A 476,158-nucleotide genomic window follows, 5' to 3' on the forward strand; every position below is an offset into this window, starting at 1 on the left:
TTTTAAAAATAAAAAAATTCAATCTAAAAACTCTATTTATTGATCCAATATTTAACATATATTGTCTTGTCTCTTGATATCTCTTCTTCAGATAATTATTTATCTTAAAGATAATTTCAAACAATATGTTATTAACTAAACAATCTATATCCTAATCCTAATATATGGTTTTAATAGAGGGGGCCGAGTTGACTAAGTCACCTTGTCCCGAGTTGGTGTAGGGCCGAGTTTTACCTGTAAATTTCAATAATGTAAACAATCCTTTGACCTAATTTCGTTTGTCTAACAAATTAACATCTGCAAACACAAAACGATTTTTGAAAAAAGAAATAACGGCATTTCCACAAACCTTTGCGATGTTATTCATCAGCAAATCTATGTCTTGAAATCTGAAAAACACGAACGTTATTCTGTCGATGGTCCGAACGGTGTGCCCTACTTATTAGTTCTAACCAAGTTTTACCAAAAATTGCATTCCGTTAATTCCAGAATACTTTTGAAAGACTTGTATTGGGAAATATTTTTTTTATTATTTAATAATAGATCTAATATTTTTGTTTTCAAACGCTTTGATTCTATGATAATTTGCGAACCAAAATTTTTTTGCCCAAAAAATAGTTATGCCTTTTTAAAGGCCACATATTGTATGCATTGTTTCCTCTTGAGAGTTATCGGAAACGTAAAAAATTCCCCCCGCGGTTGGGCAAGTAAAAAAAATGCTATTTAAAAATAAATTTGCTAATATATACAAAAAAAATAAACTTTTATTTTCCCTTCGGGTTGACTTATATGTAAACAATTTTCACAGCATATCTTGCTACAAATTACAACCTTTATTATATTCAATTTATTGTAACATAGGTACATGGACACAAATTTTTCTTTGGCCTAATAGCGTAATAATACTGATGTTTTTTTTTCGTACACGTTTAAGATTATGTTCCATTGATGTAAGCTACATTGAATATCATCATTTCAAGTTTTTTTTAACATCATCTTTTTCTTCAAGTCATCCACGTTTGAAAGTATACATATAGTTCTGCTGCACTACTTTCTTGGTCGCATTAACTACTTGTTTTCTATTGAGCTTAAACAGAAGTCAATTAGGTGTTGTTCGTTCTTTTTAAGATGGGCAGACCGTTACTATAGAAAGGAAATTTTTTTTTGAAAAAATTTCCTTCCAAAAATCATAAATGCTTTTTTTCCGGGCGAGTTTAATACTATGAGTGTTCAGATCTATTATATAGCAGGTAAGTTGAAGAAAATCGCAAAGCAGTCGACGAAGTATAGAACATAAATTCCATTTATAGAATGTTCACAGACATCATTTTTAATGTGTAGCAAGTAACTGTTGCTACTTACGCAAGAAGTTTATTATTTTTGCCGATTGATGCACTGATTAAGTAGCGCATGTAGTCTAAACAAGTACTTTAATAAAAACTGTTTGTAATTAACCAAAAACAAGATTATCAAAATAAACTAGTGAATAAAAGATTTAAACCAGTTGAAAGTTGTTTAAACTGTTATAAATGAAACTATGAAAAATAACCTTAATGATTCTGTGCTTTTAAACTTATGAATCTGAATTTAAGCCCTGTTTTAATCTATATCAACAAAAATTTAGATCTAAAAATTCAAGATGGCTGCTACTTAAAACAAAGATATTAATTAATCCTAATTAATTCCGTTAAAAGAACTTACAAAAATTACTTACAAATTTATCAAAAATGTTTCAGTGAATTTAGATAATCTCTAAGGTTCATTTAAAAGCCAAAGCGCCTATAATAAATTAAATATTTAATTGATTAACCTTAGAGAACTTTTAGAGATGTTACTTTTCCAAAATTAGCAGCAGAATGTCAGATTTCCCTGAGATGCTTGTATAAATGGATTTCTGAATCCCAGCTACCTACAGGTGGCACTGTATGTAACAACTTATCTGATTTGTCAAATTACAGCCAACCAGAATTTACTTTACAAATGCTCTAGGCTTATCAGTACTTTACATAACTATTCAAAAAATAGATCATGATTCATGGAAAAGTTTAACATGAAACAGTATTAACATTTTCTACAAAAGATGATAATTATGACTGATTATTACAAAGTAATCAAAAGAATCAAAATACTAATAAGAAACTAAACATATTTATGAACGTATATAAATGCTATATCAACAACATGTATCTCACTAAGTTTAAGGATCAGTTTATGTGAAAGTAGAACCATAAATATACATGTAGTATATAACTATATAAAGGAACTTTAGCCCATGTTAAGTGACTGTAAAATAATCTACAAAGTTACTCAATACAATTATATTCAACATTAAACTAGTGAATGATAAGGATGAAATGTTTTGTAAAACAATGTATGTTTAAAACCATTAAACCCTTAATATGTCTTGAAAAAATATGTATGAAGATTATATATGATTTACTTCTTGAGTAATATTATACATTATTACCACTCACTTTTTTCGTAATGTTAATTTCCCATAGGCCTCTGGGAATTATTCTTACTGTTAATGCAAGTGTACCACGTGACTAAGAATTTTGTACTGTTACATAGGTAACAGTATTTTTTAACAGTATAAAATCTGGTCACGTGGTCTATTTTTCTAAATAAAATGAAATAAAATGGCCGCCATTTTTCTCTCGATTCATTCTTATTTTCGGCGATAGGGCCTAGGGCATCACCAAAATAACTATGACTCTCATAAAATTTAGTTCTTTGCACCCTAGAGTTCTTTTCGCGTATAAAACATCTTTTTGTTGAATAGTCAAAAAGTAAACATCCGTTTTCAACGGAAGTTATTGTAATGTGAATAATTTTGTGTCAAACTGGAACATGGAGACGATTAAAACATGCAACAAAGGATTATTTAACAATTTTAACCATTGAAACGTTACAGATAGAGTTGGTGGACAAACATTTGTAGGATATCATCGTTAATTTGTAAATGCACTTTGTCAAGAATATTCTGGATACAGAAGGATTAGATTTCACAGATCATAACCTTATAAATGGGTTAGTGTTTTGTTTTCTAAAAAAACACAGAGCTTATTGTATGTTTATGACTAGTAGATACCATCACCTGCTTAAAGAATAAAAGAAAAACAGCTTCTCAAGTAGGCCTACAGTACACTAAAAACTTACAAGGTAAGGACAGTTTGTTATTGCTACTCTTGGTTTATTTTTGTTACAGTTAGATTTAGTTTACAAATTCAGATCATGACAGTATTTGTTCGGGGTAATAAAAAAATAACACAGTAAAAATATCATCCCTCATAAAAATACTGTTACCCTCGGCTACGCCTCGGGTAACAGTATTTTCCTCGGGATGATATTTTTACTGTTACCCACAAACCCATGTGTTATTTAAATAATATTATGTAATGATTACATAACCTGTTGTAGTTGGAATCCAACTTTACAACAACGGTATTTGGTAAGAAATGAAATATTATTTCTATATTCATGACTGAACGGCGATTCCAAGCATTTTTGGAAATGCTAATACTTGTAATTTTGCTACTGCCCACCGGTTTCTGACCGCGCCTGAGGGTACGTCAGCCGCAAAATCAATTGACTAGTGTAACACGGCTCACCCATGTCAATATAAACAAATTAAATAAAATGTTTCAAAGTTGATAGTGTCATATTAATACCATAAATATGTAACTTTTTTCTCAATTAGTATACATATTTATTGGTTTTTTTTTCCATATAGATAAAATAAAACATGCTATTGTTGTAGTTGGTTTTTTTTTCGAAGTGTATGTTTATATATAATAATAATCAATAAATTTGAGATTTGATCTGTGTTTATTAATCATTGTAACCAAACTAAGTGACAAACGTTTATTTTGAAAAAAGCTTATTTATCTGTAAACTATTTGTTCTGTTCTGTAACGATATCAAACATCTACTCGAAAACCGGGAGAGACCGGACAATAAACGTGTGGTACTATTCGCCGGTCACTAGTAAATCCCGGTCAAAATAGACCAGGAGAGACCGGGAATTACCGATAGGTGTACATCCCTCTATAAATAGATTTTCGGAATATTTAGGTCATCAACTCATCATTCTATTCAGCTTTCGCATACATGTACAACAATAACATACCATAATAACCCACTGTGTACTACACAATGATAAACAAAAATACCCCGAAGAGCGCGATTTATTGACGGAAAAGGTTATTTCATTTGAAAATGTTTGCATTGCGAAATTCTCCAGTTCGCTATTCATTGTATATATCGCGACATGTCATTTTTAATTAATAATCAAGCACCCTCATACCGATCGGAATTATTCCGATCGGCTTTTATAATGTCCGACTAAAAGGCTCGAGAAGTTGCTGTCGCCCTTTCACAAAATCTGTTTTCATTCAATAAGAGGCGCCGCGCTTCGGCGCGGACGCCAATCACTTCACTTCACGCAATTGTAAATCAGCTGTTCGGTATTTTGTAAGGAGTCTCCTGATTGGCCAATAGCAACGAAACACAAGAATGCCTAATGGCGTAGAAAGGAATCGAAAGAGCGTGTAGAGGTTTGAAACTCGAATTCCGGGTGTATCAGATGCTACTGACGGCCGTAAGTGGTCCCATTTAATGTATTTAATAATATTATTTAGTAAATTCAAATGATTTTGACCCTACTTGGCTGACAAACATGTATTAGTCTATGTTTACGTACCGAATCGTTGTGCCACTTTTTTGTCTACCTGGGAGTTTTAGCACGAATGCGCTCGTTTCCTGATAGATATTGGGTGGGTCTCATTTGGAAGCTTAATACAAACGTGAAATAGTGATAAGTGTTTTTTTTAATTATCTGGACAATTGTTTCACAACGTCCCGGGAAATGAAGCCCTTGCTTGTAGACACGAATCTGGAGTTTCCGGCCTTCTGTTTACTTATAGTTTATTTTAAAGGGGGCTCATATTTCACTTTTTTCTTTCCTTTTTTTATGTTTTTTTTTGGTTTTTGACACATTTAAGATGAGGTTTTTTGTTATCAATGTGGTCATATTTTTCTTCCCAGGTCCGATACTCGTGCCTGTGCGTGTAACTTCCCCGTTGTGCAGGGGTAACGCGTTCGTTTACGGTGTGAGAGGTCTGGGTTCAAATTCCAGTCGAGGCAATTTTCTTTTTTAAGTGTCTTTTTTAAGGAAGTAGCCTCGATATGCAAGGATAAAGTGTGGCTGTCATAAAAAATGAACATAAATGATTTGTTGATGCAACTCTAGTCTATGGTTCTCCTCAGCACATATGAAGCTTTACTGAAGTTTAATTAAAGATTACCTAATTTTGATGCAAACAGCAATAAATGTTTCAATAAGGGTTTGTTTGAATGTAAAGACAAAGACTGCATAAAGATCTGAAACAAAAAAGGGTAAATAAGTAAAGTCAGGAAGGTAGAATTTACGGTGGCATAAAGGTGACATGCGTGTGTGTGTTTTATTTATTTCGTGGCCACGAGATAGCTAAGTCGTGGCCACGAGATACTATGTCGTGGCCACAAGTTACTAAGTCGCGGCCACGAGATAGCAATGTGGCGGCCATGAGATACTATGTCGTGGCCACGAGTTACTAAGTCTTGGCCACGAGATAGCTAAGTCGTGGCCACGAGATACTATGTTGTGGCCACGAGTTACTAAGTCGTGGCCACGAGATAGCTAAGTCGTGGTCACGAGATAAATAACCAATCAGATTACACCATTTATGTGAATTTCCCTTATTAACTAGACATGTGCTATAGTACAAGGATGGCCCTATTTCACCAGCCTGTTAAACTGCCATTTATACAACTTATTGACATGTCAATAATTTTACATTTAGCGTCACTGTGCCCCTGATTTTGACCCTATGACCTCGAAATTATTAGATGTCATCTACTGATCAGTTGCAATGATCTTTCTGGGTTATATAAACCATGGCTTATCCCTTCTAAATTATTCATCAGACAAGGATTTATAGGCTTTCTACTGTCCATGGGCAATTTCCCTTACAAATAAAATAAACCAGGACTTATTCCTTCTCATGTTATCGTATAAACAAGGTTAACAGGCCGTAGTACGTACAAACTGACTAATTCGATCACACAATTGTCCCAACAAAGAGCTATAGTCAAAATTAATGTCTGATGGGCCTTGGAAGGTGACTTTCTAATATGATCCTAAAGACAAGTTCAAAGTGAATATCATCAGTATTTTCAAAGATTAATGTTGCATGTAAAAGTAAGTTGTTAGGTTTAAAAAATTCGTATATATAGTGAATTCTGATAGGTTAATTATCTCGTGGCCACGACTTAGTAACTCGTGGCCACGACAAAGTATCTCGTGGACACGACTTTGCTATCTCGTGGCCACGACTTAGTTACTCGTGGCCACGACATAGTATCTCATGGCCACGACATAGTATCTCGTGGCCACGACTTAGCTATCTCGTGGCCACGACATAGTATCTCGTAGCCACCACATAGCAATATCGTGGCCACGACTTAGTAACTCGTGGCCACCACATAGTATCTCGTGGCCACCACATAGCAATCTCGTGGCCACGAGATAAATAAAAATACACACATGTCGCCTTTGTGTCATCGTTAGAATTACATTTCGATTTTCTTTAATTTTACATACATATTTAAAAAGTTGAAAAATTCCCCTGTGATTGGTCTTTCACATATGGTGTTATTGTATGGAACTGCCAAAATTCCAGACATGTAAAGACAGTGTTTCTTTTTGAAGAAAACTTGCAAACGTATATGCCTAGCATTCTTGACTGTATCTGTGTATTGCAAATACTATGCCTTTTAATCCACTCTTTTACTCGAAGGTTCTCATTTTTAAATAACAAGTTTATATATAGAACTAAACAACTGACCTAACATGGAAAAAACAAGTAATAGAAGTTGTTTGCTTTATGTACCTCATCCTAATCCACGTTTTGGAAGTATGTTGAAACCATGTCTTTGCTGATTACACTGTAACACTGTTGCTATTGACAACGAGTATCATGTCATAGTCAAATCCGTATGTTAGACACGATTTCTATAAAATATATACTTCTAAAATAAAAATTCACTGTTAAAATATATCGGTCTGACATGTTGTAGTAGTTCCATTACTCTAATTAGAAAATAAATATGAAGTGCATTGTTGGTTCACGGATGCCGATAGGCCTGAGTGATTAATTGCGAAGCATTTGAACGAAAAAAGGTGCATTATTATATTACTATAATGCACTAAGAATTAATATATATTTCCATTCTAACACGTCAGGAAAAAATATAGTTGGACTATAAGTTTGGTTGTTACATTTGTTTTCGCCCCAGAGTTTCCAATAGAAACGTTCTTTAAAGGCTGTTCCTGTCGTTTGTAAAAAAAACTGTCCTTAAGTCTACCGTTTGCAGAAACATTTTGAGAAAAACGAATTTTGGAAACGTTGATAATTTTTGTGTGTTTATTTAATGACAACATATTTAACAGTGATATTACTTATTGGTCACCTGTTTTCCATATTGTCTAATTTTCTCGATCGGTGATTGTTTTTATCCGTACAACGGGTCTTTAACCGATATTACTGCTGTGCCATCGATAAGGAACCGATCAAGAAATATTTACCGCCAATGGAAGAAAGATGTGAATAGGTGAATTAAGATGTTGTCTTTCTTCCCAGGTCCGATACTCGTGCCTGTGCCTACCGGTTTATATAATCATCAGGGCAAATAAACATAAAACCATAAGTACAACGTCATTTGACGTTATTTGTGTACGAGTACACATGTGTACGCAACGTAAAAAATGTCAATAAAATTAAGGTCGTTTGATAACCTAGCTACGGTGGCACAAAGGTGACATGTGTGTGTTTTTATTTATCTCGTGGCCACGAGATAGTATGTCGTGGCCGCGTCGTGACCACGAGATACTATGTCGTTGCCACGAGTTACTATAAGTCGTGGCCACGAGATAGCTAACTCGTGGCCACGAGATACTATGTCGTGGCCACGAGTTACTAAGACATGTGTGTGTTTTTATTTATCTCGTGGCCACGAGATACTATGTCGTGGCCAAGTCGTGGACACGAGATACTATATCGTGGCTACGAGTTACTATGTCGTGGCCACTAGTTACTAAGTCGTGGCCACGAGATAGCTAAATCGTGACCACGAGATACTATGTTACTATTCTAAGGATTAAGTCCTGGTTTATTTTCTTTGTAAGGGAGATTGCCCATGGACAGTAGATAGCCTATAAGGTAAAATCCTTGTCTGATGAATAATTCATAAGGGATAAGCCATGGTTTACATAACCCAGACAGATCATTGCACCTGATCAGTAGATGACATCTAATACTTTCGAGGTCATTGGGTCAAAAATCAGGGTCACAGTGACGCTAAATGTAAAATTATTGACAAGTCAATAAGTTGTATAAATGACACTTTTACAGGCTGGTGAATTAGAGGTATCCTGGCCACGACATAGTAACTCGTGGCCACGACTTAGTAACTCGTGGCCACGACATAGTATCTCGTGGCCACGAGTTAGCTATCTCGTGGCCACGACTTAGTAACTCGTGGCCACGACATAGCTATCTCGTGGCCACGACTTAGTAACTCGTGGCCACGACATAGTATCTCGTGGCCACGACTAAGCTATCTCGTGGCCACGACTTAGTAACTCGTGGCCACGACATAGTATCTCGTGGCCACGACTTAGCTATCTCGTGGCCACGACTTAGTAACTCGTGGCCACGAAATAGTATCTCGTGGCCACGACTTAGTAACTCGTGGCCACGAAATAGTATCTCGTGGCCACGACTTAACTATCTCGTGACCAAGACTTAGAAACCCGTGGCCACGACATAGTATCTCGTGGCCACGAGTTAGCTATCTCAGTAACTCGTGGCCACGACATAAAATCTCGTGGCCACGACTTAGTAACTCGTGGCCACGACTTAGCTATCTCGTGGCCACGACTTAGTAACTCGTGGCCACGACATAGTATATCGTGGCCACGACTTAGCTATCTCGTGGCCACGGCATAGTATCTCGTGGCCACGAGATAAATAAAAACACCTTTATGCCACCGTACCTAGCTGATACATCAGTATTATGGAATTTGTAAATGGAAAATTTAGGAGTACTGTTACAACAAATATCTAAATGTGCACTTGAATGAGTGTAAGTTTTATACTAAATTTATTGTGCAACACCGTGCTTACAGACACGCGCGTACCGCACCACCCCGCACGCGCGCATATGGCTGCGACCGGCGACTTGTATCTCGTATAGGTTTATGTCCCAGTCAGTGTGAACGGTACACAATTATTGCCTTTTACATCAAACTTAATTTGCCGTCCTGGAAATATACAATCTAGGATTATAAAATTATGTTGACAATGTAAATATGACAGATAATTACTTTTGCTTTTTGAGCTCATAATTTTTCCATATTTGAAAACAATAATTACACTAGAAGAGAAATCAGATGGTGATTATATCATGGAGCTTAATATAGAATGTATATCTGTGGTTATATATGTCAAGCAAAATAATATATGGATTGGTAAACACGGGAGAGAATCACGCCGTTCGTTACCCAAACAAACAAGATGGCGGTTGCAGTCGAAAAGTGAACATAATTATAATTACCTTCTCTACAATTTTCCGGGCACACAAGATTTTATTTCATGATTTTTTGTCCCGTACTTCATCTGAAATGCGCGTCAACAGATTCGAAGCGAGAGAATTTTCCACCGGTTTGATCGTGGTAACGTACGGCTTCTTCTCTAAAATGCACTGTTTCTTTTACATATATGTATTTTAATTGAAACCACTGACTTTAAAAATTTGTGATATGTCGTCATCTAAGCATTTATGCCCATTCTGGCTAGAATAACCGCTGTAATATTAATATCGGGGGCATTTTCCGGAAATGATAACGTATGGCGCACAAAATATCAGTGATAACGTACGGCGCATTTTTCTACTTGGTGGATTTCCATTTGTCCGGTCAGCTCATAATGAATTAATGGTATGTAGGAAATGATAGATATCTGAAAAAAATGTTTGTCAGTTCAGAAATAAATCAAAGTGCTGAAGACACTGCAGTTGGGACGTTCTTGAAGGATGAAAATAACCATTTTTTACTATTTCGGGGGCAGATAATTCAATGAGTGACGGGTGTTGCCGGTTGATAATATAAAGTGCACAATTCAGTTAATGAACAGTAGTTGATACAATTATTCTATGACATACATGTTCAAATATAATATTTAGGTTACACGTACGAGAAAGTTTATCACAAATCGTTATTGGCCCTTTTAGACAAAAGCAACAAGTGAAATAAGAGCTACCAGAGGAAACTGCAAGCTCGACCTTTTTAACACATGACATAATAAAGGGAGACAAAGCTATGAAAAAACAAGATATGTTTGTAAAACATGTATGCCCCCTATCAGTAGCCAATTAGTTATGTGATCAGGTTATTATGCACAACTTCTGACCCAGTGAACAAAATATGACACTGACCCCTTGACCCCAAAATCAATAGGGGTCGTCTACTGGTCATGACCAATCATCATACCAAGTTTGAAGTTCCTAGGCCTTAGCGTTCTTTAGTTATTGATTGGACACTGTTTTTATTTACAAGGTCAATGTGACCTTGACCTTTGACCCCTTGACCCCAAAATCAACAGGGGTCATCTGCTGGTCATGACCAATCATCATACTAAGTTTGAAGTTCCTAGGCCTTAGTGTTCTTTAGTTATTGATCTGAAACCGTTTTTACTTACAAAAGGTCAATGTGACCTTGACCTTTGACCCCTTGACCCCAAAGTCAATAAGGGTCATCTGCTGGTCATGACCAATCACCATACCAAGTTTGAAGTTCCTAGGCCTAAGCGTTTTTTAGGTATTGATCGGACACCGTTTTTACTTACAAGGTCAATGTGACCTTGACCTTTGACCCCTTGACCCCAAAATCAATAGGGGTCATCTGCTGGTCATGACCAATCACCATACCAAGTTTGAAGTTCCTAGGCGTAAGCGTTCTTTGGTTATTGATCGGATACCGTTTTTACCTACAATGTCAATGTGACCCTGACCTTTGACCCTTGACCCCAAAATCAATAGGGGTCATCTACTGGTCATGACCAATCACCATACCAAGTTTGAAGTTCCTAGGCGTAAGCGTTCTTTAGTTATTGATAGGAAACCGTTTTTACTTACAAGGTCAATGTGACCTTGACCTTTGACCCCTTGACCAGAAACCATTTGGTCTACGGACCGACGGACCAACAGACAGACAAATGCAAAGCAATATACCCCCTCTTCTTTGAAATGGGGGCATAATAATCAATTGTGATATAAATATATTAAATTTTCAGTATCAGTATCAAGAAAACACTCAAATGGTCAATATTTTTGCATCACATTATATGAATGTGGCCATGTCATTAGAACTTCACTGCACTTCTCATGCTAATCTCTTTCACTGTATGAAGTTTCAATCAAATTCCTTCAATATTTTAATCCTCTCCCTGAACATTCAAAAACTAAGTAATGTAGAATATGGTTATTTGACACAGCACTTCTGCTCACTTGTCTCTACAACTGTATTTAGTTTGAGTGAGATATCATTGAAAAGATTTACTCCAGACAACCAATATTTTAAATGTTGATGTATTATAAGAGATGATAATTGTAAAATTAAGCTAGGAAAAATGATGGTTCTTTGAAAATGCACTTCCTTTCACTTGAATGTTTTCGCTGTGTAAAATTTCAATCAAATTCCATAAACTCTTTTCCAGTATTTCTCTTGGCAAGCATAATTAAGTAAATGTATTATAAAGGGAGATAATTAAAAAACTAAGGAATGCAGTTATGGTTCTTTGACACTTTGGCAAATTCGAGTCTGTACAACTGGGTGTAGTTTCAGTGATAGTTTGGAATAAGCATTTTTAACTTAAGGGAGATAATTAAAACATGAAGCAATGTAGAGTTATGTTTCTTGAACACTGCACTTCCTCTCAAAAGTCTCTATCACTTTGTGAAGTTTACATAAAATCCATTCAATACGTATCTAGTTATATTCATATTCAGGACAAGAGTGTGAAGGACGGATCTAAGTTCACAATGTGTTTTTTTTCATCATCTAAAATCGCAAAAACATCATAAGAAACATATCTTCCTCCCATGACTTCCCCACAGGTACAAGTTCCCCACAAGTACAAGTATATATAGAATGAACACGGCTATTTATCCATAATATCAATTGAGTCCATACAGAAAGATGGTTAAGACCGCAACTGTATTCTCTCCCTTTTGAAGAGCATAAACTATAATAACATGCTAAATCACTGTATGGTTCTATATCAGATACCAGTACGATGAACCTTGCTTTTGTACCTTTTGAGTAATATCAGAATTCAGATTTCATTGACATACAGAAAGGGATCAGCCTTTAGTCCCCTCTTGGTGATAACAGAAGGGGACTAATAACAACAATTTATTCTAGTTTCAATTCTCAGGTTTATTACTTTTCATTAAACCAGGCAAGCTAAGATACATGTTATACTAGCTCTGAATGTATTTACACAACATTGCTAAACATTACACAATATTTTGGAATGTGCAGTCATATGTTACACAAGTCAATTCATGGAAACTTTTGGAGAAACAGTCAAAATAATCATATTTAATTTATCACTATGGTTTTGTTTGAAGCCAAAACAACTAGATTTGACATTTTCCTTCAACACAATGTTCTTGACAAGGGATTCAACTGAATTGCTAACTCAGACTCCCCCTCTAAAATAGTCCAACTAGTCCCAAGTGTTCATATTGGTGCCTATACAGTTATGATCACTACATCTGGAAACTGGATATTCCCACAGACTGTGGTGCTAATCTTCATTTGCTTGACAGTGACACATGTCCACCTTAAAAACATGCAATAACAATTATACATGTATGAAGTGCAATAATTTGCAAAAAATGTTTATCTTATTTGTCTCTTCTTACATTCATAATGCAGAGCACTAGATTTGTGTGTCTGTCATACAAAATGACTTTCAATAACACTATTTAATTTTTAAATATATTTGAAATACAATTTTTTAATAAATACTCATAGTAATACTGAATTCCTTTTTGTGATATTTTTTCTGTCACATATGTTCAGACAGTATACAATTAATTTGTTTAGACGGCATACAATTTAAAGGTATAATTATTTATTGGCTACAAATAAATGTAAATTTATATGGTTAGTTTAATAACAAATATGAATGTTTCAAAGATTATCCCTTCAAACTTTAAAAACAGCCTGTCAATTAAGCAGATCTTAGCAATAAGGCACACTAAGCAGAAAAAAATGGTCAATCAAAGGGTAGGGAAATATTTTTATACATATTTAAACCATTTGGTAAGAAACAATCACTTCACAGCTGTGCTTTGCTATTGAATATTTTCATTTGTTTCAATCTTAGATAATCAAATATGAAAACAATGTTCATAAGGATGAACTGTATTGTAAATTTTGCATAAATATTGAGGTCTTGTTCAAGGCAACAGTATTGTAAATTTTGCAGTTCCTTGTAATGCCCTGTAGGATTGATTTGTACTACCTTAAAACACCATACTATGATATTTCATTTATAAAGCAAATAAGAATACACGGGAGTAAAATTCAGAAACACTACAACACTAGTGCTGACAAACAAAATAATATGATAAGCTGCTACATATGTTTTATATTAAAGGTTATCAAGCAAGAAATCTTGGGTTTTGTGTTTATACATTTATATATTGTTACAATCTGCAATCATGTCGTGGTTACCAGCGATTTTTTCACTGTATTTTACAGCTGAATAAAGGCTGTTTACCCTAGCCCAAAATAGGTGTATTTTCTCCTAAAATGGCTAATATTTCCCCCTAAAATGCCTCGTGCTCTTCCTTACCAGAACCATGACTTAACAACATCTGACTTATATCAGCTAGAAGATAGAAAGCTACCCCTATAGATAGCCTCTACTATGTACCATGCATGTAAAATTGATTTGATATTAATATTTTTTCGTAAAACTGTAAAATGTGTGGGTAAATTCCATTTTCAGTTGTTGGAATTTGATTTCAGGTTCTCCCCCTTTTCTGATTTATTGCGCTATATTTTCCCCTTCAGAAAGCCACAGGTTGTTTTGAAAATTGGAGGAAAAAACATTGGTTACAACAAATCATTCAAGTTAAGTACGACAAAAGAAACCTTTCACGGAGGTAATTCCTGTCTAGACAAGGATCATGATGTCATACGTAAAAGCTTGACATATTATATTTGTATTGTAAACATATACACTTGCCATCTAATAAAAGTAAGACATGTTGTATGTTGTCTTTCATAGAAATACTGTCAAACGAAGTCTGCGATTTACATCGTTTTTTCCTTGTTTTTTCTTTTATTTTTTGTTTCGAAAAATTTGACGACGGGAATACATTTTAAAATTTTTGTAAAGCGAGTGTAAGTTAAAACAATGGACAAATATATAGTAAATGATTTTTCTAAGACCAGTATAAATGTTCAAAACTTTATATCATTGATTTAATTATTTTCTATGAATGATTTATATCATAATTTTATATAGATCAAATAACTGAAAAAATGATTTTAGAATTTAAGCGAGTGACTTGAAGTGGATTAGTTTACAATGGGTCCAAGTTCCTTCAATATTTCAGACATTAATAAAAATAGAAATGTATCATTTGGATATTCTTATGAAATATTTCTTGGAAAAAAAGTTGATAGAATCTAAGTGATTTTGTTTAATATGATGAATAAAGATCTTTTGTTCTTGGACACTTAATGACCTGCTTTATAATATTTAATTCTTTCACCTTTACCGACAACATCCATATATAATTCATTCCTGGTTTGTTGTCATGTATTAAATACTTAAAAAAGATGTAGTTAAGATTTTTTTGAGGTTCTTATCAAAAACCACAGTGAGGGGTTTTGGGCTAGAGGCGGGATATTCAAAATTAAGCCTTAATTGTGACTGATTAAGTACTAAAGAACATAGAGTACGAAGTTTGACTGGGCCAAGTCCTATAGCATTTTTATGTATACGGTAGAAGGAACGACCGGGGAGTTTTCATATAGACATATAGGCAAAATTAAAACTGTTCAATAGAATTTCTTTAAACTTGGCATGTTATTAGAATATGATAATAGAAACATTTTAAACGGAAAAAAATTGGGGTCACCGTTCTCGTTTTCGAGTTATCTGCCCTTGAATTGGACTTTTTCGTTAAACTCAAGGGCAGATAATTTACAATGAAGCGAAACAATATATTTTTCTTCTTCTTATTTTCATAAAACTTACCTTAGTCTAAGTAAATATGCTAAATTTCAAGAACAAATTTAGAGTGGATAGTTTTTGTCCCACTTCTTCTCTTAACCTGTACATTTTATCTTAAAAATTGGCCTATTTTTATGAATTAAAGTACCTTTATTTTCATTGAAAAAAAATAACAGAAACGATTTAAGGAATTGCATGTAATAATGTATTGTATGCAACAATAAAAAGAAAAAAAAAACATTACCTAGAAGTAAAAAAAAAAGAATTCATTTACGTATGTATGAGTTATCTGCCCTTTAAATGACCTCAAATAAGTAGAAAATTCTGATTCAGGGGTAGACAACTCAAAAACGAGAACGGTGACCCAATTTTAATCGCATAAAAAGTTTCTGTTATCATATTCTAACAACATGCCAAGTTTAAAGAAATTCTATGGAACAGTTTTAATTTCGCCTATATGTCTATATGAAAACTTCCGAAACGCCCTTAAGGTTGTCTTATATCTGCCCGGTCGTTCCTTCTACCGTATACATAAAAATGCTATAGAACTTGGCCCAGTCAAACTTCGTACTCTATGTTCTTTAGTACTTAATCAGTCACATTTAAGGCTTAATTCTGAATTCCGAAGTCCTTGATGAATTATATACTGTTTTAAACTTTAAACATCAACACTATCTTAGTCAAATGAGTTCCCAAATATAGTATTTGAATATCCCGCCTCTATTTTAGTATTTTTTCATAAATATTCATTTTTTTTGCGATGACCCGTTTAAAACTCCTATCTGCTGGTGGGTTGTCCATCTTTGATCTTTCGGCCAAGAAATGAGGTCCTGGAGATTACACAAAAACAACTTTTAAAGTCATCATATAACACATTAAAACTACATAGATGCAGCAAATACACTTTGAATATGATCAATCAAACAAGAGATGAACGACTAGTTTATAGATTAGGGGTCTAACTCGGTACCAGGGTGATATGTGAATGAATCCAGAATTAAGTTAAGCCAATATTTATATTCATTTCCTAGTAATTAAGTGTTATTCAAGTACAATTATATGGGTATGACATGTCTCAAAATAATTACATTGTAGTTTCATTTCTTCAATATGATTCTTATTGCGAACATTGACAAAATGAATAAAGTGCTTCTTTGGCTTCATTGAATATCAGTAAGTCCGATGACTCACAGACAGTTAAAGTGAAATATTTATAAAACTACAATCATTTTGTTGAATGTTTCAATGTGGTCCAAATGGGGCGTTAGAAAAGCGGACTGAAAATTTGACTATAACTTAATATGACCTATAAAATATTTGTCACGTTAACTGCTGCTGTAAGAATATCTATTAACCTCTGAATTGAGTTTACAATTTACAAAAGTAGCATTTTTACCAAATAAGTATCCCTAAAAAAATTATAATGAAAATATCAACACTAAATCAAAAACTTCTCATGAAATTTGTGTTATAGCTGTCCATAAATAAATGCCGCAAAAACCTGTAGAAACGTTGTTGACAGAAAGGTATGGGTCGGATTCCATCATTAGCAAATATCTGTGTTTGAGCAACAAAGACATGCCGGTGACTCCAAAACCGAATCCATTTGTGAGCTTCCAAGGAGAGTTCTGGGGAATGCAATTTGCCCGTAATCGATTTATTTTATTAACAGTTGGAGTTCTTTTTTCATAGCCGACTGGTTTCCATCTTCAAAAAAACCAGTGGGCTATGAACAAAGCCATCCGATTATGTTGGTTCCCAAACTTAAAAGCGCTGCGCATTTTGCACACGGCAAAGCTGGGGCCACGTTTGAATTTATCGAAAGATTTTGTCAATGGAGGAAAACGGCGATAATCTTGATGTTTATTTCGGCTGTTGCGTTGTTTATATTACCGTTGAAGTTTAAAATTGACCATCATCGTGAAGAATTATATCTTCTGTGTCGATGGACCAAAGGATTATGTGAAAATATTGGAAATGGAATAAAATACATGGTGATTATGACGGTAGGGGTGCGGATTTTTTCCGGCGAACATTTTTATCTTGTGTATTATTATAGATGTTGAAATATGAATTTTTTTCAAAACGGCTAACATTAAGTTTTTTTGATATATATGATCAGTACATGTGCTGGGATTGACAAATATGCATTTTATTTGGATTTTAAAGGCGTTTTGAGCTCCAAACCCCAAGTGTCTGTGAAAAATTCGGCTGCTGGGACTCGAACCACGAGTCTCTGGATTGCCGGTCTAGTATGCAAACCACTACACCACAGCGATCGTTAAGGGTACTGTTAAAGATATACTATCAAGTGGCAGGACGTGAAGTGGTCGCACACTTGGTTCAAGCGAGAAAATTGGTTGCAATCTTGACAAAATGGCTACCGAGTCCTGAATATTTACAACTATCGCACATATTTTCTTCAGGTAAGTGGGTTTTATGATTTTTTGAAAAAAATATGAATATGCCTATTCCTTAAGAAAATTTTAGATTTCAGCTTCCTAGCTGCTGATTTGACGAAGTTATTGAAGATGTAAACTGGTCATGTACATATCTTGGTATTTGACATCTGGTTTTCTACTCATGTATTCACATCATTCATCAAACAAGACAACATTTGTTTCTGTCAATCTTGTGTAAGTGTTTTATTTTGCATGTTCAAATTAAAATTTTGATACACAAAATTATCATGTTAGAGCGCATTTTAGTTGCAAACTTGTACTCCAAGCATTTATGGTTGCAAACGTATTCTAATTATTTTTTAGTCAAATATAAAACTTCAAAATGATTCAACGAAGCTCAATTATATTTATTAGTCATAGATATTTCCTTGGTAATTGTATGCAATTGTGTTATTTCAATTGCTTTTAATTTTATATGGCTTTGACATGTATAGAAGTTTTTTTTTATTTAGTTGTCAGTTGTTATCGTTTATTGGTACGACCACTCCATGTCCCGGCTTTTGTGCCCTCTCCTGATTTTTGTTCGTTGCCTTACGCAAAGGCACACAGCCTTTGCGGTAGTCCAGAGTGACTTGATTTTGTCAGGGGCTACATTCTCTCAATGTCGCTTTTCATTGTTGATCTTTGATGTTATGTTTTTTTTTTGTTTTCTCCATCATAATACACGTGCGTATTCCTTTTAATTTCACATTATGGAAAATAATGGGAAGTAATAAAAAAAAATTAACTGAAGTTGCAAGAAGAATGAATAATATAATTTAGAAACGAAATGAAAGAAAACTCCAGTTGAAAAGCGTGTCATCATGAATAAAACTTTTATCATGAACATTGCAACGCGATCACGTCGCGTTATGAGCAAGAGCTTCTGAAGCTACTCGGCGAAAACGATTAAATGTAGGGTTATCGGAAGCATTAATAACATCAAAATAACATGAAAATTGCAGACTCGGTTTGATTAAGTCTGTACATGAGAGATAATGAAAAAGTGCAACATCTCTCACGCCCCCTAGCCCCGGGTTAAGCGGTACTCAATTTTCAACACTTACAGTGATGGAATCAATTAATGATCTAGAAGGCCCCGAAAAATATAGCAACAATGAAGTGAAGTACGGAGCAACTTTTTACAGCTGCCATACGGCACATGGCACCTGCTGTTATCAAATATAAAAATCTGGACCACAAAAAAGTCTGGCTATTTGATATTCACTGACTCAATATTTACGAACTTTTGGTCTCGCACTGATACAAAACAAATAACCCTAAAAGGCTTACATATTACTTGTTTTGGGTCTTCTTTAGAATACAAATTAAAAACGGATGAAATTGCCGTTTTTATTTTCTTTTTTATCATTTTTTTTTTGCACATGAGTATTTATCTTTGACGGATATTGTTTAATTCAAATGCACTAATCTCGAAAGTTTTTTTTTCTATATTTATTTTCCAAGAAGTAACATTTTTCTCAGAACTACTTTTCTTAAACCTTGTCAAACGTAACTCTCAATATTCAAATAAAATGAAATTGCACTTTCCTAGCATTTTATGGAATTTTCTTGCAAACCAAAAAATCCCACGTGAGTGATCCACCAACAGAGTCGAGCCGAATATTAATACCGTCAAGCCGAGTGCATAATTGATGAAAGGCGCCCTTTATCAGAGATGAGCCAACCAACCAGGCTTGGAATTGAATCACTGGAAACCATGTATACAACAGATAATAGTCAGTACGATATCATCGGTATCAATAGAGGATCTTAAAGGCAGTCACTAAAATTAAGCAGATAATTTTGCCCTGAGGCGAATAGATAAACGCATTTATTGCCAAATATCTATAATATATCAGAATAAACGGCACCAGATATTTACGCATCTTTGATACAAAACACTTCAGGTAAGAAAATTATATCTTGGTCAAACTGTACCCATACTTATACGAACTTAATGGTTAAAGAAAATATCTGGGTAACTACACCATATATGTACAAATTAAAGAAATATATCTGAGTAATCTGCACCAATTTAAATGAAGATATTAAAAGAAATAAATCTGGGTAAACTGAACCAAAAATTGTACAAACATTCACACATATATCAGGGTAAACTGCACCCGTTATAAAATCTGGGTAAACTGCACCATAATAAAATCAAAGGGCTGCAAGCTCTGTGGTATTTTCTGATCTTTGCAATCTAAATCGTACTGTATATCTGTATTTGTTTTCCTGTATAAGTTTATTTTTGGCGTCCTCGGCGCGGCGCCTCTTTTGGAATGAGAAAGAGCGACAGCAACTTCTCGAGCCTTTTAGTCGGACATAATAAAAGCCGTTCATTCCGACCAGTATGAGGGTGATTGATTCCCTGCGGTCTGGAGGCCACAGGGTATTGGTACGCGTTTAACTTTTGAGGCATGGAGGAGCACGTGACCTGTTTTCGGTACATGGTGGAGCATGTGACCTGTAAACCGTACATGATTGGTTAATTGACCTTTCCGGAAACCTGGATAAATACCGTTTGCTGGTACGTTACGGATAATCCTCTAGGGAATTAGACACCTAATTAAGAACAAAAAACTATTACGTGATATTTTTAATTTTCTATAATTATGTTACCGTTTAAGGGGGAAAAACTTGAATGATGTGTTTGAAAATTATCAATGTTTCTTTAATATGTATCTCAAAATGTTACAAACAATAAATTGTTTATACTTAAAATCTACAAAATTAAAATATTCGTAGTGGAATCTGCCATCATAAATACTTGTGTGTTTACTTTATTATTTTAATTAATTTGCTTGGAATTATTCATAAAATGGTAGGCCTATTTAATTATTTTCTTAAAAAAGAAATAATTGTTTTATGTTCGATCTTCTCTGGTCATCAACGGTCACCAGTTTCCAAAGACCTTCTTCTATATTAATCGATTACTGTCAAATATATTCCTGATACAAACGTTTATTTATCCTCGCCCCCCCCCCCCTGAAAATAGTTAAATGAAATATATTTATATCATTAAAAACGTTCCCGCAGGAAACCATTTTACTTGTTATTAATTAAAAATGAAATGTCGCGATATATACAATGAATAGCGAACTGGAGAATTTCGCAATGCAAACATTTTCAAATGAAATAACCTTTTCCGTCAATAAATCGCGCTCTTCGGAGTATTTTTATTTATCATTTTGTAGTACACAGTGGGTTATTATGGTTCATGTATCCGAAAGCTGAATAGAATGATGAGTTGGTGACCTATATATTCCGAAAATCTATTTATAGAGGGATGTATTCCTATCGGTAATTCCCGGTCTCTCCTGGTCTATTTTGACCGGAATTTACTAGTGACCGGCGAATAGTACCACACGTTTATTGTCCGGTCTCTCCCGGTTTTCGAGTAGATGTTTGATATCGTTACAGCTAGAACAGAACAAATATTTACAGTTATATAAGTTTTTTCTTCGAAATGAATGTTTGTCACTTAGTTTGGTTACAATAATTAATAAACACAGATCAACTCTCAAATTTATTGATTATTATTATACATAAACATACAATTCGAAAAAAAAACCCAACAACAACAATAACATGTTTTATAAAACATGATAAAACACTGATGCGTTTGTATCAGATAAAAACAATAAATATGTACAATAATTGAGAAAAAAGGTACATTTTTATGGTATTAATATGACACTATCAACTTTGAAACATTTTATTTAATTTGTTATTCGTGTTTAGTAAAGATGCCGACGAATTATTCAAAGTTACAAATTACATTTTATGAATTATTCAATTGATTGATAATTTAAAAAATGATAAAAAAAAATACAAATGTACATGTATATATGTTTTAAGAATAAACAATATTATATATTAAAAGTTTAACCATAATTTACTGACTTTTTCCAGTTAAGTTTTTACTTAATATAATCGTCGGTCAATATGACAATTGAATTCTTAAAATAGTAGTAAACGTAAAAACTCAGTACTAAAATAGCACATAAAACACAAAAAAGAAAAGAAAACAATATTCATAAAATCTGTATTTTTTATTACAATTATTGTATAATAAACAAGTATGCTCAACATGATCAACATGGTAATGTAACCAGTGTCATATTGTTAGTAAGTGTGAACAGATACCTTTAGAGGGGGTCTTCGCTAATAGCGATAACATAATAAGGGACAAGTGTGGTGTTGATCATGCATTACACATATGGATTATAAATGATTGTATACATGTATATCCGTTGCTAAAAAATCATTTATGTTCATTTTTTATGATAGCCACACTTTATCCTTGCATATCGTGGCTATTTCCAACAAAGACACTAAAAAAAGAATTTAAAAAAATGTTGACCTGATTGGGATTTGAACTCCAGACCTCTCACACGTGAAACCAGCGCGTTACCCCTGCACCACGGAGAAGTTATAGAATCAGTGGCTGAATAAAATCAAGTCATTCGTAATTTATAATTTCCATTGCATTTCGGGTTAGGGTAATTTCGAGGTATTTTGTTCAGGGTAAACCTGTTGTTTAAAATTGAAGTAAATAATTTAGCAAAAATCTTTTCGCCCAAACAGTCCAAAATGTAGAAACTATATATTCAACTACTCGACAGTCAGATTTATTTGTGTAGTATTCGGTCATCGAAATCGCTAAAAATAGCATTTTCATTGATTAAAATCATATTCATCCGCGTAATTTGTGAGTGTGCTTTTATTGACAATTCTATAAGCCAACGCTACTTTTAAAGTTTGAATGTGTAGTAATTTGTTTGACACTTGTAACAAAAAAAATGTTCTTTCTTTTAAATTGCTGGTTTTTAAGCAGTTTTGAGTGAGAACTACATTGCGTTGTTAGGACTGTTAGGAAATATTGTGTTAGACCGTGGATGTTAGCTATGTATTTATCTGATCTTGCGATCAGAAAATACAAAAATTATTATGCACCCATTAAGGTAACTCACTTGTATATTTTTTAGGTCGATTAATATAATAAGTATATTTAAGCTACTGCATTTTAACCCGTCGTTGGTCTAAATCATGCATTTAAATCTGGATAAACTGACCCGAAAAGATAAAATTTTAAGACTACTGTGTATTTAAAGCCAAAGGCGGAGTACCGGTCCAATATATTTTTAATGGCAATTGGCAGAACCTTTTGTTTCTCTTTATAATTTTGAAAGCAGTGTCTTCCTTAGTAAAACATCCTGTTATCAAATTCACTTAAAATACTACTTAAAACATAAACAAATGAAGTTAGCGTATATAGGACTTGTAGGCATTTGACCGCCATTTACCCTTTGCGTTAATTACATCCATTGAACATGCTAGATGCGCGACCTATTCTGAATGAGTGGGATTTAATATCATCATTACTCTGGCCTATGAAAACCAATGCTTTCTTTAAAACTGCATTAAATTGAAATGACGTGATAGGACAGCTGTCAAAATAAAGGACAATCCTTTCTTTGTATTACGATATCTAAAATACACTTGTATTTGATCGAAACAGAACCTTTTTTTGTTGTCTATGTCGATATCAATTATACTACCAATGCCCCTTTGATCGTTTTTGAATCGGTTTAAAAATAGACGTATTCTGTCGGAGCCCATAGTAATCATTATAGCCCAACTCATAGCCTTTTACATGTTTGTTTGGAGATGTAAATTCGGATATTCTCAGTAACGCAAGGTATGCGAGAGAAAATGCGGCTGAGAACAGAATATGTTCAAACTGAGAGCGACAAATACTTGGTAAAGAATTAATTAATTTTCTAAGAATGACGACAGTAATCGGTTGCCTTCGGTCGATAGCATTATTCAACCTGCGTAAACCCTCTAACATAAGAGAGAACTGACAATGAACTGTTTCATATTATTCAGCTTGTTTACATAGCTAATTGCGGAAATGTAACAACGTATTGTTGCATGTGCGTACTGTTGCATTGACATGTATGCTATACATTCAGTTATTTGTTCGACTGTGGGCGGCCATGTTAAGGGAGAACCGAACAGTGAACAAAAGTTAACAAATGACTCGATTCCTGCTTTGTTTCTGTGTATTGCCCGAGAGTGACGCATTAATTAACCTGTCTACTTCCGGTTGAAGATCTGGAGAAATGATTGCGGTATTTTGCAGGGAAGTGTTGATGCGAATTGTGGCACTTCCCGGAATAGCCTTGTCCACTGAAAACGACTTATCTAATCAGCAATAGTATTCAGTTTTGTATATATTTGTTTACTTTTTACTTGAATATTTAATTCTAAAATAAGCAACATAAGGTGTCGAATAAGTTCCATCACGCGTTTGTTTTTGAAGACTTTTTATTTAAAATTGTTACTAAAGACTCATTGTCAGATCTCAACAATATTTTTTTAATTTCTCAATTCCTCGCAAAAGGAAAGTACTATTGGAACTAGCTCTAAATAGGTCATATCACGAAAAACGTCGTCTTCCAATTGGGCGAGCCATTTAAAGACAGCCCACCTGCCTTTTAAGTAACAATCACACCCTAAATCTCTATGACCAGATGAATCTGTGAAAAGCTCAAGATAAGTATCTTGTACCCATCCCTTGTCATTTAACATCGTAGTACTGTTGAATTCGTTAAGAAATCGAAACCATACAATAGCATCATTATGAATTCCGCGAGTAATTCTTATAAAATGGTATGGCTTTTTTGCTTGATACATTACGTCATAAAACCTACGTAGAAAAACCCTACTCTAGATATAAAATTTAATAAACCAACGATAAACTCTTAGACGATTTTTTTTTAACAAAAAGAAGAGATTTTTTTTTGCTTTGAGCAACTTATATTGAGGAATTCGGACGGTTTGGTTTTCGGCGTCGATTTCAAGTCCTAAATATGTTATTAATTTAACTGGACCGATTATATTATCCTCACACAGAGGGACACCCAAATCCGAGCAAATTGATTGAAAGATTTTTAATAGATCTAAACAACTGTCATTTGAACAATCGGCCATGAAAAAGTCATCTTATAGATGAGTAAAATTGTTAGACTTTGATTCTTTTTTAACAAGCCATTCCAAAAATGTTGCAAATTTCTCTAAAATAAAGCATGCATAACCAGACCCCTGAGGCAATTTTTTCTAAATCCAAAAACCCTGATCAAAGTCACCAGGCCAACAAGGACAAATATTGAATGCACATTTTATGTCCACTTTTGCCATAAATGCATATTTCCCTAAATTCTGGACAATAATAACAGCTTCATCAAAGAATGCGTATTTAACATGACTAAACTCGGGGGAAATAAAATCATTTACGCTGTTGCCAGTCGGAAATGACAAATTGGTAATGAGCCTCCATCCGCCAGAGCGTTTAGGAAGTAAACCAATAGCATTTACCCTTAAATTTAAAATAGGTGGCATCGGAAAGGGACCATGTAACCCACCCGCATGTTTATTTTCAGCTAATAAGACATTTAATATAGCTGCTTTATTTCTTGCGGAGATAAGATTTTTGGAAAAAAATAGGTGTTCTCGAACCTGAATAATGAAGTTTAAATCCATTTTTGAAACCATCTAAACTAAACAAAGCGTCATCTTTGTTGTAGTCAGTTAAATATTTTTCTAATTTGACTAAATTGGGTGTAAAACCTTGGTCCCATAGGCCATCTTGTACGCTCCCTTCACAGCTCACTGAATACACTCACGTAACTTCAGACAGTAAGACAATGAGCGATAGTGGAACATTCGACCGATGCGCAGGAGAGTAGCCTTCTTGAGGCTTGGGCGAGTTTAGGTCTCGGAAGCTGCGTAGAAGCGGTGGCATTCCTGAAACGGGTATTGTTTGGCCTTATAATCGGTGCATAACTTGAGTGTTGGATCTAGACGCATTGACATAATACGGCAGGATGATTGCCAAGGCACTGTAAACATTTATGAAGAAACGGGCAAGACCTGTTGTTGCAAAACCCTTTGTTGTTAAAGGGGTAACATCTCTTAGAGAAAGGGGAAACAACTGTACTACTAAGGACTTGCAATGGCTGCATACAAGTCATCCATAATTCCGGATCAATTGTCTCCCATTTTAAAGTTTCATTAACAGACTTTTTCAAACGGAACTGCTTGTCATACGTGTACCATCCAACAAATTTAGTAGCAGCATGCCTAATGTTTGAAATATATTTAAGAGATTGCCTACTTCTTGTGGATGTCTTACAAAGTAAATTGACATCAAAATATGAAAGGAATCTGTCCAGGTTCCAACATTTCTATTTATTTTTTTTTTTTTTTTTTTTTTTGGGGGGGGGGGTTGCTCATTGGAAACAACTATTTCATTATCAACTATACTAACTTTTCGCTTATAAACTGAAGGATCCTTTTGTAACAAGGAGTAAATATGTATTAAATTGTCACGCCATATCTTTTCACGGTCAGACATATGGACGTGTGCATTGATTAAGTTGGAACAATAATGAGAATGTAAAACAGGAATATCCCCTGATTCTACCGAAGAAACTGACTCCACCGACGTACATGATCCGGGCGACAAAACTTGAAAGGGTCCTTCCGATGTCCCATTTTCCAGAACAGTTTCTGGTGTCTTTGGAACGTTTGGCCGTCTCTTTGAGGATACCTGGTCAGCCAGAGAACTTGTTTCAGTTTTTGACCGTCGTTTAGGCATGGTCATAGTAAATGAATCAGAAATAAGATACTGAGTTAATAAATATAACGCCAATATTTATTATTTTTGTTTTTAATATAATTTATTTATTTATTATCATTAGTTTATTATTATTATTATTACTTATAATCAGTAAAGGTAGATCTAATGTAATGTAACATAAACCACCAAAAGTAATTAAAATATCTGTGTTATTGCTTACTTGTACGAATATCTACATGTTAAATCATTCTATAACTTTAAACTAGACAAAAACATAAACTCGAAATTATGATAGATCTAGTTAATTTAATCAGCAGCAGCACAATACTATCTTTATATTAGTGCAAGTCTACAAGGACATTAGCATCCGTTTCGTCACAACAGATGACATCATAAACTTTTCTTTCTTTTTAGCTCACCTGAGCAATGCTCATGGTGAGCTATTGTGGTCGTGCGTCGTCGTGCGTCGTCAACTTTTGAACATTTACAACATCTCCTCTGAAACCAATGACTGCACATCAACCAAACTTTACAGAAATGATCCTTGGGTGGTCCCCTTTCAAAGTTGTTCAAATGGTTCCGGTCTGTTGCATATGTAGGTCATAGGGCCAGAAAAGGATTTCAAAAAACACAAAATTAAAAATCTTCTTGTTCTGAAAGTACATGGGCCAGAGCTTTGATTTTTGGTATATGGTATCATCTATGGGTCCTCTACCAAAGTTGTTCAAATTTTGTCCCTAGTGTCAAAATTGGCCCCGATCCGGGGGGTCATAGGTTTTTCCTTATATGTATATACATGTAGTAAAATCTAAAAAAGATCTTCTTCTCTGATTTGGCTACAGATTAGATATTTGGCATGAAACATTGTGTAGTAGACTTCTTTTAAGATTGTTCAAATAATGGCCCTAGGGTCAAAATTGGCCCCGCCCCGGGGGTCATTGATTTTAATTACATACATATAGTGAAAACTTAAAAAATCTTCTGGTCTGAAAGTAAATGGCCTAGAGCTTTGATATTTGGTCTATGGTATCATCTGAAGGTCCAATACCAAAGTTGTACAAATTTTATCCCTAGTGTCAAAATTGGCCCCACCCCGGGGGTCATAGGTTTTTCTAATATGTATATAGTAAAACATAAAAAAATCTTCTTCTCTGAATTGGCAAAGGCTACAGGTTAGATATTTGGCATGAAACAATGTAAAGTTGACCTCTACCAAGATTGTTCAAATAATGGCCCTCGGGTCAAATTGGCCCTGCCCCGGGGGGTCATTGATTTTCATTATATACATATTGTGAAAACTTGAAAAATCTTCTGATCTGAAAGTAAATGGCCTAGAGCTTTGATATTTGGTATATTGTATTATCTGAAGGTCCAATACCAAAGTTGATCAAATTTTGTCCCTAGTATCAAACTTGGCCCCGCCCTGGGGGTCATAGGTTTTTACTTATATGTAAATAGTAAAACATAAAAAAATCTTCTTCTCTGAATTGGCAATAGCTACAGGTTAGATATTTGGCTTGAAACATTGTGTGGTAGACCGTTACCAAGATTGTTCAAATACTGGCCCTGGGGTCAAAATTGGCCCCGCCCCTGGGGGTCATTGATTTTCATTATATACATATAGTGAAAACTTGAAAAATCTTCTGGTCTGAAAGTAAATGGCCTAGAGCTTAGATATTTGGTCTATGGTATCATCTATAGGTCCAATATCAAAGTTGTTCAAATTTTGTTCCTAGTATAATTGGCCCCGCCCCAGGGGGTCATAGATTTTTCCTTATATGTATATTGTTAAACCTAAAAAAATCAACTTCTCTGAATTTGTAAAGGCTACAGGTTAGATATTTGGCATGAAATAATGTGTAGATGACGTCAACCAAGATTGTTCAAATAATGGCCCTGGGGTCAAATTGGCACAGCCCCGGGTGTTCATTGATTTTCATTATATACATATAGTGAAAACTTGAAAAATCTTCTGGTCTGAAAGAAAATGGCCTAGAGCTTTGATATTTGGTCTATGGTATCATCTGAAGGTCCAATACCAAAGTTGATCAAATTTTGACCCTAGTATCAAAATTGGCACCGCCCTGGGGGATCATAGGTTTTTCATTCTATGAATATTGTAAAACCTAAAAAAATATTCTTCACTGAATCTGAAAAGGCTACAGGTTAGATATTTGGCATGAAACATTGTGTGGTAGACCACTACCAAGAATGTTCAAATAATGACACTAGGGTCAAAATTGGCACCGCCTCGGGGGCCATGATTTTCATTATATACATATAGTGAAAACTTGAAAAATCGTCTGGTCTGAAAGTAAATGGCCTCTCCTCTAGTAGATCAATCAAAATTTACTATGTAACATTTTGAACATATAACAATGAGGGCAAGAACATTGTAGTTAAAAAGTCAACATCAAGTTTTCAATCGATCAAAATTTACTATGTAACTTCTTGAACAGCTGAACGGAAATAAAGTTGGTCTTAGATTAAAGCAACTCTCCCACATGGTGGTTTGAGCATTTTTGAAATTAAGTGTTGCTAAATGATGGAATTGCACCACAGTTTCATATATCTATGTTAGACTGGAATATCTATACATACCTTGCTTTTGATTATTAATCTTTATATTTCATACGCAAATGAATAAAATAAATAAGAAATGCGAATAGAACAACACATCAAATTGACAAGATTTGTCATGTTTTATTTGGCATCTGTTTCATAAAGAAAAATGAAAGAAATTATTTTAACTATATTTGTAAAGAAAAAAACTTGAAAAAATCTTCTTTTAAAAAACCCAACAAGCTAGACCTTAGATGTTTAGCATGAAACATCTTCTAATGGGTGTCTACCAAGTTTGTTCAAATAAAAGCCCTATGGTTTAAACTGGCCCTGCTCCGGGGGGCCTATATACAGGTGAGCGACTTTAGGGCCATCATGGCCCTCTTGTTTTATGTATTTATCTTGTTTTTCTTTCTTTTTTGTATGCTAGCTTGCTAGCTCTTCTTTCAAACTATCGTGAAGCCGAAGACTTTTTACAGGCTGAAACTTTATTTATTTTTGCCAAAGAACACAGCACGTGGCCATACACAATAGTGATCTGTAGAATCTAGAACAAATAAAAGAGAAAAGCACCACTAATATAATAAAAAATTATAATTTATTACTATAAATTAGCTCTTTATATATTCTTAAATAAAACCCCATTACCTTTGGTAAGTAGAGAATCAAAATAAGAGTAAAGTATCGTCGCAGTCGATTTTTATCCCGTGCTACTTTGGGACAGCTTGAGAGCCCCAGAGACTGGATCAGAAAGGAATTTGCATGTCATTGAGTTTGCTCGGTTTATATATCCAGTCTACTGAGCATGCGCGAATGATGCTGACTGACATTCTGGAGGAGGAGCCAGATGTACAGGTCATTGCAAAAATACTGTGACATAATGTGTAAAAATAAATAATTAACAATTTTTCTCGCTTGAAGCAAGTGTGCAACCACTTCACGTCCTGCCCCTTGACTATGCTCATCCTTGAGTAAAATATTTTAATCACAGATCTATGAAAAACTTTATGTAAAAAGCATGTGCATTGTGATATTATTTTCACGAAATTGCAGGCTCAGCTTCAGCTTTATTGGCAATACTAAAACCCGGATTTCGAATATCGTTGTGGTCTACATTGATGCCGTATTCTTGTTCATTCATTCATTTATATATTTTCAAAATTTTCCTACAAGAAGAACGTTCACCTGCAAGAAAATTTCTTAAACGTTTAATACTTTATGCGAGAATGAGAAAGAATGTCTTATTTGAATAAAGAATGAATAAACTTTGTATGGGAAGGTGTGCCCCCTTTTACAGGTCAAGTAGTTGATATTTTCTTTAAAAAAAACTGCCAGTTTTTTTCAAATGACACTATATATACTAAATGTGATCATCTATATTGTGTAGAACTTTTAACATAACACATCTACTTTGTATGAAGTCAAAATATTTATTTAACATTTGCAAAGAGACTTGTAGCAGTTATCAATATTTTCTAATTATAGTATATACTCGTATTTATTTGACTTATCTGTTCAAAACGTTTGTATTTAAAGGATCATTTACAAAGATTAAAACTGTCGTGAAAGCTATTGTCTGTTTCCCCCATGATCGCTTACATAATTACCGTTACGTTATGTTTGATTCCCTGGAAGAATTCATTTTTCTTTAATTATAGTAAATCTATTTCTTAAACGTTTAATACTTGATGCGAGAATGAGAAAGAAGAATTTATATATAAATTACCTTGAAAAAGAGCAATAAATTTTAAACAATATTCCACTGCTCTTTTATTTTGGCCTATGGAAAGAGCTGTTATTATTAGCAGTTAATGTCATGTTGTGTAAGTTTGTTTTATTTTGATTCGTAAAAATCAAGTAAACAAATATGTTGTTATATTTGTATTTAATAACTTTATGTAAAAAGCATGTGCATTGTGATATTATTTTCACGAAATTGCAGGCTCAGCCCTCCGCTTTATTGGCAATACTAAAACCCGGATTTCGAATATCGTTGTGGTCTACATTGATGCCGTATTCTTGTTCATTCATTCATTTATATATTTTCAAAATTTTCCTACAAGATAAACGTTCACCTGCAAATGTATATAAGGATTGGTAATGGAACTGTTGTAAACGATTATCCTATTGATTTTATCCATATTACGTTTATCTATTGCACAGAATGATTCTTTTGACAAAGTGTACCAGTATCCGGATGTTGAAAGCTATCCGGTTTTCTGCAATTACTGCTGTCACTTGGCCATCTAACTTTTTATGAATACTTTACCATTACTTTGCATGGCTTAATAAAACTGAGCCTGCAACATTTCATAATTTTGATGTTTAGGCCGGGTTATGGTGTTCCTTTGGGTTTCAGCTTTTCTCTATTTTTAGGGGAAGTAACTCATGTTTACTAAATTATTTGTTCTTTTCTGTCTATCTTAGGTATTACTTACTATTTTTTTTGTATAACATTTACCAGTTGTAAGGTCATCAAAAGCAATTTTACTGTCAAGCATTTTCTTCTTTAATGTCATGATTTTTCACAGGCCCGTAATAGATTTTATTCTGTAAATTCACTCAAAGAACTCTTTAATACAATTCCATCAAAAAACATCATTGATTATTTGAAAGAGATAAACTTGTATTCTAGGATCTAATTGGCTCATTTTTATTGTCATTTACAAAGTTTTACATAACATTTTAAGCCTATTATAGCAATCGGCACGATATGGCCAGTTATGTGTTTATGTGCCGTAAAATTCCAAACAAACAAACAAAAAACATAGAGGCCCTGAGGAGTGAATATTATAGACTTTTCTACTGGCTTTATATTCCTTTGACTGGAGTTTGTTCAGTTAGTACATACCTACAGGTATTCTGCTACAGGAATCTTCTAATCACTATGTGAAACTAATTATTATTTTCTATGTGTTTGTATATAAATTGTTAATAAAATAACCTGTGGTAAAAATGAAAGGTAGAAAATTAAAGCTATGCATATAGGTGCTTATGTCCATATATTGAAACAGAGAAAGGATATCATACTGAAGTTATCAAATTTTAAACACTTGATATATATGCAGTTAGTTATATAGTAAAGTCTAATGGAAGGTTAAAAGAGGGACAGTATTTGTTACTGTAAGAGATATGCATTTAATGTTTAGACACTCACACAGCTCAATCTTTATTATACATGTATGATATAGACTATTTGAGATTTTTTTAAACTTTTATTATAGTTTTCTTTCTACAAGATTATGAATTCCAACCAAGTACCAATGTTAATAGGATATTATATTTATTTTCAATGGAAACTGGGAATTATTAATGTAATGTGCATACATGTATATCATGGTATATGGATATTATGTGACTTGAAATATTTCTGTATTTAAAGAAATACAGTTATGATGGATGAGACTTGCATTTAAGTTTATAAATGATAATACATGTATTGATTAGTCTACAGGTTATAGGTGTTTATACCCAGTTAGCTGGCTAATAATAGTATCTATAATAGAGTTTATACATTATACATGTAGTTTTCTTTCTACTAGATTTTGAATTCCATCCATTAGTGCCAATGTAATGTTAGGATTTCATATTTATTTAATAGAAACTGGGAATTATTAATGTTATGTTCATACATGTATATCTTAGTATATGGATATGATGAGACTTATAATATTTCTGTATTTAAAGAGTTACAATCATGACATTATTATTAAAGATTTAAAGTTATAAATGATAATACATGTATTGATTGAAAATGTCCTTAAACTTGGATCAAGCAATATAATTTATAAAGTCATATAAAAATCATATGGTATTCTGAATTGTTATTCGATTTTTTTCTAACATGTGCATAGTTTGAAAAGGACAGCTTCTGTCTTATCTATTTGTTAGCTCAACCCCTACAGCCGCGGTACATTATTCTGTGGGTCATAGGTTTGAGTTCTGGTCAAGCTGAAAGTTTGTCTCATCCTGTGACTGCATATAACCCTGTGTTTAATTCACTTTGCTCTGTAAACATCAGAAATTCAAGGACACAAATCAATATTGTGGGGAAATATGTTGTGGTTTAGAACTGTTCATTATTAATTTAAAGAGAAAATGTGTAGCCGGCCGGATAGCCCAGTTGGTCTACTGACAGTCATGGGTTGGAAATGGTTTTTCAACTGACAAATGTTTGATTCATTTAACAGATTGTATTACATTTGAATTAGACAAAGGCAGTAGTGTATGCATGATACTTTTAGACCTACAAAAGGCATATGATACAGTTGATAACACTATATTGCACAAGTCTTCTTCTTCTACTTCATGGAACCTCAAGAGCATCTGCCATAGGTAATGACATTCTTACATGGTTCAAGTCTTATTTCTGATGGACAGCAGCTGTACTCATTCTACTACTGCTCCAAGTACCTACGGTGTCCCCCTGAGGTTCATTTTAGGTCCTCTTTTATGTCTTATATATGTCAATGACATGTCTGCAACCCTAAGCAATAAGCTTTTATTATATGCTGATGACTCAGGTATCCTTGTATCTGGTAAAATAAATCTGAAGAAATTATCTCTTAGGCATGAGTCTTATAAGTGATTGGTTAATTGACTATAAATTATCTTTTCATCTTGGCAAAACAGAGTCTATTCTTTTTGGTTTAAGTTTCAACTTAAACTGGGCCTAGCCTCCAGGACACATGTAATGGCACTGCTATGAATTACACATCTTTTGTTAAGTATTTAGGTGCAAAACTTGATCAAATTTTTTTGCGTCGTCTTTGATGCTTTGCATCAATGCTTTTCTTGTGAATTTAATGTATCAGATTAAAAAATACGTGCTGCGAGAGAAATACCGCAGCCAACATAATAATTATTGTATCATTTGATGAATTTAATTACAAGAGTACTTCATCTGAAAAAATGTAGTGTCACAATAGAATGAGATATTTTTCGAAATAATAAAAAATGACAAGTGTTCTATTATGAAGCTTGAATAATGGTTTGATAAATTATTATTTTCTTATTCTAGACATTAATACATTCCCGAATTGATGAAAGAAACAATTTGTTTAGCTCAACGGTGAAATTACATCAAAGTTGCGAGATCAATTTCATACAGGATATTCGTAGACGATAGACAGAACACGTAACAAATCAGGATCCCAATTAAGGAACTTTCATCATTGTAACATAATTATTATCTTATATTGTAAAATGCTAAAACTGATCAAAATATTAGAAAAAAGACACTGTTGTATGATCTGAGAGTTCTTCAGTTTTTTTTTATTGTTTTTTTTTTATGAACACATTGAATATGTTTGTAGCGTTTATTATGTCTAATACATATAAAACAAATTGATTGTTAAACTTCCATTCTTTATTGCGATGTGACAAAGTTAACATTCTAAGTAAATGAAGATATGCGCAATCATACAAAAACATAAACATTTTTACATTTGATCATTTGCCTCAATGCCAGAAAATCCTTCATTTGTCACCTCGGAATTATTTATTGTTGTCAGACTCTTCAAGGTAACATTCACTTCTACTTTCTTTCTGTAATGACAAATTTACTTTACAACATTTTGTAGTTCAAACTTTACATATTAAACATCATGATATTTAAGTTATTAACTTTCCTTTCTTTAGATAATTTTTGTAATTTTGTAAATCGTTTTCCGGTATGTATGTATGTATGTATGTATGTATGTATGTATGTATGTGCGTGCGTGCGTGCGTGCGTGCGTGCGTGTGTGTGTGCATGCGTGCATTAAGAATTATATATACATTCATGAAATGCTATTTACCCTCGAAACTTTGAATTAAAGATTTCAAGAATTGAAACTTAAAATTTGCCAGGCAATCTCAAAGACGGCAAAAACTATATGTACATTAGTTTACACTTTCTTAAAAGTTCTCGTATTTAACGCAATTTTAGTTTTAAAAGTTTAATGAGCAAATTATATACAAGTTTAATACTAAATACCTTTTAAGGTTCTCAACATCGGGTATTATTTCTGGAAGTTCTCTATTCAGTGTTTCCGGAAGACTCAACGAAAGTAGTGCAGCAATAAACATACTGGCACCGAACAAAGTTAAAGGTATGGCTTTACCTGTAACACCATTCACGAGATCAGCCTAAACAATAAATGTATACAATCTCTTATTTACATAAATGAGTTGATAAGGTAATTAAAAAAGTGTTACAGCTTTTAACAAATATTGCCATTTATTAATTCACGCGAAAGTCCACCGGATAAACACATGGGCTGTTGTCACGAATATATTTGAAACAAGAATATCTCGTTCGCAATCTGACAGATATATCTTCATATTAATGAAAAATTTTATGATGAGGAAATGAGCAAATAGCTACATTTATTAAATATGTTATTTTTTCCTAGCTTCTCTTAACCCATAACTTGCTGGATCCAAAAGCGATATGCCTTTACTACCCGCCACCACACAGTATAGTCTCTATATACCTTTTTACATAGTAACGAATGGTACATTTCGTACATGCGCATTCTGCGTAGGACAAAAACGCAATAACGATGACTACAATTTATCATTTTAATAGATGTGATTTCAAGTTATGTCACCCAGAAAACAGTAATTTTGGGATGACTTAAAGCAGTCAGTACTTAAAACTTTAATTAATGTATAACAGATATACCGTTTTATGAACTACAGGACTGATAATTCAATAAAACAGGGGCATGTAAAAATCCCTCTTTTTAATATATCATTAGGAGACTTTTCCATCAGAAATTTCAATTAAAACAGCAGGGTGTTAAAGATTAAATTATATTACACCTCTATTACATAATATTGCACAATTTGCATTGTACACTTCCTTTGAATAAGTGGGTTGGCAAGGCGGTAATTTAGTGCCAAACAGATTGACACGTGACCGGTTGTTTTTTTTTTACAGCTAGTTTACACTATCATTCAACCGGGACGTTTTAGTACCATGACATAGTAAATCATGCAAAATTATGAAAATAGAAATTTAAGTTACATTTACACGTACCAATCTCATCAATGTTTATTGATTTTGTGAAGTGATGAATAGTGTTACGTGCATTTACATGTGTTACGAGGAACTGGATGATAAAAAAGTGTGTTATTTCACTACCCATTTTAATTTCTCAATATTTTGAAAACTATGTAAATATATTTATAACATAAAAATTTTCTGTTTGGCATCAATCGGAAAAAGGATAAAATCAGGTAAACTGAAAACTTAAAATGCATTATCACTGTTCTGACTTTTTCAGAATGATAATTAACCTCGACTTCATATAATATTAAAATTTCTTTATTTTTTTTATATAAACTACTTCGACAACAATAAAGTTGATCTCTTTACTTGCTAATAGATATATTTCCACATTTTTTATTACAATGTAAATGTCAGTGCCAAAGTCGTAAGGTGAGAATTCTTAAACACTAATCTTTTCCATGCCTTTTAATGGCAACTATTGCCACAAAGCTATAAAGGCACATTTTTGTGAAAAGCTATATCATATAATTTTCTACTTTTTACCTTTAACTAAGGCGGAATTGTATATTAGCTTCTACTATGTTTTTATGTAGGGCGATGTTTCTTTGCCAAACGCAGATTGCGCATGCGCAAGAAAATACTACTTCCGATCGATTTTTCATAGCAACGGACCGCGTCGTAAAAAGGTCTATACTGTTGGTACCTAAATTCTTGTATTTTGACATTTAATCCCTTAAAACTTTGAACTTTCCAATTCAAACGCACGACAAATTCATAATACAAATTATGTTGTGGTTACAGCTGGGACTGAAGATAACTTCTGTCCCAGGTTACAGGGGGCGTGAGAGATGTTACACTTAAACATAATCCCTCATGAACAGACTCATTCAAACCATGTGTGCAATTTTCATAATTATAATGTTGTTTTATTGCTTCCGATTGTTCACCCTTTTTCCAGACTTTTATTACAAAACTGTACATACTGATTTTGCAATGTATGGTGCAATCATTGATCCTACTCTTGCAACGGCAGAGCTAGAACCCATTCCTGTGTTTCGAATAACAGTTGGATAGATTTCGGCAGACAAAACATACACAGCCCCGAATGCCCCTGTTATACACAGCTTTCCTACCATAGTTAGGGCAATAAGAACAAAGTGTAGTCCTGAAAACAGAATTTCTAAAAACTTTTCAGATATGATACCTTATAAACGTTTTTGTTTTATGATAATTATTTTTTTCTAAACACACTTCTTACATGTATCTTTTTGAACACTCGTTTAAAGAACGTACAACCTCTTTGTGAGTCAACAACCATATTTGTTCTATTGTCTTGTCAAAGATATTTGCAGATTAAATAATCCTTGAAATTAACGTTTTCTCTGAAACAGCTGAATACAGATATAAAATTTTGCCTATGTCACAAATAAACCGGGCACCGCCGAATGTCCGGACGGTACATGTGCGATTCATAACTGGACCGGACGGTCTCCGCGCCGACGCCTGGCTGTAGAGTATTGACATTTTAAGATATTTTTTATAAATCAGCCAATTGTCAATATACATAGATAATTCTTTTCTGCAGCCATTTGCTTCACCAACACGAACCTTTAACTAACGCAACATACGATTCATGTACAGGCATCGGACGGTCATCGTGTTGTCGCTTGAGTTTGTTGTTATTGCCTCAAAAAGCATTTGTGAATTCCTTAGTACATTGCAGAGGACTGGCCTTTATTGCAACAATTTATGCAACAAATTATGTGCTAACCTTCGTCATATATTGCTGCTGCAATAATTGTGTTTTGCCTTTGTCTTAATAATATTCCACGGAGACATTCTTGCTTGACAAGAAAGTTTATGTTAAATCCTAAGGAATTCACAAATGCTTTTTGAGGCAATAACAACAAACTCAAGCGACAACACGATGACCGTCCGATGCCTGTACATGAATCGTCCGGGTACTGGGCGATAGTCATTCGCAAACTTGAGTCTCTTCAGGAGCTCGGCGGGACTCGGGCGATGTCTGGTCGTGTACTTTTAAAATCGGACGTTTTTTTTTGTAATAAAAAACAATCGCCCGATCGAAAAAACATCGCCCGGGCATGGCCCGATATCCGCCCGATGATTTTTTTTTAAACTCACTGATCCTAAAACTTATTGCCCGCCCGATGAGCAAAATTTTCAGCTGGTGCCGTCCGATTGTCACTACCGCCGGACGAGCGCCGGTCGATATTGCGAATTTTTTTTTGAGAAACAGTCGCATTTGTTATTTGTGACTAAGGCATAAGGTGGAAATTGGGATGAACTATTGAACTACCGTCATTTCCATCTATAATAGGCCAAATTGTTGCAATAAAGGCCAGTCCTCCAACAAACAGGTATGCAACGTACAACTTTTTCCGACCAATCCTATCTAATAAAAGAACATCTAGAATTTTCCCAGGATATTCAACAATGGTAAGCAGAACGAAATTCAGGAAAATGTCGCCGCCGAGATTACTGGTGTTTAAAACCACACCGTAGTAGGACATGCTGCATACAAACCTGAATGGAACAATATATTTATAAATGAAATATGTTCATTATGCTCACACTTAACAGGTCTATTCATTGTCACATGTCAAAAAGAGAATATTATTTAAAGATTTGTGAACCATTAAATATAGGTATAAACCAATTACTTGTCTGCAAACTTTCATATCATTTGCTCATTTTTCCTACAATAATCATTTCAATTGTGAAAAATGTTCCAAATATGAAAAACGTTCAAAAACGCGGGATATCAATTTGGGCTTACATCTTAAACAAAATCGATTTTAGATTAAATTCTAAGAATTTTTTTATTATCATTTGCATACTTTCCCATTTTAAGTGCTCCAGTTGATCTATTTACGATTATCTTAAATAGATGTAGAAATAAATGTAATACTTTGTAATATTTTCCTACACTTCATTTTAAAGCAACTGTAATCTAAATTGATACTTTAATTGTTCAATCCATTTGCATTTATTTCAATCAAATTTTGACTAAGTAACAAAAAGTAAGCGCAAGTTATTTTTACGTACTCAATTAAAGACAAGCTTTAGTTAGATTAGAGAATGCTGGGAATGAGTACATAGAATATCAAACAATAAAAACAAAACAAAACAAAAACAAAAACACAAATACCAATTAAAAAAGATGATTAAAGACCAACATCCTAGAGTTCTAGTAGAAAATAATTGCCACACTCGACCTTCTTTGTGATGTGATGTCAATTCATTTATTTTATTTTCATTAAGAACAGTTTTATTGCTTTTGGCAACTTTTCTCAAAATCAGCAAAGCTTCCTCGTTTCTACTTTTGCTTAGAAGCCATCGACATGATTCGGGGATTAACCTACGAGAAGAATATATCATAGGTATGCCATAAAAAAGAATATTACAAAATTGAGTATCAAGTTAAACCTTATCCTTTGGTAATTTTAATGAAATTAAAGTGTTCTTACTGTTGTTTTTTACCAGCAACAAAAAGCGTCATGATAGTTTAAAATCTTGGTAAATAAAGTTCAATGTTAACATTGCCATATTATGATAAATGTACTACATAACATATTATAATTTTAAATACCAGATAATTATCTATTGTATATTTTGATACAATATTATAACATTAAACTGAATGTTGTAATGCTATTAAAGAAGTTAATGTTTTGTTAAGTATAAATAAATCACAGAGCTGTAAGTTAAGACCACTTGCCAATAGTATGGTAGAAATAAACATCCTGGTATTGCAACTGCAAGTGTAAAATATTTCCAGTCTCGGATAAGATAAACCATCAAAATAAGGTACAGCTGTCCTGTAGTCAGGAACAAAGGTGCTACTGTCCCGGTCCATAGCCTTTTACTTGGACCAACAAGCTCCATCCCTGAAGTGTCATTCTTATTATATGTTTAAGTATATATGTTTATAGATACATTCCTGAAAATAGCATTGTACATATTTTAATATTTACAAAGCTACATTCTTAAGATATGATAGTAAATAGAGGATATTGAATGAGTGTAGTTTAATACTAAATTTATTGAACGAGTTGAATAAAATCATATTATGCGAGCCTCTGGCGAGCATAATATTGTTTTATTCAACGAGTTCAATAAATTTAGTATTGAATCTACACGAATATAATATTCTATTTATCACATAATATAAAATAAGAACAATAAACTGTAAAAATGAGTAATTTTTCAACGACGCGCCTATAGTGTAACGCTAACATTAGCGCGCTTTAACGCTATGTTTCTATATAGCGCAAATGACGTCACGCCAAAGTGTTTTAAATGGCTTTATTACCTCCTGTGCCGCGGTTTATGTGATAAATAGAGGATATTCAAGTTTTTTCTATAAATACATGATTTATTTTCATCGAGTGGTATGAAAATAAATATTTCATGAGTGGCGGTAGCCACGAGTGAAATATGGTAATTTTTATGCCACAAGATGAAAATAAGTCATGTATTTATAGAAAAAAAATGAATTTTCTGTTTATTATATACATTTTTATCTTTTTTGACATTAAAATTTGAAAGACTTTCCCTTAAATCTTGTGTAAAAGAAAGTAGTCCGGCAAAACACCAGTGAAAATACGGAAAATATGTTTCACTGCAGTGAAAAATAAATTTTTACAGTGAAAATACGGAAAAAGAAAATATGCATTTTATTTCATCAATATTTCTCAATATTTCATTTATAAGTATATAATAATATGTTTTATTATATACATAGCTCATTCGTGTGAAAGATAAAAAACTGTATAACGTTCTAGCACTGCTGTTATATTTTAAATAAGTTGTTTGTAACGAACGAAAATTATATTAAGCTTAAGAGATAAAGTACAGAATATACGATACCTAAGACATATGACGTCATATAAACTCCTAGCGTTGCACCTCCCAAAACAAACATAAGTATGCAGAAACCAATATATTCAGTCATGCCAATAAGGCCAAGGGAGGATCCTAATTGAATCACGATAGAAATATATAAGGCCTTTCGCCGCCCTATTCTAAATAGATATATATTACACAGTGTATTAAACTACGTGTACTTACAAATGATTAACAAATCAATAAAAAGAAAGCTAACAAGGAGAAAAAAAGAAGATAATTTTCAATGATCATTTGATTTAAATGCACGAGTTGAATATGTTTAAGGAAGTCAATTGAGGAAAATGTGACTAATTTGACAACGATCTCATTGACTCCATTATAAAGTTGCTTAAACTTAAAACAAAGCGAAAACATCAGCAGTGAATTCTGTAAAGAAGCAATGTATTAAAGAAATCTGATAGTTTATATAGCTCTTGTATGACAGGATATATAGCTCCTGTATGACAGGTTATATAGCTCCAGTATGAAAAGTAATATAGCTCCAGTCTGACAGGTTATATAGCTCCAGTATGACAGGTTATTTAGCTCCAGTATGACAGGTTATTTAGCTCCAGTATGACAGGTTATATAGCTCCAGTATGACAAGTTATAAAGTTCCAGTATGACAAGTTATATAGTTAAGTATGACAAGTTATATAGCTCCAGTATGACAGGTTATATAGCTCCAGTATGACAGGTTATACAGCTCCAGTATGACAGGCTATATAGCTCCAGTATGACAAGTTATATAGTTAAGTATGACAAGTTATATAGCTCCAGTATGACAGGTTATATAGCTCCGGTATGACAGGTTATATAGCTCCTGTATGACAGGTTATATAGCTCCAGTATGACAGGTTATATAGCTCCAGTATGACAGGTTATATAGCTCCAGTATGACAGGTTATATAGCTCCAGTATGACAGGTTATACAGCTCCAGTATGACAGGTTATATAGCTCCAGTATGACAGGTTATTTAGCTCCAGTATGACAGGTTATATAGCTCCAGTATGACAAGTTATATAGCTCCAGTATGACAGGTTATACAGCTCCAGTATGACAGGTTATATAGCTCCAGTATGACAGGTTATACAGCTCCAGTATGACAGGTTATATAGCTCCAGTATGACAGGTTATTTAGCTCCAGTATGACAGGTTATATAGCTCCAGTATGACAAGTTATATAGCTCCAGTATGACAGGTTATATAGCTCCAGTATGACAGGTTATACAGCTCCAGTATGACAGGTTATATAGCTCCAGTATGACAGGTTATACAGCTCCAGTATGACAGGTTATATAGCTCCAGTATGACAGGTTATTTAGCTCCAGTATGACAGGTTATATAGCTCCAGTATGACAAGTTATATAGCTCCAGTATGACAGGTTATATAGCTCCAGTATGACAGGTTATACAGCTCCAGTATGACAGGTTTTATAGCTCCAGTATGACAGGTTATTTAGCTCCAGTATGACAGGTTATATAGCTCCAGTATGACAAGTTATATAGCTCCAGTATGACAGGTTATACAGCTCCAGTATGACAGGTTATATAGCTCCAGTATGACAAGTTATATAGCTCCAGTATGACAGGTTATACAGCTCCAGTATGAAAAGTAATATAGCTCCAGTATGAAAAGTAATATAGCTCCAGTATGACAGGTTATATAGCTCCTGTATGACAGGTTATATAGCTCCAGTATGAAAAGTAATATAGCTCCAGTATGAAAAGTAATATAGCTCTTGTATGACAGGATATATAGCTCCTGTATGACAGGTTATATAGCTCCAGTATGAAAAGTAATATAGCTCCAGTATGAAAAGTAATATAGCTCCAGTATGACAGGTTATATAGCTCCAGTATGACAGGTAATATAGCTCCAGTATGACAGGTTATTTAGCTCCAGTATGACAGGTTATATAGCTCCAGTATGACAAGTTATATAGCTCCAATATGACAGGTTATACAGCTCCAGTATGAAAAGTAATATAGCTCCAGTATGAAAAGTAATATAGCTCTTGTATGACAGGATATATAGCTCCTGTATGACAGGTTATATAGCTCCAGTATGAAAAGTAATATAGCTCCAGTATGACAGGTTATATAGCTCCAGTATGACAAGTTATATAGCTCCAGTATGACAGGTTATACAGCTCCAGTATGACAGGTTATATAGCTCCAGTATGACAGGTTATATAGCTTCAGTATGACAGGTTATGTAGCTCCTGTATGACAGGTTCTTTAACTCCAGTATGACAAATTATATAGCTCCAGTATGACAGGTTATATAGCTTCAGTATGACAGGTTATGTAGCTCCTGTATGACAAGTTATAAAGCTCCAGTATGACAGGTTATATAGCTCCAGTAAGACAGGTTATATAGCTCCAGTATGACAAGTTATATAGTTAAGTATGACAGGTTATATAGCTCTAGTATGACAGGTTATATAGTTTAGTATGACAGGTTATAAAACTCCAGTATGACAGGTTATATAGCTCCGGTATGACAGGTTATAAAGTTCCAGTATGACAAGTAATATAGCTCCAGTATGACAGGTTATATAGCTCCAGTATGACAGGTTATATAGCTCCTGTATGACAGGTTATATAGTTTAGTATGACAGGTTATTTAGCTCCAGTATGACAGGTTATATAGCTCCGGTATGACAAGTTATAAAGTTCCAGTATGACAAGTAATATAGCTCCAGTATGACAAGTTATATAGCTCCAGTATGACAGGTTATATAGCTCCTGTATGACAGGTAATATAGCTCCAGTATGACAGGTTATATAGCGTCAACAAAGCGGAAATACGACAGAGGAGGGCGAAAATACGACACATAAAATATGTCGTATATTCGCATTCCATCTGTCTTATTTTCGCTTTTCCACGTTCAAAATACAAAAATGCTAAAACACAAAGAGACGACAAATTATAACTTTGTAGTCTCTTCGCATTTTCGCCTTTTCGCATAGTTACATTTTCGGATTGTTACATTTTCGCATTTAATGTCTGATCACAATGATACATTATTTAATAGTCCTATATAAGATATGTTGTATTCACGTAGATGTAAAAGTATCACCCCGCTCCTTACACATGTAAAATAATTAAATAATATAACGGTAAGGCTTTCAGACTGTTTTGAATCAATTAATGCAACAATTATTATAATAAAAACAGTAATTTGTTCCTACCAACTTTTGATTATCAGTTTATTTTGCTTACGGATGTGACATGAGATTTACGATAAAGGCACTGCCCGCACACATCTTAAAATAGAAATGTCTGAGATTGAGGAGTATTTTCAGAGGAAAACATTTTATAATGTCTGTTATTCTAGTACTAGAGTTTTTAATACATACTTTATCTGATTACGTAGAGTGCTTGTTGGATTAAGCTCATTTAGAATTTATATAAAAATATTTAAAATTATTTTTATTCATTATACCATGTTGTCAGGCGTTTCTCATGTCTTTAAAACAAAGATCTCTTATGATGGTCATTCTGTCTTCCCCATATTGCACGAATATCAATAAAAGGAGAACAATAAAAATTAAATAAACATATTGTATTTACATCATATTGTATTATACTGTGCTATATAAAGTTACATAATCTTTCATTTACTGGTATAGTCGCCGGTCTTGACCAACGATCTGCTTCTATTTGCAGTCTATGTGACGAAACTCTTAATGTTACAAAAGATTGACAAAATTTACTATTTGTAAAGTATTCTAAGTATGGTTGAAATCTAAAATTTGAAATAGTTCGATAAAACAATGCTCTAATAGAATTCTCTAATCTATCATGCCAATTCTGCTTGAACTGATCGTGTAATCTTTGTTTAGCTAGGCAAAAATAAATTACTTTTACCAACATTTTGTTGCAACCATACATCATAAAAATCAAGTGTACAAAATATGCTGTTTTATTTTACTAAAGAGCACCAATTTACTTTATTCGGTGCATTTTCTAAATCATTTTTGAGCATATTATATACCAAAGACACATATTTATTTTCTTATGTATGTACGACTTTAATCCAATATTTTATTATGTTATAATAGTGTATTGTCTTAAAACTAAATCTACGTAGTTCACCGTAAATAAAATTATTTTGTGTGGTCTTTTTCAACCACTTGTAGAAACAATACCTAAATAAGTAAACTTACTAAACTATTTCAATTTCTTCATCGTCGTAATAAAATTTCAGATTTATAGGAATGGTGCCAACTCTTCTAAAGATCATTACTTTTGTTTTTGTTGTGTTTACTTTCATTTTTCAAGTTTTACAATAATCTGCTAATAAATTTATATTATGTTGCAATTCTTTTGCAGAGTTACCAAAAATTACAATGTCCTCTGCATACAATAATATATATTTTTAAACATGCAAACATCTAAACCCTGTAATCAACGGTGGATGTAAATATCTTCTAAATCATTAATACAAAGTGAAAAGTGGAAGGGAGATAAGCATTCCCCTTGTCTAACGCCAAGCATGCATGGGAAATCACTACTTAATTTATTCATATATTTTACTCTTGACTTAACTGATTGATACATAGACCTCATCAGGGCTGGGAATCAAAACTGCGTCGTATCCTACAAAATGTAAACAAACGCCGCCATCTTGGAACGAAAAACGTATGTGTTTGTCCATAACTCTTTTTGTTGGAAATGACTGAAAACCAGATATATGTATTAACACGCTACACTATTTTCCGCATCGTTCGGTATATGTTGCTTGCACAACTATTTTGTAAAACAAAAGTTATAGCGAACTTGCAACTCGAAGCGGAGCAGAATTTTTATGAAATTGTGTGGATACGACGCAGTTCACATTGCTTTATCTATCGTTTTTCCTTCAAATCAATTATATACTCGTTTTGAGAGTTCACCATAAACTTCAAAACATAATTTTGCATCATTTACTAAACTTTCATTAAAAAGAGATGTTTAATTTGCAAGAAAATAATGATTTTTACGAAATGATACGACGCAGTTGAAAATAAAATATGATACGACGCAGTTGTATTTTCATTGCAGGCTGCATATTGGTTAAACTATTTAAATTATGTGCTAGGTATGCTAATGGCGTCCAACATTTCTTGTTTACATCTTAAGTCAAAAGCAGAGGTCACTCATTGGTTCCATAAAAATGTAAATGTAATACAATTCTATTAAGGCTGCATTTTTCGATCGCATTTTAGTACCAATCATAAGCATCTACAAATTCCGAAAAGCTGTATCAGATGCAATATATATTGAAACACGTGATCGCACACCCATATGACAACGTGTTCCAGTGTTACCTTCTAAAATTGTTCCCGTGAGTTCGAAATGGAAATGATTACTATTTTTGATACAAAATTCAATAGTCCAGTGTAACTTCTCCTGGACCCTGTATTAATCAGGAATGACCTTTCAAAAAAAAAATACAAAAAAAAATACAAATTTTGAAAAGGTCTCTAGCTATCGGAAGAGAGCTATGCGCAAATTGCTACTTATAATTAGCAATAATTTCCGTCAATTCCGTTTTAACTTATGTCTTTTACGTGCCGATTTTATTGTATTCATTTTCTTAATAATCGGTGAGATCAGATGAGCTTTAGTTTTTGAAATGAACATTAAATTTTTTAAATTATATTATAAATGGTTAAGCTACAATATATTTTTGCAAGTAGGTTATGCGTTCCGTTTAGTCATTTTATGTTTAGCGCCGCGGAACTTTACCGCTGATTTTGTCGTATTGCATTTCTTTATCGCCGATGAGGAAAAGTCTACGGAATGTATTTGCTATATTTGCAGTTAAGTATCATTCTTCTCCATTAAAAAACTTTAATTTTCAAAATCGTGTTACATATGATACAACTTCAAATTATTTTTTTTAAAGAAGGTGTCCGTTTTGCAAAGTTATTTTACGCTGTGCACCGATAAATTTGATACAGATATAGGCAGACATGATCTTTCAACAGTATTGAAGAAGTTTTCACAATATTAAACAGAAAATTCAGGTCAGATTATCGCATCGAATTTTCAACAGACTAGAGACATGGCATCTTAACATACCTTCATACTACAGTGTGATTTTTATTTGATAATGAATTGCCTGAAATTTCAGAAAATGGCTTCACAGAGGATTACCCCCTGTTTACATTGAAAATTTCTCTGCTAGTAATGTTATTCTCTTTATAATTAATTCAAATATTTATAAACCAGAAGTTAATAAAAAAAGCTGCTTATTTGTATAGCTGACATTAACAAATTTTGTTGAGAAAAAAACAAATCAGACAGGTGTGTCCGACCGAGGCCTGTTTATGTTTACTGAACTCAAATCACTTGACCTGAACTTCTATGAATTCGAAAACCACCAAGGACATTCTTTCGTGTGGAAAACCTATCAAGCTAGTTTCAAAATGTCGATGTTTCTCTGCAGGTGCAACATTTTGCCTGAAATAATGCACAAAGGCGCACCGGAGGTCCTCGCCCCTAGTTAAGCTAATGTGTAGAGTGAAAGTTTGAAAACAAACCGCAAAAAAGCAGTCATTACCCAGAACATGCAGAATCACAGTTAACTTAGAGCGTAGCTAGCCAAAATGAATTCAAGTTAATAGATTTCTACATTTTTTTTGCGAAAAAAATAGGGATAATATTGAACATACAGGAAAATATAAGAAATTATTTCAGATATTATGATCAATTAGGTAACATGTTCATGTTTAACTGAAAAGTAGCTTCCGCAATGTAAACTTTCAAATTAAATGTTATATTGGACATGACACAAAACATTCTAAATAATCAAAAGCGACAGAACATTGCTACACACCGCAACTGATCTGGGTTTTTTTATTACTCCATAAAATAGAAATATATTCCCAAAATTATCCCTGTTGAAAAGACTGCCAAAAATACAACTGCGTCGTACAATAATTTATTTTCAACTGCGTCGTATCATTTCGTAAAAATCATTATTTTCTTAGAAAATAAACATCTATTGTTAATGAAATTTTAGTAAATGATGCAAAATTATATTTCGAAGTTTATGGTGAACTCTGAAACAAAAAAATAATTGATTTAAAGGAGAAAACGATAGATAAAGCAATATGAACTGCGTCGTATCCACACATTTTCATAAAAATTCTGCCCCGCTTCAAGTTGCAAGTTCGCTATAACTTTTGTTTTACAAAATAGTTGTGCAAGCAACATATACCGAACGAAGCGGAAAATAGTGTAGCGTGTTAATACATATATCTGGTTTTCAGTCATTTCCAACAAAAAAAGTTATGAACAAAAAGATACGTTTTTCGTTCCAAGATGGCGGCGTTTGTTTACATTTTGTAGAATACGACGCAGTTTTGATTCCCAGCCCTGCTCATGATATTTAAAATATTACCTCTAAGACCTAATTTTATTAATTTATACCACAATTTCTCTCTAACCACATAATCAAAAGCTTTAGAAAAGTCGACAAATAAAGCAAAAAGTTGTTTCCCTTGATTTAAAACATGATTGATCAGACTATTTAACACAAAAACATTATCTACTGTACTCATTTTTTGACCAAAACCCAGCCTGAGCTTCGACATATACATTATAATTTTGAATCTATTGTTAAGTACATGCGTAAAAAGTTTACCCAAACAGCTCAATAGTGTAATGCCACGGTAATTATCTACATTATTAGCATTACCTTTTCTATGGGATATTATAGCCGTCTGACCAAGTCTCAGGAAAATATCCGATATCAAATATTCTATTTAAAAGCTTATGTAATACAGGCTCTAATACAGTTTTACAATTAGTAAAAAATTCATTTAACAAATAATCTGGACCACTAGACTTATTATTCTTTAACTCTTTCATAGCATGATTTATTTCATTATATGAGAAATTGTTGTTAAATTCCTCAAACATAACATTAAACTCATTATTCTCATAACGTTCTATGAAATGTATGACATCCTCATCTGGAACAAAAAATCTACTGTCAGGGTGATTAGACGCCGCGTGCACGCATTTGTCCATATAGCAATGGGAAAATATTTTAGACTTGATTTTGTGTGTGTTTTTTTTTTTTTTTTTTTTTTTTTGTTTTAACAAAATCACACTGTTTTTAAATTTCTAATAAAAAATAGTTTTTCTGATGTACAACATGTCACAGAGTTTTAAGGGGTTAGAATAAACGTTTAACTGAAGTGAGTGTGCCATGTTTGAATATCATATTCTTTTTATCATTATCTAATTTTATCTACATAATAAATAACATGCCAATGAGCCAGTCTATAGTGGATCGTTCTAAAACTTAACAGTTGAGAGAGGTCAGTACACAGTTTCGGTCGTTTAGTTTTGAATTGGCCAGGGTCAAATTTACAAATAAGAGACAGTTTTGAAATTGAAGTGGATATTTGAAGTTCTAAACATTTATAGTTACTCTATTTCAAGTTTCAATGACTAGTATTGTGTTTCAGTTAGTTAGTAAAATTGTATTTAGTGGCGTTGACCCTTGAGATACATATGTTTATGTTAAATATGAAATGCATTTATTTCAGGTGTGTGATTACAGACTTGTAAGTTAGCGCAGTCAGTTGTTTGCCGATTGTGTATTGCCCCCTGAGGCAGTGTCACTCACATCATTTGCTCCGCCTCTGTTGAAGTTCGGCTACGCCTTAAATTGTCGCCAAATTTAGTATGATGCTCCGTATGCTAGCATTTAGTCTTCGTTGACGGGGCGGAAGGGAACCAGGACAACTTGGATCAATATGACATGTCGAATCATTAAAGCCAAAACCCAGGCCAATGTCAGAGAGGCGGTTCTCACTCAACCGTTAAGAAAGTATGCGAAACTCTGTGCATCGGTTACGCTACGGTCGTAAGGGGAGATCACTGCAGAACAGTTCGTCCTCAAAATAATTCGAGCATTATGCAATTCGCACCAATATTTAAATGGACATATTCTCGGCACATATTGTCTTGAATTTATTTTAAGTATACCAATCATTTCAATTTTACTTGTAATCTTCGACCATACGTTTCAATCTTTGTCGCAACAGACAAGCATTTCAGAATTTCAGACATGGCATTACTTTGTTAATTTATGCATTAGGTTCTACATTTTCACAAAAATAGCAATTTTATTATTAAACAACGATCACAAACCAAGAACATGGAGAAAAAGAGAGATTTGTGCTTTGGATATGTAACTGTAATACAGAACAATTTTCAATGCTTACTGACTGTTCACATCATTCGGCGGCGTCTATGATGTTCAGCATCAACATGTAACTTGTTTATTGCCTTAAATTACATTTCAAAGGATGACAAAGATAAATTTGTAGTTTAAATACACGCAGTTTCTTTAAGCAATACAGGCGTGCATTTTCAAACCTAGCATTAACAAGTTTAGATGTTTTTTTCTTTATCATAATTAAAGCGGCATTTTCTTACAGTACTCTTATATATTGACCGTGCTTGTAACATATTTATTCTATTTAAATCACACTGGTCATTTCTATATCTATTCAATAAGTTTAAAAATTCATTTTTCTTTTCAACACATTCATTATCATACCACGGGCTATTATTTACATAACTGGGAATGTTTTCACAACCTTTCATAACATTTTTTTTAAATAATGGCGATGCCTTATCATTAACTTGTTTTGTAGAACATAATGTAATATCATTCGACAACGAATCAAAACAAATTGACATTTTAAACACTAGACAATTGCTCAACAAACTCCGACTCCAAACATAGCGAAAATCCACACATTTTTCATCTTGATCAGAAGTATCACTGTTATTAACAACTATTCTCGATCTATCTAAACTAAGCTTACAAGACAGTGATCTGGATATATATTTGGTATATCAATCTCAAATTCTTTTATATTACAGAACATTTCCGGTTTACCCAAAACATAATCTATAAGGCTACAACAAACGTATATTTTCCTATATGTAGATCATTACCCCTTCTGCCATTTACTATACGTAGACCTGACTGTTTGCAAAAAGTAATTGAATACCATTATTATTAACATGGCCAGCATCTTGAGAAAAACGTTCAATTATCACATATATAATCTTCAGGGAGCATAATTATGTAACATATTTAAATGTACGTCATTATCGTTTGTAACAAAGTCCGGTAATAGTGACGTGCGCGCATTGTAATCGCCAAATAATGCATAATAACAATTGTTATTTGAGTTATTTTCTATCAAATATATCATTTTCAACCATAGCTTGCCTTCTACTGTCATCCGGTAGAACATAACATAAGCACAAGGAAACATCTTTTTCAAGTGATAATTTTCCCCCTGAAATTTTAACCCATATAACATCATCAATAAAGGGTCATCCGAAATCAATTCATTTTTAATATAAATAACAATCCCTCCCGAATTACGTTTACTAGAACTTTAGTTATTTTTCTGTGTAGAATAAAATAACCAAACCCGTCAACATTTAAATCTCCAGGTCTCAGTAAACATTATAAAATCATTATTACAAAAACACGTTTAAAATAGTCACTTTTAAGTTTGTTAGTTCTTGTTGTCACTAACGAAGCACATCGCAAATAAACCTTCTCCACGTTGTCCTCTTTGTCAACATTGGGGTTCAATAGATCAACATCGTGCTGTAGTCTATTTTTAGTAACTGGGGATTTCGTTCTCTGCTCATAAGGCTTTGATGATTTTGTTCGCCCGCGCACGTGAAACATGTGCCACTCCTTTGTCCGCTCCTGTGTTATTTGTAGGATTTGACTTAGTTATAGTTGTCTCAGTGATTTGTGTATTTGTGCTAGTGGATAAGTTATACAGGTATTAGTACTGGAATTTTCACATATACTAAATTTATAAGGTAATTGCTGCACATTTCCATTGCTAGAAATACTGTGTTCTATTTTCCACTGACTCATCAAATATTTGATTTTCACACTGGGACAGTGTCACGTTTGCAATATTTTGTAAGGGCATAGTCACTGTCGCGGGAGGGGGCATATTCATTGTTGCAGAGTTTTGAGGTGCAGGACGCATGTTCACTGATGCTGGAGGGGGCATGTTCACTGATGCTGGAGGAGACATGTTCACTGATGCTGGAGGACGCATATTCACTGATGCTGGAGGACGCATATTCACTGATGCTGGAGGACGCATGTTCACTGATGCTGGAGGACGCATGTTCACTGATGCTGGAGGACGCATGTTCACTGATGCTGGAGGACGCATGTTCACGGATGCTGGAGGACGCATGTTCACTGATGCTGGAGGACGCATGTTCACTGATGCTGGAGGGGGCATATTCACTGATGCTGGAGGAGACATGTTCACTGATGCTGGAGGACGCATGTTCACTGATGCTGGAGGGGGCATATTCACTGATGCTGGAGGAGACATGTTCACTGATGCTGGAGGACGCATGTTCACTGATGCTGGAGGGGGCATATTCACTGATGCTGGAGGAGACATGTTCACTGATGCTGGAGGGGCATGTTCACTGATGCTGGAGGAGACATATTCACTGATGCTGGAGGAGACATGTTCATTGATGCTGGAGGAGACATGTTCATTGATGCTGGAGGAGACATGTTCATTGATGCTGGAGGAGACATGTTCATTGATGCTGGAGGAGACATGTTCATTGATGCTGGAGGAGACATGTTCACTGATGCTGGAGGAGACATGTTCACTGATGCTGGAGGAGACATATTCACTGATGCTGGAGGAGACATGTTCACTGATGCTGGAGGAGACATGTTCACTGATGCTGGAGGGGGCATATTCACTGATGCTGGAGGAGACATGTTCATTGATGCTGGAGGAGACATGTTCATTGATGCTGGAGGAGACATGTTCACTGATGCTGGAGGAGACATATTCACTGATGCTGGAGGGGGCATATTCACTGATGCTGGAGGAGACATGTTCACTGATGCTGGAGGAGACATATTCACTGATGCTGGAGGAGACATGTTCATTGATGCTGGAGGAGACATGTTCACTGATGCTGGAGGAGACATGTTCACTGATGCTGGAGGACGCATGTTCACTGATGCTGGAGGAGACATATTCACTGATGCTGGAGGAGACATGTTCACTGATGCTGGAGGAGACATATTCACTGATGCTGGAGGAGACATGTTCATTGATGCTGGAGGAGACATGTTCATTGATGCTGGAGGAGACATGTTCACTGATGCTGGAGGAGACATATTCACTGATGCTGGAGGAGACATGTTCACTGATGCTGGAGGAGACATATTCACTGATGCTGGAGGAGACATGTTCATTGATGCTGGAGGAGACATGTTCACTGATGCTGGAGGAGACATGTTCACTGATGCTGGAGGAGACATATTCACTGATGCTGGAGGAGACATGTTCATTGATGCTGGAGGAGACATGTTCACTGATGCTGGAGGGGGCATATTCACTGATGCTGGAGGAGACATGTTCATTGATGCTGGAGGAGACATGTTCACTGATGCTGGAGGAGACATATTCACTGATGCTGGAGGAGACATGTTCACTGATGCTGGAGGGGGCATGTTCACTGATGCTGGAGGGGGCATATTCACTGATGCTGGAGGAGACATGTTCACTGATGCTGGAGGAGACATATTCACTGTTGTAGAGTTTTGAAGGAGCATATGCATTATTGAGGGAGGGGGTATGTTCACTATATAGCATTATTTTGAGGTTTCATGGTGCCTATTGAATTATCATGATGTAACACAGGAGTTTGAGAAATGCGTTCAGATGAATTCATATCGTATGCAGTAGAAGGTGGCATTTGAGTATTAAGACGGTTTGAATATTGTTAAGGCACACATGGTGTCATATTGACATTTTGACTTGAGTTTATAGCCTGCATGTGCGGGAGAATGGGGACAAACACAGGGGAAGGACAAAGCGAACATTTGTCAGAGAATTATTATTTTGCATAACAGTATTCATAGAGCTGTTTTGTTCTGCTCTGTAGTCTGGCATTGGTAACGCATTCTGTCCTTGCACGTTCAACCGGTTTTGAAAAGTCGTAGATTGTCGTCTGTCAGGTTGTTGCTCGATGTTGTCAATCATTTGGAGCCTTTTACCGCAAACACATGCATTCCATTCTGGAAACTCATCGTGCAAAACACGACCATCTACAATAAGTTTAGCAGGGTAGACTATTCTTACTTTTGAGTGCCAGTTGAGTGAACTGTATTGCTTAAATTTCGGCCATAGTCGCGTTCTCGCGTCCTGTACTTCTTTTGGGAAATCAAAGTCAATAGACACACAGGGAACATCTTTTAACCTGCTCACTCGACTCATTATGTGATTTACATCTCCGTAATCTCTGAAATTGGCTATAATTGGTCGTTTGTTGGTTTAAACATATTTATTGCATATATTTTAATCATACATTATACATACATTCAGTTTCATAACCATACTAACATAATACACGCATTTGGATTTTGACGGAAGCACTAGGTGCTTATTAAAGTCAATCTCCATTATTGATAAATTACAATAAAACTAATACATGGCTGGTAGATCTATGAGCAAGTAAAGAGCATATAAAAATGTATACCACAACCGCTTCTATTGATTGTATACAAAATATTTTTGAAAAAAATACACAAAACTAGGTTATGTGGTAAGGCTCTTGCATTATTTGTAATTGATAGATATTTTAATATAATATATTAATAGAAAAAAAATAAAGAAAAAGAAGAAGGAATATTTAGATGAAAACCAACGTTTAGAGATGAAGAGACAAGTGATTTTTTAGCATACGGACAGTATAAAGACTATGATTATTTTTTAAATGTTTACCAGTGTAATTGTTAAGTCGTAGACAGTACTTTGCAACATTTACTCGTCATGCAAATCTCCCACTATCCATTATGTATTTTTGGACGGCCATAAATAACTCCGTATTGTCTGATTGAGAAAGAGAAACATCCCCAAACAGAAGAGTATGAAGAGAAACATTTTGAGTGATTTGACGCGTTTTTGTAAGAAGGCATGTACGGTGGCAACTATAAAAGTGACATTCGAGAAGATAGTGATAGTTGTTTTCAGGTTGTCCACAATGGCAAAGGGGAGATTAGACTATATTACGAGTGAAAAGGTGATGATTTAGTTTGCTACAATACATGCGAAGTCTAGCATGTAAGACCTGTGATATTCGTGATCCGCTGTAAAAATAAGCAGAAGTACTATCACGGACTGGCATAACTTTACTTTTAAAAACTTTTAAAGTGGGTGAATTTCTTACATCTGTTGATAGGTTATTCCAACCGCGAACTGTCACGGGTAAGAAAGAATTGTAATACTGGTTAGTTCGGGAATGTACAGGTCTCAACTGATCTGGGTTTCGAAGGTTGTACGAAGACGTTGATCCAATATTTGGGGGAACGAGATTTGTTAGATATTCTGGTGCAAGACCATTTATCATCTTATAGAACATTATAAACATGTGAACGCGTCGTCTCTCTTCTAGGGATGACCAATTCACTTCCTGTTGAAGTTTATCGAGAGAGACCAGTTTGGTTGCTCCCGATACAATACGAGCACATTCGATTTGGATCTTGTCAAGCATATCCTTTTCAGCCATAGAGCAATTTCCATATAACATCAGCATATGGTCGTTTGTTGATACCTAATCCACGAGCCCCGAGCCTATGTGCACGTGCTATATATATGTCGTTATATTCAATGTCTAATCTACGCTCAAGAAACTCGCCTATGATTCTGATGCAATTTTCTTCCCTATTTTCGGCAAAACCTCTGAATATTAAATTATTTCTTCTCGATCGAGCTTCTTGATCTATTGACTTGTAACAATGCGAAAAAGCGAAAATGTAACAATGTGAAAATGTAACAATACGAAAACACGAAAATGTAACAATGCGAAAAAGCGAAAATACGACAGATGGAATGCGAATATACGACAGATTTTATGTGTCGTATTTTCGCCCTTCTTCTGTCGTATTTTCGCTTTGTTGCCTCGAAAATGCGAAAAAGCGAAAACACGAAGAGGCAACAAAGTGAAAATACGACATGGCGTAAATCAGCCACCATACATATCAGTCATCTTTATAAAGAATTATGATACAGCAGAGTTACCGATACTTTATTTGAAGTAAAACAATATTGACAGTCGTGTATATTTTTTTATAAATTATATTCACGTCACGATTATCTAATGAAAAGCGAAGTAATAAATGTGCAGGTATGTATGATATAAGTTGACATTTACTTACATATCAGACAGTTGACCATAGACAAGTGATCCAGAAAGCACACCGAAGAAAAATATCATTTGAGCGTTTGGAACCTTAATGGCATCGTCACAAACCAAATTCAGCTAAAACAATGCAATTAAAACCTTTAAATCGACTGTCTTGTAATAATTTTTTATATTAACTTTAATGTGTTCCATTGAAAATCAGTTTTTCTGTTCCCTCAAATTAGATGAAACATCTCCAACCCAAAGTAACAAGTTTTTTGTACTTTAAAGTTTACTCTATATTTTGTATGAAGAAGCTAGCGGGTAATATAAGGCTGGACACTTTAAGACCCTTAACTTTAGTATGCATAGTGACCAAGTTAATAAAGCTCCGTCCCATATGAGCCAACTTTTTTTCACAACCCCATATAAGAAAATTCTTTACTTAGCCCGAAGCTTAACATATATAGTCATACGAGCCAACTTTCATTTATCTGTGAAGAATTATATAGCCTCCTTTGAGTAAAGCTATCCTAAATTAAAAGGGAAAAAAAAGTATAAAACGATATATTTCCTATTATTTGATGAATATTAATATGTATTATTATGCAATTTATATTTCACTGGTTTTGAGTATTTCATTGATATACAAAATTGAAAAAAGGACCACAATTATTTGGCTAAAATATCATTCAATATTTTGTGAAAAACTGAAGAATGCTCTTGCACGTCGGCTTTGTTTATCGAATACGTGTCAGGTACCTACGGTGTTCCGTTTGGACACGTTTGGACAATCGTGATATTTAATTTATTCTGTACCCGCGATGCACGATGGTACGATGGTGAAAACGCGATGGTACGATGGTGAAATCACGGTGGTACGATGTTGAAATCGCGATGGCGCGATAGTACGATGGTGAAAACACGATGTTACATCGCGTTTTCACCATCGTACCATCGTGATTTCACCATCGTACCATCGCGTTTTCACCATCGTACCATCGCGCTATCGTGTTTTCACCATCGTGCCATCGCGCTTTCACCATCGTGCCATCGCGATTTCACCATCGTACCATCGCGATTTCACCATCGTTCCATCGCGTTTTCACCATCGTACCATCGTGCCATCGCGTTTTCACCATCGTACCATCGTGCATCGCGGTAACAGACTAAATTAAAAATCACGACTGTCCAAACGGAACACCGTAGTACGCGATGGTACGATGGTGAAATCACGGTGGTACGATGTTGAAATCGCGATGGCGCGATAGTACGATGGTGAAAACACGATGTTACATCGCGTTTTCACCATCGTACCATCGTGATTTCACCATCGTACCATCGCGTTTTCACCATCGTACCATCGCGCTATCGTGTTTTCACCATCGTGCCATCGCGCTTTCACCATCGTGCCATCGCGATTTCACCATCGTACCATCGCGATTTCACCATCGTTCCATCGCGTTTTCACCATCGTACCATCGTGCCATCGCGTTTTCACCATCGTACCATCGTGCATCGCGGTAACAGACTAAATTAAAAATCACGACTGTCCAAACGGAACACCGTAGTACGCGATGGTACGATGGTGAAATCACGATGGTACGATGGTGAAAACGCGATGGTACGATGGTGAAATTGCGATGGTACGATGGTGAAATCGCGATGGCACGATGGTGAAAGCGCGATGGCACGATGGTGAAAACACGATGGTACGATGGTGAAATTGCGATGGTACGATGGTGAAAACGCGATGGTACGATGGTGAAATCACGATGGTACGATGGAGAAAACGGAACATCGTAGGTACCAGTTCGAATTGCGAAACCTTTTCAGTCAGTAGATGTGATCATTTATTTGGGCAGGAGTTAACACCTTATTTCTCTCTATGATGCATATAATGGTCTCATTGGTACGGTGTTCCGTTTGGACACGTTTGGACAATCGTGACATTTTATTTATTCTGTACCCGCGATGCACGATGGTACGATGGTGAAAACGCGATGGCACGATGGTACGATGGTGAAAACACGATGGTTCGATGGTGAAATCACGATGGTACGATGGTGAAATCGCGATGGCGCGATAGTACGATGGTGAAAACGCGATGTTACATCGTGATTTCACCATCGTACCATCGCGTTTTCACCATCGTACCATCGCACCATCGCGCTATCGTGTTTTCACCATCGTGCCATCGCGATTTCACCATCGTACCATCGCGATTTCACCATCGTACCATCGCGATTTCACCATCGTACCATCGCGTTTTCACCATCGTACCATCGCGTTTTCACCATCGTGCCATCGCCTTCCGGTGGACATGCGCATTGTACATCTTTATCAACAATGGATGAATGCATAACTATGTATTATGTGAGAGGCTATACGTATCGAGACATTTTAAATATAGTGAGGCTTAAAACGGGATTTGATCTCAGCACAGACTATTTAATAAGTGTTGTGTATTAAGATTCAATCATTATAAAACCTTTATGCACTGTGCTTAATTCATCTTGTTTAGATATCTATAACACAAATTTTTTAAGGTTTTATATCATAAATATGATGCTCAAATTAAGATAAGTTCCAAAAAGCATTATTTGTAAAGATGTTACCGAATTTAACATTTCATGTAAATAAAGGGAGGTAATAAAAATTTATTTTCAGTAAAGTCTAAGTCAAATTTTTCAATAAGAAATGAATGCATATATTTTAATGATTACATATAATATGTATAAATATTTGCAGTACATATTTTACATATTCTCGATGTTTGAAACTTGTTTTATATTAAAGCATTATTATATAAATATATATAATTTCACTGAAGTGTGGTGTTAGCTCAACAGGTACAGCGTTGGACTGTGAATCGGGCGATCGGGTTGGATTCCCCCGACGGTAGCAGGTCACTTTCGTTGTGATTGATCATGAAATCCTTTCTACGGTCATTGACACTGGTCTCTGCTCTGCAGAAGTTTCAGTTCCTTGCGAAAGTGAAGGCAACTAGTACTGGTAAACTGCTTGACAGCCTGCCCAGGAAAATGCGGTGGTTGAACTGTGCTCTTGTGAATTCAATGTGGCTTACTGTCATGATCGGAAGTGAAAACTATCACCACAACCACCACGGTGTACAACCTCAATTACAACATACAAAATAATTAGAACGGTACAAAATTGTCTTTTGGTATAGCTGTCAAGTGTTTTTTTTTTTCAATTATTCTTGCTTGGATATGGATGAATGAAAATTCACAATACGTTCAGGTATTAGAAAGTAAATTATAAAACAAAATGAAAATAAAAGGAAAATTAAAGAAAATACTGAGCCAGAAAATTATGCATCAAGAGCTCATACATATAGATAAGATAATTCTATTTCCCGAGACTATTAGAATGTGTATGCCTTAAAGTGAGAAATGTTTGCCCTTGACCTGGTCCGATTGGAAATTTTTTGCAATTTTTTTTAATTCGGCGCTATAATCCGAGCATAGGTTCCAGTGTCAGACCTGGGGATTGATCAGTAATTTACTTAATTACAATTACTTTTAGATTTTATTGTTATAGATTATGATTGAATTCTCAGATTTGCCTCTGTAATCAATTAAATAACATAACAGAACAGAAAAAAACGTTATTTTACTTTGATTTGTACATAAATGTAGTACATTATCAGAAAAGTACAGAACATTAACTCAAGTTACATATAATATAACACATGAGTTTACATAACAGTGGTGAATATTTGTTAATTTAAACACATGACATGATATTATTTTTAAGGTATTTGTAAGAGGAAAATAAATAATTATCATGAGAAATGAAAAAAGAAAAAAACAAACAAACAGCTATCGCCTGAAGATATTCATGATTTTCATGATACATTGATCAAAATGTATAAACAATACATTTTCAATACTTATATTCAATTAATGATAACAAAGTTTAAAGTCAACGTCAGGCTTCATCCGAGACCCACATAGGCCCTTGTTTGTCTTCTGCGTACATATTCAACGATCATGTCTTGTGGCAAATTAAAAAAAAAAATTCGTGATATGAAAATAAAATGTATTTTCAGTACAGATATTGCGACATTTTGTTTCAGTTTTCGTCAACTGAAAGGACACTTAAAGAGATTAGGTTTGAAAAGAAGACAACCATTGGACTTCGGCCAGATTGAAGCAGCGATACATGTACAGTATACATTCTTTCTTTATCTATTAAAAAGCTTAAGATGACAGTAAGAGTCTTGTCGGATACACAAGTTACTGCAAACTATACTGTTTCTTGGGAATAAAATAACAACAAATAACAAATATCTTATTGAGATAAACCATTTTAAACATGAAATAATATGGCAGAATATGCAAGAAAAAAATATCTGAGATATGTTTGCGGTTCGGATTGAAATATCCGTCCCGAAGGGACACCGCTCATTTGGAAGTAATAAGGCTTGCCGAATTACCGCCTATCGGCAGTTTCCCGAGTGACGGATGTTTCAATCCGAAATATGTTGTTGTATGACAGGCGACTTATCTGGCATCCTCCATGCCAGATGAAATTTCCAGCATGGGTACAACTAACTGATATTTGATAATTCTATAAGCTTAACCAGACCGCTTATGGTTTACAGTAAGGATTTTTGCCGTTGTTTTTAATTTGTGCATTCAAAATAGCAATTAACACCACTTTAACGAAAAAAGAAGAACTCAAAGAAATGTTGATGCTTATTTTATTCAAAGTTTTACAGGATACAGTCTTCTTGTAAAATGTTCACGCTATTCTTTATTAACTAATTAATTTATTCCCAAGAAACAGTATAGTTTGCAGTAACTTGTGTATCCGACAAGACTCTTACTGCCATCTTAAGCTTTTAAATAGATAAAGAAAGAATGTATACTGTACCTGTATCGCTGCTTCAATCTGGCCGAAGTCCAATGGTTGTCTTCTTTTCAAACCTAATCTCTTTAAGTGTCCTTTCAGTTGACGAAAACTGAAACAAAATGTCGCAATATCTGTACTGAAAATACATTTTATTTTTATATCACGAATTTTTTTTTTAATTTGCCACAAGACATGATCGTTGAATATGTACGCAGAAGACAAACAAGGGCCTATGTGGGTCTCGGATGAAGCCGGATAAATGTAACGTGACGTTGACTTTAAACTTTGTTATCATTAATTGAATATAAGTATTGAAAATGTATTGTTTATACATTTTGATCAATGTATCATGAAAATCATGAATATCTTCAGGCGGTAGCTGTTTGTTTGTTTTTTTCTTTTTTCATTTCTCATGATAATTATTTATTTTCCTCTTACAAATACCTTAAAAATAATATCATGTCATGTGTTAAAATTAACAAATATTCACCACTGTTATGTATACTCATGTGTTATATTATATGTAACTTGAGTTAATGTTCTGTACTTTTCTGATAATGTACTACATTTATGTACAAATCAAAGTAAAATAACGTTTTCTTCTGTTCTGTTATGTTATTTAATTGATTACAGAGGCAAATCTGAGAATTCAATCATAATCTATAACAATAAAATCTGAAAGTAATTGTAATTAAGTAAATTACTGATCAATCCCCAGGTCTGGCACTGGAACCTATGCTCGGATTATAGCGCCGAATTTACAATTTTTGCAGTAATAATTAATCTTCCATAGTAATATAATATTCTTTGGCTTTAAATTCCCAATCGGACCAGGTCAAGGGCAAACATTTCTCACTTTAAGGCATACACATTCTAATAGTCTCGGGAAATAGAATTATCTTATCTATATGTATGAGCTCTTGATGCATAATTTTCTGGCTCAGTATTTTCTTTAATTTTCCTTTTATTTTCATTTTGTTTTATAATTTACTTTCTCATACCTGAACGTATTGTGATTTTTCATTCTTCCATATCCAAGTAAGAATAATTGGAAAAAAACACATGACAGCTATACCAAAAGACAATTTTGTACCGTTCTAATTATTTTGTATGTTGTAATTGAGGTTGTACACCGTGGTGGTTGTGGTGATAGTTTTCACTTCCGATCATGACAGTAAGCCACATTGAATTCACAAGAGCACAGTTCAACCACCGCATTTTCCTGGGCAGGCTGTCAAGCAGTTTACCAGTACTAGTTGCCTTCACTTTCACAAGAAACTGAAACTTCTGCAGAGCAGAGACCAGTGTCAATGACCGTAGATAGGATTTCATGATCAATCACAACGAAAGTGACCTGCACCCGTCGGGGGAATCCAACCCGATCGCCCGATTCACAGTCCAACGCTGTACCTGTTGAGCTAACCCCACACTTCAGTGAAATTATATATATTTATATAATAATGCTTTAATATAAAACAAGTTTCAAACATCGAGAATATGTCAAATATGTACTGCAAATATTAATACATATTATATGTAATCATTAAAATATATGCATTCATTTCTTATTAAAAAAAATTTGATTTAGACTTAACAGAAAATAAATTTTTATTACCTCCCTTTATTTACATGAAATATTAAATTCGGTAACATCTTTACAAATAATGCTTTTTGGAACTTATCTTAATTTGAGCATCATATTTATGATATAAAACCTCAAAAAATTTGTGTTATAGATATCTAGACAAGATGAATTAAGCACAGTGCATAAAGGTTTTATAATGATTGAATCTTAATACACAACACTTATTAAATAGTCTGTGCTGAGATCAAATCCCGTTTTAAGCCTCACTATATTTAAAATGTCTCGATACGTATAGCCTCTCGCATAATACATAGTTATGCATTCATCCATTGTTGATAAAGATGTACAATGCGCATGTCCACCGGAAGGCGATGGCACGATGGTGAAAACGCGATGGTACGATGGTGAAAACGCGATGGTACGATGGTGAAATCGCGATGGTACGATGGTGAAATCGCGATGGTACGATGGTGAAATCGCGATGGCACGATGGTGAAAACACGATAGCGCGATGGTGCGATGGTACGATGGTGAAAACGCGATGGTACGATGGTGAAATCACGATGGTACGATGGTGAAAACGCGATGTAACATCGCGTTATCACCATCGTACTATCGCGCCATCGCGATTTCACCATCGTACCATCGTGATTTCACCATCGTACCATCGTGTTTTCACCATCGTACCATCGTGCCATCGCGTTTTCACCATCGTACCATCGTGCATCGCGGGTACAGAATAAATAAAATGTCACGATTGTCCAAACGTGTCCAAACGGAACACCGTATCATTCAGTGAATTACAGAATTCAAAATTTATAAGTCACATTTTGGCAGATTATAACATTTAAGGACACATGTCCGACGTCCGTACTCCCAGTTCCTGAACATATATACATATGTACATGGTCTGCTTTTAGACATGTAAATATCTAAAGCGCGGCAAAAACAAATGTAAAATCCAGTAAGTCCCTATAAAGATTATTTCATGTGCTGTTTTCCTGAACTGTGTCCACAAATGATAAACTTGATTGTATATAACTATTATTGTTAAACACTCTGTACATTCTAGACTAACTAGCTACCGCTTTATAAGAAACAAGGCTTCATAATGCGAATTAAAGGAACAAAAAACGTAATAACGCGAATAAAGGCGTAATGACGTGAAACGAATGGCGTAATAACGCAAATAAAAGTAAGATATACCTACGGGCAGAATGTCAAGCCCGCTCGTCTTAATTCAAACCTGAACCTATAAGCTTCAAATCAAGGAGAAAGATGTACATAGGTGAGATGTACGCAACACATCCTCTATATACCCAGTGCAAGATCTTGACAATGCATCATCTTGACCTTGACCTCTGTCCCGGTGACCTGGTTCATGTGCATGACACAAAGTCTCATGGTGGACATTTGTGCCTAAAACTCAGTTCATGTTATTTGAAAATTGCCCACTCCATGCACAAAGCAGTTATGGCGTTGACACGTTTAGATGCACGCATGCACACAGACTGGCGAACCTTTCTACCTTTACTATAATTATTTATAGTAAACATAAAAATATGTGGGCGTAGTCATGTACATGTATACTATCCAAGCCACGCACCGGCTGTCTGTGCTCTCACACACACACGCGCACGCACGCACCAACACACACACACACACACACACACAGAACAGCCAGTTTGAAAACTATGTTAAGCTCAGCGCAAGGGGGTTCAACAATAATCTTCTGACCACTAAGCATAATACTTCAAAGCATAAGTGTGACCTTGACCTTCACCACAGGCAACTGAATATTTCGTGCGACTCTCCGCCTCACTATGGAGAACATTTGTCCCGAGTTATATAAAAATCCCTCCATACATGTGGAAGTTACGACCCGGACACAGGTTTTGCGCTAACCCCTAAGTAAGCGGCGGACCTGAGTTTTGTGTGCGACACCCTCCCCCCACCAAGGTGAACATTTGTACAAAAAAAGTTTTGTTATCCTTCCAGGAGGAATGACCAAGTTACAGACCGGGCAAATCCGAACGGACGGACGCACGCATGGACGCACATACACTGACTCTACAAAATTGGTCTATGAAAATAAATCCGAAAACTAATCTTTAATTCAGTCATAAACGCTTTACAGACGTTTGACGTTTGAGGAAGGAAGAACAATATTGATCTGAATGAATTGCTGATGATACCACAATATATATGTTGCATCTACAAAATATCTTTCAAAAACACTGGATCCCAAGAAGGATACAAGAATGTAGATAAAAAAGCAATAAATTGGGAGAAATAAACATTCATAAAGTGCTAAAGTGTAAATACCCCAAGTACTTTTGGGGTATGCCTTCTTCAGGTGTGTATTACAGGTATAATGTGCACAAAATAGAGCACACAATCTCTATATGTGTGCACAGGATCACAGTATAAAACCAGTCTGCTTCTTGTGCTCGCAAGAAAGATACAAGTTAAAATATATAGGCTCTTTGATCGGAAGTAACATGTGCTTGAACTCGCAAGACAGGGTACATATTGAATTGTATAGGCTCGCAAGACAGGTGTGTATTTGCGTTTATTATAAATACTCGCCACCGGTTGCCCATATGGGCGAGTCCTCCAGAAGAGTATTAGTCATTTTATTTTTTGGAGGATAGTGCAATTACAGATACAGAAAGATGCCCCAATTCCAGAAGCTTCTCCTGGTTCTTCAGCGTGCCAAGTGTTTAAGCACCCATACACGGGACCTCGATTTAAAGTCTCATCCGAAAGACTGATTTGTAATTTTAGTTGGCTAGCCCGGGAATCGAACCCACAATTTCGAGATTACAAGTCTCGCGCTCTAACCGATTGAGCTATGCGGTTGTCGCAAGACAGGTTTTTTTTAATGCGTTTATTTAAGGTCGCCGCCGGAAAGCCCATATGGGCGACCGTACACAAGTCGGGCCATCCTAGAGCGTCCCGCCGAGAGTTTTGTCGTCGATTTTTTTCCAGCTTTTATTGGGTGAGGAAGACCCCAGGTGCCCCTCCGGGCATTATTTCAGACACGAGCGGGCACCTGGGTAGAACCACCGACCTTCCGTAAGCCAGCTGGATGGCTTCCTCACATGAAAGATTTCGACACGAGTGAGGATCGAACCTACAGCGGTGAGGGACCTGTGATCTCAAGTCAGCAACCTTAACCACTCGGCCACGAAGGCCCCCAAAAGGCAGGGTTACAGTGATTTTGTTTATATACTGTGTGTATGGTATCAAAATTTGAACTGCACCACACGGTCGCTAGAAAGGAGATACAATTATATCGATAATGAAAAGACCCTTTTTGAATAGTCATGCATAGATCCCTTACCTACTTAATTCTCATAATCAGATTAGTGGATACAATAACAATTTCACCACACAAAAGAGCACATGTCAATGTTTGTTTTAAATCTATTGTTATTCAAAGAAAAGGTCAGAGTAGGGATCTATCAATTGTCAGCGGACAATGTGGTATAAAGTAGATTAAATATTGAATCTTAAGAATTTTAAAAGTTTTAAACAAAAATTAAAAATTAAACTACTTGTATAAAGGTACGGTGTAAAGGCGTTTTGTGTTTATTTACTAAAAGTATAACCAGTGGGATATTTTATAAAGTGGACATTTGCAAAAGGAAGGTTTAAAACAGATTGTCGAATATAGGCGTGAATTCGTGTTATAATTATTGTCTCCTTTATTGATTCCTGATGGCTTAATTAAGCGTATTCAGTCGGCGAACGTGATTTTCGTATTATATCTGACCACTGCGGGTTGTGTTCGAATTAACAGTCTTAAAACTGTGTCCCTCAAGTTGAAAATGTTCAGCAACTGGGGATCTGTTAGATTTTCGTGTTCTCCAGGCAGAGTGTAGTAATTCAGTTCGTTCGTTACTTAATGGAAGACATATTGTTTGTTGCACACTTTGCAAGAAACAAGGTAAATAACATTTGCCGTTTTACAATTCATAGTGTCTTTGAGAAATGTTTTGGCACCTATTTTTGTTTGAGGAGAATGTATTTGTATATATGTAATCATATGAATTTCATTTACAATAACTATCATTCCATTTACGCAGTAAGTATATATACTGTTTGTCATACACTAATGATGACTAAATGGTGTCTTAATTAAAGGTTCATTGGGCCGGGTGCAAATTACATACATCATACATATATCATTGATTTTACAAATATATAGCTATAGTAAATGAATTTTCCGTTTTGCGATATAAGGCCTTTTATTTCACGTTATAACGCTATTTTTGTGTCATTACGCCTTTATTCGCGTTATTACGTCATTCGTTTTGCATCATTACGCCTTTTTCGCTTTTTACGCCTTTTTGAGCGTTTAAAGTCATATAAAGAATTTAATAAACGTACGATCAATGTTGAATAAACTGAGAAGTTGTTTATCAAATCGTTCATATAAGTTTAGTTTGTGTCCCCCCCCCCCCCCCGGCACTCGACGGCCGTGACCGTATCCTTTATAAATATCTTAAACGACAGAAAAATTGAAACAAAGTAACGACTAACAATAATTAAAAAAATCTGAAAATATATGCTTGAAGACTGTCTACCTTTTTTGAAAATGCATCCTTGAAAAGTGTCTACCTTTTTTGGAAATGTATGCTTGAAAAGTGTTTACCTGTTTTGAAAATGTGTGTTTGTATACAGACTCATCGTACACCCATTCTGAACATGTTATTTTTTCTGCAAAAGAGTCGGCTGTATGATTATGTATAAAAATATGACAGTTGTCATATTTATCACCATCCGACAAGGGAATCCAGCCTTGAATATACCTTTCGTGAGTTGGTCCTTGAATCTCAAAACTATCATTTGCATATTCAGGAAGTTTGCACCTGCAAGAAAAACACCATGCCACAAAATGTTTTATAATAACATAAAGAACTAACATTAGTTATAATTAAACTTTGTGCTTTGATATATGTTATGATTAACTATTATCAAATTGTCCATTACATATTTACCTGTGATTAGGAGTTCCTAAAAGAAACACCTGAACAACAAGGAGTGCGGACAAGATAAAGCTTGGTAAACACAACATGGCATACACGCGCTTTTGGTAAGGTCCGAATTCTCCTATTTCCTTTAGAATATCGTCAAAAGAAGTCATATTTCTAACTTGCTCCGATCATAGAAATAAAACAGAATGGTTTGCATTTTATTATCACTGTGGTTAATTAGGTCGCAGCTTTTACAAACACTCGTGATAACAGGCGTTGAAGTTAGTACAAGTAGATCAATAGAGACCTTGTTAAATGTAAAGAAACTTTGAAATTAGGTTAAGTTAAAAGCTAATGCAATACTTAATTGAAGTACAATGTTTTCTTCTGTTTTGCCTCTAAAAACAATTACTTTTAAGAAAGTTGGCTTATTATTTTTCACTGTAATCGGAAACGTCATCGTCGTCGTCATCATCATTATTATTCAGAACATCATAGCATATAGTGCTTGCTGAACATCATTTCAAACTTATTCCACCTTGTAATTGTCTGAATAGTCTAACATTTTACTAAAATTTTGTTTTAAAGGAACTTTCAAACAAAAATATCAGATATTCTTGAACTTCAAAGGAGACTAGAGCTTCATTAAATAAGGATGATTTTCTTAATTACTTCAATGTCTTAAACATGCATATTTATGTCTTTAAACTTCCCATACAAATCCGTTTTGTCTTTCCTAGGAGTATTTATGTCTGATTTACATGATTTTGCCATTCTATTTTCATGTACTGTGTAAATCTTCAATAAGTGGACGGAAATGATAATAAACAGTTGTATATCAAGGTAATATACATAAATGAATACAGAACGTTGTGTATCATATTGATATTTGTACAGGAGATAGAAATGTTTACTTTATCTCGTATCCAAGCTACAGTAACATTCATATAAAACATCGTTTGTTTGAAATCACAACAAGAGTTTACTTTGGGTATGTAAACAATAAAAAATGTTCCTATACAGAATTTCATGTATATGTTCATGATGATTTCTACAGAAATGTAACTCTATTAACCAAAAGGTTAATATGAAATATATGAAGGTTCGTTATTGATATGAGAGAGACAGAGTCGAACAAACTTGACAAATTATAACAAAATGATAATGATGTATGGCGTGTGGAGTGTTGCAAAATTATATATAAAAAAATTCAATAAATTATATTCATGCTCTAAAATATTTGAGAATAAAAAATGTATGTGGACAATAAAATAATACGCTCTTAGATAACATGTATGATGTAAATAAATAAAATTAAAATCATATTAGAATCAATAAAAATATGTATCTAACGAGTTGGAGAAAAATCCTTAGTTAACTGGGCGCCGCCATTTTGAAATCCTTTTGAGCTAAATATAGATATCAGGACGCTTTTGAGCGTCTATATAATTCAGACTATTAATAGAAGACGCTTGCCAAATAACACTTCCGGTAAAAGATTGATAAAATAAACATTCATTTCATTGATAAGAACTATAAAGTAACGATGAAAAATATAATAAGTTACTTTTACATACCATTTTTAATATGAAATTAGGTGCTACCTATGACGCGGAAAGCTCTTATGAATTATGATTTTCGCATAACATGTCTAGTGTACATGTAAACCAGATGCAGGTATTCTGTACCGTAAACAAAACGAATAAATTGGTGGTGTTCAACCTATCATCGGAGCGCTCGGAATATTCCGAAAATCTCCGAACGTAAAGGGGGCCACTGCGCATGCGTCGCCGTTTGGAAAATCCCGTCCTCCATTTTTGTTTATCTCAAATCACAGTTGTTGTTTTAACGTTATTTTTTAATGTTCTTATTTATCAAAAAAGATATGTTCAAGTAACTTTTTAAATTTATGAATTGATACGCGTCATACATGTTATCTAAGAGCGCTACAGCCCTCGCGGGGCCGAACGCTCGGACTTTCCGCGTATTGAAATCAGAGATTAACCAAAATGGCGGATGGGATTTTCCAAACTTTGACACAGTGGTCCCCCTTTGCTTCACTACACAGAACGTAGGCAATCAAATCACTGTGAGGCGTTCGGGGGTTTCCGGAAAAATTCGGAGCACTCCGATGATAGGTTGAACACCACTAATTTATCCGTTTCTGTTTACAGATTACTTATTCACGAAGTGCAAGAAAGATCTGGTTTACATGTACACTAAACATGTTATGCTTGAACCATTAATCTGCACAATTGGTAGCACCTAATTTCACATTATATATGGCCAATAATTAGGGAAAAATTGCACATATTTTTATATTATTAAAATATTTATGTGGTATGAAAATCATTATGGACTAAATAATACATATGGTCAATAATTAGAATTGTTGGACAGTATAATTAACTTTGTAACAACGAATTTCATTGGCTTGTACATATGGAGGCTATTCGTTGCCAAAAATCTAGCCTTGTTGACCGGAGTCGAACAGTTTACGGACAAAATACAATTGTATTTCTTTGTATGTAAACTCCAATGTTGCATTCTTGGATTGAGTTTGTCGATTTAACATTGTAAACATGTATTTCAACAAATACATTTTGTAAAACGACAAAACATTAACTGTTTTTCTGATAGTAGCAATACCAAGTGTTCATCATAACATGTGGAATACCCATTGTTCGTGTACTGGTGTATACGCCGACAAAACAGAAGTTACTTTGTAAGCTTTACATTGTCAAACCATCATGATTCAGATCAGCATAATCCAGCTTAACACGTTTTTTAATAGGAGATAAAATAAGCTGCGCCCATTTTCCCGCCCACTACATCATCGTAAATAAACGTATTTATCCGCTCATTTTCGGTATTTACCGTCAGCAACAAGAAGGAAACAAGAACACGCACCGGCATAGTTTCCGTTAACCACACCTTTAAGGTGTTTAGTTATTCATCAAACATAATTCACTTGCATGATTGCCATTCTATGCTTTTATTCAATCAACATCAGCGGACTTAAAATGATAATATTAGGCATATATGTTTTGAAACGTTGTAGATACCACATTTCCTAGAAAAAGAATCTAAAAAAGAATAAAATAAACAAAAAACTCACAAGGTTACTTACTGTCTGAGGTTAAATATTTTTCAAGGAAGTAAAAACTATTGATAAGACTATATTCAACGACAAATTAATTTTACCAAGGGTATTCCGATTTGCATAGGAATGAGTAACATTGACAGTTAAGCTGCTGCCTTACCACTTTCAAATTTTCAAGTCAACATCTGATAGAGATTTTGATACGACAAACCAAATTCTGGCTGTTGTCTTTCCTAGTAGTAGCATTTACTATTACATTAGTAACCCTAATTCTAGCGTATGACTTGACAAGAAAAACTTTTAACAATTGTAAAATTAAAACCAAAGTTGTATGCACCCTTTCGTTCTTTACCATACTGTATAGATATATTTTCCCATTTTTACCCTTTTTTCAATAATAGGCTGCTAACTTCACAAATTTCGAAGTGTCAAAATGATAAACATCTTAAAAAATAAAGATCGCGATATTGAAAAAAGGCGCGGAATGATCTAAAGAAGTGCCACTAATGTATTTCCGACTGTTTTAATGTTTGTACTATTCTAAGTCTTCTTTAGGCTGCTAGGCTGCCAACTTCAGGCTGTTAGGCTGCCAACTTCAGGCTGTTAGGCTGCCAACTTCAGGCTGCTAGGCTGCCAACTTCACGAACATGCCAACTTCACTAAAAATGATAAAATAAAATAATTATCAAAGTGATTTTTTCTTTTTACATAGCCTTTAAATACTAAGAAATGTCTTTAGAACTTCATTAAATGCCGTTTAATTGTTTAAATAACATTTCTGCAACATTAAAATGTTTGGCCGTCAGGCCGCTGGGCCGCCCGGCCGCAAACTTCATCCCGCCAGCCGCTGGGCCGCCGGCCGCCAACTTCACGCCGCCAGGCCGCTGGCCCGCCAACTTCACACATCTTTTCAATTAGGCATCTTGTTGCCATGTGCGCTTCATTAAAACGTCTCTCTTGTTAAGTCTGCACATTTTGTAGTGGTGTTATTAGCCATCTCTTCAATATGTAGCCCGAGTCCCCTAACAGCCATTGTATGTTGACTCAAATATGCCTTGCAGTGTTGAATTAGCTTATATAAATGAATCATGTGTACTGCGCATTTATGAACCATAAAACAATAATGAGTAACTGGTATTAAGTTAATCAAATAAATGTCATATGTGTGAGTTCATTGGCCTTTGAACAGCCATTTAAGAGCTGTACAAGTTAAAGGCATGCGCACTGATGCACTGTAGAAAAAAGAACTGCACAGTAGATATTTTTGAATTTTTAAGAATATGATAAAATTTGCATGATAGATTATACACTAGTAACAGCTTTACGAGACACATTATGTGTACAATGTTAGAAAGACCCAGTGAGACATTTTTTTAGTTTTATTTACCTCATATTTTCATCACATACTGCTTGCACATTTATTGCACGATATCCTTTGCGGCATACAAATAAGGGTTCTTCTGCCCTTGGTGGTGCCATAATAGGTAAAAGGGTGCCATCAATGCACCCTATTACATTGGGGAAGCAGGCAATTTGATAAACCTTTGTTTGCTTATTGCTGCTTGAGTGTGGTCTGGCATCGTAATGTTGTTAAGCTTATTGCAAATGGCCTCACATACTCTTCCAACTATTTGGCTACTGGATGACTTGGAAATGCCATGAAGATCACTAGTTTCGGATAAGTAATCCCATTTCGCCTGGCTACTGGATGACTTGGAAATGCCATGGAGATCACTAGTTTCGGATACGTAATCCCCTTTCGCCTGGCTATTGGATGACTTGGAAATGCCATGGAGATCACTAGTTTCGAATCGCTACTGGATGACTTGGAAATGCCATACATTAAAAAAAAAAAAAAAAAAAAAAAGGTATGCGCGCTCGCTTAGGAAGCGAGAGGTTTGGAGTTCAAATCCCAGTTAAGGCAACTCATTTTTTTTCAAACTTTTTAAGTCAAATAAACATTGGATTGAATATCAGTGTTGAAAGTAGTCTTATAGCCAATTTACTAAAATTAAAACGCTGGAAAGCATTGGTGGCACTATACAAAAACAAATTGGTTTATAATCTCACAACCTGCACCTTGACCCAAACAAATTCAGCGCCTTCTGTGCTCTGATTTTATCTGTAGCGACCTGTCAATTTAGTTTCCCATATTTCTCATACCTCGCGCTTGATTATAATCAGACGTTAATTCATATAGTTAATCGAGTTATTATAGTTTCCGATGTTGTAAGACTAAAGTATTTTGAATAAACGACAGCGTATTATTTTCTTAATTATATATGTCAAAAACTTACCAAGTAACAACTACCATTATGTTCCATTGTGTTATTTAAGGTATATTAACAAATTACGCGCTTGATTTATGTTCCATGTTTTATTCTATGTCATTCATTTGGTTAATCGAATCAATTTAATTTCCCATATTTCTTCCATAGCTTATATATTAAATGGCCTTTAAGTGACTTCGTGGATATCTTATTTACATTTTCTATTATCTATATTCTCGTCACACATGCGGGTTAAAGTAAAAAACTAACATAATAAAAGGGCACCGTAGATGTCATGCTAAACAGTGATTGAATAATATATAACATGTTATATAGGAAAATATTTAATACTAAATTGATCTGAATCTCTTTTTTGTAATACTAGATAAAGGAATATGCATTCATATAGTATTTATCGAAGAATACTTTCGATATATTGTCAGATAGGTCGGACATTTAACCGACAAAGAGTTATGTTATATATTCATTTCTTTAAGTTTATTAATACAGAGAAAATCATAACTCTCCGTCGGTAAAACCACCGAAATGACTGACAGCTCATATGGACCAAAATTACTGACTATCATGGACTGGGCTTTTTGAGACTTGTTTATATTTGAGTTAGACCAGTCTATCAGCCAGTCCGGTGGATATATATTCGTCTCGATTCTATGTAGTAATTTTGAACGAAAGCTATTGATTGAGAATTTGGATATTTTACAATGTAGTTTTATGTATTCCTTAACAAAGCCGAAGCGAAAGTAATTTAAGAAATAAAATTGCCATTATCATATATCCTTAACTGTGTAGGTTTTAATCAAACAATCATTAATTGTACATGAATATATTTTTTTTATTAGTTACTAGCAGCATCGTACATAAAAAAATAACAAATACATGTTTGTACCTGTAAAAACGTAAAATGATAAAGGGCTACCTTATTTTAATATATTCAGTACCGTGTAATTTTTGGTAAATATAACCCCTGAATAAGTATATATTATGTTCATAAATAATTACTAGTAGCATCGTAAACAAAAAAAATAACTAAATAATGTTCTATTCTGCAAAAAGTAAAATGGTTAAAGGCAACTAAACATATATACATGCATATACATTCACTATGGCATCATTTTATATTTTATTATATAACTATATACAACAATACATAAATCTGGTTTTAATAAACAAGTCCTACAAAGTTCATGTAGCAACTTTATGAATGAAACAACACAATCAGCCTTATTGTATGTCAAATTATATTATTAGGTTTATTAATAAATGGTTAATTTATATGTATATATTACGGAATACCGTTAGGGCCACGTTAAAGTACAGAGGGCGACAATGCGAGAGTGCGACAGTGCGATGACGAGAATGCGACAGTGCGATGACGAGAATGCGACAGTGTGATGGCGAGAGTGCGACAGTGCGATGACGAGAGTGCGACAATGCGAGAGTACGATGACGACAGAGCGATAGTGTTAACGCACTGTCGCCATCGCATTGTCGCACTCACGTCATCGCACTGTCGCATTGTCGCACTCTCGTCATCGCACTGTCGCACTCTCGCACTCTCGCCATTGCACTGTCACTTTCTCGCATTGTCGCACTCTCGTCATCGGCACTGTCGCACGCTCGTCATCGCAATGTGTCGCACTCCTCGCCATCTCATTGTCGCACTCTCGCCATACGCAAAAGTCGCATCGCAATTGTCGCACTCTCTCTCGCAGCTGTCGCATCGCAAAGTCCGTCGCACTCATTGCACTCGCATTGTGTCGCACTCTCGTCATCGCACTGTCGCACTCTCGTCATCGCATTGTCGCACTGTCGCATTGTCGCACTCTCGCCATTTGCACTGTCGCACTCTCGCATTGTCCGCGGTATAGAATATGGGATAATTATTCGTCAATTTAATTTCTATTTGGTCATCGCATTGTCGACTCTCACGTCAAATCGTCGCATTGTCAAAACTGAAAACCGTTTCCAGAGTTATAACTCTCGTCATGCGCACTGTACAAATGCTTCACTCTCGTCATCGCATTGTCCGCACTCTCGCCAGTGACCTCAAAACCATGCTTTTGATGCCCAAAAGTGAAAACCATGCCCTTTTTATCAGATACAACGGGGTGCAAAAGAGAGGGGGTACCTCTTCTGCGAGGGGGTTTGAAGGGTGACTGCCGCCCCACTCAACTCCAAGAAAAAATTGGACTTGTGAGAGGCTGAAAATGGCATCAGGTCGATCTTAAGGTAACGTATAACAACGCTGAAAGCCCTTCACTCTATCCCAACCCATCGGGAATTTGCAGCTTTGATGGAAAAATTAACAGCAACTAGTGATTTTGAAATGTCCCCTAGTTAACAGGAAATTAAGATACAAATGCTATGGCTTAGTAAACATTTGTGCCAAGTTTGATCAGTATTAAAGCCTTTTTTCTAGTTTCATTGTTGATTGATTGATTGATTGATTGATTGATTGGGTCTTACGTCGCACCGACACAGTATAGGTCATATGGCGACGTTCCAGCTTTACTGGTGGATGAAGACCTCGGGTACCCTTCTGTGCATTATTTTAGGCACAAATGGGTACCTGAGTAGAACCACTGACATTATAGTTTCATAGCAATTTGAACTTGTGTAACAGGGGGGTTTTCAATGAAAACAGCCATTTTTAAAAAAAATGCTTATGCGGGAATGGGTTAACTGGTCAGCAGATTCTAGTATACATGTGTACCTAAAGCACCGTATGTTAAGTCTGCTGGCCATATAGTATAAAAAGAAAATATGGCATAAACCATAAACCAATTTTTGCAATCTTTATTTACAATGTTAGTAATATAATAAATTATACATCTTACAAAACAATAAAACCACTGATGACGATCTATGAATATATTTCGTTTGTCTTTTTTATACAAGTAATAAACAATGATTTTTCTTTTTTTTTTCATCGCACTGTCGCACTCTCGCATTGTCGCACTCTCGTCATCGCACTGTCGCACTCTCGTCATCGCATTGTCGCACTCTCGTCATCGCACTGTCGCACTCTCGTCATCGCATTGTCGCGCTCTCGACTATCGCCTTCTGGTGGACGGTTCTAAACTGCTGGCGAATAAGCTGACGGTATAGAATATGGGATAATATGTCAATTTAATTTCTATTTGGCCCATAGTGTTCAAACTGGATGATTGCCCATATTGAGTAGAAGACCCCTATTGATTTTGGGGTCACAATTTCAAAGTTCAAGGTCGCTATTACCTCAAAACTGAAAACAGTTTCCAGAGTATAACTTAAGTTCCATTTGGCCCACAATATTCAAACTTTATTGGAGGATTGCTGTTTGAAGGAGGTAATATTTTATTTAATTTATGTAATGTCTTACAAATGCTTCATCCTTACTAAAAAAGCACTTTCGGGCATATAATGTTCCGCCTAGCGATGCTCTTGTTATATATGTTTTACCTTTTACCTCATATAAACGTGTTTTCACGCCTTTTCACCCTCCCTTTTGATGCCTCAAATAGTGAAAACCATGCCCTATTTATCAGATACAACGGGGTGCAAGAGAGGGGGTACCCTCTTCTGTGCGGGGGTTTGAAGGGTGACTGCCGCCCCACTCAACTCCAAGAAAAAATTGGACTTGTGAGAGGCTCAAAATGGCATCAGGTCGATCTTAAGGTAACGTGTAACCAACGCTGAAAGCCCTTCACTCTATCCCGACCCATCGGGAATTTGCAGCTTTGATGGAAAAATTAACACAACATAGTGATTTTGAAATGTCCCCTAGTTGTCATGGTAACAGGAAATTAAAATACAAATGCTATGGCTTAGTAAACATTTGTGCAAAGTTCGATCAGTATTAAAGCATTTTTTTTAAAGTTTCATATTTGATTGATTGATAGATTGGGTCTTACGTCGCACAGGCACAGTATAGGTCATATGGCGACGTTCCAGCTTTACTGGTGGATGAAGACCTCAGTGCCCTTCCGTGCATTATTTTAGGCACAAATGGGTACCTAAGTAGAACCACCGACATCATATTATTATTGGCTTTTCATGGAATGGCGCTACTGTGTCACATTGAAGGTTCCATGATTACCGCCGTATGAACACATCTGCGAATGTTTGTAAATTCAAAAATTTCACCATTTTCGTGTTAAATGTTGAATTCTGCTTAAGCCGGTGCTAGGGGGCGTGGACGGTAACTTGCACTTTCCAGTACCATCCATGAACAGGCTCAATCAAACCGAGCCTTCAACATTTTCAATTTTGTTGTGTTGGACTTTCTTTAGGGATTCTGTTTTTCTCTATATTATAGTTTCATAGCAATTTGAACTTGTGTAACAGGGGCGTTTTCCATGAAAACAGCCACTTTTTACAAAATGCTTATGCGGGAATGGGTTAACTGGTCAGCAAATTCTAGTATACATGTGTACCTAAAGCACCGTATGTTAAGTCTGCTGACCATATAGTATAAGAAGAAAATATGGCATAAACCAATTTTTACTAACATTGCAAAATAAATTAAAACTTCACTGTAAATATCATTTGCCTCTGTTCATAAGCAGTTTCTCAAGGTTGAGCTAAAATCACTTTGGCTATATATAGAACATGTGGACACAGAAATCTAGTATATCTTTTATATATTTTTTATTTTATTTTATCATATTTATTTACTATCTCTAAGAAATATAAAAGCGCTATGTTCACCAAGCACCAAAAATGGCTCGATCTTAGATATTGATAAAAATCTAAAGAAGCGTCAATTTGATAGGTAGTTGGTAGTTGGATATTCAAATAACCTACTACCTACTAGCTGGTAGTTGGTTATTCTTAATCCCCCACTACCTACCGGCAGGTAGTTGGTAATTCGAATTTTGCATGTTTCCCTTAAAAGACAACAACAACAAAAAACAACAAAACTAAACAGTAAGAATTTTTCCGGATTAAATATAATGGATAGATGTGTTTTTCAACATTGAAACATTGTCTCACTATGTCCGTTGGCTATAGTACAATATGTTGACCAATTAAACTTATACATTGTAGTAGGATCTGCTGTTAAGTTAATCTTAAAGTGACAATTGTTAACCACTTATGTTAGATATATAGAAAAAATTATGTGTTGACGTAAATTTCTAGTAGAATCCCCTACTAAAGACCACCTCGGATTTAAGACCACCCCGCTTTTAAGACCAGTTTTTAAAAGAACGGAATTTTCTGTTCTTTATGTCAATGGTTACATGATCCAGAATTAAGACCACCTCACTTATCCACTTTTAAGACCACCAAATTCAGTCCCAATTCTTTGTTTTGTTCTTTATTTGACCTCACTATTGAGACCACTGATATAGATCTTAAATGTGTTGTTATGTTGTTATTATCTGCTTGATTGCTCTTAGGCATGACACTTGATTACACAAGGTGTCAAAAGCTGTTATTTATTGGATATTTAATGAAAAAGGGTGATATGATATGTGAATTATGTACATCATACAATAATTATTATTGAAATCAGAACAAAGAAAATTTGATATCAAATTTCTTCAAAAATATGTTTTCTTCCCATCAGATGTTACATTATAAAATATATACTTTTATTTTGTATTTGCAGGTTAAGATACATATTGTTTGTTCATACAAAATGACTAAAATAGGCCCTGGTCATATCGTGTGTAAGCAATGATAAGAATATCCACAATTAAGACCACCCCGCAATTAAGACCACTTTGGTCCAGTCCCAATGGTGGTCTTAATTGAGGGTTTTTACTGTACATGTATCTTTATTTACAATGTTAGTAATATAATAAATTATACATCTTACAAAACAATGAAACCACTGATGACGATCTATGAATATATTTCGTTTGTCATTTTTATACAAGTAATAAACAATGATTTTATTTTTTTCATCATAAGATCATTTTCATCTGAAATATTTCTATTACATTGTATATTAAAGTTTCACACAATTTATTACATTTTCCGTCTATGTATAACTCTTTCAGTATTTATATACAAAATGATTCTTCTTATTAATTTATGATTTCATTTAAACATTATTAGTATACAAAAAAACAACAAACAAATAATAAAAAGAAAAAGAAAAAACAAGAAAAAAAATATTGACAAAAGTAAAATTATCCCAAATTCTATACCGTCAGCTTATTCGCCAGCAGTTTAGAACGCGAGAGTCGACAATGCGATAACGCGATGACGACAGTGCGATGGCGAGAGTGCGACAGTACGATGGCGACAGTGCGATAACACTATCGCTCTGTCGTCATCGTACTATCGCGTTATCGCACTCTCGTCATCGCATTGTCGCACTCTCGACATGGCATTGTCGCACTCTCGCCATCGCACTGTCGCACTCTCGCATTGTCGCACTCTCGTCATCGCACTGTCGCACTCTCGCCATCGCACTGTCGCATTCGCGTCATCGCATTGTCGCACTCTCGCATTGTCGCCCTCTGTATTTTAACGTATAACCACGATGGCCCTAACGGTATTCCGTACATATTCTTTACCGTCAGCTTATTCGCCAGCAGTTTAGAACCGTCCACCCGAAGGCGAGAGTCGACAATGCGATAACGCGATGACGACAGTGCGACAGTGCGATGGCGAGAGTGCGACAATGCGATGACGACAGTACGACAATGCGACAATGCGACAGTGCGATGACGACAATGCGACAGTGCGATGGCGACAGTGCGATAACACTATCGCTCTGTCGTCATCGTACTATCGCGTTATCGCACTCTCGTCATCGCATTGTCGCACTCTCGCCATCGCATTGTCGCACTGTCGCACTCTCGCATTGTCGCACTCTCGTCATCGCACTGTCGCACTATCGCCATCGCACTCTCGCATTGTCGTCATCGCACTGTCGCATAGTCGTCATCGCACTGTCGCTTTCTCGCATTGTCGCCCTCTGTATTTTAACGTATAACCACGATGGCCCTAACGGTATTCCGTAATATATGCTATTATTATTTGTTTGGGTCGTAGGACCAAACAAATAATGGTAGCGAAATTTCAGACTCTAATGCTGTTAATTGCAAATGCCGAAAGTAGTCCGCTTTTTCTTTTATATGTAACACTTAGGCCGAAAAATTTAGGGGAGATCACTGCATAAATATGGACACATGACAGGCGGATTAATTTTCAAGCAAAATAATTCCCGAATGGTCGAAGATTTCTAATGTTGTTTTATTCTTTATAAATATACATGTTTATAGTAAGCGCCATGATTATTTACACAAGTGTTAAACAACAGTTAGCGTCGTTACAAACCTTAAATAGAATAATATGGTTTTCTTCAGGCTGTTAACAAGTCAAATAAACATTGGATCGAATATCAGTGTTGCAATTAGTCTTATAGCCAATTTACTATAATTAAAATGCTGGAAAGCATTTGTGACACTATACAAAAACAAATTGTTTTATAATCTCACAACCTTCCCCTTTCTGACATTCTGAGACCCAAATAAATTCAGTGCATTCTGTGCTTTGATTTTTGATTCTGGTGTGTTTAGTATTTAGTGAAGTAGTCATTGCGCGACCAGAGCTATAGCCCTTGATGGGAAACTGCTGACTATTTATCATAATATGTATTACTTTTTCTCTGACGTGTTTAGTATTTGATTTTTTTTTAATGAAGTAGTCAGTGCGCGACATGCGCTGTAGCCCATTGCTGGGAAACTACGGACTAGCTATCATAATTGTATAATAGTTTACAGATTGTGCTTCTTCATTCATCAATATTCTGAGGGTATCCTTGTTTTTTCCGTCGCGAGCAGACTGGTTTTCTTCGTATTACGGCGCGATCAGACTATGATCCAAAGTTCATAAAGTTCCATAATTTAAGCAGACGATTTTTGTTTAAGTATACCGTTATCAGACGACATTTTACGACATCTTGTTTACGGTAACAGCACCTCCTTTTATCCATCAAGGCACCATTACACTTTATATACTTTTGTCAGACAAATTACAAATTTTGAAACAATTACTTTATGAACAATAGGCAGTGTCGTACCATCGTTTTGTATTCATTCTATGTTATTATATGTTAAAATCTTTATATTGCATTAAAGAAAACACATCAAACACTATCTTTTATTTGCCACTTTTGCCTATGTGAAAAACACCGTATTTAGTTGATTTAACATTTTTCCCGGAAAAGTACATTTTTCTATATGTTTATCATTTTACCAAAGCCCAACCCCCCCCCCCTTATATATTTATTGATATTTAATGGTTATATTTAATGCATCAGTGTCCCCCACCATACAGTGAAATTTGCATTCCGTTGTTCTTGATAACTAAAATGTTTTGAGCGATAAAACTCTGCCAAAAACGCTGATTTATTGGTATTTTCCCGTAGAGAGTACATGTTATTTATACATTTATATTAACTAGTCGTATATATATATAAATTTTGTATGGTTTTCCTTCAAAGCGACAATGTCCCCTATCAAAACAGTGAAATTTGGCATTTAGTTATCTTGATTTGTAATATTCTTATCGACGAATAGATGATGTCATAAAAAACTCTGAAAAAGTGCTGTTTTATTGCACTTTTCCCGAAAGGTACATGTAATTTATACGTTTATATTTACCAGTCCCCCCATTACTAGTATATACAATAAAATTTAAATGATTCTTCTCTTCAATGCAACATTTCCCCTATCAGATAGTGAATTTGTATCGTGATTTTAATATTTTTTTCTCCACGATGATGGTTCATTAAAAAACTCCTGAAAAAACTCTGGTTGATTGCATTTTCCCAAAGTAACATGCATTTATACATTATTATACCATTCCCCCATTATTATATTTAATAAAATGTTAATGTTCTTTTCTTCAATGGGCAAAAGGGTTTGTTCCCCTTTCAGACAGGAAATTGAAATTTAGTTATCTTGATTGATAATATATTTACACAAATGATGCTCCAATAAAACTTCTGAAAAAATGACTGATTTATTGCATTTTCCGAAAAGTTACATTGACTATGTATTTATTAATTATATTTACGCAGCCCCCATTATATTTTATTGTTTAAAATTTAATGTTCTTTCTTCAATGCAAAAGTGTCCCCTGTCAGCAGTGAAATTGAATTTAAATTATCTTGGATTGCTAAATATTTATCGACAAATGATGTTCATTAACAAACTCTGAAAAAACATCTGATATATTGTATTTTCCCGATAACGTTATTATGTATTTACACATGTTATTACCAATCCCCCCTTTTATATTATTCTACTATTTAATTTTTTTTCTTGTAATGCAACAGTCCCTTAAACATACAGACGTAGTTTGTAATGAGTTTCTTTTGATCAATAATTTTTTGATGCGACGAATGAATGTTTCGTTGAAAAACTCGAATTTGAAATTGTGGCCCGCGCGTTATTTAGCGGCGATTAGGTATGCGTGTTTTCTCCTTTATTGTCAATTTTATGTTATCAATGATTGTTATTTGTTGTCAATTTTGTATATTAATTGTTAATTATACGATACTATATTATAATGTTTTACATGATTTGTTGTAAGCAGTCGAGTGCGCAAAGCGCCGTATTCCCTTGTAGAGGTGTCTACCGACCAAGTTAGTATTTAAATATTATATTTTGGATCTGTCTTGTTTTTACTGTTTGAAGATTTTATCCTGTAAATTTGATTTAATCACTTGTTTATAATTCTTATTAGTTATTAATATCCTTATATATTGAAAAACTGCTGTGCTTATTTGGTTCTTGCATTTGGTTTTGGGGTGATCTTATAACGTCTGTTATGCCTAGACTCACTAATAACAAATAGACTATAACACGCACAGCATTATATGAAACTAACATTGATTCAGGGGCGGCGCTTTTATTGATAATTGGATAGGTTCGCGCATAGCGGAATAAAAGAGGTATAGGTATCAACGTTTATCTAAACTCAAAAATTAAATCCACTCATTCAGAGAAAGGTAAATAAATCTACTAGCAAAAAAAAATTCTCATTTTGTATTTTTTGTGATAATTTTACTCCGTTGTCACCTTAAGTACTATTACATTTGGCTGTCTTATGTATCTTTTTTTCTTATTTGACCTGTTTTGTTTCAAATAGTTACGAATGCATGAGATATTTTTTGGACACGGGTTGATATACTACACTTGTGTACATTTAGAGAAAACGCCCAAACATCAAGAGAAAGCATTATCAGAAATGTAAAAATATAATGAGGTAAAGTATGTTATATATTGATCCATATATTCAAATTATAAATATTTCGTAATCGTACTGCGTTTAAAATAGTTTGATTTTTAAAATGTTAAATTAAATTAATTAATTAATTAATCAGTTGACATGTAGTAGTTTGCTTTAAAACGAGGGGAACAAAAATTAAATAAAAAAAAATAGAAATAGAAATTTGGAAGAAAAAAATATTTTCAAATGATCATACAAAAGACAGACAAAAGTAAAAAGGGAAAAAAGCAAAATAGCATCATCATTATGTCATGTCTGAGCGTAGGGTTCGTACCTATGAGTGCAAATCATAAGAAGTTACAATGACTTTGATTTACCAACTGAACCACTACGATGGTACACATTCTTATTAGAAATTATACTACATGTATATATAGTTGTTGACACTTTCAATCTCCGATAATATGCAGACTTACCCTTTAATGGACTTTCCGTTAAGACCAAATTATCATCTCAGGATAATAGGTAAAAAACAGCTTTTTTTGAAGAAGAGAATATAATACAAGATAAGAAGTACCATTTGAAACAACTTTATGGCAAATTTGGTAAAGTTGTTGGTATACGATACGACTTAAAATTTTACCACGATTTCGAGCCTCAGAAATTGTCTAACATTTTCCTTTCCTTATTTTTTTCAATTTTATGATATAATTATGCAAATGAATTGGGATATCAAGGTAGTTTTGTTATAATATCTAATAATTTTAATATACCGATAATAATATTTTTAACTTGTGTCTTGATCAGTATGTAGTAGTCATAGTACTTGTGTAGTGCACGGGTGTTTCGTGCCAACAGAACTATATTTGAAACAATTTGTGTACTTGTATGCATTATAAGATTTTACCAACTTGCTAGATATGCCTACATTAAACAAAAGAAAAAGTGAAATGAGAAGTAAATAAAAAATAACACAACACAGTAAAAATATTCTTCATACAGAAATATTTTTTGCGAATCGAACCTGCCTTGCATTGATTGCTCCGCGCCCACAGGCGCGGAGCTATTTGTGTTTACTATTATTTATGTCCATGGGATCGGATTTGATCAATTAATCCCTTCGATTTACAGCTAAAAATAAATCCGCATTCAAGAACTCCTTTCGATTTCTATATTGGTTTCACCTTCGGTGATTCGCAGCAGGTCATATTAATGTATGAGAACTTTCGATTTCTATATTGGTTTCACCTTCGGTGATTCGCAGCAGGTCATATTAATGTATGAGAACCGGAAAGCAGTTCTGCTGTACATGAATTCGAAAGCTATAAATAGCTTTAAATTACTACCATGACGTCATTCCTTTGTTCTGACCGTACTGTATTTTTAATACAGTACAGGTAGATGTCCAATATTAATGTGTAAGCCCAATATTAATCGTGTAACACATTAATATTAGACAGCGTGTCGTCTCTTGAAAGAAGCTTGTATGACCACAGGATTTTGTGGAAAATTCTCCAAAATAAAAAAAAGGAAAAAAAAGAAGACCCCCCCCCCCCCCCCCGAAAAAAAAGAAGAAAAAAAAGATTAAGTAAAATGTAGCCTCTTATCTCAGAAGTTAACATGAAGAATGATGCAATGTCTTTCCTTCGCCCAAGCCCATTACGCAATTACATATTTTTAGGAAAAGAACAATAGAACAATACTAGTCTTGTTCTCTGGCTTATTTAACGACCTACTGATTTTCGATTTTCAAGCTCTTGACATCATATCACTGTTGAAAGATAGCGGAGCGTCGGTTAGGATAATTATGACTTTTATGGGATTAATTTCTTGTCTATTGTCCGTTTTTTCTGTTTTAAATAGAATCTACATGTATACGTTAAGTTGACAATCATACTTATGATTTGCTTTATTGTATGTACGTTATGTTTCAGTTAGGTCAACTTTTTAAATAAGGGTAATGGTCAGCTTTTCAAATAAATGCAATAGAAACAATAAATTCATCTATTTAAAACAAAAGCGGTTATGTTTGACTGCTTATATAAAGAAACGATTCCAGACTCCTGTGGTATGACAAATATCAATTCAAAAATAAGAAAATATCATTTTGTTGCGTTAATCAGTTAATATTCAAACTTTTACATCCGTGATAGTTGTAGTAAAGTAAAAATATCATTTTAACACTAAATGGTCGGTATAAATCCTTCTTAAAAGTCATAGATTGTTTCAGTCAATCATTTAAAATATCCGAGATTCAACACAAATTTGATAACATTTCATTTTTATTATTCCTTGTAAAAATCCCAAATGTAAATTGATGTATACTGTATGTGTGTAAGTCCAACATTTTGTGTAACTGGTATATTTTGTGTATATCATTGTGTTCATGTACATAATTGGTCATATTTCAAAACACGAAAATTTCATGCTACGGACATTTTGTTATTTAAGAGGCTACCTATAGGGTTTTGCAAGTAAGAAAAAGATAATTGCTAAAACATTAATATTGTACATTTCTAGCTCAAAAATACATTATTTCTAATTTTTCGATAGATAACATGATGTTTGATATATAGTGAAAGTAGTAATTTAAGTTAGATATAAGCCTCAAACTGACCAGTAAGTAAAATATTGAATTCCCTTCGGCGCTACGCGCCTCATGGTATTCAATATTTTACATATTGGACAGTTTTCGGCTTATTGTAGCAGGTTTACTAACCTTGCAAACCCGGGTTAACTATAAACTCTAAGGTTTCAATCAAACAAAGATCATTCACAATTTAGATGACTTTTATTAAGTTTACATTTCTCAAATATCGTTTATAACATTACAAAATCTACTACAATCTATACGTTGGCCATAATTTACAGTTTGATATGAAAGCAAAGTTAATTTAAGTTATTTAAGTTTCTTATGTAAGTAAATGGAAAACACTCCTAAGAAAATATAATAAAATAGATTTCTTATTCAAAAATGAAACAAACAAAAATAACCCTACATTGGTAAAAATTGTGGCTTATCTCGTTGACTAGGTATAAGCTACCTTGGCGTCCTTGAGGCAAAAGCAATTGAGAAGGTCAAAATCTTTCTTATATAGTCTAACAAAAAGTGAACTCACTAAAAATCTCATGCTAGAAAATAAATGAAATAGGGGTAGTTTCAAATTAAACAATTACTTAAGAAAACATTATCAATAAATAAGAAAAACCATAAGAGCGTAACATTAAATCATTAATCTTGAAATGACCAAAAATTAAAGAGGACCAATCTTACACTTGAAAAGTCATGAATTTAAGTGACTCTGAAATGCTTTACCGTAAACAGAAGAAATTTAGAGAGAAATTATTTTAATGAATAAAAGATAAATAAAATTGTTTTAGAAATAATCAAAATCTGCCACATTATATCTACTACATATCATGATAACAAAAGAAAACTTTGATCTGCAGTTTGAACATGAAATGTAATGTTTTTTTATGAATGGTTTTAAAGCAATTCAACAAAAAAGTATATTGATCTCCCAATAAATCAATTAACAATAGTTTTTTCTTATATATCACCAATGTCAAATAGATTTTATATCTTTGACTCGCACGGACATGATGTTAGTGAATTTCCTCATACCTGCCTAAAATTCAGGTAACAGTCTTCTATTATATTGATGAATACTGTATCACCATGTAACGCGTGTATAACAAACAAAAAAATCCTGAATTTGGTCTTTTTGAAATTCATCCAATTTTTTCATTCCAGAGTGTGTTCTACTTTCAGTATTGAAAGAAACCATTTTTTTAATTTGACATGAAAAAAATGCATGTAATATTACTATATTATAATATTAGTCCCTTTTGTTACTATTTGTATATTTGTTACAATTATAATAATAATAATAAAAACAGACTTTGATATTTTATCATCTTATGTTACTGACTACAGTAGTGACACAAACAAAACACAGTACAGTCATGTCACATAACATTTACAAGTCTTGTAAGTCTTGTTTGTATTCAATGGAATTACTTTCCTTACCAGGTAGGCATCAGTGAAAGCATTTTTTTATATTGAATATCTTTCCCCTCCTTTTAATTATGGACAGTGCATAAGATAAGTATAATTATGCAAAAAAATGGTTTACAAAACATTCGGAAAAAATCTACAATAGTACTTAATCTGAATATAACATGACCTGTGCGTAGGAATAATTTGGTAAGGTATCTGTAACGAGCGCATTTTTTGCGCGGAGCTTCTCAATTGCTGCATTGCAGCAACATTTGAACTTGTATTCAAATAGAAATTTAACTGACAGTCTTACCTACTGCGTTAAGTGGACAGTTGGCAAATTAGTAGTTTTTTATTTATATCGTTGAAAGATGATAAATACAATATGATAACTGTTTTACACCGTTATAGTGAACTTGACCATTACGTCACTAAATAATTATCTTAAATGTACTCAACACATTTACCTATGTATCTGATATAACTCATAAACACAAAAAATGCTGTTTGAAAATTTTCGTAATATTTGCGGGAAATCACTGACCAGCGAATTGCGTAGCTCATCTACACAAACTCTTTAAGCTACAACCGGTTTCAAACAACATTAGAACACAAAAGGCCCTTTATCGGAAATGATGAATGGGGTTTATTTAAGAAATAAAACATGGCCTTTCGGGCAATATGCAAGTTTACGGACTGGTTGGTCAGACTGAGGAAGGTATGCGCTGAGGGCCATATACCTTCCGAAGTCTGACCAACTAGTCCGTAAACTTGCATTTTGCCCGAAAGGCCATGTTTTATTTGTTATTTTATACCGAATCTAAATCCTTTCATCCTCTTGTTGTGTGCTGTCATTTTTACTATTATTTGTGTATTTGTTTATATTTCACACACTGAACAAGTAAAATTATTATTTGCTTTCAAATAATAATTTTACTTGTTCAGTGTGTGAAATATCTCAAACCCTAGACGGATTTTGTTTTATTATTTTCAAGCAATGCAGGTATGGTTATATAGTGGTTATGGTTAAGACGTGTTTTCTGTAACTCTCACAAAAAGTGATTTTTTGGATATTTCAAGTGAATCAAATTGATGGATTTTTATATCAAAAGGTAGAATATGTTTATCTACATATAAATATGTATCACTGATTGATATTGAGTGCTCATTAGAGAAGATAACAATATTTTTCTTAAGAACAATAGACTTTGACACCTTTGCTGAATTTCGCTCACTATCTGAAATATTATAAATATTTCAACTATACGTACATTGTGTTTACCCTGGAGACATTGACAGTCACCCTTATGGAGAATGTACAAGTAGAAAAAACATACACCGAATTAAAACCGGTAATGTTAAATGACCAAACTGAGATTAAAGTACCTGCTTCCATTCAATCACAACGTGACCACAACTTAACAACAGATGTCTTTGACTTAATGTATGCAAATGAATCCCAGAAAGAAGAAGAACATTATGAATTTTCAAGCACACAACCTGTATGTAATCAAGCCTTCTTTGAACTTCTTGATAGCAAATTATTACACTTATCAAAAGAGTTGTATATAGATAAGATTCTTGAATTGACCAAATCATCTGAAATCACACTTTCAACATATAGAGATGTCCTAGCAAAGCGTAGTAGCGATCTTAAAAAACTGTCCTGTTGGTGATCTTATACGAAGAAAGACAACGAACACGTCATCAAGTGCATTAAAATATGCAAGAGATTGTTACTTACTACAAGAGTTTATAGGTAATGGAGATCCAAAAGCAATATATGCGCTGTTTGTATTGAAAAAACAAAAACAAGAGGAAATAGACTTAAGTTCATCATTCGCAGCAGAATGTGACTCCTCCTTTTCCCTCGGTAGCACTTCCAAATCTTCACAGTTAATGCTTGCAGATTTGCAAGTAGAACTTAGGCATTTACGGTGTGAGATATTCAATATCAAGACTGAAAATATCAAATTAACAAAAACTATAACTACGTATGATGATCGAATCGGTTGTCTAGAGATGGAGCTCAACAAATGTAAAAAAGACATAGAAGTACAAGCACGTGTAAATACAGATTGAATCCGTAAAGTACATACTCTAGAAACCAAATTGTCATATGATGAAAAACATGAGTCCAAAAAGATTAACTCCAAAGCCAACCAAAGTACAATAATAATAACTTCACCAAGTAGCAATAAGCAAAAAGTAAAGTCATACTCAGCAGCTGTCAAAGAAAATATAAGCACGGTGACTCATCCTGATAGCAGCCCAAATGAAAATATTAGTCGAAAAGAAGAGACAAATATCAATCTACATACTATCATTAATTCAAACAGTCAATGTGCCACTGCTAACAACAACATGGGAAGTATTGAAGCACACAGTTCAAAATCACAAACAAATGAAAACATGAAAATTGAAACAATTATAAGAGAAAGATCAGAGCATAAATTCAACGGAACACAATATGCAAAAGCAGCCGTCTATCACCCAAAAGAAAATGTTCGAGAAAAATCGTGGAATGCATATGACAGCGAACCGAAATTCGAAAGCGTTGTTAAACGAAAAACATCAAGATATTATGTAGGTGGTATAAGTAGTGACTCTAACAGAGCTGGATTAGTAGAATATCTAACTGAACGAGGGATAACACCAGTTAGTGTTAATTTGTTTCAAAGCAAACGCAAATGTCTCAGTGCTAAAGTTACTGTATATAAAGAAGATGGTTATATAATTGAAAATAAAAGCTTTTGGCTGAAAAAAATGTACTGCCGTCGGTGGTATGGAATAAATGAATGGGCAAATTATTACAATGAAAATGTTTAAATTTGCATTCTATATCATTTGTGTACTGCTGTTAACACCTTTAAATGAAATGTGTTCAAGTACTGAACAATTAAATATAAACACGTTAACTTGGAATGTTCGAGGCGCTATGTCCTCTTCTGCTAGTTTAAGCAAATTGTTAGACATCTTTGATGTTGATATAGCCTTTATATCTGAACATAAATTAAAACCTCACTGTAAAGACTTTTTCAATAGCATTCATACAGACTATTTATCTGTTAGTAGATTTGATAACTCTACTATGAAAAGTACTAAATTGGGGAAAGGAGGCGTCTCTATTTTATATAGAAAACAGTTATCCTTTAATATTAAAGAAATAGAGCATAATTTTAGTGATCGCATTGTTGGTATTGAAATATGTCACTCAAATGAAATATCCTCATTCTTATTTTCTGTATACTTACCATCTGTAAATTATGATTTTGATGAATTCAAAGACTGTATTGACATTTTGGAAACTATTTCAGAAAAATATTCCAAAGAAGGAAATGTTATGTTTTTTGGAGATTTCAATGTTGATGTATTTATTGACAAGCCTGACAAAAGAGATAAATATTTCAAGCAGTTTCTTAACAGAAACAACATGTCTTATGCAAAGACTGCAGGTTGTAATCATACGTTTAGACCTACCTCAAAGACACTTGATTACGTTGTATTCAATCAGTATAATGACAATATGATAGCAAAGTGTGAAGTAATAGACAATGATCTTTGTCATGTTTCAGATCATAATCCTATACACGTTATATTAAACATCCAATTTTCTAAGTATAGCTTTCAAGAAAGTTCTTATCCGAATACAAACTGGTCCAAATGTTCGGAAAACGAAAAGCGGGAATTCGAAAATATAACAAATATTGATGTCAATGACTACCTTGAAAACGCCGTGAGAAGTGACCCTATAAATTTGATAGACAATATGTACCTTTATCTTGTTAATCTATTACTTTGTGCAGCTGATAAAACACTTCCAAAATTTAAATTTAACAAACACTCAAAGCCATATTGGACTAAGGAAGTTAAGTTTGCGCATAGTGAACAGAGACGTCTTAGACGTATTTGGATATCTGAGGGCAAACCACGTGGTAAATGCAGTGTTTCTTTTACAAAATAAAAAAATGCTAAAAGGAAATTTAAACAAGATCAAGTAAAAGCTATCTCAGACGTGAGTCGTCAATTTTATGAAAATCTCGAAGAACATGCTTTTTTGGCGCACTGTTAATCGAAGACGTAAAAAGAAGCAAAACATAGTTCGAGGAATTATATCCGATGACAATAGCGTTCAAGATAACCCTATTGATATCGCAGACTCCTTTAAAAAAACACTATCAACACATATTTCTTCCCGCAGAAAGTAATTCATTTGATGAGGATTTTAAAGATAAAGTGGATGCTGAAATGAGAGAATTCATTAATTCGAATAGTTTCTCTGAATTTGACAGTATATTTGGGAATTCTGTGCAAGAGAATGAACTTCAAACTGCGATAGATTCTTTGAAAATCAATAAAAGTGGAGGTCACGATAAAATTGTAAATGAACATATAAAATATGCAGGGAGTGGTGTATGCAAGCTATTATTGGAGTTCTTTAACCTAATAATACAGCACGAATACATACCGAGCGATCTTAAAAAAGGTATAATCATTCCTGTATTGAAAGAAGGAAAGTGCTCTAAGAAAGTTACGAGTTATAGACCAGTGTCACTTTTACCAGTTATTTATAAACTGTTTGAAAAAGTTAAAATGAACAGAATACAAAAATGGTTATGTGAGACACAAATGCAATTTCCGAAAAAATTACAAAATGGCTATCAAAAGTATCTTGGTTCATTAACAACTTCATTCGTCCTGAGAGAAACCGTGTCATATTATTGCGAAAATGGTTCAGAACCATATGTTGGTTTTTTAGACACCTCGTCAGCCTTTGACACAGTCTGGCACACATCTAAGCAAAACCTTGATAATTTTAAAGTCAAAGATACTGTACATTTCCGTATATACAAATGAATTGTTTAAATACATCAATAGCAAGAACGATATATTGGCAATCATGTGTTTCATGATAATAAATTAAACAACTACATTTGTATATACATTTACAAGCAAAATACAACATATACACATGTTAATACAAATCAATATTTAAAAACGTTTTGAACTTAAACAAATAATAGCGTTAAAATGACAACATGGAAACATTCAATACAACCTGACAACGATATTTCACCCGAATAACGACTTGTGCAATCGGCGGCAAGTCGATATTATCAAAAACATGAATAAGTATGAAATAACGCGTATTTTATGAATAAGCAAAATATATCAACGCCTGAATCCCAGGTGTACCATATATACGTCTAATATTCCATTTTAGGACGCTACCTTTACAAAAATGATAAATAGAAAAGTTCTCTGAAAGTTTTTTTTTTCTTTTTATATACCTTTTAAACATCAGGAATAGTCTTAAGAACTTCATAAAGTCCCGTATTTATATCATATTTATAACATTTCGATTTCCGGCTGCCAGGTCGCTAGGGAAAAAAAAAACACTTTCTAATTGTGATTTTTTCTTTATATAACTGTTAAATGAAAAGTTATGTATTTAAAAGTTAATTAAGAGTCGTTTTCCAATTCTTTTCCAAACTTTTACAACCTTAAATTTCTAGGCCGCTGGGCCGCCAGGCCCCCAACTTCACAAAAATGATAAAAGAAAAAAAGTTTTCTTAAAGTGATTTTTACTTTTTATATATCCTTTAAATAATAAGAATTGTCTTCAGAACTTCATTAAATGCCGTTTTATTGTTCAAATAACATTCCTGCAACATTAAAATCTTTGGCCGCCAGCCGCTGGCCGCCAACTTCACAAAAAATGATCAAATAAAAAGAAATTCTCAAAGTGATTTTTTCTTTTTATGTATCCTTTAAATAATAAGAAATGTCTTTAGAACTTCATTAAATGCCGTTTTATTGTTTAAATAACATTTCTGCAGCATTAAAATTTTTAGCCGCCAGCCACTGGGCCACCCTGCCGCCAACTTCACGCCGCCAGCCGCTGGGCCACCCGGCCGCCAACGTCACGCCGCCAGGCCGCTTACCGCCAACTTCACGCCGCCAGGCTGCTGGACCGTCAACTTCACACATCTTATATATATATTGGCCATATGTATATTTAATTATTTTAACCTCAAAAATACGATAATATTAGAAATATTATTTTATGAACGATTATTTGTTCTATTTATTGTCCTAAATATTAATAAATGATTGAGATATAAAACAAATTCGTCATAGAACCAACTGATAAAGTATGATATTGTAATAAATGATGTATAAAAAAATAACATATACTATTTTTTACATGTTTAGAAATTAGATTACCATTATTAATCGACACTCTAAGATCTGCTATAAAATAGTGAAGATTAAGATAATAAGAAGAGAGAAACTGTGGCACTACTAATAAAAAATGTGTTTGTTTTTTTCTAAATTAAAAATATTTCAACCCTAATCAGATCAAAAGTGAACTGATTAGCAATGATTATCTACAAGAAGATAGGTAAACTGAGTGGCAACTTGTAGACTCTGGATACCACAAGTAAAAGCATGAGTGGTTTTTAGAACAGTTGTTGGTCATAAGTGTACAATATTGCTGTGGATTAACTGTCATAGAATTAAGAGAGCACGAATTTGATGATAGACGTAGGCCACTTGTATTTTCAAACCATTATGTATATCGACCATTTATTCTAACACATGATAACACTATTTTGTATGAGGATCTGAAGGCATTAAACATGCTACCCTCAATGCCAATATCTAACAGTTTTTTCATGACAGACTATAATTAATAAAGTCATACGCTTTTCTAAAATCGATCAAGGCACAAAAACGTAGACTGTTGAAGCTTTTTTCTAGAATCAATAATATTACTTAGTGTTGAGTCATGATCTATGGTATTTCTATTCATTCTGAACCTATTTTGTGCATCAGCTAAGATGTTATTACTTTCAGTCCAACTTGAGAGCCTATTATTTAATATAGAACAATAAATCTTATACATGGAGCAAGATAGTGCTATACCCCTGTAACATGGATCAGCAGTACTAGACTTGGGTATAACAACTTTTCCCCTGTTAGAAGGTACAGTTCCTGTTGTTAAACACACATCAAATAAAATATGTAGAAATGAAACACAACTGTTATTTCTAAAAATATCTAGAAAAATGTTATCAAACCCACTGGTTTTACCTTGCATAGCTTTAAAAATGTTTTTTTTACTTCTTCAACAGTAATGCCACAATTTTAAAATCTTATTATCTGCATTTAAATCATTTTCTTGACCAGTAAAAGGAAATGAACTGAGCGAAGACTCATAATTCAAATTTAAAAGGTTACTAAAATCAGTTTTCCACCTCTTCAAAACCTGTGCTACAACCCTAGAAAATACTACCATCAGTTATTACTACTTCTATTGGTATCCCTGTGCAACACCTAACCTACCAATGTTTTAGCTCACCTGAGCTAGCTAAGGGTGAGCTTAAAGGATCGTTGAATGTCCGTCGTCCGTCCACACTTATTTGTTTACACTCTAGCGGACACATTTTTGCCTCAATCATCATCAAACTTTTTCAGGATGCTTATCTAGGTAATAGCTCTGGTGAGTTCGAACATGGGTTTTCTCGGATGAAAAACTAGGTCACAGGAGCTGAAAATAGAAAAGCCTTGTTAACACTCTAGCGGTCACATTTTTGTCTCAATCATCATCAATCTTGGTCAGGAGGCTTATCTAGGTATTAGCTCGGGCCAGTTTGAACATGGGTTTTCTCGGATGAAAAACTAGGTCACAGGAGCTGAAAATAGAAAAGCCTTGTTAACACTCTAGCGGTCACATTTTTGTCTCAATCATCATCAAACTTGGTCAGGATGCTTGTTTAGGTAATAGCTTAGAAATGTTTGAACATGGGTCATCTCGGATGAAAAACTAGGTCACAGGAGCTAAAAATAGAAAAGCCTTTTTAACCATCTAGTGGTCACATTTTTGGCTCGATCATCATCAAACTTTGTCAGGATGCATATCTAGATACATGTAGTTAAAATATTGATCATCTCGGATAAAAACTAGATCACAGGAGCTAAAAATAGTCAAATCTTGTTAACACTCTAGTGGATACTGTTATGATCCAAATATCCTCGAAATTGGTCTGAAGGTTTGTTTTGATAATTTCTATATCAAGTTCGAATATGGGTCACCTGAGTTCAAAAAATAGGTCACACCGCCCAAATATGGGAAAACCATGTTAACACTCTAGTGGACACATTTTTGACTCGTCTTTTATGTACTTATGTTTTACAAATATCCTAATTGGTAATGATATAATGGCATGGCGAGCATCTGTGGGGTCATTCAATAACATTCAACAGTTCATACGAAAACGTTCCGTCTATTCATACAGTAGAATTAGCCGTTTTTCTATTAATCATACAATTGTTTTACTTATACTTATAATGCCATTTTAAGCCTGTTTTTCATCACAAGCCTTAAAAGTCTTGAAATTCCAGGATATCAGCCTCAAACGACGCTTGCTCTTTTTAACCTGTGTCATCTTAACGCTTTTAAAACCTGTATTAGCCTTAAGGGTATAGTTACATTTATATACTTTGTGATTCTCATAGTTATATATTATTTTAATCCGGTAGTAAAAAAATCAACAGTCAAAAATGTAAAGTCATTTTGTTAAGTGAAAAAGGTAAAGAATACAGTGTGGTATGTTACAGTCCATTTACACTGTTGTGTAATCTATTATGTTTTATTCATTTTGGTTATTTTGCACAAATTTTAAAACTTTCTGGAAATGTAGAATCAAACCCAGGTCCAAATTTTAGCAAGGAAATTGTCCGTCAATTATTTACCAAAATATTAGAAGCATACGCCATAAATTTGAGTATATTAAGGAAATGTTTTTTAGAAACTGATGTGTTATGTTTTACTGAGACCAAATTAGATTCTAATATTGAAGATAAAGAATTACAATTATCAGGTTTTGATTTCATGTTTCGTAAAGATAAATCGTGTCGCTCGGGAGGGATTCTTGTTTACGTTTCATCTTTTCTTAGACCCAAACGCGTTGTCTCCTTTGAAAATAGAGTCCCTTATTCTATTTGGGTTGAAATAAAAGATAAAAATCGGACTTATTTATTATGTACATTATATAGACATCCTCACTATAGAGTTGACTTTTGGGAAAAATTAAACTCGTGCTTAGAAATTGCTCTGGAACACAAACAACACTTAATATTAGTAGGAGGTGTAAGTGAAGATCAGCGCAACATGCAAAATCATAAATTTAAAGATAGACTTTTGACAAATAACATGAAAAATATCATAAATAGTCCGACTAGGGTAACCCATAATTCGCAAACTCTTCTCGACCCTATCGCATTAACAAACAATATTCAAGTTTTTGATTCAGGAGTTTTTGAAACAGATAATGAAATAAGTGACCAATATGGAACATTTGCTTATTTCAAGGTTGATTTTGATTCAAATAAGCCATTTCAAAGGAAAATAATTTGAACCTATAAAAATGCAGATTTTGGCGTGTTATACTTTCTTTAGGGATTCTGTTCTTCTCTATATTATTTTGTTAAAGTCAATAATTTGATAAGAGATACTGACTGGACCTTTATTAATTATTTAAATATAAATGAAGCTTGCAATACTTTTATATTAAAATTCATGGATTTAGTAAATCAGTGCATCCCGTCGTATTTAGCATTAATTAGGCCAAAAAATAAGCCATTGTTTAACAGTTATATTCGTAAAAGTGTAAGGCAGACAGGAGACAGACATATTATTTCACAAAGCAATAAATAGTAATGAAACATCAGATTGGACTAAATATAAACAAATTCGAAACAAAGTAACAATATGAAGAAAAACGCGAACGAGTTATTTTACAATAGTTTAGAATTTTCCTTGCATGATCTTAATAGCTCAAACCCTCGACAATATTGGAAAATAGTTAAAATGTTAGTTAAGAATAATTCAGCTGAAAACGATTCTACACCACCTTTAAGAAATAATAATAACACATTCTCCTTATCAGACTTAGACAAAGCCAATACTTTAAACTCTTTCTTCAGTTCAATCTCTCAGTTGGATGATTCAAATACCCAACTTCCAGACTTTAGTTTTAAAACAAATTCAAGCCTAGAAGACTTTATTATATTTGTGAACAAGAAATAAAAGATGTATTAACAAATTTAGTTTTAAATAAAGCTTCTGGACCAGACGAAATAAGCCATAACAATGTTGAAAGAAACTTCCACTGTGTATACTTGTTAATCATTCGTTAAATGAAGGTTACTATCCTAGCAGCTGGAAACTTGAACATGTTATGCCTCTTTTTAAAAAGGGTAATAAAGATGAACCATCAAATTATAGACCAATTTCATTAATAAGCTGTGTTGGTAAAGTAATGGAACACATAACTTTTAAACATATGTATTATTATCTTCATACAAATTCTTTAATATATCAAAGTCAATCCGGGTTTTTGCCAGGTCATTCTACAAAGTATCAAGTTATTGATAATTATAACCAAATTTGCAAAGCATTTGACAGTAAAGAATCTACTTGTATTATTTTTTTTAGATGTGTGAAGTTGGCGGCCTAGTGGCCCAGCGGCATGGCGGCGTGAGGTTGGCGACCCAGCGGCCTGGCGGCGTGAAGTTGGCGGCCCAGCGGCCTTGCGGCGTGAAGTTTGCGGCCCAGAGGCCTGGCGGCGTGAAGTTGACGGCCAAGCGGCCCAGCGGCCAGGTGGCCAAATATTTTAATGTTGTAGAAATGTTATTTTAACAAATAAAAAGGCATTTAATGAAGTTTTAAAGATAATTCTTGTTATTTAAAGGATATATAAAAAAATCACTTTCAGAGAACTTTTTTATTTTGTCATTTTTGTGAAGTTGGCGGCCCAGCAGCCTGACGGCCAAAAATTTTAACGTTGTAGAAATGTTATTTCAACAACAAAACGGCATTTAATGAAGTTTTAAAGACAATTCTTGTTATTTAAAGGATATATAAAAAAATCACTTTCAGAGAACTTTTTTATTTTGTCATTTTTGTGAAGTTGGCGGCCCAGCGGCCTGACGGCCTGAACTTAAAAATTGATACAAGTTTGGCAAAGAAATTAAAACGACTCTTAATTGATTTTTATAGACATATCTTACCCTTTAAAGTTACATAAAAGAAAAAAAACACATTTAGACAGTTTTTTTTTTATCTCTAGCGACCTGTCAGCCGGAATTTCAATGTTGTAGAAATGTTATAAATATGAAAAAAAACGGTATAACAAGAATTGTCTTTAAAACTTCATTAAATGACGTTTTATTGTAGAAATAACATTTCTACAACATTAAAATTTTTGGCCGTCAGGCTGCTGGGCCGCTAGGCCGCCAACTTCACAAAAATGACAAAATAAAAAAGTTCTCTGAAAGTGATTTTTTCTTTTTATATATCCGTTAAATAACAAGAATTGTCTTTAAAACATCATTAAATGCCGTTTTATTTTTGAAATAACATTTCTATAACATTAAAATTTTTGGCCGTCAGGCCGCTGGGCCGCTAGGCTGCCAACTTCACAAAAATGACAAAATAAAAAAGTTCTCTGAAAGTGATTTTTTTTTCATATATACTTTAAATAACAATAATTGTCTTTAAAACTTCATTAAATGCCGTTTTATTGTTGAAATAACATTTCTACAACATTAAAATTTTTGGCCGTCAGGCCGCTGGGCCGCTAGGCCGCCAACTTCACAAAAATGACAAAATAAAAAGTTCTCTGAAAGTGATTTTTTCTTTTTATATATCCTTTAAATAACAAGAATTATCATTAAAACTTCATTAAATGCCGTTTTATTGTTGAATAACATTTTTACAACATTAAAATTTTTGGCCGTCAGGCCGCTGGGCCGCCAACTTCACGCCGCCAGGCCGCTGGGCCGCCAACTTCACGCCGCCATATCGCTGGGCCGCCAACTTCACGCCGCCAGGCCGCTGGACCGCTAGGCCGCCAACTTCACACATCTGTGACATTTCTTAAGCATTCGATAGAGTTTGGCATTCTGGTCTTATCTTCAAAGTAAAGCAATACGATATGCAAGGGAAACTAAATACATGGTTAAAAGACTATTCAAATAACAACCAAAATGTTTTCGTATCTTCGACATTTTCTTCTTTATCAACTTTAGAAGGGGGCGTTCTTCAACGCTCGGTACTTGGTCCTTTAATATTTTTAATATATGTCAATGTCATAGCAGACTCACTCTTAAGTTTTACTAGACTTTCGCAAACGACAGTTCTCTTTCTGTGTCCTAAAAAAAAACCTTTATGGAAGAAACGTTAAACAGGGATCTAGCGACACTATATACTTGGTCTAAGCAATGGTTAGTCAATTTCAATCCGGTAAAAACCGAAGAAATGTTTTTTCAATTTTGTCGAACATCATAAACCTCTTGGGGTCACATTTAGTCAAGATGGGTCTTGGCATCAACATATATCTAATATAGTATCTAAAGCCTCTAAAATACTCGGTTCCATGAAAATTTTCAAATTCAAAATTAAAAGAGAAGCACTTAATAATATATATGTATCATATTTACGTCATAATGTAGAATACGCGTCTTTAGTCTGGGATAACTGTGCTAAATACGAGAAAGAAACATTATAAACAATTCAATATGTAGCTGCTCGTGATGTTACAGGATTGACAAGATCCGTTACTATACAAAAATTATTAACAGAAATAGGTTGGGTTTCGCTTTCAGATAGGAGACATATTCAAAAATTAGTTTTAATATACAAAGGCAAAAACATTTTATTACCTCTTTATTTAATGCAATTATTTCCCCCATCTGTACAATATGCACATGAAAACCCATAAAGTCCGTTTTACCATCAGCGCTACAACTATGGAATAAACTTCCAATCAATATACGTGAATCAGAATCATCCATTCCTTTAAAGCAAACATTAAAAAATATTTAAATCGCTCCGTACATTTTTCATTAAAGGTGAACGCTTCTCTACTGTACATCATACTCTTTTAAGAAACAACTGCAGTAATCTTCGGATTTATATGATAATCACATTGTTTCAAGTCCATCTTGTATATGTGGAGCACACATTGAAAATTCAGAACACTATTTTTTTAAATGCAAATTATACAGTGAACTAAGACGAACGTTGTTTTTAAATACAAAACCTTTTTATATATATATTTATATATATATATATTTATTGTTCCTTTGATTTATTTATATTTACATATAAAACATTTGTTAAAATTAGTTCCTGAAAATTAGTTCCTGAAAATTACTTAAAACTGAAATTGATAAGTATTTGATATCACACAACTTCATTCAAATAGTATAAACTTATTTCTGACTAACCTCAGGGAAGTGCCCATGATAATGCTGTTAGAACTTTTGGTCCAACCCTTTTGTATGTACACTTGATTATGTCTGTAAAATTATGAAATTGTATATTGTGTGTACATTTATACAATAAAATATTATTAAACTAAACTACGCATACCAGAATCTAAGCAATCATTATCCCTCTCTGAAAAGTTCCTCTTTCGTTCACTAGGTGCAAATAGCACGGACTGTACTGGCTGAGTTGATGGAAGAATGTGCATAGTCTTTTGCTCCTTCCGGATCCATCATCAGTTATTATTTGATATCAAAAATCGATAAAATATAAAAAAAGTGTCCAAACTTTAGCAACAGCTAACTGGATCCAATTCATTGTCTTTCCGAATACACATACTCAATAACAGTCATAATTTACCGTTATACCGCCTGCAATAAAATTTCAAAATTTTACTATATTCCTCACGAAAGTCGATATTGAATATCGTATGGTTTATTCATATAATGTGTTTGCTCTTGTATATGTATATATGCAAACTGAGCTAATTTCAATAAACGTATCAAAATCAATATTGAGCGGACAAGTATTTTACACTTAGAGTCAATGTGATCTTCAACAATAACCTAACGACCTTATAATGATAGGAGAAATTTACCCATTGGTAATTTTCCTTAAAAGTTTGACAAACTTAAAGACACATATTTTACAATGTCTTTTCGACCTTGACCTGCAACTTTCTCACATAAAAGTATAGATTATGCTTTGATAAGTAATATTAAGATGCTTATAAAAAAGATTTTAACACATTAATTTAATGTGAAACTGAATCATTGCAAGTTATTATTCAAACTACTCACATAGCCACTACTTATTATTTGTTTAATTATTAAGAACATTTTTTTTTCTTCCCAGCAGTAAGATTGTAGTATGGTTCCATTTCAGAAAAAAAAACTATTCAAAGAAAATAAGAAACAATATAAACTGAAGCTGTGCAAAGGCTGTTAATTTGACAGAATTATTTCTGTCACGTCTGTGACAGGTTCCCCTGGGATTCTATAAAAATAGAAAGCTTAATAATGCTGGCGATAATACCCAGAATAAAGTGAATAAGGCCTAATTAACACTTTTAACAATTTTGATATATAACAAATCATGTTGCTTTAATGCTTTCATTTCAATGACGCAAATGAATATGTTTCCAGCAATCCCACCCACTGATCTACAAATCAGCGGAAGGAAATCTTGTGTTTCTAGTTTTCACAAACACTCGAAAATTCAATCGGCATTTTTCATTTGGACAATTATTTAACCGGTAACATTCGTGAAAAATTGTTGTCGATCAAACAATATCAAGATAGCAGAGAGAAAAGGGTCATAGATTTTTTTATTTGAAAATGTTTTGTTGATAACTCCCACGCAATAATCATGTTCGAGCTTTGCAAGTTATAGCCTAGATATTAATTTAATTAATACAAAAAAAAAAAAGAAATTCTATGACCATGCGTTTTGGACCTGATTTATTGGTAAATATCAACATCGTTCGTAACAAAAAGTATTCAATTTGCAGAAAAATGTAAATATTGCTCTAAAACCAAACATATCTAGATTCACAAAATTGTTTAGTTTGGAAAAAAAAACCGATTAAGTTATGATAGAGAAATAAGTTGAAACATTACCTTGGGTGAACTCGACGTTAACTGTTTTACTTTCTTTTCGGCGATTTGAGGGGCTCTTTTCGGTAAACGCTGTACAACTATTTACAGTGATAATTAATTATACATGTAGAAGAAACATGCATTTATTGGTGATAAAAAAGCGACTGATTGACTGACAACCACTAAACAAAGAAAGAAAACTAAAACAGTCATTTTTGGAATGGTCGGGTTTGATTTTCGTCTCCAACCAGTATGTTTTTCTGTCATGAAATTTCATGATTGTTAAAGTAGCATGCCTCCAGATTTATATTATTTTCATGAAAATTTTGAAAATGTAATTAAAAGTATAATGTGGTATAGTAACAAAAAAGAAATTTTCATATTATCAGTGACACTCACAACCCACGATTATTACAAACGTGCAGTATTATTGACAAGATTTGAACAGTTCTACCTGTACACCGCCTGCCTTTAACCAATCAAAGCGAATAATTCAGTATCACATGATAACAAAATGGACGTCAAAAACTCCAATGAGGGATGCTTAAATGGACTCGCCCAACCGCCATGTTTTGTCGCACAACTGAAAAATACCATTATCAATGTACGTCCTCAGTACCAGTCTTTTAGTCTCTTGCAGGATAAACATAGCAAATTATTTTTTTTTCTCTACATGTCATTTCTGATCAGAGAATGTAGTCTAAAAAAAGAGTATATTTTGTTTTCTTTAAAGAAAAACTCTTTATATGAGTGTTGCTATTGCATCATTATCGCATATAGCAGGTCAGTTATAGTCCGTTTCAGAAAAAAAATTCGCAAAGCAGTTAACGTAAATTCCATTAGACATCAATTTTAATGTTTAGCAAGAAAATGTTGTTAATTACGCAAGAAGCTAATTCTGTTTGCCAATTGATGCACGTACTTATTAAGTAGCGCATGAAGTCTTACTTATTGTACAGTAGAACTAATAGTACTACTACGAGTCAAGTTAATGTGATATTTTTCTCATGGGCAATACTGAGTATCTCATACATTCTGACCCTGCAGAATCTTATGGGGCACGTCAAAATAATTATATTGACAATAACGGAATGGTAGAGGAAATCAAGTATTTTTGTTGGCTTTATGTGTTGACCACATACAATAAAGTTTTAGGCAAGAAAGGTAATATTATTTCTATATTCATGGTTGAACGGCGATTCCAAGCATTTTTGGAAATGCTTATACTTGTAAAACATTCCTACACGACCCTTATGTTTCCCTATTGAACATAGAAGAACCGAAAGTGTGTGTTATTATGCAATAAAATAACTGCTTGCCGTTCTATATTTAGACATGTGACGTAATCATTTTACACGTGACGTTACCACTAAAAATGTGACGCGCATAAAATAAGTACAGAAACAAAATCAGGCAAAATTAGCTTGATATCAGGTAAGGCAGCGTTTATTTGATGATGTCGTGTTAGAATCGATATAATATATCCAAATCGGTGATTTTATCGCTTGATAAAAGCACTGTTTGTCGTTCGGATGCGCATCATTAAATCACTCGGGCTACGCCCTCGTGATATAATTCCTCGCATCCGAACTCCAAACAGTGATTTTATTGAGCGATAAAATCACAGTTTGGGATATATTATTTCTTAATTATAGAGATGTTTATTCTATTCGGATAGTAGTAATGTTCCCGATAAGACAGTTTTACAGCATTCATTAAAAGAATAACAATGATGTTAATAATTTCCCGATAACGTATTACATAGCTCCCTATGAGTATTTTCTTTCTTAATACTAAAATCATTCCGAACTGAACCTAAAACGATATATAGCCAGCTATATTTTTGTTTACGTTAGCGGTGACACTTTTTGCATTGAAAAATACACAGTGACGTTACTATTTACATATATCTACCATAAACTTGTTTAAATGTTTTCATGATTTATGCAAAGATAATTGGCAATTGATTCCCTACTGCTCTTATATACAGATTATATTATATATATATATATATATATATATATATATATATATATATATATATATATATATATATATATATATATATATATATTTTTTTATTTCCTCTAGTTTTGAAGAGTACATATACATATACAATACAGTTCTTACAAAAAGTACATAAATCATTACATGTACATCAATGTATGACTGACAAACATATGACAAACATATGAATACATGTATAATTATATTAATGTAACAAATATTGAATAAACACAGAATTGATAAATAATATAAATAAGGTAAATAATTATTTAACATAGAAACAATACAATGTATATACATATGAGGAAGCAGACGAAAATTTTGAAATATTGTATTCAGCAATATATCCTCTTGCTTAAGATTCTTATTGATAAAACGTATCTTGGGAGGATATACAATATAGATGTATCTGTAACAATGGTTAATGTAACAAATATTGAATAAATACAGAATTGATAAATAATATAAATAAGTAAAACAATATATACACATGAGGAAGCAAACGAAAATTTTGAAATAGTGTATTCAGCAATATATCCTCTTGCTTAAGATTCTTATCGAAACGAAACAAAAGTATCTTGGGAGGATATACAATATAGATGTACCTGTAACAACGGTTAATACATGTATTTACAACGAAATTAAACAAATACATATATATTTCACATTCACGGCCAGTTCATCGAATATACACATTTGATGAAAGCTATGAAACTATACACTCTAGTCTCGTCGCTTAGATAGGTAAAACCACAAAACATTTCAATGATCTGCAGGTCAGGAGAAAGTGCAATTAGGTTTTGAAAAGTTTCTATGCCCATAAGTTTTGATAACGTAACCCATAACTTTGCCCTCTTTGACTCATTTGAGGGACAAAACAATAGAATATGTTTACATATATCATTTGTCATTAGGTTACAACTTTTGCATCTCATATCATATTTCCTAGAAAAATATCGGCACATTAGAATAAACGTTGATGTACACTCTGCCTGTAGGTTTCTATAACTGCGACTGAAGTGCCAAAGAATACATGGTTCAAAAACAGGATGAACAAGGAGGAATTGTTTCAAACTTTGATCGCATAGTGCACGGTTTTTCCAATCCAACTCTATAGAGCTATTGGTTGTCGATTTGACCATTCTTTTCCAGGTACTAAGATTTGGGAAAACCCCTGTATTATAAAAAGTTATAAGGAAGCTTGTAAGGTTGTATTTACCTATGATCATGTAAATATCTGGTAAAAATCCCTTTGTTTTTCTTGGGAAGAGCATAAATGACGTTAACCTATGTACAAAAACTTCTTTTATTCGAAATTTAGTGTCTAACTGGCAGAGTTGGCCAAATAATAACAGTTTTCGTTTTTCTATCAAATTGGCCATTGGTTGTATACTGATACAGCTCAGGGCTATATCCGTCCATGTATTTACTGGTATTGACTGAATGAGTTTTATACATTGGTTATGTAGTTTTATAAGGGACTGTAACTGTGTCTCAGTAACTCCCGACCATAGCTCGCTTCCATAAGCCTTTGGTAGCACAACTGACACATTGAATGTTTGCATGTAAGAGGATGGAGGCCATTTCTGTAAATACCACAATCCACGATACTAAAAAACGTTTTTCGAAGTTTATCGCAGCTTATAGAGGTATTCACATCTATATCTAGAGTGTTGTTACATTGGACGCCTAAATGAAGGTAGCTATCCGTTTCGTTTATGGTTTTGTCTCCTAAAGTCCAGGTGTTAACATCGTTGAACACTATTGTGTTACATTTTTGGGCATAATATAGATATCTTTCATTTATGGAGTTCCTATAACATATGTCCATCAGAGTATTTAGACCGCGCTTTGTATTTGAAATAATAACCATGTCATCGGCGGAAGTTGGGCATCCACATTTTAAAGTACCTAATTTGAAGCAATGTTGACTACTGTCCACTTCTTCCATTAAGCTATTTATGAATATGAGATAGAGGAAAGTACTGAGACATTGGCCTTGACGGGTTTCTTGCAAAATGGGAAACCAGTCTGGCGTGTAACCTTGTGATTTCACGCAGCTATAGCAGTTTTCGAAAAATGACAAAATCTCTTTAAATAGTGAAATATCAATACCCATTTTAAACAATTTAACCAGAAGTAATGATACCCAAGTGCGGCCGAATGCCTGCTTAGCATCGAGAAAACAAGCATATAATGGGGAATGGTTTTCAAGACCATATTATACACATTCTCTTAGCATAAAAGATGTCATTATACAACTTACATGTTTTTGAAAGCCACCTTGTGATGCATTTAAATTGACATTCCCATCCTTTTCAAGAAGTTCTAATATAACCTTATATCACCGAGCATAAAGAGATTGCTCGGTAGTTATTTGGATCTGATTTCTGATTACTCCCACCCTTGAAAAGGGTGAAAATTATACCTTTTTTTATTTCTAACGGAGTATGTGAAAACCTAAGCATGCTCATGATTAATTTTGCGATTACGTCAATTAGAGGTGAACCGCCGTGCATGATATTTTCATAATGAATTGAATCATTGCCACAAGCTTTGCGTTTTTTGCATGTTTGCAAAGCTTTCCTTATCATTTCTGAAGTAATGTTGAAAGTATTGTCATTTGAGCTTTCACAAAGCTTTTTTATATCGATAAGCTCATTTTCAACTTTTGACAAATAGCTTTTATTAAAGCTTGAGTTTTCGTCAGGTGATTATAGCTCACTAAAATAAGTTCTCCACCCAGTGTTTATTTTTTGCGGATCGCTGTATATCGTACCGTTAAAGCACATTTCAAATCCAGGGTTTAAGGGGTTTTATTTGTTTGGATCGTCAGACCAAACAAATAATGGTAGCGAAATTTCAGACTCTAATGCTGTTAATTGCAAGTGCCGAAAGTAGGCCGCTTTTAAGCGGTTACTTCCCTTTTTATGTAACACTTAGGCCGAAAAATTTAGGGGAGATCACTGCGTAAATATGGTCACATGACAGGCGGATTAATTTTCAAGCAAAATAATTCCCGAATAGTCGAAGATTTCTAATATTGTTTTATTCTTTATAGATATACATGCTTATAGTAAGCGCCATGATTATTTACACAAGTGTTAAACAACAGTTAGCGTCGTAACCCTAACTAGAATAATATGGTTTTCTTCAGGCCGTTAACATGTTAATTCACCGTGCCCGAATGGTATGCGCGCTCGCTTAGGAGGCGAGAGGTCCGGAGTTCAAATCCCAGTTAAGGCAACTAATTTTTTTTTCAAATTGTTTAAGTCAAATGAACATTGGATCGAATATCAGTGTTGCAATTAGTCTTATAGCCGATCTACTATTATTAAAACGCTGGAAAGCATTGGTGGCACTATACAAAAACAATTGTTTTATAATCTCACAACCTTCACCTTTCTGACATTCTGAGACCCAAACAAATTCAGCGCCTTCTGTGCTTTGATTTATTTCGCCGGCGATTAATAAGACGCCAAAACTCGTTGTTATCGTACTCTGCGGCCGTATCAATTTCCGCTTCCTGCTCCTGCAAAAATGACGTTGCAGCGTCACGATGTGCGCATCTAAACTTAGTTTTGAGCGCTTTGTATTCTTTAAAAGATATTGATTTTTCCGTTCTAGGTTTTCCCGTACGAATCCAGTTATTGCGCTTTAATTTCATATCTTTGTGTAATGATAATAGCGTATGGTAGGGTGACAATCAGGACCTAGAAAATGATGAACCTGGACAGTCATTGCAACAATGAATGTTATAAACCAAAATGTTCATTAATGTCTGTAGTATATGAAACCACCGGCATAAATTAACAAAAATGATGGCAATAAAAGAAATCCAAGATGGCCGCCAAGATGGCCGCCATCATGGAAAAATTTCAAGAAATATTCTTTAAGCTATACTTTCATTGCAAATTTTGAATTTTAACAAATAGTAACAGCCCTTTAACATTATTTTAAGGGAGGTTGCATAATTTAAAACTTATTTTGCTAGTTTTCTGAACAAGGTGCCGTCAAATTTAAGGATAAAGTGAAAAATGATAGAAGATACAGTTCAAAAAATGTATAAATTGACACCAATTTTATTTATTATTTTAATTAAAAGAGATGCTTTACTATGAATCTTTATCTTATTTCAAAACCTATAAAAAATTATGAGGGTTCAAACATTTACATGCATATAAGAGTGTAGAAACAAGTAGTAACATTATTTGTTTACTAAGTTCTTTTACGTGTATGTTGTACATAAACATTGATACATTTGTTTATACAAATGTAAAAATTCACCAAAAAATTCACCAAAACCAAAACAAAAATCAGTGGTTCAATATGATAAAATTTAAGGGGTTTTCAATGTTATTTTCCTCAGTAACTTTCTATACGTATTGACAGTGATTTAAAGAAGATATTGTAATTATTGTCAAACCACAGTCAATGTAACACTTAGTGTTTTTTTTTTCAATTTCACTATGGACAACCATCATCACGATTATCATTTGTCTCAACATTTGCCAACATGGTAAATGGATTTGCCCTTGTAAAACCCCTTTGCAAGAACAGACTTTTATGGTACATGGCTGTTCATTGCCCAAACAAACACAATCATCACTGCAAAGGTTAGAACAAGTATATACATGGTCACTCAAAAGTTCCGGTACGGCTGAAGGTTGTGTCTTAAGCTGTGGATTGTACATTCCTAACTATATCAAAAGTTGATGAAGTAGAGGAATTATTGTTTTCAAAAATGAACGCCATACGAATAACTGAAGTAAACATCGCAGTAAATGAAGAACAAAGCTATCATTTGTTGAAGGTCATTTCCTTGATATGACCCCCTTTTTGCAAAGAACCCGGGATGATCAAAGAACATTGAGGGAGGTGCAATGATGTCTATACAAGAGACCAACAAACTTAAATGTAGCAGTGTTAGCATGAATTGGAAGTACCAGATATTTCCCTAGGTCAATAAGATTTTTTAAGATCATTAACAGCCTTACACATTACCTGAAAAGCCTTCCTTTTTCCTTTGCCACAGAATGATGAACCGGTATCACAACCATTAAGATAATACACAGAAAGTATGATATACTTCACTTCTGTGAAGGCAGAACACTGAACTTTTACTGTATGTACTGGGATATATCTTGTCAGGTCTCTGTGCATACTTTTTCTAGCAGTTAAAGTACAGTAAAAACTCGCTAATGAGACCAATGAAGGGACTTTACAAATCTGGTCTTAATAGCGGGTTGGTCTCATTAATGAGTTTGGCCAAACAGAAAACTAGGCAATATATTAAGGGATACCATGTACTGTACACATGTTTAATTCTGGGCTAACCTATTTCAAATGAGAAGATATAAAGCATACACTATTATTTTTTTATTTTCATTTATTTTCTTTTACTTTTTAACATTATAAAAATTTTAAACTTCTTTAGAGGTACAAAATGTATTATGAATGTCTTTAAACACAAACATATTTTTACATTCTTGTTATAAGAATGACACGACTTACTCTATTAAATCACCATTTTACTACAAAGCACATCAAACAATTAACCTTTAATTATTTTCACAGTTTTCATCGCCGATAACAACTTCAAAAACCTAATCGTATTTGTTTAAAATTATGGAACGAAAGAGATAATGATAGCAGCAACACCTCTAAAAAACTTATTGAAAGTTTTCTGTTCAATACTTTGTTGTTTTAATCCCCCAGTTATGACATTAAAGGTGTGAAATTAAGAAATTATCGACAATATTATTGATCATTTCCGGGTTTGATACAAAGTAACCTTGACCTCTGCCGTAAACTGGATGTCGTTAAATGTCGTAAAACTAGGACAACTTTTGTTTACATCACGTGTCAAAAAGATTTCAGCAATATACACGCATGTCAATATCAAGGTGAGAAAGTGCCCGCGGTCGTATTTATGGGTTTCCAAATGTACAGAATTTACGAAATGGGACTGAATTTACTGGTCGCATTACGGAATAACGGGGTGGTCTCAAAATCGGGATTAGCGACCATTAAAATAAAGAATAAAAGATTCGGGTCTTTAAAAAATCGTTCGTATTAGCGGGTTGGTCTCGAAAACGGGGTGGTCGTAAAGCGGGTTTTTACTGTAAATACTTTTCATATTAAGCTCCGAGAAATGATTTATAAGAAGTACAAATAAGTCAGTATCAGGATTAAAAACAACAGCTTGCTGAACACCTAATGATAAAGCAAAAACAACATGAAGGATTATCCTGCTATCAGCTTCTTCATGATTTGAATCTCATATTGGAACATACCTCACACATGAAGGAGTGATTTTTAAAACTGTTCATCTAATCTTCCTGCTGTATAATTAGTGGTTCTCTCATCAGGACAAGAAACGCATGACAGTTTTCAGCGAGATATCTAGTAAAGAACTTTGTTGGTGCATTTTTTTCGAAGAAAAAAGAGTGATACAGAAATAACCTCCGTCCGTCTGTCCGTCCGTCCTTCACACTGTCGTGTCCGGTCCATTACTTTGTAATTTGAAATAGCTTGGCACAAATGATTGTTATAATAAGACGATGTGTCATGCGCAACAACCAGACCCCTATCTCCAGAGTCAAGGTCGCACTTGCTCATTCAAGATCAACATTGTCTATTTGAAGGTATATGTCGTGTTCGGTCCATAACTTTCTTATCTTTGAAGGGATTTTGTAAATACTTGCTACAATTGTTCACAATAATGAGACAATGTGTTATGCGCAAACACCAGTCACCTACCTTCAAGGTCAAAATCACACTTGAAGGTCAAAGATTAACATACCGGGGGTAGTCTGTTATAGGGTATTTTTTGTGTCCGGTTCATAACTTTGCATAAAACAAAAGATTTTGAAAATACTTGGCACAAATAGTCACTATAATGAAACAATATGTCAGGCGCAAAACATGGGTCCCTAACTCCTAGGTCACACTAAGAGGTCAAAGATAAACATAGTCTGTTATAGGGTATATTTTGTGTCCGATCTATAACATCTTCATAGTTCAAGGGATTTTGAAAATACTTGGCACAAATAGTTACAATATTGAATGATAAAACGATATGCACAACACCTGCACCCCTACCTCCAAGGTCAATGTCACACTTAGAGGTCAAAGCTTGACATGATAGATTATTAAATTCTGTGTTTCATTTTATTTCTATAATAAATTTATTGTTGCATTTGCAGATCTGGCATTGATCATAATTTTGGACTGAAAGTCCTGAGATCCATACCTCATTTTTTGAAATAGCACAATTTTATGCTTCATATAAAACTTCCCAGAGGCGGGGGACAAGGTAACTCTGTTACAAATTCTTGTTACTTTTTGTACTGGATATTTGGCTGAATTACAACTGGCTGGAAAGCGGAAATATTGTCACCTCGATTTATGCGCGTTTGGTTTTAAGGCTATCTAAAATATACCTGTCAATAACTCAGTGCACTTTGACTATGTGACAAAATGTCTACAATTTGCCACAACGATAAAGTCTATATCTGGTATGTTGCCTTTATCCTAGACTGAGGCTGCAGCATCTAAACAACGACCATACTTCAATAGCATCAAAAATAAAAAAAGTCGGCTATACTCGAAGCATGCACATTAAACTCAACATTGTTAAATGTTATTAGATTTTCAAGTTTTTCAAGGAAATCAGATTTCTGTGTTGACATCATCTGTGAACAAACTCAAAGGAACGGGGGTATTCCCTAAGGATAGAACCCTTTCAAAATTAAAAAAGGCACTTTCTTAAATGAATTTATTGCGACAAGTCTTAAATTCATCTCTTTACCATGAATAGGGATAGTGTTCAATCTAAACCTGTCTTTGGACTTTACTGATCTCCTTTAAAGGACTTAAATTGTTGGCATAGGTTCAAAGAATCTCTGTGTGGGAGGTTTACAATTATCTACAACAAACCACATACACATGTGGTGTGGAGCTCAAAATGCGTTAAAATATAAAAAAGTATAAATGTCAATCCTAGCACATATACTTGTCATATGTATCTATAAAACTTAAAGGAACTCCACTGAGGTTTATAAGCCTATAAACATAAAAATTTAATTTTTCACATAGATTAGCATGAGCACTTTAAAAAACAGAAATATAGATAAATTATAATTAAGAAATACATTGAAAATCATATGTTTGTACTATTCTCAGTTCGATTTGACTGAAAAGCGTTTAAACGCTTTTCAATTTTGGGTCATTTTTCACTATTTTAATAATTATTCTGGAAAAACAGAGCGAGCTAATGATGTGAAATTTTGTTCATAGGTTTTTAGTATAGGTCTACATCAAATGGAGTAATAATCCGAAAAAATTATTTCCAGTCCCGTCATGTCAAAAACCTTAGTGGATTCCCTTTAAGCTGTTTTGAACAAAATTCATATTTAAACGTCTATAATAATAGACGTTGAAATATGATTTTCTTTTACAAAACAGCTTTAATTAAGTTTTATTGATACAGATAGCAAGAATATGCGCTGTGATTGACAACTATACAATTTATTTCAATTTTAACGCATTTTGAGCTCAACACCCAAAGTTTCTGAACATCAAAACTGTCTTACACAAAAACTAACAATATTTTGCTCGCCTGTTTTTAGACAATTTAGTAGGTTCCTTTCAACATCTAATGGAAGTTCAACTGACAACACCATTTGCAATGCTTAATAGTTGAGAAGGAGGATAAAGATAAAGAACAGGGATCGATAAAGGTGTCACTTTCGAATACGCTAAACATCTTTTTGACTGTCTATGGAAAGGTGTATCTGTGAGCAAGAATTATTGTCAGACGTGTAAGCCATGGCATACTTAGCATTTAATGGCCTTGCAAGAAACCAGCGAGAGAGAACACAGTCATTATGGATTAGACCTATAATGCCTCTAGAGGATTCCAGTGCTTTATTTTCCATGACTTCAAGGATATTGTCAAACTATAAAGAATAAAAACACCCAGGTTCTTTTTAACATATAAAAGACTATATTATACGTTTAGTGTACCTGTGATTAGCCAAGCTCAATTTTATTGGGGACACGGGTTCACATACAATACAACTGCTTAAAAATAAAAAAGAGGTCAAGATAGAAAAGAGTTTCTTTTCCTAAATTATGCATTCTAAAATAATCCAAAAGAATTTTAATAAACTTTTCTTTATTTAACTGGAAAAAAATTGCCAACAAGCGTTTTTTTATATTCTATCATGTTCCACGAAAGAAAAAACAACGTTAAAAGTCAATTATAACAATGAATATCAAAGGTGAGCTTCATTTCATATCCAAAAATCTTCAATTGGTAGGATAACATGGAATTCCTGCAGAAAATTTATTGTTAACCCACTGCTTAAAGCAACTGTCTTGCGAAACTTCTTTTTTATCAACAAAATTTTATAAGAAAAAAATAATCAAGCATTTACATTTGTTTTAAATGATATGTTTAACTTTTTGCAGTCACTGTAGTGACTAGAATATGTGATAAATATTAAAACTGTATCCGATTATATGCAAAATTTTAGCCATGCAAAGTTAAGAGTGAAGTTCAGTATCAAAAGCGGCCATCTTGGCGGCCATCTTGGATTTCTTTGAATGCCATCATTTATGCCAATTTATGCCGGTGGTTTCATAAACTACAAACTTTAACGAACATTTTGGTATATAACATTGCTTGTTGCAATGACTGTCCCACCTACCCTATTTTTTATATGACTTTTCAGGTCATTGTCACTCTACCAGTAGTATTCCAGTATGGTTTTATGTATGACTTAAATTTAACCTTTGGTATAAACAAATCTGTTGCAAGATTCACAATTGTAACGATACCAGCGTAAAGATCATCTATATCATTTTTATTAGTTATAGGAAAATCTTGTGCATAACGCAGAACGTCGCAATTTTCTAAAAAAATGTATATACTGGTTAACCTTGTCTTGTTTAACATTGTGCCAGTTTATGATTTTACGGTCGCATGTTTGAGCATCCGAGAAGTTTGGCCTACCATCGTACTCAATGTTAAGTGTGCAAATGATTGGACGGTGTGTCGATACGTTAAGCGCGTTGTCGTCAACAATGTGACAGTCTTTGACATATTGTACGTATGAATCCGGTAAGACTACATAATCTATCAAAGTTTCTCTGTTACTGTTATATGGAATGTTGCTGTACCTTGCTCCGCGGCAAGATTTTAAGGTATTTATGGTTTGAAGGTTATATTTCCTAAGTAAAGCGAGCAAAAGCGCACTTCTAGGGCTTTGTGGAATTGTGCTTGTTATTCGATCTGACTTGAGTTCTGTATTATAATACCCCATTACTATTAATGTGCCTTTGTCTATATACATGCAAATTATATTTTCTAGTTCTTCAAGACAATTTCTGTTTACATGCATGGGGTGATTTCCGCATGGCGTATAAATCTGAAGAAGGAAAATGTATGTTTCCGGTTTTATCATAATTTGGATGCCAATAAAGTATTTTGAAACAATATCTAATGGTATAATATATGAATTCCATTTCGTATGCCATAACATTGCCAGACCTCCTTTCCCCACCATTCTCAAAGATGGCATATCAAGGTCAGGGTCCGAAACAGAGAATCTTATATAGTTGTTATTGATACTGTCTAAAAAATGGAGGTCTTTTCTGTATAACCAGTGTTCTAATATACCAAAAATATCTATATTATCTTTTATTTATAAGTCACACAAATAACTTGCGCCTGAGATGATTCCAGTTAAATTCCAGGTCGCAATTTTCAAATTGTCTTTAAACTTGTCAAGACACATGTTAGTCTACAACATGCTCTAACACGGAGTATGTGTTGTATTGATTATAATTGTATTTGTTTCCCTCCCAGTAGGCGTCATCATTGCAGTTTTGGTTTGTGCTAGCATTGCTTTTTGACCCATTACCAAAGGTATAAGATAATATCTTTATCGTTATAACAGGACTTATTATATGCACTAAGAGACATCCATGGTCTGCAAGTAATGCCCCGTGGCCAGAAGTACGGATCATTGATTAGGAGATAGCCTTACCGTTCTCTTCAACGTTAATTCTTACTACAACTGTTTTATACTTTCGGTTTCTAAAGATACATACTTTTGTAACATGTGGCCCCTTTCCCTGAACATATTTTTTAAGTTTTTGTTCGGTAATTGATTGTTGTTATAAAGATTTTTGACAGGTTATATGGCCCTATATAAACGACTATTTGTAAATATAACCCGAGCCATATAACCTGTCAACAATCTTTACAACGAATTAATAAGTAAGATTTCTTCATAAATCGACAGCGGCCGTGTATATAAAACTATATAAACGTCACGATTATCCAATGACAAGCGACGTTACAAACGTGCAGTATTTTCTACAAAACAGCTTTAATTACGTTTTATTGATACAGATGGCAAGAATATGCGCTGTGATTGACAACTATACAATTTATTTCAATTTTAACGCATTTTGAGCTCAACACCCAAAGTTTCTGAACATCAAAACTGTCTTACACAAAAACTAACAATATTTTGCTCGCCTGTTTTTAGACAATTTAGTAGGTTCCTTTCAACATCTAATGGAAGTTCAACTGACAACACCATTTGCAATGCTTAATAGTTGAGAAGGAGGATAAAGATAAAGAACAGGGATCGATAAAGGTGTCACTTTCGAATACGCTAAACATCTTTTTGACTGTCTATGGAAAGGTGTATCTGTGAGCAAGAATTATTGTCAGACGTGTAAGCCATGGCATACTTAGCATTTAATGGCCTTGCAAGAAACCAGCGAGAGAGAACACAGTCATTATGGATTAGACCTATAATGCCCTCTAGAGGATTCCAGTGCTTTATTTTCCATGACTTCAAGGATATTGTCAAACTATAAAGAATAAAAACACCCAGGTTCTTTTTTAACATATAAAAGACTATATTATACGTTTAGTGTACCTGTGATTAGCCAAGCTCAATTTTATTGGGGACACGGGTTCACATACAATACAACTGCTTAAAAATAAAAAAGAGGTCAAGATAGAAAAGAGTTTCTTTTCCTAAATTATGCATTCTAAAATAATCCAAAAGAATTTTAATAAACTTTTCTTTATTTAACTGGAAAAAAATTGCCAACAAGCGTTTTTTTATATTCTATCATGTTCCACGAAAGAAAAAACAACGTTAAAAGTCAATTTATAACAATGAATATCAAAGGTGAGCTTCATTTCAATATCCAAAAATCTTCAATTGTAGGATAACATGGAATTCCTGCAGAAAATTTATTGTTAACCCACTGCTTAAAGCAACTGTCTTGCGAAACTTCTTTTTTATCAACAAAATTTTATAAGAAAAAAATAATCAAGCATTTACATTTGTTTTAAATGATATGTTTAACTTTTTGCAGTCACTGTAGTGACTAGAATATGTGATAAATATTAAAACTGTATCCGATTATATGCAAAATTTTAGCCATGCAAAGTTAAGAGTGAAGTTCAGTATCAAAAGCGGCCATCTTGGCGGCCATCTTGGATTTCTTTGAATGCCATCATTTATGCCAATTTATGCCGGTGGTTTCATAAACTACAAACTTAAACGAACATTTTGGTATATAACATTGCTTGTTGCAATGACTGTCCCACCTACCCTATTTTTTATATGACTTTTCAGGTCATTGTCACTCTACCAGTAGTATTCCAGTATGGTTTTATGTATGACTTAAATTTAACCTTTGGTATAAACAAATCTGTTGCAAGATTCAACAATTGTAACGATACCAGCGTAAAGATCATCTATATCATTTTTATTAGTTATAGGAAAATCTTGTGCATAACGCAGAACGTCGCAATTTTCTAAAAAAATGTATATACTGGTTAACCTTGTCTTGTTTAACATTGTGCCAGTTTATGATTTTACGGTCGGCATGTTTGAGCATCCGAGAAGTTTGGCCTACCATCGTACTCAATGTTAAGTGTGCAAATGATTGGACGGTGTGTCGATACGTTAAGCGCGTTGTCGTCAACAATGTGACAGTCTTGACATATTGTACGTATGAATCCGGTAAGACTACATAATCTATCAAAGTTTCTCTGTTACTGTTATATGGAATGTTGCTGTACCTTGCTCCGCGGCAAGATTTAAGGTATTTATGGTTTGAAGGTTATATTTCCTAAGTAAAGCGAGCAAAAGCGCACTTCTAGGCTTTGTGGTGAATTGTGCTTGTTATTCGATCTGACTTGAGTTCTGTATTATAATACCCCATTACTATTAATGTGCCTTTGTCTATATACATGCAAATTATATTTTCTAGTTCTTCAAGACAATTTCTGTTTACATGCATGGGGTGATTTCCGCATGGCGTATAAATCTGAAGAAGGAAAATGTATGTTTCCGGTTTATCATAATTTGGATGCCAATAAAGTATTTTGAAACAATATCTAATGGTATAATATATGAATTCCATTTCGTATGCCATAACATTGCCAGAACCTCCTTTCCCCACCATTCTCAAAAGATGGCATATCAAGGTCAGGGTCCGAAACAGAGAATCTTATATAGTTGTTATTGATACTGTCTAAAAAAATGGAGGTCTTTTCTGTATAACCAGTGTTCTAATATACCAAAAATATCTATATTATCTTTTATTTATAAGTCACACAAATAACTTGCGCCTGAGATGATTCCAGTTAAATTCCAGGTCGCAATTTTCAAATTGTCTTTAAACTTGTCAAGACACATGTTAGTCTACAACATGCTCTAACACGGAGTATGTGTTGTATTGATTATAATTGTATTTGTTTCCCTCCCAGTAGGCGTCATCATTGCAGTTTTGGTTTGTGCTAGCATTGCTTTTTGACCCATTACCAAAAGTATAAGATAATATCTTTATCGTTATAACAGGACTTATTATATGCACTAAGAGACATCCATGGCCTGCAAGTAATGCCCCGTGGCCAGAAGTGCGGATCATTAATTAGGAGATAGCCTTACCGTTCTCTTCAACGTTAATTCTTACTACAACTGTTTTATACTTTCGGTTTATAAAGATACATACTTTTGTAACATGTGGCCCCTTTCCCTGAACATATTTTTTAAGTTTTTGTTCGGTAATTGATTGTTGTTATAAAGATTTTTGACAGGTTATATGGCCCTATATAAACGACTATTTGTAAATATAACCCGAGCCATATAACCTGTCAACAATCTTTACAACGAATTAATAAGTAAGATTTCTTCATAAATCGACAGCGGCCGTGTATATAAAACTATATAAACGTCACGATTATCCAATGACAAGCGACGTTACAAACGTGCAGTATTTTAAAATTTTATATACACGGCTGCTGTTGATTCACGAAGAAATCTTACTTTTTTCTCTAAAAATGATGCTTGCTGTATTATAAATTCGTTATAAAGATTCTTGACATGTTATATGGCCGTATATAACGGCTGTTTGCAATATAACCCTCGCCTAACTGCTCGGTTTATATTTACAAACAACCGTTTATATAGGACAATATAACGTGTCAAAAATCTTTCTAACTAATAATATAAACATCACGATTATCCAATGGTAACGACGTTACAAACGTGCAGTGTTATTGACAAGATTTGAACAGTTCTACCTGTACACCGCCTGCCTTTAACCAACCAAAGCGAATAATTCAGTATCACATGATAACAAAATGGACATCAAAAACTCCAATGAGGGATGCTTAAATGGACTCGCCCAACCGCCATGTTTTGTCGGACAACTGAAAAATACCATTATCAATGTACGTCCTCAGTACCAGTCTTTTAGCATCTTGCAGGATAAACACAGCAAATTATTTGTTTTTCTCTACATGTCATTTCTGATCAGAGAATGTAGTCTAAAAAAAGAGTATATTTTGTTTTCTTTAAAGAAAAACTCTTTATATGAGTGTTGCTATTGCATCATTATCGCATATAGCAGGTCAGTTATAGTCCGTTTCAGAAAAAAAATTCGCAAAGCAGTTAACGTAAATTCCATTAGACATCAATTTTAATGTTTAGCAAGAAAATGTTGTTAATTACGCAAGAAGCTAATTCTGTTTGCCAATTGATGCACGTACTTATTAAGTAGCGCATGAAAGTCTTACTTATTGTACAGTAGAACTAATAGTACTACTACGAGTCAAGTTAATGTAATATTTTTCTCATTGGCAATACTGAGTATCTCCTACATTCTGACCCTGCAGAATCTTACTGAGCACGTCAAAATAATTATATTGACAATAACGGAATGGTAGAGTAAATCAAGTATTTGTGTTGGCTTTATGTGCTGACCACATACAATAAAGTTTTAGGCAAGAAAGGTAATATTATTTCTATATTCATGGTTGAACGGCGATTCCAAGCATTTTTGGAAATGCTTATACTTGTAAAACATTCTAACACGACTCTTATGTTTCCCTATTGAACATAGAAGAACCGAAAGTGTGTGTTATTATGCAATAAAATAACTGCTTGCCGTTCTATATTTAGACATGTGACGTAATCATTTTACACGTGACGTTACCACTAAAAATGTGACGCGCATAAAATAAGTACAGAAACAAAATCAGGCAAAATTAGCTTGATATCAGGTAAGGCAGCGTTTATTTGATGATGTCGTGTTAGAATCGATATAATATATCCAAATCGGTGATTTTATCGCTTGATAAAAGCACTGTTTGTCGTTCGGATGCGCATCATTAAATCACTCGGGCTACGCCCTCGTGATATAATTCCTCGCATCCGAACTCCAAACAGTGATTTTATTGAGCGATAAAATCACAGTTTGGGATATATTATTTCTTAATTATAGAGATGTTTATTCTATTCGGATAGTAGTAATGTTCCCGATAAGACAGTTTTACAGCATTCATTCATAAAATAACAAAGATGTTAATAATTTCCCGATAACGTATTACATAGCTCCCTATGAGTATTTTCCTTCTTAATACTAAAATCATTGCGAACTGAACCTAAAACGATATATAGCCAGCTATATTTTTGTTTACGTTAGCGGTGACACTTTTTGCATTGAAAAATACACAGTTACGTTACTATTTACATATATCTACCATAAACTTGTTTAAATGTTTTCATGATTTATGCAAAGATAATTGGCAATTGATTCCCTACTGCTCTTATATACAGATTTCTTCGGCATATGTGACATATATACGGTAAAACAAATACGTAATAGTTAAAGTATATGAAACGAGTTAGTAACCAGGATATAGCACTGGCTGGCGCGTCATCAAGGGGTGTTTCTGCTAAAAATGTCGAGGTCGTTAGGCCGAGACAATTTTTTGCAAGACAATCCCGAGATGCCGCCCCAGCCAGTGTTATACCGCCGTAACTAACGATTTTCATATACTATAACTGTTCTTTTTTTTTTATCTCATTTTCCTTTTTTAAAAATAGAAATCAGAAAAAAAAAAAAAAACGTGCATTTCTCTCTCTTGTGCCCTTTCACTATTTCACCTTCTCACTTCCAGATAAAATGAACCAATACCAGCTAATGATGTCGTATGCTACCTTACAGCAAAATAATATTGAAAACTTAAAACAACGTCCATTGTAAACTGATAGTTTACGGAGAAAAGTAATTCGGATTCAAGATTAAGTTAGTTTAAACATATTTATTCCCGAAAGTATATATAATGTACATACAAATATATAACAAACAAAACATTTTTACACAATGGAAAAGGATGAGAATGAAAGACAAGTCTTATAGAATTCTTCTCCTTTGGCGAACTATATGGTTTGTCTTAAATAAGTTTATAATTACTAATTAGTATATACTAGACAAGGGAATAAGTATTAATTATACACACATAAAAATATATATTTATATATAAACTTATATAGAATAGATTTACTACAAGTAGATGTCTAAAATGTAAGAATATATATAAAAGAAGAAAACAAAATAATGGGAAAGAGAAGAAAGAGGGTGAGAGAGGATTATAGTCTCAATTAGAATGGATCTAAGTAAATCTTTTCGTTTTTGGGGAGGCATAGGCCTCCCCAATGTTAATACCGTCCGTCAAATCTTACTGCCGCGGTAATCAGGTCAATAAATAGTACCTTGATTTTTTCTAAGCTGAGTCATCACTCATCACAGACATTTACAATATGAAAATATTTTCATTCTTTAATTTCATATCTGCAATTTGTAAAGATAATAATTCTCTGAAAAATTCTTGATTTTTGTTTGTTATTTTTTCAAAATCACTACTCCGTGACGTCATACTGCCGCGGTAATCAGGTTTAGGCATACGTACGTCTGTAATAAATAGTTCTGGTATGAAAACCCTTCTACATAATAACTTTATCAATAATTTTTTAACAAAAAGCATAAATGAAAATTTATAAGTAAATACTTTAATTAGGTGGCAAATATTCTTTATTATTTTGATAACAATTTTCCAATTACTACGCAGCGACAAACTGTTTATGACGGGTCATTAACTAAGAACGTTGCAACACCGTAGTCTCAATATCATGCATGTTCTTTTGTTGATATAAACCATTAATAGTCCTTAATATTTTTTAAAGACAAATAATGGTAAATTGTCGCTTACATCAGAGACATGGATCGTGCTTGCGTGATAACTAAGGAAAACTAACTTATTAGTACACCCTAGGAGGCTGTACGCGGAAAACGCTCATAAACCGCTATATCATATAGCTGTAAAGTGAACAGTTAAATGACAGAAATATGCGGTCAAATATGTTTTAACAAGGAAATAATTATTTCAGAGAAAGACGCAAAGATCAGTCTTCAGTCAAATGAATGACCCCGTTTTGTGTAATTAGAAAGTTTATTCAATTCTAGGGCAACGCATCATAATTTGATAGTCCATGTGTAATAAAATTCAAATTTTCAATCCAGATTATGAGATACATAAAAAATATTAAAGAATAAGAAGCTTAAAAAAAAAAACAACAAAAAACGCATATATATACGAATGACTTACAGTCGAGCATCGGGAATTCATCAACATATCTTACGAAACTTTAATTTGAAAACGATATTTGCGCGCGCTGAAGTGATTAATGTTTATTTGAATAAATCAAATAAAAAAAAACTTATATGTTTGTGTTCTAAAAATAATCGGCGGCATAAGAGGAATTTCGTATTCATTTTACAACACTTGAAAAAATACTACAGAAAATGTGTTGTTGTTTTTTTGTTTGTTTTTTTTTTCTCCAACAAAAGTGTGTGTGTTTTAAGTTTATTTATACTCGGGCCGGAATAACCATATGTCCGAGATTATAGCATTTGGGACGTCTTTTTCAAGCCAAATCTTCCTGGTAGCCCATTCTTCGTTCGTTGGTGGTAAAGGAGACGACAATACTGTCAAGGCATCAACTTCCTGACTGACGACAACAAAAACGGCATTCATTAGCGCCAAACCTCCAGAGTAAGTCACGACAGGTCAACCAATCACCTCTGGTACTTGAGATGACTTGACCTTGACCTGCCGTGTGCCTTCTCCGCGACGTGCACGCCTCTGGAGGGATTTGGAGAAGTTTCAACAAAAACTTCCAAAACACGCTATTTATAACACCATTCATAGCACTGACGCTTCGATGTTCTCATCTATTTGCGGGAAATGGTCGCCAGGGAAAACCCTACGTAATAACCACACACCCTGTTAACAATAGATTTTCCGCAGTTATATTTCAAGCTAGTGAGGTTTAAAAATACATGTAGAACCTATCTATTAACTACCATAAGTTGGTTGAGTGTTGGCGGTAAAAAAAGAAGATATAACTTCCTGATCAATTTTCACTTAGGTTGATTCAATTTTTGAATAAGCTTTGCAGATATGTATTTTTTCAAGAAATATTTAGTTTTAATAAATATCCGAAACCGTCAAAGTCAGCGACGAGTAATGAAATGGGAATAATTTTCCGAAACGTGATTTTATTCGAGATTTGCTTCGGGAGAATGTTCAATAAAAATGTTGCATAACTTGCAGTTGTTATTATCATTCAATGATAATAAAATGACATAAAGTATTTATGATGAGCAGTCCTAGAATATTTTGATAAGGAACAGTCAGTTGTAAAATGTTATTGTTATCTTATAATGAACAGTCGTCATACTTTCTGGTATGTCATTTATTATTGACAGTTTAGGTTTTTCAAAATTTGCAGGATTAGCAGTCCGAATGTAGACCTCAATGAAATGTTCTGGAATATTAACAAGATGAATAGTCAACCATATTAACCATATATATGAATGGTTGAACACAACAGTAAGGATAAATGACACAATGTGCATATCTTCTTAGTTTGGTAATAATTGAAATAACAGCACATTTTAAGCAAAAAGAAAAGAAATTATAAGTCTGAAACATTCTGTCATAGCCTCCCCATCAGTACATTCAGTGCTTTGATTTCTATATAATTTTGTACATTTGTAAATATAATAACGTTGTCCTGGTATGTAAGGGAGGGTCACCATAGAGAAGTTTATGAAGGTTTATGCTGAAGTCTTGCAAGTTAAGGAGGAGTGTTCTGCGGACGGCATCGTAAGCACAGCACTCGAAAAAGAAATGTTGGGTAGTTTCAATTTGCCCACAATTACACAAAGGGGTAAGAGAAATGTTTTTCAAAAACAGGTGGTGATTTAATGCGCTGCAGTTCGTTCGAAGCCGAGTGTGAAGGACCTGCAGTTTGCGACTACCTGTATAAAAGTATGTTGGTGTATATTTTCTGTCCTTGTTTAAGAAAGTTTTAAATGAAGATATTGTAGGGCTGTTTCGTATTATAACAGGCAAGTTGTTCCAATCACGAATAACTGATGGCAAGAAAGAATTGTGGTACAGAGTAGTCCTTGATGTAATTCCTCTGATATCTTCAGAGTTTCGTAAGCTGTATCGGGATTGATCTGGATTTGGTATTAATGATGAGAGATAATCTGGAGTTTTGTTCGACTGCATATTGTGAAACATAATTAGTTTGTGTTTATATCTTCTTTCGGATAACGATTCCCAGTTAATTTCTTTCTGCAGAGTTTCTAGTGAGATAAGCTTGGTTGCACCAGTTGCAATACGTGCACATTCATTTTGAATCTTATTAAGCTGTTCGAGTTCATATTGGGTACAATTACACCAAATTACATCACCGTATTCCAAAATAGGTCTAATGAATACTGTATAGATAATTTCCAAAGATTTACGATCCAGAGAGAATTTCAGTTTACGCATTATATTAACCCTTTTCCAAGCTTTATCAGTTATGTATTCAATATGTTTGTGCCATGTGCAGTCAGAAGAAAGAAAGATGCCTAAATGTTTGTGTTCAGAAACTTCTGGAATTTGTTGGTTAAACATATGCAATGAAGGGTGATGCTGACGATTTCGCTTTCTAGTTACAAGTAGGGATTCCGATTTTGAAGGATGGAAGGTGACTAACCACCTTTCTGCCCATAAAGAGATTTTTTGGATGTCAGACTGAAGAAGTGTGGCTGCTGTGTTAGGATGTTCAACTATAACATAAAGACTGGTATCATCAGCAAAAAGGTTTATGAAAGATTCAATTTCATTAACAATCTCATTTATAAAGATCAAAAATAATAGGGGACCAAGTATAGAGCCTTGAGGGACTCCTGCTTTGACAAAAGCCCATGATGAGTAGGCGCCAGGTAGTATGACCCTTTGTTTTCTATCAGTAAGGTAACTTTTGAACCAAGATAACAAAGATCCAGATATACCTGCGTGCTTTAGTTTCGAAAGTAGGCCTTTATGCCAAACCTTGTCAAACGCTTTACTGATATCAAAGAAAACCACACGAACTTCAAGGCCATTGTCAAGTGATCTACAAAGGGTATCATAAATGAAGGCAAGCTGATTAACTGTAGAATCACCCGGGATAAAACCAGACTGAGCAGTAGACAGAAAATTATTTACTTTGAGAAAGTTAAAGATGTGTTTAAATACAAGACGTTCAAATACTTTTTCTGTAGTGTTCAAAAGTGATATGGGTCTATAGTTATTTGGGAGAGATGTATCGCCCTTTTTGTGAACTGCAGTGACATTCGCCTCTTTCCATGTGATTGGAACTTTACAAGATCGTAGAGAAGCATTGAATAAGTCACACAAGGGGGAAGATAGTTCATGAGAAGCCTCGCTTAAAATTCTATTACTTAAACCATCTGGGCCTACTGCTTTGTCAACTTGTAACGAAAGAAGAACATCTTTTACTTCATGAGGGCTAAGCACAATATCGTTGAGACAGGAATGTGGTGAACTAAGGTAAGGTGGATCTCTGTTCTCATCGTTAATAGACATTTGTTCTACGAAGAAGTTATTCAGAAGATTTGCCTTATCGTTATTTGAGTAAACAATATTTCTGTTTAAGGGATCTGTCAGTGGTGGAATGCTACTATTATTTGTTGATGAAATAAAAGATTTCAGAGTCTTCCACCAGTCTTTAGACGAAAGTGATTCATTTTTCAATTTATTAGAGAGTTTACAAAAATAGTTTGACTTGGCTTCCTGTATCAATAATATTGTTTCATTACGAATGGATTTGAATCTTTGCCAGTAATATTGTGAATTTGTCATTCTAGCTTTTTTATACAGACGTTTTCGTTTACGGATATTAACTCTGATTGAATTTGTCATCCATGGAACATCTAATGGTCTTACTTTAATCAATTTGTTAGGGATGTTATTTTTAGCATTTGTTTGTATCTGATTGATTACGTTATTCGCATATATGTTAACATCTGCATCAAAGCAGTTTTCCCATGTATAGGTATTTATATCTTCACGTAATGCTTCGTAGTCAGCATGTTCATATTCCCAAACAATGCGGTCAAAACACATTTGTCGCGGTTTACGGAATTTCAGAAAACCAAATATAGGAACGTGATACCTTAGTTCTTGTTCTAGAAAGTGATCACCAACACCAGAATGAATAACATTGTTTTTGTTTGAAACTAATATAAGGTCGATCAAAGAATTTGAATGTTCAGTGTAATGTGTTGGTTCATCAATTAGTTGTTCTAGATTGAACTGTTGAGTGATGGATGTAATTTTGCGGTTAGATGAATAACAGTTTACATTTATTTGAGATTGAAATCACCCGTAATGATGATGTCAAGTATATTAGTGTCAATGGCTAGACCAATAGAATCGTCAATTAGATTGTTGTAGATGACATCTGAGTTAGGCGGGCGATAGAAAATACTAAATAGAATATGACGATTGTTACAAAGAATCAACTCGATCCAAATACATTCTAACCTGTTTAATTCTAGATCTATTCTACGTTTGTAGTGTATATTATCTTTAATGTACAAAATAACACAACCGTGAGCATCCCCAATGCGATCTTTGCGTTCAGGGGAATGATACGAGGAAAGTAATAAGTCTTCTGTTGATATAGAACTTTTTAGCCAAGTTTCGGAAAAAGCAAGACTATCAAAATCGCAGAGTTCTGAAAAAAGGATATCGAGTTTATGTTCAATACTCTGAACGTTTAAATGTACGAAAGAAAGATGATTTTGAATATGATTAATTTCCGATGGAGTAGAGGTCATGGATGAGACTGAGGAAGTAGCTGAGATTGGACCAGGATTCGGATGAATGTCTCCAGATACATGCAAGAGTACTGCTAGCCAGGAATAGAACACCAATACAAATAGCAAAGTTAAAGTATTACTGGTAAATTGTATGTTATTATAAACTCTTGTGGTGAATGTCATTACCTTTTTTGAAGAGAATCTGACGATTAACAGTTTATTTGAGGATAGCCAATAATGCATCGAAAACACAAACAATGGGATACTACAAATAAATACCAAAAGCAAAATATGAAAAGTGATTGGAAAATGAAGTGACTTATATATTTTGTATGATTTAATGAAGGCTTCGCAAGTGTTTCGTTTCATATAAGACTTATGAGATATCTATTATGGCGAGTAAGAACTTTTGCAAAGCCAACATTGACAACTTGTATGTACAAAGGACAGAAAAGCATACGTATGCAGAGTGATGGACAACTAAAAAGAAATGTGGATATGAGACTGATAAGAAACATAGAGTTAGGAAAACAAAAGAAAAAGAAAGTACTAGTATCATTAGTAAGTAATTAGTAGGAGGGATTTTAAGGGACATTTAAAAAGTAGATAGGAAGTTATGTGTTGTTTGAAACGGAAGTCCGATAGGACAAGTCTGTAAAATATTGAGCTGGATAGATTTAGGTAAGTATAAATGTATTTTTTATTTTGATCTAAAACGAGGATTGGATGAGGTAGGTTTGATGAGATAAGTGTGTAAGTTTATTAGGATGGTCTATTCTAGGTAAGTATAAAATTAGGTTGAAGCTGATTCGGAATAAGGTCGTTGAAGTATGTATGCAAGACAAGAATGATAATAGACTATTATTTAATCAAGTCTATCTTAGTCTAAAATGATAATCTAATGAGGTGAGTATATATGTTTGTCATTATTTGGGAATGTCTGTAGTTATGATGATCGTATATAATAAGTTATATCAAATATATTGAGGTAGTTTTTATAAGAAATTTTGATTCATAAAAAGATTAAGTTCTTTACAGCTGTCCCATTGGAGCCTCAGTGAAAAAACTATACTAAAATATACAAGGTACGAAGAAAAACTCAGCTGTTATATAGCAGTTGAGTTTTTTTTCCTATATGAATCAATGAAAAAACTGAACACAGTTTTCAAATGCTCATTGAAAGTGTACTGAGTATAATGGGTTAGTCAGAACAAAGAAAAACTTTTTTATCTTCCTCAATATTTATATATATTATTAATATGTTATGTATTCATATATCAAAATAAAAATAACCTTTGCCTACCCGACAAGTTCTGTTTTCATTTTCTGTGACTCAACTCAACAAGTACATTACCTGACCTTATTACATAATGAACACGAGAATATTCAAATAACACTTGATTGTGAACGAATGAATTACAAGAGCGTAGCGGATGGTATCTTTGCATGGCTTTGGAATGCTTTCTTAAACATGATAACGTACATAAATAATGTGTTTCTTGTGAGTAATATTAATAAAAATACTGAGTTTAAAACTGATGTATGGATAGTAAAACAAAAGAGCATGTAGGTAAGATAGTTACCGCACTCAAAATAGGTCTGCATGGTATTTACAGACCCGGTGGCCTTTTAAAAACCTCGATCGCTACGCTCTCTCGGTCTTCAAATCGCCACCCAGGTCTTTAAATACTATGCAGACCTATTCCTCGTACGGTAACTATTACTTATCTACCTACTAATTTTGAAAAAGAAATAAAAAATTTAACGATGCAAACCGGTCGGTTACCCAAAGCTGAATGAACTTACACAAACAGAAATACTGCACGAAAATATCGTGCACTAATGTCATGCTTTACTAAATATCCAGATGGTGACTACGTTACCTTAAGGGAAATTTCCTCATATATAACCTCGGAGTGTGTGCGGGAGGGGGGTATTCATTGATTTATGTTTTTAAACATACTTGTAGATAAAAGTACTAAAACCGTTATGATAATGTGTAATGTTTGTGTACACAAAATTTTACAATCTTTGTCTGAATAGGTAAAACAGCTTTTTTTTAAAGAAGAGATAAGAAGTACAATTTGAAACGTCTTCATTGCAAAGTTGGTAAAGTTGTTTGCATGTGATACGACTTAAAATTTTATCATGAGTTCGAGCCGCAGAAGTTGTCTAACTTTTTTCTTTAGTTTTATGATATATGCAAATGAATTGGAATATCAAGGTAGTTTTGTTATAATATCTAATAATTTTAATATACCGAGAATAATATTTTTATGCCCTTTCGAAGAAGAGAGGATATATTGTTTTGCAAATGTCGGTCTGTCTGTCGGTCCGTCGGTCTCTCGGTCTGTCCGTTGGTAGACCACATGGTTTCCGCTGATTATCTTGAAAACTCTTTTTCACAAAGTCTTCATATTTCACATAGTGATTTGCCATAACGAGTAGATGACCCCTATTGATTTTGGGGTCACAAGGTCAAAGGTCAAGGTCACAGGGGCCTTAAATGTCAAAATTGTTCCCGCTGATTATCTTGAAAAGTATTCATCACAAAGTCTTCATATTTCACATAGTTATTGACGATAACTAATAAATAACCCTTTTGATTTTGGGGTCACTAGGTCAAAGGTCAAGGTCACAGGGGTCTTAAATGTCAGAACGGTTTCCGCTGATTATCTTGAAAAGTATTCATCACAAAGTCTTCATATTTCCCATATTGATTAATCATAACTAGTGAATGACCTTTATTGATTTTGGGGTCACAAGGTCAAAGGTCAAGGTCACAGGGGCTTTAAATGTCAAAATGGTTTCCGCTGATTATCTTAAAAGTATTCATCACAAAGTCTTCATATTTCACATAGTTATTTGTCACGTCTAGTAGATGACCCCTCTTGATTTTGGGGTCACTAGGTCAAAGTCTTCATATTTCACATGTTGATTGTTCATAAGTAGTAGATGACTCCTATTGATTTTTGGGTCATAAGGTTTAAGGTCAAGGTCACAGGATCCTTGAATTGAAATATGATTTCCGCTTATTATCTTGTTACCATTATCACAAAGTCTTCGTATTACACATATTGATTGGTCAGAACTAGAAGATGACCCCTATTGATTTTGGGGTCACAAAATCAAAGGTCAAGGTCACAGGGGCCTCAAATGTCAGAATAGTGTCAGCTTATTAACTTGGTTACAATTCATCGCAAAGTCTTCATATTTCACATATTGATTGGTCAAAGGTTAATATCACTGGGGCCTTGAATAGTAATATGATTCACAAAGTCTAATATTTCACATATTGATTGGTCATAACTAGTAGATGACCACTATTGATTTTGGGGTCACCAGGTCAAAGGTCAAGGTCACAGGGTCTTTGAATGGTAGAATGGTTTCAGCTCACTATCTTGAAAGATAATTATCACAAAATCTTCATATTTCACATATTGATTGGTCAAAAGGTTAATATCACTGGGGCCTTATAAATAGATTTTTTGACATTCATAATGTTTAGCTAGGTCATCTATATTTAGCTTTCGAATTCATGTACATACATAATCCACTGTGTTCTACAGAATAATTAGTAATTTCCTGTAAAGATACAAATGTAAGAGATTAAATTACCGAATTTAAGTTTATTCTTTGTTTTGTCTTTTATACTGCCTTCCCAGCTGTTGAGGCGTGAAATTTGTTCCCGTTCTTATTCATTTGTATGACATGCTGCGAATCACCGGAAGAAATTCTTGCCTCCGAATTTATTTTTTGCTGTAAATCGAAGGGATTAAATGATAAAAATCGGGTCCATGGACAAAAAAATAGTCAACACAAATAGTTCCGCGCCTGTGGGCGCGGAGCTATAATGAGCTTATATCCGGCAAGCTGGGTACCTGACTTATATGCAAGAATGAAATCGTTTTTGAATAGCTAAAAAGGTATGTGTTTAAGTCTGACACTTAACTATGCAGAAGGAACGAAAAATCATAAAATTTACAGTTGATCAATGTTTTCGATACATTATAATAAATGGTTAGTATTGGCTTGTTAGAATTAAAAAGCAGTTGGAAACACAACTCATGTTAATATTGAATTTTGATTATCAAGCCCGCTGGAAGTTTAACAACAGCTTAAATCTGATATTCGAGCCATCTAGAGATTCATCTGGAGCCGAAACTCAGCTTATGTAAATTTTGAATTGCGATCTTCGGGCAGACTCTTTTTAAAATGTTGAACTTTGATCTTCAAGCCGGCTAGAATTTCATCTTCAGCTCTAAATTCAAAGCTTTTTCGATTTTAGATCTTCCGTTTCAGCGCCAACTTCTCGTTTCTGATAAAATAAACTTTTTTCATTATGAAAGTTGATATAGTACTTTGTCGCAAAGACACTTTATGCAAAGATATGTTACATTATTAATAACTATAAGGTGAAGAATCATAATTAATTTTAAACACAATGTTATATATATGTACATAAGAATGTACTTTTAACACTTGTGCTCTGATATTGTAACTGTAGATACAGGAAAAATCACGATTTATTAGGTTTCAAGACAAACTTCATTAATTTCCATTACAACAGTTAGGATGATCTTATTGTGTACGTCTTGTAATTTTAATGATGATCGGAAAGGTTGTAATTATATTTGAAAGATGTCATTATGTTCCAGGGGAAAGTATCCGGAAAGTAATTATGAAATAGCTGAATGTCACGGAATATTCGTTATAAACTTTGTCATTTTATAATTGAAAAAAAAAATCCCTCTCTTCTCTGATCAGTGCTAGAATTGATTTAGAGCTTTACTACAGCAAGAAATTCATATAAATACGTGTCTGATAACGTTTTTAATTTCTTATACATTGATTACATTTCGAAACATTTAAGAATTATTGGTTATATTATCCCACAGTTATATTTTTTCACTTTTTGTTTTATGAACTTAAAGAATATTATATACATGTACTTAACAAAAGTACCAATTTTACTCAAATAATCAGGATATTTGTTGTGGTATCAATTTATATTAATACAATCGTCATGAAAGAGAAATAAATTTGGCATTCAATGGTGTGAAAGTTATAATTGTACATTCTCCTACAACACCAAGTACTATCTTGAGTATCATGCTGGTGTTTCTGTAAGTTTTACCCATGCCGGAAATTTCATCTGGCATGGGGGTGCCTGATGAGTCGCGTGCTATACAATAACATGATTATGATGACGTAATTTCGCCATTATGAATGAAGTTGTAATTTCACACGCTTTTGTAAGTTAATAGTTACGGGTGTAATGACATAAATTTTCATAGAAAATTGTTTTATTCAGGTAAAGAATTTAAAATATTGATGAATATGGTAGAATATGCAAGAAAAAATAACTATTTTTTAGAAATTGCGTCAATGTTTCTATTTTTACAAATTGCTTCATGTTGCTATTTTTAGAAATTGCGTCATGTTGCTATTTTTAGAAATTGCGTAATGTTGCTATTTTTAGAAATTGCGTAATGTTTCTATTCATATATATATACAAAATATATAAACAAAACTAATGTGACAAGACAGACCAACTAAATTTATAAAAAGGAAACGTTAAGATATGTTCAAACCTATGTTTGCGTTTAGAAAAAGTAAAAAGTCGAGCGTTGCCCCCGCCCGGCCATGGCTCTTGTTTTATAGAACATGTTAAATTGGCACCAGGACGCTTCCGTAATAATTTGATAGTCCGTGTGTAATAAAATTCAAATTTTCAATACAGATTATGAGATACATAAATAATATTAAAGAATAAGAAGCTTTAAAAAAACAAAAAAAAAAAAACGCATATATATATATACGAATGACTTACAGTCGAGCATCGGGAATTCATCAACATATCTTACGAAACTTTAATTTGAAAACGATATTTGCGCGCGCTGAAGTGATTAATGTTTATTTGAATAAATCAAATAAAAAGAACTTATATGTTTGTGTTCTAAAAATAATCGGCGGCATAAGAGGAATTTCGTATTCATTTTACAACACAAATTACTACAGAAAATGTGTTGTTTTTTTGTTTGTTTTGTTTTCAACAAAAGTGTGTGTGTTTAAGTTTATTTATACTCGGCGCCGGAATAACCAATGTCCGAGATTATAGTATCGGGGACGTCTTTTTCAAGCAGAATCTTCCTGGTAGCCCATTCTTCGTTCGTTGGTGGTAAAGGAGACGACAATACTGTCAAGGCATCAACTTCCTGACTGACGACAACAAAAACGGCATTCATTAACGCCAAACCTCCAGAGTAAGTCACGACACGTCAATCAATCACTTCTGGTACTTGAGATGACTTGACCTTGACCTGCCGTGTGCCTTCTCCGCGACGTGCACGCCTCTGGAGTGATTTGGAGAAGTTTCATCAAAAACTTCCAAAACACGCTATTTATAACACCATTCATAGCACTGACGCTTCGATGTTCTCATCTATTTGCGGGAAATGGTCGACAGGGAAAACCCTACGTAATAACCGCACACCCTGTAAACAACAGATTTTCCGCAGTATATATTTCAAGCTAGTGAGGTTTAAAAATACATATAGAATCTATCGATTAACTACCATAAGTTGGTTGAGTGTTGGCGGTAAAAAAAGAAGATATAACTTCTTGATCAATTTTCACTTAGGTTGATTCAATTTTGAATAAGCTTTGCAGATATGTATTTTTTCAAGAAATATTTAGCTTTAATATTATCCGAAGCCGTCAAAGTCAGCGACGAGTAATGAAATGGGAATAATTTTCTGAAACATGATTTTATTCGAGATTTGCTTCGGGAGAAGACAACTTTCTGTCCGTAGAGCATGAGTATTAATACTCATCACAAGACAGTATCTTATTGATCTCAATTATGGTACATGTAAATATGTATAATTTTTATGTTCAATAAAAATGTTGCATAACTTGCAGTTGTTATTATCATTCAATGATTGGCGTCCGCGCCGAAGCGCGGCGCCTCTTATGGAATGAAATCAGATTTTGTGAAAGGGCGACAGCAACTTTTCGAGCCTTTTAGTCGGACATAATAAAAGCCGATCATTCCGATCAGTATGAGGGTGCTTGATTGTATGAAATGTCGCGATATATACAATGAATAGCGAACTGGAGAATTTCGCAATGAGAACATTTTCAAATGAAATAACCTTTTCCGTCAATAAATCGCGCTCTTCGGGGTATTTTTATTCATCATTTTGTAGTACTCAGTGGGTTATTATGGTACATGTATCCGAAAGCTGAATAGATTGATGAGTTGATGACCTAAAATCTATTTATAGAGGGATTTACTCCTATCGGTAATTCCCGGTCTCTCCTGGTCTATTTTGACCGGGATTTACTAGTGACCGGCGAATAGTACCACACGTTTATTGTCCGGTCTCTCCCGGTTTTGGAGTAGATGTTTGATTTCGTTACAGAACAGAACAAATATTTAACAGTTATATAAGTTTTTTTTCAAAATGAATGTTTGTCACTTAGTTTGGTAACAATAATTAGTAAACACAGATCAACTCTCAAATTTATTGATTATTATACAATTCGAAAAAAAACCAACAACAACAATAGCATGTTTTATTTGATCTATATAAGATAAAAACAATAAATATGTACAATAATTGAGAAAAAAAGGTACATTTTTATGGTATTAATATCACACTATCAACTTTGAAACATTTTATTTAATTTGTTATTCGTGTTTAGTAAAGATGTCGAGGAATTATTCAAAGTTATGAATTATTCAATTGATTGATAATTTAAAAAATGATAAAGAAAAATACAAATGTACATGTATATGGTTTAAGAATAAACAATATTATATATTGAAAGATTAACCATAATTTACTGACTTTTTCCAGTTAAGTTTTTACTGATCATCGTCGGTCAATTTAATATGACAATTGAATTCTTAAAATAGTAGTAAAGGTAAAAACTCAGTATTAAAATAGCACATAAAACACAAAAAAGAAAAGAAAACAATATTAATAAAATCTGTATTTTTTTTTTATTAAAATAGATATTACAATTATTGTATAATAAACAATTATTCTCAACATGATCAATATGGCAATGTAACCAGTGTCATATTGTTAGTAAGTGTGAACAGATACCTTTAGAGGGGGTCTTCGCTAATAGCGATAACATAATAAGGGACAATTACACAAGTGTGGTGTTGATCATGCATTACACATATGGATTATAAATGATTGTATACATGTATATCCGTTGCTATTAATAACCACGATCATAAAGAAATAACAAGTAATATTCTAATCTCTAGCATGCCAATCAAAGTGAATAATGAACAATGTCTTTCGTCCGTTCATTCATAAGTGATATACAATTCTGGTAAAAACCAATTAACCATTGAAAAGTTTATAATCATATATCTACTAGTTCATCTTCACCTGCTGCATTTCTTGCTTGGACGCCCTTTGATGCTTTGCATCAATGCTTTTCTTGTATTAAAATGACATAAAGTATTTATGATGAACAGTCCTAGAATATTTTGATAAAGAACCGTCAGTTGTAAAATGTTATTGTTATCTTACAATGAACAGTCGTCATACTTGCTGGTATGTCATTTATTATTGACAGTTTAGGTTTTTCAAAATTTGCATGATTAACAGTCCGAATGTAGACCTCAATGAAATGTTCTGGAATATTAACAAAATGAATAGTCAACCATATTAACCATATATATGAATGGTTGAACACAACAGTAAGGATAAATGGCGCAATGTACATATCTTCTTATTATGGTAATAATTGAAATAACAGCACATTTTAAGCAAAAAGAAAAGAAACTATAAGTCTGAAACATTCTGTCATAGCCTCCCCATCAGTACATTCAGTGCTTTGATGGCTACATATCATTTCTGATTAGAAAATGTAGTTTAAATAAGAGTATATTTTGTTTGGCGAGTTTATTCCCTGCGGTCTGGAGACCGCAGGGTATTGATACGCGTTTAACTTTTGAGGCATGGAGGAGCACGTGACCTGATTTCGGTACATGGAGGAGCATGTGATCTGTAAACCGTACATGATTGGTTAATTGACCTTTTCGAAAACCTAGCTAAATAACGTTTGCCGGTACGTTACGGATTTACCTGTAGGGAATTAGTCCGAATTACACCTATAATTAAGAACAAAAAACTATTACGTGATATTTTTAATTTTCTATAATTATTTTACCGTTTAAGGTGGAAAAACTTGAATGATGTGTTTGAAAATTATCAATGTGTCTTTAATATGTATCTCAAATTTTACTAACAATAAATTGTTTATACTGAAAATCTACAAAATTAAAATATTCGTAGTGGCATCGAGATATTTTCTGCGTAAACTTGTGTGTTTACTTTATTTTTTTTGGCTCGGAATAATTCATAAAATGGTAGGCCTATCTAATCATTTTCATAAAAAGAAATAATTGTTTTATGATCGACCTTCTCCGGTCTTCAACGGTCACCAGTTTCCAAAGACCTTCTTCTATTTTGATCGTTTATTTAATTGTCAACGATATTTCTGATACAAGCGTTTATTTATCCCCCCAACAAACAATGTTGAAAATAGTTAAATGAAATATCCTTATATCATTAAAATGTTCACCGCAGGAAACCATTTTACATGTTTCTATATGAGAGTCTTTATTGCATCATACCTATAATATAGCAGGGTCAGTATCGTTAGCATAACGACTGTCGTAAGCCTCTCGTTAAGGTTTACACTGGTATCTCGAAACTCTCGTAATTAACGAGATGTGTGAAGTTGCGGCCCAGCAGAAATGTTGTAGAAATGTTATTCTAACAATAAAACGGCATTTAATGAAGTTTTAGAGATAATTATTGTTATTTAAAGGATATATCAAAAGAAAAAATCACTTTCAGAGAACTTTTTTATTTTGTCATTTTTGTGAAGTTCCTGGCGGCCAAAAATTGTTATGTTGTAGAAATGTTATTTTAACAATAAAACGGCATTTAATGAAGTTTTAAAGATAATTATTGTTATTTAAAGGATATATCAAAAGAAAAAATCACTTTCAGAGAACTTTTTTATTTTGTCATTTTTGTGAAGTTGGCGGCCTGACGGCCAAAAATTTTTATGTTGTAGAAATGTTATTTTAACAATAAAACGGCATTTAATGAAGTTTTAAAGATAATTATTGTTATTTAAAGGATATATCAAAAGAAAAAATCACTTTCAGAGAACTTTTTTTATTTTGTCATTTTTGTGAAGTTGGCGGCCTGGCGGCCAAAAGTTTTAATGTTGTAGAAATGTTATTTTAACAATAAAACGGCATTTAATGAAGTTTTAAAGATAATTATTGTTATTTAAAGGATATATCAAAAGAAAAAATCACTTTATAGATAGTTTTATTCTGGTAAAAAATACATGTCATAAAACAACTACAAATTCAATGACAACATCAAGAGATACATGTGAACATGAAAGTGCATGTGTTGATGCCATATATTCAATACCAAGGATGACACAAAAAGAAGGCATAAGCCGACTTATTTCCATTGTGGTCCTTAGAATTGATCATATGATACCAGAAAGGCAAAATATTTACTAATTATTAAGTATTGCACATAAACTATTCAATTACAATTTCTTATATCAATTATTGCACATAAGTATTTCCATCACAAAATTTATCACACATGTATTATAATCATAATTATTATGACAGATATGTTTGACAATGAATAGGTACTACTAAAATATGCACTAAACATAAAAAATATATAAATAAAAGCTAGGTAAGATGACTAGATTAAAATGACTAAACAGATTTTGATTGCATAAAATGTTCCTTGAGAGATTTTTTAAAATTATCACGACTTGCTATGAACCTAAGATGTGTTGGTAACCTGTTCCATTCCTGACAACCATTAAATACACATGTTTTCTTACCGAAACCCTTAACTCTTGGAATAGAATAACTGTTACTATCTCTAAATCGAGTGGAGTAAGAGTGTACCTCATTTGCAATTTGAAAATGCTAATTTAAATAACTAGGCGCACTATTGTTATGTATCTTATGTACATGACCAAGAATAAGGAAATTAACCCTCAGATGTACTGGTAACCAACCAACTTCCTCAAAATGAGCCCTCCCTATATGAGTACGGGGACCGAGATTAAGTATAAATCTCACCAACTTATTCTGTGTGGCCTGAAGTCTATTTTTTAGATTTTGACTCAACCCTAAATACCAGGAGGCACACGCATAATCAAAATGACATTGTATTAATGAAGAAACTAAAAGCTGTTTAGTATACCTATTTAAAAATGAACTTTTTCTATATAAAAACTTAAGTTTTGCATTAGCCTTTTTAATTACCTGGTTGGCTATAGACACACCAGATAGACATTGATCTAGGTCAGCACCTAAGTATTTAACAGATTTGGTGGATGTTATTGTAGTACCATTACATACAATATTTAGTTGATCACATGACCCAAGTCTTGGTTTAGACGCAAATAAAATAGACTCTGTCTTTCCAAGATGTAAGGAAAGTTTATTATCAGTGAGCCACTTACTCACACTGCTGAGATCATCAGTAAGCTGAGAGGTAATATACTGGATATCTTTACCTGATACTAAAATACCTGAGTCATCAGCATACAGAAGCAATTTATTACGAACCACAGCCTCCATATCATTAACATAAATCAAGAATAGGAGAGGGCCAAGGATCGAACCTTGGGGTACCCCACAAGTTACATTGGCGCTAGATGAAAGTACACCGGAGACATTGACCATTTGTGTACGGCTAGATAAGTAAGACCTAAACCAGTGAATAACATCACTAGAAAACCCCATAGCATCAAGTTTCATGAGTAAAATATTATGATCGACAGTGTCGAACGCCTTTTGTAAATCTAAAAGGACCATACCAACATAATTACCTTTATCCATTTCAAATTTAATGAAATCTGTAAGGTGTAAAAGGCAAGTGTCAGTAGAATATCTATGTCTAAAACCAGACTGATGGGTATAAAGTAGGTTATTCTCTGATAAGTAACTCTCTACTTGGTCATAAATAATTCTCTCAAGGACCTTGGACACTACACTTAAAATAGACACTCGTCGATAATTACCAGGTTCAGTCTTATTATTTTTTTATACAATGGAACAACACGGGCAGACTTGAGATCATCTGGAACAATACCAGTAACAAGTAAAATGGTTTCCTGCGGTGAACATTTTAATGATATTAAGATATTTCATTTAACTATTTTCAACATTATTTGGGGGGAGGGGGGGGGGGGTTGATAAACGTTTGTATCAGAAATATAGTTGACAATTGAATAAACGATCAATATAGAAGAGGCTAGGTCTTGGGAAACTGGTGACCGTTGAAGATCGGAGAAGGTCGAACATAAAACAATCATTCCTTTTTAAGAAAATGATTAAATAGGCCTACCATTTTATAAATAATTCCGAGCAAAAAATAAATAAAGTAAACACACAAGTTTACGCAGAAAATATCTCTATTTATTATGGCAGATGCCACTACGAATATTTTAATTTTGTAGAATTTCAGTATAAACAATGCATTGTTTGTAAAATTTGAGATAGATATTAAAGAAACAACACATCATTCAAGTTTTTCCACCTTAAACGGTAAAATAATTATATAAAATTAGAAATATCACGTGTAGTTTTTTGTTCTTAATTATGTGTAATTCGGACTAATTCCCTACAGGTAAATCCGTAACGTACCGGCAAACGGTATTTAGCTAGGTTTTCGAAAAGGTCAATTAACCAATCATGTACGGTTTACAGATCACATGCTCCTCCATGCACCGAAACAGGTCACGTGCTCCTCCATGCCTCAAAAGTTATACGCGTACCAATACCCTTTTTAACTCCTACGTAGGACTTAGTAACTCCTACGTAGGACTTTATAACTCCTACGTAGGACTTTTTAACTCCTACGTAGGACTTTGTAAGTCCTACGTAGGACTTTGTTACTCCTACGTAGGAGATAAAAAAAAGCCTAATTAGGAGTTTATAACTCCTACGTAGGACTTTATAACTCCTACGTAGAAGAACACTTATAAAGTCCTACGTAGGAGTTTATATAGGACTTTTAAATTCCTACGTAGGACTTTAAAACTCCTAATTAGGTTTTTTATCACCTACGTAGGAGTTATAAATTCCTACGTAGGACTTATAAAGTCCTACGTAGGAGTTATAAAGTCCTACGTAGGACTTATAAAGTCCTACGTAGGAGTTATAAACTCCTAATTAGGCTTTTTTATAAAGAGTTATAAAGTCCTACGTAGGAGTTTGTAAGTCCTACGTAGAACTTTGAAACTCCTAATTAGGTTTTCATATCTCCTACGTAGGAGTTATAAAGTCCTACGTAGAACTAATAAAGTCCTACATAGGACTTACAAAGTCCTACGTAGGAGTTATTAACGCCTAATTAGGCTTTTTATCTCCTACGTAGGAGTTATAAAGTCCTACGTAGGAGTTATCTTTTTAGCTCGACTTTTTTTTTTTGAAAAAAAAAGTAGAGGTATTGTTATAGTCGGGTCAGCGTTGCCGTTGCCGTTGCCGTCCGCAAACTTGTACCTGGATCAAAACTTTTTTATTTCTTGGTGTATTGTCTTCATACTTGGCCACAGCAACCCTTGGGACAAGACCTTTCAGTAGACCACACTAACCTTGACCTTCATCCATAAATGACCTTGACCTTCAAGGTTAAAAGTCCAATTTTTGCTTGTTCATACTGTTATTGGCTGTAACTTTGTTATTTTTGAATGGATTGTCTTCAAACTTGAACATAATAATCTTCAAGGATATCCCTTAAAAATAACCCGCCAGACCTTGACCTTCACTCATAAATGACCTTGACTTTGAAGGTCAAATTATTGAAATTTTCATTTTTTTGGCTATTATTGGCTGTAACTTTGTTATTTTTGAATGGATTGTCTTCAAACTTGAACATAATTATCTTCAGGGATATCCCTTAAAAATAACCAGACAGACATTGACCTTCACTCATAAATGACCTTGACTTTGAAGGTCAAATTATTGAAATTTTCATTTTTTGGCTATTATTGGCTGTAACTTTGTTATTTTTGAATGGATTGTCTTGAAACTTGAACATAATAATCTTCAAAGATAACTGTTAAAAATATACCGAAAGACCTTGACCTTCACTCATTAATGACATTGTCTTTGAAGGTCAAATTATTGAAATTTTAATTGTTTTGGCGGTAACTGACTGTAACTTTGCTATTATTGAAGGGATCAACTTCATATTATAACAGAACATTCTTAAGGACCAGACATTGTTGCTTATCAAACCCAAATTTGCTTGGGCTCTTTAATGACCTTGACCTTGAAGGTTAAATTACTGAATTTTCTCAGATTTGTGCATTAAATGACCATAATTATATATTTATGTGTGTGTGTGTGTGTGTGCGTGTGCGTGTGCGTGTGCGTGTGTGTGTGTGTGTGTGTGTGTGTATATATTTACAACAACAACAACAACAAGAATTGCGTAATGTTTTTTATTTATTTATTTATTTATTTTTATTGCGTCATTGTTTCTATTTATAGAATTGCGTCATTGTTTCTATTTTTAGAAATTGGGTCATTGTTTGTAATTTTTAGAAATTGCGTCATTGTTTCTATTTTTAGAAATTGCGTCATTGTTTCTATTTATAGAAATTGCGTCATTGTTGCTATTTTTAGAAATTGCGTCATTGTTTCTTTTTTTAGAAATCGCGTCATTGTTGCTATTTTTAGAAATTGCGTCATTGTTTCTATTTTTTAGAAATTGTGTCAATGTTTCTATTTTTACAAATTGCCTCATGTTGCTATTTTTAGAAATTGCGTCATGTTGCTATTTTTAGAAATTGCGTAACGTTGCTATTTTTAGAAATTGCGTAATGTTGCTATTTTTAGAAATCGCGTAATGTTTCTATTCATATATATATATACAAAATATATAAACAAAACTAATGTGACAAGATAGACCAACTAAATTTATAAAAAGGAAACGTTAAGATATGTTCAAACCTTTCTATGTTTGCGTTTAGAAAAAGTAAAAAGTCGAGCGTTGCCCCCGCCCGGCCATGGCTCTTGTTTTATAGAACATGTTAAATTGGCACCAGGACGCTTCCGTAATAATTTGATAGTCCGTGTGTAATAAAATTCAAATTTTCAATACAGAGTATGAGATACATAAATAATATTAAAGAATAAGAAGCTTTAAAAAAACAAAAAAAAAAACGCATATATATACGAATGACTTACAGTCGAGCATCGGGAATTCATCAACATATCTTACGAAACTTTAATTTGAAAACGATATTTGCGCGCGCTGAAGTGATTAATGTTTATTTGAATAAATCAAATAAAAAGAACTTATATGTTTGTGTTCTAAAAATAATCGGCGGCATAAGAGGAATTTCGTATTCATTTTACAACACAAATTACTACAGAAAATGTGTTGTTTTTTTTTGTTTTGTTTTCAACAAAAGTGTGTGTGTTTTAAGTTTATTTATACTCGGCGCCGGAATAACCAATGTCCGAGATTATAGCATCGGGGACGTCTTTTTCAAGCAGAATCTTCCTGGTAGCCCATTCTTCGTTCGTTGGTGGTAAAGGAGACGACAATACTGTCAAGGCATCAACTTCCTGACTGACGACAACAAAAACGGCATTCATTAACGCCAAACCTCCAGAGTAAGTCACGACACGTCAATCAATCACTTCTGGTACTTGAGATGACTTGACATTGACCTGCCGTGTGCCTTCTCCGCGACGTGCACGCCTCTGGAGTGATTTGGAGAAGTTTCATCAAAAACTTCCAAAACACGCTATTTATAACACCATTCATAGCACTGACGCTTCGATGTTCTCATCTATTTGCGGGAAATGGTCGACAGGGAAAACCCTACGTAATAACCGCACACCCTGTAAACAACAGATTTTCCGCAGTATATATTTCAAGCTAGTGAGGTTTAAAATACATGTAGAATCTATCGATTAACTACCATAAGTTGGTTGAGTGTTGGCGGTAAAAAAAGAAGATATAACTTCTTGATAAATTTTCACTTAGGTTGATTCAATTTTGAATAAGCTTTGCAGATATGTATTTTTTCAAGAAATATTTAGCTTTAATAATTATCTGAAGCCGTCAAAGTCAGCGACGAGTAATGAAATCGGAATAATTTTCTTTTGAAATATGAATATTTCCATGATTTTAATTGAGGTTTGGTTGAGAGGAGACAACTGTCTGTCCATTGAGCATGAATATTAATACTCATCACAAGACAGTATCTTATTGATCTCAATTATGGTACATGTAAATATGTATAATTTTTATGTTCAATAAAAATGTTGCATAACTTGCAGTTGTTATTATCATTCAATGATTGGCGTCCGCGCCGAAGCGCGGCGCCTCTTATGGAATGAAATCAGATTTTGTGAAAGGGCGACAGCAACTTCTCGAGCCTTTTAGTCGGACATAATAAAAGCCGATCATTCCGATCAGTATGAGGGTGCTTGATTATATGAAATGTCGCGATATATACAATGAATAGCGAACTGGAGAATTTCGCAATGAAAACATTTTCAAATGAAATAACCTTTTCCGTCAATAAATCGCGCTCTTCGGGGTATGTTTATTCATCATTTTGTAGTACACAGTGGGTTATTATGGTACATGTATCCGAAAGCTGAATAGAATGATGAGTTGATGACCTAAATATTCCGAAAATCTATTTATAGAGGGATGTACTCCTATCGGTAATTCCCGGTCTCTCCTGGTCTATTTTGACCGGGATTTATTAGTGACCGGCGAATAGTACCACACGTTTATTGTCCGGTCTCTCCCGGTTTTGGAGTAGATGTTTGATTTCGTTACAGAACAGAACAAATATTTTACAGTTATATAAGTTTTTTTTCAAAATGAATGTTTGTCACTTAGTTTGGTTACAATAATTAGTAAACACAGATGAACTCTCAAATTTATTGATTATTATACAATTCGAAAAAAAAAACCAACAACAACAATAGCATGTTTTATTTTATCTATATAAGATAAAAACAATAAATATGTACAATAATTGAGAATAAAAGTACATTTTTATGGTATTAATATGACACTATCAACTTTGAAACATTTTATTTAATTTGTTATTCGTGTTTAGTAAAGATGTCGAGGAATTATTCAAAGTTATGAATTATTCAATTGATTGATAATTTAAAAAATGATAAAGAAAAATACAAATGTACATGTATATGGTTTAAGAATAAACAATATTATATATTGAAAGATTAACCATAATTTACTGACTTTTTCCAGTTAAGTTTTTACTGATCATCGTCGGTCAATATGACAATTGAATTCTTAAAATAGTAGTAAAGGTAAAAACTCAGTATTAAAATAGCACATAAAACACAAAAAAGAAAAGAAAACAATATTAATAAAATCTGTATTTTTTTATTAAAATAGATATTACAATTATTGTATAATAAACAATTATTCTCAACATGATCAATATGGCAATGTAACCAGTGTCATATTGTTAGTAAGTGTGAACAGATACCTTTAGAGGGGGTCTTCGCTAATAGCGATAACATAATAAGGGACAATTACACAAGTGTGGTGTTGATCATGCATTACACATATGGATTATAAATGATTGTATACATGTATATCCGTTGCTATTAATAACCACGATCATAAAGAAATAACAAGTAATATTCTAATCTCTAGCATGCCAATCAAAGTGAATAATGAACAATGTCTTTCGTCCGTTCATTCATAAGTGATATACAATTCTGGTAAAAACCAATTAACCATTGAAAAGTTTATAATCATATATCTACTAGTTCATCTTCACCTGCTGCATTTCTTGCTTGGACGCCCTTTGATGCTTTGCATCAATGCTTTTCTTGTATTAAAATGACATAAAGTATTTATGATGAACAGTCCTAGAATATTTTGATAAAGAACCGTCAGTTGTAAAATGTTATTGTTATCTTACAATGAACAGTCGTCATACTTGCTGGTATGTCATTTATTATTGACAGTTAAGGTTTTTCAAAATTTGCATGATTAACAGTCCGAATGTAGTAGACCTCAATGAAATGTTCTGGAATATTAACAAATGAATAGTCAACCATATTAACCATATATATGAATGGTTGAACACAACAGTAAGGATAAATGGCGCAATGTACATATCTTCTTATTATGGTAATAATTGAAATAACAGCACATTTTAAGCAAAAAGAAAAGAAACTATAAGTCTGAAACATTCTGTCATAGCCTCCCCATCAGTACATTCAGTACTTTGATTGCTACATGTCATTTCTGATTAAATAAGAGTATATTTTGTTTGGCGAGTTTATTTCTATATGAGAGTCTTTATTGCATCATACCTATAATATAGCAGGGGTCAGTATCGTTAGCATAACGACTGTCGTAAGCCTCTCGTTAAGGTTTACACTGGTATCTCGAAACTCTCGTAATTAACGAGATGTGTGAAGTTTGCGGCCCAGCGGCCTGGCGGCGTGAAGTTGGCGGCCAAGCGGCCTGGCGGCCAAAATTTTTAATCTTGTAGAAATGTTATTTTAACAATAAAACGGCATTTAATGAAGTTTTAAAGATAATCATTGTTATTTAAAGGATATATCAAAAGAAAAAATCACTTCAGAGAACTTTTTTTATTTTGTCATTTTTGTGAAGTTGGCGGCCTGGCGGCCAAAAATTGTTATGTTGTAGAAATGTTATTTGAACAATATAACGGCATTTAATGAAGTTTTAAAGATAATTATTGTTATTTAAAGGATATATCAAAAGAAAAAATCACTTCAGAGAACTTTTTTTATTTTGTCATTTTTGTGAAGTTGGCGGCTTGGCGGCCAAAAGTTTTAATGTCGTAGAAATGTTATTTTAACAATAAAACGGCATTTAATGAAGTTTTAAAGATAATTATTGTTATTTAAAGGATATATCAAAAGAAAAAATAACTTTCAGAGAACTTTTTTTTTTGTCATTTTTGTGAAGTTGGCGGCCTGGCGGCCAAAAATTTTAATGTTGTAGAAATGTTATTTTAACAATAAAACGGCATTTAATGAAGTTTTAAAGATAATTATTGTTATTTAAAGGATATATAAAAAGAAAAAATCACTTTCAGATAACTTTTTTATTTTGTCATTTTTGTGAAGCTGGCGGCACAAGCGGCCTGGCGGCCAAAAATTTTAATGTTGTAGAAATGTTATTTTAACAATAAAACGGCATTTAATCAAGTTTTAAAGCCAATTCTTGTTATTTAAAGGATATTTAAAAAGAAAAAATCACTTTCAGAGAACTTTTTTATTTTCTCATTTTCCATAGGGAACTAGCCTTGGCGTTGGGATTTCCCTATCCTCTATCTAACCCAATGATTGATTATTTTTCTCTCTAACCTGGACACACAAGAAATCAGTGAAACTAATTGCTACGTGCATTACAACGCACCTAGTTTTGAAAAGCGGGGGCTTAGGATCCTGATTTTCTATGATTAAAAAGCGTTATGTACGTCCGCAGAAATTAATGAAGTTTTAACGATAATTATTGTTATTTAAAGGATATATTAAAAGAAAACATCACTTTCAGAGAACTTTTTTTATTTTGTCATTTTTGTGAAGTTGGCGGCCTAGCGGCCAAAAATTTTTATGTTGTAGAAATGTTATTTTAACAATAAAACAGCATTTAATGAAGTTTTAAAGATAATTATTGTTATTTAAAGGATATAGCAAAAGAAAACATCACTTTCAGAGATGGCTACGCGCATTACAACGCACCTAGTTTGGAAAAGCGGGGGCTTAGGCGCCTGACTTTCTATGATTAAAATACATTATGTACGTCTGCAGAAATTCTACTGACCAAGTTTATGTGTGATCCCTCATCAAAAAGCAAGGTTATTATGATAAAACACATCAATATTAAAGTCGGAAAGTGTCATAATATATGTGTTTATAAGGAATTCAGTCGGTTGACAAAAAGCGTTTACCGTTTACAAAGCTTTTTCTACTTATTTGGTTACTTTGGCCGAATATTCAATTAGAATATATCAAAATGAGATTCGTCATCAAGAAGCATCTATTATTGAGAGATAATAAATTATAAACCCCCTTCATCATTTCCGATAGAGGACCTTTTCTGTTCTAATGTTGTTTAAAACCGGTTTGTTGTAGATGAGCTACGCAATTCGCGGGTCAGTGATTTCCCACAAATATTACGAAAATTTTCAAACAATATTTTTGTGTTTATTATTTATATCAGATACATAGGTAAATGTGTTGAGTACGTTTAAGATAATTATTTAGTGACGCAGTGGTCAAGTCCACATAAGGGTGTAAAACACTTATTATATTGTATTTATCATCTTTTAACGATATAAATAAACAATCAAAGCACAGAAGGCGCTGAATTTGTTTGGGTCTCAGAATGTAAGAAAGGTACAGGTTGTGAGATTATATGTATAGTGCCACCAATGCTTTCCAGCGTTTTAGTTGTAGTAAATTGGCTATAAGACTAATTGCAACACTGATATTCAATCCAATGTTTATTTGACTTAAACAATTTGAAAAAAAAATGAGTTGCCTTTACTGGGATTTGAACTCAAGACCTCTCGCTTCCTAAGCGAGCGCGAAAACCCTTCAGCCACGGTGAATTTATATGTGAACGGTCTGAAGAAAACCATATTGTCCTAAATTAGGGCTTGTAACTACTTTAACTGTTGTTAAACACAGATGTAAATAATCCTGGAGCTTACTATAAGCATGTATATTTATAAAGAATCAAAGGGCTGCAAGTTCTGTGGTATTTTCTGATCTTTGAAATCTAAATCGTACTGTATATCTGTATGTATTTTCCTGTATAAGTTTATTTTTATGTATTATAATTCATTTTGCAAGGCACCAGAGTTTGATACATACGGAATTCTGCATAACTAGAGTTGCATCAAAAAATCATTTATGTTCATTTTTTACGACAGCCACACTTTATCCTTGCATATCATGGCTACTTCCTTAACAAAGACACTTAAAAAAGAATTAAAAAAAAAAGTTTCCTCGACTGGGATTTGAACTCCAGACCTCTCACTCACTAAGCGAGCGCGTTACCCCTGCACCACGGAGAAGTTATAAATACAATGTCTGAATAACATCAACTCATTCTATATTTAGAACTTCCATTGCATTTCGGGTTTGTACCTTATTAATGTTCAGGATAAACCTGTTGTTTAAAATTGAAGTAAATAATTAAGCGAAAATCTTCTCGCCCAAACAGTCCGACATGTAGAATCTATGTATTCCACTACTCGGTTTGTGTAGTATTCGGTAATCGACATCGCTAAAAATAGTATTTTCATTGATAAAATCATATTCATCCGCGTAATTTGTGATTGTGCATTTATTGACAATTCTATAAGCCAACGCTATTTTTAAACTTTGAATGTGTTGTAATTTGTTGGATACTTGTAACAAAATAAAAATATTTCTTTCTTTTAAATCGCTAGTTTTAAGCTGTTTTGAGAACTACTTGTTGTTAGGTTTGTCGTAAACTTCTGTGTCAGAAATTGAAAGTCCGCTTTGTATTTACTTATTTTCGATCAGAAAATACAATAAAACAATATTAGAAATCTTCGACCATTCGGGAATTATTTTGCTTGAAAATTAATGCGCCTGTCTTTGACCATCTTTACGCAGTGATCTCCCCTGAATTTTTCGGCATTAGTGTACATATAAAGGGAAGTAACCGCTTCAAAAAAGTAGACAACTTTCGGCATTTGCAATTAACAGCATTAGACTCTGAAATTTCGCTACCATTATTTGTTTGGTCTGACGACCCAAACAAATAAAAACTACAAAAACTACCAATTTGCCAACTGTCCACTTAACGCAGTAGGTAAGACTGTCAGTTAAATTTCTAGTTGAATATCAATGCAATGCAGGTTCGATTCGCAAAACTTATTTCTGTATGAAGAATATTTAAACGCACTACGATTACATAATATTTATAATTTGAGTATATGGATCAATATATAACATTATATTTCTACTTTTCTGATAATGCTTTCTCCTGATGTGTGGCGTTTTCTCTAACTGTACACAAGTTCATATCAACCCGTGTCCAAAAAATATCTGATGCATTTGTAACTATTTGAAACAAAACCGGCCAAATAAGAAAAAGATACATAAGACAGCCAAAAGTAATTTTACTTATAATATATAACCATGATTCGATCATGAATATAACACTGAAACGGTCGCTCTGTCTACTGCGCTATCAAGGCACATAAAAATCTGACGTTTTACTTTGTGTTTTATTCATAAGGCATCAGCTTGCCTTACCTTTTTTATGGAAAGCCATGGCTGTCTTAAATTGTTATTTTTCAATTTATTTAACCATTTGGATAATATATAAGTTCGCTTCGACTATATATGAATTGAAAACACCTTCTAATTTAACCGGAATCCATTATGTTAATCCACAGCTACAATATATGAAACCATACCGTCAGTGTATGAAACCAGGTATACATATTAATAATGATGAAACAGGGTTAGCAATGTATAAGTTGATTTTCTCGATATATGATTCCAGTTCTTCCATTTATGGTACCAAAGTAGCCATGTATGGAATGAGATATCCTTATATGAAACCGAATTTTCAATATATTAATTCATTTTTTCAATATATGTAACCAACTATCAATTTATAAAACCAAAGTAGAAATATATAAGTTGGTTATCACATTATATGATACCAATTCTTCAATATATGGTACCAAAATAACCAGATATCCTGATATTAAACCGAATTTTCAATATATTAATTCATTTTTCAATATATGAAACCAATGTATCAATTTATGAAACCAAAGCAGAAATATATAAGTTGGTTATCACATTATTATGATACCAATTCTTCAATATATTGTACCAAAGTAGCCATATATGGAACTAGATGTCCTGATATGAAACCGAATTTTCAATATATTAATTCATTTTTACAATTTATCAATGTACGGAACCAAAGTAGCAATATATGACTTGATTATCACTTTATATGGTACCAAAGTAGTCATATATGGAACCAGATGCCCTTATATGAAACCGAATTATTTTTACCATTTTATTAATGTTTGGAACCAAAGAAGCAGTATATAAGTTGATGTTACATTCTATGATAGCAATTTCCATTATATGGAACCAAAATAGCCTATTTTCAAGTCAACAAGTCAAAGGCCGAGGTCACTGGGTTCTGTTATTACAAGGCATACACTTTTTCATGAAATCAATTATTTGACTGGTTATTTTTACAACTTTGTGAGTAGATTAACCTTGATGTGTCCTACTGGCCATGCCCATTTTTGATCAAAGGTAAAGGTCGAGATAAACTTATGTTTAAATATGTTCTTGTTTATGGTCAGTACGACTCAGTAGCTTAAATTATGACTTTGAAATTTTACATACACCTCGTACATATATAACGATAAGTTTTGCCTGCCCAGCCCATTTTAAGGCCAAAGTAATTGAATGTGACGTTAAATTCAAATATTTCCTTATTTAGAAAATGTGCAGTTTGCCATTAGTGAAGCACGCTGGTCTTTTGACAGTTCAACAAGGAATATTGGCGCGAAACTGTAATACCGGTGCGAGGATAGAATACAGCCTTTAAAAAGGTCCCGTCAGTATAATGACATTTTGGTTCCACGCATTGCTCATTTGGTTACATATATTGGAAAAGTGGATTCATATACTAGCAACCTATGACAATATATTGAGGAATTGGTGCCATATAATATAAAAATCAACATATATATGGGAACTTCAGTCCAATACATTGATAAAATGGTTGGATATATATTGTAAAAACGATTTAATATATTGATAATTCGGTTTTATATAAGGATCTTTGATTCCATACATGGCTACTTTGGTACCATATATTAAGGAACTGGAATCATATATTAAGAAAATCAACTTATATATTGCTAACTCGGTTTCATACACTGACGGTATGGTTTCATATATTGTAACTGTGGATTATCATAATGGATTCCGGTTAAAGACATTTTCTAGTTTTATGAAAAATTAATCCTTTCATAGAATTTTCTAAATTTTTTGTATGATGAGTAAAATTTAATGACGAATTTAAAAATAAAAAGAAAAATATATGTTGACGTGTTGGATTTCTTGTAAAATGGAAGTTTCCATGGTAACCGTATATCTAAAAACTGTCAAAATAGCCTAACTGTGTTATAAGACTTATAACGAATAGAAAATGTATAAGATAGCTTACAACACACAACGAGCATTGTTTTATGCAAAGATAACCTTATCTAATGATTCTGTATGAAACAAATGATAATCTGAACATATTTCTTTAAAAAATGAGTTTTCCATGTTCCTCAACCGAACAAAAAATGAGAAAAATAAACATGAATTCTGAGAATAATTAGAGATATTGAAAAAAGTGTTTCATAGGATTTTCTATTTTTTTGTATGTTGTGTAAAATTTAATGACAAATTCAAAAAGAAAAAGAAAAATATATGTTGGCGTGTTGGATTTTTTGAAAAATGGCAGTTTCCATGGTAACCGTATATCTCAAAATTGTCAAAATAGCCAAACTGTGTTATAATAATGTATAAAATAGCTTATTACACTCACAATAAACATAATTTTATACAAAGCTTGCTTTATCTTAGGGTTCTGTGTAAAACAAACGATAATTGGAACAAATTTCTTTAAAATTTGAGTTTTTATGCTTTTTAACTAAACAAAAAAAATGAGAAAAATAAACATGAATTCTGTAAAAAATTAAAGCTATCAAGAAATTTCTTCCATAGAATTTTCTACATTATTGAGATATCAAGTAACATTTGATAGTGGATTCAAAAATAGAAATAAAGTATATATGTTGACGTGTTAGTTTTTTGTAAACGGGCAGTTTCCATGGTTACCACATATGCCAACTGTCAAAATTACCACGCTTTCTTAAGAAATATCAGTGTTATACTAAATGTATTGTCAAATATACAACAAAAACATGTTGTAATAAAAATTTCTTTTTCTTTTGATGTTATATTAAGTAAATGATACTGAATATCTTTTTTAAACATATCTTCTGTAGGGCCATATTATTTTTTTCACTCGACTAACATACCCAACAGTAAAAAGTATTCAGAAATTTTACAAGAAAATAATAAATTTCAAAATTTTTAGATATTAAAATTAACTTTTAATATATCTTTTTTAAATTCTTTGCCCATTGTCTCCCAGAATCAAGTCGCGACGCATTTTCGTCACTAAACAAGGGGGTGGGGTAACGCTGCAAAATTACTCAATGTGTGTACAAATGCTTGAAAAACCTTTATGTGATGTTGACCCTTATTCTTTGAACGATCTCCTTTTAACTTTTTGAAATATCTATTCGTTTTATTTATCATTATTTGCTTATAGCCGAATTTTAAACACTTTCGAATACTATTAAAACTTGACCTTTTTTTGAAGATAATTATCCGGTTATCTTTTTTGGAAGGGGCCATAACACGCACAGAAAACTCCCAAAAACGTTTTTAAAATGAGAAGGTTTTAAATTCATATATAGTCGAAGTGAACTTATATAATCCAAATGGTTAAATAAATTCGAAAAGAACAATATAAGACAGCCATGGCATTCCATATTTTTTTCGCTCTGTTATTTAAACAAAGGTTCAAGTCGAACTCGATAACGTTTACATTAACGGGTCATACCATTATGATATAATGGGTTTTGCAAGTTATTCAGTTATTTCACTTTGCATTTTTATTGATATATAGAAGAATGAAAGTGGATATGGATAACGTACAACTGAGCAGCGTAGTGGTTAGAGAGTTCTGATTATGAGGAGAAAGTTGGATGATATATTCCATTCTTCATTTAGTGTTAAGTGTCTTGCTCAAGAAAATAACGGCTTGCCCCTAACTGGCTTTGTGCCAACACGGCGAGCGATACATAGATGGCTAACCACTCGCCATTATAATACTTTAATTTATTTATTATAAATATACATGCATAATAAGTACTATAATATAGTAATGATATGGTTATAAAGATATTTATTACGTGTACAAGTTAATATGTTTTTATTTTTAAAATATGTTAGAGAATAATATGACCGTTATAAAACTAGATTCTATTCCAAATATTGGCATCATTGTAACAAAATGTGTTTTTACCATAATTCATGCGGTGTTGAGGTATAACTATTATGCGATGCAGATCGAAAATAGGTGCAAAACCTTAATAATTTTAATAAGAAAGCAAAGGTACTGTACATTTATTCTGGGAATATCCGTATATACAACACCATAAGAATGAAGTGTTGAAGTACAGCAATAGCAAGAACGATATATTGATAAACATGTGATGCATGATAATAATTTAAACAATTACATACATTTACAAGCAACATACAACATATACAAATGTTAAAACAAATCAATGTTTAAAAATTACAAGTTAACGTTTTGAACTTTAACAAAAAATAGCGGTTAAATGACAACATGGAAACACAGTCAATACATTTTTTACCCGAATAACGACTTATTTACACTTGTGCTAGCAATCAGAATCCCAACCATTCAACCTTTCAGTTTCATCCAATAACAAGAAGGTAATCATTTAGGGTATGACCATAACCCCATCTATAATCATGAGTTATTGTTAATAAATGTGTAAGCAAAAGTTATTTTGTATAGTCAGTAAAGGATGACTTATACTCATGGATTGGACGGGGATAATAATTTGGATGGGACCCGAAAAAAAATGTTTTAAAACTTCATAAAGGACCATTCATATTTGTTACCGAAATTTATACACCATATATTAGCCTGCGTTCCAGTCTGTCATTTTTATGTGCTTCTGTTCGGCTGATCGATATTATCAAAAACACGACCAAGTATGAAATAACGCGTATGTATGTAAATATCAACGCCTGAATCCCAGGCGTACCTTATATATGACAAGTTTAGGCCGCTACCTTCACAAAAATGATAAAAGATCTCTCAAAGTGATCCTTTGCTTATAAATCTTTTAAATCACAAAAAAATCATTAAATACCATTTCTTTTTAAATCATTTCAATAACTGTAAAATTTTAAAAGGCCACAAACAAAGTTATAAAATAAAGAAAAAAAAACCTTTTTTTTTTCATCTTATATATCCTTTAAATAACAAGAATTGTCTTTATAACTTGACAAAATGCTGTTTTATTGTTAAAATAACATTTCTACAACATTAAAATTTTTGGCCGTCAAGCTGCTGGGCCGCTGGGCCGCCAACTTCACAAAAATGACAAAATAAAAAAATTCTCTGAAAGTGATTTTTTCTTTTTATATATCCTTTAAATAACAATAATTATCTTTAAAACTTCATTAAATGCCCTTTTATTGTTAAAATAACATTTCTACAACATTAAAATTTTTGGCCGCCAGGCCGCCAACTTCACAAAAATGACAAAATAAAAAAAATCTCTGAAAGTGATTTTTTTCTTTTTATATATCCTTTAAATAACAATAATTATCTTTAAAACTTCATTAAATGCCGTTTTATTGTTAAAATAACATTTCTACAACATTAAAATTTTTGGCCGCCAGGAACTTCACAAAAATGACAAAATAAAAAAGTTCTCTGAAAGTGATTTTTTCTTTTGATATATCCTTTAAATAACAATAATTATCTTTAAAACTTCATTAAATGCCCTTTTATTGTTAAAATAACATTTCTACAACATTAAAATTTTTGGCCGCCAGGCCGCCAACTTCACAAAAATGACAAAATGAAAAAAATCTCTGAAAGTGATTTTTTCTTTTTATATATCCTTTAAATAAATATAATTATCTTTAAAACTTCATTAAATGCCGTTTTATTGTTAAAATAACATTTCTACAACATTAAAATTTTTGGCCGCCAGGAACTTCACAAAAATGACAAAATAAAAAAGTTCTCTGAAAGTGATTTTTTCTTTTGATATATCCTTTAAATAACAATAATTATCTTTAAAACTTCATTAAATGCCCTTTTATTGTTAAAATAACATTTCTACAACATTAAAATTTTTGGCCGCCAGGCCGCCAACTTCACAAAAATGACAAAATAAAAAAGTTCTCTGAAAGTGATTTTTTCTTTTGATATATCCTTTAAATAACAATAATTATCTTTAAAACTTCATTAAATGCCGTTTTATTGTAAAAATAACATTTTTACAACATTAAGATTTTTGGCCGCCAGGCTGCCAGGCCGCTGGGCCGCCAACTTCACGCCGCCAGGCCGCTGGGCCGCCAACTTCACGCCGCCAGGCCGCTGGGTCGCCAACTTCACGCCGCCATGCCGCTGGGCCGCCAACTTCACACATCTTAATATTTCTTTAAAGCTAAACCCATCGTCGCTGTCGTCGTTGTATCATCATCATTATCATAGTTATAATCATTGTCACTGGTATATCGTTTTTTTTAACTTACATCAGAAAAAAAAAGAATTCTAGATTATTTATGGTGAGACCATTTGCATATACGTACGGTGGCACAAAGGTTACATGTGTGTGTTTTTATTTATCTCGTGCGCACGAGATACTATGTCGTGGCCACGAGTTACTAAGTCGTGGCCACGAGATAGCTAAGTCGTGGCCACGAGATACTATGTCGTGTCCACGAGTTACCAAGTCGTGGCCACGAGATAGCTTATTCGTGGCCACGAGATGAATAACCAATCAGATAACACCATTTATATGAATTTTCCTAATTAACTAGACATGTGCTATACATTGTAGTACAAGGATGCCCCTACTTCACCAGCATGTAAAAGTGTCATTTATACAACTTATTGACTGGTCAATAATTTTACATTTAGCGTCACTGTGACCCTGATTTTTGACCCAATGACCTCGAAATTACTAGATGTCATCTACTGATTAGGTGCAATGATCTTTCTGGGTTATATAAACCATGGCTTATCCCTTCTTAATTATTCATCAGACAAGGATTTTACCTTAAAGGCTATCTACTGTCCATGGGCAATGTCCCTTCCAAATAAAATAAACCAGGACTTATTCCTTCTCATGTTATCGTATAAACAAGGTTTACAGGCCGTAGGACATACAAACTGACCAATTTGATCACAAAACTGTCCCCACAAAAGGCTATAACTTAGTCAAAATCAATGTCTGATGGGCCTTGGAAGGTGACTTTCTAATATGATCCTAAAGACAAGTTCAAAGTGAATATCTTCAGTATTTTCAAAAATTAATGTTGCATGTAAAAGTAAGTTATTAAGTTTAAAATATTCATAATATATATAGTGTATTCTGATTGGTTAATTATCTCGTGGCCACGACCTAGCTATCTCGTGGCCACTACTTAGTAACTCGTGGCCACGACATAGTATCTCGTGGCCACAACTTAGCTATCTCGTGGCCACGACTTAGTAACTCGTGGCCACGACATAGTATCTCGTGGCCACGAGATAAATAAAAATACACACATGTCACCTTTGTGCCACCGTATATACGAGTATATAATCCATTTATTAAGCGTTTACTTTGTAAGCAAAGTTATGGACTAACTTGAATCTTAATTCATTGTCCTTATATGTGTTTATATATAAACAGACTACTAGTATTAAAACAAGATACTATGACGACTGAATGTTCGCTATTTACATTCATTATATATTTGCAATTTCAATATTTCATCCATGAAAGCAACATTTTCAAGTTTGAATCTTGAGAGTATATTTACACCCTGAAACAACCACGTTGCTTTAGCCTGAAAAAATGAAGGAGGGTATTGAGAAGAAGTTCGGCCAGTTTATTTGCTTTGACTTAGTAAAGTGTTTAAAATATCTGATTTCCACTTGCAACCTTTGCTGCACAATCGTCAGTCTCTGCTGTTCTATATACAGTCGTTTTCCCTCAGTTAATAGTCTTGCAGTTTCTATTTTAAGTTTTTACCTTTCAATATTAATCACGTCAGTTTCATAGGAACTTTCAGCATTTGCAATTCTTCTTGGTTTACGTTTTGTTACGATCATTTCTTCCTGCTTTAACACACTGTTCGCGGTATTCAAATGATTACATAATTCAATCGTTAATAACTAACGAGTAAGGAACGAACGATTGCTTAAATATCGCTTTTCTCGTTCACCAACCTTCCGCCAATCGTTAGCACGTTCGTAAACGCAAATATAACGATAGCTTCGAGATACTAACCCCAGGGGTTAGTATCTCGAAGCTATCGTTATATTTGCGTTTACGAACGTGCTAACGATTGACGGAGGGTTGGTTAACGAGAGACTAGCGCGGGTATCTCGAAAGCAGTAGTTAAGCAATCGTTCTTTGCTTACTCGTTAGTTATTAACGATTGCGTTGTGTTATCATTTGAATGCATGTACCCGAAAATTGTGCACAGCTCTTGTTTATATTCACCGAATCATTATTTTGCGTAGACGAAGGTGAATATAAGGTTACGATCATGCTAAACCGGAACACAATCACACGACACGTGCAGGATCCGCCGGTCTGTCGTCTAGCAATATAGACTTGTTTTGCGATGAAAATCCCGATTGCCTTGATAATATCAATTGTGATAGTGGTAAACCTACGAAAACGGTTCCTTTCAAAAAAGAGAACAGTCATTGGAACTGCCCCTGTTGAAAGTTCCAATGAAACAGGTGTGATTTCTAATTGAGGGGCGGGGCGGGAACTTAACATAGAAACTGAAAAAAAAAACGACTGTATATAGAACCGCAGAGACTGAAGATTTAGCAGCAGAGGCTGCCAGTGTAGTCAGATATTTTAAACTCTTTACATAGTTAAAGCCAATATTCTGGCGGAGCTTCTTCTCAATACCAGTCAAAAAATCTGGGAACAGATAACCATCCCTCATTCTTCAGGCTATAGCAACATGTTGTTTTAGGGTGTAAGTATACTGTCAATATTCAAATTTGAAAATGTTGCTTTCATTGTTGCTTTCCGTTTGAGTGAAATATGGACTATATTTTCACGAAACATAATGAAATTTTACCCTTTAGACAAGCATATGTACAGCAACTCTTTCTAAAATCCCACTTGCTACACAGCTGCAAAGACGTCATGCGCCTAACAATGACGCCATGAGTAAAACAATTACTTCATAAGCATAAATATATATTAAATATGTAAAGTCGATTTTCATTGGATACTCATGACGTTTATATTATTAGTTTATTAAGATTTTTGACAGGTAATATTGCCCTACATAAACGACTGTTTGGAAATATAACCCGAGCCGCTAGGCGATGGTTATATTGCCTACAACCATTTAACATGTCAGGAATATTTATAACGAATTTTATAAAAACCGCGAACTTCCCTTTTTTTTTGAGAAAAAAAAGGTGAGATTTCTTTGAAAATTGCCAGAAACAGTGTATATAAAACTATAAAAATGTCACGATTCTCCAATGAAAAGTGACGTGACAAACGTGCAGTATTATAAAATCTTTTATAATACTGCACGTTTGTTACTGCAAGTTTGGTACGTCAATTTTAATTGGTGTTTATATAGTTTATATACACAGCTGCTGTCAATTTATCAAGAAATCTCTCTTTTTTCTGCAGTATTGTAAATTCGTTATAAAGATTTTTAACAGGATATATGGCCGATATAATTTTGTTTGCAATATAACTCTCACGTGGCGGCTCGGGTTATCGTTTATATACGGCCATATAACCTGTCAAAAATCTGTATTACTAAATATATACATGGCTGCTGTTAATTAATATGGATAAATTTTCATTTTGCAATTCAGTTCCATATGATATTTTCATAAATAATGTATAATGTACGCAATAAGATTAATAAGTTCTTCATCAAGATATATTTTAGTTGTACCAGTTTGAACAGTTTATTGAAAATGCTGGGCCTCATAGAGGCATCAGTCACATATACAATAATATATACATATAGTATGACATATAAAGAGATATCCACGAAATATGCTGATGTATTACATGGCAAATATAAATCAAAAATGAAAGTGTTACATTATGAAAATAAGCTTAGTTATCAGTTACTTAAATGCTGAAATAATTTTTTTACAGAATTCTGCAAGTTTTAACAATATACTCCTATCTGTGCTATTCATTAACATAGAAAACTTGATTGAATTAACATTAGTACTATACTCTCTAGTAATATATTTTTTTCTATCAGTATTAAAGAATTGACAATTAAATAAATAATGATATTCATCACCAAGTGAGCTATTATTGCATAAATTACACACTCTTAATTCTCTTGGTATATTACAAATCTACCAGACTCAATAGGCATCTTATGGTTCATACATCTAAAGCGCAATAGTACCAAAGCTAAATGAGATGGTAAAATATCTAAAAACTTTTCAAATCTGAATTCACTTTTGTACATTCTATAATTCAGACATTTACTTGATTGTGACATTTCACTATGCCAATTTTGAATGAACTGATCTTTCAGTCTATTTTTAACAATTTTCTTAAACAATGGAAGAGAAGTGGCAACATTATTAATCCAAAAATTTGATAAACCCAGTGAATCTAGTAATTTACAAACACTATTCATCCATGGGAGTTTCAACACATTTCTACAAAACAAAGAGTGTGACATATCATACAATATATGGCTTATTGATTCTTGTTTGCTACTTAAAATCTTATTCCAAAAGCACAAAACTCTACTTTTTATATGAATAGATAAAGGTAATATCCCTAAATCTCCATAAAGCATACAATTTGGAGTACTTTGTTTCAAATTTAATATGAGTTTATAAAATCTTAATTGAAATCTATCAATGATATTCACATTTTCAATTCCCCACACTTCGCTACCATATAACAATATAGGTGCTACCATGCTATCAAATAAATGAATTTGCATACTGATAGGCAAATCCAATTTTCTAGCCTTAAACTATAATTGAAAACATAGCCTTTCTTGCCTGTTCCAATAAATGATTCTTTGTTTTAGCAAATTTACCATTATAAGAGAACTTAACACCCAGATATGAAAAATCATCAACAATTTCTAGCAAATTACCTTCAAAACTAAAGGTTGGAATATTACATAAACCTCTTTTACTTTTACAAAAAAACAACAATTTTAGTTTTACTAGGATTAATTTGTAAATGCAATAATTGACAATAATTTGACATTGCATCTAGTGCTTTTTGCAGTTCTTCAGCATATTCAGCAAATATAACTGTGCCTTCAGCATATAAAAGAATATACAATTTAAAATACATTTCAACATCAGAATCACTCAGGGTATCATTTACAATGTTTGATAGTAGATTCAGACCATTAAAATGTTGTGACAGGAAATAGTTTAAATCATTTAAAAATAATGAAAACAATATGGGAGACAAATTTTCACCCTGACGAAACGCCTGTATGACTTGTAAAAAATTCCGACATATGACTAAAAGAATTAATTTTAACACAAGATTTAGCTTGTAAATACATGTTATAAATGATCTTTATACATTTACATCAACATTATTGCTAATTAATTTCTGCCAAAGTGCAGTTCTATTTATGCTATCAAAAGCCTTTCTATAATCAATAAAAGAACAATATAACTTTTTACCTTTAGACAGATATAAATCAATCAAAGTTTTCAGAGAAAACATATGATCAGTAGTGCCCAGTGTGTATACCTATACCGGAAGTGGGTATAATACGTCACAATCTCGGTCTCGTCTGTCTCGCGAGAATGACAGAACGCCAAAATGGCGGCGCCCATGTACTTATTTCTCAAGTAAAAAATAGTGTCTTAAAACACGAATTTCTCACTTATAGGATTGATGTCAACAGAAAAACTGTCATGGTACCTCTTTTTAAATGATGAATATTTATATTAGACAGACATCAATCCATCCATTCCTATTCCTTTAAACAAAGGATGCTTGCTGTATTATAAATTAAAATATAACGAGTTAAATTATAACAACTGTTGTTCGCGAGTGAAATATATGTTAATATAAAATGATAAACAAACAACATTTCTATATATTACATCCCTTTTTGTGGTACCGATTTTTGCAGCTGACGTAATGCACTTTTCTTCATGATGTAATTAATACGTCACAGTTTACTTTTCGAAATATAATTTTGTAACTAGTTTGAATTTTGTTGAATTTTCAGCATGATGTATGCATATATTTATTTATGTTTTCTTGTGCAAAATTACACATTACGGAGATTATTCCTTTCGCTGTTTAAGTTATGATATGTTTTTTTTTCATCCGCATTCAAATATAAGTCTTAAATTAAAATGTAAAGAACCTTTACATATGTTTGATATGTGAGAAAAATTTTGTTTGTTTGGATTTTTACGGGTCGTCAACACATAACTGGCCATATCGTGTCGAATGCTATAATAGGCTTAAAATGTTATGTAAAACTTTGTAAATGACAATAAAAATGAGCCAATTAGATCCAAGAATACAAGTTTATCTCTTTCAAATAATCAATGATATTTTTTATGGAATTGTATTAAAGAGTTCTTTGAGTGAATTTACACAATAAAATCTATTACAGGGCCTGTGAAAATTCATGAGAAAAAGAAATACAATAGATCACGGATTTATATTACAATATAAATCCGTGAATAGATCTACTATATTTTTTATCAATAAAATGATATAATTCTTATTTTTTATGTACTTTAAAATCGCACCTTTCTTATTTTTGTGTCAAAATGATAGTAACGAGAGCCTTACGACACCCTCTAGGCATCCGTTAATAATTGGGCATGTTAACGATTATTCGTTAATTACGAGAGCGTCGAGATAGCGGTGATAACCTTAACGAGAGGTATACGATAGTCGTTATGCTAACGATAGCTTCGAGATACTAACCCCTGGTCCGTTATAGTCCGTTTCAAATGGAGTATAGAACGTTAAATCCATGCATTTATAGAATGCATGAATCCATCAATTTTAATGTGTAGCAAGTAACTAATTAAGTAGCGCATCTAGTCAAACTAATTTTAATACGCGTAAAGTGATTGTGATATTATTCTTATGGACAATCTTTCCAAGATTCTGGCCCAGATCAAAAATATCTCAGAATCTAGCTTAGTATAATAATTTGACTAGAACGGAATGGTAGAGTAAATCAAGTATTTTTGTTTGCTGTGTTGACCACATACAATAAAGGTATTAGGCAAGCAATAATGAAACATTTTTTCTATAGTCATGGCTGAACGGCGATTCCAAGCATTTTTGGAGTTGTATATATCCCTGTCCAGGAACGGCGATAATGAGATACATTAAACTTTATTTGAAACGCAAAAATGGATGCCGCCAGCAATAAACCTCAACACTCTAATAACCCACTGTGTACTACAAAATGATAAATTAATAAAAGTGCTGAAGGCACTGCAGTCGGGATCAAAATTATCATTTTAGCTCACCTGAGCATATGAGTATCATGAAATAATATAAACGGAGATAATTAAAAAACTAAGTAATGTAGAATTTTGGTTATTTGACACAGCACTTCTGCTCTATAGTCTCTACAACTGTGTTTAGTTTGATTGAGATATCATTGAAAATGTATACTCCAGACCACCAATATTTTAAATTTTGATTTATAAGAGATGATAATTGTAAAATTAAGCTAGGAAAAATTATGGTTCTTTGAAACTACACTTGAATGTTTTCGCTGTGTAAAATTTTAATCAAATTCTATCAACTCTTTTCAAGTATTTCGCTGGTTTTGTTTGTTGTTTGTTTCATTTTACGCCTTTTTCCAACAGAATTTCAGTCATATAGGCGGGTAGTTTCCTAACCATCGTTCCTGGAGAGTTACACCAGTACTAGACTACCTTCCTCCGCGCCATCTCCCGGGGATCGAACCCACGCCAGAGAGGTAACTGGATTAGAAGTCATCGACTCTAACCCCTCGACCACGGAGGCGGTTTTTTTATGGACAAGCATTATTAAGTACATGTATTATAAAGGGAGATAATTTAAAAACTAAGGAATGTAGTTATGGTTCTTAGACACTTTGACAAATTCGAGTCTGTACAATTGTGTGTAGTTTCAGTGATAGTTAGGAAATATAACTCCAAATAAGCATTTTTAACTTAAGGGAGATAATTAAAACATTAAGCAAGGTAGAGTTATGTTTCTTGAACACTGCGCTTCCTCTCAAAAGTCTTTGTGAAGTTTTCATTAAATCCCTTCAATGCGTATCTAGTTATATTCATATTCCGGGCAATAGTCTGATAGACGGACGTCTTCCTTAGTTCACAATGTGTTTTTTTCTTTAATCGTATAAAATCTCAAAAAACACTATAAGAAACATATTTTCCTCCCATGAGCAACCTTTTTTCCCACAAGTACAAGTCTGTATGGAATAAACACGGATATTTATAATTTTACTCGAGTCCATACAGACAGATGGTTAAGGCAGCAACTGTATTCTCTCCCTTTTGGGAACATAAATTATGATAACATGCTAAATCTCCTTATAGTTCTATATCAGATACCAGTATGATGAACCTTGCTATTGTACCTTTTGAGTTATATTAGAATTCAGATTTCAATGACATACAGAAAGGGGTCAGCATTGAGTCCCCTCTTTGTGAAAACAGAAGGGGACTAATAACAACAATTTATTCTAGTTTTATTACTTTTTATTAAACCAGACAAGCTGAGATACATATACATGTAATAACTTATGAAGTATGCAAGCTCTGAATGTATGTCATTGCTAAACATTACACAATATTTTAATAAATTGGAATGTGCAGTCATATATAACACAAGTCCCAGGAGCTTCAGTTCAAGGAAGCTTTTGGGGAAATCAGTCAAAATATCACCATTGATTTAATTTATCACTGCTGAGGTAAGTGTGATGGTTTTGTTAGAAGCCAAAACAGCCAGATATAACCTTTTTTCTTCAACACAATGTTCTTGACTGGCCCTATACTATTGACAGGGGATTTAACTTAGTGCTAACTCAGACTACCCCTCTAAAATAGTCCAACTAGTCCCAAGTGTTCATGGTTAAAAGGTTATTTAGCCTATACAGTTATGATCAATAAAATGCTGTTTTATTGTTAAAATAACATTTCTACAACATTAAAATTTTTGGCCGTCAAGCTGCTGGGCCGCTGGGCCGCCAACTTCACAAAAATGACAAAATAAAAAAATTCTCTGAAAGTGATTTTTTCTTTTTATATATCCTTTAAATAACAATAATTATCTTTAAAACTTCATTAAATGCCCTTTTATTGTTAAAATAACATTTCTACAACATTAAAATTTTTGGCCCTCAAGCTGCTGGGCCGCTGGGCCGCCAACTTCACAAAAATGACAAAATAATAAAAATCTCTGAAAGTGATTTTTTCTTTTTATATATCCTTTAAATAACAATAATTATCTTTAAAACTTCATTAAATGCCCTTTTATTGTTAAAATAACATTTCTACAACATTAAAATTTTTGGCCGTCAAGCTGCTGGGCCGCTGGGCCGCCAACTTCACAAAAATGGCAAAATAAAAAAAATCTCTGAAAGTGATTTTTTCTTTTTATATATCCTTTAAATAACAATAATTATCTTTAAAACTTCATTAAATGCCGTTTTATTGTTAAAATAACATTTCTACAACATTAAAATTTTTGGCCGCCAGGAACTTCACAAAAATGACAAAATAAAAAAGTTCTCTGAAAGTGATTTTTTCTTTTGATATATCCTTTAAATAACAATAATTATCTTTAAAACTTCATTAAATGCCGTTTTATTGTTAAAATAACATTTCTACAACATTAAAATTTTTGGCCGCCAGGCCGCCAACTTCACAAAAATGACAAAATAAAAAAGTTCTCTGAAAGTGATTTTTTCTTTTGATATATCCTTTAAATAACAATAATTATCTTTAAAACTTCATTAAATGCCGTTTTATTGTTAAAATAACATTTCTACAACATTAAAATTTTTGGCCGCCAGGCCGCTGGGCCGCCAACTTCACGCCGCCAGGCCGCTGGGCCGCCAACTTCACGCCGCCAGGCCGCTGGGTCGCCAACTTCACGCCGCCAGGCCGCTGGGCCGCCAACTTTACACATCTTAATATTTCTTTAAAGCTAAACCCATCGTCGCTGTCGTCGTTGTATCATCATCATTATCATAGTAATAATCATTGTCACTGGTATATCGTTTTTTTTAACTTACATCAGAAAAAAAAAGAATTCTAGATTATTTATGGTGAGACCATTTGCATATACGTACGGTGGCACAAAGGTTACATGTGTGTGTTTTTATTTATCTCGTGCGCACGAGATACTATGTCGTGGCCACGAGTTACTAAGTCGTGGCCACGAGATAGCTAAGTCGTGGCCACGAGATACTATGTCGTGTCCACGAGTTACCAAGTCGTGGCCACGAGATAGCTTATTCGTGGCCACGAGATGAATAACCAATCAGATAACACCATTTATATGAATTTCCCTAATTAACTAGACATGTGCTATACATTGTAGTACAAGGATGCCCCTACTTCACCAGCATGTAAAAGTGTCATTTATACAACTTATTGACTGGTCAATAATTTTACATTTAGCGTCACTGTGACCCTGATTTTTGACCCAATGACCTCGAAATTACTAGATGTCATCTACTGATTAGGTGCAATGATCTTTCTGGGTTATATAAACCATGGCTTATCCCTTCTTAATTATTCATCAGACAAGGATTTTACCTTAAAGGCTATCTACTGTCCATGGGCAATGTCCCTTCCAAATAAAATAAACCAGGACTTATTCCTTCTCATGTTATCGTATAAACAAGGTTTACAGGCCGTAGTACATACAAACTGACCAATTTGATCACAAAACTGTCCCCACAAAAGGCTATAACTTAGTCAAAATCAATGTCTGATGGGCCTTGGAAGGTGACTTTCTAATATGATCCTAAAGACAAGTTCAAAGTGAATATCTTCAGTATTTTCAAAAATTAATGTTGCATGTAAAAGTAAGTTATTAAGTTTAAAATATTCATAATATATATAGTGTATTCTGATTGGTTAATTATCTCGTGGCCACGACCTAGCTATCTCGTGGCCACTACTTAGTAACTCGTGGCCACGACATAGTATCTCGTGGCCACAACTTAGCTATCTCGTGGCCACGACTTAGTAACTCGTGGCCACGACATAGTATCTCGTGGCCACGAGATAAATAAAAATACACACATGTCACCTTTGTGCCACCGTATATACGAGTATATAATCCATTTATTAAGCGTTTACTTTGTAAGCAAAGTTATGGACTAACTTGAATCTTAATTCATTGTCCTTATATGTGTTTATATATAAACAGACTACTAGTATTAAAACAAGATACTATGACGACTGAATGTTCGCTATTTACATTCATTATATATTTGCAATTTCAATATTTCATCCATGAAAGCAACATTTTCAAGTTTGAATCTTGAGAGTATATTTACACCCTGAAACAACCACGTTGCTTTAGCCTGAAAAAATGAAGGAGGGTATTGAGAAGAAGTTCGGCCAGTTTATTTGCTTTGACTTAGTAAAGTGTTTAAAATATCTGATTTCCACTTGCAACCTTTGCTGCACAATCGTCAGTCTCTGCTGTTCTATATACAGTCGTTTTCCCTCAGTTAATAGTCTTGCAGTTTCTATTTTAAGTTTTTACCTTTCAATATTAATCACGTCAGTTTCATAGGAACTTTCAGCATTTGCAATTCTTCTTGGTTTACGTTTTGTTACGATCATTTCTTCCTGCTTTAACACACTGTTCGCGGTATTCAAATGATTACATAATTCAATCGTTAATAACTAACGAGTAAGGAACGAACGATTGCTTAAATATCGCTTTTCTCGTTCACCAACCTTCCGCCAATCGTTAGCACGTTCGTAAACGCAAATATAACGATAGCTTCGAGATACTAATCCCAGGTCCGTTATAGTCCGTTTCAAATGGAGTATAGAACGTTAAATCCATGCATTTATAGAATGCATGAATCCATCAATTTTAATGTGTAGCAAGTAACTAATTAAGTAGCGCATCTAGTCAAACTAATTTTAATACGCGTAAAGTGATTGTGATATTATTCTTATGGACAATCTTTCCAAGATTCTGGCCCAGATCAAAAATATCTCAGAATCTAGCTTAGTATAATAATTTGACTAGAACGGAATGGTAGAGTAAATCAAGTATTTTTGTTTGCTGTGTTGACCACATACAATAAAGGTATTAGGCAAGCAATAATGAAACATTTTTTCTATAGTCATGGCTGAACGGCGATTCCAAGCATTTTTGGAGTTGTATATATCCCTGTCCAGGAACGGCGATAATGAGATACATTTAACTTTATTTGAAACGCAAAAATGGATGCCGCCAGCAATAAACCTCAACACTCTAATAACCCACTGTGTACTACAAAATGATAAATTAATAAAAGTGCTGAAGGCACTGCAGTCGGGATCAAAATTATCATTTTAGCTCACCTGAGCATATGAGTATCATGAAATAATATAAACGGAGATTATTAAAATACTAAGTAATGTAGAATTTTGGTTATTTGACACAGCACTTCTGCTCTATAGTCTCTACAACTGTGTTTAGTTTGATTGAGATATCATTGAAAATGTATACTCCAGACCACCAATATTTTAAATTTTGATTTATAAGAGATGATAACTGTAAAATTAAGCTAGGAAAAATTATGGTTCTTTGAAACTACACTTGAATGTTTTCGCTGTGTAAAATTTTAATCAAATTCTATCAACTCTTTTCAAGTATTTCGCTGGTTTTGTTTGTTGTTTGTTTCATTTTACGCCTTTTTCCAACAGAATTTCAGTCATATAGGCGGGTAGTTTCCTAACCATCGTTCCTGGAGAGTTACACCAGTACTAGACTACCTTCCTCCGCGCCATCTCCCGGGGATCGCACACGCCAGAGAGGTAACTGGATTAGAAGTCATCGACTCTAACCCCTCGACCACGGAGGCGGTTTTTTATGGACAAGCATTATTAAGTACATGTATTATAAAGGGAGATAATTTAAAAACTAAGGAATGTAGTTATGGTTCTTAGACACTTTGACAAATTCGATTCTGTACAATTGTGTGTAGTTTCAGTGATAGGAAATATAACTCCAAATAAGCATTTTTAACTTAAGGGAGATAATTAAAACATTAAGCAAGGTAGAGTTATGTTTCTTGAACACTGCGCTTCCTCTCAAAAGTCTTTGTGAAGTTTTCATTAAATCCCTTCAATGCGTATCTAGTTATATTCATATTCCGGGCAATAGTCTGATAGACGGACGTCTTCCTTAGTTCACAATGTGTTTTTTTCTTTAATCGTATAAAATCTCAAAAAACACCATAAGAAACATATTTTCCTCCCATGAGCAACCTTTTTTCCCACAAGTACAAGTCTGTATGGAATAAACACGGATATTTATAATTTTACTCGAGTCCATACAGACAGATGGTTAAGGCAGCAACTGTATTCTCTCCCTTTTGGGAACATAAATTATGATAACATGCTAAATCTCCTTATAGTTCTATATCAGATACCAGTATGATGAACCTTGCTATTGTACCTTTTGAGTTATATTAGAATTCAGATTTCAATGACATACAGAAAGGGGTCAGCATTGAGTCCCCTCTTTGTGAAAACAGAAGGGGACTAATAACAACAATTTATTCTAGTTTTATTACTTTTTATTAAACCAGACAAGCTGAGATACATATACATGTAATAACTTATGAAGTATGCAAGCTCTGAATGTATGTCATTGCTAAACATTACACAATATTTTAATAAATTGGAATGTGCAGTCATATATAACACAAGTCCCAGGAGCTTCAGTTCAAGGAAGCTTTTGGGGAAACCAGTCAAAATATCACCATTGATTTAATTTATCACTGCTGAGGTAAGTGTGATGGTTTTGTTAGAAGCCAAAACAGCCAGATATAACCTTTTTTCTTCAACACAATGTTCTTGACTGGCCCTATACTATTGACAGGGGATTTAACTTAGTGCTAACTCAGACTACCCCTCTAAAATAGTCCAACTAGTCCCAAGTGTTCATGGTTAAAAGGTTATTTAGCCTATACAGTTATGATCACTGGAGATTCCTACAGACTGTGATGCTAATCTTCATTTGCTTGACAGTGACGCATGACCACCTTAAAAATGCATTAACAATTATATGAAGTTCAATAATTTGCAAAAAATGCATATCTTATTTGTCTCTTCTACATTTATAATGCAGAGCAATAGATTTATGTGTCTGTCATACAAAATGACTTTCAATAACACTATTTAAATATATTCGAAATACAATTTCTTTAATAAATACTCATAGTAATACTAAAATACTTTTTTGTGATATTTTTTCTGTCACATAAGTTCAGACAGTATACAATTTATTTGTTTAGACCGCATACAAATTAAAGCTATAATTATTAACTGGCTACAATTGTAAACAAGAAAAGCATTGATGCAAAGCATATCAAAGGGCGTCCAAGCAAGAAATGCAGCAAGTGAAGATGAACTAGTACACATATGATGACAAGATATTCTTATAAACTACCAGAAATGTATATCACTTATGAATGAGCGGACGAAAGACATTGTTCATTATGAACTTTGATTGGCATGCTAGAGATTAGAATATTACTTGTTATTTCTTTATGATCGTGGTTATTAATAGCAACGGATATACATGTGTATGCAATCATTTATAATCCATATGTGTAACGCATGATCAACACGTACCACTACTTTGTAATTGTCCCTTATTATGTTATCGCTATTAGCGAAGACCCCCTCTTAAGGTATCTGTTCACACTTTTAAGTTAGTAAAAATATGACACTGGTTATATTACCATGTTGATCATGTTGAGCATAATTGTTTATTATACAATAATTGTAATATCTATTAATTTTAATAAAAAAAATACAAATTTTATGAATATTGTTTTCTTTTCTTTTATGTGTTTTATGTGCCATTTTAATACTGAGTTTTTACTACTCTTTTTTTATTAAAATTGTAAAATAAATTTTAAGAATTCAATTGTCATATTGACCGACGATTAAAAGTCGAAGCTTAACTGGAAAAAGTCAGTAAATTATGGTTTATCTTTTAATATATAATATTGTTTATTTTTAAACCATGTACATGTACATTTGTATTTTTCTTTATCATTTTTTAAATTATCAATCAATTGAATAATTCATAAAATCTAATTTGTAACTTTGAATAATTCCTCGGCATCTTTACTAAACACGGATAACAAATTAAATAAAATGTTTCAAAGTTGATATAGAAATAATGTCATTTTAATACCATAAAAATGTACCTTTTTCTCAATTATTGTATATATCACGGATTTATATTACATATAAATCCGTGTACATATTTATTGTTTTTATCTCATATAGATAAAATGAAACATGCTATTGTTGTTGTTTTTTTTTCTAATTGTAACGATATCAAACGTCTACTCCAAAACCGGGAGAGACCGGACAATAAACGTGTGGTACTATTCGCCGGTCACTAGTAAATCCCGGTCAAAATAGACCGGGAGAGACCGGTAATTACCGATAGGAGTGATAAATAGATATATCTATAAATAGATTTTTGGAATATTAGGTCATCAACTGATCTTTCTAGGATACATGTACAACATACCATGATAACCCACTGTGTACTACAAAATGATAAATAAAAAACCCCGAAGAGCGCGATTTATTGACGGAAAAGGTTATTTCATTTGAAAATGTTTGCATTGCGAAATTCTCCAGTTCGCTATTCATTGTAACATATCGCGACATTTCATTCTTAATTAATAACCAAGCACCCTCATACCGATCGGAATGATCGGCTTTTATTATGACCGACTAAAAGGCTCGAGAAGTTGCTGTCGCCCTTTCACAAAATCTGATTTCATTCCATAAGGGCGCCGCGCTTCGGCCGCCAATAATGAATTGTAAATAATGGTTAGTTTAATAACCAATATGAATGTTTAAAACATTATCCCTTCAAACTTTAAAAACAGTCCGTCAATTAAGCAGATCTTAGCAATTGTGGCACTCTAAGCAGAAAAATGGTCAATAAAAGGGGAGGGAAACATTTTTATACATATTTAAATCATTTGTTGAAGAAACAATCACTTCACATCAGTATTCTGTGCTTTGCTATTGAATGTTTTCATTTGTTTCAATCTTGAATAATCAAAATGTAAACAATATCCATAAGGATGAACTGTATGATAAATTTTACATATTGAGGTCTTGTTCAAGGCAACAAAACTATATTGTAAATTTTGCAGTTCCTTTAACACCAGTTGGGACGTAGGGACTACGTCACAACTAATAAAAACCGAAGAGCTCGATTAATTGACGGGTAAGATAGTTTTATTTGAATATGTTTGCATTGCGAAATTCTCAGTTCACTTTTCATTGTACATATCGCGACATTTCATTTTTGATAATCAAATCGGCTAATATGACCAACGAAAAGGCCCGAGAAGTTGCAATTGCCCTTTCACAATCCATAAAGGGTGTCGCGCCGAAGCTTGTAAATTAAGTCGACAAATGTGTCTTAGAAAAATGATTATCGCCTCGTACCTTTTTTCTAAAGCCTAAACCAAAATATCTAAATAACCTGCGGGTCTGTGTTTTAAAAAAAAATCGTTTTGATGACTTCAGCATAATGGGATCACTTGCAAGAGTACCAAAAAATAATCGCATCTTCATTTAAGGACATTTTCTTGTGCAACAACTAATTTTATTATCAAATTTGTTTGCTGTAATTAAATAAAATTCTAATTTAATCATCTCTAGGAAGGATTGATGTTATAAAAATATTAAATTATCTTACTTGGCAAAAAATTGTTCCTGTAAAATTAAGATATTTACCATGCTGTTTCAACCTTGTTGAATATGAAAACTATGAAAAATGGATATATGTGAAAATGAAACCATTGTGACTAAATTTAGATATTCAGTATGCAATAAAATGTCATAAATATAGACCATTTTAACTTAATATTTCAGTGCCAAGGAATTCAGTTCAGCTTTCTTGTCATATACAGGGGTGTTTAGAATTAATGTAATTTAACATGTAAACTATATGCTTATAATAACTCATTTACTGTCTTCGAAAGAACTCTTTCTTCCTGTACAAAAAAGTCAATCTTTAAATAAATTGCAATTATAGTGCAAAAAAATACTCTTCCTTTGACCTTTACTGATCTATTTGTATCAACTAAATAGAACAACAACAAAACCAAAATTCTGAATACATGTATATTGTATAGAGCACTTGGGTAAAGATGATACAATCCATTACAATTCAACAAACATATATATAAACATATACCAGTATACTAGTAAATCTATTAATAAATGCATCCATCACTTTCATAAATGATACAGTATCAATTCAAACAACTAATACCAATATATATAAAACCGTAAACATGTAAGCATTCGTATTGTTACAAGTAAACATATTTTCCCCGAACTTTTGTTAATCAACAAGTTAAATCCATGTTAACAATTACTGCGACTGTAAAGTATCGATACCCAAAGCTGAATGACTTTCAATTACAATTCATAATGCACAGTAACTCGTGCATACGTAATTAAACAAAACAACTTCTGATTGGTACATTCAAAAGATCTATCCAATCCAAAGGAAATTATTTACCGCTTCACTTAACCGGCGGAAAATATATTTCCTTTGACCTTTACTGATCTATTTGTATCAACTAAATAGAACAACAACAAAACCAAAATTCTGAATATATAGTATATATTGTATAGAGCACTTGGGTAAAGATGAACTAAAAGAACGGGGAACTTATGCTTTTATAATTTTCATGAAAACAGTTTCAAATTATAAACCTAAATTCTGTTATACACTTAATCTTTCAGCCAAACAGTCTTTAATATATCCATCTTTGGCGTTCTCGCTACGCCATCTACCGTGTCTCTTAAAAAGTCTATCTCTTATACCGTTATTGGCAGCTGCAGTAGCACCGCCTGACCTCAAAGAGTGCAAACCATATTTAGAAATGTCTGAAACATGATCTTTGAATGCTTCGATAAAAAGTTCTCTCAGGGTTGTATATGCTATTGATTTATTCATGTCTCTCAGTTTATAACCGTTTTTTTTGCATTTGGAAATACCACAAAATATGTAGCCCTCAGATTCAGAATCAATTTGCGCCCATGTCAAATAACGTTCTAAATTAACCACTGGACATAATGTGGTACCAGTACGTAAAACAGTTACCCACGCTCCATCTCTATATACATCAGTCTTGCTTGATTCAATGAAAATATTTATATATGTTGAACGAAAAACGATATCTGATCGTTTTATCTTCAATAATTCTTCACTTCTTAAAAATCCTACATATGCTAACAAGCACGCACAAATAATCCTTTGGTTTTTCACGTTATTCTCGCGATATAGACTATTAAACATTTTAAGTAACAATTCAGGTGTCACAGGTTCTTTCTTAACAACACTCTTAGACAGTCTTCTCTTAGCACCTTCTAGTATATTTTTCACGAGCATAGAATCAATGGGTGATTCCATACCTCCATTTAATACTATAAAATGACTTTGATACTGAACTAAACGAATTCGTAGATTGTACAATAGAGCACAAATAAATACCAAAATGAATTGCTTTAGCCGGGAAGATGTCCTTTTCACCCAAGGAATTACTCAAGGCCCACTTTTTCCACCTAATGAAAGTTCTGTAATAAGTTTTGGTGGTGCTTTCTGCGCGAGCGTCCTTCAGTAGTTCCGGGATCCAAGGCACCTTGTCGAGTAACACTTCCGGTAAATCATCTATATCGTCAGAATGACACTGAAAAAACAGATTTATAGAAAAATAAATTATTAGTATCATTAATTACTAACATCAATATTCAACAGTTTAATAGTGATTATATTGATAAAATTTCCGTTGCATACAGTTATCATTAAAGCTACATTATATATATGTATGTATAATACTTAACACGATCATTGCACAATCTGAAACTTTCATACATATGTTATCGAAAGCTTGTCACATTGTTTAACATTCTGGCAATTATAAAGGCAGCCATGCTAATTAAACAATATATATTTGTGAAAAATGTCATACATATTATCAAGGCTTGTCAGCCTACATAGAATATTCTAATCTATGTAGCAATTATAATGGCAGCTGCGCCAAATAAATAATTTATACATATTATCAAAGCTTGTCAGCCTAAACAGAATATTTCAATCTATGTAGCGATTATATAGGCAGCCACGCCCACATTATAAACTACAGATATGACTTCTATATAAAAATACATGTATAAATCATTCATCAGAACAACGGTATAATCTATCTTGGGAGCAATTGAAACTAAATAAAATAAAAATGTAATAATTTACCCCAGCTAGAAACGGGTTAACCAGTATATGTACTACAAAATTTAAAAAATTATTCTCAATGCCAGCATTCTAAATTTAAGATTCTCATTTCCAAATATACCCTTTCCATTTTTACAAACCGTGTTATTTTCTTTGTTTGTTGGTAGATCAATCCAGTCAACAATATTTGAAATAAATTTGCCCTTTTGACACAATAACGGCCACAAATTAGCCGATTCCCACAAAGGCACTATCAATACACCATTAGCTTTATCTAACTGCATCTTTTTGATAACTCTAGCTAATATAATAACTGGTGGAACAAAAAGACCCATTTTCTTGCCCCAAAATTCAGCAAATGCGTCTACGCCTGAGCATGTCTCATTCCAAAATTGAGAATAAATTGTGGGTAACTTATTATTGTGACTGCATGCAAACCAATCCACTTCAAGTATGCCCCATTTATTTTCAATCATATGTAAAATATGACGGGATATTCCCCAATCATCTTTATCAATTATCTTGGACAAATAATCAGCTTTTTCATTTTTCTCTCTTGGTATCCATTCAACATCCAATATAATGCTATTCTTCAAACAATAACTAAATATATCTAGAGCGATTTCTTGCAAATCAATTTTCATTGACCCTTCTTTAACAATGGTGCTAACGGCCTGATTATCAGTAAACCATTTGACCTTGTGACCTATCAATATTTGTCTAAGAAATTGTATAACTCTAAATACAGCAGTTAACTCTCTCCAAGTAGAGGATCTTAACTCATAAACCATGAGCCACCCCATTTACAGTTTCCACCTCATAACCTGAAAATCCTGTGACACTAGCGTCACTATAGACACACTTAGTGAAAATATCAACAATATGTAACTTGTTAATATTCAAAATTTGTAAATTTTCTTTCCAAAAATTTAATTGAGCCATGCTTTCTGCACTTAAATGAATGTAAGATACCCAAGAAAATGCGCTGGCTATATCTATGCTTAAATTCCGTGTCATTATTTGAGAAATATGACCCAACACAATGGACATAGATATAATCTGACCTACAAAACTGGCAACTTTTTTCACATGAACCCGCCTGTGTTTCTTTATGGAATTTTCAACATCCATTAAAGTATTCAAAGTCTTTTGAACCCTTCTATCAGGTATATAAACACTATTTAGAGTAGAATCAAGAACAGTGCCCAAAAACTCAAGATTTTGCACTGGTACCCACAAAGACTTTTCTGCCTTGGGGGACAAACCCAGATTCAAGAAGATCATTTTTTACGTGAAAGTGCAGTATCTTGGCAACCAGGTAAATCTTTATCACATCCGAAACCATCTAAAAACATAATAATCATTTTCCCTTCTCCTCTCCATTTGGCAATAAGAGGCCTTGTTAATTTGGTAAAAATATACGGGGCTGTACTTATTCCAAAAGGTAATACTAAACATTTGAAAAATGTAGTTTTGCCATATTCATCAGTCCATGAAAAACCTAAAAAATCAGTATGAGATGGAAATATTGAAATAAAATGATAAGCAGAATGAATATCAAATTTGTACATGTAACAATCGGGTTGAAAATAATTGAGTACGATTCTGATATCCTCGTACTTTACAGACTGTTTCCACAAGTGTTTGTTTACATGCCTTAAATCAAGTATTAAACGTTTTTCCCCTGATGACTGAACTGAAACTGTCAAAGGATTAACAACAGTAGGAATTTTATCACATTTTTGAATCGACCCTCTCAATAATAAATCAGTAATTGCTTCATGTACAAAACTACTTTCATCTAAAGCAGATTTATTATTCTTTAAAATACATGCAGGTGGCAAAGAAAAGAAAGGAATTTTATACCCATTTGTGATAACATCCAAAATAAATTCATTAGTTCCAATTGTTTGCCAAAAATTCACATTTTGTTTTAACCTATCTTTTACAATAATAGATTACTGACCCTGTTCGTACTCTAAATAATCATGGGGTGAAAATCAATACAGTTACATCTATAAATAGAATACTCATCTGTCAAATCGGCGGTTTCATTTTCTGTTCTGGGCGTTGTCGGTTGGATACCTCTGCTTGGTGTAGGTGCCTGACACGTATGGACAGTCTTTTCTGTAGTGGGAGAAATCCCCGCATGCGAAGCAGCTGCCATAGACCTTTCCTGAGTAGGGACGAAAATAAGAAGTACTTGCCCCTGCCTGAACGGAATTCTGCATACCCCATGACTGAGGTGGAGGATTCCTACCATAAGAAGGAGGCCCTGGAAGTAATGCATTCTTAGATTGCGATGTAGACGACTTTTTCTGCTGACTTCGTTTACGTTTACGTAAAGCCCTGTTTTCTGCCTTAGATATTTTGTTTTCGTCCACGCTATCGCTGGCAACTGGATTAGCCTCGTATTGGCGCACCGTTTCCCAGCCACCCTCACTCGTGTCTGCAATTCGGATGAGTTTATTACGTTGGTGAACTTTTTCGTCAGTTTCCTTCAACAAGTCCAATGCGTAATCAAGTTTATTGTTTTGAATAACCCAGGTGGCTTGTCCAACCAAATCAGACACTTGAGAATTAAAAGTGTATTGTATCTTGTTACCTTCTTTCTTCCACGAAAGTTCTTTTTCTTTCAACTTTTTGACCTTCGACGTGACGGAAAAATTTGTTTCCTTTAACGTCTTCTCTCAAGGAACTGATTTCTTGTCGCTGCCCTTTTAATTGATCGAGTACCAACTGCAACGTTTGGTTAATAATTTAATATCAGATTGTTGAACTTCAGTTTGACGAGAAGGTGAAGAATCCATGTTAAAAAATTACTGCGACTGTAAAGTATCGATACCCAAAGCTGAATGACTTTCAATTACAATTCATAATGCACAGTAACTCGTGCATACGTAATTAAACAAAACAACTTCTGATTGGTACATTCAAAAGATCTATCCAATCCAAAGGAAATTATTTACCGCCTAATTCGCTTCACTTAACCGGCGGAAAATATATTTTCAAATGGTATAGATCTACGCTTAAGAAATTGGAAAATACGAGAGCAGACTGCTTTAAAAGTGCTTTGTTTTCGGCGGCAATTTGCCCGTAAATATTCAAAAGTTTTGGTTTAAATATCAACAGGTATGTGGATTTTCTTGGAATATTTGTATAACGTATATGACCAATACCAAGCCAAATATGTTTACTAACTCAAGGGCTATTAGAAATATGTAAAAATATGCTCCAAAAAAGTTATTGATATGATGCCAAAGGTGTCCCGTTTTGATATCAATCTGCGGCATTTGCTTTAGTTTTTGAGCTTCACAAACCATTTTGCGCCATTTAGTAAACAAGTGTCGTAGGATAAGAATTTATATAAAATGTACACTGCCTTATATTTTGTTATTGATTTGAAATAAAATTTATTAACTGTATCTAAATGCGTTACATGTTATTTGACCCCTGATCCTGTACCGTTATATCTCTCTATATTTCTATTGTATCATAGTTTGGGGACCTTTCTGTTGAAATGTGTAAGAGTTTAATCGTATAAATATACATGCACAGTGCGTTAACTGGAGTGCAGGTATTAGTTACCCGCACTGCAGAGCATGCCCATTGATTGGTTCATTTTGTCTGGGGTTTACATATTGTGACGACGGAGAAACTGAAAGCGATAGAAATATCATATTGAGATGGTCGTTCATTGGTTCCTTTTTTCTGGGGTTTCATATTGTGACATCAGGGAACGTGTTTTTATTTTTGACTATGATACAAAAGAGAAAGAACATCAAAACACATGCTCTTTCTATTACTTATTCTTTAATATCTCCCATTGTTACTAACCTGTCACCCGTGAACTTGATATGCTATGTTCGGGTATGTTGTGTGATGCTCCATTGCACTTCATATTTGACCATTGCATGTTATAGTTGTGTAATATATTTATATTGTGTAAATATATTCTTTAATTAATATCTTGGATATTTCAGATTTGCATTTGTTGTGTCTGTGCCAGTCGATATATTACCCCACCTATAATACTAGTTTTAGCTTTCACTTGCAAATACACTTGTCCCAATCAATTCTTGTACATTTTACGATAAAACAATTATTTTAATATCGTTCTATACCATTTAAAATATCAAAATATTAATACCGTCATTAAAATTGCCTATAACTGTAAAACATCAATTACGCCGACTACAGTCGGTCATGGCACTTAGATGCTACGCGAGACATCGTATGACTTCATTCGCGTAGAGTCGTGTACTATATTTAGAGCATCTTTGTCGACATGATTTCGATATTTTTATTCAAGATAATGCTTTTATTTAATTTCATTAATTTTTTAGTACTTAAATATGATTATTTTAAATACAAAAGTCAGTAAATCACATTTTTATTATCTTTAAAAAAGGAATTTATAAAAATATTGGAAGCACATGGGTTCGTAAAGGTCAATCACTTAAAACGTGGTCAAACGTGGTTTGGCAATATGGCAGCTAAGTGCTGAATTTTTTACCTGTTGGAAACTATTAGGTAGTTTATGTTCGTAATAAGATTTTTATTTGTCCATCCTTGGCTTATCAACAGATTATACATGTATATAGTTTTATCAAGGTATGCTTCACTTTACTTCATGGCATGTTCGATGAATGAATACGAGCGTGTCATATTCCTGGCATGATTATTGGTGGACTTTCCCTACGGGTCCGTCTTCAGCGTTCACGTCATGTCATAGTATATAAACGGGTACGCTGAAGACCTTAAGCTACTATAATACAAGTAACTGCCGAATGGGTTACGTCGACACAAGCACACATTTAAATATTAACAACCACTTAAGCGTCTATGTTTAAGACAACAAAGGTGTAGATTGTGTCACTTTAAGACCATTTGGTGTAATATCGGTTCTATTTTGATGTAAATATATTTTTTTCCAAAATACAAAATTAATGTTGATTTCTGATAGAAAACGTTCTGTTTGATCTAATATAAATCGAAGTATTTCTCTTTTTGCTAAGATGGTTCTCTGAATGTTCATATGGATTCGAATTGTTATTGTTTAGCTGTGTGTGTTTTTCTGCAGTGCACTTAGGCATCCCATGGTTTCAGTCCAAAATCGACAGAGTGGTATAATAAAACAAGATGAACCTAATGTTTAAAAAAGTTTTAAAGTACACATAGTCCTTATAAGTCCACATATTTTATTTCCTCCTTCAATCAGAAAGTGAATCACTTACTTTAAGGTACAACCTCGCCATGTGCATTACCTATTTTGGCAACATCTGCATAGACATTTCAACTTCATGAATTTCCGATTTTATCTACGTGAATTCACAATTCCACATTTACGAAGTCACTATTTCAACTTCATAAATTTACGATTTCAACTTTACGAGCTCACGATTTCGAATGCATGAATACACGTTTTGAAAACGAAGCCAGCATTTCATCTTCGGGAATTTTGAAGTTATGTATCTTCTGTGTCATAATTATGTTGCGGTTCGGATCGGAATATCCGGCCCATAGGTGGCAACTCGGCAAGCCTCCTTTCCGCCCAATGGGACTGATATTCCGGTCTGTGTAGTATGTCAAATATTTTTCTTGCATATTCTTCCATATTCTACCATGTACTATCATATTTTAAATCCGTTACCTCAATAAAACAATATTCAATGGAAATTAATATATATTTTCATTTCATGAGTAGACATAGTATTAATCAATAAATATTTTAAATCAGTTTTCATTCATTACATTACAGGGCTATAAAATTTAATATAGGAAAGTTTTTACAGTGATATTTAATCAGAGGCTTCTTTCTGTTGTTTGAATGTAGCATGTGTATTTGTTTGTTTGGTTTGGATGTATGTAAACATGTTAAAATAAACAGGGTGTGTTCGGTTTGGATAATTGTAAAAAATTAAAATAAAAAGGGTTACCCTTTAGGGGCCTCTAAAATTTTTATTCTGGTCAACATGAAGGTTTTATCGAAAGGGTTGTTGTGCCCATGTATTCATGAAGGTAATGTATTGAGAAATAAACAAACTATAACCAACATTAAAGTTTTCCGATGTCAATGTCAACGACAACATAACTGTAGCAAAAGCTCATTGTTTCTGGGCAAAAAATGTCAGGATTCCGTTGTCACACTTTGTTAACACTCCTAAATGATGCATAGTTAAAAGAAGTCGACAGTGGTAAATACTTGGGATCGATCTTGTCGATCATGAAATATTACTGCATAAACTGAAAGTTTCATTTTAATGGTAGCTGTTTGAAATTATTTTCATCGTATCTATCGAATAGATCTATATACCATATGCAATACTATATGGGTACAAACCTGCAAGTCGGATACCAAAAAATATATAACATGCAAAAGGGCACTTCGAGTTATAACAAAACAGCACCTTGAAGGTTTAAATACTGAATTTTCACAGATTTTTGCATTAAATGACCATTTATATTTATTGGTGTGTATGTATATATATAAATGCTTATCTATATAAATGCGAGTGTGTATTTATATAGAGGATTTTCGCTAAATTATATATATATATTTATAGACAAAACTAATGTGACAAGACAGACCGATTAAACGTATAAAAAGGAAACGTTAAGATTTGTTCAAACATTTCTTTGTTTGCTTTTAGAACAAGGAAAAAGTCGAGCGTTGGCCCCGCCCGGCGGTGGCTCTTGTTAAAAGTGAACATAATCTGCACAACATTTATATCTAAACTTCAAGTTTTTTCTGGTAATGATAGATATAATCTTCGCTCTTCAGCACTCACTTCACACCACGGCAAATTATATGAATACAAAGCGATTCATTTGTGGAATACATTTCAAGCTGACATAAAACTACAACTGGTAGCAGGAAATCAGGTATATAAAATTGATTAAATTGTATACTGTAAAATTCGTTTTTTACAGCGTCACGGCTTTTTTTTTATATCATTGTATATTGTACAGATCATGACTATACATGAATTGTTGCCTAGTTGATAAGGTTCTTCTCATCACGACTATTTTTATCCTATTTGACAAGAAGTCGAAAGTGACAAATTTTAACATTTACTAGTTTCCCATAAATATGTTATGTTCAATTGATTTGTTTTCAGTACAAGTATATAAATCAGGGATAAATGCAGAAAATACGTCATTTACTAAATTACTTATAGTTTTAAATCACAAATTACTAAAAATAAAGACAGAAAATACAGGAAAACATGAAAAGAGAAATTTGATATTGATTTTGAACTGAAAACTCATAAACCACTTGCGAAATTATCAAAATTACAAGATTCAAAATTACATATACTGCGAAGATAATTGAAATAAATGCACCAGATAAGACAGTTATGACGATTTTGTAAATGTTTAAATTTGTCAAAAGTGTCATAAGATTCCATTATGATTAGTAATTAACTTTCAAACAAGACTAAACTAAAACATACAGTCATTAAGGATGGGGTTGGGGCAATTCTTTGTTGTATCTTGTAATCTCTGCTTGTTTATCCCAAGATAATTATTGGGAATGCATTCTTGGAATAAGCTCACCTTACTATTCAATAAATTGTTTCTATACAAAGGAAGTGAAAAGAAAAAAAATACTCTATTTATAAAATATATTATAAATACAGTATATTTTTTTCTAGAATTACTTTTTGTATTTTCTGATCGCAGATCAGGAAATACAATGCTGACATTCAATCTCTGGCGACAAACCTAATAACAAGTAGTTCTCAAAACAGCTTAAAAATACCGATGTAAAAGAAAGAAATATTTTATTTTGTTACAAATATCCAACAAATTGCAACGCATTCAAAGTTTAAAAGTAGCATTGGCTTATAGAATTGTCAATAAATGCACAATCACAAATTACGCGGATGAATATCATTTTAATCAATGAAAATGCTATTTTTAGCGATGTCGATTACCGAATAATTCAGAGCGTAGTACACAAATCTGACTGTGGAGTAGTGGAATATATACATGTCGGACTATTTTGGCGAGAGGATTTTCGCTAAATTATCTACATCAGTGTTAAACAATAGATTTATCGTGAACAAAATTAATAAGGATTACAAACTAGAAATGGAAATTCTAAATTTAGTATTATTTGATTTTATTCCGTCTTTCTGCGTATAACTTCCCCGTGGTGCAGGGTTAACGCGCTCGTTTAGGGTGTGAGAGGTCTGGGGTTCAAATCCCAGTTGAGGCAATTTTAAGTGTCTTTTTTAAGGAAGTAGCCATAATTTAGTGTGGCTGTCATAAAACTAGAACTCCGTGAGTAGGATGTGTCGCCTTGTGAACAATCTAGTTTAGGAGAAATGGCCAGGACAAAAATGAAATATGAAAATTAACAAAGGGCAATAACTCAAAAAATAAGAAGTGCAGAGCAGCAGTTTCTATGCACTGCACTTCTTACCAATAAGATCTATCATCCTATGAAGTCCATAGCTTTTATAATTTATGAGAAATGGCCTGGACAAAAATAAAGTATGAAAATTAACAAAGGGCAATAACTCAAAAAAAAAATGCAGAGTACTGGTTCTTGTACACTACACTTATTCTTAATGAGATCTATCATCCTATGAATTTAAAGACCATAGCTTTTATTCTTTAGGAGAAATGGCCTGGACAAAAATAAAGTATGAAAATTATCAAAGGGAAATAACTCAAAAAATAAGAAATGCAGAGTACTGGTTCTTGTGCACTGCACTTCTTCTTAATGAGATCTATCATCCTATGAATTTAAAGACCATAGCTTTTATACTTTAGGAGAAATGGCCTGGACAAAAATAAAGTATGAAAATTAACAAAGGCAATAACTCAAAAAATAAGAAATGCAGAGTACCGGTTCTTGTGCACTGCACTTCTTCTCACCCTATGAAGTTTCAAGTCCATAGCTTTTATACATTAGGAGAAATGGCCCGGACAAAAATAAAGTATGAAAATTAACAAAGGGCAATAACTTAAAAATTAAGAAGTGCAGAGTACCGGTTCTTGTGTACTGCACTTCGGGTCATTATAAGAAGCATGCATACCAAATTTGAAGTCAATCCTACTTATAATGACTGAATTATGCCCCGGACAAGCTTAAGGGGACGCAGACGCCGACAACGACACCACCGACAAAAGTAACCCCTATATGTTGCCTTTTTCAAGGCAACACAAAATGAACATAAATGATTTTTTTGATGCAATTCTAGTCATACAAAATTCTGTATGTACTAAACTCAAACTGTTATAGTAAACAAGAGGGCCATGATGGCCCTAGATCGCTCACCTGACTTATCAAACTCATCCAAACAATTACCTAGACAAGCATTCTGACCAAGTGTCATGACAGGTGAGTCAAAAATGTGACCACTACAGTGTTAACAAGGATTATCCATATTTGAGCAGTGCGACCTAGTTTTTTACCCAGGTGACACATATTCAAACTTGACCTAGAAATCATCAAAACAAACTTTCAGACTAATTTCCAGGATACTTGGATCAAAACAGTAGCAACTAGAGTGTTAACAAGATTTTTCTATTTTTAGCTCCGGTGACCTAGTTTCACATGCGATTTCGAACTCATCCAAGCAATGACCTAGACAAGTTTCCTGACCAAGTTTGATGACAATTGAGTCAAAATTGTGACCACTAGAGTGTTAACAAGGTTTTTTTTATTTTTAGCTCCTGTAACCTAGTTTTTCATCCGACATGACCCATGTTCGAACTCATCTGAGCTATCACCTAGACAAGCACCTTGATCAAGTCTGATGATGATTGATGCAAAAATGTGACCGCTAGAGTGTTAACAAGGTTTTTCTATTTTTAGCTCCGGTGACCTACTTTTTCATCCGAGATGACCCATGTTCAAACTCATCTGAGCTATCACCTAGACAAACATCTTGACCAAGTTTGATGATGACTGATGCAAAAATGTGACCGCTAGAGTGTTAACAAGGTTTTTCTATTTTTAGCTCCGGTGACCTACTTTTTCATCCGAGATGACCCATGTTCGAACTCATCCGAGCTATCACCTAGACAAGCATCTTGACCAAGTTTGATGATGATTGATGCAAAAATGTGACCGCTAGAGTGTTAACAAGGTTTTTCTATTTTTAGCTCCGGTGACCTTCTTTTTCATCCGAGATGACCCATGTTCGAACTCATCCAAGCTATCAACTAGATAAGCATCCTGACCAAGTTTGATGAATATTGATGCAAAAATGTGACCGCTAGAGTGTTAACAAGGTTTTTCTATTTATAGCTCCGGTGACCTAGTTTTTCATCCGAGATGACCCATATTCGAACACATCCGAGCTATTATCTAAACAAGCATCCTGACAAAGTTTGATGATGATTGGGTCAAAAATGTGACCACTAGAGTCGCTGCATCTCGGTGCTCTGTAAGATGACTTATAGTATATAAAACTAGGAAATTATACAGGAAAATACATACAGATATGCAGTACGATTTAGATTGCAAAGATCAGAAAATACCAGAGAGTTTGCAGCCCTTTGATTTTACACTATCCCAACATTGTGTCGAGTCTCAGTGGAATTATGTATGAAAATTTAAACAAGGAGGCATTTGCCAAAAAGTGCACACCGGAAGACAGATAGAATGAGTTTTGTGAAAAATAATGCAAGTTAATGTCAACTATATATCCAGGTCTGCACACATTCAAAGTTAAAAGGACCTTCTGTCCTGTGAATAAAATGCAAAAACAAAGGACTAGTTTTTGATGACCAAGGTCAGTGTGACCTTGGCCTTTACTCACTGACTTTAAAATCATCATGAGTTATCTATTTATCATGACCAACATTTACACCAAATCTATTGGTCTCACAAATTTCTAATGGTCAAAGATGTAGTAACCTTGACCTCAAAATAGACTGGGGTCATCTACAAGTCACAACAAACTTGCACACCAAATGCAAGCTGTTCTCTAGTTTTTTGGTCATGGTCTAGGCCTCTAAGTCCTTGACCTTTGACCTCAAAATCAGAAGGTATCATCTACTAGCCATGACAAACATTGATAACAAGTCTTAGAAATGTTGGCTTAAGCAATCGCTAGCTATTGATTGGACAAACTTTTACTGGTCAAGGTCATTGTGTACTTGGCATTTGGCAAACTGACCTCGAAGACTTTTTAATGAAATATCAACCTACTTCAAGGCATTCTATACATTGAGTATTTCATTCCTGTGATTTTAAGCAAGTAATGACAAATTTTTCTCTAAAAGACGTTTATTAGTTCTTACTACTACATACACGTATTTAGTAACAGAACTTTAGAAACTTTGCATATTAATAAAATTATCACATATTTGAAGACCAGCTTCAAGTTATATATACATAAAAAACAAAATATATACTCAACATCACTAATTCCGCGTCATCACTTATTTCACGGAAATGGCATATTTTCATGTGACCAGTGTTAAAAATGATCAGAATTGACATATTTTATTCAAACACATAAACAACAAAGTTTTTGTGCAAAATAATCTAAATCTCTTGATTTTTATGTAAAACAGAACAACATTTTACAAACTTCTGCAAAAAGCAACAATACTCCATTAAATTTGTGCATACATTGGAAACAATCATCATTTTCTAAATATTCTTGTTTGTTGAAAAAATAAATTTTGAATGACAAGGTAAAGATATAGAGGATATTTGTTTGTTTTGCATGTAAGATTGAAATATAATTTCACTGAGTGAACACCAGATGCAATATTTTCACGAGTGGCGTAGCCACGAGTGAAAATATAATAGCTGGTGTTCACGAATGAAATATATTTCAATCTTATATGTAAAACAAATAAATTTTCTTTTTATTTCATGCTTTTTAAGTGATTTTTAGTATTTTTTACTGATTTTGCCGCGTAACGTCGCGCATTCTCCTTTGTGACGTCATCACATCATGACGTCACATCATCAATTTTGAAACATAGTTCTGTTAAATTTCTCTAATTTTGTTACATTTTTAGCATGATTTATGGTGACATCGACTTTCTTTTCCTAAAGAAGCAAAATTTACACATGACAGCATTCATTTCTGCCTGTTATTCCATTTAGTAATGATTCTCTTTTCATCCGCATTCAGATATAGTCCGGCTACAGTGAAAATTATATTTTATAAATTTCTCTAGTGGTTTATCAAAATATAATCATCTGATATATCACAATAAAACACTGGAAAGCATGAAATAAAGTTTTAATATTAAAAATTAAGCAAAAAAACATGTAGAAAGTTTAACTGAAACATGAAAAAACTGAAATGTAACACCATTACCGTGATTTAAATGATGACATACTGTTTTCAAAATGGCCGACATATGGTCTACCGAATATAGTGTTGTTACAGCAGAAAATACCTATAAGTTATAGCTTATGACAACTTTTTTACCATAAGTTTCATTAGTTGTTTTCTTTCTGCTTTCAAAGTGTTAAGTACCGTGAACTAAGAGGAGCACAGTATACTTAGAAATAGAAAGAAATATACATATACAATATAATGAAATATTTTCTTTATATTTTAGGCTAATATGCATATAAAATAAACATCAGTAATTACTAATGGTGTAGTACTTAAGTACCAGTACCAGTACTTGCCAAGTTAAGCAGTACCATTATCAGTACCAATACTAGATTTTAGCTCAGTACTGCAGTAACAGTACATTTTTAAGGAAGTAATTAAGTCATTAAGTATCAGTACCAATACTTTTATATATTCATCATAGTTTGAATCAATACACACTGTTAAACAAAAATAGCATATCATGTATATTTACATAATTTAAATGATTTTTTTTTTTAAACAATTATTTCCATTTCACATGTGTACACTTCTTATCAAAAACTAGAAATGTGTCCATAGGACACGGGTGCCCCCACACTCCACCGATTTGTCAATCTTATATCTCTAGGTCAAATTTTTTTTTGGCTACATGTGCCCATGTTGAAAATTAAAAATCTTTTATTAAGTAAAGGGCAAGTACTACAAATACTGAATAAATCAACAAGAAAACCCCAAGGTGCATATTTTTGAGTACACGTGCTGACCAACATTCTTGTAAACTTTCAGGCCTACAGGTCATAAACTTTTTGAGTTACGTGCAACACAAGTTAAATATTGTAAATTTTTACTAAGTCAAGGGCTCTAAAAATATTAAAAATATATCCATACGAAAATACCCAGGTGCACAACTACACATGCTGAGCAACATTCCTGTAAGGTTTCATGACTCTAGGTAAAATACTTTTTTAGATACATGAGACACAAGTTGAAAATTGGAAATTTTTACTAATTCAAGGGCAATAACTCTAAAAATACTAAAAATATCAACACGAAAATACCCAGGTGCAAAACTACACATGCTGATCAACATTCCAGTAAGGTTTCATGACACTAGGTCAAATACTTTTTAGTCACGTGCGACACAAGTTGAAAATTGCACATTTTTACTAATTCAAGGGCAATAACTCTAAAAATACTAAAAATATCAATACCAAAATACCCAGGTGCACAACTTCACATGCTGATCAACATTCCATTAAGATTTCATGACTCTAGGTCAAATACTTTTTGAGCTACGTGCGACACAAAAAGGGAACAGACGGACGGACATACTCACAAAATGGTACTTATGTGACTTTTCCTTTGATCTTTTTGGCCATTTTTAGTCACACAAAAAGTAAAAACGGAATGAATAGGATCAAAGAGAATTTACTGTTACCCATTGTTCTCCAAGTCACACAAGTACCTCTGGGTTTGTATGGACAGACGGATGAACGGACAAGGGTAAATCTAAATGCCCCCACCCCCCCTATAGTGGGGGCACAAAAATGCAAACATTATTCAGCAAAATAAAAGGAATTATTATTTACTTTAAAAAATACATTTTTACAACTTTAATGATTTAAGGTAGACCATGGGTAATGGGCACAATAAGGAACTGTAAAATTGACAACATAGGACAGTTATATGTCTTTAAGGTCACCTGTATGCAAAATTTAAATAAAATTTACCTTGAGGTTTACGAGTTATGGATATATTTCAGAACTAAGACTTTGCCATTAGAAGGGCTTATTTTTAGAAATGAGGAAACTCTAAATAATCTGTAAATTATCATCATTATAAAAAATGTTTTTCTATTGGTCATTGTTGAGAAACAAATAATAACATTCAGGTAACAAATTACACAAACAAAATGTTTGTTTCTAAACAAAATGTTCTTAATATGTACAAAAATGTTACCCTAACCCACCCACTTTAAACACTAATTTTACCAATTGGACCCTATCTAAAATGCCTTATTCAAAATATCCCTAAAATTTACCATAATGAGGGGCTGTTTTCAAACTTTGCTCAAATTTCCTTAAAGGTATATTGGTTGATCATGCGAAATATAAAATACTTTTACCGTGTAGTTTTTAATTTATTAAACTTTGAAAATATCTGGTATCATATTTGCTATAAATTTTGGCATTATTTAGCCAACAAATACCTACAATTATTATATTATTTAAATCAAACCATTTTTTCTTCCATAAGGGATCAGAGAAATACATAAATAATGTTGAAAAGAAAAAAAGAAAGAAAAAAAAAAGTTGCCCCTTCTGGGGTTTGAACCGCGCACACTCAATGTAGTTGGCAAGTGATTCTAGCCTATTTGAATACTCTTCAAAGTAGAGGTAATACATTACCCATGGTCTACCTTAACATACATTTTACAACCAATATTTTCAACATATGTTCATGTCATATCTCATATCTTATTGTTTAGTAACCAGTCAACTGCAATACAATGCAATCATCTTTCATTTAAAACATAACAGTCTTTTGTTGCTTTTCACACCTGGTTGCCTTCACTTTTGCAGTACCAGTAATGCAGCTCTGATAAACATTAAATCAACATATTATATCAACATTTCACTTATGTAAACATACAGATTTTTATTTAAATAGAGGATATTGAATAAGTGTATATTCAATACTGAATTCATTAAAAAAATTGAATAAAATTATATTATGCCAGTCTCTGGTGAGCATATTTTTATTCAATGAGTTCAAAAAATTTAGTAATCAACCTACAAGAATATCATATATATTCAAAATCAGAACTGTTTACATTACAAGAGCACTGCATTAGCCAGGCAATATAAGTCCGAATGCTAATTTGTTTTAAGAAAAAACAAATAGAGTAACCAAAAATAATTTTCAAACAGAGAGGATACCAGTTTATAATATTTGTCCAAAATATGTTTTATTTCAATTATCAATAATATTAAGATCTATATCTCTTGTCACATAATTACTTAGTGACAATAATATGCCACAGCTTTTGCTTTGGAATACAGACCCCTGATATGTCACCTGTCCAGTCATGCCCTAAAAAGGCTAATTTCGAAGCACAGAGTGGTGATTATTTACTTCCGTGCAATTGTCACAGAGGATATATACTGATTAAAAAAACTATCATGTTTATTATTTTTATTTTTTTCAATTAATGAAAATTCAAAAAGAAACAAGAACCAATTTGTTAACATGGCCATCCCCCGCCGAATGTGTTTGCTCATTGGAAGAATGTATATGTAGTAGAGCAGAATAATTCAATTTTAAGAGGTCTTTTGGTAATGAAAACTGATGGCTGAAGTGATTACAGATTTGAAACCTATGTGAATACTGATGGCTGAAATAACAAAAGGGCAATAACTGAAAAAATAATGCAGGATAGGTAATAATTATCATTCTTGTGTGCTGCACTCCTCCTCAATGAGATCTATCCACCTATGAAGTTTCATGTTGATATCTCTAACACTTTTTGAGATAAGCTCCGGACAAAAAGTATGAAAAATAACAAAGGGCAATAACTAAAAAATTATAAAGGGTAAAGTTATCACTCTTGTGCACAGCATTCCTCCTCAATAAGATAAATTCACCTATGAAGTTTCATGCTGACATCTCAAAGACATTTTGAGTTATGCTCCACTCAGGTGAAAAATTAAGTATGAAAAATAACAAAGGGTAATAACTCAAAAAATATGAAGGGTAGAGTTATCACTCTTGTGCACTGCACACCTCTTGAGTGAGATCTATCCACCTATGAAAGTTCAAGTTGAAACCTCAAATACTTTTTGAGATATGCTCCAGACAAAAATGTCAGACGGAAGGACAGACGGACGGAGACTATGTTATATTTTGAGTTTCAAGTGAATACCTTATATAGTAATTACTTAATGAGTTACTGTCTGGACAAAAATCCACATGAAAAATAACAAAGGGCAATAACTGAAAAAATATGCAGCATAGTCATTCTTGTGCACTGCACTCCTCCTCAATGAGACCTATCCACCTATGAAGTTTATACCTGTTATACTTTTTGAGATAAGCTCCGGACAAAAAGTATAAAAAATAAAAAAGGGCAATAACTAAAAAATTATTAAGGGTAGAGTTATCATTCTTGTGCACAGCATTCCTCTTCAATAAGATCTATCCACCTATGAAGCTTCATGTCCACATCTCAAAGTTTTTGTTTAAGTTATGCTCCACTCAGGAAAAAAATAAGTATGAAAAATAATAAAGGGCAATAACTCAAAAATTATAAAGGGAAGAGTTATCATTTTTGTGCACAGCATTCTTCCTCAATAAGATCTATCCACCTATATTGACATCTCAAAGACTTTTTGAGTTATGCTCCACTCAGGTGAAAAATTAAGTATGAAAAAAATAACAAAGGGCAATAACACAAAAATTCTGAAGGGTAGAGTTATCATTTTTCTGCACTGCATTCCTCTTAAGTAAATTCTATCCACCTAAGAAGTTTCATGTTGATATCTCAAAGGCTTTTTGAGTTATGCAAGTCTGGACAAAAATTAAGTTTGAAAAATAACAAAGGGCAGTAACTGAAAAATTATGCAGGGCAGAGTTATCATTCTTGTGCACTGCAATCCTCCTCAATATGATCTATCCACCTATGAAATTTCAAGTTGATACCTCAATTGCTTTTTAAGATATGCTCAAAGGAAGGACAGACGGAGACTATTTCTATATCCCCCGCCGCCTTTCGGCGCAGGATAACAACATGTAAATAATATTATACCAGAAATTCAAAAGCACAAAACATAATCAAAATGCTATGCTTAAAAATAATTTTCTTCTTTTTTTATTACCTCCCTTTACATTTATAACATCAATACTCAACAAACATCCATCTTATAATAAACTGATAAGTCTTCTTTTACAAAGAGATGATACATGCTAAAAATCTATGCTATGCATGTTATAGAAAACGACTTTAAAAACATGTACATGTATACTATGGTATATAAATCTGTATACATGTACATGTAAACTGTGAGAAACCTACCCATCCCCCCACCAACCCACTGTGCACAGCCATTTCTTAATATTAGTGAAATGATTTTTGGGACAATTGCAGGGTTCTTATATGTAACGATACATATCAAATAACTGGGATTTGTAACTGTAAGAATACACAAGAGCTGTCGGTAGGACAGCACGCTCGACTATTCTAAGAGCTTGATGGTAAAAGAGCCTTGATAATTTAAATTTTCTAAGTTCACAAAAGGGCTAATTTTTTATAAATTCATGTTATAGGCCTTGAGAGAGAGTCTTATTATACAGTATTGGCTTGACTATTCGGAAGGTAATGTCACAAGGGTGTTTTATTGAGTATAATAATACTAATTACCTATGAATACATAAACTTGACAGAAAAGGAACAAAGGCTTGTTATTAAGATGTTTTATCAAGTAAATCACTGCTTTCTTATTATGAATGCATAAAATTGTCCCAAAAAAGGCACAAACCCTTCAATAGTTATGGAGATAACAGTTTACAAGCAAAACTTTATCATGAATTTCTAAGTTGAAAAAAGGGGAGAAAAATCAGCCTTAATGCAAGATAGAATTATGAATCTTTGTCAGTGACCTACAATTATGGCCCTAAATGCATATGTTAAGTTTTAAATAAATATCTTTAATAGTTATTGAGATTTGTAAAACTTGCATGTAATCATTAACCAAGAGAAAAGGGGATATGAATCAGCATAAATGCAAGATAGAGTTATGGAACTTGGTCAGTGACATACAATTATGACCCTCAAATTATGACCGTAAGTACATATATCTTTGAAGACCTTTAACCTTTAACTAAAATTTCTAAGTTTAAAAGGGGCAAATAATTCTGCAAATATTGCAGGCAGAGTTATGCAATTTTGCAAACTGATGTACATTGTTACTATAAAAAAGTATTTTAAATTTCAATTGAATATCTCAAGCAATAATTGAGATACTTGACTTTACAAAAAAACTTTAACCAAAATTTCTAAGTTCCAATGGGGCATAATTCTATCAATATTGTAGGCAGAATTATCCAACTTGTCAATCTGATGTACCTTGTTACTATAAATAAGTATTGTAAGTTTCAATTGAATATCTCAAGCAATAATTGTGATATTTGACTTTACAAAACAACTTAAACCAAAATTTCTAAGTTAAAAAGGGGCATAATTCTGTCAATATTGTTAGCAGAGTTATCAAACTTGTCAATCTGATGTACCTTGTTACTATAAATAAGTATTGTAAGTTTCAATTGAATATCTCAAGCAATAATTGAGATATTTGACTTTACAAAAAACTTTAACCAACGCAGACGCCGACGCGGACGCCGGGGCGACTACAATAGCTCTCATATTCTTCGAATAGTCGAGCTAATAAATGAAAATAAGTTTTTCTATCAATGTCACCTGTGGGGCAGGGCCAATATTGACCACTTGAGCACCATTTATATAAATTTTGTAGATGTCAACAAGGCATGCTTCATGCAAAACATCTAAGCTTTAACATAAATATAATATTTTTGGGCATATTACCTCCCTTGATTTAAAGCTTTTAAAATTCAGCAATTTAAAAATGCACTGGTAGTCATGGGCTTAACTTTCTGCAACTTATTATATTATTTCTTCCTTGGAACAACTTTGTTTAAATGTATAATAAAACAGATACAACCGCATTACTTCAGCCCTTCAACCCATATCAGTCTTTAAATTAAAGAAGACTGCCCACAATATGGCAAATCAGAGGTAGCATTGTAAATTAACAACTGCTAGTACGTACTTTAGAAATAATTCTTGTCCAAAGTTTTGATAAATTGCCTTAAAAAATTGACATATAAATACATCATTTACAACTTACTGTTATTTGGTGAATTTACAAATTTTAAGTAACATCAGTTAATAAGATTGTTTTAAAATAATGAAATGATATAAACATATAATATCCTCTATACTTCAAGGGCCATTAGTGATCACATGTGTCGCCTAATCATAACCAACTGTATGTTGCAGCTACTGTGTGGCAGTCAACACAAAAATCATTTTCAAGGCAAAACACATTATTTATTCAAGGGCAATAACTCGGCTAAAATCTTTGAACCGGAAAACCTGTGTAATGTGCACAAGTACTTGAGCTATCGATCAATCCTGTTAAGTTATTGAATTGCATTTAGTGGTATAAGAGGAGTAGTCTGGACACATTTTAAAAAATTAAAATCATTGAATGGACATAATTCTGACAAAAATCATTTAAACAAAAAATGTTGATGAGATGCACAACTAGACATAGTATTGATCTAAAAAAAAAAGTTGCTCTAAAAATATTTATGAGTTATAAATTATTTATATGGACAAAAAATATTTTTGTCAACTAAAAAATTTAATAAGCACTTAAAAACTAGAAATGTGTCCATATAACACAGATGCTCCCCACATTCCACTATTTTGTCAGTCTACTGACGTACAGCAGGACAGTTTGAATGAGGGACAGACAAGGGTTACTCTACATGACTTCCCCTACCTCAAAGTGGTTGGCATTAAAAAACGACATCCAATTTTTCAATGTTGACATCCTGATCCCACTTGAGCTGCAAGAATTTGTAATCTCAATTTTATATCCTAAATTATGATTAAAAGAGTATTAAAAGAAACAAAAATGCCAGATGCACAACTACACATGCTGACCAACATTCCTGTAAATTCCATGACTCTTGCTCGAATACTTTCTAAGTAACACAAAACACAAGTTGAAAATTGAAAAGTATTTGTACTAAGTCAAGGGCAATAACTCTACAAATACAAAATCAATCCGCAAGTAAGCCCCATGATGCATAACTATACATGCTGATCAATATTCCTGTTTATTGTACATAGGGAAAAGACTTCAATAAGCATTAGGTTGTTTCTAGTCTAATCCTTTTCTTGTATTGATTGTAAATATCATGTATGTAAATATGCTTATGTAATGAATAAAATATGTTTAAACCAACATTCCTGTAAAGCTTCTTGACTCCAGTCAAATACTTTTGGAGCTTAATGCAACACAAGTTGAAAATTGCAAATTTTTACTAGGTCAAGGGAGATAAAGTTTGTTAACTGTAGCTCAAGAACTTAGTGGTATATGTGACGCAACATTTTGAATGGTTTTTACTAAGTCAAAGGCAATAACTCAATAACAAATTCTGAATAAAAATACAAGCAAAACCCAAGGTGCACAACTCAGCCTCACTATAGAGAACATTTATCCCAAGTTATTGTTGAGCCTGCTTGTGGTGATCTCAACTTAGGTCATCATTTCTGGCATAAAGTTTGGTGTATATGCCTCCATGCATGTGTCCGTCCGTCAGTCCATCCAGATTTGTTCGGTCTATATCTTGCTAATTTTTTAAGAATTTCAAGATAATTTGCTACAAATATTCACCATGGGTGGTGTGTCACACACAAAACACAGGTCCGCCACTCAAAGGTTAAGGTCACATTTGGGGGTCAGGGCAAAACCCATATCCAGGGCATAACTTCTACATGGATGGAGGGATTTTAATATAACTTGGGACATATATTCTCCATAATGTGGCAGCAAAAAATTCAGGTGTATGCGACAATGGTTAAGGTCACACTTAGAGGTCAAAGGCAAAAAACAAAAAACAAACCCAAACAAGAGGGCCATGATGGCCCTGAGGTCGCTCACCTGTATATAGGCTCCCCCAACCCCCACCCCAAAGTTGCAGGGCCAATTTAACCCAAGGGCTTTTATTTGCACAAACTTGGTAGACACCCATAAGAAGATGTTTCATGCTAAACATCTAAGCTCTAGCTCATTGGGCTTTTTAAAAGAAGATTTTTTTTAAAGTTTTTACTATACACATATAGTTAAAAACAATGACACCCCTGGGGCCGGGCCAGTTTTGACCCCAGGGCTTTTATTTGAACAAACTTTGTAGACACTTACTAGAAGATGTTTCATGCTTAATATCTAAACTCTAGGGTTTTTTCAAAGAAGATTTTAAGTTTTTGCTATACACATATAAAGAAAATCAATGACCCCCGGGGCGGGGCCAATTTTGACCCCAGGTCTTTTATTTGAACAAACTTTGTAGACACACACTAAAAGATGTTTCATGCTTAATATCTTAACTCTAGCTATTTGGGTTTTTTCAAAGAAGATTTTTTAAGTTTTTGCTATACACATATAAGGAAAATCAATGACCCCCGGGGCGGGCCAATTTTGACCCCAGGGCTTTTATTTGAACAAACTTGGTAGACACCTATTAGAACATGTTTGATGCTAAATATCTTAGCCATAGCTCTTTGAGTTCTTTAAAAGAAGATTTTTTAAGTTTTTACTATATGCATATAGGGAAAATCAATGACCCCCCGGGGCGGGGCCAATTTTGACCCCAGGGCTTTTATTTGAACAAACTTAGTAGACACTTATTAGAACATGTTTCATGCTAAATATCTTAGCTCTAACTCTTTTGGTTCTTTAAAAGAAGATTTTCTAAGTTTTTACTATATGCATATAGGGAAAATCAATGACCCCCTGGGGCGGGGCCAATTTTGACCCCAGGGCTTTCATTTGAACAAACTTGGTAGACACCTATTAGAACATGTTTGATGCTCAATATCTTAGCCATAGCTCTTTGAGTTCTTTAAAAGAAGATTTTTTAAGTTTTTACTATATGCATATAGGGAAAATCAATGACCCCCCGGGGCGGGGCCAATTTTGACCCCAGGGCTTTTATTTGAACAAACTTGGTAGACACTCACTAGAAGATGTTTCATGCCAAATATCTAAGCTCTAGCTCTTATGGTTTTTTAAAAGAAGATATTTAAAGTTTTTTCTTTCGGTTGCCATGGCAACCAGAGTTCTGCATGGAATTAAATTCTTTGAACAATTTTTAAAGGTAACCACCAAAGGAACATTCCTGTGAAGTTTGGATGAAATTGGCTTAGTGGTTTATGAGGAGATGTCATTTAAAGTAAAAGTTTACGGACGGACGCCGGACGGACGACGGACGGACGGACGGACGGACGCCGGACGAAAAGCGATCACAAAAGCTCACCCTGTCACTTTGTGACAGGTGAGCTAAAAACAATAACATTCATTTACAAGTTTGACCTTCATTTTGCACTTGACAACTCAACATGGAGGACATTTGTACTAAGTTATATAAAAATCCATCAATGTATATTAAAGTGAACATTTGTACCAAATTATTTTGAAATCCTTCTGACCAATTTCCAGAAATATTTGGGCTGAAATAACATTCATTTGCAAGTTTGATCTTCATTTTGCACTTGAAAACTCAACTTAACATGGAGAACATTGGTACTAAGTTATATTAAAATCCATCAATGCATATTAAAGTGAACATTTGTACCAAATTATTTTGAAATCCTTTTGACCAATTTCCAGAAATATTTGGGCTGAAATAAATATTAACTAATTTAAACTTTTTAAAATCATAGAGTGTTTTTCCATATTTGGAAACCTATGGCCCCCAGGGTGCAGCCAACTTTGAAACTAGAAACAAACTATGAACAACTTTGTAAAAGGACATAATTATAGATGATATCATTAAATCTAAAATCTAAATCTAAGCATTATATGTTCAGAAAAAGAAGATTTTTTAAGTTTTTACTATATGTACATAATGAAAATCAATGACCTCCGGGGCATGGCCAATTTTGATTCAAGGACTTTAATTTTAACAATCTTGGTAAAGGTCCACTACACAATATTTCACGCCAAATATCTAACTTCTAGCCTTTGTCAAAAAGGAGAATTTTTTTTAAAGTTTTTACTAAATACATATAAGGAAAATCAATGAACACCTTGAGCGAGGTCAATTTTGACCCCAGAGTTATAATTTGATCAACTTTTGAAGAGTTTCATAAGTATGGAGGCTATTCGTTGCCAAAAATCCAGCCTTGTTGATCTGAGTTGAACAGTTTGTTAACGGACAAAATACAATTGTATTTCTTTGTATGTAAACTCCAATGTTGCATTCTTGGATTGAGTTTGCCGATTTAACATTGTAAACATGCATTTCAACAAAATACATTTTGTTAAACGACAAAACATTAACTGTTTTGCTGATAGTAGCAATACCAAGTGTTCGAATACTCATTGTTCGTGTATACGCCGACAAAACAGAAGTTACATTCTCAGCTTTACATTGTCTCGGATCTGCATAATCCAGCTTTAAACATTTTTTCAATAGGAAATAAAATAAGCTCCGCCCATATTCCCGCCCACTTCATCATCGTAAATAAACATATTTATCTGCTCATTTTCTGTATTTACCGTAGGCGAAAAGAAACGGCGTAGTTTCCATTTACCACACCTTTAAGGTGTTAAGTTATTTTTTAAGAAAATTATTATGCGTAAAAATGACAACAAATAGTTCTGCACTTTATGGGGAGTTGGGCAGAGTGCCGTTAATTGTTATACGTAAGTTGCGAATGTTAAAATTCTGGCTTAAAGTACTGAAGTCGGACGAATCTAGTATCATACGTCAAGTTTATGAAATGCTTAAATGTGACTCTGACAATAATGTTACTTATGGGGGGAAAAACTGGGCTCATCAGGTAAAACTTGTACTACAGGAAATTGGGCTTAATTACTTTTGGTTGTCCCAAAATGATGTTGTGGATCATATATCAATTTTACATATCAAACAAAGATTATTCGATGACTTTTATCAGTCATGGTACAGCGATATTAACAATTCTAGAAAACTAGAAGCCTATTGTTTATTTAAACATTCATTCAATCAGGAGAAATATTTAGATACCGTAACGGTTGTAAAATATCGCATAGCATTAACTAAGTTCAGAGTATCAGCACATTCCCTAGCCATAGAAACTGAGAGATATGATGGTACTCTGAGAGAAAATAGATTATGCAAATGCTGTTCAATGGGAGTTTTAGAATCTGAATATCACTTTCTTCTTGTATGTCCGTTATACAGAGATCTAAGAATGAAATACTTTAAAAGATATTTTTGCAGATGGCCAACACTGAAGAAATTTGAAATTTTAATGTCGACAAATGTTAAAAGTAATGTTACCAACTTAGCAAAATATATTTACTTTGCATCAAAGTTACGAAATGACAGGTTATCAAATTTATGATGTGTTAATTGTTGTTATATACTAAATTTCAAATTAAGTCTCGTACATTATTTTTACATTTTTTTTTTTATCGATGAGTAATTAAAATGTCAGCCAAATACGTCATTATGATTGTATTATTTTTTTCTATGAACAATTGAAAATGAAGTCTCGTACGTTATTGTAGTTGTAAATTTCCAACAGTATTCATATACCCTGTGTTAACCATTTCTCATGTATTTATGTTGTTGTTATTGCTATAAACTTTGTAAGTTTAAAGCGGAATAAAGTGTATTGTATTGTATTGTATTGTATATTCACCAAACATAATTAACTTGCATGATTGCCATTCTATGCCTTTATTCAATCAACATCAGCAGACTTTAAAGGATTTATAATAGGCCTATAAGTTTTAAAATGTTGTAGATACCACATTTCCTAGAAAAAGAAACTAAAAAAAATAAATAAAAAAAAACTCACCAGGCTACTTACTGCCTGAGGTTAAATATTTTTCAAGGAAGTAAAAACTATTGATAAGACTATATTCAATGACAAATAAATTTTACTGAGGGTATTCCAATTTGCATAGGAATGAGTAACATTTACAGTTAAGCTGCTACCTTACCACTTTCAAATTTTCAAGTCAACATATGAATAGAGATTTTGATATGACTAAATACTAATACAGACCAAATTCTGGCTGTTGTCTTTCCTAGTAGTAGCATTTACTATTACATTAGTAACCTTATTCTAGCATATGACTTGACAAGAAAAAACTTTTAACAATAGTTAAATTATAACCAAAGTTGTATGTACCCTTTCGTACAAAATTTTTTATTTTTACCATACTGTATATATATATTTTCCAAGTTTTACCATTTTGTTTTTCAATAATAATATTTAAATGAGTTCAAAGGTATGTATGTTGATTATCAATTTTTATGATATAGCTGCAATCTCAATGGTCCAAACAGTAGTCAACACAACTTTTTATACAATCATATTCACTGGGTGTAGTATCATATTCACTGGCTGAATTGGTTTATAGATTGAGACTCATATTCAATGACCATACATGTATATCGTAGACTGTTAATAACGCGTGCTTATTAAAATATAATTGTTGCGTTTTGTTCTTTATGGTGTTTTTCTCGATTAAAATATCATTACTTTTCCAATACAGTTAAAAGTTAAACCGCAATGATGAGTATAAATTTGAATTACTTTTGTATGCCAGTGTTCGCGTAGTTGTTGCACGCCTTTCACGTGCCTCTTTTTCCCGTGCTTCAACGAAACAGGCATAAATTGTACCTGTATAAAGTTGTACTGTCTGTGATTTTCTTTAAATTCTGATAGCCCATTCATATAATAAAACAATTATTGACTAGTGTGCCATTGAATATGATGGTGATATTCAGCAGCAGAAAGACATATTGATCTCGGCTATCGCCTCGGTCAATATGTCATCTGCCGGTGAATATCACACTAGTTAATAATTGTATAATGTATACCTCTTAGAAAGCCATCACTTAACTTAATAAATATTCTGTGTATAAAAATAGTTCTCTGCTTTTGATCAGATAGAGAGCAAGTCTAGGTAACAGCTATTGACAGCATGTATACACAGATTTTAGAGTTGCTATTGATTAAGTACAATGCATAAAAATACCTTAACCTACGTTAGCTTACATATATTTAATAATAAAAGGCTAAATCACATCCTATGACTCAAAATACCTCCCAATGGAGGTAAACACTGAGATGCTAGGATACACTGAATATTTTTTTTTGAGGGGGTTTTACGTCACATCGACACAGTGTAGGTCATATCGCGACGTTCCAGCTTTACTGGTGGAGGAAGACCTCAGGTGCCTTTCCGTGCATTATTTCAGGCACGAACGGGCACCTGAGTAGAACCACCGACGTTCCATAAGCTAGCTGAATAGCTTCCTCACATGAAAGAATCCAAAGTCCCTGTCAGGATTTGAACCCACAGTGGTGAGGGGCAAGTGCACTGAATATTTATTTCAACATTAAAATGGGACAAATTCACAAGTTTTTGGTTATACAACAGAATTATCCATAGTTAACTTTGAATTGTTTCGTGGTAATTTAATATACACTTGGTAAAAAATATGGGGTTTTCTACAACCCAACATAGCACTTTAAAAAAAGAAGGCACAGGCTTACTATTCAGTTCTCTTTATTCGTGTTTTCAAAAGTGACTTCCATGTATGGCATCCTTGTACTATTTACTAAATGTAAAAGATATGCCTACTTAAGTATTACCGTGTAACGTTTGAAGGCACACAAACCCTATCGTTCACATCCACAAATTGTGGTGTGTGTCATTATATATGGAAAACATTCCCTTATGTTAATTCAACAACTTTAGTTTTTGCATATTATTATGCTCATTATCAGTATAAACATTGCTGCATCGTTACATTATATCTTAACCAATTTTGAATTACTTGAATATCCTGTACTAGAATGCATTTTAACAAAATCAGAGGATGTTCAAAGTCAACTGTAATGCAGTTGATGTATGTGAAATTTACAACAGTTTCTAAATAATTTGAAATATTTTTTGTGTGGTGTTGTAAACCTGAGTGTGTCAAGTTGATGCAGTAACATTCTCAACGTCATGATGCACAGCATTATACGTATTGTGTTCGTTCTATCTTTTACATTTCTACATGATGCATATTTGAAGTTTTACATTTTATATATACATGATTTGCAATTTATCTAAGTTACATGTTTACAGCTTCCATTTTATCAAATCGAGACAATTATAATGCTTAATACCAGTGCAGTATGTAACTCTCAGATTGACAATTAGATTTTCACTAATCTGTTTAGTAGAACCGAAGTTAATAATAATGCATTGTCAAGTGTCGAAGGCTGGATTTTTGGCAACGAATAGCCTCCATACATTAGATGATGCTACACACAAAATATCAAAGCTCTCGGCCTTGCACTTTCAGAGGTGAAGATTTTTAAAGATTTCATTTTAAAAATAATTTGTAGCCCTTCTGACCCAGATGTTCAATGGAGCAGAACCATTTGAACAATTTTGGTAGAGCTTTATGATAGGAACATCCAAAGAAAATTTCATCAAATAGTCCAGTGGTTTCTGAAAAGAAGTTGTTTGTATAAGAAGCTGACAACAGATGCACGGATGGATGACAGACAAATTGTGATCACAAAAGCCCGCCTTGAGCACTTAGTGTTCAGGTGAGCTAAAAAGGGACATAACTTTGCAAAAATGAAATATATGATTATCTGCCCTTTTGAAATGGTGTCATATTTTGATAGTGAACATGTATATCAAGTTTGAAGCAAATTACTTTGATAGTTACTTAAACAAGGGGGCCATTGGCCCCAATGCGCTCACCTGAGTACTAAATGCAATTGATATTCAAAAGTGAACTTACCAGGTCTTAAAAATATACAAAACAGGGTTAATTTTTTTGTGTAGGTAAGAAGTTGATGTTTTAAAACAATACACCAAAAACTTTAAAAGTTATGATCAAGGTGTGAACAGTTTTAACTATATACATATAAGAAAAAACCTATGACCCCGGGCAGGGCCAATTTTGACCCTAGGGCTATAATTTGAACAACTTTGGTAGAGGCCCAATAGATGATACTATATACCAAATATCTAAGCTCTAAGACTTGTACCTTCAAACAAGAAGATTTTTTTAAGTTTTTACTATATACATATAAGGAAAACCTATGACCCCTGAGGCAGGGCCAATTTTGACCCCAGGGCTATAATTGGAACAACTTTGAAAGAGGACCTAAAAGTGATATAACATACCAAATATCTAAGCTCTAAGCCTTGTACCTTCAGACAAGAAGTTTTTTTTAAAGTTTTTACTATATATATATGTAAGGAAAACCTATGAAACCCCCCCCCCCCCCCCCGAGAGGGGCCAATTTTGATCCCAGGGCTATAATTTGAACAACTTTGGTAGAGGTCCTATAGGAAATATCATGTACCAAACATCAAAGCTCTAGGCCTTGTACTTTCAGACAAGAAGTTTTTTAAGTTTGCATTTTTTAAACTCCTTTTCTAGCCCCGTGACCTACTTATGCAACAGACTGGAACCATCTGAACAACTTTGGCAGGGGACCACCAAAGAATCATTCCTGTAAAGTTTGGTTACTGTGCAGTCATTGGTTTTTGAGGAGATGTTGTTTAAAGAAATTGTTGGCGACGGATGGTGGGGGATCACAATAGCTCACCATGAAAAATGGACCTTAACAAAATTGTTAACCAGGGCTAAAAATCTAAGTTGAAAAGAGGGCATAGTTTTGCAAAAACTAGAAATTGTCACAAGTGTCGAATACCCCTGACACGCTCTTGTCAGAAAACATGCTTTTTAGTTAATAATTTTGCACATAGGGAGAATGAATTAGATTATAGATTTTTTTCAAATGTTTTTGAATTATTTGTCCTACATCAATAAGATAAATTAAAGTTTGGATTTGAAGTTTTCATGACTTCTTTTATTCTTTCTCCCTGAGATTTCTGCACTTTTGCTCAGTGAGGTCTATCTACCTACAAAGATTCAAGTTGACCTTTTTATAGTTCTCAAGTTATGTCCAGGACAATATTCAATTGTAACTAGAACTGCCACTATCATGGCGTGAATACCCCCGCATACCACTTTGTCAGAATCAACAGTGGCCATTTAGAGCTCAAGGACAACCTCCCTGCCAAATCTGAGGTTACTAAGCCAGTGCATTGCTAAGTTATGTATTCTACATGCTTCAAATGTGAAAATGTCAAAATCAATACATTGCGGACAGGACATTCTTTAGCAATTAAGAAGAAAAGCTTTTTTTGTCAAGGTCCCTGTGACCTTGACCTTTGACCCAGTGACCTCAAAATCAATAGGGGTCACCTTATAGTCATGATCAACATCCATGCCAAATATGAAGACTGTGGGTCAAAGGAATCTTAAGTTAATGGGTGGACAAACTTTTTGAAGTCAAAGTCCCTATGACCATTGATCCAGTGACCTCAAAATCAAAAGGGGTCATCTACTAATCATGATCAACATCCATGCCAAATATGAAGACTGTGGGTCAAAGGAATCTAAAGTTATTGGGCAGACAAACTTTTTGAAGTCAAAGTCCCTGTGACCTTTGACCTGGTGACCTCAAAATCAATAGGGGTCATTTACTAATCATGACTAACCTCCATGCCAAATATGAAGACTGTGGGTCAAAGGAATCTTAAGTTATAGGGCGGACAAGCTTTTTGAAGTCAAGGCCCCTGTGACCTTGACCTTTGACCTGGTGACCTCAAAGTCAATAGGGGTCATCTACTAATCATGACTAACCTCCATGCAAAATATGAAGACTGTGGGTCAAAGGAATCTTAAGTTATTGGGCGGACAAGCTTTTTGAAGTCAAGGCCCCTGTGACCTTGACCTTTGACCTGGTGACCTCAAAGTCAATAGGGGTCATCTACTTATCATGACTAGCCTCCATGCCAAATATGAAGACTGTGGGTCAAAGGAATCTTAAGTTATTGGGCGGACAAGCTTTTTGAAGTCAAGGCCCCTGTGACCTTGACCTTTGACCTAGTGACCTCAAAATCAATAGGGGTCATCTACTTATCATGACTAACCTCCATGCCAAATATGACGACTGTAGGTCAAAGGAATCTTACGTTATTGGGCGGACAAGCTTTTTGAAGTCAAGGCCCCTGTGACCTTGACCTTTGACCTAGTGACCTCAAAATCGATAGGGGTCATCTACTAATCATGACTAACCTCCATGCCAAATATGAAGACTAAGGGTCAAAGGAATCTTAAGTTATTGGGCGGACAAGAAAAAAACGACGGACAGCCGGACGGACGGACAAGCTGATTCCAGTATACCCCCCTTACAACTTTGTTGTGCGGGGGTATAAAAATGAAAAATGAGCAAAGGGCATTTTCTACAAAATTGGGGAAAGGGGGGGGGGGGTATGGTTCTTCTGCACTGCACTTCTACTCAGTGAGATCTATCTATCTACAAAGTTTCAAGTTGATACATTTTATAGTTCTCAAGTTATTTCCCAGACAAAGTTCAAAGTGTTACAAGAGCCACCACCGGGCAGAGGCATCGCTCAACCTCTTTACTTTTTCAAAAAGCAAACAAATAAACGGTTTAAACAAATCTAAAGAAAAAAATTAATTTTTTCAATTTTTTTAGGTCACACAAGTTTTAGAACAAAAAAAATATATATACATACATAACTATATATATATGCATATATAAAACGATATAATTTTTTCTTTCTTCATCCGTTATATATAGTATATATATATTATATAGTTATGGTTCTTTTGCAATACACTTCTACTCAATGACATCTATCTACCTACAAAATTGCTTGTTAAAAATCTCTTGTGGTATAAGAGTTATGTCCCGGACAAAGTTCAAAGTGTAAAAATAAACAAAGGGCAATAACTCCAAAAATTGGCAAGGCAGAGTTACAGTTCTTTTGCCTTGCACTATCAATCAATGAGATCTATCTACCTACAAAGTTTCTTTTAATACCCATTGTGGTTTTTGAGTTATGTCCCAGACAAAGTTCAAAGTGTAATATAAACAAAGTGCAATAACTCCAAAATTAGGGAAAGCAGGGTTATGGTTCTTTTGCACTGCATTTCTACTCAATGAGATTTATCTACCTACAAAACTTGAAGTTTATATATCTTGTACATACTGATTTATGTCCCGGACAAGAAATCTGCAACAGACCGCCCAACAGACCACCAGCTGACTCCAGTATACTAATAATGTTAGGTTCATCTGCACTTTTGAAATGGCATCTTTTCAGGACAATAAACATGAATACCTAGTTTGAAGGTGTATAGCCTAAATGGTATCTGAGAAAATATTAACCAAAAGGTATACCAAAGCAGACGCCAATGCAAAGACAATGCCTCCACTTTTTTTATTTGAAAAGTACAGCCAAAAAAAAAAAAATGCAAAACATGTTTGTGATGAAAGCAGCTGCTGTCATAATAGGCTTGTTTTAACCAATCAAGTTTTACAAATATCCCACAATGCCAATTATAGTCCATATTAGACCATTTTTATATTACTTTTAATCAAAAAATTTTCTTTTGATTTTTTATTTGACAAATATATTTTTGTCCATTTCAATAACTTTTTTACCTCATAATTATTTTTACAAGTACAAATTAATATTTTGTTTTATTGGGAAAATATATATATTTAAGTCAACAAATTTATTTGACATTTAGATTAATGCAACATTTGTCACACTATAAAATTCACTGATTGTTTATCATTGTCCATTCTACAGAAAATTAATGCAAGCACAAATGGAAAATTTTCATTGACAAAAAAAGTGCCATTGCTTTTTGTTATTAAAAATCACATTAAAATAAGAGCATGTCTGAAAATACAATGATTTTTTAACAAGTATAAACAATCATCCTAAACTTACAATAATGTAAACATGCAGAACAATACAAAACAACAAATACATCCGATTGCTGTAAAAATGCTGTAAAAAAGTTTGTTCTTAGTGCTAAAAAAAAAGAAATCCTGTTGCAAAATGAGAAAACAACAACAAATAAAGTGAATGAAAAAAACAACAAGATCTTTCATTGATTAAAACACAAAAAATATTCACATTTGTAAAATTATCTTTAATTATTTGGTTAACATGATTACATTAAATTTGGAGTACCAAATGAATAAATAACATTGTGTTTGTTAAAAGCAGAAAATAATGATTCTTTTTATTAGATATAATGAGAATTATAATGAAAAATATAAAATAAGCCATGTGTGAGACTTTATACTTTGATAATCGAAGATGTCAGTTAACTTCCACACAAGGTATAATAAAAGCTAGCATTTTCAGATCAATGTTCAAATGCAAAAAATACTGGGAAACAAATTTTATTTTGCACTTAATGAAATAAATCAATAGAACATATATCAAGTTGTCTGTTTGGACATGGTATTTTAACCAGATACCTCTTTAGTTATAACAATATTTAAACATTTATCTTTAATGCTGAATTATCTCTAATGCCGGATAATCTTACATAAAATATCAATAAGGAACAGTTTCAAATCAAAATGAAATAATCAAATAAAAGAAAAATATTTACATACATAATCTCCTTATTTCTGATCATACCAACAAATTTGTTACACACAAGACCTGTCACACAAGTGACGAATGCCCCCAAAAAGGTTTCTTAAGCATGCAAGTATTATGAAAAGAAAAGAGAATGAAAGTAACTAATTGCTTAATATTGTTCTTTGTATTATTGTACATTATTATAATCTCTAATTGTGATAGCCTGAACCATCAAAATATAAGTGTGACCTTGACCTTTGAAGAAAGGACGTGGATCTTGGTTGCAACAGAATGTTAATTGTCATGAGATAGACATTTGTGCCAAGTTATTTCAAAATCCCTCAATGCATGACAAATTTACAGTCTGGACATGATTGTTGTCTAAGTGGGGGCACATGGACAGACAAACGTACATGAGCCTTAGCCGTGACACATTGTCTTGATGTGGTAGACATTTGTGCCAAATTGTGTTAAAATCCTTCCATGCATGACAAAGTAACAGTCGGGACATGAAAGTGTATCTTCAAGCTCTCTTGAGAGAATGAGAACCTTCAAGCTATAAGTGTCACCTTGACCTTGAAGGTAGGAACATGGGTCTTAGTTGTGACATGTCGTCTTGAAGGGGTAGACATTTATGCCTAGTTATTATAAAATCCTTCAATGCATGACAATGTTACAGTCCGGACACAAATGTGTGTACCTATGAATACTAATTGTAATAAAGTGAACTTCAAAATGATAGAGTGACCTTGACCTTTGAGGTAGGGATGTGGTTCTTGGACGCAACACATCATCTTGATGTGGTAGACATTTGTGCCAAGTTATTTCAAAATCCCTCTGTATGACAAAGTTAAAGTCCGGACACGAATGAAGTGGGAACGCACAGATGAATGGACAGACAGATGGACAGACAGACGGACAGTGCAATTTTAATATGCGTTAATATGCCTCCCTTTGGGGGCATAAAAAAACTTAGTATAAATGCTTAAATTGGTAATCTTTAATGGTACATAGGTCTTACAATATCTAATAAAACTGCTTTTGAAAATTTCAAAAAACAAAACATAAAATAGATACAAGATTGTCTTAACAGATTAAATGTCAACAAGCAAATTCGTTGAATTTATATCCCCCGCCGAGTACTGGTTATTATTAACACAACAACTGAAGGCATAAGGCTTTATTTATATATTTATCATGGCATAAACTGTAATATTCTTTGAACTTGAAGCCTTCTACCTTCAAACAAGAAGAATTTTTAAGTTTTCACTATATACATATAAGGAAAATCTATGACCCCCTGGAGTGGGGCCAATTTTGACCCCAGGGCTAAAATTTGAACAATTTTGGTAGAGGACCTATAGGTTATATCATATACCAAATATCAAAGCTCTAGGCCTTGTACTTTCAGACAAGATTTTTTAATTTTGCATTTTTGAAACTCTTTTTCTGGCCCTGTGAGCACTTATGCAACAGACCGGAACCATTTGATCAACTTTGGCAGGGGACCACCCTAGGATCATTCCTGTAAAGTTTGGTTGCTGTGCAGTCATTTGTTTCTGAGGAGATGTTGTTTATAGAAATTGCTGACGACGCACGACGACGGACGGTGGGGGATCACAATAGCTCACCTAGATGTAAAAACATCTTAATCTCCAGACTTCATTGCCATTTTCAAGGCATCAAGAAGGGATCTCACAATTTTCAAATATTTTTAAATGTTATTGTAACAAATCATTTTAATTCTTCTTTAATAAAAACTAGAATATTATGTGTCCATAGGACACGGGTGCCCCCACCGCGCCACTGTTCTGTCAATCTTATGACTCTAGGTCAAATATTTTTTGAAAACTAAAAATCTTTTTACTAAGTAAAGGGCAAGAACTTTACAAATACTGAATAAATCCCCAAGCAAACCCCAAGTTGAAAATTGCAAATTTATACTACTGTAATTCAAGGGCAATAACTCTAACAAAACTGAAAAAAATCCACATGCAAAGTCCCAGGTTCATAGCTTCACAGTGAGGTGAATCATTATTCCTGTAATTTAGTGATGTTGATCATTATTCCTGTAAAGTTGGTCGATTCTAACTCAAGCACTCAAGGATCAAATAACAACATAATGAAACAGTTTTTACTAAGTCAAGGGAAATAACTCTACAAATACTGGATAAATCCACAAGCGAAACCCCAGGAACAAACTTAATATGCTGAGCAACTTTCCAATAAGGTTTAATGACTCTATGTCAAATCCTTTTTGAGTTACATGCGACACACTTTCTAAGTCAAGGGCAATAACTCTAAAAATACTATATATCCAGGTGCACAACTACACATGCTGATCAACATTCCTGTAAATTATCATGACTCTAGGTCAAATACTTTTTGAGTTACATGCGACACAAGTTGAAAATTGCAAAATTTTACTAAGTCAAGGGCAATAACTCTAAAAATACTTAAAATATCCGGACGAAAATACCCAGGTGCACAACTACACATACTGATCAACATTCCTGTAAAGTTGCATGACTCTAGGTCAAATACCTTTTGAGTTACATGCGACACAAGTTGAAAATTACAAAATTTTACTAAGTCAAGGGCAATAACTCTAAAAATACTAAAAATATCCAGACGAAAATACCCAGGTGCACAACTTCACATGCTGATCAACATTCCCATAAAGTTTCGTTGAATTCCAGCCATTAGTTGCAGAGAACTACTCCGGAAACGAAATTCGGACAAAATTTTACTGAGTCAAGGGCAATAACTCTAAAAATACTAAAAATATCCAGACGAAAATACCCAGGTGCACAACTTCACATGCTGATCAACATTCCCATAAAGTTTCGTTGAATTCCAGCCATTAGTTGCAGAGAACTACTCCGGAAACGAAATTCGGACGGACGGAAGGACGGACGGACAACGCCAAAACTATATCCCCCTCCCGATTCCATCGGCAGGGGATAATCATTAAAATGCTAAACAAGTTACATAGTGCATTTAAAACCAACAAAGGGACATGCCTAAGAGTTATGTTAAAATGTTTTAAGAAAATCATTATTCATAATCCTGTTCATAGGCAGTCTGAATGACAGCTTAATCCCTTTCCGCAGTGAACATGAATGTGCAATTCTTGACCTTTTACCAACCATGACCTTGATGTTGTGCCATGCATATCATAAACACATAGTCTAATGATGGTGATAATTTGTACCAAGTTATTTACAATCTTCCATAAAGTCAAAATGTTATTGGGCAGACAAACTTTTGTTGTTAAGGCCCCTGTGACCAAGACCTTTGACCCAGTGACCTCAAACTTTATACAGGTCATCTAATGGTCATGACTAACCTTCATGCCAAATATAAAGACTTTGGGTAAAAGGATTCTTAAGTTATTGAGCTGACAAGCTTTTTTAGTCTGGGCCCTTCTGACTTTGACCTATGACATTGTGACTTCAAAATCAATAGGGGTCATTCACTAGTCATAACCAACCTCAATGCCAAATATGAAGACTGTTGACAAAAGCATTCTTAAGCAATTGAGCGGAGAAGCTTTTTGAACTAACGGCCCCTGTGACCTTGATCTTTGACCCAGTGACCTCAAAATCTATAGGGTTCATCTAATAATCATGACTAACCTCCATGCCAAATATGAAGAATGTGGGTCAAAGGATTCTTAAGTTAATAGGCAGACAAGCATTTTTTAGTGACCACCCTTCTGACCTTGACCTTTGACCTCAAAATCAATAGAGGTCATCTAATAATCATGACTAACCTTTATGCCAAATATGGAGACAGTGGGTAAAAGGAATCTTAAGTTATTGGGAGGACAAGCTTTTTTAAGTCAAGGCCCGTCTGATTTTGACCTTTGACCCCAAAATCAATAGGGGTCATCTAATGGTCATGGCTAACCTCCATGCCAAATATGAAGACTGTGGGTCAAAGTTATTGGGCGAACAAGCTTTTTTTAGTCAAGGCCCCTGTGACCTTGACCTTTGACCTGGTGATCCCAAAATCAATAGGGATCATCTACTAATCATGATCAATCTAAATGCCAAATATGAAGACAGTGGGTCATCTTAAGTTATTGGGCCGACAAGGTAAAACAGACGGAAGGCTGGACGTCTGGACGAACTTGCTGATTCCAGTATACCCCCCCCCCCCATTACAACTTTGTTGTGCGATGGTATAAAGATTTCAGAGGTTTAAAAGTTATGGAGGGGACACGAAATGTAGACTTTTATACATTTGACCATTAAGTGTGACCTTGGGTGCAGCAACCCAATTATTGCACTCTGCACATCTTCTCATTATGGCAATCACTTGTGCAAAAATATTTAAAAAATTTTTCAGTGGTTTAAAGTTATGGAGCAGACACAAAACGGTTACTAATGGACAGACAGATGGACGGACAAACGGAGGCCATTTCTATAATCGCCTTTCCGCTACGCGGAAAAGGGTTAAAAATTCAGCAGAATGATTCATCCTTTGAATGACAGCAGCAAAAACTAGATCTATAACTACATGTGATACATACCCCAACCAGTAACCTTATAGAGGATATTTGTTTGTTTTGCATGCAAGATTGAAATATAATTTCACTGAGTGAACATCAGTTGCAATATTTTCACAAGTGGCGTAGCCACGAGTGAAAATATAATAGCTGGTGTTCACGAATGAAATATATTTCAATCTTATATGTAAAACAAATAAATTTTCTTTTTATTTCATGCTTTTTAAGTGATTTTAAGTATTTTTTACTGATTTTGCCGCGTAACGTCACGCATTCTCCTTTGTGACGTCATCACATCATGACGTCACATTATCAATTTTGAAATATAGTTCTGTTAAATTTCTCTAATTTTGTTACATTTTTAATATGATGTATGGTGACATCGACTTTCTTTTCCTAAAGAAGCAAAATTTACGCATGACAGCATTTATTTCTGCGTGTTATTCCATTTAGTTATGATTTTCTTTTCATCCTCATTCAGAGATAGTCCGGCTACAGTGAAAATTATATTTTATAAATTTCACTAGTGGTTTATCAGAATACAATTATCTGATATATTACAATAAAACACTGGAAAGCATGAAATAAAACTATTTGACGGCATGTCCCATATTCCATTTTCTATGAATACAGTCTGTTGTGTTTCCTTTTTGCTAATTTTTCACCATAGATCAACACTCATCATTTTCTTAGCAGCCATTTCTACATCTTTCATTGCTTCCCTCATTGCATCTCTTGAATGCTGTATCTTTGCTCTGTTACGGATAATCTTATTGGTCACTGCCACAATCTTCTTTTTGTTATCTTTTTTCTCATTGGTTGATTCAAGCTGCTCTGTGTACTCTTGTAGCATTTTCTCCATTGCATTATCAAACTTCTCCAACGCCATTTCAATTTTAGGCCCTTCCTTCATGATGGACCTGCCTACAGCAACATACTGTGAAATAAAAGACAATTTAGTAAAGCCTTATAGTGCATATAAGTTATATATCTGATGATAGTACTTTATAATATATATAAATAATCATTTTGAAAAAATACCCGTTAGAAGAAATACATCTTTATACAGTAAACTCTGCTTATAATGAACACATTGGTACATTCAAAATCTGTTCCTTATATTCGGAGTTCCTTGTAAGCATATAATGAATTACATGTAGTTCCTTGCATCATGAGTTTTTATAGCAAACAGATTTACATAAAATAGATTGTTTACCATCGTCCTCCATTTTGAAGAGCATTCGATTTAGAAAAATAAATCATTTAGGTTTGTCATTGTTTCTGCCTTACATTATTTCAATAAAGAACTAGAAATGTGTCATCATGCCACGGATGCCCCCGCATGCAGCCAAAATTTCAGATGGTGCATTAATTATTTTTCTCATTTTAAGTTCAAAGCCCTTAAAACTTTTCAATGTTAACACTAACCATTTTCATACAATGTTCAAGGCACTGAAATAATTCAGTCTTAACCTTTTAAAAATAGCATATTGCATATTTGTAGCCAAAATAATGGCTAAAAGTATGAGTGCTGAAACTGAAAGTTCAAAATTTTTCCAACATTCAGGAAAGATAAGTTTGTCTATAATCATTGAACCACGACCAAATTCAAACTTAAACTGCTTATTCCTTAGATGTATCTATATTATTTTCAAAAAGAAAGGGACATAACTCTGCCAAAAAATCATCAAACCATGACCAAATTCCAACTTGACCTGCCCATTCCTTTGACATATCCATATGTCAAATTTAAGTTGAATATGTAACACTGTTGGGTAAATAATGAACAGAAACTGTAAATTTCATATTATTTTCAAAGTGAAAGGGGCATTATTCTGCCAAAAATCATTGAACCATGACCAAATTCGAACTTGGCCTGGGCATTCCAAAAACAAATCCATATGTCAAATTTGAGTTGAATGTGTTGTACCATTGGGGAGATAATAAACGGAAACTGAAAATTTCATATTATTTTCAAAGTAAAAGGGGCATAACTCTGCCAAAAATCTTCGAACCATGACCAAATTTGAACTTGACCTGTATTTTCTCATGACATATCCATATGTCAAGTTTGAGTTGAATGTGTTGTACCATTGGGGAGATAATGAACGGAAACTGAAAATTTTATATTATTTTCAAATTAAAAGGGGCATAACTCTGCCAAAAATCATCGAACCATGACCAAATGTGGACTTGACCTGTATTTTCTCATGACATATCCATATGTCAAGTTTGAGTTGAATGTGTTGTACCATTGGGGAGATAATGAACGGAAACTGAAAATTTTATATTATTTTCAAAGTAAAAGGGGCATAAGTCTGCCTAAAATCATTGAACCATGACCAAATTTGAACTTGACCTGTATTTTCTCATGACATATCCATATGTCAAGTTTGAGTTGAATGTGTTGTACCGTTGGGGAGATAATGAACGGAAATTGAAATTTCATATTATTTTCAAATTAAAGGGGCATAACTCTGCAAAAAATCATCGAAGCATGACCAAATTCGAACTTGACCTGTATTTTCTCATGACATATCCATATGTCAAATTTGAGTTGAATGTGTGCAACCGTTCTTAAGATAATGAACGGAAACTGATGATGACGGAATGACAGAATGACGGAAGGACGGAAGGATGGAAGGACGGAAGGATGGAAGGACGGAAGGACGGAATGACGGAACAGGGTAACACTATATGCCCCGGCCATTACATGGCGGGGGCATAATAAAAATAAGAAATAATTGCAATGGAATTTTTTAGTATAATTTTTATATGTAAGTATATCTATAACATAATTATACGACATATACAATATTCTTATTTATTGACAATACAGTATCATGTAGAAAAACAGTCATACTACTTTGAAGAGGTCGCTTAATTTAGTTTGGGAATGTTTACAACTTTTCAGGTAAAATTCAATATCCAATAAACTTTTAAAAACTAGTTCTTTTACATGTGCATTAGAAATACAACCCAAGCTTATACAAAGAATCAAAAGCTTCTGTTTTTGAAACTTTTACTCATGAAAGATATAGTCTAAGATCTCTTTTCATTTCAATCAAGCGTACTTTGTACTTTCCAATGAATTCACTCAAGAAATAGCATGCGTAATTATGTTGGAAACGGATTGTAAATGATCATAATTATTTTCTACGAGCAAAACTATTAAGGAAAAGAAATAATGGAATAAAATGAATAATCGTTTTTATCTTGGTGACAAGAACTCATGCTCAAAATATCCTTAATAGAAAACTATTAGGGACCGCTATACAAATTCATTTTCGTAGCTGTATCTAAGTACATACAACAATAAATGGTACATTTGGCCAAGTTTTAATCCATGCGGATGAAAACCAAAAGTAGAAAATGAGGGATCTTAATTTATGGATAGCCGACATTTTGGAGTTCATTATAAAAGTGTAATTTTCTGTACTTTTAACTTAATTAGGACTAAAAAATAAGTTCCTTATAAGCATTAATTCCTTATAACCGTGTTCGCCATAACCATATTTTTTAATTTTACATAAAGGAAGGTAACTTCAGGCCAAAAAAAATTGTTCCTAATAACCGAAGTTCTCTATAACCATGTCTACTATAAGTGAAGTTTACTGTGTTTACTTAATAAATTGGTGCATTGCTGAATGGTACAAAACCCTGCTTACAATTTTGCTTCATTCCATTCCAATCCAATATGGTACCAGACAGATGATGTTCGAAAACACATTTTATTGTCATTTTCTATGTATTTTTAATGCTTTGAATGATATACAATTTGTTGGATTAACAACTTTGTACATTGTACTGAATATTTTTCCCAATCAAGATGCAAAAGTTCCTAACCTGTGCTAGGTAATTTTTCCCAAAATGTCTAGGAAAAGGCTTGAAACTGAAATTGTTTTGTTTGCATTTCAAATCTACATACTGAAATAGTCCAAGACTTGTTCATATATAGTACAGCCTAAAATAAAAGAGTATCAGTGCATGCTCCCAGTTTATAATAGTGTTAGTTAAGAACATACTTTAAATATTTCTGTCAATTGGCATTAAGATACTGCCTATGACAGTCTTAATTTTCCTTTGCTAAAAATAATCACTTACATGAAATATCATAGTTTGGTGTTTTAAGGTGGTACAAATCAATCCTACAGGGCATTACAAGGAACTTCAAAATTTGCAATAATTATAGTTGTGTTGCCTTGAACAAGACGTCAATATGTAGGCAAAATTAACAATACAGTTCATCATTATGAACATTGTTTACATTTTGATTATTCAAGTTTAAAACAAATGAAAACATTCAAAAGCAAAGCACAGATGTGAAGTGATCGATTGTTTCTTAAATATTTATAAAAATGTTTCTCTACCCTTTAATTGACCATTTTTCTGCTTAGTGTGCCTCAATTGCTAAGATCTGCTTAATTGACAGGCTGTTTTTAAAGTTTGAAGGGATAATGTTTTAAACATTCATAGTGGTTATTAAACTAACCATTATTTACAAGTCATTATTTACAATTGTAGCCAATAAATAATTATACATTTAAATTGAATGCGATTTAAACAAATAAATTGTAAACTGTCTGAACCTCTGTGACAGAAAAAATATCACTAAAAAGTAATTTACAAATAGTATTACTATGAGTATTTATTAAAGAAATTGTATTTCGAATATATTTAAATAGTGTTATTGGAAGTAATTTTATATGACAGACACACAAATCTAGTGCTCTGCATTATAAATGTAAGAAGAGACAAATAAGATAAGCATTTTTTGCAATTTATTGAACTTCATATAATTGTTAATGCATTTATGCGTCACTGTCAAGCAAATGAAGATTAGCATCACAGTCTGTGCTTATCTCCAGTTTCCAGATATAGTACAGTACAGTGTGATCATAACTGTATAGGCTAAATAACTGTTCAACCATGAATACTTGGGACAAGTTGAACTATTTTAGAGGGGTAGTCTGAGTTAGCACTAAGTTAAATCCCCTGTCAATAGTATAGGGCCAGTCAAGAACATTGTGCTGAAGAAAAAAGGTTATATCTTGCTGTTTTGGCTTCTAACAAAACCATCACACTTACCTCAGCAGTATAAATTAAATCAATGGTGATATTTTGACTGATTTCCCCAAAAGCTTCCATAAATTGAAATTCCTGGGACTTTTGTAACATATGACTGCACAATCCAATTTATTAAAATATTGTGTAATGTTTAGCAATGACATACATTCAGAGCTAGCATACTTCATAAGTTATTAAATGTATCTTAGCTTGCCTAGTTAAATGAAAAGTAATAAACCTGAGAACTGAAACTATAGTCTGTCCCATCAAATTTGAATATTCCATTTTTTATTTAATATAATAGTAAAATCATTTTTCATTTTTTTCATAAAGTAAGTAATATGGTCAAAATGTTAAAATTATATTTTTTCCCGTTGACTTATGTTGTGACCTGACGTGACGTTCATTTCAAAATGGCGGCGCCCATACAGACGTCATTTAGGGTTTGTCTCACAATTAGCGTTAAATGTACTCAGTAATTATATAAAATTGATTATTCTTATTTATTTACTGATCAATAGCTAAATGCTATCATTAAAAAGAAAAATGAGAACAAAGTTGATGACAAAAAGGCAATTTTACTAGGAAACCATTATTTAAAATAATCAAAATCATTTGAAGTGAAAATATCAGTAACCGCTTTATAGATTCTAACACACAAAGATTTATATAACTACCATGATAATTAAACTGTCGTATTTTATATTCTTTTTAAGAGAACTAGAACTCCGCGAGTCGGATGTGTCACCTTGTGAACAATATAGTTTAGGAGAAATGGCCAGGACAAAAATGAAATACGAAAACTAACAAAGGGCAATAGCTCAAAAAATAATAAGTGCAGAGCAGCAGTTTCTATGCATTGCACTTCTTATCAATAAGATCTATCATTCTATGAAGTTTCAAGTCCATATCTTTTATAATTTATGAGAAATGGCCTGGACAAAAATAAAATATGAAAATATATAAAGGGTAATAACTCAAAAATAAGAAATGCAGAGTACCGTTTCTTGTACACGGCACTTTTTCTTAATGAGATCTATCATCCTAAGAAGTTTCATGTCTATAGCTTTCATACTTGAGGAGAAATGACCTGGTTAAATGAAATACGAAAACTAACAAAGGGCAATAGCTCAAAAAGTGAAGAGCAGCAGTTTCTATGCACTGCACTTCTTATCAATAAGATCTATCATTCTATGAAGTTTCAAGTCCATAGCTTATATACTTTCGGAGAAATGGCCTGGACAAAAATATAGTATGAAAATTAACAAAGGGTAATAACTCAAAAATAAGAAATACAGAGTACCAGTTCTTTTACACTGCACTTTTTCTTAATGAGATCTATCATCCTAAGAAGTTTCATGTCTATAGCTTTCATACTTGAGGAGAAATGACCTGGTAAAAATAAAGTACGAAAATTAACAAAGGGCAATAACTCAAAAAATAAGAAATGCAGAGTACCGGTTCTTGTGCACTGCACTTCTTCTTAATGAGATCTATCATCATATGAAGTTTCAAGTCCATAGCTTATATACTTTCGGAGAAATGGCCCGGACAAAAATATAGTATGAAAATTAACAAAGGGCAATAACTCAAAAAATAACAAATGCAGAGTACCTGTTCCTGTGCACTGCACTTCTTCTTAATGAGATCTATCATCCTATGAAGTTTCAAGTCCATAGCTGTTATACATTAGGAGAAATGGCCCGGACAAAATAAAGTATGAAAATTAACAAAGGGAAATAACTCAAAAATTAGGAAATGCAGAGTACCGATTCTTGTGCACTGCACTTCTTCTTAATGAGATCTATCATCATATGAAGTTTCATGTCCATAGCTTTTATAGTTGAAGAGAAATGATCCGGACAAAATTAAAGTATGAAAATTTACAAAGGGCAATAACTCAAAAATTAATAAGTGCAGAGTACCCGTCCTTATGCACTGCACTTCGTGTTATTGAAATAAGCATGCATACCAAGTTTGAAGTCAATCCAACTTAAAGTGACTGAGTTATGCTCTGGACAAGCTTTAGGGGACGCCGACACCGACGCCGCCAACAAAAGTAATCCCTATACCTTTTCAAGGCGACACAAAAAGAGCAATGAAGTGATTTGATTAGATAGCTTTTCAATCAAGAGCGTATCTTGAATAGCGCAACGCGTCGTAGGGGAACGTGAAGCAAGTAAGACATCTAGACCCCTTGACTTCTCGACCCCTTAGGATATTAAGATGACATCTAGACCCCTTGACTCTTAGACCCCTTTTAAGATGACTTTTCGACCCCTACTAACTAAGACATTTCGACCCCTGTTTTAAATGTTGGACTTTAAAAAAACCGTAAATATATTTTGAAAATATTGTAAGACTTATATATAATCTTAAAGATTTTTGGTTAAATTTATTTGTTTTTTTTTTTCTGAAATATCAGTTGCAAAATTTACATTTTTTTAAATCTAATTTTCGTTACGGACTAAAATCGGATTAAAGTCCCGTGGTTTAATGTAATGGTGCTAATTTATAATTTCGTCATTAGTGCATTAAGTAACAATTATTCATTAGATGTGTAACATCGCGCGTTATAAATAATCTTTGATGTTATAGAAAGCCTTTGCTAATAATTAACACACATTTTTTTAATAAATTATAAATATTATTTACTCAAACTTGTGAAGATATACATATACTTCAGTTTATTGTTTTGTAAGACATAATAATGTTACATTGGCAATGAACGTTTATACTAAATGAAATATTGAATTGTGTGTAATAGTTTACGGAAATGTAATTATTGACTGCATAATAATTTACGGAAGCTGACCCCCATATTTATCAAAATAAAAAAAAGGCTATCAGTAATTTTAGGTAAATGATATAGTTGAAGATATATTTATTGACTTGGTCTGTCAGATATTTACCAAAAAATATATATGACTCACTACTAAAAGAATTAAAATTCGTAACGGTGAAAATTAGAATGAGCGTGCTTCAAACTGTATCTAATAAAAATAATTAAATAATAAAGGATTTATTTTTGATACACATTTAATCATTTTCATACATATTTCGACCACAAAAAATGATTATAATAAAAATTATCATCATACATCTCCCGTGTGCTGGTTTAATGTCATACATGTATGTGTTTAATCAGTGACATGTGATAGGATAAACACCGGCGCGTGCCGTTAAATAATCAAATTATCGGTCATACATGTTTGTTTTTATTCAGTAACACGAAATTGGATTAACACCGGCGCGTGCGGATACTAATCCGATTACCGGTCATTAGAATGGTATATACATGTATTATCAATAAAACATACTTTTTTAAAAAATTTGTTATAAGATGAAAAATTTATATTTTGCAGGTATCAGTAGAATCGATATTACAAGGCACGTAAACGTTTAAGCGTCGTACAATTCACTTGTAGTATTTGCAGTGACGCTCCTTCAGATCAAGCAACACCTAATCATGACAATTCCGTTGATCATTCAGACAAGGAAATGTGTAATTGGAAAAAGATTATCAATAAGAAATACAAAAATACAGTTTCAAAAAGTGTATATATTGTAAATATTGTAGTTATTACATACATGTATATAAAGAGAGTGATAGTGTCTGCGTATTCTATGTATTGTTATTTCAATGGAATGTGTGTACATGCATATTTATTTGCGTAACTGTTTTTGTAAATAATATACATAAATGATTAATAAAAGGCTGAAAATGTTCTAACCTAGTCATTACTTTGTTTTTTATATTTAAAATAGCACGGTCTTTCCTAATAAAACAATACATTAATTAAGGGGTCGAAATGTCCGGTATATTTAAGGGGTCTAAGTGTCTTAGGGGTCTAAGTGTCAGGGGTCGAGATGTCTAAGGGGTCGAGGTGTCAAGGGGTCGAGGTGTCAAGGGGTCTAGATGTCATAGACTCAACGTGAACAATAGCTGGAAGACTATAAAAATGGTTCCTCGCTAATAAATGTTTAATTTGCATAATTCTGTAGTTGTCTGAATTCTGCCATTAGTATGTATCACGTCTATTTAAAAATAATTAAATTAACCAGGTTCGATGGGATACAAAAATTTATGTCACCCTTCTTATTTTGGGTGCGATGTTCACGAGTGTGCTAAACTTTCCGTCGGTTTCAACTTTCACAAGAAATCGCCAACAAATACTATATTTTCATGAAAATCTGACAAGAAATATACAGAAAGGAGAACTGATGCACTATACGTTCAACATTGGTTTGCTTGTAACCACAGTGTCTACTTTAACTAACTCCCTCGCTAATGAGAGAACACAGACTCGTGTTAATTCGAGCAAAATGTAAATCATAAGAATATAATATCATTTTTTCTAGTTTGAGCAATCAAACGTAGTCCTATACACTTTAAGCTCGTAAATACAGATTTAACTTTCCGTCTCTCAAGTCAACAAAATGTCCAGAAATACCGGCAGTGATTTGAATTAGTAAAATATTAAGAATATACGTTCAATAGGCAACAATAAGTGTGTGTTCTTTTGTTAACTCAAAGTGTTACATATTATGTTAATATGAATGGGAGATCGAGTCAAAGAGAAACACCGAGTGACGTCCTCAATTATTTTAGCCTTCCTAAAATTTGAAAATATTCAGTGAAAAAACAATAGCATATTTTTCGCGGGAGAAAAAAATACCGCGTAAATTTTGTATATTTTGTAGCTAAAAGAGTAGGGTTTACAGAAGTCTTGAATAACGATATAATATATAGGGAAATCATTTCTGAAAAATATATAAAATAGTTTAAAAACATTAAAATCAAAACGAAGGTTATTTGTAATTAATGGAAGAAGTATAAAATGTACTGTCATATAGATTCATGTCATTAAGTGCGTTTAAAATTATTTAAATGTTATCAAAAGTTTTATTATTAATATATGAATTGAAGGTGTAATTTTAAAAGTTAATTTGCAAAATCTATGTACAAACAAAAATTATTTAAAATGCCATCAAGACATATCTATCTCAACGCTTAAAATTATCTGTATGAGGTTACATATGCCTAACTGCCCTCTGTCAATGCCGCAACTGGAATCATCCATAATAAGCGCGAGGCATTTTTGTTACGTCATATATTTCGTAAATTGTGTTGACGTAATAAAGTTTTTTTCGTCAGGAATCCATTTTCAAGAGTTATAAACATTGTGATGTTGACAACTAAAATTGATGGGCCGTTCTTGAATTATGGATTTGGAACATGCTGAATTATGATGTGTGACATTTACATACAGTTGACTCTCGGTAACTCGAAATCCAAGGGACTGGGCATTTTACTTCGAGAGAAACGGAATTCGAGTAACGTGGAACTACCGCTATTAAGTTGACATTCGTACATGTATATACATGTGCCTGATTGAATGCGCAAAGAAGTAAGTTTGTTATTGTTGTTAGCGGCAATGCTGCAATATTTAACCATTGAAATGACGGTAAATCACTCACAACTACAAATTATAAATTCAAAATTTAATACATGTATATCAATAGTGAAACATAAACACACAATTATATTTGATTTAATTGATCATCGGACGAAAACGAAATTAGCAACTATCGTGAACCGGAAGTACACATTAATGTATGCAATATGGCGGAACATTAATTATACAAACGTCATTTACGTTGATACCTAGGCTGTTATTTGACTAACCCCCGTCAGACTGGCACGAGTAAACTTTCTTAAAGAAATGTAATCAAATTTTAATTTAATTATCTAACTGATAAAACCATTAAATTCTAAGTCCTGAAACGGATTAAAGTCACTTTTACGACGTGTTAATAATACATGATGACCTGCAATTAAAAATAACTATGAAACGTGTAAATCACGAGTGACAACATCTAACCTTGATGTCGCCGACCTTTGATCAGTCGTCTGTTTTCACACTTCGACTAATTGAGATGAAAATATGTTGGACTTTAATTGACGGGACCAAATTTTCTTTTCGACTAAACAGGAGTCTCGGTAAGTCAAAATTTGACCTAAGCGGAGTTAAAATACAAAGATAAAGAAGGAAATTTGACGGGACTTTAGAAATTATTCGACTAAGGCGGTATTTTGAGTAAAGCGATTTTGACTTATTGAGAGTCAACTGTATTTCATTTGCTAACCCAGATAACAGCACAAATTGAACAAATTTTAATAACGAGACGGATTAACAGTTTAAAAAATCTGGATTATCATAAGTGTAGGAGTTCAGGAGTTTTGAAGTAAAACAAGAGCACCGCTAGGCGGAGCATTATATGCCAGAAAGTGTTTTTTTTTTTTAGTAAGGATGAAGCATTTGTAAGATATTACATAAATTAAATAAAGTATTACCTCCTTCAAATAGCAATCCTCCTATAAAGTTTGAATATTGTAGCCAAATGGAACTTAAGTTATGCTCTGGAAACTGTTTTCAGTTTTGAGGTAATAGCAACCTTGAACTTTAACCTTATGACCCCAAAATCAATAGGGGTGTTTTACCCAATATGGACAATCATCCTATGAAGTTTGAACACTATGGGCCAACTAGAAATTAAGTTATGTTCAGGAAACTGTTTTCAGTTTTAAAGTAATAGTGACCTTTGACCTTGTGACCCCAAAATCAATAGGGGTGTTCTACCCAATATGGACAATCATCCTATGAAGTTTGAAAATTGTGGGTCAAATAGACCTTAAGTTATGCTCCAGAAACTGTTTTCAGTTTTAAAGTAATTGACCTTGACCTTTGACCTTGTGACCCCAAAATTAATAGGGGTTTTCAACCCAATATGGACAATCATCCTATGAAGTTTGAATATTGTGGGCCAAATGGAACTTAAGTTATGCTCCGGAAACTGTTTTTAGTTTTAAAGTAATAGTGACCTTGACCTTTGACCTTGTGACCCCAAAATCAATAGCGGTCTTCTACCCAATATGGACAATCATCCTATGAAGTTTGAATATTGTGGGCCAAATGGAACTTAAGTTCTCAGGAAACCAAATTGCTAATGGACGGACGGACAGACAGACAGACGGATGGACGGACACCAGGGGTTATAACATAATATGCCCGAAATTCTTTCGGGCATTTAAAAAATGGGATCTACGGAACTGGATAGAATCTGGCAATGAAGGAATCTTCAGAATGCGAATTTGTCGTGACATTTATAAAGATTTATTTCGAAATTCAAAGGGATTCTTTTCAGCTTAAAAGTAAGTGCAATTTCTAGATCTACTCCATGTGACTCGATGTTCTTGTTGCTTATTATTCATTTTTAAAATTTTATATCATGCATTGCAACGAAACTTTTACATCTTGTAGATCCAGCTTTGTAAAATAATCATGAAACGACCCCGAGAATCTCATGTATATTTTAGAAACATTACACGTGCTTTCTCCCATTCATCTTCAAATGAAGAGTACTTCGGCAATGGCTACGGAAAATAAACTACAGAGATTTACCATAGAGAAATCAAAATTTGCTTTCACAAGAAAAATAGACATTTTAGAGAAAAATCCTGAAAAATCTCGAGGGTGACTTTTTCTAGATTACAAAAATAGTTTAATTTTTATTCAACCTCGTTTTGTTAATTCATACCAGGCAAAAGTTCATTTCCATTTTTAATGGGACAGTCTATAGAATAAATTGTTGTTATTAGTACCCTTCTGTTTTCACCAAGAGGGGACTCAAGGCTAGCTGACCCCTTTCTGTATGTCAATGAAATCTGAATTCTGATATTACTCAAAATATAGAAAAGCAAGCTTCATCATACTGGTATTCTGATATAGAATCATATGGAGATTAAGCATGTTATTATAATTTATGCTCCCAAAAGGGAGAGAATACAGTTGCTGCCTTAACCATCTGTCTGTATGGACTCAAGTAATATTATGGATAAATATCTGTGTTCATTCCTTACAGACTTGTACTTGCGGGGAATAAGGTTGCTCGTTGGAGGAAAATATGTTTCTTATGGTGTTTTTGAGATTTTAGATGATTTAAGAAAACAAGAGGGCCATGATAGCCCTATATCGCTCACCTTATATAAGAGCTCTTAGTATATTTCTTTTAAAAACAAGAACCAGGTTTATAAAATTCTTTAATGTCATTTAAAGGTTAGTGTCAAATGTTGCCAACAGGAAATACCTCTATTTTTTTTTTAGTAATAGTTGCTAAAAAATACACTTCCCTGTAGCGCTTTTACATCATGAAAATTTTAACAATGCAGACAAAGTACAAATTTGGATGCATGTACTTCAATAAAAATGGCTCAAAGACAAAAACGATTGGATTGCATTCACATACCAAATATCATGAGGCTGTAATGTTACAAATTTCCTACCATTGACCATAAATGGTACATTCAACTAAGTAAGTAAACAGGAAGTGGATAAGCGATAGAACTGAAATCGGGACCACATGTTAATGCTGTCATAATACCAAATATCAAGAGGCTGTGAAATGTAGAAAACTGTTACCGAAATTTCCTTCCATTTACAATTCATGTCGAAAATTTAACTAAGTCAGCAAAGAGGAAGTGGATGAGCGACATACCTGAAATCCAATCTCATGGTATGTTACCACATGTTAATGCCGTATACTAAATATCAAGAGGCTGTGACAAGTAGTTGCTGAGAAAACTGTTACGAAAAATTCCTACCATTGACCATTATTATGAATTTAACTAAGACGGTAAACAGGAAGTGGATGAGCGACAGACCTGAAATTGAATCCCATGGTATGGGACCATGTGTTTATACTGTATACTAAATATCATGAGGCTGTGGTAAGTAGTTGCTGAGGAAACTGTTATGAAAAATGGCCCTGCCCGAAATCAAGTCTCAATACATGATGGTAAACAGTATTTATTTTTCTTATTTGTAAAAACTGTTTGAAAACCAGTTTTATATGGAAGGCATTATCCGCCAGTTCACGTATTATGCTTTATGACATTCCAATTTCCGTTTTTACTTTTGCGATAGTGAATTTGATGATAGATTTTGGTTATTTTCAAGACTTAGTGCATTTCGTATCTTTAAAATTATAAAGGTATTTTTAAATATATCTTTGTTATACGTTAATTTTATTTTTATACACGTTTTTCTTGTTTCATTCTGAAAATTGGTATGATTTCCCTTAAAATATATTTAATACATTTTAATTCAAAATGACACATTAAAATCAAAATTAGGTATTCAGTGTATGGAACACCAAATATGTGTTAATTCATTTGTAATAAAATGTTCAATATTTAATCAAAACAATCGAAACATCATTCGCAGTATAATGCTGTTTAACATTGACTCATTAAAACAAAATCGTCTTCATAACAATGTTGACGTTATCAAAAAACGAAGCGGGGAACCAATTTTTGTAGTGCGTTTTCTTACGATCGACAGAGGTCGCTCTTAAATCAGTGTGGCAATACCACGTGACTATGACGTCATTTTCGGCATCATTTCCAAGACAAATGTTGCTCGATTCGGAAAAGAAAATAGCCGTAAATATTTTATTTCTGTACCAATTTTTTTGGGATATGCACCAGTCTACGGGGAAAGATATAAGCTTTCCACAGAATATTGGATCTTCGTCAGTTTATAAGCCGTTTTATCAAACACTTTGCATAACCTTAGAAGTTGCTTGTATTAGAGCGGGCTTGAGTTGCAAGCTATTTCGTTTTCTGGCGTTATCTGGTCTACGTCATGATTAAAAAGTCAGGTTTACATCAACCGGGAGTACGGAAGGCAAAACTCTACCTAAATGTGTTCATATTTTTATTATGAATGACATAAATCTTACATTTTTCTTCAATTGTCAATTCTGGCACCAGTTCCAAGTCGAAAAAAAGGACTTCAGTTTAAAGCAGATTTTAGAATCTGTTGCAAATGCAAAGCAACATGCCTACCGTTCTCTTTCTACAATTTAGTTTTTCATTGTTGATCTTTCACAGAGAGATTGTGAAAAAACTGATTGTCCCTTAAAGCAATAACACTTACTTGTATCGCAATAGTGCACGTCAAATCACGTAGATTTAGTCCTGTCGGAAAATAATATTTTGGTTTCGTTTTTAAGATGTTTAAAGTATTGCTCATTTTATCATATGCAGTAAAATGTGTTTTATTCTATTTTATTTGTCAAATCTTACTGCCGCGGTAATCAGGTAAAAAAATAGTACCTTGATTTTTTTAAGCTGACTCATCAGTCATCACAGACATTTACAATATGAAAATATTTTCATTCTTTAACTTCATATCTGCAATTTGTAAAGATAATAATTCTCTGAAAAATTCTTCATTTTTGTTGTTTATTTTTTCAAAATCACTACTCCGTGACGTCATACTGCGGCGGTAATCAGGTTTAGTCATACGTTGGTCATAAATAGTTCTGGTATGAAAACCCTTCTACATAATAACTTTATCAATAATTTTTTAACAAAAGCATAAATGAAAATTTATAAATAAATGCTTTAATTAGGTGGCAAATATTTTTTATTATTTTTGATAACAATTTTCCAATTACTACGCAGCGACCAACTGTTTATGACGGGTCATTAACTAGAACGTTGCAGCACCGTAGTCTCAATATCATGCATGTTCTTTTGTTGTTATAAAGTTAAAAGTTATAAACCATTAATAGTCCTTAATATTTTTTTAAAGACAAATAATGGTAAACTGTCGCTTACATCAGAGACATGGATCATTCTTGCGTGATAACTAAGGAAAACTAACTTATAAGTACACCCTAGGAGGCTGTACGCGGAAAACGCTATATCATATAGCTGTTAGTAAATATTTTGCATACATTTAACTAAAAATTTACTGATGGTGATGAACATATAGTTTGAAAACAATATATTCTTAAACCATGTATCGCCGGAAAAAAACTATTTAACTACAAAACCCGTAAGGACCCTCATTAAAAAATTTCACCACAAGATCACATTTTACATTAGCAAAATAAAATCAAAGGGCTGCAAGCTCTGTGGTATTTTCTGATCTTTGCAATCTAAATTGTACTGTATATCTGTATGTATTTTCCTTATTAGTTTATTTTTATGTTCTATAATTCATCGTGCAAGGCACCAGAGTTTGATACATACGGAATTTTGCATAACTACAGTAGAGTTGCATCAAAAAATCATTCTTTTATTACCCTTCATGATGTAACAGCATAATTATATAAGACAAACACACACATAAAAATGAAAAAAAAAAGTTGCCTCGACTGGGATTTGAACTCCAGACCTATCACACACAATGACGAGCGCGTTACCCCTGCACCACGGAGAAGTTATATAAATGAAGCCTGAATAAAATCTAGTCATTCTAAATTTAGAACTTCCAATGCATTCCTTAATAATTTCGAGGTATTTTGTTTAGTTTAAAATTGAAGTAAATAATTTAGCGAAAATCTTCTCGCCGAAACAGTCCGACATGTAGAATCTATATATTCCACTACTCGGCAGTCAGATTTATTTGTGTAGAATTCGGTAAACGACATCGCTAAAAATAGCATTTTCATTGATTAAAATCAAATTCATCCGCGTAATTTGTGATTGTGCATTTATTGACAATTCTATAAGACAACGCTACTTTAAACTTTGAATGCGTTGTAATTTGTTGGATACTTGTAACAAAATAAAAATATTTCTTTCTTTAAATCGTTAGTTTTAAGCTGTTTTGAGAACTACTTGTTGTTAGGTTTGTCGTGAGATTGAATGTTAGCTTTGTATTTACTGACCTTCGGTCAGAAATTACAAAAAGCAATACTTATATTTTCATCTTACATAATTCATTAATCAAACTTTTAACATAAAAGTATCTTTTAAAAATATGTCTGGCAATTAATTGACAGATCCCTACTCTGATCTTTTATTTGTATAGGAATAAATTTAAACATGTGCTCTTTTGTTTAGGAATATTTTGTAGTGAAAGTCTTAATAATATCCACTAATCTCATAATAAGAATTAGACAGGTCAGGGATTTATACAACCAGTTGTTTAGTTATCTACGCTCATTTTAATCCCAATAGAAACATTCAAATATTTGGGGTAAAAAACATGACCAAAGTACCTAGTAGTCGTTTACCCGATGGTGATCCCATTAAACTGATGATAGATTCGAATTGATTAGAAAACACAAATAGAAACATGTGTTTCGGTACAACAAAAATCCGAAGTAAAGTGAACAGTTAAATGACAGAAATATGTGGTCAAATATGTTTTAACAAGGAAATAATTATTTCAGAGAAAGACGCAAAGATCAGTCTTCAATCAAATGAATGACCCCGTATTGTGTAATTAGAAAGTTTATTCAATTCTAGGGCAACGAATCATAATTTGATAGTCCATGTGTAATAAAATTCAAATTTTCAATACAGATTATGAGATACATAAAAATATTAAAGAATAAGAAGCTTTAAAAAACAAGATTGCATTGAGAAAATGCTATGCCACCGCATTAATACAAAACTAAATAGTAGTGTAGGAACAGATTTTTTTTGTTCTATACAATTGAAGATTGTCATAATGCATAGATCCCTGACCTATCTAATTCTTATTATCAGATTAGTGGTTAAATCTATTGTTAACTCAATAAAAGATCAGAGTAGGAATATATCAATGCACTTGAGTCTAGTGAATTTGGTGGTGAAGGTCCTATTTCACACAGCCTAAATTTCATGACTGCATCAAAGGACAACACAGTAAGACACTTTGTCAAAATCTAGGTCAGCTGATATCAAAGTTCATTTTAATTTTGACACTAGAGGCAAAATTTGAACAACTTTGGCAGAGTACCTATAGATGATATCATTTAACAAATATTAAAGCTCTAAGCCTTGTACCTTCAGACAATAAGATTTTTTTATTTTTTTACTATATGTATATATTGAAAATCAATGACCCCGGGCAGGGGCAATTTTGACCCCAGGGCTATTATTTGAACAATCTTGCTAGAGGTTCACTTCACAATGTTTCATGCCAAATATCTAACCTCTAGCATTTGTCAATTGCTAGAAGAATTTTTTTAAAAGTTTTTACTATAAGTTTTTACTATGTAAATATGAGGAAAATCAATGACCCCCGGGGCGGGGCTGAATTTGACCCCAGGGCTTTAATTTGAACAATCTGGGTAGAGGTCTACCAGACAATGCCTTATGCAAAATATCTAAGCTCTAGGCCTTTTGGGTCTTTACAAGAAGGTACATGTATTTTAAGTTTTTACTATATGTACATATAGTGAAAATCAATGACCCCCGGGGCGCGGATAATTTTGACCCCAGGGCTATAATTTGAACAATCTTGGTAAGGGTCTACCAGACAATGCCTTATGCAAAATAACTAAGCTCTAGGCCTTTTGGGTCTTTACAAGAAGGTATTTTAAGATTTTACTATATGTACATATAGTGAAAATCAATGACCCCCGGGCAGGGCCGATTTTGACCCCAGGGCTATAATTTGAACAATCTTGGTAGAGGTCTACCAGAAAATGCCTTATGCAAAATATCTAAGCTCTAGGCCTTTTGGGTCTTTACAAGAAGATTTTTTTAATTTATTCTTATAATTCCTTTTGGTTGCCATGGCAACCAGATTTCTGCATGGAATTAAATTCTTTGAACAACTTTGGAAGCCCTTTACCCAAGGATTAATCCTGCCAAGTTTGGTTGAAATTGGACTAGTGGTTTTTCACAAGAAGATTTTTTAAGTTCACTATTAATCTATATAACACACACACACACGCACAAACAAACACACACACACACAAACAAACACACACACACACACACACAGGTGAATCGCTATATGCCACCGCATCGCAGATGCTGCGGTGGCATAAAAACAACAAAAGAACAAAAACGCATATATATACGAATGACTTACAGTCGAGCATAGGGAATTCATCAGCATATCTTACGAAATTTTAATTTGAAAACAATATTTGCGCGCCCTGAAGTGATTAATGTTTATTTGAATAAATCAAATAAAAAGAACTTATATGTTTGTATTCTAAAAATAATTGGCGGCATAAGAGGAATTTCGTATTTATTTAACAACACTTGAAAAATTACTACAGAAAATGTGTTGTTGTTTTTTGTTTTGTTTTCAACAAAAGTGTGTGTGTTTTAAGTTTATTTATACTCGGCGCCGGAATAACCATATGTCCAAGATTATAGCATCGGGGACGTCTTTTTCAAGCAGAATCTTCCTGGTAGCCCATTCTTCGTTCGTTGGTGGTAAAGGAGACGACAATACTGTCAAGGCATCAACTTCCTGACTGACGACAACAAAAACGGCATTCATTAGCGCCAAACCTTCAGAGTATTAGTTACGAAAGGTCAACCAATCACCTCTGGTACTTGAGATGACTAGATTTTGACCTGCCGTGTGCCTTCTCCGCGACGTGCAAGCCTCTGGAGGGATTTGGAGAATTTTCAACAAAAACTTCCAAAACACGCTATTTATAACACCATTCATAGCACTGACGCTTCGATGTTCTCATCTATTTGCGGAAAATGGTCGACAGGGAAAACCCTACACCCTGGTAACAACAGATTTTCCGCAGTATATATTTCAAGCTAGTGAGGTTAAAAAATACATGTAGAATCTATCGATTAACTACCATAAGTTGGTTGAGTGTTGGCGGTAAAAAAGAAGATATAACTTCCTGATTAATTTTCACTTAGGTTGATTCAATTTTGAAAAAGCTTTGCAGATATGTATTTTTTTCAAGAAATATTTAGTTTTAATATTATCCGAAGCCGTCAAAGTCAGCGACGAGTAATGAAATGGGAATAATTTTCTGAAACGTGATTTTATTCGAGATTTGCTTCGGGAGAAGACAACTTAATTTTTGTCTGTAGAGCATGAATATTAATACTCATCACAAGACAGTGTCTTATTGATCTCAATTATGGTACATGTAAATATGTATAATTTTTATGTTCAATAAAAATGTAAAGTTGTTATTATCATTCAATGATTAAAATGACATAAAGTATCTATGATGAACAGTCCTAGAATATTTTGATAAGGAACCGTCAGTTGTAAAATGGTATTATGATCTTATAATGAAGAGTTGTCATACTTGCTGGTACATTTATGTCATTTATAAATGGCAGTTTAGGTTTTTCAAAATTTGCATGATTAACAGTCCGAATGTAGACCTCAATGAAATGTTCTGGAATATTAACAAAATGAATAGTCAACCATATTAACCATATATATGAATGGTTGAACACAACAGTAAGGATAAATGGCGCAATGTGCATATCTTCTTTATTTTGGTAATAATTGAAATAACAGCACATTTTAAGCAAAAAGAAAAGAAAATATAAGTCTGAACCATTCTGTCATAGCCTCCCCATCAGTACATTCAGTGCTTTCATTTTCCTTTAAATCAACGCATTTTTGAAGATCTTTCAAAAAAGGTTACATGTGGCATACTATATGCGGCGGGTTTTAAGATATTTTGCCTCAAACTTGGCCTTTTAACTATACGTTATATATTGGGGGAAATATTTGGTAGTCATTAACCTCCACATGATCGGATTAGTTTTCGTAGTAATCGGTCAGGGAGCGGTTATTATTTTTTACATTTTTACCAGTTATTCCCCGTTGATTAAAAGGGCCAATTCTAGCGCAAAAACCTAATTAATTTTGAATTATACTTCGAATCTCTTAGTGTGCTATGCAAACTGCTGTTTCAAATACATAATACACAATGTCAGCATGGGAATAAAATTACAATGATTTTTGTAAAATAAATACTGAAACACTGTAAGAATAAAATGTGTGTCAAATTAATTTTAGAAAGCAAATTCAAATAAAGGAAAAATATTTGAAAGCCAGCAAATTAAATATCTAATTATAGTTTGCATGTTTACAGCCTTAGAACTGAAATGTAAATTGAATGTTTGCATATTTCAATAAGAACTCGAGTTACGTCAGCAAGTACAACATAATGATTACAACGTAATAATAATAATGTCTTCATATTAATAACAATGTTTTCATAATAATAATAATGTCTTTCTATCAATAAAAATGTCTTCAAATCATAAGAATGTCTTCATATTAATTACAATGTATTCCTATTAATTAGAGTGGCGGATAATCCCTTCCATAGTTTTATAGTTTTAACAGATATCCCATTTGTGTTTAAATATTGAAGTATTTTTTGATAGAGTGTTTACTTGAGGCGTATCATGTTGGGGGCAAGATCTAACCCCTAAGCATCTGTGGTTTATCATATAAGAACACCCTTTTCTACAAAAACTTCTTTCTGTTCACATGAGTGGCTCTAAACACAGGTTTAATTGTGAAATTAAATCTTGTAAAATATTATATAAAAAAAAACAAACACAGGGCTCTCAGTAGGGTCAGAATTTCACTAGTCAGACTCTTTGGCCAATATTTTCATGAGTCAAATCAGTTTTTGCTTGTGTTATTTGTCTACATGAATCATTTTCATGTTTCAAAAATTACTGTTGAGGAAGTCATTTTGAGTAGATTTTTAAGTTTAAATTGATAATATTTAACATGGAAAAAATGCCTAACAATATCCCTTCTATGATATACAAGCCCCCCCCCCCCCCCCCCCCGAAAAAAAACCAAACAAAAAAAACAAAACAATAACAACAAACAAGATTGCATTTGTGAAAAATGCTATGCCACCACATTAATACAACACTAAATAGTAGTGTAGGAACAGATTTTTTTTGTTGCTATACAATTGAAGATTGTCATAATGCATAGATACCTGACCTATCTTATTCTTATTATCAGATTAGTGGTTAAATCTATTGTATTGCAAATAAAAGATCAGAGTAGGAATATATCAATGCAGTTGATTCTAGTGAATTTGGTGGTGAAGGTCATATTTCACACAGCCTAAATTTCATGACTACATCAAAGGACAACACAGTAAGACACTTTGTCAAAATCTATGTCAGCTGATATCAAAGTTCTGTGCACATGGTTCAAATTTCATAGCTGTACATCAAAGGACAAGAAAGAAGGTCACTGTCCCCTTGGGCAAGGCAAAATTTGACCCATGGGTTTAATTCAAAACAATCTTGATACAGGTCCACCAAACAACATTTCATGTCAAATATCTAAGCTGTAGCTTTCTCCAATTCAGAAAACATTTGTTTTAATTTCTGTTTTTACTATGTGTACATAATGAGAATCAATGCTCCCCCCCCCGGCAGGGCCAATTTTGACACCAGGGGAAAAACTTGAACAACTTTGGTAGAGGACCTATAGATGATATTATATAGGAAACACCAAAGCTCTATGCCTTGTAGCTTCAGACAAAAAGATTTTTTACTTTTTTACTATATGTACATAATGAAAATCAATGACCCCCGGGGCGGAGCCAATTTTGACCCCAGGGCTATAATTTGGACAATCTTGGTAGAGGTTCACTTCGCAAAGTCTCATGCCAAATATTTAACCTCTAGCCTTTGTCAATTCAGAGAAGATTTTTACTTTATAAATATACGGAAAAATATTTTCGCCTCTAGGGCAGGGCAATTTTAACACTAGGGTCGTAATTAAAACAACTTTAGTAGAGGACCCATAGATGATATTATATACCAAATATCAAAGCTCTAAGCCTTGTACCTTCAGACAAGAAGAATTTGTAAGTTTTTACTATATGTATATAGTGAAAATCAATGACCCCCGGGGTTGGGGCCAATTTTGACCCCAAGGCTATAATTTGTACAATCTTGCTAGAGGTTCACTACACAATGTTTCATGCTAAATATCTAACCTCTAGTCTTTGTCAATTTAGAGAAGATGATTTTTTAAGGTTTTACTATATACATATAAGGAAAATCTATGACCCCCGGGGGCGGGGCTAATTTTGACACTAGAGGCAAAATTTGAACAACTTTGGTAGAGTACCTATAGATAATAACACATACCAAATCTCTAAGACTTGTACCTTCAGACAAGAAGGTATTTTAAGTTTTTACTATATGTACATACAGTGAAAATCAATGACCCTGGGGCGGGGCCGATTTTGACCCCAGGGCTATAATTTGAACAATCTTGGTAGAGGTCTACCAGAAAATGCCTTATGCAAAATATCTAAGCTCTAGGCCTTTTGGGTCTTTACAAGAAGATTTTTTTAATTTATTCTTATAATTCCTTTTGGTTGCCATGGCAACCAGATTTCTTCATGGAATGAAATTCTTTGAACAACTTTGGAAGCCTTTCACCCAAGCATCAATCCTGCCAAGTTTGGTTGAAATTGGACTAGTGGTTTTTCACAAGAAGATTTTTTAAGTTCACTATATAATCTATAGAACACACGTACAAACACACACACACACACACACACACACAAACACACACGCACACACACACACACAGGTGAAATGCTATATGCCACCGCATCGCAGATGCTGCGGTGGCATAAAAAACAAAAACTCTTTTTATTGAGTGTGATTTAAACATATGTAGGATATGATAGGTAACCAGGAGTGGATTGAAGGTAATAATTAATGCATAAGTGAAAATTTCCAGGACGCAAATTGACTCTTGTGCAAATTTTATCATGTGTCAAATGTGTGCATTTCCTGACTTTCAGGAGTCAAAACCCGTATACCCATGTCAAACGAGAGCCCTGATTAACATCTACCAACAAATACATTGAAGCATTTTTCAAAATCCCTGATTGTTGCTACTGATTTTGCCATTCAAAACAATCATAGCAAATTAAATAATTTAATTGCTCAACAATTTTTCCTCCCACAAACAACACTAACAGTCATGTAAACCACATATGTATCAAAATGCATGCATAACAAGAGGCCCATGATGGCCCTAGATTGCTCCCCTGACCCATTAGCCACATCCGAGCAATGTCTGCATCCTGACCAAGTTTGATGACAATGGAGTCAAAAATGTGAACTCAAGCGTGTTAACAAGGTTTTTTTTCTCCATAATTGGGCAGTGTGACCTACCTTTTGACCCCAGATGACCCATATTCAAACTTGACTTTGAAATCATCAAAACAACCTTCCTGACAAATTTCCAGAATATTTGGATCAAAACTGCAGCCACTAGACTGTTAACAAATTTTTTAATTTTTAGCTCCTGTGACCTAATTTTTGACCGGAGATGACCCATATTCAAACCTGACCTAGAAATCATCAAAACAACCCTCCTGACTAATTTCCAGGATATTTGGATCAAAACTGCAGCCACTAAAGTGTTAACAAGCTTTATCTATATCGCCCCTGTGACCTATATTTTGACCAGAGATGACCCATCTTCAAACTTGACCTAGAAATCATCAAAACAACCTTCCTGACAAATTTCCAGAATATTTGGATCAAAACTGCAGCCACTCAAGTGTTTGCAAGATTTTTCTATTTTTAGCTCCTGTGACCTGTTTTTGACCCAAGATGACCCATATTACAACTTGACCTAGAAATCATCAAAACAACTTTTCTGACAAATTTCCAGAATATTTGGATCAAAACTGCAGCCACTAGACTGTTAACAAATTTTTTTAATTTTAGCTCCTGTGACCTAGTTTTTGACCAGAGATGACTCATATTCAAAACTAACACAGAAATCATCAAAACAACCCTCCTGACTAATTTCAAGGAAATTTGGATCAAAACTGCAGCCACTAGAGTGTTAACAAGCTTTATCTATTTTTAGCCCCTGTGACCTAGTTTTTGACTGGAGATGACCCATCTTCAAACTTGACCTAGAAATCATCAAAACAACCTTCCTGACAAATTTCCAGAATACTTGGATCAAAACTGCAGCCACTAGAGTGTTAACAAGATTTTTCTATTTTTAGCTCCTGTGACCTAGTTTTTGACCCAAGATGACCCATCTTCAAACTCGATCTGTTTTTTATTGAGACAAACATTCTGACAAAGTTTGATGATGATACAATCAAAACTCTAACTGCTAGACTGTAATCAACCCAATTGTTGATGACGCACGATGAGGGACGCCAGATATAGCCCCATCACTATACCTCACCTTGACCACTTCGTGGTCAGGTAAGCTTAAATTTAAAGGTAACAGCAACTTAAATTCTTGAACAGCTTGAGTATGAAGCACATGGAGTACGAACATCCATTTTGTCTTGTATAAAATATTCGTTAACGTGGGCTGTATTTTCCAATTGCATGCAAGCAATCAATTAGAGCAACCATTTTCTATATTCAAACACTAATAACAATGGCTGTAGACATTTAAACTTTGCAATATTTATGTTGCAAACCGTAATAACTTTCCCTTTCATTTTCATTTGCAAATAATTTTTCCAGCAAACCGGAAGGATGTAAAAGTAATATCTGTAAATTAAACTTTTATCTTAATCAGCCAATTTTTATGAAAAAAATTACAACATTTTTTGTTATCTTTCGTTTCTTTGTGAAATAATTACACAATAAAAAGTGCAACTCATTGTCAAGAACCGAAATATTTTACATTGTATTTTGGAAACGACACATCCTCTTTACGGATGAAGTTATGAATTTAATGGAAGAATCCATTAATGAATAGGGAATCAACTTCACTGTAGCTCTGAATTTGTGCTATTCTGATTGACTCTGTTCAACAACCTTTTCATCTATCTAAAACCTTAACAGAAAAAATCTTCATAACAATGTCAGTTGGAACAAAAAATACAATATACAATATCTCAATTTATCTCTACAAAGAAAGTCTATGTATCCCTCAATAATCAAACCCTTTCACCACCAAAACAGAGACCAATTTTCAACTCTGGACTATAATTTGAATATACAAGCCAATGCCTTGTGAGAAATATCTAAGCTGAGCTAGCTCTATCCATTTTGAAGTATAAGAATTTTTAAGTTTTTTCTTTTAGTTGCCATAGCAACCAGAGTTTAGCATGGAATTGAATTCTTTGAACAACCTTGATAGAGCTTCATATAAAGAGTATTCGTGCCAAGTTTCATTAATATTGGCCAAGTGGTATCATAGAAGATGTCGTTTGAATAAAATGTGGAGGGACGCTGGACGACTGACGCAAATGATTGGCCATCCTGAAAGCTCACCTGCACGGTGCAAGGTGAGCTAAAAACCCACATTTTGAACTCAGGAAGACGTCCGTCCTTCACACTCTTGTCCGGAATATGAATATAAGTAGATACATATTGAAGGGATTTTATGTAAACTTCACAAAGTGATAGAGACTTTTGAGAGGAAGTGCAGTGTTCAAGAAACATAACTCTACCTTGCTTAATGTTTTTGATTATCTCCCTCAAGTCAAAAATGCTTATTTGGAGTTTTACTTCCAAACTATCACTGAAACTACACTCAGTTGTACAGACTCGAATTTGTCAAAGTGTCAAAGAACCATAACTACATTCCTTGGTTTTAAAATTACCTCCCTTTATAATACATGTACTTAATTATGCTTGTCCAGAGAATTCGAGTTGTTGGAATTTGATTAAAATTTAACACAGCAAAACATTCAAGTGAAAGGAAGTGTATTTTCAAACAACAGCTGTCACAGGAGACAGCGAAGCTCGACTAATAAAATACTGGACGCAGTAAGGACAAAACTATGAAAGAAAAATCAATTATGTATAATTATGTATTAAGTTATAGTAAAAAAATAACATTTGTTAACATAAAATCCAAGATCAAGGGGAATAATTCTAGAAATAGTCATGCTAGAGTTATGAACCTTGTCACACAACATGTGTGCAATGATAAGAAATATATATTTGAAGTTTGAAGTAGATACCTTAAAAAGTAAAGAAGTTATAATATTTCTTAAAGAAAATCCTAAGTTCAAAGGGTAGATAAATCTGTAAAAATTGCTTCAAGAGTTATGAACATTGTCACATAAAATGTAATTGATGATAAGGAATAAGTATTTGAAGTTTGAGGTAGATACCTTTAAAACTAAAAAAGTTATAGTAAAAATAACATTTTTCTAGTAAAAAAAAATCTAAGTTTATGGGGAGATAATTCTTGCAAATTGGTGCTAGAGTTATGAACCTTGTCACATAAGTTGTGGATTATGATAAGGTACATATATTTGAAGAATGAGGTTGATCCCTTTAGAAATAAATAAGTAACAGTAAAAAATAGTATTTTTTAAGGAAAATTCTAAGTTCAAGGGGAGATAAATCTGAAAATATTGGTGCTAGAGTTATGAACCTTGTCACATAAGATGGGGATGATGATAAGGTACATATATTTGAAGTATGAGGTTGATCCCTTAAGAAATAAAGAAGTTACAGTAAAAAATAGTATTTTTTAAGGAAAATTCTAAGTTCAAGGGGAGATAAATCTGAAAATATTGGTGCTAGAGTTATGAACCTTGTCACATAAGATGTGGTTGATGATAAGGAACATATATTTGAAGTTTGAAGTTGATACCTTAAGAAATGACAAAGTTATAGTGAAAAATATTTTACTGCACCAAAACTTTAATCTGAAATCTGGACGCGGACGCCGACGCCGGGGCGAGTAGGACAGCTCTCCATATACTTCGTATAGTCGAGCTAAAAACCATAATTTTTCCTAGCTTAATTTTACAATTATTATCTCTTATTTCACATCAAAATTTAAAATGTTGGTTGTCTGGAGTAAATCTTTTCAATGATATCACACTCAAACTTAATACAGTTGTAGAGACTAGGGAGCAGAAGTGCTGTGTCAAATAACCAAAATTCTACATTACTTAGTTTTTGAATTATCTCCATTTATATCATTTCATGATACTTGTTCAAGGAGAGTATTCAAATATTAAAGGAATTTGATTGAAACTTCACACAGTGAAAGAGAATTAGGATGAGAAGTGCAGTGTACAAAAGCCATCATCAGTTTTAATGACATGGCCACATTCATATAATGTGATGCAAAAATATTGACCATTTGAGTGTTTTCTTGATACTAATACAGAAATATATTTATGTCATAATTGATTATTTTTTCATAGTTTTATCTCCCTTTATTATGTCATGTGTTAAAAATTAGTCGAGCTTGCAGTTTCCTCTGGCAGCTCTTATTTCACTTGTTGCTCTTGTCAAAAAGGGCCAATAACAGGTTGTGATGGACCTACATGTACATGTAACCTAAATATTATATTTGAACATGTATGCCATAGCATAATTCTATCAACTACTGTTCATTTACTATAATGTGCACTTTATATTTATCAACCGGCAACACCCTTCACTCATTGAATTATCTGCCCCCGAAATAGTAAATCAAAGCACAGAAGGCGCTGAATTTGTTTGGGTCTAAGAATGTCAGAAAGGTGAAGGTTGTAAGATTATAAACCAATTTGTTTTTGTATAGTGCCACCAATGCTTTCCAGCGTTTTAATTGTAGTAAATTGGCTATAAGACTAATTGCAACACTGATATTCAATTCAATGTTTATTTGACTTAAACAATTTGGAAAAAAAGAGTTGCCTTAACTGGGATTTGAACTCCAGACCTCTAGCTTCCTAAGCGATCGCACTAATCCCTCGGCCACGGTGAATTTATATGTTAACGGCCTGAAGAAAACCATATTGTTCTAAATTAGGGTTTGTAACGATGCTACCTGTTGTTTAACACAGATGTAAATAATCATGGAGCTTACTATAAGCATGTATATCTTTAAAGAATAAAACAATATTAGAAATCTTAGACCATTCGGGGAACTACTTTGCTTGAAAATTAATGCGCCTGTCACTTGACCATCTTTACGCAGTGATCTCCCCTGAATTTTTCGGCGTTAGTTTACATATAAAGGGAAGTAACCGCTTCAAAAAAGCGGACTACTTTCGGCATTTGCAATTAACAGCATCAGAGTCTGAAATTTCGCTACCATTATTTGTTTGGTCTGACGACCCAAACAAATAAAATTGGTAATTTTGATCCTTCAAGAATGTCCTTCAGCACTTTGATTATATCTCTCATAATTTAAGAGTTATGTCCGGGACAGGTTCAAAAAGTAACAAGAGCTGTCACAGGAGACAGCGAAATTCGACTAATAAAATACTGAACGCAGCAAGGAAGACAAAACTATGAAGAAAAATCAATTATGTATAATTATGTTTGAAGTTTAAGTAAAAAAATAACATTTGTTAACATAAATTCCAAGATCAAGGGAAATAATTCTAGAAATAGTCATGCTAGAGTTATGAACCTTGTCACACAACATGTGTGTAATGATAAGAAATATATATTTGAAGTTTGAAGTAGATGTTACCTTAAAAAGTAAAGAAATTTTAATATTTTGTAAAGAAAATCCTAAGTTAAAAGAGAGATAAATCTGTAAATATTGCTTCAAGAGTTATGAACATTGTCACATAAAATGTAATTGATGATAAGGAATAAGTATTTGAAGTTTGAGGTAGATACCTTTAAAACTAAAAAAGTTATAGTAAAAAATAACATATTTCTAGTAAAAAATCTAAGTTTATGGGGAGATAATTCTTGCAATATTGGCACTAGAGTTATATGAACCTTGTCACATAAGATGTGGATGATGATAAGGTACATATATTTGAAGTATGAAGTTGATCCCTTAAGAAATAAAGAAGTAACAGTAATAAATAATATTTTTTAAGGAAACTTCTAACTTCAAGGGGAGATAAATCTAAAAATATTGGTGCTAGAGTTATGAACATTGTCACATAAGATGTGGATGATAATAAGGTACATATATTTAAAGTATGAAGTTGATCCCTTAAGAAAAAGAGAAGTAACAGTAAAAAATATTTATTTTTTATTAGGAAAATTCTATGTTCAAGGGGAGATAAACCTAAAAATATTGGTGCTAGAGTTATGAACCTTGTCACATAAGATGTGGATGATGATAAGGTACATATATATGAAGTATGAAGTTCATCCCTTAAGAAATAAAGAAGCAACAGTAAAAAATAGTATTTTTTAAGGAAAATTCTATGTTCAAGGGGAGATCAATCTGAAAATATTGGTGCTAGAGTTATGAACTTTGTCACTTTATATGTGGTTGATGATGAGGAACATATATTTGAAGTTTGAAGTTGATACCTTAAGAAATGACAAAGTTATAGGGAAAAACATTTTACTGCACCAAAACTTTAATCTGAAATCTGGACGCGGACGCCGGGGCGAGTAGGACAGCTTTCCATATACTTCGTAGTCGAGCTAAAAATGAACAAAGGTCAATAACTCCAAAATAAGGCAAGACAGAGTTATGGTTCTTTTGCACAGCACTTCTACTCAATAAGATCTATCTACCTATAAAGTTTCGTGTTGATACCCCTTGTTGTTTCAAAGTTATATGTCCCAGACAAGAATAGCGTACCGAGGTACTGACGGGCAAAACTGCGACTATATGCTCACCCTTCAGGAAGCATAACAATCAATCATCAATCTTAGTGATGTCACATTGAAATATTCAAAGTAGGTCACCAGTCAAAATAGAGACTTGTCCATCTGCACAGATTTCTGGCATAGATCTGCTTCTTTATTGCTAGCATTTAAATTTAAAGTGTGAAATGATTGTCATGAAATATTTACCTCATTGTGAAAGATCCTGTAAGCTTGCTTCCATGGTTTTGTTTGTTTAATCTCCTTGTCATCATCAAAACTAACACCAATCTTGACAAACCCTTCCTCCTCACAAATCTACATGTATACATCAGAGATGAGCACAATTTTGTACAATAGTATTAATTGTTTATAGAGGATATTTGTTTCCATTTTAAGTGAATATGCTAAACATCACACTGAGAAGTGAGAAATTTTTAATATTTTCACATGCTTGTAGCATGAGTGAAAATGTGGATATTTTCTCACTTCTCTGTGTGATATATATAGCACATTCACAAAAAAAGACATACACATTTTCTCTTTTTTATGCCTAATAAATACAGTATAACAGGAGCAAGTTTTTAATGTTTTCATTGTAGCGTAGAAAAAGACACATGTAAAGTGATATATACACTGGAGCCTCAATTTAGCGCTCTCCGATAAAACTCTAATACAACGCTCATAGGCCTTTCCTTCCAAAAAAAGAAATCTTTTTTTTTCGCCCATCATAATTTTTTTCATGTATATTGATACTGCTCCGTAACTGCTATAACGCTTGTTCAATGTGCCAGTCAAGTACAATAAACGGTCATAATTAGGTCACTCGTGAGCCCAGAAGGTGTGAAATCATACACAGGTCAGTGTTAATCCGCTCTTTTGTTCATTTTTACCTGTTTATCAATCAGACGTCATTTTTACCTGTTTATCAATCAGGTATCATTAACTGATATATCAATATCAAATTCATAGCTACGCTCTCTTGGTCTTCACCTGGGTCTGTAAATACTATGCAGACCTGTTCCTCCTACAGTAACTATTACTTACCATGTGTCACAGTTTTTATAACGTAACAAATTAAAATGTGATAAGTGCAGGTAGTAATTGTTTTTTAACGGTCATAACAAATACATGTGTAACAATATATGTTTGTAAAACATGTATGCCCCCTATCGGCAGCCAATTAGTCATGTGATCAGTTTATTATGACTGACTTTTGACCTAGTGACCAAAATCAATAAGGGTTAATTACTGGTCATGACTAGTCACTAGGTAAATGTGACCGCAAAGGTTGTGTACAGCAATTTTATGACAAAGTTATTTCAAATCTTACCAAATAATATATGAATAAATTTTATGAATTTTTATGAATCATGTAGGCCTCATTAATGACAGCCAAGTTGTTATATTACATAAGACCTTGAAATGTGTATATCAAAAGGATTTTTAGTTTAATGAAAAATATCAACCAAGGCAACTTGAGTTGTTGAGTTATTGGTCAGAAACAGTCCTTACATACAAGGTCAATATGACATTGACCTTTGACCCTAAATCAATAGGGGTTATCTACTGGCCAAGACCAATGCACCTGTGAAGTCATAAGGTTAAAGGGCCCATGAGTTGGGATATTGATCAGAAAGTGTTGTTACCTATAAGGTCAATGTGATCTTCACCTCTGACACCTTAACGCCAAAAATCCATTGAGGTCATCTTATGACCAAAAGCAATAAATCTGTAAAACTTGAAGGTCAAGGGTCCATGGGTTGTCCAGTTATTGATAGAAAACCATTTTGAAATACAAGGTCAATGCAACCTTGACCTTCGTTCCCCTGACCCCAAAATCATTAGGGTCATCTACTGGCCAAGACCAATGCCCCTTCCAAGTTTGAGGGCCAACAGCCCATTGGTTGTCAAGTTATTGATTGGAAACCGTTTTTACCTACAAGGTAAATGTGACCTTGACCTTTGACCCCTTGACCCCAAAATCAATAGGCGTCATCTGCTAGTCATGTACAATCATCATACCAAGTTTGAAGTACCTAGGCCTAAGCGTTCTTTAGTTATCACTAGGAAACCGTTTTTACCTACAAGGTAAATGTGACCTTGACCTTTGACCCCTTGACCAAAAAATCAACAGGGGTTATATGCTGGTCATGAACAATCATCAAACCAAGTTTTAAGTTCCTAGGCTTAAGCGTTCTTTCAGTTATTGAACTGAAACTGTTTTTACCTACAAGGTAAATGTGACCTTGACTTTTGACCCCTTGACCCCATTGAGTCATCTGCTGGCCATGAACAATCATCAAATTAAGTTTGAAGTGCCTAGGCTGAAGGAATTTTAAGTTATCACTCGGAAACCGTTTTTACCTACAAGGTCAATGTGACCTTAGTTTAGTTTATACAAATTTATTTTAGTTTGATTGTGTTGGAAGCTATAAGCTTATTGAAACACTCCAGAATCCGTTCCTGGAACCAACCAGTACTAAGCAATGAATGTAAAGTTTCTTGCTCAAGGAAACAACGGCTTGCCCCTGACAGGGTTTGAACCCACGCGGTCAGCAATCCTTAGATTACTAGTCCGACGCGTTAACCACACGGCCACGCCGCCACACAATGTGACCTTGACCTTTGACCCCTTGACCCCAAAATCAATGGGGGTCATCTGCTGGTCATGAACAATCACCATACCAAGTTTGAAGTTCCTATGCCTAAGGGTTCTTTAGTTATCACTTGGAAACCGTATTTACCTACAAGGTCAATGTGACCTTGACCTTTGATCCCTGACCCCAACATCAAAAGGGGTCATCTGCTGGTCATGAACAATCATCATACTAAGTTTGAAGTTCCTAGGCCTTAGGGTTCTTTAGTTATTACTCAGAAACTGTTTTTACCTACAAGGTCAATGTGACCTTGACCTTTGACCCCTAGGGGTTATCTGCTGGTCATGAACAATTAGTGTAGGACTTACAGATAGACACGACATATTGTCTAATATTTGATTGTTTGATATTTTACCTTCAATTGTGACCTTGAGCTGACACATGGGCAACATGGGTTCTACACATCCCCTTGCTGAGGTGAACATTTGAGCCAAGTTTGAAGAAAATCTTTCAATTAGTGTAGGACTTACAGAGCGGACACGACATACTGTCTAATATTTGATTGTTTGATATTTGACCTTCAATTGTGACCTTGACCTGACTCATGGGCAACATGGGTTCTGCACATCCCCTTGTTGAGGTGAACATTTGAGCCAAGTTTGAAGAAAATCCCTAAATTGGTATAGGATTTATAGAGCGGACATGATAATGGAGACGGACAGATGGACGGACGCGACAAAGCAAATCCATTACAGCCCCCCCCCCCCATTTTGTGGTTGGGGTATAATAACAAAAACACGCGTCGCTGATTAGTAATATGACACTTAACTGGCCCCTTATGCAAGGCGCGATAATTAATATACGAACCTGGTGCTAAATAACTGGACACTGCATGTTAATTGACCAGGTACATGCAGGGGTACTACAAAGTCAAGTGTGAAGTTATCTTTATTGGCATTAATTGACATTGACGTGGCTTTGGACAGTTTATCATTTATATACATTTATATTCAAAATATAACATCATAATTCTTTAATCTTTACTGCTCTTTGCATTTGTCAAGTATTTTAAGTTTAGAATATTAAGCTATCATGACATGTGATATAGTTCCATCTGAACCAAATCAACCAAATTTATTTTCGCTTTTAAAACGAATGACAGCGATATGTTTTTGGAAAATTAACATAAAATATGAGACTCTGATCATTGATAATTAAGCTTAAATCATTGTGAACACACTCTGCTTAAGTAACTGTTCTTGTATGTAAATGTTTAATTATAATAATCAGATAAAAATATAACAGAAGAACTATAACATTATACATCAATAACTGTTTATTTTTCATTTGTTTAAATTTAATTATTCATATCTTATGTACAACTGTCCGTCCGTTATGCGATCGGTAGTCAACCTTTTACTCTTTAAACTTACAATGCACAAATCTTTGTAAAAAAAACATTGGCATATGCCAAAATAATATGTACTATACTACGGCAGACTGTAAACTGTGCCAAATACACGAAAGAAAATGCTCCCGATAGCATACTAGAATATAAAAAGCTTGCCCTCTTATCCCTCTAGAACCACCAAATTGGACGCACAAATCATAATATCGTGATGACGGGCCTGATTTTGATGATTCAAGTCCTTGAGATATTAAGTTTTCAGCAATATTATTATAATTCTATTTCAAAATACAATTTCAAGATATTCAATATGGTATCCGGACAATTCCCCTCCCGGACGAATCCCCTCCCAGTAAATTTGAATGTTTTTTCACAACCCGGACATTTCCCCCCTCCGTTAATTTTTTACGGCGGACAATTCCCCTCCCGTTAATTTTATAGGGCGGACAATTCCCCTCCCGTTATTTTAGCAGAGCGGACAATTCACCTCCCGCTGTTGTCAGAGCGGACAATTTCCCTCCCGTGGCTGTTGAACATATATATGTTATAATATTGTTTATTTGAGCTGTTGAACATAATATGTTATAATATTGTTTATTTGAGCTGTTGAACATATATATGTTATAATATTGTTTATTTGAGCTGTTGAACATATATATGTTATAATATTGTTTATTTGAAAGGTATTTTTAATGGACTTTAAATACATTTTGCTTGTCTATATTGACATGAATATAAACAAAACAAAACGCATTTTTTTGTTAAAATAATCTTTATTTCGTCAATACATTTCTGCAGCTGTAAAATAATTGTAATTAATTGGTTTTGCGATCAAGGATACATTTAATTAAGGGCAGCATTGATTAAAGATTTTTTATTGACAGTTTGTTTATCTTAAGCAGCGGCGGCAATGATTAAAGGCGGTATAATGTCACCTTTGTGAAATAATGATTCTTAAAAGTTCCGATCTTAACACGCAATTCTGTAAATAGAAACACTCAATTCTATAAATAGTAACACACAATTCTATAAATAGCACAATTCTATAAATAGCAACACGCAATTCTATAAATAGTAACACGCAATTCTATAAATAGAAACACGCAATTCGAAACACGCAATTCTAAAAATAGTAACACACAATTCTATAATAAGAAACACACAATTCTAAAAATAGAAAAAAGCAATTCTATAAATAGAAACACGCAATTCTAAAAATAGTAACACACAATTCTATAATAAGAAACACACAATTCTAAAAATAGAAAAAAGCAATTCTATAAATAGAAACACGCAATTCTAAAAATAGTAACAAGCAATTCTAAAAATAGAAACACGCAATTTCTATAAATTATAACACGCAATATTAAAAATAGAAACACGCAATTCTAAAAATAGAAACACGCAATTTCTATAAATAGTAACACGCAATTTCTAAAAATAGAAACACGCAATTCTAAAAATAGAAACACGCAATTCTATGAATAGTAACACGCAATTTCTAAAAATAGTAACACGCAATTTCTAAAAAGAGAAACACGCAATTCTAAAAATAGAAACACGCAATTTCTATAAATAGTAACACGCAATTCTATAAATAGAAACATGCAATTTCTATAAATAGTAACACCCAATTTCTAAAAATAGAAACACGCAATTCTAAAAATAGAAACACGCAATTCTATAAATAGTAACACGCAATTCTATAAATAGAAACACGCAATTCTAAAAATAGTAACACGCAATTCTAAAAATAGTAACACACAATTTCTATAAATAGTAACGCGCAATTTCTAAAAATTGAAAAACGCAAATCTAAAAATAGTAACAAGCAATTCTAAAAATAGTAAGACGCAATTTCTATAAATAGTAACACGCAATTTCTAAAAATAGAAATACGCAATTCCAAAAATAGAAACACGCAATTCTATTAATAATAACACGCAATTTATATAAATAGTAACAAGCAATTTCTAAAAATAGTAACAAGCAATTTTAAACATAGTATCATGCAATTTCTATAAAAAGTAACACGCAATTTCTAAAAATAGAAACACGCAATTCTAAAAATAGAAACACGCAATTCTATAAATAGTAACACGCAATTTCTTAAAAGAGAAACACGCAATTCTAAAAATAGTAAAACGCAATTTCTATAAATAGTAACACGCAATTTCTAAAAATAGAAACACGCAATTCTATAAATAGTAACACGCAATTTCTAAAAATAGAAACACGCAATTCTAAAAATAGTAACATGCAATTTCTATAAATAGTAACACGCAATTTCTATAAATAGTAACACGCAATTTCTATAAATAGAAACACGCAATTTCTATAAATAGTAACACGCAATTTCTAAAAATAGAAACACGCAATTCTAAATAAACACGCAATTTTATAAATAGTAACACGCATTTCTAAAAATAGAACACGCAATTCTAAAATAGAACAAAATAAATAGTAAAGCAATTTCAAAAATAGAAACACGCAATTCTAAAATAGAAACACGCAATTCTATAAATAGTAACACGCAATTTCATAAATAGAAACACGCAATTTCTATAAATAGTAACACGCAATTTCTAAAATAGAAACACGCAATTCTAAAATAGAAAACGCAATTTTAAATAGTAACACGCAAAAATAGAAACACGCAATTCTAAAATAGAAACACGCAATTCTAAAATAGAAACACGCAATTCTATAAATAGTAACAAGCAATTTCTATAAATAGAAACACGCAATTTCAAAAAATAGAAACACGCAATTCTAAAAATAGAAACACGCAATTCTATAAATAGTAACACGCAATTTCTATAAATAGAAACACGCAATTTCAAAAAATAGAAACACGCAATTCTAAAAATAGAAACACGCAATTCTATAAATAGTAACACGCAATTTCTATAAATAGTAACACGCAATTTCTAAAAATAGTAACACGCAATTTCTAAAAATAGAAACACGCAATTCTAAAAATAGAAACACGCAATTCTATAAATAGTAACACGCAATTTCTATAAATAGTAACACGCAATTTCTAAAAATAGAAACACGCAATTCTAAAAATAGAAACACGCAATTCTATAAATAGTAACAAGCAATTTCTATAAATAGAAACACGCAATTTCAAAAAATAGAAACACGCAATTCTAAAAATAGAAACACGCAATTCTATAAATAGTAACACGCAATTTCTATAAATAGTAACACGCAATTTCTAAAAATAGAAACACACAATTCTATAAATAGAAACACGCAATTTCTATAAATAGTAAAACGCAATTTCTAAAAATAGAAACACACTATTCTATAAATAGAAACACGCAATTTCTATACACACACACACCAATAAATATATAATTATGGTCATTTAATGCACAAATCTGAGAAAATTCAGTAATTTAACCTTCAAGGTCAAGGTCATTAAAGAGCCCAAGCAAATTTGGGTTTGATAAACAACAAGGTCTGGTCCTTAAGAATGTTCTGTTATAATATGAAGTTGATCCCTTCAATAATAGCAAAGTTACAGTCAGTTACAGCCAAAACAATGAAAATTTCAATAATTTGACCTTCAAAGACAATGTAATTAATGAGTGAAGGTCAAGGTCTGTCGGGTTATTTTTAAGAGTTATCCTTGAAGATTATTATGTTCAAGTTTGAAGACAATCCATTCAAAAATAACAAAGTTACAGCCAATAATAGCCAAAAAAATGAAAAATACAATAATTTGACCTTCAAAGTCAAGGTCATTTCTGAGTGAAGGTCAAGGTCTGTCTGGTTATTTTTAAGGGATATCCTTGAAGATTATTATGTTCAAGTTTGAAGACAATCCATTCAAAAATAACAAAGTTACAGCCAATAACAGCATGAACAAGCAAAATTTGGACTTTTAACCTTGAAGGTCAAGGTCATTTATGGATGAAGGTCAAGGTTAGTGTGGTCTACTGAAAGGTCTTGTCCCAAGGGTGTTGTGGCCAAGTATGAAGACAATACACCAAGAAATAAAAAAGTTATGATCCAGGTACAAGTTTGCAGATGGGAACGGCAACGGCAACGCCAACCCGACTATAACAATACCTCTACTTTTTTTTTCAAAAAAAAAAAAGTCGAGCTAAAAACTGTCATCTTTAATAAGAATGGTTATAGATTTTTTTATATGCAGTGGCGGCTATGATTAAGGGCCGTATAATGTCACGTCCGCTCTGATAAAAAACGGGAGGGGAATTGTCCGCTCTGCTAAAATAAAGGGAGGGAAATTGTCCGTCCTATAAAATTAACGGGAGGGGAAAAGTCCACCCTATTAAAATAACGAGAGGGGAAATGTCCGGGTTGTGAAAATAATATGGAAGGGTAATCGTCCGGGAGGGGGATTGTCCGGGATTCATTCAATATATATATATATTCATGGGCTACTGAGGCGGAAGTTACGGCTGCAGCAATGTGTTATGGTATCGACATATATGTGAATGTGATATGTGGTCTACAAAATAATTGGCTTAAGTTTCCTATGCAGGAGGGTGATTCATCAAGAAGTAGTTATTTATGCTTAAGACATATGAGTGATCATTTTGATGTTTTGCGCATGCCCCACAAACCGGAATTAGATGTACACAACCCCAATGACTTGATTCATTCCCCAAAACCGTTCACGGATAAATTAAAGAGGACGTCACCGGAAGCTTATGAAAATATTCCAAATTCCGGAATTACAGATATTGGTAAACAGGAAGCTGTTGTTAACATGTTGTCAACAACACTGAGTGACGCACAGCTATCTCTACTATCAAAAGGATTGAAATTTGTACCGACACGGAGAAATATAGATAAAGGCAAACTTATAACTGATTTAAACACGTGGGAACGCCGAATGAGACTACAAGAGTATTTTCATGACAAGAAAACAGAAAACGATACACAAAATGAATATGACAGTAAAAAGAAGCAGTCAACGTGGACGCCAAGTGCGGGTAGGGATAAATGGTTAGACTCATACATCAAGAAAGTAAAAGATGATATAATTAATGGGCTAAAAAGAAAATTCAAAACAAATATTACAAGAACTGAAGAACAAGCAATGAAAGAGCTCTTAAATAATGATACTTTAGTTATACGTCCGGCGGATATGGGGTCTGGTATCGTTGTTATGGATACAGAGGACTACAGAGGTAAACTTCAGGCCGAGATGACTGACAATGCCAATTGGAGGTGAACGAAGATAAAACGAAAACTATTGAAAACAAAGTGAAAAAGATGGCAGATGATATGTGCAAGAAAGGATCAATTTCAAAAGACTTAAAAGGATATTTGACGTCGTCTGGTGGTACATCGGGTAAACTGCAAGGTAATCCGAAACTGCATAAAACAGGGGTGCCATTGAGAACAATAGTAAATGGGAGACCTCTTGCGGAGAAAATGGCAGAAATAGTAGAAATGGAGCTACACGCCCATGTGACATCACTTCCTTCATATATTAAAGACACCACTGATTTCTTAAGAAAATTAGAGAATATTAAACAACCACTTCTGGCAGGAACAATTCTTTTCTGTTTAGACGTGAAAGCTCTGTACCCAAGTGTCCCACGGGCAGAGGCACGAGATGCGATTGCACGTGCATTAAATCAACGTGCCAACCCTAACATACCCACAGAAAATGTTCTTAATATGATGGACACTGTCCTTGAAAATAACACTATTTCATTTGATGGAAGAAAATTCACGCAGACAGAAGGAACAGCGATTGGCTCACGATTAGGGATGAATTACGCATCTACATATCTTGGATCATGGGAATCACAGCTGATGACGATAACAGATAAACTTCCGCTTGAGTATTTCCGGTATGTTGATGACGTTTGGGGCCTTTGGACTCACGGTATCGAGTCGTTAAAAACATTCCATGAGCTTGGGAATAACCTTCATCCAAGAATAAAATTAGAATTAAGATATTCAGCTGAAAAACTTGAGTTTCTTGACGTAATGGCGAAGATTCAGAATGGCATTTTAATAACAGACCTATACACTAAACCCACAGATAAACACCTGTACTTGCATAAAAATTCGTCTCATCCGGAATCGACAAAAAAATCAATACCATATGGACTTGCCCTCTGTGCTAAGCGAATATGTATTAATGAATCGACTTACAAACAACATAGAGAAAATATTAAAACTCAGTTACAGAAACGAGGCTATGAAGATCGACATATTGAAACAGAATTAAATAAAGTAGATAGTAAGAAAAGAAGTGACCTATTACATTATAATGAAGATAAAGAAAACACTGAAAGAATCCCCTTGGTACTGACATTTTCCAGAGCGCTCCCGAATGTAGGACAAATAGTACGAAAACACCTACCTGAATTACACACCTCCGATAGAATGAAGGAAATATTCCCGAATCCTCCAATTGCGGCATTTAGAAGAGATAATAACCTACAAGACATTCTCGTTCATAAGAAACACAATAAACTATTTTTTCAACAGCCGAATTCCTGTGCTCCTTGCAGATCCAAAAAGTGTGCGATTTGTCCGTACGTTATTGAAGCAGACACATTCATTGGTTTGAACGGGGCCTCGTATAAGGTTCGAAACCAGATCACGTGCAAATCTACGAATGTTGTGTATGCAGTTTATTGTAAGCGTTGCGAACGTTATATTTATGTTGGAGAAACAGGGGATACGTTGTACCAAAGACACCTTCTAAATTTATCCAGAATACGAACCAAATACAACAATCCGTTAGCGGCACATTTTTACACGAACGACCACACAGTTAATGATTTTTCAATAATGGGGCTGGAAAAGCTATACGGGAATGACCAATACAGAAAAACAATAGAAAATTTGTGGAAAAATAAATTAAGAACCTATAGACAGTATGGAGTTAATACCAAAGAATAACGCGGCAGACGGCAAACAACGCCACGGCGGGCGTCGTTCATTGACGTTACGTCACTTCCATTGTTTTGTTTGATATATTTGTATGTAGAATAAATGCTGCTGAAGAAGGCCGCAAGGCAGAAAGCTACGGCAAATTTAAATTAGCGTTTTTGCTTATCTATATATATATGGTTAAAAAAACACCCAAAATAGAACAACAATTTTTTAAATGTTTATATACCTATGTGTTAAAACACGAAATTATTAAATGCCTAAATAAGTTTCATTAATGTAGAAAGAAAATGTGCTACCTTGATGTGAGTGCCTTTCTTAGCTGCTTGTTTCAAACCAAAGATACAATCCTCTAGACTGGGCTCATCCTCTGCCACTATACTTCCTTTCTTACAGGCATGTTGAAATCTGGCATATGACACTGTAAAATAGTGCCTGAGGACAACTGTCTCCTTTACTACACCATCTGCTTTGTCTATAACCTCATCTTGCTGTAAATATATAAATACAAATGTATACAAAATTTTTCACAAAAAGATTTTTTATGTTCACTATATTATTTATAACACACACACACATACACACTGAGGTGAATCGCTATATGCCACCACAAGGACAGACGGATGTCTGGTCGAAATGGAATAAGGGGCCATTTCTTTTGTTTAACAGAGGGCCCATTGGCCCTTTATTCTATTGTTACTGAATGAACTAAATTGTCCTCTTCTGTTCAGTTTATGGTAAGTTGGCCTCCCATTCCTATTCAGTCATGCGACAGTTAAATTACGAGGGGAAGTCAGAAAATATCCGGACTTTTGACTCGTTCTCGAAAACCATTCAACATTTTAAAAAAAATCTTTCAACTCTTTTTCAAAATATTCTCCACCTACGTCTACACACTTTTGCCATCTTCGTGGGAGCTTTTGTATTCCCACTGTGAACCATGACATAGACCTATGTTTTAGGAACTGTGTAATCAAAGCCGCCCTGGTCTTATATTTCTTTCCAGCAAGCAATTTTTTCAGTTCTGGAAACAAATAAGTCACAGGGGGCGAGGTCTGGGCTATAAGGAGGGTGAGACAACAATTGCCATTTGTAAGAGTTGATAACCTCCACTGTAGCTGCGGCGGTATGGGAGGGGGCATTATCGTGAAGAAGGAGGACATTTTTCTGTGCTAACCTGGGACGCATTTGCTTCAGCTTTTCTCTGTGATTTTTCAGAATTACTTCAGAATAGTACTTGGCGATGACAGTTTGACCTATTGGCATGAAATGAGTAAGTATCATTCCTCGTGAATCCCAAAAGGCAACAAGCATGACTTTGCCAGCCGAAGGAGACATCTTAAACTTTTTAGGAGGTTGGGAACCAGCTCGTTTCCACTGCTTTGACTGAGCTTTTGTCTCAGGTTCGGAATAATGAACCCACATCTCATTTCCAGTGATAATGCGGTTCAAAAACTTATCTCCTTCACGATTAAAACGACTTAAAATGTTCTTTTGCACTGGTTACTCTGGTTGCCTTTTGATCTGCGGACAGCTGTCTTAAGGCACCCACCTGGCACTTACCTTGCTCATGCCTAGGTGTTCGTGTAAAATCTTGTGTGCCGATGCCTTACCGATGCTAAACTTGTTGGCTACCTCCTCCAAAGTTACTCAACGATTTTTGTTGACAAAAGCTTTAACATTTGCTACCATTGTTGGGGTCACCGCCTTAGCTGGCCGCCCAGTCCTAGGCCTGTCACAAACACTTGTTCTGCCTTCACCAAACTAAGAAACCCAGTTGTAGAAGGTTGAACGTGATACACATTTATCAGAAAATCTTTTTTTAAGCTTCTGAAAGATGTGGAAGGGCTTTTCACCTTCTGCAACCAGAAACTTTATTACAGAGCGTTGTTCCTCTAACAAAGAGTCCATGATATATGGAACACCTATCATATATCAGAGGGCAAAATACTGTGTATACACAACTATCATTGAAAATAAACTGACCACGTTACTGGCGAATTAATGTACATGTAGTTTTCACCAATATATAATGTGTGTATATAGCTGCACGTGGAAAGAGAGGAGCATGAAAAGTCGGGATATTTTCTGACTGTCCCTTGTACAATAGACTGGAGGTAAACAGGGTTGTTTTTTTTGGCTTATTAAAATTTAATAGCTGATATTGGGTCATATTCCTAATTGAAAATATTACATTATTTTCCCAATTCACAGAAAAAAAATTCGCAAATGAAAGTTACAAAATTAAAAATAAAGTAATATATAAAATTTCAATAAGAGGGCCAAAATGGCCCTAGATTGCTGACACCTGACCCATCTTACTCATCCGAGCAATTACCTATTCAAGCATCCTGACCAAGTTTCATGACAGTTGAGTGAAAAATGTGACCTCTAGAGTGTTAGCATGGTTTTTCCATATTTAAACAGTGGGACCTAGTTTTTGAGCCCAGGTGACCCATTGTCTACCTTGACCTAGAAATCATCAAAACAAACTTTCAGACCAACTTCAAGGATATTTGGATCAAAACAAGATTTTTCTATTTTTAGCTCCTGTAACCTATTTTTTCATCCGAGATGACCCATGTTTAATATCATTTGAGCAATTACCTAGACAAGCATCCTGACAAAGTTTGATGACGATTGAGGCAAAAATGTTACAACTAGAGTGTTAACGAACAAATGTGGATGGACAAAGGTCGACGGACATTCAACAATCCTAAAATCTTTGAAAATAAGGGCTTCTTCATTGTTATAGTGATTAAATGTTTGAAGATACCATCCTAGACAGTGATGGTTTGCATTCATTTAAAATCAATGCAAAATTTCAGTCATGCACTTTTTCCCAATTTTTAACAAAACATTGCTGAAATTCACAACTCCATGGTTATGGGTCATGTTCCCAAAATCCAGGAAAAATCCTGGCATAAAAAAAAAAGATCAATGTTTAAGTTTGTTGACTATAATGGCAGCAGAAAAGAAACAATGACTGAAACAATAGGATATTTCCTAACCGTATTCTTATTATGAAATTTCAATAGAAATAAAATGAGACTAGAAATCTGTCATCATGCCACGGATGCCCCCGCATGCAGCCAAAATTTCAGAAGTTATAATATTTAGTTCCAAATTTGTTTGCACAAATTATTTTTTTCATTTTAAGTTCAAAGACCTTAAAACTTTTCAATGTTAACACAAACCATTTTCATACAATGTTCAAGGAGCTGAAATTATTCAGTCTTAACCTTTTAAAAATAGCATATTGCATATTTGTAGCCAAAATAATGGCTACATACATTTCCACAAAAGTATGAGTGTTGAAACTGAAAGTTCAAAAATTTTCCAACATTCAGGAAAGATAAGTTTGTCCAAAATCATTGAACCACGACCATATTCAAACTTAAACTGCTTATTCCTAAGATGTATCTATATTATTTTCAAAGTGAAAGGGACATAACTCTGCCAAAAAATCATCAAACCATGACCAAATTCCAACTTGACCTGCCCATTCCTTTGACATATCCATATGTCAAATTTGAGTTGAATATGTAACACTGTTGGGTAGATAATGAACAGAAACTGTAAATTTCATATTATTTTCAAAGTGAAAGGGGCATTACTCTGCCAAAAATCATTGAACCGTGACCAAATTCGAACTTGGCCTGGGCATTCAAAAAACATATCCATATGTCAAATTTGAGTTAAATGTGTTGTACCGTTGGGGAGATAATAAACGGAAACTGAAAATTTCATATTATTTTCAAAGTGAAAGGGGCATAACTCTGTCAAAAATTATTTAACCATGACCAAATTTGATCTTGACCTGCGCATTCCTTTGACGTATCCATATGTCAAATTTAAGTTTAATGTGTTGTACTGTTGGGGAGATAATGAACGGAAACTGAAATTTTCATATTGTTTTCAAAGTAAAAGGGGCATAACTCTGCCAAAAATCATCGAACCATGACCAAATTCGAACTTGACATGTATTTTCTCATGACATATCCATATGTCAAGTTTGAGTTGAATGTGTTGTATCGTTGGGGAGATAATGAACGGAAACTGAAAATTTCATATTATTTTCAATGTAAAAGGGGCATAACTCTGCCAAAAATCATCGAACCATGACCAAATTGGAACTTGACCTGTATTTTCTCATGACATATCCATATGTCAAGTTTGAGTTGAATGTTTGCAACCGTTCTTAAGATAATGAACGGAAACTGATGATGACGGAATGACAGAATGACGGAATGTCGGAACAGGGTAACACTATATGCCCCGGCCATTACATGGCGGGGGCATAAAAAGGTTGGAAAACAGTGAACATAGAGGAGTGTAGTGAACCAAACTTGTAACTAAGTTATGAATTATTGAGCTGTCTCAATGTTAGCTGTGAATTGCCTATGTCATCAGAACAAACAAGAGCTGTCACAGGAGACAGCCAAGCTCGACTAATAAAAAACTGGACGCAGAAAGGAGGACAAAACTATGAAAGAAAAATCAATTATGTTTAATTATGTATTAAGTTATAGTAAAAAAATAACATTTGTTAAAATAAATTCCAAGATCAAGGGAAATAATTCTAGAAATAGTCACGCTAGAGTTATGAACCTTGTCACACAACATGTATGTAGTGATAAGAAGTATATATTAGAAGTTTGAAGTAGATACCTTAAAAAGTAACAAAGTTATAATATTTCTTAAAGAAAATCCTAAGTTCAAAGAGAAATAAATCTGTAAAAATTACTTCAAGAGTTGAACATTGTCACATAAAATATAATTGATTATAAGGAATAAGTATTTGAAGTTTGAGGTAGATACCTTTAAAACTAAAAAAGTTATAGTAAAAAATAACATTTTTCTAGTAAAAAAAATCTAAGTTGATGGGGAGATAATTCTTGCAATATTGGTGCTAGAGTTATGAACCTTGTCACATAAGATGTGGATGATGATAAGGTACATTTATTTGAAGTATGAAGTTGATCCCTTTAGAAATAAATAAGTTACAGTAAACAAGAGGGCCATGATGGCCCTGAGGTCGCTCACCTGTATATAGCCCCCCCCCAGCCCAATTTTTACCCAAGGGCTTTTATTTGTTTATTTGAACAGACTTGGGAGACACCCATAAGAAGATGTTTCATGCAAAACATCCAAGTTCTAACTCATTGGGTTTTTTAAAAGAAGATTTTTTAAGTTTTTACTATACACATATAGTTAAAAACAATGACACCCCTCGGGCAGGGCCAGTTTTGACCCCTGGGCTTTTATTTGAACAAACTTTGTAGATATTTACTTAAAGATGTTTCATGCTTAATATCTAAACTCTAGTTATTTGGGTTTTTTCAAAGAAGATTTTTAAGTTTTTGCTATGTATATAAGGAAAATCAATGACCCCCGGGGCGGGGCCAGTTTTGACCCCAGGGCTTTTATTTGAACATACTTGGTAGACACCCATTAGAACATGTCTCATGCTACATATCTTATCTCTAGCTCTTTGGGTTCTTTAAAAGAAGATTTTATAAGTTTTTACTATATGCATATAAGGAAAATCAATGACCCCCTGGGGCGGGGCCAATTTTGACCCCAGGGCTTTTATTTGAACAAACTTGGTAGACATTCACTAGAAGATGTTTCATGCCAAATATCTAAGCTCTAGCTCTTACGATTCTTTAAAAGAAGATTTTTTAAGTTTTTACTATATGCATAAAGAAAAAATCAATGACCCCCGGGGCGGGGCCAATTTTGACCCCAGGGCTTTTATTTGAACAAACTTGGTAGACATTCACTAGAAGATGTTTCATGCCAAATATCTTAGCTCTAGCTCTTTGGGTTCTTTAAAAGAAGATTTTTAAGTTTTAACTTTATGCATATAGGGAAAATCAATGACCCCCTGGGGCGGGGCCAATTTTGACCCCAGGGCTTTTATTTGAACAAACTTGGTAGACATTCACTAGAAGATGTTTCATGCCAAATATCTAAGCTCTAGCTCTTACAGTTCTTTAAAAGAAGATTTTTTAAGTTTTTACTATATGCATATAGGGAAAATCAATGACCCCCTGGGGCGGGGCCAATTTTGACCCCAGGGCTTTTATTTGAACAAACTTGGTAGACATTCACTAGAAGATGTTTCATGCCAAATATCTAAGCTCTAGCTCTTACAGTTCTTTAAAAGAAGATTTTTTAAGTTTTTACTATATGCATATAGGGAAAATCAATGACCCCCGGGGCGGGGCCAATTTTGACCCCAGGGCTTTTATTTGAACAAACTTGGTAGACACTCATTAGAAGATGTTTCATGCCAAATATCTAAGCTCTAGCTCTTAGGGTTGTTTAAAAGAAGATATTTAAAGATTTTTCTTTCGGTTGCCATGGCAACCAGAGTTCTGCATGGAATTAAATTCTTTGAACAATTTTTAAAGGTGACCACCAAAGGAACATTCCTGTGAAGTTTGGATGAAATTGGCTCAGTGGTTTATGAGGAGATGTCATTTAAAGCAAAAGTTTACGGACGGACGACGGACGCCGGACGAAAAGCGATCACAAAAGCTCACCCTGTCACTTTGTGACAGGTGAGCTAAAAATAATATTTTTTAAAGAAAATTCTAAGTTCAAGGGGAGATAAATCTGAAAATATTGGTGCTAAAGTTATGAACCTTTTCACATAAGATGGGATGATGATAAGGTACATATATTTGAAGTATGGAGTTGATCCCTTAAGAAATAAAGAAGTAACAGTAAAAAATAGTATTTTTTAAGGAAAATTCTAAGTTCAAGGGGAGATAAATCTGAAAATATTGGTGCTAGAGTTATGAACCTTGTCACATAAGATGGGGATGATGATAAGGTACATATATTTGAAGTATGAGGTTGATCCCTTAAGAAATAAAGAAGTAACAGTAAAAAAAAGTATTTTTTAAGGAAAATTCTAAGTTCAAGGGGAGATAAATCTGAAAATATTGGTGCTAGAGTTATGAACCTTGTCACATAAGATGTGGTTGATGATAAGGAACATATATTTGAAGTTTGAAGTTGATACCTTAAGAAATGACAAAGTTATAGTGAAAAATATTTTACTGCACCAAAACTTTAATCTGAAATCTAGACGCGGACGCTGACGCCGGGGCGAGTAGGACAGCTCTCCATATACTTTGTATAGTCGAGCTAAAAATGGCCCTAGATTGCTCACCTGACCCATCAAACTCACCCATGCAATTTCTTAAACAAGCATCATGACAATTGAGTCAAAAATGTGACCTCTAGAGTGTTAACAACGTTTTTCCATATTTGGGCAGTGTGACCTAGTTTTTGACCCCAGGTAACCCATATTCAAACTTGACCTAGAAATCATCAATTCAAAATTGAAGACCAATTTTCAGGATATTTGATAACAACAGTAGCCACTGGAGAGAAAACAAGATTTTTCTATTTCTAGCTCCTGTGACCTAGTTTTTCATCAGAGATGACTCATGTTTAAAGTACTCCAAGCAATTAACTACACAAGCATTCTGACCAACTTTGATGACAATTGAGTCAACAAAAGCTGTCACAGGAGACAGCGAAGCTCGACTAAATATATACTGGACGCAGTAAGGAAGACAAAACTATGAAAGAAAAATCAATTAAGATATAAATATATTTCCTCTTATGACAAGAAGTTAAAGTAGTTTACATAAATTCCAAGTTCAAAGAGGAATAGTTCTGGAAATAGTCACACTAGAGTTATGGACCTTGTCACACAACATGTGTGTAATGATAAAAAATATATATTTGAAGTTTGAAGAAGATACCTTTAAAAGTAAAGAAGTTATAATATTTCTTAAAGAAAATTCTAAGTTCAATGTAAGATAAATCTGATAATATTGCTTCAAGAGTTATGAACCTTGTCACATAAGATGTGGTTCATGATAAGGTATATGAATTTGAAGTTTCAGTAAAAACCAAAAGTAACAGTAAAAAAAATATTTTTTAAGGAAAATTTTAAGTTCAAGGGGATATCAATCTGAAAATACTGGTGCTACAGTTATGAACCTTGTCACATAAGATGAGATGTGGTTGGTGATAAGGAACATATATTTGAAGTTTGAAGTTGATTCCTTAAGAAATGAAAAAGTTATAGTGAAAAATATTTTACTGCACCAAAACTGTAATCTGAAATCTGGACCCAAGACACCGGGGCGAGTAGGACAGCTCTCCATATACTTTGTATAGTCAAGCAAAAAATGTAACCGTAGAGTGTTAATAAGGTTTTATCGTATTTGCGCAGTGTGACCTAGTTTTTGACCCTAATTGACCCATATTCAAACAAAACCTAGAAATCATCAAAACAAACTTTCAGGTCAATTTCCAGGATATTTGGATCAAAACAGTAGCTACTAGAGTGTTAAAAATATTTTTCTATTTTTAGCTCCTGTGACCTAGTTTTCAAACTGAGACAACCCATATTAAAAGCTGACCTAGAAGTTATCAAAACAACCTTCTTGGCTAATTTCCAGAATATTTTTATCAAAACTGCAGCCACTAGAGTGTTAACAAGATTTTTCTATTTTTTAGCTCCTGTGACCCTTTTTTTGGCTGGAGATGACCCATATTAGAACTTGACCTAGGAATCATCAAAACCTTCCTGACCAATTTCCAGAATATTTGGATCAAAACTGCAGCCATAAGTGTGTTCACAAGATGTTTCTATTTTTAGCTCCTGTGACCTAGTTTTTGACCAGAGATAACCCATATTCGAACTTGACCTAGAAATCATCAAAAAACCTTCTTGACCAATTTCCAGAAAATTTGGATGAAAACTGCAGCCACTAGAGTGTTCAAAGTGTAAAAATGAACAAAGAGCAATAACTCCAAAATTAAGCAAGGCAGAGTTAACGTTCTTTTGCTCTGCACTTCTTTTTAATAAGGTCAATCTACCTACAAACCTCTGGTTTCAGAGCTAAGTCTCGGACAAAGTTCAAAGTGAAAAAAATTATCAAAGGGCAATAACTTCAAAATTAGGTAAGGCTGAGTTATGGCTATTTTGCACTGCACTTCTATTCAATTAGATCAATCTATCTGTGAAGTTTCATGTTGAAATCTCTAATGGTTTAAGATTTATGTCTTGGACAAATGTTTAAAAGTAAAAATGAACAAAAGGCAATAACTCCAAAATTAGGCAAGGCAGAGTTGAGGTTCTTTAGCACTACAATTACATCCCATGAGATCTATCTACTTACAAAGTTTCATGTTGACATCTCTTATTGTTTTAGAGTTATGTCCCGGACAAAGTTCAAAGTGTAATAATAAACAAAGGGCAATTACTCCAAATTAGGCCAGGCAGAGATATGAATCTTTAACACTGCACTTCCACCCAATGAGACCTATCTACCTACAAAGTTTCATGTTGATATCTCTTACAGTTTTAGAGTTATGTCCGGGACGAAGTTCAAAGTGTACAAATGCACAAAGGGCAATAACTCCAAAATTAGGCAAGACAGAATTATGGTTCTTTAACAATGCACTTCCACCCAATGAGATCTATCTACCTACAAAGTTTCATGTTGATATCTCTTATAGTTTTAGAGTTATGTCCCGGACAAAGTTCAAAGTGTAAAAATTAATTAAGGGCAATAACTCCAAAATTAGGGATGGCAGAGTTATGATTCTTGTGCACTGCATATCTACTCAATGAGATGACGCCAGACACCGGACATATCCCCATCACTATATCTCACCTTGACCACTTTGTGGTCAGGTGAGCTAAAAAGGTAGGGTGCCTGGATATAAGTTAAATATATCTAAGCTACATAATGTTGGCTGTACATTACATACATTATAATGTCAATTTTGAAATCTCCCAAAAAGAACGTCAAACAACTTCAGCAAGGTTAGAGTTTACACATTCTACAGTATTCATGTATAAAGAAGCCTTTACATCTATATTGTATCATAAACATCTAATACAACAAGCATTTGATAGTATTGCGGGCAATACAGGAGTCCCCTACCGGTCCCTCAAAAAGTTCTTTAATTGTCATACACTCCTGTGTATTGCCATTTATAATGAATTTGAGGATGAAGTCTGTATTTGAAAATATCAACCACAAAACATAATAAAATAAGTTTGTCTATATCACAGTAATGTGTGAAGTTTCCATGCTTAGTAAGGAAATTATGTTTATACAACCTTGTCATATTATTACGATGTGGGATTTTAAAGTAAATCCTATAAGGAATGAAGAAGTTGGAGTGAAAATACCAGTTTCTCGAAAAAAATCTAAGTTCAAGGGGGACATAATTCTGGAAATAGTCTTGCTAGAGTATTTAACCTTCTCAAAAATGTTGATTGATAATAAGAAACATATATATGAAGTTTGAAGTAGATACATTAGGAAATAAAGAAGTTATTTAAAAAAGACAACATTTTTTCCCCTAAAAAATCTAAGTTCAAGGGAGGTAATACTGATATTTTTTGTGCTAGAGTTATAAACCTTGTCACATATGATGTGGTTGATGACCAGAAACTTAAATTTAAAGTTTGAAGTAAACACCTTAAGAAATAAAGAACATATAGTGAAAAAGCTGAAAAATTTAAATCAGAAATCTTGAAATTCAGGCTATTTGTTGCCATAGCAACCAGAATTTTCAACATAGGAAGAAAAGAAAAAGATGTGCATAATCTCCAGACTGCCATCTACACATATTTCAAGTTTCATAAAAATATTTTCAGTACTTTTTGAGTTATCACTGGATCCAGTTTATGTGTTAAATTTGCCATATTTTCAGACTATTTGTTGCCATAGCAACCAGAATTTTCAACATAGGAAGAAAAAAAAAAGACGTGCATAATCTCCATACTGCCATCTATCCATATATCAAGTTTCATAAAAATATTTTCAGTACTTTTTGCGTTATCGCGGGATCCAGTTTTGTGGACGGACGGACTGACGGACTGACAGACTGACAGACAGACGGACAGACAGACGGACAGACAGACAGACGGACAGACGGACGGAGGGTAAACCTAAAGTCCCCTCCGGTTAAACCGGTAGGGGACTAATTATTATTTAGCCTGGGAAGGAGTTCATTTGATGTGATTTTCCCTAGCAAAAAAAAATTAAAATGAGAATTTGATTTAAGGCCCATTATGCCTAAGAAATGCTTTTATTTTATTTCTCAAAAACTTTTTAATTTTGGTGTACTTTTATAGTATGATACTCATTGGCCATCTACCTAAACCATCTTTTTCATCTGTTGCTTTTTGGCAATAAGTATAGTTATAGTGAATTTGTATTTTGTATGGAAGTCAAAATACTACTTTGTTTACATTTTGCTACTTTTACTACAATTTACTTCACATTTATTGCTTATTTCTTCAGGGAACAAGCATTTAATATTCCCTAAAACCATTATCTAAACATTATAAAATACATGTTTTCTTGAGAAGTAAAAATTTGTTTCTGAGGCGCAATGTGCCTTTAAATATGTGACTATGTTGCCTTCTCAGTTATTGGTTTTTACATTTTAGACTTTCCCTTTTTAGCACAATATTTTCCCTCTAGGAAGTCACAGGTTGTTTTGAAAATTCAAGGAAAAAATCCCTGGAAGGCAATATTATCATTTTCCACAATTAGACAGCTCAATTCTCACAGAAACAGAAAATCTACAGCTACAATAAAGGGTGGCAAAAGTATACATAAAAGAAAAGAAAACAGAATAGTTTGCAGCACTGTCAGGTTATCTAAGGCTTGTTAATAAGGTATATAAGGGAAGGTTATTTTTTCTGTATTTATAAATATGTGTAGATATAGATTTGTTTTTGTCCCAAATATCACAACTGTCTCAAATATCATTTAATGGTTTATGAAATTTTAAGTTGTTCTTAGTAGAAATATTTTTGTGAATAGAAAGTAACAAAATAGTTATTGAAGCTAGCCAAAGCCACTTATTAACCAGTAATTAACCAACCTAAGCCACTTATTAGCCAGTAATTTACAATATACACCACTTATAAGCTAGAAATTTACCAGTGTAATCCACTTATAAGCTAGTAAATTGCCGGTATAAGCCACTTATAAGCTAGTAAAGTACCAGCCTATCCCACTTATAAACCAGTGTAAGCTACTTATAAGCCAGTAATTTATAAATAAAACCACTTATAAGCTATTAATTTACCAGTATTAGTTACTTTTTTAGCCAGTAATTTATAAGTAAAATCACTTATAAGCTAGTAATTACCAGTGTAATCCACTTACAAGCCAGTAATTTACCAGTTTAAACCACTTATAAGCTAAGGCCTTAGCCACTTAAGAGATGATAATTTTCTTCTTCTTCAGTCTTAGCCACTTAAATAGGCAAGTTGTTTAACTGCCTTAGCCACTTAAGAGCTGGTAATTAACTAGCCTTAGTCACTTAAGAGCTTGTTTTTTTTTTCCTGAGCCTTAGCCACTTAAATAGGCAAATTTATTACCTGGCTTAGCCACTTAAGAGCTGGAAATTAACCTGCCTTAGTCACTAAAGAACTGGTAATTTTTCAGTCTTAGCCACTTAAAAACGCAAGTTGTTTAACTTCCTTAGCCACTTAAGAGCTTGTAATTAACCAGACTTAGTCACTTAAGAGCAAAACCAGCCTTAGTCACTTAAGAGCTGGTTTTTTTTTTTTTCTTCTTCAGCCTTAGCCACTTAAATAGGCAAATTTATTACCTGGCTTAGCCACTTAAGAGCTGGTAATTAACCTGCCTTAGTCACTTAAATAGGCTAGCAATATAGACCAATGCCTCTTATAAGCCAGATATTTTTCAAAACAAGCATGGCTTCTCTCCAAGTAAAATAAGAACTGTGATATTAAAATGTAAGTTTGGATTATCAATTACAATGTAAAATTTTCAAACATTTTTCATGATATGAAAATATATATATATATATTAATATATATATATATATTAACTTTTTGAACTCATCTAAAGGTGCACTGCTTTACTTAATATCCTTTAAAAAAAGAACAATGTGACTTATTTATCAAACGTTCAAAACTGACTTACATATTTGAAAATCCTATAATTCTTGTACAATAATTCTTGTAATGTAATTCTCTAAACTTATAATACACTGAAATTAATTCCTAATTTCTCTTTGAATTAAAATTTCAAAATGAAATACTCCTTTTTTCAAATGTTTGAAATATTTATTACAAATATAGATAATTATAAACACTTAGAAAAAAAAAACCCTTATAATTCTTCTACATTTCAAATTAAAAGTTTCAATCTAGTTTCTAACACACAAACATTTCTACACATATTGTATAATTATACTATAGTCTGTACAAGGATAGAGGAGCAAGATACTTTACCTTATCATATCCAACAATTTCCAACCTATTGTACTTGTACATTCGGAACACCTAGATTTTGATTCAACCAAACACATGTTTATCATATTTATTATAGCATGAATTTAAATTATACAAGAAAACTGCCTTACACAAATGAACAATCATTTTTGGGTTTTAAGTCACACCAACCCTGTAAATATGATATGGCAATTTTCCACAGCTTTTCTTGTGGATGAATACCTGTGATGCCATCCAGTAGAACTACTGACCTTGGGTAGCTAAATATTCTGTCAAATGATTAATAGAACAAAATAACTTTCAGTGACTGTCAAAAACTATGCTTAGAAGCCAAGAAATAATTCAAGTAAAGCTGGCTATCTTGTTTAGCAATATTAAAATTTAACCTGATTCTGTTTTTATATGAGATACTGATATAGTAAATGAGGAGAGACAGATGATAAAAAGTAATTAAAAACAATAGCTGTCAACACTTCATAGTAAAATAAGGGACAGAATAATGTACAATTTTCTTATTCAAAAAAGGGTCATTATGATGTCAAATTCCATGTTAGAGTAATGGGCCTTAGAGAGTGGCCTTCTATAATGCTCTTGAATAAGTGTGTGAAGTTTTAACCCATTCAGTAGTTTTGAAGATACCATCTTAACCAAAGTGTGACACTGACAACACCAGGGTGAGTACATTAGCTCTCTCTTTTCCTCATATAGTCAAGTAAAAAAATATAAATCAGGTAGTAATACTGACAAAATTAAGGGCACACTTTGATATAAGATTTAATTATAAATCACCTTTTCAATGTCAGTTTTCTCCAGCTTGTCATATATGAACGGTCTGTCTTTCTTAGGTGGCTTCACTTTTTCTGGTACAGCCTTCCATTTTCGTGGAATGTTACGTTTCTCAAGAATATTGCGGACCATTGATTGTATTGCCATTGTAACAGAATTGTCTGACTGTTTAGCTGACACTGCAACACTTATAGAAGGAAAATAAGAGTATATTTCAGACGCTTTTATTTCCAAAATTCATAGATGAATCAATATTTTAATGTTTGGTGTTCCAGACATAAAAGGAACTTTCAAAAATAAACAAAAATGAATATTATTAATGTACTTCAGACATTTTATAGATACTATCTTTGGGGTATCAAATCTATTAAAACAATTGTTTTCTAAGACAAGGCCTAAATGAAAGCCCTCTCTCTATCTGTATCATGAAGCATGACAGGAGATGAGTAACTTAAACAATTTTTTATCCAGAAATAACATAACAGTAGTAATAGATTTTGGCTGAAAGCAAAAACAAAATTCATCATCTAAATCATCTTTCAGGATAAATTTGTTGAAGTAATTTGTCTGGGCCATTAACTGTGTAACATTTAAGAGCAATGGCTCACTTCATTTTACCGGAATAAATACATGTATTTCAATTATGAGAAATATCACAAAAATAAAAATCATTTAAATGCTTATAACTCAAAATGTGCGATGAATAGCATGAAAATACATTTTCAATTTAATTCTGAGTACATGTTATTTACATTTATACATGTCTTTATTATTTTTTGCATATCTTTTAAGTTCTCCAGTTGATGTAAGATAGTCTCAAATTTTATGTTTTAGACTTTTTATTGGCAGAAGACTTCCTTTAAGTTTATTCATTCTAAAACTTGTACCAAAAACTCATATATTTCACAAAACAAGAAGGGTTAACAGAGCAACAAAAACCAGGTTTTAAACAACCAAGTATTGATGTGACAGGAATTAGGAATGAAGTATATTGCCATAATGCATAGATCCCTGACCTATCTAATTCTTATTATCAGATTTGAGGATGCAATAACAATTTCACCACGTTCAATTGTATAGATACAAAAGAAAAATCTGTTCCTTATACACTACTAAGATACATTTGTTTGAATTAATGTACACTGAAATATGTATATGTAAAATCTATAATGTTTAATTTATAATGCATGTATCTTACTTTTCTGTACTGTGTATGTACCGCCAAAATGTTACTTGGCGATGAACATGTATATGTTTTTGCCAATGAACATGTATATGTTTTTGCCAATAAATTATTTGACTTGACTTGACTGCTATTTAATGTTGTATTAATGGGGTGGCGTAGCATTTTTCACAAATGCTATCTTGTTCAATTTTACACTGTGAACTTTGTCCGGGACATTACCGTATATCGTAAATCTACAAGAGGTATCAACAAGAAACTTAAAAGTTGGTAGATAGATCTTATTGAGTAGAAGTGCAGTGCAAAGAACAGTAACTCTGCCTTACCTAACTTTGGAATTATTGGACTTTATATTTGTGATATAGCTCTGAAACTACAAGAGGTGTACTTTTCTGTGTCCAAAACCTATTCGGGGAGCATCACCAGTTAAGATCGGCTCTTGTTTCGTAATGCATCTAGATTCAAGTTATGAAGTCATTTTTAGCTCCACTTTTTTTTTCAAAGAAAAAACTACTGGTTTCAGTAATGGAGACATTCCCATGAATTCCCTACAACTTTGTTAATTTATAAATGGATAAACTTTTTATTAAGACACATCTTTCAGTTCAGGACGTTCATGTATATCAAATTCAAGTTGACCTTGTCTCATGTATGACCTTGACCTTAAAGTTCAATTATTTTATTTTCACTGATAATCGCTATAATTTGCTGTAACTTTGTAATTTATCAATGTCTTATTTTCTTACTTGCACAAAACAACCTTTTGGAGGAGACCTTCTAAAAATTGAACGGACCTTGATCTTTAAATGACCAAGGTCAAAGGTCAAAGTTTTTAATTTTGGTTAAGTTGTCATGATTTTGTTATTTAAATTTATTCTTATAATTCCTTTTGGTTGCCATGGCAACCAGAAAGTTTGGTCGAAATTGGACTAGACTGGTTTTTCATAACTAGATTTTATAAGTTCACTACATCACATCACATCCATCCATCCATACATACATACATACATACATACATACATACATACATACATACATACATACATACACATAAACACACAGGGGAGTCGCTATGCATTGCAAATGCTGCAGTGGTATAAAAAGGGCAATAACTCCAAAAAGTGGCAAGGCAGAGTTAGGTCCTTTTGCACTGCACTTCTACTTAGGCCATTATTTTTTGATATTTCGGTTTACTCCGTATTTTGGGAAAATGAAAAAAAAAAAAAAAATCTGCCCCCAAAAAAATTCTGCGTGGTCTTGAAATACGCCGCTAATAAAGTTAATATGTTAGTTAATATTCTATCGGGATTTATATATCTCACCTATACGACTTGTCAAAGAAACGTCAAGAAAATTTTTCACAGTAATAATTATGAAAGAATGTCTGTTAAATGGGTCAAGCCATTCTCACAGAATTATAATTAGGCTTTGATCATATTTCATCAATATATTTAAGGTCCAAATGCGTAAAAACACTGTCGGGTACGTGAAACGTTGCAGATTTTCCGTGATACGGTGCTTCCATCCAATATGGAGGAAGGTAAACAACTAAAAGGTACGTCTCATTTTATTTTCTATGGATTTAGACAAATCCGTTTTATATTGTAAAAGAAGAATATTTGCATGTAATGTAACAAGATTGCATTTGTAAAAAATGCTATGCCACACTAAAATAGTAATGTAGGAACACATTTTTTTTGTTTTGACCCAAGGGCTTTAATTTGAATAATCTTGCTAAAGGTTCACTACACAATGTTTACTGCAATTGTCTCACCTCTAGCCTTTGTCAATTCGAGAAGGTGATTTTTTAAAGTTTTTACTATATACATGTAAGGAAAACCTATGACCCCGGGGCAGGGCTAGTTTTGACACTAGAGGCAAAATTTGAACAACTTTGGTAGAGTACCTATAGATGATATCATATACCAAGTATCAAAGCTCTAAGCCTTGTACCTTCAGACAATAAGATTTTTTAATTTTTTACTATATGTACATAGTAAAAATCAATGATCCCCGGGGGTGGGGCCAATTTTGACCCCAGGGCTATAATTTGTTCAATCTTGCTAGAGGTTCACTACACAATGTTTCACGCAAAATATCTAACCTCTAGCCTTTGTCAATTTAGAGAAGATGATTTTTTAAGTTTTTACTATATATGTTCAGGATTCAGAAAACCAAGTAAGAAATGCGCTGCAATCTTGTAATTTCGTTTATTTCACATCTACAAAGTTCATATAATTGTAGCTATGCGTCGCGTAGCGCTTTTCAACAATGGTGTCCTGTCAATTTAATTAATTTCTTCAATCCTGAATATTTACTGTAATAATAATATTTTACATCAAATATCGCTACCGTTAATGTCTTCAAAAAATAAACTTGTTTGTAATCTTTTTATGTAACTTCCGGAAAACTCTGCCGTCCATGACGTCGCTAAAAAGGCGGCGACGTTAACGTGACGCGAGAGCTTTTTTAGCGCCAAAAAGTGAACAAATTAAAATTTTAAGAATGTTAATAATTCTTACAGTGCCCTCCATGAAATGTCTTAATTTCATCAAATAAGAATAGCACTTAAGCAAATTTTTGTTTTCTCAAAATATCAATAATTTACTTATCAAATATATATGATTTGAAAATAATGTAGAAGAAAAACTAGTAAAAAAAAAAAAAAATTAATACTAAAACGTTGTGTATATGTATCAAAAAATGTATAAATCTACATACTTAATATTTTTTGTAAATGAAAATAAAATAAATATTTAAAAAACAACCAATACTCATATATACGTAATTATTTTGAAAAAATGTATTACATGACACAAATATAAATATCATCAAAAGATTGCAATTTTTTAAATTTTGCAATTATTATAATTTACAACCGCCATCTAGTCATGGTAAGAACATTCTCTTGCAAGAAGTACAATACATATTATAGTATATCAAATTCTTTTTTGGGTTGTTAAAATGTCTAATCCACGCGTAAAAAAAAAAAAAATAAATAAATAAAATTAAATTAAAGAAGGCTTTTGTACATCAGTAAATGTATTTTGACAAAATGTTAACGCAACTATTATTTACTCTGTGCCTTCTAAAAGACATAATTTTGTTATTGGTTTGAGGACATTTGAATTTCTTATACGGACAAGGCATTTGCGTACAAGCCCATCCCTACCCTTAAAAACCTCAGTTACTCTGCCAAGTGGCCACTGCCCTCGTGGAATGGTATCGTCTGCTACAAGTACGATGTCGTTCACTTTCATGTTTCTTGTTTCTCTCTGCCATTTTTGTCGGTTCTGAAGAGAAGGTAAGTACTCTTTGATCCATCTTTTCCAGAATACGTCACTCAAAATATTGTATCTGTTTCCACCATTTTTTACTGTATACATCTTCTTTTTCAAAAACACCTCTTGGAATACTCGCATTACTTTTCATTAAAAGAAGCATATTTGGTGTTGAGCGCTGGAAGATCTCTAGGGTCGCTACTCACGGAAGTGATTGGTCTATCATTTAGAATTCTTTCTGTTTCTGCGATGAAAGTGAGTAATTTCTCGTCTGTTAAAAGTTGTTCCTTGGCAAGAGCTTTTCAAAATGGTGCGTGTAGATCTTATCATTCTCTCCCATGCCCCACCCATATTGCTCGCGTATGGTGGATTAAAGTGCCAGTCTACCTTATTCTGTAACAGATATCTGCCGATCTTAGACTGGTTCCACTCTTCTAAGGATTTCTTAAGTTCTTTGTCTCCACTAACTAAGTTGGGTACCGTTGTCACTAAACATTTTCTCTGGTTGTCCACGTCTGCATGTAAAACGCTGGTAGGCAGCTATGAATGAATTTGTTGTCAAACTATGGGCTACTTCTATATGCACTGCTCTCGTTGTCAAGCAAGAAAACAGAAACCATATCTTTTAACGCTAGATCGACCTAATTTTACTATCAATGGTCCAAAGTAGTCCACTCCGACAAATGTAAACGGTGGTTTGCAAGGTGTCGTCTGCTCTGGGATAAGTGGCGCCATCTTTTGAGTGAGTTAATGGACCTCTCTGTCGTTTACAAGCAATGCATTTTCCTATGGTCTTTTTTAACAGCACTAGGACCACGTAAAATCCAAAAATTTTGACCGTATTTCTGCTAGAACGTGTTTGCCATCCTACATGTCCATTGCTGCTATGGCTATTGTGAATTATCAGCTCTGTCACGTGATCATTTGTGGGGAAGAATTATTAGGGGCTTTTTCATAGTCGGTGTAAATTTGTCTTCCAGACATTTCGGATGAGTCCATTTTTCATCACAGGGTTAAGCATAGCTAATCTGCTGTTCTTTTTTACGGGGTTGCCTTTCAATAAGTCTTTTATTTCTTGTTGGAAATTGATTTTCTGTACATACCGAACAATTTCATGAGTAGCATTTTGTATCTCAGCTAGTTTGAGGTCTTCACAATTTTGTTCATTTTTATTTTGACTTCTGCAGTATGTCACAAACCTCTGTAACCAAGCAAACGCTCTTAGTAGTCTGTTCCAGTCTGAATAATGGTTGATAATGTCTCCTATAGTCAGCCCAGTGTATACCCCAGTGGTATTTATTGCTTACGTCTCTTTTAATTTCGGAGTCGTCGTCGGCGATATCGTTTATGTTTACAAATTTAGGCCAAGTAGACTCGTCCTGCGCCAGATAGTCTGGTCCATTTAGCCAGAAAGAAATGCTAGTTTTATCGCCAGGATCTATGCCTCTTGATGCTATGTCAGCGGGGTTCGAACTGGAGTCGATATAGTGCCACTGTTCTGGACTCGTCATTTCATGAATATAACTAATTCTATTCCCGACGAAAGTCTTAAAACGTCTTGAAGTGTTATTTATGTATCCAAGAATGATCATTGAATCTGTCCAGAAAACAACTTTGTCAATTTTCAAATCAAGTTCTTCTTTCAGCATGGCATACAGGCGGCATGACACAACAGCTCCACACAGTTCGAGTCTCGGTATCGAAGCTTGTTTTATCGGGGCGAGTCGGGACTTGCCAAGCACTAAACAACATGCAGTATTATCATTTTCGTCAGTAATGCGTAAATATGCGCATGCGCCGTAACCCGTCTCAGAACCATCGCTGAACACGTGTAACTGTATATTTTTTAAAGTACTGAAATATTTTGGTTGAAAACAACGGCTTATTCGAACGTTTTCCAAACAAGGTAAGTTTAATATCCAACGTTGCCATTCATCGTGGATCCATTTGCGGAATTGCTTCATCCCAACCAAATTTCCTTCTACACAAGCTTTGAACGATAGCCTTTGCTCGTAATGTCACTGGTGCTAAAAGTCCTAGTGGATCAAAATTCGCACTAACTATGGAAAGCATTCCGCTCTAGTTACAGGTTTATTTGTTTTCTTGATTTTGAATGTGATGAAATTGTCATTAACGTTCCAATTAATGCCTAATACACGATCATAAGGAAGTTCATCTTCGGGACTGAGGCCTAACAATCGTTGGTGCACGTTCATAATCGGGAATTGTATCAATGACTGTCCTACTGTTGCTGATCCACTTTGTAAGTCTAAAACCTCCCCATTTTTTTCATCAGTGACTGTAAATCCGCTGCTAACTTTGTCGCTTTCTCTTCTGAATCTACAGATTTCAGGCAATCATCGACATAGAAGTTTCTTTTAACAGTTTCTATAACTTCATCTGGAAATTTATTCGCGTTGTCACTGGCTGTTCTTCTTAATGCATAAGCTGCACAGCTAGGAGATGATGTGGCACCGAAAACAGATGCACCTGCATACAGTAAGTTTTAGGAAGTACAGACATGTCCCCATCAGGCCACCATAGGAACCGGAGTGCGTGACAGTCTTCTTCAATCACATGAACTTGATGGAACATAGCCTCTATATCAGCAGACAGAGCTATCTTTTTCTCACGAAATCTTAAAAGTACCCCTACTAAACTGTTCATTAAATCTGGACCTTGAAGGAGCTGGCTATTCAATGAAGTATCGTTGTATTTCGCGGCACAGTCAAATACCACACGAACCTTTCCTGGTTTGTTAACGTGCATCACAGGGTGGTGGGGTAAGTACCATATGCGCTTAGAGTTTGTACCGTTATTATCTACCTCTTTTGCATAACCTTTATTAATGTACTCACTAACCGTTTTGGTGTACATTTCATGTAAATATTTATCACGAGACAATTTGTGTTTAAGTTGATTCAAACGTGCATAGGCTAATGCTAAATTATTTGGTAAGTTTATATCGTCTGCACGCCAAGGTAATCCCATCTTATAGTGACCATCTACATATGAAAGGGATGATTTCCATAATGTCCAACGCTCATTTATCTTCAATGGACATTGACTCTTTATCGCAGAATTTAACATCGTTGAAGTCAGACGTCCACATACGCTCGAGCTGTTGTTGCAGTATTATGTCATTTGAATGACCAAAGTTTATATTTGCTCTGTTATGTTTTGTTCTGTTCTGTTCTACAAAAGGACGAGGGACTGGCCCACGAACTGCCCAACCAAGTCGTGTCCTTATAGCATATGGCTTGATGACTGCTTCCTGAACGCACTTCAAGTGGAATATGTGCTTCGGGGAAATCTGTACCAATTAAAAATCCGGACTTCATTAGCCTTTACTTTGGGAATTTGTAAATCGGACAAGTATGGAACGCCAATAATGTCATCACTTGTCACTGCAGAACGGGTAGAGATAGGTAACTGTTTAACCGTCCAAACATTGTTAAGGTGAATTTCACCATTTCCAGAAACTGGGCAAACGCTGAGATCAACTTCCTGTCCACAAGTTGTACTTCCGGTCGAGCTAATGGTCGATATCTGGAAGGTGACAGGCCGGCTGGTCAAATGCAACTGCTGTATAAGACTTTCATCACAAAGCGTTTTGTCTGCTCCATCGTCGAGCAGAGCATAAGTTTGGCAAGAGTAACCGTTCCCACCCTTTACAGTTATAGGTATGATCCCTAGACAGGTTTTAGCAAATGAACCATTAACTGCCGCACAATTAACAGAAGGTTGGGTTATTGAATTATCGGAACGCTTTGGGGACCAATTGTGTAAAAGAAAATGGTGTTTAGTGGTACAATCAGACACAGTGCATAATTTATCCCGCCTACATTTGCGTGACATATGATTTGGGTTTGAGGCAATTGAAACACAATTTAGATTTTTATGACAAACCTGTTCCTATCTTCTAAAAAGACAATTTTCTAAATTTATCACATAAAGATAAATTCGAACATGTACCTGAACAACAAAAACATTTTCTACTGTATTTTGACGTTTGGTTTTCTGTGTATGTAGACAGAGTAGTTATTTTACCTTTTGTGGTATTTCCTGACGCAGACGCTTTATTTTTCTCGGACATTTTCTTTTACAACATCAATGCCGTAAACTGAACTAGCAACACGTGACCTTTCATCAATAAATTTTGGTCAATTCAAAGATATTAGGTTTCTCTCCCTGACTCAAAAAATAGAGTGGGCTACCTCTGCCCATCTTGATCTCAAATGCATAGGGAGACGTCTTACAATGCGCCTTAAATTCTCAGAGTTATCTACGTCAGAAACAAACCCTAGTTGTGAAAGTGTCATTTTGACATTTTTGCAATATCTAAAAAGCTAATTGAGACAATCCTTTAACATCAGATGCATTAATATTAGGGCCAAGCAACAATTTATCAATATGACTTCTCGCAACAACATGTGGCCTACCATAACGAGATTGCAAAATTGATTTAGCTCGGTTATACCCTACATTTGAATCCAATAACACACAATCTTCTATGCAAGATTTTGCCTCACCAGTGCAATATTGTATTAGATAACTTAATCTTAAACCTATTGTCACTTACTTTGCACTCAATGTTGGTCTCAAAATTTTTAATGAACTTACAATAATCAAGCGCAGAACCGTTGAATGTCAGTAACTCTGGTTTTGGTAAATTAAATCCTTCTTGAATGATTGATGCAAGTCGTTCCACTTCTAAACCGGAAGCGCTATTTCTGCCATCTTGCTGCGTTTACATCTTCGAACTTACGTGCGTCTGCAGCCTAGTGATCTTTTACCCGGACAAGCACGAGAATAACGTGCCGTATTGCTATCGGCTACATTATCATTTCGATAAGTATGTCCAAAATCCATAGTTTTCTGCACAATATGCCCATCTTCTAATATGTCGTCTGCTTCTATCACCGTGCTTTCGTCTGCCCACATTGACTCCTCCAGCCTCGCTTCCATCACAGCACTTTCTTGATCCAGTAGTTTGCGATTATCTTTGAGCTCCTTCTGTATTGCCTCTAATCGCAGTTTCTCCTTCTCCAAAGCTTGTTTTTCTTTAAGAGTCTTAAGTTTTTGTTCAGCTATCAGACGCTTAACTTTTTGCGTTTCTTAGTCGAGTTGTTGATGAAACTGCACTACTGGGTATTGATGCTACGGGATTCCATTCGGCATATCTTTCCTTGAATTCTATAAAGTTCGCTCGGCAACTTTCAAAGTTCTTCTTTAGTGTTTCTATAGTTTTAGGATCGTCACAAAAGTCTAAACATTCAAAGTGTTGTTGTTTTAAATTTTTCGTATCTTTCGCACAGTCGATTAAACAATTCTTTTACTTTTTGCTCATTTTCAGTGGTTAACATCAACTCTTCAAGTTCTCTATAAATCTTGGTTAACTGTGCCAAATGCGCTGTCCGCGATTTCCGTGCAGTATCGTAGTCCATTATTTTCTTTTAGCGATATATAGTCGACAATGTTGAGAATTGTTCAGGATTCAGAAAACCAAGTAAGAAATGCGCTGCAATCTTGTAATTTCGTTTATTTCACATCTACAAAGTTCATATAATTGTAGCTATGCGTCGCGTAGCGCTTTTCAACAATGGTGTCCTGTCAATTTAATTAATTTCTTCAATCCTGAATATTTACTGTAATAATAATATTTTACATCAAATATCGCTACCGTTAATGTCTTCAAAAATAAACTTGTTTGTAATCTTTTTATGTAACTTCCGGAAAACTCTGCCGTCCATGACGTCGCTAAAAAGGCGGCGACGTTAACGTGACGCGAGAGCTTTTAGCGCCAAAAAGTGAACAAATTAAAATTTTAAGAATGTTAATAATTCTTACAATATACATATGAGGAAAACCTATGACCTCCGGGGCAGGGCTAATTTTGACACTAGAGGCAAAATTTGAACAACTTTGGTAGAGTACCTATAGATAATAACACATACCAAATATCAAACCTCTAAGCCTGGTACCTTCAGACAAGAAGGTATTTTAAGTTTTTACTATATGTACATATAGTGAAAATCAATGACCCCCGGGGCGGGGCCGATTTGGACCCCAGGAATATAATTTGAACAATCTATGTAGAGGTCTACCAGACAATGCCTTATGCAAAATATCTAAGCTCTAGGCCTTTTGGGTCTTTACAAGAAGATTTTTTAAATTTATTCTTATAATTCTTTATAATTCCAGAATTCTGCATGGAATGAAATTCTTTGAACAACTTTGGAAGGCCTTCACCCAAGGAACAATCCTGCCAAGTTTGGTTGAAATTGGACTAGTGGTTTTTCACAAGAAGATTTTTTAAGTTCTCTATATAATCTATATAACACACACACACACACACACACAAACAAACACACAGGTGAATCGCTATATGCCACCGCATCGCAGATGCTGCAGTGGCATAAAAATAAATTCACTATAAGATCAGTAAGTTCTTACTAGAGCAATGTATTTAATTTCATTGCTCTAGTAAGTACTATGTGTATGTATCCACCACATTTATAGTTATGAAAACCTTTTTTTTTTTTTTTTCCTGCCGCCAACCCTACCTTTTTTTTGGAAAAAATCAGTAAACCAAAATATAAACAAGGGTGCCATAGTCACAAAATACGCCCTTTTACGAAAGCTTTAGATGGAGATGGGGGCATTATGGATAAGTGTTATCTAGCAAGCAAGTTTTTATTCTTGGCACTGTGTTGTTAAATGAACCTTAAAACAAATCAGTAGGGAAGATATGCACAGGATGTGTGACCTTGACCTTGGTTGCAGGGACCTGAATTTTATGCACGGCACTCAGCCTCACAATGATGAACATTTGTGCCGAATTATATTGAAATCCCTCTATGCATGTAGAAGTTTTGCTCCAGACAAGTGTTTTTCTATGAGCTCTAACTGTGACCTTCACCTTTAACCTAGAGACTTGGTTCATGTGCAGGGCACTACGTCTCATGGTGGTGAACAATTCTATAAAGTAACATTAAAATTCCTCCATGCATGTACAAAATATGCTCCAGACAACATCTGGATATTTAATCATCTCCAGTGACCTTGACCTTGCAAATATTAACCTAAATTAAATGTGTCACACCTGTAGTCATGATAGTTACCATTTGTGCTACAATCCATCAATAAATGATGACTAAATGGTCCCTATACACATCTTCAAATTTTTATCTGAACTTTGACCTCTATGTGTAACCTTGACTTTGGTTGCAGGGATCTGAATTTTGCGTGCGACACTCAGTCTCACAATGGTGAACATTTGTGCCACGTTATATTGAAATCCCCCTATGAATGTAGAAGTTTTGCTCCGGACAAGCGTTTTTCAATGAGCTCTAAGTGTGACCTTGACCTTTGACCTGGAGACCTGGATCATGCATGGAGCAATACATATCATGGTGGTGAACATTTCCATAAAGTATTATAAAAATTCTTCCATACATGTAGGAGATATGCTCCAGACAAAATCTGGATATTTCACCATCTTAAGTGACCTTGACCTTGCATATATTGACCTAAAGTACATGTGTCACAGCTGTAGTCATGATAATGACCATTTGTGTTACAATCCCTCAATAAATGATGATTAAATCGTCCCTATACACATCTTCATATTTTTATCTAAACTTTGACCTCTATGTGTGACCTTGACCTTGGCTGCAGGGACCTGAATTTTGTGCGCGACACTCTGCCTAACAATGGTGAACATTTGTGCCAAGTTATATTGAAATCCCTCTATGCATGTGGAAGTTTTGCTCCGGACAAGCGTTTTTCAATGAGCTCTAAGTGTGACCTTCACCTTTGACCTAGAGACCTAGTTCATGTGCGTGACATGGCTTCTCATAATGGTGAACATTTCTATGAAATTTCATTAAAATCCCTCCATGCATGTAGGAGATATGCTCCGGACAAAATCTGGATATTTCATCATCTTTAGTGACCTTGACCTTGTATATATTGACCTAAATTATATGTATCACAGCCATAGTCTTGATAATGACCATTTGTGTTACAATCCCTCAATAAATGATGACTAAATGGTCCATATACACATCTTCATATTTTTATCTGAACTTTGACCTCTATGTGTGACCTTGACCTTGGCCGCAAGGACCTGAATCTTGCGCGCGACACTCCGCCTCACAATGGTGAACATTTGTGCCAAGTAATATTGAAATCCCTCTATACATGTGGAAGTTTTGCTCCGGACAAGCATTTTTCAATGAGCTCTAAGTGTGACCTTGACCTTTGACCTAGAGACCTGGTTCATGTGCGCGACACTGCTCCTCATAGTGGTGAACATTTCTATGAAGTTTCATTAAAATCCCTCCATACATGTAGGAGATATGCTCCGGACAAAATTGTACGCCGCCCGCCCGCCAGGGACTTTCCCATATTACATCCCGTTTTTCAAACGGGCGTATAAAAACAAGAGGGCCATGATGGCCCTGAGGTCGCTCACCTGTATATAGCCCCCCCCCCCCACACCCATAAGAAGATGTTTCATGCTAAACATCTAAGCTCTAGCTCATTGGGCTTTTTAAAAGAAGATTTTTTTTAAGTTTTTACTATACACATATAGTTAAAAACAATGACACCCCTGGGGAGGGGCCAGTTTTGACCCCAGGGCTTTTATTTGAACAAACTTTGTAGACACTTACTAGAAGATGTTTCATGCTTAATATCTAAACTCTAGCTATTTGGGTTTTTTCAAAGAAGATTTTAAGTTTTTGCTATACACATATAAGGAAAATCAATGACCCCCGGGGAGGGGCCAATTTTGACCCCAGGGCTTTAATTTGAACAAACTTTGTAGACACTCACTAGAAGATGTTTCATGCTTAATATCTAAACTCTAGCTATTTGGGTTTTTTCAAAGAAGATTTTTTAAGTTTTTGCTATACACATATAAGGAAAATCAATGACCCCCGGGGCAGGGCCAATTTTGACCCCAGGGCTTTTATTTGAACAAACTTGGTAGACACCTATTAGAACATGTTTGATGCTAAATATCTTAGCTCTAGCTCTTTGAGTTCTTTAAAAGAAGATTTTTTAAGTTTTTACTATATGCATATAGGGAAAATCAATGACCCCCTGGGGCGGGGCCAATTTTGACCCCAGGGCTTTTATTTGAACAATCTTGGTAAACACTGATTAGAAGATGTTTCATGCTAAATATCTTAGCTCTAGCTCTTTGGGTTCTTTAAAAGAAGATTTTTTAAGTTTTTACTATATGCATATAGGGAAAATCAATGACCCCCTGGGGCGGGGCCAATTTTGACCCCAGGGCTTTTATTTGAACAATCTTGGTAGACACTCATTAGAAGATGTTTCATGCCAAATATCTAAGCTCTAGCTCTTTGGGTTTTTTAGAAGAAGATTTTTTTAAGTTTTTACTATATGCATATAGGGAAAATCAATGACCCCCTGGGGCGGGGCCAATTTTGACCCCAGGGCTTTTATTTGAACAATCTTGGTAGACACTTATTAGAAGATGTTTCATGCTTAATATCTTAGGTCTAGCTCTTTGGGTTCTTTAAAAGAAGATTTTTTAAAGTTTTTACTATATGCATATAGGGAAAATCAATGACCCCCTGGGGCGGGGCCAATTTTGACCCAAGGGCTTTTATTTGAACAAACTTGGTAGACATCCATTAGAACATGTTTCATGCCAAATATCTAAGCTCTAGCTCTTTGGGTTTTTTAGAAGATGATTTTTTAAAGTTTTTACTATATGCATATAAGGAAAATCAATGACCCCCTGGGGCGGGGCCAATTTTGACCCCAGGGCTTTTATTTGAACAATCTTGGTAGACACTCATTAGAAGATGTTTCATGCTTAACATCTTAAGTCTAGCTCTTTGGATTCTTTAAAAGAAGATTTTTTAAAGTTTTTACTATATGCATATAGGGAAAATCAATGACCCCCTGGGGCGGGACCAATTTTGACCCCAGGGCTTTTATTTGAACAATCTTGGTAGACACTTACTAGAAGATGTTTCATGCCAAATATCTAAGCTCTAGCTCTTTGGGTTTTCTAGAAGAAGATGTTTAAAGTTTTTTCTTTTGGTTGCCATGGCAACCAGAGTTCTGCATGGAATGGAATTCTTTGAACAACTTTGTTAAGGCTTCACACAAGGAACATCCCTGTGAAGTTTCATTATGATCTGCCTTATGGTTTCAGAGGAGATGTCGTTTGAAAAGTGTGAACGGACAACGGACTACGTACGACATACGACGGACGACAGACGAAGAGTGATCCTAATAGCTCACCCTGAGCATATGCTCAGGTGAGCTAAAAATGAACAAAGGGCAATAACTCCAAAATTAGTGAAGGCAGAGTTAAGGTTCTTTTGCACTGCACTTCTACCAAATGAGATCTATCTACCTACAAAGTTTCATGCTGATTTCTCTTAAAGTATTAGAGATATGTTCCGAACAAAGTTCAAAGTGTAAAAATGAAGGGCAATAACTCCAAAACTAGGCAAGGCAGAGTTATGGTTCTTTTGCATTGCACTTCTATTTAATGAGATCTATCTACCTACAAATTTTCTCATTGATACCTCTTATTGTTTCAGAGCTCTGTCCCGGACAAGGTTCAAAGTAAAACAAGGGTTTTCAGACAAGATTTTATCTTCCTCAATGCCCTCTACCACTTTGTGCAGTTTAAACAAATTATGTCCAAGGGTTTTTTAGTTTTGCTCCGGACAAAATGGACAGACAGATGGACAAGGCGGCGCCTATGTTTTCCCTTCAAGGAACATAAAAAAATATTATAATGGCTGGGTAGCATAGTGGTGAATGTGTTAGATGGGAATATAAGGATTTCTGTTTACATGGATTCCAGCAAGAAACTTTACATTCATGGTTAGTTCCAGGAACAAATTTGAAGGTGTGTCTATAAGCTTATGGCTTCCTTCACAACCAAACTAAAACAATGTCTGTATAATGTAAACAACAACATACCTTCCAATAAAGTTGTGTTGTTCAGCCACACTCTCTAAATGGGCTACTGAGCCGTGTCTTAATTCAATTTCACCATTTACATCCAAACTTGCAGATACTAACCAAAATATACAAAAAATAATGACAAATATTAATTCAAACATAATATTGTCAGGGGAATATAATAATAAATCAATTTCATACATTGCAAATGCTTATGAATTACTCAACAAATGTTTAATATTTTTTTATTAGCATGGATGAAACATTTTGCATCAAAAAATGTGTAATACTGTCAAGATTTATTCTTATTAACCCTTGCCATACTAAATTATTTATATGGACTTGTCTGTACAAAACCATTAATCATTTTTAGAAAAAAATATAGACAGACTGCAAAGCAATAAGTACAGAGTATGATCAGATGGCATGGTTGTGTCGACTGATCTTGGTCTGCACTTGTCTCATGAGTATATTTTGTAGCCACGGATATATCATAATTATCTGTAAAACTTTCAAAACAAAGGCAACATTGTCGCAAAATACGGCCATCACAAAAGCTTTTGTCAGGGATGTGGGCATTATAGATATGCATATGGATAGGGGTGTGGATCGTCCAATAAGTGACGATCCGATCCGAACCACGATTCAGCACTTACGATTCACAAATCGAACCACAAATCTTTTGTTATCAAGACACCCATAAAAGCATATTTATTTTATAAAAAACAACAATACTAAACATTTAACATATAAAATATAAACTAGGATTATGTTTTTATTCTTTGGAGGAGTATTTTTGTTTTGTTTTTTTGAAACCAATTACTTCCTAGCTCAGCATCATGGAACATGGTCTTTAACCGGCAAATTGTATTTAGGTAAACTTCATATAATTTATACTCAAATTGTATTTTTCTCGATTTTATGAGTGTGAGAAACAGTGAATGTATATAAAAAAAATTAGATCCCGATCCACGATCTCTGGGCTTACGAATATTCAAACTCAAATTTTCATTTTGATTCGTGATTATCTGAGTACTCGGATACTCGCCCCAGCCCTACATATGGACAATATGCACTTGGCAATATCTGGATATTTTATCATCTCAAGTGACTTTGCCCTTGCAAATATTAATCTAAATTACATGTGTCACACTTATACATGATAGTTATCATTTGTGTTACAATCCATCAATAAATGATGACTAAATGGTCCCCATACACAAACTTACCTCACTATGGGACTTTGACTTTGGTAGCAGGGACCTGGATTATCTGCTCAATACTTAGCTTCACGGTAGTCACGATAATGACCATTTGTGTTTCAATCCCGCAATAAATGATGACTTAATCATCCAAATGCACATTTTCATATTTTTATCTGAATTTTAACCCCTATGGGTTACCTTGACCTTGGCCGCAGAAACCTAAAATTTGCATGCGACACTCAGCCTTACAATGGTTAACATTGGTGTCAAGTTATATTGAAAATCTGCTATGCATGTAGAAGATTTCCTTCAGACAAGAGTTTTTCAATGACCTCTAAGTGTGACCTTGACCTTTGACCTAGAGACCTGGTTTATGCGCATGACACTGCTTCTCTTAGTGGCGAACATTTGTATAAAGTTTCATTAAAATCCCTCAATATGTGTAGGAGATATGCTCTGGACAAAATCTCTATATTTTATCACCTTTAAAGACCTTGACCTTGCATATAATAACCTAAATTACACCTTTCACAACCATAGTCATGATAATGACCATTTGTGTTTCAATCCCTCAATAAATGATGACTTAATGGTTCAAATACACATTTTCATATTTTCATCTGAACTTTGACCCTTATGTGTGACCTTGACCCTGGCCACAGGGACCTGCATTTTAAATGCTTCACTCCACCTCACCATGGTTTACATTTGTGCCAAGTTTATATTGAAATCCCTCAATGCATGTAGAAGTTTTGCTCCGGACAAGTGTTTTTCAATGACCTCTAAGTGTGACCTTGACCTTTGACCTAGAGACCTGGTTCATGTGCGCAACACTTCTTCTGATAGTGGTGAACATTTCTATGAAGTTTCATTAAAATTCCTCAAAGCGTGTAGGAGATATGCTTTGGACAAAAATTGGACGCGCTTTTGGAGGCATGGTGAAAACATATAATAAAATGATTTGCAAATCATTCTGAACTAGAACTGTGTCCAAAGGACACGGATGCCCCCACTGACAACATATATATGGTATATAGTGGAAAAATCAACAAAGGGCCATAATTCTGTTAAATTTGGTCGCAGCAAAAATTCCTTCCTTACTTCCATCTACACATTAAGGTTGTTCATCCCTGGAAGTTAAAGCAAAATCTGCCATCCGGTTTAAGAGGATTTTTTTTTTTTTTTTTTTTGGAACTACGTTTAAGGCCCATTTATTTCCATTTTCCATTTTACAGAATACATTCATTGTACATTATTCAATTAGTTATTTTACATAACATACATTACAAACTAATATATATGTTGTTGTAGACATTTTAAAATAATTTCAAAGAGCTTAAACGTGAATCTCTTTAATGAAAAGTTAAGAAAAAGGATATTATATTTTAAACAAGATTAAGTTTTGTTGAATCAATAATAAAACTTTTTTGAGTCAGTGGGAAACATCCTGAAAATTTGGGAAGGTGCTAAAATATAAAAGGATAATTTGCAAGAGAAAAAAACTGTAATAAACCAAAACATATTTTCCAACAAACTACGATAAGATAAACAAGAGCACCGCTAGGCGGAGCATTATATGCCCGAAAGTGTTTTCTTTTTAGTAAGGATGAAGCATTTGTAAGACATGGGAATAAGCTGTTCATCCTATAAAATTTTACAGCTGTAGGTTGATTAATACTTAAGTTATTAATAATGACCTTAACCTTTGACCTTGTGACCCCAAAATCAATAGGGGTCTTCTACCTAATATGGACAATCATCCTAAGAAGTTTGAATATTGTGGGCCAAATGGAACTTTAGTTATGCTCCGGAAACTGTTTTCAATTTTAAGGTAATAGTGACCTTGACCTTTGACCTTGTGACCCAAAAATCAATAGGGGTCTTCTACCTAATATACACAATCATACTGTGAAGTTTGAATATTGTGGAACAAATGGAACTTAAGCAATGCTCTAGAAACTGTTTTCAGTAATAAGGTAAAAGTGACTTTGACCATTGACCTTGTGACCCTAAAATCAATAGGGGTCTTCTACCCAATATGGACAGTCATCCTATGAAGTTTGAATATAGTGGGCCAAATTTACAATATGCTCCAGAAATAGTTTTTGTTTTTAAGGTAATTGTGACCTTGACCTTTGACCTAGTGACCCAAAATCAATAGGGGTCTTCTACCCAATATGGACAATAATCCTTTGAAGTTTGAATATTGTGGGCCAAATAGATCTTAAGTTATGCTACGGAAACTGTTTTCAGTATTAAGGTAATAGTGACCTTGACCTTTGACCTTGTAACCCCAAAATCAAAAGGGGTCTTCTACCCAATATGGACAATCATTCTATGATATTTTAATATTGTGGGCCAAATGGAACTTAAGTTATGCTCCGGAAACTGTTTTCAATTTTAAGGTAATTGTGACCTTGACCTTTGACCGTTTGACCCCAAAATCAATAGTGGTCTTCTACCTAATATGGACAATCACCCTATGAAATTTGCATATTGTTAGCCAAATGGAACTTAAGTTATGCTCTGGAAACCAAATAGTCTGATTAACTGTATATAAAATATCTCATACAATGACAATATTTATATGTGACAATTTAATGTAGAACTGACATCAACTAACTCAATTAATAAAATAATAATAACAATAAAAGAAAAAAGACGCTCTATCATAATAATAACAATAAAAGAAAAAAGACGCTCTATCACTTTGGGTTTTTTAAAAGAAGCCTTTTTTGTTTTTAGCTTGACTTTTTTTGAAAAAAAGTAGAGGTATTGTTATAGTCGCGGCGGCATTGCCGTTGCCGTCCGCAAACTTGTACCTGGATCATAACTTTTTTAGTTCTTGGTGTATTGTCTTCATACTTGGCCACAACAACCCTTGGGACAAGACCTTTCAGTAGACCACACTAACCTTGACCTTCATCCATAATGACCTTGACCTTCAAGGTCAAAAGTCCAAATTTTGCTTGTTCTTGCTATTATTGGCTTAACTTTAGTTATTTTTGAATGGATTGTCTTCAAACTTGCACATTATAATCTTCAAGGATATCCCTTAAAAATAACCAGACAGACCTTTACCTTCACTCATAAATGACCTTGACTTTGAAGGTCAAATTATTGAAATTTTCATTTTTTTGGCTATTACTGGCTGAGCACAACAACAACAACAACAACATCGAATTTGTTTATATTTATAGAATTGCATGTTTCTATTTTTAGAATTGCGTGTTTCTATTTTTAGAATTGCGTGTTTCTATTGATAGAATTGCTTGTTTCTATTTTTAGAATTGTGTGTTTCTATTTTTAGAATTGCACGTGTTTCTATTTTTAGAATTGTGCGTGTTTTTTTATTTTTAGAATTGCGTGTTTCTATTTTTAGAATTGCACGTCTCTATTTTTAGAATTGCGGTTTCTATTTATAGAATTGCGTGTTTCTATTTTTAGAATTTTGTGTTTCCATTTATAGAATTGCGTGTTTCTATTTATATAAATAAATGAGTATATTTATATATACAAAATATATAGACAAAACTAATGTGACAAGACAGACCGATTAAATTTATAAAAAGGAAACGTTAGGATTTGTTCAAACCTTTCTTTGCTTGCTTTAGGAAAAAGTAAAAAGTCAAGTGTTGCCCCCGCCCGGGGGTGTCTCTTGTTACTATATAAATATAAGCAAAATCAATGAGCCCTGAGGTGTTGCCAATTATGACCCAAGGGCTTAAATTTGAACAAAACTTAGTAGACACACATTAGAAGATGTTTCATGCCAAATATCTAAGCTCTATCTCTTTTGTTTAAGTTTTTATTATGTACATATTAGGAAAATCAATGACCCCTGGGGTGTGGTCAATTTTGACCCCAGGGCTTTTATTTCAACAAACTTGGTAGACACTCACTAGAAGATGTTTCATTCTTAATATCTAAGCTCTAGCAATTTGATTGTTTTAAAAGAAGATTTTTTAAGTTTTTAATAAATACATATAAAGAAAATCAATAACCCCCTGGGGCAGGTCAATTTTGACACTTGGTAGACACTCACCAGAAGATGTTTCATGCCAAATATCTAAACTCTAGCTCTATGGGTTTTTTAAAAGAAGATATTTTTAACTTTTTTCTTTCGGTTGCCATGGCAATTGGCAACCAACCAGAGTTTTGCATGGAATTAAATTCTTTGAACAATTTTTAAAGGTGAGCACCAAAGGAACATTCCTGTGAAGTTTGAATGAAATTGGCTTACTTGTTTATGAAGAGATGTCGTTTAAAGTAAAAGTTTACGGATGAAAAAAAAAAAGTTTACGGACGGACAAAAAGTGATCACAAAAGCTCACCATATCACTTTGTTACAGGTGAGCTAAAAAGTCAAATTCATCTGAGAAAGAATATTATAGGAAAGAGTTCTCCAAGAAAACATGATTTTCTTGTAAAAGAATAAAATTTTAATTTCATATTTGACCTTAGCGGTAAAGGTCATTGAAAGATTAAGGTCACATTTGAATTAATCATCATGTCATGTTTGTCATAAATGCTCTTGTTTAACAATCAATCAAACCCTTAAATAAATAACCAAAAGATATGACAATTCAAGCACATTTCAATAATTTGACCTTGATGGTCAAGGTCAATTAAAGGTGAAGGTAATATCACATTAATTCAACATGTTGGTTTTGTCATATGTGTTCTTTTGATGAATCAAATTTGTAAATAAATAACAAAAGTATAAATATCTGTAAATAGATGACAAAATTATACAAATTTATGCAAATTTCAATATTTTCACCTTAACCATCAAGGTCAAATTAAGGTCTAGGTCATATATAAATTTTGAAAAATATGGGTTTTGTCATAAGGTTTTTTTCGCACTAGTATAAATCAAATCCATAAATAAATAACAAAGTTATGGCCAGTTGTAGCAAAAGTCACTAATATCACCTTTAGTGTCAGCGTCAAATTAATGTCAAGATCAGGTACAAATAAATCTTCCATAAAGTTTCGTCCAGACTCAGTTGTGCATAAGTATGACAAAAAAGTAACAGCCAGTTGTGGCTAAAAAATGGTGAAATCACAAAAATTTGACCTTCCAATCAACATCATTTATAAGTAAAGGTCAAATTGTGTTTGATCTTCTTAATTTAGACATTCTTCTTAAGGAAGTGGAAGTTGTGCTCAAAATTATAAGGACAATCCATACATATAATAATTAACAAAGTCATAGCCAATAATAGTCTTCCAATACTTTTACCACTACTTATCTGTATTCAACATGTTACTGCAAACATCTCCCTGATGATTATCAAATTACAGTTGGATAAGGGATAAGTGTTGGATTTATTGTCTTATAAAAATAAATTTTGTACTCTGCTGGTGTTTCTGTTATTTCCACACATTGTGTAAATCACTTACCTTGTCTGTTGGCAAGATCATGGTATATTTCCTCTTCTATCTAAAAATACAAGAGAACATTCATACAAAATAGTAGATAATGATGTGAAAATTGCAATATAAGTAGGGACTTCTGATTTATAGTCAGAAAAAAAGAATAATTAAGTTCTAGAGAGGCAAAGATAAATTCCCTTTTGAACTAAAAGTACAGTCTGTAATCATATTCCTATGCTCAGTTTTTCTCAATACTTACAGAAGTCTACAGATGTAAAAATGTCAGTTAATATATCCATTAGAAGACTTAAAAACATAATAAGTTCAAAATACTCAGACAAATGAGTGCATTACTCAAACAAAATCCTTTTTTTCTGAAAGGCTTTAAAAGGTTTCCCTCATTTTTATAATGCAGCAATTGATAATTCTCCACACAATGAGACTTAAAAAGTCTCAAATTGTCTGCGATGTCATAGCAAGACATTAATTTGTTATATATTCTTCTTCATCATTCCTATTTCTACCTTAAGTCTGTTATAAATTTGTTAGAATGAGAGATTGGTTGATGACATAACTAATCATATGGCACCACCATTACATTGTTTATTATAACTTTAATAAAAAGTTACAAATACAAACAAACTCAAATCATATTATGGCTGCTTTTTATTAAAAAAACAAAAACAAAAAAAAAACAACAAAAACAAGACAAGAGTGTGAGTCACTCACCAGAAACAATTGTCTTTCAGTGTTAGAAATTATTTTTCAAATTAACTTGACAAAAGGCAAGTCCAGCTCAACTTAACTTGCCCCTCTCAAGTTATATACTTTCACAACACTGATTGTTTTGTGTTTTTACTTCATAATAAACAATACGTTTAAAGACATTTTCTACAGTTTTATGAAAATTTGATCCTTTCATAGAATTTTCTAAATTTCTTGTATGATAAATGGCGAATTCAAAAACAAGAGGGCCATGATGGTCCTAGATTGCTCACCTGACCCATCAAATTCATCTGTACAATTACCTAGACAAGTATTCTGACCAAGTTTCATGACAGGTGAGTCAAAAATGTGACCACAAGTGTTAACAAGGATTATCCATATTTGAGCAGATATAATCTGAACAAATTTCTTTAAAAAATGAGTTTTTCATGCTTCTTAACTGAAAATGAGAAAAATAAACATGAATTCTGTAAATAATTAAAAATATCAAACATTTTCTTTCAAAGGATTTTCTACATTTTTGATATATAAAGTAAAAATTTATGGTGATTTCAAAAATAGAAATAAAAATATAATGTTGACGAGTTAGTTTTTTTTTGTAAACGTGCTGTTTCCATGGTTACCGCACATGCAAACTGTCAAAATAACCATGCTAAATTAAGAAATATTAGTGTTATACTAAATGTAATGTTATATATACAGTTGCTGTTTCCAAAGCACCACCATCAAGTTGTTATCTTGTAAGTAAAATGCTACGATGGATGGACGGAAAGACGGAGGGGTATAACATAATATAAGTACATTTTTTTATGGCATATAATTAATGTATTCAATAAAGGTAATCATCCTATGAAGTTTGACAGTTGTAAAACTGTTAACAATATTAAGGTCATTTGATATTGACCTTTGACCTTGTTACCCCAATATAGATAAGGATCTTTAATATAGGCAATCATCTTATGAAGTTTGAACACTGTAAGCCAAATTGAACTTGTGTTATGCTCCAGAAACCACAATTTTCAGTGTTAAGGTCATTGTGACCCTGACCTTTGACCTTATGACCCTAAAATCAATAGGGGGTCATGTATTGGACATGGCTGTTCATCCTATAAATTTTTACAGCTGTAGGTTGATTAATACTTAAGTTATTGAGCAGAAACTGTTTTCAGTTTTAAGGTTATAGTGACTTTGACCTTGTGACCCAAAAATCAATAGGGGTCTTCTTCTCAATATGGACAATCATCTTATGAAGTTTGGATACTGTGGGTCAAATGGAACTTAAGTTATGCTCTGGAAACCAAATTGCTAACGGACGGCCGGCTGGAGGAACGGACGGGCGGACGCCAAGGGGTATAACATTATATGTCCGAAATTCTTTCGGGCATATAGAAAGTAGGTCAAGCGATATCTAAAATTGGCCAGTTGATATAAAAATTCAATTCAGGATCAGGAATTAAGCCCTTTGTCTAAATTTCAAGTAGGTACATAAAAAAACAAAAAAACGAGAAACTAGGTCAAGTGATATCATCAATATCAAAAGTAGTCAGTTAATATCTTAATTCAATTATATTCCTGGTCCAAAATTCAAGTCTGTACATCAAACAAGAGCGATCAGTGATCACATGTGTCGCCTCATGCTGGCCATTTCATGTTGGGACAAGTTTTGTGACAGACGGACAGACAGAGGAACAGTGCACAACTAGACTTGGCACTGATCATTCCTGTAAAGTTTGGATAAAATTGCACAAGTAGTTTATGAGGAGTAGTCCGGACAAGCTTTTGTGTATCTGGCAACACACAGAAAAAAACACCTTTTTATCAAAGGGCCATAACTCGGCCAAAAATGCTGACAATATGCACAACTAGACTTGGTACTGATCATTCCTGTAAAGTTTGGATGAAATTGCACCTGTAGTTTATGAGGAGTAGTCCGGACAAGCTTTTGTGTATCTGGCAACACACAGAAACAAGAGTGATCAGTGATCACATGTGTCGCCTCATGATGGCCAATTTCATATTGGGACAAGTTTTGTGACAGACGGACAGACAGACAGTGCACAACTTGACTTGGTACTGATCATCCCTGTAAAGTTTGGATGAAATTGCACCAGTAGTTTATGAGGAGTAGTCCGGACAAGCTTTTGTGTATCTGGCAACACACAGAAAAAAACACCTTTTTATCAAAGGGCCATAACTCGGCCAAAAATCATTCAACCGGAAAACCCGTGCAATATGCGCAAGGACTTGAGCTACAGATCAATCCTGTAAAGTTTCATTGAAATTGCATTAGTCGTATAAGAGAAGTAGTCCGGACAAACTTTAAAAATAAAAATTATTAAAGGGCCATAACTCTGACAAAAATTATTGAACCGAAAAATGCTGACAATATGCACAACTAGACTTGGTACTGATCATTCCTGTAAAGTTTGGATGAAATTGCACCAGTAGTTTATGAGGAGTAGTACGGACAAGTTTTGTGACGGACAGACAGACGGACGGACAGACAGACGACGGAGAAGTGATCCCTATATGTCGCCACTACTCCGTAGAGGCGACACAAAAAACACCTTTTTATCAAAGGGCCATAACTCGGCCAAAAATCATTCAACCGGAAAACCCGTGCAATATGCAAAAGGACTTGAGCTACAGATCAATCCTGTAAAGTTTCATTAAAATTGCATCAATAGTCGTATAAGAGAAGTAGTCCGGACAAACTTTAAAAATAAAAATTATTAAAGGGCCATAACTCTGACAAAAATCATTGAACCGGAAATTGTTGACAATATGCACAACTAGACTTGGTACTGATCATTCCTGTAAAGTTTGGATGAAATTGCACCAGTAGTTTATGAGGAGTAGTCCGGACAAGCTTTTGTGTATCTGGCAACACACAGAAAAAAACACCTTTTTATCAAAGGGTCATAACTCGGCCAAAAATCATTCAACTAGAAAACCCGTGCAATATGCCCAAGGACTTGAGCTACAGATCAATCCTGTAAAGTTTCATTGAAATTGCATTAGTGGTATAAGAGAAGTAGTCCAGACAAACTTTAAAAATAAAAATTATTAAAGGGCCATAACTCTGACAAAAGTCATTGAACCAGAAAATGCTGACAAAATGCACAACTAGACTTGGTACTGATCATTCCTGTAAAGTTTGAATGAAATTGCACCAGTAGTTTATGAGGAGTAGTCCGGACAAGTTTTGTGACGGAGGGACAGACGGACGGACAGACGACGGAGAAGTGATCCCTATATGTCGCAACTACTCCGTAGAGGCGACACAAAAACAAGAAAGTTATGGAAATGGTTTCAAAAACATCAATAACAGCTCAACTGATACCAAAATACAATTATGCAGATTCAACAGTGTGTCCCAAAATTTATTGAAATGTGCCTTCTACAAGTTTGAATCCAATTAAAAAACAAGAAATGTCTAACGACACATATGCCTCTTTCTAGCCCTTGACTCATACTATTGGTAATTTTGTTATAGAAACATGCTATGAATGGGTACATGGAAGTGTTCAGTTATGGAAAAGAAAATAATGACCAATATATGACCTGAAACTAAATGAAAGCTATCATTAATAAGTTATACAAGTTGGAGGGTAGCTCGAATAAAATATATATTATCATATAAATGTAACCATTCTGATATGTAAGGCCCCTATGACCTTGACCCCAAATCAATAGTGGTCATCTACTAGTTATGGCCAATCAATATGTGAAATATGAAATGTTTGTGATAAATAGTCTTTAAGATAATGAGCCGAAACTATTCTGACATTTAAGGCCCGTGACCTTGACCTTTGACATAGAGACCCCAAAAAACAACAGGGATAATCTACTAGTTATAACCAATTAGTATGTGAAATATGAAGACTTTCTGATAAATACTTTTCAAGATAATCAGCGGAAACCATTATGACATTAAAGGCAACTGTGACCTTGACCTTTGACCAAGTGATCTCAAAATCATTTAGGGTCATATACAAGTTATGACCAATCAGTATGTAAAATATGAAGACATTGTGATAAGTAGTTTTCAATATTATCAGCAGAAACCATTTTGACATTTAAGGCACTGTGACCTTGACCTTTGACCTAGTTACCAAAAATTCTTACACCTAGTGACCCCAAAATCAATAGGAGTCATATACTAGTTATGACTAATCAGTAAGTGAAATATGAAGACTTTGTGATGAATAGTTTACAAGATAATCAGCAGAAACCATTCTGACATTTAAGGCCTTTGTGACCTTTACCTTTGACCTAGTGACCCCAAAATCAATAGGGGTCATCTTCTAGTTATGACCAATCAGTATGTGAAAAATAAAGACTTTGTGATACATAATTTTCAAGATAATCAGTGGAAACCATGTGGTCTACAGACGGACAGACCGACTGACGACCTACATTAGCAAAACAATATACAGTCTAACTATGGGACCACGTGTATTAAACGACTTTTGTCATATACGACCACTCTAAATTCCCCCGATCATTTTCTCTCTATATCTTTATTTAAGTATTAAGCGACTTTTGCTCAACGCAACCATCGACCACTAATTAGTCAGCTAATTGAGATCAATCTTTTCATCAAACGACCACTTTTACCTGTCAAGTAATTATGTTTTTAGAGAATGCCACCTCCTAATGTCACAAGTGTTAACAATCAAAACACAACATACAAATGTGTGAAAACTATTTCCAAAAATGCAACGCTCCGCCCCTACTGAGATGGTGTCTCCGCTTGGATTGTTGATATTTAGTTTGTTTATTTCAAATGAAAAAATGCACAATAGAAAACATTTTCACTTATTTATAGGGTTTTAGTGTTGGAGACAAGGAAAAACAACGGAAAGTTTAAAAATTCTGGAAAAATGTCAAACATGTATGTAATGGATCAAAACTGTTTTGTCAATAAATATCAGAAAGTTATATTTTACATTAGCATCCATTCAGATTATCGGAATTATATAAATGAAGTTGAAAACATTCCCACCGCAAAAGAAAGATGTCATTTATAAAGTCTGACTTTTTTTATCATGCTTTGTCTTAAGAGACAATTTCATTAAGCGACCGTTTTGGGTGCTTCCCTTGCACGGTCGCTTATACCATTTGACTGTACCCCCTCGTTTTTGAAGGGGGCATAAAAATTGAAAAAAAAATACAACAATTTCTAACAAAATTCAACATATAACTCATCTTTGTTAGTAAGGTAACAAATGTAATCTTCTTTTGGCCTAATTTTATTTCCTACACTAACCTACAAATGACAATTCCCTTACAACTCAAATGTCTAGTGAGTTTTCGGGTCAGGGTCTTATTTAAGCATGTCAAATGAAAAAACATTGTGCAGATATGTTTATTGTTCAGATACAAAGCACGCAGTGTAAAAGTTGATTGAATGTAAAGTATACTAACTTGACATAAAATTAAGCATTTACTGTATTACATAGCTATGTTTTCAATTAATTATTACCTATTTCTGAAAACATGTACCATTTAAAATCATTATTATAAACTGTTGTTAAACATTATGTCCTTATAATATGCTCAGGTTATTTCATAAATATCATATCTCTTGCCTGTGAAAGGTCATGACCTCAAATAATTTCTCATTATCCAACCTATTGAATCTTTTTTTAGAAAAATTGCATAGCATGTTCCATATATGAAAGACATTCCAACATGAGTTGTCTCCCTTTCATTAAAGATATACTATGCTCATCCTTGATTGAAATCTATGAAATTCTTACTGGATATGTCTAGTTTGAATAAAAGAATGAATAAACTAGGTATGGGAAGCTGTTTCCCTTATTACTAGTCAAGTAAAAAGTTGATCTTTTCTTTAAGTAGAACTCCGCGAGTCGGATGTGTCGCCTTGTGAACAATATAGTTTAGGAGAAATGGCCAGGACAAAAATGAAATATGAAAATTAACAAAGGGCAATAACTCAAAAAGTAAGAAGTGCAGAGCAGCAATCTCTGTGCACTGCACTTCTTATCAATAAGTTCCATCATCCTATGAAGTTTCAAGTCCATAGCTTTTATTATTTATGAGAAATGGCCTGGACAAAAATAAAGTATGAAAATTTAATAAATGGTAATAACTCAACAAGAGGGCCATGATGGCCCTGAGGTCGCTCACCTGTATATAGGCCCCCGGAGCGGGGCCAGTTTAAACCCCAGGGCTTTTATTTGAGCAAACTTGGAAGACACCCATTAGAAGATGTTTCATGATGTTAAGTTTTTACTACACACCACACATATAATGAAAAACAATGACCTCCCCCCCCCCCCTTTGGCAGGGCCAATTTAAACCCAAGGGCTTTTATTTGGACAAACTTGGTAGACACCAACAAAAAGATGTTTCCTGCTTAAAATCTAACCTCTAGCTCATTGGGTTTTTTAAAAAAGATTTTTTAAGTTTTTACTATACACATATAGTTAAAAACAATGACACCTCTGGGGCGGGGCCAGTTTTAACCCCAGGGCTTTTATTTGAACAAACTTTGTAGACACTTACTATGAGATGTTTCATTCTTAATATCTAAACTCTAGCTATTTGGGTTTTTTCAAAGAAGATTTTTAAGTTTTTGCCATACACATACAAGGAAAATCAATGACCACCGGGGCGGGGCCAATTTTGACCCAAAGGCTTTTATTTGAACAAACTTTGTAGACACCCATTAGAACATGTTTCATGCTAAATATCTTAGCTCTAGCTCTTTGGGTTCTTTAAAAGAAGATTTTTTAAGTTTTTTACTATATGCATATAGGGAAAATCAATGACCCCCTGGGGCGGGGCCAATTTTGACCCCAGGGCTTTTATTTGAACAAACTTGGTAGACACTCACTAGAAGATGTTTCATGCTTAATATCTAAACTCTAGCTATTTGGGTTTTTTCAAAGAAGATTTTTTTAAGTTTTTGCTATACACATATAAGGAAAATCAATGACCCCCCAGGCGAGCCAATTTTGACCCCAGAGCTTTTATTTGAATAAACTTTAGAACAAACTTTGTAGACACCCATTAGAACATGTTTCATGCTAAATATCTTTGCTCTAGCTCTTTGGGTTCTTTAAAAGAAGATTTTTTAAGTTTTTACTATATGCATATAGGGAAAATCAATGACCCCCTGGGGCGGGGCCAATTTTGACCCCAGGGCTTTTATTTGAACAAACTTTGTAGACACTCACTAGAAGATGTTTCATGCTAAATATCTCAGCTCTAGCTCTTTGGGTTCTTTAAAAGAAGATTTTTTAAGGTTTTACTATATGCATATAGGGAAAATCAATGACCCCCTGGGGCGGGGCCAATTTTGACCCAAGGGCTTTTATTTGAACAAACTTGGTAGACACCCATAAGAAGATGTTTCATGCTAAATATCTTAGCTCTAGCTCTATGGCTTCTTTTAAAGAAGATTTTTTAAGTTTTTACTATATGCATATAGGGAAAATCAATGATCCCCTGGGGCGGGGCCAATTTGACCCCAGGGCTTTTATTTGAACAAACTTGGTAGACACTCACTAGAAGATGTTTCATGCCAAATATCTAAGCTCTAGCTTTTTGGGTGTTTTAAAAGAAGATATTTAAAGTTTTTTCTTTTGGTTGCCATGGCAACCAGAGTTCTGCATGGAATTAAATTCTTTGAACAATTTTTAAAGGTGACCACCAAAGGAACATTCCTGTGAAGTTTGGATGAAATTGGCTTAGTGGTTTATGAGGAGATGTCATTTAAAGTAAAAGTTTACGGACGGACGACGGACGGACGGACGGACGCCGGACGGACGCCGGACGAAAAGCGATCACAAAAGCTCACCCTGTCACTTTGTGACAGGTGAGCTAAAAATAAGAAGTGCAGAGTACCGGTTCTTGTACACTGCACTTTTTCTTAATGAGATCTATCATCCTATGAAGTTTAAAGACCATAGCTCCTTCATACTTTAGGAGAAATGGCCTAGACAAAAATAAAGTATGAAAATTAACAAAGGACAATAACTCAAAAAATAAGAAATGCAGAGTACCGGTTCTTGTGCACTGCACTTCTTCTTAATGAGATCTATCATCCTATGAAGTTTCATGTCCATAGCATTTTATGATTTAGGAGAAATGGCCTGGACAAAAATAAAGTATGAAAATTAACAAAGGGCAATAACTCAAACAAGAGGGCCATGATGGCCCTATATCGCTCACCTTAAGGAATAGATCTTAAAAGCATTTTTTCTTTTTAAAAACAAGCAACAGGTTTATAAAATTCTTTAATGTCATTTAAAGATTAGTGTCAAATGTAAAGTATTTTTGGCCAACAGGAATGCAAACAAGTGTATAGAAATACCTCTTTTTTTCTTTTCTTTAAAGTACAGGTTGCTAAAAAATACACTCCCTGTAGCGTGTTTACATCATGAAAATTTTAACAATGACATCATAATTAACAAGACGAAGTACAAATTTGGATAATACTTCAATAAAAATGGGTCAAAGACAAAAATGGCCGGGTTGCATTTGTATACCAAACAAGAATTTGTAACAGAGTTACCAACGTCCCCCGCCTCGGGGAAGTTTTATATGAATCGTAAAATTGTGCTATTTCAAAAGATTGAGGTATGGTGTCCAAAATTATGATCCATGCTAGATCTGCAAATGCAACAATAAATTTATTAAAGAAATAAATATGAATCAAGGAATTTAAAAATCTATCATGTTAAGCTTTGACCTCTAAGTGTGACCTTGACCTTGGAGGTAGGGATGCAGGTGTTGTGCATGAGATATCGTCTTATTATTGTAACTATTTGTGCCAAGTATTTTCAAAATCCCTTGAACTATGAAGAAGTTATAGATCAGACACAAAATATACCCTATTACAGACTATGTTAATCTTTGACCTCTAAGTGTGACCTTGGAGGTAGGGACCCATGTTTTGCGCCTGACATATCGTCTTATTATCGTGATTATTTGTGCAAAGTATTTTTAAAATCCCTTGATCTATGAAAAAAGTCTGGATTGGACACAAAATATACACTATAACAAACTATGTAAATCTTCTAAGTGTGACCTTGACCTTGGAGGTAGGGACACAGGTGTTACGCATGACATATTATCTTATCACTGTGACTATTTGTGCCAAGTATATTCAAAATCCCTTGATCTATGAAGAAGTTATGTACGGGACACAAAATATACCATATAACAAACTCTGTTAACATTTGACCTCTAAGTGTGACCTTGACCTTGGAAGTAGGGGTGCAAGTGTTGTACTTGACATATCCTCTTATTATTATGAAATTTGTGCCAAGTTATTTCAAAATCCGGAAGAAGTTATAGATCGGACACAAAATATACCCTAAAACAGACTATGTTAATATTTAACCTCTAAGTGTGACCTTGAACTTGGAGGTAGGGATGCAGGTGTTAAACATGACACATCGTCTTATTATAGTGACTATTTGTGGCAAGGTATTTACAAAATCCTTTGATCTATGAAAAAGTTATGGACCGGACACAAAATATACCTTATAACAGACTATGTTAATCTTTGACCTCCAAGTGTGACCTTGACCTTGGAGGTAGGTGACCGGTATTGCGCATGACACATTGTCTCATTATTGTGAACAATTGTGGCAAGTATTTACAAAATCCCTTCAAAGATAAGAAAGTTATGGACCGGACACGACATATACCCTCAAATAGACAATGTTGACCTTGAATGAGCAAGTGTGACCTTGACCCTGGAGGTATGGGTCTGGTTGTTGCGCACGACACATCGTCTTATTATAACAAACATTTGTGCCAAATTATTTCAGATTCCTTTGATAAATGACAAAGTTATTGACCGGACACGAAAGTGTGACGGACGGATGGATGGCCGGACAGACGGACGGACGTTCCAACATTTTGGGTTTAGGGGCAATTTTCTTTGTTATTTTCTTTGTTTTCTTAAGGGCTACTAGCCCATAAACTCTTTGATCACAGAATGAACCTATTGTTCTCTTTTTTTCTCTTTACTGTTATATAGCCCCTAAACCCAAAATGTTTGCTAGGACAGACAGACGGAGCCTATTTCTATATCCCCCTTTTTTCTTCGAAAAGGCGGGGGACAATAACATGACTCATGAGGCTGTGATGTTACAAAAATTTCCTACCATTGATTATTTATGTCGGACATTTAACTTAAGTCGGTAACAAGGTTATCTTTTAAAAAAGCTAGTAGCGACTCGCTTCGTAATTTCTTTCCAGGGGCGTGTTTAAAAGTAAAAATGACAGTTCTGTTAGCTGAAAAGACTTCAGCGAACATCAAAATAAAAGTGACATATAAAGTTAAGGAAGCCAGTTCTCTCAGTTTAACAAAGAGGAATATGAGTATATATGAAGATGTAAACAGATAGAATGAAGTCCCTATGTCTATGCACATTTACTATATGGCCTGTTGACCTTGACCAGAAAAAAATAGATAAGTAGAATTCATAAAAATGTCTCTTTATACGAAGTTAAGTTGTAATATGTTATTTAGTATTGGAATAAGTGACAGATACAAGTCCTAAAGTAAACACAAGTTGTCTATCAATTCAGCCAGAAAAGCCGGGATCCTATTAAAAAAATAGGACCCCGGAAATTGACCAGTTCAAGAATATAGTTTTCAGAAAAGCCGGGATCATATTAAAAAAATAAGAGATCCAAGGAATTGGACAGTTCAAGAATATTGTTTTCAGAAAAGCTGGGATCGTATATAGGGATCCCGGGATTTGACCAATTCAAGAATATAGTCTTTGATTTTTCCAATTAATTAGGCATATAATTATAAGTATTGTGATTTTGTTAATAAATAGCTCTAAATATATCTATATCCTAAGTTAAATCAATTTAACTTTCATTACATACAATAAAAAAACTTAACGTTTAATGGCCTTTCATTACGACAATAATCAACACAAATATAGTTTATTAGTTTTTTCCCTTATTATCTTATACGATCCCGGATCCCGGCCAGTAAATACATACACTAAATATCGGAAAGGATAAAATGACCGGAAAAAAGGAAAAAGAAAAAATGCACAGAACCAGATGTCGTTTATGTTAATTAACCAAACGAAAACTTACAACATAGTAAACAGGACTGGTGAAATCGCTAAATCAAAAGTCAGTGTAAATATGATTTACTGAAAAGAATTTATGAAAACAAACATTTTAATCATCAATATATCTTTGCGCCCAAAACAATACTTGCTGCTTTTTAAAAATGGCGTGAAAATTGAAGGTTTTTTGACGCTATATATAAGATCAAATTTGATTGGCTAAATGATTTTGGATCCTAGCCCTGATAGATAAATTTTGTAGAAAGCTGGAAGCTAAGCTTCGATTAAATTTTTGGATTGATTCGGAGTTTTAGGTTGTTTCTCAGTAAAATCCTATCGTAATACCGGCTCGCCGTGGCGAGCCGGCATCAGGAAGTGGATAAGCAATAGACCTGAACTTGGGACCACGTGTTAATGAAGTCACAATACCAAATATCAAGAGGCTGTGATACGTAGTTGCTGAGAAAACTGTTACGGAAATTTCCTTCCATTTACAATTAATGCGGAAAATTTAACTAAACAAACGGGAAGTGGAAGAGCAACATACCTAAATTATATCCCATGGTATGTGACTACATGTTAATGCCGTATACCAAATATCAAGAGGCTGTGAAAAGTAGTTGCTGAGAAAATTGTTACGAAAAATTCCTACCATTGACCATTATTATGAATTTAACTAAAACAAAAAACAACAACAAACAACAACAAACAGCAGGATCTCAGGAAGGTCAGAAATTTACGTGGCAGACTGATTGGCCAAAATTTTCATGAGCCAAATCAGTTTTTTCTTGCCTTATTTTTCTACATGAATCACTTTCATGTTTCAAAAATTACTGTTTGGGAAGTCATTTTGAGTAGATTTTCAAGTTTAAATTGATAATATTGTGAGGTTAATTTTTAAATTACTTAATCTTCTTGCTTAGTTAACAATATGATAAAGTATTACTAGCACAATGGATAATTACCATAATTATTGTTCCATTTTCACTTACATTTATTGAGGTCAATATCACATGTGTACATGTATAATTTTAGAAATCATAACACAGGAGGTGATATTTACATTAATACTGAATGTCATGCCTTAATACTTCACAAACAGTAAACAAAATACCTGTTTCAACAAAGAACACAGATAATTGTCTTCATCTTCACTTCTTTGTTATGAAATACGAGTTTATGTTACAAAATTTCTCAATTTTCTTGTGCATGGCGGCAATTGTTGTTGTTGTTGTCTCAACTCGAGGTCAAGTCAAGTCAAGTAAATTTTATTTATAAGTTGGATACATCAACAATAAACATTAGCTGATGAGCTTTTACACCGACTACAGATTGATACAGATGTTTTCTGAGGCAAAGTTGTTGAATGGACTGATTGATATGCATTATTTAATGATTTGAATTGTCACATAATGTTTGTTCTAAGAATGAAATATTATGACAATGTAACCTCGAACCACCTAATTTGCAGATCAAAATATTTTGGTACTCATTAGGGTGTTTGGACTTTACACCTCCTGGATGTTTCGGCCTTAGTCTTTACACCTCCTGGACGTTTCGGCCTTGGTCTTTACACCTCCTAGACGTTTCAGCTACATTTTTTTTTATGTACGAGGGTTGTTTTCGGAAAGTTCTGAGAATTTTGTCATATCTCCTATATTTTTTGTTTCTAAGACGTAATATTTTGCACATACTAAGATTAGCATATCACAGAACTATTCCTCAAAATTGAATAGAATCAGACAACAATAGCCGGAAATAGCAGTAACCATAGCAACACTATAACGCCGCACCGGAGCAGTCTGACTCTAAAGAAAGGTATAACGCGCTACACTAATAATATTTCGTAATTTTGATAACGTAAAAAATGCGCGAAAACGCTGGTCAGCAGCGGAATGTCATGACATCATTTCCTGAAAATATCATAACCTTATTTAAATTCTCAACGGATCAACATTGTTTTAAAGTTGTTGCCCAGAGCCACTGAGTAAACAACATGACGTCGATAGGTGACGTTTAATTGCGAAGCATCGTGAAATTTTGTGTTGCGCTGGAAAAGTCTTCCACAGAAACAATGAAAATGATCAATTCTACAGGAAAATACAAGAAATGCTACAGTGTATAGATGGCATGCTCGTTTTAAAGAAGGAAGAAACTCGATCGAAGACGATCCTACAGCCCGGACCTCGCTCCGATGGACTTCCGTGTGTTCCCGGAGCTCAAATCACAGCTGCGTGGAAAAAGCTTTGACTCAGCTGACGATCTTGTTAAGCATACGCAAGCTATAGTCTCGTCCTTTACCGATAGCTGGTACATGGAAACATACAATAAGTGGATCAGCCGACACAGGAAATGCATCGAAATTGCAGGTGACTACGTTGAAAAGGTGCGACGATCGATGGACTTTAATGTCGCATAACGATGCAAATGACGTCGGCGTGCTCCGGGTGTTTGTTATATGGTTATTTACTATTTTTATTATGTTTTAGTTTCTGTGTGTATGATGATGATATTTACAGATACTGTACAGTATATATTGAAATAAATGCGTATATATTTATATTTACGCTAACCCGACTACAACGTGTGCTATAAAACAATTATCAGAACTTCCCGAACAACCCTCGTATATATAGTATTGTATACTGTAGGGATTAATCAGTGAACTTTTTTGACATTCCTTTACACCTTGATTTGATTATACATGTATTAATTAACCTAATATAATCATTAAGTGATAATTGAGAAAACTCAATTACATTATATTTGCAAGATAGACTTTGAGAGAATATTTGTTGAAAGCATTTTTGAAATTCAAAATTGGGAAATTTTATTAAAAAATGACATACTTGTCCAAATAAAATATACCAAATATGTATCAATTAGTTTGTATCCCAAAACATCACTTTGCCTATGTCCTTACTGTAGAATAGATGTACAAAATTTTGTCTCATCGAAATCTTTCATAAATTTCAATAAAAGTTTCATTCATTGAAAAAATTCATCTTGAAAAGGTACCTTGAAATATATATGATTTTTCCCGCAAACCGGAAGGATGTAAAAATAATATCCGTACTGTAAATTAAACTTTTATCTTAATCAGCTAATTTTTGTGAAAAAACATTTTTTGTTCACTTTCGTTTCTTTGTGAAATATCTTACACAATAAAATGTGCAAGACATTGTCAAGAACCGAAATATTTTACATTGTATTTCAGAAATGACACAGTCTCCTTTCTGATGGTGTTACGAAATTAATGGAAGAATCCATTATTGAATGGGGAAATCAACTTCACTGTAGCTCTCAAATTTGTGCACTATGTGCAAGGTGAGCTAAAAAGTTATTAATTGCACATAAAATATAAATTATCACTTATCTGTTTACTTTTCTTACAATTTTAGAACAGTTTTTCCAAATCTAATTTTCTTGAAATATTTTGGCTCATCTGGAGGCATGCAGCTTTAAGTCAAAACATGTTTATTTTATATTTACCAAAAGACCGTATAGCAATTAACAATATTTTCATCAAATTTGAGCATGGTTTATCTCAAATTGATATGCCATGGCCTGGGGTACAGCTTAAGCAGCCCCTCAAAGGAGCCAATCAAATTAATATAAGCAAATTTGATAAAAGACTACCTAAAAATGCTACAGACAAAGTTTAGTGATCATCCATCAATAGTTCTGTAGAAGAGGATGTCTAAAGGTTTTTTCTATTTTTAGCTCTAGAGACTCTAAAAGGGGCCAATCAAATTAATATGAGCAAATTTGATAAAAGACTACCTACGAATGCTACAGACAAAGTTTGGTGATCATCCATCCATAAGTTCTGTAGAAGAGGATGTCTAAATGTTTTTCTATTTTTAGCTCTCATGGCCCCTTAGAGGGGCCAATCAAATTAATATGAGCAAATTTGATAAAAGACTACCTAAGAATGCTACAGACAAAGTTTGGTGATCATCCATCAATAGTTCTGTAGAAGAAGATGTCTAAAGGTTTTTCTATTTTTACCTCTAGAGACCCCTAAAAAGGGCCAATCAAATTAATATGAGCAAATTTGATATAAGACTACCTAAGAATGCTACAGACATAGTTTGGTGATCATCGATCAATTAGTTCTGTAGAAGATGTCTAAAGGTTTTTCTATTTTTAGCTCTCAGCCTCTCATGACACCTAAAAGGGGCCAATTGAAATGATATGAACAAATTTAGGTGTGACTGTCACAATTATTAGGTGCTACAGACCAAATTTAAATTAAATCTGTCCAGCACTTTCAGAGAAGAAGATGATTGTTGACGCATGACGACAGACGACAGATGTGACTTGGACCACCCCCCTTTGATACTTATAGCTCACCCTGAACCTTTGGTTCTGTTGAGCTAAAAATATGTTCCAAAAGAGGGATTTACAAAAGAAAATCGTGAAGTGTGAATTTTTGTATATGTATGTAATTAATCATTTACAGTCTACTCCACTTATAACGAGATCGGTTTTAACGAGGTACCGCTTACAACATACATTCTACTGTGTCCCGGCCTTTTTCCTTCTATTTTGCTTTCATTTTTTATCGTTTATAACGAGATCGGTTTTAGCGAGATATCGGTTACAACGTACATAATTTCACCATCCCATGCGTATTTGTCAGCATTTTATCGAGGTCACTTCATTTGCACTTCGTCTGCATCAGTTTGTCACCTTGAGAAAAACAATGATGACCAATAATAAAGGTCAATTAAGGAAGAAATTATTGACGCGGGACGATAATAATGGGTCGAGCAATTAGCGATCAAATGTGTCAGCCTAGTTTTGTCAATGCTCCAGGCTAAATTGTCCTTAAGGAAACGAAACGTCATAACAAAACAATTTCATTGAGTGATTAGCACAAAGGAAGCGGCTAATTTCTTGCGGTGTTATTCGGTGTTTGTGAGAAATGCACTGCGTGACTTTTGAAAACGAACTTTAAAAATACATATTAATGAAAAAACACACACGGTTAGACGTAGGTTGTGTTTTCATGTTTTGTTTAAATTCTATGATAGCTAGATATATTTATATACATGTATATTTAAATAAAACAAAAACTTCTGATTGCAAAGAGTTACCTCCCATTATATACTCTTTAAAAAGGATGCACGCGAAAGGGAAAGTAGAAATAAATGATGCTCGACGGTGTCGGATTTCTCAATTTGTTCTGTCCCATTTATAAGGAGACCCGGTTATAACGAGGAATCATCCGAAGTCCCAACAATCTCGTTGTATCTGGAGTGCACTGTAATTGTATATATATTGTTTATGCCTGCATGCATCCAAAATCTGTTAAATGACCACTAAAACTTGAATGTTGAAATTCTGAACTTTTTTCTTTAAGTCAATGGCTAGTTAGAATAAGTATCATATTTAAATATGTGAAAATATTGTTTCCTATGAAGCAATGATAATGTCAAAGTATGAAAAATGTCACAGGACAACAACAATATAACTAAAGGTATGTTAAAATAACTTACAATATCAAACTTATTGCCAAGAAGCAGTACTGGGAAGTTGACAGGACTCACTGGAACCTCTTGCAATTGTTCCCCATTGTTACTGATTTCTGTAGGAACCAGCCTTGTCAGTTTGTTGAGAACAGTTTGTTTCCAAACATTTGCCATGTCTATAGTAGCTTTGTTGGTCAGGTCAACTACCACTTAAATAAAAAAAGTATTCTCAAAGTTATATTTCTTTTCTCAGTCACTGTATCTGTCAAAATAAATTGGTTGGCAACCATAAAAACAGACAACCATCAAATACCAGACAGCCCACTTAATTCTTATCTTTGTTGTCGTCTTAGATCAGTTGTTTACATAAATGGAAGTAAACAAACTAGCTCTTTTGTTTGGAAAGGAAATAAGCAATAATGTGTCAAAATTTCACGATCACATTTATCTAAAAACAAGAGCTGTCACGCAAGTGACGAATGCCCCTGTAAAGGTTTCTTAAGCATGCAGCAGCAGGTATTATGAAAAGAAAAGAGAATGAAAGTAACTTATTTCTTAATGTTCTTGTGAAATGAAGTGTTATTTATAGCGAACTTAACACCTTGGGACAAGGGTTTTTCCTGCAAAACATCATCTTGATGTGGTAGAAATTTATGCCAAGTTATTTAAAATCCCTCTATGCATGACAAAGTTACAGTTTGGTAACTAACGTGTACCTTCAAATTCTTCTTATGGGCATAAGTACCTTCAAACTATTAGAGTTACCTTGACTTTGGAGGTAGAAACATGGGTCTTACACACCACACATCATCTTGATGTGGTAGACATTTTTGCAAAGTTATTTTAAAACTTAAATTATAGTCTGGACATGAATGTGTATGCCTATATTCTCTAATTGTGATAGTGTGAACCTTCATTATATAAGTGTGACCTTGACCTTTGAAGAAGGGACATGGTTCTTTGACGCGACACAACGTTGTCATGTTATAGACATTTGTGCCAAGTTATTTCAAAATCCCTCAATGCATGACAAAGCTACAGTCTGGACCTGATTGTTGTGTAACTGGGGACGCACAAACAGACAGACGGCCATGAGCCTTACCCACAACACATCGTCTTGATGTAGTACACATTTGTGCCAAGTTATTTCAAAACATGCATGACAAAGTTACAGTCTGGACATGAATGTGTATCTTCAAACTCCTCTTGAGAGAATGAGTACCTTCAAACTATAAGTGTGACCATGACCTTTGAGGTAGGGACGTGATTCTTGAACGCAACACATCGTCTTGATGTTGTAGACATTCATGACTAGTTATTTAAAAATCCTTCAATGCATGACAAAGTTACAGTTCGGACACGACCATGTGTACCTATTAACTCTAATTGTGAAAATGTGAAACTTCAAAAGTAAAGTGTGACTTTGACCTTTGAGATAGGGAAGTAAATTCTTGGACGCGACACATCATCTTGAAGTGATTGACATTTATGCCTAGTTATTCAAAAATCCTTTGATGCATGACAAAGTTACAGTCTGGACACAAATGACCCATAAACTCTTATTGTGATAAAGTAAAACTTCAAAATTTGACATTTGAGGTAAAAAAAAATATTGGGACTTTCAGGCAACTTGAAAATTGATCAAAGGGGAGTGACTCTTAACAGTTGCAATACACAGGAGTCAAAAGAGTTGTTTAACTTAAAAGAGCATAGCATAAAATTCACACCAGAGTTAATTTTACATATTCAACACTTAAGTATCATATAAACAGTTGATGTCTTAAAATCCTTTAATTACATTACTAGCTACAAAGAGACACGTGCTGCCTATCGTCATCTTCGTGTTGTCAAAGTTTACTAAAATCTATACTGTAATGTACTACTATGCTATATGATATTAAAAAAATACTAATTATAAAAAATTATTGAGACGCCATATTTTTAATCCTTGCTGATATAAGAAACAAAAGCCACAATAGGAAATTAGTGGACCATGCCTAATGGTATGAGGATAGTGAGCGGCAAGTGTTTTAAAGTCAGGGACCTTAACCTCTCAGCCACAGAGACTCAATAGTGAAGTAAACAAGAAATATCTTTTAAACAAGAGGGCCATGATCAGGCCCTGAAATCACTCACCTGTATATAGGCCCCGGGCAGGGCCAATTTTAACCCAGGGGCTTTTATTTGAACAAAGTTGGTAGACATCCATTTGAAGATGTTTCATTGTAAATATCTAAGCTCTAGCTGTAAGAAGATTTTTTTTAAGTTTTTACTATTTTCATATACGGAAAATCAATGATCCCTGGGGCGGGGCCAATTTTAACCAAAGGGCCCTTATTTGAACAAAAATGGTAAACACCCATTTGAAGATGTTTCATGCTAAAAATCTAAGCTTTAGCTTTTTGGTTTTTTTAAAAGATTTTTTTTTAAATTTTTTAAGTTTTTACTATATACATAAAGGGAAAAACAATGACCCTCTGGGGCGGGGCCAATTTTGACCCCAGGGCTTTAATTTAAACAAACTTGGTAGACACCCACTAGAAGATGTTTTATGCTTAATATCTAAGCTCTAGCTATTTAGGTTTTTTAAAAGAAGATTTTTTTTATATTTTTTTAAAGTTTTTACTATATACCTAAAGGGAAAAACAATGACCCCGTCGGGCAAGGCCAATTTTGATCCCAGGGCTTTTATTTAAACAAACTTGGTAGACACCCACTAGAAGATGTTTCATGCTAAATATCTAAGCTCTAGCTTTTTGGATTTTTTAAAAAAAATTTTAAGTTTTTACTATATACAAACAAGGAGAAAATCAATGACCCCCCCCCCCCTCCGGCGGGCCCAATTTTAACCCCAGGGCATTTATTTGAACAAACTTGGTAGACACTGACTAGATGATGTTTCATGCCGAATATTTTAGCTCTAGCTCTTTCGTTTTTCTAAAAGAAGATATTTCAAGTTTTTTCTTTCGGTTGCCATGGCAACCAGAGTTCTGCTTAGAATTAAATTCTTTGAACAATTTTTAAAGTTGACTACCAAAGGAACAATCCTGTGAAGTTTGAATGAAATTTTTTGGCTGAGCGGTTTATGAGGAGATGTCGTTTAAAGTAAAAGTTTGCGGACTACGCCTGACGGACGCCGGACAAAAAGTGATCACAAAAGCTCACCATGTCACTTTGTGACAGGTGAGCTAAAAAAGATAATCAGTGATGGTACTTTCCTTGGTAATATGAATTCAGAAATATAATAACACAGGTTGCCTATCCAGTTGTTTGTTCAGCTGTTGTTGGGAATTTCTTTCTGAATAAGGAGAGGTTTTGAAATATCCTTAAATATTAAAACAAGAGGGTCATGATGGCCTTAATAATCTGTCACATGAATATTTTCCATGACAAGGAACAAGTTTAATTGTAAACTATAATTGAAAGCAGATATAAAATCTAAATCTTAAACTGATATCACAAAGCTCATATTTGTATCTGAAAAAGTGCATGTTGTAAAAACATTATTGGTTGCTATTGCTAAGGGAAAACAACAGTTCTATATGATGTCAGTGTTTGCTATACAAAATAAATGGTTTAATCCTTGGAAGTCAGTGCCTGCTAGGAAATTCAAGGGTACATTCACTCAATGCTATGGAAAATTAAAGTTTGCTGTTTGCTATGAAAATTTACAGTTAGCTATGAAAATGTCACAAAGATATTTTATCAGACAAAGAGATTATCTATTTTACTAATCTGTCCAGTAATCATGTTAGTGTACCTGTTGTTACAGGAAAACTTTTATCAATAGTTTTTCAACATATTAGTTTGTATTTGTTGTTTTATGGACAAATAAATCTTAATTCTCTATAAGACAGTCATATTACATTTATAATTCTATTTATCACCATGTCTTCATTTCTGTTTGTTGTTAAGGTGAAATGCTTGACTACAAATTCATATAAAAGGCCAGTGTGTTGTTATACAGTACCATTCTATTAACAACATTAAACATTGGAAATTTATTGTACTACTCTTTCTTCATTTTTCAAGCCCAAAATCTATACAACAAAACTGAGATACAGTTTGGTGAAAAATTCCCCAAAGTAACCAACTACACATGTGAAACCTCGCGCAATACAAACACTTCGTAAATAAACACTCAGAAGAAATGAAAACCTCTCACTCTAAGAAAGCCTGGCTGAAAACTGTTGATAAAAGTTTTCCTGTAACAACAGGTACACTAACATGATTACTGGACAGATTAGTAAAATAGATAATCTCTTTGTCTGATGAAATATCTTTGTGACAAAAAGTCAATGGCTGCTATAAAGTCACTGGTTGGTATGGAAACTAAGCTTTAGCTCTTGTAGAATTTTTTTTTATTTTTGTACTACAGTGGAACCTGTCTTATCTGAACTTGTCCGGACCAGAAGAAAAGTTTGGATTAGAATGGTTTCCGGATTAGAATGGTTGAGACATGATTATTTGTAACAATAAAAAGAGACAAAATAACTTCCAAGCATCATATTTCAATTTAATATTCGTACCGGTATTGGTTAATAATTGTTGTTTTCTCACCAGATTCGGCAATTGTCCGGATTCACTGACAGTTTTCCATTTAATTGCCGTTATTTCAGCCCACGTCATTAAATTCAGTACAAAAGATTATGTGAATGCAAATAAGGAAAACAAACCTTTAATTTGGAATGTGCGACAATTATTTAATTAAGTAATTATATACGTCATCAAAACAAGCTAAGTGTAATTTTCACAACTAAGCAGTTCATACGTTTCACCCATTAAGCAAGCGGCATTTCTCTTATGATCAGTTAAGTATACATATATGTTTGCACCTGCAAATGTGCGATTTTTATTTTGAATGGCAGAACAGGCTGTAGGTATAGAAGGGTTTGGATTAGCAAGGCTCCACAGGGCGGGGCAATTTTGACTTGAGGGCTATAATTAGATTTTTTTTGTAAAGGTCCACAAGACAATGTTTCATACTAAATATCTAAGCTACAGTCTCTATAGTATAATAGTAAAAGATTTTTTTCCAATAAAAAAATGTAATATAAGGAAAATCAATGACCCCTTGGGGCCGGCCCAATTTTTACCCCAGGGCTTTTATTTGAACAAACTTGGTAGAGACCTACTAGAAGATGTTTCATGCCAAATATCTAAGCTCTAGCTCTTAGGGTTTTTTAAAATAAGATTTTTTAAATTTTTTCTTATTGTTGCTATGGCAACCAGAGTTAATTCTGCATGGAATTCATTTCTTTTAACAATTTTCAAAGGTGACCACCCAAGAAACATTCCTGTAAAGTTTGGATGAAATTGGCATCCTGGTTTATGAGGAGATGTCATTAAAAGTTGAAGTTTATGGACTGACACCGGATGAAAAAAATTCACAAAACCTCACCATGTCACTTTGTGACAGGTGAGCTTAAAAAGTCGCAAAGATATTTCCAATAAACTTACATATTCAAACATTAAATAATTTGAAAAACTTTTGTTTTAAGAGATGATTCATTGAATGTATTTACCTATGGCAGCATCTAGGTTTCTAAAGTACGATTTATGAAGATCCATGTCTTCTCTTCCAGGAATGTCCCAGAAAGTCATGGACACCACAGTGTGGGCAGGTACATTTAACTTCCGAACAACATTCTCTGCAGAAACAAAACAAATAATATAACTGTAAAAATTCTATATTTAATGTTTCAGGACATTTCAATATTGTCTTTCAGCATACTTTATACAGATTTTCAGCTTGATATAAACTGTACCTGATTTAAATTACTACTATGATGTCATTCCTTTCTTCTGACTTTTCTGTATTTTTAATACAGAACAGGTAAGTGTCCAATATCAATCTGTAAGTCAAATATTAATTGTGTTACACATTAATATTAGACAGCGTGATGTGTGGTGAAAGACGCTTGTATAACCACTGGACTTTGTGGAAAATTATTCAAGTAAATAAATAACAATAAAAAAAAAATTAACAATAAAAGATTCAGTAAAATATAACCTCTTATATCAGAAGTTAACACAAGGAATGCAATGTCAGAGGACAGCAACGCTTGACTATTCGAAAAAGTTGTCACAAGGGACTGTTTCATTGAGTATTATAATGCTTACTTATATGAATACATAAAATTGTCCGAAAAGGTACAAAGGTTGTTTAACATTAAGATGTTTTGTCGAGTAATTCACTGCTTTATTATAATGAATGCATCAATTTGTTGCAATAAAAGGCAACAAGAGCCACCAGCGGATGGGGGCAACGCTTGACTTTTTACTTTTTCTTAAAGCAAACAAAGAAGTATTTGAACAAATCTTAACGTTTCCATTTTATAAATTTAATCAGTCTATATATGCTTTTATATATTGAATATTGTGGGACAAATAGACCTTAAGTTATGCTCAGGAAACTGTTTTCAGTTTTAAAGTAATAGTGACCTTGACCTTTGACCTTGTGACCCCAAAATCAATAGGGGTCTTCTACCCAATATGGACATTATCCTTTGAAGTTTGAACATAGTTGGCCAAATGGAACATAAGTTATGCTCCCGAAACTGTTTTCAGTTTTAAGTGAATAGTGAGCTTGACCTTTGACCTTGTGACCCAAAAATCAATAGGGCTCTTCTACCCAATATGGACAATCATCCTATGAAGCTTGAATATTGTGGGCCACATGGAACTTAAGTTATGGTCCAGAAACTGTTTTTCAGTTTTAAGGTAATAGTGACCTTGACCTTGTGATCCCAAAATCAATAGGGCTCTTCAACCCAATATGGACAATCATCCTATGAAGTTTGAACACTGTGGGCCAAACGGAACTAAAGTTATGCTCCGCAAACTGTTTTCAGTTTTTAAGTGTGATAGTGACCTTGACCTTTGACCTTGTGACCCCAAAATCAATAGGGGTCTTCTACCCAATATCGACAATCATTCTATGGAACTTAAGTTATGCTCCGGAAACCAAATTGCTAACGGACGGACAGACGGACAGACAGATGGACGGATGCCAGGGGGTTATAACATAATATGCCCAAAATTCTTTTGGGCATATAAAAAGTCAAGCTAAAACTCTTCAGTAGTTATGGAGATACCAGCTTACACATAAAACCTTAACCAAGAATTTCTAAGTCGAGAAAGGGGTATAAATATGAAAAAAAAAAATCAAAGTTATGGGACTTGTGCCAATCATGTTACATTATCACAGAGAACAAGCGTGTGAAGTTTCAATCCATTCCCTTCAGTAGTTATGGAGTTACCAGCTTACACGCAAAACCTTTACAAAGAATTTTTAAGTCAAAAAAGGGACATAAATATACAACAAGAGCTGTCGGTAGGACAGCAACGCTCGACTATTCTTAGTGCTTGATAGTAAAAAAAGCCTTGATTAAAAGATAAAATTTTCTAAGTAAAGAAAAAGGCAAAATTTTTCTTTAAATCCATATTACAGTTAAAGGCCTTGGAGGGAGTCCTATTATGCTCTCAAAGAAGAGTATAAAATTTCAACATGTTTCAAAGCCATATGTCAATGTACTTTGAAAATATTTGAGGTATTACAAAAACTTTAACGTTAAGTTGAAAAAGGGGCATAATTCTGTCAAAATGCTTGATAGAGTTACCTCCTCCTGTTTACAGGTTGGGGTCATGATGGTCAACAAGTACATACAAAGTTTTAAAACCATATGTCAATGGACTATGAAATATTTGAGGTATTACAAAAACTTTAACAAAAATTCTAAGTCGAAAAAGGGGCATAATTCTGTCAAAATGCTTGACAGAGTTACCTCCTCCTGTCTACAGGTTGGGGTCATGATGGTGAACAAGTGTGCAAAGTTTCAAAGCCATATGTCAATGGACTTTGAAAATATTTGAGGTATTACAAAAACTTTAATAAAAATTCTTAGTCGATAAAAAGGGGCATATCTGTCAAAATGCTTGATAGAGTTACCTCCTCCTGTCTACAGGTTGGGGTCATAATGGTGAACAAGTGTGCAAAGTTTCAAAGCAATATGTCAATGGACTTTGAAAATAATTGAGGTATTACAAAAACTTTAACGTAAATTCTAAGTCGATAAAAAGGGACATAATTCTGTCAAAATGCTTGATACAGTTACCTCCTCCTGTCTACAGGTTGGGGTCATGATGGTGAACAAGTGTTAAATAATCATGGAGAACAAGTGTGTGAAGTTTCAATTCATTCCCTTCAGTAATTATGGAGATACCAGCTTACATGCAAAAACTTAACCAAGAATTTCTAAGCCAAAAAAGGGGCATCAATATGCAAAAAAGCAAATCAGAGTTACGGGACTTGAGCCAATCATGTAAGATAATCACAGAAAACAAGTGTGTGAAGTTTCAATCCATTCCCTTCAGTAGTTATAGTCTGATTTTATTGACCTGTCAATTTTGAATACATTATAGCACTCATTTAAATATTCGATTTCACTTCGGTTCTGTCCGTGTAGTTTACGAGAATTAATATGGAGTAAATAACTAATGTTTTGAAAAGTCACACCAGCTTAATGCATAGGCCATGTCAAATCCGCGATAGCAGAGACGGTAGAGTTATTGTCTAATATATGACTAATATAGGTATGTAGTTCGATCCCTACTTTTGCCGTTGTTTTAAGACCTACTCTTTTTCTTTATTTTTGCAGTATATTTTCATGAAAATGACCGAGTGCTTCCAATATTGTCTACACATATATGAATCAACTAAGAAATATTGTCTCAATTTGTATTGTGTTTTACGCCATTGAAATGACATTTTCTAATTTTAATCCGAATTCATTATAAATTTTAATTCTGAAAGCATGTTATTTAAAGGAATTTAATCGCTAAACATATTAAATCAAAACGAACAACATAACAAGCAAATATAATTCCGATAATGTTGAAAATAGTTATAAGAAGAAGAAGAAGAAGAAGAAGGAAAAAAAAACAAAAAAACATTGGAGGTACGCGGTCTCGATCTCACAACAATTAGGACACTTAGAAATCATTAACCTGTAGCTTACCCTATTCCGCTATACCGCTCAGTATAATTGCTCCATAGGCACAAATTATATTTAATCAAATCTCACTGAGTACATCTCACGGAAATTACCGAAAATCTTTCGAAGATTAATATATTGTGTGCATTGACCGTGTAATTAGTATGGAATTGACAGGTTAATAAAACCAAACAATATGGAGTTACCAGCTTACATGCAAAAACTTAACAAAGAATTTCTAAGTCCAAAAAGGGGCATAATTACGCATTAAAGGAAATCAGAGTTATGGGACTTGTGCCAATCATTTAAGATAATCACAGAAAACAAGTGTGTGAAGTTTCAATCCATTCCCTTCAGTAGTTATGGAGTTACCAGCTTACACGCAAAACCTTTACAAAAAATTTTTAAGTCAAAAAAGGGACATAAATATACAACAAGAGCTGTCGGTAGGACAGCAACGCTCGACTATTCTGAGTGCCTGATAGTAACTAGAACTGCCACTATCTTGGCGTGAATACCCCCGCATACCACTTTGTCAGAATCAACAGTGGCCATTTAGAGCGCAAGGACAACCTCCCTGCCAAATCTGAGGTTACTAAGCCAGTGCATTGCTAAGTTATGTATTCTACATGCTTCAAATGTGAAAATGTCAAAATCAATACATTGCAGACAGGACATTCTTTAGCAATTGAGAAGAAAAGCTTTTTTTTTGTCAAGGTCCCTGTGTGACCTTGAACTTTGACCCAGTGACCTCAAAATCAATAGGGGTCACCTTATAGTCATGATCAACATCCATGCCAAATTTGAAGACTGTGGGTCAAAGGAATCTTAAGTTAATGGGTGGACAAACTTTTTGAAGTCAAAGTCCCTATGACCTTGACCTTTGATCCAGTGACCTCAAAATCAAAAGGGGTCATCTACTAATCATGACTAACCTCCATTCCAAATATGAAGACTGTGGGTCATAGGAATCTTAAGTTATTGGGCGGACAAGCTTTTTTGAAGTCAAGGCCCCTGTGACCTTGACCTTTGACCTGGTGACCACAAAATCAATAGGGGTCATCTACTAATCATGACTAACCTCCATTCCAAATATGAAGACTGTGGGTCATAGGAATCTTAAGTTATAGGGCGGACAAGCTTTTTGAAGTAAAGGCCCCTGTGACCTTGACCTTTGACCTGGTGACCTCAAAGTCAATAGGGGTCATCTACTAATCACGACTAACCTCAATGCCAAATATGAAGACTGTGGGTCAAAGGAATCTTAAGTTATAGGGCGGACAAGCTTTTTGAAGTCAAGACCCCTGTGACCTTGACCTTTGACCTGGTGACCTCAAAGTCAATAGGGGTCATCTACTAATCATGACTAACCTCCATGCCAAATATGACGACTGTGGGTCAAAGGAATCTTAAGTTATTGGGCGGACAAGCTTTTTGAAGTCAAGGCCCCTGTGACCTTGACCTTTGACCTGGTGACCTCAAAGTCAATAGGGGTCATCTACTAATCATGACTAACCTCCATGCCAAATATGACGACTGTGGGTCAAAGGAATCTTAAGTTATTGGGCGGACAAGCTTTTTGAAGTCAAGGCCCCTGTGACCTTGACCTTTGACCTAGTGACCTCAAAATCAATAGGGGTCATCTACTAATCATGACTAACCTCCATGCCAAATATGACGACTGTGGGTCAAAGGAATCTTTAGTTATTGGGCGGACAAGCTTTTTGAAGTCAAGGCCCCTGTGACCTTTGACCTAGTGACCTCAAAATCAATAGGGGTCATCTACTAATCATGACTAACCTCCATGCCAAATATGACGACTGTAGGTCAAAGGAATCTTAAGTTATTGGGCGGACAAGCTTTTTGAAGTCAAGGCCCCTGTGACCTTGACCTTTGACCTAGTGATCTCAAAATCAATAGGGGTCATCTACTAATCATGACTAACCTCCATGCCAAATATGACGACTGTGGGTCAAAGGAATCTTAAGTTATTGGGCGGACAAGCTTTTTGAAGTCAAGGCCCCTGTGACCTTGACCTTTGACCTGGTGACCTCAAAGTCAATAGGGGTCATCTACTAATCATGACTAACCTCCATGCCAAATATGACGACTGTAGGTCAAAGGAATCTTAAGTTATTGGGCGGACAAGCTTTTTGAAGTCAAAGCCCCTGTGACCTTGACCTTTGACCTAGTGACCTCAAAATCAATAGGGGTCATCTACTTATCATGACTAATCTCCATGCGAAATATGACGACTGTAGGTCAAAGGAATCTTAAGTTATTGGGCGGACAAGCTTTTTGAAGTCAAGGCCCCTGTGACCTTGACCTTTGACCTAGTGACCTCAAAATCAATAGGGGTCATCTACTAATCATGACTAACCTCCATGCCAAATATGAAGACTAAGGGTCAAAGGAATCTTAAGTTATTGGGCGGACAAGAAAAAACCGACGGACGGCCGGACGGCCGGACGGACGGACAGCCGGACGGACGGACGGACGGACAAGCTGATTCCAGTATACCCCCCTTACAACTTTGTTGTGCGGGGGTATAAAAAAAGCCTTGATTAAAAGGTAAAATTTTCTAAGTAAAGAAAAAGGCAAAATTTTTCTTTAAATCCATATTACAGTTATAGGCCTTGGAGGGAGTCCTATTATGCTCTCAAAGAAGAGTATAAAATTTCAACATGTTTCAAAGCCATATGTCAATGTACTTTGAAATTATTTGAGGTATTACAAAAACTTTAACGTTAAGTTGAAAAAGGGGCATAATTCTGTCAAAATGCTTGATAGAGTTACCTCCTCCTGTTTACAGGTTGGGGTCATGATGGTCAACAAGTACATACAAAGTTTTAAAACCATATGTCAATGGACTATGAAATATTTGAGGTATTACAAAAACTTTAACAAAAATTCTAAGTCGAAAAAGGGGCATAATTCTGTCAAAATGCTTGACAGAGTTACCTCCTCCTGTCTACAGGTTGGGGTCATGATGGTGAACAAGTGTGCAAAGTTTCAAAGCCATATGTCAATGGACTTTGAAAATATTTGAGGTATTACAAAAACTTTAACAAAAATTCTAAGTCGATAAAAAGGGGCATAATTCTGTCAAAATGCCTGATAGAGTTACCTCCTCCTGTCTACAGGTTGGGGTCATTATGGTGAACAAGTGTGCAAAGTTTCAAAGCAATATGTCAATGGACTTTGAAAATAATTGAGGTATTACAAAAACTTTAATAAACATTCTAAGTCGATAAAAAGGGGCATAATTCTGTCAAAATGCTTGATACAGTTACCTCCTCCTGTCTACAGGTTGGGGTCATGATGGTTAACAAGTGTGCAAAGTTTCAAAGCCATATGTCAATGGACTTTGAAAATAATTAAGGTATTACAAAAACTTTAACATAAGTGGTTACGCCGACACCAACGCTCGGGGTACTACAATAGCTCTACTTATTCTTATTGAATAGTCGAGCTAAAAAGCAATCAGAGTTATGGGACTTGTGCCAATCATGTTAAATAATCATAGAGAACAAGTGTGTGAAGTTTCAATTCATTCCCTTCAGTAATTATGGAGATACCAGCTTACATGCAAAAACTTAACCAAGAATTTCTAAGCCAAAAAAGGGGCATCAATATGCAAAAAAGCAAATCAGAGTTACGGGACTTGAGCCAATCATGTAAGATAATCACAGAAAACAAGTGTGTGAAGTTTCAATCCATTCCCTTCAGTAGTTATGGAGATACCAGCTTACATGCAAAAACTTAACCAAGAATTTCTAAGTCCAAAAAGGGGCATAATTACGCATTAAAGGAAATCAGAGTTATGGGACTTGTGCCAATCATTTAAGATAATCACAGAAAACAAGTGTGTGAAGTTTCAATCCATTCCCTTCAGTAGTTATGGAGTTACCAGCTTACATGCAAAAACTTAACCAAGAATTTCTAAATCGAAAAAGGGGCATAATTATGCATTAAAGGAAATCAGAGTTATGGGACTTGTGTGTCAGAAAACAAGTTTGTGAAGTTTCAATCCATTCCCTTCATAGTAATGGTGATACCAGCTAACACGCAAAAATTAAACCACAGGGATGCCAACAAATGGGTGACTGTGTTAGCTCGATTATTCTGCAAATAGTCGAGCTAAAAACAAAAGCAGTTATATTTGATTTCATATATGTGGCTCATATATAGAAACGATTCCAGACTCCTGTGGTATGTCAAAAATAAGACAAGGCAGTCAGAAGGACAGCTAAATCCCCTTCCTCAGTGAACATGAAACTGTACTTCTTGACCATTTACCAACCATAACCTTGATGTTGTGCCATGCATATCATAAGCACTCATGATGGTGATTATTTGTGCAAAGTTATTTAAAATCTACCATAAAGTCAAATAGTTATGGGAACATATGACCTTGACCTTGGGGGTAACAACCTGGATGGTATGTTGAACTCTGCAGATTGTGTCATGGTGGGGATCATTTGTGCCAAGTAATTTTAAAACCTTTGATAATAAGTTATAGAGCGGGCATGAAAAATAGATGTTTTTACATTGGACCTTTTGAGTGTGCCCTGACATTCAGGGTTGTGACTTGATTATTGTGCTCTTCCAATTGTGTTATAATGGTGATCATTTCTACCAATTTATCTTAAAAACATTGCAGCAGTTTAAATGTAATGGAAAGACACGAAATGTAGACTTTTATACATTTGACCTTTAACCCATTACTTCATGAGCATTTTGTGAAAAATGGCTCATTGAAAAGTCTCCTGCTACAAGTTCAAATTGCTATAAAACTATAAAAACTGCTTCAATACTAATCAAACTTGGCACAAATGTTGACTGGATGCCTTTGTAACAACATGCTCAGGCTTAAATTTCCTGTTACCATCTGCAAAAAATATTTTCCGAAGAAATGATTTACCTAAAGTGGGGTCTTAGTTATTGCGCATGGATATTCAAACTAGAATTCCCCAGATGTTGCTTATTTTTGAAAGTCGCAAGTTCTCTTATGTAACTTTAAATAAAAGACAAAACTTCAAAACATATAAATCGTTGTACTATTTTAAATGCTGTTTGGCATAGAAAACAAATGTCTCTCTGATTGATGAAGTAATGTGGATGCCTTACTGGTAAAAATAGACTGTACTGGACGAAAATGATAAACCGCCGGAAAACTGCTAGGGGACGGTTCAAACTGCTAGGAAACCAGTAGTGGTGTATTACTGAGTAAACTACATTATGTTTATTCATCACAAACTCCCGAATGTCCACTAGTAAACATTCCCTATTACACATGTATGTAACTTTGTTAAATATTGACTTTATGATATTAGGCTCAAGAAAACAAGACATGGAGACATCATACTTAGTTTATTTGACTTAATATAAGGTATGCACTTGTCTCTTGCAAAAGTCAGTTTCTGCCTGATTCAAACCCTAATATGTTTATCTCGACATTTTGTTATCTCGTTTGTTTTTTTTGGACGATCACGATGACTTCAAGATAACGAGAGTCAACTGTAATAAGTTTCAAGTGAATACCTTTAGTAGTTTTAAAGACTGATGTTGCATGCAAAACTTTAACTAAGAACTTCTAAGTTCAAAAAGGGCCATAATTCAGCCAAAATCCATTCTAGAAGTATGGGCCTTTGATAGTGATCCTCTAGCTTTTATGCTATCAAATATGTATGAGAAGCTACAAGCAAATATCTTAAATTCTGGATGAGAAATGATGTTACATGCACAACTTTAACCACAATGTTATGATAATGCCAAAGCTGACCCCCAGGTGAGTAGGACCATAGCCCTATTATTCTTTGAATAGTCATTAGATAAAAACCAAATAAGGTAGCATAATTTATAGATCTTAGACTGAACACATCCTCGTTCTAGTCTCCATCACTATGTGATGTGTAAATAACATTCTTTTCATACATTTCAAGTTATTCTCTGGCAAAGCATTATTATATATCACAAGTATTAACATCTCCAAAAATACTAGAAATAGCCGTTCAGCCAGGTATTCAAATAATGTTTTTTTCATGAAATAAACTCCTTCCTGAACAACACAGCTCAACATTCTTCTTTTAAAGGAAATATTCTGAATATTGTTTAACCTACAGGAGCCTACACACTTGTTTTTAGTTTCTTTATTTCAATTGTATATATAGGTAACTCAACAAAACATGGCAGTTGGAATTCCCCATAGGCACCCCTTTTTGAGATCTTTTGTTGTTGATGGTATTTATTTTCTATTAGGGTAGGCAGTGTAAGGATAACAAGAACTGTTGGAGGACAGTAAGGCTCGACTATTCGAAAAAGTTGTCACAAGGATGTTTTATTGAGTATAATAATGCTTACCTATGAATACATAAAATTGACCGAAAAGGTACAAAGGCTTGTTATTAAGATGTTTTATAAAGTAAACCACTGCTTTATTATTATAAATGCATAAAATTGTCCCAAAAAAGGCAAAAACCTTTCAGTAGTTATGGAGATAACAGCTTACAACCTTTGAAACTTTACCATGAATTTCTAAGTTGAAAAAAGGGGAGAAAAATCAGCCTAAATGCAAGATAGAAGTATGGATCTTGGTCAGTGACCTACAATTATGACCCTCAATGCATATGTGAAGTTTTAAATAAATATCTTTAATAGTTATTGAGATATGTAAAACTTACATGTAAAAATTAACCAAGAGGCTAAGTAAAAAAGGGGGAGATAAATCAGCCTAAATACATGACACAGATATGAGTGCTGTTCAGTGATCATTATTTATGACCACAAATATACATTATGAATTTCAAGTTTGTTAAGTTAAAAAGGGGTATAATTCTGTAAATATTGTAGGCAGACCTGGGGTAATCACTAATCGTAATCATCGATTTTTTAATTGATAACATGATTACACTGTAATCATCATGTAATTGATTACCTTGCTCAAAATTGATTACATTAATTGTAATTAATCAATTACAGCTTAAATTCAGTCTGTAATTATGATTACAATTTGATTGATGTTGATTACTTTCAGATTTTACATGAAACTATTGAAATTCAAATGATTTATTTCACATGTTAGTTTAACTTATACACCTTTATAATGATCTTTAATCAAAAATTGTAGTGTTTAAATTGATTGATTTTGATACACAATAGCAACATTTTTATTGAATAGAAAAACTGTTCTCTATTGATATCCATATTTGAAGTAAATAATCTAAGAAATTGTCATAATAAACAATGATTGTCCATAAAGGTAGTATTTTTAAATATCAAGTCAGATGTTTTAAGACATCACTCACAATTTTAATCCATACAGTTAACCAAATTCTTACTGAAAATAGACATCATTGTTTGGCTGGTATTCTAACCAAAATGTCAAATCATTGAATTTATGATGTCTTTGAATTTCCTGAAGAGACATCTGGAAATGTGACAGCACAGTGCAAATTGTGCCCTAGGAAGATAAATGGAAACACTAAGTCGCATTCAAATTACATTACCGTCTGTAGATTTTCCACAGTCTTTCTGGAAAACTCTGGAAAATAACCGATTTGCCATGAATTTCCATGAATTTTCATGGAAACAAGCTTTTCTCCACAGTATTTACAGAGTACTCTGGAACAATTTTCATGGAGAACTCTGGAACTTGACTTTTTCATCAAAGAAATAACCATGAAACAGTTCTGGAAACTCTGGAAATTTAACACTTAGACAATTTTCAAGGAGTTTTACTCTGGAAAACACTTAGTCATTTTTTGAGAAAGTTTTGGACTTAGGAAATTTTCATTTGATTTCTGCATTTACGTATACTTCACTTAAATTACATTAAACTTTAATATTTTTTCCTAAGAAGGCAAAAATAATATTTTTAATATAAGACAGTTTTCTGGTTTAAAGACATAATGAAAATAAAGACAATTTAAAATATGGCATTGACATAATTGTAAATTGTTGACCAGATATATAACAAGAGCTGTCGGTAGGACAGCACGCTCGACTATTCTAAGTGCTTGATAGTAAAAGAGCCTTGATAATGTTAAATTTTTTAAGTTCACAAAAGGGCTAATTTTTTTTTATAAATTCATGTTATAGGCCTTAGAGAGAGTCTAATTATACAGTATTGACTTGACTATTCGGAAGGTAATGTCACAAGGGTGTTTTATTGAGTATAATAATACTAATTACCTATGAATACATAAATTTGACAGGAAAGGTACAAAGGCTTGTTATTAAGATGTTTTATCAAGTAAATCACTGCTTTATTATTATGAATGCATAATATTGTCCCAAAAAAGGCACAAACCCTTCAGTAGTTATTGAGATAACAGCTTACAAGCAAAACTTTACCATGAATTTCTAAGTTGAAAAAGGGGAGAAAAATCAGCCTAAATGCAAGATAGAATTATGGATCTTTGTCAGTGACCTACAATTATGACCCTAAATGCATATGTGAAGTTTTAAATAAATATCTTTAATAGTTATTGAGATATGTAAAACTTGCATGTAAACATTAACTAAGAGACTAAGTAGAAAAGGGGATATGAATCAGGCTTAATGCAAGATAGAGTTATGGAACTTGGTCAGTGACATACAATTATGACCCTCCTATTATGACCCTAAGTGCATGTGCAAAGTTTCAAGTAAATATCTTTGAAGACCTTTAACCTTTAACCAAAATTTCTAAGTTTCAAAGGGGTAAATAAATACTGCAAATATTGCAGGCAGAGTTAAGCAATTTTGCAAACTGATGTACATTGTTACTATAAAAAAGTATTTTAAATTTCAATTGAATATCTCAAGCAATAATTGAGATATTTGACTTTACAAAAAAACTTTAACCAAAATTTCTAAGTTCCAAAGGGGCAAATAATTCTGTCAATATTGTAGGCTTAGTTATCCAACTTGTCAATCTGATGTACCTTGTTACTATAAATAAGTATTGTAAGTTTCAATTGAATATCTCAAGCAATAATTGAGATATTTGACTTTACAAAAAACTTTTACCAAAATTTCTAAGTTAAAAAGGGGCATAATTCTGTCAATATTGTAGGCAGAGTTATCCAACTTGTCAATCTGATGTACCTTGTTACTATAAATAAGTATTGTAAGTTTCAATTGAATATCTCAAGTAATAATTGAGATATTTGACTTTACAAAAAACTTTAACCAACGCAGACGCCGACGCCGATTATGTTTGAGCATTGGAAATTAGATCAAATGAGTTTAAACTGGACAAATTTACAAAAGTTTTCTGGAAATATGAACTTTTAAACATGTGTATTTCATGATTCAGTTAAAATGGAGGGAACTACATGTATATAACCATTTCTAACAGTAAGTACAAAATGTATTTTTATTTTTTAACACTTATTATTTTAGTTTTTTTCAAACTTTCTTTGCAAGTATACACTGTTTTAGTGATTGTATTTCTACATACATGTAACTTTTCAATATTAATAGTTAAGAAAATCTTTTTCATTTTTAAACAATGGCGGGAAATTTTAAATCAGAGATTATAATTTTCCATTCAAAATATTGGTGATTGAAACAGATTCCATATCAAGCAATGAATTTCCAAATTCACATTTAATAAAATCCATAATATAAAATTATTGTAATTTCTTGTTACTCATGTACATATGTTTATTTTTTCAACATATTAGGTTGCAAACTTTCAAGTCTTGGAGTCACATGAGATGTTTCAACTCAAAGGATATCAGATGAGGGAAAATGAATACATGTACTGTTGAATACAGAATGCTAACAGAACTATCCTGGTAATAATTTAGTTTGTTTTGTTGAAAAAAGTCGAAGTAACATGTTTTCATATAAATGCATGCTATTTTCCAAACACTGAACAAAATGTTGTTCTTCATGTTTTATGCATATACTTATAATTGTTATACTGACTCCACTGAACACATCTCTATTCTGACTCCACTGAACACATCTCAAACTTTCAGTGGTAATTAAGTACTTGTGAAGATCATTGAGTAATTTAAACTGCCATTACATAAAGTTGTCATTACATAGATATAGGAAAAGCAGGGAAATAATTGACACAAGTTTATCATAATGTTAATTTTGACCAAAAATAAATTATTTTCATCAAAGCATGGTGTTTACTTGATAACTCTGTGCTGATATTCTGCAAAAATCATTTAATTGAAAGTTTTCCATCTTAACTTTTTTCACCCTTTCATGTTTTGTATCAATCATGTTTAAACAATTCTAATTATATTGACATTGTGCATATAACACAAGTACATGTATTTATTTACAATTAATTAATATTTTTCAGTATCCATCAGAGAGGTCACACCACAAGTCAAGGAGATGTTGCATCATGTGAAGTGAAGGATATATACATGTGTACTAGATGGATGTTAAATTACATTTGTTTGAATAAAACACTTTGACTTAGAAATAATTGTGAAATGTGCAAATTACTATAAGTGTTTGAATTCTTGACGACTAGAGTGCTTTTTTGGATTTGCTAATAAAAACACAAATGCAAATTAAAAGGTCATTTGATTTTAGTATGCAACCATCATTTCAGTAATCCAGTGAATTCCATAGTAATTCCAGAATGTTCCAGAGTGAATTCCATAGTAGTTCCAAAATTATTTCAAGGCTAATGGCATCTTATTCCAGATCCTATTTTTAACTGCGGAACTTTTTCCAGAGCGGCTCTGGAACATTTTCCAGAGTAACTCCGGAACATTTTCCAGAGTAACTCCGGAACATTTTCCAGAGTAACTCTGGAACATTTTTTCCGGAGTAGTATGTCATTTTAGCAGAACAATTTCCAGAGTTGCTTTGAAAACTCTGGAACATTTTCATGGAAAACTCTGGAAAAGTTTAATGAAAAAAGCTTAGGAAATTCATGGAGAAAGTACATGAAAATTCGTGATTTTTTATTTGTTTGGGTCGTCAGACCAAACAAATAATGGTAGCGAAATTTCAGACTCTAATGCTGTAAATTGCAAGTGCCGAAAGAAGTCCGCTTTTTTGAAGCGGTTACTTCCCTTTATATGTAAACTAATGCTGAAAAATAAATTCAGGGGAGATCACTGCGTAAAGATGGTCAAATGACAAGCGCTACAATTTGTAGGCAGAGCTATCCAACTTGTCAATCTGATGTACATTGTTACTATAAATAAGTATTGTAAGTTTCAATTGAATACCTCAAGCAATAATTGAGATATTTGACTTTACAAATAACTTTAACCAAAATTTCTGTTAAAAAGGGGCATAATTCTGTAAATATTGTAGGCAGAGTTATCCAACTTGTCAATCTGATGTACATAAGTATTGTAAGTTTCAATTGAATATCTCAAGCAATAATTGAGATATTTGACTTTACAAAAAACTTAAACCAACGCAGAAGCCGATGGGGATGCCGATGCCAGGGCGACTACAATAGCTCTCATATTCTTCGAATAGTCGAGCTAAAAATGGTTGAATCTTGTTAATTGTAACTAAAGTGACAGATTTCAAACACTAAGATATGTATAGTTATAGTTCTTTAACACATCACTTCCTCTGACTAGTGTCTGTAACAATCTGAAGTTTCAATAAGATATTATTGACAGTTAGAAGTTGAACTCCCGACAAGCATTATTAAATATTTTAACAAGGCAGTCTGAAGGACAGCTAAATCCCCTTCCGCAGTGAACCTTTTACAGCCACGACCTTGATGTTATGCCATGCATATCATAAGCACAAAGTCTCATGATGGTGATTATTTGTGCCATGTTATTTGAAATCTTCCATAAAGTAAAAAAAGTTATGGAGAACATATAACCTTGACCTTGGGGGTAGCAACCTGGATGTTGAACTCTGCAGATTGTGTCATGGTGACGATCATTTGTGCCAAGTAATTTTAAAACCTTTGAATTGTCAATAAGTTAAAGAGCGGACATGAAAAATAGATGTTTTTTACTTTGGACCTTTGAGTGTGACCCTGACCTTCAGAGTTGTGACTTGATTATTGTCCTCTGCCAATGGTGTCATAATTGTGATCATTTCTGCCAAGTTATCTTAACAAGAGGGCCATGATGTCCCTGAAATCGCTCACCTGTATATAGGCACCTGGCCAATTTTAAACCAGGGGCTTTTATTTGAACAAATTTGGTAGACACCAATAAGATGTTTCATGATAAATATCTAAGCTGTAACTCTTTTGGATAAGAAGATTTTTTAAGTTTTGACTATATACATCTAGGGAAAAACAATGACCCCCCCTCGGAGGGGCCAATTTTAACCCCAGGGCTTTTATTTGAACAAACTTGGTAGACACTCACTAGAAGATATTTCATGCTTAGTATCTAAACTCTAGCTCTTTGGGTTTTTTAAAAGAAGATTTTTTAAGTTTATACTATACACATATAAGGAAAATCAATGATCCCTGGGGCAGGGCCAATTTTAATCCAAGGGCCCTTATTTGAACAAACTTGGTAGACACCCATTAGAAGATGTTTCATGCTAAATATCTTAGCTCTAGCTCTCTGGGGTTTTTAAAAGAAGATTTTTTAGAGTTTCTATTATATACATAAAGGGAAAAACAATGACCCCTCAGGGCAGGGCCAATTTTAATCCATGGGCTTTTATTTGAACAAACTTGGTTGACACTGACTAGATGATGTTTCATGCTAAATATTTAAGCTCTAGCTCTTTCGGTTTCCTAAAAGAAGATATTTTAAGTTTTTTCTTTCGGTTGCCATGGCAACCAAACTTCTGCTTGGAATTAAATTCTTTGAACAATTTTTAAAGTTAACTACCAAAGAAACATTCCTGTGAAGTTTAAATGAAATTGGCTGAGCAGTTAAAAATATCATAGGAGATGTCATTTAAATTAAAAGTTAGACTTTTCATTATGAAATGAAGAATTTTTAACATTTGACCTCTAAGTGTGGCCTTGACCTTGACTGTGAGCAACCCAATTATTGTGCTCTGCACATCGTCTCATTATGGTGATAACTTGTGCCAAGTTATTTGAAAAAAAAATTAAGTAGTTTAAATGTTATTGAGCGAAATGTAGACTTTTATTATGAAATGAAGAGCTTTTATAATTTGACCTTTAACAGGCTGGTGAAAATTCCCGATCGGGCTTATGTCATAAAAAATCATATTTCTAGAAAAGTAATAAATATGTTTCTTTTAAACTTTGTTTGTTTATTGAGAATAACATTTGACATAAACTGAAAGAAAAATATTTGGTAACTGTCACTTTTGTGAGAATTATTTCCCCTTTTTCATGTTTTCATCACACATTCTTTGAACAATTTTTAAAGTTAACTACCAAAGAAACATTCCTGTGAAGTTTTAAATGAAATTGGCTGAGCAGTTAAAAATATGAGGAGATGTCATTTAAATTAAAAGTTAGACTTTTCATTATGAAATGAAGAATTTTTATCATTTGACCTCTAAGTGTGGCCTTGACAGTAGCAACCCAATTATTGCGCTCTGCACATCGTCTCATTATGGTGATAACTTGTGCCAAGTTATTTGAAAAAAAAATTAAGTAGTTTAAATGTTATTGAGCGAAATGTAGACTTTTATTATGAAATGAAGAGCTTTTATAATTTGACCTTTAACAGGCTGGTGAAAATGCCCGATCGGGCTTATGTCATAAAAAATCATATTTCTAGAAAAGTAATAAATATATTTCTTTTAAACTTTGTTTGTTTATTGAGAATAATATTTGACATAAACTGAAAGAAAAATATTTGGTAACTGTCACTTTTGTGAGAATTATTTCCCCTTTTTCATGTTTTCATCACACATAATTTTTGAAGTCCTTAAAAAATATGTTACATAGGCAAAGTGTAAATCAAAAAAGGTTAAATAACTTCTTTATGCGCTAATTCATTGCGCCAACACCTGTCAGCATACATTTCAATCAGTTTTAAGAGAAAACTTCAAAATATAATGTTCAGTGTCAAAGCATTGTCAAAATATAAATGCCAGAAACAGAATATTTAATCCAAATATATAGAATAAAGATACTGGCGCAATAATCTAGAGCAAAATGAAGTTGTTGGACACATTTCTATTAAGAATTTTTCATTACAACATAATTTTTATGAACTTCAAATATTTTGTTTCCAGAAAATGGGAAAAAAGGGAAATAATTCTAAGAAAATAAAAGATAACCAAAATATTTTTATTTTTATTTGAATCATCAATGCTTAATAAACAAAATTAGTGAGAAAAGAAACATATTCCCCGTGCAGAAAATGAACAAGAAGTCCTGGGACTATCCCAGGAATTCCTGATAAGTCTCAGGAATTTGTCCTGGAAATATCCCAGGATTTCCTGAGATAATCCTGAGACTTTTTTCACGCCGTTAAATGGGACTGGACAATCCCATGAATTTCTTGAAGACAGGAAAAAACAGGAAAAAAATATTGCTCTGCTATCTCAAGAATGTCTTGTTCCCAGGACAATCCCATAATCCCAGGAATGTCTTGTTCCCAGGACAATCCCATAATCCCAGGAATGTCCTGTTCCCAGGACAATCTTATAATCCCAGGAATGTCCTGTTCCCAGGATAATCCCATAATCCCAGGAATGTCCTGTTCCCATGACAATCCCATAATCCCAGGAATGTCCTGTTCTCAGGACAATCCCATAATCCCAGGAATGTCCTGTTCTCAGGACAGACATGTAGAAATGTAGAAAACAGTAAAAGCTGATATCTTAATAAATGCTGCTTTGAAATACTAATTTAATGCACAAATTTAGTTAGTTTAAAAATATTTATTTTAATATTTCATCATATTTTACATTTTATATGTATATGATTATTACATATAATTGAAGGGATTAGAACAAAAGAAAAATGTATTATGAAAAAATTACACACTATTTCCAATGTCAGCAAATTAGAACTTAAGATCCAGGAAAGTTTATAGATTTGAGAAAAAATACACTGAAAAGTTTGACTGTGATGGCATCTAAAGAAACTAGCTTTGATTCACAAGTTAACAAACTTTCCCTGCATGGCATTAACATCATTTTGCTCTCAGGATAACTGTCATTTTCTCCCAGCTGATTATCTCCCAGACTTGAACAGTTGGCACTCTGATTGACACTCTTCATTATTTCTGGAAAAAAAGACATGTTCAGCTCTAAGTTTTGTAATATCAAATAAGCAGTGATGTCATGAAACTTTACATGCAATATAAACACAAGTGGTGGCATGGCCAAATGCAGGTCAGTGAATGAGTAATCTAAGGATTGCTTGCTATATTTGTTTAAACCCTGTCAGCAAGCCATTGTTTCATTGAGAAAGAAACTTTACACTTATGATGCTTAGTACTAGTTGGTTGCAGAATAATTTGTTGCTTAAAACGTTAGATGTAAAATTCAACCAAGGTAAGAAATGCAACTTTCATTAAAATAAGAATTTTAAAAGAAAGATAACAAATGGTTTCAAATAATTGTGCAATGAACTATTTTTTTCCTTCTGGGAAAGATTAAGAATAATCAAATATAGATATTTAAAAAAATAAAGCATACCTTTTGGGGCTCAATACTGCACATCATTATTCACCTGGCATCTCAGAGTCAGACTCAGAACTGGTCCCACTTTAAGCCTGCAATTTGTTTGAAATCTAATATCAGATTTTTCCATTGAAAACAACACATAAAATGATAAATGATTATGATGACCCTGCCCAGCAAACACATGACGTTAAAATAACGTCGGATTAACGTTAGATTTTGGTCACGACGTCGGTGACCAAAATACGACGTAAATCTCACGTTAAAAAACCGATATCTTTCAGACGTTTCTTTTTGACGTCGTACTAACGTCAGGTTCTGGTCGGTGTCCTGACGGTAGGTAAAAAATTAACAAAAAAAATCCTTTTTCGTTGTTGTAATCATTTAAACTTTTTTCAAATGTTATTTGGCTTACAAATGAAGTGTGACCAAGATCGCGGGGCTGCATCCTAATAAAACATATAGGTGGCGCTGTATGGAGGCAAGTTACATGTGTTATTGTTATGAAATCTATTTATAGCTACAGATCTGTTTACGAGTTCCAATCATTTAACGTTATAATATTATCATTTGTGGTACATTATATGTATCAAAATCACGAGTTTTTAATAGTGCTTTAAGATTTAATCATAGTGTCAGAAAAGGGAAAGAAAAACATAATTAACCTATGATTCGAAACTACAGCCACGTGGATGGAAATTCAAATTCGTAGGCGTTACGTTTTGGCTGTCGGTCAGGAATTGGGATGCATTGATAAAATGAATATTTTAGATTTTCTTGAACAAAAAGGTCAGTTCCATTTATTTAAATTTATTTCTACTTTGTATTTGATAAATAATTGCATGATTGCAAGCATTTTTAAATTTAATTATCATTATTTGAACAGTTGAAGCAAAATGTCACACAATTTCGCGATAATGTCTGATAATAATTTTTTTCAAATTTGACATGTTTTAACTCTGCTTAATGTGCCTTTCAGTACTTCCAAAGAGAATGCTTAGTTTTCATATTTTTCTTAAACTGTGATGTTTTTGTCAGTTAAAATCTGAGAATTGAGAATGAATTTGAAACTTTAATTTGAAACTATGAAAAATTTAAAACTTGAGTAACTGTTCTATTTCAAACATAGAATATACATACATGAAATTTAGAATATAATTTTCTTTTCAGGTAGATCTAGTTCCAAGTGTTGGACATGCTCTCAAAGGTCGGAGGGACAGAAACACGTGATAATGTAAAAAGAAACATGGCAAAGTAAGATTTTTGTAAATTCTATTACATACTTATAATCCATACTAAACTGGAGTTTTAAAGCAGCCTTTTAATTTTTCAGTATTCGTGTTTAGTGTCAATTTTTGTTAAAGCTCTCTTATAAAAAGCTAGCAAAATTGTTCATTAGGTTAAGATAACTTTCAAAATTTCTAAAGGGCAGATAACCATGAAAAACATTTTAGCTTGTTATTTTTCCATTTTTCATAAATTTCTTTTTTTTTTTCAGTGAAAATGATATCACAAACGCTATTGGACATTAACATATCCTCCGGACAGACGAGGGATGGTTAGAGAAGGTCATATCTAAAAGCATCACAGCTCTAAATTCGTGCTAATTCTCATGGATATTTAAAAGTATAACTTTGTGAAGTAACTAAAAGGAAGTAATTTATACCTTAGTGACAATTATCAAAAGGAGGTCAAAATATGCAAAATGTCACTATATGTTTTAGTAATGCTGTAGAAATATAGTTAAAATACTGAAAATCTGTCATTAATTGCTTGAAACATTATTATCCGAATATTTTAACTTTTCTTAAAATTATAATGTTTTCATTGTTTTGTTTGATAAGGCAAACTTTGATAGAAATGTACATACATTGTATTGTTCTTTAATATTTGTATATGTTTTCTTAGTTTCATTTATGTCATTGTTTTTGTAATACTTTTTGTTTTGTTATTAACTTATTTTATGTTTTATTTTGTTTAATTTATGAAAAGTATTTAGCCTTGCAGAATTTACTAAAATTGTATGTATCAGCTTAAAATTGGAACTTTTATTTTAAATAAAAAAACATTAAAACATATTTTTGCTTTTAGTTTTTTGTTACACATTTCATTGGATTGAAAGCTACTTAATAGAATGAGTTACATTAAATTCGATCAAATCAGGATTAGCCAGAAAATATTTATAACGTGGTAAAACCAAAAGGATTAGGGTAATGATCAGATTAAACTCAGAAAATGGTCAGACTTAGAGCAGAAAATGGTTAAGATTTAGGTCGGAAAATGGTCAGATTGAGGTTGGAAAATGGTTAGAAACTGGTTAGATTTAGCTCGGAAAATGGTCAGATTTAGGTCAAAAAATGGTCAGATTGAGGTCGGAAAATGGTTAGATAATGGTCAGATTTTGGTCAGAAAAAGGTTAGATAATGGTTAGATTCTGACGTCTACCTGACGTCAGATTATTACGTCAAAGAAACTTTCAAATCCAACCGTTTTTCCGACCGTCATCCGACGTCAAAACCTGACTTAAATCTGACGTCAGTATGACGTCTTGTGTTTGCTGGGTGTCTTATTCAGCTGCACAAAAGTTACTGACAGGTGTCAGTATAGAACTGTAACTTTTACTCCTCATAATTTTAATTTGTTTCACATTATTTTAACTTGCAGAAATGAAAAAGACAATCTATCTATTTATATGCTATTTTGTATATTATATATATTACAAATTAATTTGACAATCAAATCTAGATTTAAATCAATTATAAATAAATCAAATGTATGAAGTGGTTACAAATTTTAGTTTGCTACCTTGATTTTTTTATATACATAAGTAACATATATAACCTGTTTCTTTATAAATGTAACTAAAGGTTTAATTACCTGATTCTGTTGTATATCTCCTTGTCCCAGGTGATTCTGATTCTTGTCATTCTTATTAACCATAACTACACTTATTAAACTTAAACACTTTAACATCTTAAACGAAACTATATCTCCAAAATTGCTTAAACATATAGTAGTCTCCTCTGTAATTTACACTATTTCCAAGCTTCTAGCTGACCATTCAAACTGGACAGGTACATCATTAGGTAAAACAGGGTTAATCCAAAAATCAAAGCAGTTATCATTTTATATAACATTCATTGAATGTAAAAAACCACATCAAATAGCTAATAGAAAGTAGATTTAAAAAATCATGAATTTAATAAAGAAGAAAAATTGCAATGTCCTAGACATATTCTGCATATCAATCAAATTTGTAATGTTACCTCTCCCCAAAATAATCACATGGAACAGTCTGATTTGTAGGAATGACCAGGGAGTAAATTAGTCATGCACATATGGCGGGAGAACAAAGGTGGCCAGTTTTATCAGATCTTTGATCTGTGTGGTGTAATATCTAAGTGGGTGTAGTATTTATTTATCTTTATCAGGCATATTGGTTCCTTGATTTGAAATAGATAACAAGAGCTGTCCGTAAGACAGCGCGCTCGACTTTTTTATTGCTTGCCAATAAAAGAAGTTTTTGCAGTAAAAGGCAATACAAGAATCTCTGTATTTTTAAAGTGAACAATGGCCATGAGCATTAAGATATTTAGTGAAGAATTATTTTATTATGACATAATTTATGGTAAAGTGAACAAGTGGATAGGAATGAATTTTTTTAGATTTTTTAAGTTTTTTAGTGCTTGCCTATAATACAAAACATTGACAGTTAAGGGCCATAATTCAAATAAAATCTTTGACAGAATTACCTTCTCCTGGACATGTTTGGGAATCATGATTGTAAACAAGTATTCCAACTTTCAAATTAATATCTCAAACAGTTCAGTCAAAAAGTGGACTGGTACTAAAAACTTAACCAAGATTCTAAGTCGATAAAAGGCCTTAATTTTTAAAACAAATCCTTGACAGAGTTACCTTCTCTTGCGTACAGATGGGGGTAATGATGTGAAATAGCATTAAAAGTTTCAAAGCAATATCTCAAAGGGTTAAGGCAATAAGTGGATTTTACCCATATTCAATGTATTTTCTAAGTCAAAAAGGGGCATAATTCTGTCAAAAACCTTGACAGAGTTATGTCCTCTTGTCTGTTGATGAAGGTCGTGATGGTAAACAAGTATGGTCAGTTTCAAAGCAATACCTCCAATGGTTTTTGAAATAAAGTGAGGTGGTACAAAAAACTTAACCAAGCTCAATACACTTTCTAAGTCAAAAAAGGGCCATAATTCTGTCAAAAACCTTGACAGAGTTATGTACTCTTGTCTGTAGATGGAGGTTATGATGGTGAACAAGTATGGTAAGTTTCAAAGCCATACTTGTAATACTTCTGAAATAAAGTGGGGTGGTACGAAAAACTTAACCAAGGTGTGACGCCGACGCCGACGCCGGGGCGAGTAGGATAGCTCCCCTTTTCATAGAAAAGTCGAGCTAAAAAGGACAGTTTCATGAGCTGTTTTATTTCTGTTAAATATCTAAAATACAGGCCTAAATGTCTAAAAAAAAATTACACCTGTCTCTCTTGGTAAAATTTCAAACTCTAGTAAAAAAGTACTGTAAGAAGTACAATAGGTTGAAAACATATACATTTCAACAAGAGTAGAATAATGCTTTGGGTAACTGTTATGTGAATTGTTTTTGTTTTGAAATGGAATGACATAGAATTTCATTTCTGTCCATGGTCCACACAGAAATCACTGATTCCATGCCAATTCTGTCCCTATTCTGATCAGAATCTGTGCCAAAATTATCTGCAGGTTATAAACATGTATATTTGATTTTCCCTATTACAATATCTTATTAAATAAAAAAAATAATTTCCTTGCTATGTTCAAAAATCAATTAGCAACTTTTTCTCTTTTTTGAAAAAAAATCTTAATTGTTTGTGATTAAGGTCTAAAATTATAGAATTTTAAATTCTGAGAATATTGATACCCATTGTGTTAAAGAAAACTATTACAAATCAACTTCAATATATTTTATGAATTTTTCTCATGTTTTTATACTTAGCATTTTTTTCAGCTTTGCTCAGTAATAAAAAGTCTCACAAAAGTTATTTCATTTATTCCTCTGTCCAAAGAACAGGAATTAACAAGACTTCTTACTTTTCACTTTACAGAAAGGCTTTCTAAGATAATATCTTTCTTGTCTTTGACTAAAGGACTTCACTATAAATGAAGTCCTGATAATTCCTGTCCTCAGGACATATCTGAAAATAAAAGTCCTGAGATTTCCTGTTTTTTCCTGTTGGTAAGATTAAAGTCCTGACAATTCCTGTTTTGTCCACAGACACTTGGGGTTTGGAGCTCAAAACGCTTTTAAAATCCAAATAAAATGCATATTTGTCAATCCCAGCACATGTACTGATCATATATATAAAAAAAACTTAATATAAGCCGTTTTGAAAAAATTTCATATTTCAACATCTATAATAATACACAAGATAAAAAGGTTCGCCGGAAAAAATCCGCACCCCTACCGTCATAATCACCATGTATTTTATTCCATTTCCAATATTTTCACATAATCCTTTGGTCCATCGACACAGAAGATATAATTCTTCACGATGATGGTCAATTTTTAACTTCAATAGCCCGGACAGAGGGACTGACAGACGGAGACAATTCCTATAATCCCCTTTCCGCTATGCCGAAGGGGATTAAAAAATATAATGGGAGATAATTGAAACAAGAGAGCCATGATGGCCCTAGATCCCTCACCTGACCCATCAAACTCATCCGAACAATTACCTAGTCAAGCATTCTGACCAAGTTTCATGACAGGTGAGTCAAAAATGTGACCACTACAGTGTTAACAAGGATTATCCATATTTGAGCAGTGTGACCTAGTTTTTTACCCAGGTGACCCATATTCAAACTTGACCTAGAAATCATCAAAACAAACTTTCAGACCAATTTCCAGGATACTTGGATCAAAACAGTAGAAACTAGAGTGTTAACAAGATTTTTCTATTTCTTGCTCCGGTGACCTAGTTTCACATGCGATTTCGAACTCATCCGAGCAATTACCTAGACAAGCATCCTGACCAAGTTTGATGATAATTGAGTCAAAAATGTGACCACTATCTAGAGTGTTAACAAGGTTTTTCCATATTTGGGCAGTGTGACCTAGTTTTTCATCCGAGATGACCCATGTTCGAACTTGACTTAGAAATCATCAAAACAAACTTTCAGACCAATTTACAGGATATTTGGATCAAAACAGTAGCCACTAGAGTGTTAACAAGGTTTTTCTATTTTTAGCTCCTGTGACTTAGTTTTTTATCCCAGATGATCCATGTTCGAAATCATCCGAGCAAGTACCTAGACAAGCATCCTGATCAAGTTTGATGACACTTGTGTCAAAAATGTGACCGCTAGAGTGTTAACAAGGTTTTTCTATTTTTTGCTCCTGTGACCTAGTTTTTCATCCAAGATGACCCATGTTTGAACTCATCCAAGCTATCACCTAGACAAGCATCCTGACCAAGTTTGATGATGATTGAGGCAAAAATGTGACTGCTAGAGTGTTAACAAGGTTTTTCTATTTTTAGATCCGGTGACCAAGTTTTTCATCGGAGATGACCCATGTTCGAACTCATCCAAGCTATCACCTTGACAAGCATCCTGACCAACTTTGATGATGATTGAGAAAAAAATGTGACCTCTAGAGTGTTAACAAGGTTTTTCTATTTTTAGCTCTTGTGACCTAGTTTTTCATCCGAGATGACCCATGTTCGACCTCATCCGAGCTATCACCTAGATACGCATATTGACAAAGTTTGATGATGATTGAGGCAAAAATGTGACCGCTAGAGTGTTAATGAACACATGTGGACGGACGACGGACATTCAACGATTCTAAAAGCTCACCCTGGGTAAGCTCAGGTGAGCTAAAACAAGAGGGCCATGATGGCCCTGGATCGCTCCCCTGACCCATCAACCGCATCCAAGCAATGTCTTAGATAAGCATCCTGGCCAAGTTTGATGACAATTGAGTCAAAAATGTGACCTCTAATGTGTTAAAAAGGTTTTCCATATTTGGGCAATGTGACCTAATTTTTGACTGGAGACGACCCATATTCAAACTTGACCTAGAAATCACCAAAACAACCTTTCTGACAAATTTCCAGGATATTTGGATCAAAACTGCAGCCACTAGAGTGTTAACAAACTTTTTCTATTTTTAGCTCCTGTGACCTAGTTTTTGACCGGAGATGACCCACCTTCGAACTTGACCTAGAAATCATCAAAACAACCTTCCTGACAAATTTCCAGAATATTTGGATCAAAACTGCAGCCAGTAGAGCGTTAACAAGCTTTTTCTAATTTTAGCTCCTGTGGCCTAGTTTTCGACCGGAGATAACCCATCTTCGAATTTGACCTAGAAATCATTAAAACAACCTTCCTGACAAATTTTCTGAATATTTAGATCAAAACTGCAGCCACTAGAGTGTTAACAAGCTTTTTCTATTTTTAGCTCTTGTGACTTAGTTTTTGACCGGAGATGACCCATCTTCGAACTTGACCTAGAAATCATCAAAACAACCTTCCTGACAAATTTCCAGAATATTTGGATCAAAACTGCAGCCAGTAGAGTGTTAACAACCTTTTTCTATTTTTAGCTCCTGTGACCTAGTTTTTCATCGGAGGTCATCCATGATCGAACTCATCCGAGATATTAATGAGACAGATATTCTGGCAAAGTTTCATGATGATTGAGGAATAAATGCGACTGCTAGAGTGTTAACAAACTAAATGTGGACGGACGACGGACAATCATCGATCCTAAAAGCTCACCCTGAGCATGCTCAGGTGAGCTAAAAAAAAATCAAGCAAGGGATAATGGCTTTTTATGGCTTTTGTACACTGCACTTCCTCATATTTATCTCTATCGCAGTGTGAATTTTAATCAAACACCTTCAATACTTTTTCAAGTTATTTTTCAGACAAGCATTATCAAGTATTATAAAGGGAGATCATCCATAAACTAAGCAATATAAAATTATGGTTTTCTAACACTGCATTTCCTTTTTCTAGATCTACAACAGTTACTGTGTGTAGTTTCAATGAGATATTTTTATCAATAGCATTTTTGGTAATACAAAAATTAAGCAAGTTTAAATAAAATGCCTTTATACTTTTCAAGTTATTCTCCAGACAAGAGTGTGACAGACAGATGGAAGAACTGACAAGGCGGCGACTGCTCTCTGTTCTGGGAGCATAAAAATATTACAAGATTCCTGTGTGTCACCTTTATTAATTCTTAAAGTAAACATTTTTCCTGTATAAAATTTTAATATAGTTAGATTCCTAATATTCCTTTAATTACTTGACAACAGACTTTTTATATGAAGCAGGGAAAGTCTATTTCTTATTTGTTTGTTTGATTTTAAGTTGCACAGACACAGTTATATGGCGCTTCATGGCTTTAAAAGGTAGAGGGATATCTCAGGTGCCCTTTTGTGCATTATTTCAGGACTTAAGTAGAACCACAGATGTTCTGTAAGCTTACTGGATAGTTTCCTCAATCCAAAGTCACTGACAGAATTAAAACACACAGCAGTGATGGGAAAGTGATTTGAAACTGGCAACCTTAATCATTCTGCCACAGCAAGTCTATTACACAAAGCCAACAAGGACAAAGTAATCACACAAAGCAGTAACATACCTATAGCTACTTTTTTTGTTGGTACATACAGTGGGCTGAATTGGTTCCTGAGGTATCGCAATAGAACACTTGTCTTACCAACACCTGGATCACCTGTATATAACAATAGTACAAATTATCAAATAATACAATTTCATTGCATTTGTAAATTCTGCCCCCTGTTTTCCCCACTGATATTGATATATACAGCAAAACTTATTCTTTAAAATAGAGAGTCAATATATGTTTCCTCCACATAGTTACAACAAATGTAGAGAAGTGACACTATGCTATATTCATTTTTGCAAAATGTCAAATTAGACAGGAACTAAATAAATTTAGTATAGGTAACTTTTTATATCTTCTAATAAACACCCTGTGTGTTAATTTTTTCAAAAAGGAGTTGTAAATAAATCTACAAAAAAAGTTAATCATCATAAACATAATCAAGGGAGCCATTGGTGCCAAAACGCTCACCTAAGGACAGGCTGTTATTTGTGTAAAACTAGAAATGTGTCATCACGCTCCGGATGCCCCCGCATGCAGCCAAAATTTCAGATGTTATAATATTTAGTTCCAAATTTGTTTGCACAAATTATTTTTTTATTTAAGTTCAAAGCCCTTAAAACTATTCAATTTTTTCAAAGCTCAAGAGGGATAATTGAGACTGTCAGCTATCATCAAACCATGACCAAATTCGAAATTGACCAATGCATTCTTATGACATATCCATATCTTTAATTTGAGTTGAATATTTACAACTGTTGGGGAGATAATGAATGGGAACTGAAAATTTCCATTTTTTTCAAAGTTAAAGGGGCATTACTCTGCCAAAAATCATCGAACCATGACAAAATTCGAACTTGACCTGCGGATTTCTTTGACGTATCCATAATGTCAAATTTGAGTTGATTGTGTAATACCCTAGATGGGAAATAATGAACGGAAACTGAAAATTTCATATTATTTTCAAAGTGAAAGGGACATAACTCTGCCAAAAATCATCGAACCATAACCAAATTCGTACTTGACATGCGCATTTCTTTGACGTATCCATATGTCAAGTTTGAGTTGAATGTGTAATACTGTTGGGGAGATAATGAGCAGAAACTAAAAATTTCATATAATTTTCAAAGTAAAAGGGGCATAACTCTGTCAAAAATCATCAACCATGACTAAATTCAAACTTGAACTGTATTTTTTTCATGACATATCCATATATCAAGTTTGAGTTAAATGTGTAATACTTTTGGGGAGATAATGATTGGAAACTGAAAATTTCATATTATTTTCAAAGTAAAAGGGGCATAACTCCATATCTTTAATTTGAGTTGAATATTTACAACTGTTGGGGAGATAATGAATGGGAACTGAAAATTTCCATTTTTTTCAAAGTTAAAGGGGCATTACTCTGCCAAAAATCATCGAACCATGACAAAATTCGAACTTGACCTGCGGATTTCTTTGACGTATCCATAATGTCAAATTTGAGTTGATTGTGTAATACCCTAGATGGGAAATAATGAACGGAAACTGAAAATTTCATATTATTTTCAAAGTAAAAGGGGCATAACTCTGCCAAAAATCATCAAACCATCACCAAATTCGAACTTGACCTGTATTTTCTCATGACATATCCATATGTCAAATTTGATAATGAACGGAAACTGATGATGACAGAATGAGGGAATGACTGAAGGACAGAAGGAGGGAACAGGGTAACACTATATGCTCCAGCCATTATATGGTATTACACATTCAACATTTTCTGCTTAAAGCCTACTAGGTTATTTATATACACTGCTTATTACATCACATCGACACAGTATAGGTCATATCGCAACGTTTCAGCTTTACTGGTGGAGGAAGACTTCAGGTGCCCTTCCGTGCATTATTTCAGGCACAAACGGGCACCTGAGTAGAACCACCGACGTTCTGTAAGCTAGCTGGATAGCTTCCTCAAATGAAAGAATCCAAAGTCCCTGTAGGGATTCGAACCCACAGCGGTGAGGGGCAAGTGGTTTGAAACACTGCTAAAGGGCAATAAATAAAACAAGAGGGCAATGATGTCAATGAAATCGCTCACTTGTATATAGGCCCCTGGGGTAGGGCCAATTTTAACCCAAGTGCTTTTATTTGAACAATTATGGTAGACACCCATTTGAACATGTTTCATGATAATTATCTAAGCTCTAGCATAAAAGAAGATTTTTTAAGTTTTAACTATACATATTAAGGGTAAAACAATGGGCCAGGCCGGGCCTAGGGATTTTATTTTAACAAACTTGGTACACACTCACTAGAAGATATTTCATGCTTGGTATCTAAACTCTTAAGCTCTTAGGGTTTTTAAAAGAAGATTTTTTCAGTTTTTACTATACACAAAAGGAAAATCAATGACCCCGGGGCAGGCCAATTTTAACCCAAGGGCTCTTATTTGTACAAACTTGGTTGACAACCATTAGAAGCTGTTTCATGCTAAATATCTTAGCTCTAGCTATTTGAATTTTTTAAAAGAAGATTTTTTAAGTTTTTATTATATACATAAAGGGAAAAACAATGACCCCTCGGGGCGGGGCCAATTTTGACCCTAGAACATTTATTTGAACAAACTTGGTAGACACCCACTAGAAGATGTGTCATGCTATATATCTAAGCTCTAGCTATTTGGGTTTTTTAAAAGAAATTTTTTAAATTTTCACTATATACATATAGGGAAAACAATGACCCCCTGGGGCGGGCCAATTTTGACCCTAGGGCTTTCACTTGAACAAACTTGGTAGACACCCACCAGAAGATGTTTCATGCCAAAAATCTAAGCTATAGCTATTTGAATTTTTAAAAGAAGATTTTTTAAGTTTTTACTATATACAAATAAGGAAAATCAATGACCCCCTGGGGCGGGCCAGTTTTGACCCCAGGGCTATTATTTGAACAAACTTGGTGCACCCTGACTAGATGATGCTTCATGCCAATTATTTAAGCTCTAGCTCTTTAAGCTTTTTTAAAGAAGATTTTATAAGGTTTTTCTTTCGGTTGCCATGGCAACCAAAGTTCTGCATGGAATTAAATTCTTTGAACAATTTTAAAAGTTCACTACCAAAGGAACATTTCTGTGAAGTTTGGATGAAATTGGCTTAGCTGTTTATGAGGAGATGTTGTTTAAAGTAAAAGTTTACGGACGGACACCGGACGAAAAAAGCAATCACAAAAGCTCACCATGTCACTTTGTTACAGGTGAGCTAAAAATAAGAAGTGCAGAGCACTGCAATTCTTCTTAATGAGATCTATCATCCATTGAAAATAATCAAGTCCCTAGCTTTTATAGTTGAAGAGAAATGGCCCAGACAAAATTAAACTATGAAAATTAACAAAGGGCAATAACTCAAAAACCATGGAGTACCAGTTTTTGTGCACTGCACTTCATCTTGATGAGACCTATCATCCTATGAAGTTTCATGTTCAAAGCTTTTATAGTTTAGGAGAAATGACCCAGACAAAAATAAAGTATGAAAATTAACAAGAGCTGTCGGTAGGACAGCAACGCTCGACTATTCTTAGTGCTTGATAGTAAAAAAAATGCTTGATACAGTTACCTCCTCCTGTTTACAGGTTGGGGTCATGATGGTGAACAAGTGTGCAAAGTTTCAAAGCCATATGTCAATGGACTTTGAAAATATTTGAACTATTACAAAAACTTTAACGTATATTCTAAGTCGAAAAAGGGGCATAATTCTGTCAAAATGCTTGATAGAGTTACCTCCTCCTGTTTACAGGTTGGGGTCATGATGTTGAACAAGTGTGCAAAGTTTCAAAGCCATATGTCAATGGACTTTGAAAATATTTGAACTATTACAAAAACTTTAACGTAAATTCTAAGTCGAAAAAGGGGCATAATTCTGTCAAAATGCTTGATAGAGTTACCTCCTCTTGTCTACAGGTTGGGGTCATGATGGTGAACAAGTGTGCAAAGTTTCAAAGCCATATGTCAATGGACTTTGAAAATATTTGAACTATTACAAAAACTTTAACGTAAATTCTAAGTCGAAAAAAGGGCATAATTCTGTCAAAATGCTTGATAGAGTTACCTCCTCCTGTCTACAGGTTGGGGTCATGATGGTGAACAAGTGCGCAAAGTTTCAAAGCCATATGTCTATGGACTTTGAAAATATTTGAACTATTACAAAAACTTTAACATAAGTGGTTACGCCGACGCCGACGCCGACGCGGACGCCGACGCTCGGGTGACTGCAATAGCTCTACTTATTCTTATCGAATAGTCGAGCTAAAAAAGGGCAATAACTAAAACAAGAGGGCCATCATCAAGAGGGCCATGATGGCCCTGAGGTCGCTCACCTGTATATAGGCCCCCGGAGCGAAGCCAGTTAAAACCCAAGGGCTTTTATTTGAACAAACTTGGAAGACTTCCATTAGAAGATGTTTCATGATGTTAAGTTTTTACTATACATATATAATGAAAAACAATGACCCCGCCCCCTAGCAGGGCTAATTTTAACCCAAGGGCTTTTATTTGAACAAACTTGGTAGACACCTATAAGAAGATGTTTCATGCTTAACATCTAAGCTCTAGCTCATTGGGTTTTTTAAAAGAAGATTTTTTAAGTTTTTACTATACACATATAGTTAAAAACAATGACACCCCTGGGGCAGGGCCAGTTTTGACCCTAGGGCTTTTATTTGAACAAACTTGGTAGACACTTAGTAGAAGATGTTTTATGCTTAATATCTAAACACTAGCTATTTGGGTTTTTTCAAAGAAGATTTTTTTTAAGTTTTTGCTATACACATATAAGGAAAATCAATGACACCCTGGGCAGGGCCAATATTGACCCCAGGGCTTTTATTTGAACAAACTTGGTAGACACCCATTAGAACATGTTTCATGCTAAATATCTTAGCTCTAGCTCTTTGAGTTCTTTAAAAGAAGATTTTTTTAAGTTTTTACTATATGCATATAGGGAAAATCAATGACCCCCTGGGGCGGTGCCAATTTTGACCCCAGGGCTTTATTTGAACAAACTTGGTAGACACTCATGAGAAGATGTTTCATGCTAAATATCTTAGCTCTAGCTCTTTGGGTTCTTTAAAAGAAATTTTTTTAAGTTTTTACTTTATGCATATAGGGAAAATCAATGACCCCCTAGGTCGGGGCCAATTTTGACCCCAGGGCTTTTATTTGAACAAACTTGGTAGACACTCACTAGAAGATGTTATATGCCAAATATCTAAGCTCTAGCTCTTTGGGTTTTTTAAAAGAAGATATTAAAGTTTTTTCTTTCGGTTGCCATGGCAACCAGAGTTCTGCATGGAATTAAATTCTTTGAACATTTTAAAGGTGACCACCAAAGGAACATTCCTGTGAAGTTTGGATAAAATTGGCTTGGTGGTTTATGAGGAGATGTCGTTTAAAGTAAAAGTTTACGGACGGACGGCCGGACGCCGGACGAAAAGCGATCACAAAAGCTCACCCTGTCACTTTGTGACAGGTGAGCTAAAAATAAGAAGTGCATTGCACTCCTTCTTAATGAGATCTATCATTCTATGAAGTTTCAAGTAAATAGCTTTCATTGTTTAGAAAAAATGGCCTGGACAAAAATAAGTATAAAATTAACAAAGGGCAATAACTCAAAAAATAAGAAAAACAGAGTGCCAGTTCTTGTGCACTGCCTTTATGAGATCTATCAACCTATGAAGTTTCAAGCCCATAACATTTATAAATCATTAGAAATGGCCCAGACAAAAATAAAGTATGAAAATCAACAAAGGGCAATAATTCAAAAAATAAAAAATGCAGAGTACCGGTTCTTGTGCACTGCACTTCTTCCTAATGAGATCTATCATCCTATGAAGTTTCAAGTCCATAGCTTTTATAGTTGAAGAGAAATGGCCTGGACAAAATAAAAGTATGAAAATTAACAAAGGGCAATAACTCAAAAATTAAAAAGTGCAGAGTACCGGTCTTTGTGCACTGCACTTCAGGTTACTAAGTTTGAAGTCAATCGACTTATAGTGACTGAGTTATGCTCCTTTCAAGGCGACACAAAAACAAGAAAGTAGGTCACTAGGTCAATATTTAAGTCATTTGTGTTTTATATTTTTTTTTTTGTTCATGGGCCCAATTTTTATCAATTATTTCCTTCGATTTACAGCTTAAAATAAATTCGGAGTCAAAAACTTCTTCCGATTTTTATTATGTAAATTATGTAAAGTCATATATTGCTTTCCCCTTCGGTGATTCGCAGCATGTCATATTAATGAATGAGAACAGGAACAAATTGTACATGAATTCGAAAGCTATAAATAGCTAGATGACCTTAACATTGTGAAAGTCGGAAAATCTATTTATAGAAGTAGTTTTAGTCTTAACGAAATGGTCATTCGTGTCGCGCTATGGTAATAAATAACGGACTGGAGAATTTTGCAGGAAATGAAATGCAAACATATTCAACAATAAATTGCGCTCTTTATAAATTTATCGAAAAAATTTAAGAAGGCCATTTTTTACGAATTGTTATATCACAGTATTATCATTTTGAAATTGTCTTTTCCGTAGGTTCTGTCCGGTATATAGGTCCTTTCTTTTTTACGGCCCTGATTGCTCTTCTGATTTTTTTTACTGTGAATATTAATAATGTGTGCAACCATTACTAAAATAATGAACAGAAACTGATTATGACGGAATGATGGAACAGGGTAACACTATATGCCCCAGCAATTTTATGGCGGGGGCATAAAAAGGCCACATTAAAGCCTTAAGGAAGGGAGAGTACAGTAACCTGTTGTTCCTCTAGCCACACAAGTATCCAAATGTAAGCTAAGACAAATGGAGGGTTCAATAACTCTAAGGCCCGGAGGCATAAAAACTGGATTTAAACAAACAATTTGATCCAGAATGATAAGCAATGACATTTCAATACCCTGTTGGCAGTAACAACATACATTATGTATTTGTTTTTCTGTAGTAAATTGTTCATACAAAGTAGCAAATTTAAATATATCATAAGAAAATATTTCAAAATGCATTTTTTTCAATTTTCTTTACTTACCAACAAGAGCTATTTTCAGACTAGGTAGTTCTAGTGGCAAAGCAGACCCACCTGAAATATATCAAGATAAAAATTCATAAATTGTCTGCATAACATAAACTGTCCATCTATTTCAGATTATTGAAGGTCTAGTGCTATAAGGGCCGAAGTGAATTTTATTGAAAAACTAAAAATGTGTTGTCACGGCATGCAGCCAAAATTTCAGATGTTATAATATCTGGTTCCAAATTTGTTTGCACAAACTATTTTTTTCATTTTAATCAACCAAGGTAAATACGAATTAACGAGTAATACACGTCAACACCAGAGCAAGTTTACAATATTTTATTTGGGTCATCTATATGACCTTCATCAGGACAATCTTAATCAAAATTTTGTCTGTTAAAGTGGTAAAAAAACGGCTACGTTATATGACGTTTGTTACTAAATATAAATATCTTGTTACTTAAAATAGAATAAATATTGGCAACATGCCAATAAATTATTTAAATGGTGGTCTGTATTAAATGTAGAGTTCTTAATTGTTCGTGAAAAGTCCATATAATTATTCTGTTTACATTAATTATTAGTTCATTGTCCGAGTTAAAACAAAGGTACTCATCCTGACAGATGGTTTCAGTACTAGTGCTGGGACTTGCCGGTATTGGTGATATAGGGTTAGGTATGATGAAGACCATTGTTTCTGGATTCTGTTTAGTCACAGGTGATGTTCTTGTTCCTATGTGTTTTTCCTGAATTTTTTTTCTTGACGGTGGGGTGTTCCAGTTTTGTTTAAAACGATTCTAAATTTGGGTTTTTCTAGAAGAATTTTCATGCCATGCTGTTGTTTATTTGTATCCAGTTTGTTTTGTCGTTGTATTTCAGTTGTATTAAATGTGAGTTCTTCAAATCCATGTATTTTTTGCGGGAATGTGTTAAAAGATTATGTTTTCTAGCATATAGTTTTTTACACCATGAGCATTCATATTTAGTAATGGTATCCTTGTGTACTTTCTTGTGTCTTTGTTTTTGCCATCTATTATATGTTGCCTGCCTGCATATTTCACACAGGTGATAAATTGGTCAAGCTTCAAAAAAGTTAAGTTGATCGAGGTCATCTTTCATAGTGTAATCCTCTAGTTTTCTGCCGTCAATACTGCTGCCATTATATTAAATTGAGTCTAAAAGGTGTTTTTGTTTGTAATCGTTTAATCCAAGCTTCTTCAGTTCGTAAACGTATGTTTTGATTGCTTTCTGTGTGCTGTATTATTCTGACTTCAATATTATTTACGTTATGTCCTGCACTATTGAAATGGCGGGAAACCGGCTTAACATTATTGTTTGATTTAATGTCCGCTATAATTATGTCCGTAAAATCTTTCTCTTAGGGAGTTACTTGTTTGACCTACATATTGTAGTCCGCATTTTTTGCAGGTTATTAAATATATCACGCTTATTGTTCTGCAGTTATGGTTTCCATAAATCTTATAGGTTTGTTTTGTAGGTTATAATACTCTTTATGTGTGTTTCGTCTGAGACGTATCTGCACGTTATACAGATCTGTTTGCAGGACTACCTTCCATTTACTTCATGTTGTGGATTTAAGTCTGTTTTGACAAGATTATTCTTAATATTTCTATTTTTTCGGTGAATAGCAATGATTTTAGAATTATTTATGAAACAAGTAGATGTGTTATTTGTAAGTAATCTTAAACAATTGTCGAGAATCTTTTGTATATCTGGAACATAGGGGTTTTATGTTGTTATGAAAGGGATGACATTTTTTGATTCTGTGTTCTTCTGTTGTTTAGAAAGAAGTTCATGTCTATTGAGTTTTTTAGCCTTATTTATTGCATGACGTATGAGACTGGAAGGGTAGCCTTTAGATCTTAGGTTCTCGTAGAGACAATTAGTGCATTCATCATAAGATAGATCATTGCTACATATACGGCGTATTCTTACGGCTTGACTGTATGGAATACTTCTCTTTTGGTGTTCAGGATGGAAGGAAGTATAATGTAAATACATGTGTTCATCGGTAGGTTTTGTATACAACCTGGTATGTAGTCTTCCTACATCGTCTTTTGTTATGTGTACATCTAGAAAATGTGCTGACCTGAAGTCTTCATCATGTGTAAATTTGATTGCCGGGCTGAAACTGTTTAACCTTTTCCCTTATATAAGCATGTTTCGACGGCTTTTTGCCCCCCCCCCTTTTTGAGACCTAAAAAAGTGAGAAAATGCCCTATTTAGGCCCCAAACACTGTTTTTCATTTGAGAAATGTTGTTAAAAAAAGTGACCACTTTTTCGGCGCCGTCCCCCATCCAAATGTTACATCAGGGGGTTGCCAGAAGGGGGATGTGCCCCCTTCTGTTTGGGGGGTTTGAAGGGGGGCGGGGTCCCCCTCATCGCCAAGAAAATTTTGGACATGTGACAGGCTAAAAATGGCCTCAGGTCGATCTGAGGGTAACTAGTAACCGACGCTGAAAAGCCTTTTACTCTATCTCAATTCATTAAGAAGTTGCAGCACTTTGAAATCAGTTTTGATGGAAAAAAACAATGCAAAATAGTGATTTTTGGCAATTTTGAGACGTCCCCCCGTTGCCATGGTAACAGGAAATTTACGATTGAGCATGCTGTTACAGAGGCTATGGTCTAGTCAACATTTGTGCCAAGTTTCATCAGCATTGAAGCATTTTTCATAGTTTCATAGCAATTTGAAGTTGTTACAGGAGCTTTTCAATGAAAAAGGCCATTTTTTCGCAATATGCTCATGGGGTAAAAGGTTAAAGCAGCCATGAAGGAATACAATTCCTGTCTGTTGTGCGGCCAAATCATAAAAATATCGTCTATATACCTCCACCATATCAAAGGTTTGACTTTTTGGGTTAGTAGAAATCTTGATTCAAAATGTGCCATAAAGATGATTGCATAGCTGGGTGTGCATTTGGTTCCAATGGCAGTGCCTGATATTTGTTTGTAAAATTTTTTGTTGAATTTGAAACAAGTTTTTCTTAACACAAATAACACGAGTCGTAAAATGATGATGAAAGTTTTAGGTTTTTGTATGTGGCGCTTTTTAAGTGCTTCTTTTAATGCTATAATGCCGTCTTTATGTGGGATAGACGTACAAAGTGCAGCAACATCTATGGTTACTAATATTGTGTTTGTTGGTATGGTTGTGTAGTTTCCATAAAAAATCGTTAGTATCTTTTATATATGAATCGACAGATTGTGCTAAAGCCTTAATGTATAAATCTATGAATTCTGAAATTTTTTCTGTCGTACCTGCGCACGCAGATACTATAGGTCTACCGGGATTGTTAGCTTTGTGTATTTTAGGTAGCATGTAAAATAAAGGTGTTCTTTAGTTTTTAGGTTGTAGGTATGTAATAGCTACCTTACTAAGTAAACTGTGTTTCTTAAGGTAGTTGAGGAATGAGATAATTTCAAAGGTAATTTTAGGAGTGAGATTTTTCGGTACTTCTCTATAAAACTGTTTATCATTTAATTGGCGTAAGCCTTCAGATATGTAGTCGGTTTTGTTGAGTATTACAATGGCACCACCTTTATCGGCCGGTTTTATTATTATGCCTTTGTTATTCCGCAACGATGTAAGAGCCAATCTTTCATCTTGAGTGATATTTGCTTTATTACCTGGTTTGCCTTTATATCCTAGTAGCTGTTGATTAGTGCATGCGATATAAGATTCTAGTTCTAGCGATTTTCCTGGGGGGGGGGGGGGGTGGTCCAGCCGGAGTTTTGTTTAAAAGGGTTTTGTTCATATGTTCATTGTTCGTGTCTCTTCTTGAAAATGGTTCGCAAGGCGTATCCTATTCAATTCTGTCAATATATGTAGGAGTAGGGCAAAAAGATAAACCTTTACTTAAGAGCGTGATTTGTGGTAATGATAATTTTTCTTTAGATAAATTGATTACCTATTTATTATGATTTCTAAGTAAATTATTTTTGTCAAAATCTTCTTTTGGTCTGAATCTCCTTCTGGGCATACTGTTTAGATTTGACAGGTTGGTGTGCCTGTCTGAGGATTGTTGGATGTCGATAATTTTTTCAGTGCGTAATTCTTTCTCAACACTGATAACAATACATGAAATTATGTCTGTGATTAGGTCTATTTGATCTGATGAGGTTTTTGATTTGAGGTTGGTGTTGATTAAGTCAATTTCCTATTGTAATTGTTTTAATCTGCTTTCCGAGTACTGTAAGAGGATTTCACAAAGTTTAAATAAATATGTTGCCAAAGTCTAAATGCGCTTCTTCCCACAGGATTTGAAGGGTAGAACTTATTACAGGGACTTGTGGTGTTAGGTTAACTTTGAGAGATTTAGGAATAGATTTCGTATTTATACACTTGTCTAGATAATTTATGTGGCGTTCAAAGCCCTTAAAACTATTCATGTTAACACAAACCATTTTTATACAAAGTTCAAGGCAGTGAAACTATTCAGTGTTAACCTCTTGTAAATTGCATGTTTGTAGCTCATATAATGACTACAGACATTTCCACAAAAGTATGAGTGCTGAAACTGAAAATTCAAAAAATTTCAAACATTCAAGAACAACTTTGTCCAAAATCATTGAACCATGGCCAAATTAAAACTTGAACTGCTTATCCCTAAGATGTATCTACATGTCAAATTTGAGTTGAATGTGTACAATTATTGGGGAGATAATGAACGAAACTAAAAATTTCTGATTTTTTTCAAAGTTCAAGAGAGATAACTCAGTCAGCTATCATCAAACCATGACCAAATATGAACTTGACCAGTGTATACATATGTTAAATTTGAAATGAGTATGTACAACTGTTGGGGAGATAATGAACGGAAACTGAAAATTTCCTTTTTTCAAAGTTTAAGGGGCATAACTCTGCAAAAAATCATCGAATTATGACCAAATTTGAACTTGACCTGCGCATTCCTTTGACATATCTATATGTCAAATTTGAGTTGAATGTGAAATACCATTGGGGAGATAATGAACGGAAACTGAAAATTTCATCATGGGGCATAACTCTGTCAAAAATCATCTGACCATGACCAAATTCGAACTTGACCTGTATTTTCTTTATATCTATATGTCAAATTTGAGTTGAATGTGTGCAAAAGTTACTGAGATAATGAACTGAAACTGATGATGACAGAAGGACGGAACAGGGTAACACTATATGTCCTGGCCATAAAAGCCATTTTATGGCCGGGCATAAAAACTGCTTGCAGACTTTGATCCTTTTTCAATCATGATATAATTTGAAACACATTTAGAACAACTAAAATCAACTACTGTGAAACATTTTTCACACTAAATAAATCCATCATTTTAAATTAAATTCACAAAATCTTTACTAGCAGTTATGCCCTTTAAGATTATGACTCAGACTTTGCTAAAAAGGGCATAACTACCACATATGCCCTTTTAGATTTAAGTGTATCCCTTATTTTATACAGTCTAACTTCCTTCGCTCGAACTCGGAGGGCCTGTGCAAATTTGTTCGAGCAATCGGTACTTCAAGCCAACCAAGGTTGAACTATCATCACATTGGGCATAGGCCTAAGGGTTTTCCAGCTTACATCAGTCAAATACCTACGTCAATATAACTGTTTGTTAGTACTTCAGTTCGTCGAATACATCATTTCTTTTAAATATTAAGATTATTATCGCAGTGTTTTCAAATGAGTATTTACAGTACACTGTGTTAATCTATATTCATGCATATTGTATTTGGTTGAGTATGATTGGGCCATCATTTTTCAAACATGTTGAACAATGTTCAAAACATATTTATATGTTTATTATGGGATAAATTTCATTTTAAACAATGAATTTATAAAATATTCTAAAATAGCATTTTACAGCAGCATCTATTTGCAGTCATTTACTTCAATAAACACATGCACAAGGTATATGATATCAACCGAGTACGAGGTCTTTCTGTTTAGGGAAGACCTGGTCAACAATTTCATGTGACACTGAGAGTGCTTAGCGCTTGAGTTGTTTCATGAAATTTGTGACCAGGTCTTTCCAAAACTAAAAGCTCTATGTACGAGGCTGATATCCAACTTAAACACCATCAAACTTTTGGCTTAAGCAATGGCCGATCTGAAGCATTTAAAATTATGCACAAAGATTATTTTTAACACGGCCATAAATTATATACAATTTGCAATTATTTTGCATTTAACTTTGCTTTTCCCTTTAAAATAATAATTAAAATGCTAAATGTGCAATTTGTTAATATTAAAGTGAATTGGTCTGTAATGGAAGGTATGTAAAAGAATGTTGATAGTATTTTGCATCAGACATTTCATCTGACCACGAGAGACTAAAATATATAAATTGTTGGCAAGTGTGAGATACATGATCCGATATTATATAACCTTTATATAGCAGATAATATAGTATTCTAGAACAAAATGTAACTATTCATTATATAATTTTTACACTTTAAATCACTTAAAACATGATTAACACTTCTTTTGTCAAGAAATATTTTTAAGAATATCCAAATAATACATTTCAATTGATACTATTGATATTCGAAATACTTATGAAAAATGTACCAATTGTAAACCAATTCACTTTACTTGTATATGCTGTCACTATAAGCAAGTTTTTGGATTAAATCAATATGTTGTTGAGGAAGTTTTCAGGAGAAATCAGCTTGGACTTTTGACGGTTGAATAGAAAGCCAGGATAAAGCCTAACTGAAAGGGGTTGCATTTAACAAGAAATAAACAATCTGATTGATCCCGTGGGTGGGAATTATACTAGGGACTGTGGGTAGTGGCTGCAGTTTCCAATACAAAGCGTATATCAAATGTATGTCACTTTAAACACAAATGTGTATCAAACGGACATATTTTTGTTATATTTTTAGATATGATTTTTTTGGTACAATTTTTACGTTCTGTGAATTTTATAGAGCATTTAAGATGTTATGGATTTTGTGATTTAAAATCGTAATAAGTATGCTTTAACTCAGTTATAGTTTCTTAGAAATGAACTTGAAGCGTCCACATTTGTCATATTGTGAACTTAATTAATGCCATGAGAAGAACCGCTTATATTATTATTTCTTTAAAATTGTCACTATTAAATAATCTTAAATTAATGTTTTCTTTGTCTGCCCACAGGCAGGTCTATTTTTTCACGTGTTTTACATGTACGGGTCTATCTGACAAGATCAGTTAAATCAGACTTATAAATCTAATCACATATAATGTAGGTGTCTATAATGCATGTATATTTGAGTTTGAAGGAAATCCATGAAGAAATAATAATATTTCTGGAAATATGGATGCTAGATTTATAAACCTTGTCTTATCATTATGATGTGGGAGTCTGACGTAAATCTTATAAGGAATGAAGAAATTTGAGTAAAAATACTAATTTCTAGAAAAAAAATCTAAGTTCAAGAGGGACATAATTCTGGAAATAGTCAAGCTAGAGTATTGAATCTTCTCACAAATGATTTGAGTGATGAAAAGAAACATATATATGAAGTTTGAAGAAGATACATTATGAAATAAAGAAATTATATAAAAAAACATCATCTATTTTACAAAAATTATTAGTTCAAGGGGGGTAATTTTAATAATTTTGGTACTAGAGTTGTACCTTTGTCACATATGATGTGGTTGATGATCATAAATTTATATTTAAAGTTTGAAGTAAATACCTTATAAGAAATAAAGAACTTATAGTGAAAAAGAGTAAAAACTAGAAGGATGCTTGTGAACTGCACTTCAGGTCAATGAAAAAAGCTTACATACCAAATTTGGAGTCTGAATCAAACTAATAGTGACCAAGTTATGCTCTGGACAAGCCTATTAAGTATGAAAATTAACAAAAGGAAATAACTAAAAAAATCATGAAGTGCAGAGTATAAGTTCTTCTGCACTGCACTTCTTCTTAATGAGATTCATTATCCTACGAAGTTTCAAGTCCATAGCTTTTATAGTTGAGGAGAAATGGCCCAGACAAAAATAAAGTATGAGAATTAATAAAGGGTAATAACTAAAAAAAACAAGCAATTATCATAGTATTGTAAGCAATCCATAAGTCCCCTACCGGTAAGAACCCCAGCAACATTCTGAAGGGTCATTGGCCATTCACTAATGTTTCAAATTTTCTCTATTTTAAGTAAATTTGTTGGAAAAGTTCTTTAAAAGTGATCACAGGAAACAGTTTTTATGAACACAGACAGACTGAAGGACACTCCAAAGTTAATTTTTAAAACATCCCTGTTACCAAAATATCACATTTTTAAAAGCAAAATTCTTAAAGAGGAGATAACTCTTGAAATAAAGATGCAAGACATCATACATGATGTGAGTGTTAACAAAGAACAATTAGTAATGAAGCTGTTCATAATGAATGTTTATTTTGAATTTGAAGTAAAAGAAAGTTAAAAGAATGAATAAGAAAAATTCAAAGTTTAAGTAGGAGATAATTCTGGAAATATGGATGCTAGATTTATAAACCTTGTCATATTATTATGATGTGGGAATTTGAAGTAAATCATGTAAGTAATGAAGAAGTTGGAGTAAAACATACCAATTTCTCAAAAAAAATCTAAGTTCAAGGGGGACATAATTCTGGAAATAGTCTTGCTAGAGTATTGAACCTTCGATAAAAGGAAACATATATATGAAGTTTAAAGAAGATACATTAAGCAATAAAGAAGTTTAAAAAAACAACATTTTTTTCATGAAAATTTTTAAGTTCAAGGGAGGCAATTCAGATAATTTGTGGTAGAGTTGTAAACCTTGTCACATATGATGTGGTTGATGACTAGAAAGTTATATTTGAAGTTTGAAATAAATACTTTATTAAATAAAGAACTACTTATAGTGAAAAGCCGAAAAACTAGAATCAGAAATCTTGACGAGGTTGCCGACGTTTGTTAAGTATGACAGCTCTCAATATACTCCCTATAGTCAAGATTAAAATGATGTGTATAATTTCCATACTACCATCTATCCATATTTTACTTAGTTTCATAAAAAATTTCAGCTCTTTTTGACTAATCAAAAATATTGTTATATTTGCCATGTTTTAAGCCTTTTTTTCTTGCCATGGAAGAAAAGAAAAAGACATGCATAATCTCCAGACTGCCATCTACCCATATGTCAAGTTTCATAAAAATATTTCCAGTACTTTTTGTGTAATCACTGGATCCAGTTTGTGTGTAAAATTTGCCATATTTTCAGTCTATTTGTTGCCATAGCAACCAGAATTTTCAACATAGGAAGAAAAGAAAAAGACATGCATTATCTCCAGTCACTGCCATCTACCTATATTTCAAGTTTCATAAAAATTTCAGTACTTTTTGCGTTCTCACTGGATCCAGTTTATGTGTAAAATTTGCCATATTTTCAGTCTGTTTGTTGCCATAGCAACCAGAATTTTCAACATAGGAAGAAAAGAAAAAGACGTGCATGATCTCCATACTGCCATATAGTTTCATAAAAATATTTTCAGTACTTTTTGTGTTATCGCGGGATCCAGTTTTGTGGACGGACTGACGGATGTTCTCACAGGACAGTAATTATGTGGCTACTCTATTGTCTCTTTATTGTTCTTTTTAGCCACACAAAAGAAAATAGCCACATAAAAGCATTACGGAATGAATGACATCAAAGAGAAAGAACAGTTACCTATTGTCCTTCTAGCCACAAAATTACTGTCCTGTGAGTGTGGACTGACAGACAGACGGACAGACCATTGTTTTCCTTCTGGTTTTAAAGCATTAAGTACCATGAACTAAGAGGAGCACAGTATACATGCCAGTATTCTAAGGGGTTCCTGCAAATTATGTGAATATGAGGTCATAGTCAACATCAGAGAGTTTAATTTTTGTTTCTCAGTATGATAGGCAATTTTATTGACAGTGTTAACCCTTTCACTCCCTTAAGGACGGCTTTTGCCGTTTCTATAATAATAATAATAATAATAATTATAATATAGATAGTTATACCATCAACAATAATTATTATTATACTAGCAGATTTGGAACATATATAATTATTATAACACTAATAACAAATAATAATAATTATATCATAGTATAGTAATTTCTTAGAAAACCCTCTAGGTGATCAATGAATCAATAACCCTCTGGCAGCGAAAGGGTTAATATTTTAATAATTTAAATAGTCTACAGTAGAACAATGTTGAAATGTTATTTTTATCGGATAATGCACAATAATTAGCAAAAGGATATTTGCAAGGTTTCACCAACGTGCCTTATTCTGGTTATGTTTCATATGAGGTCTGATCCAAAACTTTAATGCCGCATCAGACGAAAGAAAAATGTTTAAAAAAGTAGCGTATAAAGTTTTGCAAGCCAGAAAGTCTACTTAACCTCCAGTTCTTATCTGTTATATATAAACATCTATAATGTCAATGTACTTAAAATGATTATAGGCGCATCAATGAAAAATGACTCTTTTTAACAGTTTACCATCCTTACTTCAGATATGTGATAAATAGAATATTATATTTGTGTATATTCAATTTCAATGCAAGAGGTTGGCATAATATGATTCAATAAATTTAGTATTAAACCTACACTCATTCAATATCCTCTATCTACATTTTCCCAGAAAATATCAGACACGTGGTGTTAAATACTAACTAAACAAGAATGCATTTGTGAAAAAATGCTATGTCACCGCATTTATATAACAGAAGTATTACAATACTGCAGTTGTGTCTAGTGAATTTAGGGGTCAAGGTCATATTTCAGCATGTCAAATCATTAGACACATGTGCAGATGTGTCTAATTTTAAAATACAAAGGCCATATTCAAAAATAATTATTTTTTTTTACTTTATGTACATAATGAAATTCAATGACCCCGGGGCGGGGCCAATTTTGACCCAAGGGCTATAATTTGGTACATAAATCTTGGTAGAGGTCCACTACACAATGTTTCATGGCAAATATCTAACCTCTAGCCTTTGTCAATTCCAAGAAGAAAAATTTGTATGGTTGTATACATAAGGAAAACCTATGACCCTGGGGCGGGGCCAATTTTGACACTTGGGGCAAAATTGGAACAACTTTGGTAGAGGACCTATAGATGATATATCATAAAACAAATATCAAAGCTCTTCAAACAAGTAGATTTTTCAATTGTTTACTATATGTACATAATGAGAATCAATGACCCCCAGGTTGGGGCCAATTTTGCCCCAAGGCCATAATTTGAGCAATCTTAGTAGAGGTCCACTATACAATGTTTCATGCCAAATATCTAACCTCTAGCCTTTGTCAATTCAGAGATGAAGATTTTTTTAAGATTTGACTATATACATATATGGAAAACATACGACTCCCCAAGGGCTGGGCCAATTTTAACTAGAGACAAAATTTGAACAAATTTGGTAGAGGACCTATAGATGATATCATATACCAAATATCAAAGCTCTAAACCTTGTACCTTAACCCATTACTTCATGAGCATTTTGTGAAAAATGGCTGTTTTCATTGAAAAGTCTCCCGTTACAAGTTCAAATTGCTATAATACTATAAAAACTGCTTCAACACTAATCAAACTTGGCACAAATGTTGACTGGACCATTGCCCTTGCAACAACATGCTCAGGCTTAAATTTTCTGTTACCATGGCAACGAGGGGACATCTCAAATTTGCCAAAAATCACTATTTTGCGTTGATTTTTTCCATCAAAATTGATTTCAAAGTGCTGCAACTTCTCAATGGATTGAGATAGAGTCAAATGCTTTTCAGCGTTGGTTACACGTTACCTTATGATCAATCTGGGGTCATTTACAGCCTCTCACAAGTCCAAAATTTTTCTTGGCGATGAGGGGGACTCCGCCCCCCTTCAAACCCCCCCCAAACAGAAGGGGGCACATCCCCCTTCTGGCAACCCCCTGATGTATCTTTTGGTTGGGGGGCTGCGCCGAAAAAGAGGTCACTTTTTTTAACAACATTTCTCAAACAAAAACAAGTGTTTGGGGCCTAAATAAGGCATTTTTCATCATTTGAGACAACGAAAAGGGGGGGGGGTGAAAAAGGCGTTAAAAGGCGTGTATATGAAGTAATGGGTTAACAGAAAATGATGAAAATACTTGAAATTACCCTAAATCGCGTTTTTTCATGTTTAAACATAGCCTGTCATATAAATTTGAAGAAAAATTGTTGTTTTGTAGATTTTTTATTTTTTTCATTAAGACAAGAGGTTTTGTAAGTTTTTACTATATATACATAGTGAAAATCAATGACCCCTTAAAGCAGGGCCAATTTTGACACAAGGGCTATAATTTGTACAATCTTTGTAGAGGTCCACTACACAATTGTTCATGCCAAATATCTAATCTCTAGCCTTTCTCAATTCAGAGATGAAGATTTTTTAAAGATTTGACTGTATACATAAATGGAAAACATATGACTCCCCAAGGGCTGGGCCAATTTTGACACTAAAGGCAAAATTTGAACAACTTTGGTAGAGGACCTATAGATGATATCATATACCAAATATCAAAGCTCTAAGCCTTGTACCTTATGACAAGAGAATTTTTACTATATGTTCATAGTGAAAATCAATGACCCCTTAGGACTGGGCCAATTTTGACCCAAGGGCTATAATTTGAACAATCTTGGTACAGGTCCACTACAAAATTTTTCATGCCAAATATCTAACCTATAATTTGAACAATCTTGGTAGAGGTCTACCAGACAATGCCTTATGCAAAATATCTAAGCTTTAGGCCGTGTGGGTCTTTACAAGAAGATTTTTGTGCCCCCACTATGGTAGGGGATTTAGATTTACCCTTGTCCGTCCGTCTGTCCTTCCTTTCGTCCATCTGTCAGTCCATTCCCTTTTTGTGTCGCACGTAGCTCAAGAAGTAATTGACCTAGTCATGAAACCTTACTGGAAAGTTGATCAGCATGTGTAGTTTTGCACCTGGGTATTTTCATGTGGATATTTTTAGTATTTTTAGAGTTATTGCCCTTGACTTAGTAAAAATTTCCAATTTTCAACTTGTGTCGCACATACAGTCCGACCCCGGTTATTCGACAACCCTTTATTCGAATACCCGGCATTATCCGAAGTAGATCGGCGGTCCCGTTTTTATCTCTATATAAATCAATATAACTACGAGCGTATTATTCGAAATGCATTATCCGAATACCTCCTATTTTTCGAAGTAAAAATATTCGGATTTCGATTATTTGAACCCATCGATTATTCGAAGTAAATATTCAGTCCCAGGCACTTAGAATAAACAGGGTTGGACTGTAACTAAAAAAGTATTTGACCTAGAGTCATGGAATCTTACAAGATTGTTGCTCAGCATGTGTAGTCATGCACCTGGGTATTTTTGTGTGGATATTTGTAGTATTTTTAGAGTTATTGCCCTTGACTTAGTAAAAATTTCCAATTTTCAACTTGTGTCGCACCTAACGCAAAAAATAGTTGTCCTAGAGTCATGAAACCTTACAGGAATGTTGATCAGCATGTGAAGTTGTGCACCTGGGTATTTTCATGTGGATATATTTAGTATTTTTAGAGTTATTGCCCTTGACTTAGAAATTTTTTTCCAATTTCCAACTTGTGTCGCACCTAACTCAAACAAGAGGGCCATGATGGCCCAAAGTCGCTCACCTGTATATAGGCCCCCGGAGTGGGGCCAGTTTAAACCCCAGGGCTTTTATTTGAACAAACTTGGTTGTATATGTATGTATATATATATATATATATATATATATATATATATATATATATATATATATATATATATATATATATATATATATATATATATATATATAATATAAACAATATATATATATACAATATATATATATATATATATATATATATATAATATGTATATAAATATTAAATATATATGTATATATATAATATGTATATATCTAAAAAAAAAAAAAAGTCGAGCTAATGAATGAACCCCGGGGCGGGGCCAATTTTGACCCCAGGGCTTTTATTTGAACAAACTTGGTAGACACCCATGAGAACATGTTTCATGCTAAATATCTTTGCTCTAGCTCTTTGAGTTCTTTAAAAGAAGATTTTTTAAGTTTTTACTATATGCACATAGGGAAAATCAATGACCCCCTGGGGCGGGGCCAATTTTGACCCTAGGGCTTTTATTTGAACAAACTTTGTAGACACTCATTAGAAGATGTTTCATGCTTAATATCTTAGCTCTAGCTCTTTGGGTTCTTTTAAAGAAGATTTTTTAAGTTTTAACTATATGCATATAGGGAAAATCAAAGACACCCTGGGGCGGGGCCAATTTTGACCCTAGGGCTCTTATTTGAACAAACTTGGTAGACACTCACTAGAAGATGTTTCATGCTTTATATCTTAACTCTAGCTATCTGGGTTTTTTCAAAGAAGATTTTTAAGTTTTTGCTATACACAGTCATATAAGGAAAATCAATGACCCCCGGGGCGGGGCCAATTTTGACCCCAGGGCTTTTATTTGAACAAACTTTGTAGACACTCACTAGAAGATGTTTCATGCTTAATATCTAAACTCCAGCTATTTGGGTTTTTTCAAAAAAGATTTTTTAAGTTTTTGCTATACACATATAAGGAAAATCAATGACCCCCTGGGGCGGGGCCAATTTTGACCCCAGGGCTTTTATTTGAACAAACTTGGTAGACACCCATTAGAACATGTTTCATGCTAAATATCTTAGCTCTAGCTCTTTGAGTTCCTTAAAAGAAGATTTTTTAAGTTTTTACTATATGCATATAGGGAAAATCAATGACCCCCTGGGGCGGGGCCAATTTTGACCCTAGGGTTTTTATTTGAACAAACTTGGTAGGCACTCATTAGAAGATGTTTCATGCTAAATATCTTAGCTTTATCTCTTTGGGTTCTTTAAAAGAAGATTTTTAAGTTTTTACTATATGCATATAGGGAAAATCAAAGACCCCCTGGGGCGGGGCCAATTTTGACCCCAGGTCTTTTATTTGAACAAACTTGGTAGACACTCACTAGAAGATGTTTCATGCTTAATATCTAAACTCTAGCTATTTGGGTTTTTTTAAAGAAGATTTTTAAGTTTTTGCTATACACATATAAGGAAAATCAATGACCCCCGGGGCGGGGCCAATTTTGACCCCAGGGCTTTTATTTGAACAAACTTTGTAGACACTCACTAGAAGATGTTTCATGCTTAATAGCTAAACTCCAGCTATTTGGGTTTTTTTAAAGAAGATTTTTTAAGTTTTTGCTATACACATATAAGGAAAATCAATGACCCCCTGGGGCGGGGCCAATTTTAACCCCAGGGCTTTTATTTGAACAAACTTGGTAGACACCCATTAGAACATGTCTCATGCTAAATATCTTAGCTCTAGCTCTTTGAGTTCTTTAAAAGAAGATTTTTTAAGTTTTTACTATATGCATATAGGGAAAATCAATGACCCCCTGGGGCGGGGCCAATTTTGACCCCAGGGCTTTGATTTGAACAAACTTGGTAGGCACCCATTAGAAGATGTTTCATGCCAAATATCTAAGCTCTAGCTCTTAGGGTTTTTTAGAAGAAGATTTTTTAAGTTTTTCTTATTGGTTGCCATGGCAACCAGAGTTTTTAATGGAATTTAAATTTTTGAACAACTTTGAAAGGGGTCCACCTAAGGATCATTTCTGTAAAGTTTGGTTGCAATTGGCCATGTGGTTTAGGAGATGTTGTTTGAAAAGTTTGACGCCATTTTTTGAAGGACGCACGACGCACGACGGACGCAGAGTGATGACAAAAGCTCACCTTTGAGAACTTCGTGCTCAGGTGAGCTAAAAATAGTTGACCTAGAGTCATGAAACCTTACAGGAATGTTGATCAGCATGTGAAATTGTGCACCTAGGTATTTTCATGTGGATATATTTAGTATTTTTAGAGTTATTGCCCTTGAATTAGTAAAAATTTCCAATTTTCAACTTGTGTCACACGTAACTAAACAAGAGCTGTCACAAGAGACACCGAAGCTCGACTAATAAAATACTGGACGCTGTAAGGAAGACAAAACTATGAAAGAAAAATCAATTATGTATAATTATTTATTATATACTTATAAATGAAATATTGAGAAATATTGATAGAATAAAATGCGTATTTTCATTTTCCGTATTTTCACTGTAAAAATTTATTTTTCACTGCAGTGAAACATATTTTCCATATTTTCACTGGTGTCTTGCCGGACTACTTTCTTTTAAATTCTGCCAGTACACAAAATTTAAGGGAAAGTCTTTCAAATTTTAATGTCAAAAAAGAGAAAAATGTATATAATGAACAGAAAATTCAAGTTTTTTCTATAAATACATTATTTATTTTCATCATGTGGCATGAAAATTACCATATTTCACTACTCGTGGCTACCGCCACTCATGAAATATTTATTTCCATACCACTCGATGAAAATAAATCATGTATTTATAGAAAAAACATGAATATCCTCTATGTATCAAGTTATAGTAAAAAAATAACATTGTTAACATAAATTCCAAGATCAAGGGGAATAATTCTGGAAATAGTCACGCTAGAGTTATGAACCTTGTCACACAACATATGTGTAATGATAAAACATATATATTTGAAGTTTGAAGTAGATAACATAAAAAGTAAAGAAGTTATAATATTTCTTAAAGAAAATCCTAAGTTCAAAGAGAGATAAATCTGTAAATATTGCTTCAAGAGTTATGAACCTTTTCAATAAAATGTAATTGATGATAAGGAATAAGTATTTGAAGTTTGAGGAAGATTATAACCTTTAAAACTAAAAAAGTTATAGTAAAAAATAACATTTTTCAAGTAAAAAAAATCTAAGTTGATGGGGAGATAATTTTTGCAATATTGGTGCTAGAGTTATGAACCTTGTCACATAACATGTGGTTAATGATAAGGTACATATATTTGAAGTATGAAGTTGATCCCTTAAGAAATAAAATAGTTACAGTAAAAAATAGTATTTTTTAAGGAAAATTCTAATTTCAAGGGGAGATAAATCTGAAAATATTGGTGCTAAAGTTATGAACCTTGTCACATGAGATGTGGTTGACGATAAGGTACATATATTTGAAGTATGAAGTAGATCACTTAAGAAATAAAGTAGTTACAGTAAAAAAATAGTATTTTCTAAGGAAAATTGGAAAATTCTAAGTTCAAGGAGAGATAAATCTAAAAAATATTGGTGCTTGAGTTATCAACCTTGTCACATGAGATGTGATTGATGATAAGGTACATATATTTGAAGTATGAAGTTGATCCCTTAAGAAATAAAGTAGTTACAGTAAAAAATAGTATTTTTTAAGGAAAATTCTAAGTTCAAGGGGAGATAAATCTGGAAATATTGGTGCTAAAGTTATGAACCTTATCACATAAGATGGGGTTGATGGTAAGGAACATATATTTGAAGTATGAAGTTGATAACTTAAGAAATGACAAAGTTATAGTGAAAACTATTTTACTGCACCAAAACTTTAATCTGAAATCTGGACGCGGACGCCGACGCCGGGGCGAATAGCGGACAGCTCTCAATATACTTCATATAGTCGAGCTAAAAAGTATTTGACCTAGAATCATGAAACCTTACAGGAATGTTGCTCAGCATGTGTTGTTGTGCACCTGGGTATTTTCTTGTGGATATTTTTAGTATTTTTAGAGTTATTGCCCTTACTTAGTAAAATTTTACAATATTTAACTTGTGTGGCATGTAACTCAAAAAGTTTATGACCTGTAGGCCTGAAAGTTTACAAGAATGTTGGTCAGCATGTGTACTTATGCACCTTGGGGTTTTCTAGTGGATTTATTCAGTATTTGTAGTATTTACCATTTACTTAATAAAAGATTTTTAGTTTTCAACTTGGGTACATGAAGCAAAAAAAAATTTGACCTAGAGACATAAGATTGACAAATCGGTGGAGTGTGGGGGCATATATTGATTAGCAGACAACTTTCATGTTTTATTTCTCGCTATCAGACGCTTACAGTGTTGCATCTAGAATTTCAAAATTATGGGGAATTGTCCCCCACTCAACTGAAAAATGTAGGGGATTTGGAAAACATGTGGGGGACATGCATATACCTTAAAATCTGACATACCGAAAATAATTCACGTTTTTTTTTACGTTTAGGCTTTTTTGACAGCGGAAAAAGAATAAATATAAAATATTGATGAATACCAGTACAATGTGCAGATCAAACAGTCAATACACACGTGAGATGACCCGTCTGGTGCTACAAGCAATTTAGTATGTATTTAAGTCAAAACCGCAAGTGAAAACAAACATGGCAGAAGTGTTCAAGATACGATGAAGATTAACTGAAAACAGTTGGAAAGATCGTCAGATGCTCGACATGGCACCCACTGACTTCATTAAAATGGGCAATCTGAAAAAAACATGTGCTTAACGCTCGGTCTAGATGCACAATGGTGTACCCATCAGTGATTGCCTTAAACCACTTTAATGCAGATAATTATTCAAGCTTACTATACCTGCTAATTGCTTTGTTGATGTAAAATTCTTGTGTCGGCACTTATTGATTGACCAACAGTAAAGTTTCCATGCATCCATCGTATACCAAGCAGGGTCTTCATATAAGCTTGGTATACACCAAGTTTGAACCCTAACTTTAGTTATTGTCCGGACACAATTTTTCTACTTTTAGTGACAGTGACCTTGACCTTGACTCCAGGTGGTCCAAATACAATACCAACCGGGGTTTTCATATCAGCTTGCTATACACAGAGTTTGATTACAACAACTCATTCCTAACTGAAGATATTGTTCGGAAACCAAATTTCAATTTTAGTAACAGTGACCTTGACTCCAGGGCGTCCAAATGCAATAGCAACCGTGGTCCTTATATAAGCTTGCTATACACCAAGTTTGATTACAGTATCTCATTCCTAACTCTAGTTATTGTCTGGAAACCATTTTTCTATTTTAGTAAAAGTGACCTTGACTCCAGGGCGTCCAAATGCAATAGCAACCGTGGTCCTTATATAAGCTTGCTATACACCAAGTTTGATTACAGTATCTCATTCCTAACTCTAGTTATTGTCTGGAAACCATTTTTCTATTTTAAGTAACCATGACCTAGACCTTGACTACAGGGGGTCCAAATGTAATACCAAGCAAGGTCTTCATATAAGCTTGCTATACATAAAGTTTGATTACAATTTCTCATTCCTAATTCTAGTTATTGTCTGGAAACCATTTTTCTATTTTTAGTAACAGTGACCTTGACCCCAGGGGGTCCAAATGCAATACCAACCGGGGTCTTCATATACCGGTAAGCTTGCTATACATCAAGTCTGATAACAATATCTCATTCCTAACTCTAGTTTTTGTCCAGAAACCATTTTTCTATTTTTAGTAACAGTGACCTTGACCAGGGGGTCCAAATGCAATACCAACCAGGGTTTCCACATAAGGTTGTTATATACCAAGTTTGATTACAATACCTCATTCCAAACTCTAGTTATTGTCTGGAACCATGATGTGGACTGACCGACAAGCTGACTCCTATATACTTCGTTTGTGGGGGTATAACTATCACAGGTCAAAAATTTCTCGCGAGCTGATTTCATGACGGGTCAAACCAAAGGTGCTAGTTGCATTGATTTGACCTAAAATATGTTCATGTAATATAATATCAAAATATTAAAAAAAATTATCAAAAATGTAATTTTTTATTTTTTTTATTTTTGTTGTTATAGACAAGGTATGCAACATCCGATTACTAAAAATTATGGGTATGTCCATTCTCTGTGTCAAAATTTTCCACCGGGTGGTAATATTGTCAGATTTTTGCATGGAATCAATGCAATATATCGTCACGTCATCCGTTTTTATGCTGCCCTATTTGGACACCATTTCTATTTTGCCTCATAATTGATGTAAGCAGCCGCTAACGACATTACTGTGCTACGCTATAGCAAAAGGGTATTCATCTATTTGGTTAGGTAAAAATATGTAGTAAGTAAAATACATTTTTGAAACTTCTTTTTTGATTACCATAACGATTTTTAGATAACATGGTAGCGTACACATATACGACGGGTTATCCAAACAAGAGCTGTCACAGGAGACAGCGAAGCTCGACTAATTAAATACTGGACGCAGTAAGGAGGACAAAACTATGAAAGAAAAATCAATTATGTATAATTATGTATTAAGTTATAGTAAAAAAATAATATTTGTTAAAACAAATTCCAAGATCAAGGGGAATAATTCTAGAAATAGTCATGCTAGAGTTATGAACCTTGTCACACAACATTTGTGTAATGATAAGAAATATATATTGAAGTTTGAAGCAGATACCTTAAAAAGTAAAGAAGTTATTATATTTCTTAAAGAAAATCCTAAGTTCAAAGAGGGATAAATCTGTAAATATTGCTTCAAGAGTTATGAACATTGTCACATAAAATGTAATTGATGATAAGGAATAAGTATTTGAAGTTTGAGGTAGATACCTTTAAAAATAAAAAAGTTATAATAAAAAATAACATTTTTCTACTAAAAAAATCTAAGTTTATGGGGAGATAATTCTTGCAATATTGGTGCTAGAGTTATGAACCTTGTCACATAAGATGTGGATGATGATAACGTGAATATATTTGAAGTATGAAGTTGATCCCTTTAGAAATAAATAAGTAACAGTAAAAAATAATATTTTTTATGGAAAATTCTAAGTTCAAAGGGAGATAAATCTGAAAATATTGGTGCTAGAGTTATGAACCTTGTCACATAAGATGGGGATGATGATAACATAAATATATTTGAAGTATCAGGTTGATCCCTTAAGAAATAAAGAAGAAACAGTAAGAAATAGTACTTTTTGAGGAAAATTCTAAGTTCAAGGGGAGATAAATCTGAAAATATTGGTGCTAGAGTTATGAACCTTGTCACATAAGATGGGGATGATGATAAGCTACATATATTTGAAGTATGAGGTTGATCCCTTAAGAAATAAAGAAGTAATAGTAAAAAATACTATTTTTTAAGGAAAATTCTAAGTTCAAGGGGAGATAAATCTGAAAATATTGGTGCTAGAGTTATGAACCTTGTCACATAAGATGTGGTTGATGATAAGGAACATATATTTGAAGTTTGAAGTTGATACCTTAAGAAATGACAAAGTTATAGTGAAAAATATTTTACTGCACCAAAACTTTAATCTAAAATCTGGACGCGGACGCGGACGCGGACGCCGGGGCGAGTAGGACAGCTCTCCATATACTTCGTATAGTCGAGCTAAAAATTTTAAATAGATTTAAATTGACCTGTGAAGGCCGGACAAGACTTTTCTGCTTTCAGCTCTTGTGGCCATTTTATGCATCAAGCAGAACATGCCAGTAATGTGCACAACTAAGGGATGGTACTGATCACTGTCTGAAAAAACACTAAGCATTTTATAGGCATGAAGTTGCAACATAACCATGAGTTATACAGGGAAGTCAAAGGCTTTGGCTTGCCTGGCTATAGACTACATGTGTACCTATCAATGAAATTTTCAGAGTCAGTTCTAATTGGGAGGTGCCATATCCAATGTAACTCAATGATAATAGGCGATAACGGAACAATTGCAACATTTTGGATTAATTATAATCGTTAAGTGTTTGGAGTGAAACGGGAACCGGTGCATAAAATACCGAATGACACCTTTAAAACGGAAAATGAAAGATTTTTATTGGTAAGTATCTTGTGGTATGAAAATTATCACATTCATGCCATAATTTTAAGGCTTATTTCCAGGACACTTTTCATTTGGAGATGGGGTGGGGGGGGGGGGGGCATTGATCAGCAACCTTATTGTTTTTAAAATTTACATAGTGGCATACAACCTATATTGACGGTATTTACAACTTGCAAAATTTATTCAATGACAACATAAACAAGACAAAATGTCAATAATTATTAATATTAATCACTATGGCAGGGACCAGTTGAGAAGAGAAAGCACTAATGCAAAGGCTTCATTCCAAGTACCTATATCAGTAGACATTAATTTGGCAATAACAATTGTAATTACTGGCAATCAGTGAAAATTACAGAAAATTGTAATGATAAATTTTTACTGGAAATAAACATAGCATTTGTGAATTTTTCTCCAAATGACAAGATGCTTGCAGTTTTATTCATTTACTATTTTCAAAGACTTGGATTTTATTGATGCAGTTTAATAGTGTAAAAATGTAACAAAATGTAATAAAGTATAGTAATCCATTTAAGACAAAGTGAAAATTGGTTATATTTATCCCCATCTTTAGTGATAGTGATTCTAGTTACTTCAGTGATATTTTAGCTCACCTTAGCACAGAGTGCTATTGTGAACTATTGTGATTGTATTATGTCTGTTACTTGTCAGCACTTGCTTATAAAAGATATTTTCCCTTCAACCATTTCTTATTTTTAAAGATTGAGTAGCAACAAAAAATTTGCACAAAATTTCTGACAAAAGTACATTAATTTTATTCAAAGGAAAAAGATATTTGCACTAAGTATGTCCGCCTTAGGGTGTGTTTTTTCATCCCTTAAACAATTGGGACACCTGTATTTTTTTACCTGTAAAATTTTACACCTGTATTTTTGAGCTGAAAAATTATACACCTGTATTTTTAGACCTGTAAAATTTTACACCTGTATTTTAAACAGCTGTAAAGCAGTACAACTGTATTTTGGACCCGTAGAAAAATACGGTTAATTTACATATTTTGTTCATAGCACAGGTGTAATTTGCTATAAGTTGATTTAAACTGAAGAAAAATACAGCTGTAATTTTTAACAGAAAAACAGGTGTATTTTGGGCAAAAAAAAAGGAGTAAAATTTCGTACAGGAGTTTTTCTATCTTTTTTTATTAAGGCTTCGTTAATTCAATAAGTCACAGTATAGGATAAAGCTGTGTTAAGTAAAGACAATCAGCCATGTCCTTTGGCAAAAGTATCTGAAACATTTGGCAATTCTTGTGGACATTATCATCTCATATTTAGATTGCTTTTCTCGATATTTCATTATCTCGATGAAATTTTGAAAGTCCCGATTTTCTTCCTTCTTTATCTTTATTGGATACATTTGTTTATCTCAATATTTTTATTTCGATATTTTCCGTATCTCAATGTAAAATTTCAGCTCCAACATTAATTTCACACTGTTATCCTTTGTTTATCTCGACTAATTGTTTTTGTCTTGTGAAAAACACAAACTAGACGATAATTGCTCAATAGCACGTGTCATAATCATGATTATGTTTGTAAGAAGTTGAGCTGTTATTATAAAAGTTAATCTAAGTAGCGTGTTGATTGACTTATGTCCAAAATGAGTGAATTTTACGTTCTTTATAAATATTCGAACACTGTATTAATTCATTATGACTTTAACTGTAAATAAAATAGTGAAAGTATAGAAACGTTATCGTTGCAACATCAAAAATCAAACAGCAGTCGAACAATCTCGAGAAGGGCCTGATAACTAACCAGGGAGGATATCCGGATCAACCACCCAGAAAACAATGTTTTCACTATTTTGGTGTATTCCTGAGTAAACCTCACTATGTGTTCTTATCACAGACACACGTATTTTCGCTGGTAAACATCCGCTAATGTTACTTGGTTAAATATTGACTTTGGGATACTAGGCTTATAAAAAGGAGACATGGATATATCATAGTTTTTTGACAAAAGATATGCACATGTCTTTTGTAAAAATCAGTTCCTGCCTTGTTCAAGCCCTAATATGTTTATCACGACATTTCGTTATCTCAATATTTTTGGACGGTTCCGATGACTTCGAGATAATGAGAGTGGACTGTAATTCAGTCTGTGAAATGAGGGTTTAAAAATTGTTGTCATTCGGGCAACCAATTCAAGAAAATCTGGTTGTCCGATGTTAAAACTGGTTGCCCGAATATTTTCATTGCCCGAATATTTTCATTAGAACATCTTCAAACTAAATAATATCTTCAGTGAAAAACAGTCATAAATGTAAGCAAACTAATTGTATTTGATATCTTGCATTTTATCACTATTAGTTGACATTTTGATGAATACTTTCTGCAAATTTTTACTTGTCCATCGGGCAAGTAAACTTTTAAAAATTGGTTGTACGGATCAAAAAATGGTTGTCTCGGGCAATAGGACAACTGCTAATTTCGTAAATTCGCTAATTTTCACGGTGTCTGAGCACTAATAATTGCCTGCAGGTGGATACAATTTATGCTGGCCAGTTGTTTATTACAGTTTTTGACCAAAAGATTATTCAAGAGGGCCATGATGGCCTTGAGTCGCTCAAGGACATAAGAATGCTACAGACAAAGTTTGGTGATCAGCCATCAATTAGCTCTGAAGAAGCAGATGTTAAAAGGTATTTCCATTTTTAGCTTTAGCGGCCCCTAAAAGGGGCAAACTTGTAAAAGTATGAGCAAACTTGATAAAAGACTACCTAAGAATGCAGCCAACAAAGTTTGGTGATCATCCATCAATTAGTTCTGTAGAAGAAGATGTCTAAAGTTTTTTCTATATATAGCTCTAGAGACCCCTTAAAGGGGCCAATCAAATCAAAATGAGCAAATTTGATACAAGACTACCTTAGAATGCTACAGACAAATTTTGGTGATCATCCATCGTTTAATTTAGTGGTAGAAGATGTTTAAAGGTTTTTTTATTTTTAGCTCCTAAAAAGGGGCCAATTGAAATGGCATGAGCAAATTTAAGTGTGACTGTGACAAGGATGCAACAGTCCAAATTTGAGGTAAATCTGCCCAGAGAAAATTCCAGAGAAGAAGATGATTGTTGACGCATGATGACGGACGCCGGAGCATCCCCCTTTGATACTAAGAGCTCACCCTGAACCTTCGGTTCTGGTGAGCTAATAAAAATGTAACATTTCTGGCTGCAAAGTAGATTTAGATTTTTATTTTTACAGTGATATCAATCATCTCTGGGACGCCTCAGTGACAAACACCTTATTTCCAGCACAATTCCGGACGTCCGGCGGTACATTATGGCATGTATGATTATCATATTTCACTCAAGGCTACTGCCACTCATGAAATATTTATTTTCATACCACTCGATTAAAAAAACCTTGTATTTATAGAAAAAAACTTAAATATCCTCTATTTATTTTACATCTTTATCAAATTTACAAAAGATGCCGAAAAGGCCAATGTTTTGAGGCCGAAACGTCCAGGTGAAAAGTCCTGAAATCCCTCCACTGGCTCAGTAGACAGATGTTTCACTGCCGAGATGGTTCATATCAAGACGATTCACAGCAAGACGTTTCACTCCCAAAGTAGGAGTGAAACGTCTGAAGACATTTCACTCCCTATTTTATTCCAAAATAAATTTGAATTAATTTAAATAAAAATTCTTGATATAAATTTTAATGATATTTTGATTGATGAATGACCATTGACTTTAAAAGGGCATTTCAGTGACATAAAGTCTATGTACTTTAAAGTTTGTATACAATATTATTATTATTAAGGTCAAATTAAATAATTTTGTACATGATAAGATCACATGTGGCAGTATCAGTGTTTGGCCAACCCATCCTGCCCCTGGACCCCTGCTACAACTCTGAAAAAAATAATCAAACACTCTTAGGCTTACTATAAAAAAAAGCAAATACAAAATCACCAATAAAAAAAATCCACTATTAAAACTATAGCTAGACTAAACTAAAGTTGTTGGAATTTCCGTAAAATATCTTTTATTATTTAATCATGAAAATTTAATGTACACATAATTATATGACTTTTGTTGCATTGACCGTTATAGGTGTCTCAGTTTTTAAATTGTAAGTGTTAATACCAATAATTAGGTGATTAATCATTTTTCCCCATTGATTAGATAACTGTTAATACCATAATTGCTGAAATTTAATTTGATTGATCTACTTTTAATCAAGATAATAAAGAAATAAGAGACCATATAATTTATTATCTTTAGTGAATTATCTAACTGTATTATAGTATGGTAGTCACTTTTATACAAATAAGCAGAATATATGCAAATGTCTATGTAAAATTCATTAAAATTATTATTTTCTTTAAATCACAAATTATAAGTTGTAACCTCAAAACAAACAAAAAATGCAACATTAGATCTAATTATCATTTAAAATTAAAGTAAATATGTTTACTTTTCTGTCATACATCTCAAATAAATAAATGGGAGTGAAATGTCTTTACAATTGACAAAGTGGGAGTGAAATGTCCAGGGATTTTTTTTGGCTTATTTTAAAGGAAGTGGCTAGCCGTACGGCTTGTCAAAAGTTAATTTTAGCCCAACATGAGTCACGTACCGCTAGCCTGGACACACTGTATTGTCTAGCTGCACTTTTCAAAATTATATGAAAGTTGAAAATGCATATGTTTTTTATGTCTTGAACGAGGATTTTAACAGGAAACAGCAATTGTTAAAAATTTTCCTATTTAAAAATACAAGTATAGCAATTGCTATAATTTGCTCATATTGTTTTTTTCTTTGTTTTTTTTTCAATGTTCTATTTATTTATTCATTCCATTCAGATCATGCCGTTATGAAACAAGCTTCTCTGGCCGTTATGATTATTCATTCCATGAGCTTAATCAACAAAAAATGATTTAATAGATCTAATTCATCTTTCATACAAAAAAAAAAACAAGAAAACAAATCTTATATAATCATAAAAACAAAAAAACGTTATAACTCAACTGTATAACTTTAACTATTTATTATTTAATCATAGTTATAACTTTGCATAAGCATAATTATACAATGTACTTTGTATAATGGGTAATGTAACTTTGACACTTTTATCGCAATTACAACGCTATCATAATTTTCCTTCTTTTTCTTTTTTTATGCCCCCGGGCATATAGTAATTGAACCGTCCATCCGTCTGTCCATACGAGGTTAACCTAGAACGGCAAGTTGGATTTTTCTTAAGTTCTACCTGTACCAATGGCTTCATAATTTACACACTTACTAATCCATACAAAGTATATGATCTGGGCAAGTTACATAACTATGGCTTCCATTTGCACCAAGTTATGGCCCTTTTCAGCACTTAGAAAATGAATAATGGTTAACCTAAACCGGCAAGTTGGAAATATCTTATGTTCTATCTGAACTAATGGCTTAATAATTTTCACACTTACTTATCAATACAATGTACATGATATTGCCAAGTTGTATAAATGTGACATCCATTTTCCCAGTAATTTCCCTTTTTATCACTTTGAAAATAGGGCCTTGTATGGTTAACCTATTCTGCCAAGTTGGATTTATCAAAAAATTTCACCTAATTACTTAATTTATTTAATGATATCTTTCATATTTGGTAGGTGGATACCTTTAACGGTCCTCTAATTTTTTGTGGCGTTAGGCATCTCTAGGTCAAGGTCACTTGTGTAAAAAAATAAATCTAAATATTTCTGCTCATACAGCCTTTATTTTTAAGTTAATGTCTTTCATATATATAATAGTCATACCAAGGGAGGCCCTTTTCCTTTTCCTTTACTAAGGGGTCATTTGGGTCAAGGTCACCAATGTCAAAAATAGATTTTTTACACTTTTACAGATGTATTAACCTTATTCTATCGACAGATGTCTTGTAGGAACATAAAATTGAGGTATTCTCATTTGGATGGAGGTAGGGGTCAGTTGGGTCAAGGTCACCTGAGTGCTAAAAATAGATTTTAACACTTTTGCTCATACAGCCTTTATTTATTGACAGATTTGTATTATAATTGGTAGGAAGATAACTTACATGGTAATTTCTTCCTTTGGATGGAGTTAGGGGTCAGTTGGGTCAAGGTCAACAGTACTAAAAATAGATTTTTACACTTTTGCCCATACAGCCTTTATATATTGACAAATTTTTTCATATTTGGTAGGAAAATAAGTTGCATGATATTCTTCCTTTGGATGGAGTTAGAGGTCAGTTGGGTAAAGGTCACCAGTGCTAAAAATAGATTTTTTACACTTTTGCCCATACAGCCTTTATTTATTGACAGATTTATTTCATATTTGGTAGGAAAATAACTTGCATGATATTCTTCCTTTTGATAGAGGTAGGGGTCAGTTGGTCAAGGGTGCCAATTACAGATTTCTACACATGATTGGTTTTCTTCCATACAAATTAGCTACTTCACTCTCTAAAGTTATATTATTGACAACAGTGAGCGCGAGGGCATTTGTGTTTATCAAACACAGATTCTTGTTTTACAAAGCATTTTCAATAAAGTATGTGGACAAATGCAGGTCCATGGTTAAAATCCTCGTTTAAAGACACAAAAGAACATATGCATTTTCCACTTTCATATAATTTTAAAAAGTGCCGTACAGCTAGACAATACAGTGTGTCCAGGCTAGCCGTATGTGACTCACGTACAGCTAGCACTTCTGATCATGGCTAGCCAATTCCTATTTTAAAGCCGATTTTCGGTGGTAAAGAGTCAACTCGGCCCTATACCAACTCGGCATGGGTCTACTCGGCACAGGTCAACTCGACCAACTTTTGAAAAAAAATCATATTAAACGTATTAAATTTTTATGATTACTTGCATGTTATCATGGACAGCTGTTTTAAATGAAAAATAAGAGATATCTGGTATGTTATTATATAATTGTACATTGTACTTCTGCGGAATTAAAGCAGCACGCCTCCAGATTCATGCTTATTTTCATGAAAATTTTGGAAATGTATTTGAATGTGTAATATTGTATAGTAACCAAAAAGAAGCAATTTTCACATTATCAATAGCACTTACAAACCACGTAAATTACCAAAAGTGGTCAAAATATGCATAAATAGCATTTACTGCGTTAGTAACGCAGTAGAAATATAGATGTAAATACTGAAAAATCAGTCATAAATCGCACATTATAAGCAAAATATTACTTGAATCTTGGAACTTTTCACTTTTCCTTACATCTTAGTAATTTTTTCTCAAATTTGATTTTATTGAAATATTTTGACTCATCTGGAGGCTGCTGATGTAGCTTTAATGTTTATTTAGATGAAATTTGTTATGTTTATTCTTGCAGATTCGTTAAAAATTATGATACAAATGTGTTTCCTTTGATGCTTTTGGCTTGTAAAGTAATCTTCAATAAAATATGAAATAAAAACTTGTTTATTTATTACATAAAATATTTTTAAATGTTTGTTCTTTATCTTATGGACATAAAACATCATGTAATGCACTTATTAACACGCAATGTATTTTTCAATGTTCCAAAGAGTGTAATAAGTTTTTATAACCCAAATCATTGAAAAATCTTTCATTACCAAAAGTGCAATTATAATCTAAGAAAACATATTTCCATGTTGGTGAATAAGTCCAGATATTAATTATGTGGTTCCAATAATAAAGAGTGAATATAAAATAAATTGAAAAATTGGCCGAGTTGGAAAAGGACCGAGCTGACTCGGGGGCCGAGTACGTTTTAGGGCTGAGCTGACCCGGATTCATTTTCGGTAATATTTCCAATCTTTGCACAATTTAATTCTTGCATTTATTCCCAAATTTTAACATAACATCGCTGAAGTTCTCAATTCCATGGGTATGGGTCATGTTCTCAAAATCCTGGGGGAAAAAAAACACCCTGAAACTGTCTTGGGAGTGAAACGTCTCAATAGTGAAAGGTGAATCAAACACTTGGTTTTCTACGCCTAAACATCAAAGTTCACTCAGAAAGGTTAAAGTCAACCGCATACAAGACACTTGTCAGGCCCCAGCTTGAGTACAGCTCCACAGTCTGGTCCCCCTACACAGGAACTCTTATTGACCAGATAGAGTTCGTCCAGAGAAGGGCTGCTAGGTGGGTCAAACATGTCTTTGGCCGTATGTCAAGTGTCACTGACATGTTGACTTCCCTTCAATGGAGGCGCCTTGACCTTCGGCGTATTGACCAACGCCTGATCATGTTTCACAACATCTTGCATGACCAGGTGGCTATCCCTTTCCCAAAGTATATCATCCCTCTTACAAGATCATCTAGAACATCCCATCTCCATGCATTCCAACAAGTCCAAACTAAAACTGATTACTATAAATATTCATTTTTCCCAAGAACAATAGTCCACTGGAATGCTTTACCACCTGATATCATAAACTTGTCTGGCCCCGAGTTCAGTCTGGCTGTAAGCCGGATTGAACATACGTCTCCCTAAAAAACCTATTCTGTTTTTAACAATATACTCATTTCCATTACTTTTATATTCTTTTATTTCAACTCTTTTATTAACATTCTTGTCAGTTGACGCGCGTCAAGTCTAGGTCCCCAGCAGGGGTTTGACTATGTGGAAGATAGATTGATATAGATCTTTGGCGAATTATGGTGGTTTCGTTGAAATACCGGTTCAGCGAACTTGATTTATGAAGAGGTGCGAAAGTGGTTTCGTCGACCTTATGTTATATAGTAATTAAAGGCAATGTAGACATGGTTCATATATATAATGTGTTTTTATCATCAATATTTTGTTATAATAGAAATGTTTAAATCAAAGTTTTATATCTCTAGAGTGGTGAATATTTTAAAGACTAAAAACAGATTGTTGATGTTTATGACATAGAAATCATGATGCATTCTCTTTAATAATATGCATGTGTCAATTGTTTATATAGAGAAGAATAAAGCATTTGTAATATGTGTTGTTTATAATAGTTTATTACGTACGTGGATTTTTTTTTGATTTTTTTTTGTGTGTGTATATTTAGATTATAAAATACATTGTTAATTCTTCCTCTTAAAGGTGTTTTTGTATATCTATCGATTTTATTCCAATTAAAAACATTGTTTCTTCTTTTTTCAGCTTTTACTATTTGTGTATGTAGTTTGACATAGATAATAAAATAATCTTTCCTTATTTTACAGACCTAACTTAATGTGTGATTGGTAATTTTTTGTAAATTTTGACACATTATTAGTTTTTACAGGTTGTAATTTTATACGTATATATATTTTTATGATGTTGTTTGTTCACTGAGATCTTTTGTAATGTGATATTCTTTTATGTAAATATTACTATTATACTAAAGAAAAGAATAAACAATAGGTTTAAATTTTCAATATCTTAGTATAATCACGGATTTATATTACAAGGATCGGACACTTTCGTTTAGCTTAAAGTCCTGTCGCGCGCATGCGCGGAATCGAATAAAGGTGGACAGAATGAGATGGCGGAACGCGCGGAGTGCGAAATATGACAGATTTTCACAAGAGTATGTGGTGTTATTGCAGCTTTGTGAAAAATTATACACATATGAATGTATTGATACAGTATTATTTTGTGTCGCTGGAGTATTAATATATGAAAATATGCCGATAGAGCGCTGCAACGCTTAGTTAAAAAGTACCTAATTTAAAAAATATTCGCCTATTGTTTAGGCATACTCTCTACACTTTGGCGCCCTTTTACTTCAAGCACGAATTATTACCATGATTCAGAATAAGATAATTATTTTTTACATGGTTTAATGGTGGCATTGCAAAAAAATGTTTCTTGATTGCTAAAAAACTTTTAAAGAAATTCATGTTTGAAATGTGTCTTTATTTCTGTGAATTATTTCCAAATGATTTGTACATTTTTTATTTGATTACCAGTGTATATTAGTATAAATATAGTAAATATTCTACTAATTCGTGTATTAAATATATTTTCAGATCATTCTAGACAAGCGTTCATATATAGATGAATTCATTAGATTGGCAAGGAAGAAACTTTTATTGGCATAGAGAACAGCTGTTTTATAAAATTATTTTTTTATTTTGAAACAGATTTTTTTCATAGTTATCCTTCACAATTCACGTCAAATGATTTATTTATCACATGTTTATTTTCATTATTTTTCAAAGAAAGGACTATACAAATATAGTTGTATATTTTCAATTTCATTTAAAAATGTTAATAAAGAAAATAGATTTAGATTGTATTTATATATACATGTATCCTCTTCAGAATCATTTTCTTACAACACATGCCAGGGATTGTAGTTAAAGACGGCGCACATACAAAATATACATTCAAATTCTATTTGTTTTTGAAGATTGAGTGTTGCAACTATCACATGTAACCTGGAAGTGAAAGTTTGAAAATAAAGTTTTTTAATTATCACTTACCCCCTTCAAAAGTAATTAAACATGAAAGAATTTAAGCGATGTGTAAAAAAATAATCAAAAGTTAGTTTTATTTCGCAAAATACTTACTCAAACTGTAAAGATTTTTATTGTTTTTCTAGCGTTACATTAAAAAGTATCATAAATATCTTTCTACAGGCATTCAAATAAAAAGAATAATTAAAATATACGGATTAAAATATACGAGTGACATTAAAAAGGCCGGAATCGAGACAGCCACACGAGAGAACTTTACTGTTACGATGATTGTCTACTTCACTGCACCGACATTTGAAAACAGATTTACAAAAAATAATAATGATATAAATGATGAATGAAATTTAAATATTCTATGAATATGGCAATATTGACAATCTCGGCAATATTTTGTACTAAAAAAAGTGAATAAATTTTCTTCACGTGTTGAGCGAATTGTAAAGGCTGCAATACATTACCCGTAAAACAATTGTGCATTGATAAATTTGACTACATAACCCAATAAATCTTAAATATTGCATCTTTGATCATCTGTGAATAACTTACATCGGCTTCTCTTTTATTTTGAAACTGAAATCAATATGGTACAGTAATTTTAAATTTCAAATACCTGCCTTTTGTATAAAAAATGTAAATTTACCGCGGATTTCGTCAAGTTAATTTTTTAATCGTCGTTGCGGACAGATAAACTGTACCTTTAAAAAATAAATTAGATATTTAAATTAAACAAGTATTTTTCTTCAAAATAAACTTGAAATTTCCAAAATCGGATAATAAATGGAAAAGCTGTATGGTATTTTGTTAAGTAGGTATCCGTTGCGAACGGGCATTTACACTTAGCGCCGGTAAATTATCGATCGATGTACCTTTATCGGGCGCACGACAAGATATTTAAGCATTTATATGGGGTTAACTTGAAGTGTCCGATCCTTGTAATATAAATCTGTGGTATAATTGCATGAAAACGTGTGATAAACCACACATTAAGACCCGAGATAATTGACATGCCCATTAGAACAATAGATATTGTTCGCACTATATAAATTAAGTTCGCCGAAACCACTACCTGTTTTATTATATAAGATCAGTTCGCCGAACAGGTAGTTCGACGAAACCACTCTCACCCATCTTTGGCACTCCACTGGCTCATTAAATCTCTTTGTACACTCACCTGGGGTCTTTGGGGTACTGACTCCGCTTCCCATTATTCTATTGGCAAACCATATATAATGAAAATATAAAATCTGTGGTAAAAATGTGGTAATTCAGTGTCCTAAAAACTTGGTTGTGACAGATTGTTTACGTTTTGCGTAGCCATGCATGTGCGTCATTAGAGTTCCTGTGTTGCATAATAATTGAATGTCGTGAGAATCACGATTACAAATAAAGGTTATTGACCATAAGGGGACGACCAAATATGTCACCAGAGTTCCGTTTCAAAATTCTTATTAAGTCTCATCTGATTATTTCAAATAAATAAATTAAATGTCTGTCATAGCAGCGAAAGGAAATAAAATAAAAAGAATCCGAAAAATAATCTACTGTAACACCGGCGGAACTAAGGAAGCTTTCCCACAGTGCAATTTCACATTTTTCAGATTTTCAATAATTTTGACAGCAAGAAAATGGCAAAGAACGGAGAGCCGGATTATGATCAGAATGGTGAAGAAGGAGAATGCAAAGTGAAGATCATATGCTTGGGAGACAGTGCTGTAGGCAAATCAAAGTAGGTTTTTGTTGATTCTAGTGCAAGGCCAAGGGACTGAAATGTTTCCTATTTTGATTTCATTGAAGGAATCACTCAATCAGCAATCAGTTAGATGAAAACGTGCTTTTTTATGTTTCTTTTCATTCAAACATAATATGAACAAGCTTAGCTTACCAAATTTCCCATTAGGGCAACAGAAATCCTTTAATGAAGGAAGTGGCTAGCCGTACGGGCCTGTACGTAGCCTGGAACCTAGTTCTGGCTTCCAAAACTTTATAAGCCGCTCTTTAACATTTTTGTTTTTCATCTGATGCGGCATTAAAGTTTTGGATTAGACCCGTTACGAAACCTAACCAGAATAACATAAGTTGGTTTATTCTTGTTTTTCACTTGCAAATATCCTCGAGTGACCAGTTTCGACGCCCTTAAGGATTGTTTTGTATGCGTCTATAAAAACGATGTGATTGTATTGTATAAAATGTTTTAACTTTTTAAAAAATCTCTAACCTTTATGAAATTGGTAAATTTAAGCTGTTTTCCAGCTATTCCTTTTCATAAACAATCCTACTTTCACTTCACCCAGGAGCGGCCATTTTAATTGAGAGTGCCCTAAAACGACGCTATTGATTGGCTAATTTATTTACACACGATAGGAGACTGTACACCATAATTCTTTTACTTACGTTGTTCACCAATATCAACAGCAAAGTATCAACAAGTGAAAACTAGTTTATCTTTTCTTTATTTCTTTCATAAATAAAGCATAATTATATGTGATAAATGCTATTGTTGTATTTTTACAGTGGTTTGGACGGTTTCCCTAGTCTGCTTGACCTCCTCTGCTGACAAAATATAGGTTGGAAAATAGCACCTTTACTTTCTTTGTCGAACCTGCAAAAACAAAATGATACATTTAGTGGAGCAACTAATGAAAATTTGGCAATTCATTCCATCCAAATAAGATAAACATATCCAATTAATTTTCAATTAACATTCATTTATCAATTAATAACCGTAAAAAAATCTACAACACGTACAGATTGCTTTAGGGTGAAAAAATGCGCCAAAAACAACACTATTGGGTAATTTTACTGCCACGTGACCTGAGAATAAGGAAATGAGGTCAGCATACAGGGAGGTATTTTCCAGCCGATTTTTTCAAGGAAAACATGACATAGTAAAGTGAGGGTCAAAAGTGCATTAGTGAAATCATACAAAAATCTCTTAAATAAGGTATAACATGCTAAATCTTACCTTTGGGTGTCTTATTTACTACATATTGTTACCTAACCAACTAGAAGATTCTCCTTTTGCTGTAGCGTAGTACAGAAATGACGTAAGCGGCCGCTTATATCAATTATGATGCAAAATATAAATGGCGTCGAAATAGGGCAGCGTAAAAACGGGTCACTCGACGATACACTTGACCCAATCAATTCTTGTGCATTTTACGATAAAACAATCATTTTAATATCATTCTATACCAATTAAAGTATCAAAATATTAATACCGTCATTAAAATTGCCTATTTAACTGTAAAATATCAATTTACGCCGAGTACAGTTGGCCATGACATTCAGGTGCCACGCGAGATCTCATATGACGTCATTCGCGGGAACAGATTTGAATAGAGTCGTGTACTATATTTAGAACATTGTGTTGACATGATTTCGATACTTTTATTCAAGATAATGTTTTTATTTATTTTCATTAATTTTTTAGTACTTAAATTCGATTGTATTGAATATAAAAGTCAGTAAATCACCTTTTTCAATATCTTAAAAAAAGTAATTTATAAAAATATTGGAGGCACCTGGGTTCATAAAGGTCAATCTCGTAATCACGTGATCAAACATTTTGGCAATATGGCGGCCAAGTGCCGAAAATTTTACCTGTCGGAAACAATTGGGTAGTTTATGTTCGTAATAAGATTTTTATTTGTCCATCCTTGGCTTATCAACAGATTATATATAGTTTTATAAAGGTATGCTTCACTTTACTTCATGGCATGTTCGATGAATAAATACGAGCGTGTCAGATTCCTGGCACGATTATTGGTGGACTTTCCCTATGGGGTTATCTTCAGCGTTCACGTCATGTCATAGTATATAAACGGGTACGCTGAAGACCTTAAGCTACCTGGAATCCCGTTGAATCGATCTATTTACCTATAAATCACAACTGCAGTTAAAAAAAATTAAATATCCCTGAATCTTTATTTTGTATCATTTATTTTGATCCTTTTGTCATAATATCTACATGGAAAACATCACTGATATATATAGTACTCCCCGCAGGTACCGCGTCCTTGCCCATTCCGATGTAATCAGAAAATGTGTTTCTTTACACACTGAACACCACCAATCGACTGTTTTCACCATTAAAGTGAAAGTGGTAGTGCTCCTTTTTTGAATTCGGATAAAAATTGTTAGAAATATTTTCATTTCAAATAATTTTCTGTCAATGATAGGTCAATCTAACGCTCCCCGTGAGTGTTGAAAATACTTCTTTATTGTACCCAATATTTACCAGTTAGGCTGATAATTTCATGTTCTGATAAGTAAAGGTTGTCTGCTGAAACTGTAGTGACGTCATATTATGTTGAAAAAAATTCTAATGAAGCCAAAAAGGGCCATCAATTTACATACCACGGTATCATAGTGCTCTCCGTTTAAGCTCCAGTTCAAAACATGGATGACTGATCATAGATATTTCTAATTTAAATCATTGAGTTATTCTATGAATGACATTTGTATTTTGAAGTCAAGATGCGACAGTTAAACACAATTCAATAAAATAGTAAATACAAGATCTTTTTATTTGTACATGTTGCTGGAAATAATAAGAACAATGGTACCATAGGGGACCATCCTACTTTTTAGCTTTGGAATATACGATTATTTACGGACATGTCAAACAGTTTGAAGAATTAGGTCACGCCATTATATCGATGCATTGTGAGAATCGCTCAGTTAGTCAAAGTTTGGGAAGCCTGACCCATCTTTATGCTAGATTTTTCAGTCAATTAGAATCAAAGTCGTCTGTTTTAAAATGTCAGCATAATTTTAAGAACTTTCAACAGACAGAAACTTTATGTGCTTTTAATAAGAACACACTATTTATAAGTCTATTTATTATCTACAAAGTCTGACGGTACTGGAAACATGTTTTTGGTCATTTTTTCGGCTCTAAACAAATGCGAAAGAATTTCGTGACACTGTTGTAAATGTTAGCAATCAGTAGCTAGTGCATTTTGCAAAAAAATCGAAAGATTTGTAAATAGATCGATACAATGAATAGCACGATACAATGGGGTTCCACTATACGGCTAGCGAAATGTGCTAGTCGTTTGGTAGTTCTGGCTTCCAAAACTGGCTTCCAAAACTTTATAAGCCGCTATTTAACATTTTTGTTTTTCATCTGATGAGGCATTAAAGTTTTGGATTAGAACCGTTACGAAACCTAACCAGAATAACATAAGTTGATTTAACCTTATTTTTCACTTGCAAATACACTTGACCCAATCAATTCTTGTGCATTTTACGATAAGACAATTATTTTAATATCGTTCTATACAAATTAAAGTATCAAAATATTAATACCGTCATTAAAATTGCCTATTTAACTGTAAAATATCAAGTACGCCGACTGCAGTCGGCCATGACATTTAGGTGCCATGTGAGACCTCGTATGACGTCATTCGCGGGAACCGATTGGAATAAAGTCCTGTACTATATTTAGAACATCTTTGTTGACATGATTTCGATATTTTTATTCAAGATAATGTTTTTATTCATTTTCATTTATTTTTTAGTACTTAAATATTATTTTATTGAATGCTAAAGTCAGTAAATCACCTTTTTCAATATCTTTAAAAAAAGTAATTTATAATAATATTGGAAGCACATGGGTTCATAAAGGTCAATCTCGTAATCACTTGGTCAAACATTTTGGCAATATGGCGGCCAAGTGCCGAAATTTTTACATCTCTGAAATTATTAGGTAGTTTATGTTCGTAATAAGATTTTTATTTGTCCATCCTTGGCTTATCAACAGATTATATATAGTTTTATCAAGGTATGCTTCACTTTACTTCATGGCATGTTTGATGAATGAATACGAGCGTGTCAGATTCCTGGCACGATTATTGGTGGACTTTCCCTACGGGGTTGTGTTTAGCGTTCACGTTATGTCATAGTATATAAACGGGTACGCTGAAGACCTTAAGCTAGTCGTTTGGTGTCGCTACGGCTAGCCAGGACACACTGAATTGTCTAGCTGTACGGCACTTTTAAAAATTATATGAAAGTCGAACATGCATATGTTATTTTATGTCTTTAAATGAGGATTTTAACATAGAATAAGTAGAACCAGCTATTGTCTCCGTTTGTTTACTTATTAGAGATTAATCGCCATGTTGGCTATGTACAATAAAGAAAGTTGAATATCGATCTTTGTCATCTCCAGACGGCGAGAAAAAAAGCGTTTAAATTAGTTACAGTTGATTAACATCAATTGAAATCGTTTAAGTTATTATTATAATAAATAATTTATATAATCCTTTTTTGTTCCAATAAGTTCAATTATCAACACCTTTAAAATGAAAACAGCACCGAAAATATTTATTGTTGGAATCTGTTGTATTATAGAACAGAATATATTAAATAATTGCGTCAATTATACTGACAGTAAAAGTTTGTCCACCAGTAAGGAAAGTTTTGTATGTTCCGTGAAACGCATTTTTAATTAACCCTTTACTTCATATAGTTGTGTTTTGACGGCTTTCCTGGGAATTGACCACATACTCTCGGTGTATTATTATTATTATTATTATTATTATTATTATCATCATTTGAATGTTTTTGTAGAGATTTCTAAATAAGTTTGATTTGTAGTAGTTAAAAAAATCTTTAAAAATTAAGTATTTTTTTCACAGACAAAAGCGTTAAACGGTTAATTAATAATTGACTTCAGAATGTCACACACACAAAATCTTATTTAATATTGTAAGTACATGTAATGGCAATGGAAGTCTTGTTTATTGGGCATCAAGAGTGCTAATATGCAAGAAAAAGTAAACACAAGTTGTCAATCAATTCAGACAGAAAAGCCGGGATCATATTGAAAAATATAGGGATCCCGGGAATTGGCCAGTTTAAGAATATAGTTTTCAGAAAAGCTGGGATCGTATTTAAACTTATAAGGTTCCCGGGATTTGACCAATTCAAGAATATACAGTATTGGACACGCGAAACCCGCAAAAGTCGTGTTATGCCGCGAGTGTAGTCTATGACGCGACGGGACACTACGCGGTAAAACATCGCCGCGTGCAAGTTCGCCGAATTTCATGGCGGTTCACGAAAAATCTTCAGCAATAATTGTATTAGAAAGCACTACTTGGTCATTCCCGTGGTCTTTAATTTTGAAAACTTTAAAAAAAAATTGTAAATGTCATGTATATTTATAAATATTTAGCATTTGAACATGTACAGCGTACAGGGCCTTTTTACCCTTCTTTGCTGAAGCCTGTATCAGGCTACTTCCCCAAGCCAAATTACTACCTTTTTCCCCCAAAAAACAGACTAAAATTCCCCTTCTGGCAAATATTTCCCCTTTAACTGAAGAGTAAAACTTTTAAACAAACTTTCTTGTTTAAAAATAGATAATTGTTTTGTCCAATGAAAGCTAATAATTCAATAACCCAATAGAGGGATACCTTGATTTAATACAATTGATGTTAACTCAGAGCCTCAGTCTGAGTTTGCAACTTTCTAAAAACAGCATGGGAAATCCCTGCTGCCTTATTTTTTAGTGCACATGTGATTTGTTACTAATGTAAACAATGTCACAGAACAAGAAGAAAATACGATTGAGTGACGTTTGTAATTGTTTATTAAAAATTGGATGAATTGATGACCTTGTTAGTGCAACAGAATCCAATACATGTATCCCCTAGCAAGCCCATGTGTCCGAGTAGCACAACATGCCCAACTGTCGGAAATAGCGAGCCTAGCACATCAGTGCCAGTAATACAGTGTAAACTGATAATAATGTACCCTCTGAATCAAACCAAGAACCCTCACATGACCAACGTAAAATACTATAAATAGGAAATATGAGTTAATATAAAGGGGCAATAAATTGATCTGTAAAAAATGTCTTTGACTCATGTTGGACAGAAAGCTTAGTGCTATAGTAAACCTTAAATGTGATTGGAGGAAGATATGCAAATAAATTATGATATTCCCCCGAAATGTGTGAAAATATGATATTTTCCCCAAAAGTGTGAAAATCGCGCATTTTTTCCCCACAAAAAGGGCTAGGGCGCCTTCCCCAGAACTTGTGAAAAGGCCCTGGCGTATACATTTTGTATACTAAAACAAAGCAATCAGGTGCTGGTGAAAATTAGTTAACAATAAAACGAGATTGAAATTACAAAAGGTAATTGGTACTACATCAAAGAACGCACGATAACAAATTGTCCAATTGTTATTTTGATAATAATACAAATGTAATTAAAATCCATTGTTTACTTTCGCACATATTCTATTTTTAGAACAATGCAAAGCAACATTTAGCACCGATTCACTAACTAATTATTACGTCTAATACGCTTATTATGATTGTTGAAAATTGTAAAAGTTTTATCACTTAAATTGAGACATTCTTTACCTTCAATTACACGAGTAAAAAATGCCTGGTGCATGAGTAGGTGATGAGTAGCAAGATGCAAATCAGATTTTTTTTATTTCCGCCAAATCAGCCAGGGCATTCGACCCAAAAAATTCCCTCGAAAACAAAAATAAAATTGGAGTTAAATCACACATTTAATATGTAAAGTAACGAGGGCATTCTGTGCATAAAATTAGGGTGTTACTATTTAAAGTATTTACATAAATAGCGACCAACCAGGGAAGGATATTTTCCTTACGTCACGCAGTACTGCATGCGCGCGGCAATTAAGTTGACAACTACAGGTGTGTAAACATCAAAGATTCACAGATTCTTCAGAAGAGCCGACCAGTCATTTGTCAGAGGTCATTTCGTGTGTAAATTTTGTATTTATTATTTAACAATGGAAACATTATATTCCTTTTATTTATGGATGCTTCTTTTTGCGCGAGTGTTTTTGTGTCTTTCACAGAAAGTTTTTAACGGTGTTATTTGATTTTGCCGTGGTTATTTATATTTGCTGTTGGCATCAAAGATAAATAGAGAAAGGGCATTTTAGCAAATTACAAGTTTATTTTATACAACTTCATGTAGATCTACTAATTAATTTTCGTACTTGTACATGTATATCTGGTTTCAAGTTCACAGAGTACAATTATAAATAGATCTACATTTATTATACAAATGAACATGTATTATTCCCCGCGAATCACGGCAAATGTTCACGGCAAAATCGCCGCGAGTTGAATTCGCGGCAATTGTCTCAAGTTGCCGCGAATTCGCTCGCGTTATAAAGATGAGAGTTCTACGCGAATTGTGCGGGTTTCGCGTGTCCAGTACTGTAGTCTTTAATTTTTCCAATTAATTAGGCATATAATTATAAGTATTGTGATTTCCGCATTTTAAGTTTGTTAAATAAATAGCTCTAAATATATTTATATCCTAAGTTAAATTAATTTACCGTATATTACATACAATAAAAAAAAAACTTAACGTTTCAACGCCTTTCATTACGACAATAATCAAACAATTAAACAAACAAAATTAATATAGTTTATTAGTTTTCCCTCTATATCTAATACGATCCATGATCCAGGGCGTCCCATCTGATCCCGGGATTTCCCCCCCCCCCCCCCCCTGTTGCCAATGTTACAGGAAATTTAAGATTGAGCATGCTGTTGTAGAGGCTATGTTTCAGTCAACATTTATGCCAAGTTTCATCAGTATTGAAGCATTTTTCAAAGTTTCATAGCAGTTTGAACTTGTAACAGGAGGCTTTTCAATGAAAACGGCCATTTTTCACAATATGCTCATGAAGGAAATGGTTAACATTAAGGCTAATTAATTTTGATTTTATGTTTAATATTTATCTATTTAAAAAAAATGTACATACAATGTATAAACGCACGACACCAGGGTTCTAGTGAGAATGCATTTATTTTTTAAATTGAAGATAACCAGCTTTTAAAGCCTTTTTTGGCTGTTATATGATTATTTATTTCATGTGCTTAATTAACAAATAAATGATTTTATAATTCATCTTTCATACAAATAAAACAACAAATCATAAGCATAAAAACAACGACGTTATAACTTAAAATATTTATCATTCAATCATAAACAGGGCTCACACTGGCTCAAATAAAATAATAGCCAATATTTTTAACATAGAAAAATAATAGCCAAAAGTTCAGCAGACTATTCACGATTTAGCAATAAACAACTAGAGGTGTAACGATTCATCGATGCATCGATACATCGCGATCTGCCCTGTCCTCGATGTATGCATCATAATGAATTTATATATTCCAATATATCAGGATGCAATACATATTTCACCACCCGATTCATCGATAAAGCGGAAAAGTATCGCAATACACTAATAGTTATGGTATAATGAAAAATACCTTTAATCCTTAAATAAAAAGTAAAAATCCTTAAGTAATAAGTAATGTAAATTGTTGAAAGATCAAAACTTGAAAATAAGTTATAATAACAAGTTGAAGATTTTATTGTTTTGTTATTGTAAAAGTTTTATATTACATTCGTAATTATGCTGTGAACAAATGACCAAGTTTTTTTATATAGATAAAGTCTGAAAGTCTGAATTGTGATACGTATTGCATCGAAACATAAAAATTGCAATATGCATCGCATTTTATCAAGGTATACAATACATATGATGATATCGTGAATCGCATCGTTTGGAAATGCAAGTATCGTGATATGTATCGTGACAGAAAAAATGGCAATGCACAGCCCTATTAACAACATAAGCAGTTGATTAAATATACATTTACAGAATGCAGCCTTTTTTCTGAATGACTTTCTGAAAAATGTCATCATCACCAATGTATACAAATTTTCTGCCATATTAAATAGTAAAGATTTTTAAACAGAACATAGCTTATTTTCACCTTTAAATAAATATCAAAATTATTGGTGTCGCAAAAAATATGTGACAATCAGATTTTTTCTGTTTTCTGAAGAAACATTCACAATTTTTGTTGTTGTGCAAATAGTTGTTTGGAAATAAATACTTTTTAAATATTTTATCATTGTTTTCCATTGGCGATTTAGTCAAGCAGCTTAAAACAAAAAAATTCAAAATTTGCCATTACTGCAATTATCGATAAATTTTGGGTTGGTCAATATCCAGTTTATCAATTTTTAGACGATTTTTGTGGCTAATTGACGGATATTTGATGGCTATTATAATGCTGGACAATATCATTAAATTGTTTATACAATTTTACATCTCGCATGTATTTTTATGACCTCGGGCAATAGTAAGCAACGCGTGACTGATAAAAAGTTGACATTCAATTAAATCCACCCCGCTGGTGTTAATTGGGTCTACTGCATTCTTTATCGATTTTTACACCTTATATAAACACTGTTGGAAGTATAAAATAATCGCCAGATTTTGTAGCCAAAATGCAAAATAATCGCCAATCTTATAAAATAATCGCAAATGGCGACCGACAGCGTGAGCCCTGATAAATATCACTTTTTGTGCACATATACAACAAATGTACTTTGTATAGTTATGCGTCATGTAACTTTGACACTTTTATAAATATGACGATGCTTGTATTTCAATTGTATTCTTTTTTTTTTACAAAATGGCCAAGCATCATTATTAAAGTAAACATACGTGTACAAATGTGGTTTCTTGGTTAAATACCTGTTTAAAAACACAAAATAACATATGCATTTTCGACATTCATATAATTTTGAAAAGTGCTGTACGGCTAGACAATACAGTGAGTGTGTCCTGGCTAGCCGTACATGACTCATATACGGCTAGAACTTTACAACAAATGTACTTTGAACAGTTATGCTGCATGTAACTTTGACACTTTTATTAATATGACAATGCTTGTATTTCAATCGTATTCTTTTTTTTTTTTAAATAGCCACTTCCATTAATGAATGACATCGCATTTTCTTTTTTTACAGTTTTAAGTTTATTGGACAATTTAAATCGGACAAAGTCTTCCCTAATTGGCTAATTTATCAACACGTTTTTCGAGTCGATTTGAATTTACCGGTAAATCACAACTTAAATGTTATTTATCACCATTTTTTTTTTGTAAAAAGCAACAGTAGTTAGAAAAGCTAAGATATTTAGCATGAATCATCTTCTAGTGGAAGCTTAGATATTTAGCAAGGATAAGTTACCAAAAGCCTTGTATCGTATTGATTTATTTAGGGAATATACATAAACACATACAATAGATTTATGATTCTCCTTTATAAAAAAGCAAACTGGCAAAACATCAAACAGTCACTAATTGACAATCACCAGGTTATGAAGACAAATAGAAAATGCACTAAATATAGAGGAGTTATGGAAAAATTTCTCAGATACTCTTACTGAAAAATGGATTCCATCCAAAAAAACTTAAATTATTGATCACCCTCCCTGGGTCAACCAATAATTTATGTCAAGTGACTGATCAGAAAAAGAAACCGGGCCTTTAAGTTGAAAAAGGTCAATAAATCAGGATCATCTTCTGATCATTAAAAGTTCATTGAGATGAAACTTCTAGTGCGGAAAAGGTTAAAGAGGCTTATAACCAGTATCTTGAAGACATCTTAAATTTAAGCAACATTGATGCCAAAAATGGTCATAAACCCAACACTCAAAAGCTGTACTCCTTAATTAAACATTCAAAACAAGAAACATCTGCTATACCCCCCATTAAAGTATGAAAATAAATTTCACCATGATGATGTCTCAAAGGCTACAGCTTTAAATAAGCAGTTTCAGTCAGTCTTTAGCCCCAATTCTCCCCTATCCCTTGCGTCCTTGTGTAAAATGAACCCTAAGCATGATCAATATCCGTCCATTCTATGCCAGATATGCTCTGGCATTTGCAAACCAATCAGTCACCCTCTAAAATGACCTAAATCGGTTACAAAAGTTGGAGTTGGAGTGGGATATGGAATTTAACCTCTCCAAATGTTATCCACATCGCAAAAAGGAAACATCCTATTCCAACACATTACTACCTCCATGGAGTCCCATTAGGATTGGTTACCTCAGCTAAATATCTAGGCTATCAGAAAACCTCATGTGGGATGCCCATATAGACAAGACATCCAAGAAAGCAAACCAAACCTTAAGATTCCTACGCAGAAACATAAAGATTAAATTCCAATCCATAAAGTCCATTGCTTACCAGACGTAAGTCAGACCCCAGCTTGAATATGGTTCCAAAGTATGGTCTCCCCACACCTTAACACAAATAGATCAAACCAAAAATGTCCAAAGAAGAGCAGCCCGATGGATTAAGCTATATTATGGTCAGACCTCTAGGGTCACGGACATGCTTCACTCCCTTAAGCTTAGAAAACTGGAACTCAGATGTAAAAGTTCTAGGTTATCCCTTTTTATATGCCCGAAAGAATTTCGGACATATTATGTGATACCCCCTGGCGTAAACTGTAAACAGAACAAAAGAGAACAATAGAATTCATTCCGTAACAAGAGCGATCAGTGATCACATGTGTCGCCTCATGATGGCCAATTTCATGTTGGGACAAGTTTTGTGACAGACGGAAAGACAGACGGACAGTGCACAACTAGACTTGGTACTGATCAATCCTGTAAAGTTTGGATAAAATTGCACCAGTAGTTTATGAGGAGTAGTGCGGACAAACTTTTGTGTATCTGGCAACACACAGAAAAAAACACCTTTTTATCAAAGGGCCATAACTCGGCCAAAAATCATTCAACCAGAAAACCCGTGCAATATACGCAAGGACTTGAGCTACAGATCAATCCTGTAAAGTTTCATTGAAATTGCATTAGTGGTATAAGAGAAGGTGTCCGGACAAACTTTAAAAATAAAAATTATTAAAGGGCCATAACTCTGACAAAAATCATTGAACCGGAAAATGCTGACAATATGCACAACTAGACTTGGTACTGATCAATCCTGTAAAGTTTGGATGAAATTGCACCAGTAGTTTATGAGGAGTAGTCCGGACAAGCTTTTGTTTATCTGGCAACACACAGAAAAAAACACCTTTTTATCAAAGGGCCATAACTCAGCCAAAAATCATTCAACCGGAAAACCCGTGCAATATGCGCAAGGACTTGAGCTACAGATCAATCCAGTAAAGTTTCATTGAAATTGCATTAGTGGTATAAGAGAAGTAGTCCGAACAAACTTTAAAAATAAAAATTATTAAAGGGCCATAACTCTGACAAAAATCATTGAACCGGAAAATGCTGACAATATGCACAACTAGACTTGGTACTGATCATTCCTGTAAAGTTTGGATGAAATTGCACCAGTAGTTTATGAGGAGTAGTACGGACAAGTTTTGTGACGGACGGACAGACAGATGGACAGACAGATGACGGAGAAGTGATCCCTATATGTCGCCACTACTCCGTAGAGGCAACACAACAATAGAATAAGGGGCCTTGGCCCTCTATTAAACAAAAGAAAATAACAATAGAATTGGCCCTTTATTAACAAGGTTTTCCGAAGGAAAAAACTGGTTATTATTCCACGCCGAAAGCGGCGGGGGATATAGAAATAGTCTCCGTCCTTCCGTCCGACATTTTTGTCCGGAGCATATCTCAAAAAGTATTTGAGTTATCAACTTGAAACTTCATAGGTGGATAGACCTCATTGAGGAGGAGTGCAGTGCACAAGAAAGATAACTCTATCCTGCATAATTTTTAAGTTATTGCCCTTTGTTATTTTTCAAAATTAATTTTTGTCCAGAGCATAACTCAAAAAGCCTTGAAGATATCAACATGAAACTTCATAGTTGGATAGATCTCACTCAGGAGGTGTGCAATGCACAAGAATGATAACTCTACCTTTCATAATTTTTGAGTTATTGCCCTTTGTTATTTTTCATACATAATTTTTCACCTGAGTGGAGCATAACTCAAAACGTGTTTGAGATGTCAACGTGGATAGATCTTATTGAGGAGGAATGCTGTGCTCAAGAATGATAACTCTTCCCTATTTATTTTTTGAGTTATTGCCCTTTGTTCTTTTTCATACTATTTTGTCCGGAGCTTATCTCAAAAAGTGTTTGAGGTATCAACTTCAAACTTCATAGGTGGATAGACCTCATTGAGGAGAATTGCAGTGCACAAGGTTGATAACTCTACCCTGCATAATTTTTGAGTTATTGCCCTTTGTTATTTTTCAAAATTAATTTTTGTCCAGAGCATAACTCAAAAAGCCTTTTAGATATCAACATGAAACTTCATAGTTTGATAGATCTAACCCAGGAGGTGTGCAGTGCACAAGAATGATAACTCTACCTGTCATAATTTTTGAGTTATTGCCCTTTGTTATTTTTCATACATAATTTTTCACATGAGTGGAGCATAACTCAAAAAGTGTTTGAGATGTCAACATGAAATGTCATAGGTGGATAGATCTTATTAAAGAGGAATGCTGTGCGCAAGAATGATAACTCTTCCCTTTATAATTTTTGAGTTATTGCCCTTTGTTCTTTTTCATACTATTTTGTCCGGAGCTTATCTCAAAAAGTGTTTGAGGTATCAACTTGAAACTTCATAGGTGGATGGATCTCATTGAGGAGGAGTGCAGTGCACAAGAAAGATAACTCTATCCTGCATAATTTTTAAGTTATTGCCCTTTGTTATTTTTCAAAATTAATTTTTGTCCAGAGCATAACTCAAAAAGCCTTTGAGATATCAACATAAAACTTCATAGTTTGATAGATCTCACTCAGGAGGTGTGCAGTGCACAAGAATGACAACTCTACCTTTCATAATTTTTGAGTTATTGCCCTTTGTAATTTTCAGCCATCAGTATTCACATAAGTTTCAAATCTGTAATCACTTCAGCCGTCAGTTTTCATTATCAAAAGACCTCTTAAAATTGAATTATTCTGCTCTACTACATATACATTCTTCCAATGAGCAAACACATTCGGCGTGGGATGGCCATGTTGACATGGCTCTTGTTAGATTGAGGTATGTCGGCGGGCGGGCGGATGGGCGGGCGGGCGTAAACAATTTCTTCTGTGCGCAACTCCTCCTACATTTCTCAACGGATTTTGACCAAACTTTCACAGAAGCTTTGTCATCAAGTGCCTTGGGACATATTTGTCAGGGTTTTGTGATTGTATAATATTTGACCTTATTCTGGCCCTTTGTTTTTTTTCCTTATACAGAATAATATAGTGAACAATTTTTACTGTGCGCAACTTCTCCTACATTTCTCTAACGGATTTTGACCAAACTTTCACAGAAGCTTTTTTATCAAGTGCCCTGGTGCATATTATCAGGGTCTTGTGATTGGATAGTATTTGACCTAATTATGGCCCTTTGTTTTTTTTCCTTATACAGAATATATAGTGAACAAATTCTTCTGTGCTGAACTCCTCCTACATTTCTTAATGGATTTTGTTCAAACTTTCACAGAAGCTTTGTCATCAAGTGCCCTGGCACATATTGTCGGGGTTTTGTGATATGATAATTTTTAGCTCAACTTTTTTTTTTTGAAAAAAAAAGTAGAGGTATTGTTATAGTCGCGGCGGCGTTGCCGTCCACAAACTTGTACCTGGATCATAGCTTTTTTAACCAGGTTTTCCGGAGGAAAAAACTGGTTATTAGATTGAGGTATGCGGCGGCGGGCGGCGGCGGGCGGGCGTAAACGATTTCTTCTGTGCGCAACTCCTCCTACATTTCTCAACGGATTTTGACCAAACTTTCACAGAAGCTTTGTCATCAAGTGCCCTGGCGCATATTGTCGGGGTTTTGCGATTAGATAATATTTGACCTAATTATGGCCCTTGTGTTTTTTTCCTTATATAAAATATATAGTGAACAATTTCTTCTGTGCGCAACTCCTCCTACATTTCTCAACGGATTTTGACCAAACTTTCTCAGAAGCTTTGTCATCAAGTGCCCTGACACATATTGCCAGGGTTTTGCGATTGGTATATATTTGACCTAATTATGGCCCTTTGTTTTTTTTCCTTATATAGAATATATACAATGTAGTGAACAATTTCTTCTGTGCGCAACTCCTCCTACATTTCTCAACGGATTTTGACCAAACTTTCACACAAGCTTTGTCATCAAGTGCCCTGGCGCATATTGCCAGGGTTTTGCGATTAGATAATATTTGACCTAATTATGGCCCTTTGCTTTTTTTCCTTATATAAAATATATAGTGAACAATTTCTTCTGTGCGCAACTCCTCCTACATTTCTCAACGGATTTTGACCAAACTTTCTCAGAAGCTTTGTCATCAAGTGCCCTGACACATATTGCCAGGGTTTTGCGATTGGTATATATTTGACCTAATTATGGCCCTTTGTTTTTTTTCCTTATATAGAATATATAGTGAACAATTTCTTCTGTGCTCAACTCCTCCTACATTTCTCAACGGATTTTGACCAAACTTTCTTAGAAGCTTTGTTTTCAAGTACCTGACACATATTGTCGGGGTTTTGTGATTGGATAATATTTGACCGAATTATGGCCCTTTGTAAATTTTTTCCTTATACAGAATATATAGTGAACAATTTCTACAGTGCTCAACTTCTCCTACATTTCTCAATGGATTTTGACCAAACTTTCACAGAAGCTTTGTCATCAAGTGCCCTGGCGCTCACTAAATTCCCATGTTTCTTCCAAGACATCATTCAAGTATTTTTTTAAAATTGTGAACATACTTTTCTTGATATCGCACAAAACACCACACGCCAATATTGTTGACAAAAGAAAATGACAAGAGACGCAAAAATGCAAAAATTAAGCAAAAATAAAGTACTGTTTACCTTTCTAAAACATTTGGGAAAAAAAGGCGAATAGACAACATAAAATTTCTCAATCATTTTTGTTTGAGGAATATTAAAAAAGCCATAATTCCTCCTAAGGCCACTTCTTTTATATTTCTTGGTTTACAAAACCGGCGACCCGAAATATTTGTAAATTGGAAAAAAAATAAAACTGAAATTTCCACTTTTTTTTCCCCCGATGCAAAAAAAATTATCCGATAAGCGCGATAAATATGAGTACGAAAATTCAAATATTTTTGAGTACGAATCTATACAACACAACATTCGGACTACCTCGGATAACTACCACAGTTCATGGTAAAACAACAATGACGGCGCCCTTGAGCGGCACTGTTTATTTCCAAGTTGATTTTGTTGGAATTAAAGATTTGCCAACCAGACGGGCTTTTTTAAAGGCTGCCGTTGATGAGGACATCGGCACGGCTATAAGCCGTATCCTTCCTCGAGAAGATTTAATGGTTTGATTTACGATATATTTGCTAGTATATTGTTAAATTGTATTTTATATACCCGATGGACCTTTTTGAGGTTTTTTTTTTTTTTTTTTTTCGACCACCCAGTGGACATTTTTGAAAAAAAAATTTGTAAACCAAGAAAAAAAAAAGAAGTGGCCTAAAAGTTCAATTAAAAACAAATGCCCCTTCATGACAAAGCTTCTGTGAAATATTTTGCTGAAAACCTGGTTGCATCGCATTGCGATGTTCCTTGTTATTTCTTGGTGTATTGTCTTCATACTTGGCCACAACAACCCTTGGGACAAGACCTTTCAGTAGACCACACTAACCTTGACCTTCATCCATAAATGACCTTGACCTTCAAGGTTAAAATCTTCATGTTGTTATTGGCTGTAACTTTGTTATTTTTGAATGAATTGTCTTCAAACTTGAACATAATAATCTTCAAGGATATTCCTTAAAAATAACCAGACAGACCTTGACCTTCACTCATAAATGACCTTGACTTTGAAGGTCAAATTATTGAAATTTTCATATTTTTGGCTATTATTGGCTGTAACTTTGTTATTTATGAATGGATTGTCTTCAAACTTGAACATAATAATCTTCAAGGATATCCCTTAAAAATAACCAGACAGACCTTGACCTTCACTCATAAATGACCTTGACTTTGATGGTCAAATTATTGAAATATTCATTTTTTTGGCTATTATTGGCTGTCACTTTGTTATTTTTGAATGGATTGTCTTGAAACTTTAACATAATAATCTTCAAAGATAACTCTTAAAAATAACCCGATGGACCTTGACCTTCACTCATTAATGGCATTGTCTTTGAAGGTCAAATTATTGAAATTTTCATTGTTTTGGCTGTAACTGACTGTAACTTTGCTATTATTGAAGGGATCAACTTTATATTATAACAGAACATTCTTAAGGACCAGACCTTATTGTTTATCAAACCCAAATTTGCTTGGGCTCTTTAATGACCTTGACCTTGAAGTTTAAATTACTGAATTTTCTCAGATTAAATGATCATAATTATATATTTATTGGTGTGTGTGTGTGTATATATATATATATACATACATATCTATCATCATCATCATCATCATCATCATCATCAACAACAACAACGTATATTGCGTGTTTCTATTTTTAGAATTGCGTGCTTTTATTTATAGAATCGCGTGTTACTATTTATAGAATTGCATGTTACTATTTATAGAATTTCGTGTTTCTATTTTTAGAATTGTGTGTTTCTTTTTTTAGAATTGTGTGTTACTATTTATAGAATTACGTGTTTCTATTTTTAGAAATTGCGTGTTACTATTTATGGAATTGCGTGTTACTATTTATAGAAATGTTTGTTACTATTTTTAGAATTGCGTGTTTCTATTTTTAGAATTACGTGTTTCTATTTTTAGAATTGCGTGTTTCTATTTTTAGAAATTGCGTGTTACTATTTATAGAATTGCGTGTTTCTATTTATAGAATTGAGTGTTTCTATTTATAGAATTGCGTGTTTCCATTTTTAGAATTGCGTGTTTCTATTTTTAGAATTGCGTGTTTCTATTTTTAGAATTGTGTGTTACTATTTATAGAATTACGTGTTTCTATTTTTAGAATTGTATGATACTTTTTTTAGAATTGCGTGTTACTATTTATAGAATTGCGTGTTTCTATTTTTAGATTTGCGTGTTTCTATTTTTAGAAATTGCGTGTTACTATTAATAGAATTGCGTGTTTCTATTTTTAGAATTACGTGTTTCTATTTATAGAATTGCGTGTTTCTATTTTTAGTATTGCATGATACTTTTTGTAGAATTGCGTGTTACTATTTATAGAATTGCGTGTTTCTATTTTTAGAATTACGTGTTTCTATTTGAAGAATTGCGTGTTTCTATTTTTAGAATTGCATGTTCTCTTTATAGAATTGAGTGTTACTATTTTTAGAATTGCGTGTTTCTATTTTTAGAATTGCGTGTTTCTATTTTTAGAATTGTGTGTTACTATTTATAGAATTGCGTGTTTCTATTTTTAGAATTGTATGATACTATTTTTAGAATTGCGTGTTACTATTTATAGAATTGCGTGTTTCTATTTTTAGAATTGCGTGTTTCTATTTTTAGAAATTGGGTGTTACTATTTATAGAAATTGCTTGTTACTATTTTTAGAATTGCGTGTTACTATTTTTAGAATTGCGTGTTTCTATTTTTAGAATTGCGTGTTTCTATTTTTATAATTGTATGTTACTATTTATAGAATTGCGTGTTTCTATTTTTAGAATTGCATGATACTATTTTTAGAATTGCGTGTTACTATTTTTAGAATTGCTTGTTTCTATTTATAGAATTGCGTGTTATTATTTTTAGAATTGCGTGTTACTATTTTTAGAATTGCATGTTACTATTGATAGAATTGCGTGTTTCTATTAATAGAATTGCGTGTTACTATTTTTAGAATTGCATGTTTCTATTTTTAGAATTGCGTGTTACTATTAATTGAATTGCGTGTTACTTTTTATAGAATTACGTGTTACTATATATAGAATTGTGTGTTACTATTTTTAGAATTGCGTGTTTCTATTTATAGAATTGCATGTTTCTATTTTAAGAATTGCGTGTTTCTATTTATAGAATTGTGTGTTACTTTTTATAGAATTGCGTGTTACTATTTATAGAATTGCGTGTTACTATTTATAGAATTGCGTGTTTCTATTTATAGAATTGAGTGTTTCTATTTTTAGAATTGCGTGTTACTAATTTTAGAATTGCGTGTTTCTATTTATAGAATTGCCCGTTACTATTTATAGAATTGCTTGTTGCTATTTATAAAATTGTGCTATTTTTAGAATTGCGTGTTACTATTTTTAGAATTGCGTGTTTCTATTTAAAGAATTGTGTGTTACTTTTTATAGAATTGCGTGTTTCTATTTATAGAATTGCGTCTTTCTTTTTATTGAATTGCCTTTTTCTATTTATAGAATTGCGTGTTTCTATTTATAGAATTGCGAGTTTCTATTCATGTGACAAGACAGACCAGCTAAATTTATAAAAAGGAAACGTTAAGATATGTTCAAACCTTTCTATGTTTGCTTTTAGAAAAGTAAAAAGTCGAGCGTTGCCCCCGCCCGGCGGTGGCTCTTGTTTACCTAATTATGGCTTTTTGTTTTTTTTCCTTATACAGAATATATAGTGAACACAGTAAAAATTTTCTTCTGTGGCAATTCCTCCTACATTATTCATGTTTTACATTGCACATAGTTACATTGTTTGTTGCTTGTATTTGTATTTCAAATACAACATATTTATCTACAATGGTGATAATTGAAAACCTGGTTTCGTGGCATTGCCATGTTTCTTGTCACTATTTGGTTGAATGACTGTCCGTCCGTTAGTCATTTGGTTTCCGAAGCATAACTTAAGTTCCATTTGGCCCACAATATTCAAACTTCATAGGATGATTGTCCATATTAAGTAGAAGAACCCTATTGTAGTATTGATCAACCTACAGCTGTAAAATTTTATAGGATGAACAGCCATGTCCAATACATGACCCCTATTGATTTTAGGGTCATAAGGTCAGGGTCACAACGAACTTAACACTTCAAATTGTGGTTTTTGGAGCATAACACAAGTTTCATTTGGCTTACAGTGTACAACTGTCAAACTTCATGGGATGACCACTTATATTGAGTACATTAATTATATGTCCTAAAAAATTTGCTTATATTATGTTATACCCCTGCAGGGACTGCGTTCAGGGCGAAGATAGGCGAAAACTTCGCCGTAAATATTTTCACTTCGCCCTATATGATCAGAAAAGCGAAATTCTAGTCGCCCTAAAATCTCTATGAAATGTCTGACATGTATATTTCTCCACTCGATAATACTTCCTGGAGGCAGATTTAATTGTGTAATCTGACGTAATTAGCACATGCGCTGAAGCGTTGAAAGCGACATTTGGAATTCACACTTGGAAATCTACATCGCTAAAAATAGGCTATTATAGCGCATTGATTATACATTAAATTTTCGGGTAAATTAAAGCTGTGTAAGATCCTGATATCATATGAATGCAGCAGATGATAAAAAGCTAGCTAATTGATAATAAAGTTACCTCAAACATATATTTGTGTCTTATTTACATTATCCACTGTAAGTTTTGTTTGATTTACAATATTCCCTAAACATTCTGTTTGATTTACAATTTCCTCTATATGTCCCGTTTGATTTACGATGTCCCATGTACATTTGCCGGTCCATTTAGATTCTTGTTATCATCATTACGTTTATGATAGTAATATTCATCATTAAAACTGATGTAAATTGATAATTATTTTGAATTAAAGAACTTTTCTTCTTAATTAATTGCATTTAAAAGAGTCAGAAACAGTTGAACCTAAAAAACGATAAAAAAATGTTGTGTTGATGTAATGTTGTGTTGATGTAAATCAAATGCTTAAATAAACTTTATTGAGCAACTAGTTCTTCATTAAATATCATCATAGCGATTTTCAAATACACATTTGTTTATTTTCCGTGCCATATACATGTATATTTTATATGCATGTACATATAAAAGTGTACCAGGGCTCTACAAACTTTTTTTCAATAGAGTTGTCCAGGACAAGTGACCTGGCAAAATAGAGTTGTCCCAAAATTGATCAGAGATGTCCTTGTCTCAAGTGTAAAAATTTCAACGATGTTTGTGTGCACTATATACAAGGAAAGAACAAAATCAATTTCTAATTTGCTTTTTATTTATAATAAAAATTAACATTTGCTTGCATGATTTATGTTCACTTTTACAGCCATATCACATTTTCTCTGTTTATCAAGAAAATGCTTAGCACAAATTTAGATATGTGTTAAGCTTTCCTTATATATTTCATTTCCTAACCTTACACTTAACTGTCGAATGAAGTGATGTCAACAAAACAGAAAAGTATATATATAAATCTCCTTCATCTTAAAAACAATAAAACTATCAGAACAAATATATACATAACCTTAAAACATTACTATTGAATAAATAATGTTAACAGAAGGGGAAATTAAATTTCCTTAATGTTGATAACTAGATAGATCAACTTACAGAACAGATATTTACATTTCCTTTAATTTTATTACTAACTAGAAAATGCTTTCAAGAACTTTTCTTTTATGAATAAAAATTTATAAAATAGACATTTACATTTCCTTAAATATTCAATAAATAATGTTTACATAACAGATATTTACATTTCCTTATTCTTAATTACAATGCATCAATGTATAATGGTAACAGAGCAGAGATATACATTTCACACATACACTTATATCTATATTGAATTGAACAGATTGATTGTACATATATTCATTCAATGTCATGTCTTGTAACAATGACTTTAAACATTGTCTTCATTGTTTGGTTAAGTAACCATGATGCCTGTGCCTGGTTATAAAGTCTTTCAGGGGTTTTATAGTTTTGTAACCAAGAATTTCTTTGAATGTCCATTCACATGTCTAGAGCCTTTGCCACAGGTCAACCAGTGGTTGATGGCTTTCTCAGAACAAAAGTCCTCTAGTGAAGGGCCATGCTGTTGAATAGTCATGAGCATTTGTAGAGTGTCCTGTTTCAAGCAATTTCTCAATTGTGTTTTCAACTGTTTCATGGCAGAGAAGCCACATTCACACTGTGCAGTGGTAGGGCTCACAATTAACATTATCTGTAAGAGTTTTTTCACGTTTGGAATGTTTTGTTTATTTAAGAGAATCTTGTAAACCTCACTTGGCTCCTGGCCTGTTTGATTCATCTCTCTCATGTAAACCTTCAAATCCATGTATTCATTCAATACTGATCTATGGGACTCTATGGGGAAAAGTTGGGGCATGTGACTGATCAGTTGTTCGACCTCTTTAGTTCCAAATCTCATCAAGTCTGTACGGTTCTGTGGGATAGCCTTATAATTCAAGGCAGCAAAGCATTTCAATGGATCTTCATTGAAATTTGAAAACCTGGAACAGAAACATTTGTTACTTCATTAATTTTTACATCTTGACATGTTTTACCACATATCATTTCATATTACTTCCTTTTTAACCAGGTTTTCAATTTTGAAAATCCTGGTTATTAGATTGGGGTATGGCGGGCGGATGGGCGGCTGGGCGGATGGGCGGGCGGGCGTCAAACGAAATTGTGTCCGCTCTGTAACTCTTCAACCCTTTGAAGAATTTTGATGAAACTTCAGACAAATGTTTACCACATCAAGATGACGTGCAGAACGCATGTTCCGCATGGCTGGCTCCAAGGTCAAGGTCACAGTGACATTAACATTGAAAATCCTGTCCGCTCTGTAACTCTTCAACCCTTTGAAGAATTTTGATGAAACTTCAGACAAATGTTTACCACATCAAGATGACGTGCAGAACGCATGTTCCGCATGGCTGGCGTCAAGGTCACAGTGACATTAACATTGAAAATCCTGTTTACATGATTTTAACTTGATTTGGCAGTCAAAGGTCATATCATCTTTGGAGGTAATTTAAAAAAGATATGATATATTATTTCATGTCTACTTTGTAACTTGTTTTTCATTATACAGAATTATCAATATAATTATAGTGAACAAATTCTTCTGTGCTGAACTCGTCCTACATTTCTCAACGGATTTTGTTCAAACTTTCACAGAAGCTTTGTCATCAAGCACCCTGGCACATATTGTCGGGGTTTTGTGATTGGATAGTTTTTGACCTAATTATGGCCCTTTGTTTTTTTCCTTATACATAATATTATAGTGAACACTTCTTCAGTGGCAATTCCTCCTACATTATTCATGTTTTACATTGCACATAGTTACATTGTTTGTTGCTTGTATTTGTATTTCAAATACAACATATTTATCTACAATGGTGATAATTGAAAACCTGGTTTCATGGCATTGCCATGTTTCTTGTTTTATATTGATCAACCTTATTATGTGATGTACTTTGATTTTTATAAAGTTGCTTAGTCAAGAATCGCTTAACTAATTCACTCACTAGGCAGTTAGAATTCAGATTTTGCGTCCCGAATCACTGCGCACCTTAACAAACTCACTGATCCGCCATAAATATTCACATCTCTATCTTTGTTTTTATACAATTGTAATTGGTATATTTTCGTAAACCTGGCATGTCTAATATAGAAAAAAATGAAACGTTTATATGCCCTTTTCTAACCATTCGTGCCTCTTTAAGCGGTAAATCTACGCGCATGCCGCAAGTAAATTGTTTATGGAACACAAAAGAGTAATTATTTTTGGTCAATCATGATATATCCAAATTCTCTCATTTTTGGGGAATTATTAAATTTTAAATTCAGAATAAAGACATGAAAGAACTATTTAGTTACTTTTGTAAGTGACTTACGCCGGTTTTAAGCGGAGGCCTTGTGGGACCATTGGCTGAATCTATCAAACGCTTTCTCATACATTTCGTGCTTTTTTGATTGGTCCTCCGTGTTACGGTGTATTATTTAACCCCAAGGTCAGTATACTAAGTTCAATTAAAAAAGTGTCCATTTACTGGCATATATTCATAAAACTTGTGTCAGTGGTGTGTCTTGCTATAGAACAACAGCCTTTTAAAAATCATATCCATACTACTGGCATGCGAGCAGTTCCCGTACAGAAGCAGTACCCGTATTTTTCATTTAAACGCTTGATTTTTTCTTGCATTCTTCAAAAATTCATTTTCAAATCAAGCAGATACATAAACGAGACAAATTCTAAGTGTCAGTTCGGCAGTACGTATATATAAAGTCTCATTTTAAATCACTTTCACCTGTGCGTCGTCAAAACGTGACCTTGTTTTCTCTGGGGGATTCCGTCCTTGCGCGCATGCGCAAAAATACTTACACGTGAGGCTTGTTAAAGGGTTTTCCACTAATACCACCTGTTTACAAATAAGTAGGCAATGTGATGTAAACTTGTTTAATTATCAGAATGTTGACCAATATTACTATATATAATAATTTTATGGCTTTGATGCGTAAAATATCATGCATACAAGCATGCTATTGCATGTGAATGCGTTGGGGTAACGGTACCGGGTAATTGATACCCGCGTTTAGTCTACGCTCTATTTCCTGAATTACATCTATTTATCTCTTAGATAATGGTCTGTTCAACAATTGTAAATGAAAAATAGGTCCGATATAATAAAATTGTATAATTATAATGGGTTAGATTTTATGTACGGGAACTACTTCTCTTCATACAAAATAATGGATAATTTCGGTACCCCATATGAGGCCTCATAACTAAGGGTTGTTCTATGTTTAGAACATGATGGAATTTCCATGATTTGTGTGACGAGCTGAATATTGCTGTGTAACATTCAAATTTTGGTGAGTGAGCGTAATAAAAAATAATGTTTAAGTAACTATGATTTTTGTACGGGAACTGCTCGCATGCCAGTAGTGTTTATGAACATTTTTAATGTTGTTTTCTGATTTCTTCTAACAAGGTAAGTAAACTATCAATCAAAATGTTTTCAAATTTCATTTAACAAGGTAAGAAAACTATGTTAATAAAATGTTAACTTTAACAAGGAACATAAACAGTTTATTTCATTATCTATGGACTTTCTATGCTTCACAATGTGGACACAGGAATGTACTGTGTCTCCTCACTACATGGACATTTGTACAGAGTGCAAGGTGCACCCAGTGATCACATTTATCACATTGAGCCCAGTTAACTATTTTAAGAAATGGCAAATCTTTTAGCTTTGGTGGTGAGATCTTTTTACAAACACAACATAATTCTTCGTCGTTTACATCAGATTCAATTTCAGAATCTTCTGAAAGGACCTGCCTCAGAGAATGATTTGTGTTTCGGACACCACTAGTTGAAGGGACTGGGTTGTGCATTGTTATTGAAATGTCCATATAATTGGACTTATCATTGGATTTATTTTGTTTGCTTTGTTTTGATGTTGTTGCTTCTTTAGTGTTAGTAGTTTTTGTTTTTTCATATTCAACCAATTCTTTATAATATTCATCTTCTGTTATTGCTTGCCCTCCTGCTTTAGGTTTTGTTTTTATAGCCTTTTTCATGCATTCACATTTTTCATTTTTTTCATCATTATTTGTTTGGTTTTCATACTTTTGTTTGAAAAATTCCTCTACAGCATGTTTTCCTTCTTTCAGTGCTTTTGCTTTTTGCAGTGGCTTATTTTCTCTAAAACTTTCACACGGAAGCAACTTTTGCATAGGTACTTTTTCTGGAGAAAGTGGAAATATTCCAGTTTTCTTGAAACCTGACAATATATTGATTGGAGTCATGGATTTCAAGTAAGCCTTACAAGCCAGCTGGCAGATTTCATATCGAGTGATAGTTTTACCCATGTGTTTATTCATATAGATTGCACATTCTGTGTAATAAAATGATTTTTGTGGGCCAAACATGCCAACATCTAGGGGCTGCAGTATATGTGATGTGTGTGCAGGGAGAACAAAAAGTATGATGTTCTGTTCTCTTGCCCATTTGACCAGTGGTTCATTAATGTGAGAGGCATGACCATCATACAGAACTAGTACAGGGTTCTCAACACTTAATTGACCTCTCACATGTGGAAGGAAATGGTCTTCAAGATATGTTCTGAAGATGACAGCATTTGACCATCCACTGTCTGACATTGAGTAACCTGTGCCTACTGTAGCTCCTTTCATCAAGTCAGGGTTATATCTTTTTCCTTTAAATACAAAATATGGTGGCAGAGAATTACCAGCTGCATTTGCACAGCCAATCAATGTAGTAGTTGTAGACCTTGGAGAAGTTATAGCTTGTGGTTTACTATTTGTAGGAGCAATTACATTAGGTGGTCTATGGTCTGGTTGTAACCCAGTCTCATCAATGTTATAAATGTTTTGTGGCTTTGTGTGTAGGTTATATTTATTAAAAATAGCAGCAAGGTTTTCATAATACTTCTTAACACATTCGGGTGTGGTGGACCTTGCACGGTTGCTGTCAAGTTTTGATGGTTTCAATGTACTTAATCTGTTACGCCATCTTTTAAGAAAGCCATATAGCCAATTGTTACTAAGTGGTTTATTGGTACTCTTTTTCCCCAGGTCAAATGCTAATTCACCAGCAGCATGCTGTAGCTGAGTATTACTATATCCATACCCAAGCTCAGCCATGGTCTCAACATGTTCAACAAGGGTCAGTTCCTCATCATCTCTAAAACAAGTTTCCTTTGTTTTCTTAAAATGAACAGGGTCAATGTAACCTTTAACTCTGTCTCTCAAAGTTTGTACTGGTATCCCAAACTGTAGAGCTGCTCTCTTAACAGCTACACCTTGATCTTTAACAGCCTTGTAAGCATTTAATAATGATTCTGCTGAATAGGCTCTGTATTTCTTCTGCCAATGTCTAGGAGAAGTCTGGAATTATGACAATTATTTTATGCTAAAACATGTTCAGATTAGGAATGATACTGCAGGAAAACCTAATAGAGTATCTGACCTATGCAATATAGTAACATTTGACCTAAATATTTGGATTCTAGAAGCCTTAATTTATATGCATAGTAATCGGATACGCACGCGATGCGCACGAGCGTATTTTCTGTAAGCACGAAATGTATGAGAAGGCACGAATGAATGAGAAATGGGCATACTTATTATAGTACCTTTTGTCAATATACTTGATAAGGTCATCTATGATATCATGGGTGAAAGTACTGGATGGCAGGTCACCAGAAAGTTTTACACCCTGTAGGCACCTTTCCTCCTCATTGAACTGGCTATTAAATGCCTGAAAAAAACGAATTTGTTGTTTTTAAATTAATCACAACAAAGCAGTTTTATGTGGTATACAGTTCTACACACAACAAAGCAGTTTTATGTGTTACATAGTATTACACACAACAAAGCAGATTTATGTGTTACATAGTATTACACACAACAAAGCAGTTTTATGTGTTACATAGTATTACACACAACAAAGCAGTTTTATGTGTTACATAGTATTACACACAACAAAGCAGATTTATGTGTTACACAGTTCTACACACAACAAAGCAGTTTTATGCATTATACAGTTCTTACTGTAATGACAAATTTTCTCAACAATTGCTGCCTAAGTAATACTAATAGGTTTAAAATGATTATGATGCCCGGTTTTATAAGAATTAAAGATAAAAAATTATAATTGAAAAATAAATACTTTTCTTTTTTCTTATCTTACCTGTAAGTTCTGGCCAGGTCTATGCTTTAGTTCCTCTAGCTTCAGTAAATGAATCTCTGTTTCTGGGTAGACTTCTGAGATAAGCAGGTTGGACTGTTGGAAGACTTTTGATAAACTAGAGGTGATGTCCAGGATATCCACCATTGAATGTAGTAGTGTCACAAATTTGATGGTTGTCATTCCCCGCAAATACCCATTAGCCCTTGCTGACTCTTCAGACGAGTTTCTCGCTGCAACATGCTCAAGATGGGCCACTATCGAAGCGTAGTTCTTTTTCAGTGCTGACAAAGCCCGTGTCCTACTAGCAAGCCATCTAACCTGAATAAAACAGAAAATATGATCATCATTATTCAAATAACATTTCGCAATTTACATGACATAAATACTTGTTTGTGCTTGCTTTTACCAACTTGTGCCACTGCTATAGAAGACACAAGTTGTAACATGTACCAAGAACAGTGTACCAAGAACATTTACTGTTAGTGACAGGTTTGATAAAATAATATTTTTAAGTGATATATTTATATCATAAGTAATTTGTTATACATGTGCTACATTTCTTCAATAATTTCTATCAAGGGGAAAGTATCATAAAAATAAGCAATGTTTCAAATTTACCTGTTTGATACCACTCATGTGCACCAATTCACTTCCAAGGAATTCTGCTACTTCTTTGACCTCTCGTCTTCGCTTAGGACTGAAGTGGTAAAACATGTATATTCCTTTTACAATGTCTTCAAACTTTCTCAAGTAAGAATCTGTTCGTACACTATCTAGAGCGGCCAGTTCAAGTTTATGGGCAACACAGTGCATAGGAAACACCCAAGGAGCATCTTTCAATATCATTGACATTGTCCCAGTTTTCAGTCCCTGCATAACACTAGCACCATCAAAGTTAGCGCACACCAGTGTAGGTTTTCCGTTCCCAGTATCTGTAAGATCTGAGAATTCTATTCCAAAGCGTGAAAGTCCAGAGTCAATTCCTTCTTTTACACCCTTGGCATCTGAAGATTTAAGCTTTTCCAGTGAAATGAATCTTGTTTTAACTTCTCCATCACTTAGGTACCTTAAATACACAATTTCTTGTTCCCTAAATGAAACATCTGTGCTGCCATCAGCTAGAATGGAGACATAAGGGCTATTTAGAATGTCATTGACAGCATCAAGTTGAATACACTCAGCTATAGAATAAGCAAATTCACGGGCTCTCACATCATTGTCATAATTGTCAGGAAGGTCTACACTATTTTTTTTCATAAGTGTGCACATCATTTTCATATCAGTGAAGGGTTTGTTGTGATAGGCTAGGGAGTAGGCACAATTGAAAACAAACTTCATACGTTGACATTCTTTTTCTCCCAATTTATGTAGAGCTTTCCCAATATCTGTGTTCCTAATTTCCGGAGCTTTTTTGGTGGGTACATCTAATGAAGACTTTTCCTCATCCCGAAGAAACTGATTTGCACAATTTTTGTGAGCAGTGCTTTTGTTATGAGAACGAATTGGTTCTAATCTAAAGTTTCTTGAGCCCTCAACAAATACACATGTTTGATTTAATTTAGTGGCGGCTTGCTTCGGATACTTTCTACAATATTTACAAAACATGAGGTTTTCATCCTTCTCATATTGAAGCCTGTCAAAATCATCAAGCCATGTTCCAATGAATTTTCTTTCTCTTGTTGCGTCATACTTTTTGTCTTTCTTAGAATAACTTTCTTGACACTGTTTTTTGTTTTTTTGACCATCATCTACATTAATGTCCTCATGTTTACGTTTTCTACTTTCAGTTTCACTTTGTTTTTCCGGATTTTTATCCTTGACCTTAAAAAAATTAAACAAGCTCATTGTAATACAACGCAGTCAACATACGTTAGCTAACAGGTCTGTACTGATAAAAAATTAATATTTAAGATCATTTAAATACGTAAAACATATTGTTAATTCCATTGGCAGTTTGACAATACCTGTGAAAAAGTTTGACAATTAACAGCATCATGATTTGTAGACAATTAGAGAGGCGACAGCAATGATATGTGAACAAAAGGTGTGAAATCAAATTAATAACTGTACTTACGGTCTTACTGTTTTTACTACTAACTCTGATTGCACTTAAATCAATCGATATGCAAATTAGAAGTCGAACAATTAATTCTGAAATTGACGGCCGATATCTTTAATCCGGGCGCTTCAATTAGTCACCTGCCGATACGCATTTACAACTTGCATTTTCATTGGTCAGCAAGTAAATAACGCGAGTCAAGGTTGGCTAAAATTGCCGATCGATTTTCCTTATTTACATACGAGGGCGGAGCGTACGGATTTATCGAGTGCCAGTTACAGACGCAGCATGTGCCCTTTGAATTGTTTATTGTGTGTGTAATGAAATAATTAGACACTTGTCCGAGATAAGCATCTGTAAAAATTAGACTTGTCCGGGACAAAGTTCCTGCATATTGTCAGTTGTCCGAAAGTGGTTTTAGACTTGTCCCGGACGTCGGACTATCGTATTTGTAGAGCCCTGTGTACATGTATATTTTGTGAAATAAAATTAGGCAAAAATCCAATGATATAACTAGATTTGATGATCACTTCTCCCTAAATTTCAAAACTTCTCCCTATTTTTCCTGAAGGGAGAAGTCACTTCTCCCTTAATTTTCAGTCCAAGGTAGTCCCTGCCCCTGACGTCTGTCCATCCATCCGTCGTAGCATTTTTACTTATAACAACTTGATGGTGGTGCTTTGGAAACAGCAACTGTATATATATATATAAAGGTTCTTCAGCTATAAAGGAGGATTGCTTTTTGAAGGCGATAATACTTTATTTTAATGTGTTTATGTATTAATTTCTTAGATTTATGTATACAGTAGAATCCCTCCTTAAGACCACCCCGGAATTAAGACCACCCCGCTATTAAGACCAATTTTTATAAGAACGGAATTTTCTGTTCTTTATGTCAATGGTTACATGATCCAGAATTAAGACCACCTCGCTTATCCACTTTTAAGACCACCAGATTAAGTCCCAATTCTTTATTTTGTTCTTTATTTGACCCCACTATTTTAAAGTCAACACCTACCTAGATCTTCAATAAAATGTTGTTATGTTGTTATTATCTGCTTAAAAGCTCTTAGGCATGACACTTCATTTCATAAGATGTCAAAAACACCTTATATTATTGGGATATTGTATGGAATAAGGTGAGAAAGTAAATTTTAGAGTGGTTTAATGTTCCTTTAAGCCAATGATTTTGCTATGAATTCATTTCTTATTTGATGGGTGTATTATGTACATCATATAATAATTGATATTGAAATCAGATCAAATAAAATTTGATATTAAATTTCTTCAGAAACATATTATCTTCCCATCAGATGTAACATTATAACAGACTTTATTGTATTATATAATGTTTGTTCATACAAAATGACTAAAATAGACCATGGTCATAAAGTGTGTAAGCAATAAGAATATTCACAATTAAGACCACCCCGCAATTAAGACCACTTTGGTCCAGTCCCGATGGTGGTCTTAATTGAGGGTTTTTACTGTACATTGTATTTCCTTCATAAATTGTACAATGAAAGATGGCTGTTTTACAGAAGTCAAAATTTTTTTTTTATTATTCATTCAAGACTAACACATTTCCGCTATATAATGCTCCGCCTAGCGGTGCTCTTGTCTATAACATTCACCATGGTCTGGTTGGTATCCCCATAGAAGAATATTTGACACCCTTCTTTCGAACATCACACCATGGCCATCCCTTATGTTATAAGTTTTTCACAGCAACTTCAGACCAATATAAATTCTCATTCTGTCCTAGGGCTGTATACCACTAGAACCACCTACACCCTGCAGTAGCCCTACTCCCTACCACAGTCAATGCCAAAGTCAAAAAAATTTCCAGCCACAAGGACTGGGATCTTTAGATTTATTGCCGGCCCTGATGATTTTTTCCCGGCCCAAACTCTGAAAGGTATATTTTTGTAGGGGTGGGGGAGGGATATTGCCATAATTATAAACAAAAATATTTAGCAAATATGAATTATCAGACTCAACTATAAGATACTATGAAAAAAATATACAGAAACATAATAAATAAAACATTAGCATAATTCACAAGAAAACGATACATCTTTCAAAGGTTTAATTTTGAAGATTGGAGAAAAAATATGTTTTGGTAAGGAAATTATCCAAGACAAGATGGTGGCTTACATTACTTAGCAAAAACTGGTTGTATCTTGCGGTGATTTTGGTTATCTGGGTCTGTGAATACAAGCAAAAATGAAAAAAAAAAGATTGATCTTGGAAGTTTTGCATATTTAGAAGGCCAAAAATTGTTTCAAACTGGCTGAAATTTTATTCGGACATGAGGACTGACTGTATCGAAATTTATCTCGGCCCTCCTGATTTTTAGTTGGCGAAGTCGGAGGACCGACAGACTTTCGCACAGACTGCTACCACAGAGCAGTTTAGTGCATCCATAGGTTGCATCGAACATGTCTCACACAACTTTTCCAGCCTGTTTTTAACTTTTTAGCTCAATAGTCACAAAGTGACATGGTGAGCTTTTGTGATCACTTTTCATCCGGCGTCTGTCCGTCTGGCATCCGTAAACTTTTACTTTAAACGACATCTCCTCATAAACCACTAAGCCAATTTCATCCAACTTCACAGAAATGGTCCATTGATGGTCACCTTTAAAAAAATTTCAAAGAATTTAATTTCATGCAGAACTCTGGTTACCATGGCAACCGAAAGAAAAAAATATCTTATTTTAAAAAAACCCAAACAGATAGAGCTTAGATATTTGGCATAAAATATTTTCTAGTGAGTTTCTATCAAGTTTGTTCAAATAAAAGCCCTAGGGTTAAAATTGGCCCCACCCCAGGGGGTCATTGCTTTTCCTAATATGTAACATAGTAAAAACTTAAAAAGTCTTCTTTTAAAAAATCGAAAGAGCTAGAGCTTAAATATTTGGCATGAAACATTGTTTGTTGAGTGTCTACCAAGTTTGTTCAAATAAAAGCCCTGGGATCAAAATTGACCCCGCCCCGACGGCACTGATTTTCCTTATATGTCTATAGTAAAAACTTAAAAAATCTTCTTTTAAATAAACCATAGAGCTATAGCTTAGATATTAAGCATGAAACATCTAGTGAGTGTCTACCAAGTTGGTTAAAAAAAAGCACCCAAGTTAAAATAAGCCCGCCCCAAGGGCCTTTATAAAATATGAATACGTCAAAGGAATGCGCAGGTCAAGACAGAATTTATTCATGGTTCTATGATTTTTGGCAGAGAATTATTATGCTTTGAAAATAATATGAAATTTTCAGTTTCCCTTCATTATCTCCCCAACGGTATTACACATTCAACTCAAACATGATATGGATATGTCAAAGGAATGCAGGTCAAGTTCGAATTTGGTCATGGTTCAATGATTTTTGGCAGAGTTATGCCCCTTTCACTTTGAAAATAATATGAAATTTTCAGTTTCCGTTCATTATCTCCCCAACAGTATTACACATTCAACTCAAATTTGACATATGAATATGTCAAAGGAATGCGCAGGCCAAGTTTGAATTTTGTCATGGTTTGATGATTTTTGGCAGAGTTATGCCCCTTTAACTTTGAAATAAAAGGAAATTTTCAGTTCCCATTCATTTTCCCCCAACAGTTGTACATATTCAACTCAAATTAAAGATATGGATATGTCATAAGAATGCATTGGTCTATTTCAAATTTGGTCATGGTTTGATGAAAGCTGACAGAGTTATCCCTCTTGAACTTTGAAAAAAAATCAGAAATTTTAAGTTTCTGTTCATTATCTCCCCAATGGTTGTACACAATCAACTCAAATTTGACATATAGATACATCTTAGAAATAAGCAGTTCAAGTTGGAATTTGGTCCTGGTTAAATGATTTTGAACAAAGTTATCGTTCTTGAATGATGGAAAAATTTTGATTTTTCAGTTTCAGCACTCATACTTTTGTGGAAATGTATGTAGCCATAATTTTAGCTACAAATATGCAATTTGCAATTTACAAAAGCTTAACACTGAATAGTTTCAGTGCCTTGAACTTTGTATAAAAATGGTGTGATAACATTGAATAGTTTTAAGGGCTTTGAACTTAAAATGAAAAAAAAAAATTTGCGCAAACAAATTTGGAACTAAATATTTTAACATCTGAAATTTTGGCTGCATGCGGGGGCATGACAACACATTTCTAGCTTTGTGAATAAATACTATGCCTTTGGCATATACATGTAGCATTACCTAATAAACCTCTTATGAATACTGTACCTAGGGTTAAAAATGCCCCCACCTTAGAGGTCATAAATATATTATCATCAGGATAATTGAAATAAAACATTTTTCAGACAAGTTTCTATTTAACCCTATTAAAAGATTTATTTTGATTATTCAAATGAATTTACATTTATTATAATTAGACTGCCTTTGTGGTGGTCTTGTTTATGAATGGATTTATTTCCGAATTCATTTTTGGGCAAAAGAGCACTTTATGTGACCTTGACTTTTGAATGCCCTAGCTTGACCTTCAAGATAAGTATGACATTTGAATTTTAAATAATTGTTACAAAATAAATGTTTAGTAGGAGTAGTCCTTACTATAATGTTCTTATACTCTGATGTGTTCAACTTTATAGATAAGAAAAACGTAGAGTGTGGTCCCAGCTAGTGGTGGTGGCTCTTGTTATTTCTTTAATATTCCTTTATTTTGATATAATTGTACATATAAATGATAAAAGTGTAATGGTCTCAAAGTTTCTTGCATGTAATGGTATCTTATTTGCATATATAATATTTTGCAGCATTACAGATTAGATTTGACCCATTCATTATAATAGTGTTTTACTTTTCAGGCTGGTTGAAAGATTTCTGATGGATGGATAGTATCCTTTAAGGTGTTACTTACTTTTGTTTATTTGATTTTATGCCAACTTAAGCACACTTTTGTTCATATCTGGGTATTTGATACCATCTATTAGTAATTAGATACTAACTCTCTAGTAATTACCAATTTCTCTGCAAGTGACAGATTACTAGTGTTACAAAATTTCTGAATCAGCAGTGAGAGACCGATATATAGTCCCAATGTAAGAGAGCAGTTGTATTTGTTGGAGGATTGAACCAACAAACCATTGGTTACAAATTTGATGCTTTCTCTACTGACTGAACAAGATTTGTTTACAATTAATCAATGGTTTAAAGTTTTAAACATAAATTTTGTATTGTTTTATATTATATCTAAATTTTGTGGATGGAACTTTTTTAAGGTGGAATAGAACCATTAAGATAAAGAACATTGAATCTTAAATCCACACATCAAGATACATTGTAGTAAAGGTTTGTTATAAATTTCAATGAATGATATCTTTTTTTCTAACTGTTAAGTTTAATTGATTTACAATATTTATCACTGTATTTGTTTGCCAATGTTATAAAATTTTGTGGAACATGTCTATAAGTTTATAGCAGTGATTCAAGTAGCTAAAGTTTAAGTTCTTGTCACTTTTAAATGTGAGTTCGGGATGTTGAACTGTGAAAAGCTATCAAGCTGCTTCTAGCTTAAATTCTACTAATGTTCCACCATTTGCAAGATATAATATGTTGAGGGACACTTTGGTTTTCCTTTATCTGTTTGGCAAAATAAAGCTTGAAAAGATCCATATTTTTTTAAATAGTGTTAGTGTTTCTTAAAGAAAATTTCATCTGTATGTGATTTTCATGTTCTTAACCAAAATATCAGTAAACCACAACAATTATCAACATTTGCTCTGACACTTTTCAACTATAAGACAGAAGTTGATGGACAGAAGGTTCTTGTTGGTATGTATATATTTTGTATTTGAATTGATATATTTAGTATCTGCATACTTGTTTTCTATGTTTCTTGGTTAACATGTTATATAGGTGGTCCCTCTGCTAATGGAGCATGCAGGGCCAAATATTGAATTTATCCTGAAATTAAATAGTTAACAGAGCTGGGAATTGTACCTACAGGTTGTAAACAAATGCGGCCATCTTGGAATGAAAAAGGTATATTTTTGTTTATAACAATACTCTTTTTGTTGGAAATGACTTAAGACCTGCAGACATTTTCACAAAAAAACTTACGATTTATCTTAAGTTTTTGACTTACGATAATCGTAAGTTAAATCTTAAGTCATTTTCACAAAGCCACTCGTAAGTTAAAATTTTATCTTAAGATAAAAACATCCCTAGCAACGTTCATTTGATATTGATGTACAGGCTCTATATTTGATTCTGATTTTAAAATCAAGTAATAAAGAGCTTGAAATAAGTATTGAACACAATCAAATTTCAATAAGAACAAAAAATGATTCAAACTGATATAATTTATATCTTGATTGAAGATAATTATATATATCTAAAAGATTCAGAAAGAAGGTCTACTATGTTATTAATAAATAAAAAGGTACCACTAGTACATGCTGGCAATGAACTCGAACTCACCACATGTACAAGTTATTAGTTTTCAATAATACTACAGTATAGTTCACATTTAAACTATTCATAACCCTCTCCATCGTGACGTCATCAAGTCATGACGTCACAAATGTTTATGTTGAAAAATAATTATACCTCAATTTGTGTAATTTATAGCATATTTTATCTACTGTTTGCTTAATATATATTTGTCCTCCCAACTTTTTGTTTGTTTTTATTCAGTTTAGGTAAGAGATACATGATATTTTACCCTTAAGAGAGAAAAAAAATACACTTACGAACGGGGAAGACCTATCGTAAAGTTACGACAGATTTTGCACTTAAGATTTTCTTAAGATTTTTTGTGAAAAGGAGATTTATCGTAAGATTTCTCTTACGATAAAAAATTGTCGGAAGATTTTTTGTGAAAATGTCTGCAGATATATAAACACGCTCCAAAATATTCCGCTTCATTCAGTATATGTTGCTAGCACAACTATTTTGTAAAACTTAAGTAATAGTGAACTTGCAACTCAAAGCAGACCAGAATTTTTATGAAGTTTTGTGGATATAATACAGCTGTATCCACTGTTTTAAGCTCAACTTTTTTCAAAGAACAAAAATAGAAGTATTGTTAAGAGTCATGTCAGCTTTGCCTTCCCTTGATTATAACTTTTTAACTTCTTGGTATATTGCCTTCATGCGTGGCCACAACCACCCTTGGGGCAAAAACTTCAAGTAGACTAGACTAAACTTGAACTTCATTCATAAATGACCTTGACCTTCAAGGTCAATACTTTTTTAGCTCAGCTGAGCTTGCTCAGGGTGAGCTTTTAGGATTGGTGAATGTCCGTCGTACGTCCATAATTGCTTGTGAACACTCTAGCGGTCGCATTTTTGCCTCAATCATCATCAAACTTGGTCAGGATGCTTATCTAGTTGAAAGCTCGGATGAGTTCGAACATGGGTCATCTCGGATGAAAAACTAGGTCACAAGTCAGCTAAAAATAGAAAAACCTTGTGAACACTCTAGAGGTCACATTTTTGACCCAATCATCATCAAACTTGGTCAGGATGTTTGTTTAGGTGATAGCTCGGATAAGTTCGAACATGGGTCATCTCGGATGAAAAAGTAGGTCACAGGAGCTATAAATAGAAAAACCTTGTGAACACTCTAGTGGTCATATTTTTGAACCAATCATCATCAAACTTGGTCAGAATGCTTGTCTAGTCAATTGCTTGGATGAGTTCGAACATGGGTCATCTCTGATGAAAAACTAGGTCACAGGAGCTAAAAATAGAAAAACCTTGTAAACACTCTAGTGGTCACATTTTTGACCCAATCATCATCAAACTTTGTCAGGATGCTTGTTTAGATAATAGCTCGGATGAGTTCGAATATGGGTCATCTCGGATGAAAAACTAGGTCACCGGAGCTATAAATAGAAAAACCTTGTTAACACTCTAGCGGTCACATTTTTGCATCAATCATCATCAAACTTGGTCAGGATGCTTATCTAGTTGATAGCTTGAATGAGTTTGAACATGGGTCATCTCGGATGAAAAAGTAGGTCACAGGAGCTATAAATAGAAAAACCTTGTGAACACTCTAGTGGTCACATTTTTGAACCAATCATCATCAAACTTGGTCAGAATGCTTGTCCAGTCAATTGCTTGAATGAGTTCGAACATGGGTCATCTCGGATGAAAAACTAGGTCACAGGAGCTAAAAATAGAAAAACCTTGTTAACACTCTAGTGGTCACAATTTTGACTCAATTTTTGTCATCAAACTTGGTCAGGAAACTTGTCTAGGTCATTGCTGGGAATAAATCGAACATGGGACATCTCGGATGAAAAACTAGGTCACAGGAGCTAAAAATAGAAAAATCTTGTTAACACTCTAGTGGCTACTGTTGTGATCCAAATATTCTGTTAATTGGTCTGAAAGTTTGTTTTGATGATTTCTAAGTCAAGATCGAACATGGGTCATCTTGGATGAAAAACTAGGTCACACCGCCCAAATATGGAAAAACCTTGTTAACATTCTAGTGGTCAAATTTTCGACTCAATTATCATCAAACTTGGTCAGGATGCTTGTCTAGGTAATTGCTTGGATGAGTTCGAAATCGCATGTGAAACTAGGTCACCGGAGCTAAAAATAGAAAAATTTTGTTAACACTAGTTGCTACTGTTTTGATCCAAGTGTCCTGGAAATTGGTCTGAAAGTTTGTTTTGATGATTTCTAGGTCAAGTTTGAATATGTGTCACCTGGGTAAAAAACTAGGTCGCACTGCTCAAATATGGATAATCCTTGTTAACACTGTAGTGGTCACATTTTTGACTCACCTGTCATGAGACTTGGTCAGAATGCTTGTCTAGGTAATTGTTTGGATGAGTTTGATAAGTCAGGTGAGCGATCTAGGGCCATCATGGCCCTCTTGTTTTAGCTCGACTATTCGATAATGCCCCGATCACATATTCACGGATAATGCCATGGAAGACCTACGGTCTAATCGTCCACAGATTACTATGGAAATATGAAATTCCGTAGTCCGCTACGGTTCCAGTACGGACACACAATGGTATGAGTACGGAGTCCGACGGATTTACCACCAAAAGCCCCCGGAGAGACACAGATTGTTAGGGACTTACACGGTTGGATACGGAGCGACACGAATCAGGACGGATGCACTACCGATACACTACGGTCTGCTACGCATATAAGCACAAGTTTGTACGAATAAGTACGGTCTGATACGGAAAAGAACGTATTGATACGGAGAAGAACGAATTGCCACGGATCTATACGGACCTAATACGTCCGTCCACAACCTCTTGCTTGCTCATTTTCAAAATGGCTCAAAAGAAAAGAACACCTAAAAAAACAATTGCAGAGTTCAATGATTTTGCCGGAGAGGATTCAGTCTAATCGCGTCCGACCCCCGAGACACACCAGGTCCATTTAAAGTGAATTTCTTGAAGGACGCTAGATCCTCAACAAGTTCGGCCATGAGAGCCTCATACTAAACATGAAGCGGTCTTCGTAAAGGCCCATTCTTAGTCCACCATCACGTCTGTCTTCTCTTACCCGATTAGATGTAGTAATCATTAATGAAAAATGTTGATCAATACTGCTTCTCTTTTAATTTTAAAATTTGCTGTTCATTTTACAATTACATTAATTATCTTGAATTTTTATGTTTTCAAAATATGTATAAAGCTTGTAAATTAATCTTATTTTCACTCAAGGGCCAGCGTCCGAGGCTTATGAGACACTTCGTTTTATGTACATATTTACTCCAATTTCACGATCCAATGTTTGTAAAATATGTAATATTAAATGTTATTCTATTACTTATGAATTGTAGTACGATATTAATATAAATTTACTTCTATGCATGTCATCAAGCAGCTCGACCACTGCCTCCGCATTCTGAGCCATTTCAATATAAAGTTGCAGCCAGTAAATGACAATTATCATTTATTAAATGTTCCCACAAATATGTCTGTTTTTAACTAGAAGGTAGTATTTATACCCTTGAAAAAGTGCATGATACCTAATTCATCCGTACTTAACAGTGGTGGGCCGTACCATTCCGTACCGTTTCGTGTTGCAATGCAATAAACCGTTTAAGACCGTGCTAACCCTTGCCTCGCCGTAGTACAACGTATTACGATCGTGGCTTTCCGTGACAATGCCGTATTAATCCGGAAATCCTTGACAAATTTGTGGACTACGAATCAGTACGAACTAGTACGGTTTTCGTACGTATCAGTACGGATTAATACGGACTAGTAGGGATACGCTACGGTTGATTTTTCCGTAGCAAATTTTTGTGCATGTTCAAAAATTGTCAAGGATCGCTACGGACATACAAGGACTACTACGATTGATTACGGTTACAATACGGAGAGCTACTGACCAGTACGGGATGCCGGAATTAATCCGTGGCTCTTCTGTGGGCGTATTCCGTGAATATGTGACCGGGGTATAAGAATAAGTAGAGCTATTGTAGTCACCCGAGCGTCGGCACTTATGTTAAAGTTTTTATAATACCTCAAATATTTTCAAAGTCCATTTACATATGGCTTTGAAACTTTGCACACTTGTTCACCATCATGACCCCAACCTGTAGACAGGAGGAGGTAACTGTATCAAGCATTTTGACAGAATTATGCCCCTTTTTCAACTTAGAATTTACGTTAAAGTTTTTGTAATACCTCTAATATTTTCAAAGTCCATTGACATATGGCTTTGAAACTTTTGCATCATGACCCTAACCTGTAGACAGGAGGAAGTAACTGTAAACTGTATCAAGCATTTTGACAGAATAATGCCCCTTTTTCAACTAAGAATTTTCATTAAAGTTTTTGTAATACCTCAAATATTTTCAAAGTCCTTTGACATTGAAACTTTGCACATTTGTTCACCATCATGACCCCAACCTGTAGACAGGAGGTAACTGTATCAAGCATTTTGACAGAATTATGCCCCTATTTAGCTCGATTTTTTTTTTTTTTGAAAAAAAAGTAGAGGTATTGCTATAGTCGCGGCGGCGTTGCCATTGCCGTCCGCAAACTTGTACCTGGATCATAACTTTTTTATTTCTTGGTGTGTTGTCTTCATACTTGGCCACAACAACCCTTGGGACAAGACCTTTCAGTAGACCACACTAACCTTGACCTTCATCCATAAATGACCTTGACCTTCAAGGTTAAAAGTCCAAATTTTGCTTGTTGTGCCCCCACGTTAGTGGCGGGCATTTAGATTTACCCTTGTCCGTCCGTCCGTCCGTCCTTCCGTCCGTCCGTCCGTTCACTTTTGTGTCGCACGTAACTCAAAAAGTATTTGACCTAGAGTCATGAAACTTTACAGGAATGTTGATCAGCATGTGTAGTTGTGCACCTGGGTATTTTGGTCTGGATATTTTTAGTCCTTTCAGAGTTATTGCCCTTGGCTTAGTAAAATTTTGTAATTTTCAACTTGTGTCGCATGTAACTCAAAAAGTATTTGACCTAGAGTCATGAAACTTTACAGAAATGTTGATCAGCATGTGTAGTTGTGCACCTGGGTATTTTCGTGTGCATATTTTTAGTATTTTTAGAGTTATTGTCCTTGACTTAGTAAAATTTGGCAATTTTCAACATGTGTCGCACATAACTCAAAAAGTATTTGACCTAGAGTCATGTAACTTTATAGGAATATTGATCAGCATGTGCAGTTGTGCACCAGGTATTTTCGTCTGGATTTATTTAGTATTTTTAGAGTTATTGCCCTTCACTTAGAAAATTTTTGCAATTTTCAATTGTGTCGCAAGTTTCTCAAAAAGGATTTGACATAGTCAATAAACCTTATAGGCAGGTTGCTCAGCATATTTTAGATTTGCACCTGGGGTTATTTCCCTTGACTTAGTAAAAAGATTGACAGAACAGTGTCGCGTCGGGGCACCCGTGTCCTATGGACACATTTCTAGTTCATGCTGATTTTGGCTGTAACTTTGTTATTTTTGAATGGATTGTCTTCAAACTTGAACATAATAATCTTCAAGGATATCCCTTAAAATAACCAGACAGGCCTTGACCTTCACTCATACATGACCTTGACTTTGAAGGTCAAATTATTGAAATTTTCATTTTTTTGGCTATTATTGGCTGTAACTTTGTTATTTTTGAATGTGTTGTAAAGTTGGATTCCAACTACAACAGGTTATATAATTATTATATAATATTGCATAATATTACTCAAGAAGTATAACATGTATAATCTTAAGGAATATTTTTCAAGAAATATTAAAGTCTTTAAACTTTAACTTAGATTTAAGTTTTTTTTAAAGTTTAATCATATTGAATATTGTATTGTTTTATAGACATTTCATTCTTATCATTCATTAGTTTAATGTTGATTATAGTTTGTAGAACTTATTGATACACTCATTAACAGTAACTTAGCTTGGCCTAAGACTCTTTATATACAACATATAGAGAATGGTTCTACTTTTAATTACACTGGCCTTTAAATTTAGTGAGATACAAGTTACTGATTTAGCATTTATATATGTTTGTAAATATGTTTAGTTGATATTAGTTTCTAGTTTTATTGTTTAGAATATTTTTGTAAAAGTTTATTACTTTATTATTTTTGTGATCATGGTCAATTGATACTGTTGCAAAATTTTCCATGAATCATAATCTATTTTTAGAATAGTTATGTAAAGAACTGATAAGCCTAGAGCATTTGTTAAGTAAATTCTGGTTGGCTGTAATTTGACCAATCAGATAAGTTGTTACATACAGTGCCACCTGTAGGTAGATGCTAGCTCCCTCTGGGATTCAGAAGTACATTTATACAAGCATCTTAGACAATTTTGTCATTCTGCTGCTAATTTTTGGAAAAGTAAGATCTCTAAAAGCTCTCTAAGGTTAATTAATTAATTTATTTTAGGCACTTTGGCATTTAAATGAACCTTAGAGATTATTTAAATTCACTGAAACATTTTTGATAAATTTGTAAGTAATTTAAGTAATTATTTTTGACAGAATTAATTAAGATTAATTAATATCTTTTCTTTGTTTTAAGTGGCAGCCATTTTGAATTATTAGATCTTTATTTTTTGTTGATACTGATTAAAACAGGGCTTGCCACTATTTAGATTTATAAGTTAAACAGCACAGAGTCATTAAGGTTATTTTTCATATTTTAGTAATTACAGTTTAAACAACTTTCAATTGTTTTAAATCTTTTATTCACTAGTTTATTTTGAGTATCATATTTTCTATTAAAGTACATTTTGTCAACTTGTTTAGTTTTAAGTAACTTTTAGTTTAGTGTAAATAAAAACTTAGTTCATTAAAAATTTGGTTGATTTAAATCTATTCAACATTTGTGTTTTATTTCCCTTTGCATTCAAAGGGTGGTGTCATCCTGACGATTAAATTTATCCCATTAAAAAGTACTCCTGAGCAAACTAAGAACATTAAAAAGGAAATATTAGGTAATAAGTAACTTAATTCTATATATAGAAAACATAAGGCTTTTAATTTTCAACACCAAAACAATGGTGCCAAGTGGGATAGAGGCCTGCTTCTATTTTTAGAAACCACTTATTGACATATTTTTTCATCACCACAACAAATGGATTGTCTTCAAACTTGAACATAATAATCTTCAAGGATAACCCTTAAAAATAACCAGACAGACATTGACCGTCACTCATTATTGACCTTGACTTTGAAATTCAAATTATTGAAATTTTCATTGTTTTGGTTGTAACTGGCTGTAACTTTGCTATTATTGAAGGGATCAACTTCATATTACAATAGAACATTCTTAAGGACAAGACCTTGTTGTTTATTGACTTGGGCTCTTTAATGACCTTGAAGGTTAAATTACTGAATTTTCTCAGATTTGTGCATTAAATGACCATATATATTTATTGGTGTGTATGTATACATCATCATCAACAACAAAGAACAATGAACAATAACAACAACAACATTGCGTGTGTCTATTTATAGAATGCATTGCTTGTGTCTATTTATAGAATGCATTGCGTGTGTCTATTTATAGAATGCATTGCGTTTGTCTATTTATAGAATGCATTGCGTGTGTCTATTTAAAGAATGCATTGCGTGTGTCTATTTATAGAATGCATTGCTTGTGTCTATTTATAGAATGCATTGCTTGTGTCTATTTATAGAATGCATTGTGTGTGTCTATTTATAGAATGCATTGCATGTGTCTTTTTATAGAATGCATTGCGTGTGTCTATTTATAGAATGCATTGCATGTGTCTATTTATAGAATGCATTGCTTGTGTCTATTTATAGAATGCATTGCGTGTGTCTATTTATAGAATGCATTGCGTGTGTCTATTTATAGAATGCATTGCGTGTGTCTATTTAAAGAATGCATTGCGTGTGTCTATTGATAGAATGCATTGCTTGTGTCTATTTATAGAATGCATTGCGTGTGTCTATTTATAGAATGCATTGCGTGTGTTTATTTATAGAATGCATTGCGTGTGTTTTTTTATAGAATGCATTGCTTGTGTCTATTTATAGAATGCATTGCATGTGTCTATTTATAGAATGCATTGCTTGTGTCTATTTATAGAATGCATTGCGTGTTTCTATTTATAGAATGCATTGCGTGTTTCTATTTATATATATATATAAATGAGTATATTTAGTGTTACCCTGTTCCGTCATTCCATCCTTTCATCATTCCGAAATTTCAGTTTCCGTTCATTATCTCCCCAACGATATTACACATTTAACTCAAACTTGACATATGGATATGTCATGAGAAAATACAGGTCAAGTTTGAATTTGGTCATGGTTCGGTGATTTTTGCCCATTTTACTTTGAAAATAATATGAAATTTTCAGTTTTCCGTTCATTATCTCCCCAACTGTATTGCACATTCAACTCAAATTTAAAATATGAATACGTCAAAGGAATGCCCCGGTCAAAACAGAAATTATTCATGGTTCTATGATTTTTGGCAGAGATATGCTTCTTTCACTATGAAAATAATATGAAATTTTCAGTTTTCGTTCATTATCTCCCCAACGGTATTAAACATTCAACTCAAATTTGACATATGGATACATCAAGGGATTGCGCAGGTCAAGACCGAATTTATTCATGGTTCTATGATTTTTGGCAGAGATTTGCCCCTTTCACTTTGAAAAAAAAGGAAATTTTCAGTTTCCGTTCATTATCACCCCAACAGTTGTACATATTTAACTCAAATTTTGTAACATATGGATATTGTTTGATGATAGCTGACAGAGATATCCCTCTCTAACTTTGAAAAAAATCAGAAATTTTAAGTTTCTGTTAATTTTCTCCCCAATGGTTGAACGCATTCAACTCAAATTTGACATATACATACATCTTAGGAATAAGCAGTTCAAGTTTGAATTTGGTTGTGATTCAATGATTTTGGTCAAAGTTATCTCTCTTGAATGTTGGAAAAATTTTGAATTTTTAGTTTCAGCACTCATACTTTTGTAGAAATGTATGTAGTCATTATTTTGGCTACAAATATGCAATATGCAATTTACAAAAGGTTATCACTGAATAGTTTCAGTACCTTGAACTTTGTATAAAAATTGTTTGTGTTTACATTGAATAGTTTAAAGGGCTTTAAACTTAAAATGAAAGCAAACAAATTAACTGAACTAAATATTGTAACATCTGAAAGTTGCATCCTTGGCATGACGACACATTTCTAGTTTATAAATGGGTTAACTTCATATTTAGAACAAACATCTTTTAGGTCAGAACTTTTATGTATATCAGTCTCAAATTGAACTTGAGTCATGAGTGACCTTGACCTTGAAGGTCAAAACATTTAATGTTCACTGATTATTGCTATAATTGGCTGTAACTTGGTTATCAATCAATGGATTGTCTTTATACAAAACAACAATTTGGACAAGGCCTTCTAATAGATAGAACTGACCTTGACCTCTATACACTGATAAGCCTATACACTTACCCTACCTAATATGGCTATCTGGCTATGGAGCAAAGGATTAAATGACCTTGACCATCAAGGTCAAATTGTTGATTTGGTTATTTATGTAGGAATTTGATTCATATGTGGACAAAACAAATGTGATCCAACGAACATGTTGAATAATTTAGATATGACTTTGACCTTTAAATGACCTTGACCACCAAATAATTGAATTCTGCTTATATTTTCTTAACTTGGTCATTTATTTATGGAAATGATTCATACTTGGAAAAAGCCAAGAAGTTTGACTAGACAGACCTATAAAAACAAGCAATTATCATAGTAGTGCATGCAATCCATAATGCCCCTACCAGTTAGAACCCCAGCAACATTCTGATGGGCCATTGGCCATTCAATTATACCATTGAATGAATGAATGATGACATGAATGAACTTAAAGTTTGTCTATATCATAGAAGTGTGTTAAGTTTCCCTGCCAAGTAAGGAAATTATGTTTATACAAAAGATAATCAAAAGGGTCAATTTTCTCAGGATGAATAAGTATAACAAATGTTTCAACTTTTCTCTATTTTAAGTAAATTTGTTGGGATCAATCTTTAAAACTGATCTCTGGAAACTGTTTTTATGAACAGACAAAAGATCACAATTTTCTATGTATTGTAACAAAGATGAAAATTAAAAATAAAATAAACTGTAGGTGTTGATAATTAATTTTATTTTGAATTTGAAGTAAATCCATGAAGAAATAAGAAGATTAAACAATTAATAAGAAAAATCCAAAGTTTAAGGAGGAGATAATTCTGGAAATATGGATTCTAGATTTATAAACCTTGTCATATAATTATGATGTGGGAGTTTGAAGTAAATCCTATAAGGAATGAAAAAGTCGCAGTAAAAAATACAATTTCTCGAAAAAGTTCAAGGAGGGCATAATTCAGAAAATAGTCTTGCTATGTATCTGCTTCAACATCATATGTATGTTTCTTATTATCACTCAACATAATTATGTGAGAAGGTTTAATACTCTAGCAAGACTATTTTTATCCCCCGCCGAAAAGGCGGCAGGGGATATAGAAATAGTCTCCGTCCGTCCGACCTTCCGTCCGTCCGTCCTTCCGTCCGACATTTTTGTCCGGAGCATATCTCTAAAAGTATTGAAACTTCATAGGTGGATAGACCTCATTGAGGAGGAGTGCAGTGCACAAGAATGATAACTCTACCTTGCATAATTTTTGAGTTTTTGCCCTTTGTTATTTTTCAAAATTGATTTTTGTCCAGAGCATAACTCCAAAAGCCTATAAGATATCAACATGAAACTTCATAGGTGCATAGATCTCACTCAGGAGGTGTGCAGTGCACAAGAATGATAACTCTACCTTTCATAATTTTTGAGTTATTGCCCTTTGTTATTTTTCATACTTAATTTTTCACCTGAGTGGAGCATAACTCAAAAAGTGTTTGAGATATCAACATGAAATGTCATAGGTGGATAGATCTTATTGAGGAGGAATGTTGTGCGCAAGAATGATAACTCTTCCCTAACCAATTTTTGAGTTATTGCCCTTTGTTCTTTTTCATGCTATTTTGTCCAGAGCTTATCTCAAAAAGTATTTGAGGTATCAACTTGAAACTTCATAGGTGGATGGATCTCATTGAGGAAGAGTGCAGTGCACAAGAATGATAACTCTACCCTGCATAATTTTTGAGTTATTGCCCTTTGTTATTTTTCAAAATTAATTTTTGTCCAGAGCATAACTCAAAAGGCCTTTGAGATATCAACATGAAACTTCATAGGTGCATAGATCTCACTCAGGAGGTGTGCAGTGCACAAGAATGATAACTCTACCTTTCATAATTTTTGAGTTATTGCCCTTTGTTATTTTTCATACTTAATTTTTCACCCGAGTGGAGCATAACTCAAAAGTGTTTGAGATGTCAACATGAAATGTCATAGGTGGATAGATTTTATTGAGGAGGAATGCTGTGCACAAGAATGATAACTCTTCCCTGTACAATTTTTGAGTTATTGCCCTTTGTTCTTTTTCATACTATTTTGTCCGGAGCTTATCTCAAAAAGTATTTGAGGTATCAACTTGAAACTTCATAGGTGGATGGATCTCATTGAGGAAGAGTGCAGTGCACAAGAATGATAACTCTACCCTGCATAATTGTTTAGTTATTGCCCTTTTTTATTTTTCAAAATTAATTTTTGTCCAGAGCATAACTCAAAAGGCCTTTGAGATATCATTATGAAACTTCATAGGTGCATAGATCTAACTCAGGAGGTGTGCAGTGCACAAGAATGATAACTGTACCTATTATAATTTTTGAGTTATTGCCCTTTGTTATTTTTCATACTTAATTTTTCAATTCAATTTTTTTCTCAAAAAGTATTTGAGATATCAACTTGAAACTTCATAGGTGGATAGATTTTACTGAGGAGGGATGCAGCACACAAGAATGATAACCTACCCTGCATTATTTTTTTGTTATTTTCAGCCATCAGTATTCACATAGGTTTCAAATCTGTTATCACTATAGCCATCAGTTTTCTTTACCAAAAGACCTCTTAAAATGGAATTATTCTGCTCTACTACATATACATTCTTCCAATGAGCAAACACATTCGGCGGGGGATGGCCATGTTGACATGGCTCTTGTCAGAATTGTGCCCCCCTTGAACTTTTTTCAAGAAATTGGTATTTTTTACTCCCAACTTCTTCATTCCTTTTAAGATTTACTTCAAACTCCCACATCATAATAATTTGACAAGATTTTTTCCAACAAATTTACTTAAAATAGAGAAAAGTTGAAACATTTGATATACTTATTCATCCTGAGAAAATTGCACCTTTTGATTATCTGTTGTATAAACATAATTTCCTTACTTGGCAGGGAAACTAACACATTACTATAATATAGACAAACTTAGAACTCAAAAGATTTAAGTTCATTGATTTCATTCATTCATTCAATGGTATAATTGAATGGCCAATGGCCCATCAGAATGTTGCTGGGGTTCTAACCAATAGGGGACTTATGGATTGCTTGCAATACTATGATAATTGCTTGTTCAACTTGTGTCGCACATATCTCAAAAAGTATTTGACCTAGAGTTATGAAACCTTACAGGAATGTTGCTCAGCATGTGTAGTTGTGCACTTGGGTTTCACTTGTGAATTTATTCTGTTTGTTTTTTTTTTCAGATTTATTGCCCTTGACTTAGTAAATATTTACATTTTTCAACTTGTGTCACATGTAGCTAAAACAGTATTTGACCTAAAGTCATGAAACTTTACAAGAATGTTGATCAGCATGTGTAGTTGTGCACCTGGGTATTTTCATGTGGATTGTTTAGTATTTTTAGAGTTATTGCCCTTGACTTCATAAAAATTTACGATTTTCAACTTGTGTGCACGTTACTCAAAAAGTATTTGGTCTAGTGTCATGAAACTTTACAGGAATGTTGCTCAGCATTTGAAGTTGTGCACCTGAGGTTTCACTTGTGGATATATTCTGTTTTGTCAGATTTATTGCCCTTGACTTAGTAAAAACTGTTCCATTATTTTGTGTTATTTGTTCCTTGAGTGCTTGAGTTAGAATCAACCAATTTTACAGGAATAATGATCAACATCACTGTGAAGCTTATTATATAATATGCACCTGGGGTTTAGCATGTGGATTTTTTTTTTTTCAGTTTTGTTAGAGTTATTGCCCTTGACTTAGTATAAATTTGCAATTTTCAACTTGTTCATGCATAACTCAAAAAATATTTGACCTGTTGGTCTGAAAGTTTACAAGAATGTTGGTCAGCCATGTACTTATGCACCTTGGTGTTTGCTTTTGGATTTATTCAGTATTTGTAAAGTTCTTGCCCTTGATTTAGTAAACGTTTTTTAGTTTTCAACATGTGGCGCATGTAGTCCAAAAAAAATTTGACCTAAAGTCATAAGCTTGACAAAACAGTGGAGTGTTGGGGCACCTGTGTCCTATGGACACATTTCTAGTTAATGATTTGTTTAAACCTTTCATTTGTTTGCTTTTAATAAAGGTAAAAAAAGTCTAGCATTGCTTCCACTTGGCGGGGAGTCTTGTCAGCTCTGTTCTATTTTTGACCAGATGTTAGTCAAAATATATACCATTACAATACAAGCAACAATAGTATCACACATATTTGCCTTTTAATTTGTCAATATTATGATTGTTCACTAAAATGGCCTATAAAGAACCAAGCAAGTTTAGTGTATAGCATGTAATGTATTTATTGTAAATGGTATTTTAATACAGGTATGTTTTAGTCATTTTTCAAATTGAAAACCCTTCATAGTTTTATGTTTGAAAAGGGCCAGATGTTGAATTTGTTAATGAGGTCTTATATAAGATTATATAATATTATTATATACAATCGAATTTCGTTCGCTCGAACTAGAAGGGTCTGTGCAAATTTGTTTGAGAAATCAGTAGTTTGAGCCAACAGAGGTTGAACTATTATCACGTAGGACATAGGTCTAAACATTTTCAATCTTTCATCGGTGGAATGATAAATATGCCAATATAATTGTTTGCTTGTACATCAGTAAAGTCTGTTCGTGGAATAGGCCTCTTCTTTTGAATATTAAGAATTAGTATCCCGGTCTTTTCAAATAAGTATTAACAGTACACTGTGTTACTCTATATTCATGCAGATTGTAAATGGCAATCATTTTCCAATCTTGTTTATATTTATATGTTTATTATGGGATAAAATTGAATTTAAACAATGCATTAATTAGGTAGTAAAAAAGAAATTAACAGCAGCATTAATTTGTAGTCATTTACTAAAATAAACACACATACAAGTATCATTGTATAGATATTCACGTTACATGCACCACGGCTGTAATTAAAGCCGTCTGGGTGCACACTTTACTTATTTCACAAGTTATTCTCTTTATATTGTTACTGAAGATGGCAAATAAACAATATTATCATAACAAACAAATCGGTAACAACACCTTATTTTGTATCAATTAACCTTAAGTGCCTTTATCACGATCACAAGGTGATATAACATGTCAACCTGCAACTTTTGTTGTCTTTTTTTTTTACCGAAAAGGTGTGATTTTAACTATACTTCTACCAAAGGGACCAAAGATCAGGTTCGAGGGTTCGAGCGATCGGTGTTCAAGCGATCTGAGGTAGAACAATATATATTATATAGAAATTTTGCGGGACTGGGCGATGAGTTCGAAGGAAGGTATTCAAGTGATCCGAGTTCGAGCGAACGAAACTTAACTGTATATCAAGGCATTTTGGGTCATCTTCACACTGTGGAATGCTGTTATCATGAGAATTTTTTTAAAGAGCAAAAGAAATAAGTTCTGTATGCTTTGAAATTTCATGTTACTTTTTTTTTTTTTTCCTTCAGATTTCTGGGACACAGCCGGCCAGGAACGTTTTAACAATATGCATCCTTCATATTACCATCAAGCTCATGCTTGTATATTGGTAGGTCATAATTATCTGTTTAATAATCACTTTTCTCTACCTGGAGGTGAGCTTTTGTGATCACAATTCGTCCAGTGTTCGTTCATTCGTCCGGTGTCTGTCCATTTACTTTGACTTTAAACGACATCTCTTCATAATTCACTACGCCAGTTTCATCCAAACTTCATAGGAATGTTCCTTTGTTTCAAGAATTTAATTCCATGCAGAACTCGGGTTGGCATGGCAAAAGAAAGAAAAAAACTTAAAAAATCTTCTTTTAAAGAAACCAAAGAACTAGAACTTAGATATTTGGCATGAAACAGGGTTGTCATTGTATTTAACTATATGTGTATAGTAAAAACTTATAAAATCTTCTTTTAAAAAACCCAACAAGCTAGAGCTTAGATGTTTAGCATGAAACATCTTCTAATGAGTGTCTACTCAGTTTGTTCAAAGAAGGGTCCTGGGGTTAAAATTGGCCCGGGGGGGGGGGGGGGGGGTCATTGATTTTCCTTTTATATGTATATAGTAAAAATGTAAAATATCTTCTTATAAAAAACCCAAAGAGCTAGAGTTTAGATACTAAGCATGAAATATCTTCTTCTGAGTGTCTACCAAGTTTATTCAAATAATCAATTGAACCCATGCGGCTAGCAATGAAACTTTACAGGAATGATCAGTATAATTGTGCATAATCATCATGGTCTTTTTATGGGCCAATGATTTTTAGCTCACCAGAGGACATTATCCTCAAGATGAGTTTTTGTGATGGTCAATCCATTGTCCGTTGTCCATCGTCCGTGTGTCTGTGCGTAAACAATTTCTTTCAACAACTTCTCCTCCTAAACCACTTGGCTAAATTTGTTGAAACCTTGCAAGGATGTTCCTTGCATGAAGTTCTACCAAAGTTGTTCAAAGAATTAAATTCCATAAAGAACTCTGGTTGCCATGGCAATCAAAAGATTTTTTTTACAAAGAATCTTAAAAAATCTGCTTGTAAAAAACAAAATATCTATAGCTTAAGATATTTGACATCTTCTACTGGATGTTTACAAAGCTTGTTCAAATGAAAGCCCTAGGTTTAAAATTGGTCTGGTCCCAGGGGTCATTGATAATCTTATATGTATATAGTAAAAACTTAAAAGATCTTCTTGTAAAAGACCAAAAGAGGTAGAGCTTAGATACTTGATATGTTCATTTTAACAACATCTAAACCACTGGTTCAATTTTGAAATAATTTTACACAAAAATTTCCTTGGTGACAGTGTACAAAAGTTGTTTAGATTAAGTTGTCCCATGTTTTCAAATTGTGCTTCTGGGGAGAAAAAGGTTCTTCTTTGATTTTTGACCAATTTCTCAGGTGAGCGATCCAGGACCCTCTGGGCCCTCTTGTTGTTTTAGAGTTATGGCCCATTAATTATTTTTATTTTTAAAGTTTGTCCGAACTACTCCTTTTATACCACTAATGCAATTTCAATGAATTTTTACATTATTTAAATATTTGCGCATATGACACAGGTTTTCGGCTTGAATGATTTTTGACTGAGTTATGGCCTTGAATGAACAGTGTGTAATAAAGTTTGTCTGAACTACTCCTCTTATACCACTATTGCAATTTCATTTCGATTGGTAGCTCAAGTACTTGTGCATAATACACAATTCTTTCGCTTGAATAATTTTTAGCCGAGTTATGGCCCTTTAATAAAGAATGTGTTTTCTTTTGTGTTGCTTGTCCAGACTGCTCCTCAGAAACTACTGGTGCTATTACATGCATCAAAACTTTACAGGAATGATGAATACATTTGGTCAGGGATTATTATGGCCCTTTAATGATTTTAATTTTTAAAATTTGTCCGGACTACTCCTGTTATACCACTTATGCAATTTCATTGAAACTTTACAGGATTGATTGGTAGCTCAAGTTCTTGTTCAAATTACACAGGTTTTAAGTTTATATAGTTTTTGGCCGAGTAACGGCTATTATGAGGCTCCACATGCGATCACTGATCGCTCATTTCATTATGTACATAAAGTAAAAACATAAAAAATCTTCTCCTCTGAAAGTTCAAGGCCTAGAGCTTAGATATTTTGCATAGAACATAATGTATTGGACTCTACCAAGATTGTTCAAATTATAGTCCTGGGGTCAAGTTTGGCCCCACCTCTGGTCCATTGATGTTCATTGTGTATATATAGTAAAAACTTCAAAAATTTTCCCCTCTGAAAGTGATAGGCTTAGAGCTTAGATTTTGTTTGTAGCATCATCTTATGAAAGTCTTTAAAAATTTATTCAAATTATAGCCCTGGGGATAAAATTTGCCTTGTCCCAGGGGGGTCATTGATTTTCCTTATATGTATATAGTAAATACAATGTACTTAAAAAATAATCTTTTTGGTTTATGGCATTATATCTGCCTTGCATTCATTGCTAACAATATTAATTCAGAGCCTCAATTATCAGGTGAGCGATATAAGGGCTATCATGGCCTTCTTGTTTGTATATTCAATGTAGGTACATAGAACATTCTTTATAGTAATAACTCAAATTGTACAGGCTCTAGAGGAAACATTTTTGGCCCAATTATCCTGAAAATTGGTCAGAAACAATGATTAGATGAATTCTAGGTCAAGTTCAAAAATGGGTCACCTGGGATCTTGCTAGGTCACAGCCTGAATATGAAAAACCTAGGTAACACTCTAGAGGCTACTGCTTCGGTATATATATCCTTGAAATTTGTGTTAAAGATTGTTTTGATGATTTCTAGCTCAGGTTCGAATATGGATTATCTAAGGTAAAAAACTAGGTCATGCAACCAAAATATGGAAAAGCCTTGTTATCACTAAAGAGGCTTGTGTTTTAGTCCAAATATCCTGGAAATTAGTCAGAAATGTTGTTTACTTGATTTCTAGCTCAAGTTCAAGAATTTGGGTCACCTTGGGTTTAACATTAGGTCATGCAGCCAAAATTAAAAAAAAAAAAAACTTGTTAACACTTTACAGGTAACATTTTCAGCTTAAATATCCTGAGAATTGGTCAGATAGGTTGTTTAGATGATTTCTACCCATTAACATATTGTGAAAAATGACCGTTTTCATTGAAAAGCCTCCTGTAACAAGTTCAAACTGCTATCAAACTATGAAAAATGCTTCAATACTGATGAAACTTGGCACAAATGTTGACTACACCATAGCCTCTGTAACAGCATGCTCAATCGTAAATTTCCTGTTACCATGGCAATGGGGGGACGTCTCAAAATTGCCAAAAATCACTATTTTGCATTGTTTTTTTCCATCAAAACTGATTTCAAAGTGCTGCAACTTCTCAATGAATTGAGATAGAGTAAAAGGCTTTTCAGGGTCGGTTACAAGTTACCCTAAAATAGACCTGAGGCCATTTTTAGCCTGTCACATGTCCAAAATTTTCTTGGCAATGAGGGGGACTCTGTCCCCCTTCAAACCCCCCAAACAGAAGGGGGCACATCCCCCTTCTGGCAACCCCCTGATGTAACATTTGGATGGGGGAAGGCGCCGAAAAAGTGGTCACTTTTTTTAACAACATTTCTCAAATGAAAACCAGTGTTTGGGGCCTAAATAGGGCATTTTTTCACTGTTTGCGGCCTCAAAAGGGGGGGGGGGGCAAAAAGCCATCGAAACACGCTTATATGAGGGAAAAGGTTAAAGGACGTTTTCATGAGTTTTCATATAGACATATAGGCAAAATTAAAACTGTTCAAAAGAATTTCTTTAAACTTGGCATTTTGTTAGAATATGATAACAGAAACATTTTAAGCGGGGGAAAATGGGGTCACCGTTCTCGTTTTTGAGTTATCTGCCCCTGAATCAGACTTTTCTACTTATTTGAGGTCATTTCAAGGGCAGATAACTTATACATACTTAAATGAATTCTTGTTTTTACTTCTAGATTATGTTTTTAGCTCACCAGAGCCAAAGGCTCAGGGTGAGCTATTAGTATCAAAGGGGGATACTCCGGCGTCCGTCGTCCGATGTCTGTCGTCATGCGTCAACAATCGTCTTCTTCTCTCAAACTATTGGGCAGATTTACTTCAAATTTGGTCTGTAGCATCCTTGTGACAGTCACACTTGAATTTGCTGATATCATTTCAAGTGACCCCTTTTATAACAGAGCTAAAAATAGAAAAACCTTTAAACATCTTCTTCTACAGAACTAATTGATTGATGATCACCAAACTTTGTCTGTAGCATTCTTGGGTAGTCTTTTATCAAGTTTGCTCATATTAATTTGATTGGCCCCTTTTAGGGGTCTCTAGGGCTAAAATAGAAAAACCTTTAAATGTCTTCTTCTACAGAACTAATGGATGGATGATCACCAAACTTTGTATCATTCTTGGGTAGTCTTTTATCAAGTTTGCTCATATTAATTTGATTGGCCCCTTTTAGGGGCTGCTAAAGCTAAAAATAGAAATACCTTTAAACATCTATATCAAGAGAACTAATTGATGGATGATCACCAAACTTTGTCTGTAGCATTCTTGGGTAGTCTTTTGATCATTTGCTCATATTAATTTGATTGGCCCCTTTTAGGAGTCTCAAAGGCTAAAAATAGTAAACACTTTAAATGTCTTCTTCTATAGAACTAATTCATGGATGATCACCAAACTTTGTCTGTAGCATTCTTGGGTAGTCTTATATCAAGTTTGCTCATATTATTGTGATTGGCCCCTTTTAGGGGCAGCTATAGCTAAAAATAGAAATACCTTTAAACATCTATTTCTACAGAACTAATTGATGGATGATCACCAAACTTTGTCTGTATCATTTTTGGGTAGTCTTTTATCAAGTTTGCTCATATTAATTTGATTTACCCCTTTTAGGGGTCTCTAGAGCTAAAAATAGAAAAACCTTTAGACATCTTCTTCTATAGAACTAATAGATGAATGATCACCAAGTTTTGTCTGTAGCATTCTTAGGAAGTCTTTTATCAAGTTTGATCATATTAATTTGATTATCCCCTTTTAGGGGTCTCTAGGGCTAAAAATAGAAAAACCTTAAAACGTCTTCTTCTATAGAACTAATTGATGAATGATCACCAAATTTTGTCTGTAGCATTCTTAGGTAGTCTTTAATCAAGTTTGATCATATTAATTTAATTGGCCCCTTTTAGGGGCCGCTAAAGCTAAAAATAGAAATACCTTTAGACATCTATATCTAGAGAACTAATTGATGGATGATCACCAAACTTTGTCTGTAGCATTCTTGGTTAGTATCAAATTTGCTCATATTAATTTGAGCCCCTTTTTGGGGCCACTAAATCTATGAAAACCTTTGAACATCATTTCCTACTGAAATAATTGATAGATGATCACCAAACTTTGTAGCATTATTAGGTAGTCTTTTATCAAGTTTGCTTATATTAATTTGATTGGCTCAAATTTAATAATCAGAAAATATTGACAATGGATAATTTCCAACACCGAAAAGCAGTTGTTTCTGGTGAGCGACTCAGGGCCATCATGGCCCTCTTGTTCTTTTTATAGCAAACAGTGCAGATCGCACTGAAGTGCTGGCTATCATCTTGTTCTGCGTTGGTAACATTGGTAGATTCAATCACAGCCAATGGGCTAAGGGATGCCCACACAAAAATATGAAAGTTTTGTCTGCAATTAATTTAATATATAGAAAATAAGAAGAAAAAATGTATTGTTTCCCTTCATAATAAGTTATCTGCCCTTGATTTTAACAAAAAAGTCCAATTCAAGGTCAGATAACTCAAAAACAAGAACAGTGACCCTTTGTTTTTCAGCTTAAAAAGGTTTCTGTTATCATATTCTAACAACATTCCAAGTTTAAAGAAATTCTATTGAACAGTTTTAATTTTGCCTATAAGTCTATATGAAAACTCCCGAAAACGTCTTTAAGTTCAAATATGAGTCATCCTGGGTCAAAAACTAGGTCACACAAGCCTACATATGGATAAACCTTGTAAACACTCTAGACGCTGCTGTTTTGGTTATAAAATCCTGGGAAGTGGTCAAAAAGGTCGTGTAGATGATCTTTAGTTTAAATATAGGTCATCTGTGGTCAAAAAACAAGGTTAGGCAGCTCAAATATAGAAAAGACTTGGTAATTTTAAATGTAATATTTTCATCCCAAATATCCTGGAAATTTGTCAGCAAAGTTATTGATTTCTAGGTCAAGTTTGAATGTGGGTCATCTGGGGTCAAAAACTAAGTGACAGTCAATATATGGAAAAACCTTGTTTACATTTGCACTGTTTCAGGTACAGATATGAATGTTATGTTATCAGTTTTAAGTAGGGATGGTAACCGGTTAACCAAGTACTTGATCAAACATCGGAATATCGGTTACAAAATTGATATTTGATTACTCAGAAAATTATATAATTTTTATTCTTTTGCAATTTAGAAAGATTGGTGTATCCAATTAGTTCAGAAATTAAGAGATTTATCTTCATAAATACCTGTTAAATGCATTGCAGAGGTGGGAAAATGATATCGTAAATTAAACAAGGCGATCAACAGTTTGACACGAGCATGGGATTAAACAGCTGTGTTGCATTCGTCAACATATATGAACTGCTACACATGTTTTAAACTTGATATTGCATTAATCGAAAAGATGTTAAATATAATGTTGTTGATTTGTTTATTGGTTATTCTAAGTAACCTCCCTTGCAAACCTATTTATTGTTACAATTTCTATGAATTTTGATAGAAAACTAAAGTAGAAGGTGTTGATATTGTGTGATAAAACTTTGATAATCATTGGAAATCATCCAAGTAACCTAGTAATCGATCGAAAAAATGACAAAGTACTAACTGTATTGATTTTGGTATTCATTGCCATCCCTAGTTTTAAGATTATGACATTTTATCTGCTTTTCTTTCATTGCTAACAATATTCATTAATGATAATAATCAGGCGAGCCATAAGGGTCTTCAATGCCCTCTTGTTTATCTAAAGTCACCAAATAATCTTTTACATTGACAGGTATTTGATTCAACAAGGAAAATAACATACAAAAATTTACCATTATGGTTAAAAGAACTGAGAGAATATAGACCAGAAATACCATGCCTTGTTTGTGCGAACAAAATTGATGGTAAGTATCATTTTAATTTTAATTAAGGTAATAGGATGAACTTAAAGGCTCTGTAGTTCAAATCTCTGTAGAGAAATTGAATGACATAATTATGAGAGTTATCTGTCTTCTACTAACTTACAGTCATTGGTAGTACTACTTAACCCATTACTGCATGAGCATTTTGTGATTTTGTGAAAAATGGCTGCTTCATCGGAAAAGTCTCCCGTTAGAAGTTCAAATTGCTATCAAACTATAAAAACTGCTTCAATACTAATCAAACTTGGCACAAATGTTGACTTGACCATTGCCTTTGTAACAACATGCTCAGTCTTTAATTTCCTGTTACCATGGCATTGAGGGGACATCTCAAAATTGCCAAAATCACTTTTTTGCATTGATTTATTCCATCAATTGATTTCAAAGTGCTGCAACTTCTCAAGATAGAGTCAAAGGCTTTTCAGCGTTGGTTACACGTTACCTTATGATCGACCTGGGGTCATTTTTAGCCTCTTACAAGCCCAAAATTTTCTTGGGGACAACAAAAAGGGGGTGTGTGAAAAAGGTGTTAAAAGGCGTGTATATGACGTAATGGGTTATGGAAAATGTGAAATAGCTTAGCTTAATAGGAAGAGCATCGTATTTGTAAACTAGGGATCACTGGATTCAACCTTGGTCATTTGTCTCACATCCTGAAGTACAAAAATCATTAAGGATTAGCAGTCTGTCATGTCTGAGAAATTGGTTATTATTGGTTTGTTATCCAGGAAAGTTGGGTAGGTAAACTGACTGCCAAAATATGACCAAAATGTGTAATCAAAGCACTGAATGTACTGATGGGGAGGCTATGACAGAATGTTTCAGACTTATAGTTTCTTTTCTTTTTGCTTAAAATGTGCTGTTAAATAAGAAGATATGCACATTGCGCCATTTATCATTCAACCATTCATATATATGGTTAATATGGTTGACTATTCATTTTGTTAATATTCCAGAACATTTCATTGAGGTCTACATTCGGATTGTTAATCATGCAAATTTTGAAAAACCTAAAAACCATTCATAAATGACATACCAGCAGGTATGACGACTGTTCATTATAAGATCATAATACCATTTTACAACTGACGGTTCCTTATCAAAATATTCTAGGACTGTTCATCATAAATACTTTATGTCATTTTAATATCATTGAATGATAATAACAACTGCAAGTTAAGCAACATTTTAATTGAACATAAAAATTATACATATTTACATGTACCATAATTGAGATCAATAAGACACTGTCTTGTGATGAGTATTAATATTCATTCTCTACGGACAGAAAGTTGTCTTCTCCCGAAGCAAATCTCGAATAAAATCACATTTCAGAAAATTATTCCCATTTCATTACTCGTCGCTGACTTTGACGGCTTCGGATAATATTAAAGCTAAATATTTCTTGAAAAAATACATAGCTGCAAAGCTTATAATATTCAAAATTGAATCAACCTAAGTGAAAATTGATCAGGAAGTTATATCTTCTTTTTTACCGCCAACACTCAACCAATTTATGGTAGTTAATCGATAGATTTTAAACCTCACTAGCTTGAAATATATACTGCGGAAAATCTGTTGTTAACAGGGTGTGCGGTTATTACGTAGGGTTTTCCTTGTCGACCATTTCCCGCAAAGAGATTAGAACATCGAAGCGTCAGTGCTATGAATGGTGTTATAAAAAGCGTATTTTGGAGGTTTTTGTTGAAACTTCTCCAAATCTCTCCAGAGATATGCACGTCGCGGAGAAGGCACACGGCAGGTCAAGGTCAAGTCATCTCAAGTACCAGAGGTGATTGGTTGACCTGTCGTAACTTCCTCTGGAGGTTTGGCGCTAATGAACGCCGTTTTTGTTGTCGTCAGTCAGGAAGTTGATGCCTTGACAGTACTGTCGTCTCCTTTACCACTAACGAACGAAGAATGGGCTACCAGGAAGATTCTGCTTCAAAAAGACGTCCCCGATGCTATAATCTCGGACATATGGTTATTCCGGCGCCGAGAATAAATGAACTTAAAACACACACTCTTGTTGAAAACAAAACAGAAAAAAAACAACAACATATTTTCTGTAGTAATTTTTCAAGTGTTGTAAAATGAAAACGAAATTCGGTTCATGCCGCCAATTATTTTTAGAACACAAGCATATAAGTTTTTTTTATTTGATTTATTCAAATAAACAATCACTTCAGCGCGCGCAAATATCGTTTTCAAATTAAAATTTCGTAAGATACAAATGTATGTTGATGAATTTCCGATGCTCGACTGTAAGTCATTCGTATATATATGCGTTTGTTTTTTTTTTTGTTTTTTAAAGCTTCTTATTCTTTAATATTTTTATGTATCTCACAATCTGTATTGAAAATTTTATTACACATGGACTATCAAATTATGATTCGTTGCCCTAGAATTGAATTAACTTTCTAATTACACAATACGGGGTCATTCATTTGATTGAAGACTGATCTTTGCGTCTTTTTCTGAAATAATTATTTCCTTGTTAAAACATATCTGACCACATATTTCTGTCATTTAACTGTTCACTTTACTTCCGATTTTTGTTGTACCCAAACACATGTTTCTATTTGTGATTTCTATTCGAATCCATAATCAGTTTAAAAAATGGGATCACCACCGGGTAAACGACTACTAGGTACTTTGGTCATGTTTTTTACCCCGAATATTTGAATGTTTCTATTGGGATTAAAATGAGCGTAGATAACTAAACAACTGGTTGTATAAATCCCTGACCTGTCTAATTCTAATTATGAGATAAGTGGATATATTAAGACTTTCACTACAAAATATTCCTAAACAAAAGATCACATGTTTAAATTTATTCCTTTACAAATAAAAGATCAGAGCAGGGATCTGTCAATTGCCAGACATATTTTTAAAAGGTACTTTTATGTTAAAAGTTTGATTAATGAATTATGTAAGATGAAAATATAAGTATTGCTTTTTTTTATTTTGCTAATATTAAATGTAATCTTGTGGTGAAATTTTGTTGGAGGGTCCTTACGGATTTTGTAGTTAAATAGTTTTTTTTCGGCGATACATGGTTTAAGAATATAATGTTTTCAAACTATATGTTCATCACCATCAGTGAATTTTTAGTTAAATGTATGCAAAATATTTACTAACAGCTATATGATATAGCGATTTATGAGCGTTTTCCGCGTACAGCCTCCTAAGGTGTACTAATAAGTTAGTTTTCCTTAGTTATCACGCAAGCATGATCCATGTCTCTCAGATGTAAGCGACAGTTAACCATTATTTGTCTTTAAAAAAATATTAAGGACTATTAATGGTTTATAACAACAAAAGAACATGCACGATATTGAGACTACGGTGTTGCAACGTTCTAGTTAATGACCCGTCATAAACAGTTGGTCGCTGCGTAGTAATTGGAAAATTGTTATCAAAAATAATAAAGAATATTTGCCACCTAATTAAAGCATTTACCTATAAATTTTCATTTATGCTTTTTGTTTAAAAATATTGATAAAGTTATTATATAAAAGGGTTTTCATACCAGAACTATTTATTACCAACGTATGATGCCTAAACCTGATTACCGCGGCAGTATGATGTAACGGAGTAGTGATTTTGAAAAAATAACAAACAAAAATCAAGAATTTTTCAGAGAATTATTATCTTTACAAATTGCAAATATGAAATAAAAGAATGAAAATATTTTCATATTGTAAATGTCTGTGATGAGTGATGAGTCAGCTCAAAAAAAATCAAAGTACTATTTTTTGACCTGATTACCGCGGCAGTAAGATTTGACGGATAGTATTAACATTGGGGAGGCATAGCCTCCCCAAAAATCAGCATAAAATTAGACAAACGAAAGACTTAAGTTTGAATTGAGTAGCAGTTCCTTTCCAAGTTTTTATTTTATCATATTAAGGTATGAGCCCCCTAATGGGCACTATAAGGAACTATAAAATTGACAACATAGGTCAGTTATATAGATTAAAAGACACAAGAATGCAAAATTTAAACAAAGTTTACAGTATCATGGTTTATGAGTTATGGAGATTTTTTTAAGTAAAAATTGACTATTAGAAGGGCTCTTTTTCGCAAATTAGAAACTCTAAATATTCTATTTTATAATCATTATGAAAAAATGTTTTCCTATTTTTATTGTTTCTACTCAAAATGTTTGAAATATGTATATAAATGTTACCCTACCCCACCCGTTTTAAGTACAGTTAAACTTTGTTCACTCGAACTCGGATTGCTCCAATACCTCCCTTCGGTCGAACTCATGGCCCAGTCCCGGCAAAATTCCTATATAATATATATTGTTCTACCTCCGATCGCTCGAACACCGATCTCTCGAACCTGATCTCTGGTCCCTTCGGCAGAAATATAGTGAAAATCGCACCTTTTTGGTCGAACACAAAAAGACAAGTTGACATGTCCTAAATAAATGACAGTCTGCAACACATGTTTTGAACACCTCGTGATCGTGACAAAGGCAATTAAGGTTAATTGATACAAAATAAGAGGTGTTGTAACCGATTTGTTTGTTATGATAATATTGTTGATTTGCCGTTTATGTTAACGAAAAAAAAAGAAAATAACTCGTGAAATAAGTGAAATATGTAAAAGTCAATAAAGACTGACGTTTACCAGGACAGCTTTAATAACAACCGTAGTTCAGGTAACGTGAATTGTAACAGTGTTATCTATTTAAAGAATGATACTTGTACGTGTGTTTATTTTAGTAAATGACTGCAAATAGATGCTGCTGTAAAACTTTTTCTTAAATATTTCATTAATTTATTTTTATATGCCCGAAAAAATTTCGGGCATATTATGTTATACCCCCTGGCGTCCGTCCATCTGTCTGTCCGAGCAATAATTTTGGTTTTAGGGGCTGTATAACAGTAAAGAAAACAAAAGAGAACAATAGGTTCATTCCGTGATCAAAGGGTTTATGGGCTAGTAGCCCTTAAGAAAAAAACAAAGAAAATAGCCCCTAAACCCAAAATGTTGGAACGTCCGTCCGTACGAACCCAGAGGTACTTGTGTGACTCGGAGAACAATGGATAACAGTATATTCTCTTTGATCCTATTCATTCCGTTTTTACTTGTGTGTCTTTTTTTAAGCCTTGTGTGACTAAAAATGGCCAAAACGATCAAAGGAAAAGTCACATAAGTACCATTTTGTGGATATGTCCGTCCGTCCGTTAGCAATTTGGTTTCCGGAGCATAACTTAAGTTCCATTTGGCACACCATATTCAAACTTCATAGGATGATTGTCCATATTGGGTAGAAGACCCCTATTGATTTTGGGGTCACAAGGTCAAAGGTCAAGGTCACTATTACCATAAAACTGAAAACAGCTTCCGGAGCATAACTTAAGTTCCATTTGGCCCACAGTGTTCAAACTTCATAGTATGATTGTCCATATTGGGAAGAAGACCCCTGTTAATTTTGGGGTCACAAGGTCAAAGGTCAAGGTCACTATCACCTTAAAACTGAAAACAGTTTCCGGAGCATAACTTAAGTTCCATTTGGCCCACAATATTAAAACTTCATAGGATGATTGTCCATATTGGGTAGAAGACCCCTATTGATTTTGAGGTCACAAGGTCAAAGGTCAAGGTCACTATTACCTTAAAACTGAAAACAGTTTCCAGAACATGCCTTAAGTTCCATTTGGCCCACAGTGTTCAAACTTCATAGGATGATTGTCCATATTGGGTAGAAGACCCCTATTGATTTTGGGGTCACAAGGTCAAAGGTCAAGGTCATTATTACTTTAAAACTGAAAACAGTTTTCATACCCTAACTTAAGTTCCATTTGGCCCACAGTGTTCAAACTTCATAGGATGATTGTCTATATCGAGTAGAACACCCCTATTTTTGGGGTCGCAACATCAAAGTTCAAGGTCACTATTACCAAAAAACTGAAAACAGTTTCCGGAGCATAACTTAAGTTCCATTTGGCCCACAATATTAAAACTTCATAGGAGGATTGCTATTTGAAGGAGGTAATACTTTATTTAATTCCCATGTCTTACAAATGCTGCATCCTTACTAAAAAAAAAACCCAAAAAACACTTTCAGGCATATAATGCTCGGCCTAGTGGTGCTCTTGTTATGCAACCGCAGCATCTGCTGTGGCATAACCCTGGGGTGAAAATTGGCCCCGCCCCCGGGGTCATTGATTTTCACTTTATATACATATAGTAAAAACTTAAAATACCTTCTTATCTAAAGGTACAAGGCTTAGAGCTTTGATATTTGATATATGATATCATCTATAGGTACTCTACCAAAGTTGTTCAAATTTTGCCTCTAGTGGCAAAATTATCCCTGCCCGGGGGTCATAGGTTTTCCTTTTATGGATATAGTAAAAACTTAAAAGAAATCGGAAAAAATCTTCTCTAAATTGAAAAGGCTAGAGATTAGATATTTTGCATGAAACATTGTGTAGTGAACCTCTAGCAAGATTGTTTAAATTATAGCCCTGGGGTCAAAATTGGCATTGGTCATTGATTTTCAGTCACTATGTACATATAGTAAAAAAAATAAAATCTTCTTGTCTGAAGGGCTTATAGCTTTGATATTTGTATATATTATCATCTATTGGTTCTCTACCAAAGTTGTTTAAACTATGCCCCTAGTGTTAATATTGCCCTGCCCCAGAGGCGATAGTTTTCCTTACATGTATATAGTAAAAACTTGAAAAATCTTCTTCTCTGAATTGACAAAGGCTAGAGGCCTATATATTTGGCATGAGACTTTGTGTAGTGAACCTCTACCAAGATTGTTCAAATTATAGCCCTGGTGTCAAAATTAGCACCTCCCAGGGGTCATTGATTTTCACTATATTCATACAGTAAAAAAAATTAGAAAATCTTCTTGTCTTAAGGTACAAGGCTCAGAGCTTTGATGTTTGCTTTATAATATCATCCATAGATCCTCTACCAAAGTTGTTCAAATTTTGCCCCTGGTGTCAAAATTGGCCCTGCCAGGAGGCATTGATTTTCATTATGTACACATAGTAAAAACAGAAACTAAAACAAATGTTTTCTGAATTGGAGAATTTAGCTACAGCTTAGATATTTGACATGAAATGCTGTTTGGTGGACCTGTATTAAGATTGTTTGAATTAAACTCTTGGGTTAAAATTTTGCCTTGCCCAAGGGGAAGGACAGTGACCTACTTTCTTGTCCTTTGAAGTACAGCCATGAAATTTGGACTATGTGCACAGTTTTATTTTTTAATTTAGACTTTAATATCAGGTGACCTAGATTTTGATGATGTGACCTACTTTATTGTCCTTTGATGTACAGCTATGAAATTTGGACTATGTGCACAGATTTAGAATATTGTAAAGTGAACTATGATATCAGCTGGCCTAGATTTTGACAAAGTGTCTTACTTTGTTGTCCTTTGATGTACAGTCATGAAATTTTGGCCATGTGAAATATGACCTTCACCACCAAATTCACTAGACTCAACTGCATTGATAGATTCCTACTCTGATCTTTTATTTGAATAACAATAGATTTAACCACTAATCTGATAATAAGAATTAGATAGGTCAGTGATCTATGCATTATGGCAATTAATCTTCAATTGTATAGAAACAAAAAAATTCTGTTCCTACATTTCTATTTAGTGTTGTATTAATGTGGTGGCATAGCATTTTTCACAAATGCAATCTTGTTTTTAGCTCGACTATTCGAAGAATATGAGAGCTATTGTAGTCGCCCCGGCGTCGGCGTCAGCGTCCGCGTCTGCGTTGGTTAAAGTTTTTTGTAAAGTCAAATATCTCAATTATTGCTTGAGATATTCAATTGAAACTTACAATACTTATTTATAGTAACAAGGTACATCAGGTTGACAAGTTGGATAACTCTGCCTACAATATTGACAGAATTATGCCCCTTTTTTACTTAGAAATTTTGGTTAAAGTTTTTTGTAAAGTCAAATATCTCAATTATTGCTTGAGATATTCAATTGAAACTTACAATACTTATTTATAGTAACAAGGTACATCAGATTGACAAGTTGGATAACTCTGCCTACAATATTGACAGAATTATGCCCCTTTTGAACTTAAAAATTTTGGTTAAAGTTTTTTTGTAAAGTCAAATATCTCAATCATTGCTTGAGATATTCAATTGAAATTTAAAGTACTTTTTATAGGAACAATGTACATCAGTTTGCAAAATTGCATAACTCTGCCTGCAATATTTGCAGAATAATTTGCCGCTTTGAAACTTAGAAATTTTGGTTAAAGGTTAAAGGTCTTCAAAGATATTTACTTGAAACTTTACACATGCACTTAGGGTCATAATTGGAGGGTCATAATTGTATGTCACTGACCAAGTTCCATAACTCTATCTTGCATTGAGGCTGATTCATATCCCCTTTTCTACTTAGTCTCTAGGTTAATGTTTACATGCAAGTTTTACATATCTCAATAACTATTAAAGATATTTATTTAAAGATCCTGTAACACATTTTTTTCATGGTTTTATTTCATAAATATGACGCTCAAAGTAAGATTTGTCAGTCTTGTAAGTTCAAATAAGCATTATCTTTAAAGATATTAACCAATTTAACATTTTGCGTAAATAAAGGGAGGTAATTAGAAATTTATTTTCTATAAATTCCAAGTCAAATTTTCCAATAAGAAATGAATGCATGTAAATTATTGATTAAATATAATGTGCACAAATATTTGCAGTACACATTTTACATATTCTTGGATGTTTGAAAATTGTTTTATTTGCATAATTATATACATATATAACATTTTGCAAGTGTATGATGCATACAGTAACAATATCAATCACAAAACATACAGGATCTTTAAAACTTCACATATGCATTTAGGGTCATAATTGTAGGTCACTGACAAATATCCTTAATTCTATCTTGCATTTAGGCTGATTTTTCTCCCCTTTTTCAACTTAGAAATTCATGGTAAAGTTTTGCTTGTAAGCTGTTCATGGTAAAGTTTTGCTTGTAAGCTGTTAACTCAGTAACTACTGAAGGGTTTGTGCTTTTTTTGGGAATCCCGGACAATCCCCCTCCCGGACGATTCCCCTTCCATATTATTTTCACAACCCGGACATTTCCCCTCTCGTTATTTTAATAGGGCGGACTTTTCCCCTCCCGTTAATTTTACAGGGCGGACAATTCCCCTCCCGTTATTTTAGCAGAGCGGACAATTCCCCTCCCGTTTTTTCACAGAGCGGAACGTGACATTATACATCCCTTAATCATAGCCGCCTATGCGAATAAAAAAAATCTATAAACATTCTTATTAAAGATGACAGTCTTTACTCTTAACAACAAACTGTTAAAGATCGGAACTTTTAACAATCATTATTTCACAAAGGTGACATTATACCGCCTTTAATCATTGCCGCCGCTGCTTAAGATAAACAAACTGTCAATAAAAAAATCTTTAATCAATGCCGCACTTAATTAAATGTGTCCTTAATTGCAAAACCAATTATTGACAATTATTAATTATCGTTAAAGCAGATCACAATAATTGTTTTGTAATTAGTGTACAAAAAGTATTTACTATTTTATAATTAGTCTATTTATTATTAAAGATGACAGTTTTTACTCTTAACAACAAACTGTTAAACTGAAAACATTTATAATATTGTCAAATCTTTCTTCAAATCACTTCCAAAATGGAAATTATTACAACAAGAAACTGTACCAAAAAACTTTGTCATGATGGATACGTTTATACCAAGAAGAGAACAACAAAATCTACTATACGATGGGAGTGTTCCCAGAGGTACGCCCAAAAATGCAAGGGTGCTGCGGTGACAGACTTGAACGTAAATGGTTTTAGACACCTTGTAGGACACAGTAATCCATCATTGTGGACAGTTATAAATTGCCTCCAGAAAGACAATTCATTAGTAGAGACAGAGGTGTATAGAGACAGTGTAGGAGAAAATGTGAGGAAACGTAGGAGAAAAGAAACAGTCTCTCATCAGAGAAAACTCAAGAAACTGTGCGAGGAAATTCAGTCGGGAACGAAATCAACCCAGGAATTCCTACATGCCATAGGAAAATGTGTAAGACTTGTGAAATGAAGTAGAACTCCTACAAATGTGTTATAAAATCAAAATGATCACTGATATTTTGTGTTAGGACTTGACTTCATGGTGAATGAGATTTTCTAATCATAATGACGATGATGACAGTTCAATTTACTATAACATGTGCATAATATATTCTTTGCAAGAATCTATAGCTTAATTGCTTTTTTGTTCTCATCAATTGTTCTTTTATTGTTTTGCCGCTGCAAAAATGTATTGACGAAATAAAGATTATTTTAAAAAACTGGTTTTGTTTTGTTTATATTCATGAATGAAAACTGGGGATATACCATTCGCTCGTCCGCACTAGAGACAAGCAAAATGTATTTAAAGCCGATTAAAACTACCTTTCAAATAAATAATATTATATAATATATATATTCAACAGCGGGAGGGGAATTGTCCGGGTTGTTAAAAGAACGGGAGGGGAATTGTCCGGGTTGATAAAAAAACGGGAGGGGAATTGTCCGCCGTAAAAAAATAACGGGAGGGGAAATGTCCGGGTTGTGAAAAAACATTCAAATTTACTGGGAGGGGGATCGTCCGGGAGGGGAATTGTCCGGATTCCCTTTTTTGGGACAATTTTATGCATTCATAATAATAAAGCAGTGATTTACTTGATAAAACATCTTAATAACAAGCCTTTGTACCTTTTCTGTCAAATTTATGTATTCATAGGTAATTAGTATTATTATACTCAATAAAACACCCTTGTGACATTACCTTCCGAATTGTCAAGCCAATACTGTATAATTAGACTCTCCCTAAGGCCTATAACATGAATTTATAAAAAAAAATTAGCCCTTTTGTGAACTTAAAAAATTTAACATTATCAAGGCTCTTTTACTTATAATAATCAAGCACTTAGAATAGTCGAGCGTGCTGTCCTACCGACAGCTCTTGTTCTACTTGGTGGGCCTTATTCAAAATATCCGTTAAATTTACTCAAATCAGAGGCTGTTTTCAAAGTTTGCATAAATTTTCTTAAAAGTATATTGGTTGTGCTTGTCAAATATAAAATATTTTTACCGTCTAGTTTTTATTTTATTAGACTTTGAAAATTTTAGGTACCATATTTGATAATAAATTGGGCACAATTAGCCAATAAATACCAATAATAATTTCATAATTAAAATGAAACACTTTTTTCTTCTCAAGAGTGATCTGAGAGACACAAATAATGTTCAAAGAAAAAAAAAAGAAAGAAAAAAAAGTTGCCTCTTCTGGGGCTTGAACCTGGCCCCTCAGTTACAATTCTGTTGACAGTAGTTCTAGCCTATTTGAATACTCTTCAAAGTAGAACAAAGAAACAATCTGTGGTAAAACTTACATGTAACATTTGATTGATATATAAAAGTTGTAATTACTAAAATAGATGTTAAATAAGTTAACTGTATTGAAACTAATACCATGCATGGATTTGTTATTTGTATAAACTGATTAGATCTGATGAAGTTTTCGTCTGGTTATATTCAGCAACAGATTGTACCCATTCCATCAGTGCAGACCAAAGTAGGCCTGTACAACCATGCCATCTGATCTTGGTTTGCACTGTTCACTACTTAATAAATATTATTTAAAATATTCCACACAAAAAATCAAGAATGGTTTTGTCCAGATTGAAAGATGAACAAGTTCATGTGAATGTTACCATTTTAGTAAGTCTTTGTCTTCAGGAATATGTCACATAAAATAATTAGCTCATGTCTGCAAAATATACCCATTTTATAGTATAACAAAAATCCAAGTATCTTGATGTCTAGAAAGCAGATTTAGGGCTGAATGATATACTTTTCTTGTTTTCAGTTGATTTAAATGTAACAAAGAAAAGTTTTGGGTTTGCCAAGAAGCATAAAATGCCATTTTACTTTGTGTCTGCATCGGATGGTACTAATGTAGTTAAGGTAAGGTATTCTTTTTACTTTTTAGTAGGGATGGCAATGAGTAACCGGGTAACCGAGTACTCGATCGAACATCCGAATATCAATTAACAAAATTGATTTGACCTAAAATATGTTTAACCTTGTTATTTATGAAATAACATACTATATATTAAAAAAAATCTAAAAGAAAAAAAAAAATGTTATATCATTATAGACAAGTTATGCAACATCCGAGTACGAAATTTATGTATTTAACAATACAAGAGATTTTTTTTAATGTATGTATATTGTATTGCATAAATAACAAGATTTAAAACATTTTAGATCAAATCAATGTCACTAGCACATTTAGTATTGGGTAATACAACTTTGAAGGTCATTGGAAATCATCTGAGTAACCGAGTACTGGATTGGAAAAATGACCGAGTACTCGAGTAGTAGTTTTGGTATTCGTTGCCATTCCTACTTTTTAGCTTGACTATACAAAGTACATGTATATGGGTTGAGAGCTGTCCTGCTCACCCTGGCATCAGCTTACAGATTTCAGATTAAATTATTGTGTCGCCTTGAAAAGCGTTGACATATAGGGGTTACATTTGTCGGCGGCATCGTTGTCAGTGTCGGTCGCGTCCCCTAAGGCTTATCCGGAGCATACTACTCAGTCACTATAAGTCGGATTGACTCCAAACTTGGTATGCATGATTCCTTCAATAACCCAAAGTGCAGTGCACAAGAATCGTTACTCTGCACGTCTTAATTGAGTTTTTACCCTTTGTTAATTTTCATACTTTAATTTTGTCTGGGCCATTTCTCCTAAACTATAAAAGCTATAGACTTGAAACTTCATAGGATGATAAATGTTACTGTAAAAAAGTGCAGTGCACAAAAACTGGTACTCTGCTCTTCTATTTTTTAGTTATTGCCCTTTGTTAATTTTCATATTTCATTTTTGTCCGGGCCATTTCTCCTAAACTATAAAAGCTTTGGACATGAAATCTTCATAGGATGATAGTTCTCTTTCTTTGAGATGAAGTGCAGTGCACAAAAACTGGTACTCCATGATTTTTGAGTTATTGCCCTTTGTTTATTTTGTTACATTATTTTTATCCATTTCACCTAAACTATAAAAGGATGATTACATTTTACTGAACAGGTAGAATAACCTAACATGTATTATTTGTAGGTCACAAGGTGTTAGAACATAGACAGGTCATGGCGAACGTATTAATATTTTAATCTTTACAGGATGGGAAAAAGCAATATTACGTTTACGCAGTTACTGATGGTGAACATGCAACCACTGGATTACAAAAATATACAGTTTCAAACATTTTTTTTGGTTCAGCTATATTGGTCATTTTGTAGCCCATCAAATTGTTGGCCAGGACATTTTGTAATATACTACAACCACCCTTCATGAAGACAGACATCTGTTTAGAATTAGTTTGTAAATAATTGGTCAGTCTTGCAGTCGAATTATTGAGACTAGTCATTTTGTAGAAATTGAGCTATATTTCGGAAAAGCACCATTTTGTGCTTCATCTGATTATTTATAAGCATTGATATAAACATTGGACAATATTTATAAGCATTGATATATAAACATTGGACACATTTTTTAAGCATTTAAAAATGTTCTTGAAACCTTACTAATGTAACTGTGTACAACGGGCTGTATAATATATAGAGATACTGTATGCTGCCCCCTTCAAACGTGCATGAAACAGAAATATGATAGATGTCAGTCTGTAAAATTGGTTTGACTTTCTGTAGCCTAGAATTGTTTCCTGAAATATGTTAACTGGTAAATAACATGCACAGCAAATGAGCCACACTTAGCTAAAACCAACCTTCTTCAGCCATTCATTAAAAAATTTCCCGAATTTGCTTGTTTACAGATTATTTAAGGTGTTCTAATTTTTTACCATGTGAGAATTGACCATTCCAATAGACGGAGCTTAATTCTCCATATTTGGAATCTGCCTTATTGATCACTTGATAAAACCACTTAATGATTTTACTTAATAAATATTATGCAAAATGTTAAAATATACAGATAAATAGAGCAAAACTTTGAAAATCTCTGGATGATGATTAGATAAAAATCACTGGAAGGGGCAAGTTTTAATATCATGTGCCTGGGTAGAATCTAATCTTATCAGTGTCAAGTTGTTTATTGGCTGGTCAGTGTTTATTCAACTGATTAGGTGCTTGTATATCACCTTTTAGTGTAGTAAAAAATTTTTAAAAGCATCTTCTCTAAATCTACAAGAGCTAAAACTTAGCTTCCATAGCAACCAGTGACTTTTTAGCAGCCATTGACGTTTCATAGCAAACTGTAAATTTTCAGAGCTACTAGCAAACTTAAACTTTCCATAGCAAAGATCGAATCTACCATTGAATTTCACAGCAGGCACTGACTTCCAAGGAAATCATTTATTTTGTATAGCAAACAGTGACATCTTATAGAAATGTTTTTATGCCCCCACAAAGTGGGGAGCATATAGCGTTGCACTTGTCCGTCCGTCCGTACGTCTGTCCGTACGTCCCGAAATCTTGTGAACCTCTTAAACTGGATGGCAGATTTTGCTTAAACTTCCAGGGATGAACAACCTTAATGTGTAGATGGTAGTAAAGGAAGGAATTTTCGCTGCGACCAAATTTAACAGAATTATGGCCCTTTGTTGATATTTTAACTATATACTATGTAGAAATTTTGTGAACGCAACTCCTCTTAAACCAGATGGCAGATTTTGCCTAAACTTCCAGGGATGAACAACCTTAATGTGTAGATGGTAGTAAAGGAAGGAATTTTTGCTGCAACCAAATTTAACAGAATTATGGCCCTTTGTTGATTTTTTCACTATATACCATATAGAAATTTGCACAGTGGGGGCATCCGTGTCCTTTGGACACGGTTCTAGTTTTCCCTTAGCAATGGCAACCAGTAAAGTTTTTACACATGTACTATTTCAGATACTAAAATAGAAAGATTTTATTTCTGTTTTTATTAATAGTTTACAATATTACTTGATTCTTGTCGCGGAGAATATTTATATTCAGGTGAGCGATATAAGGGCCATCATGGCCCTATTGGTTTTTAGCTCACCTGTCACAAAGTGACAGGGTGAGCTTTTGTGATCGCTTTTCGTCCGTCGTCCGTCCGTCGTCCGTAAACTTTTACTTTAAATGACATCTCCTCATAAACCACTAGGCTAATTTCATCCAAACTTCACAGGAATGTTCCTTTGGTGGTCACCTTTAAAAATTGTTCAAAGAATTTAATTCCATGCAGAACTCTGGTTGCCATGGAAACCGAAAGAAAAACTTTAAATATCTTCTTTTAAAGAACCCAAAGAGCTAGAGCTAAGATATTTAGCATGAAACATGTTCTAATGAGTGTCTACCAAGTTTGTTCAAATAAAAGCCCTGGGGTCAAAATTGGCCCCGCCCCAGGGGGTCATTGATTTTCCCTATATGCATATAGTAAAAACTTAAATAATCTTCTTTTAAAGAACTCAAAGAGCTAGAGCTAAGATATTTAGCATCAAACATGTTCTAATAGGTGTCTACCAAGTTTGTTCAAATAAAAGCCCTGGGGTCAAAATTGGCCCCGCCCCAGGGGGTCATTGATTTTCCCTATATGCATATAGTAAAAACTTAAAAAATCTTCTTTTAAAGAACTCAAAGAGCTAGAGCTAAGATATTTAGCATCAAACATGTTCTAATAGGTGTCTACCAAGTTTGTTCAAATAAAAGCCCTGGGGTCAAAATTGGCCCCGCCCCAGGGGGTCATTGATTTTCCCTATATGCATATAGTTAAAACTTAAAAAATCTTCTTTTAAAGAACTCAAAGAGCTAGAGCTAAGATATTTAGCATCAAACATCTTCTAGTGAGTGTCTACAAAGTTTGTTCAAATAAAAGACCTGGGGTCAAAATTGGCCCCGCCCGGGGGTCATTGATTTTCCTTATATGTGTATAGCAAAAACTTAAAATCTTCTTTGAATAAACCCAAATAGCTAGAGTTTAGATATTAAGCATGAAACATCTTCTAGTAAGTGTCTACAAAGTTTGTTCAAATAAAAGCCTTGGGGTCAAAATTGGCCCCGCCCCGGGGGTCATTGATTTTCCTTATATGTGTATAGCAAAAACTTAAAATCTTCTTTAAAAAAACCCAAATAGCTAGAGTTTAGATATTAAGCATGAAACATCTTCTAGTAAGTGTCTACAAAGTTTGTTCAAATAAAAGCCCTGGGGTCAAAACTGGCCCCGCCCCAGGGGTGACATTGTTTTTAACTATATGTGTATAGTAAAAACTTTAAAAAATCTTCTTTTAAAAAGCCCAATGAGCTAGAGCTTAGATGTTTAGCATGAAACATCTTCTTATGGGTGTGGCGGAGCTATATACAGGTGAGCGACCTCAGGGCCATCATGGCCCTCTTGTTTTATTATGCTCCCCTTCAAAGAAGTTGGAGTATATTGCTTTGCATTTGTCTGTGGGTCTGTCGATCAGTCCTTTGACCAAATGGTTTTTCGATCGGTCCTTTGACCAAATGGTTTTTCAATCAAAAACTAAAGAACGGCTACGCTTAGGAACTTAAACTTGGTATGGCGATTGTTCAGAGATGACACCTGTTGCTTTTGGGGTCTTAAGGTCAAAGGTCAAGGTCAAATTGACCTTGAATGTCAAAATGGTTTCCAATTTATAACTCAATAACTCATTGGCCTTTGACCTTCAAACTTCACAGGTGCATTGGCCTTTAGATGACCCCCTATTGATTTTGGGGACAAAGGTCAAGGTCATGTTGACCTTGTAGGTAAAAACCATTTCTGATCAATGACTTGACAACCCCTCAAACTGCATATTTTCATTGGTTTCTAGAGTTATGAACCTTGTCACATAAGATGTGGTTGATGATAAGGAACATATATTTGAAATTTGAAATAAATACGAAACAACATATGTTTGAAAAACATGTATGCCCCCTATCAGCAGCCAACTAGTTATGTGGCCAGGTTATTTTTACTGACTTTTGATCTAGTGACCAAAAAATCAATAGGTGTTATCTACTGGTCATGACTAGTCACAAAGTAATTGTGTCCGTAAAGGTTGTGTGCTGCAATTGTATGACAAAGTTATCATAAATCTTACCAAATAATATATGCATAAAATTTATTAATCATGTAGGCCTCCTTAATGACAGCCAATTTGTTTTATTACATTAGACCATGAAATGTGTATACCAAAAGCAATTTAAGTTTAATAAAGAATATTAACCAAGGCAACTTGACTTCAGTTGCTTGTATATTTATTCAGATTTGTAGATTAATTGCTGTTGAGAAAGTCTTATAGGCAGTTTTGTATGATAATTTTAGAGATGATGAAAAAAAAATTATATTGCAAGAGTGTGAATATAAAAGCCTAAAAATTATGAAGCTAGTTTTAATGTCTTTCTTGCTTGATGTCAAATTTGCATAATTACTTTTATCTTTCAGATGTTTAAAAATGCAATAAAAGCAGCTGTAGGCTACAAAAACAACAGTACAGACTTTATGGATGAAATCATGAGAGAATTAGAGGTAAAAATGTTTATCTTTCTATAAAATTTAACATAATAATAATAATGTTTCAATATTATATCAGGACTACTGAATGAAACTTGTATTTGGAGACTAGTCAATAATTCTAGTCTCTGATTGGTTCTCTCTAATTACAGATTCAAATCAACCAATGATAGAATTCAAGACTGGTATTCTATAATTGAATCATAATTCTTGACCATAGACTGTATGAACTATTATTTTTTATGTCCCCCTACTCTAGGGGAAGCATTTAGATTTGCCCTTGTCTATCTGTGCATGCCTCTGTTCCAGAATGTTGTGTCACATGTACCTCAAAATCTGTTTGAGCTGGAGTCAACAAACTTTACAGGCATGTTAACCAGCGAGTGAAGTTGTGCACCTGTGGTTTGACATGTGAATTAATTCAGTATTTGTAAAGCTATTGCCCTGACTTAGTAATATTTGCAATTTTCACCTTGTGTTGTGTGTAACTCAAACAGTATTTTACCTAGAATCATGAAATTTTACAGGAATGTTGGTAAGCATGTGTAGTTGTGCCTCTTAGGGTTTGATTGTTATTATTTTCTTTAAAGTATACTTAAATATATACAGTAGAGATTTGGAATTCTTGCAGCTCAATATTTGAAAAAATCAAGATGTCAACATAGGGAAAAGTGGAAGTCATTTTTTTTCACCAACCTTTTTTGGGTAGGGGAAATCATGTAGAATTTCCTTTGTCCATCTATCATACTGTCCTGCTATATGTCAGTAGGCTGACAAAACAGTGGAATGTGGGGGCATAGGTGTCCTATGTGACACATTTCTAGTTGTTGTTTTTTTTTAAGAAAGAACATTCATTAGTTAAAATAGAAATGTTTCTTATGATTATGATAAGAAAATGTAGCTTAGAAGTTTCTTCAGATGTTTTAGTTAAAGAATGACCAGAAAAGCTAAAGGTATGGCTTACACTTGCAAGGATTCAGGGCAGGTTTTATGCATAATTTAAATAAAAGGGGAAATATTTTATCATGTGCACTTGGTAGTATGAAAAAGTGCTGGAACAATTATTTCTAGTAAATATATAAATAACACATACACATATTATAGATCTGACACTGACTTAACCCTTACACTGCTGAATTACTTATATGGACGTAACAAACTTCCAGTCTTGGAACTGGCCACTGTGAATTTTGGCAATATCAAGATGAAAATTTAAAGTTGGTCAGCCAACAGATTAGAGCCTGGTCAGACTGTATGGTAATGCTGACTGACCTTGCTCTATACTGGTGGCAAAGGCTTATTAATTACACAGCAGTGTAAATGGTGTGCATATTGTTTGGCTTCTTTTTATACCCCCAAAAACAAGTTTGGGGGGGTATATAGGAGTCACCTGGTGGTCGGTCAGGCGGTCGGTCGGTCCAGACGTCCGTTGCAATTTCCTTATCCGGAGCATAACTTGAAGACTAATGGTTGGAATTCAATATAACTACATACAATGGTCAAGCACACTGAGAGGAAGTGCAGTGCACAAGAACCATAACTCTATCTTGACTAATTACAGAGTTATTGCCCTTTGTTACTTTTCCTTGTCCGGGGCATAACTTGAAAACTACTGGTTGGAATTCAAAACAACTTCATACAATTGTCAAACACAATAAGTGGAAGTGCAGTGCACAAGAACCATAACTCTATCTTTAGTAATTACAGAGTTATTGCCCTTTGTTGCTTTTCCATTGCTTTTTTTTTTTGTCCGGACCATAACTTGAAGACTAATAGTTTGAATTCAATATAACTACATACAATGGTCAAGCACATTGAGAGGAAGTGCATTGCACAAGAACCATAACTCTATCTTGACTAATTACAGAGTTATTGCCCTTTGTTACTTTTCCTTGTCCGGGGCATAACTTGAAAACTACTGTTACTTTTCCTTGTCCGGGGCATAACTTGAAAACTACTGGTTGGAATTCAAAACAACTTCATACAATTGTCAAACACAATAAGGGGAAGTACAATGCACAAGAACCATAACTCTATCTAAAGTAATTACAGAGTTATTGCCCTTTGTTGCTTTTCCATTGCTTTTTTTTTGTCTGGACCATAACTTGAAGACTAATAGTTTGAATTCAATATAACTACATACAATGGTCAAGCACATTGAGAGGAAGTGCAGTGCATAAGAACCATAACTCTATCTTGACTAATTACAGAGTTATTGCCCTTTGTTACTTTTCCTTGTCCCGGGCATAACTTGAAAACAACTGGTTGGAATTCAAAACAACTTCATACAATTGTCAAACACAATAAGGGGAAGTGCATTGCACAAGAACCATAACTCTATCTAAAGTAATTACAGAGTTATTGCCCTTTGTTACTTTTCCTTGTCCGGGGCATAACTTGAAAACTACTGGTTGGAATTCAAAACAACTTCATACAATTGTCAAACACAATAAGTGGAAGTGCAGTGCACAAGAACCATAACTCTATCTTAAGTAATTACAGAGTTATTGCCCTTTGTTGCTTTTCCATTGCTTTTTTTTTGTCCGGACCATAACTTGAAGACTAATAGTTTGAATTCAATATAACTACATACAATGGTCAAGCACATTGAGAGGAAGTGCATTGCACAAGAACCATAACTCTATCTTGACTAATTACAGAGTTATTGCCCTTTGTTACTTTTCCTTGTCCGGGGCATAACTTGAAAACAACTGTTACTTTTCCTTGTCCGGGGCATAACTTGAAAACTACTGGTTGGAATTCAAAACAACTTCATACAATTGTCAAACACAATAAGGGGAAGTGCAATGCACAAGAACCATAACTCTTTCTAAAGTAATTACAGAGTTATTGCCCTTTGTTGCTTTTCCATTGCTTTTTTTTTTGTCTGGACCATAACTTGAAGACTAATAGTTTGAATTCAATATAAATACATACAATGGTCAAGCACATTGAGAGGAAGTGCAGTGCATAAGAACCATAACTCTATCTTGACTAATTACAGAGTTATTGCCCTTTGTTACTTTTCTTTGTCCGGGGCATAACTTGAAAACAACTGGTTGGAATTCAAAACAACTTCATACAATTGTCAAACACAATAAGGGGAAGTGCATTGCACAAGAACCATAACTCTATCTAAAGTAATTACAGAGTTATTGCCCTTTGTTACTTTTCCATTGATTTTTTTGTCCGGACCATAGCTTGAAGACTAATGGTTGGAATCCAATATAACTACATACAATGGTCAAGCACATTGAGAGGAAGTGCAGTGCATAAGAACCATAACTCTATCTTGACTAATTACAGAGTTATTGCCCTTTGTTACTTTTCCTTGTCCGGGGCATAACTTGAAAACTACTGGTTGGAATTCAAAACAACTTCATACAATTGTCAAACACAATAAGGGGAAGTGCAGTGCACAAGAACCATAACTCTATCTAAAGTAATTACATAGTTATTGCCCTTTGTTACTTTTCCATTGCCTATTTGTCCGGACCATAACTTGGAAGACTAATGGTTGGAATTCAATATAACTTCATACAATGGTCAAGCACATTGAGAGAAAGTGAAGTGCACAAGAACCATAACTCCATCTTGACTAATTACAGAGTTATTGCCCTTTGTTACTTTTCCTTGTCCAGAGCATAAATTTAAAACTACTGTTTGGAATTCAATACAACTTCATACAGTTGTCAAGGATATTAAAAGGAAGTGCAGTGCACAAGAGCCATAACTCCTTTTTGACAAAATACAGAGTTACTGCCCTTTGATACTTTTCCTTGTCAGGAGCATAACTTAAAATGTACTGGTTGGAATTCAAAACAACTTCATACAATGGTCAAGCACAATAAGAGGAAGTGCAGTGCACAAGAACTATAACTCTATCTTCAGTATTTATAGAGTTATTGCCCTTTGTTCCTTTTCTTTGTCTTTCTGGACTTATTACAGAGTAATTCAATTAAACTTCATCAATGGCCAACCACATTGAAAGGAAATGGAACATATAAGAACCACAACTATCTTTAATTGCCCACAACCATAACTCTATATTTCAATTATTAGTCCCCTACCGGTTTACCGGAGGGGACTTTAGGTTTACCCTCCGTCCGTCTGTCCGTCCGTCCACAAAACTGGATCCCGCGATAACACAAAAAGTACTGAAAATATTTTAATGAAACTTGATATATGGATAGATGGCAGTATGGAGATTATGCACGTCTTTTTCTTTTCTTCCTATGTTGAAAATTCTGGTTGCTATGGCAACAAATAGACTGAAAATAGGGCAAATTTTACACATAACCTGGATCCCGCAATAACGCAAAAAGTACTGAAAATATTTGTATGAAACTTGATATATGGATAGATGGCGGTATGGAGATTATGCACATCATTTTCTTTTCTTCCTATGTTGAAAATTCTGGTTGCTATGGCAACAAATAGACTGAAAATATGGCAAATTTTACACATAACCTGGATCCAGTGATAACACAAAAAGTACTGAAAATATGTTTATGAAACTTGACATATGGGTATATGGCAGTATGGAAATTATGCACATCCTTTTCTTATCTTCCTATGTTGAAAATTCTGGTTGCTATGGCAACAAATAGACTCAATTTCAAGATTTCTGATTCTAGTTTTTAAGTTTTTTCACTATAAGTTCTTTATTTCTTAAGGTATTTTCTTCAAACTTTAAATATAAGTTGCTTGTAATCAACCACATCATATGTGACAAGGTTTACAACTCTAGCACAAAATTTATCAGAATTACCTCCCTTGAACTTAAAATTTTCATGAAAAAACATTGTTTTTTTTAATAACTTCTTTTTCTGAATGTATCTACTTCAAACTTCATATAAATGTTTCTTATTATCACTCAACATTTGTGAGTGTTCAATACTCTAGCAAGACTATTTCCAGAATTATGCCCCTTTTGAACTTAGATTTTTTTTTTGAGAAATTGGTAATTTTTACTCCAACTTCTTCAATCATGATAGGATTTTTAATATGTTATATTTTGATAACAGGGATGTTTAAAAAAATAACTTTAGAGTGTCCATCAGTCCGTCTGTCTGTACATAAAAACTGTTTCCTGTGATCACTTTTAAAGAACTTTTTCAACAAATTTACTTAAAATAGGAACATAAGTGAATGGCCAATGGCCCTTCAGAATGTTGCTTGGGCTCTTACCGGTAGGGGACTTATGGATTGCTTGCAATACTATGATAATTGCTTGTTTTACAAGGTATTCTGTTACTAGTAACATCCTCATTTCCGAAGCAGTCTTGTTGGGGTATTAATCACATTTAGTGATAGTTCTAGTTTGTTTAGCAGTCATGTGTTTAATAATAGTAAGCATGGGAAATATGTTTAAAGTAAGAAAAGCACAGAAAGCTGTACCACATCTTAGTTTGAGATTGTAGTTGTACTTTTAGTTTGAAATGCTTTACATACACACTATGTGGAACTGCTCCACTTCTTCTTTGTTGTTTTAATGAGCTTTTAGTGGCAAATATATCAGTAATTTAATCCATGCCCCACTGGTTTTGTGTAATTAAATTATTGCCTCAGAAACAAATATTTTTAACTTCTTTAGAAAGGGAAGACATGAGATTTATAACAATTAAATAATGGTTTTATAGCATGTTGGAGGGTTATCACCTGAAGAAATTTACGCTGAATGTGATATATTTTTATCATAATAGTAGCAAAATGTAAAACAAAGTACATGGTGTATTATTTTAACTTCCATACAAAATACTAATTCACTATAACAGTACTATTTGCCAAAAAGCAATAGAAGCAAAAGATAGCTCAGGTAATTAGCCAGTTAGTAACTTTTCAGAAATTATAACAGGACACCAAATGTTATAACAAAACAATAATTTTTGCTAATTTCTTGCATTGTTATTCGTAGTTTGTGAGAAATACACTGCATGAATTTTGAAAACGAATTTTAAAATGTACATAATAATAAACACACACACGGTTAGGCGTAGTATGTGTTTTGAAATGTTTTTTCTTTTCTTTCAATTCCACGATAGATTGATATATTTATAAATATTTAATGAAACCTGTCGGCGTCCGCATCCAGATTTCAGATTAAAGTTTTGGTGCATTAAAATATTTTTCACTATAACTCTGTCATTTCTTCAGGGATCAATTTCATACTTCAAATATATGTTCCTTATCATCGTCCACATCTTATGTGACAAGTTCATAACTCTAGCTTTGATATTTACAGATTTATCTCCCCTTGAACTTTAGAATTTTCCATAAAAATATTACTTTTTACTGTAACTTCTTTATTTCTTAAGGGATCAACTTCATACTTCAAATATATGTTCCTTATCATCAACCACATTTTATGTGACAAGGTTCATAACTCTAGCACCAATATTTTCAGATTTATGCCCCCTTGAACTTTGACTTTTCCTTAAAAAATATTATTTTTTACTGTTACTTATTTATTTCTTAAGGGATCAACTTCATACTTCAAATATATGTTCCTCATCATTAACCACATGTTATGTGACAAGGTTCATAACTCTAGCACCAATATTGCAAGAATTATCTCCCCATAAACTTTAATTTTTTTTTGTTTGAAAAATGTTATTTTTTACTATAACTTATTTAGTTTTAAAGATATCTACCTCAAACTTCAAATAATTATTCCTTATCATCAGTTACATCTTATGAGAAAAGGTTCATAACTATGGAAGCAATAGTTTCAGATTTATCTCTCTTTGAACTTAGGATTTTCTTTAAGAAATATTATAACTTCTTTACTTTTTAAGGTATCTACTTCAAACTTCAAATATATATTTCTTATCATTACACACATGTTGTGTGACAAGGTTCATAACTCTACCATGACTATTTCCAGAATTATTCCCCCTTGAACTTGAAATTTATGTCAACAAATGTTTAATTTTTTACTATAACTTAATACATAATTATACATAATTGATTTTTGTATTTTCTGATCACAGATCAGAAAATTCAATGCTGACATTCAATCTCTGACACAGAAGCTTCACGACAAACCTAACAACAAGTAGTTCTCAAAACATCTTAAAACTAGCGATGTAAAAGAAAGAAAAATTTTTATTTTGTTACAAGTATCAAACAAAGTACAACGCATTCAAAGTTTAAAAGTAGCGTTGACTTATAGAATTGTCAATTCAGCAATTACACGGATGAATATGAAAATGCCATTTTTAGCAATGTCGATTAACGAATTCCTCAGAGCGTATTACACAGTCGAGTAGTGGAATATATACATGTCGGACTGTTTTGGCGAGAAGATTTTCGCTAAATTATTTACATCAATGTTAAACAACAGCTAAATATAAGATTTATATAATTATCTGTGGGATTACAAACCCTGCATGGATATTCTAAAATTAGAATTAATAGATTTTATTCAGGCTGTTATCGTTAAACATCTCGGTGGTGCAGGGGTAACGCGCTTGATTAGGGTGTGAGAGGTCTGGGGTTCAATGCCCAGACGAGGCAACTTTTTTTTTATTAAGGAAGTAGCCACGATATGCAAGGATAAAAGGATAAAGTGTGGCTGTCAAAAACAATGAACATAAATAAATTTTGATGCAACTCTAGTCATGCAAAATTCTGTATGATTGTATCAAACACAAACTGTTATAGTAAAAAATCCAAACACAGTCGCTGCATCTCTGTGCCCTGCAAGGTGAATTATAGTATATAAAAATAAACTTATACAGGAAAATACATATGAGGATTTTTCAGGCTAACAATAAAAATATCATAGCACACAAACTTTGAAAGAACTTTCACAGAATGATGTATTGGTGCTTGTTCAGTCACTTATGTTTACTATTATCAAACTAGAGAACACATAAAAGTCATTCCATATCAAACTTATGAACAAAAGATAATTATATTCATGGACAACGCCATGTAATGTTCCTGCGTAATATTTTGAAATTGTGATGATTAACTTCTCGATTTTGGTTTTCAAGCGTTTAAAAATAGAAACAGAATTGCTTTCAAAATTACAAAAGCTCACCAATGATTGGCTGTTTGAAGTCTCGAGAAGTGACTCCATATTTGGTGATGGTCAGATCTAAATGCAGAGCATTATTAGAGCTGATTTTAATCAGATTGAAATTCCTTAAACTTTGAATGAAATGTTCTAAAATAGAAACTAGGAAAATCCATAATACAAATTCAATAGGTTAAGGGTCAAAGCTGTTCATGAAGAAACATTGATTCCTCAACTTTCTTTATCTCATATGACTTGACTTTCTGTTGTTTTTTTCTCACTTCAGAATTTTGAATTAGAGACAGACAATGGCTTAAAAGGACAAGAAAAAGACAGTAGTGTATTAGATAGTGGTTTACATTCCCCAAGAAATGATGATGACAAAGATTCAAACAGACCAGCTAGTTGAGAATTACTCTCCAAACTTAGATGTTCTTATTAATTATTTATCTATTTATTGCATTAAATGGGGACATTTTCCTTGTTATTGACGTGCACAGCATTCCTGCCAGGAAATGAGAAGCAATCTCATGCTAATATTTTCCTCTAGACTGCAAGCAGTGTGAACTATTGATGTCTTGTCTTCTAGAACATTTTGCTACCTTTAGAAATTGTGAAAGAAAATATTTTTGTTAAAAGTTGTGTATTTTACATCACTTAACTTGCATTTTCAGTGTGATTTCACTCAGCATATATGTTGTCATCATTCTCCTGTAACAAATACCTGTAAGTGTCTAAATAATATTTTGGTACTAGGAATGTAATAAAGCGTGTGTTCATAGCATTCTACACAATAGAATAAGGTATGACCCTCCTCATGCATTACGTCCGCATTGAAGAGGATTCAAATAGGATAAAACTACTGTCAACTGCATTGACATTGAATGTCATGTTGAAAAAAAGGAGAGGTATTGTTATAGTCCTGGCGGCGTTGCCGGTGCTGTTGCCGCCTGCAAACTTGTACCTGGATCATAACTTCTTTAGTTCTTGGTGTATTGTCTTCATACTTTGCCACAACAACCCTTGGGACAAAACCTTTCAGTAGACCACACTAACCTTGACCTTTATCCATAAGTGACCTTGACCTTCAAGGTCAAAAGTCCAAATTTTGCTTGTTCTTCCTATTATTGGCTGTAACTTTGTTATTTTTGAAATGGATTGTCTTCAAACTTGAACATAATAATCTTCAAGGATAGCCCTTTAAAATAACCAGTTAAACCTTGACTTTGAAGGTCAAATTATTGAAATTTTCATTTTTTGGTTAATATTGACTGTAACTTTGTTATTTTTGAATGGATTGTCTTCAAACTTGAACATAAAAATATTGAAGGATAGCCCTTTAAGATAACCAGACAGACCTTGACCTTCACTCAAAAATGATCATGAATTTGAAGGTCAAATTATTGAAATTTTCATTTTTTTGCTGTAACTGGCTGTAACTTTGCTATTATTGCATTTTTTTTTTCTGTAATACACATGGGGATATATAGATATATATTGAAAGGATTCATACTTTGACAAAACTAATGTGACAAAACAGACCGATTAAATTTATAAAAAGGAAATGTTAAGATTTCTTCAAGCGTTTCTTTGTTTGCTTTTAGAAATAGCCCGGCGGTGACTCTTGTTATTATATAATTAACATGCTAAATTTAAGAACAAATATGGTACCTGATATTTTCAGAGTGTGACAGGGTAAAAAGAATTTAATATTTGATAAGATCAACCAAAATGCTTTTCAGAAAATTTTGGGCAAACTTTGAAAACAGCCCCTCATTTTGATAAATTTTAGGGATTCTTTTAATTTGGCTCTTTTATTAGGAAATACGTCAAACAAGTGTTTGAAATGGGTGGGGTAGGATAACATTTTTGTACATGTATTTCAAACATTTTGAGTAGAAACAATCATTTTGCTTGTGCAATTTGTTAGCTGAATGTTAATATCTGTTTTTCAACAATAACTAACAGGAAACATTTTAAATAAGAATGTTATTATAGATTATTTAAAGTTTGCGCGTTTCTACAAAAGGGGCCTTCTAATATCCCAGGTTTAGTTAAGAAAAGTGTCTATAACTGGTAAACTGTACAGAAAATATTGTTTAAATTTTGCACACGTGTTATTTAAGGCATATAACTGACCTATGTTGTCAAGTTCTTATTTCCTAATAGTGCCTATCAGGGGCAGTCATACCTGAAATAAATTCTGTATAAACCAAATGTTTTGGGGGGGGGGGGGTTTGTTGAAAAAAATGTTTTTGTCTTTCAAAGTTCAAAATAATTTGATCATTAAACTAGAGCTGTAACATTTAATACTTTAACCTTAACTTAAAAACAAGTGCATAATGCCATTTACCTTGATATTAGTGATGGCCTCATTTTTCAAACTAACTAAGGGATATATGATAACTTACATCATGCTTATATGCCTATGTTTGAAGAAATTGAGCAGAATGAACAGTTAAACTGAGATATTTGATTTATTTATATATGATATTCTTTTAAGTACAATAATACCTTAATCAGTTAAAGGGTGACTTGCTGTGTAATAGTGAAAAAGGCAGTTGTATAGTAGACATATATGTGTTCTATGAGTCAAATGTTTGCTTTATGTTCTGTGTTATTAATAGGTTTTGTTCACACAATAAACATGCACATTACTTCCTAATGTTAACATAATATATGTATCTTTTTATGCCACTGCAGCATCTGCGATGTGGTGGCATTTAGCGATTCACCTGTGTGTTTGTGTGTGTGTTCTATAGATTATATAGTGAACTTAAAAAATCTTCTTGTGAAAAATCACTAGTCCAATTTCAACCAAACTTGGCAGGATTGATCCTTGGGTGAAGGGCTTCCAAAGTTGTTCAAAGAATTTCATTCCATGCAGAAATCTGGTTGCCATGGCAACCAAAAGGAATTATAAGAATAAATTTAAAAAATCTTCTTGTAAAGACCCAAAAGGCCTACAGCTTAGATATTTTGCATAAGGCATTGTCTGGTAGACCTCTACCAAGATTGTTCAAATTATATCCCTGGGGTCAAAATTGGCCCTGCCCCGGGGGTCATTGATTTTTATTTGTTTGGGTCGTCAGACCAAACAAATAATGGTAGCGAAATTTCAGAGTCTAATGTTCTTATTGCAAATGCCGAAAGTAGTCCACTTTTTTGAAGCGGTTACTTCCCTTTTGTATGTACAGTAAAAACCCGCTTTACGACCACCCCGTTTTCGAGACCAACCCGCTAATACGAACGATTTTTTAAAGACCCGAATTTTTTATTCTTTATTTTAATGGTCGCTAACCCCGATTTTGAGACCACCCCGTTATTCCGAAATGCGACCAGTAAATTCAGTCCCATTTCGTAAATTCTGTACATTTGGAAACCCATAAATACGACCGCGGGCACTTTCTCACCTTGATATTGACATGCGTGTAAATTGCTGAAATCTTTTTGACACGTGATGTAAACAACAGTTGTCCTAGTTTTACGACATTTAACGACATCCAGTTTACGGCAGAGGTCAAGGTTACTTTGTATCAAACCCGGATTTGATCAATAATATTGTTGATAATTTCTTAATTTCACACCTTTAATGTCATAACTGGGGGGTTAAAACAACAAAGTATTTGCTGGTGTTGCTGCTGTCATTATCTCTTTCGTTCCATAACTTTAAACAAATACGATTAGATTTTTGAAGTTGTTATCGGCGATGAAAACTGTGAAAATAATTAAAGGTTAATTGTTCGGTGTGCTTTGTAGTAAAATGGTGATTTAATAGAGTAAGTCGTGTCATTCTTTTAACAAGAATGTAAAAATATGTTTGTGTTTAAAGACATTCATAATACATTTTGTACAAAAAAAATTAAACAAATAAACATTTTGTACCTCTAAAGAAGTTAAAAAATTTTATTATGTTAAAAAGTAAAAGAAAATAAATGAAAATAAAAAATAATAGTGTATGCTTTATATCTTCTTATTTGAAATAGGTTAGCCCAGAATTAAACATGTGTACAGTACATGGTATCCCTTAATATATTGCCTGGTTTTCTGTTTGGCCAAACTCATTAATGAGACCAACCTGCTAATAAGACCAGATTTGTAAAGTCCCTTCATTGGTCTCATTAGCGAGTTTTTACTGTACACTAAAGCCGAAAAATTCAGGGGAGATCACTGCGTAAAGATGGTCAAAGACAGGCGCATCAATTTTCAAGCAAAGTAATTCCCGAATGGTCGAAGATTTCTAATATTGTTTTCTGGTATTTTCTGATCGAAAATAACTAAATACAAAGCGGACATTCAATCTCTGACACAGAAGTTTATGACAAACCTAACAACAAGTAGTTCTCAAAACAGCTTAAAACTAGCGATTTAAAAGAAAGAAATATTTTATTTTGTTACAAGTATCCAACAAATTACAACGCATTTAAAGTTAAACAATAGCGTTGGCTTATAGAATTGTCAATAAATGCACAATCACAAATTACGCGGATGAATATGATTTTATCAATGAAAATACTATTTTTAGCCATGTAGATTACCGAATACTACACAAACCGAGTAGTGGAATATATAGATTCTACATGTCGGACTGTTTGGGCGAGAGGATTTTCGCTAAAATATTTACTTCAATTTTAAACAACAGGTTTACCCTGAACAAAATACCTCGAAATTAATAAGGATTACAAACCTGAATGCAATGGAAGTTCTAAATTTAGAATGACTTGATATTATTCAGACATTCAGTGTATAACTTCTCCGTGGTACAGTGGTAACGCGCTCGCTTAGTGAGTGAGAGGTCTCGAGTTCGAATCCCAGTCGAGGAAATTTTTTTTTTGTTAAATTCTTTTTTTAATTGTTTTTGTTAAGGAAGTAGCCATGATTTACAAGGATAAAGTGTGGCTGTCGTAAAAAAAGTACATAAATGACTTTTTGATGCAACTCTAGTTATGCATAATTCCGTATGTGCCTTACAAAATGAATTATAATACATAAAAATAAACTTATACAGGAAAATGCATACAGATATACAGTACGATTTAGATTGCAAAGATCAGAAAATACCAAAGAACTTGAAGCCCTTTGATTCTTTATAAATATACATGCTTATAGTAAGCTTCAGGATTATTTACATCTGTGTTAAACAACAGTTAAAAGTCGTTACAAGCCCTAATTTAGAATAATATGGTTTTCTTCAGGCCGTTCACATATAAATTTAACCGTGGCTGAAGGGTTTTCGGGCTCGCTTAGGAAGCGAGAGGTCTGGAGTTCAAATCCCAGTAAAGGTAACTCATTTTTTTAAATTGTTAAAGTCAAATAAACATTGGATTGAATATCAGTGTTGCAATTAGTCTTATAGCCAATTTACTACAATTAAAACGCTGGAAAGCATTGGTGGCACTAAACATATAATCTCACAACCTGCACCTTTCTTACATTCTGAGACCCAAACAAATTCAGCGCCTTCTGTGCTTTGATTACTATATGTTCATATAGTAAAAACTTAAAATACCTTCTTGTAAAGACCCAAAAGGCCTAGAGCTTAGATATTTTACATAAGGCATTGTCTGGTAGCCCTAACCAAGATTGTTCAAATTATAGCCCTGGGGTCAAAATCGGCCCCGCCCCGGGGGTCATTGATTTTCACTATATGTACATTTATTAAAAACTTAAAATACCTTCTTGTAAAGACCCAAAAGGCCTAGAGCTTAGATATTTTGCATAAGGCATTGTCTGGTAGACCTCTACCCAGATTATTCAAATTATAGCCCTGGGGTCAAAATCGGCCCGCCCCGGGGGTTATTGGTTTTCCTTATATGTATATAGTAAAAACTTATAGTAAAAACTTTAAAAAAAATTTCTTCTAGCAATTGACAAATGCTAAAGGTTAGATATTTTGCATGAATTATTGTGTAGTGAACCTCTAGCAAGATTGTTCAAATTATAGCCCTGGGGTCAAAATTGCCCCCGCCCCCAGGGGTCATTGATTTTCAATATATACATATAGTAAAAAATCAAAAAATCTTATTGTCTGAAGGTACAAGGCTAAGAGCTTTAATATTTGTTAAATGATATCATCTATAGGTACTCTACCAAAGTTGTTCAAATTTTGCCTCTAGTATCAAAATAAGCCCCGCCCCTGGGGCCATAGGTTTTCCTTATATGTATAAAGTAAAAACTTAAAAAATCATCTTCTCTAATTTTACAAAGGCTAGAGTTAAGATATTTTGCATGAAACATTGTGTAGTGAAACTCTAGCAAGATTGTACAAATTATAGCCCTTGGGTCAATATTGGCCCCACCCCCAGGGGTCATTGATTTTCACTATGTACATATAGTAAAAAATTAAAATCTTCTTGTCTGAAGGTACAAGGCTTAGAGCTTTGATATTTGGTATATAATATCGTCTATGGGTCCTCTACTAAAGTTGCTTTAATTATGCCCCTAGTGTTGAAATTGCCCTGCCCCAGAGGCGATAGTTTTCCTTATATGTATAAAGTAAAAACTTGAAAAATCTTCTTTTCTGAATTGACAAAGGCTAGAGGTTAAATATATGGCATGAGACTTTGCCAAGTGAACCTCTACCAAGATTGTTCGAATTATAGCCCAGGGGTCAAAATTGGTTCCGCCCCAGGGGTCATTGATTTTCATTATGTACATATAGTAAAAAAAAACAACAAATATTTTTGTCTGAAGGTACAAGGCATAGAGCTTAGATGTTTGCTATATAATATCATCTATAGGTCCTCTACCAAAGTTGTTCAAATTTTTCCCCTGGTGTCAAAATTGGCCCTGCCCGGGTGCAGTGATTCTCATTATGTACACATAGTAAAAACAGAAAATAAAACAAATGTTTTCTGAATGGGAGAAAGCTACAGCTTAGATATTTGACTTGAAATGTTGTTTGGTGGATAAAGTGTATCAAGATTGTTTTGAATTAAACCCTTGGGTCAAAATTCTGCCTTGCCCAAGGGGACAGTGACCTTCTTTATTGTCCTTTGATGTACAGCAATGAAATTTTGTTCATGTGCACAGTTTTAGTTGTAAAATTGAACTTTGATATCAGGTGACCTAGATTTTGATGATGTGACCTACTTTCTTGTCCTTTGATGTACAGTTTTGAAATTTGAACCATGTGCACAGATTAAGATGTAAAATGAACTTTGATATCAGCTGACCTAGATTTTGAAGTGTCTTACTGTGTTGTCCTTTGATGTAGTCATGAAATTTTGGCTGTGTGAAATATGACCTTCACCACCAAATTTACTTGACTCAAGTGCATTGATATATTCCTACTCTGATCTTTTATTGGATTAACAATAGATTAAACCACTAGTCTGATAATAAGAATTAGATAGGTCAGGGATCTATGCATTATGACAAGAAACAAAAAAATCTATATCTACACTACTATTTAGTGTTGTATTAATGCGGTGGCATAGCATTTTTCTCAAATGCAATCTTGTTATATGCCTGAAAACATTTTGGGCACATATTGTTGCGTATCTAGTCGCCTGTGTGTCTGTTAGCAATTTGATGTCTTGATTGTATTTTTAGAAAGGGGGGAAAGGCAATTGTTACTACTTGGCAGGAATGTTAACCATAGAGGGCAGGTTTGACCTTCCTCAGGTCAAGGTCACATTACATCATTTTGTATGAATTTTAGAATTATGTTTCCACTCTGTATCTTTTGAACTGATTAAAAAAATGCAAATTTTTTGGCAGAAAAAATTTCTTACAATGAAACAATGTGCAGAACACAGGCAGTTGGTTCCTGGCTTGTATAGTGTACATGTTCATGACCATATGCACTTCTTTAAATAAATAAAATATTTTTGTATTCAAAATGTTTTTAAAAAAGCTTTTTTTCAATAAAACAATAAAAGGATGTTTGTTTGTTTTTTTTTAAATTAATTTCATCCATATTATCCATAAATATTTTTTTTTACACTTGTAGTATAGTACCTGCTATGCCTCTTTATTTGCCATATAGCATTGCATGATAAACCTCAAAAGTTCTTTGAATCATGCTACTTGGGTAAAAAGGGCCTACACCTTGGAGGTCATATAGTATCATAAGGATAATTAAGATAAAACATTTTATCAGACAAGTTGCTTTATTGGGTTTCTTCCCTAATTGAAAGATTATTTTTGATTACACAAACAAATTTACATTCAGGCATATATTGCCCTGTCTGTGTAGGTCTCTTGTTTTCGAAAATAACCAATGTACATTTTCAATATTTACTCCTAACATTTTGTCTTTAGTTTGTTAGTAGTCTTCCATTTGCATAAAGTACCTATAGTGATAATTTCATTGATTCAGATAATTGTGTTGATATGTACATTAAATCATCCAGTCTCATTGTATTTAAAAACTTAAGTAAAATTGTATGTTATTTTAAATGAGGTAAGACATACCTTTTAAGTAATAGGTAGAGTTGTTAAGTTGAACAATTTATGTTGTTCATGTAGTCATCTAGGTTTGAACATTGGTGAGACCTGATACTAAGCTGAGCTTGTTAGACCATTTTATTTGATGTTTTCCCTTTTAAGCAGTTTAGAACACTTTGACCTAAATATTATGACCTAAAAAATGATTAATTCTAAGATTCTTATCAAACTTTCTGTATAATGTTTGATAACCAGTAGTTATCTGCCTTTAGTTGATCACCCTAATGTCTCATTGAATGAAAATGCAGATAGAAAACTGAGGAAAGTTATACTGGTAAATCAGGCACAGTTGTACTGTATCACCAATATTATCATATACATGTACATGTATTTGTTCTTTCATATCAGATATGTAGATTTTTGTTTGCTCAGGACAAGTTTTATGTCTTTGTTTAGATTCACACCGTTTTGTTGTGTTTATTTTTCAGCTCACCCGAGCACAAATTGCTCAAGGTGAGCTTTTGTGATCACAATTGGTCCATTGTCCATAAGTGCATCTGTACAGTTCATATATTTTTCAAACGATTTCTTCTCTGAAACCACTGGTCCAAATTTGATGAAATTTTTCCAAAATGTTTCTAGCATGAAGCTATACTAAAATAGACTTTCTCCAGAATTAAGAATATTTTGGGTATTTCCCAGCTAATCCAGTGGGTACAAACAAATTTTTACAGTTATAGCTTCGAAAATGAGTGCAACAGGTTGACTACCAGTAGTGCATTTTGAAGCTATAACAGTCAATATTTTATTATACCGGGGGATTATCTTCGAAAAAAACCCACATTTGCCAAGTTGCAGATAACTTCTATTGTTCAAATTGTTCTGTGCCATTGATCATCTGGGTCAGAAGGGCAAAAAAAAGATTTTGAAAATGAAATCTTAAAAAATCTTTGCTGAAATTGCAAGGCCTAGAGCTTAGATATTTTGTGTTTGATATTTGGTATATAATATCATCTATGGGTCCTCTACCAAAGTTGTTTTAATTATGCCCCTAGTGTTGAAATTGCCCTGCCCCAGAGGCGATAGTTTTCCTTAAATGTATAATGTAAAAACTTGAAAAATCTTCTTCTCTGAATTGACAAAGGCTAGAGGTTAAATATATGGCATGAGACTTTGCGAAGTGAACCTCTACCAAGATTGTTCAAATTATAGCCCTCGGGTCAAAATTGGCCCCGCCCAAGGGGTCATTGATTTTCACTATGTACATATAGTAAAATATTTTTTTAAAAATCTTCTTGTCTGAAGGTACAAAGTATAGAGCTTTGATGTTTGCTATATAATATCATCTATAGGCCCTCTACCAAAGTTGTTCAAATTTTTCCACTGGTGTCAAAATTGGCCCTGCCCGGGGGTATTGATTCTCATTATGTACACATAGTAAAAACAGAAACTAAAACAAATGTTTTCTGAATTGGAGAAAGCTACAGCTTAGATATTTGACATGAAACATTGTTTGAGTTAAACCCTAGGGTCAAATTTTTGCCCTGCCCAAGGTGACGGTGACCTACTTTCTTGTCCTTCGATGTACAGCAATGAAATTTTGACCATGTGCACAGTTTTAGTTGTAAAATTAAACTTTGATATCAGGTGACCTAGATTTTGATGATGTGACCTACTTTCTTGTCCTTTGATGTACAGTTATGAAATTTGAACCATGTGCACAGATTAAGATGTAAAGTGAACTTTGATATCAGCTGACCTAGATTTTGACAAAGTGTCTTATTGTGTTGTCCTTTGATGTACAGTCATGAAATTTTGGCTGTGTGAAATATGACCTTCACCACCAAATTCACTAGACTCAACTGAATTGATATATTCTTACTCTGATCTTTTATTTGAATAACAATAGATTTAACCACTAATCTGATAATAAGAATTAGATAGGTCAGGGATCTATGCATTATGGCAATCTTCAATTGTATAGAAACAAAAACAAATCTGTTCCTACACTACTATTTAGTGTTGTATTAATGTGGTGGCATAGCAATTTTCACAAATGCAATCTTGTTTCTTCTGAATTTTGATGATATTTCCTTAACATTGTCATTTATTTATGGAAGGATTCATACTATCACAAAACTAGTGTGACAAGACAGACCTATTAAAATTATAAAATGGATACATTAAGATTTGTTCAAACCGTTTCTTTGTTTGCTTTTAGAAAAAGTAAAAAGTCGAGCATTGCCCCCATCCAGCGGTGGCTCTTGTTATTTTTAAAGTTTGTCCAGACTACTCCTCTTATACCACATATGCAATTTCAATGATGCACTTTCAATGAAACTTGTACTTGTGCATATTGCACAAATTTTCTCGTTGAATGATTTTTGGCTAGGTTATGGCCCTTGAAGAAAAAAGGTACTGTAGTCTCTTTGTGTGTTACCAGCTTCACAGAAGCTTGTCCAGACTACTTTTAGAAACTACAATTTTATCCAAACTTTACAGGAATGATCGGTACTAAGTCTAGTTGTGGATATTATCAGCTTTTCATGGTTCAATAATTTTGTTGGAGTTATGGCTCTTTAATTATTTTTAAAGTTTGTGCGGACTACTCCTATACCACTCATGCAATTTCAATGAAACTTAAAGGATTGATTGGTAGCTCAAGTTCTTGTGCATGTTTTCCACTTGAATGATTTATGTCCGAGTAATGGCCCTTTAATAAAAATGGTGTTTTTTGTGTTGCCAGCTATAAAGAAGCTTGTCTGAACTACTCCTCATAAACTACTGGTGCAATTTCATCAAAACTGTACAGGAATGATCAATACCATGTCTAGTTGTGCATCTCATTAACATTTGTTGGTTGTCAGGTTTATGGCCTTTTAATGATTTGAATTTTTTTAAATTTGTCCGGACTACTCCTCAGATACCACTAATGCAATTTCAATGAAGTTCTTGTGCATATTACACAGGTTTTTAGATTGAATAATTTTTTGCAGAGCTATCATGAGGCGACACATGTGATCACTGATCGCTCTTGTTTGTTTACGACTGGCATAGAAACTTACAGTATTTTAGGTAGACATGCAAGAAAACTGTGTTGAGTTTGAAGTTATAAAAGCAAAGACTAGATTTAATGGGGGTTTCCTATAAAAGAACAAAAATCTTTAATCTAGACTCTTCCCATAATGTATCTCTAGTTAGAATGGACTGGATATAAAAGCCAAGAGAATGATTATATTTTTTTTGTTACAATTAGATAGGTTAGAGATTAATTAGAAATGTTATGTAAATAGGTGTTTGTTAGAGGTCTTTAATTTTAATTGCACATGTATATAGCTTTGTTAGAAGGTTGTATTAAAGTTTTTTTAAATTCTGCTACTATCATTATGATTATATATTATGTTATATAATTTAATGCATTGTGACCAAAAATAAAAACATATCAATAATTTATGTGGGTTTTTATTTTTCTGTTTATCCCTTCTTCCATCTGGTTCTCATATAAACACTGTTTAAAACACATATACTTTCTATGATTGCAAAAAGTGATACAATTTGAACTGTTTCAGCTTGCAATAAATGATAACAGTGATTCTGCTGAAACTTGAAAAGTTTATATTGTTTGGTTTTATTAACCTGTCAATTACATACTGATTACACGGTCGATGCACACAGTATATTAATCTTCGGTAGATTTCCGGTAAGTTCCGTGGGATGTTCGCTTTAGGATGCAATTTAATTTAATTTGTATTTATAAACTAAGTGTACTCAGCGTTATAGCGCAATAGGGTAAAGCACGAGTTAATAATCTACGTGCCACACGTGTTTTAAGTTCGAGACCGCGTTGGTCCATGTTTTTTTTTTTTTCTTATTAATACTTTCAACATTATTGAAGCTATATATCAT

The 476,158-nt window shown here is 33.7% G+C and overlaps 4 protein-coding genes and 4 long non-coding RNA genes across 11 annotated transcripts; 3 read left to right on the plus strand and 5 right to left on the minus strand.

The window, feature by feature from the left end:
* Positions 1-33,915: 33,915 nt before the first annotated feature.
* On the minus strand, positions 33,916-67,882 carry LOC132753789 (organic cation transporter protein-like). The gene is made up of 10 exons (XM_060744312.1): positions 67,629-67,882; positions 67,283-67,499; positions 56,191-56,294; positions 40,906-41,060; positions 39,755-39,923; positions 39,185-39,394; positions 38,333-38,559; positions 36,996-37,177; positions 34,993-35,144; positions 33,916-34,562 (listed from the first exon to the last, which is right to left on the minus strand). The coding sequence occupies exons 1-10, from the start codon at positions 67,772-67,774 to the stop codon at positions 34,457-34,459; spliced, it is 1,668 nt and encodes a 555-aa protein (XP_060600295.1). The 5' UTR covers positions 67,775-67,882; the 3' UTR covers positions 33,916-34,456.
* Positions 67,883-185,425: 117,543 nt separating this feature from the next.
* On the minus strand, positions 185,426-201,260 carry LOC132753794 (uncharacterized). The gene is made up of 2 exons (XR_009629018.1): positions 198,077-201,260; positions 185,426-198,039 (listed from the first exon to the last, which is right to left on the minus strand). It is a non-coding gene; the product is annotated as an uncharacterized LOC132753794 (long non-coding RNA).
* A 4,679-nt stretch (positions 201,261-205,939) lies between these two features.
* Positions 205,940-379,713, minus strand: LOC132753797 (uncharacterized). Of its 3 annotated transcripts, XR_009629019.1 has the most exons (13): positions 379,535-379,713; positions 346,248-346,298; positions 339,202-339,294; positions 311,545-311,670; positions 306,047-306,228; positions 288,763-288,802; positions 282,170-282,266; positions 266,726-266,909; positions 265,937-265,987; positions 252,906-253,097; positions 241,912-242,019; positions 210,843-212,259; positions 205,940-210,545 (listed from the first exon to the last, which is right to left on the minus strand). XR_009629019.1 is itself a non-coding variant. In XM_060744320.1 (12 exons), exons 1-12 carry the CDS (start codon positions 379,566-379,568, stop codon positions 211,984-211,986), a joined length of 1,434 nt encoding a protein of 477 aa, XP_060600303.1. In that variant the 5' UTR covers positions 379,569-379,713; the 3' UTR covers positions 205,940-211,983. The 3 variants fall into 3 exon arrangements, 2 of the variants coding, with proteins under 2 accessions (XP_060600303.1, XP_060600304.1); XM_060744320.1 differs by having other exon boundaries at positions 205,940-212,259; XM_060744321.1 differs by lacking the exon at positions 265,937-265,987 and having other exon boundaries at positions 205,940-212,259; positions 379,535-379,712.
* On the plus strand, positions 324,021-325,792 carry LOC132753790 (uncharacterized). Its single transcript, XR_009629014.1, has 3 exons — positions 324,021-324,357; positions 324,687-324,800; positions 325,325-325,792. It is a non-coding gene; the product is annotated as an uncharacterized LOC132753790 (long non-coding RNA).
* LOC132753792 (uncharacterized) lies at positions 329,135-333,994 on the minus strand. Its single transcript, XR_009629016.1, has 3 exons — positions 333,412-333,994; positions 330,550-330,626; positions 329,135-330,134 (listed from the first exon to the last, which is right to left on the minus strand). It is a non-coding gene; the product is annotated as an uncharacterized LOC132753792 (long non-coding RNA).
* Positions 331,194-332,585, plus strand: LOC132753791 (uncharacterized). The gene is made up of 3 exons (XR_009629015.1): positions 331,194-331,323; positions 331,705-331,788; positions 332,033-332,585. It is a non-coding gene; the product is annotated as an uncharacterized LOC132753791 (long non-coding RNA).
* A 114-nt stretch (positions 379,714-379,827) lies between the features above and the next one.
* LOC132753798 (rab-like protein 2A) lies at positions 379,828-475,705 on the plus strand. Of its 2 annotated transcripts, XM_060744324.1 has the most exons (9): positions 379,828-380,089; positions 414,623-414,652; positions 415,510-415,589; positions 431,107-431,186; positions 438,156-438,267; positions 450,196-450,293; positions 455,770-455,853; positions 456,757-456,791; positions 464,148-464,280. In XM_060744324.1, exons 1-8 carry the CDS (start codon positions 379,989-379,991, stop codon positions 456,763-456,765), a joined length of 594 nt encoding a protein of 197 aa, XP_060600307.1. In that variant the 5' UTR covers positions 379,828-379,988; the 3' UTR covers positions 456,766-456,791; positions 464,148-464,280. The 2 variants fall into 2 exon arrangements, with proteins under 2 accessions (XP_060600307.1, XP_060600306.1); XM_060744323.1 differs by lacking the exon at positions 456,757-456,791 and having other exon boundaries at positions 464,148-475,705.
* On the minus strand, positions 400,908-409,906 carry LOC132753793 (zinc finger protein 862-like). The gene is made up of 5 exons (XM_060744313.1): positions 409,809-409,906; positions 408,353-409,555; positions 407,735-408,052; positions 407,178-407,302; positions 400,908-402,518 (listed from the first exon to the last, which is right to left on the minus strand). The coding sequence occupies exons 2-5, from the start codon at positions 409,337-409,339 to the stop codon at positions 401,981-401,983; spliced, it is 1,968 nt and encodes a 655-aa protein (XP_060600296.1). The 5' UTR covers positions 409,340-409,555; positions 409,809-409,906; the 3' UTR covers positions 400,908-401,980.
* Positions 475,706-476,158: the final 453 nt, after the last annotated feature.

This window comes from Ruditapes philippinarum, unplaced genomic scaffold (genome assembly GCF_026571515.1).
Source record: "Ruditapes philippinarum isolate M1 unplaced genomic scaffold, ASM2657151v2 ctg126_1_1_1_1, whole genome shotgun sequence".
NCBI lineage: Eukaryota > Metazoa > Mollusca > Bivalvia > Venerida > Veneridae > Ruditapes > Ruditapes philippinarum.

Coding starts and splice junctions, on each gene's coding strand:
- LOC132753793 (XM_060744313.1), bottom strand. CDS start 409,339: ATGTTTTGTAAATATTGTAGAAAGTATCCGAAGCAAGCCGCCACTAAA. Junction 407,303..407,734: donor GACCTGGCCAGAACTTACAG/GTAAGATAAGAA, acceptor CGTTTTTTTCAG/GCATTTAATAGCCAGTTCAA. Junction 402,519..407,177: donor ATCAAGTATATTGACAAAAG/GTACTATAATAA, acceptor TTTCTGTTCCAG/GTTTTCAAATTTCAATGAAG.
- LOC132753798 (XM_060744323.1), top strand. CDS start 379,989: ATGGCAAAGAACGGAGAGCCGGATTATGATCAGAATGGTGAAGAAGGA. Junction 380,090..414,622: donor AGTGCTGTAGGCAAATCAAA/GTAGGTTTTTGT, acceptor TTTACTTTTCAG/GCTGGTTGAAAGATTTCTGA. Junction 431,187..438,155: donor AAGCTCATGCTTGTATATTG/GTAGGTCATAAT, acceptor TTACATTGACAG/GTATTTGATTCAACAAGGAA.
- LOC132753789 (XM_060744312.1), bottom strand. CDS start 67,774: ATGACTTCTTTTGACGATATTCTAAAGGAAATAGGAGAATTCGGACCT. Junction 39,924..40,905: donor TATGACGTCATATGTCTTAG/GTATCGTATATT, acceptor ATGACACTTCAG/GGATGGAGCTTGTTGGTCCA. Junction 37,178..38,332: donor TATTATAGATGGAAATGACG/GTAGTTCAATAG, acceptor TTCTGTTTTCAG/GACTACACTTTGTTCTTATT.
- LOC132753797 (XM_060744320.1), bottom strand. CDS start 379,568: ATGGGAAGCGGAGTCAGTACCCCAAAGACCCCAG. Junction 346,299..379,534: donor CAGTACCCCAAAGACCCCAG/GTGAGTGTACAA, acceptor GATATATTTCAG/GTGGGTCTGCTTTGCCACTA. Junction 311,671..339,201: donor AACAAAAAAAGTAGCTATAG/GTATGTTACTGC, acceptor TTGTTTCTGCAG/AGAATGTTGTTCGGAAGTTA.